At 45.4% G+C, this 576716-nt stretch overlaps 2 protein-coding genes across 3 annotated transcripts in view; one reads left to right on the top strand and one right to left on the bottom strand.

Annotated features, from left to right (window-relative positions):
• MOV10L1 (Mov10 like RNA helicase 1) overlaps positions 1 to 65424 on the bottom strand; it is a 1293514-nt gene extending 1228090 nt beyond the window's left edge. Inside the window, exons 1-4 of one of the 2 annotated variants that reach the window (XM_078678939.1) lie at positions 65278 to 65424; positions 19179 to 19363; positions 14067 to 14229; positions 10912 to 11024 (exon numbers count right to left, since the gene is read on the bottom strand). In XM_078678939.1, coding sequence (XP_078535065.1) covers positions 10912 to 11024; positions 14067 to 14229; positions 19179 to 19363; positions 65278 to 65356 — 540 coding nt within the window. In that variant the 5' untranslated portion in view covers positions 65357 to 65424. Of the gene's footprint in view, positions 1 to 10911; positions 11025 to 14066; positions 14230 to 19178; positions 19364 to 65277 lie in introns of those variants that run through there. The other variant, XM_078678944.1, reaches the window with a different exon arrangement.
• A 122936-nt stretch (positions 65425 to 188360) lies between these two features.
• Positions 188361 to 492974, top strand: MLC1 (modulator of VRAC current 1). Its single transcript, XM_078656639.1, has 12 exons — positions 188361 to 188437; positions 188739 to 188923; positions 194731 to 194820; positions 285769 to 285822; positions 285934 to 286035; positions 316391 to 316492; positions 407028 to 407096; positions 409982 to 410098; positions 431228 to 431284; positions 449556 to 449678; positions 485652 to 485819; positions 492573 to 492974. Exons 1-12 carry the CDS (start codon positions 188416 to 188418, stop codon positions 492645 to 492647), a joined length of 1164 nt encoding a protein of 387 aa, XP_078512765.1. The 5' UTR covers positions 188361 to 188415; the 3' UTR covers positions 492648 to 492974.
• The last annotated feature ends 83742 nt before the right edge of the window (positions 492975 to 576716 follow it).

The following is a 576716-nucleotide window of genomic DNA, read 5'->3' as shown; positions in this document are numbered from 1 at the left end:
GATCGCTTCAGCACTTTGTCGCTGATGCTACACGGGATGCAGTCTCTCACCTTCCTTTCAATCGCCAGATCCATGCTCGGCCACCAGTAGTCTTCTCTCAACCTTTGTTTGGTCTTGGTGATGCCCAGATGGCCATCGTGAGCCATGTCAATGAGATTCTCTCTCACCGTTGCGGGAGGAACCAACCTCGATCCCCTGAACAGACATTCGTCGACCACAGACAACTCATCCTTTACAATCCAGAATGGCCGAAAGGCCTCCACGCGTTTATCTTCATGTTTCCATCTGTCCGTTACTCTCTTGCATACCTCATCCAAAACTTCGTCGTCCTTTAATGCACATTTCCAAGTTTCCTCACCTATTGCTCTCTGGATGGCACAAACATTTTCCATCTGGTGACTATCCAAATCATCTTCCGGTTTGTCCTGCGATTCACTCCCATCGCCTCCTTTCACCAACCTCGATAAACAGTCTGCCGCCAGATTGCGAGCTCCAGGGACATACTCCACATTGAAGGTGTACTCCTGGAGGCCAACAACCCAACGCCTGATTCTACTGGAGATCGCATCCAGCCCCTTCTTACTGAAGACCTCCACCAATGGCTTGTGGTCGGTGCGAAGGATGAACGTCGTGTCCCACAGGAAGTCCCTAAATTTGCTCAACGCCCAGAACACTGCTAAGGCTTCTTTTTCGATCACGGAGTAGTTGTTTTCTGACTTCTGGAGGGACCTTGAGGCGAAAGCTATAGTTTCTTCTCCGTCTTTGCTTGCTTGAGTGAGCACCGCCCCTGGCCCCTTGGCACTTGCGTCCGTGGTGACTATAGTCGTCCGATTTGGTATGTAGGACTTCAGACTGGGTGCTTCTGCAAGCGCATTCCTCACGTCCTCGAACTCGCACTGAAACTCCTGACTCCAATTGAACACCGTGTCCTTTTTCAACAGCAGCCTGATAGCATGCGTTCTCCCTGCGAGGTTCCGTATGAACTTCCCGTAAAATTCTAGCATTCCCATGAAGGACTTAATCTCTTCCTTGCTCTTCGGGGGCGCCAGGTTTACGATGGTGTTCTGGAGCTCTGCTTTGGGACGGATTCCTTCCGCAGTCACTTTGTGTCCCAGGAAGTCCAGTTCAGCACACCTAAATACACACTTCTCTCTCCTCACTGTCAGACCTTGTGACCTGAACCTGGCTAGTACTTGTCTCAATCTTCTGTCGTGCTCTTCATGGTCTCTGGCGAACACTAGGACGTCGTCCTGGTAGCACACGACCCCAGGAATCTCTTTCAGGATGTTTCCCATGAGCCTCTGGAAAACGGCGGCCGCGGAAACCAACCCAAATGGCATCCTTTTGAATTTGTATGCGCCCATGGGTGTCACGAACGCTGTGAGTTCTTGCGACTCTTCATGAAGTTTGATTTGGAAGTATGCTGAAGTAAGGTCAAGGGTGGAGAATACCCTTGCACCCTCTAACATGCTCATCATCTGGGTGATGTTGGGCAGCGGGAAGCGGTCGACCACAACCTCCTTGTTCAGGGCCCTGAGGTCTATGCACAGCCGAACCGACCCATCCTTTTTCTGTGCAGCGACGATGGGTGCCAACCATTCCGTCGCTTCTACCGGTTCAATTACACCAGCCTTGCACAATTTCTCAATTTCAGTCTTCACTGCTTCTTGAATGGCAATGGGTAGCTTCCTGACCTTGGCTACTACTGGCCTCGCATTTTCTTTCAATTTGATCCTGTGGCAGTAGTTCTTCAAACACCCTAGCTCTTCCTTGAATACTTCCTTAAACTCCGTCACTAGACCCTCTTCCGGCTCCTGTATCTCTTGTATCAGAATTTGGGGATTGCAGTTAGGATTCAGGTATACCCCCAACTCCTTCTGTGCTTGCCAACCCAGGATGTTATCACCGACAGTGGACACATACACTTTGGATATCGTTGTTCTGCCTTTGTATTCTATTACGTCCCAGAAGTAACCTTTCATAGAGATAGGGCGACCCGCATATCCCCCAGGCCTCAGATCCATTCTCTTCAAGATTACCTTCCCTTTGGACACGCGTGAAAACTCTTTCGCACTGATGATGGTTATCCTTGAACAGGAATCGAACAGAGCTTCTAACTCGGTGCCTTTTACTTTCACGGTGTCTTTAGGGCTGCAGACCAGGCCTTCTTCCACTTGCACAACTATTTCATCACAGACCGTGTTAGTCCTGTCCCTATACTGTCTACTGGGTCCCTGACCACTTTCGCAATACTGCCTGAAGTGACCCCTCTTTCCGCACTTGTTGCATGTGAACTTGAGAGCGGGGCACTCCTTGTCATTTGCCATGTGTCCTTGCTTCCCGCACTGTAACAGGCACCCTTGAATGACCATCCTGGTTTGTCATCTTTATGTTCCTTGTTCACCACCTTCTGGCCCTTGATCACAGACACTGCCTCCAACTCAGTTGTAACTTCACTTACCTTGGGTTTCTCTTCGCTTCTCCTCTCCCCACTGTTCTGTTTTATTTCACTGACGCACTGAAGCATGTGTTCTACCTGTTTGGCTATTATTAAGACTTCTCTTAGGGGTGGGTCATCCTTAAGCCACAATTCCTCCCGTACCCGTTCCATCCTGCATGCCAACACGAACTGGTCCCTGATCCTTTCCTCACTCGCACCACCGAATTTGCATGTAGCAGCTAACTTCCTGAGGTCCGAGACGAAGTCCTCTATAGTCTCCCCTTCCTTCTGTACTCTTTTCCCAAAATGATAACGCTCCATTATGGTGCTTGTCTTCGGGAGATAGTGCAAATCTAGTTTCTTTAAGCTTATTTCAAGTTCATTGAGACCCCTCGCTTCTTGTGCCCCTAGGTCTGGGAGGTGATCAAGAACCTCTTCCCCCTCTGCTCCCAGGTAATAAGCTAACAGTGCCACTTTCCTCTCCAACCCAAGATTAGGGCCACACACAGTAGCATAATTTAAGAACACCTTTTTCCACTTCTTCCACTGAATAGCAGGTTCCCCTGGGTTGGTCAAAAAAAATGGTGGGGGCGTCACACTTTGCATGCTTGAGGTAAGATGGAACCTCCCCAAGGTAATGGGAAGCCTACTTAGTGGGTGTACTACGCACAGGAGTAGGGAGGAAGTCTATCACAAGCCAACTCAGTACCTACACACTGCTTACAAGTCCTATGAATATAAATATAACACAATTCCTGCACTATTACAGTTAAATTCAACCTATCCCCATGATAACCACTGGGTGGCACTGTGGTGCGTAAGTCAGTCAGCTCTGAGGAGAATTCGAGCTTGACAATTGTCCAGTTGTCGTGCAGAACACAGGATGTTGCTTTACTGAGGAGAATACCAGCCGATACCCTCCTCCCTCACTGGAGATTTCAACAGAAGTTATTCCACAGGGCCGAAAACGCGGGATCGAGAGGGGGCCACAGGTGAGCTCAGGCGTTACACAGTGAGTGGAAGCTTCTCCTCCGATGTACTTATCATAACTTTACGCCATTTTTCAGCGTGCGCTGGCACCACTCAACCCCCTTGCATGCACCCTGACTGGTAGGGGTACGAGCGCTGAGAGGGCTGGTTCGGGTACACGCTGCAGGGGCAATGTCATAAGAAATCTCGGCTTGAAAGTTGTCAAGAACTCGACAGGGCGTGTATTAGCATTTCTCTCTGCCTCACGATGTTAACACCTCCAGTCCTTACATCAGCCCGGCTCTTCCAGACTTCACCGGCATTACAGGCATAACAGTCCGCCCCCTCAACTCGACCCTTAATCCATTCCTCCTCCGACGCTCCTCCCGTTGAAGCGACGTCCGCTATCCACATGGGGATTCTCCCACACGAGATGTCCAGCTCACACAGTCCGTCCTCACGCACAGCTGGTAGCCCAGTCCGCCCACATTCAGCCGTCACTACTCACAGCGCGGAAGACCGGATACTCCGTGAGGCGGCTCTCTCCGCTGGCGTCGGTCAGCTCCCGCTCCTTAACTTCACGTCCGCAGTGCTTCAGTCTGCCTTCCCCGCCTTATCTTTCTGCTCCGACAACTTCTTTTCTTGACTTGCGTGTTGAGGTCGCTGTTTAGGGATGGCCCTCGTCGCCAGTGTAGTGTCCGCTTACAGATGACAGACGCCAAAAGTCGATGTTGAGAAGAACCTTTATTTACTCAAGATAACAACTTCCAGCATAAGCGACCTCAGCCACAGCAAACGCCCTGCAGGTGACATTTCAGGTTCCCGGCGCTCAACTTAGAACCTTGGTCGCGGTGACATTCGGCATGACGTCACCGCGAGTCGTTCTAATGTGAGCTGAGCTACCCGGGGGGGAAAAGGAGGTAGTGGGAGATACCACAATAGGGTTTCATCTTCTGTTAAATAACTAGGACTCCGATCTGGACGGTTCTGCCTATTTAGTGGTGGCATGGCTATCTCCTTCCTTTTTACTTGAGAATTATGCAGAACTTCTTGAATGTGTTCTATTTTGGAATGCGTGCTTATCGTGAGTTCCAGAATCTTTTCCATTGTTTTCCGAGTGCTAAGGATGTCCTGTGTTATATTGTCAATTTGTGCCTGTAACCCTTTAATAGCTCTCAGGGTCTGCTGCGACGTATATGGGGTGTCCATACACTCATTCTTGTATTCACTGTTAGTGGTTTCTGTATTCTCTGTGATGTCTTCCAGTATCGATGATCTTTGTGTCAATATGGGTGTTTCTGTATTCTTTGTATTCTCTTCATCCAGACTGTCCTCATTCTTCGTATTGTCTTCTAGTATCGATGATCTTTGTGGATCAGTCTCCTGGTCTAGCGTTTATGATTCTTCCTTCTGCAATTGTGCCGGGCAGAACACTTACAAATTGTCGCTGTTTCTGTGCTCTCTGCGTCCTCTCCCTTAAGGCTGTCTTCCGTCCCCGTTTTGTTTCCTCGTATCGTAGATTGTTGAGGATGCTGAGGTTCTCTTGGTAGTAGGATTTCTGTGTCTCCTAGTGGTGTTTCTTGCTGTTGATCCTGCGGTTCACTAGGTGACATGAAGCATGTTGTGGTAGAGTGAATACTGTCTGGGTTGTTCATTTGTGCATTCCGCTGTAGTTGAACCTTTGGGTTCTCTACACGTTCTTTTAATGTTAAAAATATGTTGTCAAATTTTTCTAAATCATTGGCGGCTTGAATAAGCACTATTCCATTCTTGTACACCGTTATGCACAGGTCTGCCCAGAGTCTTGATGATGGTATGATCAAGAATTTTGTGCCATGTGGTGTATTGTTAACAGCTTTTACGTTGAGCATCTCTGTAATGACATTGCGCCATTTAGCCGTTTTACTAGTGAAAAATATCAGGTAATTTATAATCATGCCTTTGACAGGGTTAAATGAGGGGTCAGAAATCAATGTGTTCGGGTTTTTCCTCATAAGATTGTGTTTGTATTTCTTAACTGCGCTCTTGGATAGATGGGAAGGATATATTATGCAGTGTGCATTTACGCCTACCAGTTCTAAGTTATCGGCCATCCTTGCTAGTTGATTCACTTGCAATGGTGTTAATGTCTCTTATGGTGGAATGCGCTGTCTTAAATGTTGTTACGTTGAATTTCTTTTCTTCTTGTGTTAAGCACACTAAGCACTTTTGTTGTGCTTAATTGTGGTTATTTCCCATTCAGGACGTCTGAGGAGGCTTCCATTTTAGGGTCAGGCAGGGCGATCCTGCGATCAGCTTGCTGTGTTCTGTACCAGTGTTGATCTTCACTTAAGCTCCAAGGTGTGGAGCTATGGAGGCGAGAGGTTAGCACCGACCTCTAATAGGAAGTTTGTAATTATATACAGATCATTTGTTGGTTTGTTTGTTCAGTGTGTCCGCCATTTTAGGGTCAGGCGGTGTGGGTCCTGCTTCCCTAATTTCTGATTTTATCAGTTCTTATTTTTAGATCACTTTATTTTTCGTTTGCACTATGCCAGTCCCGCTGTAATTATTGCCTCAGCAGGATGGGAGTGGCGAAGGACGGCAACCACCTATCGATTCGATTGGGGATATTTTAATGATCCGGTCTCATTTGTCCTCACCGGCCGCCATTTTACGGTCAGGCGGGGCGGGTCATTCCTTCTCAGTTTGCAACTTTAAACATTATCCCCCCCTATGCTCCTTCGCCTGTCGCTTCATCTTAAAGTCACTCACCAGCAGGGCCTTGGGTTAGCAGGTCGAGGCGGCGTGTGGGTCATTAAATTCCCGTGAGACTTCAACGCGGTGCTTCATCAGCGTCTCCCCCAGAGCTTCGGTTTGCCGCTCTTGATCAAAGCGCTCGGAGCGCTCTCAGGAGCAATGGTGTGAGGCGGCCCCGTTCCTATGTACAGCCCCGAACAGGCAGCCCGATATGCCGGGAATGCTGAGGGCAAGCGGCGAGATCCTGATCCTGATGGTCGAAGGAGGGGTCCCAACCCATCGGAGTGCCTCACGGTGTGCCCGGTGTGAAGCTCCCAGGTCCGTTGACACCCTGGAGCACGGTAGGGTGGCGGACGGTGCCAGTTTGCCGCAGTCCTATAAATGGAGAATACAGGAGGAGCCCCAACAAGGGAAGAAAGCAACCAGACTTCAGATCCATCCACGGACATCGTTGGCCATATCGATTCCGGCTGTGCAGCAGTCCACAGGTAGGCTTAAACTAGAGCGTTGTACTTCCGCAGAATGTAGGGGTAGAGTAAGATGCTGTGTGGGGGCATGAGCAGGGATTTACACACACATTGTGATCCCAAGCCCCGAGCTTCTTAGGCGACCTCTTGTCCGGTGGCCATCTTGGCATGCAAGGGATGTGTGGGGTATGCAAGATTATATCATCAGCAAAGTTTCCGGTCTGCACTTGTCTAGCTCCAACGTTGTTGATAGCTTGACCGTCCTCCCTACCATTCACCCCATTATTTGACGGCCTTGGGTTGGGCTCCAGGTTATTTATTGGTGGGACCGGGGGTTTACGGCTTACCATCCCCGCCATCTTGGTCAACCTAGCATCTACAATTGATAATTTTTGTAAAATTGAATCCATTGTCTCTAGTCTACCCCAAAAATCCTCCTCTTGGATACCACCCACCGTCTTTGCTGTCACAATTAAGAATCGGTCTGATCTGATTTATGGGGATGTCTACACCAGCTTTTTTATTGTTTCGTAATTATGCTATTGCAACTTAGCGATTTCTAGCTTGTTAAAGTGAGAGATGGTGAGAGGTGGAGAGTGAACGAGCAGAAGTTCAACATACCCAATATGATATGTAATCAGGGTATTCTGGGAAATGTAGTATTAACTAGTGTGAATACTTAGACATGTGTTGGTTGACTAGGAGGGAGTGGGAGGAGATAATGCTTGGACAGATTATAATCAGCTGCCAAAATGTTTGTGGGTAAAAGATGAAATAAGAACGTGTTTCTGGGAAATGTAGTATGAACTAGTGTGAATACAGACACGTGATGCTTGACGAGGAGGAAGTGGGAGGAGATAGCAATGTTTCGACAGATTAAAATCAACTGTCAAAACGTTTGCGGGTAAAAAATAACATAAGAACGTGTTGGAAAGCGGGAACCGAGCGAGTTTTTGATCCACATTATGCACTGTTAAACACCTAGTCACGGTAAGCACGCTATGAAGTATTTTGAGAGAAGAGACAGGACAAGAAAAGTCATGGGTGTAGGGAGGTAAAAATAATATCAAATTAGTGGAGACTACATTAAGAGATACGTTATGTTTGCCAGATAACAGGGTGATTTGAAGGGGTGTATTACTGGGTGGTATAGAATGAGTGGGAAATGATGAAAGTTGACGAAAATACTATGTTGTAGAGTTTCTGTAAAAAGAGCTGTTTTTTTGTACAAAATAAGTGTTTGATATACTCTTTTTGGTTACATTGTGACTAGGATCATCATATCCAGGCTGATGGTTGTTTTATGGATTTTTTTAGATACCCCTGACGAAGGGAACATATCTCGAAATGCATTGGGTGACCTTTTAAATAAAGCTGTGACTTTTGAAACACCTCTTGTCCATGAATATTTTTGAAAATAAGACGAGAATGAGTAAAATAAAATCAATGAAAGAAGAAAAAAATGGAGTAAAATAATTCGAAAGAAAAAGAAGATGAATCGCGAAGGAACTTGAAATTGTTTTATTGGACTCATTTATGGCTGTGCGTACAGTAGAGGGATCGTAAAAGGTCCCCCATGTGTTCGTTTAATACGTTTAGCTCAATTGGACGGAGCGCGATACTGTCTTGCACGCCTCTATATATCTGAAGCAATATAAAACTAAGGACAAAAAATGGAAGTAAATGGTGTGCAACTCACCACCACTAATGTACGTCAGTGAGTGGGGCATTAATAGTGGCATTGGGGAGACCATCATTCGGATTTGTTTCGTCTACAGTAGCTCTTAAATTCTTCCCAGATTTGTTTTGTTTATATGTCCCTCGGCTCTTCCATTTCTTTTGAGGTGGTTCCGCAACATGAACTGCGGCTGCTTTAGCTTTTTGACCTCTAGTGTTAACCGCGGGCCTGGAAGGGCTATGCTGAGTGCCAGGTAAGAGGATAGGAGGAGTATCCTCTATTACAAATTCTTGGTCATGTCGCTGTAACAGGGCAGTTTCAGGGGAGAGTACATTATAAGCAGGTGTTATACTGGATTCTACTAGTACTGGGGTCAGGGAAAGTCTATTCTGAGATGGGAGGGGTTCAAGTGATAACCTACGCTCTGTTAATTGAATCTCGTTAATTAATACGGACTCTGCCCTTGAAAGGAAAGCATCAAGTGTCCCGACAACACCCTGTCCCACTTTCGGTTTACTCATGGCAGCTATGCTAGGTCGAATACGCACTGAAGTACAAAATCAAGGTATATACTGGCCGCAAAAGTCTTTATAATACAAATAAAAATGTCTTTAATCGTGCCAAGTTATATCAAAAGTTCAAATGTCTCTGGCAACTTACACAATAAATGCTCAAAAGTGAGGGTCACAGTACCTTACTCATCCAGCCTAGTAAGAAAGGGACCTGGGGGTTAGAGGGGTGGCTCTGCCCCGCCTCTTCCTGGCGCGGGAGCCCTGATCTGCTTAAGGAAGATTTACTTATTTACTGGTGCCATCAATGAAAGCAGATTAACACATCTTCCACCACAACTATATAGTTTACATTTGGATAAAAATAGTGCAGCATCTACTACGTACAGATCGAATTGCACAACTTAATTATTAGTTTTACAGCATTTGTGGATTTTTCCTCAACAGGCCGAAAATATCAGGAACACAATTAAGGTAGAAGTTCAAATTAAAAAAAGAAACCCTAATGAAAACAAAAAAAGGGATGAAATAAAGAATCAGCAATGTCCTAAATCTTCAACAGAGCAGTCTATTTAGAATTCCAGTGCATCAAAGCTCATACAGGTATCTCCAACCCATACTGGTAACTCGCCCACGCCCTGTAGTAGCATGTGGAGTTGCAGCTTCATGTGTCATTCCTGCTTCAGGCTAAAGCAGGATAGAGGACTAGGGCTGTGCAAGGTTCATAGCTCATAACACAAAAGGTGACTGACCCAGGGTGGGGCGTTGATATATGGAGGGTCAATTCTCGCACCAGCTCATGCGTCCACAGCTTCATGAAGATAGTTTACAAAGTAAACAAAAATAATATGTGAGAGTGTTTCATTTTATGTTAATGACAGGGGGTCTACCGGGCGCTGGGAGCAAGGTGTCATTTTTAAATGCGCAACTTTTAAACGGGAGAAAATGGAAAAAAGGGGGGGGGCAGAGTTTCCTTTATTAGAAATGTTTAACACCTAACATTATATTTCTCGCATTTAAACGGTGCTACATATGCTTATAGGTGTGTCCTGTGCATAAGTACAATACAACACATGCTCTAGCTCTCTGACACCCCTGCACACACATTTCCCATTCATATACACCATGTTCATACTCACATCCACAGACCATGCAGTCAATGACACATAAGGCAGTCTCTTCATACTGCTTCTTCAATTGCCTTTGAAGATAGAACAGCCGGTAAAAGTGCTGCTGAAGGTGAAATTTGGCCCACATAAACTAAACCAGATACCTCCTGGTGGTTGATAAATTACCAGAAACGAGATATACCTGCACTCGTTTTAAGGATTTGCAGTTAGACTTTCTTATCTCTAACAACCTGTGCAAGATTTTACACTATGCCAATGAGCTCTGGGACACATGATTTCAGGGATCCCTGTGGAAAAGTGAGTCAGGATGGTCCACTACTTTCACAAAGGGCATAGTTACCAATAGTGCAGTAGGTGCAGGACTCACTGCATGCCCAATTAGGACCATTGTTCTCTACCTAACCACAGGGAAGAGGGGTTTATTTTCGATGTATGCATCAAGGCCCATTGGCTCCCTTGCAGAGCAAAAGGCATTCAGAATGGGACGTTGGGGGTACCAATTCTTGAATTATTTTTGCTGGACCTGCTTGAAATTCAAGTTGACAAGTTGTGTGAAAAGTGTTGCAAATATCTAGTTTAAATTCTCAAAAAAACATTCCTTAATTTGAGCTGCATTAGATTAGAATTATTATTTCCATGACAGTTTTAAATTGAAATGTTACATAGTACAGTGACAACCCAAATCCAGCTCAGTGTTACTATGTACTGTGTTCTAACCAAAGTGTCTGGCTGAATGGAAAATATCCTGGCTCAAAGCCAATACTCCTGCATTGTGAGGAGGTGTTCTGGGTAAAATATAGGAGGTGCATGGCCTTTAGTAGCACAACCTGATTCTTAATGATCAGAAGCAGCCCTCACTATACAAAAGAGACCAGGTCTATGGATAAATGCAATGGAATCATGTAGGAATGTATTTATTAACTTTTACCAATACGAGACGCTTGGAGGACTAGGATCAAGCGTAGGTGATAAAAGATACCTTGTCAACTTTCTTGTACCTCAGTGGCTTCACAGAGCATGCCTCACTCCTCCAGTTTGTAGGGTTTATAAAATATTCAGCTTGGACCCAATCCCCCCTGTAAGGCACGTACCCTGTAACAAATTGAACATAAAGAAAATTAAACATGTTGTTGAAACAGAAACCCATTTAAATTACCTACAAATATATATTTCTTTAACACGGGGCATGTAATCAAAGTTGTTACATTTTTACCAAATGGGTCCACCATACCAGGAGATTTTACAGTAAGGCCTGTGATTTCTATCCATATTCTATGAGGATAGCTGATAAACATTCTGGACTCTTACATCCGAAATGCTGCCTTTCTGATTACGCAGGCACACAAAACCGAGTCTATGTATGAAGATCATGGTCCATGCATGCCCATCAATGTGCCACATCTGGATGGCACCAGAGCTCGAGCGGTGCTTGGCGGAGCTGCATGATAAAGAACAAGGACCCCAGTACATTAAGCAAGCAGCAGTTTGTCTTTACCACAGAAGTCATCAACACGTGCACTATGGCCTCAGGCTAGGACTAGGCCTACATTCACTTCAAATGCACACTGTAAGGAACTTCCTGGCAAAGTAGTAATCTAGAGTAAATGTTTACGTACTGGTGTTCACAGAAGGTAGATTGTACATAGAGCAAGGCAAGTTTCCCTATGTGCTCCTCAGCATAATTAATTAGCAGCCCCAACAGAAAGCAATGCAGAGAATACAGATGACAGAGTGTTCTTGCACTTGACTGTCCGTATTTTATTTTACTTGTTAGTGAGTGCTATCAATTAAGTCATTTTGTGTCCCTGACAAAAAATTGTAGACCTCCTATGTTTGAGGAATATCTCGGTTTTTGTTTTTCAAGATCTGGTCACCTAGGTAATATAACAATGCTTTTGGTGGCGGGTATAAGATGTAGCCTGTACAGCTAGTGAAAAAGGCTAGTCATCTTAAAGACAAACTCGCAGAATCCAGATTTTATTGGATCAGGAAGTGAGGCTGTTCGATGAAAAGTGCCAAGTGTCAGCTTGAAGTGTTTAGTAGAAGCTTCCAGTAAACATCAAACTTCTGACTCTGAAGCAGGAATAGATTTTCTTCTGCTGGAGTCTAGGTACCAATTTAGAAGTGAACCTTTGCAAGAGGCTGGAAAACTGATCAGAATCCAGACAAGACAGCCTCCTGCCTCAACATCTGAAGCAAAAGGAGGTAGAAGATGTGGTCCTTCATTATATTAATATAGGGCTGAATCTGTTAAGAGTATTGCCCCTTGCCATACTTAATGCCCTTGCATGACTATGTTTATTCACACGCAGCACCCGGATCCATACAGCTGCAAAGATTGCCAGGGTCTCCTCGGAGTTGCAGCGCACCATGGTCACCCCTAGAGCCAACCTATCTCCCCTATTACCTACAAGCTTCCCTGCCAGAAGCATTGTACTCTTTAATCCACAAACCTTAGGTATGGCACAGCTTACATAGAGTTGCAAACTTCCCTCCACCTGCCTTTCTCCGTCTAGGTGGGAATGAAAACTCACTAGCCTACTGATCCAGTCAGAGCTCCTATATCATAGCAAGTGGGCTCTTTAACCCCAAAATCTTGTTTAAACCAGGTACAAACCTTTAGTGTGTAATCTAATAAAAGTTGTACATTCATATATCGGTATACAATTTCTTATTTTTATGCTAAATTGTGACTCTTCTTTCAAATTAAGCAATGTACACATTTCCGGTCATTAATTCAAAAAAAGAAGCAGTGTTCAGACTACAAATAACAAACTGTATGCAATCTTACCTATTGCAGTTTTAGTTTTTGTCATTAGAACCCATTATGTGCATACATAAAACAGAACAAAACTTCACTCCAGTACGAATACATGCGATGACAGGGGCTTGTTTGCGGGGGAGCAAGGAACTTACATTCATATGTGTTGCCAGTGAGTGCAGGTGAAATGGTTCTGGAGTGAGGTGCGCCAGCAGATCCATCAAATTTGCTCAGTGATTTTGCCACTGGACCCTCTGGTGCTACTTTTGGGCGAGGCGGGGAAAACTGGGACTACCCCTACACGACACCTAGGGGCTGGCTTCTTACCTTCTTCCTTTTGGCAGCACGCCTCACTGTATCTCATGTTTGGGAAAAACCCCTCCCTCCGGGCCTTACACTCTGGTGTACTAAAGTGTGGCACATTTATGTCATGGAATGCCTGACTGCATTACTTAATGGTAAGATGTTTGACAGGATTTGGCTACAGTTTAAAACTTATGCAAAAAGAGACAGGGCCAGTTTGACTCCTTTTACTGCTATGGCCGATATCCTGCAACATGCTTGCTTGTCTTTCGTCTTCAGGTGATTCGTCCAGTGAAGGGGCCGATGTACTTTTTTGACTTCTGCTTGATACGGTGCACATGTACTATGTTGTAGATGGATGTGTGCATTGTGCCCTTCTTTTGAGCTGTTATGGAATGTACTTATTGGTGGTATTCCACACTCCTCATAATACACCGTCGTGATTACCCTGGATCTCCCACCCCGCTTTCCTTCTTTGTACAAATCTAAAACTTCAAAATAGAGCGTAAAAAAAAAAAAATACATGAGGAAAAGGGCAGGATACCTTCTCTGTAGCATTTAGAACCGGGTGAAAAAGAAGGACCAGAATTAGTGTAATCTAAACCCTAGACAGGTTTGCATTTTTTTTAGGTATTATAATTATCTACAAAATCTTGCTTTCTACTTTGTGTAGGTCTCCTCTTCCATAGTTTTCCACTGTCAGTCCCAATAGGACTTCATTTCAGAGAAAACATTTTGACAAATCCTTTCTACTCAAAAAACTGATTCTACCACCTCACAGGTCCCTTGAAGGTCTGCTTAATGTTATGGATTTTCATACTGGAGAAATTATTTTTAAGTATTACACCCGTTCCACAGAGAATGTTACAGAAATATAAAAACTGTATTTCAATATATTAGTGTGAATGGCTGTTTTTAATAATACCAGGAAATTGGTAACAAATTACCCATGAATTATATTCGAGTGGATTAAGTTTTAGTTGAGCTCCAGCGCTACAAAAGTTCACCAACATGAAAGTGATCAACAACATTCAAAACCACAAGAAAGATTGATTTAAGCCACACATTACCTTCACACACGTCGCTCATTGAGAAACTTGTTTGATTAATAAAACCACCAAGCTTCGTGCAGGCGGTAACATTGCCAATCATAACCTTCATATTCTGATCCCAAACATTTGGAATTTCAGAATTGCTGCCATCTTCTTCCCATTTGTCGTGGGCCTTTTCCACCTAAGACAAAGATGCATCTGTTATTACCCTTGCAGACCTTTACTTGATTTAAGGGGAAAAGGATCATTTGGAAAATAAATTGGCAAAGTCAGTAAGTCTACTTCTGTATAATACTGGTAAAGTTTCAACGTATGAAAGAGGTGGAATGAGATTTTTATGCGTTTACGGTTGTATGTTATTAAAACAAGATACATTTGAGGTAAGGTATACAGGGAAACATCATTTTCAACGAAGGCATTACTACGCGAGACGTTTACTACGAGGCACTTACCACGCAAACGTCTTTACCACGCGTATGCCTTCAACAATCGTCTTTACCACGAAAGAAACGTCCCGGTCAACAATCCTACGTTCTGCGTGTATTAAAAAGAAAAGTCCTTTTTTTATTTTGATAGGTGTTTTCATGCATAAATTAAATACGTGATAAGTAGTGAAGGGGTGGGTGTAAAAATAAAAAATTAAAAAAGGGGGGCTGGGGGGGTCTCCCCCCCAAAAAAAATCAAATAAAAAACATTTAAAAAGGGGGGGCTGGGGGGGGTCTCCCCCCCAAACAAATATGAAAAATCATTAATGATTCTACATTATAAAACAATTATAATAGATAAATGAATGTGTAAATAAAACGTGTATTACTAATTAACAAATGATGTTATTTGTCGAAATATTCAGCCATCTTGCTTGAGGGTCAGTGAAAGTGAAAAAAGACAAACAATGTCACTAGTGAAGACGTATTTTTTTTTGCCTATCAGTTTCATTATGTTTATTTAAGGGTTTTTTGGGCATAATCGACGCTGGATGAATACTCACGTATTTATGCGTGGTAAAATGCTGCGTTCTATTTTTCACCGTGGTAAAGACTCTAGCGATGTAAAATACGCGTGGTAAAGCCATGCGTTGTATTTGATATCGTGGTATCGTCATATATTCAGGTATACATAGGCAAGACGAGTGAATGATGGGAATATATACTGTAAATATCAGTCTTTTGATGCACTTGTTTGTGATGGAAGTACACACAGGCTTGTACACGTCTTTGAAGAGTTAACTGTAATTACTCTCATTTTAATTCGCATTAGCTTGAGAAAGGAGGCTCACTTTATATATGGCACAGAATGTGCCTGCACTGAAAACCACCACTACACATCAACAAGGATCAGAAGCATATTATGTTGACACTTTACCAGTTCATGGGAGTAAAGGGTTTGAGAAAATGTCCCTTTAAGAGTGGTGACCCCATTTGTTGCTGAATTATTTTGCTGGTTTTTAGAATCTCCAGGTTGCAGTGTATGTGCTCGGATCACTAAAACATGTAGAAATTGGCTTATACATGATTGGCTTATTTAACATTCTTATAAGGCCATAGTAAATGGTACAGAAAATACACCTAAGAAATAGAAAGTCAAAATGTCACCTGTGGACTGCAGCACCTATTGTGCCATCCACTAGTGTGACAAGGGAAACACAGATTCAGGCCTCCCATTGCGGCCCGACTGCTAGAGTTGAAACGTGCAGCAAAACCTGTAAAAAGAAAAACTTTTAATGGTTTAAAAACCTTTTTTTCCTTTTTTTAAACAGTACTAAGTCACCCCTGTGTAAGCCTAGTAGCCCAAAATGCAGGGTACATAGTATTTAAAAATGGGACACATAGTAATTTACTGTCAGCATGTCCCTGCAGTGTTAAATACCCAAAAGCTACTTAACTGTGGAAGGCCCTAGCAGTCGAGTAGACATTAAAATATTAAACGTGCTATATCAAGTTTGGGACCAGCTAGATAAATAATAATTCCAACTCTATCTTTTATATTTAATAAAAGCCCTGCCTGAAGCTCCTGGAGGCTAATTTACATTGGCTCTCCAGAAACTGTCAAATTAATTGCTTGACGTTAATGAGGTGTGAAAATAAGAGAAGGGACAATGGCTTAGGAGAGGGGCGGTGTTTTCTACCCCTGGTAGGGTGATCAGTTGGGGTGGGCCCAGGAGCTTTATTAACTTGAAAGTGACCTGCCCTGGCACAAAGGGCACAAGCAAATGTAAGGTTACATATGGAAAAGTCCAGCCTCGTGTTACCATAGTCAGACCGGGACCAAATACACTGGAAGGAAAGCTACCCCTAGAAGCAGTTTTGAATGATCAGAGGAAGGGGACTGCATATTACTATGGCATAATGCAGAGTGGGCACACAGGCCTTGCACAAGGGGAAAAAAAGTTTTCCTAATCTTGGATTTTGAAAATAAGGTGCACTGTGGGAATGTTTACAGTAGGGCAAACACAAAACTCTGCATAATTGGGCAGGCTTATCCCTGGGAACATTTACTCCATTGGATAGGTAGGAGACAGGGGTCACCCACCCCACCTCACTCGCTGGTGTCACTTTCTGGACCGGTGGAAGAACAGAAGGAGGAATGCACCTTCTGTTTCAAACTCGGAGGAGACCTGCAAGGCTGGAAATCATACCACTTGTACCCATGGCATAGAAGTGGACTCCAAGGGCCAGTTGACTGACCTCTTATGTAGCTACAGAGCCACAAGAGGCCTTTTCCCTTAAATGCCTAGCTGACCAGTAGCAACTGGGCCTGCACTAGACCTTGCTGTTGATGATGCCCGAAAAGTATCTTTGTACATTTCCCTGAAGTCATGGTAGCCTTCGAAGTATACTCTTATGGTTGTCTTGACACCAGAAGAAAGGTTGAAAACTTGTCCTTTGGAGCTTCAGAAGGAGATTCTGGCAAAAGTACCCAATTGCCAGTTACACTGCGTCTGATTGGATTCAAACTAGTCCTGCGCCAAGCTACCTGCACCTCAGAAAAAAAAAAACGACTACGCTCTATTCTACAAGAATTCTCCAAGGCTCCAGATCGTCAGGGGAAAACAACTGCCCCAGGTATCCAACCCTTGGTTCCACATCTGCAGCTAGTTTCAGTGGCAAAGTGCGCAGAGAGAATTTCTCTTCTCAAAAAAGTGAAAAAGTCTCAGTCTGCATTTGGACTTAAAAAAAAAAAAAAATCATGTCTTTGTTCAAGAAAATTCCCTTCTAAAGAAGGGCTTGGAAAAGTCTGTGAACTTTTTCACTTACAGATTTTAACCTGGAACAATCCGTGTGGGTTATCTGACCCAGGCTCTATCTTGGCTGGCCTAAAATAGCATTTTGTTTCCGGTCTACCATGATCGCAGACTTACAATGGCAGTTTTCTTTTTCTTGGCGCTTTTTCACTTAAATATATAACACATTTTAATCTCTCAGTACCCCTTATTGGATTTTTGTTATTTTGCTTATTAGCTTTCTCTATTTTATAGATTGGAGAAGGATGTTTATTATGTCATGTCTTTGTCTTTTTAACTGTTTATTTCTAAATGCTTTACAAAGGGCTAGATGTACGACCATTTTTTGCAGTCACAAACAAGAAATCTACCAGTGTGTGGCCGCAAAATAGGTCTGCCCTATGTACAAACCCTTTTTTGCTAGTCTGTAACCTATTACTGACTTGTAAAATAAGGGTTGCGTCTCGCTATTAGGAAGGGGCATGCCAACGGTGTCCCTTCCTAATAGCGAGTTACAGGGTGATGTACGATTGTTTTGCAATTGCAGTCACAAAACACTTGTAGTTTACAACCCATTTCAAAAAGATGGTAAGCAACTCTGACGCAGGAAGAGGTCCCCAGGGGAACTCTTTCCCTTTGCGACTGGCAGAGAAAATATTTTTCAAGAGCAGGCAGTGATCCCACGGACCACTCCCTACTCTTATAGAATGAAACAGAAACTTTAATTTTTTATTTTTTAAATGCCGGCCGTTTTCCTTTAAGGAAAAGGGGCTGCATTTAAAAAAAAGAGAAAACTGGCCAGGTTAATGTGAGACCTACTGCAGAATTGTTTAAAAGGTTATGTAACATAATTGTAACGTGTACCTATATGTATTCTGATATTCATGTCGATGTTTTGACTGAAAATAATAAAACAGATTAAAAAAAAAAAAAAAAAAAAAAGGGGAGAAAACTGCTTTATTTAAAAAGCAGTCACAGACATGGTGGTCTGCTGACCCCAGCCGGCCACAATCCCTGGTAGTGCTGGCCATTCCCAATGGGATTGCAAATTGCGACCTGCCTCATAATATTAATGAAGCAGGTCGTTTGCGACCCCATTGGATTTCGCAAACAGGGTCTAGAGTCGCAAAATAACGCAATTTGCGGCTCACAAATTGGAAGGGTCATACATCTGGCCCTTCGTTTCTTAAGTTAAGCCTGACTGCTATGTGCCTTAACGATCGCGAACACTTGGACCAGCACACAGCACTACTACAGAGAACATTCAATTTACATGATCCCTCAAACTGTCCACAGCACCAGCAGCCTTGAAGCAATTTTCACAAAGAGTAAATTCACTGCAGCACCAATTAAATTCAGAGAAGGCATCTTCCAATTGAGCAACATTCAATGTAAGTACATTGGGCACGTCATTTGGAAGTCATGAAACAATAAACACTAATTAGAATCCCAGGCAAGTCTCTCTTCAAACCATTAACAGAGAGCCCTTTGCGCTGGCACCAAGAAATACCACTCTCTTCAAATCAGAGGCAAATGTGCATGCGTAAAATTAAAAACAGTTATGAATTGCCAGGAGGTGTGGCGATGCAGCACCATAACAAGATTGGGAAGATTACTAAGCATGCAAGCTAAATTGCAGAGGACAAGTCTGATATTAACATCCCAATGTTGTTCACTCTAGCCATGTTTACAACTTCTTTCCCACTACAGTCCTCCTATGCTGTGCAGATACAAATTATCATCCTCTGGGCATTTTGACAATCTTGCTGCATCTGTGTCATCTGGTAAACCCAGAGATCCATAAGAAATAACATACTTCAATAAGGTGCGAAGTAAACAGTTCTATTTCCCCAATATATGTATGAAAAAAACATTTATCTCCACCCTTCAATGTGCTTTGAAACACCTACCCGAACTGCCTTCCATCCACCCGATTTTGGATCTTCCTCGACAAGAGCATGTACTTTCTGTCCAACACACACAGTGAGACTGCTCAACACAACTTCAGTAGTGAAATAGATCTGGTCATCAATCATTCCATAATCATTGCAGTATCGTGTCACTACTCCAGATATGTATTTTGGTCCCGGACTCTCTGTAAAGAGAAATTCGCCTTCAAAATGAGTAAAACATAAATGCACATGTGGGTGATTTTGATACCTATAACTGTATATATAGGTTCAACTCTGAAGAAATAATACAACACTTTGAGTAACAGGGTAACACAAGCAGCTATTAGTTGTTGATAGACTAATATAATTAAATAGTGTAAGTTTCAAAGGCAACCGCAAACTGATAAGCCAGATAACCTCCTTGGTGAATTCTCCTAGACCTCACAATCTTAATGATAATTTAGATTAGATCATCAGAATTGTAGCTGGGCAAAAGAGTCAACCTTCAAAGTTATTTGACTTTTAAAACATCTCTCAATGAAGGCAAAAACATGTCACAAAATCATAATAAGCAAACATAAAGGAAATTAGATAATGTCCTGGACAATCTTCTGAAAATGGTTTAGATCGGACATTTCTACAATATTTTAGAAAACAAAGACATTATGAAGAGAAAACATGAATTGTTCTGGGTGTCTCTTGATGCTATGACCTTCACTATATAGAACAATGTCTACATTTTGTGTGTCCCTGTAGACAGTGTGTATGTAGCCCAAATGGCTTATCAAAAAGTCTATGTACCAACAATCTCTGGCATGGGTCCTCGTTCCGTTAGAAAAATAGATTTTTTTGGTTTCATCTCTTGTATTTCCACAGTATCCAGAAAGTAAGTGACAGGCTGCCATTGAGTCAAGCTATCCCCACAGAAAGGTTGCTTCTGACGCAAAAAAAGAAACCTTTGAGTTTCTACAATGGTTGGCACCAATCTGAATGGAAAGTTGTAAAGGTGCTTTTGCCACTTTCCAGTTTTCATAATTTGCCAAATGCAGAATTTCAGGAATTAGAATTTTATAATTCAAGCCATATACTTACATGAGATATTGAACGCACACTATTGTGAAATGGAAGACTCAAATGAGGAGTTAAAATTATGTGGTTAATCATAATATATATGTACTCGTTGGATGACCCTACTTGAACAATATAATTTTGGTTTAAAAAACTCAAACTAAAAAGCGACTAATATCTATAAACTATACTGTAAAGATAACACCCATTACAATGCAGTCATTACAATGCACTAGATTTACAACACAGTAATTACAACGCAACAGCCTTTACATCGCATGCCATTACAACGCAGCCATTACAACACGTCACTACAACGCATGTCACTACAACGCATGCCATTACAACGCATGCCATTACAACGCATGCCATTATAATGCATTATAAGATAAGTAATGGGGAATAGTAATTTTTAACCCTACACTATCCAACACTTACCCTACGGTTGCACTCACTGGCGTGGAAATAGTAATTTTTACCCCTCCACTATCCAACACTTACCTTACTGTTGCACTCACTGGAGTAGGAATAGTAATTTATACCCCTACACTATCCAACACTTACCCTACTGTTGCCCTAAAAGTATTATGCCTTGTAATGGTATGCGTTATAATGGTATGCGTTGTAATGGAATGCATTGTAAATGTGGTTTCAAAAAACGTGTTGTGATATCATGCATTTTAATGGATATTGTGATGTAAAAACCGTGTTGTAAAGGCATGCGTTGTAAATGTTTGCATTGTAACGTGTCCTATTCATACTGTAATGTCCAGATTGCAGGTGAGCCATTAATACTGATTTGCACAGAAGCTGTAGTTCGTAACCAAATGATTATTGAGAGGAATGTAGTCAGACCACATGGAGTAGTGATTCCTGGGACATTTCTAACAATTCAATCCTGCTGGAATTCATCCCAGGAAAGGCACAAAAAGCACATAAAGTGTAGGGAAATCGAAGCAGTCACACATATTGCAAACGTTATTCCCCATTCCGTAGAGGGCAAATAGAGGACTACTTGTTATTCTTTGGTAATTCCACTTCCAGGAATTACCTATGTTTGTGACGTTGGTAATACCCAATGTAGTTTTACTGCAAAGCAATTGCTGAGATAATACGAACAGAGGCCCAAGTGCTTTTCTTTAGAGCCATAAATAGTCCTATGCCAAACAATCTTGGTGCTTTACATTTTTCAAACAAATACATTTTTGCAAATCGTGGTGGTCATCAATATATATGGGTGTGCTATGTAAGAGGACATCTGGACTGTACGTTAATGCTGGATGTAGATGGCTAATTGTATAAACACGGAGCCAATAAATGGTAAACCATAGGTCAAGATGAAGTTAGGAATTAAGCATAGTACTGTGCTCTCTTGGGAGAGGTACCCCCACATACATAATGTCCCCAATACCAAATGATTACTACTAGGAGTCCCACCCCCAAACACAATGCATTCTTCCCCTTTTCTCACACTTGTCAGCACCACAACTTGCCAGCCATTAGAAGAAATATGAACTTTCACTGATGACTTTAGGAACCCCAAAGGCCTTCCCTGTGGCAGCGTGGAGGAGCAAAGGTCTTTCAACACATGGCTCACTAGAAAGTGAGTGAAAGGAAGAGGAGCCATTATTGTTTTTCGCACACAGGTCAGTCACATGTTCATGGAAACCATGCATTACACAGCTTGCCTTGTGTTAGTCGCCACTTTGCTGGTTTACACTGTGTGCCACTTTCCTTTACCTATTCATGCAAATGGTCTCGCCCAGCTCATTAAAATATCGCAGCATTTCCAAATTACCTGAAGCACCCTGGTGACATTGATACCTCTCTGGATGAGCGCACTCGAATACATGCCTAGAATTCCATCCTTGCTTTATCCGATCTTTACCTGAGCAACTCATTTGAATTCAGAGCTGCAGTGAGGCTAGCAGCATTAGATATACGGAAGCTCAAATACCCCCTCTGAAGTGGCGCAGTTACTCGTCCATATCCCCCGCCCCCTCCGGTCCTCACCAAGCAACCAATCACAAACGTACATTCTGAGGAGTTTTACAAACACAGCTGTTCACTTTAGCACCACTCAAGCCTACTGCATTTAAGTATCGCCAGTCTTCAACATAAAGATGCACATCTGTCGGAGGACAGCTGAGGGCACGTGCACACAGACAAGAAACAGCATAGTGGTAATATAGGTATTCGTCAAGTTTGGCAGAGGGTCAGTTGTGCACCAACGTGCAGTGAATGAAGAACGGACTGATAAGCGTCGAATAAAACGGAATAATTGGTGTGTAGCGTTGCATGTTTGTGTGGAAGGGTCGAACGTCAGTGATGCACACAGCCGTGCTCCACAGAAAACATCTCCTTACGTTTAGCCTCAGCCGGTCTTCTGGTCCGCTTTCAGAGCACAGAATAAGTAAACAGAATAATTCAACAAACTAAACTACAATATTTAAGCCACTGCATAATGCAGCTCATGACGGGCAGACACACAGTCTTCACCACATTAAAAGCAGCATGCTTAGCAATTCTCCACTCCCCAGTACACCAGCAGCCACAGGATTCAATGTGAAATGAATATGTTATTTTAAAACAGTGACAATCAGCATGTATTGTTTCTGGACTCCTGCATTTTTAATATCAGATGAGCAAAGAATCCATTGAGTGATAGTTTGCTTTTTATAAGCCTTCATTCGGCGAGTCACTCTTTCCTATTCATTGCAGTAGCATCGCCAGACACACACCAATGGCAATTGTTTTCTTTTGTAACTCCTATATTAGAAAGACGCAGTGTGCAGGTGTTTTTCTGGGTAAAGGTCGGATATATAACTCAACGCAGTGTGCACGTGTTGATCTGGGTACGGGTCACGTATAACAACCCACAACGCAGTGTCCCTCACTTGTAAAAATGCAGAAAAAAATAAAGAACAAGAAAAGCAATGGCATTTTACCTCAGTCTGGATCAGCAAATATTACATAATTGTCGCGCAGTTTTCATCCACACCTTATACATGAAATAACATTTCAAGGTCCTGCGGAACATTCCAAAAATATACGGTTCACCTGAGCATGCATTTATTGGTCAAACGCCCAGGCAGGAATATTTATTGAATGAGGCACAGAATACGCAGTCTTGCCAGAGAAGGGCAGTGAACCACAGACCTGTAAATGACACCATGATGAAGCACTTCATTATCATCTTGTCACACTAGCAGCTTAACAATCACTGCCCTGCCCGAATGACGAGCACGCCTTTCATCCAATGACGACCAAGAACCCTAGGGGCCAATAAAACGAGGGCTTTGGCGCCTTTGGAGAAGTGTAACTCAAGACGCTTCTCTCTAGTTCTGGCAGGATCAACCAAAGACAGACACAACTGCAAGGAGGCGGGGGACTAGAACTCTTGTGGCATGTTTACATACACCCCAGATAAGAAAAACAAGATCAATAAACACTGCATTACAAAGACTCTGACAAGCAATCACTTACCGAGTTTAGAAAGGCACAGTGCAAATAAGCAATGATGCAATAGATAACAAGTTAGAAGGAGGCCTCAAAACCTCAACCCTCACTTCGAACTACTTACACAGAGGCCACCTGCATGCTCAAGAGTCACAGGGTTGGAACATCTCACTCTTACAAAAAACAAGCATTAGCCGCGCGGCCGTAAAAGTAACGCTTCGCGGCCGTGAAATAAAACATTTTTAAAAAGCAAGGGGTGATGGGAGTTGTGCGCGCGCGACGGGAAAAAGTGCTGTGCACGTCGCGCGTGCTTGGGTGCGTTCTAGCAAGCTGGTAGCCGGCAAGGTAGCCCTTTTTGAAGCAGCTACTAAATGTCTTGCCAGAGCAGCGCATGCTCTGACACTAGCGAGACCTGAAAAGGGAGAGTGGGCGGTCTTGCTTGAGGGCAGGGGGGAGTGGCTTGCCCACTGTTGTGCATACAGACTGTTTGGGCAAGCCACTCCCTCCCTGCTCTCGAGCAGGACCACCCACCCCTAACCAGGCACTTCTGCGTTCTCGCTGTGCGAGAAGGCAGAAACATAAGATGGTAGTTATTACTATTTATGTTTCTGCCTTCTCGCACTGCGAGGAAGCAGTGGGGCAACGCACCGACGCCCCAAGGGGGGAGCCGTCACTGCTCAGTATTGATCATTTAGTGTGGATACAGGCCTGCAAGATGACTGTGTGTGGATCTCTACTTGAATGGGACGGGACAAGGAGAAACTGATGTAATCCCCAAGTGAGGCGGTAACCTACTAATTTCAGCAGAGATGTCAGAGATCAAGTAGTGTGGGACAAGTTGTGATGCACAGGAGTTATACAATTTTATAGATAATCCACCCAAGCCCAGTGTTTTACAGTTACTGTTCTCAAAGTGCTCAGCAAATTTCTTTAACTGAGATCGGTTCTTCCATTGCTACTCTATGCTCAGGAGCAACTATTGATAATCTCATGTTCTACAATAATCCAGATGTAGCCTGGGAGGCACCATCTGTTATTGTGGTACAAGTACACATTCCAGTATAATATTTAGTATTTAATTTTGTGTATAGACTATTGCGCTCAGAGAGGAATGTAGAGCAGTTATTGGGGCCAACATCTGTTCCTGTCTAGTGAGGCGGGTTGCCAGTGTTCCTATGCTGTATGCTTCTGAGGGGGACCTAGCTACATAAGCTTTGCAATCCAGATACCTAATTTTGTTTTTTTTATTATGAATACATGCTTTTGACTGATCTCAACTATGGAGGCATTTTCGGTTTCTCACCATCTATCACGGACTAGAAGTATTCTGCTAATCCAATTCTAGTAGAAACGTTTTTCAGGCCCCACTGTAGTTTGTATGCATTTCACCCTTCTGAAGGGAGAGATAACAGCACCCCCATTTGTTTCAAAATAAGTACTAATACCTTCATCAATGGACCCCGTTAGAACTGGGGGTCTCTAGTTGGCAGAGGTAGGTACCTTATGTCAAATAGGGACCCTTGCTTCTAAGTCAGGGAAAGGAAGGACACCTTTTCAGATACCCCCTGCTCACTTCCTCGGTAGCTTGGCACGCGTAGCCAGGCTTATCTCCAAGCAAAAGACACACACTTGATAGACAGAATGCAGAACAAATCAAAACATTCACCCAGAGTCCAGAAATCTGGGTTAAATCCATCATTCTTTTGCTCACCGTGCCATCCCAGTTCAGACTTGGCTATATGCAAATCAGTCTTGACCCTGTGCCTCGTGGGAACAGTCCTGCCCGAAGTGCCAAGCCAGGTCCTTCCTCGACCGGAAACAAGCATCCTAGGACCGATTTTAGGGTTTGACCCCTCATCAGCCAGGATAGCTTGATTCCAGTGGTACAGTGAGCCCAGGACCCACGCCCCTTGCTACTCTATGATCAGGAGCAACTATTGGTAATCTCATGTTCTACAATAATCCAGATATAGCCTGGGAGGCACTATCTGTTATTGTGGTACACGTACACATTCCAGTGTAATATTTAGTATTTAATTTTGTGTATAGACTATAGTGCTCAGTGAGGAATGTAGAGCAAAGATGGGGCCAACATCTGTTCCCGTCTAGTGAGGCGGGTTGCCAGTGTGCCTATTCTGTCTGCTTCTGAGGAGGACCTAGCTACATAGGCTTTGTAATCCACATACTTAAATACACGCTTTTGACTGATCTTAACTAAGGAGGCAGTTTCGGTTTCTCACCACCTATCATGGACTAGAAGTTTTCTGCTAATCCAATTCAAGTAGAACTGTTTTTCAGGCCCCACTGTAGTCTGTATGCATTTCACCCTGCTGACAATTTTAAATTCATCCCACTTAGTAAGGGAGAGATAACAGCACTCTCATTTGTTTCAAAATAAGTACTAATACCTTCTTCAATGGACCCTGTTAGAACTGGGGGTCTCTAGTTGGCAGAGGTAGGTACCTTAGGCCAAATAGGGACCCTTGCTTCTAAGTCAGGGAAAGGAAGGACACCTTCTCAGATAGCCCCTGCTCACCCCCTCGGTAGCTTGTCACGAGCAGTCAAGCTGATCTCCAAGGCAAATGTGTAAAGTATTTGCAACCCCGCTCAGTTTTTTTTTTTTTTTAAACGTATTTTTATTGCAGAATTAGAAACAATACTTCAGTATATGCCAATCAGTACACTCACAGCGTCCCAACCTTAACAATGATAGATACATCGTACACAGCCATTCAGCCCACATCCCGGAGGCTGGGCGGCGAACCTGGTCCGTCCTTCCTGGAAGATGCTATCGTGTACTCCTTTTCCAAGTATCCGATCAGCTTCACCTCTCAGTATCTGCTTTTACCCCCCTACCCCCCCCCCCCCCAAGCACCACCCAGCGAACTCAAAATTCTCCCGGGAATTACGCCAACTGCTCGCACCCCGATCAACACAATGCCTTCTAAAGCCCTCCTTCGTTCCCCGACCGGATCCTCCCAGTATTGTTACCAGAGTGCCTACCTTCCATCCCGGGAACCCCCCGCTCCTGGGTCAGTCCCAAGTACTAACCACTGATTCTGGTCCGTGCCGCTAGGTCGAGCCACCTCCCGTAAACCCCCCCCCCCCCCCCAACTACTACTGCTACTGCTGCTGCTAATGCGGGCATTCCAAATCCGTACTGTCACTGGGGCTCGTCACACACCAGGATTCAATCGCAATCGCCAATAATACACGGAATCCTCACGGACTATGGCTCCTCCTCCTCACCCTCCACCATGTAATCACGCAATGCCTGCACCACCATCTCCCAAGCCCTTGCCATTTCCAAACAGCTCTCCCTGCCAAGCCTAGCAGCCTGCCGCATCCTAATAATGCTTTCGCAGCCCGCCCACTTCAACAGCTCATTCGTCCATCACCTCACCGACGGGCCTTCTTTAGATTTCCAGTGCCAGGTTATCTCCCTTTGTGCCAACATGAGTCCCAAATCAATAAATTTACTGGTAATTCTCTTTGGTTTAGTATGAGGGAACCAGAGCAGGAGACACGCCGCCATATCAAAGTCTACCTCCCTATCAGTCACCGTATTCAAAAGTTCCCCCACCTCCAGCCAGTACGTCCCCAATGTCGGACACCCCCACAACAGGTGATCCAGATCAGCCTCGGGCGCCAAGCATCGTGGGCACACCGCGTCAAGCACTTGGAAGTATCGCTTTAACCTCTCCGGAGTCAGGTACGCCCTATGTATTATAAAGAAATGCACCTGCTGAACTCTTGCGTTTCTCGTATCCTTCCACGTCCGTCTCAGGGCCTGGCTCCAGACCGTATCCGGTATGGGCTTGCCTAAGCTGTCCTCCCACCGTGACTTCAAAGCCAGCATTGGCGCTAGCCCCTCGGTCAACATCCTCGTATGGAGGCACGTTACCGCCTTAACAGTGCCCGCGGCCATCACCACGTACTGACATGCCATGGTCACTTCCGGCTCCGCAAGCCCTACCCCCCCCAATGCTTTCGTATCGCCGCTACCACTGCCGCGTGCAATAAAAAAGGTACCATCCGGCAAGCCAAATTGCTCCTGCAACGTTTGATAGGGGACCAACGCTCCATCAAGGTATAAATCCCCCACCATCTGTAGTCCCAACTCCTCCCATTCCAGGAGCCTGGACCAGTCGCCCCCATGCGGTAGCGCGGTCAACATCCCCAGCGGTATCTCCGGTGCATACGGCCGGGTTTTCCTCGCTCTTTTCAGACTCCTTTGCCAACACATTTTAAGCGTCCTCTCCTCCCCCGTGAGATCCCTCGAGTCCAGTTTCTGTTGCATGATGATATAAGATAGGATGCATTTTTGAATACCAGTACCACGGCCCCTCTCAGGACCCCTGAACTCTCTGGCCACATTCTGCGTTAGAATCTGTAGTTGCGCCGCCAGGTAGTACAGTTCAAAATCAGGGACTGCCATCCCCCCTTCAATCTTAGGCCTCATTAGGGTTTCCAGCGCCACCCTCCGCCTGCCATGGCCCCAAAGGAAGCCAGTCACCAGCATCTTCAGGTCCTTGAAGACCCGCTGCGGAACCCACACCGGCAGAGTTCGAAAATAATAAAGCAGCCGTGGGAGCGCCACCATCTTCAACAGTGCCACTCGACCCAACACCGACAGAGGAAGAGAGGCCCAGAATGCTATGCTGCCCCTCAGTGCACGAATGCAACGCCCTATGTTCCCCTCCAAGAGGTCCGCCGCCGTATGATAAATGCGCACCCCTAGGTAGGTGAAGCCCGAAGGCTCCCATAGTACCTCCCGCACTAGCGGGGGACAGGGCGTGCCCGCCCGCAATGGGAATATACAGGTCTTAGTCCAATTCACCTTAAGGCCCGACAACCGACCGAAACCAACCAGCATTTCTACCGCGCCTTCCAGGGACCGTTCGGCATCTGCTAAGACAGCAGCAAATCATCAGCATATAATGATATATAATGCGACTCCAGGCCTTGCGCAATCCCATTTTACATGGTGCCTAACCGCGCCTGCGCCGCCAGCGGCTCCATCGCCAATGCGAACAGCAGGGGGGACAACGAGCAGCCCTGTCTCGTCCCTCTACAGACAGGATAGGCCGAAGATACCAGTGGCCCCAGGCGCACCCTTGCCCTAGCCGACATGTAAAGCACCCTCGTCCACCTTCGAAATCCATCTCAGAGTCCAAATTTCAGCAGCACCCCATCTAGATACTCCCACTCGAGGCTATCGAAAGCTTTTTCGATATCGACTGCCAACACCACGGAGTCAAGATCCGAAGTCCCGGCACCATCCAAAATTCGAACCAGCCGTCGAATATTCATGGAGGTATTCCTAGTCGGGATAAACCCCGCTTGGTCTCTATGCACTAGTGTGGTCATGTGTGGCAGCAGCCTGGTGGCCAGAATTCGACTCAAGATCTTATAATCCACCGTCAGCATCGATAAAGGCCGGTAGGACGTCACATTCAGTGCATCCTTGCCCGGCTTCAACAGTGGTACTACTAGCGCCTCCCTCATTGACTCAGGCAGGCAACCCAATTGCTTGGCCTCCGAATACACCACCAATAGTTTCGGTGCTAGGGTGTCAACAAATTTGACGTAGAATTCAATCGGTAAGCCGTCCACCCCTGGGGTTTTATTTCGAGCCATCTGTTTAATTGCTACTTTCACCTCTGCTAGCGTTATGGGACCTCCCAGTTCCTTAGCATCCTCGCTGTCCAGCACCGGCAGCGGGATCGAAGCCAAGTGGTTGTCTATCTCTGCCTCCTCCGCCTCCAGGTGGCATTCATATAGTCCTGTGTAATAGGACAGAAAGCACGCCATCACTGCTGTTTGCGAATATACTACCTCCCCCCCCTCCGTTCTTATACTCATGATCGGGCACCCCCTAGGCTCTGGGTCAGCAAGCTTGGCAAGGAGTGCACCCACCTTATCACGCTCCTCATGCACCTTGATGTTGTACAACTTATAGTCATAGCTCCTCAGCCGTTCAGTCTCAGTCGCCACTATCTCCTTAGCCTCCATCAACTTCTCCTGTAAATCTGGTCGTTCCGGCCTCCGTCGTTCCAAGTCCCTCAACACCACTTCCGCTTTCACCAGATCATTTAGGACAGCCGTCCGCACATTTGAGAATTTACCCATGCACACGCCTCGCACCACCACTTTCATCGCATCCCACTCTATCGCTCGTGACGAAGCTGAGCCCATGTTCTCCGCAAAGTAGCTGTCAATGCCCTGTTGAACCGCATCACTGAACACCAGATCATCCAGCGTTTCAGGCCTCAGCCGCCATGATGGGACCGCCGACCTAGCCTGCTGCCACTGCACTGACACCAATAGGGGATTATGATCTGATATGGTTCTGGCCAGGTATTCAGTATGAGTCACCATCGTCGCCAGAGTGCCACTACACAGCACCGCGTCCAATCTAACATGCAGTTCGTGTATTGCAGAGAAGTAGGAGTAATCCCTCATCTCAGGATGCTGCCCCCGCCACACATCAAGCAATCCCCACTTTTCCTGCCAGCCTTTCCTGTGAGCTGCCAGCCTGCGCACTGGGGAGTCGACTAAAGGTGGGTGCGACCTATCCAGTGCTACATCAGTGATAGAGTTAAAGTCACCCCCTAATAAGACAGGGCCAGCCAGAAAATGGGCCAGCGAACTCGTCAAGCCGTCAAAAAAGCTGGCCTGATCGGAATTGGGGGCATACACACTACACAATACCACCTCCCTACCATAAAGCCGCCCCTCAACCGCTACATATCTACCCTCGGGTCAACCCCGCTCTCAGTATCCCAATGATGACAACACAAATGGACTCCAGACGAGTTTCATAAAAACAAGTGTATGTTTATATAAAAAGATATACGATGAGACCACACAATATAAATCCAACATATGCGTATTTGTAATATTCCTCCTGGCCGGTTATTAGGCCAGCCAGCCCCTGTAGGTTCTGGCGGTATTAATGAGCAATTCTAGATGATCCAATGCAGTACTAATGCAATGATATGCAGTTCGTAATTCAAGAATCAGGCACTTCGTGATGTAACAATAATGCAGTTTGTTATGCAACAATCATGCAATGCGTAATGCAACAATCAGGCAGTCCGTTATGCATAAATAATGCAACTCGTAATGCAACAATCAGGCAGTTCGTAATGCCAAAATGGTGTAATGCGTAATGCAACAATCAGGCAGTTCGTAATGCCAAAATAATGTACTCCGCACCAATCACGGTGCTCAGGACGGTCTCTATGCCACTCCTGCTGACTCGCGGTCAGCTACTGCCAAAATATGCCCCCAACACGGGTAAGGTGTAAAACTAAGTGTAGCTTCACACTCCGGCCCGGTACTGCTACTCCTCGGCAAGTACGGGCCGCAATACGGACTTCAGCGGAGGCTCGTGTTGCAAGAATGGGAAAGGCAGAGAGCGTTTCTCTCCGAGCCTGCACCCCGCCCTAAGCGACAACACACTCACTGAGCATTACCTGGGGATGCAACCTCGCTCTCCTCTCTTCGAGACTTGGGTCTCAGATGCGGCTTAGTTGATTTTGGGCAGTGGAACTCGGGCCCCCGACAGGGATGGGTCGAGGTCGCTCCTTGGCAAAGACGGGCTCGGACTGGCGGCACAGCTCCTCTGGGGATGCCAGTCAGGGTCGATGGCAATGACGAAGATCTCAGGCTGCAACAGGGCACACACACACAGCATCACTGGGGCTCACTTGAGCTCCGGGTGTGCACGGTCACAGGGCACTCCTCACAAAGGTCTCAGGCTGCACGAAGCATACACACACAGCGTCACCAAGACTCACTTGGATTCCGGGTGCACACGATCACAGGACGATCCTCATGAAGGTCTCAGGCTGCACAGGCACACAGCGTCGCTGAGACACATCAGGAAACTTTTGTGTTCCTGAGTTTCCACAACACGGAGCCAAGTCCCTTTGGGGATAAGTTACTTCAAGACACAGAACACAGCAAAGTCCTTTCAAGCGGGGGGACACAGCACACAGCAAAGTCACTTGAGCCTCACCTAGATTAAATCAGCAAACTGCAGGCCAGCCCCAGAACACACAGCTCAAGTCAGTCCTTTCCTTCAGTCTCTTCAGCTATTTCGTCCTTGGCAGAGGTTCCTCTTGACCATGAAGTAGTTTCAATCCTTTACAGTCTTGATCAGTTCCATTCCAAAGTCCAAGGGTTTCAGCTCTCATAGTTATACCGCTAAATGTCTTTGAAGTCTTTGTGTTCAGGAGGGCACTGACCCCTGTCCAAACTAGTTCTGGGTGTCTCCCTGCCAGTGACACCATCTTCCTTTGATAGTGGGGGTCTGGACCCTTAATCACTCAGCAGGAGATGGAGCCATTGTTTAATGGCAGCAGCCCAAGCCTCTTCACACCTCCAGGGGCTACTCCTCCCCCCTACACTCCAGATGCAGATCAGCCTGTTGCTGTCTCACCTCCTCCCCTGGGTCAAGACATTCCCCAGAGCCTATCACATTCAAATCCAGTCAGTCAATCCACAACCAGGCAGAGACACACAGAAATGTTAAAACACAAAAACCCAGCCACTTCTAAAAGTGTTTTCAACAGTGAAAAACGAAATGGAGTTTATTTCACTGTCAGGACATGGTACACACCTCAATACATGTCCTACCTTTCACATACACTGCAGCCTGCCCGGAGGGGCGGGGGGGTACCTTGGACCTACCATAGGGTGCCTGATGTGCCTAAAGGGAAGGGTAAGGCCTGGCAAGTGGGTGCACTTGTCAGGACAACATGGCAGTTTAACAAACTGTGCGCAGGCACTGCAGTGGCAGGCCTGAGTTCTCTCTTTAAGGCTACTGGTGTGGGTGGCACAATTAGTGCTGCAGGCCCACTAGTAGCATTTACCTTACCAGCCCTGGCACACATAGTGCACTTTACTAGTAAGGCAAACGTACCAATCATGGACAACCAATTACCATTACACTTTACACAGGGAGCACTTGCACTTTGACACTGATCAGCAGTGGCAAATTGCCCAAAGCATCTAAGTTAGCAACAACATTTCAGAAAAAAAGGTCTAGGGGGGAAGGCAAAAAGTTTAGGGAACTTTAGTCAAATAGGGCCAAGTCCAACAGAACCCCTAAAGGCTGGATTGTCCAGCATTGTGGATTGCAATTTTCACATTGGTACAGAGGGCTGAATTTTATCCAAGTGCATACAAACAGCATGGAATTATTATTGGATACAGTTTTACATTAGTGTCCAACATGGACCACAACTTTAAAAAGCGTTAGATAAAAGGGTGCAATTTAACACGACACGCAGGTAATGGGGAGGTCAACAGAATGTATATTCTATATGCACTAAACACTGGCTATGGTCCAGTGAAGTTCCCGTTGTGGTAGGCAATGCCATTTTCAATCATTGATGAGTGAGGAAGCGGGGGTTGGACCAATCCATATGCACCTACCACACAATTTAAGTCATCTCGCCATCATCTAAGGTATAGTTGCCCACTTTGCTAAAATTGTGCTTAAATTGGATAAAAAACAGTAGAAGATCAATATTGGAGGCATAAATGTTATCAAAGCCTATTGCTGTGCCATCAAGTGAAAAACCCACTAGGACATACCTCCCCTCTTTGTCAACATAAGTTGAAATCGGCTTGAACTCCAGGACTCACTGAATTAGGCACAACCCAGGCACAGGAGAAGAAAGGGTTATAGAAGCAGTGACCCGTTCAATTTCTTCTGTGTGAGTGACCCTTATATCGCCATTAAGTGGGACTCCTGAATTAATGTTATACAAACTCTTCTGAATCTAAAAAAGTAGTATATACGCCCCCCCCCCTACATATACGAGCTGACTACTAGCTCCAAGCAGATCCTTTACTCCTGAGGCACAGCCGGGAGCTCTGTTAGAAAATTCTGTACTTTTAAAATTTACTATTTGTGTGTATTGTTTTTAAAATCTTACCAGCCTCACACTCTAGTGGGACACTCAGCATCACCTTGCGACACCCGCGAAGCCGATCTTAACGCTGCCGCGGGCTTGTAAATTTCTCTTTGCCGCCATTAGCGAGCGAGCCTGTCTCCTGGACACGCCCACTTCCTACGAGGCCACGCCCCCCCTACATATACGAGCTGACTACTAGCTCCAAGCAGATCCTTTACTCCTGAGGCACAGCCGGGAGCTTTGTTCGAAAATTCTGTTCTTTTAAAATGTACTATTTGTGTGTATTGTTTTTAAAATCTTACCAGCCTCACACTCTAGTGGGACACTCGGCATCACCTCGCGACACCCGCGCAGCCGATCTTAACGCTGCCGCGGGCTTGTAAATTTCTCTTTGCCGCCATTAGCGAGCGAGCCTGTCTCCTGGACACGCCCACTTCCTACAAGGCCACGCCCCCCCCTCCACTCCGCCTATAAAAACATGTGCATCTCACGTCCGCGCAGCGGACGGGCGCAGCGGGCGCGCCTAAGGCAAGCCCGTCTGGGCCCGTCCTGGCCCAGCCGGACCCAGCCGGACCCAGGCCCAGTTACTCTGCCCAAATCTCCCGACGGTCGAATTATCTATACTAGAGATGGGCTTTTTGCACTCAACCCGTCGAAAAATCCTGAGTGCAACTACCTCCATCTGGGAGGAAAACCTTTCACCAACTGTGATCTGTGTAATCCGGCCTCTACCACCATTTCAGGAGATCACGGCATACAGCTTGGCCTTCTCAACTGCCTTGGCCTTCTCAACTGCCGGTCCCTACCCAAACACTCCCATGAAATCAATCTTCTGATTCGGGACCATGGCTTTGACGTCTTGTTCCTTACGGAAACGTGGCTTACCTCCTGGTCTGAGTCTGATATCATTGACGCCCTACCCCCGGGATACCAAATTCAAACCCAAAACAGACCCCTCGGCAGAGGAGGTGGCCTGGCCATAATCTACAGAGAACCTTTCTCATGCAGATCAATTAACGCTAACATCGACGACTGCGAAAGCTGCCACTTTATGTTGCAAATATCCCCCCTGCACTCCTTAGCGGGCTGTTGATATACCGCCCGCCGGGAACCCCAGGAAAATTCCCTGGTGCTCTTGTGGACACTGTCACCCAGATGGCGACTTCCTCTCCCAACTTTCTCATCGTGGGAGACCTCAACCTCCATCTCTTAGACTCCAGGGACCCAATCGTGTCCGAACTTCTCCTTGACCTTGCGTCATTTGACATCCGCTTAGTTAATATCGAACCCACCCACGACAAAGGACACCTCCTGGACCCCGTATTCACCACCATAGCAAATCTCACCTCCGGTCCCCCTCTTCCCCTTCCCTGGACAGACCACTTCTTAATATCCATCTCTTGGCACCTCTCCATCCCACCCATCCAACAGATTAAAACTCGGGTTACAGACAGACGATGGCATAAACTCGCGCCTGATGAATGGGCTTACATTCTCAGGGCTTCCTCCCCCGCCCCGATCTCTGACCCAGCCACTGCCGACAACCAGTTCAATTCTTGGCTCACCACATCGCTGGACAAACTCCTGCCCAAAACCACCACCCTTAGGCGAATTAAAAGAGTGACCCCTGCTCCTTGGTACACTCCCGAGCTTAACCTCCTTCGGAAGGAGTACAAAAGAACGGAGCGCTCCTGGAGGAAAGATAAATCAACTGCCAGAAAAGACGCATTCCGTACATGCCTAAAAAATTACAAAATAGCTTTACGCGACACTAAGAGTGCATTCTTTCAGGAAAGAATATCAAATTCCTCCTGCTCCGCCAAAGAAACCTTTACTATTCTAAAAGAATTACTCAAAGTCCCTGACTCGGCACCAAAACATCCGCCGGACCCCAAGGCAGACGAAGAGAAATGTCTCAAGCTGGCCAATTTCTTCGAGGAGAAGATTCAAAAAATCCTTGCTTCTCTTCCGACCGTCGGCCTCCGCATCGCTGAGGAAGTCGGCACTAACTTAAATAACTTAAATCACACCGTTCCCCACTTAAGCTCTCTTGGGCCAGTTACCATCGAAGAGGTCTTAGCCACATTAGACTCTATCAAAAGCAGATCCCCCAGGGACCCGGTCCCTTTACGCATCCTCAAGAAAGTGGCCCCCACCATCGCCCCCCCACTCACTCACCTTATCAATGCCTCACTGCTCCAGGGCAAAGTTCCTCCCGGCTGGAAGGCGGCGGCCGTGAAGGCGCTTCTAAAAAAACCCTCTCTGGACCCCTCAGAGCTGACCAATTACAGGCCAATCTCTCTTCTCCCCGGTACTAGCAAAATCGCGGAAAAACTGGTTAACAAAAAGCTATCGCAATATCTGGAGACTAACAACCTGCTCAGATGCTCACAAACTGGATTCCGCCCAGGGCAGGGCACCGACATCGCCCTACTCGCAGCAGTGGAGGAGGCCAGAGCCCTGTTAGATGCAGGAGGTTCAGTGGCAGTGATCCTCCTGGACCTCAGCGCGGCCTTTGACACCGTTAACCATCGAGTCCTGATTCAGCGACTTAAGAACATTGGTGTTGAGGGCACGGCTCTGTCCTGGTTCAAATCATTCCTCGGTCACCGCTTCTTTCAGGTCTGGGAGAATGACACCCGTTCCCCCGAAACCCCCCTCCAATGTGGTGTGCCCCAGGGCTCATCATTAAGCCCGACATTATTCAATGTCTACATGTCCCCATTGGAGGAGGTTGTCTCTCCGTTCGGAGTATCATCAGCTATGCTGATGATACACAACTAGTGGTGTCTTTATCTCACCCAAACCATGAACCATCAGACCTCTACAACTGTCTTGTAGAAATTCAAGGATGGATGAATAGATCGTCTCTGAAACTTAATGGGTCAAAGACGGATATTCTCCTCCTTGGCCAGAAAGGGCTCTCTCTCCCGCAGAACATCTGGCCCCCCTGCTTGGGTGAACCCCCAGCCCCCAAGTCTGAGATCAAAAGCTTGGAAATATGGCTTGAAAAAGACCTGACCTTTAAGACTCAAGCCAATAAAATCGCAGGGACTTGCTTCGGGCTCCTCAAAGCCATTAGGAAGATTCTGCCCTTACTTCCTCTTATCTCCCAGAAATTACTAATCCAGGGCCTCATTCTATCAAGGCTGGATTATAGTAACACCATCTACCTAGGCGCTCCCGAGGCGACCTTTAACAAACTGCAGAGAATCCAGAACGCCGTGGCACGGATCCTCACTAATACCCCGGCCAGATCCTCCGCTAAACCAGCCCTGAAACAGCTCCACTGGCTCCCTGTGAGAGAAAGAGTGACGTTCAAGGCCCTCTGCCTGTCACACAAACTCTTACAGGACAAAGGACCCCCTATCCTAAAAAAATTCATAAGGCCCTACAAAGCCCTTAGATCCCTCCGTTCAGACCATGAATACCTCATCACTACTCCCAGAGTGAAGAAGGAGCGCACAGGTGGACGGCGTTTCTCTGTCAACACAGCCCGTCTCTGGAACTCCCTCCCCCGCGAACTTAGGAAGGAACCAGACTATCTCCGATTCAGGAAGCGGCTGAAAACGCACCTGTTCCCCTGATCTCCCTCCTCTCCTACCTCCCCCGGTCTACCCTCTGGTCTGTTTGGATCTTAGCGCTGGGATACTTTCGGGTGACTACGCGCTTTACAAAAACCTAATAATAATAATAATAATAACTTCATTGTACTCATTCTTTGGACATTTAAGGTCATAAGAGTCATGCAACTTGTTGGGGTCATTGTGCTGTGATTGTAAGTGGAATTGATGGAGAGCCACATGCAACTGCTGTAAATGTAACAAGGTGCCAGCACTCAGTCATGCTACAGGGACACTGAATTATGTATGTAACAATAATGTGCAATTGTGTTTGACTGTGCAAAGAGACCAACAACCCCATCAGAAGGAACGGGACCTAGGCCTTGGGCCCACGGATGAGGCAGGAGGAAGGCACTTAATAGACGTTACCTGGCTATCAGCGTAATAGAGGGGCTGACCAGGAAATAAGCAGTCAGGAAAGCCTGACAGGGACACAATTGAGAAACAGAAGGAGCAACATGGCACTTTTACGCACGCACAAGGAAAGCAACGACGAAAACATCCACCACGTTGTCCAAACTCGCCAGTCAGGCAGACTAGCCCCTAGAGAGATAGTAGCCAGAGAAGAGGGCGAGGCCTTCGTGAGACCTTTTTGCCATCTAGTGCCCTGCTTGACCGAAAGGAAGGGCCACCGGTATGATCGTCCCTGGCCAGAGGAGGGAATGCTTCTAGCCCAAGGAGTTGGCCATTGTGGAGGACTGCATTCAGAATGGAGGATCCGAATTGTAACCACCCCTACATGCAGGAATGCCCGAGATGATGGGAGTGCTATGTAGGGGGGAAACCAACAGACCCGCCCCGAGCAAGGAGTTGTCCCCTTCTGTACAACGTTGCAGCAGGAAACCTCTACGTGCCTTGGGTACAGATGGACAAAGAGTTCAGGTACTAACTGCCCCGATTGACAGACAGAGCAGGAACATTGATTTCATGCTTTGAAAACATCACAGCAGGTATAAACTTAGTCATAGGTGGCATCAAAAGCCTGCTCAGCAACCTTATTGGGGAGCAGACTGACTCAGTGTTCTCCCAAGCCTGCATCCCCACAATCACGCTTATCAACACCGAGCATGACGGGCTACATTTAACTCATTCAGACACCAGATCTGGACGGCAATGAGGAAGATATTCCCCGACCGCCCAAACGCAGGAGGATTAACGGCAGACAGCCTGAAGCCTGGGGAGACAGTGACTGAATTCCTAGACAGAATGAGGGTGAAATGGGGGAAGGAGACAGGACGGTCCTGGACCTACACTGTTTCCCATGTTACATTCTTCTACAAAATCTTCAAGCGGGGACTACCCACAGAGGTCCAGACTGGATTAGATGGTGTAGCAGAGCTAGACACCAAACCTTGGTGGGAAATATAAGCCCACATACTACAGTTACCAGAAGAGACAGGAGGAGGGCAGCGAAAAGCAGGAGCAGGCCCAGAGAGACACAGACAAACTGGCCCAACATAAGTTAAAACAAGACTGCTCTCGAGTAGCACCCGTCTCAAGGGGAGCTCTGCTTGTGGACCCCACAGGGTATCTGCCTAGTCTTAGTGGCTGAGGTCAGGGAGGCTGGGCCCAAACCAGCCTCATGGAAGGCCACTATTGTCACAAAGATGTTAAGGGCCACCCTGGGACCACAGACAGAGGCGGGAGCGGACATATTGGTTCACTGGTGCAGCGGTCTTGCTAATACTGGAAGCTCTTTTCTACGATGTCCCGGGGCCAAACAGTGTCCTCCCCCACAGTGCCACTTCTGTGCATCCTGTCTACCTCAGATGGGCCACATGGCTAGCCAGTGCAGTATAAAAAAATACCACACGCGATCAAAAGGACAGCCCACACAGAATACCCATCAACAAAATCAAGCCCTGAGCAACATTGTTGCAGCTTCCAATCAGCCCCAGGGAAATCAGGCAATCAGTACCCCACCACAGCAGGGACAGGGCATCTGGCCGAGCACATGGCAACAGACACCAAAGCAGGCAGGTAGCCCAGCCCAACAAACACCGGGGCACATGAGGGAGGGGGGACTGTCTAAGGAGGCAAAGCCTTTACACAATTGCAAACCACCAACACACAGTAGCAAGTTGCCCCCAACACGATGCATCCCCTTCACACCACAACGCAGGCACATTTCCTTACCTAAATACTAAGGCTACCGGGAATTAACACCAGAGTTCGCCATCAACATTCCCGCAGTGGCACAGGGCTCCCACCACTGTTGGACCCCCATGGCGGGATTGGCTTACCACGTCCATAGTGGGACGACAGTCTGACGAGGCAGTAGGGCAGGCCCCAAGTTGGTGTATGAAAACAGGGACCCAGGACAGGTCATCCAAATCCAACTTTGGCCAGATTTTGTAAGTCTGTTTACCATCGAGTGGAGGCCCTCCTTTAGTTCCAAAACAAAAAGAATGCTCCGACATCGGGAACTGGATTCCTCAAAACAGGCGATGGCCAAACGCTGTCCTCAAAACTCCAAGGAAATCCAATTCACACGATCCTAGTTTCACACTAGTCCATAGGAAAAATTAATTGAGTTTTTCAGTGTTACCCACATAAGACCGAGCACACTAAAGTAAAAAATGAGAAACCCAACTCTCATCGAAAAGCGCAGCAGACAAACACAATGCAGCCATATTCCTGAAAGGCCCTAGCAAGGAGAAGGGGGAAACCCAAATTGCAAACAGCATTAACACGGTTTAAAACTGACCATTTCCCTAAAATCCTAGCACCCCCGAAACAGTTTAAATGTTACCATTCCCCTAAAAATCCTACCACCTACCTCCAGCACCCTTCTAGGAAAACATTTATTCACAATAAAGCCATTGAGTGTATCCGTAAAATGTAAACAAAGGAATTTCCCAAACGGCCGCCTAATCATGTACTTTTTTCCAAACTACCCTACAACGCACAGCTCCCATCATACAGATCTGCGAACCAGCTGAAAGTGCCCCATCACAGCCAGGGTCCGCCATCCCTTTGATCAAAGCTTTCAAAAGGACATTCACAAGGCTAAACGCTCAAGTAACACAGACTACAAATTGACTTTTGCAACCACTTTTTAAGGGCCATTTTTTGTCCTGCACCAAGGCAAGACACCTCTGGGCGCCCAGATGACAGACATCTCTCCCGAAGACGATCCTCCAGCCTACAAATGTTTAGTATATGTTCTATTGAGCCAGGGTGCTCTCAAGCCCCTCGGGAGCTAGACATAAGCCTAATCTCATGAACGCTACTTCTACATTCTTGCAATGTATGCGCAGGAACCTCTTTCACCTCATGTACACCAATACTGAACTAAACGCTAGCATTCCTTACGCACTACTACAACCTGGTACCAACACATGACCACCACAGGGACTCAAACCACGAGCATATCATGCTACATATGTTCACTAACACACCACACTGTAGGCGCAGACAGATTTTACTTATCCCAGGAGGTAATAGCCCCTGAAAATGCAAAATGTCTCGTCCATCTGTACCCATGTAAGATCAGGGCTAAGATTCAACCCAATAGAGTCGAACCCCATAAGGCAATAGTAAACATCACCCGGTATGAGACCAACCCAACAGCACTGTACCTTTTTACTAAACATAGCAACATCTAAACCGAGGTAGACAGGATGCGCAGAAGTGGCACTGTAGGGGAGGACACTGTTTGGCCAAGGAACGTCATAGAAAAGAGCTTCCAGAATTAGCAAGACCACTACACCAGTGCACAAATATGTCCACTCCCACCTCAGTCTATGGTCCCTGGGAGACCCATAACATCTTTGGGGTCACCTTCTTTGAAGACAAGTGGACTCCAGACATGGAATTCCGGTGCAGGGCTGCTCACCTCGATCACACTAGGAGAAAGCTGTCCCATGCTAGAGGGTCCAATGCTAGCAAAGACACTCCGTGCCAGGAAATCTGAGATATCGAGATTAATAGATGCCCATGGCTGTAGGGGAAGGGGAAACATCCAATTGAACGGAAACTTACACTGTACTCCCTGTGTTTCAGAGGCAGAGGAACCATACCATTGGAAAGCAACAAAAACTATGGTGTGATAATGCATATACCAGAACTGGAATGGGCACCTCTACATTGATGGATATATATTGGCAATGCTGTGACCTTGCCTACACCCAGCTCGTCCCCAGATGGCGCGGCCTCTGCACCCTCGTGACCATACACACCTCAACGCTGGTCATCCCTGGAGAAGATCTAAGGTGTCTCTAAATCCGTAACAGAAGAAATCAACTCTGTTGCATCACGCTCGAAGGAGAAGCACTGCTGAATATTTTGGCTGGGCTAAGTGCAAGGACATTCGAGAAGAATTTAGAATGTTCACAGAGGCTCAAGTCAACACAGGAGGGTAAATATCCTACTTCACAATGTGTAGTGTAGTTCCTATTTTCCCAATAGGCTCTGCGCATTGGAATAATATCTTCAATAGTATAGACGTAGGGCTGAGGTTAACTAGGTCTTCTACTGACGATAATAGACTTAAAGTTTTGTGTGCCAGCTAGCTCAGAGTTCACTAGAAACTTTCTCGAATAGGCAAGGAGGAGTTTAACCTCCCTGGATAGACAAGAAGGGATTTAGTTTCTGACAACCATAGAACATGACAACTTTGCTCCCCCTAATCAAGAGTATATCTATAGAGTCGTGTGAAAACAAAAGACAACTATTTTACTCAGTCAATACGTGCATACTTAGTTTCACCAGATTGTAGAGAAAAGAAGAGACGGGCGTGTTCAATAAAAAGGTGTTATTTATTGATCAGTCTCTTTTCTCATACAAGAGAAATGAATCGCTACAATTGCAATACTTATGGTTAAGTAAAGTGCATACAGTAAAAGCAGGATTATAAAATAATACTGTAAAAGCAATGATATGGTTTCTTAGCCATATGATACTTTAAAATGGATAAAAGATATACATACATTGACTAATCGTACTCAACTGGTGCTTCTAACTACGCCTACCCCGGTGTACCTGACCTGAGCCTAATACGTGGGAGGGAGTAAGTAAGTAGCAGTTTAAGTTAAGTTTGGTTTGCCAAGAATCTGACTCAAGAATTCTCTGTAAGGGGTTAGTCAGTTCAGTACCTGGGATTTAGAAGGCAGGAGGGCTGGTATCTCTCTCTCAGGACTCGGTATCCCAGTTACCCGCGAGGGCAAGCCGGAAACGCCGGAGGCTGGATTTCTCGGCAGGAGAAAAGACAGCGTCTCTCTCAGCGCGTCAAAAGGGAGGGGCAGCGTCCGTGGGCTTCCTGCATCAGCTGGGCTCTCCGGCAAGTAGCGCTGCTCCAAGCTCATCACCACCGTGTCTTTGCTTAGGGCAGCGTCGGTATATTTATACCTGAAAGGTGCCGAGTTTGACGTAAGGATGGACATAAAACGTCAGTAAGGATGTCATAAGAACTGGTCGTTCTTACATTCTTTACAGGAGTTCTCGAACGAAATCAAAACAATAGCTGCGGGGGATTTCCCAGGTCTGCTGGTGGTTTGGTTTGTTTTGAGAACTCAGTGTGCTTTCTAGGGGGCTGGAGGAATAGTGCTTGCTTAATGTGATAGCATGCGCTATGACTTAATCTGAAAACGGGTTTCTGTGCCTTTGTATGGATACTAGTGATTTATTAACCGGACAAGGGTCAGAAATAGGAGTATCGATATAGGTCCCTATATAAACACACTACAAATGCAAACAAAGGCAAATGCCCACTGGTGACAAATTACAAGATGGGAGTTACTGAAGATAAATGATACAGAGCTCAGCCTGAATGCTATCAAGGAAGAACTGAGAGCCATCTACTTTATGGTGATGCAACATTGGTACATGTTGTACTTGATGACCGCGATGGAGGCTGGGGTGTGTGCCAAGATTAGGGCTTCCTGTTTATCCCCGGAAATTACATGAACAATGGGACAACAGCTCTTGCCATCCAAGAACTGAATCGTCTGCAAGTCAATTGCAGAAGGAGAGTGGTGCCCCGGAGCAAGACTGGTCGCATAGTATCTTTTCATGGATCTCCCTATGGGTGTCAAAACTATTCACGTCACTCATCCCAATTTTTGCAATTCTGCTGTGTAGTTTCCTACAAGTGGGGGTTTCCTGTTGTAAAAAAACAGTCCTCAAATTAGGTAGTATGCACATAGCTAGGGAAAGAGGAACAGATACAAAGACAGTCTTGAATAATATAACAGTCATGACATAAGAGGAGGATAGAGTAGTTGAAAAGTCAACTAGAGGGGGAATGTTTTAATGGGTGAATACAAGGTCAATGAATACCATGATATTTGCAGGGCCGACTATGGCAATACCAATAAATGCAATGTCAACAAATGCCATAACCTGGGACCGCATAACATTGTCAATACCCATTTACATTTTTTTTAATCAATGTATGCCATAATCTATGCCAGCACAACTGTGTCGATACCAGTAGAAACAATATCAATGTATGCCATAATCCATTTGCGCATAACAATGTTGTTACCAGTAGAGACAATATTGATGTACGCCATGATCTTGGCATGCATAACTATATCAAAATCATTAAAGACATTAATGTACGCTGGGATAACTGTACGCATGATGTTTAGAATGTCGGTAAGACTGATATCAATGACTGCCATATTATTTTCAGACATTCTAATGAACTTGTATCATTGCTGTCGGATTCACCCAAGGTAGTAGCTCCCCATCAACACCAAGTTTCAGATACGTGGTCAGACAGGTACTGTGACCCCAACCCATACATATCGAGTGACAGGTCACAGGTGGGATCTCACTTAGCCCAGAGACAAACGTGCTCCCAGGGAAAACCATAATCGATCTGACAGATAGATAGTTGCACCACTAACAGGTCAGAGAAAATAGGCCCCAATAAAACACAGTTTGGCCAAAGCACATGCCTTCCCCAAAATAACCACAAAGCTAGATGCCACATGTAGATAGGAATTCTCAGTCAATCCAGACACGACATGCACACTACACGTTGTGATCACGCACTCCCTACACCAGACATCTGGACATATATACACTGGCTAACTCTAACTCTCAACAAGGTCGAGAGCCATCTGTGTCCTTATCAGATGCCCATACTTGTTAATTTACAAAGGAGATGTTTTTTCAAGAATGTAGAATTTATTGTACTTCACAAAATGTATATATTGTCAGCCAACACTTTGTACAAATGACTTTCTTCAAACGCTCCCTCTCGAGGCTCTCCCGACTGCTGAAATTAATTAAACCAGCTTGTTCTCATTTTGCCAAAAGCCAATTGTCTTTTCATTTATTTAAGATAAAATATATCCAAGCAACAAACACATGCTGAAAGAAATTAATCTGTACAGTATAAGCGACAAAACCAACAAGAACCTAAAGTGTGTACTGTGCCAGCTCCTGAGATGTGTTTAAAAAGACCACAGTTTGGATTAGTACAGATTGTTATGTGTACCTTTATAGAAAAATCTGTTTAAAAGTCTCCAAAACAGCCCAAACAAACTGTCTGTGGTAGAAGCTGCAACATCTGACAAACCAGCAACTTCCATATCCCCACATTTAAAGCTGGCGTTTTACTTTAATATCGCTCCAGTTCTCCAAAAACTCAAAAATATGTCACATGCTCTATACCCTCCTCATCTCAATCACCCTATTTGAGCAACAGGTGTAATGAGTTAAATGACCTGCAACACATTTTCAGAAGTTCTGGCTTCGTTGCCAACATCCCATATAATATGTGTTAGACCTGGCGTCCTTGGTGTGGTTTCCCCTGTCTTTTTTGCCTCACCTCTAAGTATGGGCGCAGAACCCGTTCCGCTCGCGGATTTTGTGAATTTTCGGTAAATTTGCGATCCGCGAACTCCCGCGAATTTACCGAGAATTCGCAAATCCGCGAGCGGCGATTTCCGGGGGCAAAAGTTGAAGCCTGGCTGGCCTGTTGTAACTATTTTACGATGGCGCCGGCAAGCTGCCAGCACCATCCTAAAATAGTTACTAAGTTAGCTTCAACAGGAAGCTCTAATAGATAAAATAAAGCAGGTGCTCTATTAGAGCTTCCTGTTGAAGCTAATTTAGTTACTATTTTAGGATGGCGCTGGCAGCTTGCCGGCGCCATCGTAAAATATTTACAACATGCCCTTCCTGTGACCAGGAGCTTCTGTCAAGTGTGCCTTCTTCCCAAATCTACCGTCGAAAATCAGCTGTGATGCTGGATAGAGGCCTTTGCATCCTTGACTTTCACGAGCGCAATCCTCGTTGCTGTTCCTGTGACCAGGAGCTTCTGTCTCTTCATCTACTGCTCTGATCGGTCTCAGACCTTTTAAAAACACACAAGAGGCATGATTGTGCACTCGCATGGAAGCCCCGCCCACACACTCGCGGTGTGCACCGTCTTCCCGCCATTGACCCACTATGATGGACAGCTCACCCAAGGGACCAAATGCCCAAATCCGCGGATCCGCAAATCCGCAAAATCCGCCGATTTTGCGGATCCACGATCCGCGGATCGTGGATCCGCAAAATCCGCCCATGCTTACTCACCTCCTGTATTTTTTGACTGTTTGCTGGATTTCATGTTTTCTGGTTTAGGTACTCTGGGCACTTTGCCACTGCTGATCAGTGCAAAAGTGCAAGTGCTCCCTGTGTAAATTATGATTTGTTATCCATGACTGGCAGATTTGATTTACTGGTAAGTCCCTAGTAAAGTGCACGGTGGGTGCATGAAAATCAAATGCTATTATTGGGCCTGTAATACTGATGGCGCCACCCACACCGGTAGCCTTTTAAATGTGTTTCAAACCTGCCATTGCAGTGTCTGCGGATGCAGCTTTTAACTTCCATGTCGACATTGCAAGTGCACTCACTTTTTCCCAGCTCCTCTGGGGGAAAACTCCTCCCTGAATGGTTACTACCAGCCCCTGATACTGGTCCTTCCACTGGCAAATCCTGTGGACCAAATCCATTCCCTGGGTCATCCTCATCCACCTCAACATCACCCATCTCCTGACCCCCTTTGACTTCCCACCAGGCCCTCAAGGCCGTTTACAGCTCCTCCTTCTTGGCGCTACTTTTCATGGGACATCCCAAAGCTCTGCAGAATTGCCTCAATTGACCAACTTTGTAGGCAAGCTATGCCTTAATGTCGAACTCCAATTCTGCAACCTCACTGGGTACCCGACTCCTCTGAGACATGATGTGTGGCTTAAAGGTCGCTCAAAAATAGAACCAAAAATAAAAACACAATATGTGGTTACATCGTGATCTGCACTAACTAGTGATGTACACCAATTACGGTGAGTGAATTTGCAAATACACGTTCAATTCTCAAACCGCTAACCACCAATGTTAGAACTGGGGGTTTCTAGTTGTCTGAGGTAGGTACCTTAGGCCAAATAAGGACCCTTGCTTTCACGTCAGGGAAATGAAGGACACCTTCTCAGATAGCCCCTGCTCACCTCCTCGGTAGCTTGGCACGAGCAGCCAGGCTTATCTTCAAGGAAAGTGTGTAAAGTATTTGCAACCATGCTCTCAGTAACCCAATGCTGACACACAAATGGACTCCACACCAGTTTGATAAAAAAAAACAAGTATATGTTTATATAAAAAGATATACAATGAGACCACACCATATAAATCTAACATGTGCGTATTTGTAATATTCCTCCTGGCCGGTTATTCGGCCAGTCAGCCCTTGTAGGTTCTGGCGGTATTAATGAGCAATTCTAGATGATCCAATGCAGTTCTAATGCAATGCTATGCAGTTCGTAATGCAAGAATCAAGCAATTCACAATGTAAAAATAATGCAGTTTGTTATGCAACAATCAAGCAGTTCGTAATGCCAAAATAATGCGTAAAGCAACAGTCAGGTAGTTCATTGTGCAAACTACTGCAATACGTAATGCAACAATCAGGTAGTTTGTTATGCAAAAATAGTGCAATGCAACAACCAGGCAGTTCCTAATGCAGAAATAATGCAATGCACGGTGCTTCAGACGGTCTCTCCACCACTTGTTCTGACTTGCGGTCAGCTTCCGCCAGCATATGCCCCCAACACGGGTATGGTGTAAACCAAAGTGCAGTCCGCACTCCAGCCCCGGTACTGCCACTCCTTGGCAAACACGGGCCGCGATGCGAGCTGAAGCAGAGGCTCGCGCTGCAAAAATGGGAGAGGCTGAGAGCGTCTCTCTTCGAGCCCGCCCCAGGCGGCGACATGCGTTACCTGGGGGGTGCGACCTCGCTCTCCTCTCCTCTCGACTTGGGCCTCCGATGCTACTTTGTGGATTCCGGGCAGTGGGACTCGGGCCCTCCCCCGACCGGGTTGGTTTGAGGTCCCGCTCTAGCAACTTTGGCTCGGGGCGGCGCCACAACTCCTCTGGGGATGCCAGTCCAGGCCGTTGGTGCTAACGAAGATCTCAGGCTGCAACAGGGCACACGCACACAGTGTCGCTGAGACTCACTAGAGCTTCGGGTGTGTCCGGTCACGGGGCAATCCTCACGAAGGTCTCAGGCTGCAAGAAGCACATGCACACAGAGTCACTGAGACTCACTTGAGTTCCGGGTGCACACGATCACAGGGTAATCCTCACAAGGGTGTCATGCTGCACAAAGCCCACGCATACAGCGTCGCTGAGACTCACTTGGACTACGGGTGTGCACAATAACAGGGCAATCCTCACGAAGGTCTCAGGCTGCACAAAGCACAAAGCGTTGCTGAGACTCACTTGGACTCCAGGTGCACACGATCACAGGACAATCCTCACGAAGGGCTCAGATTGCACAAAGCACACGCACACAGCGTCACTGAGACTGGCTTGGACTACAGGTGCCCACGATCACAGGGGTATTCTTACGAGGGTCTCAGTCTGCAAAAAGCACACGCACACAGCATTGCTGAGACACACCTGGGAACATTTGTGTTCCAGAGTTTCCACAACCGGGGGGAGGCAGCTCTCCTCGGGCTCTTGGGCACAAGTTACTTCAGGACACAGCACACAGCAAAGTCCTTTCAAACAGGGGGACACAGCACACAGCAATGTCCCTTAGCCTCTCCTCGGTTACATCAGCAAACTGCAGGCCAGCCCCAGGACACACAGCAAGGGTCAGTCCTTTCCTTCAGTCTCTTCAGCTGGCTCTTCCTTGGCAGAGGTTCCTCTTAACCACGATGTTGTTTAAATCCTTTTCAGTCTTGATCAAACCTTTTTCCAAAGTTCAGGGGCTTCAGCTCTCATAGTTACACCCCTCAAAGTCTTTGAAGTATTTGTGTTCAGGGGACATTGACCCCTGTCCAAACCAGTTCTGGGTGTCTCCCTGCCAGTGACACCATCTTCCTTTGATAGTGGGGGTCTGGACCCTTAATCACTCAGCAGGAGATGGAGCCATTGTTTTATGGCAGCAACCCAGGCCTCTTCACCTCCAGGGGTTACTCCTCCCCCCTACACTACAGATGCAGGTCAGCCTGTTGCTGTCTCACCTCCTCCCCTGGGTCAAGGCATTCCCCAGATCCTATCACTTTTAAATCCAGACAGTCAATCCACAGCCAGGCAGAGACACACAGAAATGTTAGAGCACAAAAGCCCAGCCACTTCCAAAACAGTGGTTTCTAAACATACAATGCAAAAACCACCTTCACAAAAGATGTATTATTGAATTGTGAGTTCAGGCACACTAAACGTCACCTCTCCATTTTAATCCTTTGGGAAGATAGGCTGGAAACATATTACACAGCCTCCCCATTCTGTCCTCTGGGCAAGATGATCTTTCAACAGTGAAAAAAAGAAATGGAGAGTATTTCACGGTCAGGACATGGTACAGAACTCATTACAAGTCCTACCTTTCACATGCACTGCACCCTGCCCAGGGGGGTACCTTGGAACTACCATAGGGTGTCTGATGTGAACCTGCTACCCACCTGAGGCGGAAGCCGGGAGTCTCTCTGTCCATTTTTAGGTCTCGCCTAGACGAAAGCAAAAGCGAAGCTTTTGCTGTCTAGGGAGACAACTTATGTTGCCGCTTTCTGGGGAATGTCGGGGAATGTGGACAGCAGACTGTTTCGAATTTCTTCTGCTGGAGATTAGACCTCTTGAGCGCGCCTTGACTGCATCTAATGCGTGTGTGTTTTTTTTTTTTAACGTGGGCCGGGCGCTTGCTTTAGTCAGTTTCACTTTCAAAGTGCACGCGTCAATGGGTCTGTTTGTTCATGTGGAGTGCCTTTTGACCTCGTGAGCGCGCTTTGCCTGCATCTAATGTGCACACGCACGTACACATACAGAGACATTCCCCCCGCCCTGCCGCATACACAGAAGCGCCCCCGGCCGCCGCATACATACAGAGACATCTCCCCCCCCTCCCCCGCCCCCGCCGCAGCTCTCCCCCCCCTCCCCCGCCCCCGCTGCAGCTCTCCCCCCCACCTGACAACACTCACCGGCACCGGGCTCTGCTGGCGGGGGCTACACGAGAGCTCCCGCTCCTCGGGGCTCTTTCCGCAGCACTTCTCTTTGCTCCCGGTGTGACTCCTCGGCTCTGCAGCTCTTCTCCGGGGCCGCGGGACAAAAGCTACTCCTCTGCGCAGGCGGCTCCGGGGCACTCCGCAGCTCACGGGAGCCCCGGGCCGCGGGAAGACTTTTCCTCTCCTTTCTCGGGTGCTCGAGGAGGCGGGACTTCCGGCCGGGCCGCGATGCAATTGGCTGTCCGGCCGGGCGGCTGGTTGCTTTCGCTACCTTCTAAGATCTGGTTTTTATTGCGGTGCCCATTTCATTTACACTATTTAGCGCAGTGCCCATTTCATGAGTGCTGTGCTTTCATCTTCAAAACTCGATCTCCCTATTCAGCGCATACCTATTTTATGAGCGCTGTGCTTTTATCTAAAAAACTCGATCCCCACGTAGGAGGCCCTCCCTCCCACCACAAAAAATAGGCTGCCTGTTTAATTCTCCACCCATTCCAGCTGCCGGTTAACGAGTTGACCTCAGGTGGCCTCTGTGAGCATGCCGTGTATTTTCACATTCCCCTCCTCCACGCCCGCTGTTCGAGCATTGTGGTTTATATTCCATAATATTTATTATAATACCCAATATACCTATTACTGATGTGTTGGCTGCGGCTGATTGCGGAGCGATCGCTCTGCTGGGAGTGTGGTGCCCGGAGTGTTAGGAGCTTCCGCGGACTCGAGTCTCCCAGCCCAGCAGTTTGTGAGGAGCTGCGGCACGGTGATGTGCTTTGTATTTTCTCACCCCGCTCTCCCACACCCTACGAAGTGAGGCATTCAGGAATGTTGCCTTGGCCTGTAACTGCTTTGAGGGGTGCTCCTTCCCTCCTTTGCATTGGGAATAGTAGCTAATTGCGGCATGCCCGGGATGTGGTGTGTGTGTGTCTGGTTTGGCTGTGTGCGCAAGCTCTCTGCAGGTATAGTAACTCGCCATCTGTCACAACAATTAATCATGTGCTGCCTCCTGCTCAGAGCTTCGGCTGCTTTTCTCCGTTCTGAATGTAGCGCCTGCCCACAGACATGTCTCATGCCTACGCACATGCACAAAAAATTACACCGACCTGTTTACCTGCATGCAATTAGTCTAGACCGGATATTACTACAGCGCACAAGATAATTATTCAGAGCTTTCTAATTTAAAGGCTTTTGTTGCAGGATATATGTGTTTTAAGATTAAAATTAATTTCCTCGTGTTTTGCATTATTTAGACTCCCCTTTGTGCTTACTCGAGTACCACAAGCACGTTTCAATAGATCGGTGGATTATATCCATTTAACTGCCCTTAGGAATGTATACAGCTTCTGCTGAATGCATGAGTTGTGTGCGACATGCACGGTTGTGACTGCCACCACAACATACATGGATTCAGAGGCATCCAAAACTCGTGAAATGTGCCCAGTCGATGTATTTTTGAACATGCTGTTTTTCCAGTGACTCCTTTGCTTGCAAATGCACGGTATGCAAAGGCGCCGAAATGGCCGAATGTCTTTTCAACAACCATCCCAAGGGACAGCGATCCAGTAGCATTTCTCAGCTGTACGCCAAAGGTAGCCTTACGAATTGTGGGCATAGTGACAAAATAATTTGGATGCTTGTAAACGGCGGATCATGGCACCGTAGATTATCATCAGTAGCTATGACAGACATCCTGGGGAGTCACTCGAAGGACTAATAATCTTACGTACCTGTCCTGTAAAAAACACAAAATGGAAAACACATTGTTTTCGTCTATAATCATTTATAATAATAAGAAAAAACTGAGTACTGTGAAACTTAATGTTAACAGATTTCTTTCATAAAGCCCTCTTTATATATTCTGATTAGCTTCACTTTCATGTCACAGTTGGTAACTTAAGATTCGAGTGCACTTATATCAGTTCTTCCCTTCCACCACTTGTCTACTCTTAACAAGTGCATCGTTTTACCGGTTTGTGGTTGCTTTCCAGATAAACAACATTCCGTTTCATACAGCGCTTCAATACCGTTCTGTTTCAGACAGCGCTTTAATACCGTTGTTTACCCTGTTCCCCAATCCGGTCACTTTTGCCAGAGGGAGTCTCTGAGGCACACACAAATAAAGTGGAATGCCCAGTAACACACACCACCCCACACACAACGCCACACACACACACCCTCACCCAAACCCCCACCCCCCCCACACACACCGACACCACCCCACACACACCCCCCACACACAACCCCACACCCCCCATCCCCCCACACACAACCCCTCACACACACACAACACCCCACACACAACACCCCCCACACACACCAAACACACACAACACCCCACACATGCAACCCCCCCATGCAACCCCCCCCATACAACCCCACACACATACAACCCCACACACACAACCCCCCCACCCACACACACAACACCCACAAAACTACACACTACCACAAGCACACAACCACACTCAGCCACACTCAACCCCACACACAACAATCTATCTATCGCCCTCACTCTATCTATCTGTCTATCTATCGCCCTCCCTCTGTCTATCTATCACCCTCTATCTATCGCCCTCCCTCTATCGCACTCACTCCATCTATCGCCCTCCCTCTATCGCCCTCACTCCATCTATCGCCCTCCCTCCATCTATCGCCCTCACTCCATCTATCGCCCTCACTCCATCTATCGCACTCACTCCATCTATCGCACTCACTCCATCTATCGCACTCACTCCATCTATCGCACTCACTCCATCTATCGCACTCACTCCATCTATCGCACTCACTCCATCTATCGCACTCACTCCATCTATCGCACTCACTCCATCTATCGCACTCACTCCATCTATCGCACTCACTCCATCTATCGCACTCACTCCATCTATCGCACTCACTCCATCTATCGCACTCACTCCATCTATCGCACTCACTCCATCTATCGCACTCACTCCATCTATCGCACTCACTCCATCTATCGCACTCACTCCATCTATCGCACTCACTCCATCTATCGCACTCACTCCATCTATCGCACTCACTCCATCTATCGCACTCACTCCATCTATCGCACTCACTCCATCTATCGCACTCACTCCATCTATCGCACTCACTCCATCTATCGCACTCACTCCATCTATCGCACTCACTCCATCTATCGCACTCACTCCATCTATCGCACTCACTCCATCTATCGCACTCACTCCATCTATCGCACTCACTCCATCTATCGCACTCACTCCATCTATCGCACTCACTCCATCTATCGCACTCACTCCATCTATCGCACTCACTCCATCTATCGCACTCACTCCATCTATCGCACTCACTCCATCTATCGCACTCACTCCATCTATCGCACTCACTCCATCTATCGCACTCACTCCATCTATCGCACTCACTCCATCTATCGCACTCACTCCATCTATCGCACTCACTCCATCTATCGCACTCACTCCATCTATCGCACTCACTCCATCTATCGCACTCACTCCATCTATCGCACTCACTCCATCTATCGCACTCACTCCATCTATCGCACTCACTCCATCTATCGCACTCACTCCATCTATCGCACTCACTCCATCTATCGCACTCACTCCATCTATCGCACTCACTCCATCTATCGCACTCACTCCATCTATCGCACTCACTCCATCTATCGCACTCACTCCATCTATCGCACTCACTCCATCTATCGCACTCACTCCATCTATCGCACTCACTCCATCTATCGCACTCACTCCATCTATCGCACTCACTCCATCTATCGCACTCACTCCATCTATCGCACTCACTCCATCTATCGCACTCACTCCATCTATCGCACTCACTCCATCTATCGCACTCACTCCATCTATCGCACTCACTCCATCTATCGCACTCACTCCATCTATCGCACTCACTCCATCTATCGCACTCACTCCATCTATCGCACTCACTCCATCTATCGCACTCACTCCATCTATCGCACTCACTCCATCTATCGCACTCACTCCATCTATCGCACTCACTCCATCTATCGCACTCACTCCATCTATCGCACTCACTCCATCTATCGCACTCACTCCATCTATCGCACTCACTCCATCTATCGCACTCACTCCATCTATCGCACTCACTCCATCTATCGCACTCACTCCATCTATCGCACTCACTCCATCTATCGCACTCACTCCATCTATCGCACTCACTCCATCTATCGCACTCACTCCATCTATCGCACTCACTCCATCTATCGCACTCACTCCATCTATCGCACTCACTCCATCTATCGCACTCACTCCATCTATCGCACTCACTCCATCTATCGCACTCACTCCATCTATCGCACTCACTCCATCTATCGCACTCACTCCATCTATCGCACTCACTCCATCTATCGCACTCACTCCATCTATCGCACTCACTCCATCTATCGCACTCACTCCATCTATCGCACTCACTCCATCTATCGCACTCACTCCATCTATCGCACTCACTCCATCTATCGCACTCACTCCATCTATCGCACTCACTCCATCTATCGCACTCACTCCATCTATCGCACTCACTCCATCTATCGCACTCACTCCATCTATCGCACTCACTCCATCTATCGCACTCACTCCATCTATCGCACTCACTCCATCTATCGCACTCACTCCATCTATCGCACTCACTCCATCTATCGCACTCACTCCATCTATCGCACTCACTCCATCTATCGCACTCACTCCATCTATCGCACTCACTCCATCTATCGCACTCACTCCATCTATCGCACTCACTCCATCTATCGCACTCACTCCATCTATCGCACTCACTCCATCTATCGCACTCACTCCATCTATCGCACTCACTCCATCTATCGCACTCACTCCATCTATCGCACTCACTCCATCTATCGCACTCACTCCATCTATCGCACTCACTCCATCTATCGCACTCACTCCATCTATCGCACTCACTCCATCTATCGCACTCACTCCATCTATCGCACTCACTCCATCTATCGCACTCACTCCATCTATCGCACTCACTCCATCTATCGCACTCACTCCATCTATCGCACTCACTCCATCTATCGCACTCACTCCATCTATCGCACTCACTCCATCTATCGCACTCACTCCATCTATCGCACTCACTCCATCTATCGCACTCACTCCATCTATCGCACTCACTCCATCTATCGCACTCACTCCATCTATCGCACTCACTCCATCTATCGCACTCACTCCATCTATCGCACTCACTCCATCTATCGCACTCACTCCATCTATCGCACTCACTCCATCTATCGCACTCACTCCATCTATCGCACTCACTCCATCTATCGCACTCACTCCATCTATCGCACTCACTCCATCTATCGCACTCACTCCATCTATCGCACTCACTCCATCTATCGCACTCACTCCATCTATCGCACTCACTCCATCTATCGCACTCACTCCATCTATCGCACTCACTCCATCTATCGCACTCACTCCATCTATCGCACTCACTCCATCTATCGCACTCACTCCATCTATCGCACTCACTCCATCTATCGCACTCACTCCATCTATCGCACTCACTCCATCTATCGCACTCACTCCATCTATCGCACTCACTCCATCTATCGCACTCACTCCATCTATCGCACTCACTCCATCTATCGCACTCACTCCATCTATCGCACTCACTCCATCTATCGCACTCACTCCATCTATCGCACTCACTCCATCTATCGCACTCACTCCATCTATCGCACTCACTCCATCTATCGCACTCACTCCATCTATCGCACTCACTCCATCTATCGCACTCACTCCATCTATCGCACTCACTCCATCTATCGCACTCACTCCATCTATCGCACTCACTCCATCTATCGCACTCACTCCATCTATCGCACTCACTCCATCTATCGCACTCACTCCATCTATCGCACTCACTCCATCTATCGCACTCACTCCATCTATCGCACTCACTCCATCTATCGCACTCACTCCATCTATCGCACTCACTCCATCTATCGCACTCACTCCATCTATCGCACTCACTCCATCTATCGCACTCACTCCATCTATCGCACTCACTCCATCTATCGCACTCACTCCATCTATCGCACTCACTCCATCTATCGCACTCACTCCATCTATCGCACTCACTCCATCTATCGCACTCACTCCATCTATCGCACTCACTCCATCTATCGCACTCACTCCATCTATCGCACTCACTCCATCTATCGCACTCACTCCATCTATCGCACTCACTCCATCTATCGCACTCACTCCATCTATCGCACTCACTCCATCTATCGCACTCACTCCATCTATCGCACTCACTCCATCTATCGCACTCACTCCATCTATCGCACTCACTCCATCTATCGCACTCACTCCATCTATCGCACTCACTCCATCTATCGCACTCACTCCATCTATCGCACTCACTCCATCTATCGCACTCACTCCATCTATCGCACTCACTCCATCTATCGCACTCACTCCATCTATCGCACTCACTCCATCTATCGCACTCACTCCATCTATCGCACTCACTCCATCTATCGCACTCACTCCATCTATCGCACTCACTCCATCTATCGCACTCACTCCATCTATCGCACTCACTCCATCTATCGCACTCACTCCATCTATCGCACTCACTCCATCTATCGCACTCACTCCATCTATCGCACTCACTCCATCTATCGCACTCACTCCATCTATCGCACTCACTCCATCTATCGCACTCACTCCATCTATCGCACTCACTCCATCTATCGCACTCACTCCATCTATCGCACTCACTCCATCTATCGCACTCACTCCATCTATCGCACTCACTCCATCTATCGCACTCACTCCATCTATCGCACTCACTCCATCTATCGCACTCACTCCATCTATCGCACTCACTCCATCTATCGCACTCACTCCATCTATCGCACTCACTCCATCTATCGCACTCACTCCATCTATCGCACTCACTCCATCTATCGCACTCACTCCATCTATCGCACTCACTCCATCTATCGCACTCACTCCATCTATCGCACTCACTCCATCTATCGCACTCACTCCATCTATCGCACTCACTCCATCTATCGCACTCACTCCATCTATCGCACTCACTCCATCTATCGCACTCACTCCATCTATCGCACTCACTCCATCTATCGCACTCACTCCATCTATCGCACTCACTCCATCTATCGCACTCACTCCATCTATCGCACTCACTCCATCTATCGCACTCACTCCATCTATCGCACTCACTCCATCTATCGCACTCACTCCATCTATCGCACTCACTCCATCTATCGCACTCACTCCATCTATCGCACTCACTCCATCTATCGCACTCACTCCATCTATCGCACTCACTCCATCTATCGCACTCACTCCATCTATCGCACTCACTCCATCTATCGCACTCACTCCATCTATCGCACTCACTCCATCTATCGCACTCACTCCATCTATCGCACTCACTCCATCTATCGCACTCACTCCATCTATCGCACTCACTCCATCTATCGCACTCACTCCATCTATCGCACTCACTCCATCTATCGCACTCACTCCATCTATCGCACTCACTCCATCTATCGCACTCACTCCATCTATCGCACTCACTCCATCTATCGCACTCACTCCATCTATCGCACTCACTCCATCTATCGCACTCACTCCATCTATCGCACTCACTCCATCTATCGCACTCACTCCATCTATCGCACTCACTCCATCTATCGCACTCACTCTATAGCATCACCACAGTATCACTCAGGGGCACCACAGCATCAATTTGTGCATCCATTCAACAACTGGTTCAAATATGTTCTCTCAATGTCTCAACCTTTATTACAAATGTCACAAAAAGATGTGAATATTTCACTTCTGGTCTTGGATTTTCGTCACAATAAAATACACCCAACACAATCTTCACAAAAGTTATTTACAAAAGTTTAAGCTATTGCTATTATAAATTACAATAACTTTATTTAAGTATTAATTATTAAAAAAATTAAAAGCCATTGTTATTTGTAATAGCAATACATCTAAGTCACGTAAATACAACACATATTGCATTACAAATGCTATAGGTGTCACATTTGCGAAAGTTATAACTATTGGCATTGTAAATGACAAAGCTATTAATTTAGCTATTTTCAAAACCAACACAAAAATAAAAAATGTGTCATTATCAATACCAATAGCTCAAAATTTCCTAATGCGAGACCTATTGCATTGCAAATGCTTGTTAAAATTTGTGTGTCACTGTTTACCTGCTGATTTTAATAGCACTCACCTTTCTGGCACCACAGGACTCTGCTCACTTAACTCACCGCACAGCGGATTTAGCGCTGGCTGCGGAATCGAGCAAACAAACATTTCTCGCCGCCATTGACGGCAAGCTGCGAGGCCACGCCCTCTCGAGGCCACGCCCCCCGCCCTGATCTGCTTAAAAACGCTGAATTTGAGCGTCTTGAGTTAGAACCTGCTACCCTCCTGAGGCGGAAGCCGGGAGTCTTTCTGTCCATTTTTAAAATTTGTGTGTCACTGTTTACCTGCTGATTTTAATAGCACTCACCTTTCTGGCACCACAGGACTCTGCTTACTTAACTCACCGCACAGCGGATTTAGCGCTCGCTGCGGGATCGAGCAAACAAACATTTCACGCCGCCATTGACGGCGAGCCGCGAGGCCACGCCCACTCGAGGCCATGCCCCCCGCCCTCATTGTCCCCTTGATATTATGTGTATACACCGTACGCGCAGCGGACGGGCGCAGCGGGCGCGCTTAAGGCAAGCCCGTCTACGCCCGTCATCGCCAAGACATCGCCTCTCGCCTGTCCCCCTGCTCAAACTTTACGGGATGCTTACCGATACGATAAGGAGCATCTACTCGCTTTGAACCCGGCCCAGAGATGCAATAAGCTGGTCGGCTGCCTAGGACAGACTGGCCTACAATGTAAGTCCTGCAATTTTGACACTCCCGAACCCTGTTTGTCTGGACACAAAGCCAGTGGGCTTAAACACATTCCCCTTACGGTCCTCCAGCTGAATGTCAGGTCCCTTGTAAAACATCACCCTGAAGTTAACTCTCTCCTAATCGACGAGAATCCGGATATTCTCTTCCTATGTGAGACCTGGCTCCAGGACGATCTGACCAGCATCCCATGCCTTACGCTACCGGAAGGTTTCTCTATGAAGTCTATCAATAGAGACACCAGGGGAGGGGGCATAGCTGTCATATACAAATCGCTATACACCTGCTCCTTCACTAAGGAAGGTATCAAGGGATGTGAAGGTGCCCGTTTCAAAATTACAACGGGCCCCCATTTTTCCCTCTCCGGGCTTTAGATCTATCGACCTCCGGGTCCCTCCTCTAAGTTCATTGAGGAACTTCTAGAGGTGGCCCATGCTCTAGTGGTGACCTCACCCAACTTCACTATCTTGGGAGATCTTAATCTCCATTACGACTCCACCCTAGACCCCACCGTTAAAAATCTTCTCGCGGATTTTGCCGCCTTACAGCTAACTCCACTTATCCACACTACCACACATTCCGCTGGTCACTTACTAGACCCTGTCTTCACCAACATCTTGGAGGCCAGGGCGGACCCACCCAAACCCATGGGATGGACCGACCACTTTCTTATCAGATTTACGACAATGATAAGAGAACTGCCCAAGAAAGAAGTATCTACCTCTCGTCTTAAGAGACCATGGCATTTACTACAAACCGATGATCTTCTCACCACTTTGGGAGAATTTCGCTATAATGCCACTGGGGACATTAACTCGTCCTACGCGGCATTTCAGGACTGGATCACTAAGGGACTTGATACCCTCATACCAGCTAAATGGACAAAAGGACGCAGTTCCCCCAGTAACCCAGGGTACAATGAAAATCTAAAAATTATGCGGAAAGAGTGTAAAGTAGCGGAGCGTAGTTGGAGAAAGGAGTACAAGGACGGGGACAAAGCTCTTTACCTGTCCAAATTGAAACTATCACAAAGCCATACGCGCTGCGCGCGCGTCCTTCTACGCTAAAGAAATCAACTCGAGCACTAATCCTACAAAAACTATTTTTAAACTGGTGCAAAAACTTCAAAACTGCGGCAATACAGCCTCCTGTATTACCTCCACTGAACAGTGTGAAGATATCGACGCTTTCTTTATAGATAAGGTGAGGAAAATCTATAGTGCCTTCTCACAGGACTCTCCCGATCCTACTAATCCTTCTAATCCATCTATCATCGGCACTAGGATGTCACGTTTACCTGAGATTTCCTATGATGATCTATCCAAACTCTGTAGAAAGGTTAAGTCCGGCTCCCCTACAGATCCCATGAGACCGGCCCAATTTCTTGAGTCCTTAGAGTTTTTTCTCCCTCCCCTGGCTACGCTACTCAATCTCTCCTTTTCCTCAGCTGTAGTCCCAACTTGCTGAAAACAGGCTTGGGTTACCCCTATTATTAAAAAGCCCACTTTAGATCCCACAAAGTTGGAAAATTTTAGACCCATCTCGCTGCTCCCCTGGGTATCCAAGCTAGCAGAAGCCCACGTAAATAATGTCTTGTCCCACCACATGGCCCTGAACAACATCTTGGATCCTTCCCAGAATGGGTTCAGGCCTGGTCATAGTACCGAGTCTGCCCTTCTGTCCACCACTGAACACCTCCGAAAGATATTAGATGCCGGTCAGAGTGCTGCGCTGATTCTACTTGACCTTAGCGCAGCCTTTGACACGGTGTCCCATAACATCCTGCTAAGACGCCTTGAGGCTATAGGGATTTGTGATTTCGCCCTTGACTGGTTCCGTTCTTTCTTGAAGGATAGATCCTTTCGGGTCTCAGCTCCTCCGTTTATTTCCCGGTCCCACTCCATCAGACAAGGGGTTCCCCAGGGCTCTGCACTCAGTCCATCCCTTTTAAATCTCTATGTTCAGCCTCTCTCGGCAGTAGCCAAGAAGTGGGACCTCACGCTGGTGTCGTACGCCGACGACACACAGCTGGTCATCACTCTCACTGAGGGCCCCTCGAACTCGGCTACGAGATTTAGGGATGGCCTGGCTGCAGTTGCCTAGTGGATGACGGACAACTGCCTATAGCTGAACGCAGGAAAGACGGAGGTGTTGCTCCTCGGAAAGAACACCAGTCTTTGGAGTGATTACTGGTGGCCTTCTGTACTGGGCCCCATTCCATCCCCTAAAACCCTGGTGAAAAACTTGGGTGTATAGCTGGACTCTTCGCTCAGCTTTCAGACCCACACAAAGAAAGTGGCCGCTACCTGTGTGGGCCTGCTGAGGAGCCTCAATCCAATACTTGGATTTTTTGACTCAAAAACACGCCAACTGATAATCCAATCCACTATTTTATCCCGGCTGGATTACGCCAGTGTCCTATTCCTGGGCGCTAATAAAGCAGAAACAGCACGCCTGCAACGGGTACAAAACTCAGCAGCAAGGGCCGTGGTGGGCCTCCCCCGCAAGTGCTCCACAAGAGCTACTATCCAAAGACTACACTGGCTTCCCATAGAATCCAGAATTAAATTTAAGACCCTCACCATTGCTTTTAAAATTCTCAAATCTGAATGCCCTGAACTTCTACGCCCTCTCTTGGTACCTTACACCCCTCAACGCAATTTGCGCTCCCTAGGCCAACATCTTGTGACTGTCCCTCGAACGAAACTTTGTCGTGTTGGGGGCCGTTCCTTTAGAGTTCTGGGGGCTAAACTCTGGAACTCCCTGCCACCGAACATCCGTTCTATTAACAATTTGTCCCCCTTCAGGAAGGCACTTAAAACCCATTTGTTCCCTCTGTTTTAGGCCTTCAGTTTTTTTACCTCCCCACTCCTCTCAGCAGGTTTTTCAAGGTTCTTTAGCGCCGGGACGCCTCATTGCTGGGGCAGCTGTTCGCGCTTAATCAAACTCATAACATAACATAACATGTGCATAGAAAGGGAAGGATAAGGCGTTAAAATTGTGCGTTAAAATGCCACTTTTAGAAAGTAATTCTATAACATTAGAATCTGGTTGCAACATTTCGAATACCTTATTTTGAAAGACCCAAGTGAAATTAATTCATTACTTTGTGTATTTATTTTACATATAATTATTCACAAACCAGAGGAATAAGTCACTGATAATAAGATTTGTATGACTCTCTTGAAAGTGGCTCAGGGATTCTTGCAATAAAGATCGGGAGTGGAGTAGATGCTCTGATTTTGTTTTCCACTAGCCGTCATAAAATCATAAAACATCTTCTGTTGTTGCCCTAACCTTTATTATCGACGCGTTCCGTACTCCTATAATTTCAGGGTTCCCATCAGGACCGAGACTGGACATTTTCTCAACCCTTCTGTCACAGAAAAGCACAAGGATGGTTGAGTCTCTTTTTATCCTAGTGAGGGACCAATAATTTCCAAACGTCATAAAAACTCTATACATCGTATTGAGGGGAAATTACTGTTCTCTAATTATTTTCTCCTGTTAACCAGCATAGATGAAAGGATGCCCTTGCTTTGTTTATTTTAAAGCGTCCATGAGTGAACAACCAGTTGTCGCGACCAGCCGATCCGCCTCATATCCGGCACTAGGATAAAGAGAGATCCAACAATCCTTGTGCTTTTTTGTGACAGGGTAATACAAATCTTATTATCAGTGACATATTCCTCTGGTTTCTAATCTTGTCAGACTGGTAGTGTAATAATGTTTTCATCAATATGATTGTGTTTAAAATACTTCTATTGGGTTATTGTTTTGTAATTTCTTTGCACTGATTAATTTCTTCACAGTGTCATAAATGTTTCTATGTCTAATTACACTTTTTTTTAAATATATATTTTGACAATTTTTGTGGTTTTCAAAGGTCTTCATTGAAAAATATGACAATTGTCCTGTAGGACATATTTTCAATCATAAATAATAAATGAATTTGTGAATAATTGTATAATTATATGTGAAATAAATACAAAGACCAAGGTAATGAATTAATTTGACTTGGGTCTTTCAAAACAACCTTTTCCAAACTGTTGAAGCCAGATTCTTATGTTATATAATCATAGTGAAGGGGCCTTTTCTGGTTGGTAGTGATAGAGCCCAACCCCCAGTACACAAACTTTTAGAAAGTGGGCACTTTTTTGTTTGACCATCCTGTGTGCCTCTGCCTGCTTGTGAATTCAGTGTCAGGTTTTAGACTGACAGGGGTTATTTTTGCATTCAATCTAGATACTCACACAAAGGGAGCTGAGGTGTGCCCTACATATGTGGATGGGTCATCCTGGGCTAGAGTTGCGAGATGAGTTATCACTAGCACCTGAATAGATTGTGGCTGCTCTGCACAATGCGGTCTCTTCCCCCTGTAGTGAAGCTGGACCAGGGAGGACAGAACAGGTTTTACGTAGCAAGAGACTTTCTGAACAAAAACAACAAAAGGGAAAAGGGGTTTAGTTATTATAACTAAAACCCTAGAACTCTGGATTACTTCTGGACTAAGAGGACCCTCCAAGACAAAGAGCTGCCAGGAAGTGTGCAGCATCCTTTTCTGTGTGTTGCTGGGTGGACCTGTAGTTGCTGCTTCGGACTGCGGGCAGTGGAAAGAACTGAACTTTTGCCCTGTTGTGGTATCCTGCTTAAGATCTCCAAGGGCTTGATGTAAGAGTTTGCCTCATGTTAAGAAGTCTCAGGGCCATGAAGATTTCATCTGCAGCTTCCTTGAATTCCACTGCTGAGAGTTCCGACCTGCCTTGTTGTGCTAAACTCAGTTCTGGACCCTTAAAGGTTGTTCCTGTTGCAAAGAACTATCAAGAACTGAAGAACCCTGCGAAATCACAGCTTCGACCTTCTTGCGGCTGAATTTTTTGACGCATAACCGATGTGCGGGAAAAATTCTTGACACACAGCCAGATGCGGTTGAAGAAATCTCTGCAGCAACTGCCAGCGGCCCGAAGAATCGCCTCATGCTGAGTCCTGCGCACCAGTCTCCAAAGTCAGAGATCACTGTCCTGACTCTAACGCAGGCCCTGCTGTACAACTAACAGAAACAACACATTGTGGGATGAAGAAATTGACGCAGCGCCTGTTTGCCGCATGGACATCCAGCATGTACGGATTTCCACGCATCGCACCAGTGCACCATACATCTCTGGCATAGCACCCGTAGACCAGAACCGTTTTGGAATCGACACATTACTTCCCCTACAGTCCGGGCTTGACACATCACTTCTCCTGAGTGCAGCAGAACTGTTGCATCGCCTCCGCAAGGACTTAGGAATTGACACATTACTGCGTTTTCCGACGTTTCCCTCCTCTGCTGCTGTTTTGCCTTGTGAATTTTGAAGTGTTTGAGATATTTGTGTAATAATCAGGCATCCATAATTTCCAATGGACAGAATTGCTTGAAACCTCTCAAAAGTCATAATTTGAGTTGTGTATGTGAGATTTTTGTCGTTTTGGTCTTGTTTGGGTGAGATAAAGATACTTTATTTTTCCAAACTGGTGTGGTGTGCATTTGAAGTGTTTTTACTGTGTTACTGTGTGTGTTATGTAGAAATACTTTACACATTGCCTCAGAGATAAACCTGTCTGCTCGTTCCAAGCCACCAAGGGGGTGGGCAAGGGTTATCGAAGTATGTAACTCTCTTATCCTGACTAGAAGGAAGGGTCCCTACGTGGGCAGGGTGTATACCACTGCCAACTAGAGACCCCCGATTTCTAACAATATGCTACAACAAATACCATAATGCACTTGATAAAACAGGCAATAGCTGAAAGTATGTTATATCGATTTTTATAGCACATTAATGACCAGAGTGTGGATCCAGGTGCTTGGGCAGGTATGTGGTTCCCCAGATACTTAAATAAAGAGCAAGGAGGAGGCTCTGATGCGTTTAGGGGAGGTCATTCCCCTCTTGGGTGCAATGCAGGAGAATGAGCCGCCTCCGTTTGCTTTTGGACATGAGGGGAGGGGAGTGTGTGAGAGTGAGGTATCACGCTTCACAATGTGGTACAGGGATTATTTGTCCTGAGACAGCAGGTCATTGCCATGACATGATGCAGTTACAAAGCAGACATTAACCCTTACAATGCAGTGCAGAGTGTAAATAAGCTGCATGTCTTGCAACAGAGGCCTCATCATTTTACATGCATTGCAACTATTTCTAGAGCCTCATACTGCACAAATGAGGTTAACCTGTAAAATGTGTTTCATAACCTGGACATACCTGCTTATGTGTACTTATGATAAAGTGTCTAAAGTGTAACACATAAAAACCCTAGCAACATAGGAGGTGTCACACATAAGCAATCTGAAAACCTGGTATCTATGTTTCTAACATGGTGATAGCTAATAAAACAATACAAAACGGACCGCATAACAATTACAGGCGCATAAGGCATGATGAAGTCACCAGCACTGTGAAGCATTCACAACCCAAATACAGGATAACAATATATTATGACAGCAATATGTTAAATACTCATACTATACACCACTACTCCAGACTAAGGTACTACGTCATTACTCGTCACCAGCAGGACCTAATAATGTCATACGTTCCTCCCCCTAAGCATTACAAGCGCTTCCTCTGGTTCATTATTACCCCCCGAGTACTCACGATTCGCAGTCTTGGCCTTGTCGCCATCCTCAGCCCGGCGCCAGAGGAAAGACAACACCTTCGAGAACAAGGCCAACATCTCACTACCACCTCTGTCTCCACGCTGCTAACCACAACCAATAACCACACCCGCACGCACGCAGAACGCGCCCATCGCGTACGTGCCCCTCCCAGATGATAAAGGCTCCGCCTGAAGAGCTGCCGGCCCCGCCCACCAGTCCTGGTCCCGCCCATCCTTCTCGCTTCGAAGTTGCCACTGACGCCCTTACACGTCGCCGTCTTGTGTCGGAAGGGGCGGAGATGGTGCGCGGCCGCGGAGTTTTGCTAGGCTCTGGCCTTTCTAAGCCCCTCTTTCAGGCATAAATGTGCCATCCGCTGGAGGGTGTTATCATAAGCGTAGCTCATGGCCTTCATATTATTCTGAACGTATTTTGGCAGCCACCCGTATTTAGACATGTTTCTTATGTTTTTTTCTATAATCTACTTTGGGAAAGGCAAAGGTGTTTGTGAGCTCGTAAGTGTTACCGTAATGGGAGAAGGAGTGGACCTTGGTAAACCGATGTGCTTGATAAGCGTAAGACTTAATAGACCTTTAATTTAAGACTCAATTAACATTTCGAATGGGTGGTTAAAGGTACCTATACATTTAGTAAGTTTAAAAAGATACTGCCGTTGCCGAATAGGAATATTTTAATTCAGTGCATTGCAGTAGTTTTGACTGTTTTTCAGAAAAACAAGTAAAGGGAAAGCACTCCAAATAACCAATAATCGCGGCAAATTGTACTGCACAGTTTGTATTCTTGGGGTGAAGGTTACAAAAACGTCCACATTCAGTCCATCTTCAACTTAAAGGAGACCATCCAGGCCAATGATGACTTCAATTCTGTTATTCTTGCTTCTCTTTAATTGTAAACATGCATGTTGTTAGTCCAGCCAACATATTTCGTCCCCACCATTGGACTTCATCAGGGACTCATTCATAGGTGATAGCTTAATACGCATTTTTAAAGACTTCCTTAATGCTCTGGGAAATTCCAATACAGAGATCGATTGAGTCTATGACAGGTTCCGGTTCTCTCAAGGCTTTTCCGGGTACGTAACAATCAACACGAGTTTCACCCTTCATGGCAAATACACTTGGGAGTTTTCAAGGCTAGAAATGTCTTCCAAATGTTCTTTGGTATGTGTAATAAAACAATCACACAAAAGATTAGTATTTTCTGTATTCAATGCATTGTGATCACAGGAAACTCAGCACTGCCCTCAGTGACAAAGAAGGGATACATTTACATTGTGTATTATAAATAATCAGGGCTCCCAGAATTCAATTTTTACAGATAAATTCAGACAGAAAAATATTTATTTTCCTGTCTGTATTTATTTTTAAATAAAGAAAAATATGGAAAATAGGTCTTCTTTGGATGATTTTTTTCTACTGTTAATCATGAGTGTCTGGTCAGTAGGTGTACAGAATAAGAGGCTGGGGAGATGAAAAAAGACAATAGATTCCATAATTAGGCTTAAATAAGTGCAGATCTACAGTAATTTATACTATTCTACAATACAAGTGTTTTCAGATAACGTTATTGCACTGTATACATCTGAAATCTTATGGACATTCAAATGCGAGTATACGTTTATCAGTCAAATAAATGTGGAAAAATATCAATTGCAGCTTAATTTATGCAGCAAACACAAAATAAAAACTGACAAATACATAAAAATAGAAAAAATGAAAAATGGATAAATACAGACTGAAGCGATGAAAAAATAAATAACTTCGAACCGAGAGCCCTAACTATAATGCTAGACTAGTACTAAATGCAGGCAAATACATGTCTTTGGGCCAGATGTACGACAGGATTTAGCATGCGCAAACAGGTTTGCGACCCGTTTGTGCATGCTAAATCCTTGTGAGTCATAAACAAACACTATTTTGTGAGTCGCAAATAAATTGTTATTAGGAAGGGGCATTCCCTTCCTAATAGCGACCCCAAAGCATATATGAATGTTTTGCGACTGCAATTGCGGTCGCAAATCACTCACAAATTACCACCCTCCTCAAGAGGGTGATAATGCACTTGCAAAAGGGAAGAGGTCCCTTGGGGACCCCTTCCCCTTTACAAATGCATGGGGAAATATTTTTTAGGTGCAGGCAGTGGTCCCAGGGACTACTGCCTGCCCTTAAAAAATAAAACAAAAACGTTTCATTTTTCTTTTTTAAATGCATCCCATTTTCCTTTAAGGAAAGTGGGCTGCATTTACAAAAAATCTGCTTTATTGAAAAGCAGTAGTAGTACACAAATGGGGTGACCCTGTGTCCCTCAGAACCTGGGTATAACGTAATAAACAAGAGTGGTACTGTTGGGTTTTCCGATTGCTTCTAATCGCACATTAAAGTGTCACAAAGGTATCTCAAAACTGCCAAGATGTAGAAATATACAAACAATAAGGCACATGGCTCAAATTGCTGTCTGTTGTGTAAGTTTTTATCCAAATAGTAACAATCACAATCTTTACACATATATCATCGCCTGTCAACACAATGAAAAATCACAGGATTGGTGGTGATCAAGTGACATTGGTGCTTAGTGTTCAGTGATGTGCAATATATACAAGGTGGTGAAAAAGTGAGTAAAGGGCCAGATAATACAAGTAAATGCAATAGGGCTGCCGGATGGTGATTCTTTTTCTCGGCAGCACCTTGGACGATTTTATTTTTATTTATTTGAAAAGTTTTATATAGCGCTGGCAAACCCAAAGGTATCAGAGCGCTTTACATAAGGAGATATAGTTGCTTCAAGAACGTAGTTACATAATTACAACAGTTTCAGGTACAAAAATGATAGAGAAACAGGAGTTATAAAGTTATGGGTTAGGTATGGGGAAAAGAAAAGCAGGCTGGGGAGAGAGAAATTAGGGGACGAGAGGAGTGAGGGAGGAAATAGGAGAGGGAGGGGTTGGGAGACCAACGGGCGACTTGAAAAAAAACAGAGTCAGACGAACGGATGAGTAGGAGACGGCCAAGGGGGGGGCCAGAGCCATGCTCCTCAATAGCTGCGTAGGGAAAATCCATCGGTCATTGGCCAAAGGTTGCTCCGTCGCCCGAAGTACAACAAAGGGTAAAGATAACAGCCTAGATGGATCGTCAAAAGGTTAGAAGGAGGGGGCCTATCACTTTGCGAGGTGAATGGGTTCCCAGCAATAATGGGAACAATCCTAAACCTCCGCTATGTGAGATTCCCTTAACACTGTGGACTCTCTCAGAGGACTACCTGAGACTCCAGGGCAGAAATGCAAGATCCCTCCCCAACAAGGGGAGAAGGAGTACTTTGGCAAGGGGTACATTAAAGGAGTCCAATTAGGGCCTTTTCCAATTATATGTGAATCCTAAGCACTGTGGACTCTCTCAGGGAAATCTGAGACTCCGGGGCAAGAATGCTGGATCCCTCCCCAACAAGGGGAGTGGGAGTGCTTTGTCAAGGGGCACATTGAAGGAGGCCTACTTCCCTAGAGCAGCTAACCTTGAAGGGCGAGGGGAATAGATCAAAATCAGTTCTCATTAAGGTCTAAAATGAGGTGGCTATCAGAAAAAGAGCGTGGGCAGAGAAGGAAAACGTGGAAACATTGGGAAAAATGAATGCGGAGGGAAAGGGAAGATGTGGCCTGGGGGGAGAGATTCAGCTGCCATAGTAAGGACAGGCCGGTATAAGCAGGCTCAACAGTAAACAGTCATCAGAGCTGGCAAAAACCCGGAGGAGTCAGCGTGCAAGCAAGGGTAATGGTAAGAGACAAAATTATACAGAGTAAACAAAGGAAAGATGTAGTGTTGTACAATACGAACCATAGTATTACAACATGTGAATAATCGAGGGGGTGGGACATAACATGAGCGATTGGGGGGAACAGAGGTATCATTAAAAATTCTAATACAATGTGAATATCAGTGGGGAGAAGAGAAGATCAAAAATAGTTCGGGAGGGGGGTCAATGGGGCCGGAGGTAGGAACCAGGTCGCAAGGTGGCGGGGGGAGACCGGAGTGACAATTGGAGATGAACACAAAATGGTGGGGGGCAAGTGCGACGTAGTTCAAAAGTCCAGAGGAGAAGGGGAGGAGCTTCACGAGCATCCGAGATGGCCGCGTGAGCACAGAGCTCCCGAGATCCTCGCCGCCCTTCGCACATATCCTAAATCTGAATACGGGCCGTTGGAGATGAACTTTTGCTGATACTACTACTCTTTCAGAAATTTAATTTGGACTTCGGGAACCGCAGTTACGTTGATCTGAACTTGTGTGGCCCACCCCGTGGCGAAGCCGGGGGCTCTACTATCCAGGACGCCGTGAAATAGTTGAACAACAACGGCCCGAGGGGTTTCTCCTCTGGCATCCTCTATTCAACTTTCAGTTTCGTTTTCTGGGTCCGGGCTTTATCTGATTGCAAGACAGCTCCCATCTACCCGAGGTCCGGCTCGCTCTGCCTCTCTGCCGAGTGCCAACGTCTGCAAGTGCCTCGTATCGAGCCAAGCGGCATTTATCCCCCTTTGGCCCACTTTGAAAACACTGTGGTCTGATCACAAGCGGCCATTTTCACCAGGTCTCGCGGGCCCCTTCGGGGCACTTTTTCCAATATGGCCACCAGACTTGACAACGAGAAGCGGAAAACTAAGACGCCTCTTCGAGGGGGACCGACCCAGACTAATGTTATGGATCGCTACACTCAGCCGAAGAGATCACCTGGTGGTACCGGCCGTACTCTTGAAGACCCTAAGGACGACCTTGCTGCGCCTTCCGAATTGACCCTCCAGGATGTCATGAGCGCCATTGCCAGCATAAAGGCTTCCATTGGTCAGCCGTACGAGGCCCTAGCTCTCAAGGTAGACACGGTGGCCGTCGATGTCACCCTGATTAGAGCTGATTTGGCAAAAACCAACGAAAAGGTCAAGTCATTGGATATAAAGACCTCCAGCCTTACGACTGATGTCTCAGACATACAGACTGAAATCGGTAACCTGCGCTCTTCCAACGACCTTATGGCCCACCGGATGGAGGATTTTGAAAACAGGGCCCGGCGTAACAACATACGCGTTATTGGTGTCCCTGAAACCCCCGACACTTCTGCAACGGATCTGCTGGTGGAAGACCTTGTTTTAAACCATCTCGCCCCTACCGGACATAGCAAATTCTTTGCAGTGGAGCGTGCCCACCGAGTTCCGGGTGGGAAACCAAAGCCGGGTGCCCCGCCGAGGCCTATCATTGTCAGGCTCTTTCACTTTAGGGACAGAGACGCTATCCTGCAGGCCTCACGGGTGGGCGGCCCTGTAAAGTTTGACAACACATCAGTGAGCTTTTATCCGGACTTTACCCAGCTTGTTCAAAGGCAGAGGATGGGGTGTCAGGGAGTGAAGCGAAGACTGCGAGATGTGGGCCTGAAATATGCCATGCTGTTTCCAACGAGGCTTCGTGTCGTATATGAGGACCAGACATTTTTCTTCGACCGTCCGGAGAGTGTTAGTGACTGGCTGGACTCTTTACCTAAACGGGACGATAGAACTGAGCACCCTGGCGGTGCCGAGGGGGGTGTGCAGGACCAAGAGTGACACTGTGGTTCCCGATGTCCGAACACTTCAATTATTTCACAGCTGAGTTCATTGTCTATCGCACTATTATGTCTCATTGATGTCGGCCCGAGGGTGGCGGGGGGTAATGGGACTCTTTCCTCCTCCGGGTTTCTTTGTGTAGATTAGTTTAATGTCAGGGCGACAGGCACACTGCAAATTGGGGTGGCTTTTGAGTCGTACTCAGGGGTGCAGGGTGGGGGGTGTTGTAACGGGCTTCAGTTGGGGGGTGGTGGGGGGGTGTTTGTTATTTCTCACAGGGCAACGTATTGTTTTCTTCTTTGAGCCGATCGGTGTGTCCTATGTGGGGTGGACTCTACACTTCTAAACGAGATGGGGGTAGTGGGTTGAGGCTATTGTCTTGGAATGTCAACGGGTTGGGGGATAGAATAAAACGGGGGGTCGTGTTACAGTTCCTGCGACGCCTTTCCCCCGATGTCGTTCTCCTGCAGGAAATGCACTTAATTGGTAACGCGTGCCATGCTATGAATAGATGAGGGTATCGCCTTATTGCGCACTCTGGATTCACCGCTGGTTTAGGGGCGTGGGCATTCTTTTTCGTTCCTCTCTCCCCTTGGAAATAGACAAGGTAATCCTCGATGACAGAGGGCGTTATGCCGCTCTCACTGGTAGGTGGGAGGGAGGGACGGTTTCGTTGATGACAGTGTATGTCCCGCCGGGTCCGCAGACCTCCACTTTTGCTGACATTGGACGAGTGTTGTTGGGGCTTCCAGATGGTATCCTGATCGTGGGTGGGGACTTTAATTCTGTTATCTCCGGTACTATGGATCGCCACCCCCCCAGAGACCTAGCCAAATCCCAGTCATGGCTGAGTGGGTTCCTGGAGACTTTTGGTTTGATAGACTGTTGGAGGTTGATGCATCCAGTGCAGTCACAATACACTTTCCGTTCCGGGGCTCATGGCAGTCTCTCTAGGCTTGACTATGTACTGGCGCCAGCGGCTCAGTCCTCCTCGATTAGAGAAATCAGGCACCTTCCCCGGGGCATATCAGACCATTCCCCTTTGTGACTTTGCATGGAAACCAAGGTGTGTAGTGAGGGACGGGTTGCTCCCATAAACCCCTGGTATCTTCGAAATCCCAAGATTCGTATTGAATTGATAAAGTCCATTGATCACTACTTTCTTGAAAATGTGGGGTCTGTGTCCTCATCTGTGTCATTGTGGGAGACTTTCAAGACTGTGATACGTGGGCATTCTTTATCGCTAATTGCCGGTGCTAAGAAAACCAAGTATGAGGAATTGGTTCGTCTTGAGACAGATATAACTGAACTGGAGAGTGACCTCGAGGCGGGTGTAACTCGTGCCAAACTCCATTCCCTCAGCTTGAAACAGTTAGATTACAGAGCTTTGGTGACTGATGCCGCTAAAGTAATGAACAGAGAGCAACAGGGCAGATTGTATGACGTGGGTGACAAAGCTGGTAAGTTGATCGCATGGCTTGATAAGAAAGAAAGAGCGAATCGTGTTGTCCCTGTGACTGAGAGACTTAATGGAGTGTGTGTAACGAACCCGGTTGAGATTGTTGGATGTTTTGTGGAACATTTTAGAACGGTGTATTCTTCGGTCTGTGGTAGGGATGAGGAAGACTCCCACTTGTTGCGGGATATTGCACTGCCCTGCCTAGCCGAGACCGATAGAGACCTAATGGAAGCACCACTCACGGCAGACGAGGTTGCCACCGCTATTTGTTCCGTTCGCTCTGGTAAGGCTATGGGCCCCAATGGTTTGCCTATCGAACTGTACAAACTACGACCCGACAAAATGGTGCCCTATCTTCGAGGTATGTTCCTGGAGTCGCGGGACTCTGGCTCCCTCCCTAGTGAGGCTTCCCCTCATTCACAAGGAGGGGAAGCCGCGTGAACGTTGCGCTTCCTATAGGCCCATTTCGCTTTTAAACCCTGAACCCAAAATTTTAGCCAAATTGTTAGCCAACCGATTGGTTAAGGTAATCAGCGACTTGATCCACCCGGATCAATCTGGTTTTATCCCGCATCGTAACACTGCACTTAATCTCCGCCGTTTACACGGAGTTCTCGCGAGGGCGGAGACTCTCACTGAGCCGGCCATTTTGGCTTCCCTAGACGCCACGATGGCCTTCGATACGATAGAGTGGCCGTATCTTTGGGCCGCCCTCGCGAAATTCGGCTTTGGCCCTGTATTCATCGGGTGGGTTAAACTCCTGTATGAGAAGCCTTTGGCCCAGGTGGTTGTTAACGGCTGAGTATCGGACCTATTTGCTCTCGGGAGAGGCACGCGGCAGGGATGCCCGTTGTCTCCCCTACTTTTTGCCCTCGCTCTGGAACCACTGGCAGCCTGGCTTCGATGGGAGCCTTCGATAAAAGGTATCCGGTGGACCCCGGATTTGGAGCATCGCATATCGCTTTATGCGGATGATATTCTGTTGTACCTTACATCTCCTCGAAAATCGTTTAACGTTCTTTTTGATGTGCTTACCTCTTTTGGTAAGAACTCAGGTCTCATTATTAACTGGACAAAATCCTGTGTTTATGTACTCTCGGGGGGTCTCCCTCCTTTGCCTCGTAGATTCCCTATCCAGATATCCCAGACGGGATTCAAGTATCTAGGGATCTACATATCCCTGGACCCTGCTGTTCGCTATGAGCGCATTTTGCTCCCCCCCTCTCCAGAGGTTGAAACTTGATGTGTCACGCTGGCGTGGGTTGCCACTGTCACCGCTCGGGCGTGCGGCCCTTTTCAAAATGATGTCTCTTCCGCAATTTCTGTACGCGCCCCAGAATTCTTTTGACGTCATTCCGGCGAATTATTTTCGAGAGGCGGAGAGCCTCCAGAGGCGGCTGGTCTGGGACGGACGTGCGCGTATTGCCCTCTCCAAGCTTATGCTCCCTTGGTATGATGGAGGCATTGCGCTTCCGGATATCAAGCGTTATTATTGGGCCTCTCAGCTGAGTGCTATTAACCATGCAACGTACGCACCCGGTCCTAATCCGGCATTCAAGTTGGACAAATATTTGTTACCGGGTGGGAATTATAATAGGGCGCTCTATTCTAAGCTGGCTGGGAGGAAACTGTCTGGACCTACTAAAATTGCCGTGCGTGTCTGGCATGATGCGAATGCGGCCTTGGGATGGAGAGACAGACTGACTCGTGCAACTCCGTTATACGCATCTGAAAGATTGGGATGTTTATGGCAAACGAAAGGTTTCGAGAAATGGGTGGGCGACCTTTGGGCCAAGGGGAACATCAAGACATTCAAAGCATTGAAGACAGAGTATGAACTGAGTGACAGGGAATTTTTCAGATACGCGCAGGTCCGCCACACTTTGACTTTGGTTTTCACAGCGGGCACTGATATTCCTGAGTCCTCCCCTCTCGAGGACCGTGTGCTGGACGGCCACATGCCCGACAGCACGATCTCATTAATATATAAGAAGTTGATCAACAATCGGGCTGATTTACTTGTGCGTCTAAGGGAGGATTGGACTAGTGATGGTTTGGAGCTGGACGACGAGGACTGGCAATCTGCGTTGTCCTCGCCTAAGGAGGTTGCTATACCTGCCCGTCTTCGGTTTGTTCAGCTCAAGATTCTCCATCGGGTGTATGTTACTGGTCCGAGTCTGATTCGAATGGGCTATTCCCCCGATGGGTTATGTAAGCGTGGCTGTGGTATGATTGGAACCTTCCTCCATGTAATATGGGAGTGCCCGGAGGCGGTTGCGTTTTGGAATCGTGTGCATGTAGTGATGGAAAGGGTCACCGGGGTGCCGTTACAGCCTGAAGCCAGGCACTGCTTGTTGAATGTGTGAGAACCGAATGATTACAATGTTGCTCAGACCCGGTGGGCGACCCTTGGGAACATGATAGCTAAGAGAGACATCGCACAGTTGTGGGGTTCCCAACGGTCGCCCACGGTATCGGTATGGAAGGAAAACATGGATTGGTGTATGTTCAGAGAGAAGACAGTCTATTTGGCAAGGGGTAGACCTAGAAAATGGAACAAAATTTGGTCCCAGTGGAATGCCTACCGTGGAAATATATGTACTCCCCCTTCTGATGTAATCCCAGATGTCCCGCTATCTCCCTGAGCAGCATTCCATGTACTGTTTACCATATATGACTATTGAACTGCTTCCCCGCATCCCCCCCTTATTCCCTACTTCAAATGTATGCCTTATAACAATTTAATTGGAGCTCCATCCTATACGGACACATGATTGTAACTATTATGTATATTGCCTTGTGTTATGTTATTTTTTGTTTATAAAATAAAAAAAATAAAAAAAAAAGGCCAGAGGAGTAGGTTCTTCTTACATCCGGACAAAACCTCCAAGTTGTTCCATGCGTTTGGCAGGAGGCAAGCCAGGAGGGATGGCAGTGGGAAAAGCATAGATGGCAAAGTCCGGAGCCAGTAGGGAGGGCTGGGGAGGGGGACAGAGTCTCGGCCTCGGTCCGACTCATCGGCACCCAACCTGAGGGCATCTGCAGTGTGGCAATGGAGTTTTCCGTGAGGCGGCATTGAGGAAGTCAGGAAGCGGCGATGATTGTGCAGCAGGGCCCAAGGGGAGGGAGAGAGGGACAGTCGAGCAGAGAGGAGCCACGGATCCGGGCCAAGTATGGTTGTCGACACTTCGACCCAATATAAGCTACCTTAGGTAGTCAGAATAGGGTCTTCATCAGGACGTGGTCGGGCGGGGGAGGGGTGAAGGACATCCTACAATTGAAAAGGCGGAGTTAGGTTGATTCAATTCAGGCAGAGATACGTGTGTATGGCAACGGGCGGGAAAACTCACCCTAAATGGACCGGAGTGAATCCTGGAATAGGACCTGGTGGCGCAATCAGTAGCCCTGGATGGGGTGGTCTATAAAGTAGAGAGTTAAGTATGCTATGCCTGCCTGATGTGGTAGCATTACCTCAAACACAGACCCTCTAGACTAAAGGTTTTGCGTCTGCCGGCTATTCTAGCATTTCTTTTTACATAGATCATAAATCATATTAGGGTTGTGCTCCTGGTAGAGGGCGCACCCGGTTAACAACAATAATGCACAGGAAAACTGGCTATCATGGTATGCCTAGGATGAGTACAGTGCATCTAGAGTATGCAACTTTTCCTCCGGGTAGCATAGTTAAAAGCCACTTGAGTGAGAACCCAAGTGGTAGTGTATAGGATCATGGTCATGTCACTGGGGAGCCTGATCGAGCTTGTGCACTTAGTGACTATTTTGTTAATTGGGCTAAGCCAGTGTCTACTTACACGCCACCGCCGAGTGCAATGAGCTTTCTCAAATAACTAGACTGTAGGCGCAGTGAACGAGCTGGGTGGTGCCTCCTAAATGCGAGTGTTTAGGCATCCAAGAAGGCCTTACCTAGGAACTACAACGTTCACATATGAGCGTGTAGTCTGTAAGGGTTAAAGGCCTGCCACGCATGTGACATGTGGGGAGTCTAATCTAATGCCGGACTGCTGTAAGTTGAAAACTGCTAGTGAAATTTAACTTACGCGATACGGTTTAAAAGGGTGAGGCGGAATAACCCTGCCACACATGTGACAAGTGAGGAGTCTAATCGGCCGTCAGACTGCTATGGGTGCTATTGTCCAAGTGGCAAAACACTGCTAATGTGATTTAAACAACGTGATAAGGTGCCAGTAAGTCTAGTGTCAAGATGGACTGCCGTAAGGATCAGGCCGAACAAAGCTAACCCGCATTAAGCACGGGAAACAGTTAATGTCTCACCTTTAGGAAACGACTGGATCCGAATTAGAAATCGAAGGAGAAAACAGGCATCAGTCCTGTATTTCCGCTGCAAAGTCAGGGACTGATGTGGCAAGCTGTGCGTCCTCTTAAGCGCTAGGCGGATGTGATCACGTGCACGCTGGTACCAGACCTAACTTAACTATGGTAGCGAGGTCTGCCTAACCGATAGCGAGATACAACTCGCATGCGTGTGTCTGTATCTGCTGCAGATTCTGAGTCTAGACTAACGCAGTGGGCGGCAGAGTTCAAGGCCTGATGGTCCTGTTTGGCCGTGAAAGCTGTGCACAAAAGTGGGATTAAAACTGTATGTGCGTGTTCTACATCAAGAAGGTGCCATATTAGAACACATTCACATTCTGAAAACACTTATGCATGATAAGCGCGATTGGATGCCTACGCCAGTGTGTGCGAGTTCTAAATACATAGAGCGGCATGTAACAACACATAAATATTGCTGCTCCTATATGCAAAGATGCTGGAGATTTATGGGATGAAGGTGCTTAGTTCGGCCCTTTATGGGTCTGAACTATGGGGGTTTGAAAATCTTAAATGCCTGACATTAGCGGAAAATGAGTTTTTGCGAAAAGCTACTAGTGTCCCGCAAAGCACCCCCTTGACACCATTGCTGTGGGACCTGGGTAGGAAATCAATTCAAGATCTAGCCACTCTACGACCATTATTGTACTGGCGTAGAATCTTGACCACCGAGGAACTTCAGCATTATGCCTGTGGGTTAAAGGAAATTATCGAAAAGGATTCCTTCCATAAAATATACTGGTTGAAGGCAATTAGATACCTGTTAGTGAGAATGGGTATGGGAGAATTGTGGGATGATCCCTCAAATGTGGTATTCCCATCTAAAAAGATCATGAAGGCCAAATACTGGGAGATGGTCAATTTAACAGCATGCACTAAAGCCCTTTCATCTCACCTCACAGGTCGATTCCTTGAATTTAAGGCTCAACCAAAGCTGGAATTGTATTGGGATGCAATAGAGAAACCGTATGACCGCAAGCTCTATTTTCAATTCAGAATAGGCACCCTTCCAACAAAGTTATTTACAGCAAAATGAGTGGGAGTAACTGATAACAAATGCCCTAGGTGCAGGGACCAACAAGAATCTATAAGTCATCTTTTGTTTTTTTTTGTCCCTTATATGTAGCACCTCGGAAAATGTGGGTGAAACCTATCTGCCAACTAATTGGCACTCGTAGACATGAAGAGGCATTGAGAATTTTATGTACAGATCCTAGTCCCCTAATTGCTGTAGCCATTACTTAATTTTTTTAATGGGCTTGGGTAATTCGAACGAAACAGCCAAGACAGCAAAACGAGAATTGATTTATCTAGTCCTCCTGAAATTAAGTAAAGACAAGGAGGGTATACGTTATCATGTCCAATTGAGTTTCGAGTAATTATAGTTAGAATGTATATATCGTAAATCTGAAATTTAAAAAAAAAGATTTTAATTGGCATTTTAAGTGATGAGTATATTCGGCATTCGTCTTATGGAGTTTAATTATGTCTTAAATATTTATATAAATTCATCTTGTCATGTTATTTTATTCTGTAATAATGTATGTTTTTATGCAACACTTTTATGACTTAATTGTCGAATAAAGTTTCTGAAATCTTTTTAAATTGGGCTAAGCCAGTGTCTACTTACACGCCAGCGCCGAGTGCAATGAGCTTTCTCAAATAACTAGACTGTGGGCACAGTGAATGTGCTGGGTGGTGCCTCCTAAATGCGAGTGCTTAGGCATCCAAGAAGGCCTTACCTAGGAACTACAACGTTCGCTTATGAGCGTGTAGTCTGTAAGGGTTAAAGGCCTGCCACGCATGTGACATGTGGGGAGTCTAATCTAATGCCGGACTGCTGTAAGTTGAAAACTGCTAGTGAAATTTAACCTACGCGATACGGTTTAAAAGGGTGAGGCGGAATAACCCTGCCACACATGTGACAAGTGAGGAATCTAATCGGCCGTCAGACTGCTATGGGTGCTATTGTCCAAGTGGCCAAACACTGCTAATGTGATTTAAACAACGCGATAAGGTGCCAGTAAGTCTAGTGTCAAGATGGACTGCCGTAAGGATCAGGCCAAACAAAGCTAACCCGCATTAAGCATGGGAAACAGTTAATGTCTCACCTTTAGGAAACGACTGGATCCGAATTCGAAATCGAAGGAGAAAACAGGCATCAGTCCTGTAATTCCGCTGCAAAGTCAGGGACTGATGTGGCAAGCTGTGCGTCCTCTTAAGCGCTAGGCGGATGTGATTATGTGCACGCTGGTACAAGACCTAACTTAACTATGGTAGCGAGGTGTGCCTAACCGATAGCGAGATACAACTCACATGCGTTGATCCAGCGGCCTATAGAAAATATGCCATAAGCAATGTTACCCAACTCTATAACCTACTACCCAGATATTTATCTAACTCATGGACCCATTAATCAAACATGACATATTTTGACCTACTGAATCAGGTGATCAAATTAAACCTAAATACATCTTATTTACAAATTATATACAAACTATATACAACCGCGGTAAATGTTGACGTCATTTGAACAAACTCTAATTATTTAATTGAACACCATGGCGATGGCATCTAGCTAATAGTAACCTACGCCTCTGAATAATCAAGACCAGCTTGTTTCAAAAGTAAGATTTTTATTAACTAATTGTAGATAATTCAAAATATAGTTTCATAAATGCAATTTTATTAGCATTATAGTAAGCATGTTTGCAAAGTATCATGAGAAAATACAGTTTAAGCAAGGAAATATAAGTTTAGCATTTCTAAAATCCTAAATCCCTAACTGAGCTAAATAAAATGGAAATAAAGTAAAGTTCTTTGAGGATTCTTACGTGCTCCACGCAAAGTCCAGCGGCACGACACCCTCATCCGAAAGTTAGAAAGCAGCAGCCAGCCCATCCCCAAGGCATGGACTTTTTATACCTTTCTATGCTAGCTAATCTAAGTAAAGGAAAAATTTCTACAAACAACGATGTCTCATTGGTCGGAGGGTGACAAGTGACATGTCACCTACATTTCAAAACTTCCATTCGGTCATATTCTTTGGGACCATTGTCTTTCTTGTACGTGTTCCAAAGCTTCCTTGAATTGCAACAATTTTAACAAGAGTTCTCACTGACTCCATTGCACTTCCGCGGATGCCAAGTTAACAAAATTGTTCTTTTCTACCGGTTTCTGACCTTGGCCACGTCCGACAGAATGATGACAAGACATCATCTTTGCTGAGTGAATGCAATTTTGATGGAAAACTTTTCTTTCACAGAGACATCTCGTGCTCCTTGCAGAATTAAATTCATCGTTTAGCAAACTCGAGCAAACTAGGCCCAAAAGCAGGCAACTTATTTTTCTAGTATAAAATAAACACAAGAAAAGTATTAATGTAAGAAATATTATTTATTCTGTTTCCACCCTTTGTTTACTAATTGATTAACCCACCCAATTAGTCCAATGTTACCTAGCACCAAGCAACAAATAAGCAGCATTTTATATCTACCAGCCTTCATGAATCCATAAAAACCTTATGTGCACCTAGAATAGTAGAAATGACATCACATAGACAAGGAAAGCAAAATAAGCACATGCTCTTTTAAATCTGCTGCAGTTTAGTAATGACAAAACAAAAACGACAAATTAATTTATTATTTTTGCTCGAACAAAAGATGCAACATTTATGCACGTTTATGAGCACACGTGTTACCAACCCCATGTGTAAAGTTTAATCTAGGTTGTGTTAACAAAACACACCACAAAACGTTAATATTATTATTTATATTATGGAAGTGTGACTTCACGAGTTTAAACAGATTTCTGTTTTCTATCTCGCTCCATCAACTCCCTCATCTGGTGATTAACAAATCACCACACCACCACCCAAAATTTGGAATTTTAAACTTTCTGGAAAATGATTCAAATTCATCTGTGTCAGTATTTCTAAAAATCTGTTTCTGCAAAATCCTTGCAATTATCATAACGAGCTCTGTGTAATTCCTGCAACTCAATCTCCCTCTCCTCTTCTTTTTTGAGTTTATAAATTCTTCTCTTTTCTCTCATTTGTCTCTTTCTCTTATGCAACAAACAACCAATTTTTGTCAAAATGAAAATGAATATTATCACAATCAAAGGTGCCAAAATCTTGCCAAGAACTGAACTTCCAATGTCATGAAACCAATTTTTGATTGATTGGAATCTTCTTGAAAGTCTTTCTGTAAAATCTTCTTCTTCTAATGGAATTATCTCTGAATGCATCTCTGTAATGTTCTTAATGTACATCTCAAGGTTCTTACTTTCATCAGGGATATATGTGCAACAATGTTGCACATGTAAAATGCCACAGACTCCTCCCTCTTTTGCCAGGAGTATGTCTAAAGCAAGGCGATCTTGAATCACCATGGATCTAATTGCAATGACCTCAACGTTCACTAATTGGAAACCATCAGCTGTGTCTGTTGACAATCTGGCAACAATTGTGGACAATTTTCTGATTCTACCTGAGTTCAGGGTTATACCTACAATAGGTATCACTGCTTGAAAAATATCTCCCAAGACTTCTGTAAAAGTTTCTCTTTTAGCCCTATTTACATGTTTGTGAATTTTGAACAAACCTTCCGAATCTCTGTCAACATGGAATATCTTAGGAAACACAATCCCAACATAACAAGTTCCATACCAATGGTCAGGAAGGTTGTAATAAGCCTTGTCACCACACACAAAATAAATCCCAGGGAAAATTGGATCTTTTCCACCTTTGAATCCCCAACCTCCCATGATCTGATATGTTTCTTCACAATTACTCGCACCCACAAAGTAGTTATCAAAAAGTGTATTGTCTCTCCTAATGCAAAGCTTACCACTAATTGGTTTGTCTATGTGAATTGCAACATTATCAAGCATTTTGCCATTAAGCTTTTCATCCTCTTTCTGCCAGTACCTGGATTTAGTCTGTTTGACTATCTCATTTCTTTTGTAAATTGCTCTCCTCTCTTCAACCAGGTTCAAAAACTTCTTTCCCTCAGCACTTAGTTTGCAAGTTAAATTATTCTTGTAAGCATACTCATAAGTAAGTTCATTAGTAACAAGGAAAAATTCCCTCATCTGTTTTGCTCTCTTATGCTTATTCAAAGCACCCTCAATTTTTAAATTAGCAAAAATCTCGTCAAAATCTGAATAATAGTATTCTAAGCGTCCAGTCTGATAGAACAAGCTAGCTAACACACTGCATGTCACACCATATGTAAGAGGAAGCATATTGTATGTCACTCCCTCAGAAACAGAAGCAGGTAATTTAACACAGACATAGCAGTCTTTTGCATCCATTACCTTGACATATTCACTCAAAAGCCTTGTGAATGTATTGCTTGAAAAATCACTGATAGATTTGTCCTGATGAATGTTAGGTTGATGATCAATAACTTTGCCAGTTACACTATGTTTGTTTTGACTAACTGCAGCTTTGCTTGTCATATTGGCTTTGTGAAAATCCTTGTTAATTTCAAATGGAATGATAACAGCTAAAACTAACCAGAGCAGAATTAAAATGAGCAGACACACCAGAGTCATCTTACAGCATCTCTTAAATATGGAACATCTTGAAGTACTTTGTTCCATAACGTAAGGCATCTTTGGTTAGTTTTGCCTTAAAAGAAAAAATAAAACTATTTTAAAAATTTAATTAATAAAAGATTAAAACTAAAAGAATTAACTAAAAGAATTATTTACACCCCCCTTTTAAAATATATATATATATTTTTTTTAAAACCCTGACAGTATTTCTTCGACCTTATGTCACAAATGAATTTTCTTCAACTAAACAACTTTTCTTCGACCTTGTGTCATCTAACAAGATTTCTTCGGCCTTTTGCCAAAAATTAAAAACCCAAAACCCAATTAAAATTTCTGTACTTCAATCATTGTCACTAATTTCTTCAATTTCTTCTTCCTCTTGACTACTATCGTAAATGTCAATGACAGGTGGAATTACTAGATAAGTCCACTCAGGTGATTTATATTTTTGATTTGGCCTTATAATCCTCTTTCCTTTTCTTGTCACAACTTCAATTTTTCTTCCAACTCCAACTTCTTTTCCAGAATCCTTTTGACTACTGATTTCTTCCACCTGCTCCTTCGGTTTTTTGATCAACCTAACTCTCAATCTACCACCAGGCCAGAAATCTGTCTTTCTCACAAACTTTCTTTTTGGTTCTGACGCTTTCGTTTCAGACTTCCAAGACCTTTTCTTTGGACTCCTATTTTCACCATCCACATCACTTTCTCTAGTATCACTGTCTGAAACTTCAATTATTGACTCAGGACCTTCTCTATTCGGCAGTTTCACTCCTTCAGGAACTATACTTTGTCTTCCATCACTGGTACTCGGTAATTCGTCTTCCTCCTCCTCTTCAATTACCTCCAACTTCCCAGATTCTGGACTTCCGTTCCTTACTTCAGAGCTTAACTTCTGCTTTTCGATACTCTCCTGGTCAGAAATGTCTTTTGGCTCAGCCTCACTGTCTTCAATGGAAATCACTCCATTAATCTTCTTAACTGAGTCCTCAGTCGTTTTTCCTTCTGATAGATTCTCTTCTTCCCCAGAATCTATTTCAATTATCTCAGAGCTTTTTCTTGTCAATTCTTCATTCACAGGCACAAGTTCCAGATGTCGACCTCCTTGTCGATCTTCAGTCTCTGGATTAGTTTCTCCTTCTACTTCTGAATCAGAATCTTCTGTAGTATCACTTTCTACATCAGAACTCTCAGGAGTAGGCACTGGAATGGTATGACTAGGATGTATCCACCTCTTCAATCCTCTGCATTTCACTGCGTTTGTAGTAACCAGAATTATTTGTCTAGGCTTCTGCCACCTAGGAGCCAAACAATTTCTTCTCCGATGTACTTTTGTTCTGACCCAATCACCAGGTCTCAAATCATGTGTCAGAACTTTCTCATTTGATTGTGCTTCAGTTCCCACCTGATTAGACACAGAAGTCACTATATCAGATAACCTTTTACAGTAATCCAAAATAGCACTGTCATTTATACTCAACAATTTGCCTACAGGTACAAACGCCTGCCTCATGACTCTTCCCATCAGTATTTCATGAGGACTTAAACCTGTCTTTTTATCAGGTGTACTTCTCAATGACATTAAAACAAGTCGAAGAGCATCGGTCCACTTTACACCTGTTTCCAGACACATTTTTCCAATCCTGTTTTTGATTATCCCATTAATCTGCTCAACCACCCCAGATGCCTCTGGTCTGTATGCACAGTGTATTTTCTGCTCAATGCTTAATGCCTCACAAATTAACTTCATCAATTTGTTATCAAAATGGCTTCCTCCATCACTCTCAATAGTGACTGGAAAACCGTACCTTGGGATAATTTCTCTGAGTAGCAATTTTGCCACTGTAATTGAATCACAATGTCGTGTAGGAAATGCTTCCACCCATCTTGAAAACAAACAAACAATCACAAGAACACATTTCAAACAATTGTGTAAGGGCATTTCAATGAAATCCATCTGCAATCTGGTAAAGGGACCACCCTCTCGACCAATTACCCCTGTACCTACAACTGATTTTCTGTTTGGGTTCATTTGTTGGCATGACAAACACCTTTGACAAAAAGACTCTGCAATCGTTCTGAATTTAGTATTGAACCAAGTCTCTCGGAAAAGTCTGATCATAGAATCTCTTCCAAGGTGAGCTGGGCCATGATACAATCTGGCCATATCAGCAATCAAACAATTTGGTAAGACTACTCTGCCATCTTTATAGACCCACACTCCATCCTCATCACGTGGTCTACAATCTGCTCGTAACCATAGATCTTTTTCCTCATCATCTGCTTCATTTTGCAAGTCTCTGATCTCATTCCATGTTTCTACCACTGTTGTTGAATCAGTTTCTTTACTCTTTTCCCGATTGTATGCACAACATTTTCTTGCGCAGTACTTTGCTGTCTCATCTGCATAGGCATTGCCTTTTGAGATATAATCCACTCCTTTTGTATGTGCAGCACACTTCACAATTGCGATTTCTTTCGGCAACTGTATGGCTTCAATTAATCTTTTGATGAAAACTGCATTTTTAATTGGTGACCCTGCTGAGGTCAAATAGCCTCTCTGAGACCAGAGCTGTCCATAATCATGCACAACCCCGTACCCATACTGACTATCAGTAATGATGGTAACTCTTATGTCCTTTGATACTTCACAAGCACGAATCAAAGCAATCAATTCAGCCACCTGTGCTGAACGAATTCCTTCAAGACATGATGCTTCCTTGACATCTGCAACTGTACAGACTGAGTATGATACTTTCAAAACACCTCCCTCTGTCCTCAGACAGGAGCCATCCACAAAGTAGACAACATCTGATTCAGGCAAAGGTACATCTTTGATGTCCTGCCTTGGTTTGGTGCAAAATTCCATGACATCCAAACACTCATGTTCCACTTCATTTTCATCAACAATTTCAGAATCAGGCAGTAATGTAGAAGGATTCAGATTCAAACATCTTGAAATGGAAACATTATCTGCTCCCAGTATGATTTTCTCATACTTTGTCAATCTGCTGCTTGTTAAATGTTGAGTTTTACCTCTTGTCAGTAATATTTCAACTGAATGAGGCACAAAAACTTTCACAGGAAATCCCATTATGATTCCTTCGCTCTGCTCAAGACTGACACTTGTAGCTGCAACTGCTTTCAAACATCCTGGTAATGCTTTTGCAATGGGATCAAGAACTTCAGAAAAATATGCAATGGGTTTCTTTAGATTCCCATGTCTCTGGATTAACACAGACAATGCACATCCTTCTCTCTCACTGCAATATAGTTCAAAATCTTTCTCATAATTCGGCATGCCCAAAGCAGGAGCCTGACATAAGCTCTTTTTCAGGTTCTCAAAAGATTCCATCTCAGCTTCGTTGAGAATAATTGGATCTTTCACATCAGACCTTGTCAGTCTCTGTAGTGGTTTCGCAATTACCGAAAATCCACTTATCCATTGTCGACAGTAGCCAACCATTCCCAAAAACATTCGAACTTGTCTCTGTGTTCTTGGAGGTTGCATTGCTTGAATCATTTTTATTCTCTCAACTGTCACCTGTCTTTTTCCCTTTGCAATTCTGTGACCAAGATATTTCACCTCTTGTTTGCAAAACTGTAATTTTGCTGGAGACACTTTATGTCCCTCGTCTGCAAGATGATTCAAAAGTGTTATTGTGTCTGTCACACAATTTTCTCTCGTTTTAGCAGCTATCAACAAATCGTCGATATACTGCACCAACGTAGACCTACCAGGTAAGTCTAAATTTTCCAAAGACCTTTTTAACAACTCATTAAAAATTGAAGGACTCTCTGTATACCCTTGAGGGATTCTACATCATGCGAGGGTCCTACTCTGGAATCTGAAAGCGAAAATTTCCTGACTCTCTGGATGCAAAGGAACAGTAAAGAATGCATTGCAAAGATCAATGACAGTGTACCATTCAGCATCGTGTGGAATCTGATACAAGATCACTGCTGGGTTTGGAACCACAGGACAACATGGAACGACAATCTGATTAACCTTTCTTAAATCCTGAACTATCCTGTACGTTCCATTCGACTTTTTAATTCCCATAATCGGTGAATTACAAGAGCTACTCTCAATTTCTTTTAAAACACCTTGTTTAATGAATTTTTCAATCACAGGTATGACTCCCTCAATTGTCTCTGCTTTCATCTTGTATTGAGGTATATTGGGGAATTCTATTCCCTGCTTCAGTGTAATTTTTACTGGATCGACATGTTTCATTAGACCCATTTCATTCCCAGTCAAATCCCAAATCTCAGATTTCACAGTTTCCTTGAGCTCCTCTGGCAGATTTTCTTTTTCAAATGCAGGAAACAATTTTGTTTCCTCCGTTTCCATCAACATCATTGTCAATCTGTACAAGCCATCTTCCTCCATTGTTTGTAATTCGACTCCTTCAGGAGAACAATATATTCTGCAATTCATCTTACACAATATATCTCTACCCAATAGATTCACCGGACTACTGTTACAAACCACAAATCTGTGTTTGTCTTTGAAATTTCCAATTTCAACTGGTACTGGATCAGTCAAATCAGTCCTGATTTGTTGATTGCTTACTCCTACAACTTGGATGGTATCCCCAGAGAGAGGTAGGTTTTCTATTTCCACTGATCTAACAGTAGAACGGGTAGCACCAGTGTCCACTAGAAAAGTGATGTCTACATCATTAACTTTCCCATTTACAAATGGACCAGACTGGTCAACCTCAAGAGTGGCTCCAACAACACACTCTTCCTCCTCTCTCGGGCACCGTCAGTAATAATCATCAGAATCACTCTCCTGCCCTTCTGCTAACAAAAATTGTTGTGCTGCATTTTGCACCCTTTGTCTCTGCGGTTTTATTACCTGATCATCTCCTTGAAATCCCACACCTGAATTATATTTATGCGTTCCCCCACAATTTGGAAACGGTGCCTGTGGCAATTGATTCTGACGGTTATTCACTTGATTCACCTGTTGCTGGTTTACCTGTTGCTGCAACTGTCGTTGAAGACTCAATTCGTTTAAACTCTGTTGCAACTGTAGCTGTTGCTGCAGGTCAACATCATTCTGCATCTGTGGATTTAACAATGGGCTTTTTAAATTTCTAGGTGGTTTCTTACACTCGTCTTTCCAGTGTCCAATCTCGCCACAATTAAAACAAGGTAATCTTTGCTTCATCTCTTCGATTTTTGGATTAATTTTTCTCACAAAATTATTACTCTTAAACTTTCCTTGCCCTTGGTTCGAATTTGTAGTTTGCACAAAATGTGTGTTTTTATTACCAAGACTGGCAATCTGTTGCTCAGCCACTTTTACCTGAGCCCACATGGCTTTCTCCTTGAGCTTCTTTTGTCTGACTTCTAGCTCATCACTGCAGTACTTTGCCTTTCTCAAAATATCATCAACAGAAAGTGCTTGCCATCCGACAATACTGTTTCTGATCATGTCTGCAATTTCTGGTTTCAGGCCATAAACAAATCTATAGACGAAATGACTCATATCTTTCTCGTCTAATTTCTCATACCCACTATATTGTTTAAAAATCAATAGTAACCTTTCGTAAAATGAATGAACTGATTCTTTTGTTTCCTGGTTTGTCCTTTCTATTTTAACCCAATCAACCTCTTTTGGTGGAATTTTGTTTTTCAACCAGTAAATCACTTTTTCATAAAAATCCATTACTAGGGGATTTGGAGCACCTGTTTCTTTATTTCGATCCGGTTCTTCTTTTGGCCAACTCAAAGATCTGATGGGACAACAATATCGAAAAATCCATCCAGATCAATCCACAGAACTTTTGAGACTTTGATGAATCTGTCCACTTGCCTATACCACTCCACTGGCTTTTCCCTCAGTTTTGGAAAATCATTTGTGAACAGCAATATGTCCTGCCTCGACCATGGGACATGAACATATCCTCCACCTGCAATCTCTCTCATTGGAAATTGTTTTGACAATTTTTCCAATTTCTCATCTTCCTTCTTTTTCGTCCATTTCACTCTCCACTTGCTTAATTCTCCCAATTTTTTAATGTAAACAATCAAATCTTTTATGTGCATTATTCTTCCCATTGAATTCAAACTTTCAATGTCACCTTCTGAAAAATCTAATCTGTAATGTTTTGCAAAATTCTTTTGCCTGCTCACATCAATTTCAAGTTCAGCTGCCAGTTCTTCCAACTGGTCATATTTGTTTTTCGTTTTCCACTGCATACTCTTGCAAATGAACAGTAGTTCATCATCTCGATAATAATTTAGACTGTCAGGACCAATCGTACCAATTATTAATTCCTCAATATTTGCTTTTAATTTTGCAACATCAAGTTTAGGTTTGGTCACCCTAACTTCAGGACTCTCAGCATCAGATTCTGCACCCATCGGTGTTTTTGGAGATAAATCCTCATTAAAAGTTAAATCTGGCATTCTCGATCTTGAAGAGTTTATTTCAGATATGTCTGAGTAAAATTTTTCAGCAACTCTTTGAATTTCTGCATTTAAAGGAACAGTTAACCCTGTCTTATTAGCTTCTCTTTGCTCAAAAACAGGCTGAACAGGACCAATTGTTACTGGAACTGTCACAGCTTCCATACTTTTTGTTATTTGTCGAATTAATTCTTCCTTTGATCGTAAATACTCAGAAGAATCTCCAGCCTCCACATTTCTGGCTTCTCTCACATAATTTTTTGGAGCTTCCCTTGATCTTGGAATTAATGAAGAATGTCTACCCTCATTACGGACATTTGCATTTATCTCAGATTCCGGTCTTCTTGGAGTTTCAACAATTTCACAATTATTTGGATAAAGTTTAGGAGCTTCATTAATTGGAGGTGCACTTGGTGTAGTTTCTGTAGAAACCACCGGAGTAGACCATGATCTAGGAGGTCTCAAAGGCTGATTCCTTTTATCTGAAGTGTAAATTTCCTCTAAAACTGCATCTTCGGATTCACTCTCTAATGGGGCATTATTTCTCTTTTCAGTTCTTTTTCCCTCAGGAGAACCTAAAACCATCTCTCTAATTACATAAAGTCCCTCACTCATGCTTCCCTGTCTCCACATTCTCATCCTGTCTTCATGTGTCTCTCTTCTATAACTTGGAGGTTTAGAAGGTCTTTTAATTCCGCTTGCTTCTCTTTGTAATTGGTACATCTCATCCTCCCATTCAACTAAAGCTTCAAATTGAGTTGGCCTCGGCTTGGGTTTAAGAGCATTCATTTTCTCTCTTAAATTTCTCAAAACCTTCACATTAAACGAACCATCATCAGGCCAAGTCAAAACACCGTCATCCTTTGTATATTGTTTCCAAGCATCAAACCACAAAACAGTATGATAACCATATTCACCTTCCATATACGCTGCAGGTGTTTTGTACTTATGAAGTAATTTACCACCTCGCGTTTCAATTTTCTTGTCAGGCGACATAAGATTTTTAAGTTTCTGGAACAACGTAGGCTTTTTCTCAACGTGTTTAAAATGATAACTCATCTTTATGAGTTAATTCCAATTTACAAAATTGTTCGTAAAATATTTCCGGGATGTTCCGCTACAACAACCAATCCGTGCGCGAAACACACCAACAGGCCAATGAGGGTTGAGCTACGTCACTTTTTCACTCAACCAATAAAAATGAAGATTTTCTGAAGAACTAATCAGCTTACAGTTCGTCAAAGACTCAAGAACCAATCAGAGCACAGCTTGTGACGTATGTCCCCCAATCCCAGCGCGGCTCTGTGACGTACACAGCAGCTGCGGTTTCTCGCTTCTCACTCCTAGCGCACACCCCTCCTTCACAAAATCTTTTCACAGCACCATTTTGAGAACGCTTTCTCTTTGTAAATTAACTTTTAACAATGACAATAAGGACTCATCTGTCTGTTTCTCTAAATAGGATAGTTTGCATGCATTCAAGTATTCACAACTCGGAATAGTCGACGCTATTCTCATAGAATAATTTTCAATTGCCAGTAGAGCAACTTTTACTCTACCCTTCTATCAAGTAAAATATGAACTCATTTTCCCCAGAACGCACAACTAAGTGACTGTTCAAAAGTTCCACTTGAACATACTTTACAAAACAATCACGCACTTTCACACGGAAAAAATCCCTAAATTCAATCACACATGAAATCCGTACAGGACTCTCACCTGTTTATAGAAACCATGCACCGTTAGCAAAATAACGACGTTATCCGTACAGGACTCTCACCTGTTTCTAGATATAAAACATGTACCCCTACAGGACTCTCACCTGTTTATAGATAATCATGCACCGACGTTACCCTACCCTTCACTCAAGCTCGAATATAACTAATACTCTTATCACAGTGAGTTTTACAACAGGCGCTTTGTCCCTATTCTCATGCTGCTCAAATTTCTTAGAAAATCCTCACTATACAAGATTCACACCTAGCCCTAAGACTGTGTTGCACGACCACAACACTGTGTTGCACGACCACAACACGTGATACACGGCGATATCACTTGTGATACACGACGATATCACAAACAGATCAGATGTCTTGCGTGACTACCTTCTCATCACACAATCTGTACCGGTACAATTCACGTATAGCACGAGAACTAACTCAACATATGTTAAACATCGATCCTATTTCTATACCATAACATACCAATAACACCTTGGTTACCCCTAGCAACGCCTTGGTTACCCTTAGCAACCATCAATTTCTGCTACCAGAAGAATTGATCCAGCGGCCTATAGAAAATATGCCATAAGCAATGTTACCCAACTCTATAACCTACTACCCAGATATTTATCTAACTCATGGACCCATTAATCAAACATGACATATTTTGACCTACTGAATCAGGTGATCAAATTAAACCTAAATACATCTTATTTACAAATTATATACAAACTATATACAACCGCGGTAAATGTTGACGTCATTTGAACAAACTCTAATTATTTAATTGACCACCATGGCGATGGCATCTAGCTAATAGTAACCTACGCTTCTGAATAATCAAGACCAGCTTGTTTCAAAAGTAAGATTTTTATTAACTAATTGTAGATAATTCAAAATATAGTTTCATAAATGCAATTTTATTAGCATTATAGTAAGCATGTTTGCAAAGTATCATGAGAAAATACAGTTTAAGCAAGGAAATATAAGTTTAGCATTTCTAAAATCCTAAATCCCTAACTGAGCTAAATAAAATGGAAATAAAGTAAAGTTCTTTGAGGATTCTTACGTGCTCCACGCAAAGTCCAGCGGCACGACACCCTCATCCGAAAGTTAGAAAGCAGCAGCCAGCCCATCCCCAAGGCATGGACTTTTTATACCTTTCTATGCTAGCTAATCTAAGTAAAGGAAAATTTTCTACAAACAACGATGTCTCATTGGTCGGAGGGTGACAAGTGACATGTCACCTACATTTCAAAACTTCCATTCGGTCATATTCTTTGGGACCATTGTCTTTCTTGTACGTGTTCCAAAGCTTCCTTGAATTGCAACAATTTTAACAAGAGTTCTCACTGACTCCATTGCACTTCCGCGGATGCCAAGTTAACAAAATTGTTCTTTTCTACCGGTTTCTGACCTTGGCCACGTCCGACAGAATGATGACAACACATCATCTTTGCTGAGTGAATGCAATTTTGATGGAAAACTTTTCTTTCACAGAGACATCTCGTGCTCCTTGCAGAATTAAATTCATCGTTTAGCAAACTCGAGCAAACTAGGCCCAAAAGCAGGCAACTTATTTTTCTAGTATAAAACAAACACAAGAAAAGTATTAATGTAAGAAATATTATTTATTCTGTTTCCACCCTTTGTTTACTAATTGATTAACCCACCCAATTAGTCCAATGTTACCTAGCACCAAGCAACAAATAAGCAGCATTTTATATCTACCAGCCTTCATGAATCCATAAAAACCTTATGTGCACCTAGAATAGTAGAAATGACATCACATAGACAAGGAAAGCAAAATAAGCACATGCTCTTTTAAATCTGCTGCAGTTTAGTAATGACAAAACAAAAACGACAAATTAATTTATTATTTTTGCTCAAACAAAAGATGCAACATTTATGCACGTTTATGAGCACACGTGTTACCAACCCCATGTGTAAAGTTTAATCTAGGTTGTGTTAACAAAACACACCACAAAACGTTAATATTATTATTTATATTATGGAAGTGTGACTTCACGAGTTTAAACAGATTTCTGTTTTCTATCTCGCTCCATCAGCGTGTGTCTGTATCTGCTGCAGGTTCTGAGTCTAGACTAACGCAGTGGGCGGCAGAGTTCAAGGCCTGATGGTCCCGATTGGCCGTGAAAGCTGTGCACAAAAGTGGGATTAAAACTGTATGTGCGTGTTCTACATCAAGAAGGTGGCATATTAGAACACATTCAAATTCTGAAAACACTTATGCATGATAAGCGCGATTGGATACCTACGCCAGTGTGTGCGTGTTCTGAATACATAGAGCGGCATGTAACAACACATAAATATTGCTGCTCCTATATGCAAAGATGCTGGAGATTTATGGGATAAAGGTGCTTAGTTCGGCCCTTTATGGGTCTGAACTATGGGGGTTTGAAAATCTTAAATGCCTGACATTAGCGGAAAATGAGTTTTTGCGAAAAGCTACTAGTGTCCCGCAAAGCACCCCCTTGACACCATTGCTGTGGGACCTGGGTAGGAAATCAGTTCAAGATCTAGCCACTCTACGACCATTATTGTACTGGCGTAGAATCTGGACCACCGAGGAACTTCAGCATTATGCCTGTGGGTTAAAAGAAATTATCGAAAAGGATTCCTTCCATAAAATATACTGGTTGAAGGCAATTAGATCCCTGTTAGTGAGAAGGGGAATGGGTGAATTGTGGGATGATCCCTCAATTGTGGTATTCCCATCTAAAAAGATCATGAAGGCCAGATACTGGGAGATGGTCAATTTAACAGCATGCACTAAAGCCCTTTCCTCTCACCTCACAGGTCGATTCCTTGAATTTAAGGCTCAACCAAAGCTGGAATTGTATTGGGATGCAATAGAGAAACCGTATGACCGCAAGCTCTATTTTCTATTTAGGATAGGCACCCTTCCAACAAAGTTATTTACAGCAAAATGGGTGGGAGTAACTGATGACAAATGCCCTAGGTGCAGGGACCAACAAGAATCTATAAGTCATCTTTTGTTTTTTTTGTCCCTTATATGTAGCACCTCGGAAAATGTGGGTGAAACCTATCTGCCAACTAATTGGCACCCGTAGACATGAAGAGGCATTGAGAATTTTATGTACAGATCCTAGTCCCCTAATTGCTGTAGCTATGGCTACATTTTTTAAATGGGCTTGGGTAATTCGATCGAAACAGCCAAGACAGCAAAACGAGAATTGATTTATCTAGTCCTCCTGAAATTAAGTAAAGACAAGGAGGGTATACTTTATCATGTCCAATTGAGTTTCGAGTAATTATAGTTAGACTGTATATATCGTAAATATGACATTTTTAAAAAAGATTTTAATTGGCATTTTAAGTGATGAGTATATTCGGCATTCGTCTTATGGAGTTTAATTATGTCTTAAATATTTATATAAATTCATCTTGTCATGTTATTTTATTCTGTAATAATGTATGTTTTTATGCAACACTTTTATGACTTAATTGTCGAATAAAGTTTCTGAAATCTTTTTAAATTGGGCTAAGCCAGTGTCTACTTACACGCCAGTGCCGAGTGCAATGAGCTTTCTCAAATAACTAGACTGTGGGCGCAGTGAACGTGCTGGGTGGTGCCTCCTAAATGCGAGTGTTTAGGCATCCAAGAAGGCCTTACCTAGGAACTACAACGTTCGCTTATGAGCGTGTAGTCTGTAAGGGTTAAAGGCCTGCCACGCATGTGACATGTGGGGAGTCTAATCTAATGCCGGACTGCTGTAAGTTGAAAACTGCTAGTGAAATTAAACCTACGCGATACGGTTTAAAAGGGTGAGGCGGAAACGTGCAAAGCTGGAATTGTATTGGGATGCAATAGAGAAACCGTATGACGGCAAGCTCTATTTTCAATTCAGGATAGGCACCCTTCCAACAAAGTTATTTACATCAAAATGGGTGGGAGTAACTGATGACAAATGCCCTAGGTGCAGGGACCAACAAGAATCTATAAGTCATCTTTTGTTTTTTTTGTCCCTTATATGTAGCACCTTGGAAAATGTGGGTGAAACCTATCTGCCAACTAATTGGCACCCGTAGACATGAAGAGGCATTGAGCATTTTATGTACAGATCCTAGTTCCCTAATTGCTGTAGCCATGGCTAAATTTTTTTAATGGGCTTGGGTAATTCGATCGAAACAGCCAAGACAGCAAAACGAGCATTGATTTATCTAGTCCTCCTGAAATTAAGTAAAAACAAGGAGGGTATATGTAGTATTCTCATGTTATATGTATGTACTTGTATCCAGCTGCTCAGCCCAGTGTGTGTGTTCTTATTGGAATCCTAGTGTGAGTGGAATGTTGGATGCATCAGAGCTACAGTTAAGGATGGGCTGAGCGGCCAGTAGGCTGCTCCTGATGGGGCTGTTATCCTGACCTTGACTTATGTTAATAAACATCAACTACAAGTACCTGAATTGGTCTACGGTGTCTACTTATCTACACCTGTACCTGTGGGACTTACCCACTACATTTTGGCGACGTCGGACTTAAAGAACCTACCAATGATGAAGAACTACACTCAAGAGTCAAGCAAAAGGAAGAAAAAGCGTAATTAAGAAGTTTAACATGTCAAGTATGTGAGAGGTCACGCCTGTAAAGATAAAGCAGCAACTTAAAACGCAACTACATGAAAAGAAATGAAGATTAAGCTGATTAAGAAGTGCACACCTCAAGACAAAAGACTCTTTTCATGTAACCAGACCAACTGCTACCTGCCTGCCCCATCAGTGTCCATCACAACGACAGCCCAGATGCAGGTGAGCTGTGTCTGTGTGTTTCTGCAAGGATATTTAATTTACATGCTGTATGTAAAAATGAAAAAGATTTTTCAAGCCTCAAACAAGGCCAAATTTAAAAAGCGACAACTTTCTATTTTTAAAGAAAAGAATGATATTCATCTTGACTTTCTGCATCTTTGCCCATCAGAGAGAAGCTAAATAGTGCTTTTAGTAAGAGGCAGTTTCAAGGACTATAAACCTCTGAGCTAACTGTCAAGATTTGAGGGCACGCTCGAGATTTTCTTCAGCTTCCCTTTGAAAAACAGAAATGCAGTCTGCGGTGTCGAAAGGGAGTGTTTAAAGTACTTTTATCTGCAAAAAAAAAGCGTTTAAAAAGTACCTTTTCTTATTGTGAGGTGAGCGCAAGGGTCCAACTGCCTTTTGTGGAAACATGCTGCGCGAAGCTGGGTGGTGACGGTTGGTCCCTGGCCCTGCGTTGTAACCGTGACAGAGATCTTCTTCTAGCCACAGCAGCAAGCAAATGATGACGTCGTGGAACGTTCTTAATGATTCAGTGAAGCAGTGATGAGTCATCTTTGGAGCTGTGACAGTGAAATAGGACTGCAGCTAGTAGAAGGTGACGGTGATGTCGCAGAGAGAGAATGTTGAGGAAAAGTGTTAAAAAAAAAAAACGACGTAGCAGCACTGACATTGAAAATGGAGAATTTGTGGAAAGCGATGTGGAAAACTGTCTGTTTCCTGCGGCCGGCGAGGAGAGATAGAGGCACGTCTTTGAAGAAATGAGATACAACCAGAGAGTGTGACGCCGTTCGCACCCTGCTGGATTGCGTCTGAACTCAACTTACCAGTGGAATACCAGATGGAAGAGTTTTGAAAGCCCCACCGACCCAGTACGTCTCCTCGCATGAACCTTTGATGTTCCCAACCTTAGAGCCACTGGATGGCCTTACGTAAAGCGCTCCTGTTCCTACTGTCCTGATGAAGACCCCAGCATGAGGTTTCAAACAACCCTTAATACAGGGGTCGAAACGTAGACGACTACACCACGCCCTTTCTCTGAATATAGGAGTAAAACTATGGAGTAATACGGATCCTATATTTGAGAGTTTTTTGGAACTTATGATCTAAAACTAGACTGTAAAGGTTTCACTTGATTTTACTGTGATTGTAACAGGATCACAACACCTTTACCCAGTCCTCACCTTTTTCCATCACACCCATTCCATCTATTTTCCTTCTACCTTGTTCACTTTGAGCGCACTGTTATGTATTATAAATGTGAAAATTTTTGATATGTTAATTTACAAATTGCAAGCTATCCCTACAAAGAATTGCAAAGAATATTTGCTTCCCACTCGGTGTTTCATTAGGAATTGATCTATGAAATCGATGGATATGCTTGCATGTATTATTATGTAACCCAATGTATGTGGGTATATTTTTAATTATTCTAAGTATCCAGTTATTTATGAAAAAAATAAAATACTTACTGGATCTATGAATTTTGATGACTTAAGTTATGCTATGTTTATGTTCGACATTTGATGCTCAGTATACTAATTGACTCTGACCATCCCCACACGTACTCGTGGAAAACGTCGTGGCAGCTAATAAGATACGTGGTGCATGTAAACTATGCTTTTGATTTTTTTTTAATAGCACTTGGGAATCGAAGTTCACAGCGTGTTTACTGTTTTGGACAAATTTGGCAGTAAGGAATTTCCTTTCGGAAATTGTCAGGGTTGTACAAATCATTTCTCGAAGAAGTGTTTGTTAATTCTCTGTGTGCAATCGTACTTTCATGTACTTTATCCATTGTGTTGCACTGCCATCTAGTGATGCTTTTTCACACTCACTGTTTTTGAACTAGGCATTGTTTATTGAAGTCAGCTTTTACATGTAAGTGACTGCCAATTTTACGTTGTGAGAGTTTTCTCTCCTATTTGGTACTTTTGGGGAAAATTATACTTTTGTTACCACCAGTATTTACCTCTGTGTCAAGTACGTCGGTTTTCTTTTCGGGTGAGTGGTATTAATGTACTTGCCTGTCTGCCTCATTCCGGTGACAGGCACACCTTTGACTTTAAAGAAATGTCATTTTAAGCTCGAACTAAGAAAAAGGGTTACAGTGAAATGTTTTTTTAAGGGCTATAGAGATTGTTTTCGTACATTATTTTAGGAAATTTGACCCTTTGTTCATTTTGCGATGGGAGTGGGTTCAAAGTCCCATTTTCCCCTGTTCTTGCACTGCATTTTGGTGTGGGTTTGAGTCCCATTACCTCAACATGTATTTAGTTTATCCCTGTCTTGGGATGGGTGTGGGTTCCAAGTCCCATGTTCCCTTGTTTACGCGCTACTTTTAGGTATGGGTTTCAGGCCAAACAAATCTAGCCCGCATTAAGCACGGGAAACAGTTAATGTCTCACCTTTAGGAAACGACTGGATCCGAATTCGAAATCGAAGGAGAAAACAGGCATCAGTCCTGTATTTCCGCTGCAAAGTCAGAGACTGATGTGGCAAGCTGTGCGTCCTCTTAAGCACTAGGCGGATGTGATCACGTGCACGCTGGTACCAGACCTAACGTAACTATAGTAGCGAGGTCTGCCTAACCGATAGCGAGATACAACTCGCATACGTGTGTCTGTATCTGCTGCCGATTCTGAGTCTAGTCTAACGCAGTAGGCGGCAGAGTTCAAGGCCTGATGTGCCTGATTGGCCGTGAAAGCTGTGCACAAAAGATGGATTAAAACTGTATGTGCGTATTCTACATCAAGAAGGAGGCATATTAGAACACATTCATATTCTGAAAACACTTATGCATGATAAGCGCGATTGGATGCCTACGCCAGTGGGTGCGTGTTCTGAATACATAGAGCGGCATGTAACAACACATAAATATTGCTGCTCCTATATGCAAAGATGCTGGAGGAGATGGCATAGTTTTGATATATTCAATAAATATTGCAATTTCAAAATACATACGGGTTCATATTGGAACACATTCAAATTGATGCTGAACATAAATGAAAGGATGCTGTCAGTAGTGGCATATTCTAACAAAAACAATGTATGCCATAAATTACTGTTACAGATGGTCATGCAGGTGCATGCTGGGATGCAATTCACAGGTTCTGTGTTCACAGAGATGCTAACAGTGGTGGCATATTATAACATATTCGTTATATTCCACAAATTCAAATGGCAAAGCATGCTTGCGCGAAACAGTGTCATGTTACCAGACGTGGCATATTGTTACACAATCATAATGTAACCAATTCAGAGTGATCTGTCTGAATTGTGTGTCCCATGGTAACTGACAAGAAGAAAAGCAAATATCTAGTGTCATGAGTACCATAGGGTGGAAAAGGGATATTATAGCTGGCTTATCTGCTTAGCGGTCTCCTCATGTTCATTGAGGCCATTGACCACTGAGTGGAGGGAGTGGATCCATCTGCATTCCTTGTAGTTACGGGATGTGGAAATGGAACCCCCCCTCGGGTGGGGGCAAATCTTCTCAACTACTCTACATCTAATGCTTTCTGTAGTGTGGTTATTAGAGGTGAATAGTTCTACCAGGCGCTCCCTGAACCTTGCATCTAATTCGGCTCATGGGTTGGAGGATCCTGACTGTCACCTTCTGTGTGGTCTGCCCTATATAAACTAAGTTGCATGGGCAACAGATGACATAAACCACATTCATACTGTTACAGTTAGAGAATGATGTGAGTTTGTATGTCTGATTTTTGTGTGTGAAGCTGTCCCCTTCCATGGTAAGAGGGCACGCTTTGCAGTGACCACATTTGAAGTGACCAGTTATGGGGGGGAAGGCCCAGTTGACTTCTGAGATTCTGTTTTTTAGGTGGTTCGAGGTATGCTTTCACCACATTGTCCTTGATATTTCCCCCTCTCCTGAAGCCAAATAACGGACTTCCAGTCATGTTAAGTTTGCTGGCCACCAAGTTCCAGTACTTTTTAATGATTCTCTATATGCCATTACTTTTTGAGTTGAAAGTGGTTACACACACAATGTTCTCGGTCTTGGTCTTCTTTTCTTTAGGTTCTAACAACAGATCTCGTGGGCAATACCAGGCATGCTTCCTTGCCCGTTTCAGCGGTCCAATCGGATAGCCTCGTTCTTTCAGGCGTTTGGTCAAGATGTCGGTTTCCTTGAAGAAATCTATTCTCCTTGTGCAATTCCTTCTCAACCTAGGTATTGTCCCTCAGGTTGCGTGGATGGTGTGAATCATATTTTAATAGTGTGTTCCTTTCCGTTGGCTTGTGGTAGAGGTCGCAGTACATCAGACCCTCATCAACTCTAAATGTGAGACCCAAAAAGTCAATGGCTTTGTTGTTGTTGGACATCGTAAATTTGATGTCTTCCGATCTGGTGTTAATCCATGTTGCAAACTGATTCAATTCGTCTTCTGAGCCTGACCAAATCATGATGACATCGTCAATATATCTTTTCCGTGCCGTAATGGACTCGATGAACGGATTATCTAAGCTGTACAGGTGTTCTTCCTCGTAATTGTCCATTAAGATATTGGCCAGGCTCGGTGCATATGTAGCCCCCATTGCCATGCCTTTGCACTGGAAATAAAACTGATTTTTAAACACAAAGTAATTTTTCGTCATGGCTATACCCAACATTTCGACTATGAAGTCAGTTGGTATCCAGTGGGGTCTTGAGCGGTTATTCAGTGTATTTCTAGCCAATTCAAGTGCCCTGGTTTGCGGTATTGATGTATAAAAAGAAGAGACGTCAAGGGTCACCAGAAATTGTGATTGCGTCCCGAATGCCTGGCCCTCAAGCAACAAGATGTCCCAGACATCTAGGTCTGCTGAGCCCAGCAGGCCACCATCCCTGGGAGGGCCAGCCATTCCAAATGGGGTCACAAATTGCGAGTGGCTCATTAATATTCATGAGCCTTGCATTTTGCGACCCCATTGGGAATCGCAATCAGTATCTCTGACACTGTTGTACATTCTAAATTGTGACTCACAATTTGCGACTCGTAATCGAGTGCAAATTGCGAGTCACAATTTAGAATGGTCGTACATCTGGCCCTAGTAATTTAGGGACCAATTCACATTGGAATATATAAGAGAGTACCTAAAAGAGTACTCCAGTTTTACTCTTTTACGTCCTCTTACATGCCTTTGTGAATCAGCCAGAAAACAACTAAAATAGAAATAAAGTTGGAATATTCGGGTCATATTTATATACTACTATTATTACAAATAGAACAGATTTGGCCCTCTGAACTTTCTGCATTGTTTGCAGATTCTAAGTCTGGATGCATTCCAGTGGGATTGAGTGACTAAAATGAATCAGACTCCATTTAGACAGGTAACAAAATGGAGTTCAATGTCGAACCTGTCCGCATTGCTTGAGAACCTGTTAGTGGCAATAGAGGATTGATTTCTGGTGTGTGGTGCGGATCTCCCAAAAGGAGCCTCTGGTGTGTAACTAAATCAATAAACCCCAAAGGAGATCTGCTAGTACAACTCTCAAAGTGCTATACAGATTGAATCTGTTACGATTAAAGTTATGTGCATATTTAAAGTGGGTTCTCATGTGTAGATTGTTTTACTAGGTTTGCATGGTCTTGGAAAGATTATTTGTGTATTGGACACTTGGGCAGGTAAATAGTGAGAAGGGTCAGTATTTAGGGACTGCAGGTGTCTGTTTGAGACATATTTATGAACAGAAATGCTTTGGGGATGGTGGCAGAGGTTAGCATGTATGAGTTTTGAGACTGAGATGTGGCCTGAGAGACCGGACTAGGTTCCCATGCAGAAAGGTGAGAAATCTCCTCCCAAAAGAGAGTGTGTTGTGAGGTCAGGTTGATACCATTTCTGGATTTACTTCAAAAAACCACCCAGACATAGGCTGTCTAGACCCCTGGCACTAAGGACTTTGTCATTGTGCCAACCTGAGACAGAAAGCAAACTATAATGCATTCACATGCAGCCCACTGATCAACATTTGAGTGAGATGAGTTTCAGTTAATGGCCAATCCTGATATATCACAGTGATAATTAGCAGAACTTAAACTCTTTATCATCATGGAACGGCACACCCAAGAACACTGAAAACCAGGGATACATTTTAAAGATTTAGTTTTAAAATCAAAATCCTATCCACGTGGACGACAATAAGAATAGTAACTATTATGAAAATCAACAATATAGTACCAATGAAATGTACCATAAGTTTGATTAGCAAATTCAAATTGTAACATATTTGTAAAATTATAAAATCTTTCTTTGTATCAATATTTTCAATCACACCCTTTTCTCTTTGACTGGCTAAATTATTCTTAGTACCAAAGAAAGGGCCTTATTGGAGTTTTAAATATAATTCACATCCACATACCAAGTCTGATCATTATAGCCACTGTTCAAGAAAATTACAGTACCTGCTATTCTTGTCTGCACTGGCAGGCAGACCAATAAGCCCACCAGATGAAGGCTGAATGTGCCTCCGAATAGCTTTCAGCAAAGTAAAATACTTGACCTGTCAGCCTTAGGGTAGTTTTCCCCTAAACATTTTACCTTCCTCCTCCATTTTTTGCAGATCTCGTTTTTGCAGGCCTTAGGACCTTGTGCACTTATACCAGTGCTTGTGCTTTCTCCTTTAAACATGGTAGAATTGGTTTATCCCCAATTGGCATATTTAATTTATTTCTGAATCCCTAGTAAAATGGTACTACATGTACCCAGGATCTGTGAAATGCTACTAGTGGGCCTGCAGCACTGATTGTGCACCCACTTAAGTCGCTCCTGTAAACATGTCAATTGCCTTCCACCCAGCCGGTGTGTTCAGTTTTAAACCACCATTTTCACCTGGCAAAATAAACCTTTTGCCAGACCAAAGCATGCCTTTTAAATACATATTAGCCACCCTTAGGATAGGCCCTGGAAAGCCTGAGGGCAGGGTGCAGAATATATTCAGATAGGAGGGCATATCATTTTAAGTTTTATATGTCCTGGTAGTTAATAGCTCTTGAATTCATTTTTCACTACAGCAAGGCCTTCATCTCCAATAGACTAACATTGGAGTTACCTTATTTCATTTATTAAGCTATAATTTCCAAATGAGAGCAGGTAACCAGTTCATGTTTGGCACTGGCTGCAACCTCTCACAAATATACAGAACATACAAGCCTCTGCACTCCATAAAGTAAAGTATTCTTCCTACTCAGCTGCACACAATAGAGCGCTTAGGTGTGCCTGGAAGGGCCATCACTGGCAGAATGGCAGGGCAGGATTAGGCTGGGTCATGCCTCCACACAAAGGGCTGCATACCCACGAAATTAGTCTGAAGGTAGGGCAGGTAAGGTAGGATGCCTGGGGACTTCAAAGAGAAACTTCTAGAAGTTTGTCCCCCACTTCAAAGGAACAACTGGGTATAAATATTGGACCTTAGACACCAATTCTTCAGTACACTTATGGACCTGTGGATAATCTACCTGGAAGAAGGACTGCTGTGCTGGAGATGGACTGCCACTCTTCTGGCCTATGGCCTTGCTGTGCTGCTGTCTTGCTGTGCTGACCTGATGCCCTTTTGTCTGGGTCAGAAGGACTGGGCCTGCATCGCTTGAACCCAGAACCCCAGAGTGACTCATGGGCTAATTAACTGACCTCCTGACTTGAGCCTCAGGGATAAAAGGTTCCAAAAACCTTGACCCAGCACCCGGACTCTGCCATCTATGAGTCTACCCTGCCAAGTGGAGCCTTAGCAGTCCTGGACCCTTGATAGCGTGCCTAAAGTGCTCTGACAGCCTCCATGGATCTAGTGGATCTGACGTATCTCCTCTGCACTGCGGCACAACCTCAAGCAGAACCGACACATGGCCTCTACTGCGTGAATCAGAACCATCAGAAAGGCCCACATCCCATCACAAAATGTGCCACATCGGAACCACCTCTGCATAGCGCATCCTCGGCGCAGTCCCTTGCATCCCTCATCGACGGCAGCCTTGGCGATGACTCCAGACTCTGTACAGCTCTTCAGAACCGATGGATCGCCCCAACTGCATGGTGCATCCTGTACTCTGGACTCCGCATCGCAAGCCCTGGCCGAAGGGATCCTCGATGACGATAGAGGACCTCACACCGCAGCCTCACCGATTCTCAGTACTTGTACATTGCTTCAGCTGCACTAAACCTCTTTGATGCGGATTCTTGCAATGCTCCACAAAAAAGTATTTAAAGTAATTTGTTTAGTGGGCCTAACAAAGTAGCTGTCCCATGTTCCAAAGCAGTTGGCTTGAACTTGTAACTTTTTTCCTGATCCGGCATGACCAGATGCACACAGTTTGCGCTTCACTCCTTTTAGTGCTAGTTTCATTAAAATCTTTACTCTCAAATATCTCCAGTTCTACTAATTGTTGTTTTGGTCTTCTATCTATTTTTCTAACTCAGTTGTGGGATTTGTTGGACCTGGCCCTTTTTGCAGAGTTATCCCCAAAACTATATGCCTTCTTCCTCCAATTTCTTCTGCCCTGTTTTTGTTGACTTTATGACTCTGAGTACTATACCACTGCTAACCAGTGCTAAAGGTAATATACTCTCTGTCTAAATTGTATTGGTGATTGGTTTATCCATTATTGGCATATTAGATTACTAGTAAGTCCCTGGTCAAGTGCACCAGACGTGCCTAGGGCCTGTAAATCACATGCTACTATCGGGCCTGCAGCACTCATTGTGCCACCCACATGTGTAGCCCTGCAAACATGTCTCAGACCTGACACTGCAGTGTCTGTGTGTGAAGTTTTAAACTGCTATTTCGAACTGGTAAATGCCAGGCCCAAACCTTCCCTTTTACTACCTGTATGTCACCTCTAAGGTAGGCCCAAGACAGCCCCTTCAGCAGGGGCAAAAACAACAATTGATGGACAGGTATCTAGCTATCAGCCGTCTTCAGCCAGGATAGCTTGACTCCTGTGGTGTGGAGAGTATGGGACTCACGTCTGAGCATACCCATCCCACTCGGGGTGACAAATGCAAAAACAACAATTGATGGACAGAATGCAGAACAATGTCATACATTCACCCCAGTACAGAGATCTGGGCCTAAATCCATTGTTTTTTTGCACTCCACACCACCCCAGTTCAGACATGGCCATATGCAAACCAGCCTTGACCCTGTGCCTCATGGGAACAGTCCAGCCCGAACTGCCAAGCCATGTCTTTCCTGGACCGGAATCAAGCATTCTAGGACCGGTTTCTGGCTATCAGCCGTCTTCAGCCAGGATAGCTTGACTCCAGTGGTGTGGAGAGCATGGGACTCACGTCTGAGCATACCCATCCTACAGCAGGGTGCAGTGTATTTAAAAGGTAGGACATGTACTGGTGTGTATAGCTGCCAAGGTTTGAGATTGCTTAAGTGAAACATTTTCATAATTTCGGTGTACTTATGAGAACCAGTAAAACGGAAGTAAACAGGCCCAGCACTAGCTGCAACCTCAAACAAATATACAGAACAAACAAAGCTCTGCACTCCATTAAGTAAAGTAAAAGCACACTGTTTGAAAACAACGTCAGGAGAGGAAAACCTGGCGAACGCAACATGCGGGCCCTTGCAGCGCAACAGCTGAAACAAACAACACTTTATTATTAAAAGAAAAATTATTCCAGTACCTTAGAAGTCGAACCAACATAAACTATTGGCAAATGAGGCCCCTGCAACAACTGTCCCAGAAAGCCAGGCCCATAGTTTCTCTGTGCTGCAGCGAGGGTCCTGCTGCCTTGGGCTGCCGTGAAGCGTCTGTCTGTCAAAGTCAGGGAGGACAGTCCAACTCTGGCCAGCAACAGCAATTCCTGGCAGGAAATTTAAATAAAAAAACACATCAGGTTGCCACAGCCTGCACCAAGTCAGGACCCTGCTGGTAGTCAGACAGTCTGTCCATGTGCACAACCTGACAGGCACCAGCGGCTCCACTCTGGCGGTGGGCACCAATTCAAGACAGAAAGAACAGTGAGATCCTCTGCAGATAATGCTGCAGGCAGCTCTCAAAAGGTGTTAGTGGCACTTACCAAAAGTGGGTGGGGATGCGCCAGTTGCTTAAAAAAAGCAACACAGGGAAGGCGCCCCCTAAGGTTCACTTATGCTGAGGTGTGCCTTGTGTATTCTGATGGGAGTTCCTGAGCTAGAGTGATGGGAGGAGTTTTCAGTGACACCAAAATAGGGTGGTGCTTGGCCTCCCACAAAGCTGTCTCCACCCCGTGGAGTGTGTCTACAGCCTGGTCTTGGAAAGGCAGGTCTTGTGTACTACAAAGACTTTTCTTTGAAGTTTACCTACTTCAAAGGCTGAAACTGGTATAAGTACTGGAGGTGGGACACCAGAGCTTCAGGACACTTCTAGACTAGAGGCATTCAGCCAGGAAGAAGAGGACGCTGTGTGCTAGCCTACTGCTTGTTGCTTCTGTCCTGGAAGTGAAAGAACTGTACTTTGCTTTCTGAATCCTGTTTCCAAGCCTCTCCAAGGACTGGTGCATGCTTGCCTCCCGTTAAGAAGTCTCAGGGCCATCAAAAACTTCACCTACCAGTGCCTGGGCTCTTCTGCTGAGTGCCCTGACGTGCCAAGGGGTGCCAAATCCAGTTCTTGTGACCTTGGAAGTGTAATCTGTTGAGAAAAATCATGCATTGGCTCTAAGTGGCCGTTTTCCCGACACAGCCCCACTGTGCAGCTAAAAAATCGACGCAGCGCCTGCAGTGCAGCTGAAAAATCACCGCAGCCCGAGCACAGTGTCGCTGGCATCCTTGGCACCTGCTCCAACTTCAACGCAGCCCCTGCTTTGCAACTTATGATTCGACAAATTGCCTGCTTCAACGCATAAACACAGCACACCTGGATTTTCGATGCATTGTACTTTGACATTGTCTCTTCATGACTTTGGCCAGCACTAAGTAATTGAAGTTGCGTGTCCGTAGATCAACGTATATATTCCCCTTCCAGTAAGGACCCAGTGCATCACCTTCCCTGCCAAGTCGAATCATTGCTTTGTTTTTCTGGCACCTCACCTCCCCTTCGCCTGTTTTCGTCTTTGAAATTTTACGCATCCCCAGGTGCTTTTTGCTAAAAGTAACAAATTCCTAGTTTTCTATGGACTACAATTGCTTAACCATTGAAAAGTGATATCTTTACTTGTGTATGTTGAACTTTTGTTGTTTGGATCTTGTTCTATTCAGATAAATATGTGCTATTGTTCTAAACTAGTGTGGTCTAATTTTGTAGTGTTTTCATTGTGTTACTGCGTATGTCTGTACAAGTGCTTTACACATTGCCTCTGAGATAAGCCTGACAGCTCATGCCAAGGGGGGGGCAGGGGTTATCTTAGCTGTGTGATCCCCTTACCCTGACTAGAGGCAGAGTCTCTAATTTGACATGGATTAAACCACTGACAACTAGAGACCCCATTTCTAACTGGATCCCTTTGTAGTGTGTTTTCACAATGTTACTGTTTTAAGTCTTGCACAAATACTGTAAACATTGCCTCTGAGTTACGCCTGACTGCTCTGTGCCAAGGGTTTAGCACAGTTTGATTTAGGGTTTGCTTGGGACTTCGCCCTGAGAAGAATTGTGGTTGCTTCTTGAGAAGGGTTTCACCCTCTCAGCCAGTAATCCCGTTTTTTGCAGAAGGTAATACAGTTCCGTATAGCCTCTGTCTCGAGTCTCTGGTACAAAGTTCCTCTCTATAGTTTCACACCCCGTTGTTAGTTTATATACCATATCCAATCGTTGTTGAGCCTTTCAGAATAAACAATTAGTAGAAAAGGCCTAAATACCATTTCAATCACTTTGTGGAACATTCTGTTTGTTTAAAAACAATAAACAAGAAGTAAACTTAGCTTCCATGAAATCCTGTTAGTTATTAAAAACATTCATGAGAAAAAACAATTCACTTCATAAGAAATAACAATATATTCAACAGACATGTTTATCATGTTGAAATGTATAATGATATGACTAGATGTGCATTTTATTTTATTTTTGTTTTATTGTATTTGGGAAGAAAACATCCACGTAAATAACATACAAAGAGAAATATACATTACGATTGTGACTCATTTAACAGAGTATTTCTCATTTGCATGTCACGAACATAACAAAAACAACTTGGGAGCATTGTAAGTAAATTGTACAGTAAGAATCACAGTGTTTTTACTATATCACATCAGACTAGACAGCATCAATAGGTTGGTAAGCTTCATTACATTGTATGTAATATCTGGACATCAGATAGTGGGCTACCTGTCTAGGCAAACTAATTGGGGCATCATGTCCCCAGATACTTCGCTCAGTTCTTTCTGGTGCCTCATCCAAAGGATGGAATCGCAGGTAGTCCTTGAGAGGTTGCCAAATATCCAGAGGTCGTGAGGTCATAGGCAGTAGTGTGGCATAAACATCACTCATTGTGTTACAATAAAGGGGATCACAAATCCAGTCTTTTATTGTTGCTGATTGTACTCTGCCCCAATGTAAAGAAAGTTGGCGTTTTGCCAGAAGGTGGGCTATTGCAGTGAACCTTCTAATGCACCTTTTATTTCAAAATGTTTTTATTTAAATTTTTCTCCGAGAGTGCAACAAATGCATTACATGTGCAACAATTCGCAATAATATCATCCGCCCAGGTATACAGTTTGTTCGTAAAAGCTACATTTTACCCTCATGTCCAAGTGAATGAGTTTTTTTTATATACGGCGCAGTTTCAACAGGACATGTCGCATTCCCTGAAATGTAAGCTAATAACCAGCTACCCTCCCAAGAGAGTAACATGAAAAGGAAACTTAACAAACCCTAAAAAAAGAAGGAAAAAAAAGGGGATAAGTCTAGCTAAGATGTCATGGTGCAAATAAAAAAGCGAAGAGATACTGGAGTGAGGTTTGGGGTGTCGAAGTCTTTGCCCCAGTGGTCAGCCCAGTATTTATACCTCCCTGCGTTGGTGGGTAGTTAGATAAGGAATAAGTGGAGGGCCCTAAGTCTTGGATTGCAAGCTGTCAAAGGGAGCCCCTCTGAAAGATATCTGACCAATGGTGACCAAATGTAATCAATACCTTTCCTGGTGTCTTCAACGATACCAGTCATTTGCTCTAGAGCCAAAGCCCGCCACAGTCTTGCATGCCACTGGGTTAGGGATGGGGCCTCTTATTTCTTCCAGGCCGCAGCTACTGCCATTTTGGGGGTCCCCAAGCAAAGCCACAGTACAGATTTGTCAATTTGTGTCTGTATTTTCAGGAGTGGGTCTCGAACCCCCAGTAAGATCTGTTCCGACGATTTGGGAATGAGGTAGCCCAGGATAAGTTTTATTTGGGACAGGATCTCTTTCCATAAAGGTTTGAAGATAGGGCAGTCCCACTAAATATGTCTGAAATCGCCTAAGAGCCCACACCCCCTCCAGCACCTGTCAGAGGTTCCTGGGAAAATTGTGTGAAGTTTCTGAGGGTACAGATACTAGTCGTACATTATTTTGTAGTGTGCCTCTCTAAGATACATGGAACGTGTGAATTTCACTATATCCCTATTCAAATGTTCCCATTTCTTGTCTTCCATAGGGGCCTCCATCAGATTATTTCAAAAGGGTTTGAAGTGCGGCGTTACCCTGGGGCTCAATGCCTGGATAAGAGCATATAAAAAGGAGATACTCCCTCTGGAAGAGGACCCTGACTGAGCGAACCTTTCAAGGGGGAGCAACTCCTGGTAGCAGCCTTCTGCACCAGAGGCTGCTGCACCCAGCGTTTCAACCGCAAGTAGTGATATTCTTCTTTATTAGTTAATGCGAGCTGTGTCTTGCATTCCTGAAAGGTGAGGAGTTCTCTCTTTTTAAACAAGTGTGAGATCATGAGGCAGCCCCCCTGCTGCCAAGCCTCAAAGAGACCTTCTGTCAGGATGCGCACGAGCAGCGCCTACCGAACACCTAAAAACGACATTAGCCAGAAGGCAAGTTGGGGATGGGGGATTTAGGCGCAGGAGTCGCACAGGAAGTTGCGCGTAATCGGTTCTGCTTGGAGTTCTGTCTCGGCTGAGAGAGAGGAAGGATGTAGGAAGGCGTCGTTGGAGGGTCTTGTGTTCCCAGGGATCCATGTCTGAAACTCGTACGTTGCTAAGAAGTCCGTGAGTACTCTGGAGAGATTTGTCCCAGGAGCGGAATACTGTGGTGGGTTAACTGCGTATTGCCGTGTCCTTTTTCATTGAGTACTCGCTCTATTTTTTGGTTGGCCGTGTCTGACTAAAGCAGCGGAATACGGCGGTGGGAGATACCGCGTTGTAGTATCCTGCAAGACACGTTCTAGTGTCCCGTAGGAAGTTGTCATGCCAGCCACTCCCTCGAGGGCTGGGCACACTGCACCCTCACACCCATCCATCACGGGTGCCACGAGTGACGTGGCCCCGTCAATAAAAGGGCCCGGGTGCATGTGCTCGAGGCCAGTTATCTCACCAAACTATGTAGTCCGTGTCCATCACTTCTCAGCATGCGGGCCTAATGGCCCAACACTACAATGGCGACGAGCGGGTCCAGACCCCGCGTGCACGCCTGCTGCTTCTGCTGCGCCCTGAGGAATAATGTATACTGAGGTACCAGTCTACCTACAGTGGCTGACTCTGCAACTGCCGGTCTGCACACGGCATGTTATGTTATGTTATGTTATGTTATGTTATTTATTCTTTTATATAGCGCACGGCTACTCAAAAAGAGTGTCCCGGCGCTTTTATTGGAGAAGGAAGGCTGCCACATAATAACATAACACTGAATAAAAGAAAAAAACAGAAATACAGAACAAGTGCAAACAGAAAACCGGCTACTGAGTAAACAACCAGGTTTTCAAACCTTTTCTAAAAGCAAAGAGACTAGAAGCTCCCCGGAGGGCGAGCGGCAAAGAATTCCACAACTGTGGTGCCAGCAGACCAAAGGAGCGACCTCCCAGGCGCGCTCTCTGCACACGCGGGACGACCGCCAAAAACAGAGATTCTGACCTCAAGGACCTAGTCGGTTGATAAAAGACCAGTCTTTTTTGAAGGTATTTAGCTCCCACCAAGTGGAGAGCTTTGTAGGCCAGAGTCAAAGCCTTGAAGGCAATCCGTTTCCGGATGGGAAGCCAGTGCAGAGTTATCAACAGGCCAGATGCACTGGCCCGCCTGTTTAATCCAAAGATTGCTCTCGCGGCAGCGTTTTGCACCACTTGAAGCCGCTGCAGCAAGTACTCTGGCAGGCCCAGGTAAAGAATGTTGGAGTAATCCAACCTGGACCCAATCAGAGCCTGCACTGTCACTTTCCTGTGCTCCTCGGACAACAGGGGAAGGAACCTCCGCAGCATCCTGAGGATGCCGAAGCAAGTGCCCGCCACCCCAAGGATCTGGGATTTCAGTGTTAATCCTTTGTCCATCTTGACCCCCAGATTTTTCGCGACCTGGGAAGAGCAGGACGGAGGAAACATGTTAATCGGCCACCAGGCCTGCCAGTCTGGCTCTGTGTCACACCCGAAGAAGAGTACCTCGGACTTATCGGAATTGCACTTGAGGCTGTTCAGATGGAACCAATGAAAAACAGCCCCAAGGCAATCCCGGATACTCTCCTCCTCAAAGTCTCCTCCCCTCTGACAAGAGAAGAGGAGCTGGGTGTCATCAGCGTAAGACACGATCCGGGCGCCATACGACTCCGCCAACGCCGCCAATGGGGTCATGAAGATGTTGAAAAGGGTTGGGCTCAAAATAGAGCCCTGTGGAACCCCGACTCCCAGAGGCGGCATCACGGCGGAGTCTGGCGGCACCCAGACCGTTTGCCGGCGGCCGGCTAGGAAGGAAGAAAACCAGTCGAACACCGTCCCCCGTAGACCTATCTCAAAAAGTCTAGCGAGAAGGCCGTCATGGGGGACGGTGTTGAATGCCGCCGACAAGTCCAGCATCACCAGCATGACTTTGCCCCCTGAGTCCAGGACACCTTTAATGGTTTCCGAAACCTCAAGGAGCGCAGTCTCTGTGCTTAGATGGGGACGAAAACCAGACTGCGTGGCATGCAAGATCTCATTGGTTTCAAGAAAATTGGAAAGCACAGCCTGAACGTGCTTTTCCACAATCTTCGAGAGAGCCGGCAGCAGAGAAATAGGCCTGTAATTGACCGGGGCCTTCGGATCCAGGCCAGATTTTTTCAACAATGGAATCACCATCGCCTGTTTCCAGGCTTGCGGGACCACTCCCCTACTCAATGAGATATTTAACAGCGGGTTTGCCAAAGGGTTGATCACCTCCGCAACTTTCGCTAAGAATTTAGCGGGGCAAGGGTCGAGGGGCGACCCCGATTTAAGATTGCCCATTATCGCTAAAGAGTCCGGGGCAGACATCGGTGGAAACACATTCAACGTCACAGCTGGCAAAGCCAGCGGGGATAAGGTGATCTCAGGATTAGTCTGGACCATAGGTCCAGGCGATAGAAAAGAATCCTGTATGCGTTGAATCTTGCTCGTAAAGAAATCAGCAAGGTCCGAAGCCCAGGTGCCAGACGGTTTCTCATCCGAGGTGTTAGACCATGGGGAAATAAATTCTCTCACAATGGAGAAAATCTCCTTGCAGGAATTAGAAGCAGCTTCTATTCTCCTAGCAAGATATGCCTTCTTTTCCAGGCGAATGTCCCGGTGATAGGCTTTGACCACCGTCTGATAGGTCAGCTTGGCTACCGTATCATATTTAGCCCGCCAAGCTCTTTCGGCTACCTTACACTGCTGCCGCGAAGCCAACAGTGCAGCGGTAAACCAAGGCGCAGAGACCCGTTTCGGTGTCAAGCGTGGTGTCAATTCCGGGGACAGATCGTTTAGCCTGTCTAGAAGCCAATCTTGCAAGGTCTCCAGATCCCTGTCCAAATCGCCCGAGAGGGAACACGGGTGATCCACAGCGGCCTGAGCCAGCAACTCTGGGGTCACTCGATGATAAGCTCTATGGACCCGGCCCTGTTGCTGTGCCAGGGCAACCCTCGGTTTAGCTATGCCTTTGATCGTATATTTGGCAAGCAGATGGTCTGACCAGAGTACAGGTGTAATCTCAATCTCCTCAAGCGGGGAAGACGAGAATACCTGGTCCAGAGTGTGCCCCTTCTCGTGTGTAGGCCCCTGCAAATAGGGGATCAGTCCCAGCGGGGTCATAGCCTCGGAAAGTTTAATGGCAGCAGGGTCGGATGGATCATCCATCCGGAAGTTAAAGTCTCCTGCCACAATGCAATGTTCCGTTTTCAGGGCCAGCCCCAACAGCACGGAGTCCAGATCTTCAAAGAACGTGCCGGGTGAGCCCGGGGGTCTATACACGAGCAATCCCTTAACGGAATGATGTGGAGACAGAGTAATAACAAAAGCAAGGGTCTCCGAACCTCGAATGTCCTTTACTGGCAAGATCACACACGAGATGCCCTTCCTGACCACCAAAGCCACTCCACCTCCCCTGCCCTTAGCTCTATCCTTCCTGAAGATGTTATAATCAGGCGGAATTGCCGTCACGACATCTGGGTTGGAAGAATCACCCCACCATGTCTCAGTTAGCATAAGACATAGCGGCTTCACGGTATCAAGGAGCTCAAAAATGTCCTGCGCATGTTTACCCGCTGACCTGGTGTTAAGTAGCAAACAGCGGTAACCCGCACTAAGAGTATTATAGGTGGGGCATGAAAGCTGAGAGCGGTTAGGGCGCCAGCTACAGACCGGGCAACAGGATTTCCCGCGATGACGTCCAGGAAAGACAGTGCGGCAGCCTCTGACCAGAGTGTCAAAAGAGCGAAGGTCCGCAGAAGAGTAGTGCAGCACCGGTACCCCAGAAGGACACATCCCTAGTGAGAGAGCCCCACCCGCCGCTCCGATCGCCTCCGGGACGCTGACGGGCGCAGACGGGCAGGACTCTGGCTTGACTCCGGCGCGAGTCAGGCGCTACCGCTGCGCGTCACCGCTGCGCGGGTGTAGCGAGCTTTAAGTAGGGCTCACCTGTGATGGTGATAAGCGCTAGAGCGCTCAGCCAGTGGCACAGTGGACACTCGCCACCCCCAAGATGGCGGCCACGCGCCAAAAACGCGCCAAAAACGAAGCCTACAGATCGTAAATCCGCTCAAAACGCGGTGAGGGGCCCAATTTAAAGTGCAGGTATGTGGGCATGGGGGAGAGGAGGTGAAGCGCTGCCACATCGCCGAGACAACCCCCTCACAACCACTGCCCGCAACTCCAGCCTGCACAACGGCACCGGCGCAAGGCGTTATGAGGGCTGAAGGAGGACGAGCCCCCGCCTGCATGTATTGCGCATCGTGCCTGCAGCCACATCCAAAGTAAGCAGCGGCATGGTCCGTAGTGGTGGAGAGCGGATTCAGGCTCCGAAGGACCGACTTCACTGCATCACGGTGAGGCGATAAGGGAACACAAGGCATAAGGGGGATCTCCCTGCTGCACAGCTCCACCCCTGCTACTGGCACTGCTTCCCCTTTGTCGAGGCGGGCACACAACAGAGGAGTGCCTCCGCTCACTACAACAGACTGTCAGAAACTGAGTGGCAGTGAGGAGAAAGTAGCCAGTGGCCCCGTACCTCCTCCGTCTGCGAGGCATTAGCTTTGGTCTGCATGCTGCCCGCGCAAGTTGGAATGCCCACGTCGAGGCGTGTCAAACCCGCACTAGGAGGCCTGCCCGAGCATTCCCAGCAACACGCTTCCTGGTCCCCAAAGATATGGGGTAGGGCGCATACCCAAACCAGGCATGCGGCCCGATTTGACACCGTGTGAAGACTGCCTGCAGTGTGAGTAGACTGCGCACCCAGACGTCTCCGGGTATATCCAGCTGCACCTGCAACCCTGATAGCCGGCCCGCAGCAGAAGGAAAGCTGCCGCGGCCAGGCTGAAGTATGCAAATTAGTTAAAAGCGGCAGCGCGACCACAAAACACAAGTACAAATTAAAAGAAAATGTACTAAAGAGCTTGCTCACCGGAGCCTGCACAAGTAGCTCCTGCCTAGGGCCAAACTCCGCCGTCTGCAAATACTGCACAACTATGTGAGTTCCCCCTCCCGGTATCCGCATCTGAAACACACAGTGAGGCCTGCATTGCCACGAAAACTGCCGCGGCATCCTGATCTAACACTAGCACCCCCCAGTATATATCGCACCCACGAGCTCACTCCGCAGTTATTAAAGGCAAGCTGCCCCGTCTGCCTGCTGAGCACCGCACGTGCATCAAAAGAGACAGAGTGACAAACAAGTGGTCCCGCCTGATGGTGCTCACGTCCTATTCAGAGAAGCACCAGCAGCCCATTAAACTGTACTATTTAAATGTCTAATATTAAGCAGCCCCTACACGCTAAAGTTGTCAAATGGACAGGCAGCCTGGTATATCTAAATAGCCCGCAGTGCCACCACTTACCCCCTGGACACCCGCAACAGTGAGGCCTCTCTGAGTGAATGCTCATGGTGGCCCGCTGTCTCAGAAAAGACTGCCGCAGGTGCTGGTCAACAGAAGTCTGGCAGCGCCACCTAGGGGCCAATGAGAGGCAACACGCCTAGGAAAGCAAAGAGACACAAAATGAACACGTGTGAAAAGGACCATCCAGCAGCAATGCCACATCTAATAGAATACACCGTTTGAAATTAAACAGCCCTAACGGAGCAGAGCACCATCTGTCCTGAACGAGAGAGAGGTGAGTCCTAGCCCAACAAAGTGATGCCACCAGGCCGAGGCAGACATCAGTAGACCTTCCTGCAACTGTCTTCCAGGATGTAGCATTCCAAGCCAGACATGCCAGCGTGCACCAAAGCGCTGAGAGTGCTGTGTGCCCCGAAGAGTGAAAATCCTGAGGGAAAACCCTCCCAGAGACAGTGTTACAGAGCAAGCCTGATTGCCCGCCTGGTGTCCGCAAAAGCGACACAACACAGGAGTGTGCCAAGACACTCAGGACAGAGCAGCCCAGGCAAGCGCCGACCAAGCCCAATCAGAACAGCGTGACCAAAGGCCCACAGCAGCACAGGCTGAGCACGCAACACCCAGGAAGAAGAAAAGAAGCTCGCCAACAGAAGAGAACAGAAGGGAGCATTCAACCCCACCTCAACTAACAGATGAAAACAGGGACATCTGCAGCTCTGCACCGCCTTTGCTCAACGGGATCAGAGGCTGCCAAGCACAGCCATCACAAGAACGGATTGCACCCAGCTGCCCTGCAAGAGAAAGGCGCATGAGAGGCATACCGTGTCTGTCCCTATGCAGCAAGACGGAAGGCCCCAAAAGAGGCACACAAAGTGCATTGCGTGCCACCCCAATGGGCTGCCTTGACTTTCAAAGGAGAAAGATGATGGCATATCACTAAGGGTCCCCAGGAAGCCCGAAGCCACTCCAGCCAAGACAGCAACGTCTACAGAGAACTGTCTCCATCAACAGCGCATGAAAAGACTGGTCCAGAGCATGCGCCACACCTGGCTGCCCAACGCCACCACCAGTGAAGAAGCCGCATCACCTGCTCCCCACTGGTGAACGGGCACAACCGGCAACCACCCCACAAGCACCCGAAGTGCCAGAAGAGAGCGTCCAGGAAGGATAAAGCACGCAAAGTCAGAGGCGCGCAGAAGACAGCACCAGTGAACCTGACTGTATGGACAGCAACCAGGAGACATCGCCACAAAGAAGTACTGCTGAAGGCAGCATCGAGAATGCCTGCATCTCTACTGCAACAGCAAAGCCCCGCAGTAGGCCAAAGACCACACACGGTGTCCTCCCTCACACTGCCTCAAGACGGAGTCGGCCGCGACCCAAATCGGCAAGAGAGGAGTCGCACACCCCACGTGGCAGGCCGCAACAGCACCGTGCGCTCCAACAGACAGCGACACGAGACCGGACGTCACGTCGCCCAGCAAGCAAGGAGCACGTCACAAAGTGACCAGTCCAGACAAGCACGCCGGAGCGAAGGCAGAAGCCAGTGCCATCACAGCGCCACCTCGAAGTCCAACCGCAACGCCCTTGAAGAAAAGAAGAAGAGTGACAGCCCTGTCACCCGGAAAACTGGATGAGCACAGGTGGGCTGAACAAACCAACAAAGGGAGAAGACAGAGGACTCACAGCAAGCCAAGAGTACACCCTGACACACCAGACAGCCACCTACGCGGACCGATGTCCCAGGATACAGCCTCACGGATGAACCAAACATAAGCCGCAGCGAGCGCAGTCCACGTCTCATCCCAACGCTTCCCCAGGCGACGGAACGACGTCCCAGGATACAGCCTCACGGATGAACCAAACATAAGCCGCAGCAAGCGCAGTCCACGTCTCATCCCAACGCTTCCCCAGGCGACCGTCCATCCCCGAGCGTTGGCAGTCTTGAGAGAGTCGGCACCCCTGCTCCTGTCCGCAGATGCCATGGGCGAAGATCTGCACTGAGCGCCCGCCCTCTCTCCACCTCAAGATGGAGTCGGCAGTGGCCCCACCACAGGCAAGAGAGGAACCGTACACTCTACGCGTCAAGCCGCCACCTAAGGTCAACATCAGCAAAGCAGAGGGACATGGCTGCCAAGTCCCTCCGGACATCCAACACTCCCAGCAAGTCACCACCACCTGTCATCCCAAGTCACCACACGGCTGGCAACCGCCGTCACGCCAGCTGTCACCACCTGCGTCAAACATCACCACTTCCAGAAGATCGGCGGACTGGGGTCCTGCACCGTCGCTACACCAGCAGACAAAAGAAACCAGAGGCCACCTGTGAACCTGGCATACACCGAAACCGAAGCAGCAAAGGCAAGTCTAGTCCACGACTCATCCAGCCGTGGGAGTTGGGCGTTCGACTAAGGGACGGCTCCTCAGCGGTCCTGCAGCTGCCACCAGCTGGCACACAAGTAGCCCTCAGCGCAGCCCTCCTACAGTCCAGCAGCAACCCCGACAATGGGCCTCCCCAGGCGGGAGAGCGAGTAGAGACTCTGCCCCACCGACAGGTTTCCGGTCACAGCCCAGCCGTTCAACAAGGACAGTCGGCTCAGCCACACCTCTGTGAACTCTCCGTTAGGACTCCATCCATTTTTGTGACGCATCCCACTACAATAAACTGTTAGAACCCACCACGGACCATCACGGATGACAGCAAAGTGGAAACCAGGCAAGGCAGCAATACATATCACCGTCAACGAACTGTCGGCATGCAGAGGACGTCTCCCAGCCAGTGGTCGTGTCCTGAGGCCCTCAGGTTAAACTACGGGTGCCCGCCGAGAAGGTTCTGCTGCAAGCCAAGTCACCAATCCAGGTCTGCTGTCGTCCTGCCACCTGACTCTAGAGACTGATGGACCCTGTGGTAACTAGTTAACTGTTTGTTTTATCCCCACAGGTTGGACTAGCATTTTAGTTTGTTCCTCAATAAAGTTGGGGAGGAATGTAGTATCCTGCGAGACACGTTCTAGTGTCCCGAAGGAAGTTGTCATGCCAGCCACTCCCTCAAGGGCTGGGCACACTGCACCCTCACACCCATCCATCACGGGTGCCACGAGTGACGTGGCCCCGTCAATAAAAGGGCCCGGGTGCACGTGCTCGAGGCCAGTTATCTCACCAAACTATGTAGTCCGTGTCCGTCACTTCTCAGCATGCGGGCCTAATGGCCCAACACTACACGCGTATTACCGTCTGTGTTCAGCTCTTGCTTATTTATTTGCAATAACAGCGGAATACGGCGGTGGTCTCAACCGCGTATTACCATTGTATTCTGGGTATTTAATTTCCTCCTTCACTGGATATAACCGTGATTACGGATAGGCGGAACCTTGCCGATACATTTATTTTACTAGCAAAACTGAAAATACTTTGCATTCAGCATTTGTCTTTGGGAACTAGACACAACTTATACGGAGGTGAAAGCAACCCTGTATGTTTACATTCTTTCTGGTGTTAATGGCCACAAAAAGGAGAGACATAGCGGATACTATGAACACTCATTAGTTTTGAATATAATTGCTAGGGTGTTCACTGATAAACTCTTTCTTCCTATGGCCATCTTAGGTAACAGACTATAAACAGTTTTTTTTTGGTATGTATGAACAAACAGCTGAACATATATATCTATAGAAGAAGAATGAATGTGCTAGAGTTAATGCTTTTGAATACTTACATTTCAGGTAAAACGTTTATAACGTTTAGTGATGCCCAAGTACAGTATTACCCGCTGTAGTTATATCCAGGTAGAAATGCATGCAGCCTTTTAATGAGATATAAATGGGAGTAGATTATATTCCTTTGTTAGCCCTGTATATTTGTTGTTTCAGGATCTATTCCCATGCTGTCCCTTCCCCTTTCTTTTCCTCACCTGATAGTTTGAATGCCCTGTGGTTATTCACATTTCAGGGGATTGGTAATATCAGGAGGTGGACCTTCATTTCTACTAGGACTGAATCCCGCGAAGCTGGGCCTGTCACATTCCTGTAATGCAGGAGGGAATACAGTGTTAAAGTGTATGGGCATGTGGGTGGATGGAAAGGTCGTAAGCTGTAGTCTGAGGTGAGAGTGTCCCAGACCTTGAGTGTGGTGGAGGTGGGGGTGCTAATATAGGCATTGAGTGGTCTGTCCCGCTCGGTTTCCAGAGGAGATCCCATATAGTACACACAGTTATCTGTCTATCTATGTGGAGCCAGTGCTTCTCCGAGACCCTCAGTGACCATTCCATAATCACTCGCATTTGAGCTGCTCTATACTAGGCTTGAAAGTCCGGTAGCACTGGGCCCCTCTCCTTGCGTGGTCTAATGAGCAGTTTGTATGGAAGTCTTGCCCTCTTTCCCTGCCAAATGAATTTGGTCAGCATGATTCGCAGTTCCCTAAATAGTCCTCTCTCCACTGGAATAGGAAGCCCTTGGAAAAAATAAAGTACACGGGGGAGAACATTCATCTTAATGGCATTAATGCTGCCTAGCCATGTGATGTAAACTGCGCTCCAATTGCCTAAATCACTCTTTGGTTGATGCAGGAGGGGAGAGAAGTTTGCCTGATATAAGTGCTGGACCCGAGGGTTAAGCTTGACTCCCAAATAGGTGATTTCCTTGGAGGTGCATCGGAAAGGTGACATACCTTCGATCCTCCACCATTCATCTTTGGGTATTGTCAGGTTCAGTAGGAAGGATTTTGTCCGGTTTAACTTAAAACCCACCACCCCATCAAACGTCTTCAGCTCCAACTGAATGGCCAGGAGAGAAACATGGGGATCCGTCACCGGGAGAGGCATGTCATCTGAGAACAACGAGATTTTATGATCATCTGTGCCAAATCTCATACCCCGAATCTCTTAATTACCCCTGATCTTGTGTGCTAGAGGTTCAATGCCCTAGGCAAAGAGAAGGGGGGATAAGGGACAACACTGTCGCGTCCCGTGAGTCAGGAGAAAGGGGGAGGACGCCACTCTGTTGACAAGGACCCGCGAGCTAGGAGAGTGATTGTAGTGTAGCTCCTATTTTCCCAATAGGCTCTGCGCATTGGAATAGTACCTACAGCAGTAAAGGCCTAGGCCAGACGTTAACTAGGTCTACTACTGTCGATACTAGACTTAATTTTTGGGTTTGCCAGCTAAGCTCAGAGTTCGCTAGAAACTTTCTCGAATGTTCAAGGAAGGATTAACTCCCCTGATTAGACAAGAAGGGATTTAGTTTCTAACAACCATAGAACATGACAACTTTGCTCTCCCCTAATCAAGAGTCAATCTCAAGAGTCGTGTGAGCACAAGGCAATTATTTTACTCAGTCAGTACGTGCATTCTTAGTCTCATCAGAATGTAGAGAAAAGGAGGAGACGGGCGTGTTCAATAAAAGGTGTTATTTATTGATCAGTCTCTTTTCTCGTACAAGAGAAATGGATCGATATTATTGCAATACTTATAGTTAAGTAAAGTGCATACATTAAAAGCAATAGTATAAAATAATACTGTAAAAACATTGATATGGTTTCTGAGCCATATGATGTTTTAAAATGATTAAAATATATTTACATACACATATACATTTGACTAAACGTGCTCAACTGGTGTTTCTAAATACGCCTACCCCGTGTACCTGACCTAAGTCTAATACGTGGGCGGGAATAGAAAGTTACAGTTTAAGTTAAGTTTGTTTTTGCCAAGTGAATAACTAAAGAATTCTCTAGGAGGGGTTATTCAGTTTTGTACCTGGAATTTAGGATGAATGAGGAATGGTATCTCTTTCTCTGCTCTCGATATTCCAGGCTGCCTGCGAGGGCTGCCCAGAAACGCCGATGCTGGGTCTCTCGGCTTGAGATAGCAGCGCGTCTCTCAGCGCGTCAGGAAGGCGGGGCTGCTGCCTGCGGGGTCTGCTTCTGCTCTCGGCTTCGGCAAGTATGGCTGCTCCGTCTTGTCACCACGCGTGTGTTTGCATAGGGCAAGGTCGGCAATATTTATACCTTAAAGGTGCCGGGATTGACGTAAGGATGGACATAGGTACGTCAATAAAGATGTCATACGACTAGGTAGTTTAACCAGAATAGGGTCAGGAATAGGGGGATCGATTCAGAACCTATAGAAATACACGACACCCACTCCACGCTAACTATGGTCATATCTACTAATCTATGCATAGTATAACATAGTACAACATACTATAGAGTATAGTGTATACCTTACCACCCCAAAATACATAAATGCATTTTGAAATTTTCAAATATACTGAAAAATTGCAGTCATATATATTGTATGCACTTAAGCTATGAATTAAATGCAAAAGTAAACACGCATTGTTATGCATTATTGCTTGTTGGTATATGAGAAATACACATGAAATGGCTCTTTATATGGCTATACAGAAAAAAAGTCGAAACCATTTCATCACATAAAATATATTGTGAACATACCAGCGGGCAGCTAAAGTCTATATAAAGTCTATAAAGTATCTAAAAAAATAGAAATCTTAGTTCTCTAGGAATAGTTTCTTACTTTAAGCAGAAGGTCAGTGTCCCGGGGAAAAAATATATAGAAAAATATTTTAAGGGCTTGCTGAACAAAGTTGCTGTCCGTGAACTGGATTGTAATTGTTCATGTGACTTTATTTTTTAAGTTGAAGGCCGAATTCAGGGAACGCCGTGTGCGAGTTTACTCAAAAGTCTCTATTTCTGTTCCGGAGAGAACATCATATCATTCAGGCTTTCGAAAAAACTGTCAACAGCTTCATGGGAAAGTTCCACTAAGTCGGAAATAGGGGTAACCATGCATTCATGCGCATGATTGTCTGCATTGACATTCTGATTTGCATTGCTGACAGAAGGTCGTACCTGTTCGATGCTGCTTTCATCTTGAACTTCACTACCCTTCAATCGCAGTGGTGAAGATTCCAGGAATGCCGTCATCAGAATTGGCAGCCTTTGAGGGCAGCACAGTGTGTGAACCTTGGTAGGAACCAGCAGTGTATCTGCATCCACCGGCGCATCCGATTGTAGTGTCAGACAGGTGTCTAACACGCATTCTTCTCCGCATAGCAGACACCTTAGTACAGGAAAAACACACCTTTGCCACATTGGTCGAAATGATAGAAACCAAGTCATGTTCAGGTCTCTAAGCCGGGAGAGTCCCAGGATTTTTGATATCCGGTCCCGGTATCCAATGGCTAGGATCGTATCTTCCATTGTCGCGAGAGTTTGATCTGTGACATGGGTTGCCATATCGAAAAATAAGGACTAGGAATAGGATTCCTGCAATTAGTCCTAGGATCAGGGGAAGTCCGCCAAAAATCGAATGGACGAAATCTGGAAAAATACCCAGTATGGCTTTGAATGGTGTTAATGCCATCGAAAATACTGTCTTAAATACCTTTGAGACCCCTGCAGTCGTCCTTGCGACTTGTAGATCATACGTTTCTTTAGATGACGTGAGCCTTGTAGGCGTCTGAAGAAGCACTGTTTTCATTCTGCTTAAAGTGTCTATTCGAATAGAAGTAATTTTCAAACCGGGCCATGCCCTTGCCTCCCTGTCTGGAAAGGAGCTGGGGAACAAAGAACGTCCACAGCACTTGACCTTCGCCGTCGTAGTGACGAGATAAGGAGTCCCGGGCATAAGACTACAACATCTGCGGTCTACAATAAGAATGTAACTCCCATTATAGAGTCTTTGAAAGAATGGTTCTATTTCAGTTGCAGGTGCGCCTTGCTGGTGACATGAAAGGTTGTATGAATTCCCTTCACAGGCTCCGTGCAAACTAATACCGTTACACAGAAGCGTGCCGCTTAGTGACATAGCACAATTGTTGCCACTAAGAAACACTTTCTGTCCTTTGTTACTGACACATGCATGTGAATAGGGCAGGTTCCAAGATGTTTTAAGGTACCCCTTTCCCAATTTCTCGTACATGCCAGCCTGTATATATTTTTGGCAGTATTGAAACCTGAAGGTTGAGATTGGAATATTTATGATTCCGTGGATTATCCATTCACTGACAGGTCGTTCTGACATTGTCATTGGTAATCTTTCTAGTTTTTCAATGCTCAAGATTGTATAATCAGCACCCTTCTGCGCCATACCGATTTGTCTATCAGTAAGGTTAAAGATTTGGAATAGTGACGTTGTGTTGATTAAACGCCAAGGCACATAGCCTGAACGCAGATTTTGTAACGTCCAGCCAAGCTGTACGATAGAACGCAATTGTGACTGACCATGTTGTAATAACAGTAAGTCTTGCGATAATATATCGATTGCTGAAGACACAATGCTGTCCAATGAAAAAATTCTGGAGGACAGAGTCATTAACCCATTGTCCACCACAGAAAGTGATTTTTCCAAAATAATACGGTCAATTTCCCGTATTCTTTCTGCTGTTTCAATTTGAGTAACCTTCCAGGCCTCATTGTATGCTGCATATACAGAGGCTGCTATGAAACGCTTTTGACGCTGTTTGCGTGGTCCCAGTATGAAATCACGCAAGTCAGCACCATCAGTAAGTAAAGTTAGGTGTTGCTTAATTTCAGGCAGTGTGGAAGTTTGTAGCCATTGAAGGCATAATTTGCCCACACTGTAGGTTGTTATTATCCCTGGGTGATGTCTTTGGGGATATCTAGGGTCTGGCCTGGTCATTTTGAAACCCTGTGTTTTATTCAGGAATCTATCTTGACAGTTATTTGTATCTGTGGGCCAGATCAACCATTGTTTCCAATCAGGATGTGTTCTGTTTTGGTTAAGTATATGGTTTATGTCTATTCCTTCATCTGTTTCAGAGCTATTGCTAAACATTGTTGGCTTTGGAATAGACAGGTTATTTAAATCTTTGATTTTGGCTAAGCCAAGACAGGTGGTTTGTTGAACAGTGTCATTTAAAAATATCATTTGTTCTGGGATCATGCAGGCTCTAAACAAAGCTTCTAAACCCTGTACTTGCCATTCTTTTGTACCCCAAACACTTTTCAAATCAACATTTTTGTCCCAATAATCGAATCCAAAAGTATTCATTTTTTCAAAGAATGAATCAGAATAAATCAATTTTGTGTTGGTTATCATGGTTTTGGTCCCTGTCTTGTTTGACAATTTATAATAAAATGTTTCAGCATTACTAGTGTTAAAACCTTGAAAGTATGAATATTTGTCATAAACGGTTCTAGAGCTCCCTTTTGGAGGTGTAGCACAATGTTCCCATTGATTAAAATTTAAAACATTTCTAGGTTGTGCAGATTTATGCAAGAAATGGTTACCATAGTGGTTATAGCAATACATACTATCATAATTTGTAGAACCTTGCAAATAATCATGTTTTGTAAATTTAGCAGACATTACTAAGTCAGACATCATATTGTTTATACTTTCAAAGTCCCAATCATCAGCAAATGAGTTTGGTTTTGCAAAGTCACTCAAAGAGATCTTAATTTGGTGTGGATATTTCAGGATCTCGACCGGACCATAAATTTCATAGTCAGTGTTGTCCCAGGCTACCCCACCAGGTATTGGAATTGCTGTGAAGTTGGCTGAAGAAAGTTCTGAAGAAAGTTCTCGTTTCTCGACGTGTGAAGATGTGTGTGGTTTGAGGACCAAGTTGATGTTCTGACTTGCTGTGTCCATTTTAGCATATTTTCCCTCAATGAAGCGTCCCAAAGTAAATACCATGATGAGCCAAAGTATGAGGATAAATGCACCAAAACCCACCCAAAATTCAATCCATGGAGAAATCAGATATGTTTCTTTTAGTTGTTTCAAAAGTTCCTTCGCTTTGTCTTTAAAGGATTTTGATGATGGCTGTGTCTTTTGTTCGCTGAAGCCTTCAGAGGAATCATCGAAGTTGATGAAGTAACCGGATGCAGTTCTGTCAATTGTTCCAATTGGTTCAGGATTTTTGTTTTTTGCATTTTCACTTGGTACTTCAGTATAGATTGGTGTGTCTCTGCTAAATGTCTTTATTTGGGTTTTCAGAGGTCTAAGTTCTATTGCATTGTTGCATAGTCCTTGTTGTTCTTCTGTAGGCGTTTCGAATGTGATGAGCCTCTTTGTTAGGACCTCTGTACTGGTAGCAAACCTTGGTGTTCTGCTACTTATTGGGAGTCCACTTGGCCTACTGTTTGTTATCGGCCACATGTTGTGGTTTTACCAGGTCGATGGATACAACTCGGTTCTCCTTTTTTCCAGCAAGTGGCGGTAGTACAACTGATCTTGTCCCGTTGACAGACAAGACAGGAACTGCTTTTCTGTAAGAAGGCCCAAATTTCCTTCTTTACCGCGATCTTCTCCCTGACTAGATCCCCGACTTTTGGAATCCAGACAGGTCTTGCTGGGACAGGTGGTGATTCTTCAGTGGTTGTTGGCTGTTGTTTCAACTGTATGTTGCTCAAGTCTTTTCTTGTTTTGTTTAAGTCCTGCAAAATAGCCAAACGGTCTTTGACATCAAAGCTTTTTTCTGTTACCACTGAAGTCTGACTATCAAGGTCAGAGATCAACATCCTAGTTCCGAATAATAATTCGTACGGACTGAATCCCTTCAGAGAATTTCTTGGCAAGTTATTTAGACTACGTTGGACACTTATTAGATGTTTGACCCACCCAGCTCCCGAACCTAATATCCTTTCTATTATAGATTGCTTTCTGTCTTGGTTTTTTCTTTACACCATCCCATACCCTCAGGAAGGAAGTGAGAAGATTCCCGCTGGGCTGTGCTCATTTGGCCATTCTTTCCCCCCCCAGGCTGGATTGCCTGAGAAAAAGAAAACAATGGTCGAACGTAGCATGCTCTTAGCGTATATGCCATTTAGACTCGCAAATCTTGTATAACAGTCCGGACGTCAGCTGAGTGCTGTGGATCTACATTATAAGTGGGAACTAGCCTGTATATGTTAATCGCAAGCCATTCTTTTTGCTGGTAATATTATCTGCCTCGATACGACGAGGTATTAAACTGCTTCTCTCCCCACTGCGATCTCTGTTGCAGTTTGGGCAGTTTTTTACAAAGATGGTAAGATGGAGGCTCATGCCTGGCCACCAGTACCGTGATTGTAAATCTTCCAGAGAATCTTTTAATTTAAGGTGTCTGTGACCCTCGCCCATGTGTGCGTCTGCGATTAACAAGTTTCTCCTGTCCATGTTTGGAATCACTCTATCCCCCACTCCAGGGATTCGAGCAAAAGGGACGGAGTTTGCATCGATTATGTATGTATAATTGAGTGGATAGTTGATCGGTAACGCTGAGCAGTCGCCTTTTGATGACGTTTTCACCGCCAGCAATGTTTCACCGTCAATGTATTTTAATGTATGCTTTTTTCGATCTACGGGAGCCGATTTAGTGGCTGCCGCTGCGGCTGTCTCAGCCAATGAATTCCCTGCAACGTGAACGCCATCACGTTGATGACTCAGTGTATGTATCACGTGAGTCTTTGGTAGTTCTTTTTGTAAAAGAGCTACTTGTTCCCAGAGCATTTTGTGCTTGATTGTGCCACCTTTCGCATCCTTGAAACCATTTTGAAGCCAGATCTGCAAGTATTCATTGTAAGATTGAACGCAATAATATGAATCGCACACTATGAGTGTGGGGAATTCTCGATCCGTATTTTCAAGCGCCATCTTGAATGCTAGTAGTTCAGCTCGCTGAGCTGTACAATCTCCTAGGGATTGTGTTTTAGTTAGGGTTGGTTTAAATTTCCCTTCGTGCCAACGACCTTTAACAATCGCGCACGCAGCACTGTAAGCTTGTTTACCCCCTACTGCGGGTTGTGCTGATCCGTCTGTATATATTATACAGCCGTATTGGTCTAGAGGCAGAATTTCGGTTGGCAGAGGACATTCGAATTCATATTGTAGAAATTCTTGTGTTTTTAAGTAAGGATCAAATTCGTACACCACGTCTGTTGCAGCAAGAGAGTTAGCCCATTGTATCCATCTCGGATGGAGTGCTTTCGCATTTGGAATGCTTGCCTTTGTTACCGCCTCTAAGGCTGGTATTGGTGTCACGATTATTATTCGTTTACCTTGTGCCAGGGCTCGTTCTTTTGCTATAGCTGTCTGTGTTGCTGTAAGAATTTTTTCCGTTGGGCTAAATTTCATTTCAGCCTTAGTGTACAAGTGTGATTTGAATGCAATTGGTACCTTTTCTCCCTCATTAGAGGTCAGGTATGTGAATCCGCATCTCCCTGGGATGACTCGGATCACAAGGTTGCGTGTATTATCACGTGTTTCTAATTTTGTCTTAATTAGCATGTCTGTTTGTAAGGATCTCAAAATGTCTGTGTGTGTTTGAGTCCAACTTGATCTTTTAAAATCTGGTTTAATTAGATCGTAAAGGGGTTTGACCCTTTCTGCGTAATTTGCAATGTAAGTTCTTCCGAAATTTAGGAAGCCTAGAATTGACTGTAGGTTTTTTAGTGTTTTAGGAGCTTGGATTACGGCACATTTCTCTAGGAAATTGTCTGCCAGGCTTTTACCTTCACTTGATAACTCATATCCTAAGAATAGGACCGTCAGATGGGCAATTCTGGACTTTTTGAAGTTGAATTTGTAACCCTCTGCAGCGAAACCAAGTATTATGGTGTTCACTCTTTTCAAGTGAGTTTCCAAGTCATCATCTGTTAAGTAAATGTCATCGACATAAGATAATGCTTCATCATCATATTGTTGTAGTAATTCTGTTACTCTCGCTGAGAATACCCCCGGGCTGTTCTTGTACCCCTGGGCTAACCGACAGAATTGTTTTTGAGTGCCATTTACTGAGAAAGCTGTTAAATATCTGCTCTCTGGTGCTATGTTTTGACAAAAGAATCCGTTGGAGATGTCCAAGGTAGTTTTGTATTTTTTGCGCACTATGTTATTCATTAGTGCAGCACTGTGTGAGTTTTGCACTGCAAAAGTTTTGCAACATGTGTTAAGGTGTCGGTAATCCAAAACTAGACGATATGAGTTGTCTGGTTTGGCGACCGGAAACAAAGGATTGTTCATTTGTGAGGTGCAAGTTTCAATCACCCCCTGGTATTCTAGCTGATCTAGTATTTCATTTACTTGTTTTTTAGCTTCTTGCTTAATTGGGTACTGCCTTTGTGCAGTTGGTTGTGATTTTAACTGGACTTTGTGAGGAGGAGAATCCTCATCCCATCCTACATGATTTTTATATAAAGCAGGTGCTAAGGCCACTGCCCACTTTCTAGCAAGTGTGTATTTTTTATGAATCGGGATTTGATTCGAGAAGGCAGGCATAATTACTTCTTCGCCATGAGGGCACTCCCTGACAAACTCTGGTGGCCAGTCTTTTTCAGCTAAAAGTATGTCATAACCCTTTGAGAGGTTATCCCAAAATAGTCCCCTTATTTTCCTAGTCTTATCTCCCTCTATACGTAATGTTATCTCGTATATTTTGTGGGGCTTGCTAACTCTGGTATCTGCAGTTTCCACTTGAAGGTATTCATTCGTGTCCACTGTCTCCAGATGATTCACAAGGACTTTGCGAGCTATGCTCACCTCTGCTGCGCTGTCTAGCATTGTCTGAGCCCACTCTCCGTTTTTCAGTTGTGTCCTCAGTATTCTCGGCATTGTTAACTACCTTGATACTGGCTACCTTCTTTTTTGGAAATTGTGATTTCTTTTTCAGTTGAGCAGGTTCCTTGTCTTTGGACTTGGCGTGCTCTTCTGATCGTCCTCTTCTTTCCGATTTCTGCGAGGAATTCTGAAAAGATTGAGAGGGACGTGTATCAATGTCTTGATATCTATCAGGTTTTTTAATATTATCCCTATTTCTAAGGTTATATCTATTCCCAGAGGGTTCACTCTGGGGTGACCTTTGTCTCGGGGTTGGAGATTTCTCTCTTCGCCTAGGAGACCTTCCTCTGGACTGGAATTTCTTTTCTTTGGGATTGGATTGTTTGTTCCCATCCCAGTTCTTTTTTGGTGAATTATTATTATTATTAAAAAACATTTTTTCTGGACTTGTAGTCAGTTGCGGGTTTACTGGTATTCCACCTAGACTATCTCTGCCTAGTTCTTCATAGGATTTTTCTATGATTCTGGCAATTTCAGCTGGTTGGTCTGCTATATCTGTCTCTTTTAACCTCTGGCGGATCGCCACGTTTGCTGCTTCACCCTTTATGTTGGCTAGTAATATAGCCGAGACCTGCTTGAAGTCTTTTAGTAATTTCATACCAAGAGTTAAAGCAGGTTCTGGACCGTATTCATCTTGAATTTGTTTTAGCACATCTGGTATTACCGAAATGGATGGAACACCGTGCGTTTTTGTGTAGATGGAAGCAAAGACTGTACCCCAAGTGTCACAGTCCTCAATGTGTGGTGCGATTCCCATCGGGAGACATATAGTCAGAATCCTGTGTTTTTCTAATGGGGTGGTGTCAGGAAACACCGCCTCTATTTGGGTAATTTTCTGTGCCAACCAGAATGGTATTTGTTCCCGTTTAGCTGGAACTTTACCTAGGCAGGATTGGATGTTCTGTGGTGTAATTTTATTTGTGTTCCCCTGGTGAGGGGTCAGCTGTGGTAGTTTAATCGCTGGCTGAATTGTTGAAGTCCGCATTACATACTGAACTAATTGTCTGTGAATTTTTAGTAGTTGTTTTAGCTGTATTAACAGCTCTGCTGCAGGCATTCTTTCGATGTCTGGATATGGTGTGTATCCGGCTAGGACCGGCCACGTTGCTCCTGGTCTTCCTAAAGGACCGAGCCTTGTAATGTGATTATTATGTTTTAGGGCGCCATCAAATAAGAGCAAATGCTCTTGGAATTTGAGTGGTACTTCCACCTCCTCGAAAGGAGTGTACTCATTAGGAGGTTCCTCTACTTTGTAATAGTGGAAGTACTTTGTTATAGTATTAGCTGCTGGAAAATGTATCCATGTATAGTATACCTCTGTCTGCCGATATTCGTGTGCCTCGATTACGAATATGACTGTGCCACCTCTAGGTGTCAGTCCATTTTCTATAAGTTTTAAGGTTATAGATCTCCTTTTGGCGACCGGAATGAGTATTATATCCGCGTCTGCTGCTTGCATGGTAGCATCAGCATCTGCTATTTCAGTAGCTAATCTAGTAACCTCTCGTTCTTCATCGCTGTCCATTTTGCTGACAGGATGGTATTATGTTTATTTGCAGATCAGGTTTCTTTATGGAAACAGAGATTAGATGCACAATACTTTGGAACACTGTTTATCCTTCAACGTTGACTAGACCAAGAACCATACATAGGAGTTCCCTCCTGCGAGGTTTTGGAGGATATTATAACCTTTCACCCACTCCAGACGTCTTTGGAGTATTTGGGAAAAGGGGTCTGAGTGAGAAAGCACGACTGAGTTACTCTAAATGTCTTACGTTAGTTTTATCGCCCTTTCCAAACGCGTTGGGCGCCATGTAGTGTAGCTCCTATTTTCCCAATAGGCTCTGCGCATTGGAATAGTACCTACAGCAGTAAAGGCCTAGGCCAGACGTTAACTAGGTCTACTACTGTCGATACTAGACTTAATTTTTGGGTTTGCCAGCTAAGCTCAGAGTTCGCTAGAAACTTTCTCGAATGTTCAAGGAAGGATTAACTCCCCTGATTAGACAAGAAGGGATTTAGTTTCTGACAACCATAGAACATGACAACTTTGCTCTCCCCTAATCAAGAGTCAATCTCAAGAGTCGTGTGAGCACAAGGCAATTATTTTACTCAGTCAGTACGTGCATTCTTAGTCTCATCAGAATGTAGAGAAAAGGAGGAGACGGGCGTGTTCAATAAAAGGTGTTATTTATTGATCAGTCTCTTTTCTCGTACAAGAGAAATGGATCGATATTATTGCAATACTTATAGTTAAGTAAAGTGCATACATTAAAAGCAATAGTATAAAATAATACTGTAAAAACATTGATATGGTTTCTGAGCCATATGATGTTTTAAAATGATTAAAATATATTTACATACACATATACATTTGACTAAACGTGCTCAACTAGTGTTTCTAAATACGCCTACCCCGTGTACCTGACCTAAGTCTAATACGTGGGCGGGAATAGAAAGTTACAGTTTAAGTTAAGTTTGTTTTTGCCAAGTGAATAACTAAAGAATTCTCTAGAAGGGGTTATTCAGTTTTGTACCTGGAATTTAGGATGAATGAGGAATGGTATCTCTTTCTCTGCTCTCGATATTCCAGGCTGCCTGCGAGGGCTGCCCAGAAACGCCGATGCTGGGTCTCTCGGCTTGAGATAGCAGCGCGTCTCTCAGCGCGTCAGGAAGGCGGGGCTGCTGCCTGCGGGGTCTGCTTCTGCTCTCGGCTTCGGCAAGTATGGCTGCTCCGTCTTGTCACCACGCGTGTGTTTGCATAGGGCAAGGTCGGCAATATTTATACCTTAAAGGTGCCGGGATTGACGTAAGGATGGACATAGGTACGTCAATAAAGATGTCATACGACTAGGTAGTTTAACCAGAATAGGGTCAGGAATAGGGGGATCGATTCAGAACCTATAGAAATACACGACATGATAATTAGCGCAAATCATTCCAATGAAGGCTTCGCTGAAGCCAAATCGCTGAAGCACTTTAAATAAGAAGGACCATACCACGCGATCGGAGGTTTTCTTCGCATCTAGCGAGAGAAACGCTGTGGGAATATTCTTATTGCGGGCCTTTTCAATGATATGAATGCGTCACCTCAGGTTATCGTGCGTTTGCCTCCCCATTTTGAACCCAGATTGGTCCAGGTCTATGAGAGCGGGTAGGATAGGTTGAGACGTGTAGCCAGGATTTTGGAGTACATTTTGGCATCAAAGTTTAGCAAAGCGATTGGGCGATAGGAGGAGCAGTGGGCCAGGTCCTTGCCAGGTTTAGGAAGTACTGCCACTATTGTTTCTCCATCGAAGGAGTAACCTTATGCGGGGAAGCGATGAAGTTAAATATTGCAGTCAAGAAGGGGACAAGCTCCGGAGCAAAAGTACGATGGAAGTGGGCTGAGAATCCATCTGGACCGGGATCTTTCTGGAGTTTTACGGAGTCAATCGCCTTTTGCACTTCTTCGGTTGAGATGGGTTGGGTCAGTTCTTCATTGATGAGCTCCCCTACCTGAGGGAGGTCTAGTGAATCCAGGTAGCCCAAGGGGTTGTTCGACCCCGAGGACTACGAGGTATAAAGGGCTCTATAAAAGTCCTCAAAGGCTCTAGCCTTATCCTCCCCTGATCTGTGAGAGATACATTTTTCATCTACTATGTGTTTGATGTATTCCCGCTCCTGTTTGGCCCGTAATTGGCGCGCCAATAGGGTGCCCACCTTATTCCCACTCTCATAGCCCGTGGAGTGTAGTCGTAAGATAGATTTTTCAGCTCTATTAGTATTAATGGCCTTTAATTTCCCTTTAAGGGCAGTAACTTTCCGAATGGTCAGGGCAGAAGGTTGGGTCTTATGTGTCTGTTCCGCAGACTTAAGTTCGCTTTCTAGTTGGAGACTCTCCGCACATTGCTGAGAACGTAACGCAGTGGCCATTTCAGTGCATTTACCACATATTACAGCCTTAAGAACATCCCAAGTAGTGGAGAGAGAAGTGTCCTCAGGATCGTTCATCTCGAGATACCCTTTAATAGTCTGCCTAAGTTCGTCTCTGAGGAGTCTGTCCCTACATGTGTTTAGGACGCGGGTTTGGCCAAGTAATCGTCTTTTTTAAGGGGGCATGGTCCAATAAACAGATTGGGTGAAACTGTGCTTGTAAAACTGATGGTAGCAGGGACTGGCTCAGGAAAATGTAATCAATGCAGGAGTACGTTCTATGGGAATGCAAAAAGAACGAGAAATCCCTCATTGTGGGATTGGCATCTCGCCAAACGTCCACCAACCCCAAGCACTGAAGTTGTGAGCTCAGGGCCTTACCATATGCCCCCCCTGGAGCCCTGTGTGAGTGCGACGTGTCTCTGTCCAAATCCCAGAGTAAATTGAAGTCCCCCAAAAGCAGTATGTCCCGCAAGCAAAATTTTCTAGAGTCATAAGGAAAGAGAGGATGAAATCTTGTTGACCCGTGTTAGGTGCATATAGAGCTGCAAATGTATATGGTCGACCTCGAAGATTCCCCCTGACCATGATGAACCTCCCGTTTTTGTACATTTTAGTGTCCTGAGCTTGAAATGGAACCCCTGCATGAAACATCAATGCCACCCCATTTTGTTTTGTGGAATGTGAGGACCTGAATATGTTGGGGTAAACCTTATGTCGCAATCTCTGCATGTACTTCCAGAAATCGCTGGCACTTGTTGAGAGAATTTAACCCCCGAGCATTCCAGGAAACCACCCTAACCGCCATGAGTACGTGAGGAAGATTGTTGCCCTAGGAGTGATGACCCCCATCGACCCGGGCCCTTGGGGAATCCCCCCTTCCCCACCCAAAACCGATAAAAATAAGAGCACCATGACATCTAACCAAATTTAAAAACCGGAACAAACAAGTAAAATGAGTGAGTGGAGTCCCCCTCCTAGAGGGGAACTCCAGAACTAGAAAACACTCTAGGAACATTACCAAATCCCATCCCTTAGTCCTTATCATAGCCAAAAAGCAAGACAATCATTGCGTGATGAAACTGTTCCCCCCCAAACTGAGTATTCGTTAACGAAGAAGTCTAGAACCTTTCAGTGAGTAAACTCGACAATGTCCCAAGTAAACAACTCCAACTTGCAGTGCCAGGCAGGCCCTGGCTTCTACAGCACAACCCCTTGAGTCCACCCACCTCCGAGTGGATGTAAGACACCCCCCAACCTGAGTTCACAGTGACATTTAGCTCATGTGTTGACTATATCAGGCATCAGGAGTAAAGTCTCAAGTGACATTGGGGCAGCCATATACCTCCAAATGCGCAAGATGCAAGTCCTCAGATCCATCCAGATCCCCAAGGCTTCTGACCTGACCCTCTCTTGGGCGCAAGAGAGAGGTGAGTGTGAAACTGCCATCATTCCATCCACACCAGGTGCTGGGAATCCTGCTGCTTCCGTGAAATTGTGGCCTCATTCTGGAGCTTTTGTAGATTTCCTGCCCATTCTGCGCCGTGTCCGCCGTTGCGTCGATCTCGTCTGCCTTCTCCTTCGTGATCCGATTTGATTTTGGAGAGTTCCAAGCCCAGCAGGGCTGCTGCTTCCGATAGTTCCACGTAATGTTGTTGCTTGTTTTGGCAATCCCAAAGGGGTATGTCCAACGGTAACTGACATTTTTCTCTCTTAGGTATTCAGTGACAGGTTGGAATTGCTGACGATGCATGAGAAGGCTTGGGCTACATCCTGGTAAAGGGTACATGTGGTGTTTTGGAAGGAAAGTGAGTCGAAGGCCTTAGCTTTCTGCAGGAATAGTTCTTTTATTTTGAATGAGCTGAACTTAGCCAGGACATCTCGTGGGCAACGATTCTCCCCTGATAGGCGCAGGCCAACTCTATGTACTCTCTCCAGCTGGACCTCTGATCCGTCTTCTCCGAGGGCAGAGGAGAAGAGGCCCACCATGAACGCTTCCAGGTCTGGACCCTCGCAATCACAGGCCTCGGACTCTTATATTGTCACAGCGGGAGCGATTTTCCAAATCTTCGCATTTAAGTAATGAATCGCGTAGTTGCTTGTGTAGGTCGGCCGTGCTTTCTTCCAGAGCTTTAATCTTGCCCGCTGTCTCCTGTTGCTGCACTTCCAGATAAAGTGTACGTGTACCCACAGAGTCTACATCTGCTTAAATAGACACTAGTTTCTCTCGCACCTCCACGCAGAAGGTTTCGAAGGAGGCTTCCATGTCCGACCCAATGTCCGCCCGTAGCTCTGTGCGTAGTTCTTGTTTAAATTTGCGCAGGGAGGACAAGAGATCTTATTGGGTCAATTCCATGGTCTCTCCCTCCTCCGTCGTCCCTATTCCAGCTGATGTGAAGTAGTTGGAAACCCTGTTTTTGAGGTTCTTCTTGGGTGGCATAGGGGGCCCTACGCTTGGTCAGCGCTCAGCCGCTCCTCACGTATGTGGAATCTGTACCTTCCCGGTTGCCACTAACAGGGACTCCCTCGCTCGCTCCTCCACTTTTGGGATCACACTTCTCCTCTGCTCCAGGTGCCATGCCAAGTCTGCTTTCAGCGCATCTCCCGTCGGCACACAAGAGTCAGCAGGGTCAAGAGACAATGCCAAGCAGCGATCACCTCAGCGCTCTTTATTAGCTCTCCCCACGGGGTAATTAACCTTACTTTCAGATCCCTCGCTTTGATCATATACCAACCAGGGGATGCCTCCTGGCAGCCATATCAGGGTCAGGCACTCCTCTTCTAAGCAGCTTCAGCGCGGATCATAGGGCCCCCTTTTATGGCTTCCGTGTCTCACTTCAGCTCTACTTTAAGTGCACCTCATGGAAAGAGGGGCTCGCAGCCTCTCTAAGGATACCCCTGGGACACTGGCAGGAACCCAAGGGGATTGAAAACTCACTCAGTCTGTGGGGGGTCTGTTCCGCCGGTCCCAGCACTGTTTGGCAGTCCACAATTAGCTACGCTGGAGGGGTAGGGCATCTGTGTGTGAGATGGTTATTTCTAGCTGGGCCTCGCAGGGTGGCCGATCGCAAAGCGCCCACGGTGTCCGCCCCCCATCTTGTAATGCTCCGCATCAGGCGCAGGGTGGACTCTCATATTTGGCTGGCCGCCACCAGGGGCAGCCAAGGGGCCAAGATATGTGGGCGCACAACCCCTGTGAGCGTCCGTGGCAAAGATCACCGTGTGCTTGTCACTGCCGACCGCCGCGGGGTCCGTCAACCACGCGCTCTCGCTCCCCGAGCCCGGGTGTCTGCCATTTTCTTCAGCACTGTCACTCCGCCTTTGCTCCTCAGGGCTCAGCCGGGCATCCACCGGATCCCCAGACTCCGAGATTTAGCCTGCATTGAGCATTGCTACTGCTGCATCCAGAGTCAGCGTCCGCCAAGCCGGTAAGATGCCTTTTTATTACTCAGTCACTAGGGCCTGGGATGGAGCCGATCAGATTCACGTCTGATCGGCCATGTTGGTTGGCCATGCCCCCCCAATGCACCTTTTATTAGGTTTGACATATCCCAACAATGCCAATAGTGGTGTAGGTCTCAGGTTATGCTTGACCATGGTTGACAGATGGTGAAACACCTCCTCAAAATATGTCTGAATGGGTTCGCAGTTCAAAGCAAGGTGGGCAAAGTCTGCCTCCAATACCGCGCACCTGACGCATGCACTAGAGGCAGCAGGATTTATCTTGGATAGTAGTTGAGTGGAGGAAAGTCTTCTGGCTCTGTAGTTGTTTTAGGCAAGACGCTCAATAGAGCGCCTCTCACCCTATGGAGGAGAAACCTATCCATATGTGTAACATTTCTACTAGATGTCAAGTCGGTAATAATGCGTGGACGGGAATCCTTAAATAGATACCCAACTGAGTGAGGCCTGAGTTTATCTAGCATCATTTTAGTAAGAGTTTCAGTGGTAGGAGATATCCATTGATTGTCGATCAATTGTATGTGGGGGACTATAAAATGTCGCACTGTAATTAGTGTTGTAAATTAGTCCATGCCCAGCAAGTCTTAGACATTGTCTGTATCTCAGTGGGGCAGCGTGGAAGGCCCAGTGGCAAAATCGTTAGGAGTGATCGTGGGTGTACCTGAGATCTGTCAGGTCTGAGTTATTGTACACGGGCATCGGGGTGGTACCAATAGTATGTAAAGTGTATCTGCGCTACCAGATAATATAAGTAAAAGTCGGGACTCCAAAACCCCCACCCGCACATATGGCATTGTCAGTGTAGTTAGAATTATGCATGGTTGTTTGCCCGCCCAAATATAGCGCGTCAGCATGGAGCGTGAGTTGTTAAAAAAGGACGTCGTTAAGGCAATTGGAATGTTTATAAATAGATATAACAGTCGTGGTAGGACTACCATTTTAATTATGGCAATCCTGCCGGCTATAGAGAGGGAAAGTTTGATCCATCTATCATTTTACGTTGCAAGGTGGTCAATTGCCGGCCCGTAGTTAAGGCAGATAACTTCTGCAGCGTTGCAATGCAGATAAACGCCAAGATACTTGGGAGGATCAATACACCATCTCAAAGGGAATTCGATGTCAACTTGGGTAGTTAGCAGAAACATTTCCGACTTTGTCCAACTGACCATCAGTCCAGAGTACACTCCAAAGCGAACCACTTCCCTCAAGACTGGGGGAAGATTTTCTGCTGCTTGCCGAATGAATAGCATAATATCATCCGCATAAAAGGAAGCGGCTAGTGGGCCAGTATGGAGTTGTAAGCCACGGTGGAGATGACACTTTTGGATATGGCAGGCAAGGGGTTCCATGGTGACATTAAAAAATAGGGGGGATAATGGACACCCCTGCCTAGTGCCTTGCAACAAAGGAAAATGCGTTGTAACCATTCCAATTACTCAGAGTCCGGCAAAAGGGTTGGAGTATAGAAGGTGGACTAAGTTTAAATATCCAATGGGTATACCCAGTTTTTGCACTACGGCATATAAAAACGACCAGTCTAAAGACTCAAATGCCTTTTCAGAAACAGTAGCACTACCGCTGCCGCAAGCAATGGCTCGATTTGATTCATTATGGAAAATACAGAGCGTAAATTGAGTGTTGTGGACCTGCCGGGGACAAAGCCCGCCTGGAAGGGACATTATGCAGTATCAACTAATAACGCAAGACGGGTAGCTAAAACTTTAGCAAGGATTTTGTAGTCATGGTTCAATAGTGACAACGGTCTATATGACTGACACTGATTGGGAGGCTTGCCCGGTTTGAGCAGCAATGTCACTAGGGCCTCCAGCATGGTTGGGGAGAGGAAACCATGTTCTAGGGCTTTAGAATAAACCTCAACTAGTCGTGGAGCAAGCATATCTTGGTAGGCTTTATAGAAATCTCCGGTGAGATTGTCGGAACCAGGGGCCCGACTGATGGCCATCTCTTTTATTGCTTGTTTGACCGCATCAACATGCTATGCTATGCGGTGCTAGTAATTCACGTTGCCCATCTTCAAGCCACACCATGGTTATTTATTTTAAATAGTCCATCAGAGCCTGCCCCCCAGGGGATCCAGAGTTTCATACATTTGTGTGTAGTAGGCTAGTAGGGCACCAGATATGCCGGCGTTCGAAGTCAATGACTCCCCTGTGTCTGTGTCTAATTGTGTAATATACGCAATTGATATTGTGGACGGAGGAGCCGGGCGCATGTCCTACCGGGCCTCTCCCCCTTTCCGTATACACAAGCCATGGCATATTTACCCAGATACTTGACCTTCCTGGCGGCTGCATCAGTGAATTCTACCATTGATGCCGAGTGCGGAAATACTCCGGTAACGGATCCGTGAGTGTCACGGTGTCAGCCTCCTTAAGTTTCTGATCAATTTTACCCAGCTCACTACGAATTGAGCAGAGTACTCCAGCATGTTTGGATATGCTTACCCAATGGATAACCACTTGGATGCTAAGCATCTTCTGGCACTTCAATGTAATTTCCATTGAAATGAATGGGCACTCCATGACGAGTTACCCTTGTCATTAGCGTGGATGCTAATGACAAGGGTAACTCGTCATGGAGTGCCCATTCATTTCAATGGAAATTACATTGAAGTGCCAGAAGATGCTTAGCATCCAAGTTTAAATGCATCCCAAAGTGTCAGCTGTGATTCCACCGTGCTGTCATTTAAGTCAAAATATTCTCTCATGGCATCTCAAACCTCAATCCGAAACACTGGATCAGGGCAGATGTGGGAAACCTCCATAATGGGCGTGTGACGGGGTGTGTCCACCGGAAGAGGAACGAAACATTGACTGGTGGAATACCACTCCCCTGTTACCCACTACCTTTGCTTCCCAACAGTCGCCTGACCCCACATGGACGGAGGAGCCGGAAGTATGCTGGCCGAGTGAGACTGAGGACGGCGGTCCCTTTAACTACACGGCATGGGAAGATGTAGCCCCGCCCATCACTAACCAGGGAGGAACTTCAAAAGAGAGACCAGCCGCGGAAAGAGCGAAGGGAGTTTCCCAGGAGGAGAAAGGAGAATCGAGATTGTTGTGCAGAGAAGCGTCGGGAGAAGGAGAACGGAGATGAGAGGCGGGGAGTGGAGATACTGACCCGAAGCCAGGAGACCACCGGATCCACGATTGGCCCCGCCACGCCCCCACGGGAGGGGCGTGGCTCCAACAGGTACGGGGCCGCGTAGCGGGTTGGGTGGCTAACCGGGTACAGCCTCCAGACTGATTGTACAGCCCCTTGTAAACTAGCCCCCTCCAAGAACCCTTTCCTGCACGAGCACCCCCCTCACGGCGTGCACAGGTTTCACACCTTCACCGGTTTCTCTCACTCCCGGTCCTAAAGAAGTGTATGGTCTCGTATAGCTGTCTGGCACGGTCTCTCTCTCTCTCTCTCCCTTGTAACACGCTCTGGAGTTGGAGACGAACAGAGACGAAGACAGCCCAGTGTATCCCGTGCAGCAAACTGGATTCACCGCGAAAGCCGCCCTTTGACCCCGCAGCGTTTGCCAGGGAACGAATAACCAGTCGGCAAAGACGCTGCTACATCAAATTAAAGCCATCTTTGAAACCTTTAATAAAAGACTCAGTCTCTCAATTACCGTCCTCCCCCCTGGTCAGCCCAGGAGCCACCGACCCGAACCTTGCCAGCCCCCCCGACCCTGGGACAGGGCGTTATTTGGGAAGTAAGGAGTAGTCTAATACGAGGAGGACCAGAGAATGGTGCGATAGTGTGTGGGTAAATATTCAATGCTGCGTGCATCCAACAGTAATTGTGGTGTAAGGTACCAATGGTCTATTTGGGACCACAAATTGTGCGGGCTGAATAAAAGGAGTAATTACGGATCCCTGGTTGGTGCGAGTGCCAGGGGGCGGCTAACAGTGAGTGTTGTAAAAGAATTAAAAGGTCTTGAGTGGAATGGGCTTAGTGATGTGCCTGGGCCGGTAGTATCAGTGGCAAGGTCAAGCGTGAGGTTAAAGTCGCCCTCCATAAGTATAATATCAGCATTTAATCTGCCAATACCTGCGGCAATTGTAGGAAAAATATCAATGGAGTCAATCTTCGGGGCATATATATTAATGAACAGTTTATGTTCACCCCCATCAGTCCCTGTACTAAAACATATCTTCTGTCTGGGTCCACAACAACTTCTATAGATCTATTATATTTTATTTTATTTATTTATAAAGTTTTATATAGCGCGAACAAGATCCCGAGGGATATCAGAGCGCTTTACAAAGGAAGGGAGGAAGGACATAAATCCAGTATTGACCACAAGTAAGAATATACAACAGGAATATTCGCATATATTCCAGACAAATAAATGCATAGTTTCCAGACAAATGACACAAGGAGAATAGTACAATAAACAAGTATGTAACAGTCTAAGAAAGGGGGTATACAATGCGGAAATAAGAGCATAGACCCAGTATCCACAACATGTATGAATACGTAACAGGAATACTCGCATGTTTCCCAGACAAGTGAATCACGGAGAATAATATGAAAAAAACTGAATATAACAGGCCATGAAGGGAGACACATTTTGCAGTAAAGACGAGCAGCATCACAAGAGGGTACAATGGTTGTAGGAACAGTGGATTCGAGCAAGTGATCCAAGACCAAATTAAGGCAAAAATGTAGTCATTAGGAATTTTTTGGCTTCAACTTTGAAAACGGTCTTTGAAGAGATTCTGCGAACTTCTGGTGGAAGAGAGTTCTAAATCCTTGAAGCAGCGCCAGAGAACGCCCGGAGAGCAGTTCTCTTTTTCTTAAGGATGGGTGGTTTCTGGAGGAGAGTGATAGCGCTTCTTGATGCTCTCTCGCCACCGGATAATTCAAGCTTTTGGGCAAGGTACCTGGGAGTTTTGAAATGCAGGGCTTTGTGCGCTAGCACAGCAATCTTTACCTGAATTTGCACTTCATAAGGCAACCATTTAAAGATTTTAGGATTAGGGATATCTGCTCGCTTTGTTTGGTACCTGTGACCAGTCTGGCCGCAGCGTTCAGTGATGCCCTTAGTGGTGCCAGGGCGTATTTGGGCAGGCCGCAGAGGATTGCGTGGCCATAGTCCAGCCTCGGCAGGACCATAGCTTGTACCACCTGCTTGAAGTGCTTTTGTGGAAGGAATGGTTTGATGTTTCTGAGCGTCCTCATCAAGTGATTAGCTCCCTTACACACTTTGCTAATATGATTTTTCATATCCAGGTGTTTGTCCTGGGTGATTCACAGAGATTTGGCTGAGTCTATAATGAGAGGGGTGCAATTGAAGACAGTAAGGTGATTCAGCCAAGGGACTATATTAGGGATGTGGTTCGGAGGAGAGATGAAAAGGAATTCAGTTTCGGAGGTGTTGAGAAGTAGATCTCAGTTAGCCAGTTTTGTGTAGTGTTTAGGGTAAAGTTGAGTGAGATGATGTTGTCCGGGGATGAGATTTTCAAATAAAGTTGTATGTCATCTGTGTGCATATGGATGAGAATGTTCGTGGAGTTTAGAGAATTATCTAGTGGCTCCAAGAAAAGGTTGAAGAGAATAGGAGATAGGGCAGACCCTTGGGTACAGGAGAGGGCTGGGAGAGGGAGTGGTTTGCCTTGATTCTTTGTGATCTATGGTGAAGGAAGGACGAGAACCATTGTAACACCTGACCTGAGAAACCCATCCTGTTCTTTAAAATGGATAGGAGGTTGTCCTGGTTGACCATGTCGAAAGCGGAGGAAAGGTCCAGGAGGATTAGGAGGCATGAGTCATTTTGATCAAGCATTTTTAAGATGTCATCCATCACGTGCTGAAGGGGAGAGAGCACCGTGAATATGAGCTATAGCAAGAGATAAAGCGGTTCTCGCCCCAAGTGGATACAAACCTGTGCATAGGGAGAGGTGCGTAGTGAGTCTCCTGCAAAAAGGCGATTTGTATAGAGTGCCTAGTCAAATATGCTGATACCTGTCTACTTTTTGGGGATTGGCTAATCTTCTAACATTCCAAGAATGACACCTAAGGCGGAGTCCGGAACTACTATCTCTGATAGCAGTCATTGATCCATCAGTAATGTTAATATTAGTAACCAGGAATCAAAGATACATGCAATCTGCACTGTGAATAATGGCAATGCTCCTAACAAACCGAAATCATATCTAATACTACCATAACAAGAAAACCCTCCAATCCCCCGCCGCCCACCACCCCCATTGGATACACACAAACAAGGCACCCGATGAATTCCCTCAAAGGAAGAAACAATTAGGACAAAAGGAAACCAAACAGGGAAAAGAAACAGGAAAGGATAGGGAGTTATCCTGCGGGGGATGGAAGGGCTCCATTGGAGCCAACGGAATGCAGAAGTATTGATATCGGAGGTATTCCGCCAGATCATTGTCAATTTCAAATTTAACAATCAGTTCTGCTGGTAGGAAAATACTACAGAGTTATCAACATGTAGTCATCTACATGATAGTTAAGTGATTCGCATCATGTGACTCCATATAGATCCGATGCAAACAGCAATAGTCGATAAATGGCTCATGTACAGGGTGACAAACTGCAGATCAATAGATGGTCAAGGATCAGGGCCAGTATTGTCATCATGGCATTGTGGTGCCGTAGATGGTTTGTGCTCCTGAACAAGTGGAGTGAAGTCTGGAAAAACTGATATATTTGAGCCCTGATAGTTCAGTACACCACATTCCCTGGATAAGCGAAGAGCCACATCGTGAACATTATAATTAAGGATTTTGGCAATGATACCCTCGGAGGCATCCCAGGCACTGGAGGGGGGCCCAGAGTCCTATGAGTTTGTTCCACAGCAAATGAAGTGGCGAAGACCTCCCTTCCAAACAGATCCACCAGGACGGATTCAACAAACTTAGCCATGGGGCCTGTGTTTGTGGATTCTGGGATTCCAGAGATGCGGCTGTTACTTCTACGAGAACGCGCCTCTAAATCTAAGGTCATAGTAGTTGCTGAAGGAGAGCCTCAGAACGTTCCAGATGCTTCTGGAGACTGAGCTACGCATCTTCCAAGTCGGAAATTTGTTGTTATGCACCGCAGATTCATGCGTCTTGAGCTTCTAGGCGGCCATATATATCATCCAGTTGGCTATTTAACATGTCCAAGCGGGTCCCAATGAATTGAAAACCCGCCCGGAGCTCAGCCATTATGGTGGCGGCTCCCTCCAGCTGGCCATGGTCCTCCCCAATAGCACTCTCAGCCTCTTCCCTCCTAGGGGTCTTCCCCCCATCAAAGTTCAGCAGACACTGTTTGGGGTTGCTAGGGCCCATGGTAGGTTCACAAATCGAGGAGGGTGCCTCAAGAGCAGAGCTCCGATGTTAAGAAAGGCTGCCGGAACCAAGAGAGCTTATGCGCAGTAGGAATCTACACCAGGGTCTCCAGAGGATATATGCTCCGCCAGGGCCAAATCGCCAGGACAGGTAGTGCAGGTCTCTGCGTCACAGGGGATCGGGGGACTTTATGACGCCATAGCACAGCGTGGAAAGTGTGGTGGCCTTTCGTTGTGGGGCGGACTGGGACCCAGTGAAGGCCAAGGTAGGTAGAAAAGCGATGTATTCTAGCAGGGTACAGGATCACTGTGATTGCAGCTCATTTGGCGTCTAAATACATCAAGGGAGTGGAGCCATGCGCATTATAATGGTGTCGAATGCAGTGGTGTAACTACCGTTGGATAAGGGAGCCTCCTCTTCCCATCTCACACAGAAAATAAAGCGTTGTTCCTCACCCGGCATATTGGTAGAGTAGGAGGAAGTGTCTTGCGGGCATCCCGAAGCTTCAGGCCTGACTTTCTCACGATCGTGGCTGCATTCGCAGTCGGCTGTAGAGCGCAAGCTCCGAGCCCCATTCTCAGGCTCACCCGAGTCCCCTGTCGACTCGACTCAGGGCCTCCAATGGTTGCGTCAGAACCGGGCACGTCACGGCGTCGATCCTGGCATTTAGAGCAGTAAGGCAGTGGTATCCGCAGCTCTTTCAGCTCACTCGTTCAGGACCTTGCGTCACTGCAGCAGACCTGAAATTACAGCGTCTATGCATGGTGCGGTGTACTTCGTCTTCCGGTGGCTCTGGAGCTCCTGAGTCAGGCGGCCATCATGGTCGCCGGCTCGGCCACGCCCCTAGATGTGAATTTTATATTTCAATAACCAATATATATATATATATTTTGGAAACCCTACCTAAATAAACTTTGTGCCTAAAGGAACGTTGGACTTGCGTGGTGTCTCTGTCGTGGCAATCGACGTGTTGAGAGACTGCAGCTGTTGGATATATATATATATATATATATATATATATATATATATATATATATATATATATATATATATATATATATATATATATAAATAAATATATATATATATATAATTGAAAAAAGGGGATACTTAAAAGAAAAAGCATGATAATTATGAAAAGGTGTCCGCTAACGGTAGAAAAGGAATCCTGCTAGTGGTGTGCACTGGCCAAGTGTTCTGTGAGGCACGGTATTTGGAGGGAATTCATTGGGTATGATACCAGACGGTACAGCAGGATAGCAGTAACTGACACATTCCTTCGAGCCTGGAGTTCTGGAACCCCCATGAGGTGAGAGTTCCTTAAGGTCACGGGGAAATAACATGCATAGCATAACCCAACACATCTTCCCTCTATATGAATAAAAATATAAGAACAAGGAAAAAAAAGAAAACAAAAAAAATAATACAAATTAATGACAGAACAACAAATTGGCAAGAATAAAACAATTGCAAAACATGCTAGTACATAACGTATTCACGATATTTGTTAGGTAATCTAGATGTTCTGGAAGAAGGAACACAGTTATTGGAATCATGAGGTATCTAATCCTGATCTGATGGGTGTTAAATCATGAGATGATTTAGAAACAGAGATCTTTTTTTTTTGTTCCACCACCTGGGTTCGGATTCCACCCTCGTCGCCAGTGAAAAGAAGACGGAAGGAGTCTCCAGGTAAGGTTCAAGCTTCTTTATTGCCACTAAGACAGAACAACAGACCGCTGGATCGGACGGTACAGCAGGATAACAGTGACTGACATATTGTATATTGTCCTTGATCACCCTGTTGAATTTCTCGACGAGACCATTACTTCTTGGATAATAAAGTGATGTTCTGATGAGTTTAATACCCATGAAATCTAAACATTTCTCAAAATCTAAAGAGGTAAATTGACAACCGTTGTCTGAAACTATCTCGTCTGGAACACCTTCCCTGGCGAATACAAATTAAAGGAATTCTATCACGTAAGCAGTGGTAGGAACTTTAACAAATTCAATTCTGGACAGTCTGGGGACAGTCACTTCAGATTTGTCACTCACTGCCCAGGACAAACAATCTCTCACAAAATGTTCGACCTGCTTATCTAGACCAAGCCACCAAATGTGCTCCCTATTCCTTCTTTTCATGGCCCGCATGCCAATATGGCCTTCATGAACCAAAGTGATCTCTCATGGTCGCAGGCCCCACCAATAGGGAAGACCGATACAGGAGACCATTGGTGACAGAGAGTTCATCAAACATGTGCTTGAATTTATTGAGAACAGCATCATGAGAATATTCTCTTGACCAACCTGTGCGAATTACCTCCATAAGATTTTTAATAGTTATGTCAGAATCATACGCATCTCTCAACTCACTCTCAATAATAGCTCCATTAGGGTAAGACACACTGTAACAAAAGATGTCAGTACTCCTGGAATATATCCAACATCAAAAATATGTTCTAAAAGTCTGTACTGCCATTTGGCAATTCGAGGAGTGGCTTTATCTCCTCCTTTGGTCGTAAAAAGTTGGACATGGGGTTTGTTGTCTACTCTTACAGTGAATTTTGGAACCCATAAATATTGTTTAAAGTGGACAATGCCCCACCAACAGGCCAACGCTTCTCGTTCTATTACTGAATAAGTAAGTTCAGCACCTTTAAGGCCCCTGGAGGCAAAGGCCACTACCTCATCTCTGCCATTTCTGTGTTGCATTAACACTGTGCCAATACCCTTCTGACTGGCATCAGTCATGATTATGGTGTGATCATTAATGTCGAAGGGCTTGAGGGGAGTGGCATGGGCACTTTCACTCTTGATTAACTGGAATTCTTCAGCACATTCAGGACTCCAATTGAAAACAATATTCTTTTTAAGGAGATTTCTTATGTGAAATGTTTTGGTGGGGCAATTGGGTACAAAGCTAGCATAGAACTTGATGAGTCCCATGAAAGACCTTAACTGGTCCTTGTCACTAGGTACACAGAAATCTTTGATGGCTTTAACTAGACTGGCTTTAGGTTCAACACCCTTTTCTGATATTTGGTATCCTAAATTATCTACAGAAGTTACATTGAGTTTGCATTTCTCAAGACTCAGAGTGACACCTTTTTCCTGTAAGATTGAAAAAACTTTACACAATCTTTCATCGTGTTGATCTTGACAAGATCCGTATACTAATACATCATCTTGGAACTCCATTACCCCAGGAATGTCCTTGAACATGCTTTCTACAATTCTTTGAAAGACTGCAGACGCTGAAGCAAGTCCGAAGGGCATGCGTTTATATTGATATAGACCTTCCGGGGTAATGAATGCCGTGTAATGTCTGGAGTCAGGGTGTAAATCAATTTGATGATATGCATAAGTCATGTCAAGTAAACTGAAACACTTGCCACCCTTCAGCCTAGATGTCATCTCAGTTATGTTGGGCAACGGGTGTTGACCAACCCAGCTGAAATGGTTCAAGTTGTGGAGATCAACACACACACACAACGCCCCATTGGCCTTCGCACCAAAACAATGGGGGAAACCCAGTCGGAGGACTCGATGGGTTCTATCACATCACTAGAACATAACTTGTGTAATTCTTTTTTAAGTGCATCACGTAAAGCTAAAGGAACCCTGCAAATTCTGTGTGCAACAGGTTTGGCATTGTTGAGCAATCTGATTTTATGTTTAAAACCTTTGAATAGGTCCAGCTTATCATTAAAAATTTCAGGATACACAGATTCCCATGCTCTATCCTTGACAGATTGTATACACATTAGTTCTTTCTTTAATATAAGCTGTTGAGTTACATTGGGATCTAAAATAATTACTAGGTTGCCTTGGTCGTGCCACCCCAGTAAACAGATATCATCTTTGGCTATATAAACTATACCTTGAGCACTGCTACTTTTAAAACATAAATTTGCCTGAAATTCACCCAGCACTTCTATGGTTTTACCACCATAACCAACAGGACAAACAGTAGCGTGTTTCAGAATGAGTCCTTGAGGTCGAAAACATTCTTCCCAAATGTTGTCGCTTATTAGTGTAAACGGAGATCCTGAATCAGTTAACATTTTGACATCTGTTGCATTGATGGTTAAGGTGCAAATGGGTCATCTTGTTCCAAGAGAAATGGTGGAGACAACATCGGTGCATTGTGATTCAGTTATCAAACAAATGTAATCCTCATCACTTGTAGAAGACTCTCCTGAAATGTGTTCGACATTGAGAACCTTTTTAGATGATGAACCAGAATTCACAGGTGGTTTGGCGCTAGATCTACAAACATTGGCTAAGTGTCCTTTTTTTAGGACATTTTGCGCAAATTTTGTCTCAAACGGAGCAGAATCTGGCATTGCCGAGATGAGAACTTCTGCCGCAATGATAACACTCCCAACGTTTACGAGGGGTTTTGGTCCTGGGTCTTATGTGCTCTCCGGATCTTTCCTGGCAAGGTTTTTCTTTTGAAGATTTATATTTACTTTTAACAGCCAGAACATTTTGTGTTGAAGAGTTTGGATTAGAGATCAACATCTGCTCTAGGAAAGAATTGGAGCTTCCTATTCTTGTAGCTATTTCTAAGTCCTTTTGTAAGGTTAAGTCAGGTTTTGATAAAAAGACCTTCTTGGATTTTTTTGTTGTTGTTTTTTTCCACCAGCTGATCTCTGATCATTTCTTCTTCAACATTTTTGTAATCACATGAGGCTGCTAAAATTCGGAAGGCGCATACGAAACTAGATGCAGACTCTCCAGTAAGCTGTGCGCTTTTATAAAGCGTATGTCTTTCTAATATGACATTTTTGCATGCCTTGAATCTTGAGTCAAGAGATTTGATGGCCGTGGCGTATTCGTCTTCAACGCCATCACCTTCACCCTCAATAAATAAAACCAAAACCTTGGGAATATGTTTAAGGATACTGCAACCCTCTGTGACAATGTCTCAAAATTGCGAATTTTTTCTTGTGTGTGAAAGAGTCGCCGTCGAGCGCATCCAGATGTGCTTCAAAACTTTCCTTCCATTTCTCCCAATCGGACTCAGGAGAGGAAGGGTTGAGTGAAAATGCTGGTGGAGGTTGCAAGGATTGTTGCATGCTGAAAAATTGGCAAAATTCAAGAAAGTAAGGAACACAAAGGTGAGTGTGTCACCAAAATTCAAAGGATGACACACTATAAGAAAAGAATATCACGAAGTAGAGAAGGATGTATGACATTACAACGCATGCTTTTACATCGCATTCTTTTACAATGCGGTTTTTAGAACGCATACCATTACAACGCATTGTGCTTTTGGGCGCTGGATAGTGAATAGTTTAATTTACTATTCCAACTCCAGTCCCTGTGGATAGTAGGGAAGGTGTTGGATAGTACATTAAACCTATTCCCTATCCTAGAGCGCCCCCCAGCGTAATGCGTTGTAATGGTTTGCGTTGTAAAAGTTGCGTTGTAAAGGCACTTCGTGGTAAAAGTTGCGTTGTAAAGGATGTTCCCCGTAGAGAATGTAAAAGATATATATAAAGAACAACTGTGAATAAACAGTGAAAATAACAATAAAATGTCAAATGCTGTGTTCATCAGCGAATACAAGGTGAACTGAGTACATGAAACAGTTGTGTGCATCAGCGCTGAACAAATACATTATGCACATCAATGAGTACTAGTACGTATGAAGAATTAAATAGCCAGGCTGTGCGCATCAGCGAATGAACTGTGCGCATGAAACAACTGTGTGCATCAGTGTTGGAAAAATAAATTGTGCCCATCAATGATTATTAGGAGTAAAGGAATAGCCAGGCTATTCGCATCAGCGAATTTAAAGTGAACTGTAGATTGAAGAAGTAGATTGGATTGCATGGCTATATGCATCAGCGGTACAAATTGAGCTTGGTGCGTGAACCAGCTGTGCGCTTGCGGCAAATAGGTTGCCTTGGGAAGCAATGTGAAGAGATGGTATCCGAGATGGAGGTACGTAAGGTAGGGACGTGACGTGAACTCGCGTGTGGAAGATACACAGTGTACAGGCAATCAGGCATAAGGGGACAGGAATGATAATGTGTACCTTGGATGTCAAGGCTTTGTACACCTCCATCCCACATGTGGCAGGGATAGAGGCTGTTGAATGGGCACTTTTGAAACAGGACGAAATACCAGCTAACAAAATATTTGTGTTGGAAATTTTACATTTTTGCTTGCATCACAGCTATTTCAAATGGAACAATGATTTTTATCTACAGAATAAGGGTACATCGATGGGCTTTTCTGGAGCTCCGGCGTATGCCAATACGTACATGGCGAGATATGAGGACATGTATCTTTTGACAGACAAACAGTGGGTCGACAATACAATCTTGTATTGTCGCTATATTGATGACATTTTTTTGATATGGCGGAACTCAAGGGAAATGCTTGAAGAAAAAATAACACAATTGAACACATTTGATGAAAATATTCAGTTCACTAAGAATATTGAAACCCAAGCAATTTCATCTCTAGATGTTCTGGTAAAAATAGAGGATGATGTAATTCACACTGAAGTGTACCACAAGGCAACTGATAAGAACACAGCACTAATGTATGACAGTTTTCACTCAAGGAATCTGATCGATAACCTACCATACTCTCAAATGCTCAGAGTAAAAAGGATTTGCTCTCAAAGTGAGACCTTAGAAACAAACTTAGACTCTATTGTCACTAGATACACGTCAAAAATGTACCCTAAATCTCTACTGGACAAGACAAGAGAGAAAGTGCAACAACAAGTCAGAGAATCATTGTTGGTGAACAAGGTCAAAGAAACAGAGAAACGACAGGTATTTGTTTCGAAATATTCCACAAGTTCTATGCAAATCAAAAATAGCATTAACCGACACTGGGAATTACTTATCAATGAAATTGACTTTCAAGAACTGTTTGCAAGGAGACCGATCTTTGCATATAAAAGATCTTCAAATATCAAAGAGCTATTGAGATCCAAACCACGAGAAACTCCAGGAAGTTACAGAGGAATGAGGAAATGCCAGAACTGCGTTCAGTGTAACAATGTTATTGTGACCAACACAGTGAGACACCCACATACTGGTGAGACTATTCCAACCAGGCATAATGCTGACTGCAACACAATGAACGTCATTTACGCGATAAAGTGTCCCTGTGGTTTGTTATACGTAGGAAAGACTGAACGTAAAATCAAGACTCGCATTTCCGAGCATAAGAGTACGATTCGCAACAAGAATCCGAACAGTAGCCTGGCAACACACTGGGAAGTTAATAGACACTCAATCGCACAAGTCAAATTCCAGGTTCTGAGGTGGTCACATCCTCACCCGGAAAGAACATCACAAAGACACTACTCCAGAGGGAGGTATTTTGGATCAAACGCCTAGATACACAGGATCCAAAAGGAATCAATGACAGAGTGGATCTATCATGCTACCTGTGATTTCTGCACCATTTTGGTACGCGTCAAGACTATGAAATTAAGACTGTCGTATGTTTTGAAATTAACATGTTATGATGTTTGCATTTTGACTATATGAATGATGTGGATTTTTATTAATTTTTTTGTAAACAGAGGAAAGTGTCATTATTTACATTTTGTTCATACAAGCACACGTTACACTCTTAGCTTTTTTCCCACTTTATCAGCTCACCATTGAGTCTATTAGGTCCCTTCTATATTAGGATCGATTTATATCATGGACCTTCATCCATATGGTTGTTTGGTTTTGCGTTTTCCTATGATTAGGAACTGGTTACGGTATCTTTTACACGTTCTATAATGGCGCATTCTATTGACAGAGATTTCAGGCTCACTTTGAATAGTGATAGTCCTTCTTCTATTACCACACTTGTTTTAATACACGCATGCGCGACCCAAGGCTGTGTGGAACATATCGGGTGTGATCGCGGACCACGGCGTTTGGTCACAACGGGCGTCGTCTCTATCTTTCTTCATAAGGTACGGTGGCAGTGTGGGAATCTGGCTCATTATTTCTTTGTTTGACCGGGTGATATAACATTTGTTAACTCACGGTTGCTCTGTTACTGTTTTTCGTAGAACCGACTTTGAAGTTAAAAAAAACGCCGGACATTGACATAAAGATACGGGCTTTTGAATTGAATGCTGGGAACACTCATGAGGTCAGTTTTTGTGAACTCCGGCGAGTCTGTTTTACTGATCGCAATTTAAATGTTGCACTCGTCAGTGCACTAAGCGTATCACATATTTATGCTTTTTGTAGATAACAATCGTGACGTATACATCCTGGCTCACAGCAGCATCATTTTTTCACCCTTACCGTCTGTCTCACTCAGGTCTGTGTTGTGAATGAACAGTGCTTATGTTCTTTTCGTCATGTGGAGCAACATAGTTACACAGTTCATTTTTTACCCCCAGAAAAACGGCAGCGTTCTTGTGAAATTTTCGGACCGAGCTACATTCTCCATTTCGACCTCACAGCCATGAGCTTCGAGATCCTTTTATACTCTCAAGTGAGTATATTTGATAGAATATCGTGATCCACATTCTAGCGTTATAATGTCACAGTGTGTTGTCATCCCCCTTTATTCACAAGTAACAACCTGTCTTAGACGTCAAGGTATATCATCGAGCAAACAGGATGTGTAACTAAGCAATAGGAGGTTACAGCGTTTTGTCACCAGTGTTTATTCACAATCATTCATTTGTTTTTTTAGTTTAAATGCACATCAGGAACTTGTTTAATGCAAACAGAATCATATTCTTTATGTTTTTCATGAGAAAGAAATGTTTATAACTGCAACCTTTGACCATGGAGGTTTTTCAATGTCGTGAATATGTAAATTTTTTATGTTTTTCAGGTATTTCCCCTGATGAAGGGCCGAGTGGCCCAAAATGCATTGGGCATGGGCACCTTTTTGAGAGAAAAAATGGATTTCTAAATAAGTATTGTGTCACGCATGTTCATGGAATGTTATGATTTGGAATAATGTTCTGATTGACTTTCAAGAAACTACGAGTAAAAAAAACATTTAATCAACAAAAAAGATATGAGTGTTTTGTTTGATGTTTCTATATAAGTTTATGTTTTCATCACGTTTAATATTTCCAACTGGATTTGCAACAGTGCATTGAGGACAGGCGGTTTCGCTTGGTCACATTGTTTCATAAGGGGAAACCTGACATAGTACGTCACAGAAGAGACTGGCTTGAAGAACAGAAGTATGCAGCGCGTGGAGAGTCTTTTGATAAATAGTAAACTGCGTGAAAATTAGTAATTTCCCACCACAAAGACAGAGGAAGATGCGTTTTTCTCCATTAAGCACAAAGGAAAGTTGAGGATGACTTTAAAGGTTTTGAAGGTTCCGTTGCTCCGAGTAGCCGACAGAAGCAGGAAGACCAGCTTGGGCACGCGTGGACATCTTGGTGGCTGCGAAGATTGTCGCCAGTAAAAAAGAAGACAGAAAGAGTCTCCAGGTAAGGTTCAAGCTTCTTTATTGCCACCAACACAAAGCAACAGACCGCTGGACTGGATGGTACAACAGGATAGCAGTAACTGACACATTCCCCCGAGCTTGGAGTTCTGGAACCCCCATGAGGTGAGGGTTCCTTGAGGTCACAGGGAAATGACATGCATAGCATAACCCAACACATACTTTGTTTAGAACCTTAAAAAGTGTGTTTTTTTGCATGTAGAGAGCCTTTTCCTTACTGACCTCATGAATTTGTCGGTTTTGAATCTTCATATTAGGTGGCTTTGATTTGTAGGTTTGTAGGAACTTTGGTTAATGTAATGTTTATGTTTTCCTTTGAGTTCTGTTGGCACTATCAGATGCGCAACAGAGAGGGCTTGCGCTGTGTGATTTTGCTTATGCTTACTGCATTTAGTGCAGTTGTAACATAAAGCCACAGTTTGAATTGGTGAACTAGTAGAAGTATGTTATCTCGAGATCTTGATGAATTTGTTTTCAAAGGCTGATGTGTGTACTGTGAAGTGCTATCAATCACATCAAGTTAGGGACGTAATACCAACTGTGTGTTATTGTACCAACTTGGATTTGTGTTTGTTTACTCTTTGGTGCACAGGAGTGAATATATGAAGTAAAGTAAAGTGATGGAAGCCCCTGTGGGTCGAGGGTTTGCTGCTGTATTATTCTGAGTTCTGTAAAAAGCTTTGTCTTTATTTTTGCGCTGTGTTTGCCTTTCCATTTTGGTGAAGCAAACAATAGGTGTGTATATAAGTTCTTTAATTTTAATGTATTCACATTTTCTCTGTATGATGTGTTGTTGTGTTATAAGGTGCCATCCAGGGATATGTCCATGAGTGTTGAGAGTCGGTCTGTGATTGGTTGACCTTTGCATTGGTTGCACTGGGATTGGCTGAAATGTTGTAGATTCTGTGTTGCGATTAGTTTGTCGCTCTGAGGTTCTGTGAATTCTGAACCCGTGGGTTCCATTTTGTGTATGGCATCCATTTTGTGGTTGTCCTCACATAGGCCGATGACTGTGGCTGAACTAGTCTTTTAAGGACATTTACACCTTAGCTCGAGTTCGTGCTGACTCCTGTTTGACCTGAGTGAACTGACCCTGTTGCCTGAAGCTGACCTTGTTAAACCAGTTCCTGCCCTTTAGCTGATCAAGATTAAGGATCAGAGCACAGGACATCATAAAGTTTTACGCACACAAACATGCCTTATCCTACTTCTATCTGTTTCTGTTTCTTCTTTTATGGTCTATTTACGATATGGGTTGTGGTCCTTTTTATTATGGGTTTGTCCAGCTTGTCTAAAGAAGAATGTTGGGTTTGTTCAATGATTGATTATGGGCCGGACAACTGTAAAATGGGTTTGTCGTCATGCAATACTTTTGTTGTGGAAACATGTGATTGGTTAAACTGTAAACAAGGAATGTTTGCCTGAAGCATAATGTTTGGCATAAAAAGGGATGACTTGCTTTGTAAAGTTGAGCAGTCTCCTGAGAACTCAAACCGCGTTGACTTCTAGGACTTCTGTTACTGGCTGCAGCCAATAAATTTGATCTTTGACGCCACTCAGAAGTATCACGTGTCTCTGTATTCTAAGACAGGTGAACCCGAAGACTTTGGGCGTGCCCCTGGCGCCGCTGAGTTCTAAAACCCGGTTCTTCAGTTGGCACTTCCAACGTGGGGTGACTTCAGCGGTACCGGTCCAAGCCTGAAGATCGTGGGGAGCTTCGTGAGGAAATTATGGAGGACGGCCACCACTTCATCGACCCCGGCATGTCGAACGTGGACTGAAGGTCTTTGCTGCGAGGCTTCTCGCTTTCCTGACGGCTACGAAGGACTACTGCCCTGACTGTCGCCCTGTCTTGGACCCATTTGTAATGCTTTGTACGGCGAGACGATAGACGGGTCTTCTGGCGGCATGACTGATACCTCAGTTAAGTATAAGTGGGTCGCTCCCAGTCCTTAGTTTTTGGTTCTTTGGTTCTTAGTTTGTTTGGTCCTTAGTTTTGATTTGAAAATTGCAATTTCCATAGCCGAGGGTCTCGTATATTTACGAGTGTATCGGTAGAGATAATCCCTTGAAGTTTGAAGCTCGATTAGTGAGCAAAGATGCCTAATCGTAGCAAATTTGGTACTTGGTTTGGTTGTGGTTGCAACAGGGATTCCCGATTGGAGGATTCGTGTCCGATACCTCCGGTTGGAACTCCGACTTATGAGCTCTATTCTAAACACGCCGTGGGCCCTATTACGTTCAATGAAGTATGGGTCCGCTACACTAGAAAAGATGGTGTCTTACAATGGCCCCAACATGGTAGCTTTGATACAGAGATTTTAGACAATTTGGAAACTAAATTATTTAGGAAGAAAGCCCGGCCAGCAATGTTTGACTCCTTTCGCCTTTGGCGTAAAGAAGCCAGACAACGAGAAATTAAACAAGCTAAAAGAGATAAAAGAGAAAAGGATGTATCAATAATGCAAGCTGCTAGGCAGTTTAAAGAAAACGAAGAAGATAAAGCAATTGAGGTGTCAGATAGGCAACATAATATGGCTATTGATAAATGTTAACCAGCTTTGCCATCTCTTCTTGAGAATGCAACGAAGGACCCTGAGAAGGATCCTTTGATGTCACATTTGTTGAGATTACCACCCCCTTATGCACAGAGTGCTACGGCACCTCCGCAATCTCCAGTTGCACAACATCTTGTTGCTGTTCAGCCACTGGCTCCTCCAGCTGGTTCTTCCTCCTACGGCGCAGCCTCCTCAGGGGCCGCCGACTTTGCTATCGGTTTTATCTGGAACTACTTTGCCTTATTCTCCTGTACCTTCAACTTCTCTTGCTACTAACCCTACGCTTCTATCACCTCAAAATACTTTGTCTCCTGTCTTTATGACAGATTCTCCTTCTGCTCGACAACGAATGACTGATACTGTTACTGGTCTTTTGTCTCCTTTCTTTGGGTCATTGAGTATCACCCCTGTTTCTGCACGTAAACAAATGCGTATTCAGCTACCTGGTCCCAAAGAACGGGCAGTGTTAGATCTCTTGGCTCGCAGATGGGTTTCGAATGTTTCGAGGTATAACTTAGAGTCAGTTATGGATGTTTTCCAGCAGTGGGAAGCACCCAAGCAAAGGTATGTTTTTGAAGTTATGTGTACTTTCCTTCATGAGGAATGGGAAGATAAGGATTTGGGTTCAGTCCCAGTGGAGTTGCTAAATGTACAGTCCGAGTTTGCGAAAGGGACGATAGTGGGCCCCGAAATTGAGAAAGCAGTTGCGATGGTACTTGCGTTTAGGAGTGATTTTCCTTCTCAGCGATTGTTTGAGCCTGATTCCGCAGTTAGGAGAAAGGTGCGACAGTATCCGATGTGAGAAGTTCCCCCAGTTTGGAGAGAGGGAGACGCAAACGCTATTCCACCTGTTCTGCCTCATTTTCCGAGAGTATGGGTACATGTTCCATGGAAGAGAGTAGAAGTTTTGGCTCTTAAACAGTCTTTACCTGATCCCCGTAAAAATCCGGCTGGTTATTACAAGGAGTTGTCCCAGACAGTTGACGCATGCATCATGAATTTAGCCGATATAGATATGTTGTTGGGAAACGTAGTTCCTCAACCTTTGTGGGCAAAGATTCGTCATGAGGATCATGCGCCAGAGTTAGGTGATACATGGGCTAATATTACTGCTGCGGATGGTAGACAGGTTGGTGGAGCTAAGCCTGAGCCACTAGTTGCAGATTTACCTGGCAGAATTATCAACCTTATGAAGACAATGATGCCGGCTTTACGAGTGAAATGGGATTAGTTAGCAGCATGCAAACAGAAGAAAGTGTGTCAGATTTCTTCACTAGGTTTGAAGAAACATTCATAGATCATAGTGGTCAGGACATGAGTACGGAAGGTGGCCAAAGATTGTTCGTAGATAAGTTTGTCTTTAATTCACTTCCAGAGCTTTGTAACAAATTGAAGGACTCTGAGAGTTCGTGGGCTGTTTCTTCGTCGACTCAGATATTGGCGACTGCACAGTACTACGAGAATAGGGATAAGGATGAGAAAGATAGAGTAGAGAAGAAGACTAAAGACTTGAAGACAAAAATTATTTTGCAGCAGGCGTATCCGCCTCGCTCGAAGCAGCAAGAGTCACAGCAACGTCCACAGTTTCAGCAACCTCCACAGTTTCAGAGAATATCACAGAAGCCTGAGTATTTTGCTCCAAGACCACCTTTGGGTCTGAATCAGTGTGCGTATTGTAGGGAGGAAGGTCATTACAAGAATGAGTGTCCTGTTTTACGACAACGTACAAGTGGTATGAGGGGGCGTGGCTTGGTGGCCGATGGAGGAAGACGTGTGAGCGCTGAGCTCCACAGCGGCCTTCCCCCATTAATCCTGCCGTAACTGATCCTGGTGGCCCTGGCGCCCTGAGACTGCCCGTGTCTCCTCCTGTACTCCTGGGGGCCTGCCCGGAGGTGGCGGAGGCGAGCCCCCGGCTGCGTGGAGCCCGCGCCGCACCGACGGATTGGTGGGCGGCGCCGGCCATATTGCGGCCCTGAAGATCAGCCGCATCCCCGGCCTCACGTACTCCGGCGGCCGACCTGCGGTGATACCTGGCCGGCCACTGGCTGCCAAGTGGCCTGGAGCCCTGGGTGCGGAGTTCACCGCAGCGACGGGATTCGACCCGCTTCCTTGTGGGGTGCCTGTGGGGACCCGTCGGGGGAGCCTACAAACGAGAGGACCTGGTGAGGTGCCCGGCCCGGGGGGGGGCCCTGCTGCTGCCCGGCCGAGAGGCTCGCGCTTGGGGTCGGACTTCTTCCTGTGTGGCCCGCCAGGGACACGGCGACCGGCGCTGCCCCCTCCCGACTTGATTTGGGGCCCCCGCTGTGCACCGCCTGTGGAGCGCAGGCTTGAGGTGCGGACCGTTGCGGTGCAAGCCGGAGGAGGGGGGTGCTGCAGGCCGAGGGCCCCGGGACTGGGGTGCATCCGGACCTTGAGGCGGCCGACCTGGGGGGGGACGCCCCTGCGCGACCCCTGGCCATCCTCCACTGAAGGACCCTACCACCACCGGCTGACGAACTGGTGATCGGCACCTGAGGACGCCCGGGGGCTCCTCTCTTGGGGCCCGGGCACGCTGATCCTTGACCCTCGTGCACTTGGGTCCCTGCACGGCCGCCCTGCCGCCATTTTGGACTGACGGAACTGCACGTCGCAGTTGGATTTGAGGGAGTGCTGCGGCAGGGGGGGCCCTTGGTGGCCGGCGGCCTACGTTATATCGAGGGGGTCCCTGGCATCGTCGGAGAGTGGCTGGGTTTTGGGGACCGGCGAGCCCAAAGGAAGTGCCGCACGTCAAGAGGCCCCGAGGATTGCAGACTGGCGAGCTGTACACGGGGTAAGACGTTGACCCTGTTGCTGCGGGGGAGAGACGCGGCTGCCCTCATGGGGAAACGCCCCTTGAAGCCCCCCCCAGAGGCTGCTGGGGGGCCTGTGGTTGATGGGGGCCCCATTTCGGACGCTGTCCCGGCGGCGGGTCTGCCGCAAAGTCAGCTGGAGCAGATCCTGAAGGCCATCGCTGATACCAGGGAGGCCCTGCATCGTGATATCGGGCAGGTGTCCACGAGCCTGGGCCTACTACGTGCAGACCACGGCAAATTGGCAGATCGGGTCAAGGAGACCGAAACCCGGATTGAAGCGCTGGAACCTTCGTCGAAAGCGGCTGGCGCCTTGCTGGAGGAGCTGCAGCAGAGGGTGCACCTGCTGGAACAGAGGGCGGAGGACGCAGAAGGGCGAAACCGCCGCAACAACATTCGCGTGGTGGGCCTGCCGGAGAAAATTGAGGGGACCGACATGCTGGGCTATCTGGAGGTCTGGCTACGGGACGTGGTTGTCCCGGAGGGGCTGTTGCCGTTCTACACTCTAGAGCGGGCCCACCGCGTGCCGGCTCGCCCTCCGGCCGAGGGCCGACCTCCCCGCCCGGTGGTGGCGCGGTTGCTGCACTACAGAGATCGAGACCTCATTCTGCAAAGGGCGCGAGCTTTGGGGCCTTATAAAGTGGACAATGCCCAGGTCTCCATATATCCTGACTACTCCTGGGAGGTCCAGCGGCAGCGATCTACTTTTTTGGCGGTCAAGAAGGCGCTTCGGGAGGAGGGCGTCCGCTACTCTCTCCTGTTCCCAGCCCGCCTGCGGATCATGCTTGATGGCAAATCTTCCTTCTACGACAACCCCGATGATGTCTGGGACTGGCTGGAGCTCTACAGGACCGGTGCGGATGCACATCACGCGCCTGGGGAACAGCGGCAGGCGCCACCGTGGCCTAAACGGGGCAGGCGACGCAAGAAACGTCCGCCGAAGGTTCGGACACCTACGGTATCACAGACTGAGCAGGAGCGCAGGGATGCCCTCCAGGCGGTCTCCGACATCTCCCAGGCGCTGGACTCCGCGACGGCTGTGGAATCGGGGTCTCGAGGTGGCACTGGCGGGGGGACCTCGGAGGACTCGGTGACTGGGGACCCCGCACCTCCGCATGTCACGCCTGGGACTGCAGATGGTCTGATGGACGAGTGAAGCTGCTGTTCTCCTGAACTGGTATCGTATGACCTGCTGTGTTCGTGCACTGGGATGGCGACATTGGCCTGCTGGGCCCGGGACTGGAGTTGGGCGGCCACCTCCTGTTGTGCTGATAGCTTTACTTGTGGAGGGGATGCGGGGGGCATGGGGCGCGTAGGGGAGGCCTCACGAACTCGGGGGAGTGAGCTGCTGGCGGTCTGGCGAGAGAGGCAGCAGGCCGCCCCCTCATTTTTTCCCGCACCTATTGTGGGACTCTGGTAGTTACCAGGGATTGTTGCTGTTGGGAGCTACCTATTTGGATGGGTTTCTACTGTTGGGGACCTATTCTGGGGAGGGGTGGGACATGGGGCTGTTGGGATGTGTCGGGGTTCATTTCATGGGGAGTAGCCAGTGTGCGTGCGGAAGTTGCCTTCGTTGGGGTTGTGCTTGTTCTGAGGTATGGGGACCCTCCTTGACCTGAAGTGTGTGACCTGGAATGTGAGGGGTCTGAATTCCATGTTGAAACGCCACAGGGTCCATGCACATCTTGTCCGCAGGGGGGTGCAGATCGCCTTCCTACAGGAAACTCACATTGATCGAACTGAGGGGCGGGCCCTGCAGCGCAGGTGGCGGGGGCATGTGTTTTGTACCACTTACTCGGCGTTTGCTCGGGGGGCTTTGATATGGGTTCGGGCGGGGGTTCCCTTTCAGCCTTTAGTGACGATAATTGATCCTGAGGGAAGGTTTGTTGCTGTACAGGGCCGCCTAGATGGGAGGGACGTGACACTCTGCAGTGTCTACGCCCCGAACGTGGATCAGCTTGCCTTCTTTGCGCGACTGTCTGGGAAGCTGGCGACTGTCCTGGCTGGCACGGTCCTGCTTGGGGGGGATTTTAACTCTGTGTTGGACGTGGGATTGGATCGCTCTCACCCGCCACTGGCGCAGGCAGCGGCTCACAAGTTAGCGCAAGGTAGAAGAGATTGGCAGGGTAGCTGGGGCCTACTCGATGCATGGCGGACCCACCACCCGTCGGAAAGGGATTACTCCTTTTACTCCCCCCCGCACGATCTGCATGTTCGCTTAGACAGCATTCTGTGCTCACTGGACATCCAGAGCCTGATCCGCCATAGTGAGTATTTGACTAGAACGGTGTCTGACCACAACCCTTGCCTAGTGTCGGTACAGTGGATACGACGACGCCAAGCTATTCCAACGTGGCGGTTGAACCCACTGACGCTGGAAGACCCGGTGTTTAAGGCAAGTGTGCGTAGTGGGGTGGAGGGGTATTTTGACACCAATGTGGACACAGCCTCCAGCAGAGCTGTGGAATGGGACGCATTTAAGGCGGTGGTTAGGGGCGTTTGCATCTCGGCCACCGCAGGTGTCCGCAAGACCCTGCTGCAGGATGTGGAGCGCAGTGAGGACCGATTGCGCGCGGAGGAACGGCGCAACCACACGGACCCCGAGGCTTGTGGCGCGGTTTCGGAGGCGCGAGAGGGGGTGGCGACGGCATTGGAAAAGCTGCGCTGCTTTGATTATAAGGAATTCCTGGTCCGGGCTCACTCTGAGCGGGACAAAGTGGGTTCGTTGCTGGCGTGGTTGGCCAGTCCTGGGGCCCGTGGCTCCTCTATAGTGGCGCTCGCCACCCCGGAGGGGCGCATGGTCTACACGCAACTAGACATTAACGACCAATTCCTTCGGTATTATGAACACCTTTACGTGAGCAGGATGCCGGGGCTACCGGCAGGGCTGGAGGAGTTCCTGGTGTCGGCGCAGCTACCCAAGCTCGACCCGGAGCATGTGAAACAGCTGGGCGGAGACATCTCCGAGGGTGAGATCAGGGTGGCCATCAAACACATGGCTCGCCGAAAGACTCCGGGCACGGATGGACTCCCGATAGAATTTTATGCGGCCTACGCGGATGTGCTGGTTCCACGACTGCGGGCGGTTTACCAAGAGGCCTGGGACTTGGGGCGCTTGCCGGCGTCCACTCGCGAGGCCTTGGTGATACCCTTACTGAAGAGAGGGGGTGATGCGAGCTGCCGCTTGGCGTACCGCCCGCTCTCCATGCTCACCACGGATTATAAGATCCTCAGCCGGGTTCTCGCGACGCGGCTATTGACCCACATGCGCTCCCTGGTGCATAGCGACCAAGCGGGCTTTATTCCTCAGCGCACCACTGCCACCTGTGTGCGCCGGCTGCTCAGGATCATGGGGGGTGAGGCCGCCAGCTTTTCGAATGCCGCAATCCTCTCAATTGACATCGAGAAGGCGTTCGACAGTGTCGAATGGCCGTACCTGCTCCGGGTCCTGGAGACATTTGGGCTGGGTGAACGCTTTGTGAAGTGGACTGCCTTGCTCTATGCTGCGGCCACGGCCCGGGTCAAAACGGGGTCCACCATTTCTGCCTCGTATGTGGTGGGTAGAGGAACTCGACAGGGGTGCTCTCTGTCACCCCTGTTATTTGCACTGGCCATAGAACCGCTGGCGGCGCATGCCCGGCTGGGACGGGCGTATGCAGGGCTCCCGCTGAGAGGCGACGCCCATTACATCTCTCTCTATGCGGACGATTGCCTGTTGTTCTTGGCAGACGCGGGCGATTCACTTCGCGGGGCCGAACAGCTCCTGTCGGACTTTGGTCGCCTCTCGGGGCTGCGAGTTAACTGGGGGAAATCTTGCCTCTTCCCGTTGACTCCGAGGGCCGATGACACCCAGCTAGAGGGTGCCTTGCAGTGGGAGCACCATTGTCTCCCCTATTTGGGCACGCACATCTATCACTCGGCTGCGGCCCTCCTCGACGGCAACATCAACAGGGCAATTCGGAACCTACGGGGTTGCATGGGCTTCTGGCAGACGCTGCCGCTCTCGGTCGCGGGTCGAGTCGCGCTGCTGAAGATGGTAGCGCTTCCCCGATTGCTGTATCTGTTCCGCACTCTGCCGATCTGGATACCCGTATCGGTTTTCAGCGGACTCCGTTCCCTGATGACGGGATTCATCTGGAGCTCGGGCAGGAGACGGGTTGCGCTGACCACGCTGATGCACCCCAGGGCGGACGGAGGCCTTGCCGCCCCGGACTTCGAGTGGTACTATCTAGCAGCGCAGTTGCAGTGGCTGACCCAGGCAGTGGCTTTGGAGTTCCGTGGCCCGGAGGACGCGCCAGGAAAATTGTTCCCGAGGCATATCATCTCTTTTATAGTTCTGGGGCAGAAACTGGACCTAGCTTTGCTCACTTTGGAGGAACGGACGATCCGTAGCTGCTGGCTTCGGGCGCACAAGCGCTCTGGTGCTGTTCGCCCTTACGCCCCAGACATCCCGCTCGGGATGTGCACTGCCTTCCCTCATGGTGGCGACTGGTCCGCCCTAGCAGTCTGGGAGGAACTTGGCCTGCATATGGTCGGCGACCTTTACAGGGACGGCTCGCTGCTCCCGTTTCAGGAGCTGCAGGACTCCTACGGTCTGCCGAGGGGTGGGTACCTGCTGCATGCTGCATTGGTAGCAGGTGTTCGCCGATATTGGAGGAGTGGGCTCACTGAACCCCCGACTTCGGAGTGCTGCCAGTATGTGGTGACGGCCGCTGGCACTTATAAGGCCGTCACGTGCCTTTACCGACGGCTGACATCTACGGCCTTGCGGCCCTTAGACGGGCTACAAGCCAAATGGGAAGGGGACATCGGGCGTCCTATTCCTGACACGGTGTGGCCACAGCTACTGCGCAGAGCGTGGAAGGGCACAAGGAACGCCAGGTTCCAAATGGTCCAGTTTTTCACTCTACACCGAGCGTACCTAACACCGATGAAGCTCTCGCAGTATTTCGAGGGGGTTTCCTCGCTATGCCCCAGGTGCGGAACCGCGGATGCGGACTTCGCCCACATGTTCTGGACCTGCACCAAGCTAGCGGGTTATTGGGAGGCGGTAGTGTCTTGCCTGAATGCTGTCACGGACCGGCAGATCGATATTGACATGGGCACATGCCTTCTGTTGTGGTTCTCTCACACCCCTCGCAACCGAGTTACCAGCAAATTTTGCGACCTGGGTTTAATACTGGCTAAGCGGGAGATCTCCATGCATTGGAAGTCAATTCAAGGCCCCAGCTACCTGCGCTGGAAGACCACACTAGAGCGCTGGGCGAAAGCGGAGAGTACATTGCGGCTGCGACAGGCTAGGAGTCTTGACAATGACAAAGCGCTGGAGGTGGCCAGGGCGTGGGAGGCCTTGGTGGTAGCACTTCAATTGCCGGATGACGACCAGAGCGAGGATGAGGGGGGGACCCCGGGGTGAGGGCACCGAACTTGGGATTCTTCACACTCCCCAAGGTGCACACACTACTTACACTTACCGCTGGCTGATCTGGGGGTCGGGACTCTCCGTTGAGGGGGGCCTCTTCACCTCCATTGTGGTCCTTACTCAGGACGAGTGCTGATAACACATCATCGACTGGAAGAGAAGAGCATGACACACTGGCTACGGGGGGGGGGAATTGTAGGAGGGGGGGGTCAGTTGGGGACTGTTCATTATAAACGGTGTAGTGTTGGAGTTGTGCCGCTTTATCGCATCGTTAACCGATGCCTGCCTTGCTTTATTCTGTATTGTATCTCTCCACCTGCTTGCCAATAAAAACCGTTTTTGCAAAAAAAAACGTACAAGTGGTATGTCGGGTCTGAGAGGTCGTGGTGGTTTCCAGCAAGTATCTAGAGGTAGAGGACGTGGTGCGTTTCCTCAGAACGAACGTTCTTTTCCTCCTCAGAGTTCAATGAATTATTTTGATCAGCAGAATGTACAGACTGGCAGATCCACGCAATACTACTCTGACGATTATTATGTTGAAAATGAGGGTATCAGTTATAATGATTGCTAGGACAGCCATGGACAAAGGGAGGGAGTAGTGTCAGTTCCAGTAGACCAGAGTGGACCTTATGTTGCAGTAGTTACATCAGGTGTAGTAGAGCCTTTTCTTTTGGATACTGGTGCAGCAAAGAGTTCTATCATGCACTCTAAACTCCCTGGCGCACCTTTGTCTGGCTTAACGAATGTTTCGGTAGGATTTTCTGGCGCCCCGGTACGTACTCCAGTTTCTAGTCCTTTGTCTCTTTCCATTGGGCCTTGTGAATTGGAAGCACCCCTTATTCTAACGACAGGTTGTGGTGAGAATTTGTTGGGTTTGAATTTGGTAAAAAGATTGCATGCGACATTGTATTGTTCTCCTTCGGGAGTACATCTTACATTGGGTAAGAAAGTGATCTCTCCAATGTATTTATCTAAAGATCGACTTCCACTGGAATTGCGTTCTCTCCCTGATACTCTTTGGGCTACTGGTCCTAATGATGTGGGTCTTTTGGAGATTCCACCCTATGTTGTTACGCTCAAATCGAATGTTAAATTGCCACGTATTCCCCAATATCGGATTTCGAGTGATGGTGAAAGAGCGCTTTTAGCGATTATCTATGATTTGATTGAGAAAGGTGTGATTGAAGAAACGAGAGGTAATGTGTGTAACAGTCCTGTTCTGCCTGTCTTGAAGCGTACTGACGCTTCTCAGCCGCCTGTGTATAGGTTTGTGATCGTCCTTCGAGAAGTCAATAAGATTGTTGTGCCACAGTTTCCTGTTGTTCCGGACATTACTGCTTTACTGACTTTGATTCCTGCTACAGCCGCTTGGTTTTCAGTTATTGACTTGAAGAATGCTTTCTTCAGCATTCCAATTGCCGAGGAGAGTAGAGACATTTTTGGCTTCTCTTTAGGAGGACAAAGCTTCCGGTTCAAGCGCGCTCCTCAAGGCTATTGTGAAAGTCCTTCTATCTATAGTCAGGCTTTGAAAACTCAACTTGATACTCTTGTGTTGCCTGCTGGTGCTGCTCTTATTCAGTATGTGGATGATCTGTTAGTGGCTTCTGATGATGAGAAAACTTGTAAAGAAGCTACTCTTTCTTTGTTGCGACATTTGTCGGACTTGCATCATAAAGTGTCACCTTCTAAGTTGCAGTATTGTCGCCAAAAAGTGACCTACTTAGGTCATCTCTTGTCAAAGGAGGGAAGAAGGTTGACCCCAGAACGAATTCAAGCGATTGCGCAAATGACTGTACCAAGCACACAGAGTAAAGTGCGTGCTTTCTTGGGTATCACGTCGTATTGTAGACAGTAGATTCCAAATTTCTCTCTATTGGTGAAACCTCTGTTGGCTTTGACTTGTAAAGATACACCGAATCCTCTTCCGTGGTCTGACGATTGTCAGAAAAGTTTTTTTGAATTACGTGATGCGTTGTGTTCTGCTCCGGTGTTGGGTACTCCCAACTATAGTAAGCCTTTTACACTCTACGTTCACGAGAGAGAGGGTTGCACATTGTCAGTTTTGACGCAACAGTTTGGTGACAAGCAGCGTCCATGTGCGTATTTCTCGTCGACTTTGGATCCGGTAGCTAGAGCGTTGCCGAGTTGCTTGAGAGCTACAGCTGCAGCAGCTGTTTGTATTCGACAGTCTGCTGGTCTAGTGATGGATAATACGTTGGTTGTGATGGTCCCACATGCAGTGGATACTTTATTGAACAGAACAAAGACTCAGCATCTTACTAGTGCGCGATTGTCAGGTTATGAGCTGACGCTTTTGGCTAGTCACGTGCACATCAAGCGGTGTAATGTATTGAATCCAGCGACATTGTTGCCGATTTCTGTAGAGATAGATGGTCAGGAACAACATGATTGTTTTCTTAGGACAGAAGAGGAAACTAAGGGTAGAGTGGATTTGAAAGATACTCCGCTTGTGAATGCTGATGGTACGCTATGGGTTGACGGGTCGTGCTACAAGTTGCCGAATGGTGATACGACTGCAGCGTATGCCGTGACGACATTATGTACGATTGTTGAAACAGCACGAATCAGTCATAATTCAGCGCAAGCAGCGGAGTTGATTGCATTAACAAGAGCGTGTGTGTTGTCTGAGGGAAAGAGAGTGAATGTGTATACCGATAGCCAGTATGCGTTTGGTGTAGCACACAGTTTTGGGCGTTTGTGGAAAGAGAGAGGATTTTTGACTTCGCATGGTAGTAAGATTCAGCATGGACAGTTGGTGAATGAGCTTCTTGAGTCACTTACTTTGCCGAAGCAAGTTGCCATTGTGAAGTGTAGTGCTCACCGGAAGGTTACGGATGATGTTGGTCGGGGTAATGCGTTTGCGAATGAGGTTGCAAAAGAAACAGCGAGAAATGTGACGAGTCGAATGTATGTTGCAGGCCCTGCGAGATGGATCATGGCAGGTGGAATGTGTGAAGATACGATAGAGTGTAAAATCGATTCAAGCTGAAGCTACTGAGAGAGAGTTGAATGTGTGGAGAGAAAGTACGGGTAGATTGGATTCGACTGGTTGTTGGGTTGAGTTGTCCGAACACCAGCGATGGTTGTTGCCTGATGCGTATGTACTTGAGGTGGTTACGATGGCACATGGAATGGCTCACATTAGTGCGAAAGGGATTTGTAAGTTGTTGGCTCCGGTGTGGGAGAATGGTGGAATTCCTAAGTGTGCGGAGAATGTGGTCAAGAATTGTATGGTTTGTTTGATGCATAATCCTGGCAAGGGAACTCCAACTCCAGCTGGTCACTTTGCGCATCCGACGTATCCGTTCGAGGTTTTGCAATTGAATTTTATCCACATGGAAAGATGCAACAATTTGAAATACGTCCTTGTAGTTGTTTGTGCCTTTTCTAGATGGGTAGAGGCATACCCCCTAAAAGATAATACTGCCTCGTCCACAGCTAAAGTCTTGCTCAAAGAATATTTCCCTAGGTTTGGATTGCCAAGGATGGTGTGGAGTGATAATGGAAGTGAGTTTGTGGGGAAGATTATGAAGAGAGTGTGTGAGGGTTTGGGCATAAGGCAGAAATGTCATGCTGCGAATCATCCCCAATCAGCTGGTTTGGTTGAATGCTACAATGGCACTCTGAAGCTGAAGTTAGCTAAAATTCAAGCGAGTTCTGGTCTCCAATGGCCCGATGCTTTGCCGTTGGCACTTTTGTCAACTAGAACTATAGTGCATTCCCGAATTGGGCTTAGTCCACATGAAATTGTCTTTGGTTGCCCGGCGAATGTGTGGGGAGTGCCGAGGCCAGTGAAGTTTAGTGACATCGAGTATCCTGTGTTGGTGGACTATTTGTATAACCTGACGGCTAAATTGCGTGTCTTACATCAACAGGTTCACGATAACTTGCCACCAGCATTTGTGGACCCAGGTCACACCATCAATCCCGGTGACTGGGTCCTCGTGAAAAACTTTCAGCGGACCAAAAACGAGCAGCCCCGCTGGACCGGCCCCCACCAGGTGCTCCTGTCGACAAGAACCTCGGTGAAGGTCTTCGGGAAGCGGAATTGGGTCCACGGCGTACATTGTAAGAGGGTGCCTTTACCTCTGCCGTACGACCAGTGGATCCATGAAGGTATTGGTGACTCAGAGACAGAACGAGTGCCGAAGTTCATGCCGTTTAGCGATGCACATCTAGTATGGACAAAGTCTGAACAAGAAGTCGACGACATTTTGCAAGCAGCTGTACCTCCGCATCTGAGATTGGACACCACTGAGCCTGAACTTCTGTTTAAAGATCAGACAGTGCCTGGTAAAGGCCGTTATAATTTACGACCGAGAAACAATGGACAAATAAAAACATAATTTTTCCTTTTGTTTTTGGAGAACTGCACTCTCTCATCCAAGAAACTGTTTTGGCCTATTTTGCTTTTTCGAGCTGCCATCCGAGCTCAGCTGTAGGGTCGCGGTATAAAGACTTGGGATTGCAGCCGTGTAGACACAAGGTCGACGGTTCTGGTTGGTCCTAGGGCGTTCCCTGGACTGACAGACGCATTCCTTAGCGGAAGACAACCAACTGCCGCGAACAGCACGGTTAGAGGATGGAGTTTTTTGTGATGGAGAGAGCTGCCGAGGAAAAGAACTTTAAAATGAAACTGTGTAAATTAATGCATAGCAAATGTTTTCTGATAACATATGTTCTGATGTTTTTAAGCATGACGTTAGCATTGGTGGGTTGGATTGTTTTCACTACCCAATTGACTTCTGCACCCACCTCCCAACCTACGTCTTTTCCTACTACTACTTCTTTGCATTCTTTTCATATCTTACCTAAACACGAGCAGATTAGAAGGTCGGAATTTGTGAATAATTCTTTTGCACAGCTTCTGCATCAACACCAGTTGGTAGTGAACACCACTAATTGTTGGGTGTGTGGTCTTATGCCGCATACTACGGATAGAGGTATTCCCTATTTGGTTCTACCGTTTAGTCAGAATGGGTCTCTATGGGCTTTCCAAACGATGTTTATTTATGCCATCGAAGTCTATCCCCTGCGTTCCATGAGAGATAACTCAAGTAATAAAGCCTTGGTGAAGGGAATTACGAATATGAGTAGAGATATCGAAACATATAGGACTATTCCCAAGGATGAGTTACTAGCATATGTTGTTTGGAATGCAACCGGATATAGTATTAGTCTGGGTGAGAAGCAGAGACGGAAGAGGTCACCTCCGATTTGGATCGTACCCCACCGAGGTCATTTTTGTTTGCAAGGTAATGGCAAGAATCCAAGAGCTCAGTTAGGGAAGAGTGCATGTACTCAGACATACGTTTTTGCGTCTCAATCTTCCCCACCGTTTTTAGCAGCTAAGGGCACATATTTTGTCTGCTTCAACAGAGCATATACATGGTTGCCCCCTGATTTTTCGGGCACATGTTATGTGGCCTATTTGTTGCCCCCTACGTACACTGCTGCTGCAGATTACCACAGAACGAGAGTTGTTAGAGGCGTCTTCGATCAGGAAGATGCCGCTGGATAAGAAGTGGGAGACTTCTTTAAGGGTTTCTGCCGTTTTGGGGACCTACGGTTAACAGTAGGAACATACTCCAACTGACAAGAGTGGTTGAGTCCACCGTAAATGAAACTGCCGGTGCCCTTAGTAATTTGACTGCTGAGCTTCAAGCGGATCGTCTTATGACGTTACAGAACCGTATGGTTTTAGATGTCATACTTGCAGATCGAGGTGGAGTATGTAAAGTGATCCAATCGAGTTGCTGCGTTTTCATTCCAGATAATGCTCCTACAGTATACGAGGCAATTTCCAGACTGCATAAGATCTCCGAGTCTATACATGTGGACAAAGGAGATTGGTCGTTGACTGGATGGTTTGGGGGACTGTTTTCCACTTGGGGATGGAAGATTCTGATGGTCATTGGTACGTCTTTAGCGATTCTTTTTCTGTGTTGTCTTTGTGTACAGTGTGGTCCTGCCATATGTGGCCTTTGTGCTACTACGTGTGTAAGGAGACCGCCTGTCTCGAGAGAAGTACAGAGAGATAGAATGATGCGTCAGCAGCACCTAAATGACCTGATGAATATTGACATCGATTCAGATACAGACTGAGTGATTGCCTATGTAAGGGCAAAAGGAGGGTCTGAGGTTCTGTGGTGGGTTCCATTTTGTGTATGGCAGCCATTTTGTGGTTGCCCTCACATAGGCCGATGACTGTGGCTGAACTAGTCTTTTAAGGACATGTATACCTTAGCTCGAGTTCGTGCTGACTCCTGTTTGACCTGAGTGAGCTGACCCTGTTGCCTGAAGCTGACCTTGTTAAACCAGTTCCTGCCCTTTAGCTGATCAAGATTAAGGATCAGAGCACAGGACATCATAAAGTTTTACTGCACACAAACATGCCTTATCCTACTTCTATCTGCTTCTGTTTCTTCTTTTATGGTCTATTTACGATATGGGTTGTGGTCTTTTTTATTATGGGTTTGTCCGGCTTGTCTAAAGAAGAATGTTGGGTTTGTTCAATGATTGATTATGGGCTGGACAACTGTAAAATGGGTTTGTCGTCATGCAATACTTTTGTTGTGGAAACATGTGATTGGTTAAACTGTAAACAAGGAATGTTTGCCTGAAGCATAATGTTTGGCATAAAAAGGGATGACTTGCTGTGTAAAGTTGAGCAGTCTCCTGAGAACTCAAACCGCGTTGACTTCTAGGACTTCTGTTACTGGCTGCAGCCAATAAATTTGATCTTTGACGCCACTCAGAAGTATCCTGTGTCTCTGTATTCTAAGACAGGTGAACCCGAAGACTTTGGGTGTGCCCCCGGCACCGCTGGGTTCTAAAACCCGGTTCTTCAGTCGCTGATGAGGTTTGCATGAGGATTGGGTGATTCTAGTACTTACAGAAGATTGGGAAAGTATGGGTAATCTTTCTTTAATAACCCCACCGTCATAATGCAAGAAAGAGAAATTGTCCTGTCAGGGAGATGGCAGCAACGTAAGAGTTATATAGATGTTTATGGCTCAAGCAATTGCATCAGTTTGCAGAGAAAGACGGGGATTTGCGATTCCAAGTACACTGTACTTTCCATTTGGGGAAGCAGGAGAATCTGAGCAAGAGAATGTATGAGATGAAACCACAACCTAGAAAAACCCCAATTTGAGACACTAGTAATTTGGGAAGAGGTGGCGAACAGAATGGATCGTGAGAGATAGTTGCAACTGCCTGAACGCACAGTGTGATGAGAGACAAAGAATTTGGTACGAGAATAGGATCAAGGCAGTAGGTACTTACCCTGCAATAGCAAGCCAAACCTCGGAACAGGGGAAAACCCCTACCAAGAAAACTGAGAATGATATAAGGACTGAGAGTGATGAGGATGATGTTTTCTTGGATAATCTGTTGAGCTCAAGACCACCCCCTAACAATCTAGCTCAACCCACAGGAAAATTCCAACAGAGCTCTCCTGATGGAGTAGCAACAACACATTCCCCTAAAGAGGCAAGTACACCTCGATGTACACCAATGCTAGTGTACTCCTCAGGCTTAAGTAATTCAAAGTGTTCCCTCGACTCCCAACAACCACCACCACTGTCAAGACTTTGAAAAACACAAGCCTTTTTCTTATGCACTTAATGTCGAACAACCCACAGACCCCGGCAAACACAGGTGTTCCCCTTGTCCCAAGGACCCCAGAGAGACAGAAACAGGCAAAGCATACAAATAATAAGGCCTCGGTGATCCAGGTTGAACCGGAGTCACAGAAAGAGAAAGAGTGGGCAAAGTTTATGTTGGTCAAGAGATTGGATCAAATGGTTTGTCGAAGTATTGGCCGATGCTTTTACCTTAATCGGAGTTCATACACAAGTCGTTACAATTCAATTAAGAATGTTGTGCGAAAAAACAAGTCAAAGAGTTTGCCAGTGTGGTGTGGCAGCAGAGTGGAACTTTTCATAGCTTTTAGGTGTTCGTATCATTTTCTAGTTTAGAGGTTAATTGTCTGAAATATCAGACTGCTTGCGGTAATTGTCGGATGCCCATCTTGCTATGGAGTCAGAATGGCAGCATGTATGTAAGGGAATTACAGTGAGTGCATAGGAGGTGACCAAAGAAGGAATTCCTGAACTTTTGAGAGGTAAAAGGGTTGAAATGCATCATATTGGAGCTCTGAAGATAATTATTACCCCATGGTTTCTCAAATTGGTTATTTTAGTTAAAGTGATTGCTGTAGTACCAACGGGCAGCCATCAAGGAATGTCACTTCCTGGACTGGAGTTTGATGCCTTTCACAGTTTTCAGTGCACATGCAGTTTCACCACTTTATATTTGCATAAGCAATTACATTATAATGTATTTTGTTGATGACTAAGCAGTTACTTTACTTGTTTCTCTTTTGTTCCTTTTTGTTGTTTTCTTTGTTCCAATGTTGATTATGTTGATCAATTGTGTGCAACATGTTCTTTTAATGTCACACATGTACATTTCTAGAATCAGAATCAGAACCCGTTCATGTTAATTGAAATCAGCCTATGCATCCTATGTAAAGACTTGAAAAAGCCCCAGGCCTGCTCTCCAACTATGGGTTGAAACGTGTTGGCTGAGCCTTTTTCCTTTTTTGAACATAGCATCATGTTGATGCAAGGAGGCACTTCTGTAATATACCTCTCCTAAAAAATAACTCAGTGCCTGTGTACATTTCATGATTGAACATTAAGAGATTTGATATACTGCACATTCATACATTGTCTATCTTATAATTTTCAACAATTGCCTGAAAAGGGATGTGTTATGCGCAGAGACATCTTAACCCCTTCGCTGCGGGGGTTAATCCCCCACTGTGCTGGGGGGGAGGGGGGCGCGCACGGCGCCCGCATGCTCATGACAAGCTGAGCTCGTCATGAGACACGGTGCTCCTGTGCTCATGACGAGCTCAGCTCGTCACAGGTGCATTACCTGATGTGGAACGCTCAGCACAGCAGGGGAATTATCCCTGCATGCGAGCGTTCCACGGCTCATGACGAGCTGAGCTCGTCATGAGCACCGGAGCGCCGTGCCTCATGACGAGCTCAGCTCGTCATGAGTATGAAAGAGGTTAAGGATTTTGGGGGCCCTGAGACAAACAAATTTTGGGGGTCCCTGTTCAGGACACCTTTGAATTCATGATCCAATTTAAGCCCCTGTTTGCCACGCAGTTTCCGCTTCCTCAGCTGTGTTAGCGATCCAGTTTGCATCATAGGCATTAGCCTATATATTCCCGATGTAAATGGACGCGCACAGCTGACATGGGTATGATTAAGTGTTTCCTGCTCTACTACTAGGTATTTAATATTTTTAAAATTGTATATGTGTGGCTGAATTACTCTGTGCTTTTTAACAATTTCTCCTACCCATGCGCACTTGCACTGTCCTTGATTCTGCTTGCCTACACCTCCTAGCTGATCCAATTTGCATCTCGCTTTTCCTCCTGTCCTGGTCCGCAGCGGCTAATACGCGATTGTGCGGAGGCCTGGGGCTATTATCGGGCTCCTCACTTCCACCCACGCAATTTCCACTTCCTCAGCTGTATTAGCGATCCAGTTTGCATCATAGGCATTAGCTTATATATTCCTGATGCAAACGGACGGGCACAGCTGACAGCTGTAGGATTTAGTGTTTCTTGCCCTGCTACTAGGTTTTTAATACTTTTTAAATTGTATATAAATGGCTGAATTACTCAGTGCTTTTTTTTTAATGGTGTTATTTAAAAGCAAATACAATCGTATACATTTCTTACAATCGAGATGACAGTTGTACACAGTCTATCGGTAAACATTCCACACAAAGATAACATTGCTTCAATTACCTCAGTAGCGTTATATCTCATAATCTGAATCATGATCCAATATCAGAGGTGTATATATGTTCCCCCTGTAGGCATTCCATTTGCCCCATACTCTACCCCATTTCTTTGGACATCCTCTGTGAATGTATGTAGCCTTCTCGGCCGGCCATGACCAAATCGATATCCCTACACCACTCGAGTAGAGTTGGAGCATGTGCCATCCCCCATTTCTGTGCTTGATTTCGTTTGGCAATCATCATTCCTTTAATTGCCCACTGACGTTCAGCATGGTTAACATCTGTAGGCTCCCATACATTCAGAAGGCAGCACTTAGGATTGAGCACGACTTGTTTGTCTCTGACCTCTGTAATAGTGTCCATCACTGATGCCCAGTAAGGTGTAAATGTAAATGTAAATGTAGTTGAGCTTATATAGCGCACAGCTACCCGCAGTGGGTTTCCCGGCGCTTGCTTAGGGAACCCTTCCTGGTATTCCCCTGTGAGATAGCAGGGTATCCACAAGGTGAAAGTCAGGCATCCCGCCACGAGGGGCCGTTGTGGAGATTAAGCAAGCTATTGCCCAGAGTCGCAGAGTGTGAACCCGTGAGTCGAGGAGGCACCGGGGCGAGAATTATCGAGTCCGTGGAATTTTTAGCCCAAGACCCGCCGAGGCGGGGAATTGAACCCTGGTCCAGGACCGATCTCAGCTTCCGGGTCTGCTGCCTCTAACCCCTGAGCCACACTTCTCCACTGGTGTAAGCAGTGGGCATTCCCAGAGTGTGATAGAATGTACCTATTTCACCACATAGGCGTAGGCAGTACGGGTTAGAGGTTCTTCCTACCGTATGCAAGGGAGCGACCCTTGACCCTGCCACCAGGTAGGTCGCCCCCCCTCAGCAGCCCCACGGTCCTCCTATGCCACTGTCCCGCTGCCGCCACCGCTGTACCCAGGATCGCTGCCATTGCCTGTCCTGGGCTGCCCTCCTCGGTTTTTCAGAGTTACCTACTTGCCTCTTCTGGGGCCTCTTACTGTTTCTGCCTTTACCGTTTTTTGCCTGTGTTACAGTCCTGAGGCGGAAGCCGGGACCTTTCAAACTGTTTATGTGTTTCTTTGTCAGACTATTACCTGCACTACTCGCCCCCGCCCACATGGAAACTAATATCTTTCATCTCCCCCGCTGATTGCTAGCGAGGGTTCTCAGTCCTGAGGCGGATGCCGGGACCTTTTTAATTTGTTTTTAATTTGTTTTCTTCACTGCTGCCAGTGTAATTTTAATATTTGGGCCTATAAGTGTTTTTAGACGCTGCTTGTTTGCACAGGGTAGGGCTCGAACTCCGGGACTTCGCCCCTCTGGTCACGCCATCTTGGGTGAGGGAGACGAGTCGGGCGAGCAGTCCAGTGCTCCGCCCCGCCCGCCCCTGCCTGTACAAAAACCTTGGCATTCTTCTCCCGCGCTGATTGCTAGCGAGGGTTACAGTCCTGAGGCGGAAGCCGGGACCTTTCAAACTGTTTATCTGTTTCTTTGTCAGACTATTACCTGCACTACTCGCCCCCGCCCACATGGAAACTAATATCTTTCATCTCCCCCGCTGATTGCTAGCGAGGGTTCTCAGTCCTGAGGCGGATGCCGGGACCTTTTTAATTTGTTTTTAATTTGTTTTCTTCACTGCTGCCAGTGTAATTTTAATATTTGGGCCTATAAGTGTTTTTAGACGCTGCTTGTTTGCACAGGGTAGGGCTCGAACTCCGGGACTTCGCCCCTCCGGTCACGCCATCTTGGGTGAGGGAGACGAGTTGGGCGAGCAGTCCAGTGCTCCGCCCCACCCGCCCCTGCCTGTACAAAATGACACCCTGGCCCAGGAAGCGCAGCGGACGTGCGCAGCGGGCGCGCCGCTGGCGTGCCGAAGGCGCGCCTAAGGCAAGCCCGTCTGCGCCCGTCCGCGCCGGGCCCGCGCCCAGCGCCGGCCACTATGCACAAACGTACCGTACTAACGGTCGCAGATGGTCTAGGGACGATCTCCTGGACCTAAGGCCCCCACTAGCAGACAGTCACACTAGGTTTGACCCGGTCTCGTCACTAGATCACTATATCTGCTCTAAATGCCAGTATACCTTCCACTCCTCTTTATCCAACTTGGGCAGGGACATCAGTGTGTGTTGCCCCTCCCCTCTCCATCGTAAATTACAGGCCTGCCTTGTCAACTGCCGATCTCTACCGAAACACGCAAGTGAGATCTGGCTTTCCCTCACATCTAACAACTGGGATTTAATGTTCCTCACGGAAACTTGGATAAAGGATGCCTCTAACCCTGACATTGCTTTGGCAATTCCTCCTGCCTACCAATATGTCGGGCTAAACAGAGCTGGACCTAAAATTGGGGGTGGATTAGCTATTATTCTGAGACCCCAATGGAAAATTGTCTCTAGGAAACTTGATAATCTCGGTCCCATTGAAGCCATGTATTTCAGCATCTCTGATGCCGCTCTTCTCATCTGTGCTGGAGTGCTTGTTTATAATCCCCCCAACACCAACCATACCCATACTACGGACTTAATGACGCTCTTAGCCGATCTCTCTCTAAAACACCCTCATTTTATGGTCCTTGGAGATTTTAATCTGCATGTAGACAATAGTAAATGTGCTAAAGCGTGTTCCTTAATAGAAACTATGGAGGGCATGAATCTCATTCAGAAAGTCATTGGCCCCACCCACACTGCTGGCCACACCCTCGACCTTATTTTTTCCAACTCCTCCGACCTCTCTGCCCTTACTCCTCGCCCGGTATTATGGTCGGATCACTTCATTGTTCCTTTTAATATCACAATTCCTCCCACCAGGCGCTCTGTCTGTAGGACAGAGAGGTTGGGAAGAAAGTGGTTTAAAGTGTCATTGGAAGAGTTTGCACCTGCTTTAGCCACGTTCAACTGGCAGTCTTCTACTAATATAAATGAGGACGTAGCAATGCTAAACCAAAACCTCACTACGGTCATCGAGGACTTAGCTCCCCTTACCGTTCTCTCGTCGGCCAGAACCAAACCCTCTGCACCCTGGTTCTCCCAGCTGCTGCGAGAAGAAAAAAGCAAATTCAAACGATTAGAACGTCTTTGGCGTCTGACTTACGACCCAGCTGCTAAAACTACTTACAGATTGCATTAAAAAATTTCCACAAGATCAAACAAAACATCATGAGGGAATATTTCGCAGGCAAAATTAAGGATGCGGACAACTCAACTAAGACGCTCTTTCAAATTGTGAAAGACTTCACCGACCCCGCTGCCCTCATGCACAAACCAGAGCATAGCCAAGTTCTATGCGACAACCTCTCCAATTTCTTCTATGAGAAGATCAACCTTATCTTTGCGTCTTTTAGGACAGTTGACAGCTCTGACGTTGAGGTTACATCTATGCCTCAGACTATTCCTACGGACATAAGGTTAAATGCGTTTAAACCTATCACCCCGGACACCGCTCTTAATAAACTTAAGCTTTGCAAATCAGGCTCTCCCCTTGATCCCATGCCCGCTCACGTATTCTCCGCAGTGGCCCCAGCGATTCTCCCCCCGCTCCTAGCGATCTGGAATTCTTCCCTCCTTTCAAGCCAGTTTCCGGAGACGTGGAAGCAGGCCATTCTTATCCCCCTTCTGAAAAAAACGGGGGCAGACCCTGCTGTACTGAGCAATTTTCGCCCGATATCATTGTTACCCAAACCAGCAAAAATCCTGGAAAAAATAGTCCAAGAACAACTCACGGACTATTTTGAAAGCAATAATCTCTTGCATGACTCGCAATCCGGCTTTAGGACCGGGTATAGCACAGAGACAGCACTTTTGGAGGTGTCGGAGACCGTGCGGGAGGCGGTGGACAGGGGTGAGACAGCCATGCTAGTGCTTCTCGACCTGTCTGCGGCCTTCGACACGGTCTCCCACGACATCCTCCTGACAAGACTCCGCGAGTTGGGTATCTGTGACACCCCATTAGCCTGGATTACCTCGTTCCTAACGGATCGGACACAACAAGTATGGTGTCGCCCCTTTTGGTCTAAAGAGAAAAAACCACTGGGCTGCGGGGTGCCCCAAGGATCTGCCCTCAGCCCTTTGTTTTTTAACGTGTACGTTGCCCCTCTTGCGAAACTGATCGAGTCATCCGGGGTGAGAGTACTCTCTTACGCTGACGATACACAGTTGATTTTCTCTTTTAAAGATCACTCGCCCACTGGTCTTACTAATTTTAGAACTTGTTTGACCAATATCGTAGCCTGGATGACCCACAATACGTTAAAGCTTAATACGGACAAAACCGAGGTGCTGTTCTTTAATCAAATGAATCCCATGTCGTCGACCACCTGGTGGCCACCTGAACTCAATCCAACACCCTCCCCAGTCACAGTAGCACGCAACTTGGGAGTTCAATTCGACACCGAACTCTCTTTTAAACCACAGATCCAGAAAGTCACCTCAGCATGTTTTGGCAAGCTCCACATGTTAAAAAAAATTTCTCCCTTTCTCCCTACGGAATCATTGAAGACGGTGACGCACGCTTTGATCACTTCGCACCTGGACTATGCGAACAGCCTATATGTGGGACTTCCGGCCTATCTCCTGCATCGGCTGCAGATCGTGCAGAATGCTGCGGCTAGACTGATCTGTAAAGTCCCCTTTCGTCACTCCATCTCACCCTCCCTGAGGAAACTGCATTGGCTTCCGATCTCCGCTCGTGTCAAATTCAAGGCCCTGGTACTTGTTTTCAGGGCTCTGAATGGAAAGGGTCCTGGATATCTCAGGCACAGATTGAAACTGGTCCACTCCACCCTCAATCTCAGATCCAACCACCTCCGCCTCCTACTCCCTCCCAGATTCCGTCGGGTAAGGAAAGGTGGCAGAGCCTTTGCTGTAAATGCCTCAAAATTATCGAATACCCTCCCTTTCAGCCTTCGTCTCATCGACTCTGAATCCCAGTTCAGGGGTAAATTAAAAACCCTCTTATTTTCCGACTGTTAGCTTCTCATGCTGATTCTCTCGCATATCTGCAATCTTAGCGCCGGGACACCCCCGTCGGGGGTAGCCGTGCGCTTAACAAATGTCAATAAATAAAAAAAAAAAAAAACCCGCGTGCCCTCTGTGCCCTCTCGCCCCTGCCCCCGGTTCTCTCTCTGCTCCACCCCCCTCCCGTACCCCCCTCGCGCTTCCCGCCGCTGCCTCCCCTGCAGCCCGGCCCCCCTGGTGCCCCATTCGCCGCCCCGCTCCCGCCTCCCAGCTGCTCCTCCCACCCTCAGCCCCTAATATGGAGGCCGCGCAGAGGCCGCGCAGCGGGCACGCCAAAGGCAAGCCCGTCTTCGCCCGTCCGCTTCTGGACCGCGCCCAGCGCCTGAACCCCTGGCCCCCGCCGAAACCATGAAACCTGACAAAAGTACGACCCCGCCACCCTCCATGCACTCAACACCGGCCGACCATCTGCCTGCTACCAAGCCACTCCGAAGCGCACCCACGGACCGTTCTCCTGCCAAACCTGCAAATTCACCTGCACCACACCACCCGGACCAGGCAACAACAACAGCCACCTCAAGTACATCCTGCTCAACACCCGCTCTGTCCACAAGCACGCCGTCGAACTCTGGGACCTCCTCGACACCATAGCACCAGACGTCGCCTTCCTCACAGAAACCTGGATGAACACCTCCTCAGCCCCCGACATGGCCATAGCCATCCCGGACGGCTACATGATCACCCGAAGGGACCGCACCAACCAAACCAGAGGAGGCATCGCCATCATCTACAGGAACACTATCAACGTCACGACCAACTCCGAAGATGCCCTTACCACCACCGAACACATACACTTCCAGATCCACACCGACCCCAAGACCACCCTCAGAGGAACACTCATCTACAGATCCCCGGGCCCATGCACACAATTCAGTGAAGCCATCGCCGACTTCATCAGCCCACATGCCCTCGCCTCATCAGACTACATCCTCCTAGGGGACCTGAACTTCCACCTAGAGAACAACAATGACAACAACACCACCACCCTGCTCGCCAACCTCGGACTCAAGCAACTGGTGAACACCCCCACTCACTACGCCGGCCACACGCTCGACCCCATCTTCTCCGCCAGCAGCCATGTTGCCTTCAGCCACTCCACCGGACTACACTGGACCGACCACAGCTGCATCCACTTCACCTTTAAGAAGACCACATCCCACCACCGCCCGCAACAGATCCCCCGTAGATACTGGAGCAAAGTCACCGCAGAACAGCTGACCACATCTCTGAGCCAGAACCCTCCAATCAACACTACCGACACCAACGACGCAGCCCGCAACCTCACAGAGTGGATCATCAACTGCGCAGACGACTTTGCACCACTGAAAAAAAAACCAGGCAACCCCGGCAACAGGAAGACAACATGGTTCCCCGAATACCTCAAAGAATCAAAGAAATCCTGCCGAACCCTCGAGAAAACCTGGCGCCGCGAACAGACGACAGAAAACATGACACCCCTCAAGAACGCCACTCGCAAACGCCACCAACAGATCCGCAACACCAAAAAGACATCGTTCAAAGAACGGCTGGACAACAACACACACAGCAGCAAGGAACTCTTCAGCATCGTAAAAGAGCTCTCCAACCCCACTGCCAGCAGCAACGACATCACACCATCGCAAGACCTCTGCAACTCCCTCGCATCGTTCTTTCACCGCAAGATCGCCGATATCCACAACAGTTTCGGCACCCAGACCCCACCCCCAACCACGAACCAACGCCCCCTACAACCACCCTCAACGCCTGGACTCCCATCAGCACTGAAGACACCACCCACATCATGAACACCATCCACTCCGGCTCTCCTTCCAACCCTTGCCCTCACTACATCTTCAACAAAGCCGACTCCATCATCGCACCCCACCTCCGGAACGTCATAAACAACTCCCTCGCGTCCGCCACCTTCCCAGAGAGCTGGAATCACGCTGAGATCAACGCCATACTGATGAAACCCATGGCGGACCCTACAGACCTCAAGAACTTCTGCCCCATCTCCCTTCTGCCCTTCCCGGCAAAAGTCATCGAGAAGACCGTCAATAAACAGCTGACACCATTCCTCAAGGCAAACCGCTCCCTTGACCCATCCCAGTCTGGATTTCGAGCCAACCACAGCACCGAGACCGCCCTCATCGCAGCCACCGATGACATCAGGACCCTACTCGACAATGAAGAAACCACCACCCTCATCCTCCTAGACCTCTCAGCCACCTTTGATACAGTCTGCCATCGCACCCTAATCACTCGCCTCCACAATGCCGGGATCCGAGGTAACGCCTGGACTGGATCACCTCGTTCCTCTCTGACAGAACCCAGAGAGTCCACCTTCCTCCCTTCCACTCAGCTGCCACGAGATCATCTGCGGCGTACCCGAGGGCTCTTCGCTCAGCCCAACGCTCTTCAACATGTACATGAGCCCCCTCGCCGCCATCGCACACAAGCACAACCTCAACATCATCTCATACGCAGACGCCACCTAGCTGATACTCTCCCTCACCAAAGACCCAGCCACAGCCAAATCCAACCTCCAGGAAGGAATGAAAAATGTCGCAGACTGGATGAAACTCAGCCGTCTCAAACTGAACTCAGACAAGACGGAGGTCCTCATCCTCGGACCATCCCCATCCGCCTGGGATAACTCCTGGTGGCCCGCAGCCCTAGGTACCGCACCAACACCCACGGACCACGCACGCAACCTAGGATTCATCCTGGACTCCTCCCTCACGATGATCAAGTAAGTCAACGCCATCTCATCCTCATGCTTCAACACCTTGCGCATGCTCCGAAAGATCTTCCGGTGGATCCCCACCGAGACCAGAAAGACCGTCACCCAGGCCCTCGTGATCAGCCGACTGGACTACGGGAACTCCCTCTACGCAGGAACCACAGCCAAACCCAAGAAAAGGCTCCAGCGCATACAGAATGCATCCGCACGACTCGTCCTCGACATCCATCGCCACAGCCACATATCTGCCCACCTGAGAGACCTGCACTGGCTTCCCGTCAGCAAAAGGATCACCTTCTGGCTCCTCACCCACTCACACAAAGTGCTCCACAACACGGGCCCCGAATACCTCAACAGCTGCCTCAAGTTTCACACTCCAACCCGCCAGCTCCGCTCCGCCAGCCTCGCCCTCGCCAGAGTACCACGGATACGCAGAGCCACCACCGGAGGAAGATCATTCTCCTACCTGGCTGCCAAGACGTGGAACTCTCTTCCCACCCACCTACGATTGACCCAGGACCATCTCACCTTCAGGAAACACCTCAAGACCTGGCTCTTCTAGCAGTAGCCGCTCCCCCCCTTCCCTCAGCGCCTTTAGACCCTCACGGGTGAGTAATGCGCTTTATAAATGTATTGATTGATTGAGTGATTGATGCAGTGTCACCCGTGTGTAATAGGTCCTGTGTAGCATTTTCAGCTGTACCAACCGTAATCTAGAGGAGCCTGCCACCTCTCTAGGCCACGCAGTCGCATCCTGCCAGTCAGTGTCGTCCATATCTCTGATCTCTGTCTGCCAAATCGACTACTCTGTGCTTTTTAACAATTTCTCCTACCTACGCGCACTTGAACTTTACTTGATTTTGCTTGCCTACACCTCCTTAGCTGCATCGATTTGCATCTCGCTTTTCCTCCAGTCCTGGTCTGCTGCGGCTGATAATCCGATTGTACAGAGGGCTGGGGCTACTATCAGGATCCTCACTTCCGCCTACAAAGTTTCCTCTTCCTCAGCTGCGTTAGCAATCCAGTTTGCATCATAGGCATTTGCCTATATATTCACGATGCAAGCGGACGCTCGCAGCGGACGTGCGCAGTGGACGTGCCGCAGGCGAGCACGCCTGTGCCCGGAGGCGTACGGCGCCGTCCATGCTGCCCAGTTTCTCTCCAGTGAGTTTCTTCCACTATATTATAATAGGGAAAACTGCTTAGCCTTAGGCGGCTACCATAATGTCAGTGTACAGCGGCTGATCAGAGGTTGGAGGTAGACTTTCGATGCAATAAGTGCAACTGGTCTCTCCTCCAGCCCAGAAAACTCGCACCCAAGATCCCCCCATGCAACAATAAGTGTAAAAACAATAAGAAAAGAGGACTTAAAGGCCACTCTTTTAAATTGTCGCTCTATGCAAAAGCATGAGCACACATTTATACTCATGCCCACCTGAATTGTCGACATGTACTATCTGCTAGATTAATGTCTGTAACAATACTCCGTGGTTCTGACACTGTATGTTTACCTACTGGCTTATTTGTGAAACTGAATAAAGTTTGGGACCGTTGGTCTTAAAAAAAAAAAAAAAAATGAGCACACATTTATAGCCTACTTTTAGACAAACAGCCTTATCTTTTACTTCTCTCTAAGACCTGGCTGTCTGAAGCCTCCAAACCTACTATCACCTCGGCCATCCATATGGGTTATAAAATCCTTAGGAGGGACCGACCGAGTGGGAAGGGGGACGATGTCGCCATAATTTACAATAAAAAACTAGACTGCTTAGGCTTCCGCTGTACCTTATCCACAAAATATAGCATAGCTGGATTTCTGATTTACAGACCTCCCAGTGCAATTGGAAATTTTATTACTATGCTTAATACAGCCATCACCTCCCTGGCCTTAAAATACAACAACTGCCTTATTCTGGGAGATTTCAATATATATGGACAATGGAAAAGAGCCTCAAACAATTTCCTTGTTGGAGACTCTGCAAGCCTGCAACATGTTTCCATCTATTTCTTCAGCCACCCATGAGAAGGGCCATTCCCTGGACCAAATCTTTCACAAGTTTGACATATCAGTAAGCCCACCTCTTCCCATTACCTAGTCTGACCACCTCCTATTAAAATTTGTAATTCCCAACTCTACCACAGCCCCTCGGGCTAACGCAGGACAGAGGGTCTCTAATTACAGGACTTTCCATAAAATATCCATCCCGATGTTAGCAGATGCCCACAGTCATTCCTTGCTGGAGCTGTCTGGCTGCCCCGACTCGGACGCCCTCTCAATAGATTCATGGCCTTGAACCAACATTGATGCAGCGGTACTGGTTGTTTTCCGCTCCTCAAACAGGTCGGCCCCACCAGCTCCATGGTTTAACGATTCCCTCAGATCTAGCAAAAGAAATTGTAGAAAAATAGGACATAAATGGCGTAAATCCTATCTACCCGAGGACAGGAAGGTGTATGAAGACACTTAAAAGCTCATTACATTCTCGTGAAGGCAGCCAAGAAAAACTTCTTTCAAACCAAGCTAGAAAATGCCCAAAATAAGAGTAAAGAAATCTTTAGCATAGTTAAATCCTTTACCGCCCGAAAGCGGGCACAAAGGAAGGACCATGCAGGGAAGAATGGTCTAAGCAAATAGCTCAATTCTTCCACAAAAAGATCTTTGTGATCCAACAAGCCTTCACTACCATCCCCAAGGAAGAACTGACCTTCTACTTTAGTTCTAATAGCAAATTTCGCCTCTTGGATCCTCCATCTTTACTAGCTTTTCCTGACTTTCAGCTTGAATAGTCACTGACATTTCTCTAAAGCATTTGGGGCCCGATGTAGGTCACCAAATACCGGTCGGTAACGGCCGAATTCAGCCGTTACCGACCGGTATGTGGTGATTGAGATGTAGGGGGCTATATTTTACAGAATCTGTAAATTTACCGAATAGGTAAATTTACCGATTCTGTAAAATACCGAATCGGTAATTTTTCAGATTCGGAAAATTCCTGATGTAGGTACCACTGTTTCCAGTGCTACAGGCCTTTCATATTCTGTATTTTACCACCCAATCCAATTGGGTGGTGAAAATACCGAATCCAAGTGTGCATGCACATGTGTGCATGCACACCTATGCCATGTGACAGACAGACATGCCCTTAGGGCATGTCTGTGTGCCACATGGCACACATGCCTGTATTTGGGGTGCTAGAGGGTGTCAAAGTAACACCCCCATGTGACAAAAAACAACCTAGGCAACTAAAGATATGGAGGACAATGATTAATGTGAAGGGACACAAGCTGGCAATTATTCTGAAAGTACAATTTTATTCTCCAATTTAAAAACACAATAAACAGTGACAAAGAACAAATTTAAAAATATGTTAAGCAAGAAATTGTAATACAATGAAAATTTCATAAATCTGACATAGTGCATAAAATTAATTTATACAATAACTAATACATAATAAAAAACAAAAAGAGACAAAATATAATCAAATATTAAGAAATGAGTGGCCTAATGGTTCTCTACGCGCGTTTCGGCGACCAGCGCCTTCTTCTGGAGTTGCCACGTGATATTCTAAAAATAAAAAAAGTTATACAAAAAATACAATTATTTACAACTAATGATATGACAAGTTAAGAGCAACTTAACACCCCCTGCACCCTTGCAAGAATAGGTAATTACCGAATCGGTATTCCACATTGATTCCTATGGGCTTCAAGGCCCATAGGAATCAATGGGGGATACCGATTCGGTATTTACAGAATCAGTAAATGCCGAATCTTACAGATTCGGTATTTACCGAATCAGAATTACCTACATTTCCCCCCCTCTAATTTACCACTTCTTAAATACCGAATCGGTATGATTCGGTATTTTAGAAGCGGTAAATTAGAATTACCTACATCGGACCCTAAGTCTGGCTATCCTATCAACCCTTGTCCAGCAAATATCCTGAACCTATTAGCTCCCACCATAAACCCCACTGTAAACCAGCTCTTTAATGCTTCTCTCTCCTCAGGCAACATGCCGAAATTATGGAAGAATGCTAAGATTCTTCTACTGATAAAAAAGGCTAATGCCAAACCGACGGACCCTGCCAACTACTGGCCAATCTCCCTTCTTCCGGCCTCTCCAGAGTATTAGGTAAACATGGTAAACAAGACCCTCCAAAAACACATTGAAGATGGGAAGCTCCTTCATGAGTCCCAATCCGGTTTTAGGGCTAACTACAGTATGGAGTCCGCTCTGCTGGAAGTGACTGAATTTCTCCATGGTAAGCTGGACCAGGGAGGCAATGCTATTCTGATACTGCTTGATCTGTCGGCGGCCTTTGATACGGTCCAACGAGAGGCTCCTGGAAAGACTTGCTAACATCGGCCTGGGGGGACCGCCTTAACATGGATGTCATCCTTCTTAGCAAATAGATCTCAGGACATCTGGCTCCCCCCTTTCTCATCCCCAGTTCCGGCCATGAATGTAGGTGTCCCTCAGGGCTCCATTCTCAGTCCTACCCTTTTTAATATATATCTGCCCCCCTTTCATTTCTGGTAGAGGAAGAGGGTACCAAAATTGTTTCTTATGCTGATGACACTCAGCTGATTTTTATGTGTAAAAAAGGAATCGACTTTGACAGGGCAATGATTAGGTCTTGCCTCACAAAGGTTTTTAACTGGCTTAAGATCAATCAGCTGAAGAGCAAGCCTGACAAAACTGAAGTTGCTTTCTTTGGTAATCCAAGACACCTGACTGGAGCTCTTGGTGGCCAAAATTTCCCCCAACCGAAAAAAAAAAAAATGGAATTGTCATAGACAAGACCCTCTCCAATGCGCTTTCAAATCCAAAATCTAACTGGCGCTTGCTTTGGCATACTCTGGATGCTAAAGAAATTCCTGCCACTGTTATCGCTTGAGAGCAGAAAGATCGTGGTGCAGGCTCTGGTGACATCAAAGCTTGACTATATCAACAGCTTGTACCTCGGTCTTCCCAGATCCCTTATCCAGCGCCTACAAGTGGTACAAAACACGGCGGCCAGAGCCATCCTGAGACCTAAACCCAGATCTAGTATGACCCCTATTCTTAAGTCTCTACACTGACTCCACATAAAAGAACGGATCGACTTCAAAGCGATGACCATTTTCTTTAAAGCTTTCCATGGCTTAGGAGCCTGCTTCCTAAATAAGCGTGTTAATCGCTACACAACATCTAGACCCCTAAGATCTTCCAATGCCAACCTGGCCATCATGCCTAAAATATTTAGTGCCCGCACTGGAGGCAGATCCCTCGACTTTCTAGGCGCAAAATTGTGAAATAGCCTCCCTGTCTCTGAGACTAACCACAGACCTACTCTCTTGCAGGAAGAACTTAAAAACCTGGCCTTTTAATAATTGATGGGTCTTTTACGCATGTTTTCCTCCTGCTGCCATGCACCAGGACACTCTAGTCTGAGTAGCTGCATGCTTTATAAATGCACTATTTTATTTCATTAGGTCCCTGACAGTGCAAAATAACACTCATCCAAATTCTAAGGGCCTTATTTATGAGGCCTTGCTTCATTTGCATTCCGCCGGTACGTACTTTTTTGTTACGCACCGGCAGCGTAAACAATGTGCCATGTTACGCTCTATTTACAAAGTGACGCATCTAGGCAGATGCATCACGTTGTAAACCCCTGCAAAACATTATACACCTCGCTAGGTTGCAGCATAATGTACGCAGGTTGGGTGTTACCCCGCAAAAAGCCTTGTCGAAATGGTGCATTGAAATCTATGAGAACTCAGTGCGCCACTTCTAGGATGCCATTGCGCCAATATCTTACACATGCCTCACAGCAGGCGTAAGACTGACGCAAGCCTTTTCACATGGGGCTTGCCCCATGTGAAAGGACACATTGCTGGAGTTGCGTCTTTTTTCAGACACACCCCAGCAATGCGTCAGTTTTGTGCCCACAGATAAGTCAGAAATACTGACGTATCTGTACTTCCTTGCGACATGATGCTTCATACAGTAAATATGACACATCCATCATGTCGCAAGAAGGGCACAGTGAGAAGTGGCACATCCCTGTTTTCACACAGCGATGCATCACTTCTCATAAATAAGGCCCTAACCCCCAGATTCATCATGGTCCCGATTTGCGAGTCCTTAATAGCGATTATTAAGGAATCGCTATTAAGGACTCTCAAATCGGGATTCATGTAGAAATTGCAAAATAAATTGCCATTCCTACAGCCTCCTTATTTGCGATTAGCAAATTGCTAATCGCAAATAAGGAATAACTCCCCATTCATTCCTATGGGCCGAAAGGCCCATAGGAATGAATGGGGAGTCAATCCTTATTTGCGATTAGCAATTTGCTAATCGCAAATAAGAATGCGATTTCAAGGGTGCCAGGGGTGTCCGAAGGACACACTGTAGCACCCCTGAAATGGAAATGTAGCCTGATGTTGCGCACACACATGTCCAAAGGACATGTGTGTGTGTAACATACCACTTAGAAAAATGCACTAAAGTGCATTTTTCTAAGTTTCCGCTATTTACCACGAAGTCAGACTTCGCAGTAATTAGCGACCGGAAATTGCGAATTCGCAAATGTTAAAAGTTTCATGAATTGCATTCAAGGAATCTCAAATAGAGATTCCTTAAATGCTATTCCTCACTAAAATGCGAATTCTGTAATAGTGAATTTTGCATTTGGGATGATGAATCCCAAATGCAAAAATTGCGCTCGCAAAGGGCCAGATTCTCAGAATCTGGCCTTTTGCGAGCCCAATTTCTCTTGATAAATCTGGCTGATAATGTGTTTACATCTAATATTCAGGGATAGTTATGTGTGGTTTCACTATTGTAACACTGCAGCAGCTCACCAATATTACTGCAAATAATCTCTCTGACGCCCTCCCATTTCTTATATGTGGGGCCTTGTTTTGATCTAAAGTGAACTTTTTGTTATGTATATTGCATGAAAGAAACTCAACATTTCGCTGAAAAATGGCTGTACTAGACTCTCACATCAGGTACTTAAAAAATTAATTAAAGGAAAACAGTATTTAAAACAAACTGTTTAAGAAATATTCAAGATCATTAGGGCAAAACTCTGGAGAATAGAGCTGACTCTGTCGGGGGCCCCCTGAAAGGCTGGAGCCCTGGGTCAGAGCCCACTTTGTCCATGCATTAAAACGTCTCTGGTTATGTGGAGCCTTCTGTATGTTTGAGTGAGATCTTTGAACATTCTTCGTAGCATGCCCTATGAATATCTGCAGTTCCCCTTTTCGTTCAAACGCAATTTTGGAGCAACTTGCCTAACTACATTGAAAACATCTAGGCGGACCGCTCCCCTGCCAACTTTCTTCTCCCTTTGGAACTTCCGCAGTGCAGTATTATTTGCAGGAGGGTGATACGTAATTGTGGGCCCTGCGAAACTAGTCTTGATGGTTCAATACGTCACGTTACGCAGCGCGTCTTAAGACGTCAATGTTAGTAATATCTCGTTTCATAAGGGGACCTCTGCCCAGTAATTCCCCAGACTTTCTCGCCCATCTCTTCATTAAAATTCCAGCAGCATCCCCCTGTTCCCTGGCTGCTTTACTACGGTCTGCGCTCTGCTTTTGTTCTTCCTTTGAATAGAGGTTGTTTAATGCCAAAGTGGAAGGGCAAACTTTTCAAAGGCATCTTGAATCTCTGAGCGGGGAGATTAGCCGGAGATCTGCAGGCAACACTTTTACTGAAATAGTTCCAGATGGAAAACACCACAAGCATAGGTGAGCTTGAAGATTTCAACAAAGAGGTTTATATGCACGAGTTCATATCAACATAGAAATTATTATTTGGTAGCTTGAGATAGTGATGTCATTAAAAAGCATGAGAAGTGCAAATAAGAAAATAAAAAAAGGTTCAACAAGAACTGCACTAACACAAAAAGTATTTTTTGTGAAATGCATAGTAGACACATCATTGTATTTTTCCGGTAGATATAGTGCCTTGATTTTTTTTACGTGCTCTTTGGGTGCTTCAAAAGCATGACTCTGGCGTGTATTAATTTTTCACATTGTATGTTCAAAGGTACCATGACTGGAGACGAAGACTACAGAGAAGAATTTACTTATGATCGAATGTCGACTATTGAGCGCGGACGTCAGGAAAATGGAAATGATCACAAAGATCCGAAGACCAGCGACCTCCAGTTAACAGAGAAGATCCCGCCTTGTTTTGGTTATAGAATGTGGATCTTTTCTTTGCTAATGGGGGTAAGATATATAACTTCACGTCTTTCTTAATAAATGAAAATATGCTAGTTTAGGAAATAATATACTAATAAGTGATATGATAGCATGTTCCTTTGTTTGCTCAAATGGGTTTAAAATTGTCTTTATCAAAACAAGTGTAACATACATTTACCCCATCATTCACATCCTTAGGCACTCCTGCCTCGTCAGGCTTACTTTACATTTTGCACCTGTGCAAGCTTTTAAATGCTTGTGCGAACTGAACATGGGTAACTGTACAATTTTACCATTGATCATGCATAGCAGGAACGTTTCTGGCTTGTTGACACATGCGCATAATTGATGCCTTATCACCTAGAAGGCCACTGCAAACATCATAATTTTTCAGCTGCTTGAAGAAGGATATCATTTTTGTGTGTGAATGTTGTTTATTCAAGTTTCTTTAACATTGCATCATTGCACTGTAGGTACATACATATACATTTGCATTTGCGTAAGGGGTGCCAGGGTCCTGCGGAAGGTGGGGAAAGACAAGCAGCATGGAACAAAGGTGCAGATCCATCAGTCAATCATGTTACTATACATGCGTTTACTCTCCTCTTCATGTACATATTTATCACAACCTTTATTCATTTCTCTGATTCGCAGAATCATTCAGGTTCAATGAGTGTTGTTCACTATCCAGTGATTCAGGTAAAGCTAATGTGTTCCCTGAAATGTGTATTTCTGCTGGGGCTCTACCTTCCTTCACCACCCACCATCCAGTTCTTCTTCCACTCTCTGCCCATCACCATGTTCTCCCAGAGCATCCAGCATTTGAACCCAATTTTCAAGCTCCTTTTCCCGCCTTTGCATCAGTGCGCACCCACTTAAGTCTACATTATCCGCCACCACCCACTCCAACAGATCCAAACTCCACTTATTGTGTTTCGGGCCAGCTGTTACCCTGCAGTTGCTGTTACCCTGGTTACTCTATGTAGCTCCCTGATTATACCCCACCACAAAACGTGAAGTTGCTTTCAGGACTAAGCTATGTGACAGAAATCTACTGGTATTGTCTGGCATCGAGCACATTCCTCTATTCTTGACGGACACGCTCTGTGTAATCGAAATGGTGTCAAATAGGCTCGATAAAGGAAATAGAATGTACCAGTTAAAGCGGGCATTGCTAGCTCCCTCGCGCACCCCTGCCTGTGCTCTGCTTTATTTGCCATCCGTTAATGGGGACTCAAGTTCCGGGTCCCAGGGTGCCCGTTTTGGGGAAATATTTGTATGTCTACCAAACTTTAGGACTGTGTATAGTCTGGATAGAACCTCCTTGGAGGAGCCAGGGTCCAGGATTATCTGGAGAACCTGCAACCGCACGGGTTCTTCCGGGAAAGTGGGCCAGATCACCCGAACCGTATACAACATACTCGCATGCTGGAGGGATTGTTGGGTTATCAATACCATAGTGCAACTCCACTTCCTCCGCCGAAATGAAATTACCATTTAAGTATAGGTCACCCACATTCTTGAATCCCCTTCTATCCAGCTTCCGACATCCACTGACTCCCAGATATGCAAAAAGGGGCTGTGCCACGAAAACGGGAAGAGTGGGGCATAGGGTGCAATTTATTATGACTTTTCTGATGGCTATTTCCCAGAAGAAGGACATTATTAATGCAGTTGAGATCACAGCCTAATACTTCATGTAAACGAAATGCATTAAAGTGGGAGCAGAGTAACATGTACAGTCAGTCACCCATTGGCAGTGCACTGAACTATTGTTTATATTAAGCCCCTTTTAATATTGAGTGGCTGGCAAAATTGAGTCATTTAGTATTCAGATTTTTTTTCATTCTGAACAGTGTTCCAGCATGGCATATTTTGAGATAATTTAGCTCACTTACTGGCATACGTTATCTATACCATACATCAATGTATGACATAAAGAAATTAAGAGGGTACAGATCATTAGAAAAAATATATAGTAAACTTTTTTTATCTGAGATTAATACAGTAGTTTGTCAATAGCTAAAATACTTCAAAATCTGAGTCAACACTCAAAGGGATAGTGATATTTACAAGCCAAAGAACCAAAAACGAGTAAAAATAAAAAAAAACAGTGAAAGACTCCTTGATTAGATGTATAGTGCCAGTACTTTATGAATACCCATTGTGGAGGCATGTATTACTGTAGAAGAATGTAATGTCTATCGTTAAAAACGGTATGAGTCAACAGTGGTCCTTGTGATTTGTTGGTAATCATCAGGACGAGAACAACGTTTGTATCACTAAATTGCTCCACATAAAATATGCATGATGAATTAATGAATTACACGAATCTATCATATTCCGAACCATTTAATAAGTCACAGCAATTCAAAATGTGCTTGCAATGTAAAGTTTCTCTAATAGGCCCCGTTTAAATCTGAAACCAGATAAGCTCAGCAGGACCAACAGTAGGTTATTAGTGAATCGGAAAGCAGCGTGGAGCCCGATGTACCATTGCTTGTGGAAAAAGGCACTTACTTGTGATGAATCCTGAAAAAGGCTGAAGGATAGATTAAGGTTGTTTGGGTTATTTACAGGGGCGGCTCCTCCGCTAAGGCGAAGGAGCATCACCCTACTGCTCTCAGAGCAGGGCAGTAAAATAAAACGATAATAACGTGATTATCATTTTATTTTTTTTGTAGCTGCAGGACTGGGTTAGGGCGGGGTGGGGCTGATGGCACGGGGGAGAGTGATTTGCACAATCCCTAAGTGCACATGACTGTTTGGCCAGCCTCTTGAGCCGACCTAAACCATCATGTGCATTTTGCATGTTCCCCACCTCGCTGCTTTACACAGCCTGGTGAGGAACATGCAAAGCCTCCCTGTCCCTGTCTGAGCGCCAAACCACGGCACTCAGATCAATCACAACGATGCATTGCAGCATTGTGATTGGCTCAGGGGAGCCGGGTGCTTCCTGCTGCTGGGACTTCAGGAAGAAGGAAGCTGAACAAGACGCAGGAGAGGCGGCGGCTGGCGAAAAGGTAAGTGGTATTTAAAAAATATATATATTTTCTGCCCTGCCTCCGCCCCTCCAATGCCATTACGTGCCAGCCACTACTGGTTATTTGTAGAGGCGAAAGAGACAAGAGCATTAATTATTGCAGTCACATAATGTGAAGTAAAAAAATGGTGGAGGAACAAGAGAATCCCGTTTCTACACTCTGCCTGTTGCCAGAAATAGTCAGATTAGATTTGCATGATTTTGGACATACGTACAGGGATGTGTTATAAGAATATAATTTTTAGAATATCCTTTGACATAAACGTTGTGTCCTAAATATTGTGTACAGAAATATCACTTTCTTGCAGTTAGTAATACAAAATCTACACCCAGTTGGCCTATTATTTTCTTAACAATAATGTAACCAAATGGGAGCTTCGTATTCCTTTTATAAAAAGCCTGTCTCAAATTTCCCTAAAACAGGCGACTTGTGCCATCTCTAGTCAACTATACTTATAGATGCTGGAAATAACTACACTGGAGTTTAGAAGGTGAATAAACAATAAAGATGACCTTATATTGTGTTTTTATTTTGTCACATTTGCTGTTAGATCAAAGGCAGAGTTCACATGTCAGTCTATGTCTCCTGACAAATGGCTGCTTATTCTTTTAACACGGAGACGGATGTTTAGGCTTCCTTCTCTGACAATAAAGTTAGATGTGTCAAACTTAGAGGATTTTGTAAAGTCTACTACCTGATAATCTTTCTGGGGTACAGGGAGAGTGGTGAAAGGGAAGGCTGTAAGATATATTTTTTTCTTACAAACATTTAAATACAGCAATTACTTGGTGATGTACAACTGATAAATATTTGCTGACTCAATTGAATTCCAACACATTCGTTTTGTGCTATATTGTTTTATTTGTAAAACTAAATGTCTGTGTGAATGTGGAACCAATCCAATGAAAAGTGAGCTGTCTGTAAATGACAATGCACTTCTATACCATGCTTAAATAATATATTTTCAACTGTGTACTCCAAAATGCACCATTAGGTACATACCACACCCATATCACTCTCCTGCTGGATGGACGTGGCTCATTTGCTATACCTTTTCCTTGTGTGAAGCTTGTATTTTTCACAGTCACTAGGACTTCCTTGATGTTACATGGATGGCAGCACCCCCACTCTGAAAATTGTCCCAGCAGCACTGTCTCTAATAAAGAAATTACGTAATTGCTCTACTGTAATAAGTGATTACAATTGAGTTCTGACTTTATAATGCCTGGTGCCAGAGCCAGCAGCCAAGGGGAAAGGTAGGATACTGAGCATTACTAAATCTGCAGTTTAAATTGTGAAAACAATACCTGATTTTTCTTATTTTGCTCTATGACCCGCAGATATTAGATATTTATGGTAACATGTTTATTTTGTGCATACTTTAGGTAATTATAGGAAAGGTAGAATTTCTCTGCATTTTTCTACCTATTGCTGGCAACAGCGTTTTTCAATCCTATTTTATAATAAACTGATACTAATATATTTTTGCAACATTTATCTAACTGTTCTTTGGTGTTTTTGATTATGCAGGACATATTCCACTTGTATTCATCATCCCTTCATACATACCATCTCTTTCGTATGAAATAGCAACACACCAAGTATTTAAGTAGTTTTGTGGGAAGGGTATGGTGTGACAGTGTATTATAAGGAATAAAGGACCCCCTGACATACTTTATAAGGATATTGAAAGTCACCTCAGAACATCATGATCCTATAAAAGAACTTGGCCTTTGCCCTCATTCCTCTCTATATGGTCATGGAACTCCTCTGTGATTTGCATATCCTTATAATGAACGGCAGTGGGTACTTTATCCCATATATGCAATATTTGGACATAAAACTCAGAGGTAGATACAGAACTGCATATTTGAAGGTGAAATTTGCTCTTTATCTCCATATAAAAAATGCTCTCTAGACCTGGCTGCGCTGGTGGTAGTTCACATTTTTTGAAATAGGGGGAGCAGGACAACAGGGGGATATTTTATTTCCAAGTTAATCACTTGAAAAAAAAGTCTCTATTTACAGTGAGTTTAGGGCACCGAAAATGAATGCTATCAGAAGATCTGATGAGCACAATATGAACCCAAGCAATAACAAATTGGATACAACTAAATAGTCAGTTTACCAAAGGCCGTTACACACTGAAGCTACCCCAAATGGAAAGAAATGAATGCTGTACATCGAAAAGAAGACTTGAGCAATTACTTAATAAACATTGTCCTTTTAGGTTAGGAAATCAACAAAAGTACGTTCTACTACATTTAAATCGGGATTTCTTTCTCTTTATGTAGCTGACGTTTCATTTAGTTCCATTCCACCATAAAAATGCCATAAACACATTTGTGTTGAGAAGTGAACTCTTGTGAAAGATGCACTTGTGTGCAGTACCGCGCGGCCCAAACAAGAATGTGGAGTGGCATTCTTTCATGTTCATCTCATCAGAAATGCCTACAGTGTGTTCCTCCTTTCAAGCAGTCCCTTGAAGTTCAAGTCACATCTACCCAGCTCAAAGTACAAAGGATGGCCTCTTAAGTGTCCCTTTGTGTATTTGCCAAGTCAAGTAACATCTTATGACTTAGTGCCTTCTTTTGTTAAGCGCGTTCAGCCTGCAAAACATGATCTTTTGACCTGCCTAGGATTTACGCAAGTGAACCCGTTTACTAATAATTAGAAATCGTGTAGGGCCTGGCTTTTCAAGTAACTCAAGTGTTTGTTTGCCATTTGAAAACTCGAATAGAGCTCTTATATTTTGGAAAAAATTAAGTACCAACTCCATTTTCTTTACAGAGCGGTCTTCTTATAACATCTGGATATTCACTTTACCTGGGGAACGTTTTCTCCAACGAAATGGATTATTTACGCTGTGCAGGAGGTTCAGTAAGCATTGTTTTTGTTATTATTTTCGTTGGTAATTGGTGCTTTAATTATTTAAACGTGCTTTATAATGGATCTTTATAACAGTTATCTTTATAACTTTAGACCAGGGCAGCCACCTCCTCCTCCCCAAAAAGTTGGCGGGCCGTCACCCCTGCGGGGCGCATTCTGCCGCAAGGCAGCCGGGTTTTTTTGGGCACAGCCACCTTGCCCTTTGAGCCGCCGATGCTGCTGGCGCCCTTCACCATGGTTCTGGGTGGAGGGGAGAAGAAAAGTTCAAGACAAAAAGGTAGGGGAAAGAAGAAGCAAGGTAAAAGAAGGAAGTAAAATAAAACAAGAGAAAAGTTGAAAAAAAGTTGTAAAAGTAGAAATAAAATGAAAAATATAAACCTAGGCACAGAGAGAGATAGGTAATAACTAAAGAAAGTTTGAAAAAGTGGGTGAAAAGACCAGGATTGAAGAGATAGGAGCTAGATGCTAAAGTAGGCCCAAAACCATAGCCAGAGTGTGAAATCCAAGATGGCTCCGCCCGTCGCGACCGCCTGGGTAGGTTCGCGCGATATTTAGCGCGATCACGCACTTTTGTAGTGCGAACGAGAAGATGAGTTCCCGAACATGTGTTGCACAACGCGAACACGTTACTTGTGACCCGGAACAGGAAATAAGGGAACGCAAGCGGGCGGGACAAACCTCTTGGGTAACTTAGCGCGCTAGCCATCTCGAGCATGCAGGCAGCGCCCCGAACACGCGCACCGCGCTCCCGAAGACGAAAAACGGCGCGCGAACGGGTCTAGCAAGCAACTACGCATGTCCGCGGAGCTACGCGTAGGTCGTGGAGTGCAAGTGCGTCTTCACGTAGCTCCGCGGAGTGCGGCTCCGCGAACTACGCCCAGGGTTAATCTGCATAACCTATGTTCTTCTGCTGCAACTGCCCTTTGCAATGCTGTATTGGGTGTTGTGATTGGTGCTGCGATTCCTGAGATTACCCGCCTCAAAGGTTTGGGCTCTCTCTTTATTATATTAGTATAGATTTTGAGCTAATTCAAGCCCTTATGATGCCAAACAATATTAAAATAAACGTTAAAGATTCAGAAATGGGGGCCCCGAAACCAGTTAAAAGCTTAAGCTGCCCAGCCGCCGCCATCTAAATAGTACCAAAAGAAACTTAAACAAGTATTGATAAAGCCATTTATTTTGCACTTGGGTCTAGATTATTTGTTGTCCTGCAGCTGCAATACTTTATATGAAATTCAGTATTTAGGCAACGTATTCCCCTAATATTCAATTAAGACATATGAACGTTTTGCTTGAAATGTATTCCAGATATTTCTAATAATGAATATATCCCCCTTCATATAATGGCATTCTTGCTGCAACAGTGAAAATTAAAGCACACCTGAGATTTTTCACCATTCATTTAGGGGAAATCTTTTCCTTAATTTTCATTCCCCGCCTTGTCCCTCTCATCTCCTCTTTCTATATGTACATTTATTTCTCTGACTAAACAGTGGCCTCTAACTCAGCTAAATAAAACTACTTGGATGGTTTAGAATAAAGGAGAAAGTCGAAGAGGTAAAAAGAACAGAAAAGTGAGCGAGGTAAGGTTGAAGGAGAAGCGAGGTAGAGATAGAGATGACAGAGAGATAGGTAGGGTATGAAGTAAGGTAAAGAGGGAAAGATGAGGTAACCTGAAAGAAAAATACAAAGAGGTAGAAAGCGGATGAGGTATATAAAAAAGAGAGGAAGAAAAATAAGTAAAGTTTTATGCTAAAGTAAAGAAGTAAAGCTAGTGATAGGTAGTAGGAAATATAGAGAGATGGAGAGGAGCAGGGCACATTGATTAGTAGGCAGAGAGAGAGAGAGAGAGGGAGGTAATTAGAAAGAGGTGAGTTTTGCAGAGGTATAGGAGGAGACATACAGACGTTGACATGGAGGGCATCTAGTGAGAGAGGACATGGAACTACTCAGAGTCTACCTTAGGGGAACAGCAGAAAAGAAAAAATAAATGGAACATTTCATTTCAGAGGCCTACTAGAGGATTTTAAATCAAATGAACATTATGCTACAGTACAGAAACCTCTTGAAGGTAAAGGAATTCATGAAAGTGCACTACTGATCCCAACAGGCAACACTAAGTTGAACTCACTTGTGAGGCCCTCTGAGGGCTAATTAAATAAAGGACATGCAGAGGAGAGTGCCTTTCCAGCTATCCTGTGCAGTTGACCAAGGAGCTGTTGCTCTGAAATGCATAGGGCAAGATATGCATCTGAATGAAAATGGCAGTTTCCTTTTATTAAAGAATCAGTAGAATTAATCTGCTCTTGAACTGGGGATCTTTTGTTGAAAGATATATATATCGCCAGTAGGTAGTTATAGTTAGGACAAAGTTTCCATAGGAATTTTTTTTTTGATTTGCTTATAACTTTGGCGTCCGATGACGAATCTTTACGAAATTTTCCCAATTTTTTTTTTCAGATCAGCTCCTATCTTAAAAGTTTGGGGGTGATTCGTCAAGGGGGAGGATGAGAAAAAAGGGGGGTCCCAAAAAGTGTTTTCTCCATGCAATTTCCATAGGAAACTTTAGATAAGGCTACAGGTCAAACTGCTGAACAGAATTACGCCAAATTTGGCTGGGAGAAAGGTCTTGGTCTAGAAAGCACGCTTTTGTTTAAATGATGTAAATCCGTTCAGTAATTTTTGAAAAGTATTAAAATTTACAGATATCGATATTTGAGAATTTTGACATCTGATTGGCTGAGGCGTTACGAGCATGAGCTTGTGGCTCATTTGCTACTAACGGTTGAAACTAGGAAGTGTTGGCAGCCATTTTGTGACTCAGTTCGTCAGCTTGCCTCTCTCACTCTACAAGCCATTGGGTCCGTAGTTGTACCTCTGCGAGGCAAAACTGAACATATACCGCAGCTCTGTCTGAGCGAGATCACATCACCAGCTCGCAGCTATGCCTTTAGAAGCCAGTCCGTCGGCTCGCAGCTCTGCGTCTGTGAGCCGTTGGGCCCACAGCTCTACCTCTGTGAGCCAGCCCGTTAGCTCATAGCTGTGTCTATGCTAGCAGCCTTTCGGCCCGTTGATCTCCCTCTGCAACTCAGCCGGTCGGCTCGCAGCCCGGGTCCGCAGCTCTACCTCTGCGAGCCAGCCCGTTAGCTCGTAGCTATGTCTCTGCTAGCAGACCCGTCGACCCGTTGCTCTCCCTCTGCGAGTCAGACCACAGCTCTCCCTCTGCAAGCCAGTGCGCTGCTGTGCCTTTGCGAGCCGACAACCTGTAGCTCTCCCTCTGTGAGCCGAGCCCATGGGCCACAGCTCCCCTCTGCGAGCCTGCCCGACAGCCTGCAGGTCTCCCTCTGATAGCCGGACCTCAGTGGCTACTCTACGAGCTGATATTGGAAATATAAGGCAGCTCTAAAAAGAGCCCTTGTGTTTAATATTTGGAACTACATGTAAGTGCGGATGCACAGCTTCAGGTTATTCAGAAAAACTCGATTTCCCTGATCTGTCAAGTGTAATCCATCACTTCTGTAGATATGAGCCATATCAAAACGTTTGTTGTTGTTGTAGATCGACCCCAACATATGGTCTCTGAGGTATGCAGACACAGCTTTGTTGGCATTCTTCCTAGATTTTTCAATCTGATGACAACATTGGTTTGCCCATTTCCACTTCTGTCTTTGGCATATATTGGAATATACAAAGACAGTTTGAGGCAAAAGCAACATCAATTGTCCAAAGGTGTCCTTCATAAGCATTTCCAAACCTACCCCAGTCCATGTGCCTAGGTCGTTACCACCACAGTGCACAATCATGAGGTCAGGGTGTTGGAGATGCAACAGGTTTTACCCAAAGGCAGCAAATGGTTCCACTTCAATCCTCTCTTTGCAAACCATTTTATGTCCACATTTTGTAAACCTAGGTCTAAGTCAATGCGTCCCTGTTCTGCATACCTCTTGCACCAGAAAACATAGCTATGTCCTACGATCCACACTAGCATTTTGAAGATATTGCTGGAAGATATGGATAGATGTCTGTAGCTCATACAGTCCGTTCATAGAATAAGAGATATGTTTAAAGATCGGTAACTACTTTTTTTTCTCCATACAAACCATTAACTGATTGGGAGATGAAAAGCATTGTTTCCTAAAAAGTAGGGTGCATATTAGTTATGAGGAAAAGCATCTTTGTCATTGTTTAATAAAAAAGCAGTGTAACAGGGAGTACATATTATAGGATAACATTTGCTCAGCTCAACCGCACCTGCTAAGTGCATTTGGGAGGTACAATTCGAACTTAAATGAATAGTGAACTTTTAACCTGCATATGCTTTTTAAATGTTTGAGAAAATGTTGCAAAAAAAATATCATTAGGTTTAAAAAAATGATGAAAAAAAGATGATCTTTTAACCTGCACCTGTCGTAGAATGTTTTAGAAAGTGTGTTGATAGAATACGTTGAACTTCTCACCTGTATGTGTCCTTAAACATTAAAAAAATGTTTAGATGGAAAGTAAAAAAATAACCAATAGAGAGAAGTTTTGCAATCTAAAAAAATCAAGGAACTATTCTGATTTGTTCTTTACATGTATTTATGTGTGGAGCAACAGGGAAATTGTGCCATTTCTGATTCCATTCTTGATGTGAGGTTCTGTGAATTCTGAACCCATTTTTAGGTTTCGTAACCTGGCGAGGGGCGAAGCCCCTCCCAGATCGAAATCTGTTGTTTTTAATAGTGAGGTTAGGACAGCCTCTGTTTCCAATTGGCTAGCTCCATAAATGGAGGCTAGCCATTGGGAGGCAGAGGCTGTCAATCGCGCTTTCTCACGAAAACGCGATTCGGGGGCGTTTCTGGTGCTTTTTTTAAGCCCCGCCCCTTTGTCCCGGGCCGCGCTGCGATTGGCTGCCGGCCCGGGACACCCCCGTGACGTCATTCCCGGGCCGCGCTGTGATTGGCTGCCGGCCCGGGACACCCCCGTGACGTCAGCCAATCACAGCGCGGCCCGGGACCTGACTTGTTTACATTTCCTGTCATCAGCACAATTGTGCAATTAAAGTTAGACATTACAAACTAACACCGAGCATTAAAATGTAACTTCAATTTTATAAACTGAAATTTTCTGTGCATTTTTCCCTATATTTGGCTCCGAATGGGTAAATAGGAGCGCATTAGGCTGAAGAACGGAAGTCTGGACGAAATTCCACTGAACAGAAAGCCAATGAATTCCCTACTTAACGTAACGTAAACATCAATATCAGCTATACAGCCAGGACTCAGACCGGCGACCTGCAGTTTACACAGATCTCTGCAGCAGGAACGTTAGCCTGCTGAGCCATGTTAACCGTCTGATAATAGAGGCTTAACCGTGTATGCTAAAGTAAAGACAGACCCGTGCAGCAACCCCGTGAACCGTTTGAGTCATGTAACCACACTGCAACCTGAAAATCACGGACAGAGCTCTGCAACATCAACCTTATCGACTGAGCTACTGAACCATCTGAAGCGTTCACCAGATTGAAACCAGCAACCTGCAGATTCCAGGCAGAGCTCAGCTGTGATAACCAGATGAAACCCCACCGCATTGCTCTGCTTTGCAATCTACAGCAGCAGCAATATTAAGAGTGTCGTGTTAACCATGCATGGTACGCTCTGATCTCTGCAGGAACATTAACCAGCTGAGCCATGCTAACCAGATTGGAAACAAAAGCCTGCAAATTACAGAGAAATCCCCACAGGATGTTCCCCAGAAAAGTCTGATCGCGTAGGAACGTTTCAAATGATGTGGAAAACTAGAAAACTCCAATGCATCTCCCAGGAGCTAGTTCGGGGGATTTTTCCAGCGCTTGTCACGCTCGGAAGTGGACACGGGACAGAGGGAAGCGGGCGCAGGATTCCCCAGCACCAGCCACCTGCAGGACAGCAGTCTGTGTTTTCGTAACAATAAGGGTCTGTTGACACAGATTAGTACTGGGGGTCAGGTGTCAACGGGGTCGTGACATGAGAAAGGAAAGCAATAATTAAGCGTGTGCCTGGCTGGCTGCCTGACCCGCAGGGTGCGGGGGAGGGGCGGAGGCAGAGACAGAGGTTGCATGAGTAACGGGGCTGAGGGGAAGCCGGGTTCTGCAGGAAAGGCCGCTCTCGGGCGGTGGCGGGAAGAGGACCGCGTGTTTTCAGCACAACCGTTGGACAAGCTGCAAACTTCACAGGGAGCGCCAGCCACCGCGTGCCAGCATGGGTAGGATGAGACCCAAGCAGCAGAAACACAGGGAAACGCTTTACAAATCAAAAATGCTTCATTATTTCGTACACGCGTGTTTTCAATATGATGCATTACATTACACGACTGGATTGAGAGGCTTTTAATACAATTCACAGTTCGAGCGCGTAAACTTAGAAAGATATAAGTATACGCACGGTGCTGCCATGACAGACTCAAGAGGTCATTTAGAATTTGGAGTGTAATGCACAGGTCCTCAAAATGATTATCAATCCAGCAATACTAAAGTAAAGCAAACCAGACATGATTGTTTTTGCACAACACACACTCCCTCGATTTATCCGCGAACACTCTTAAATGTGGCATTTAATTAATAATGGGGCACAGTGAGATAATGGGGTCTTCCACAGTTTGTCAATGGGAGACGTTGGGGTTAGAAGCCGGGGTCTCATCTCCAGAGTCTCTAGAGTTACACTAATGGGCTGTGCTTTGTGTACACATGGCCTTCAGGACGTACATGTTCACTGTGCGTAATAAAGCTACTTTACAAAGGCAAACATCACACGATGGGCCAGTCTAAGAGCATATAAGAAATCCTTCTAGTAACCAGTTGAGCAAAGGAGCGGAACCGGTTTGGGGGTCTCAAGAAAATCGTCGATTTCAGGCCTCCAGTGAACAAGTGGGATCAAGTATCTCTAGTGTCCGGTGATATATTTAGTATTGGACACAACAACAATACTAGGGACACCCCTTTAAGACTTGACTCTCATGATAGCGAAACAGCAGTCAAAAGCTTACTCTGGGAGGCGGTGTTGACTCAGAAGGCAGCAATATCACTTGAAAATGCTACCAGTTCAGGTAGTAGTTGTAGTTTGTAAATAAAAGTTTAATACACACAGACATCCAAATACCTCATAGAAAATGCAATACTCAAAAGAGATCCATACCCCGTTACTTAACTGAAGATCTGCTCAACGATGTTTCTATCTCAATCAAAATAATGTTCAGTTACTTTCATTCTTTTAGTGTGCGGTACATTGTTTTACTGTAGTTTGTTGGTGCTCACAAGTCCCCACAGAGAGTTGAAGTGTTAAAGTACAGTATCTTGGTAGAACGCAGTTTGAGTATTACAGCCGTGTGGTTATCAGAGGAACTTTTCTCTAAAATTGTCACTTGCGGTCAACTTTTTTCCACGCTTAGACGGTGCCAAGAGCTCGGAGGGACATAGACAGGGCATTGAAAGGCTCACACGAATCAGACCTTGATGTTCAGCTCCACAAAGTCCACCTACATGATAAATCTACTTCAAGATAATGAAGAGGGCCAAAGTTAGACCTCAAGGCTCTGGAGGAGGCAGCTTGGGGCACACGACAGCAGGGCACATAGGGCTCATCAGAAGTCCTTGTAGAAGCTGATTCTTACCCTGGACCTATGTGAGTGTAAAATTGTATTGGCACTTCCTGCCCTGTGCATCTCCTAGGTGACTTCTTCTCTCGAACAGCAGAGACCTCACGCAGTTCCCACAAGGTTCTCAATCAGCTAGGCCAGTGGTTCTTAATCTGTGGTTTATGGTCCCATGGGGGTCACAACACCTAGTCAGGGGATCGGCAATGGTTTGTAAATTTACCCAAAAATGAGCAGATTAATAATGTACATACAAATACAAAATAAAAATAAAAAATGGAAAGTTTTAAAGCCTCTGTAAACGCGTAGCAATTTGAAATTGGAATCTAAAAATTAAGTCTGTAGCCGTATCTTTATTTGTGGGGGCAAGTACAGGAACCTAAAGAGAGCATGCATTAGGAGCAAAAAAGACATTTATATGCTAGAGTATACCATATTGCTTCCATTTTTTTTTTAAATGAAACGAAAATTTGAAAAGCTCCAACTTTCCCATTAAAATGTAGATTTTCCAATCTTTTTCCTTTGTGAATTAAAAACAATATGCCATCTTTGTGTATGTGTTTGCTGTATACTTGCTGTGCTTATTTTTCTAATATTTTCATATTCAAATCAAATAAATTGTTTAGACGGGGACCTCAGTTTCCAGGAGGGATTCTTAGATGGTCAACAGAAGTCAAAAGGTAAAGAACCGCAGGACTAGACTGTTGGACTTCTCTTCCACGAAGGTTCTCCTCTGTAGGGCACTTTCAAGTACCATTTTCTACAGCAAGCAGTGCTCTCCTTCCTCGAAGACATCCCAGCAACACTTGTAGCAGATATCTGACCCAACTTTTTCTTGGTTCTAGGGAGCCCAGAATCAGAGATTCCCACCCTGGCACACTGCAATATTTCCACCCACACTGGTGTGTAGTTCCTCTTTGGTCAATGAGAAATACTGGCACTCTGAGCAGGGCAATTTATCAGTATTCATTTGCAGAGGTGACCAATCAGCTTTGGTGCATAGTTCAAACTTTGTGGGCTCTTTCAATCACATTCTGCATGCCCCATGCATAATATTACAATACCAGGCGGACGTTCAACGGCAGTCATTTTCTGGGCTGTTTTGACAAAGATATGCCTTTTTTTGTCAAGCAGATTAAGGCAGGAAAGATGGGACCAAGTTGAAAGTGCACTGGCAGGGGAACAAAAGGGACATATAAAGGGGGAATGCGACATTCCCCACCCTCTGTATATTCAAATCCACTTCAGTGAAACTCTGGAAACAGGAAAGAAATGTCTCAGTGCATGCTCCCAGATCAAACACCTGAGCAGCTTCGCCGAAGACCCTTCATTTTTTAATGCTATTCACTCAAAGGCAAGCCAAACCACACAGAGAGGCACTACTCTTATCCTGCATCACATACACAGGGCACATACACCTTTCATGCTGACAGCAGTGAAATGTTCTGGTTAAAGCGAACATGGTCAACCATGTACATGGGGAAGGTCAAAATCATCTATTCCTGAAGGAGACAGGGGAAAAGACCTGTCACATTTCTAGATCAAAGCTGCCACCACTGCCAGCCTCTCAAAGCCCAAAGAAGAGAGAGCAATAGCGACTCTCTTAACAAGCATTTACAATGCAACGGTTTCGCCTTTGGAAAAGTTAGAGCGATTGGCAATGTAAAGGACAATGCCATTTATTTATCTGTTTTCAAAACCAACACAAATACAAATGTTGTCATTTACAATGCCAATAGCTCAAACTTTTCCAAAGGCGAAACCGTTGCATTGTAAATGCTTGTTATAAATGGCATGGTTTTGTTACGAATTTGATAATAGCAAACCGTAACTAGTGAGTTCGGCAAGTACGAGTGATCTCGTCACGCTAGACTTACAGATTCACTACGTATGTGGAGATTTCGTTCTGAACCATAGGTTTCATTTTGTGTATGGCAGCCATTTTGTGGTTGCCCTCACATAGGCCGATGACTGTGGCTGAACTAGTCTTTTAAAGGACATGTACACCTTAGCTCGAGTTTGTGCTGACTTCTGTTTGACCTGAGTGAACTGACCCTGTTGCCTGAAGCTGACCTTGTTAAACCAGTTCCTGCCCTTTAGCTGATCAAGATTAAGGATCAGAGCACAGGACATCATAAAGTTTTACTGCACACAAATATGCCTTATCCTACTCTCACCTGTTTCTGCTCCTTTCTTTATGGTCTATTTGTGATTGGGTTGTGGCCTTTTTTATTATGGGTTCGTTTGTCCTGTCTAAAGAAGAATGTTGGGTTTGACCGATGATTGATCATGGGCTGGGCAACTGAAAAGTGGGTTTTACCGTCATGCGATACCTCTGGTGTGGATACATGTGATTGGACAGTTTGTAAATGTTAGGTATTTGTCTGGAATGTGATTTTCGGCATAAAAAGGGATGACTTGCTTTGTAAAATTGAGCAGTCTCCTGAGAACTCATACCGTGATGATTTCTAGGACTTCTGTTACTGGCTGCAGTCAATAAATTCGATCTTTGACGTCACCACGAAGAGTCCCGTGTCTCTGCATTCTAAGACAGGTGAACCCGAAGACTTTGGGCGTGCCCCTGGCGTCGCTGGGTCTTAAATAACCCGGTTCTTCAGTTGGCGCTTCCAACGTGGGGCGACTTCAGCGGTACCGGTCCAAGCCTGAAGATCGTGAGGAGCTTCGTGAGGAAATTCTGGAGGACAGCCACCACTTCATCGACCCCGGTATGTCGAACGTGGACTGAAGGTCTTTGCTACGAGGCTTCCCGCTTTCCTGACGGCTACGAAGGACCGCTGCCCTGACTGTCGCCCTGTCTTGGACCCATTTGTGATGCTTTGTACGGCAAGACGATAGACGGGTCTTCTGGTGGCGTGACTGATACCTCAGTTAAGTATACGTGGGTCGCTTCCAGTCCTTAGTTTTTGGTCCTTTGGTTCTTAGTTTGTTTGGTCCTTAGTTTTGATTTGAAAATTGCAATTTCCAAAGCCGAGGGTCTCGTATATTTACGAGTTTATCGGTAGGGATAATCCCTTGAAGTTTGAAGCTCGATTAGTGAGCGAAGATGCCTAATCGTAGCAAATTTGGTACTTGGTTTGGTTGTGGTTGCAATAGGGATTCCCGATTGGAGGATTCGTGTCCGATACCTCCGGTTGGAACTCCGACTTATGAGCTCTATTCTAAACACGGCGCGGGCCCCATTATGTTCAATGAAGTATGGGTCCACTACACTAGAAAAGACGGTGTCTTACAATGGCCCCAACATGGTAGCTTTAATACAGAGATTTTAGACAATTTAGAAACTAAATTATTTAGGAAGAAAGCCCGGCCGGCAATGTTTGACTCCTTTCGCCTTTGGCGTAAAGAAGCCAGACAACGAGAAATTAAACAAGCTAAAAGAGATAAGAGAGAAAAGGATGTATCAATAATGCAAGCTGCTAGGCAGTTTCAAGAAAACGAAGAAGATAAAGCAATTGAGGTGTCAGATAGGCAACGTTGCATGGCCATGGATAAATGTTATCCGGCCTTGCCGTCTTCTCCTCCGAAAGCGATTGAAGATCTTGAAAAAGATTCTTTGATCTCTCATTTACTGAGATTGCCACCTGCTTATGTGCAGGGTGCTACTGCGCCTCCATTACCAACGGTTCTTCCACCCTTTGTTGTTCAACCTCCTGCTGTTGTTCAGCCACCCGGTGCTCCACAGATGGTTTTACCTTCTCCTGTGCAACCCGCTCTAGGGTCGCCATCTTTGCTACCAACTTTGCCTCAAGCTTCTTTGCCTTCTACTTCTGTTTCTTCGCCTCCGACTGTTCTTATGCCTACACCTTCTTTGCCTCAGAATACTTGTTCTCCTGTTCTTATGTCTGCTTCTTCTCCTTCTGCTCGAAAACTAATGACCGAGACTGTTGTTAGTCTGCTTTCTCCATTGTTTGGGTCACTGAATATGACCCCTGTTTCGGAACGTAAGCAGAGTCGTAGTCAGCTTCCTAGTTCCGAGGAACGGTCAGTGTTGGATTTGTTGGCTCGTAGATGGATTTTGAATGCTTCAAGGTATAATTTGCCAGCGGTTATGGATGTTTTCTTTCAGTGGGAACCGCCTAAGCAAAGGTATGTTTTCGATGTGATGTGTACTTTCCTGCGTCAGGATTGGGAAGATAATGAGTTGGGTCCAATTCCGCAGGATGTGCTTGATGTTCAGTCAGATTTTGCTAAAAGGATGATAGTGGACACTGATGTTACAGATGCTGTAGAGACGATATTGGCTTTTAGATCTAGACTTCCGCCTCAGACGTTGTATGAACCTGATCCCTCTGTTAGGAGGAAAGTGAGACAGTATCCAATGAGAGAGGTTCCTCCACTTTGGAAAGAAGGAGACGCAACTGCTAATCCGCCTGTTTTGCCTAATTTTCAGCGAATATGGGTACATGTCCCTTGGAAGAGAGCAGAGGTCTTGGCTCTTAAGCAGACCTTACCTGATCCTCGTAAGAATCCTGCTGGCTACTACAAAGAATTGTCCCAGACAGTAAATGCGTGTATCATGAATTTAGCCGACATAGACATGTTGATGGGTAATGTAGTTCCGCAACCTTTGTGGGCGAAGATTCATCATGAGAATCATGCAGCAGAGTTAGGTGATACTTGGGCGAATATTGTTGCTGCAGATGGTAGACAAGTAGGAGGTGCTAAACCTGAACCCTTAGTTACAGAATTACCTGCTAGAATTATTACTTTGATGAAGACGATGATGCCTGCTTTACGAGTGAATTGGGATAAGTTAGCAGCATGCAAGCAGAAGAAAGATGAGAGGGTGTCTGACTTCTTTACTAGGTTTGAAGAGACGATTATCGATCACAGTGGTCAGGATATGAGTACGGAAGGTGGTCAAAGGTTGTTCGTGGATAAATTTGTCTTTATTTTGCTTCCCGAACTTTCTAATAAGTTGAAGGACTCTGAGAGTTCATGGGCCGTTTCTTCGTCGGCCCAGATATTGGCTACTGCTCAATATTATGAGAATAGGGATAAAGATGAGAAGGATAAAGTAGAGAAGAAAACGAAGGATTTAAAGACGAAAGTTCTTTTGCAGCAAGCTTATCCGCCTCGTCAGAATCAGCCTCAGTTTCAGCACCCTTCGCAATTTCAGAGATTCTTACAGAAGCCTGAGCCTTATGCTCAGCGATTCTTTCCTGGCCCTAATCAGTGTGCTTTCTGTAGAGAGGAAGGTCATTTCAAGAATAATTGTCCGACTTTGTTACAGCGTGCAAATGGTGCACCTGGTCAGAGAGGTCGTGGTGGTTTTCAGCAAGCGCCTAGAGGAAGAGGTCGTGGTGTGATCGCCCAGAATGAGCGTTCCTCTTCCCTACAGAATTCTGCGAATTTTTTTGATAGACAGATTGTTCCGAGTGGTCAGTCTCCTCAGTACTATGTTGAGGATTACTATGTTGAAGGTGAGAGTGTTGGTTATAATGATAACTAGGACAGCCATGGACAAAGTAAGGGGGTAGTGTCAGTTCCAGTAGATCAGAGTGGACCGTAGGTTGAAGTGATTACATCAGGTGTAGTAGAACCTTTTATTTTGGATACTGGTGCGACAAAGAGTTCTATTATGCATTCTGAACTCCCTGGCGCACCTTTGTCTGGCTTGGCCAATGTTTCCGTAGGATTTTCAGGCGCCCCAGTTCGTAATCCGGTTTCTAGTCCTTTGTCCCTTTCTATTGACCCCTGTGAATTGGAAGCTCCACTTATTCTAACAACTGGTTGTGGTGAGAATTTGTTGGGATTGGACTTGCTGAAAAGATTTTATGCGACATTGCATTGTTCTCCTTCAGGAGTACAACTTACTCTTGGTAAGAAAGTGATTTCTCCAATGTATTTGTCTAAAGATTGTTTGCCACTGGAATTGCGTTCGCTTCCTGAAACGCTTTGGGCTACAGGTCCAAATGATGTTGGTCTTTTGCAGATTCCACCCTATGTTGTTACGCTAAAGTCGAATGTTAAGTTGCCTCGTATACCACAATACAAGATCTCGAGTGATGGTGAGAGAGCTCTTTTAGCGATTGTCTATGATCTGGTTGAGAAGGGTGTGGTTGAGGAAACGAGAGGTAACGTGTACAATAGCCCGGTTTTGCCTGTTCTTAAGTGTACAGATGCTTCTCAGACACCTGTGTACCGGTTTGTGATCGACCTTCGAGAGGTCAACAAGATTGTCGTGCCACAGTTTCCCGTGGTACCTGATATTACTGCATTATTGACTGTGATTCCTGCTTCGGCAGTTTGGTTTTCTGTCATCGACTTGAAAAATGCTTTCTTCAGTATTCCTATTGCTGAGGAGAGTAGGGATATTTTTGGCTTCTCATCAATTTATAGTCAAGCGTTGAAAACTCAGCTTGACAGGTTTGTGTTACCAGTTGGTTCTACTCTTATTCAGTATGTCGATGATTTGTTGATTACTGCTGATGACGAAGAGATTTGTAAAGAGGCTACTCTTTCGTTGTTGCGATATTTGTCTGACCTTCATCATAAAGTGTCACCTTCGAAGTTGCAATATTGCCGCCAAGAGATAACCTACTTAGGTCAGCTCTTGTCGAAGGAGGGAAGGAAATTGACCCCAGAAAGAATTAAAGCGATTGCGCAAATGAGTGTGCCATCGACACAGAGAGAAGTTCGTGCCTTTTTGGGTATCACATCGTATTGTAGACAGTGGATTCCGAATTTTTCTCTGCTGGCCAAACCTCTGTTGGCATTGACTTGTAAGGATATACAGAATCCTCTTCCTTTGTCTGACGATTGTCAGAAGAGTTTTTCTGAATTGCGTGATGCGTTGTGCTCCGCTCCAGTGTTGGGTACTCCCGACTACAGTAAGCCTTTTACACTGTACGTCCACAAGAGAGAGGGTTGTGCATTGTCAGTTTTGACTCAACAATTTGGTGATAAGCAGCGTCCATGTGCGTATTTCTCGTCGACTTTAGATCCGGTAGCTAGAGTGTTGCCAAGTTGCTTGAGAGCTACAGCGGCAGCGGCTGTTTCTATCCGACAGTCTGCTGGATTGGTGATGGACAATACATTGGTTGTGATGGTTCCACATGCAGTGGACACTTTATTAAATTGAACCAAGACTCAACACCTTACTAGTGCGAGGTTTTCGGGTTATGAATTGACACTTTTGGCTAGTCATGTGCACATCAAGCGGTGCAATGTACTGAATCCAGCGACATTGTTGCCGATTTCTGTGGATACAGATGATCAGGAACAGCATGATTGTTTTTTGAGGACGGAAGAGGAAACAAAGGGGAGAGTCGATTTGAAAGACACTCCTCTTTTGGATCCTGATGGTATGCTATGGGTTGATGGGTCATGCTACAAGCTCCCGAATGGTGATACGACAGCAGCATATGCCGTAACGACATTATGCACAAGTGAGCCATAATTCGGCGCAAGCAGCAGAGTTGATTGCATTAACGAGAGCGTGTATTTTATCTGAGGGAAAGAGAGTGAATGTGTACACCAATAGTCAGTATGCGTTTGGTGTTGCCCATAATTTTGGACGCTTGTTGAGAGAAAGAGGATTTCTGACGTCGCATGGGACTAAGATTCAACATGGACAGTTGGTGAATGAGCTTCTGGAGTCACTTACTTTGCCGAAGCAAGTTGCGATTGTGAAGTGTAGTGCTCATCGGAAGGTTACGGATGATGTTGGTCGTGGTAATGCATTTGCGGATGAAGTTGCGAAAGAAACAGCGAGAAATGTGATGATTCGAATGTATGTTGCAGGCCCTGCGAGATGGATTGGTGCAGTGGGAATGTGTGAAGATACGATTGAGAGTGTGAAATCAATCCAAGCTGAAGCTACTGAAAGTGAAAAGAGCGTGTGGAGAGAAACTACTGGTAGATTGGATTCGACTGGTTGTTGGGTTGAGTTATCAGAACACCAAAGATGGATGTTGCCGGATGCATATGTGCTTGCGGTGGTTACGATGGCACATGGTTTGTCTCACATTAGTGTCAAAGGAATTTCTAAGTTGTTGGCTCCAGTGTGGCAGAATGCTGGAATTCCCAAATGTGCTGAGAATGTGGTCAAGAATTGTATGGTGTGTCTGATGTATAATCCTGGCAAGGGAACTCCAACTCCAGCTGGTCACTTTGCGCCTCCGACTTATCCGTTCGAGGTTCTGCAATTGGATTTTATCCACATGGAAAGGTGTAACAACCTGAAATACGTCCTTGTAGTTGTTTGTGCCTTTTCTAGATGGGTAGAGGCATACCCCCTAAAAGATAATACGGCCTTGTCCACAGCTAGAGTCTTGCTCAAAGAATATTTCCCTAGATTTGGATTGCCAAGGATGGTGTGGAGTGATAATGGAAGTGAGTTCGTGGGGAAGATTATGAAAAAAGTATGCGAGGGTTTGGGAATACGACAGAAGTTTCATGCCGCAAACCACCCCCAATCAGCTGGACTAGTGGAATGCTAGAATGGCACTTTGAAGTTAAAGTTAGCCAAAATTCAGGCGAGTTCTGGTCTTCAATGGCCAGATGCTTTGCCGTTGGCACTTTTGTCAACTAGTGCATTCCCGAATTGGCCTTAGTCCATATGAAATCGTTTTTGGCCGTCCGGCGAATGTGTGGAGAGTGCCGAGGCCAGTGAAGTTTAGTGACATCGAATATCCTGTGTTGGTGGACTATTTGTATGATCTGACGGCTAAATTGCATGTCTTGCATCAACAGGTTCATGATAACTTGCCACCAGCATCTGTGGATCCAGGTCACACCATCAATCCCGGTGAATGGGTCCTGGTGAAGAATTTTCAGCGGACCGGCCCCCACCAATTGCTCCTGTCAACAAGAACTTCGGTGAAGGTCTTCGGGAAGCGAAATTGGATCCACGGCGTACATTGTAAGAGGGCGCCTTCACCTCTGCCGTACGACCAGTGGGTCCGTGATGGTATTGGTGATTCAGAGACAGAACGAGTGCCGAAGTTCATGCCGTTTAGCGATGCACATCTAGTATGGACAAATTCTGAACGAGAGGACGACGACATTTTGCAAACAGCTGTACCTCCACATTTGAGATTGGACACCACTGAGCCTGAACTTTTGTTTAAAGATCACACAGTGCCTGGTAAAGGCCTTTATAATTTTCGACTGAGAAACGATAAACAAATTAAAGTATAATTTTTCCTTTTGCTTTTGGAGAACTGCACTCTCTCATCCAAGAAACTGTTTTGGCCTATTTTTCTTTTTCGAGCTGCCATCCGAGCTCAGCTGTAGGGTCGCGGTATAAAGACTTGGGATTGCAAGCCGTGTAGACACAAGGTCGACGGTTCTGGTTGGTTTCAGGGCGTACCCTGGACTGACAGACGCATTCCTTAGCAGAAGAAAACCAACTGCCGCGAACAGCACGGTTAGAGGATGGAGTTTTCTGGGATAGAGAGAGCTGCTGAGAAAATGAACTTTAAAATGAAACTGTGTAAATTAATGTACAGCAAATGTTTTCTGATAACATGTGTTCTAATGTTTTTAAGCACGACGTTAGCATTGGTGGGTGGGATTGTTAACGCACCCAATTGACGTTTGCACCTACTTCCCAACCTATGTCTTTTCCTACTACTGTTTCTTTACATTCTTTTCATATTTTACCTGAACACGAGCAAATTAGAAGGTCGGAATTTGTGAATAATTCCTTTGTGCAACTTCTCCATCAACACCAGTTAGTAGTGAACACCACTAATTGTTGGGTGTGTGGTCTTATGCCACATACTATGGATAGAGGTATTCCTTATCTGGTTTTGCCATTCAGTTACAATGGGTCCGTATGGGCATATCAGACGATGTTTATTTATGCCATCGAAGTCTATCCCCTGCGTTCCATGAGAGATAACTCGAGTAATAAAGTAATAAAGCCTTGGTGAAGGGAATTACAGATATGAGTAGAGATATCGAAACGTATAAGACTATTCCCAAGGATGAGTTACTAGCATATGTTGGTTGGAATGCAACCGGATATAGTATTAGTCTGGGTGAAAAGCAGAGACAAAAAAGGTCACCTCCGATTTGGATTGTACCCCATCGTGGTCATTTTTGTCTGCAAGGGAAAGGCAAGAATCCGAGAGCTCAGTTAGGGAAGAGTGTTTGAACTCAGACGTATGTCTTTGCGTGCCAAACTTCCCCACCGTTTTTAGCACCTAAGGGCACGTATTTTGTCTGCTATGATACAGCATATACATGGTTGCCCCCTGATTTTTCGGGAACATGTTATGTTGCATATTTGTTGCCTCCTACGTATACTGCTGCTGTAGATTACTACAGAACGAGAGTTGTTAGGGGTGTCTCCAGTGAGGAAGATACTACGGGACAAGAAGTGGGAGACTTTTTCAAGGGTCTCCTACCGTTTTGGGGACCTATGGCAAACAGTAGAAACCTACGGCAATTGACAAGAGTGGTTGAATCCACCATAAATGAAACTGCTCGTGCCCTTAGTAATCTGACCGCTGAGCTTCAAGCGGATCGCCTTATGACATTACAGAATCGAATGATTTTGGACGTCATACTTGCGGACCGAGGTGGGGTATGTAAAGTGATCCAATCGAGTTGCTGCGTTTTCATACCAGACAATGCTCCTACAGTATACCAGGCCATTTCTAAGTTACATAAGATCTCTGAGTCTATAAATGTGGATAAAGGAGATTGGTCGTTGATTGGATGGTTTTGAGAACTGTTATCGACCTGGGGATGGAAGATTCTGATGATCATTGGGATGGTTTTAGCGATTCTCTTCTCATGTTGTCTCTGTGTACAGTGTGGCCCTGCCATATGTGGCCTTTGTACTACTACATGTGTGAGAAGACCTGTCTCGAGAGAAGTCCTGAGTAATAGGATGATGTACCAGCAGCATCTTGATGATCTGATGAATATTGACATCGACTCAGACGCAGACTGAGTGATTGCCTATGTAAGGGCAAAAGGAGGGTCTGAGGTTCTGTGAATTCTGAACCCGTTTTATAAATGGCATGGTTTCGTTACGAATTTGATAATAGCAAACCGTAACTAGTGAGTTCGGCAAGTACGAGTGATCTCGACACGCTAGACTTACAGATTCACTACGTATGTGGAGATTTCTTTCTGAACCATGGGTTTCATTTTGTGTATGGCAGCCATTTTGTGGTTGCCCTCACATAGGCCGATGACTGTGGCTGAACTAGTCTTTTAAAGGACATGTACACCTTAGCTCAAGTTTGTGCTGACTTCTGTTTGACCTGAGTGAACTGACCCTGTTGCCTGAAGCTGACCTTGTTAAACCAGTTCCTGCCCTTTAGCTGATCAAGATTAAGGATCAGAGCACAGGAAATCATAAAGTTTTACTGCACACAAATATGCCTTATCCTAGCTCTCACCTGTTTCTGCTCCTTTCTTTATGGTCTATTTATGATTGGGTTGTGGCCTTTTTTATTATGGGTTCATTTGACCTGTCTAAAGAAGAATGTTGGGTTTGACCGATGATTGATCATGGGCTGCGCAACTGAAAAGTGGGTTTTACCGTCATGCGATACCTCTGGTGTGGATACATGTGATTGGACAGTTTGTAAATGTTAGGTATTTGTCTGGAATGTGATTTTTGGCATAAAAAGGGATGACTTGCTTTGTAAAATTGAGCAGTCTCCTGAGAACTCATACCGTGATGATTTCTAGGACTTCTGTTACTGGCTGCAGTCAATAAATTCGATCTTTGACGTCACCACGAAGAGTCCCGTGTCTCTGTATTCTAAGACAGGTGAACCCGAAGACTTTGGGCGTGCCCCTGGCGCCGCTGGGTCTTAAATAACCCGGTTCTTCAGATGAAAGTGGTGCATTACATGCACAGTGTAACAAAGAAAAAATTGCATAAGTTTGTGACATTTGAAATCTATATACCAACTACGAAAGTAAGTTAGAAATTAAGAAGGTGTGTTTTGTATTTGAGGCAATATTTTTAACTTTGAAAGTATTTTTATTTCTAAATAACATAGTGTTAGTAAAGTCTGGTGTTTCACATTGGTTCTAAAATATGCACAAAGTGTGACTATTTGTTAATCTAGTACTTTATATATGTTTAGGAGTTCTTCACCAAGAAAAGGTGTAATTGTTATCTGTAAAAGACTGTATGGTTTTGAAAATTAGATGTAGCGTTAATTTGGGTTTGTATTTCTATTCCAGTGAGATAAACAGAATGTCGCACGTTTGCAAATTATGCTTAGTCTGGAAATAGTGGGGAAGGGGTGAGAGTAGAAAATTTATGTGTTATTAACTTAACAGAGATGGAACAAAAACCATAAATGTTATGTGCACAGTTTGTGGTCTCATTTTTTACACTGGGAGGTAGATTTCAATATCAGTCAAGGCTGGTGTGGTACTGCGAGGCTTTGGATTTGGGTGTGCTTAGGAAAACTAAGTTGTTGGGGAGCGATTCTTTAGAAGACATTTTTTATAAATATGTGAGAGAGAAAAAATAAATGAAAATGTTCTCTGTATATTTTCTGTACGATTTTGTTCACAGTGCTAAAGTAAATGTGATTATTAGTGAAAGTAATTGTTAGGGTGCGTTCCTCTGCTGAATATACGCAGGCCTTTAAGTTGTCCGGGTCTTGTCGGTACTAAGCTTTGCCACCCCTTTAAGACAGCTGCCAATTTTTTCATCACACTTAAAGCTGTTAATATACGTATAATAAAGGGACGATACATAAAAAGTTTGGGAATTACACCTTCATTTACTCTGTCCACCACCCACCACCATTTTGTCCCCCCAACAGTACTGTTTATAAACATAATCTAATACAGCTTTATCTATTATAAAAATAGCACTTGTAGGTTTATTGGCATATTGGTAGGATCAGTTTCAATGGTATAAAACTGCACTGTATTATGTTGGAAATATTACATATGCACATGTTGTGACGTCATTTTTTACAGTGTGAGGTACATTTGAATATAAGTGAAGACAGATGTTATACTGCCAACCCACGCACAATGTGCACAGATTACATGGTGAGTAAATGGACAAAGTAAACGTGCACATTGCTTTGTGTATGTATGCATGGTTTGAATCATTTGATGATACTTTAAGATATAATCTAAACACTGTTTCTGCTTTACAGTTGAGTACAGTGCACAGTGTTAGTAGTTAGTGACTAGATGCTGGTAAAGGGATTATTTATTGTGCTGAATATATGCAGGCCTTTAACTGGGCCGAGTCTTACCGGTGCTGAACACTGCTACCCCTTTCTGACAAACACCATTTTTTTCATCCCACTTAAAGACCTCAATATATGTATATTAAAGGAACGGTACAATAAAAGTTTAGGAATTACGCCTACGTTTACTCTCCTCATCTCCCACCCCCATTTTGTGCACCCTGCAGTCGTGTTATGCTGCATCTCTCTCTGCGAGATACCCCCTTCACGCTTCCTCTCCCCACATTACCGTCCCGCAGCTATCCCTTTGTACGCCGACTCCCGCACCTCTCTCTATACCGGTCGGCCCGCAGCTGTTCCTCTGCGAGCCGGCCCACAGCTCTCCCTCTGCGACCCGACAGGCCGCAGCTCTCCCTCTGCGACCCGACGGCCCGCAGCTCTTCCTCTACGAGCCAGCCAGTTGGCTCACAGCGGTTTCTCAATGAGCCAGCCCGCCGGCTCGCAACTCTCCCTCTGTGAACCACCAGTCGACTCGCAGCTCTTCATCTCCGAGCCATCGGGCCCACAGTTGTACCTCTGCAAGGCAACACTGGAAATATACCGTAGCTCTCTCTCTGCGAGATACCCCTTCACACTCCTTCTCCCCACATCACCATTCCGCAGCTATCCCTTTGCAAGCAGACGGCCCGCACCTCTCCCTATACCAGTCGGCCCGCAGCTCTCCTTCTGCGAACCGACGGCCCGCAGCTCTCCCTCTTCAAGCCAGCCAGTCGGCTCGCAGCTCTTCCTCTATGAGCCAGCCCTCTGTGAACCACCGGTCACCTAGCAGCTCTTCGTCTGTGAGCCATCAGGCCCGCAGGTTTATCTGTTCAAGCCATCAGGTCCATAGTTCTACCTCTACTAGCAAACACTGCGAATATACAGCAGTTCTCCCTCTACAAGATACCCCCTTCATCTTCCCTCACCCGCATCACCGGTCGCAGGTACCTTTTTGCAAGCCGACGGCCCGCAGCACCCCGTATGCGAGTCTGCCGGCAGATGTCCCTATGCGAGTCGTCCGGCAGCTCTCCCTCTGCGATCCAGCACGCAGCTGTCCCTCTGCGAGCCAGTCCGTGGGTGGGGATGTCTCACTGCCACTGTGTGCTATTTTTATACTAGATAAAGCTTTGTTTGTTTTTATAAACAGTACTTTCAGGGGCACAAAGTGTTGGTTACAGTACTAAAGCACACATAAATGCAAATTAACGTAATTACGATGTTTTCTGCTGGTGTTAAAGCTGCGTACACGACTGTGCTGGCACATTACCAAAACAGGAATGACACCCTACTTAATCTCTTCCCCCTCTCCATACCCATGTCACTCGTTTTTGTTGCTCTCTAACAGTTGATTTGTTTTTGGTTATGTACATCCACAATGAAATATAAGCCTGTACCATATCTTTGTTAATATGGTGTAGTGTTATGGTTGCTAAGTTGTCGATAGAAGTGTTAAGCTAATAAGGGTAATGTTTGCATGTGCCATTTAGTTGAGAATATCACTCTAAGTATACAGATAACAATTTTTCAAAATAGTATCTGTAGAGTTATCTGGAGTGGGTTGCAGAGGAAGTGCTGTGGGACGGTGGGTGCATGGGACAATTGGGTGGGGCTGGGGGAGGGGAAAAGTAGGAGTTAGTGGAGTCACGTATAAAATGAGAAGGTGAATCTAAATAATTAAATAAATACGTGCTGTATGTCCAGTGACACTACCTGCCACCCTACTGCTCCCTTATTCCGCTCCACTAACATGCAGCATTCCCTCTGTAAGCCACAGTGGATATAACAAACAATTGAAACTTTTTTCTTTCTCAGAAAATTATTTTGTTTGCATTAAAAATTGAAAATGCCTAGAAGAACTGAAAGAAAAGGAAAGACAAAAAAAAGGAAAGACAAAAAGCCAATCTACTTGAAGAAAAGTCACAAATGCGGATTACAAGTAAAGGAGAGTACTACAAAAAGACTTTCTTCTGGAAAAAACTAGACAATTAAAAAAAAAAGTATTACTAACATTTCATGAAAATAACATCATACAAAGGAAAAAGAAGATTTTTTCAAGTAAGGAGAAGCAGACTTCAACTTCAAATTGCAAGAAAAAAATCATGATAACGAAAGAGTATTTGTTACCCGTAGACAAAAACAATTTCAAGAAATTCGTCACTTTTTCGAATTAGAGTAATTCAGAATTTAATAAATGGATGCCGCAAATATAAAAAGAAAGTGCTGCAATTGAAATAGAAACAGCATAGAGATTCTGAAAGACTTGTGAACAGAAGCAACTTTTGTAAAATCGTCAGTGTAAAATGGAAACATACGTCTAATAGTGAACCTTTTTTTAATGAAGAGAGTTACTTGCAAGAAAATAGTTTACCATATGCAGTTGATACTAGTGGTCATTGCTACGAAGTTCAGAATGGTTGTCCTGTTCCAAAAGAAGAAAATGTTGGTATTAGTGCAGAACAGGTAATAGCTGAAAAGGTGCAAGGGAAATATACACAAGGTCCTGTGTATAAGTGGGGTTGTAGCAGTATTTGTAGCATTCAACAGGAATCTATTGATATAATGCGAAATTTGTTACGAGAATATGCACAGAAAATTAGGTAGTTACAAGGACTAGATCCATGTAATGTAAGAAAATATACTGAGAAACATGGGCATTCTCTGGCTTGTCTTTCAAGAAAAGTGTGTGAAAGTGTTTTTCATCACTTGAGGATGTTAGCAGTACACCATTCAGAAATGCGGAAGTTTGGAAGGAAAGTGTACTATGTAAAAAGTCCTGCATTTTGTTTAAGTGAACTGAATACAGCTCTTTTACACGGTTCTTTATCAGATGTACAAATAAAGTGTGATGATATTGAGTTCCGATACTTTAGTTCAGAAGAGCAGTGCATTGAAAGTGAAAGTTTGACAATTACAGATGTTGAAGAAGATGGGAAAGTGATTAGGATTGATCAATTTGAAGAAGAAATTGGAAAGTTTAACATAGTGTGCTCTGAAATGCCAAACCATTTGTGTGTTTGTTGTCGACGTACTAATTATAAAACTCAAACTAGGAATGTTGATTTGTATTTAAAATCTGAAAAGAAGAATAATGATAAATGGAAGGAATTTGCAACTTGTTAGTGGAAGGTCAATTTGAGTTAGGCAGTGATTAACGTGTTTGTAAATATTGTTATAACAAATTAGAAGAGAACAAGATGCCCGCTGGAACAGTACATAATAAGTTAGAATTAGTAGCTATTCCCGGAAGAACTGGTAGTTTTGAATACATATGAGTCAGTTCTAATTCAATCTGTTCATCCATTTCAAACTATAATTTGAATGGAGCCTAAAACAGGAAAAATGCCACAAAAGACTTACAAAGAGGGCTGAAAGAAAGAGTGGTGTACTTACCTTTGGATTTTATAAAAAATATTGAAATTGTTGATGGAGAGAAAGAGGAAAATGAAGCAATAGTCATTCTAGTAAACGGAGTACCAACAAAGAGTCAGAAAATATGACAAGAATTTGTGGATGTTAATAAACTTCAAAAGTACTACATTGTATCTTGTGTAGAACAATATTTATTATAAAAGTGTAAATGTGGAAGAGCAGGTAATACGTTTGGAAGATGAATCTGAAATTTCAAGTGGCCAAATAGAGAAAGTGGACGAGTCAAGGAGTGACGAGATTTATGAACATTACACAATATGTCCTCTACATTCAAAAGAAGTAGTAGGAAACAGCTTTGAGTTATTTCAAATGAAAAAAGCAAAGGGAACTCCAATTAGATTATGGGAGAAAAGCTTGGAAGCTCATTATTTTCCACAGCTGTTTCCTCCTGGAGAAGGTGGACAATATGAGGACCGACTTGTACGGATTCCAGCTTCAGAAGATTATACTCTGAAGATCCTAGATTTCGACAGTGTATTCCATCTATATTTCACCTTTTGTTTGAAAGTGATCTGTCTTCTCTGTCCTATGCAGTGAACCACATACTTAAAACTGGTGTTCATCAGTCACTTCTTTCAGCGAAAGAATTTGTGGAGAAAGTTTAACAAGCAGATGAAAATTTAGAAGTACAGTTAATTCATTTGATGGCATATTAATGAGGAACAAATGAGTATTGGTATCGTCATGGAGAACTGAAGTGTATGTTATGGAACTTAGGTACACCAACATGGTTTGTGACACTTAGCTGTGCGGAGTATGCATGGGAAGATTTGCTTTAATTTCTACAAGATGCAAATTCCTTTTTTTTTAAATTGTTTTTATCTTTGGTTTTTTCTTAACATACAGCCAGACTTCCATCAATGTTGCTGCTTAAAACACCAAAAACATAAAATATTGACACTCCTACAGGGACATAAAGACGTACAAAAAAAAGCAATACATCAAATACCATTCAATAGATCTCTATATACATCAAAGATATTTGATACATTATTGCCTTATAACAATTCATTTTATCAATGTTGCTGCTTAAAACACCAAAAACTTAAAATATTGACAATCCTACAGGGATATAAGGACGTACAAAAAAAAGCAATACATCAAATAATATAACATTCAATAGATCACTATATACATCATAGATATTTGGTACTTTATTGCCTTATAACAATTAATTTCATTAAGGAAGCAAAAAAAAAGAAGAAAAAAGAAAAGAAGAAGGAAACATTTTTTTAGATATAGGGGCTGCAAAGGGATACATATATCACTCTCGATATTTTAACCAACTAGGTCCGCAATAGGGGCCCATATTCGTTGTCCCATCTCTTTCTTCCTCCGTCCTCTCAATTTATATAATGATGACTCAATATTATATATAGAAAGTAGTTTTGCACGCCAGTTGTTAAAGGTTGGGGGATCAGGACTAATCCATTGAGATGTAATACACAAACGGGCAATTGCCATAGCTAATAATACAAAACCTGTCTCAGCCTTTACCCTAATATCTGCTTCAGTATTGTTCCCTACTCCCAAAATTAAAAGAATCGGTGTAACAGAAACTTATATCCCCGAAATCGTAACTAAGAATGTTTCTATGTCGTGTATAAAAGTATCAAATTTTGGACTAGAGTAGAACATATGGACAGTGTCTGCTGCTTGGATATCGCATCTGTTACATTTCCCTCCTCTCAATCCCTTCCACTTGGCAATCGCAGGGGTATAATACAGGTCGAAGACTGACATAAAGTGTTGGCTCTTAAGGCTCACGGTAATTAGAATCTGGCTAGCTAATATGAGGGAATCCTCTATATCTACTGTTCCCTCCACAAGCTTACTTGCCCATTTATCAGAATGTACACCCAGATCATCGTGAAAGGAATCAAGCAGAATACGATAAATCTTTCCTAGCCTAGATTTCAGTTGCACAGCTTCCACCAAGGGTATTTTCCCAAAACTTGATGCCATTCTATTCCCCCAGGAAACTCCTTATTTGTAAAGTTTTTTAAAGAGAGGTCATATTTTTCCTGCAGTTTTTCAAATATTTCCGATTGCCCATCCTTAAAGAGATCCCTCAACGAACAGATCCCTTTATTAGCCCGTTCAAAAGTGACTTGTTCCCGGAACATTGATGGAAGCACCTCTGTAGCTGCAAATGGAGTATATATATATTTATATTGGAGATCTGAAATTTCCTCCGGATCTGCTTTCAAGATTTTAAATCTGGTCTTCTTATAATAACTGGGCTCTAGAATCAAAACTAAGCACCCATTCACTTGACTCCCCAAGCCGAACTCATATAGACGGGCTACTCTCTAAAGATGAAGAAGCCTTGGTTCCAACTAAGAGAAGACGAGAAGCAAATTCCAATATAAATTGTTTTGTTCTAAAGACACCTGGAGAACTGTGTTCTTTGGATCCTGTAAATGTGTGCAGATATTTTAATCATAGGTTTCGAGCAATGGTGCCTTTTATCTTCAATAAAAAGAATCAACCTCTTGGAGAAGTTACCAATTTCTTTTGGGGAAAGGAGTATCAAGAGAGAGGTGCTCCTCATATACATATGCTATTATGGATCAAGAATGCACCTACATTTTGAACTGATTCAGATGAAATAGTATTGTCTTTCATTGAACAGTATGTGACATGTGAGATTCCAAGAGAAGGAGGAGATAGAAGCTTGAGACAGCAAGTTCTACGTTTCTAAAGTCACCGTTGTGGAAAGTATTGCAGACTAAAATACAAGTCTAAAGGAAAATTTTATACCTACAACTTAAACAGAACAGAACTGTCAAAGTATATTAATGACTATAATCCAGTTATTTTGAAAATGTGGAAAGCAAACATGGACATCCAGCATGTCGCAGATAGCTCAATCGCTGTTGCACGCTATGCTACATCATATATAAAGAAATCAGAAAAAAACAAGATGAAACAAATGTGGGAAGAAATTGCACAAGAGAAGATCCTTAGCAAAAGAAATTGGATCCTATGAATGTTCACACCGTTTGTGCTCTTCAAGTTTATATTCAAAATCACGTGGAATCATTTGGGTAAGTTTAAGTTATGCCTGCCCACGAAATAGAGTATTGAAAAATCATTATAAGAGATTGAATACTTAGAAGCAAATAAACCAGACAGTACAGACATTCTTAAAACCAATATGTTGGATGCATACTATCCGAAAAGGAGTCGACATCTGGAACAGCTATGTCTGTATGAAGTACTTCAACATTACAGCTTCAAAAGAAATGTTAAACAGAATTTAAAACAAGGAAAATATGCAGTAGGATGTCATGGATTTTTTGTAAAACATACAAAAGGTAACCTTATTCACCACAAGAAACTCAGGGGCATATTACCAAGGGTGGCGATAGGCAATTATAGCGGCGATAATTCTATCACTTTATTAGCAAGCTGTCGCTAACTGATGTCAGCGACAGCTTTTAGGCGATAGCGAGCGGTTTGGGGCCCGCTTTGCATGTTAGCGATATTTATCGCTAATGACATGCAAAGTGGGCATACCCAACCTGTTAGCGACTGAAAGCAGTCACTAATGTCGCTATCGCCTATTAGCAAGGCAGGCATAGCGATGGAAATATTCCCGCTATCGCCAAAAACCAACGCCTGCTCAGACCAGTTCTTAGCCATGTTATCCAATGGGAGGTGGATAACATGGCTAAGAGCATTTCGTCGCTAATGCGTGAATATCGCTGTATTCTCAGTGATATTCATGCATTTCGCCGCTATCGCTGGATATTTTAGCACAATGGAGAAAAACGTTGCTAATAGCATGTTTTCTCCGCTAACATATCCAGCGATAGGCAGCGATAAACAAATCGTCGCTAAGCCTATTTAGCGATAATTATCGCTACTTGTTGGTAAAATGCCCCTCAGTTGTGAAACTCCAGATAAGCGAGAATTTTATTATTTAGCACTTCTCCAACTCTTCAAACCATGGTGTAGCAAAAGTGAATTACTTGGAGATTTTTACTATTACGAAGATTCTTTTAATGCATGTAAAGGTAGCATTGCATGTACAATTTTCCCTATATATTTAAAAATGTTGGCTGATGAAGTTGAACAGGAAAAGGCTATTACAGCTGAAATAGTTAATGAAAGTTCTCAAGATAGTCAAAGTTCTGGTCCATGTATTCATGATCCACTCGGACAACCAATAGTGGAAAATGAATCAGCGATTGCTATGCATGAAGTCAAAATTTCAATGCAACAAGCACAAGTGGAGAATATTACGTTGGAAAAGATAGAAGAACAAGTAAATATTGAACAGAAAGAAATATATGTACAAGTGAGAGAACAGATAGAACATTGTTAGTTGCATAAAAAAAGAATGTGTTAGTTTATCATTTAAACGTATGCTGATGTACATCAGTGTTCAAGCTGGAGCAGGTAAAAGTTTTAAAATTTACGTTTTGACCAGATATCTTAAAAAACTACTGGTTCATATTTATCTTGTGTGGTAACAGCTCTAACTGGATTAGCTGCGCACAAAGTTAAAGGAATTACTTTGTATAGATTACTGATGTTACCAGTTGAGCATGATAACAAATTAGAATATCAGAAGTTGTCTGTAGAAGCTTCTTATGAAGTGTCAAGAGTGCTGAAGAAAATGAAACTTTTAATTATTGATGAGGTGAGCATGGTCTCAAACTTAATGCTTGTTTTTGTTCATTTAGGCATGCAACAGGTACTAAAAACAGATTACTCATGACATCACTGATGACATCTCAAATGACATCACTGATGACATCACTGATGACATCATCCTTGTGAACAAGTGGCAGACCTCCTCTCAGCGTAATACAACCTTTGATACACACATTCAAAAATAGAAACTAACATTTTCAAAAAATGTAGATTTCAATACCAGTTACAACAACCTATTCAGTAATTCCACCATCTACATACACATCCACTCATTCACCAACAGTTCTATATAGTTACTCATACATGTACTCACTCATCATATGTACTCATACACCTGTACATCCTGTTACACACCGACACTCATCCATAGAGTTACTCACACACATACTCACACATGCAAATAAACTATCAAACATCCATTTATTTGCATATACAGCTATACACACACCACTACACTTACTTTTACAGAAACGTAAACATACTTACTCTCTTAAACAATCACTTATAGAAACACATGCTTATTTATACAGGAAGTCTTCCAATCTCTCACTCTCACATATAATCACTTATACACATCAATACTCACATAAACTAGATTAAAACATATGTAGTTACTCATAAAGATACTTTTGAGACAGTCATTCACTCACTAACACACCCATACACACACTCATCCACCCCTACAGTCCTGCATACATGCTGTCTTCAAAACACATACAAACAGTGAGTCACTCATTCATGCATCTATGCGCTAAGTAATACTCCCCACCGAACCATGCAGACACTCATACTGATACTCAAAAAAACCAACTAATAACCCATATAGACACTCATGTAGCTACACACCAACCCATGCAGCCATTTATAGATAAAGTGAGACACTGATTCAGATATTTACATATTTAAACATTACTTGCTAATACATGTATTCACTAAGATACACTTAATAAGTCAGTTATGCAATCATTTTTACAAAAAAAATCCATTTAGACACTTATTTACCCATTTATTCTCCCATCGACCTTTAAATATATATATATATAAAAAATATTTATTTTTCAGAAAGACACACATTCACCGGATGATGTCATCAGTGATGTCATCAGTGATGTAATTTGAGATGTCATCAGTGATGTCATGAGTAATGTCACTGACCATGTCATGAGTGATGTAATATGTGACATCATCAGCAGTGCATTGCGGGCGCGCGGGTTATAGTTAGCTGAACTAACTATAACGGGGGAATTTCACTGGTTTTGTATGAGTGAAATGTCCAGCTAACTATAACATGTGTGAAACCTATGGTTTTTTCAGTGAATTTCAAAGGTTTTGTAAATGATAATTTTTAAATGTATTAATTGTTCTATTTTTTTATACTGATTTACTACATTGTTTTAAAGTATTTATTTTTTGATATTTTATTTTTTAATTTACGACATATTTTTAATATGAATTGAAAAAAAATGTTTTAAAAAATATTGAAATTGTAATTTTTTAATTTTATTTTATATTTTTTTAATTTATATATATTTTATATAGCAGGCAATGATATCCTATGGAAGGAAATACAAGTTACTGTAAGTATGGTTAGAATTACTTTTCAGGATCAGTAGTGAGCTGAAAGATGCAGCACTGAGGTATCTCCTGATAACAGGTGAGTAAATCGAATTCGTAGTTTGGCTGATTTTAGAGGAATTTTTTAAAGTTCCAAAATTCCACACTTAGAAGAATTTCCAAGTGAAACCAGTCAATGTTAGCCCATGGAAGGAAATTCAAGTTACTGTAAGTATGTTTAGAATTACTTTTCAGGATTAGTAGTGAGTTTAAAGATGCAGCACTGAAGTCTCTCCTGATAACAGGTGAGTAAATCGGAATTCGTAGTTTGCCTGATTTTAGAGGAATTTTTTAAAGTTCCAAAACTCCACATTTAGAAGAATTTCCAAGTGAAACCAGTCAATGTTAGCCTATGGAATGAAATTCAAGTTACTGTAAGTATGGTTAGAATTACTTTTCAGGATCAGTAGTGGGCTGAAAGATGCAGCACTGAGGTCTCTCCTGATAACAGGTGAGTAAATCAGAATTCGTAGTTCGGCTGATTTTAGAGGAATTTTTTAAAGTTCCAAAACTCCACACTTAGAAGAATTTCCAAGTGAAACCAGTCAATGTTAGCCTATGGAAGGAAATTCAAGTTACTGTAAGTATGGTTTGAATTACTTTTCAGGATCAGTAGTGAGCTGAAAGATGCAGCACTGAGGTATCTCCTGATAACAGGTGAGTAAATCGGAATTCGTAGTTCGGCTGATTTTAGAGGAATTTTTTAAAGTTCCAAAACTCCACACTTAAAAGAATTTCCAAGTGAAACCAGTCAATGTTAGCCTATGAAAGGAAATTCAAGTTACTGTAAGTATGGTTAGAATTACTTTTCAGGATCAGTAGTGAGCTGAAAGATGCAGCACTGAGGTCTCTCCTGATAACAGGTGAGTAAATTGGAATTTGTAGTCCGGCTGATTTTAGAGGAATTTTTTAAAGTTCCAAAACTCCACACTTAGAAGAATTTCCAAGTGAAACCAGTCAATGTTACCCTATGGAAGGAAATTCAAGTTACTGTAAGTATGGTTAGAATTACTTTTGAGGATCAGTAGTGGGCTGAAAGAGGCAGCACTGAGGTCTCTCGTGATAACAGGTGAGTAAATCGGAATTCGTAGTTCGGCTGATTTTAGAGGAATATTTGTACATTTCAAAAATAGACAGAAACTTTTTTTTTTTAAATTTTTTTTTTATAAACCTTTATTTGTATAGAAAGGATATACAAAGCTGGGCCTACAACCGAACTGGCCGGCTACGATACGAGAAAGCAGTCAAGAAATCCAGAATGAAAGGTACAGAATCAATCGTAAAGGAGCGCGTTCAATACAATCTTAAAAAGGGGGGAGGAAAGAGGATCTAGACGGCCAGCAAACAGGAGCAAAGAAGGTTAATTTTATAACGTAACAATAAGGAGCACGACAGGCTCAGCGACAACAAAGAGGAATCCGGATTCCCAAAACAAAGCCTTGGCAACATAAAGGCTAAAGGGCAGCAATGCAGGAGTATCAGCACTGTATACATCGGTATAAAAACAGGTGCGGTGAACACAAATCAATATGCAATTACTAACATCTTTGCACCCCCACCACCCAGTAGCACATTGGAAATAGAACAAAGGGGCCGGAATTGCGACATCACCAAGACTGACCCGTCATACTAACCTTAGGAGAGAAGGAAAAAAGGGGGGGGGGAGAAGGGGAGAAGAGAGAAGAGAGGGAAAGGAAAACACAGACTGAAAGAGAAGAATGCCTCGCCGAAACAAGCGCCCCGTAGCGAGGAACACATAAAAGAACAGGAATATTAGCAACGAGGAGGGCATGGGAGTCGCAATGGAAAGCAGCAGAACTATGAAAAGAGGAACAGAGACGTTACAGACCCCACCCCAACAATACCACGGAAGGCAAGGACAGACGCGGCACTCCAATAAAGAGACACAAAAGGGCCATAGAACTGAAGAAAATAAAACATCAAAGAAGACCCAACCCACCCATCCCACCCAGCACCCCTGCAGAAGGCTACGGCCTACCCTCCAAACAGCGCGCCTGTCGCCCTAAACCAGAACCCGAAATGTAGTAGAGACAAGAGAGAAGAGGAATAAAGAGACAAAAAGAAGAACATGAAAACAAAAGTAATAAATGGGAGGGAGGAGCAAGAGAGCAGAAACAAATACAGTCGGCCACAGCCCTCCGCCCAACCATACAATCATATTACGTGTGAACCAGAACGACACGACTTCGAGCGCCATAGAGCTTACAGGGGGGTCACCCACGGCACTATGAATATGAGAAACTGCGCCGCGAATCCGTACACCAATAATCCACCGGGAGCCGTTCATCTCACCCCAGTCCTTTCCTAACCACAATTACCACCCACCATATGACAGTGTGAAGTGAGCAACACGATGCGAGGCAAGCACACAAATGAAAATAATTACGATAAAGACATAGGCCAGGGAGGTCAATCGGCAGGCAAGTGAACAAAAGTTCAAATAGGCAGTTCAAATGTCTCAGGAATAGCAACAAGGGCAGTAAAAGACAGGAGTTCAGTCTCGCCGTTCGAAGAAGCGGGGGGTTCCCAGCAAAATAGAAACACGACCTCACCAAGGCAAAAACACGCTGCAGTTCACCATTTTTTCTCAGGCATTCGGGGAGGATCGGGCCCCCGCACGACATCCAAGTCCCCAAACTCCAAACATCGAAGAGCAGGAGGTCCCAAAGCCACCGGCCTGCAGACCCGTCGATGAACAGCGGCAGCACCCCTCGTAGCGACCGAGGGGGGCGAGGCAGTGGCATTACTGAGACAAGAGGGGAGCATGAAGAAGCGTCCACCCAAGATGGCGGCGGACCACAACGAGTCTCCAGGAGCACCGGGGGCCAAGGCCGCGTGCCAGGATCTCAGGGCATCAAGAACGTCTCCAATCGTAGGCTCGTGCACACATGTCCATGTCCCCGTGCAGTCCAGTAACCCAAGACCGCCATCACGAGGAAATCCACAGCCCAAGTCGTCGGCAGCCATTTTGTAAGTTCAGCCTCGTCACCCCTCTCCGCGACTCCCGGGACAGTTCACAAATGTGGGCCTTTACAGATATCCAGGGGGTCCCAGCAATGGCTGCCTTGGTGCAGAAAGGAGAGCCGCCCAAGGCGGGGGGCCGCCCGTATTATCGCTGGCGCTCCTCACAGACAGAGCCCGAGCGCGAGGGTCCAGGGTCGATGGACGGAGCAGCGGCGGGGGGACTCCTTCACACGATCAATCCACAGAGCACCGCGCCCCGCACCAGCCTCACGGCCGCCAAGGCAGGCCCGGATCAGGATCACCGGGATGTTCACACAACGGCTCTCGCCAGCGGCTCAGTCTCTCTCGGCCGGGGCCGACGGTCACCACAACGCCAGGCCGGATCCAATAGGCGAGGCCCCGGTCTCAGCACCACGAAGGCCCGGGTCCCCTCGGGGGGCACAACTTCGGAACCGCAGCACGTCGGAGCCCCTAGTTCAAACGGTGAGTAAGAACGAAATGTTGCGTTTCTATTTCTTCGAAAATATGTAGTCTCTGGGCAGGATATGCAGCAGGATATGCGAGTCAGGCCAGAGGGCTGACGGAGCCGAGCTACAAGGCGACCATTACGCTCACGAGCTTGGCTCCTCCTCTCTAGACAGAAACTTTTATGGTGAAAACCACACAATAGATTCCTATGGAAGGACATACAAGTTACTGTAAGTATGGTTAGAATTACATTTCAGGATCAGTAGTGAGCTGAAAGATGCAGCACTGAGGTATCTCCTGATAACAGGTGAGTAAATCGGAATTCGTAGTTCGGCTGATTTTAGAGGAATTTTTTAAAGTTCCAAAACTCCACACTTAGAAGAATTTCCTAAGTGAAACCAGTCAATGTTAGCCTATGAAAGGAAATTCAAGTTACTGTAAGTATGGTTGGAATTACTTTTCAGGATCAGTAGTGAGCTGAAAGATGCAGCACTGAGGCCCCTCCTTATAACAGGTGAGTAAATCGGAATTCGTAGTTCGGCTGATTTTAGAGGAATTTTTTAAAGTTCCAAGACTCCACATTTAGAAGAATTTCCAAGTGAAACCAGTCAATGTTAGCCTTTGGAAGGAAATTCAAGTTACTGTAAGTATGGTTAGAATTACTTTTCAGGATCAGTAGTGGGCTGAAAGATGCAGCACTGAGGTCTCTCCTGATTACAGGTGAGTAAATCGGAATTCGTAGTTCGGCTGATTTTAGAGGAATATTTCTATGTTTCAAAAATAGAGACTTAGAAACTTTTCTGGTAAAAACCACACAATAGATTCCTATGGAAGGAAATACAAGTTACTGGTCTGTACAGTTTAGATTTACTTTTCAGGGTCTGTACTGGGCTCAAAGATGCAGACTGACGTCTCTCGTGATAACAGGTGAGTAAATCGGAATTCGTAGTTCCGCTGATTTTAGAGGAATATTGTGCTCAATAGTGAAGGAAGGGGGCGGGACCTGAGGTGACGTGTGCAAACACGCCCTGTGGCACGTTTTAGGTTGGGGAAATAATTCCTCTTCAATCCTGAGGTCCCCTGTGAGCAAACTAGCCCACCAGGTACCTCCAGTATGCGCCAGGGAGCTGCGTTGCAGAGAGGTGTTTAGAGGGCACGCCCCCTTTTTACAACACTCTGCAATGCAGCTCCGTGGCGCTTACTGGAGGTACCTGTTGGACTAGTCGGCCCCTAGGGGACCTCTGGATTGAAGAGGAATTTATTCCCCAACTTAAAACGCGCCACAGGGCATGTTTGCACACATATCACCTCATGCCCCGCCCCCTACCTTCACCACTGTGCAAACGCGCCCTGTAGCGCGTTCTAAGTTGGGTGATTAAGTCCCCTTGCATACTGGGGGTACCTGGGGGCCAACTAGCCCACCAGGAACCTCTAGTATGCGCCAGAGGGCTGCGTTGCAGAGAGGTGTAAAAAGGGGCGTGGCCTCATTACACCTCTCTGCAACGCAGCCCCCTGGCGCGTTTGCAGAGGGGAAACTAATTCCCCTTGCATACTGGGGGTCCCTGAGGGCCAACTAGCCCACCAAGAATCTCTAGTATGCGCCAGGGGGCTGTGTTGCAGAGAGGTGTAATGAGACCCTGCCCCTTTTTACACCTTTCTGCAATGCAGCCCCTGGCGCGTTTGCAGAGGGGAAACTAATTCCCCTTGCATACTGGGGGTCCCTGAGGGCCAACTAGCCCACCAAGAATCTCTAGTATGCGCCAGGGGGCTGTGTTGCAGAGAGGTGTAATGAGGCCCTGCCCCTTTTTACACCTTTCTGCAATGCATCCCCTGGCGCGTTTGCAGAGGGGGAACTAATTCCCCTTGCATACTGGGGGTCCCTGGGGGCCAACTAGCCCGCAAGAATCTCCAGTATGCGCCAGGGGGCTGTGTTGCAGAGAGGTGTAATGAGGCCCTGCCCCTTTTTACACCTTTCTGCAATGCAGCCCCTGGCGCGTTTGCAGAGGGGGAACTAATTCCCCTTGCATACTGGTGGTCCCTGGGGGCCAACTAGTCCACCAGGAACCTCCAGTATGCGCCAGGGGGCTGCGTTGCAGAGAGGTGTAACGAGGCCACGCCCCTTTTTACACCTCTCTGCAAGGCACCCCCCTGGCGCGTTTGCAGAGGGGGAACTAATTCCCCTTGCATACTGGGGGTCCCTGGGGGCCAACTAGCCCGCAAGTATCTCCAGTATGCGCCAGGGGGCTGCGATGCAGAGAGGTGTTCTGAGGCCAAGCCCCTTTTTACACCTCTCTGCAACGCAGCCCCCTGGCACATTTGCAGAGGGGGAACTAATTCCACTTGCATATTGGGGGTCCCTGGGGGCCAACTAGCCCACCAGGAACCTCCAGTATGCGCCAGCGGGCTGCATTGCAGAGAGGTGTAATGAGGCCACGTCCCTTTTTACAACACTCTGCAACGCAGCTCTGTGGCGCTCACTGGAGGTACCTGTTGGGCTTGTTGGCCCCCAGGGACCCTCAGTATTCAAGTGGAATTACTTCCCCCTCTGCAAACGCGTTTGCAGAGTGGTGCAGGGAGGGGGTGGGGCTTGAGGTGACGGATTGCACCAGGGGGCTGCGTTGCAGAGAGGTGTGAAAAGGGGAGTGGCCTGTTTACACGTCTCTGCAAGGCAGCCCCCTGGCGCGTTTGCAGAGGGGGAACTAATTCCCCTTGAATACTGGGGGTCCCTGGGGGCCAACTAGCCCGCCAGGAACCTACAGTATGCGCCAGGGGGCTGCCTTGCAGAGAGGTGTAAAAAGGGGCTTGGCCTTTTTACACGTATCTGCAAGGCAGCCCCCTGGCGCGTTTGCAGAGGGGGAACTAATTCCCCTTGAATACTGGGGGTCCCTGAGGGCCATCTAGCCCACCAGGAACCTACTTGGCCCCCATGGACCCCCAGTATTCAAGGGGAATTATTTCCCCCTCTGCAAACACGCCAGGGGGCGCGTTTGCAGAGTGGTGCAGGGAGGGGGCGGGGCTTGAGGTGACGGATTGCACCACTCTGCAACGCGCCCCCTGGCGCGTTTGCATAAGGGGAACTAATTCCCCTTGAATACTGGGGGTCCTTGGGGGCCAACTAGCCCACCAGGAACCTCCAGTATGCACCAGGGGGCTGCGATGCAGAGAGGTGTTCTGAGGCCAAGCCCCTTTTTACACCTCTCTGCAACGCAGCCCCCTGGCACGTTTGCAGAGGGGGAACTAATTCCACTTGCATATTGGGGGTCCCTGGGGGACAACTAGCCCACCAGGAACCCCCAGTATGCGCCAGCGGGCTGCATTGCAGAGAGGTGTAATGAGGCCACGTCCCTTTTTACAACACTCTGCAACGCAGCTCTGGGGCGCTCACTGGAGGTACCTGTTGGGCTAGGTGGCCCCCAGGGACCCTCAGTATTCAAGGGGAATTACTTCCCCCTCTGCAATTGCGTTTGCAGAGTGGTGCAGGGAGGGGGGTGGGGCTTGAGGTGACGGATTGCACCAGGGGGCTGCGTTGCAGAGAGGTGTGAAAAGGGGAGTGGCCTGTTTACACGTCTCTGCAAGGCAGCCTCCTGGCACATTTGCAGAGGGGGAACTAATTCCCCTTGAATACTGGGGGTCCCTGGGGGCCAACTAGCCCGCCAGGAACCTCCAGTATGCGCCAGGGGGCTGCCTTGCAGAGAGGTGTAAAAAGGGGATTAGCCTTTTTACACATATCTGCAAGGCAGCCCCCTGGCGCGTTTGCAGAGGGGGAACTAATTCCCCTTGAATACTGAGGGTCCCTGAGGGCCAACTAGCCCACCAGGAACCTACTTGGCCCCCATGGACCCCCAGTATTCAAGGGGGGCGCGTTTGCAGAGATGTGCAGGGAGGGGGCGGGGCTTGAGGTGACAGATTGCACCACTCTGCAACTCGCCCCCTGGCGCGTTTGCAGAAGGGGAACTAATTCCCCTTGAATACTGAGGGACCCCGGGGGCCAACTAGCCCGCCAGGAACCTCCAGTATGCACCAGGGGGCTGCCTTGCAGAGAGGTGTAAAAAGGGGCTTGGCCTCTTTACACGTATCTGCAAGGCAGCCCCCTGGCGCGTTTGCAGAGGGGGAACTTTTTCTCCTTGAATACTGGGGTCCCTGAGGGCCAACTAGCCCACCAGGAACCTCCAGTATGTGCCAGGGGGCTGCGTTGCAGAGAGGTGTAAAAAGGGACGTGGCCTCTTTACACATCTCTGCAGGGCAGCCCCCTGGCGCATACTGGAGGTTCCTGGTGGACTACATGGCCCCCAGGGACCCCCAGTATTGAAGGGGAATTATTTCCCCCTCTGCAAACGCACCAGGGGCTGGTGCCTTAATTTTTTGGGGGGGATCGGCAGGGTACGCGTACCATACGCGTATCCCGTGATTTAAAAAAAAAGAAAGACATTTTGGCCTTGGGGGTCCGCGTTTCTTTTTCTGTTTTCTTGTGCCTCGGTTCTACTGAGGCACAAGATGCCTGCCAACACTTCCTGGTTTGGACTGTTGACAGACAGTTGACATCCAATCAGCATGCAGCTCATGCTCGGGAAGGTACAGAGTACAGTACAGAGTACAGTACAGAGTACGGTACTTCATCTCTATTCTATGATTTTACTTTTGATTTTCTCAGGAACTCCTGAACGGATTTACACCATTTAACAAAAAGGGTAATCTACAAACCGAACTCTACCTTTTTGCCAAATTTGGTGTAATTCCATTCAGCCGTTCGGGCTCTAGCCCTGGCTAAAGGGCCTATGGAAAATTGCATAGGGAAAACATGTATTGGGACCCCCCTTTTTTATCAACCCCCACTTCACGAATCACCCCCAAACTTTCAGGGAAGGAGCAGAGCAGGCCATCTTCTTGGAGAATTTCGTGAAGATTCGTCGACCGGCGCCAAAGTTATTCCAAATAGAATGTTGCGGATTCCCTATGGAAACTAGGTCCTAACTATAACTATCTACTGGCTACCGCCAGTAGGTAATATATGTATATGTATATATACATATGGGCATATGTATTACCACATCTAAAGGACAGGCGTCCTCTCGGCCATTAATTCGTATGAAGATAACACATGAGGTTACATAAAATAAGAAGATACAGATACTCACTTTTTCTGTTCTCTGAGGCATAAAGGAAAAGAAAAAGCATAGGAAGTTAGATGAACAATAGTCATTTGTACTTGGACTTTTTCCTGGTCTTAATGTCACATTGGGGAGTAGACATAGAAATAGCCATTTAACATTGATGAGCAGTTTGAAAAATTGCACTTTACAGCTAGGACTACAAACAGAAATGTTCAAGCACTTGCTTGAGATGTTATATTCTTGCACTTGCACTTTTTCATAATAGCTGTGTGATTAGTTGAGAAATCATCTATCATAATTATGCTCAAAGGCGAGATATGAAAACAGGACCCCCTTGGAGTGAAGAACTCAGTATATTACATAAATGCACTTGCACTTCAATTTGCAATAATGCACTTGCACTTCATCACCATTAGTTTGAGCTAAGGTGTTGAATGAGAAAAATGCTTAGTACACATGGGTAACAACCATAGATATTGGCACAGATGATTAGTGAAAAAGTCAATATGATAAAGGATAAACGGGCAATAGGAGTTTAAAGTGACGTACATGGAATTTCTCCCTTGCTTTGAGACCCGTAGCATTAAGAGAGCATATATGTACGCTCATGACACAATGGAATATCTTAGTATTATATAGTGTTGCATTTGTCAATATTCGTACTTGTAAATCCACAAGACGAACGTCAATGCTAACTTAATGATATGAATTGGTTTCTGAAAAGAATTGGTCAAATTCAGGTAGAAATGTTTTATACAAATTAACATTTGGCACGTTAAGAAAAGTTACAAAAACCTAAGTAAAATGATAAAAATGAGATAAAAAGTTTAAAATGAAAGGTAAATAGAAATTTGAAAAAAGTTTTAAAACTATTTGATTTGTAACGTGAGCAGTTTTAGTATGAAACGCACTATTGTGTCATTTGTACACGATTGTAACCACTGCAGTTTTGTAGTTTGTTGTCTATGTCAGTTGCATCATGTGACCAAATGCTTCCAACAAAGAACAAGGAGTAATGGTGCTCAGTGTGTGAGCAAGGCAGGAGAAACTGCCAAAATGCGTTACAGCAAGTAGTGAATAAAGAGTGCGAAAAATACAGCAAAGTCTGCTGTGTTGATGTCCCCTTTGGAGGGGGAACTGGAGATTGAATATATATATATATATATAAATATCTCTAGTACCAGTAGTGCTTGCCGCGGGCTAATTGTAGTTAGCTCTGCATTTCCATAGGAAAAGCATTTTTGGTTTTCCTCATAACGTTTGCTCTGTGTGACAAATCTTCACTCTACTTTCTAGAAAAAACTCACCTCAGCTCCTATCTGGAAAGTTTCGAGGTGATCGGTCAAGCGGGGGCTGAGATGTTTTACTGACTGGATCAGGAAGATATTTGAGAACTCACAGAAAATGTATTCTCCTTTTTACCTTATAGAGCACTGCCCATAATTTCTATGACAAAAAGAAACACCTCATTTTGTTCGTTAATTGCAGTTTCCTCTATAGGAGATCTTATAAAAAATATGCCCTCATTTTCGCTTTCTAGATCACTGACCATAATTTCTACCACAAAACTAACTCCTTCGATTTGTTAATTTCTAAAGGAAATGTTATCAGTTTTACAGCTTTGATTACATCAAGCTGCCATTCTAGTGTGCCACACCTTTATCTTGAAAAAAAGAATGTTAACTCTCCAATTGTTCATTAGGAACCTGTGGCGAAGCTGCAGTAAAATATCTGGGAACCAATTGATTAGCTGGTGCTGGTGGAAGAACATATTTTTCTCACTATAACAGGCATTATTCTCACATAGCTGAGCAAGATAATATGAACTTATAGAAAATGCGCAAAAGTTAACTTCTGAAGCACCTTCCATAACCCAAATGAGAAAATCATGAGAAAAAACAATCTTTGCTCGAACATGGTTCATCAAATCCTACAGATGGTCAGCATTTTCCACAGGGCAAAATCACCTGAGAATTCACCAGAATTCCTAAAATGAGCATAACACCACTAACACATTTTTTATATTGTGACTAAAATCTGTTACCCTCCTCACATTATTTGTGATCCTTATTTGTAACACTCACAACATGGCATTCACTAAGATGCATTTCAATGAGGACCATGTCCCTGAGTCCTGCAGTGGCTGCCACAACATGTTGTTCATAGGGTTTCCCCACATGTCCCTAGGGGATCAGTGGGTGATCATCATACACCCTTATATTTGTTTTAATTCTGTTTCAGTACGCAGGGACAGCCTCAACATATTGTTCATGTTGTGGCCAGCCAATTAAAATGGCTAATCAGAGTGTATCTAGACACCAAGTATACCTTACTTTGTAACCCCTTCATGCCCAACTCGAGCCCCTCTTTAAAAGCTAATTTCTCAAAAATGGCTGAATGGATTTACACCAAATCACAAACAACAAGCTTTCTAATTTTCTAACTTTTTGCTAAATATAGGGCCTCATTATAATGTTGCCATCCAACAGCTCTTCAGAGGCTTTCCCCCCGACATCACAGGTTTCCGTCCGCCATATTACGATACTGTCGGTGGGATGGAAACCCACGGGAGAATACCGCTCTGCTTGCGACAGGCTCAAGGAGCCTGTTGGAGCAGTGGGCGGATCGTAAACCCCAGATTTGAAGCAGTGCCTTCTCAAGCACCCCATGGGGATTAGGATTCATGTTTCCCACAGCCTTTCTATGGTTTGACTCCCAGAAAGGCTGTCAGAAACTGCCTCCTCTAGGAGACCTCGGGGACACCTGTGGTGCTCCCCCAAACATCCATGCATTGTGTGTCAGGCAACACATGGTATCTGATCAAGGTGCATGGATGTTTGAAACCATCCATTTTTATGTTGCAGCTTGTGCTGTGTCCCTTTTCCAGCCACCACACAAGCTGCAATGGAAACATGGATGTTTCTGACCGCCCATATATATATTAACTACTGGCGGTCACCAGTAAGTAGTTATAGTTAGACCTAGTTTCCATAGGAAGAGTGTTTTTTCATTTGACTATAACTTTGGCGCTGTTTGACGAATCTTTGAAAATTTTTCAAAACAAATGGGTCAGTCACGTCAGCTGGAGTGATCTGTTAAGCAAGGGACAAATAAATTAATAAAACAAATTTCGTAGCGCACCCTGCATTGCATTTTGCGATGCAGGGCATGCAACGAAATTCATTTTTTAAATTTAATTGTTTACTTACCTGCAATCATCCATATTCCGGTGTTTACCAACCACCCACCCTGCCCCTCCCCCGCCCTGCCTGTCTGCCGCACGGAACTCCCTCCACGGGCCGTGGCTGGCATAGGACTAGCACAGTGCTGTCCTTGCCGAGCTGTAAAATGACAAAAGCCATTAATCACTCCAGGCACAATAGTACAGCTTTGAATTGGTAAATTACCAACCAAGCCAACCTGAAATGAATAAAAGCAACCCCTGAGACAGTGTTTCGCTCTAATTAGAGCTCTTCAGAGAGGTATAGCTTTGTCCAGACACAAGGGAGCACCCAGTATAAGTAATGGTGTTGAGAGTGCTCCATACAGTAGCTGCTTTCCACCTAAACATGAGAACTACCCAGAGTTCTCTGCTTCTTTTTTGCATAATGTATTCATCACTCTATGCCTGAAAGGGTATTCTTTTTTACTTATACTGGGTGCTATATATATACACACACACACACACACACACACAGTTAATTAAAGTAAACCCATACTTACAAATGTGCACTGCACTTACCTTCTCGACATTTAAGTCCTCAAACTTTTCGCCGTATTTTCATAGCATACTGCTTGCGTAGTCAATATTTTGGCATACACCCATTGGAGGGACATTCCCATTTGAGAATAGATTAATGTAGATGCACATAACTGGCCCACTAGTCTCACACCAAAGGCGAGCCTGTCTTACCGCTGCTATGCTGAGTTTTATCGCTGACCGGAAGGTGCAGCTAACCCTGAAGAAAGGGCGGATAACCCCCCCCCCCCACCCCTTGAGCGGCAGTCAATGGGACGGCAGAAGTAGGGTGCGAGAGCGCACCAAGGAAAGGGTCAGCAAATGACCAGTGGAGTTTGTGTTCACAGAGAAGCGCATGCCTTCAAGAATTGTAGCATGCATGTACCACAAACACACCGAACAATCAGGTGCTTTAATAGCAGTGAAAGGAAATAGTGCAAAGGTGCACCCAGAGAGAAGTGTCTGGCCACTACCCCCAAGAGGCGTGCACATCAGCATCACTATTGCAGACTGGTTTGTCATGGGGCAACCACAAACAGAGCCCTTGGGGTTGGTATTGATGACTTCCCAGACAAGGGTTCCAGAGCTCTGGGATTGGTACCCATTACTGATCCACCTACACAAGCAGGTACCAATTGTGCCTTCAGAGAGGCTGGAGTCAAAGGGGCATCCATTTAAGTGGGGGTGGCGGGAGCAATTATAGGTGCACTTGCTGCCCCAGAGGTTTTCCATTGACCCTGATATATAACGGGACTGCTTGGGGGCACCAAACTGCTCACAGCAGCACTGGGCTCTGGGGGTGCCCTATGGGCACTTGCATGACTGGCTACTGTATCTGTACTTGTCTGTGTCAGTGCCCAATGGGCACTAGCCTTTTTTGATTAGTTAGAACAACTTAAATACCTCTCTCTTCCTTCTAAGGGCGGGGTCTCCCACCATTCCTGGGTCTCTATAGTAGATAAATGTTTAGACATACTCAAACATTACGGAAATTGTCTCTGGGTCTTTATCCCGGCGAGTACCTCTTTTTCTAACCCTATGCTTCTGGGCATAATATTGCATATTTTAGGCGAACTCTCTGAGATTTCAAACTGTTTTTAATAGACACCTGTGGGTCCTTCCACAGGATTATACATTTCTTCAGATTCTGATTCCTATTTCTCATTGTCACTTTGACTTTGGAAGGCTAGCAGTCGGGAAACACAGCCGGAGAAAAGACAGGTGTCTCCTTCCCCATCATGAGGGGAAAGCATCCAATTTGAGGAAGTCTTTTTCTGTCAATGAAAGACTCTGAACATTCTCTCAATATATCTGATAAACATATTCATATGATGGTTAGGTCAACTTATGAAGGTTTTCTGAAACAGCATCGGGATTATAGCAGGGATGTGTCACCGCCATGGTCAGATTCATCACATATTTCTTGTTCCTCTCATTCCCCAGTCTCTTCTTCTTGGTCCTCCCCTACCTATAATGATGTTTCAGAAGAGGGACAGTCAGGAATCCCTAGAGGAAACAAATGTAGAAGGAGGTGCTGTTAAGTTTGACTTCTTATATGTCTGCTGACCTTCTCCTTCCTTTGGAGGATGAACAACCTCCAACAAGTGGGGGGTGTTTTAGACAACTTAATAAACAAATGATTCCTACATTTCCAGGCAATGAAGGTGGTGTGAGTTTTGGTATAGGCAGGAACACTGGTCATTTCTGGATGTTTGAAAACTAAATTATTTAAAATTCAACTTAAAACTACTCTTTGAAGGATACTTTTGGGAGATCTATAGCTGTTAGTAATTCATTTGTGCCAGCGAGCTCTTTCTGCTATGGTTGTTATTTCCTTAGTCACAAGGAGGCATTTTTGATTCATAACATTTTAACTGACATTGCTGTTTTTTTTATAACTCTTTTCATTGCAGAAAATAAACATAGCAGTGTAATGACAATTTGACTAATGATAGAACATTAGCTCCAGAGTCCGATCTTGGGCAAATCAAGACAACACATACATACACCACATGTTTTAGCCTCTCCCATCTGCCTATAGGTGTTCTTCCTCCAATTGGACCCCCCCAGCGCACCCCGTAGATCCGCTGCGACACCAGTGCACAGATCATCCCTTGGTAAGCATTCCACCTCCTCCACACCTTAGTCCACTTATTGGGACAGCCTCAACTCTCATAGACTGCCCTCTCTGCTAACATGCACCAGTCCATGTCCATTTTCCACTCATTCAGTGTGGGGTCAGTGCTGCCTTTCATAATTTAGTGCTGTTTGTTTGACAACCATGAATCCTAAAGTTACCTATAGGCATTTCTTACTGTTTAGATCTATCTTTTCCCATATATTGAAGAGACACCTATTTGGCGACTTGGATACCATAATGTTACACACATTCTGAATACAGGCCATCACCTTTTCGCAGTAGTTCTGTAGTGCTGGGCATGTGGAAAAAGGTACCCTCCTGCCGCATCCCCTAGGGCATAGCTCCAATTCAGACCTCCCCATTTAGACTAGTGTGGTGCAGGCAAAGTATGTTCTGTGGAGAATTTTCAGTTGTATTAATTTATAGTGGGATCTGACGGCCACCTCTCTAGAGGAAGCCAGGGCCTCTTGCCATTGCTTGTCGTCCAAGTGTTCCATGTCCCTCTCCCAGTGTTGCCAAAGTGTGGACAAAAGTTCTGGTGAGTTATTTGGGATTTTCCGGTATGTGAGGGATATTGCCTTTTTTCCATATAATCATTCAGCAGTCTTTCCTCTAGGGGGGAAGGTTCTGGGAGTTCCTCCCCATTTAGTAGTTCACCCTTAAGTGTGTGACTTATCTGGAGATATCGGAAGGCTTCAGAGTGTGCCAGTTGGTAGTCCCTTTGCAGGTCAGCATAGGGAAGCAAGCCTCCCCCCCACAGGTCTCCCATACATCAACATGCCTATCAAGTCCCATTTGTCGAAGCCCTGCTGTTTTGCTAAGAGTCCCAGTTTTGCAGAATCCCAAAACAGAGTAGCTCAGGTGACTTTGTCACTCCAACCCAATGCCGCCGATGCCTCATTGCAGACTTGTAGTGTGACTGAAGTCGAGCTGATGAGTGAGCTGCTCTTATCCTTCCTCAGAATGCCCTGAGATACCCCCCGGTTGCATATTTTTTTTTTGTTTTTTTTTGTAGAGTTTTATATAGCGCGAACTAGACCCGAACCGAATCAGGTATCAGAGCACTTTACATAGCACAAGTTACGTTTTTTTTTTTTACATGAGAACACACACTTTCATTTTTAGGCACGGGGAGATTAAGTGATTTGCCCAGAATCACAGGAGGTTTTGGCGTCGTTACCGAGACTCGAACCCAGATCCCCAGGTCCGAGGTCGCGCGCCTTAGCCGTTAGGCCAACTCCTCTCCTATTGAAGTGAATAACCTATTCTTATGTGTTGGGATGGTCGTGTAATATCACAATATTGACTTTTAAATATTGTACCATCAATATATTGTAGCCAAAATATTGACAACCGCAACATCTTAAAGGTTAGCATATATCAGTAAGTATTGTTTTATTTAAATCCGTGATGTGATATTCCCCCAAATGTTCACCCCCTTTCTTTGCTGAACTTGTTTTTGTTGTTATTATGATTCTGTGCACTTTACCCCTGATAACCAGTGCTAAATGCTTAAGCTCTCTCCTTAAAAATTGCTTACAATGGCCTACATCTTATTGCCATTTTTAATTGACTTGTAAGTCACCTGCAAATGGTACTATCGGTACCCAGGCCTGTAAATTGAATGCTACTAGTGGGCAGCAGCACTCATCCTGCCACTGACTAAAGTAGCTCTTTAAAATATATCCATGGCCTGCCATTGCAGCCTTTAGTGCAGTTTTAAATTACCATTTTAGCCTGGCAAAATAAACATTTTGCCAGTCCCAAAACCTTATAATTCATTCCTAAGGTAGGCCCTAACTACCCATGCGCAGGGGGCATGGTATTTAGTGTCCGTACCTCTTGACAAATGGAAAAATACGTGGGCCCCATGCTCTCCATGCCACTGGAGTGAAGCTAATCTGGCTGATGAGGGGTGAAACCCTGAACCGGTCCTAGGATGCTTGTTTCCAGTACAGGGAGGACCTGGCCTAGCAGTTCAGGCTGGACTGTTTCCATTGGGTGGAGGGTCAAGACTGATTTGCAAATAGCTGGTTTCAAAATGGAGTGGCATGGGGAGCAACAAAACAATGGATTTAGGCCCAGATCACTATACTGGGGTGAATGTATGACATTGTTCTACATTGTGTCCATCAATTGTTCTTTTAGCATTTGTCACCCTAAGTGGGACGGGTATGCCCAAACGTGGGTTATGTGCTCTCCGTGCCACTAGTGTAAAGCTATCCTGCCTTCTGATGGGTGAACTCTCGAAACCGGTCCTAGGATGCTTGTTTCTAGTCCAGGGAGAACCTGGTCTGGCAGTTAGGGCTGGACTGTTACCATTGGGCGCAGAGTCAAGACTGATTTGTGTATGGCTGGGTTCAAATTGGAATGGCATGGGGAGCACAACAATGGATTTAGACCCGGATCACTGTACTGGGGTGAATGTATGACATTCTGTATGACAATTATGACAATGTATGAAAATGTGCATTCTGTCGATCAGTTGTTCTTTTTACTTTTAGAAAGTTGGAATTTGTCTGCCCCGAACCAGCTGTGCCCTTCTGCCAGTGTCCTGGGCACATGACTGTGAATGACTCTGCTGTTGTGGGTGTATATTGTTTTCAGACAGTGAGACAAAGGAAGCCTAGGTGTGAGGGGAGAGGGTCTTCCTCAAAAGATGGTTGGTGAGGAGCTGTACAGTGCCCTGATTGTACGTCAAAGGGCCCTGCATGAAAGCAAACCATCATAAACATTTATATCTCAGGTGCTCCGCGTGCAGAGTGATGGGGTTGTGCAGGGAGATGTGCTCATATGAAGGTAAAAAAAGAATTGTGCAATATATACAATCTATTTACACATACCTGTCTGGTCAATACAGTAATCTAGATCAGAATACATGGATATAGTGTGATACAGCCAATAAATCACTGTTATCCAACTGTAAGTGCAAATACTGGTACAGGTAGGTAGGGAAAAGTCGACGTTTCGACACCAAGATATAAAGGGGCATCTAATCCTGAAATCGGGGTCTTCATCAGGACAAGGGGAGAGCCACCTATATGTAAAACAGATTAGGAGATTAGTAACGGTGACATAAACCATGTACCATGTATAATACATGGGAGGTAAGCATAATGTGTACCTTATTCCATTGGAAGGATGTGGAAAAATTGATCAAAGGGCCAGCCGGCTCCAATGTCAGAGGACGAGTCGTCTCACACTAATTTAAGATTAACAGCGCGTGCTGAAAATGGAGAGAAAGTACATCAGCCTAACAGTAACATAGAATAGAACCTAGACCCCAATATAGAGATAACCTTAGCAAAACTCACTTCAATATGGAAAGGCAAACACTAAATGATTTCACCAAAACATAAGTGTAAAAGAAGTCCTTATGATTTAGAATCTGCCTGGATGCGGCGGTTCTTGAGTCTAAAATAGAGGGAACAAGCGTATAATCAGGAAATGTCATTGCTTAGAAACAATATTTTTCTAAGGTTATGTACTACTATTTACCTAGGTCCAGTGTTTCTGGGTTTACCCCGTTACTACGTAACACTGAGAATGATTGGACCTGCTGCCTTGAACCCTGGCTACCCAAAGTGACTCAAAGGTCAGTTGGTTGACCTCCTGTGTGAGCTACAGTGATACAACAAGCTTTAAGAGGCCTCCGTGCAAATGCCAAGGTGACCATCTCCAAATGGAGTTGCCTGAGTCTGATTCCCGAGAGGTGGCCCACAGGCTGTAGACCATTGGCTGCTATCAGTCAAATTTCCTCCTGAAGAAAAGGTGACGATACAAAAGTTGTGCGCTCTTCGTGACCGTGAAGTGACTTCTTTGTGCCAAGACTTGACCAACCACAACAACCGGCAGCACAAAGCTCCGGCAGGACCTGGTACTCACACCAGGAGTGAATGTACACAAAAACCAGCATAGCAAAATCTGCACTTCGTGCTGACAGCTAACATCCACAACGATCCACTAATGAGGAGCTCCAGTGAAGATCAGCTCTTTGCGCTACAGCGTAGACCGTCCTCAACGCTCAACCTGCTCATCGCGCCGGTAGTCTCCTACTTCCCAGCCCCCACAAACAGAACTCTTCGTGTGGACTTTAAGGAGGTAATTCTTCCGCTGGACTAGTCTGGTCACTGTATCTGACCCATGCTTCATTCAACTCAGCCTGAACTTGTGACTTCTCCCGGTCTATCATGACCAGATTACTGCGAGTGTGCTTCTTGGCACTATTTTCTCCATAAATCTCAAAAAATTAATACCTTCAGTTTGTCATTTTGGTGTCATTTTAGTTATTACATTTTACCATATTTTTCTGAATTGCTTCAGGGTTTGTCTTGTGTTGCGTTTTCACTTTATTACCGTTTGTGTGCTACATAAATACTTTATACAGTGCCTCTAAGCTAAGGGTTGCTGCTTTAGTGCCAAGATAACAGAGGGTTAAGCACAGGTTGATTTTGTGACTTGTGTGGTGCAGCCTGAGAAGGACTGTGTTTATTATTTGAGCTGGGTTTCTATCCTCTCAACTAATAACTCAAATTGTTTACACTATTGTAGTGTGGGCTGGGCCTTGTTACTCTCATTTTTTTTTTTAAACTCTTTTTATTGATTTAAGAACAACAAAAACATAAACAATCGGCATTTACATTGTCTGAGAATAGCATACATGATTGGAATGGCAGAATCATAGGATTACAGGAGTACATCTGGAATGTCACACGTTTACTGTTACATATTCATGGAGATGGTGGATCATCATCATCAGGAGCAGCGGGTGCTACACATATATCCCCCCTATAAGAGTTCCACTTAGCTCAGACCACTTGCGGGGGCAACCCCGTGCCACATACACCGTCTTCTCCCGGAACATGTACCAATCCATGTTTCTCTTCCACAATGTAACAGTAGGAGGTGTTGGTGCCCTCCATAGTTCAGCGATTTCTCTTTTAGCTACCATGGCCCCAAGCGTGACCCATAACTTTTCGACTGCACTCAATTCAGTGGGCTCCCACACATTAAGCAGACACCTTTTTATCTCTGGATTGACTGATTTGTGCAGGACCGCACACATGACCTTATGGATCTCTTTCCAGTAAGTCTGAATGTACTCACACTCCCAAAGAATATGCATGAAAGTGGCCACCATTTCGCATTGTCGCCTACAGTTCACATTGTCATCCCGCCACATGTGAGCCAGCTGCGGCCCCGTAATATAGACCCTATGAAGGATTTTCTGTTGTACCAGGCGTAGACACGCTAAAATCGCTACCTCCCTTGGTGAGGCCACCGCAACAGTCCAATCCTCATCATCAAGTAAGAGGCCATATGCCTCCCATGTCTCACGCAGTTTAAGTAGGGGATCTGGTATGTTGTTAATGAGTTTTTTGTATGTCAAAGAGATAGCTTGTTGCGGGAGGAGCCCATCCAGTAGCCTATCCTACAGTGGGGCGTAGTCAGGAGGAGTGGAACCGTCTTCAATGGTGGTGGTTAGTGCAAGACGGATCTGTAAATAGCGGAAGAACTCCGAGTCCGCAAGCTCGTATTGCTGCTTAAGCTGGTCAAAGTTGAGGACTCGGCCTTCACCCAAAGATCACCCACTCGAGAAATGCCGATCAGGTCCCACTTGTCAAAGCCTTTAGAGGAATGAAGACCCCCCAACTGAGCTGTGTCCCAAAGGGGGGTCACGAGTGTCAACTTGTGCTCCCATCCCAGACTCCTGTTAGCTGCGTGCCACACCTGGACAGAGTGAGACGTTGGTCAGGTCAAATGCAGGGTATTGGGATTCGAGAAGAGGGCCCGATTGTACGAGCCGCCTGGTAGCAACCACCTGTCCATGGCATATCCCGGATCCTCCTGTGCCTGGTACGTACCCTGGTTAATGACAGCGAGATGTGCTGCCCAATAATATTTTTTTATGTCGGGAGGCTAATCCCACCATCGTACCAGTTAGTGGTTAACTTGTGGGGCGCAATCCTAGGCCACCCTCCCACAGCAGCTGCCTCTGTAATCCCTCTGGCTACCTGAAATAACGTGCCGGGACTGGATCTGGGTAGTTCTGAAGGGCATAGAGAAATATGGAAAGGGACATCATCTTAAAAAGAGCAGAGAAGGTGGTAGGGACTTCCAGACCGCGATATCCCGTCGCAGACGTTGCATGGGCGGGAGCAGGTTTCTCTCATACCGGAGCTTGGCATCCTCCTTAACATAGATCCCGAGATAGTATAAACCATCCGTCACCACTTGTATTGGACAGTCCCTAGGAAGTGACGGGGCTCTGCCGGATAGGACATAGAGGAGAGACTTTCCCCAATTGATAGAGTAGCCCGATGATCTGCCGAAGGACGTAAAAATGTCCAAGACACATCTGAGTGATTTATAAGGGGAGGTCAGATAGAGCAGAATGTCATCCGCGCAGAGGGAGATGCGGTCCTCCCATTCCGCCGACCACTGCATACCTCTGACGGCCAAATCTTGCCAAATCCAAGTGGCCAAGAGTTCCAAGGATAAAGCGAAGAGCAGGGGCGATAACGGGCATACCTGCTGGTGCCCCGACCTAGAAGGAAGGGCTCAGAACGCTTGTTGTTCACCACCACTTGCGCAAGAAAGGCGGCGTAAAGGAGCCTGACCCAGGAGACGAACTGCGGCCCAAACCTGAATTTATAGAGTACTGCAAATAAGTAAGGCCATTCGATAGTGTCAAAAGCCATTGACGCATCAAGGGATAAGATGACGGCGTCTTCCTGTATCGTGCCAGCTCGTGCCATCACCCCATGGACCCGTCTTAGATTTAAAGCAGTGCTGCGGTGAGGCATGAATCCAGACTGGTCAGGGTGCACCAAGGAGGCAAGCACTCGTGACAAGCGGGTGGCTAGCAGCTTAGCGAGTATTTTTGGTTCAGCATTAATCAAAGAGAAGGGTTAATAAGAAGTGCACTTGTCTTTTGGCTTTCCGCCCTTTGGGATAACAACTATGGAGGCCAACCGTTGGTCGGGCGGCAGCTCTCCCGTCGCTCTGCTGCCCTCGAACATAGCCCACAGGTGAGGGGCCAGCTTGTCCGGGCACATTTTGTAAAGCTCGATGGGGAGTCCGTTGGCCCGACGCCTTACCCGATTTGAGGGCCCTGATTGCTTGCGCAATCTCGTCGTTAGTCAAAGCACTATCTAAGTAGTCCCAGTCATCCTCCGATAGGGACGGAAGACCAATATCGGTGAGCAGATCCACCGAATCCGCCTCCCCGAGGGGTGAGCGTGATGTGTACACCGCTGAGTAATGTGCCGCAAATTCGCCTGTTATAAGGGCCAGGTCCCGGACCTTCTCACCCAAATTGGTCGTAAGTTCAGGCACCAGTCGACTGGCACGTTCCCTCTTGTCCAGCCATGCAAGAAGTTTCCCGGCCTTGTCTCCCCATTCATACACTCTACCATCACTCTCCCTGCCTCAGGTCTTGGCACGCTCAGTGGTGAGAGCCTTGTATTCATCCGTCTTTAGATGCAAAAGATGCTCCGCATCTGGGGACCCCCCCTCTCAACCTCTGCCTCAGGGCGTATTACATCCCTTTCAATCACGTCAATATCCCTAAAAGTCTCCTTCCGGATCCCCGCCACTAAAGAAAGTAGAGCCCCTTGCACAATGGACTTGAAGGCCTCCCAAAGCGTCTGAGGGGAATCCACCGACCGGAGGTTCTCACCAAAGTAATGGTCTATCTCCTACAGCAGGTACTTACGGAGAGATGGGTTTCGGAGGAACCATGGATTGACAGGCGCCACCATGTCTACCCGTCCCTCCCCCAGCGTCAGTCTGGCCCACACCGGCGAGTGGTCCAATATGCCCCTCTCCAGGTGGCAGACCGCTTGCAGGTGAAACAGTTGGGAGGCAGGCAAGAGTAAGTGATCAATACGGGAGAGGCTGTGGTGGGCCCCGAAAAAGAATGTGTATTGTGTGTCCCCAAGATGGAGGGCCCTCCAAGCATCAGATAGCCCGAATGCCTCGATGAAATCAGGAAGCCAACTTTTGGACGGTCCCAAGGCGTGTGAGGGCTGACGGTCCAACTCCCCAGATAACACTGCATTAAAATCCCCACCCACCATAAGAAGGCCGTCCGGCAAAGAAAGAAGCAGAGTACCCAGATCAGTGAACGACTGGGGCTGGAGGCCTGGGGTAACATATAACAACAACAGGGTCCGGGTACTCCCCTCCCATCGCCTCGAAAGTGCAACATACCTCCCCCGATCATCAACATGCGTAGACTGAGGCGAGAAAGGAAAATAAGTTTTGACCATGATCCCCACTCCCCGGGACCCATTAGTAAATCCCGAGTTGGCAATGAGCTTGTACCCCCACCTATTCAGAGCCCTACACGTGTTACCAACCAGGTGTGTCTCCTGGAGGAGGACTACATCTGGCAATTTCCGTTTAATGTGCTGCAGGGCTACCGTACGTTTCACCTTGTCCCCCAGACCGTTGACATTCCAGCTAGTAGAGTGAACCTTTTATCCAGGTGCGAACCCATAAAGAAGAGTCAGTGTACACTCCAATCTTAGGGTTCCCAGGAAGGGTGCCACCATATCCAAAACCATGTGCATCATTGAAGCCGACCAAACAACAAAGAACGAACCCCCCCAACACCAGACCCAACTCCACCCTCCCTTCCTCCCTGCATCTCGGGCCTACAACTAGCCCAACAACCAACTACGCAGAGTGCCTGTCGCCCCAGAACAAGAACACAAGTGAAATACGGGGATGAAGGACCCCACACCAACCCAAACCCCCCCTAAAAGAAAAGAAACACACAGTACATTAGTCCTGATCGAGGAGACCGCTCCCGGGCAGCAGGAAAGGATACATATCCAGTGGCGCCAGCTCATCCAAGTTCGCGGTGATGCTCCCCCCATATTGTCCATATTTAGTCAACAAAAATGTGTGTGGGAGCCTATCCGTACAGTTATTTAACTCCCAAACCCACATACCACACATGTCAGTAAGCACCAGGCTCAACGTGGGGGGTGTTCCTTGGGGTCCCTCCAGCTCTCCAGCCAGTCAGCCGCAGCCTCGGGTTGATCAAAAAGCCAGGCCTTTCCATTAGCCTCCACTCTAAGCTTTGCGGGGAAGAGCATAGAGTGCTTCAGACCTTTTTCTCTCAAGGATTTTTTGTCAGCCAAAAATGATCGTCGCTGCCTCTGAACCGCCTGAATGTAATCCGGGAAAAAACTGAGTTTTCATACTGGAAAGGCGGTGAATTCCTGGCATGCTGCAATATCACGTCCCGGTCTCTAAAATTCAGGAGTCTCGCCAGAATGGGTCGGGGAGGAACCCTCGGCTTCGGTCGCCCCACCCCCCCCGGGACACGGTGGGCCCGTTCCACCATGAAGAATTTTGAGAGTCTTCGCATCTTGAGATTTTGGAGCACCAGCTCCTCGACAAATAGGTCCGGCGCCTGCCCCTCCGATTTTTCGGGAAGACCCACTATGCGTACGTTGTTGCGCGCACCCTTCGTAGTCGTCAAGCGCAAACTTTTTAAGGGCATGAAAATCCTGAAGCTCTGTCTGTAGCTGCGAGACGTCATCCACCAAACTTTGAGTGGTTATTTCCAGCTGCTTGACCTTTTCATGAGCCTTCAGCAGGTCGGCCCTGATCAAAGTCACTTCCACCGATATGGCGTCGGTTGAGCGTGCACCCCTGAAATGGCGTCTATGACGTCCTTGAGGGACAGCTCAGGAGGTGTGCTTTCTGCCCCTCCAACGGACCCCTGCTGGACTGTACGGTCGGGGGCCGGGCTCTTCGGGCAGGTGTACTTGTCCAATTTGCTCTGCTGCGACGCCTTCAGGCCCCTTCCACTCGCCATGGGCGTACCAGCCGGGGGACCCAGCCGCCGCGTTGCACACTCAGTCTCCACCCAACGGACACAGGGGCGACGGCTACAGGAGGAGGTGGTACAGGCATCCACCAGTAACTCCGATATGGCGTCCAGTGAATATGACTGGGAAGCACCAGCTGCTGGTTGGGGGGGCTCCCCGCGGGTCACTGGGCTCTGGTACAACAGCTGCTCCGGTCGGCCCGTGTCATGCTCACACCCAGGCTCAGGTCATCGCCGGTGATCACAAGCCTCCTCCGGCCGAGCCCACCACGCCAGCAGCAGCCAGCCGATCTCAAGGGGTGGGGGGGGCAGGTCATTCACCCGTTCCCCAGTGCAGCCTTCAGCCGTGTCGTCCGAGGGTGGGCCGCCTCCTGGCAGGCCAAGCAGATTGTGGGGTGTGGTCCCGGGTTGCGGACTAGGCCCCGGTCTAGGGCCTCAAGTGGGTGCGGGTCCGCCCAGCAGGGCGTGCCCCGTGGCGACAGGAATTACTGTGGGTCGCGGCTTTAGCACTACTCAAGGCCGCGACCTGCGATCGGCCGCGATTTACTCCCACTCCGCCTCCGGGGCAGGAGAAAGACCAGAGGTGGTCACGGCACCCGGGTCAATCAATTCCTGAAACAGGACACGGATCAGTGTGGCTGATGCAGGGGTTTAGGGCTCAGGTGGTACAGAGCTCTTCTCCTATGCGGCCATCACCGAGTCGCGCGTAGCCACGAGTAATGGACATTGTTAAGTTAGCATAGGCTTATTAGAAGTTCAAACACCATTTTACCTTTTTGCTGCTCTTGCACACAACAATGCATATAACTGTTGTTGTAAGTTAGGCTGCGTGAAGTGCTTCACACGAGAATTGCTTGTTTTCAGCATCCCTAGACGTACATTGTGACTCTAGTATGCACACTGAATGCTAACGCCTCTAAGGTTATCATAACAAGGTAGCTGTTGTCTGGGCTGATCGGCTCACGTTCTAGCCATAACATATATGCAGCTGCAAGCCAACGTGATTCTGGCGCCTTTAATTTCACACTGTAAGCATGATTTCAAACACTTGGAAAAAGCCAGTTTTTCTAGAGAGACAGAGCTTTTGCAGATCCTGATTTGATTCACACCTGGTGATCTTGGAGGTATGGGGTCCCCCAAACAAGCCTGAGAGACCTTCTATAATTTATAAAACATAGTTCCTACCTAGGGAGGTTGAATTACTAGGCACTATAGGACCTATTTTCACCATCATTGTAATACGATTTCTCCTTTTGTGTTTTATGGAATCTTAACAATGCTGATCCTATTATTTCTAATAATATGTCTGCTTATGTTAGCAAAGATACTGCATCTTAGAGCACGTCTTAAAATAAATATATTAACCTTTCTGTCTCTCCTTTTTACTCCTGTTGTGGACTGGTATGAGAGTATAACGAAAGAGTGTTCTTGCTTCTCAACATTCCTGAGTATAACCTAAGTCGCATGTTCTGGGTTGTCTAATCATTGGTTCCTTTCCTATAGGACGAAGAGCTAATGTGACACTGATGCCAGCTGGTTAGGGTTTCTAGGCACTGAGGTGGAGTTTTTGGTACACCACGATTCACTGAGGTCCTGGGTCTCTGTGCACAGTTCTGTGTAGGGGCAGAATCCCTGCGACATGGGGCCCAACGTTGTGGTCTTATTGTGAGACTCTCGAGTCGTGCTTGTATCAGTCCATGACCCCCTCACTATTGTTTCCGGTTGACAGTGGTAACAGATAAACCTTCCAATAGTTAAATAGGTCTTTTCAAGCTTAATATTCTAAAACGGTTTCTATTGGATTACTACCCAGTTGTGCTACATTACTATGTATTGTACTACATTCTTTCTGTGTCGTTATGGCTGCTGTTGATATCCCACAGCACAGTTGATTGGCTGTTCGCAATAATTTGCAGGGTTTCAACGTCGCCGTGGCAGTCGTTTTTGTTGTGAGTGCTGACACAGCATACCCGTTTGAGCTTTTCTACTCATGGGTTACGTTTCCGACAGTTAATGCAGATACTAATGTGTTTCATACATACACTCCCACTGCCGTGCCTGCGGAGTATACTCCTTATAGGACACAGGTGATTCTGATTTCTGCTTGGCAGCACCGTGTTTGGTTTGATGGCGCCCTCCCCCACACTCTAACAGCAGTTAGATTAGGTCCTATGTCCATTCCAGGCACATCTTGGCCTGTTTTGCCTGGATTTACCCGACACCCGCGTGCAGGGGAATGTCCCTTACTTGAATTGAGGCCCCTTTATGCCTCTGCAGTAACGGTTATTAGGGCTTTGGTACATTACATTTCCCGCAACATGCCAGGTGGGGGCCCTGGTGTTGCAGCGCATCCAGTTGGGCCGAACGGTTTGAAGCTTAGTCCCGTTATGGTAATGCGGTTATGGGCAAGCGTCCCCATGATAAGGATGAAATGCCTTTTTGGCCTGCCGAGAAATTTGACAAACTGGAGGCAGTATTTTTTAAAATACAACTCTTGTGGAAAAACACAGGATCCTTATAATTAGTTTGCAGAAAGACTTAGTGCCTGAAGTTACTGACTGTACCACTTGGGGTATGATTTTTGCGGCAGTCTATACGAGATGCTCCGGCACCCCGTCAATGTCTGTCCTTCCCTCCATCATTAAGCGTGTTCAGGATGAGCATGGGCCGGAGGCGGCTGTTGAATTGGGAATGAGACTCGTTGGAGTGTTTGACGTAGTTTCCGATCTTGTCCTTGCTAACGTTAAGGGAGATGCGGTAGGCTTTCAGGTGTCAAATGCTTTGCACGATGTCCCCGATGCAGAGAATCCCCGTCAGTTACCGAGAATTATCAGGGCGGCTTATAAGACCTTTGGCCGTAATAGTTTAGGTGTTAAGCCTTTTGCCAAGGCAGCGAAATAGCAAACACAAGCAGCGAAGTCTGATAAAGATGATTGCCCCTCAGGTCCAAAACAGAATTGGACTAAAAATAAAAAACAGGGGAAAAAGTAACAGAAACAGGGGTCCCATCCCGCCTCACCAATACCTGAGTCTACTGAGCGCACTTATGAATTGCGCGACCGCGCTACGATTAAGTCACCTGATCGTTTTCAGGTTCCTGGTCAACGTTCTCCTCGCTCTTTGCAGGATTCATTGGTCTCACCCACCAGTGGAGGGTACAGTGGCGGGGGAGGGGTGCGAAGCAAGACCCACCCCACAAGGCTGACGGTAAAGGCAAGAAGGACGACTCTTCACATCAGAGACCCCAGTTTCAGAAGAAGAAAGTTGCTGCTGTACCAGCGAGATATGCCACAGATAGTGAGAACGCAGCTTCGGAATCTGACATGGGCGCTGACGCTGTTGGACAGCGCAGCGGAGATTACCATAGTGCGAGAGGCGTTGCGTCCACTACTGAAGGTGACAGCGACTGAAAAATTTGTTGTAGTTTAGACAGCTGATGCTAGAGTGGCTCCCCCTGAAAGACTATTTGAAATTGTCCTTTTAACTGAAGGTGACATACAACGTACCATAAAAGGGGTGTTTTGGGAAAATGTAACTACTACCTATGACATTTTATTGGCGAAGGTCGACTGGCTCCCACCTTTTGTTTTCGCAGCTCCGCAAGGGGAGGAGGTAATCCTCCCTAGTTTCGCGTATACAGTGCAAGCCATGCATTTTGCAGAAGATTTGGCTAAGGCGCTTGCGCCGGCTTTGTACCATACTCACTGTGGTTGGGATAAATGTTCCCCCAGGCATGAGATACCCTTATGGTCTATGCTACAGCCTCAACCCCAATACCCAATTCAACGCAAAGCGAAAGCTCCAGTGGCCAAAATCCTTGACCAATTGGAATATCAAGGTGTAATTGGAACATGTGTGTGTCCGATGAATAACCCTCTTTTTACTGTGACCAAGCTGGATGGCTCATACCGTTTGGTTTTGGATTACCGCCACTTAAACTCCCATTGTCGTACGTGCACGGTGCAGAATACTCACAGTTCTGCTCTAGTTGATAGTCTCGTGCACAAAAGATTTAATACCACACTTGATATATCCAATGTTTTATTTGCCCATAACCTGTCCTCTATTAGTAGTCAATGGACAGCTTTTACCAGTGGTGACAAACAATGCCAATTATGTCGTTTGGCTATGGGCTACAAAACAGTCCAGGCGTCTTTGCCGCCCGCATAGTCTCTCTTTTAGAGTGGCTTGGTGCAGATGCATGTTTGTATGTTGATGACATTTATCTCACAGACGAGAAAATATGACCCGACTGTAGGAGACTGGGGTCTGCAATCCTATGGTCACCCCAGATTTTTTGCTTTTTGCTTCACTGGTTTACGACTTTCCCTGGCTGTGGGCCTGCTAATCAGACCCACAGCCTAGCTGTTCTCTCTCTAAATTGACATCCATGTACTTTAGGTGCATTTACCAATTGGTACTGGGCCACCTTATCAGTCCCTGTTCAGTGTACCTTAGGTACCCAGGGCATAGGTGTACCCAGGGCCTACCAGGGGCTGAAGCATGTATTATGCCACCCCTGGCTGGCCATCTAAATCTGACACAACTGGCTGCAAGACAGCTGGGGCAAGGTGGTGTAATCACCCTTTGCTATAGATATAGTATAACTACATCTAACCCTAAAATGGACACATATATTCCTATCAGTCACTCCTGTGGCAGACCTTATCAATCCTGAAGGCAGAGTGCTTGGAATTATGTGAGATGGTGCTCTGGCATGAGCTGAGCCCGTCTGCAGCTTGCGGAACCAAGTCCTAATAGCTGTTCCATGATAACGCTATACCATATACTCTCAAGTGCATTATAATCCTCGCGGTTAAATGCTAACTCTGGTATAACATTATCAAAACATGTCGAGTAAAGTGTCATATGAATTGGAATACTACCCCCTCGCCAATTCTGGCGACGGGGTAGCATTCCACCCTTCTAGAGGGATACGACATGTATGTAACTGTGAACCCCGGTTTAAGTTAACTCGAGCCTCAGCATCACAAAATGGATGCTGCCCCCACAGACACAAGTCTGACCTCCTGCTGCTGGGAGTCCTTCCAGCAAGGGAGGCCTGGACAAAGGGTTTCCTGCCTTGGGAGGTGCTAGCACCTCCCCAGACAAGATTTTGTGTATTGAGGTAGGGAGGCCTGAAAGGAATGAGACATGCCTGGGGCACACAAGGTGTCCTGTGCATAAACCGGTTCAAACCAGTTGCTGGGGCATCCCTGCCCCAGCTCTGGCGCGAAACTGGACAAAGGATAGGGGGTGTAGCCACCCCCCTTCCTGGTCCCACCCAGGGGAGGGACCTAGTCAGTAGTGCAGCCCCCTTTAGGAGAATAAAGGTAGGAGCTGGTCCCATTCCAAATTAGATTAATACTGAACTACTCTACAAGAAGAAACTCTGGACTTCGACGTTCTGCTCCACAGAAGACTGAAGAAATCTCCCTTGTGGGCAAGGAGTGTCCACCCTGCAACTGCAGGCACCATCAAGCGTCCAGCGGCTTCACTTTGTCATCTTCCCTCGAGGATCCAGACTTCAGAGCCCGACGAGACCCGGATTCCCAGACCTCTCCGACCTCAACTCACATCTGCAGCAAAGCTGAGATCCGTGCGGGCGACGAGACACGTGGGACCGGCCATCTTGAAAGAACCTGCACTTCGCTTCCAGCACAACTCCCGAGGTAAACTCGACCAAGTGCTTTGGGGATTGAGAAGCCCCAGCCCCGAGCAGCCCCTGCACCGAAGATCAGCCCTCCAGCTTCCACGAGATCTGCGTGGGGCCCTTCTGCTTGTTTGCTGCTTGATGCGTTGTCTGGTCACTTGCCGGCTGGCTAGTGGCCTCCTAGACGACGCACCTTGAAATCTTCACTGCTGGTCTGGTTGCTCCAGACTGGCCCTTGCTCCCTTCCAAAAGAGGAGCACCCCGGACTCTCCTAGTCCGCACAAGACGCCTTTTCCACTCAACGCGTGGGTTGCCTTTGCCAAGGCCTGTTGATGTCGAATCCGGAACCAACACCGCCGACAGCGAGAGTCTGCTTGGGACAGCTCGTGCCTCCATCCTGGTTGTCGAAGACACCTCCTGGTCCACGTGGCTGCAGAGTCAAGCGTCCACTCTTCACTTGATCGCGACGACGACATCTGGTTCCTTCCTGGTTCCACTCCAGTCACTGGCTAGTGACTGTGAACATTGTCCCCTCTGCTTTTAGGTCTTCAGTATCTCTGATCCACCCTTGGATCACAGCGGACATCTTCCTCCTGGTCGCCTGCAGCATCTTTTCCTCCAGGCTCCATAGACTTCAACGCCGGAACCCGACACGACTTTGCACCTATGCACCCGCAGCCCGTGGGTGAGGTAACAAGAGCATTTCGGTGCTCAAGGGTAGATTGACTCTCCTAGTGTCCAGTTCCACAGTCGTTTTAGTCCTAACTAGTCAGGATTGTCCGTTCTTACCTTTTTCTTGAACTGTACTGTCCGTAGACGTTGTTACGCATCTCGCGTGTGAGTTCACACTCTGCACACGCGTTCCGTGGGCCTCCTATTACTTGCCTAAAGTTAGGGTAGCGTGGTCCCAACGATCCTACAGCCTCTGGACAGTTCCATTCCTTCTATCGACTTTCACATTCCATTTACTTAGTATATGGTTTGCCGTGCCCCTAGGGCACCATTGTAATTTTGTGCAACTTATCGTATTTTTCCTAAGAGATTGTCATGTGCTTAGCCCTCTGATCTCATAAAGAGTTCAGCGTTTTTTGTTATTAATAAATATAGTGTTTATTTTCATAACAACCTGTGTGGTGTCCTTTCATCTGATATTCAGGAGGTTATATTGTGGTAAAACAGCTGGCTTCACATGCCAACAGAGTTTAGCCTAAGACTGCTTTGTCCATGCTACCATTAGGATAGCTGGTCTATAAGGTTGACTTACAACCAATCATCATAAGGGTTGTTTGGACTGATACAAGGTGATCACTAGAACTAGTGAGCATCATATATCAGGCCAACTTCTCACATTGGTGTGCAGCGGTTGGGATTTGAGCTTGCTGTTGTTTTTACCAAATATAATCTTGAAATATCATTTGAAAGATCACATAAGGTACTCTAGGTACATATAACAAGCTTAGAAATACTCTGAGTTCTACTGAACCAGCTGTTGTAGTAGAAAGGGCCTAGCACACCCTGACTACAACTCTTAGCAAGGGATCAGAAGGAAAACCCATAGTGTAGGTAGGTGCATCACTTACACCTCACTAGAAAGCATGTCTACCCATGGAGAGTCTTCAGAGACTCCCCTAGTGGTTAGTGACCCTCCACAGGTCCTTTCCAGATATGCAGCTCTCAGTTTCCAGGAGATGAGACAATTGTGTACCTCCAGGAAATTGAAACAGGGTTCTAACCCTACCATTCCTTTTCTGTTAGGTCTCTTAGAGACATATGATGCCAGAAGGGCTGCTAATGCAGGCTCCTCTAATCCAGATGGGAGCATGCCCCCTTAGAAGGTACTCCTGGTGATCCAGACTCTAACCTCCCTGAAACAGAGAATGTAGATGGTGGGGAAGAGGAAGACTTATCTGAGGATGAGGCAGAAAATGGGCAACCTTTAGTCAGCAGACTTACAAGGGCCAACTTAGACCTATATAGGGAAGGAACTGGGGGACCCCCAGTGCTATCCCTAAGCAGGCTTAACTTTGGGGTCAGAAGAGATAGATCTCATTCTAGGGACTCCAACAGATCTGTGCACTCTCATGTATCTGCTCAGAGGATAATGACTTCCCCTCAGAGGAGAGAGCATGAAGCAAAGATGAAGGAGGCTAATCTGAGGATCCAAAGGGAAGAACTTGCCCTTGCCAAAGAGAAGCTTGCCTTTGCTAGAGAGCAACAGTTGAGTGGGGTAGTCCCCACTGGTGGCAGCAATATCCCTAGGGATAAAGAAAGGGGTTTTGATACTAGAAACCTGAGTAAAATAGTGCCCTCCTATAAGACAGGAGATGATATCCACAAGTGGATAACTGCTCTGGAGAGGGCCTGCAAAGTACAGCAGGTACCCCAGAGTCAGTGGGCAGCTATATTGTGGCTCTCCTTTGAAGGTAAAGGTAGAGTTAAGCACCTCACTGTTAGAGATGAGGATGCTAATGATTACCAAGTCTTGAAAACTGCACTGATTGATGGGTTTGGCTTAACAACTGAACAGTACAGGTTAATGTTCAGAGGCACCCAGAAAACTCAGGCTCAAGATTGGACTGACTTTGTTGATTGTGCCACTAAGGCTTTGGAAGGCTGGTTACTGGGAAGCAAAGTTACTGATTACACAGGATTGTATAATCTAATTATGAGAGAGCAAATCTTAAATAATTGTCAGAACCAGTTGTTGCATCAGCACTTGATTGACTCAGATCTGACCTCTCCCCAAGAATTGGGAAAGAAGGCAGACAGATGGGTCAAGACAAGGGTCAAGCAGCAGAACCAGAACCAGGGTGGTGGCCAGAAGAAAGCAGACCAGAAGGGTAATAATGAGAATAAGCAAAATGACCAGAAGTCTTCAACAGGGCCCCAACAATCTAAGGAGGGTGGGTCCCAGAATTCCCAAAAGAAGAAGAATGATGGTCCTAAGAAACCATGGTGCCAATACTGTAAAAGTAAGACTCACTGGTTTAGTGAGTGCACCAAGAAAGGCCAAACTCCTACCACTACTGTCCCTAAGACACCTGCACCCCCTAGTACAGTTACTAGTGGTAGTGTACCTCCCAAGGCTATAGTTGGGTTAACCCTGGGAACTGAGGTGGGTTCTGACTTAGTCAGAATTCCTACTCAGGCAGTTCTTGTTTGTACTGGGGACATGGATATGGCCCCTACTGTAAGTCCTAGTACTCTGGGAAAATACAGACAAACACCTTTAATCAATGGAAAAATGGCTCAGGCCTACAGGGACACATGTGCCAGTGTCACTATGGTGACACCAACATTTGTGGACCCTGACCAGATCATGCTAGGTTCAGATTACCTAGTGACCAATGCTAGCAATGTCACTACCAATCACAGTATGGCAGTTGTTAATTTCTCCTGGGGAGGGGTAACTGGCCTCAAAAGGGTTGTAGTTAGTTCAGGCCTCCCAGTAGATTGTCTTTTGGGCAATGATTTGGAATCCTCACTGTGGTCAGATGTGGAGTACAGGACTCATGTAGAAATGCTAGGTCTCTCCTCACATGTCCTTGCTGTGACCAGGTCACAGGCCAAGAAATGCCCAGCTGAACAAATTCTGGATCCTGGAAGAATGGACCAGACACTACCCAAGAGGAAGAGCAGTAGGGGTAAGGCTGAGCCTTCCCCCCTGCCTCAGGTTGAGTATCAGCCCTCTCAGGAGGCTGACCCAGAGACCCCAGAAGGAACTGTCCTAGAAAAGCTTGAACCTGAACAGGTTGAGTTGCTTGGGACAGGGGGACCTTCCAGGGCAGACTTGAGGCAGGCACAGTTAGACTGTTCCTCCCTTGAATCCCTCAGATAGCAGGCTGCTGCTGAGGCTGCAGGGAATGCTACAGGTGCCCACAAAGTATATTGGGATGATGGACTCCTATACTCTGAGGCAAGAGACCCCAAGCCTGGTGCTACCAGGAGGCTGGTCATCCCCTTGTCTCTTAGAGGTTTCCTTCTCACCTTAGCCCATGAGATTCCCCTTGCAGGTCACTTAGGCCAGAACAAGACTTGGGACAGGCTTGCCCCACACTTTCACTGGCCTCATATGTCTGAGGACACTAAAGAGTTTTGTCGCTCATGTGTCATCTGTCAAGCCAGTGGCAAATCAGGTGGCACAACAAAGGCCCCCCTTATACCACTACCTGTGGTGGGGGTACCCTTTGAAATAGTGGGGATAGACATTGTTGGACCAATGGACACCCCAACAGCATCAGGGCACAGATTTATACTGGTGGTAGTGGATCATGCCACCTGGTATCCAGAAGCTATTCCCCTTAGGACCACTACAGCTCCTGTTGTGGCCAGGGCCCTACTTGGAGTTTTCTCCAGAGTGGGGTTTCCTAAGGAGGTTGTCTCTGACAGAGGTGCAAACTTTATGTCAGGATACTTGACTGCAATGTGGAAGGAGTGTGGAGTAAATTACAAATGTACCACACCCTATCACCCACAGTGCAATGGGCTTGTTGAGAGATTCAACAAGACCCTAAAAGGGATGATAAAAGGGTTACCTGAAAAGCTTAGGCGAAGATGGGACATCCTTTTACCCTGCCTCCTGTTTGCTTACAGAAAGGTCTCACAGAAGGGGGTTGGTTACATTCCTTTTGAGCTTCTGTTTGGACATCCTGTAAGAGGACCCCTATGTCTTGTGAAGGAAGGATGGGAGTTACCTCTCCAAAAGCCTAAACTTGACATAGTGGACTATGTACTTGGTCTCCGCTCCAGGATGGCAGAGTACATGGAGAAGGCATCCAAAAACCTTGAGGCCAGCCAAGAACTTCAAAAAGCTTGGCATGACCAAGAGGCTGTCCTGTTTATCATGCAGGACAGAAGGTGTGGGTGTTGGAGCCAGTGGCCCCAGCAGCTCTCCAAGACAAGTGGTCTGGATCCCATACCATCATTGAGCAAAAGGGAGAAGTCACCTACCTGGTGGACATGGGAACTCCCAGGAGCCCCCACAGGGTGCTTCATGTAAACAGGCTCAAAGCATTTGTCAACAGGGAGGACATGGGCTTGCTCATGGCCACAGATGAGGGGCAGGAGGAAGAGAGTGACCCTCTCCCAGACCTGCTCACTCAGAACCCTGATGATGGGTCAGTAGATGGTGTAGTCTTTTCTGACAGCCTCTCTGAGCATCAACAAAAGGATTGCTAACAGGTTCTTCAATCCTTTAGACAAATGTTCTCACTGACACCCAGTCAGACAAACTGGTGCACCCATGAGGTGGACACTGGTGACAGTCTGCCTGTCAAGAGTAAAATCTACAGGCAACCTGACCACGTCAGGGACTGCATAAAGAAAGAAGTTCAAAAGATGTTGGAATTGGGAGTCATTGAACCCTCAGAGAGCCCTTGGGCTAGTCCTGTAGTTCTAGTGCCAAAACCTCACACCCAGGATGGTAAGAGAGAGATGAGGTTTTGTGTAGACTACAGGGGTCTCAATGCTGTCACTAAGACAGATGCCCATCCCATACCTAGGGCAGATGAACTTATAGACAAGTTGGCTTCTGCAACTTTCTTGAGTACATTCGACCTAACAGCTGGTTATTGGCAGATCAGGTTAGCTGAGGATGCCAAGGCCAAAACAGCATTTTCTACCCCAGGAGGTCATTACCAATTTGTGGTGATGCCCTTTGGTTTGAAAAATGCACCTGCCACTTTTCAAAGGTTGGTGAACCAAGTTCTCACTGGGTTGGATGACTTTTGTGCAGCATATCTGGATGATATTGCTGTCTTTAGCTCCACCTGGGAGGATCACCTGATCCACCTGAGGAAAGTTTTGGAGGCCCTGCAAAAGGCAGGCCTCACTATCAAGGCCACCAAATGCCAGATAGGGCAGAGTCAGGTTGTGTACCTGGGCCACCTTGTAGGTGGAGGCCAGGTTCAACCCTTGGAGAGCAAGATACAGGCCATAAAGGACTGGGCTCCTCCAACCACACAGACACAGGTCAGAGCTTTCTTGGGCCTGTCTGGTTACTATAGGAAGTTTGTCAAAAATTATGGGTCCATTGTGACACCACTTAATGACTTGACAAGCAAGAAAATGCCAAAGAAAGTTCAGTGGACAGTTAGCTGTCAGAAGGCATTCGATGACCTGAAGCAGGCCATGTGTACTGCACCTATTCTCAAGAGTCCTGACTACTCCAAAACCTTCATTGTCCAAACAGATGCATCTGAGTTGGGTGTGGGAGCTGTTCTATATCAGCTGAATATTGATGGTCATGACCAGCCCATTGCTTTTATAAGTAGAAGGCTGACCCCTAGAGAGAAACATTGGTCAGCTATTGAGAGGGAGGCCTTTGATGTGGTTTGGGCCCTGAAGAAGTTGAGGCCATACTTGTTTGGAACTCATTTCAAGATTAAGACTGACCATAAGCTCCTCTTATGGCTAAATCAGATGAAGGGTGAAAACCCCAAACTTCTTAGGTGGTCCATTTCCCTACAGGGGATCGACTTTACAGTGGAGCACAGACCAGGGACTGACCATGGCAATGCAGATGGTCTCTCCAGGTATTTCCACTTAGAACAGGAAGACTCACCTGGTCAAGGTTAGTTTAATGTCCCTAAGTTTGGGAGGGGGTTATGTAGGAGAGTGGGGTCTGCAATCCTATGGTCACCCCAGATTTTCTGCTTTTTGCTTCACTGGTTTACGACTTTCCCTGGCTGTGGGCCTGCTAATCAGACCCACAGCCTAGCTGTTCTCTCTCTAAATTGACATCCATGTACTTTAGGTGCATTTACCAATTGGTACTGGGCCACCTTATCAGTCCCTGTACAGTGTACCTTAGGTACCCAGGGCATAGGTGTACCCAGGGCCTACCAGAGGCTGAAGCATGTATTATGCCACCCCTGGCTGGCCATCTAAATCTGACACAACTGGCTGCAAGACAGCTGGGGCAAGGTGGTGTAATCACCCTTTGCTATAGATATAGTATACCTATATCTAACCCTAAAATGGACACATATATTCCTATCAGTCACTCCTATGGCAGGCCTTATCAATCCTGAAGGCAGAGTGCTTGGAATTATGTGAGATGGTGCTCTGGCATGAGCTGAGCCCATCTGCAGCTTGCGGAACCAAGTCCTAATAGCTGTTCCATGATAACGCTATACCATATACTCTTAAGTGCATTATAATCCTCGCGGTTAAATGCTAACTCTGGTATAACATTATCAAAACATGTCGAGTAAGGTGTCATACGAATTGGAATACTACCCCCTCGCCAATTCTGGCGATGGGGGTAGCATTCCACCCTTCTAGAGGGACACGACATGTATGTAACTGTGAACCCTGGTTAAAGTTAACTCGAGCCTCAGAATCACAAAATGGTTGCTGCCACCACAGACACAAGTCTGACCTCCTGCTGCTGGGAGTCCTTCCAGCAAGGGAGGCCTGGACAAAGGGTTTCCTGCCTTGGGAGGTGCTAGCACCACCCCAGACAGGATTTTGTGTATTGAGGTAGGGAGGCCTGAAAGGCATGAGACATGCCTGGGGCACACAAGGTGTCCTGTGCATACACCGGTTCAAACCAGTTGCTGGGGCATCCCTGCCCCAGCTCTGGCATGAAACTGGACAAAGGATAGGGGGTGTAGCCACCCCCCCTTCCTGGTCCCACCCAGGGGAGGGACCTAGTCAGTAGTGCAGCCCCCTTTAGGAGAATAAAGGTAGGAGCTGGTTCCATTCCAAATTAGATTAATCCTGAACTACTCTACAAGAAGAAACTCTGGACTTCGACGTTCTGCTCCACAGAAGACTGAAGAAATCTCCCTTGTGGGCAAGGAGTGCCCACCCTGCAACTGCAGGCACCATCAAGCGTCCAGCGGCTTCACTTTGTCGTCTTCCCTCGAGGATCCAGACTTCAGAGCCCGACGAGACCCGGATTCCCAGACCTCTCCGACCTCAACTCACATCTGCAGCAAAGCTGAGATCCATGGGTGCGACGTAACACGTGGGACCGGCCATCTTGAAAGAACCTGCACTTCGCTTCCAGCACGACTCCCGAGGTAAACTCGACCAAGTGCTTTGGGGATTGAGAAGCCCCAGCCCCGAGCAGCGTCTGCACCGAAGATCAGCCCTCCAGCTTCCACGAGATCTGCGTGGGGCCCATCTGCTTGTTTGCTGCTCGAAGCGTTGTCTGGTCACTTGCCGGCTGGCTAGTGGCCTCCTAGACGACGAACCTTGAAATCTTCACTGCTGGTCTGGTTGCTCCAGACTGGCCCTTGCTCCCTTCCAAAAGAGGGGCACCCCGGACTCTCCTAGTCCGCACCAGATGCCTTTTCCACTCACCACATGGGTTGCCTTTTCCAAGGCCTGTTGACGCCGAATCCGGAACCAACACCGCTGACAGCGAGAGCCTGCGTAGGACAGCTCGTGCCTCCATCCTGGTTGTCGAAGACACCTCCTGGTCCACGTGGCTGCAGAGTCAAGCGTCCACTCTTCACTTGATCGCGACGACATCTGGTTCCTTCCTGGTTCCACTCCAGTCACTGGCTAGTGACTGTGAACATTGTCCCCTCTGCTTTCAGGTCTTCAGTATCTCTAATCCACCCTTGGATCACACCGGACATCTTCCTCCTGGTCGCCTGCAGCATCTTTTCCTCCAGGCTCCATAGACTTCAACGCCGGAACCCGACACGACTTTGCATCTATGCACCCGCAGCCCGTGGGTGAGGTAACAAGAGCATTTCGGTGCTCAAGGGTAGATTGACTCTCCTAGTGTCCAGTTCCACAGTCGTTTTAGTCCTAACTAGTCAGGATTGTCCGTACTTACCTTTTTCTTGAACTGTACTGTCCATAGACGTTGTTACGCATCTCGCGTGTGAGTTCACACTCTGCACACGCGTTCCGTGGGCCTCCTATTCCTTACCTAAAGTTAGGGTAGCGTGGTCCCAACGATCCTACAGCCTCTGGACAGCTCCATTCCTTCTATTGACTTTCACATTCCATTTACTTAGTATATGGTTTGCCATGCCCCTAGGGCACCATTGTAATTTTGTGCAACTTATCGTATTTTTCCTAAGAGATTGTCATGTGCTTAGCCCTCTGAGCTCATAAAGAGTTCAGAGGTGTTTGTTATTAATAAATATAGTGTTTATTTTCATAACAACCTGTGTGGTGTCCTTTCATCTGATATATTCAGGGGGTTATATTGTGGTAAAACAGCTGGCTTCACATGCCAAAAGAGTTTAGCCTAAGACTGTTTTTTCCATGCCACCATTAGGATAGCTGGTCTATAAGGTTGACTTACAACCAATCACCATAAGGGTTGTTTGGACTGATACAAGGTGATCACTAGAACTAGTGAGCATCATATATCAGGCCAACTTCTCACACCGACTGTGTCGTGTTGACCGCATCATTTGCAAATTTGGGGATTTTGGCTATAAATTAAACTTTGCAAAATCACACATTGCAGAGTACACAGTGTTGTTCCTGGGCTACGAGCTCAACAATGAAGGTTGAGGTTTGGCTCCTCACTTCCAGGAGAAATGCGCACGGCTGCCCGCTCCCTCAACACTGAAAAAACAACAATCTTTACTGGGCTTTTAAAATTTCAGGCATACTTACATTCCCGATTATTGCAAGCGTATCAAGCCTCTTTATGCTTTGGTACAACCTACTTTCTCCAGATTGTGCTGGCTGCCTGCACATTCAGCCATCTTGCAATCTTTGCAGGCTGATCTACTTGAATCTAAATTCTTGTTTATTCATGATAACCACACCAACATGGTGATAAGAATTGTACCGGGACAGTGGGATTCACGTACCTGACTATTAATGAGGGTGACACAGTCCCTATCTCTTACACGTCAGACTTGTACACTTCGGCTGAGTTGCGGTTTTCCACTGTGGAAAAAGTTTTGACAGCAGTGCAAATGGTGATTCTTAAGGAACGTGCACTGTTGCAGGGACAACGTATTTTGGTTGTTACTCCGTATACTGCCTTGGAGGCAGTGACGAAAGCCAGTGTACCTAATTCAAAGGCTTTGCACCCACGGTGGATACAATGGGCTACGTCCTTGACATCTCCGCATGTCACGTTTATTTTTGATTCCTCTCTGTGGACACAAGAGTTCTTGCAGTATGAATTTGTTCATCCTGCTCCTCTGACCATGCGGCCACTTGAGGATTTCCATTGTATCATTTACACTGACGGTTTCTTTCCTTTATGGTGTCAACGGGCGACGGCCACAAACCCTAGCACACCGGACGCCGACGTTATAGGAGAAGCGGTGAAGCCGTACTACGACTACCAGAATCCCTTACAGCGGAAGTGTGCTCATCCTTCTGTTTTCAGGACTTTTGTTTAAAAGACTCTGTCACCGTAAAGACTGTATCTGTGTACCACCGTATTGGCAATAAACCACTTCAATAGATATTCGTGCATCCTGGTCTGCTTCTCCACCACTCCACACATGCCTATTTTTCGGCCTGCGCAATAGTGGTTGGTACTGTGGTGGATGGTGAATTCAAAACCGATGTCGTGCATACATAGACTTTAGGGGACTGTTCCGCCCAATTGGCAGAGCTTCGCGCTCTAATGCTTGCATTGGAGTACGCAGATCCTAGTGTGACTACTCTTGTCGTGAGTGACTCTTACAACTGTGTTCAATCATACAATGACAATTTATACTTTTGGACTCAAAATGACTATTGTGACTCCAAAGGTCACACAATAAAACATAAAATGATATGGGTTTGAGTGGCTGAACTTAAAGAAAGGCTCCCACTCGTCTTTGTAATTCATACTCTTGGTCACCAGCATGTTGGAGTTCATGCTGTTGGCAATAGTCTTGCCAATGAAGCGGCCAAGACAGCAGTTGCAGCATATTCAGTAGCTGCAGTTACACGTTCCAAAAGTAAGATTGATGATGACATCTTGGCAGCTATTGCCACAACAGAGAAGGGAGGTAAATACCCAAAAGGTTTCCCTTCTAAATTATCTTATCAATTAAGTCCTAATAAAGTTCCTTATGTGAAAATTAACGGCGTTGGTGACTGGTTGATTCCCAACGTGGACCGCAGCCATACTTTGATAACAGCGGCACACGAGGGCATAGCCTAAGCGCATGCCGGCGTGTCATCTACTGTATCTCTCCTACCTCAGCGTTACTGGTGGTGGGGATTGTACAAACAGACGCGTGATTATGTCCTTCATTGTGACATTTTCCAGCAGATTAAATCTTCTACTGCTGCACTCCCTCCCCGGACGCAGTTGTATATATCTAATAAACCACGTGTGTGTTTATTTAGACCACTGCGGTCCTCTCTCCTCTGATACTGCATATAAGTACATCTTAGTTGCAGTTGATTCGTGCACCCGCTTTGTGTGGTTGTGGCCACAAAGGAGTGCTGATTATTGAACTGTCGTAAGGGATTTGCGTGTCTTTGTGGGAATTTTTGCGTGTGGTACCTTCCATTCGGACCAGGGTCCAGCGTTTGGCTCTAAGGCATACAAGGATGCCATGCGTTCATTGGGGGTCCAGGTCAAATTTTCGTCTCCATATCGGCATGAGGGCAATAGTGTTGTGGAGCAGATGAACCGTGACTTTAAGCAATCCTTGACAGCTAGAGTATTGGGTACAGGCCGGAACTGGCTTGCCTACCTCAATAGCGTTCAGCGGGCACTTATTAATCTCCCTAGAAGGTTTCTGGGTGGGCCGACCCCATACGAAATGCTCTTTGGCATCAAAATATTTGTTCCAGACCTTGAGGGTCTAGACATGGCGGCGTCTGCCGCATACTTTGACGTAGATGAACATTCTAATGTTTTAGAGAACCTACAAAAGACCAGAGACAGTCTTGCAAAGGAACATCTGCCCTCCACATCTGATGCTGCATTGCAGATTCCGGTGGTTGGCTGGCTACCCCGAGTTGGTGAACTGGTCCGAGAAAAGGTCGCAAACAAGAAGAAGTTTGGTCCCTCATATCGTGCTCCAGTTCCTGTGCTTGGCGTGCAGGGTATAAGAACAGTCATTTTGTCTCCACTTCCTGGTCGAAAGGAAAACAGGTACATCTCCATTGACAATGTCAAACTACACAGAGTGGCCGATTCTTCTTAGCTTGACACCTGCTATGCTGCGAAACTCTGTTTTGGTTCTGACACCTGCTGCCGGACCTGCTATTGCCATCGAGATGACTACAGTTACGAATCCTTTAAGACTTATCTATGCCTGATTTAGAGACCTGTATGGCTAACCGATCACGTTTTTCACTTGACACTGACTCTGCCACATCAAAGTCCCCCTCAAAGATTTAGATTTTTGCTGTTTGGTTTAAAAACATTTTTTAATTCCCCCCTGGACTTACATTTGGCTGGTGCTTTTTTAATTTTTTTTATTCATGTCCATTGGATTTGTGGTGTATTTTTTCCGTCTTGTGAATGGACACTATGTTAAAGAAAGAACAACAATTAGATAAATTGATGGAACTTTGGCCCCCCACTCCTCTTCACATAGAATGAAGAGGGACCAGACTTTTGTGAATATCACTGCTTGACCTGTCCTAGATGGGATAGTATGGGATGCTGTAAAATGTCAAATCCACGGACCCACAGAGGTTATTAATGTCCCTAATGTACTTCGTGTTTCAATGGGGGATGTGGTTAAACAAAATATACGCTCTGATAATTGGGACGTCCAAGCCGTAGAGTTGTATAACCTAAGTCGCATGTTCTGGGTTGTCTAATCATTGGTTCCTTTGCTATAGGACAAAGAGCTAATGTGACACTGATGCTAGCTGGTTAGGGTTTCTAGGCACTGAGGTGAATTTTTGGTACACCACAATTCAATGAGGTCCTGGGTCTCTGTGCACAGTTCTGTGTAGAAGCAGAATCCCTCAGACACTATCATGTGTGTGCCTGTATATAATCTGCAGAAATGGAGCTAAAGACACTAAATATTTGTTTACCTTCATGTTTTTCTGTAAGCAGTATTCTGGATATGAAATGTTGGCAGAGAATATTTTGAAACTTGATATTGTGACATACATCTGGTTTGTGACTGCTACAATCCTGCAAGGTGTGGTCAATATTGTGGCTGTAAGCAAATACCTATTTTTGCGTGATCAGCTCCCTCTTTTGGACTCATCTTGCTGGTTTTCAACTCTGTTACACTGGATCCCTGAAACCAGGCCCCAGCGCATATGCTCTGACCCCTAAACAATATGTAGAATTGGCTAATCCTTGATTAGTGTTAGAACGGGGGTTTCTGGTTGCCAGGGTGTGCACCATGCACACGCAGGAACCGTCACTCTAGTCAGGGTAAGCTAGCTACTCACTAAAAGATAACCTTTGGTCACCCTCGGGTAGTTTGGCACAAAGCAGTCAGGTTTATCTAAGGAGGGAATGTGTAAAGCATTTGTGCAAGTGTTAACGTCGGAGACTCAATGCGTTGGTCCTGATCCGTGCAGGCGATGAAGGGTTCATCGACAAACTCCTTTAGAATGCAAATTCTCACTTTCAAGGACCCAGGGCTGCATTGGCACACTTGTAAGGGCAGGTGTCACAAATGGCAGAGTGCAGGTGCTGTTGCAGAGGTGAAGGAAGTCTTTGATGGCCCTAAGACTCAGAATGGGGGGACAAGCCAGCAAGGCGTTTGAGTCACTCTGGGTTCAAGTCAGATGGGCCCAGTTCTTATCCTTAGCAGGGCAGATGTCAGCAGACAGCAGGGCAGCATAGCAAAGCAGAAAAGCAGCTCTTCCAGGGCAGCAGTCAAGCAGAGTGTCAATTCTTGTAGCACAGCAGTCTTTACTCCTTGCAGAGTTCTTCACAGGTACAATAGTGTACTGTCTTGTCAGGGTCAGAACCCCAGTACTTATACCCAGTTGTGTCTTTGAAGTGGTGGTCACTTCAAAGCAGGCCCTTATTGTGCACAGGTCCCCCTTTCATCCCAGCCTGCACTTCAGACTATCAGTAGGGGGTAATCAGCCCTATGTGTGGGAAAAAGGACACTGCCTATTCAGGTGTTAGTGCCAGCTACCCCTCCCTCTTCCTGCTCAGGAAGAGCTATTAGAATGCAGATAAATGCAGGTGAGTTCTCTGTCACACTCACCCTTCCTGTGTTTGTGGCTGTCTAGAGGCAATGCACAAAGTGTAGCTGTCACCTACCCCAGACTTGTATTGGAGACAGGCTACAAGGCACACAGAGTAGTAAGAGTAGAGAAATGTCCACTTTCTAAAAGTGCCCTTTCTAAAACAGTAATGTTAAATCCAACTTTACCAATAAAGGTGATTTAACATTGCCATTCTAATGATATGAACATGATGCAGCTACTCCTTTCTAATCATGAATTACAGCCTAAAAGTGTATTAAGGATATCCCAATGCCAGACTATGAGAGGAGTAGGCCTTACAGTAATAAAAATAGATTTGTCTGTTTGGGATTACTAAGACATGCAAAAAGTGCCAGTGCTTGTCCTACCTTTTACATACACAGCACACTGTCCTTAGGGCTACTTAGGGCCTACCTAAGGGGTGAGGTATGTGTAATAAAAGGGAAGTTTAAGGCTTGGCAAGTGGTTTTAAATGTCAAGTGGAAGTTGCAGTAAACTGCATACACAGGCCTTGCAATGGCCTGCCTGAGAGAGGTTTGAAAGTCTACTTATGTGGGAGTTACAATCACTACTGCATGCCCACTAGTAGCATTTAGATTACAGGCCCTCAGTATATGGTATACCACTCTACAAGGGACTAAATATGCCAATTTGGCATACACCCATGTCACCATGTTTAGTGGAGAAGCATATGCACGTTAGCACTGGTCAGCAGTGGTAAAGTGATCAGAGTCCTAAGGTCAACAAAAAATACAGCAAAAAGAAAAGGTAAGCATGCAAAAAATGTGAGGGATGACCACCCTAAGGATGACAGGTCTAACAATTGGCATATTTAACTTACCTGTAAGTCCCTAATTTGGTACTCTGCTTATACAGGGCCTGTAAGGTAAATGCTACTAGTGCACCAACCAATCAATCAATACTTTTGTAGAGCGCGCTACTCACCCGTGAAGGGGGGGTGCCGCTACTGCTCAAATAGTCAGGTTTTGAGGTGTCTCTTGAAGGTGAGATGGTCCAGGTAGGAGAACGATCTTCCTCCGGTGGTGGTTCTGCGAATCCGTGGGACGGTGGCGAGGGCGAGGCTGGTGGAGCGGAGCTGGCGGGTGGGGGTGTGGAACGAGAGGCGGTTGTTGAGGTATTCAGGGCCCATGTTGTGGAGTGCTTTGTGTGCGTGGGTGAGCAGCCTGAACGTGATCCTCTTGCTGACGGGGAGCCAGTGCAGGTTTCTCAGGTGGGCGGATATGTGGTTGTGGCGAGGGATGTGGAGGATGAGTCGTGCGGAGGCGTTCTGTATGTGCTGAAGCAGTTTCTGAAGTTTGGCTGTGGTTCCTGCGTAGAGGGCGTTCTCGTAGTCCGGTCGGCTTGTGACGAGGGCCTGGGTGACCGTCTTTCTGGTTTCGGTGGGGATCCACCGGAAGATCTTACGGAGAATGCGCAAGATGTTGAAGCATGAGGACGAGACTGCGTTGGCTTGCTTGGTCATCGTGAGGGAGGAGTCCAGGATGAATCCCAGGTTGCGAGCGTGGTCCGTGGGTGTCGGTGCGGTGCCCAGCGTCGTGAGCCACCAGGAGTTGTCCCAGGTGGACCTCCGTCTTGTCCGAGTTGAGCTTCAGACGGATGTGCTTCATCCATTCTGCGACATCTTTCATTCCGTCCTGGAAGTTGGCTTTGGCGGTGAGAGGGTCTTTGGTGAGGGAGAATATCAGTTGGGTGTCGTCGGCGTAGGAGATGATGTTGATGTTGTGTTTGCGTCCGATGGTGGCAAGGGGACTCATGTAGATGTTGAAGAGGGTCGGGCTGAGTGAGGAGCCCTGGGGTATACCGCAGATGATCTTGGTGGCCTCGGAGCGGAAGGGAGGGAGGCGGACTCTCTGAGTTCTGTCGGAGAGGAACTATGTGATCCAGTCCAGGGCCTTTCCTTGGATCCCAGAGTTGTAGAGGCGGGTTATTAGGGTGTGGTGGCAGATGGTGTCAAAGGCTGCTGAGAGGTCCAGGAGGATGAGGGCGGCTGTCTCTCCGTTGTCCATCAAGGTCCTGATGTCATCGGTGGCTGCGATGAGGGTGGTCTCGATGCTGTGGTTGGCTCGGAATCCGGACTGGGATGGGTCGAGCGAGTTGTTTGCTTCGAGGAATGTAGTCAGCTGTTTGTTGACGGTCTTCTCGATGACTTTAGCCGGGAAGGGAAGAAGAGAGATGGGGCAAAAGTTCTTGAGGTCTTTGGGGTCCGCTGTTGGTTTCTTTAGAAAGGTGTTGATTTCTGCATGTTTCCATCTTCCAGGGAAGGCGGTTGACGTGAAGGAGCTGTTAACGATGTTCCGGAGGTGGGGTGCGATGATGGTGTCGGCTTTGTTGAAGATATGATGAGGGCATGGGTCGGAGGGGGAGCCGGAGTGGATGGCGTTCATGACGCGGGTGGTGTCTCCAGTGCTGATGGGCGTCCATGCGCTGAGGCTGGTGGTGGGGGTTGTTGGTTTGGTGGCTGGAGGCGGGGTCTGGGGTCCGAAGCTCTCGTGTATATCTGTGATCTTGCGGTGGAAGAATGCGGCGAGGGAATCGCAGAGGTCTTGCGAAGGTGTGATGTCGTTTTTGCTGGCGCTGGCGTTGGAGAGCTCTTTGACGATGCTGAAGAGTTCCTTGCTGTTGTGGGAGTTGTTGTCAAGCCGCTCTTTGAACGATGTCCTTTTGGTGGTGCGGATCATCTGGTGGTATTCGCGGGTGGCGCTCTTCAGGGCTGTCATGTTTTCTGAAGTCAGTTCGTGGCGCCAAGCTTTTTCGAGGGTTCGGCAAGCTTTCTTAGCTATTTTGAGGGCGTCTGTGAACCATGAGGTTTTTCTGTTGCTAGTCTTGCCTGGGGGTTTCTTCAGTGGAGCGAGGTCGTCGGCGCAGTTGGTGATCCACTGTGCGAGATTGTCTGCTGCGTCGTTGGTGTCAGGGGTGTCAGCAGGTGGGTTCTGGCTCAGCGATGTAGTCAGTTGGTCTGTGGTGACTTTGCTCCAGCATCTGTGGGGGATCTGTAGCGTGTGGTGGTGGGATGTGGTCTTCTTGAAGGTGAAATGGATGCAGCTGTGGTCGGTCCAGTGTAGTCTGGTGGAGTGGCTGAAGGCAACGTGGCTGCTGGCAGGGAAGATGGGGTCGAGCGTGTGGCTGGCATAGTGGGTGGGGATGTTCACCAGTTGCTTGAGTCCAAGGTTGTCGAGGTTGTCGAGCAGGGTGGTGGAGTTGTTGTCGTTGTTTTTCTCCAGGTGGAAGTTCAGGTCCCCTAGGAGGATGTACTCTGGTGAGGCTAGGGCGTGTGGGCTGATGAAATCGGCGATGGTTTCGCTGAATTGTGTCCGTGGGCCCGGGGGGTCTGTAGATGAGCGTTCCTCTGAGGGTGGTCTGGGGGTCGGTGTGGATTTGGAAGTGTAGGTGTTCGGCGGCGGTGAGTGTGTCTTCAGCGTTGGTCGTGATGCTGATGGTCCACAGCACCTATCCTATTGTGCCTCTACTGAAGTAACAAAGTAAAACATATCTTCAGGCTGCGCCTGCAGCCTGAATGTGCAAAATCAACTTGGCAAACTAAATCTTTTGCCAGGCCTAAACCTTCCTTTTTAAAATTGGTAACTCCCTCCTAATGTAGGCCCTAAATGCCCCCCATGTGCAGGGTGAATGACATTTAAAATGTAAGACTTGTTCTCAAGTTTTACATCTCCTGGCAGTGAAAAATCTCCAAATGAATTTTTACTATGGCAATGCTTTCATTTCCACAGAAAAGCGCTTGGCTACATTATAACACCTTTTTATGTATAACTCCAGTTTGGGAATATTTAGAACCTTGGTTCAACTGCTCAAATTGTTATGACTTTATTATTATTATTATTATTAATAATTGCATTTATTACGCGCGACAGCTACCCACAAAGGGTTCCCTGGCGCGAAAAATTTGTAAAGAGATCATAACACTGATAGTACGCGGTCTAGATGTTAAATAGCCAGGTTTTTAGGCTTTTGCGAAATCTGCCGTAGTTGTCTTCCAGACGAATTGCAATGGGCATTGAGTTCCACAACGTAGGGTCTAGATAGCAAAAATAATTCCCTCCCACGCGGGAAAGCTTAAATCTGGGGATCGCAAATTTCTTTTGGGTTGAGGACCGCAATGATCGAGACGGACGGTAAGGGAGGACCAATGACATCAGGTATTTAGGGGCTTTAGCAGCATTTATTTTATGCATAATGCAGAGCGCCTTAAATCTAATCAGATTTTCCACCTTCAGCCAATGAAAATCTCGGAGATATTGAGAGGTTGGAGTATGTCTTGGGATTCTGCATAATAACCTAGCCGCTGAATTCTGAATTACCTGGAGCTTACGGATTGTAGCCTTATTTGAGCCCAAATACAAGACATTTCCATAATCTATACGGGAGGTGATCAGGGCATTTACCACCGTCTTCTTTGTTTGCTCCGGTAACAACCAGCAGATCTTTTTCAACCACTTCAAGATGGTAAAGCACGTTCCTGCATTTTTTTCTACCTGTTTGTGTATCTTGAGTGCATCATCTATGATGACTCCAAGATTGCGTGCTTGTGCCACTGGGACCGGGATCCTGCCCTTCTCAGTTGGCCAGTGGTGAGGGCCCCACAAACTTTTATTATTCCCTAAGATAATAACCTCCGTTTTATCTCCGTTTAATTGGAGAAAATTATCCTGCATCCACCCTGCTATTTTCTTTAGACCACTTTTCAAGATAGACTCATCCTTCCCTGTCTCTGATGTCAGAGAAAAAACAAGTTGAGAATCATCCGCATAGGAAAACATCACTAGTCCTGTTTCTTCAACAATCCTGGCCAAAGGGCTCATATATAAGTTGAACAATAAGGGACTTAAAATCGATCCCTGGGGTACACCATGTTCAAAAATATGTGTTTCTGAACATGCGATCTGGGAGAAGACCTGAAAGGTTCTTCCCCTCAGGAAGGACGTGAGCCACTTCAACGCTGGACCGCAGATGCCGAGTGATTGCAGTGTAGAAATTAAGACCATGTGAGATACCGAATCAAATGCGGCACTAAGGTCCAGCAATATAAGAGCGACCGTCTCTCCTTTGTCCAGACGACTCCGGATGTTTTCAATAACACCCAATAACGTGGTCTCTGTCGAGAAGCCCGCTCTAAACCCAGATTGACAGGATGGTAGCAATTCATGGGTGGTGACGAATTCAGTTAGGGTTTAATTCACATGTTTTTCAAAAAATTTTGAGAAGATTGGTAACAATGAAATCGGCCGAAAATTTGAGGGCTGATTTGGATCTGTTCCCACTTTCTTCAATAAGGGGTGAATCATGGCATGCTTCCACTCGGACGGTACGGTATTTTCATGCGGGGACGTATTTAACAGGTTCGTGATAGTGTCCAGTGAGTCTATGGAGAGTTTTTAAAGTATTTTACAAGGTAAAGGATCTTTAGGTGATCCTGACTTAATAGAACTAAGCAGTTTAATTAGGATTTCTGTACTCAGTTTTGGCCAGTTTTCCAGAGCGTTTCCCCTATTCAGAGGTAGCTCCACATCCAGTCCATCCGCTTGCCCCCTCAAGGGAGGGAGTATGGCCCCAGGGTGTAGTTCATCGTGCTTGGCTATCGCTATCCCTTGATGGATTTTATCCACTTTCTGTATAAAAAAAGACGCTAAGGCTTCACATTGACCTTTACTTAATTCCAGAGGACTAGCTACAGTTTTTGATCCTGCCAGCTCTTTAACCATTTTAAATAACATTTGGGAGCGGTTTAAAGCCTCTGATATTGAGGAGCAGACATAGTCAGCTCAAGCTTTATCACCGAGAGACTGATATCTTTTCAGCTTGTTTTTATATTCTGTTTTTGCTTCTGATAGATAGTGTTTTCTCCACCTACGCTCCAAAGTTTTACATTCTGATTTTTCCTTTTTTAATGCTTCATTAAACCAAGGGGCAGGTGGCCGACTTCCCTTGCACTTTGCCTTGGAAAAAGGAAGACAAGTATCTATGGCCACCCTTAGCCAATCTTGAACTTCGTCTGACAGTGACTGAGCCGACCGGTTGGGGCCAGGGCGATGGGCATCTAAGTGATTATTCAGAATTTCAAGATCGAAATTTTTCCAATTTCTGATCAGCCTTGGTTGGTCCAATGGGACGTTAACTTCCTGAGCGGGAATCTGTACTGAGAATCTAACCAAATAGTGGTCTGACCAAGTAAGTGGAAGTGCCGGTAAAACATTGACATCCTTAATGTTGGAAATAATAGGATCTAACAGATGGCCTGCACTACGAGTTGCTCCTGTATTTAATAACATCAAGTTCTGGGCAGCTAAGTCCGATATAAATTCTGAGATGATGGTACAGGCTGAGTTCTCCAAATGTATATTAAAATCTCCGAGGAGAGAAAAATTGGCAGCTGACAGAACCATGGGACTTATAATATCAGGTAGTATTGTCATCCAATTCAGAGCTGAGCCTGGTGGACGATAGACCAGCAAACCAGAGAATGTAAAATTAGGGGTAATCGCCAGCTTAAAAATAGCCGCCTCCCCTTTGACAATTGGGAGTCTTGTAAACTCACAACTATATTCTTTTTTAAAGAGAACGGCTATGCCACCTCCTATTTTATTAGAACGGTCGAGCCTAACAATCGCATAATTATCAGGCACGGCCACTGCATCTCTCTTGGAGCCATGTCTCGGTCAGAAAGAGGGCGTCCCGATTTTCCTCCACCAGTAGATTAAAAATGTCATATTTGTGCATGGGTAATGATCTACAATTTAAGCTCAAGAGCGAGAGCATTTTAACGTTCTGTTGTGGTCGATTTCCCTTTGGATATTTCCTTTCTTTCCCTCTATGTCTAGTCGTTGTGGATAAACCACAATTCCAGCAGGAGGCAATTCCAACTTCTAGATGTAAAAAGGTACAAGCCTTCTGTATGGGTATTCTCAAGTCTCTCAACTGCTTGGAGCTATACTTCAAACTGAAACAAGTGTTTTTACCAGAATTAGTTTTCTCCTTACTCCTTCCTTTATATATATTACTTGCTGGCTCCAATTGAAAGGAGGAATGGCCAGGGAATATGGCCCTAGGCCCGGTCCTTTGGCGCGCCTTCGGCACGCCATCGGCGCGCCCGCTGCGCCCGTCCGCTGCGCCTACGGGTATATGACGCCATTTATGTTATGGAGAAGCGGAAGGTCAGGGCAGCTAGAACGCTAACCTTGAACCTTCAGCAAGATGGCGGGCAAGGAGGAGATCGTCGGTTCGATCCCACTCTCAGCTCCAAATCGGCTCTGAGTGGGGAACAAACGTGTGGGGCTTAAACAGATTAAAATGCGCCAAAACAATTTCAAAGTGGTCCAGTGATTAAAATACAACAGATAGCGCCACAACCTCCCGGCTTTCCGCCTCAAGAGGTGTTGCAAATTACAGATTTACCGCGCCTGTGTGAACGCGCCAATTTATGCAACCAAGGGCGGAAGGTCAGGGCAGCTAGAACGCTAACCTTGAACCTCCAGCAAGATGGCCGCCAAGGAGGAGATCGTCGGTTCGATCCCACTCTCAGCTCCAAATCGGCTCTGAGTGGGGGATGAACGTGTGGGGCTTAAACAGAATAAAATGCGCCAAAACAGTTTCAAAGTGGTCCAATGATTAAAATACAACAGATAGCACCACAACCTCCTGGCTTTCTGCCTCAAGAGGTGTTGTAAATTACAGATTTTACAGACGTTAAAATCCAATCTGATGGTCAAGTCAGATATTAAATTGCTATTTTACAAATGCCACTTTTAGAAAGTTGGTGTTTTCCTACCTAAAACCTCTAGTAGCCTTTTCTGTGTTAATCCCCAACTGACACCTGGCAGCCTTCTGGAAGGTGTGAATGGCTGTCAATAAAGGGAACACAAGGACCTTGGCTAGGAGGAGGTGTGACCACCTCATGACAGAATGGCCTGGGCGATGTGCACACCAACTGCACACGCTTTAAAGGGGCATCCCTCCCTGTAACAGGTAGATGTAATTCAAACGTAGACTTGACCCTGCCATTGTCCAAGTAGCTAGAGTGGTACCAATCCTAATGGGGGAAACCTGTTCCAGAACTGGTTTGTTGGGGGAATTCCTCTTTCCAGTAGCCAAACCTGCTGTTGCTGGGTTTGTGCTCAGGAACAAAACTATGCTTGGGACTATAGGACATCGGCATGGAGAGCGGATACCAAGCCAATTCTGAGAGGAGTGGTGCTGAGCGCAGCTGATGTGCATTTTTCTTCAGAGGACACACTATCTCTCGGCTTTCTGATAATTACAGCTTTTTGCTGTAAACAGGTATGCAGTACGCTGAATCCCAAGAAACTCTAGGTACAAGTTAGCTATTCCATCCTTTCATAGTATAGTGCATAGATGTAGTCTTTAGGATGTTAATGTGACAAACAGCTACATTTCTTTTTCATTCATATGAGGCCTACCCCTCTCATAGGCTACCATTGGGAATTTCTTAATACGCTTTTAACTGTAATTTCTGTTTAGAAAGGAGTAGCCTGCATCTTGTTTCATATCTTTGGAATGGTAATAATAAATCCTGTTTTAATGGTAAAGTGGGATTTAACATTACTGTTTTAGAAGATCCACTTTTAGAAAGTGGGCTTTCTTTGCTCTTACTGGTCTCTAAGCCTTGCAGCCGGTCTCCAATACATGTCTAGGGTGGGTGACAGCTACACTATGTGCATTCCCTCTACAGGGTTGGACTGGCTTCCGGGCAGTTTGGAATGCTGCTGAGCTGGGGGCTGATTTTGTTGATGGGGACCTGCATGTACTAAACGAAATTCGTTTAGCTTTAATTATTTCGAAGCACACGCAGGTCTCCATGAACGAAATCAGCCCCCACCACAGTGAAATCCGCCACCAGCTCGGCAGCATTCCAAACTGCCCAGTAGTTAGTCCGGCCCTGTCCCTCTATACAGCCATATCACAGGAAGAGTCAGAGTGACAGATAACTCATCTGCATTCATCTGCATTCTGATAGCTTGCTGTAGTCAGGAAGAGGGAGAGGGAAGGGGAGCTGACCTTACACCTTAATAGGCAGTGTCCTGTTTTCCACACAAGGGGTTGAATACCACCTACTGATAGTCTGGATCCAGGGCTGGGAAGAGAGTGGGCTCTGTGCCCTTCAAGGACCTGCTTCGAAGTCACCCCCACTTCAAAGGCACAACTGGGTATAAGTACTAGGGCTCTGACCCTATGAAGACAGTACACTACTGGACCTGTGAAGAACTCTTAATTGGAAAAAGAGTTTGCACCGGGTTCAGTGCACATTTAAAACACGTTACACACTCATATATTTGGACCACAACACACAAAAATGCTATATAAACATATAAATATTGAAAAAATATTTTATCTTTTTATTATTTTACTTCATTTGTTATTTTTTTGAAGATATAATTGATCAAAAACCACAAAAATACATACATAAATAATTCTCAAAAAAACACATATATTCAATAGAAATAAATCATTGATACATAAGAATCATAAAAAACATATTTTCCAACCACCAGAAAAAATTCATTAATACATATGAATCATGATGAACAGTTTTCAACCACCAGATAATATATTGTATGTCCCAACCCTACAAAAAAGGGAAAACAGGTGTTGAAAGACAAGAACCTGGAACAAAATACCCCTAAAGAATTAAGTAGACCCATCAAAAATGTGTATTGACATCTGTGTATAATCTTGAAAGCACTGGTTGCAGTTGTAAAAGACCAACGCGTTTCGGCAAAGCCTTCCTCAGGGCATATACTTCATACCAGTGGTTTTACTACAAAAAAAGACATACATAACAATATAATTATGGTCAAAAAATAATTGTGCTATATACATAAAATTCAAACATGTCACCTTAACTGACGATCGTAAATCCTAGATACCTGACATAAAACAGAGTCTTCAGACACATTCCAAGTATTGTTATATACTTATACATTCACTAAAGGAGCACCACAAAGAGCCATTCATCTATATTTCTTCTTTGGCCAACATATATAGAACATTTATTCAGGCCTCGGCTCACGCTAGGCTATTTTGCTACCTATTATACTCTAGGAGATAATATCAACCTCTCAGGTCTTATGCCTAAATCCACCTTCACTCCCACTATTGACCAGTTACCATCAGAAGTGGCTATCTTTGAGAAATGTTTATACAACAAATTCGTCCATATGACGAAATATGTTCAAAAGACTCCATTTAATCTGACTAGAGATGAATATAAGGTGCTGGGGGATCTCAAAGCGAAAGCAGACAAGACAATCAAGGCCTGTGACAAAGGTGAAGGTATTGTGGTATATGATACTATTACATATGTGGTCAAAATGGAAGATATGCTTGGTGATACCAAATTCTATTCACCAATTAATAAAGATCCTACTAAACAGGTTATGAGCAAGATACGTAAGTTGAGTACTCGAGCCCTGCGGGAGGGAGATATTTGTGAAAAAGAGTGGGCTTATCTAAACGTAGAATCACCAAAAATGGCCAGTATCTACGGCCTTCCTAAAGTTCATAAAGATGTAAGGGACCCTCCCCTTAGGCCCATAGTAACCACCATAGGCTCGGTTACTGAGCCTTTGGCAAAATACATGGATGGCATTCTATGCCCGCATGTATCAAGAACCCCAGCTTTTGTGCAGGACACGAGTCACATTATTAATGTAGTGGCGAATGTGACATTTTGCCCGGAGAGACAGTTCCTAGTGATGATGGATATAGAGGCCTTGTGTAGCAATATACCTATTGAAGGTGCAATAACAGCGGTACACTGGTTCATTCATGCATATAAGATCAAATGCCCATCCATTTTCATTTTGAAGTGCCTCAAAATCATATTGTCAGACAATACTTTTGAGTTTAATAACAAACTCTATAAGCAAAATCAAGGAGTAAGCATGGGCGCATCCTGCGCACCGACTTTCGCCAACATCTATATGTCGCTTTTTGAGAAACAACATGTCTTTAATGAAATTGCACCATTCTATGAATCAGTGACCAAATGGTCGCGATTCATAGATGACGTGTTCTTCATATGGAATGACAGCTGTGAAACCCTGCTAGAGTTTATGGAATGGATCAACCTGTGCGATAGTACCATACGTTTCACACATAAAATTAGCACGAGTGAGGTTGAATATTTGGATGTGGTTGTCAGATGTAGTGAGGGGGTTCTGGTGGTCGACTTATACTCTAAGCCGAGTGCCAGGAACACCTTGCTGCATTATGACAGCTATCATCCAGGTGTACAGAAAAACAGCATACCCTTTGGCGAATTCCTACGCCTTAGGCGCAATTGCACTAACATAAGTGACTTTGATAAGAGAGCAGAAATAATGAAGCAAAAATTTCGGGACAGAGATTATCCTAAAAAGATAATCCGGGACTCCTTCAAAAGGGCCAGATTCTTTGATCGCCAGCATCTGCTCTATAAAGTTAAACCTAAAGAAGATCCTCCATTAATTTTTATAACAAAGCACTCTATGTTAAATGAGAGGATTAGACAGGCAGTGTTTTCCAGCTGGCATATTTTGAATATTAATGCTGACAAATCAGAAATGATGCCGAAACCGATGTTCGCCTATAAGCGCAACAAAAACCTAAATGATCATGTTGTACATTTGCGCATGAAAGCCGTTGTGAACCCTAGACAAATGAGTATTATGGGTACAAGAACAGTGACAGGTACATATAAATGCACTAGTTGTAAATCCTGCACCTCTGCAATAGAGGGTCCGACCTTAGAATTCAATGGACGTACTATAACACCGAGTAATTTGAATAATTGTAAGACAACACATTTGATTTACCTACTTATTTGCCCTTGTGGCTCAGGATATGTGGGTGAAACTGGCAGATCCCTTAATGTAAGGCTTACAGAGCATAGATCGGCTATTAGAACTAAAAAGATATCAGCCCCTATGGTTAGCCACTATCTGGAGAAAAGCCATTCGCCCGAAGATATACTGTGGTATATACTAGAGAGAATCAATCCAAAAGAAGGCAAGTCTTCTGAAACCATCAGGAAATTAAGAGCGGTTTTTTGGATTTTTGTCCTAGGGACCTCAGTCACGGGTTTGAATTCAGAAATACCTTGGGAAAAGGCAATTAAGTGAACATCAATAGTTGCTGCTCACTTGATTGAATTAGTATTACCTTGGGATCAGACATTTCAGTAAATAACAATAGTTACTTACATAGGTATATCTAGTTTGCATTGCGGATATAGGTGATTAAATCGTGGAAACTTTTTTGATATATATCTCTTATTTGTGTTGAGCTTATCTCTCTGGGTTATGGCTGGATTTATGTGTCTTCAGGGTGTAAATGAGTAATTGTCTTACCCGTAAATTTGTATAAGATTGTCTAGCCCCCTTTATGTCCATTGCCATCTATATGTCATTTGATCAGCAATGTTGCACCTTTTTGGATGCCCTTTATTGTATTAAAATATATCTGTTATAAAATACAGGAAGGGATAGTTATGTGGCCTTTTATTAAATTTGATTAAGTTACGTACAAAGTATGTTACAGTGTTACTAGTCCTCTTAAATATGGAGGGCGTCTTATTATGCCTTTAGTGGCTCATTGTTACACAACGCACCGGTTGCCCACACTATCATGGTGCCGAGTTCAGGATTGGAATACACGGATAGGCCGACGGCGCTACGTGTTATGTCATCCTTGGCTAATCCTACTAAAATCAAGAGATTAGATGAGCGCTCGGTATGGACGAATCAGCAATCGGGATATATACTAACTCGATATACCATAGAGTCCATGAGAGACTAGACAAGGTAACGCTCAGCAACACGTGAATATGGGCGGAGCCCGACACGGCCTTCAATTATATCACACTATTTAAAGCGCAGCGGCTGTGCAGCGCGTCTCTGTAGAAGAAGCTATCGAACCGGAGTAGGGACCTACCGAATAGACGCATGATTTGAATTAATAGAGGTAAGACTGGGGCCCCGGACTCTCCATCAACTGTTATAGTTTAGTTTACATGTAGCCTTAGTTACAGCTGCCTTCGCGAATTTATCCTGGGTATGTCCCTGAGTGTTATGTTCTATATTTGTTAGATCGTTACCGTATTGCGGTCCTGATAAGCCGTGAGATAATCTGGTTTGAGAGAATCTCTGCTGAGTTTTCTGCTAAGAAGTCAGATTAATAGAGGTAAGAGTGTGGTTTCTTATTGAACGTATGTAGATCTGGTAGACACTATTTAGGGCTCTCACCATTTTCTATGCTAGATACTTAATCGGGTTTTCGTGTTTCTGTTTTGTTTTTAATACCTGTTAGATTGGTTAATGAGCTGTAGCCTTGAGAAACATGCAAGCTATTAGTGCGGCGGTCGTCCTGAATCTTTTTGGATTATAAATCGATCCTGAATACATGGAAGGATTTTCCTTTCGGTAAGAGCATTAGGTTTTTAATTTTGGGATCTAATGTAGTTGTAGTCCAGCTGATCAAACTCTATAATGGCTCCCCCTTTGGATCATATCTCTCATGCACCTTGTGCCCTTTTGGGTTTTCTCTTCTCCTTCCCTCTCCAGATCATGCAGAGTTTTACTGACCCTCGTTTGGAATAATATCCAGAATACAGACGGTTATGTCGATTGTTTTTATTTATAATCTTGTTCTAATGTCCATATAGAAAACATACGGCAGACCTAGCAAATAGGAAGAAGGTTAGTAAATCTATAGTTTATTATGGTGAGAGGCGCTTTGAGATGCATATATAGTACACTAAAAGCAACAATTTGTATATTTATGTCTATTTTGGCCATTATTGAAATTTGACGAATCACCGAAATATCACCCGTTGTCCCTTTGGGTTCGCAACTGATTCAATTACAAGCAGTAATAGATTTGAATAGGTATGTATTTGTAATTTTTGTATTCCTATTTTATCTAACACAAGATACAGGTGACCTAGGAATGGATATATAGGAGGGTGATCATAAAATAGTTATGCTGTCACTAGTATTCCTACTGAATCCCTAACAGCAACTATAGACATATTGGCTCTTTAACTAAGGGTTGAGTTCCATCCAAATAACAGAATTGACCTGTTTGGACTGTAATGTATAGGGTGGTGGTTCTGATGTGTATTGGGTGTCGTGAGAACTCCCACTAGTACCATACAAAACATATAAGGCGCCCCTAGCGTGAGCCGAGGCCTGAATAAATGTTCTATATGTAGGTATTAGATGTTGGCCAAAGAAGAAATATAGATGAATGGCTCCTTGTGGTGCTCTTTTTGTGAATGTATGAGTATATAACAATACTTGTCTGAAGACTCTGTTTTATGTTAGGTATGCAGATCTCCCTGTGTTTTATCTAGGGTTTACGATCGTCAGCTAAGGCGACATGTTTGAATTTTATGTATTTAGCACAATTATTTTTGGACCATAATTATATTGTTATGTATGTCTTTTTTTGTAGTAAAACCACTGGTATGAAGTGCATGCCCTGAGGAAGGCTTTGCCGAAACGCATTGGTCTTTTACAACTGCAACCAGTGCTTTCAAGATTATACACAGATGTCAATACACATTTGTGACGGGTCAACTTAATTCTTTAGGGGTATTTTGTTCCAGGTTCTTGTCTCCCAACACCTGTTTTCCCTTTTTTGTAGGGTTGGGGCATACAATATATTATCTGGTGGTTGAAAACTGTTCATAATGATTCATATGTATTAATGAATTTTTTCTGGTGGTTGGAAAATATGTTTTTTATGATTCCTATGTATCAATGAATTATTTCTATTGAATATATGTGTTTTTTTGAGAATTATTTATGTATATATTTTTGTGGTTTTTGATCAATTATATCTTCAAAAAATAACAAATGAAGTAAAATAATAAAAAGATAAAATATTTTTTCTATATTTATATGTTTATATAGCATTTTTGTGTGCTGTGGTCCAAATATATCAGTGCGTAACATGTTTTAAATGTGCACTGAACCCGGTGCAAACTCTTTTTCCAATTGAGTTATTTCCCTGTGAGGGTTTTATCCAATTATACAGGGGACCCTTCTCTTTTCCAAATAACCAGTGAAGAACTCTGCCAGGAGTAAAGACTTCTGTGTTTCAAGGATTGCCACTCTGCTTGACTGCTGCTCAACTTCTTTTCTGTTTAGCTTTGCGGCCCTGCTGCTTGCTTTTCTCTGCCCTTCTGAGGACAAGGACTGGACCCATCTCACTTGAACCCAGAGTGACTCCAAGGGCTTGCTGATTTGCTCCATGTTCTAAAGTCTCAGGGCCATCAAAGTATTCCTACAACTTTGTAACCGCACCTGGATGCTACCATCTGTGAGCCCTGCCCTGACAAGTGTTGTCAATCCAGTCCTGGGCCCTTGAAAGTAAGCTTCGGCTGTGCAGAACCATCAAAATGGATGCAGTGACAACTTTGTGCCGATCGGAATCGATGCATTGCCCTTCGACGCAGGAGCAGATTGCCGACACTGCTTCAACAGACTGCGCGACTCAATGATGTCAGACAGCGTGGCTTGCTGACGCAGCACCCGCATCCTAATGGGGTTCGTTGACGAAGACTTCTTTGGAACTGACGCATTGAATCTTCAACGTTCACGCTTGCTCCATCCAAGGTACTTTTTCAGCGAGACCTTTGTAAGTCCTGCAGCCAGCCAGCCCTCCATTGCTGTCGGACAAAACTTTGGACCTTAAGTGACCCCCTGAGCACTAATTGCTTCTAAGCACCTTTTTGAATTGTTCTTTAAAAATTCATAACTGGTTCTACATATTGGATTTTTGTCATTTTTCTCTTGTTTTATTCATAAAATTAGTCTCTACTTTTTTAAACCTGTGTTCAGTATTTTTGTGGTGTTTTCATTGTGTTACTCTTTGTGTGTGTGTGTTGCACACATACTTTACACATTGCCTCTTTAGATATGCCTGACTGCTCTGTGCCAAGCTACCAGACGGTGAGCACAGGTTATCTTTTAGTGTGTGGCTAGCTTACCCTGACCAGAGTGGTGGTTGATGCTTGTACAGGGTGCATACTCTGACAACCTGAGGAAACCCGAGTTCTAACAGACGCTGCCTGGCAGCCACTGTTAACAGTAGGCGGGGCTTGCACCTCTATGCCTGGCCCATGGTGCTACTATTGTCTTCTGCGGAAGTGCCCTAGGTCAGACATAAAAGAAGTTTCACTTTGTCTAGTGGGTTTGCCAGATGGCGGGATTATGGCCTCGGACTAAGATGCTGTCTGTCGGAGTCTTGAAAAAACGATCCTAGAGGAGCATAACAACATTTTTATAGGTGTGAATTTTTCCTTTTACTATTAGACTACTTTGTATACCTACATATATGGTCATTCTTGTCTCCTTTGCTTTGTTTTCAGTGTGTTCCATCTGCTGTTGTGTGCTTCGCAGGAGCGAAAAACAGGTTCAATGTGGTGAGCGTCTCTGCCTATTTTATGCCCTTCATATGTAATTTTTTCACGATTCAGATTTTCCTGTTTGCAGTAAGTGAAAATATAACATGTTTCACTGCACTTGTTTTTCAGATACCCAGTTTTCAGATCCTGTTTGTTTCGACGTTTGCTGTTGCCTCCACTTGTTTAGTTTGGTTCGGATGCAAATTAGTTGTCAGCCCTTCAGCAATTAATGTGAGTTGTGACCGATTATACTGTTATGATTCCAAAATTGTACTACTCATTTACTGTCTTCGAATATTTTGAAACATCATTTTTTAGCCACTTACAAACGTTTGTGTACTGATATTGAAGTTGCTAAATTAAATATTCATAACAGCGTTGATAAGAGGCCAAGAAATATGCAAAAAGTGAATACATTTGGTAGCTGAGAAAATTAATCGGTCTCATTAATTTACACATTTACCACTGTCGAATCTCCTCCCATTTCGTCACACGTTGCCTCATTTTGAGTTGGGTGCATAGCTAAAATTGGGCACCAACTTTTTGTGCTTGTTTTTGCACTGTGTAAATTGCACGATATTCTAATTTTTTTGCTACTCTTTAAAACAGGTGTAAAATCTCAAAGGTGACCCTGTGGCAATGACATTTATGCCAGATTTATGTGCAACTATTTCATCCCACATTTCGAGTGGCCTTTTAATCCATTGACTCCAGTGACAGTAGGCACCAGCCCCGTCTGAGTTACAGGATCAGGTAACTCCATGGATCTAATTTCTTTAACTCAGAACTCCCATCTGCTAAAACAGATTGTTCCCCGTGCTAAGTACTAGGGAGAAAGAATAACCAGAGGAACCGAGTCTGGACCGGTCCTTATCATCGCCCTGAGAATTCCTCTTTTGAAAGGGCCTGTCAGGGTTCAATTTGTAATCTGTCAATATCCCCCCTCTCTGGGATACCCTTAGTATAGATAGATTATTTCAGGGGTAGGGGTATTACTGTACCCATTGCTGGGGCACTTGCAATAAGGCCTTTAGTGCTAAGGAAGGCTCTTTACACTTGCTGCATCAGTGTCCTTGAGCTAGAAATATCGAGCACTTTAAACCAACATCCAATGGATCTGAGAAAAAGGCCACTGTTGGCCAATCATTTTACTGGAGGCCCTCTGTAGTACCCATTGGAGGTCTAATCTGGGCAGCTTCTGCTTGCTCCCTTTTCATTGTGACAAGATGGAGCAAGAAAATGACTCTGAATTGAGATGATATATGGTCCCAGTCTCGCTCTTCAGAGTATTGATGTTGGAAAAAGAGGACCTGGCTTTCAGACTGCTTCCCAGGTCAACTCTGTGGGGGCTATATATTTCCTGCAGAGAAAAAAATAAAAGGATAAAGAAACGACTGGGTTCTTTGCAGTGGTAGAAGTGGGCGGGATCGGAAGGGCACGGCGTGCCCCTACTTTAAAAAAATATTTGAGTCCGTTCCCCTACTTCTGTCTTTCAAAAAAGCATCCCGGGACGGCAAGAATAGTACTACTTTGAAACGATAACTTTTTCATTCAGCTTCCTGGGGCTGCTCGCACTTCTCTTGAACTCCAGGGGCTGCAGCAGCCCCTCCCTGAGCTCTCACAGACCGTGGGCAGGCCAATTGTCATTCTAATTGAGGCTGCTTACCCCTTTTCGAATGACAATGCGCCACCGGCTGCCTTTAGCATATCACGTGCCAGTGAGATCAGAGTTAGTGATTACAAAGGAGGCTTCCCCAAACAGAGTACCATGGGGAACTTGCCACCTTGTGTAATTTGCCAATGTTGTACACAGAGTGAACAGGGCAGGAGCAGTGACAGGACAGAAGAGGCGACCGGAAAGGAGAGGTGATGGGGCAGGAGAGGGGACTGGGCAGGGGAAGTAATGGGCAGGAGAAATGACGGTGCAGGAGCAGTGACGGGGCAGAAGAGGCGACAGGAAAGGAGCAGTGACGGGAAAGGAGCAGTGACGGGACAGGAGCAGTGATGGGACAGGAGCGGTGACGGGACAGGAGAGGTGACCGGGCAGGAGAAGTGACAGGGCAGGAGAAGTGACGGGGCAGGAGAAGTGACGGGGCAGGAGAAGTGACTGGACAGAAGAGGCACAAGAAGTGAGTGTAACTGCACACCTTACTTTTTCAATGTAACCCTTACTGATTACCAATAATCCTATTGATTGTTCTGTGTGCGTGCTACCGATGTGTTGAGAGATTAGACCCCTATCACTCAGGGTATGTGAATCGTAAAGAAGGCTCTGGACTACCAAAGTCTGAACACGGTGCACAGCTTAACGGACGACAATCTGTCGTCTCCACATTTATGTATACACAAAGTTTAAGACTATAAGCCAAATTAATTCGAATGTTTGTTTGTAACCATATTCTTTTTTATATGGACATTTCAAAAGAAAAGAACATATACATTTTCATATACTGTAATGACAGGGCAATTTAAAGACCGTTATTTAGTGTTTTTCATGAAATGTCGAATTGCTACTAAAAGATGAAAAACCTAAAACAAGTACAAATTAAACTAAAGGAAAGTCCCAATGCATTTCGGGTTGCAACACATGAACCCTTCATCAGGGGAAACTAAACGTAATTCAAAATCCATCAAAATCGTCCAATGTTATCTTCCACAGGAAACCTACAACACAAAGGGTTGCATCTATCAGCTCTTGGCTCAATCTACTTTAAAAGCTGAAACCTTCACCTGATACAAGATTCTCAATTAGAATTTGCACTCGCCGAGGTTAAACAGATGTAAAAATAATTCCATCTCCCAATCAAGTTAACCATAATGTCCTCTTACCAATCCTCACAATGCAAACTTCGATGGACAGATTGTCGTCCATTAAGCTGTGCACCGTGTTCAGACTTTGGTAGTCCAGAGCCTTCTTTACGATGGGCAGAAGAGGCGACAGGAAAGGAGAGGTGATGGGGCAGGAGAGGTGACGGGGCAGAAGAGGGGACAGGAAAGGAGAGGTGACGGCGCAGGAGAGGTGAGGGGGCAAGAGAGGTGACGGGGCAGGAGAAGTGACGGGGCAGAAGAGGCGACAGGAAAGGAGCAGTGACGGGAAAGGAGCAGTGACGGGACAGGAGCAGTGACGGGACAGGAGCGGTGACGGGACAGGAGAGGTGACCGGACAGGAGCAGTGACGGGGCAGGAGCAGTGCTGGGGCAGAAGAGGTGACGGGACAGAAGAGGTGACGGGAAAGGAGCAGTAATGGGACAGAATAGGTGACGGGGCAGGAGAAGTGACGGGGCAGGAGCAGACATGGATTTGAATTTGAATTTAAAAACATTTCTATAGCGCACTTTTACCACGCGGTTTCTTGGCGCTTTTTGGATTGCAGGGAGGCCAACAGGAGCAGAAGGGGTCTAGGCATTATAAGCTCGGGAAAATAGCAGAGTTTTTAGACCTTTCCGGAACTCAGTGTAGGAGGGTGTCCCACGGAGTTCCGTCGGGAGAGAGTTCCAGAACGCAGGAGCGAGAACTGCGAATTTTGTTCCGCCTGCCTTTTTCTTTCTGAAACGGGGGGTAGTTAACAAGGCCTGATGAGAGGAGCGGAGCTCTCTGCCCGGCATGTAGGGCTTGATGGCGGAGCAGATGAACTCCGGAGCGGTGCCCATTTTGGCCTGAAAGGTGGTGCAGCCAAGCTTGAACAAGGCTCGTTCTTTCACCGGCAGCCAGTGCAGGGCCTGCAACAAAGGAGTAACGCGGTGGAATTTAGGCAGGCCATGAATCAGGCGGGCGGCCTGGTTCTGCACTAGCTGCAGACGGTGAATGGCAAAGGCTGGGGCGCCGTTATAGATGATGTTGCCGTAATCAAGGCGCGAGAGCACCATAGCCATCACTATAATTTTGAGAGCGGGTAGGGAAAAGAAGCGAGAGATCTTCCTAATGGTTCTGAGGGAAAAAAAACTGGAGGAAACAACTGAATTAACCTGTGAATGGACGGAAAGTGAGGAATTCAGAAAAATGCCTAGGGTTTTGACCTTAGGGACGGGGATTGGAGGAACACCAAGTGAGGGAGGCCAGTGGGAGGGGGACCAGGGACTGCAACCACCTCCGGTCAGGACTAGTTCCGTCTTGTCCGGATTGAGTTTGAGGTGGTTGCAGTTCATCCAATCTTGGATGACCAGCATGACGGATTGGACGTTCAGCGATGAGGAGGGAGAATGGGAGAGGTTAAAAATTAGCTGGAGGTCATCGGCGTAATTAAACACCGTGACCTCAAGCTGCTGTAACAAAAAAATAAGGGGGTAGATGTATAAATTAAACAAAAGGGGAGAAAGTGAGGAACCTTGGGGGACTCCACATACGACCCTACGAGGGGCAGCAGTGAAACCAGCTAGGTGGACCGCCTGAGCCCTATCACTCAGGAAGGACTCAAGCCAGACGAGGGCCAGGCCCTCTATGCCCGCCGCCCTGACACGGGTAAGGAGGATGGAGTGGTCCACCGTGTCAAAAGCGGCGGACAGATCTAAAAGGATGAGGGCCTGTGGAAGGTTGGTATCAATGCCCTCGCGTAGGCAGTCCATCACTGAGGTCACCACCTTCTCCGTAGAGTGGAGGGGGCGAAAACCCGCCTGCCGGGGGGAGAGGCAGTGGTTGGCTTCCACGTAGGTGCTCAGGGTGCTGGTAACATGGGTTTCTAGAACCTTGCCCAGGTAGGGCAGAAGGGAGATAGGACGGTAGTTAGAGGGGGATGAAGGGTCGGCACTGGGCTTTTTAAGGATGGGAATAACGGCCGCAAATTTGTGAGCAGTGGGGACCACTCCATTGCTGAGTGAATCATTCAGGAGAGTGAGGGAGGGGGTAGGACAGTTTAGGAAGATTTCTCTCAAAATATGAGCTGGGGCAAAGTCTAGGGGGGAGCCTGACTTTATCTTGTGAAGTAAGGGAAGAAGCGTGACCTCAGTGAGGGGAGGAATGGAAGTGAGTTTGGAAATAACAGCAGGTGGGGAAGGATTAGTGAAGGTAGGGGAAGGGAGGGGGATATTGGCCTTAATCTTTGCGACCTTGTCAACGAAAAACTCGTTGAGTGAGTCGCAAAGCGATTGGGAAGGGGGAATCGAGGCCGTAACTCTATTAGATGAGGCGAGCTCGTGTACCGTGGCAAAGATCTCTTTGGTTTGAGATTCTGCTGCCAGTATCTTGTTAGAATAAAACAGGGTCTTGGCGTCAAGGATGCCTTGCTTGTATGCCTTGAGCACGGAGAGATAGGTGATTTTTTTGACGGGACAATAATCTCTTCTCCAAGCACGCTCTGCTCTGCGTGCGGCAAGTTTCTTCTCCTTAAGCTCAGAGGTGAACCAACGGTTAGCAGCATGGGCTCGCTTGACCGTGATCCGCCTCAGAGGAGCGAAGTCATCGCCTGCCTGGGTCAGCCAGCTGTCGATAGTGGCCATTTGGACCGGGGCGGCGAGGCCAGAAAGGTCGGGGCAAGAATTAAGTAGGGATGAGCAGAAAGATGGCAAGTCTGCCTTGCCCCATTTCCTAACCCAGGTGTTCTTGGGAAGGGGGGGTTTGGTCGCTGGAGCTAAAGTAAGGGAGAAGGAAATTAAAAAATGGTCCGACCAGGAACAGGGGGAGATGGTGGGGGGGGTAGTGGGGATGTTCAGGGTCCAAACCTGGTCGAGTAGATGGCCATGCACGTGGGTAGGGCTGTAAACATGGGGAATAAAATTAAGGCTGGTCATAAGATCAGTAAATTCTTTGGATAAAGGGCTTTCGGCCGGATCGTTGGGCCAGAAATTAAAGTCGCCCAACACCAAAACTGATGAGTTGTTAATGACCAGTGTTGCAAGAATCTCCTGGAGGCTGGAAACAAAAGTGGGAGTGGGTTGAGGGGGGCGATAGATAAGGACAGCAGTGAGGGGGGCCGAGTAAGAGCTGGAGCGGATTATCAAGCAGTCCACTTCAGAGATGGGGGGAAAAGGAAGAATCTGAAGGTGAGAGTCGGTATGAGCTATCAAGGCCACTCCACCGCCTCTTCGGCCCTCCGGTCGGTCCGCTCGAATGATGGAATATGAGGAAGGGAGTGCGGCTAAGACGTTAGGTGTGGAGTCGGCCTTAAGCCAGGTCTCTGTTAGAAACAAGAGATCCGGGTTATGAGTATCAAGATAGTCAAATAGCTCATACTGATGACTGACTGCTGATCTGGTGTTAAGGAGCGCAGCAGTAGTGTTAAGGATCGGCGTGTGGGGGACAAGAGGGGAGGGGAGAGTGGGGGCGATAACACGGGGGAGGAGGGAAGAGGCAAGTGTGGCAGCAGGTGGGGTGGCCGAGGGTCTCGAAAGGAGACTTAGGTTTTGCAACCGATTGCGCACATGCAAACTCATGGTACCTGGGATCCAATGGGATATGAGGGCGAGGGATGAGTATGACAGCGGCGGGGCATGAGGAGACGCCCCTAGCCCCGGCCTGCCGCGGACGGGCGCAGACGGGCTGGACTCTGGCGTGACTCCGGCGAGCCTACGGCGCGCCCGCTGCGCTCGTCCGCTGCGCTGACACATAGGTGACGTTTAAATGGAGGAGCAGCGTGGGGGGAGTGGCGTGGGTGGGGTTGGACGAACCAGCCCGGTCCAAGATGGCGGCCACTAGCGCTGGGAGCCTTGGATGTTATGAGCTGCCAGCCAGCCCCGCTGAGCCCCTACAAGATTATGTAGGAAGTTAGGAGGTACCTGTGAATTTTCAGTGCAGGTTAGGCAAATAAAATCACAAAATCACAATTTAAAAATTAATGCGTGTCGCCGCTTTTCAGTCAGTGTGACAACGCGCTAAAACTATAATGCTCCGACGCAGCCCTCAGCTCCTGTAAGCAAGCCCACTGCCACCGGGCTGCTCACAATCGCTGGGGAAACGTCAGGGTCACTCCTAAATAGAGGAGCAGCGTGGGGGGAGTGGCGTGGGTGGGGTTGGACGAACCAGCCCGGTCCAAGATGGCGGCCACTAGCGCTGGGAGCCTCGGATGTTATGAGCTGCCAGCCAGCCCCGCTGAGCCCCTACAAGATTATGTAGGAAGTTAGGAGGTACCTGTGAATTTTCAGTGCAGGTTAGGCAAATAAAATCACAAAATCACAATTTAAAAATTAATGCGTGTCGCCGCTTTTCAGTCAGTGTGACAACGCGCTAAAACTATAATGCTCTGACGCAGCCCTCAGCTCCTGTAAGCAAGCCCACTGCCACCGGGCTGCTCACAATCGCTGGGGAAACGTCAGGGTCACTCCTAAATAGAGGAGCAGCGTGGGGGGAGTGGCGTGGGTGGGGTTGGACGAACCAGCCCGGTCCAAGATGGCGGCCACTAGCGCTGGGAGCCTCGGATGTTATGAGCTGCCAGCCAGCCCCGCTGAGCCCCTACAAGATTATGTAGAAAGTTAGGAGGTACCTGTGAATTTTCAGTGCAGGTTAGGCAAATAAAATCACAAAATCACAATTTAAAAATTAATGCGTGTCGCCGCTTTTCAGTCAGTGTGACAACGCGCTAAAACTATAATGCTCCGACGCAGCCCTCAGCTCCTGTAAGCAAGCCCACTGCCACCGGGCTGCTCACAATCCTGGGGCAGGAGCAGTGACGGGGCAGGAACAGTGATGGGGCAGGAGAAGTGACGGGGCAGGAGAAGTGACGGGCAGAAGAGGGGTCAGGAAAGGAGAGGTAATGGGGCAGGAGAGGTGATGAGGCAGGAGAAGTGACGGGGCAGGAGAAGTGACGGGGCAGGAGCAGTGATGGGGCAGGAGAAGTGACGGGGCAGGAGCAGTGACGGGGCAGTAGCAGTGACCGGGCAGGAGCAGTGACCGGGCAGGAGCAGTAACAGGCAGGAGAGGTGACGGGGCAGGAGCAGTGACGGGACAGGAAAGGCGACAGGAAAGGAGAGGTGATGGGGCTGGAGAGGTGACCGGGCAAGAGAAGTAACAGGCAGGAGATGTGATGGAGCAGGAAAAGTGAGAGGATCGGAGAGACGACTTGGCAGAAGAGGTGACGGGGCAGGAGCAGTGATGGGACAGGAGAGGCGACAGGAAAGGAGAGGTGATGGGGCAGGAGAGGTGACCAGGCAGGAGATGTGACGGGGCAGGAAAAGTGCTGGGACAGGGGTAGGAGCAGTGATGGAGCAGGAGAGGCAACAGGAAAGGAAAGGTGACTGGGCAGGAGAGGTGACTGAGCAGGAGAGGTGACGGGGCAGGAGAGGTGACGGGGCAGGAGAGGTGACGGGCAGGAGAGGCGACAGGAAAGGAACGGTGATGTGGCCGGAGAGGTGACCAGGCAGGAGATGTGACGGGGCAGGAAAAGTGATGGAGCAGGGGTAGGAGCAGTGATAGGGCAGGAGAGGCAACAGGAAAGGAGTGGTGACTGGGCAGACGAGGTGACCGGGCAGGAGAGGTGACCGGGCAGGAGAGGTGACCGAGCAAGAGAAGTAACAGGCAGGGGATGTGATGGAGCAGGAAAAGTGAGAGGGTAGGAGGGATGATGGGGCAGGAGAGGTGACGGGGCAGGAGCAGTGATGGGACAGGAGATGCGACAAGAAAGGAGAGGTGACGGGACAGGAGATGAGACGGGGCAGGAGAAGTGACTGGGTAGAAGAGGCGACAGGAAAGGAGAGGTGACGGGGCAGGAGAGAAGATGGGGCAGGAGAGCCGACGGGGCAGGAGAGGTGACGGGGCAGGAGAAGTGACGGGCAGAAGAGGCAACAGGAAAGGAGCAGTGATGGGAATGGAGCAGTGACGGGACAGGAGCAGTGATGGGACAGGAGCGGTGCCGGGGCAGAAGAGGTGATGGGACAGGAGAGGTGACCGGGCAGGAGCAGTGACGGGGCAGGAGCAGTGCCGGGGCAGAAGAGGTGACGGGACAGGAGAGGTGACCGGACAGGAGCAGTGACGGGGCAGGAGCAGTGCTGGGGCAGAAGAGGTGACGGGACAGAAGAGGTGACGGGAAAGGAGCAGTAATGGGACAGGATAGGTGACGGGGCAGGAGAAGTGACGGGGCAGGAGCAGACATGGGGCAGGAGCAGTGACGGGGCAGGAGCAGTGATGGGGCAGGAACAGTGATGGGGCAGGAGAAGTGATGGGCAGGAGAAGTGACGGGCAGAAGAGGCATCAGGAAAGGAGAGGTAAAGGGGCAGGAGAGGTGACGAGGCAGGAGAAGTGACGGGGCAGGAGAAGTGACGGGGCAGGAGCAGTGATGGGGCAGGAGAAGTGACGGGGCAGGAGCAGTGACAGGGCAGTAGCAGTGACCGGGCAGGAGCAGTAACAGGCAGGAGAGGTGACGGGGCAGGAGCAGTGACGGGACAGGAAAGGCGACAGGAAAGGAGAGGTGATGGGGCTGGAGAGGTGACCGGGCAAGAGAAGTAACAGGCAGGAGATGTGATGGAGCAGGAAAAGTGAGAGGATCGGAGAGATGACTTGGCAGGAGAGGTGACGGGGCAGGAGCAGTGACGGGACAGGAGAGGCGACAGGAAAGGAGAGGTGATGGGGCAGGAGAGGTGACCAGGCAGGAGATGTGACGGGGCAGGAAAAGTGCTGGGGCAGGGGTAGGAGCAGTGATGGAGCAGGAGAGGCAACAGGAAAGGAGAGGTGACTGGGCAGGAGAGGTGACTGAGCAGGACAGGTGACGGGGCAGGAGAGGTGACGGGGCAGGAGAGGTGACGGGCAGGAGAGGCGACAGGAAAGGAGAGGTGATGGAGCCGGAGAGGTGACCAGGCAGGAGATGTGACGGGGCAGGAAATGTGATGGAGCAGGGGTAGGAGCAGTGATAGGGCAGGAGAGGCAACAGGAAAGGAGAGGTGACTGGGCAGGAGAGGTGACCAGGCAGGAGAGGTGACCGGGCAGGAGAGGTGACCGGGCAGGAGAGGTGACCGGGCAAGAGAAGTAACAGGCAGGGGGTGTGATGGAGCAGGAAAAGTGAGAGGGTAGGAGGGATGATGGGGCAGGAGAGGTGACGGGGCAGGAGCAGTGACGGGACAGGAGATGCGACAGGAAAGGAGAGGTGATGGGGCAGGAGAGGTAACGGACAGGAGATGAGACGGGGCAGGAGAAGTGACTGGGCAGAAGAGGCGACAGGAAAGGAGAGGTGACGGGGCAGGAGAGGTGACGGGGCAGGAGAAGTGACGGGCAGAAGAGGCAACAGGAAAGGAGCAGTGATGGGAACGGAGCAGTGACGGGACAGGAGCAGTGACGGGACAGGAGCGGTGACGGGACAGGAGAGGTGACCGGGCAGGAGCAGTGACGGGGCAGGAGCAGTGCCGGGGCAGAAGAGGTGACGGGACAGAAGAGGTGACGGGAAAGGAGCAGTGATGGGGCAGGATAGGTGACGGGGCAGGAGAAGTGATGGGGCAGGAGCAGAGACGGGGCAGGAGCAGTGACGGGGCAGGAGCAGTGACGGGGCAGGAGAAGTGACGGGGCAGGAGAAGTGATGGGCAGAAGAGGTGACCGGGAAAGAGAAGTAACAGGCAGGGGATGTGATGGGGCAGGAAAAGTGAGAGGGTAGGAGGGAGGATGGGGCAGGAGAGGTGACGGGGCAGGAGCAGTGACGGGACAGGAGATGCGACAGGAAAGGAGAGGAGATGGGGCAGGAGAGGTGACGGGACAGGAGATGAGACGGGGCAGGAGAAGTGACTGGGCAGAAGAGGCGACAGGAAAGGAGAGGTGATAGGGCAGGAGAGGTTATGGGGCAGGAGAGCCGACGGGGCAGGAGAGGTGACAGGGCAGGAGAAGTGACGGGCAGAAGAGGCAACAGGAAAGGAGCACTGATGGGAACGGAGCAGTGACGGGACAGGAGCAGTGACGGGACAGGAGCGGTGACGGGACAGGAGAGGTGACCGGGCAGGAGCAGTGACGGGGCAGGAGCAGTGCCGGGGTAGAAGAGGTGACGGGACAGAAGAGGTGACGGGAAAGGAGCAGTGATGGGGCAGGATAGGTGACGGGGCAGGAGAAGTGACGGGGCAGGAGCAGAGACGGGGCAGGAGCAGTGACGGGGCAGGAGCAGTGACTGGGCAGGAGAAGTGACGGGGCAGGAGAAGTGATGGGCAGAAGAGGTGACCGGGCAAGAGAAGTAACAGGCAGGGGATGTGATGGGGCAGGAAAAGTGAGAGGGTAGGATGGATGATGGGGCAGGAGAGGTGACGGGGCAGGAGCAGTGACGGGACAGGAGATGCGACAGGAAAGGAGAGGTGATGGGGCAGGAGAGGTGACGGGACAGGAGATGAGACGGGGCAGGAGAAGTGACTGGGCAGAAGAGGCGACAGGAAAGGAGAGGTGACGGGGCAGGAGAGGTAATGGGGCAGGAGAGCCGACGGGGCAGGAGAGGTGACGGGGCAGGAGAAGTGACGGGCAGAAGAGGCAACAGGAAAGGAACAGTGATCGGAACGGAGCAGTGACGGGACAGGCGCAGTAACGGGACAGGAGCGGTGACGGGACAGGAGAGGTGACCGGGCAGGAGCAGTGATGGGGCAGAAGAGGTGACGGGACAGAAGAGGTGACGGGAAAGGAGCTGTGATGGGGCAGGATAGGTGACGGGGCAGGAGAAGTGACGGGGCAGGAGCAGAGACGGGGCAGGAGCAGTGACGGGGCAGGAGCAGTGACGGGGCAGGAGAAGTGACGGGGCAGGAGAAGTTATGGGCAGAAGAGGTGACCGGGCAAGAGAAGTAACAGGCAGGGGATGTGATGGGGCAGGAAAAGTGAGAGGGTAGGAGGGATGATGGAGCAGGAGAGGTGACGGGGCAGGAGCAGTGACGGGACAGGAGATGCGACAGGAAAGGAGAGGTGATGGGGCAGGAGAGGTGACGGGACAGGAGATGAGACGGGGCAGGAGAAGTGACTGGGCAGGAGAAGTGACTGGGCAGAAGAGGCGACAGGAAAGGAGAGGTGACGGGGCAGGAGAGGTGATGGGGCAGGAGAGGTGACGGGGCAGAAGAGGTGACGGGGCAGGAGAAGTGACGGGCAGAAGAGGCAACAGGAAAGGAGCAGTGATGGGAACGGAGCAGTGACGGGACAGGAGCAGTGACGGGACAGGAGCGGTGACGGGACAGGAGAGGTGACCGGGCAGGAGCAGTGACGGGGCAGGAGCAGTGCCGGGGCAGAAGAGGTGACGGGACAGAAGAGGTGACGGGAAAGGAGCAGTGACGGGGCAGGAACAGAGACGGGGCAGGAGCACTGACGGGGCAGGATCATCGACGGGGCAGGAGGAGTGACGGGGCAGGAGAAGTGACGGCAGAAGAGGCGTCAGGAAAGGAGCGGTGATGGGGCAGGAGAGGTGATGAGGCAGGAGAAGTGACGGGCAGGAGAAGTGACGGGGCAGGAGCAGTGACGGGGCAGGAGAAGTGACGGGGCAGGAGCAGTGGCGGGGCAGTAGCAGTGACCGGGCAGGAGCAGTGACCGGGCAGGAGCAGTAACAGGCAGGAGAGGTGACGGGGCAGGAGCAGTGATGGGACAGGAAAGGCGACAGGAAAGGATAGGTGATGGGGCTGGAAAGGGTACCGGGCAAGAGAAGTAACAGGCAGGAGATGTGATGGGGCTGGAAAAGTGAGAGGATCGGAGAGATGACGGGGCAGGAGAGGTGACGGGGCAGGAGCAGTGACGGGACAGGAGAGGCAACAGGAAAGGAGAGGTGATGGGGCAGGAGAGGTGACCAGGCAGGAGATGTGATGGGGCAGGAAAAGTGATGGGGCAGGGGTAGGAGCAGTGATGGAGCAGGAGAGGCAACAGGAAAGGAAAGGTGACTGGGCAGGAGAGGTGACGGGGCAGGAGAGGTGACGGGGCAGTAGCAGTGACCGGGCAGGAGCAGTGACCGGGCAGGAGCAGTGACCGGGCAGGAGCAGTGACCGGGCAGGAGCAGTGACCGGGCAGGAGCAGTGATGGGGCAGTAGAAGTGACGGGGCAGGAGCAGTGACGGGGCAGTAGCAGTGACAGGGCAGGAGCAGTGACCGGGCAGGAGCAGTAACAGGCAGGAGAGGTGACGGGGCAGGAGCAGTGGCGGGACAGGAAAGGAGAGGTGATGGGGCAGGAGAGGTGACCAGGCAGGAGATGTGATGGGGCAGGAAAAGTGATGGGGCAGGGGTAGGAGCAGTGATGGAGCAGGAGAGGCAACAGGAAAGGAAAGGTGACTGGGCAGGAGAGGTGACGGGGCAGGAGAGGTGACGGTGCAGGAGAGGTGACGGGGCAGTAGCAGTGACCGGGCAGGAGCAGTGACCGGGCAGGAGCAGTGATGGGGCAGGAGAAGTGACGGGGCAGGACCAGTGACGGGGCAGTAGCAGTGACAGGGCAGGAGCAGTGACCGGGCAGGAGCAGTGATGGGGCAGGAGAAGTGACGGGGCAGGAGCAGTGACGGGGCAGTAGCAGTGACAGGGCAGGAGCAGTGACCGGGCAGGAGCAGTAACAGGCCGGAGAGGTGACGGGGCAGGAGCAGTGACGGGACAGGAAAGGCGACAGGAAAGGAGAGGTGATGGGGCTGGAGAGGTGACCGGGCAAGAGAAGTAACAGGCAGGAGATGTGATGGAGCAGGAAAAGTGAGAGGATCGGAGAGATGACTTGGCAGGAGAGGTGACGGGGCAGGAGCAGTGATGGGACAGGAGAGGCGACAGGAAAGGAGAGGTGATGGGGCAGGAGAGGTGACCAGGCAGGAGATGTGACGGGGCAGGAAAAGTGCTGGGGCAGGGGTAGGAGCAGTGATGGAGCAGGAGAGGCAACATGAAAGGAAAGGTGACTGGGCAGGAGAGGTGACTGAGCAGGAGAGGTGACGGGCAGGAGAGGTGATGGGCAGGAGAGGCGACAGGAAAGGAGAGGTGATGGGCCGGAGAGGTGACCAGGCAGGAGATGTGACGGGGCAGGAAAAGTGATGGAGCAGGGGTAGGAGCAGTGATAGGGCAGGAGAGGCAACAGGAAAGGAAAGGTGACTGGGCAGGAGAGGTGACCGGGCAGGAGAAGTGACCGGGCAGGAGAGGTGGCTGGGCAGGAGAGGTGACCGGGCAAGAGAAGTAACAGGCAGGGGATGTGATGGAGCAGGAAAAGTGAGAGGGTAGGAGGGATGATGGGGCAGGAGAGGTGACGGGGCAGGAGCAGTGACGGGACAGGAGATGCGACAGGAAAGGAGAGGTGATGGGGCAGGAGAGGTGACGGGACAGGAGATGAGACGGGCAGGAGAAGTGACTGGGCAGAAGAGGCGACAGGAAAGGAGAGGTGACGGGGCAGGAGAGGTGATGGGGCAGGAGAGCCGACGGGGCAGGAGAGGTGACGGGGCAGGAGAAGTGACGGGCAGAAGAGGCAACAGGAAAGGAGCAGTGATGGGAACGGAGCAGTGACGGGACAGGAGCAGTGACGGGACAGGAGCGGTGACGGGACAGGAGAGGTGACTGGGCAGGAGCAGTGACGGGGCAGGAGCAGTGCCGGGGCAGAAGAGGTGACGGGACAGAAGAGGTGACGGGAAAGGAGCAGTGATGGGGCAGGATAGGTGACGGGGCAGGAGAAGTGACGGGGCAGGAGCAGAGACGGGGCAGGAGCAGTGAGGGGGCAGGAGCAGTGACGGGGCAGGAGCAGTGACGGGGCAGGAGAAGTGACGGGGCAGGAGAAGTGATGGGCAGAAGAGGTGACCGGGCAAGAGAAGTAACAGGCAGGGGATGTGATGGGGCAGGAAAAGTGAGAGGGTAGGAGGGATGATGGGGCAGGAGAGGTGACGGGGCAGGAGCAGTGACGGGACAGGAGATGCGACAGGAAAGGAGAGTTGATGGGGCAGGAGAGGTGACGGGACAGGAGATGAGACGGGGCAGAAGAAGTGACTGGGCAGGAGAAGTGACTGGGCAGAAGAGGCGACAGGAAAGGAGAGGTGACGGGGCAGGAGAGGTGATGGGGCAGGAGAGGTGACGGGGCAGAAGAGGTGACGGGGCAGGAGAAGTGACGGGCAGAAGAGCTAACAGGAAAGGAGCAGTGATGGGAACGGAGCAGTGTCGGGACAGGAGCAGTGACGGGACAGGAGCGGTGACGGGACAGGAGAGGTGACCGGGCAGGAGCAGTGACGGGGCAGGGGCAGTGCCGGGGCAGAAGAGGTGACGGGACAGAAGAGGTGACGGCAAAGAAGCAGTGATGTGGCAGGATAGGTGACGGGGCAGGAGAAGTGACGGGGCAGGAGCAGAGACCGGGCAGGAGCACTGACGGGGCAGGATCAGTGACGGGGCAGGAGAAGTGACGGGGCAGGAGAGGCGTCAGGAAAGGAGAGGTGATGGGGCAGGAGAGGTGATGGGGCAAGAGAGGTGATGAGGCAGGAGAAGTGACGGGGCGGGAGAAGTGACGGGGCCGGAGCAGTGACGGGGCAGGAGAAGTGACGGGGCAGGAGCAGTGACGGGGCAGTAGCAGTGACCGGGCAGGATTAGTGACGGGACAGGAAAGGCGACAGGAAAGGATAGGTGATGGGGCTGGAGAGGTGACCGGGCAAGAGAAGTAACAGGCAGGAGATGTGATGGGGCTGGAAAAGTGAGAGGATCAGAGAGATGACGGGGCAGGAGAGGTGACGGGGCAGGAGCAGTGACGGGACAGGAGAGGCGACAGGAAAGGAGAGGTGTCGGGCCAGGAGAGGTGACCAGGCAGGAGATGTGACGGGGCAGGAAAAGTGATGGGGCAGGGGTAGGAGCAGTGATGGAGCAGGAGAGGCAACAGGAAAGGAAAGGTGACTGGGCAGGAGAGGTGACTGAGCAGGAGAGGTGACGGGGCAGGAGAGGTGACGGGGCAGGAGAGGTGACGGGGCAGGAGAGGCGACAGGAAAGGAGAGGTGATGGGGCAGGAGAGGTGACCAGGCAGGAGATGTGACGGGCAGGAAAAGTGCTGGGACAAGGGTAGGAGCAGTGATAGGGCAGGAGAGGCAACTGGAAAGGAGAGGTGACTGGGCAGGAGAGGTGACCGGGCAGGAGAGGTGACCGGGAAAGAGAAGTAACTGGCAGGGGATATGATGGGGCAGGAAAAGTGAGAGGGTCGGAGGGATGATGGGGCAGGAGAGGTGACGGGGCAGGAGCAGCGACGGGACAGGAGAGGCGACAGGAAAGGAGAGGTGATGGGGCAGGAGAGGTGACGGGACAGGAGATGTGAAGGGGCAGGAGAAGTGACTGGGCAGGAGAAGTGACTGGGCAGGAGAAGTGACGGGGCAGGAGAAGTGACGGGGCAGGAGAAGTGACGGGGCAGGTGTGGTGATGGGGCAGGAGCGGTGATTAGGCATGAGCAGGAGCGGTAACCGGGCAGGTGCAGTGAACGGATAGGGGCAGTGAACGGATAGGAGCAGTGAACAGGGCAGGAGAACTGATGGGACAGGAGAAGTGATGGGGCAGGAGGGGTGATTGGGCAGAAGTGCTGACCAGACAGGAGCAGTGAATGGCAGGAGCGGTGATGGGGCAGGAAAAGTGATGGGACAGGAGTAGGAGCAGTGATGGGGCAGGAGAGGCAACAGGAAAGGAGAGGTGACTGGGCAGGAGAGGTGACCGGGCAGGAGATGTGACCGGTTGGAGAGATGACTGGCCAGGAGAAGTGGCGGGGCAGGATAAGTGGCGGGGCAGGAGAAGTGACGGGGCAGGAGAGGTGATGGGGCAGGAGAGGTGATGGGGCAGGAGAGGTGATGGGGCAGAAGCAGTGATTAGGCATGAGCAGGAGCAGTGACCGGGCAGGAGCAGTAGCCCGACAGGAGCAGTGAACAGACAGGAGCAGTGAACAGACAGGAGCGGTGAACAGACAGGAGCGGTGAACAAAAAAACAATGGATTTATTGCCAGATCTCTGTACTGGGGTGAATGTATGACATTGTTTTGCATTCTGTTCATCAGTTGTTCATTTTGCTTTTGTCACCCTCAGTGGGACGGGTATGCCCAGACGTGGGTTTCAGACACTGGAATCAAGCTATCCTGGCTGATGAGATCTGAAAGCCCAAAGCCGATCCTAGGATGCTTGTTTCCAGTCCAGGGAGGACCTGGCCTGGCAGTTCGGGCTGGACTGTTCCCATTGGGTGCAGGACAAGACTGATTTGCATATGGCTGGGTCCAAACTGGAATGGCATAGTGAGCAAACAAACAATGGATTTAGGCCCAGATCTCTGTACTGGGGTGAATGTATGACATTGTTCTGCATTTTGTCCACCAGTTATTCTTTTTGCTATATTATGATTAACATAAATATGAAGGAGCCTTTGTGGGTTTCCGTGAGTCTAGATTCTCCTGAAGAGTCCCTTTCTCTTCTGAGCCCTGCTTAACACGTGTACAGGAGGATCCCTGTATTCATGTCCTCAATGTTTGAGACAAAAAATACTCATGGCTTTCTGAACAATGAGAGTAAAAGCATTAAGGTAACATGTTGTTCCTGCTTATATTTTCGACGCTTTACATAAACCTGTATTCCCTATGAGTGTTTGCTTTTTTCTGAATTAAACCTCAAATAAACATGTTTATCCATTGTTTGAATTAAATAACGTTATAAGCTGTAACTAGTCAGTGAAATGCTAAACATACTAAAAATGGGTATGTTTTGCTATTTCTAGCCACACCCCTGACTCCGCCCACTGATCCAATCTTGGGTTATTCCCGCCCCCTGTTTCTCAACCCACAGTTCCCCTACTTTTTTTTCCCCACTTCGACCACTGGTTCTTTGCCATCATTCCGACAGCTCTCTGCGTGACACAAAGTAAAAAATAAGATATGTAAGCTACAAGCTTTGGCAAAGCCAGAAATTCGGGCTTTGGGTGCAAAGCTTTTGACTTTATTAATGGCTGCTTTCTTTTTTTTCATGGTTTTTGCAAAACTTTATTGTTGGGGAAGCTGCCAGGCATTCATCAATCTAGAAAATAAATTGATTAAATGCAAAAATATATTTTGGTCTCAAAAAGCACACGTCCTTGGCATTGAACGGAACTACTTTTTTGTGAGTAGGTGCTCCTTGGGAATGCCATCACTCACAGTAAAGTTAGTCAATGGCTGCAGTGGACTGAGCCACTGCCCATGCTGTGTGCTACAATGCACAGTAGAAGAAGGTGGCTGGCTGAAAGCTCTTTTTAGTAAATATATTATACATATAAATTTAGAAAAATCAAAAGGTCTTGGCTTACAGCAGACATAAAAAGTTAAAAATGGGGAAATTCTTAATGTAAAAAAATCTCTCCTATTCATTGTGATTATCTGAAATGTCAATAAATAGGAAATCCAATAAAACATGCCCAACTACAGCACTAAAACAATTAAAATATTTTTGATTTGTGAAATCCAGTTCAATACCCACTGGCATTTATAGGTAACTGCGATCAGGACTTGGGGGGGAGGTATTTAATACCTGGCATAAATTATCTGCCACACTTGAACAGTAGCCTTTGTTATCATGAACCCTGGGGAAAAGTTGTGGGCCAAAGGCTTAGCTCTGAGTAGGGGCTTGTCTACCATTGATGCAGCAGGTGCAGTGGCACTGGGTCTCAGAGTTCCAAAAGGCCTATTGAAATGTGATAATTGCTGTATTTTACTACCTCAACAGCAGTGAAAGGGAGCATTTTGTTTGCTTGCTCCACAGCCCATGGCATCCTTGCTATGCTACTGGCCCTGAAGAGGAAAAATAAATTATGGACAGGGATGTGGCTGGAGTTTTTAACAGTAGCTCAGAGTGATTCAAGCATTCTACCAATCACTCTTTAGTTTTCTACAATGTTATGCCCTACCCCCTCTGGGCACAGGCCACCAATGCTTAACATGACTCCAGTTGCAGTGTATTATACACATTCTTTGGCTATGCCGAGCACATACTGACGTATTGCTCGGCCTTTGGCCAGATCTTTAATGTCTGCCCCATCAGCCGCAGGAGCACTATTGTTAATGACCTCATTAGTCATGTTGTGACAACATGTATAAAGTAATAAGTAGTGTATTGGCAGAGAGTTATGGTCGCAATGTTCAACTGGTGAATTTAAGGGGCTGTTAGATTTTGCACTGGAACTATAGTGTCTCTACAAATGTGTATTATTGGAAAGTGAATAGCTTCTTGATAACTAACATTACCTTCCCTTGTGAGGAAATAACTTTTAAAGAAATATTTTGCAGTTCATTTTCAGGTTTAGTAACATAATCCCCTAGCCCCTGGTCGAAGCAAGAAACTGCTGTGCAAGGCCTTTGGCAGTACACATCAGTAACTGGGCACATCTCCTGATGCATGTTCTGAATGCAGTGTTTTGTCTCCGGTCACCTCCTATGCTTCGTCCTGAGCCCCCCTTGCTACTTCTTGCACAATGCTTTCAACCCAATTCCACATGTTCTGGGCAAGGGGTTGGCCTCTGTCAGAAACTCCTGCATTAAGATGAGTGCTCTTAATACTACTTCAGGTTGTTTTTTATTGTATTTTTTATTCATTTCTTTCCTTTTTTCACTGTTCTTGAACAAGTTCAAGAAACAACACATGATTCTCTGAACCCAGTGTGCTGATTTAAACGTTGCATTAATCTTGAGGACATTTTCCACTATTCTGGTTTGAGGTGGCTTCTTCCGTTACAATCTAATTTATTTACAGCACATGTTCTGATTTTTATCTGCCTTTGTATTAAAAATAACGCTTTTGTTTCTTTGCGACCATAAATATATGTAATAAAGTTATGATCCCTAATTTTGCAAATTAGGGCATGATTTATGAATATTAATCTGCATTGGGCAGGTCACAAATTGCGACCCACTACGATTGGCTAGAGTCACAGTCAGGGTGCGCTGCTGGGGACAGCTGACCACCATGCCTGTGTCTTAATAAATAAAATAATCTTTTTTTTTTTTTTTTTTTAAATGCAGCCACATATTTTTTTTCAAGATAAACCTTTTTTAGGAGTAGGCAGTGGTCCTGTGGACTAACGCTCACTCCTAAAAAAGAGTTTGTCAATATTCTCAAAGGCAAAGTGATCCCCTCGGAACCCATTTCTGTTTGTGAATGTCTTACCACCAATTTGATCTGGCGGTAAAATGTTAATGTTTTGCAACCGGATTACGGTTGCAAACCATTAATACATCTCTTAAGGAATCAGAATTTGCAAGGGACGTCCTTTTCTCACCCGTTCCAAATAGTGATTCCTTAGGGGTCATTACGAGGGCGGATGGACTGAAGTCCGTCCGCCATCGTGTTATATTTGGGACTGTCCGCCTACAAGGCGGCAATCCCACAGGCCAAATTATACTGCGACCGCCACTGTGACGGTCACATTGGCCACCTTTTACATTGCAGCGGGTGCTTCTGACTGCAGCACCCGTCGCAATGTAAAACAGGGATGTTTGACATATCCCCGTACTATGTAACAGGAACAATGTGGTGCCTGTCAGTTGGTTCAGGGATATTTGGGGGATCCGCTACTAGCCCCCAATGTCCAGCCCCACCCGCCTTTTCATGGAGGGTGAACCGCCATGGAAAGGCTGGCAGGGAGGGACATCCTAATCCCTATGGCAGTGCCTTGTAGGCACCGCCGCCAATGCAGGGATTGGGAGGCCCTCCGCTGCACCAGCCTGTCAAATGAGTGGCGCCCAGAATTTACAACCGCCATCTTCCCCGCACAACATTGTAATAGGGCAGTAAACATCTATCCGATGGCGGGGAGACTGTCACCAACAGCCTACTGGTGGCAGTCTCCCTGCCATCAGAATGAGGCCCTTAATGTTTACTTCAACCCATTTAACAATTCAGAAAACCTTTTGGGTTTAATAAATTGCAAAAAGAGGTTCAGCGGTCGCACATCTTCAGATTTACTGAATCTGAGGGTTTGTGACCGTTAAAACATTTTGCATATCAGACTCATACTTGTATGCCTGCTGCTCCTTCCATTTTATGCTTTCATTTTTCACGATTGATAACCGTAGCTCTCTACTCTACTAGTTTTCTTTTTCTAAAAGAAAAGATGTGGTTTGTGTTTGCAAATTTTATGATGTTGTACATTTTACAGTTGTTTTTGTGGTCTTTTATCTTTCACATTTCACAGTATTCTAGCACACCAGTATTCTAGTGCTATTCTTCAGCAAGTACGAATTTAAGCTCCACAAACTCATGTTTTGGGTGCCACAAACCAAGGTGGAGCTGGTTGGTGGATAGAACAGGCAGCAGAAGGTAAAAAAACAAGGAGTGGAAAACACTGTGGGAAACTAGGGAGAGAATTCAGGGATTACTGTTAGATGAAAAGGAGGTGTGCTTGGGGGTAGTGATTTAGGGTTCCTCCTTAAACAAAGGGGGTATAAAACACACAAACACAACAAACTCCGGCATCCCAAACATTGTAAAATAAAAGCTAATAATGATGTGCACAATTGGTACTAATTCAGTGATGGTATTACACGGAACCTCTGTTTCAGTTAATCCACTGATTATTGTTGTATTGTATTGTATGTTTGTATGTGGTATTTGTGTAATATACACCTAGCAGAGATGCAGTGAGTACAGGCTCAGTGGCAAACATACATTCAATGCATGATTGGAGGGGTAGCTAGTTTCTCGGAGTGAGAGTGGACCCCTACTGTGGCCAGATATAATTTCTTTACAGAGGTACATCTTAAGCAATTTCTTAAATTGAAGCAAAGTCAGGGAAGTTCTGTTGTGTATACTGTAATGTTGTTGCAGATCCTGGGTGTGTGGAATTGATCATGAAAAGCTTTATCATTTAATATACTTTTGTTTTGCCGCCATGTTTCAGTTTTCAGCAGGGGCACGTGACCCCAAATTTGCACAGTGAACAAAAAACAGTTGTCTATATGTTGTGGCCTGGTCCCTGATACCAAATCGAACCAGACATTTATGCATACCGGGAAAAGGACAATAAGTTTGATAATGGAAATTGGAAGCCTTGCGAATAGAGGCCTGTAGCTTCTTTGTTGCTTGAAGCGACTTCCTACTTTCACTTCTGGACTCTGCATTTGTTTTAAAGTCATATATACTAACTCCAACGACTGAGGGGGAGCACTGCCAGGGGATGCCCCTAAGCCTCCTGCTGTCTCCTGCACACCATTCCCATAACCCAGGCTTGTCGCTGAGTTATCCCATTCCAGATTGCGCACTGTGTTAGATTCAACCTTTGAGGGGCCTGCCTTGGATTTTACTCTACGCCTTTGTGGATTTGGCTTACTGTGGAGTGCTTTTTGGACGGTAGAGGAATCTCCCGTATCATCCATTATGCTGGAATCACTAAGAGCTGCTGAATCAGAGTCATCATTCAGAGAAAGGCTGGCTATTGGTATACGTTTGGGATCACCATCAAGAGTAGCATCAGAAGGAAAGGAGTGCTGACCAACCGAGGTAACACCAGCATTGACTCCCCCATTGCATTCTGCTTCTTCTGCTTTCTCCAATTTCACCCTATTCTTTTCCTGTACCTCCACTAACCCCATATTATTCACTGCTATAGACTCCGTGCTATCAGCCAACCCAGAAATCGACCGTGGAGGGAGCACAGCTTGCAAAAGGTCAAGTAGATTTACTGAATCCACTAGTTCTGCTGACTCTACTGACTCTGTGATGCCTTTTGCATCATTTAGATCATTCATCTTTCTTAATTCTGGCTGGTTTCCTGGAAGTGTTTCACTTTGAATAGCCAGATGTAGCTCCGTGCCCCCCTGGAGATCCTGCTCCTGCTCCGGTCTGGGTTTTGTGTGTAGCCACGCAGGTGAGCCAGGCTGAGCAAGCACTCCTTTTCCCTCCGTATCTGTAATGTCCTCTGTGTCTACAAAATTATTTTTATTGATTTTCTATTCGGGTCTGAGGAATGAACGGGTGAAGACAGGGAAAAAGCCTCCATTAGCGTTGGCTGGCACAGCGACCCCTCAATAGCAGCCGCCACTGCTTGAAGCAAGGTCCCTCCTGCTGCACCGGCGTCCTTAGGAGCTCCATCGGTTCTCTTCGCCAGAACGCCCCGCCGTCCTAAACTCTGTCCGCGTCCAGATGCAGGCATCGGACATGCCTGCATCGGACAGCACCTTAACCTCAGGTGCTACGCGGCCCCCCTCCGCACACGCATCTGTATTCATGGGGCCTTGTGTACCCCCTTACCCAGCTTCTGTGTTTTAGGGTACATTCTCTTTCTCGGAGTTTGACGCTGCCCCGAAGATGTGACAGCCAGAACGCTGGGGCAGTAGATGTGTCGAGTCAGTAGATGATATATTACCGACACCAGCATTACTTTCAGTGGATTTCTGACACCAACCAGCCTCATGCCAAACCATGGGGGGGGATTCACAACAAGAGGTAATGTTAGTTTAACATCCAGTTAGAGCGCCATGGAGGTCGAGGAGCTGCAGCAACCCCTGACTCGGTCAGTCTACCATCTTGCCTAACTCCTGGCCTCTATTCTACTCTGTACGGAAATGGCTGAAAGGGTCACGCATGTAGAGGATAGGACAGTTGCTTTGGAGGAGGCGGTGGAAAAACTACAGGTGTCCAATGCACAGCAGGAAAAGCAGGCACTGGACATGTGTTGGAAACTCGAGGATTTCGAGAATCGGAAACAAAGAAATAATGTCCGCCTACTTGGGATTGCCGAGAACGCAGAAGGAGGGAATATAATGCTCTTCTTTGTATCCTTGCTAAAAGGAGCATTCCCGGAACTTGCACACTGGCAGTGGGACATGGAGGTTCAATGGGCCCACTGATTCCCAATGGTACAGAAGGGGAACCATCGACCCGGGCAAGAAGATCGCCCTAGGGCAATATTGATTTACATTGGGAACTTTTTACTCTTAATAGACATTGCAAGACCAAATACTAAATGGACCTACGAAGGACACACTTTCTTCGCTCGTCCGGACTTTTGCCATGCTACGATGGAGCGGAGGTGGAGGCTTCGACAGCTGATTCCCGCTTTTCAAGGGCTGAATTGTGAGGCCTTCCTGCTCTACCCCGCTCGCCTTAAGGTCATAGTAAAGGGTCGAGTTTGTATATTTTTCTCAGAAATCCAAGCCCAAGAGTTTCTCTTAGAGCTGAAGGGCCCTAAGGGGAGGGGGGATGTTGTTTGATGTATTTTGTTGCTGCTGGATACAATTCCTTGATATTTGATATTATTGCTGAAAACTAGGAGGGGCAACGAGTGAGTTAACCATTATTAATTAATAGTACGTATATTATTACATATTGATACTAGTTTCGCAAGGGGGGGATTTCCACAGGGGGGCCTCTGTTTTTCTTGGGGTGTTATTTATGGACCCGGAGGTGGGGGGGCATGCAGCGGCCTGAGCCGGGTGTTCTGCCGTCAAACATACGTCATGATTGACCTATTTGCCTTAGAAGGAGGTAGGGGGGAGGGGGAGGCGGGGGGCTCAGTCCAGGGGAGGGTTTAAGGTTGGTGGGAGTTGGTTACAGCACAGCAATATAAAAGAGCAAATTTGGTATCAAAAGTTTTGGGCACCAGTTGGCATGGCTTTTGCTTGGCAAGGAAGAGGCGCCTAGGTTGGCAACTTGGGAAGGGAGATGCGATAAGTTTACGTCTAAGGAAATGTACTCAAAAATTGTTTAATGAGCCTTACTAATCCTAGAATTGTGACAATTAATATTTGTGGGCTCAATGACCTGGCTAAGCGGCAAAGGGCATCCATTGTTCTGAAATCTATGCACATTGATATTTTATGCGTCCAGGAGACCCATATAGAGGGTAGTAGAGGAGGGGTCCTAGAACAACTTCGTTTTCGCTTACTGGGGGCTACTAAACAAGGCACCAAGACTAGGGGGGTTGCTATTCTCACCCTCAGGAACGATATAATTGTTAAAAAGAACCTTTTAGTTAAATGGGGCGGTGGGTTATATTGGATTGTCTATTTGCTGGGAAGCCTTTCACTCTGCGTTCGGTCTATGGATCTACTGCCGACGATCCAGAGGTTTTGGAATACCTAGACGCCGAGTTAGTTAACTATTTACAACAAGGGGTGGTGAGGGACAGAGTCTCTGAATTAAGCAGAATACTCTCACCCAGTCAAAAGATCAGGGCTAGATCCAACACCGTTTTTTAGCTCATTGCACCATCCCAGTTTCAGAACCTGGCTGTATGCAAATTAGTCTGTTCCTGTCCCAGTGCATGATGGGAACAGGGCAAACCAAACTACAAAAGCCAATTCTTACACTGGGAAGGAAACAAGCTTCCGGGGACCGGTTTCTGGCATTACAGCCGTCTTCGGCCCGGCTTGCTTGAATCCTGATGGTGCAATGAGCAAGGGACTCATGTCTGAGTATACCCTTTCACGCTTAGGGTGGACAAAAATATTTACAACAAGGGGTGGTGAGGGACAGAGTCTCTGAATTAAGCAGAATACTCTCACCCAGTCAAAAGATCAGGGCTAGATCCAACACCGTTTTTTAGCTCATTGCACCATCCCAGTTTCAGAACCTGGCTGTATGCAAATTAGTCTGTTCCTGTCCCAGTGCATGATGGGAACAGGGCAAACCAAACTACAAAAGCCAATTCTTACACTGGGAAGGAAACAAGCTTCCAGGGACCGGTTTCTGGCATTACAGCCGTCTTCGGCCCGGCTTGCTTGAATCCTGATGGTGCAATGAGCAAGGGACTCATGTCTGAGTATACCCTTCCACGCTTAGGGTGGACAAAAATATTTACAACAAGGGGTGGTGAGGGACAGAGTCTCTGAATTAAGCAGAATACTCTCACCCAGTCAAAAGATCAGGGCTAGATCCAAAACCGTTTTTTAGCTCATTGCACCATCCCAGTTTCAGAACCTGGCTGTATGCAAATTAGTCTGTTCCTGTCCCAGTGCATGATGGGAACAGGGCAAACCAAACTACAAAAGCCAATTCTTACACTGGGAAGGAAACAAGCTTCCGGGGACCGGTTTCTGGCATTACAGCCGTCTTCGGCCCGGCTTGCTTGAATCCTGATGGTGCAATGAGCAAGGGACTCATGTCTGAGTATACCCTTCCACGCTTAGGGTGGACAAAAATATTTACAACAAGGGGTGGTGAGGGACAGAGTCTCTGAATTAAGCAGAATACTCTCACCCAGTCAAAAGATCAGGGCTAGATCCAACACCGTTTTTTAGCTCATTGCACCATCCCAGTTTCAGAACCTGGTGCAATGAGCTAAAAAACGGTGTTGGATCTAGCCCTGATCTATTGACTGGGTGAGAGTACTCTGCTTAATTCAGAGACTCTGTCCATCACCACCCCTTGTTGTAAATGAGTTAGTTAACTGGCTGACACCCCCATTAATGTGCGGCGATTTTAACATCAATGGGCTTGGCCGGCTGTGGGGCAGTATGGGAGATATATACTCTGGTCGCAAAAAGAAGGTATATAAGGTCCTTTTTAATATAGTCGGAAATCATGGACTTATAGATCTTTGGTATTATTTAAATGGACAGGATCCAGGTAGTACTTTTTTTCTGCCCCACATAAGGCAGTCTACAGACTTGATTATTTTTTTATTTCACACTCTTTAGTGTACCGGGCCAGAATTCAGAAATATCCCAGGATAATATCCAATCACAACCCGCTTGTTTTAAACCTGGCATTCACGAATGGTGTTCGGGTTGAGCGGTCATGGACCTTTGAAAGAGGGCTTCTGATAGACCCCGAATACGTCTCCCATATGAAAAGCTGGATTTAAAGCTATTGGGATATAAATAGATACAGTGCCAGTGCTGGGGTGGTCTGGGATGCTTTTAAAACTGGGGTCAGAGGGGAGACACTCAGCTTTAGCTTGTCTCGACAGAAGCGGGAAGCCCAACGGGTTGAAGTACTATATATAAATCTAACTAGAATTGAGGAGTAGCTGGCAACAGCTGCAAACTTAGGGGCAGTAACAGAAGATATTTTGCTAAGGTTGGCTTGGGTCAAGGCGGAAATTGGGGATCGCGCTGCCAAAAAAGCAGCAGAGCTCTTTTTAGTAAAAAGAGAACATTGCCACGAGTTTAGCGAATGGGTCGGCCATACTCTGGCAGCTAGACTTAGGCAAATGAGTGTAGCGAGCAAGATAAATGAGATTAAGGACGCAGGTGGAAACCTAGTCATGGATCCACTTGGGGTTCAGGAAGTGTTCCGGCAGTTCTACCAGCGATTATACAACGAGGGTCCCCAAGTACACCAGACTGTAATCCAGGGATATCTTTACAGTATACCACTGTTCAGTATTGTCTCAGAGGATAGCATTAAATTGGAGGCCACTCTGACACAAGATGAGATTTACTGTGCTCTGAAGAATCTTCCAACTTGAAAGGCAGCTGGACCCGACCAGATCCCTTTGGAATTTTGTAAAATATTCTTGGAAGAAGTCGGACCCGATCTGGTGGAATTATTATGTCTAGCACAATCCGTGGGTTTGGTCCCCGATTCCTGGTTAGAAGCAGACATCATAATAATTTTAAAAAAGTGTAAGCCACCTTGGGAACCAGGGTCATACCGTCCAATTACCCTTTATGATGTAAAGATCTTCTCCAAGGCAATGGCAACTAGATTAAACACCATTATTGGGAAGGCGATTCACCTGTACCAACATGGGTTTATCACGGGGCGAGGGACCACTCAGCATATCCGTTGGGCAATAACCTTATTCGATGCTGCAGAAGTCTCAGGAGACCCTATGGCTGTGCTGCTGTTGAACGCAGAAAAAGCTTTTGATAGGGTCTCCTGGGACTACTTATGGGAGGCTATGAGATGGTTTGGCATTGGAGAGGGGTTTATTAAAGCCATCAGATGTCTGTATAAAGCGCCTACTGCTCTTCTCAGAATTAATAGGAAACATACTGCACCCTTTCAGATTAAACGGGGCACTAGGCAGGGGTGCCCCTGCTCACCCCTTTTATTTGCTATTTACATAGACCCCCTAATTAGGCAAATTGAGTCCTGTAAGGAAATTGAGCCTGTTGTTTATCAAGGGATAGCGACAAAGGTCCTCGCATATGCGGACGATGTTGCCCTCGTCACCCCTAATCCTTTAACAGCAATAACCGCAGTTGAGGAGTTAGCCTTAGCTTTTGGGTCATTCTCTGGATATTCCCTGAATAAACAGAAGACCCAGATTTTAGTCAATAATAAGGTCTGCCGTACTGATTTGCGAATGGTAGACTCAGCAGTATATCTTGGGATTACCATAACCCACGACCTGAATAGGTTAGTCGATGTAAATATTGACCCGGTAGTTCAGAAAGCTAAAAGCGATTTTGATAAATTCCATACTCCGCATTTATCATTGGTAGGCCGCTGCAATGTGATCAAAATGGTATTTTTACCAAAAATATTGTATTTGTATGGGGCAATTCCTCTAGAATTTGAGAAGAAGTGGCTTACCGTGATGGACAGTATGGTTAATCTAATCATATGGGCACATGGCAAAACAAGGCGGGCTTTACGCTTTATGACCTTGCCTCTAGATAGAGCGGGTTGGGCAGTCCCAGATTTTAAATTTTATTATTGGGCAGCGGCTTTCCAATACATGTGCAGGATGATGGGTGGCAGATCGGAGAATCCTGCTAGTGAAGCTAAGTCTCCTGATACATATAGGCTATTGGTGGGTGAGGATGCAGAAAACTGCTTCTTGAAATTTAGCGAGCCCAGCTATTACAAGAGAACTAAATTTAAGACTATGCAGGCAGCCTTTAAAATCTGGGCTGCCTTTAAGAAGAAGACAGGCCTTGGGAGGCTGAATTGTTATACCCAACTATATGGCAACCCGACGATGCCAGAAATTGTCTCGGATCACATCATGGCAGAGTGGGCAGAGTGGGGCTTTTGGAAAGTTGGGGACATATTGGGCTCAGATGGCTTCTTCCAATTTAAGGATATCCAGGACAAATTTGGTATCGATACTCAATATTTTTTTAAATATCTCCAAATCAGGAGCTTTCTGAGTAAAAAAGTTGGTGGTACTAGCGGATTTAATAAGGTGAAAGCTATGGATGTAATAAGAAATGGGGATGGTTGCTCTATTAAAGGAATTTACGCCGAATTAATGGCCACTAAATTGGATGATTTAGAAAAGCATGGAAAAAAAGTACAGATTTTGATGATTTTACTTAATCTCTAGAACAGGGACGCACAGTTTTATGTTCTGCCGGGCTTCAGGCTCAGCACTACAAAACAGTTTTTTCTTTATATTACACTCCGGCAAAAATTGCACAATGGGGAGGGCAGGAGGGCACTAGTTGCCCACGATGTAACTCCGCTAATGCGGATCTTATTCATATATTTTCTGCTTGCTCTCGCCTTGATGTACTAAAATCTTCTATTACAGAGTTTCTTGAATCTACCCTGGGTATAAAAGTCAATTTAACACCAGCTTTAATGCTTCTTGGGGTTGATAGTAGTCAGGGGCAAACTGTGCCCTTCCGGTTTCTTTTCTTGGCTATGGCAGTATTACGGATTTGCGTAGCTGCAGGATGGCTTGATCAAGCTGCCCCTACATTTCAGTTATGGCTTGCTCGGCTCCTCTCAGTATTCAATCTTGAGAGGGGAATATATGAAAGGAAGGGCAAGAAAGCGAAACTACTCGGTAGGCGAATATGGGCCCCTATTTACACATGGAAGGAAGCACTGTCGCATATGGGCTCATAGGTTTATGTATTAAAATGGTTGACAGACATTTTGTAGTTGGGGAACAACTTTGTCGATAAATTTCCTTAGTCGAATTGTCTTATCCATTGGTTTTCTGTAGGTAATTCTGTTTTTCTTCTTTGTTTCTAGTATTTTCTTACTTCCCTATACAAAAGAAACTGGTTGGTTAAAAGCTTATTCTTTGCAAAAAGTTTTCACTATGTAAGGTCTTCTTTTTTTTCCAGTATTTGCTTACTTCCTTATATAAGAGAAATTGTTTGGTTAAAAGCTAATTTTTGTAAAAAATGTTCACGAGGTAATGTTGCTTTGCAAATTTGGTTTGATTATTCCTTAATTTTAATTGTATTTGATATATGCTGTGCAGTGCTGTATAATGTAAAATTAATAAAATTAATTTAAAAAAAAAAGGAAATTGGAAGCCTTCTCCTAGGGACGGAGGTGATACCATATGTCTCCAAGATCCAGGCAATTGCTTGCTCACTCATGTAACCTTTGTACGCAAATAGGTCAACAATCAACTAGTTCTTCAAACTCTCGCACAATCTCGAAGCCAACAATGCTATGTTTTGAATTGCTTGGCAATTTAGCCAGTTATCACCTTGATTTGGTCCATATGCTGATGTCACTGTAAATTGTAAATATATTTTCGGTCTACCAGGGATCTATTTTACCATGGCTGATTACAGGAATATTAGTTCATTCCTTGATCTTCTAACTTAACATTGCAGAACCAGAGCTGTACCTGTATAAGGACAAACCAGTGTAAAACCAAGCATTGTGTTTCACCTATACAAATGCTTTGTACGGATTATAGTACTGTGTCAAGATTCCTAGTCTCAAGCCAGTATGAGGTCACCTTTTTACCTACTGCATAGCCCGAATTTCATGAAATGATTTTACAATTTTCCATGACGCTGTGTCTCTTTAACAAGAAGTGCCCCCGTCCCTTTTCTGGTGAAATGTAATTGTGCATTCCATTTGTGTTTTCTCCACATCCCACAGGAAATATGAACCAGCATTTTGTATGGGACGGATTTGTCTAATGCTGTTTTTGTTTCAAACTCCTTCTGCAGATAAATTATAACTTGATTCTATTAATTCTACTTGAAATCCTCATGGCAACAATAGTAATCGTCTCTGCAAGGTCTAATCAAAGCACGCACAGGAGAAACAAGGTAGATATCATTTTGCTTGTCATCCGTAAGCACAACATGGTGAGAAAAATGTACTCCCTCAATGAAGAACAAACTGTGCGATTAGTCGTAAGACACTTGCCAGTGATGAAAGTTGATCTTATGAGTTCTGCATTTTTTTAATCACACATGGAACATAGTAGGTGCAATAAAAACTGCATCTCCTGGATTTGGCAGGTCAAGCCTGCTGATATTTAGCAAGGGGAAATGATCTGTAAATATGGGGACATGCACATGTTGATGCTGTAAGCACCAAAATCTTCAAGCTTCAGGGGCAAAACACGTAATAAGAGATAATTATCCCACAAATACATTCCATACACTTTGGTGTCCCAAACCACTTGTAATGCAGGCCTCAGAGTGTGAAAGTTACGACATGTACTGAATGACATTTTGTTGTACTTACGTGTGTGTAAGGTGCTAAATGTCTTTGAGCTAACATTTATGGCAGACACTGTCTATGTGTGAGCACTTAAACTATTGCAGCAACGAGATTGCTTTTGGAAGAGCAGGTGTTACATATCAGCAATGTTCTCCCTCATCCGTGTTATTCTAAGGCTCCTCCTGCAGCTGTTTACCTGACAGGTCATGGAATGCATCTGCATGCGTTCAGGTGGTCCTGCAAGCATCATTTCAAGTATCCCCATCCCTACTCTCTGCTCCCTGCTGATGAGTGGCAATCACCATGAAACCTACAATTTGTCCAGTGGAGCGCACTCCTTTATGTGGTTCAAAAATTGTTTGTCACTGGTTAGCCAGGTGAGTGGTGCAGTCAGGTTAATTCTCCTGAGTATGAGGATAGAAATTAGAGTGTAAATAGATGCTGGACTCTGTCCCAGAGGTGCAAGCCCTTGTGCACTCAGATCCAATATATATCATGTAAATACTCTTTGTCAATGTTTTCCCAAAATTCCTTTGATCTTTCAGTTGTTCATTTTTCCAATCTTTATTAATTATTAACATCCAATACATTTAATCATACTTTATTTCATCATAACATCCAACATTAATTACTGTACGTTCATCTATGCCTAATGCATTTTGGGCATAGGTGTAGAATGGAGGAATTTACAGGTTTCAGAATATAACATGTCATACCACATCATAAAAAATGTCACAGTGATTCAATTCTACAAGAGGTGAAAATTCATTTCCATGCTGTTCTACCGACCATGGTGTGTCAACTAAGCTTGATGATGTGATCCGAACGCATGTGGAAACCGAAATCCACCGAACGTGCAAAAGCGTTACTACCCGTAAAAGGTTACAATAAGTGGGTCACCCAATGTGTATAGTGCATGTATTTATCTCAAGATACTTCTGTGGTCGTCGAACGAGACAAAGTGAAAGCGGTGTGCTCGATGCGAAAGTGTATAACAAAGGGAAATTAGAGTGTTGCGCCAATTCCAAAAACGTCAGCATTGTACTTACATCAGTGGCTTTAACGCAGGTTCAAAGACTGAAAAAACTCCTTTAGAGCTGCGGATAATGCAAACAACATACCTGAGTGAATCTCATAAACTTCGAAGTGGCCGATCGGCCAAGGTGGCTCAAACTGTAGGGTCGCTTACCTAATGAGTGTTATCGAATCGCCTGTTCAATCATCCCAAGTGAAGGAATTGATTTCAAACCCTGCAATGTGAACTGGAAGCAGTTACGCGTCCCGGAAGGTGATATTGAAGGAGTCTGGAAATGGAGGTAGAAAACAGACTCAATAAACGTCTCTCACTGGTGAAAAACAGACTTGTCTTGATATAATAAGCCAAAATATATTCTAAATTCAAAATAAATGTTCGATCTTCCAATACGCTTGGTAGAGCGTTAACTGGAAGTCAATAGTGAGAAATGTTGTTTAAATAAAATAAGTAAACCAAAACTTTGGGTGATGCGGGTGGAAAAAAAGACTCCGGGAATATAAGGTCCAGATGAAAGATGAGCACATGGTATGAAAAATATGCTATCATCCAGTCTATTTGATGTTGTGTAGGTAAAAAACTTCATGATAAATAGCGTCGTTATTAGAAAACACGTGACGCAGGTGCTGTGTCGTGTTGACCCTTTCGAAAGTTGGCGAAGTAGAAAAGTGATGATTGACAACTTGGTTAAACCTCATCTGATGTGTCTGTGATCTGGGTGTACTCACGGTCATTGAGCATGTTGGTGTACACATTTTATTTACATGAATACACACTCTGTCTCAAGTTATTGCATTGCAATTCTGTCCTGATAGTATACCTGACAATGGCTTCTGTAGATAATAATGGTATAAATGGAAAACATGGTAATCTGTTCTTTACAGAAAGCAATTAAAATCACAGCGTTCATTTAGTCCCTTCGGACTGACGGAATCCATAAGATTAATCCAATATATTTCCCTTTGTAATAGGAATCTGGTGTTGTTGCTTCCCTGCATGATTGGGTCCTGTTCAAGGATCAGGAACTGAAGTTGGCTGATATTGTGCTGCGCAGTGTTGAAATGGCTAGCGATCGTGGATTTTTGGTTCCTATTTCAGACGTTGCTTTTATGTTCATTGAGTCAAATATGTATTTTTCGTTCTGTTTTGCCAACCTAAACTAAGCCACATGGGCATTTAAGCATGTAGATGACATTTTGGCTATTGCAATTGGCTGTAACTCTAAGTCTAATAGGAGTTCCACGAGTTGGATGTCTGATGTTGTTGCTCTTAATTATTGAATTGCAATTCCCACAGTTTAAACAAGGGACTGTGCCTCTATATTCCTAGGGGACTCAGGATTTCGCTTAAATCTACATTGTGTAAAAACAATACTAGATTCACAGAAAAATGGCAAGCGATTTTAAATAAATGCTCCTTGTACCTTATCCTACTTAACGTTGAAGAGTTATCTAAACTCCTAGAAGAACTAAACAAATAAATTATCCAACTCAAACAAGAACTAACTGAGATCATGCCAAAGGAAGACTGGGGTAAAACATTAGCAGACCTCAATGAGAAATTGGAAACATACACTAAGGAGACCAATGAAAGAAAGATAAGGAAGTTTAAAAGGGATACGTATGATTACAAATTCGGGAAATTTGCAATTGGGCAGAGGTATACGCCCAGTGAACATCACAGAGAAGTAATACAGGAAAACTCACTGACACCAGTGCATCATCTTCTGATGATTTTCAACAAGAATCCCACAAACATAAACACAAATCAGCCTTTTGTAGGAGGAGGCCAAAGACCAACCGACGAAGCAGGAGGAGGCACCCTAGCAAACAAACCAGTGGCAAAGGGAACAAGGAGTCAGAGACTCTTGGAATCAACATTTCTAATCATCAATTTTCGGACCCTACAAAAAGGATCCTCTTTTGTACCTACATATCGAGCCAACATTCTTAAAGGTAAAATCATCTTGTACAAGTTCATGCGAACTCTAAGACTCAAACACTTCTTCAACAAAGTGGTTGTATCCAATCAACGTCCACAAGAGAACACACTACTAGGTTTACGGAACAAGAGCACATTCATGGCTCCTGTGAGCCACAAAGTCAGTGATGCATTCAAAACTATTATACAGAAGGGGGGGGCGCTATAGAGCGCCAAGCATGATGGCCGCACTTGCGTGAGGCTCTTGCGGTTCGGGAGAATATCCGGCAATTATCCTGGTCATTTGGGATCTTTAAATGTACAAAAGTGTGAATCTGGGCAGCGGAACGACGCAGCATTGCATACTGCAGAGGAAATTTGCTTTACCTCCTAGCGGTTGTTCGGAAATCGCAGCTGACCTCTGGCGCTCGAGGTGCAGAACATAGCGGCGATGAGGAATTAAACTGCGGGGCTGGCGGCGCTGAGACAACCGATGTGAGCGACTCGCCTTTGGCTGTGAAGATAGAGGGATCTGACTGAGTGGAGAGCCCTCTGCTGATGGCAGAGGGGGGTGAGTGCTGCTTCCGCTCGACATCGGAGCTGCGACCAAGTGGGTGAGGAGCCGCGATACTGCTGACCGGCTGCTGTGGTATTGAGCTGGGGACCTGGGTGCGCAGCCAGAACACCGTGCGGCGTGCGCTTGACGCCCCCCGAGGAAGGCTGCACTCATTGCGAGGCGGTGGCAGTGGGAGGCGGCTGGCGCCGCTCTGCCTGCCCGAGGAGAAGTTCTGCCTGGTGGCCTAGGGGCCTAATGAGACCCGGCCAGGCTGGTCGCCCCCCGGGACGCACAGGAGAAAGTCACCGTTGGATGCGGCGAGGCTGCAGAGCGCTGCGAGAAGCCCCGCTGGCCCCATCACTGGGGGAACGATCTGTCCCTGTGGCGGCGGGTGCGAAGTGGCGGGCCTCCTCACTCCCTGGGTGGCCTATAATCGTACCCGGAGGCCTTAGGGCCTGCTTTACCCTGCAGCACCCCCGTACGAGGCCTCCCCCTGGGAACTGCATCATGACTGGAGCTGCTGTGTTGTGTGGGGGCGGCAAGCCAACTGGGCTATGGTCTACATACCTGGCTTCCTCCTGAGGTACAGAGCTCCTCTGAAGAGTAGACCTGTAGACACCAGTGATTTATCCACCAGTGGAGGGACGCCTCTGACAATGCAACAGACCTGGGTAGGGGCGGAGAAAGTGCGGTGCAACTGCCTGGCCTCCCGATAGCTGCTGCGCCTGGAGGACTCACGTAGGGCGCGGGGAAGTATATCGTAAACCCCATCCTGGCTAGCTAGAAGTGTTCTGGGAAGGTAATACAGAATGTCCTCGCCCCCCCAAGGAATACTGCGCGGATGAATCTTGGCCCTCCCCTTGACTGTGTATCGGGGTGGGCCCCATTACTAGAAGTGTGCTGAAATTCTGAAGTGAGGAGCGTGGAGCGCTGGGACCCCTCTCCTATATCAGGCCCAGGTGCCACGCAGCGGATTGGACGCCCTTTCCTGGGTTACCGCATTGCGCTTCCAGACAACATGGGAAAGCCGGACGGGCGCCAACCAAAGCTTAACTTTGAGGCAAGGAATGGTACTGCTCCCAAACGGATCCTGAGGAAGAACAGGTGGAGACTCAGGCGCCCTAAGCTGCAGATCTGAAGGACCTACTGTTGGCTATGCAATCCAGCCTGACCTCCATAGAATCCAAGATGGACTCCATGTCTGCGCGATTAGATGGAGTGTCACACAAAGTAGACAAACACGATGAGTGACTGGCGGAGATGGAACGGCGGATATCAGATCTGGAAGACACCTCTACCACAACAGCATCCTGCATGCTGAAAATGGAGAGGGTCCTGAGAGTGATAGCGGCCAAGAACAAGGACTTAGAATTCGGCTCTCGGAGAAACAACCTCCGCATTTTGGGAATATCGAAATCAACTGCCACTGGGAAGATGGAGGAGTACGTGGAACGCCTTCTCTTTGCGCTCTTTGGAAGGGAGGCCTTCTCACCGGTATTGGTGGTAGAGACGACTCATCGCTCGCTGGCGGCCCGCCCAGTACCTGGAGCAACACCTTGCCGATAATCACCCGCCTGCTTCATTACCGGGACCGGGATACAGCCCTCCGCCTATCTAGGGAACGGGGACAGCTCCGCCATGAGGGAACGGACATCTCTATATATCCCCACTTCAACATGGCCGTCCAGGAGCAGAGGCGGAAATTTCTACCAGTGAAGAAGAAATGACAGCAGCTTATTGTTCTCTATGCGATGCTTTTCCCTGCCAAGCTCAAAGTGACGCATCAAAGTAAACAGCATTTTTTCACCACCCCACAGCTTGCACTGGACTTTCTTAAAACCTTGCAGAAGCCGGCGGCGGGACGCGCCTCCCGCCCCATCGCCCTGGGGCTGGTGGCGGCACTTCAGAGGTAGAATGATCTAAGACCCCATGGTTTTGCTCGTCGATTTGAGGTCATGCCACTGTTGTGTACCATTTTAGGATCCTATTGTAATTTTCCCGATTCATGCCCTTATATAGGTATAAATCACCATATCCTTATATAGGCATAGAAATCATAACCATATTTAGACATAGCTCATGCAGTCCAAATACGGCAGGGCTACTTCCACTAGTTCTGAAAATCTACAACGATTTCTTGGAAAACTCGGCTTCAGCAGCTAGGGACTTCCCCTTGCTCGAGAACTGACTTGTCCAAGAACTCATGGAGTTTTAAAAAAACTGAGACTTTTCGATTACATTATTATGTCCACCTAAACCAAACTCGGTACCTTCAAGGCATAAATATGCCCACACTTGCCATAGCAAACATACGGTGATTTGAAGAAGTTCGACTATCTACTTGCCCGACGCATCCTGCAACAGCAAGTGCCAAAGGAAGCCGACCCTCCAGCAGACGCACTGAGAAAGACGCTGTCTTTTCTCTTGCCGAGAAATCCAGCTCCAGTGTTTCCAAGCTACCCTTGCGGGTTGTTGGGAAATCGAGTCCTGAGCCTGACCTTCTTCATTCTAAATCAAGGTACGGAGCTGATTACACCCTAAGAGAAATCTTGGACAGAATCTTGGCAAAGAATAGTATATTTTTGCTACACCTCACTTACTTCTTCCCTCGTACTAAGCTTAGGTTAGGTACATCGGGGTAGGCGTATTTTAGAAGCACCAGTTGAGTACTTTTAGCTTCTGTTATTTATGTATGCATTTATCTATGGTTTAGGAACCATACAATGCTCAGTATTATTGTATTCTACCCTTTCTACTGTATGCATTATATTTTGCAACCAGTTTTACGATTGTAGCAGTTCATTTCTTATGCTTGAGAAGGAATACTGTTCAATAAACCCTTTTATTGAAAATGCCTGTCTATCTTTTTCTCGGCACCTCTGGTGAAACGCAGAATGCACAAGGGAAACAATGCTGTCATGTTTATGCGGTCGTCAGAAACTAAATCCTTTCTTGTGAACTCGAGAACGTTTCTAGTGACCTCTGAGCTAGCTGGCACTCACAATTAAGTCTAATATATTCAATAGAGACCTAGTCGACCTCAGTCCTACGTCTAATCTATAGGATATATTATTCCAATGCGCAGAGCCTATTGGGAATATAGGAACTACACTACATGGCGCCCAACATTTGGTAAGGCACTAATTTAACGCTAGATACTAAAATAACTCAGCTGTGCTTTTCACAGAGACCCCTTTTTCCCGTAAAATACTCCAATAGACGTCTGGAGTGGGTTAAAGGATGAAAATATCCATCATAACTAAGTAGGACAAAAAATCCTATGTATTAGTTTTTGGTTTTGTTCAACGTTGAAGGATACAGTGTTCCAAAATATTGTGCACCTTATCTTTATTTCCTTGAGACTTGCTCTGCAAACTTTCAACAAAATGTCGGCTAGTGACACCAAGAACGGTGGACCGGCAGGAAATAATACTAGACCAGGTTTTGACACCACAGGGTTTAATGAAGATGACGTGGATGCCATAATCATCCTGGAAAATGTAAGGAAAAGTATAGCTATAAAGCTTATAGAAAATGGTCTATCAGCAAGAGGTGGTAGAATCATATTTTTCTTAGAGAGATACATGAATATCGGCAGACAGAGGTATTCTATTCATGGATTATCTTTTTTCACAAGCAAATCCAACAACACATGTGTTCCACTTCTACAAGATAGAGGAACCTCCAGCAGAATACACTCCTTTCGAGGATGTTGAAATTCCACTAACTTACCAAGAGCATCAGCTCTGGTTTAAATTTAAAGGCGCCCTACAACATCAAAATCACATTACCAGGCTCAGTCCACTAGGTAGACCAGGAGCAACATGCCCGGTACTAGCCAGCTATACACCACATCCTGCCATTGAACAAATGACAGGTCCAGAACTGTTAGCTCAGCTAAAACAATTAATTAAAATACATAGACAATTGGTACAATATGTCATGTGGGCTTTAACAGTCCAACCTGCTATAAGAATTCCACAGCACACCCCTCATCAGGGGAACACAAACAAAATGACACCACAGAATATACAATCAGTCATTGGTAAATTGCCTGCAAAAAGGGAACAAATTCCATTCTCGTTAGCTCAAAAAATTACTCAAATAGAGGCAGTATTTCCCGATAGTACACCTCATGCGAAACTCAGGATTCTAACAATCTGTTTACCAATGGGGATAGCACCACACGTGGATTACTGTGACACTTGGGATACAGTCTTTGCTTCAATCTAAACAAAAACACATGGTGTTCCGTCTATGGCGGTAATACTTGGCGTCCTGAAACAGATTCAAAATGAAAACGGACCAGAACCTGCCTTGAATCTTGGTATGAAATTACTGAAAGATTTCAAACAGGTCTCAGCTATATTATTAGCTAACATTAAAGGTGAAGCAGCATCCGTGGCAATCCGCCAAAAACTAAAAGAACTTGATGTAACTAAACAACCGTATGAACTGGCCAGAATTATTGAAAAATCCTATGAAGAACTAGGAAGAGATAGTTTGGGAGGGAAACCAGCAAAACCCAAACTAAAGCCTGAAAAAGTTTTTATAAAAAAAAATCTCACTACACCTAAAAAGAAATGGGGAAATAGTAGACAGTCACTTCCTAAAGAGAAGCGTTCTCAGTCCAGAGGTAGATCTCCTCAAAAGAAGCACTCTGAAAAGATATATAACCTCAGAAACAGGGATAATTTGAGAAAACCTGATAGATATCAAGATACTGATACATGTTCCTCCTGTACCTTTCAGACTTCCTCGCAGAAATCCGAAAGAAGAGGATGATCAGAACACAAAGAAGAACGCGTGAAGTCCAAAGACAATCAACACGTTCCAAAAAATAAGAAAACTCAATTCACCAAAAAGACGGTAGCAAGTATTAAAATCAGACATGCCGAGGATCTTGAGGACACAACTCAAGAACGGGGAGTGGGCCCAGACAATGCTGGACAGTGCAGCAGAGGTCACAATAGCTCGCAGGATTCTGAAGGATCATCTGGAGACAGTGGATCTGAATGAATGCATTCAAGTTGAAACTGCAGATACCAGGGTTAGTGTACCACACAAGTTATATGAAGTCACACTCCGAATAGAGGGAGACATAACTAGGAAAATAAAAGCACTATTTTGAGAAAACTAACAATGGGTTATGACATCCTTATGGCTGAAAAAGACTGGCCACCTGAATTTGTCAGGAAGTGCCCACATGGCGAAGAGATCATTATGCCAGCTTTCTCAAATCATATTCCTATTCAGAAAATGGGCTGAGGCCCAGGCTCCAGCATTATATAAAAATCATTTGGGATGGGATGAGGACTCTCCTCATCACAAGATCCAGTTAAAAAATCAACCTACTGCTCAGAGGCAGTATCCAGTTAAGTAAGAAGCTAAAAAGCAGGTCAGGGAGATCTTAGATCAACTTGAATACCAAGGGGTGATTGAAACATGCACCTCGTCCATGAACAATCCTTTGTTTCCTGTCTCCAAACCAGACAATACATATCGTCTAGTCTTGGATTACAGACATTTAAATTCCTGTTGCAAAACGTTTGCAGTACAAAATGCACACAGTGCAGCACTGATGAATAACATTGTGCGCAAAAAATATAAAATTATATTAGATATTTCAAACGGTTTCTTCTGTCAGAACATTGCACCTGAAAGTAGGCATATAACCGCTTTCTCGATAATGGGAACACATTAGCACTTTTGTCGTCTCCCCCAGGGATTCAAGAACAGTCCTGTATTATTTTCAGCCAGAGTAACAGAGTTACTACAAACATATGATGATGAGGCATTATCTTATGTCGATGTCATCTATCTTACAGATGATGACTTGGACTGGCACTCGAACAAGGTGAACACCATAATACTTGGTTTCGCCTCTGAGGGGTACAAGTTCAATTTAAAAAAATCAAGAATTGCCCACCTCAACTTCCTATTCTTGGGATACAAACTTTCAAGTGAAGGCAAAAGCCTGCCAGCAAACGTTTTAGAAAAACGTGCGCTGCTCCAACCTCCAATAACACAGAAAATTTTACATCAGTTTTGGGATTCCTGAATTTCAGAAGAACTTACAATCTAAACTACGCAGGAAGGGTTAAACCTCTCTACAAATTAATCAAACCTGATTTCAAACCTAGTAATTGGACTTAAAAACACACAGAAATGTTGTGTTCAGTGCAAACAGACATGTTAGAAACAAAACATTTACAAACACGCGACAACGTACGCAACCTTGTAATCAGAATTATTCCAGGGAGATGCAAAATCACATACCTAACCTTTAATGAAGGTGAAAAGGTACCAATTGCATATAAATCACACTTGTACACACAAGCTGAAATGAAATTCACTTCATCAGAAAAAATTCAGACAGCGGTTCAGACTGTGGTAGCAAAAGAAAGAGCCCTCGCGCAGGGTAAACGCATAAAAATCGTTACTCCTGTAACTGCCTTCGAGGCTGTAACAAAAGCAAGCATTCCGAATGCAAAAGCTTTAAAACCAAGATGGATACAATGGGTTAATTCTCTTGCTGCAACAGACGTTGAATACGTTTTTTATCCTTTCTTGAAAACACAAGAATTTCTCCAATACGAACAAGAATGTCCTCTGCCCACTGAAATTCTGCCTTTAGAACATTACGGCTGTATAATATATACAGACGGATCAGCACAGCCCGCAATTAGGGGAAAACAAGCTTATAGTGCTGCGTGCGCGATTGTTAAAGGTCGCTGGCGCGATGGTAAATTCAGACCTATGGTCACAAAAACTCAATCTCTGGGACACTGTACAGCTCAGTGAGCTTAACTACAGGCTTTCAAGATGGCACTTGAAAATACTGATCGTGAATTTCCCCACACTCATAGTGTGCGATACGTATTACTGCGCCCAGTCTTACAATGAATATCTGCAGAACGGGGTTCAAAATGGCTTGAAAGACGCAAAAGGTGGCACAATCAAGCATAAAATGCTTTGGGAACAAGTAGTTCTTTTACAGAAAGAACTACAAAAGACTCATGTGATCCATACACTGAGTCATCAGCGTGATGGCGTTTACGTTTAAGGGAATTAATTGGCTGATGAAGCAGCGAAAGCAGCTGTGCAAACGGCTTCCGTATCTGCAATCACTCATTCAAAAACAAAAATAGACAGCGAAATAATGCAAGATGTCACTGTCTCAATAAAAGACAGTGGTAAAACATTACCAAAGGCTTTCCACTCAAGTACTCATATATAACTAATGCAAATAATGTTCAGTTTGCTAGAAACCCTGGAGTGGGGGATAGAGTAATCCCAAACATAGGTTAGGACTAATCTTAGCAGCACATGAAGGGCTAGCCCCTGCACACGCAGGTGTCGCCACAGTTTGATAATTAAAGCAACGATACTGGTGGCCGCGCATGAGGAAACAAACCAGAAACTATGTTCTGGAATGTGAAAAGCTGCCAGAAAATGAAAGTTTCAACAGTGAAACGCCCGGCGCAGACGCCCCTCCTAATTTCAGATAAACCACTAGCATGCGTTTACCTGGACCACTGTGGTCCCTTGCAGAGGGATGGTAACTACAAATATATCATGGTTGCAGTGGATTCCTGCACAAGATTCATTTGGATGTGGCCTCAGCGCTCGGCTGATGCCCGAACTGTTATAAAAGATTTGCGAGTCTTTATCGGCACATACGCAATCGGCACGCTACATTCTGACCAGGGTCCGGCGTTTAGCTCCAGGGCTTACAAAGAGGCCATGGCTAGTTTGGGCGTTACATTGCGGTTTTCGAGTCCATTCCATCCTGAGGGAAATTTGGTTGTGGAGAGAAAAAAACATGACATAAAGCAATCTATAACAGCTAGGGTATTAGGTTCGGGAGATGGGTGGGTCAAACATCTAATTAATGTCCAACGTAGTCTTAATAACCTGCCAAGAAATTCTCTGGGTGGAATCACTCCATATGAAATCCTTTTTGGTACTAAATTGTTGTTTGAAGACCTCGATCGTCGTACTTCAGTGGTGGAACAAAAACCCTTTGATATCCAAGATCGTTTGGCTGTTTTACAGGACTTAAATGAAACAAGAAGAAGTCTAAGCAACACTATTGAAGAGCCAACGGCCACTGAAGAAAAAACACCTGTCCTAGCAAGACCTGTCTGGATTCCAAAGATTGGGGATCTGGTCAGAGAAAAAATAGCGGATAAGAAGGAATTTGGGCCTTCTTACAGAACACAAGAACTTGTACTAGCAGTCCCCGGATCAAGAACAGTGCTACTGCCGACCCTTGCTGGAAGAAAGGAGAGACGGTCCGTATCAATTGACCTGGTAAAACCTCACCATGTGGCCGATAATAAGTAGTAGGCCCAGTGGACTCCCAAGAAGTAGCAGACGACCAAATCTTGCTACTATCCAAGAGGTTCAAACTGAAAGACTCATCACCTTTGAAGATTCTACAGTAAGAAAAGAAGGACTATGCAATAAAGCAATGGAACTTGTGCCTCTTGAAACCCAAATAACAGTTCGTCAAGACACTCCCGCTACAATGATGTAGTATCTGACTATACAAACATGTCAAGGAAACAAACAGCTCCAGCCATTTCAAATAATCCGGATGCAATACCTACTATTGACAGAACTGCCTCTGGCTATTTCATTAACTTTGATGACTTTTCTGAGGATCCCAGTGAGCCCGAAATAACGCCAGCAAATAAAAGATTCAAGGAAAAAGTAATTGAACTTTGTCACCAACTTGCAAATACATATCTGGTTTCGCCATGGGCTGAATTTTGGGTTGTGTTAGCTGTACTTTTTCTCCTACTTTGGCTTATTCTTGTTTTAAGTTTGGAAGAGCTGATAGATGGAAAATACAGTAAAATGGACACAGCAAGTAAGAACAACAACTTGCTCCTGAAACCACACAAATTATCTCATCGTGAAAAATAAGACATGTCATCAGTGATCATCACAGCGGTTTCTCTACCTGGTGGAATAGCATGGGATAGAACTGATTATGACATTTATGGCCCTGCTGAGCTGCTGAAGATTCCACATGAATTTAAGGTTTCCTTGAGTGATTTTGTTTCACCCAGCAAGTTTTCTGATGATTGGAACTTTGAGACTGTGAATAACATGATGGCAGACTTAGAAATGTCAGCAACATTTGCAAAACATGACACTTAGAAGGTTCATCAGATTATGAACAAATGTATTGTTTTAATCATTTTGGTCACCATTATTTGTACAAATCTGCAAATCCTAGAAATCTTTTAACTTATAATCAATGGGAACATTGTCCACGCCACCAAAGGGTAGCTCTAAAACATTTAATGAAAAATTTCCATACTTTTCAGGCTTCAAGACCACAAATCCAGAAACTTTTTACTTTAAAAATGTTAATAAGACAGGCATGAAAAGTATGATGACTAATACTAAGCAAATTTACTCTGCAGCCTTTTATGCTCGATTGTCCACATTAGGTTTTGACTTTTGGAAAGACAACATTGAGAAAAAACTGTCTGGGGCACAAAAGACTGGCAGGTGCAAGGTTTAGAAGCCTTATTTAGATCCTGCATCATCACAGAACAAATACTGTTATTAAATGAAACTGTTCAACATACATCTTGTCTTGGCCTGGCTAAGATAAAAGATTTAAACAAACCGTCCATACCTAAACCCACACCGGATAGTAATACCACTACAGAGGAGGAGGTAGACGTAAACCGTGTTTTAAAACAGTACAGAACTAATCCTGAATGGAAAAAATGGTTAATCTGACACGAATATCTGTCAAGATAGATTCCTGAACAAGACACAAGGGTTTACAGTATTTTGGCCAGATCCAAGATATGTCCAGAGACAACATCCAGGGATAATAACAACTTACAGCATAGGAAAACTATGTCTTGAGTCACTACAGAAATCCACACTTCCAGAAATAAAACAACACTTAACTTTACTTAAAGATGGTGTTGATTTAAGAGACTTCTTACTAGGACCTCATAAACCACGTCATAAATGTTTCATATACGCCGGTATATACGCTGCTTATAATGCAGCATGGTAAGTCACGCAAATGGAAACTGCAGAACGAATACGTGAAATAGATCGTATTAATTTAGAGAAATCTCTCTCTGTAGTTGACAATGGGTTAACAACTCTGTCATCCAGAATTTATTCTTTGGACTGCATTGTATCATCTGCCATAGACATAATGGAACAGGACTTGCTAATGTTACAACATGGCCAGTCTCACTTACGTTTTATAATGCTGTTAGGCTGGACGTTACAAAACCTTCAATATGGCTTTGTGCCTTGGCGTCTAATCAACACCACGCCATTATTTTCTGTATTTAACCTTACAAATAAACAAATCTCTTTGGCACAGAGGGGAGCAGACTATACGGTGCTGAGCATAGAAAAACTGGAGAGATTACCATTAACCGTTTCTGAGAAGCCAGCAGTTGAATGCATAGTACATGGCACCATCACGATACCAGTGATGATTTTCCAGTTTCAGTATTGCTTAAAACACATACCAGCAGGCCTGTATGAAAAGTTGGGTAAAGAATACATAAAGTCGACCTGGCATTTACCATACACACACAACTGTTGGAGTGGGGGAAACAAGGTATTTCTTAGTGGTAAAAATTGTAAAAACACATTAAGCGGTACACTTCTGGGTCAAGGCATTAATTTACATGGAGCCTGTGAGGGTTCTTCAAACAACCTATCATGCCACCTACAGGGTTCCCCGACAGCGGTGAGAGATCCAATTTTTAGGCAGCTTTCCAATGGTAGCTACATAATGTTGAGTGATCACAGCTGTTGTGGAATGATGCCAGGAATAGCCTATCTCGTTAGTGTGTCAGCCAGGGTCACTTGTTGTATGCAAGTATTGTTTCCTAAACGCAAGACAGACGGGGAGTCGCCACTATGGCCTTCACTGAACATCTCTTCTATACGAATTGATACTTTAAGCAGAATGAAAGCCATTCTTTTGCAAAAAACGGTGCCACTGACCTCGTCCAAAGAGACGTATGATCTGCAAGATGCAAGGACTTCTGCAGAGATACATGCCCTATTATCAACAAACTGCCCAGTACATTTTGCAGAAATGTTAGGTCATATCTTAAACATGTCTGATACCAGCGGTATTGTACATGTATTTAAGACGATTTTTTCGGGACTGTTAACGCTGTTTGATCAGTCCTGGGCATTTTTTCTAACTTTGTGCACTCTGTGTTCAGCGGCCTGCCTCTCATCTTGGGACTCGTAGCAGGGATCCTATTTTTATTCCTCCTGCTCCGTTATGGCAAGTCCGCCAACCAGCGATACCCGATTTACCATGGAGAATGCTCTCCTGGCCATGCAGTATCGTGAAAGAATAACACAGATCCTTGGCTTGGCTCGTTTTAAGCGATCTGAATACCACGTGGTTCTTGTCATTCAGACCAATCTGGCAAAATTGCATCTTACCTGTTCTACGATGCCTGCTTTGTGGAGAGGAATGCGTGTTAGATATCTGTCTAACGCTTCCATCAGCAATGCCAACGGATGTTGACGCTTTACTGAGTCCGGTAACGGCTCATGTATTGTGTTGCCTCCAACGGCTACCAATCCTGATGACGGCATTCACTGAGATCTCACCGGCAATTCCAGCTGCAGGTGTGATACGCGGACCAATAGATACACAGGTACCATCAACTACGAACATTGCTAATGCGGCTGACGGTGATGTTTCACATATGTGTAGAATTGATCTACTTAATGAAGTGGTTGAAATGTCATCTACTGTGGTAGATGATTTCTTTGCCAGCCTTGACGACTTAATGTTTTCTCCTGACACCGAGAATAACTTTTGAAGTTAACACACAGCGTTCTTTTGAAATCTGAAGTTCGACCTTCACCTTTTTCAACACAGAAAAATTCTGAACTATAACTTTTTTTTTTCTCAATCATTCTACGATTTGATTTGACTATTTTACAAAACACAATGAGCTTTGGCACAAAACAATCTGCTTAAAGTAGAACTATTCTTAGAGAACAAGAATTCTTTGAATACTTCCTAGAAACAATATTGACCTAATCGACAAACCGAAACCACTTGTGTATTCTGCTATGGGATGGTCTCGATCTTTCTTCTGTAACTAAGAGCCATTTTATAAACGTGATTTCATGATTCATTTAGTTAGCATTTCTGATATCATATTACAGGCTTACAATGAAATCATTGCTTTTAAATGCGTTCAGTACAAATGCTAATTTTTCATGTGCAACCATTTCAAATGTATTTTATACGTATTTTTGGGTGGGATTGTAAACACATGCTCTAGATTATATGTTTTAGTGCTTGATATTAGATGAACATGATAACGTGGAGTGGGTGTTGTGTACCATTTTAGGACCCTATTTTAATTCTCCAGATTCATGCCCTTATATAGGTATTAATCACCATATCCTTATATAGGCATAGAAATCATAACCATATTTAGACATAGCTCATGCAGTCTAAATACGGCAGGGCAACTTCCACTAATTCCGAAAATCTACAACGATTTCTTGGAAAACTCGGCTTCAGCAGCTAGGCACTTCCCCTTGCTCGAGAACTGACTTGTCCAAGAACTCATGGAGTTTTCAAAGAACTGAGACTCTTCGATGACGTTATTATGCCCACCTTTACGTCAAACTCGGTTACTTCAAAATATAAATATGCCCACACTTGCCATAGCAAACACACGATGGTTTGGAGCAGTTCGACTATCTACTTGCCCGACACATACTGCTACAGCAAGTGCCGATGGAAGCCGACCCTCCAACAGACGCACTGAGAAAGACGCTGTCTTTTCTCTTGCCGAGAAATCCAGCTCCAGTGTTTTCAAGCTACCTTTGCGGGTTGTTGGGAAATCGAGTCCTGAGCCTGACCTTCTTCATTCAAAATCAAGGTACGGAGCTGATTAGACCATAAGAGAAATCTTGGACAGATTCTTGGCAAAGAATAGTATATTTTTGCTACACCTCACTTACTTCTTCCCTCGTACTAAGCTTAGGTTAGGTACATCAGGGTAGGCGTATTTTAGAAGCACAGGTTGAGTACATTTAGCCTCTGTTATTTATGTATGTATTTACCTATGGTTTAGGAACCATACAATGCTCCTACAGTATTATTTTATTCTACTCTTTCTACTGTATGCATTATATTTTGCAACCAGTTTTACGATTGTAGCAGTTAATTTTTTATGCTTGAGAAAGAAGACTGTTCAATAAACCCTTTTATTGAAAACGCCCGTCTATCTTTTTCTCGGCACCTCTGGTGAAACGAAGCTTGCACGAGTGACTGAGTGAAATATCTATCTATTGTTTCCACGACTCTGAAGATCAGTTTTATCTTGGGGAAACAAAGTTGTCATGTTTATGCTGTTGTCAGAAACGAAATCCCTTCTTGTGAACTCGAGAACGTTTCTAGTGACCTCTGAGCTAGCTGGCACTCACAAGAAAGTCTAATATATTCAATAGAGACCTAGTCGACCTCAGTCCTACGTCTTACCTATAGGATATATTATTCCAATGCGCAGAGCCTATTGGGAATATAGGAACTACACTACACCTCATGACAATAAGCCCGATGATATGGTAGAGTGGGGTAACTGGACATTGCGGCGGGGGGACCGGAGAGGGGACTGACAGTCTCCCCTCGAGGTGGAGATGTTACCGACCTTTAATGCACAAGAAACTGCCCACTCCCACGGAGGTAGTAGATGCTTGGTACGCTTTGGAGATGACTTCGCTGTCCCCTTGTCCCCCCGACCATCTACAGTGAAATGGACAATTACACTCTATCCCTGTACTGCTGAGTTGGCGGCCTCCTACGGAATTGTAGATACACTGGAAACCTGAATCGAGATGACCCTACATACGACCACCCGAACACCCTCGCCCTGACGAGAAAGACCCCTGGTCGCCCTCTGGACTCCACCTCTCAGGTGAACCCTTACTAGTATGGTTGTTAGTTTTTTACTGTTAGTTATGGTACAGACTAAGTTGTACTCCCCTTTTGGGAATACTGTTTTGAGGGAAGGGTGGAGGGAAGTGGGCCACGGCAGGTTTGGGCTGCTGATGTGGGAAGGGGGAGGGAAGGTTTTGTTTGCGTTTGCACAAAGCGGAAGACCCTGCGACAAGTCACATGCCATAGGTTTCATTAACATTTTCACGCCTAGATATCTCTGCTAATCTGTCTCAGACCACTTCATGAGAATGCATAATTTCAATCTCCGCCATGACTGAACGTTCGAGACCCCCCACATACCGCTTCCTCACTTGGAATGTGCGAGGTTTGGGGGAACCCCGCAAGCGCAGACACATATTATCTTACTTAGATCGTCACAACATACACTGCACGATGCTGCAGGAGTAACACTTTAATCCCATTGTCCCTTCCACATTTGCTGCTCGATGGGCTAGTCATACATGTTTTTCCTCCTATTCATCATATGCTCGCAGCACATGCATCCTAGTAAGGAAGTCCCTCCCATACACCCCAATAGAAACCGTCACGGACAAGCAGGGCCGGTATTCTATTCTCTGGGGCAAGTGTTATGGGCCAAACACGGATGACCTGGAGTTTTTCTGTGTGCTTTGGGGAAAGATACTGGAGACTGGTTCTACGCATCTACAATGGGGAGGGGATTTTAATGTAACAGTTAATCCTACACTGGACCGCTCGCACCCGCAACCACACCATTACTCTCACTCACAATCCACTCTCAAAGCGTTAATTGAGGACCATAAGATGATTGATGCATGGCGACACATACATCCGACGAGGCGGGAGGGTACCTGTTACACCACGGCCCGGGCCTCCTGGTCCAGAATTGATGCATGTCTCATTACTAAAGGCCTTACCCCTTGGGTGACACACTCCTCCCACCTCCCTCGGACTTATTTGGACCATTCCTTAGTGCTGGTCCCTGTGACCCTCCCGCACGAAGACTCTCCTTTTCAATTTTGGCGTTTCAGTCCACTATCCTTATTAGACCCAGTATTCAAACAGAAGATCACTGACTTTTTCCCTCGCAATGAGGGCTCGGTGGAGCAATACTCCATGGTGTGGTAAGCTTTTAAAGTTACCATACGGGGCTTTTGTATCGCAAAGAGTGGCGGGATCTAATCGGACGTAGGGCTTCTGGATGACGATGACTGGAGGGAGGCGCTACAAGGCCCGCGCGAGGTGGCAATTCGAGCTACGTTTTGACTCATCCAGCTCCGTATTCTGCACCGCTCCTACACCCCGTGCACGACACAGTATAGAATCGGCTATGTAGATTCTAAGTTCTGTCTGAGGGGCTGTGGAGAGGAGGGCACGTTTTTCCATATATTATGGGATTGCACCAAGATCAGGACTTACTGGTCCAGATTAGCTGACATCATGGCGAAGGTAGTAGGGTCGGGAGTCCCCTTGGAAGCTCGATGGCACATATTGGGAGTTACGAGCGATATCACATGGTCGAAAGGCGACAAGATCTGGTTAGCGTTAGCAGAACATAGCGAGGCTATGGGGGAGTGAGATGGTACCAACAGTGGAAGACTGGGAGAGGGACTTGGATTGGTGCCAAAGGGACGAAAGAGTCATTTATAAAAGTAGACGATGCCCCAAAAAGTGAGAGAAGGTGTGGGCGGCGTGGAGGCAATATAGAGGGGACCTGGTAGATACTCAGGACATGCCTGGGTCCAATTAGTGGTGGGAGAGAAGTGGCCAATTACTCCACGCACTGAGACGGAGGGGAGGTGGGGGGGACGGGAGGAGGGAGCGGGGTGGCAGAGGATATAGTGCCATCATAGTACCCGCAGGAGTGTTCATGTTGGTGAGATCCATGGAAGGGGAGCATAGCGGGTTAGCTGTTGGGGTGGGGAGGTGAAGGGGGGCTTGATCTACCAATGCAAGCATATTTGATGATGTGTTATGCCATGTGACACTGTCCTATCTGTACCACTGTCCTACTGCTGATGTCTTTTTGCGACTGTATGGAGCCTGTTTATACAATAAAAAGAATTTAAAAAAAAAAGAGTGTCGGGATCTAGAGAGACATCCGATCCACCTTGCATCGTCTGGAGGCAAAGCTCAAAAATATCGAGGCGGAACTGCAGCATAGTCCCACTTCTGAGCTGCAAGCTAAGCTGCTCAGCGTGCTTAGTGAATACCAAGAGACAGCGGAGAGTGAATATAAATACAGAGGGAAATATCACAGAGCACACCAATATGGAGAAGGGGATAGACCTGGAAAGATGCTTGCTGCCCTAGTACGACCTCCGCAGTTTTCGAATATTGTGCTGGTGATTGAGGATGAGGATGGCCAAATGCATAGTAACACGACTGAGATCGTGGAGAGCTTTCGGGAGTTCTACAGAGGTCTTTACAAAACTCACAGAACTCAGCCAACTGATTTCACCCCCTTTTCTGAGGATAGGGCGATAGCCTGGCTGGGAGATGGGCAGAGGGAATTTCTTTTGAGACATCAAGAGGATGAGGAAATCATAACGGCCATATTGCAATTGCAATTGGGGAAAGCGCCAGGTCCGGATGGCCTCTCGTCTGAATTTGATAAAACCTTCCATCATCTACTCATCCCAATACTGCTACATGTTTTGAGGAAGCTCGGGAGACTGGTATACTCCCCCCCTCTATGTGTTAGGTGCGCATTACATCCATACCTAAGCCGGGTAAGCCTTCTACTTCATGTGACCCATATAGGCCCCTCTCTTTAATAAATGTCGACTCTAAAATTCTAGCCAAATTGATTGCTAATCGTGTTAGTCCCCTTATGACAGTGCTGGTGCTTCCAGATCAATCAGGCTTTGTGCCCACTAGAGGCACGTCCCATAATTTGCGTACGCTATTCGCACTTCTCCAGAGATATAGACCCGGACACCAACGCTGTGGCTATATTTCTCGATGCCACCAAGGCATTTGATACCCTGGAGTGGGACTATCTCGCCTTTGTCCTTCAACGAATGGGGTTACCCGCCCACTTCCTGGAATGGATCAACTTGCTGTATTCAGGGGTACGAGCCAGGGTGATGGTCAATGGAGCTCAGCCGGCCCCCTTCTCGATAACACGGGGCACCTGGCCCCCTGTCACCCCTTCTCTTTGCCATAGCCATTGAGCCCCTAGTGGCAAAAAGTCAAACAACACTTTCAAGACTATGCACTGATATACCCAGAGAGGCAGGTTTTAATCTCCCTATATGCTGATGATCTCACATTATACCTACAGGACCCTGCGGTTAGCCTCAACCCCATTCTCCGATTGCTCAGCCAATTTGGTTAACTATCCGGGATAAACGTGAACTGGGGGACATCCCAAATAGCTCCTCTCACAGAAGCCACACTGGAGTTCGCTCCTGACTTTCCTTTGAAGTGGTGCGCGGACACCATCACTTATTAGGGCATCCAGATTTTTCGATGCCGGGAGGAGCTGATCCACTCCAACTATGGTTGCACACTTGACCATATCACGGACAGGATCACCAGATGGATCGCGATGCCTCTCTCCATGGCGGCCAGAGTATCATTGATTAAGATGATAATTTTGCCCAAACTCCTCTACCTTTTTACCAACATTCCCTATGCTCCTTAGTCTGTGTTTTTTTAGATGCATCAAAGCCCAACTAATCAGATTAACATGGGGCGGAAAGCAGCCCAGATTGGCGTGGGAGGTTCTCACTCGTCCCTTTGAGGATGGGGGATTTGAAGTCCCAGATATGGAATTATACTTTATCTGCGCCCAGGCACGCTTCATGGCCTACTGGATGCACCCCCCATATATGCCTCATCTAGCCATTGAGGATGGATATATGCCCCCACACCATGCACAGCATATCTCAACACAGCTGCGGTATCTAGACACATAGCGTCCACAACCGTAAAATGCACGACCAGTGCCTGGCACGACCCCCACACCATGCACAGCATATCTCAGCACATCTGTGGTACCTAGACACTTAGCGTCCACAACCGTACAATGCACGACCAGTGCCTGGCGCGACCTGGCGCATAAACTCAAATGCCCCATTCACTGGCGCCACTGCAGGGGAGACATGATATACCAGTCACGACAGAAGGGGGATGCCACTGCATGCTGCTTAAATTGTCCTGCCTTACTTGTGGGCAATTATACAAGAATGGGAAGTTTAAATCTAGTGAGGACTTCTTTAGCACCTCTACCCCCACTCCCCTGGAATGCTTCTATTATGTGAGGCTCAGGCAAGATATGCCCTCTCTGACTCAGAGCTTTCCACTAGAACCCCCTATTATGCTTCCCCTACATTCTCTCCTACATCATACTCCCCCGGAACATGTAGTGTCGCGATTATATCGCTCAACTCAAGGGGAATGGGAAAGGGACCTAGCTCCAGCCAAGAGGAAGTGGGAGGCGGAATTGGGAACTCCCATCACGACGGAACAATGGTCCTATTGCTGCCGCTCCCCGGATATAGGGCTACATGAACACTTCATAGTGTAGTGAGAAATGGAGCAAATCACGCGGTGCAGGGAACTTCGGTTGTGTACGATTGTGTGAGACCTAAATGGACAATGGATTGAAATACTAGGCAATATATGTTGTTTACACTGTGACTTACTGATCTTGTTGTTTCGGGTGAACTTGTTCAGAGACCTCAGTTGACAATCACCTGACGCGGCCGGCCCATTGGGGTTGTAGGCGGCTTGCTGTATTCGTATCCCCACTGTCCCTTACATTGAATGTCGAGTACCGCTGTGTCGGCCCACTGGGATGTAGGCACCGGCGGTGTCAAATTTAATATTGTCAATAAAGGTCTGTTTAAAAACCAAATAAAAAAAACAACAACAAAAACAAAACAAAACTATTATACAGAAGGAATTACACACTATATTCAAACAAACACAGTAAAAAAGATCCAACATTTCACATAAAGAAAATCAGGTTCTGAGAAAATAGCGGCAATACCAGAAGTTACCATTAGATAAGCAGACAAAGGAGGAGCCATGGTTATCATGGACACTGAATTTTACATGAAGAACGTCAACGAACATGTGCAAGATACTAGCACATACATGCCCATGACCCTCGACCCAACAAAGGAGTTTATGAAGATTCTCATGGCAATTATTGACACTGCTATCAACATTGGCACAATTACTAACGATGATAAAAAGAATCTCATTAAGATGGACCCGTCCATACCATACATCTACATGATACCCAAAATTTACCAACATGCTACAGTACCTCTGTTTAGACCAATTGTTTCAACCACCAATTCCATGCACAAACCAATTGGCAAATACCTTGACAAACACCTCCAGCTACTGGTACAAGAGATGAGCAACTACATCAAGGATACAACACAACTGGTCACTCCAAACACCATTCTCTGTATGATTGATGTTAAGGCATTGTATACCTCAATCCCTCACTACAAAGGAATCCAGGCAGTGGAGTCTTTTCTTATCACCAGTGATAAAAATGAAGCTCAAAAAGTCTTTCTAATGGAATGAATCCATTTCACTTTGTATCACACCTATTTTAGATGGTGCGACAATTACTATGTATGCTCTGGAACTTCTATGGGCAGTTGTGCAGCCCCAACATACACAAATTTGTTTATGCAGCGTTTTGAGCTAGATAACATCTTAAACCAAGACACATGGATACCCCATCTCATCTTATACAATAGGTATATAGATGACATTTTCATCTTATGGCAATGCACCCAGAGTGAATTAACAGAGGCAATCGACTTATCGAATGCAGTACTCTACCATCAGTACACAACAAAACACCTTTCTGGATACTTGTATTGTGAACAACAAGGGACAACTAATAACAACAGTTTACACCAAACCCACTGACAGGAACAACGTATTGCATTTTCAGAGTTTCCATCAACCATCACTCAAAAAACACCTACCATACTCCCAGTTACTCCGGCTCAAAAGGATATCCTCCAATGAAGACTTGTACAAAACAAGCATGGAGAAATACATCAAGAAATTCAGAGACCGTGGTTACCCGGAAGAAATGTTACAGTTGGCAATTAAAAAAGCAGAAACCAAACCACGAGAGGAATTACACACACCAAAATATGGAGGAGAACGGAAGTGTATTTGTTTTAAAATTTTCAACCAGAAGTTATCAAATCAAAAGAACTATCCTCAAATTCTGGCCAATGTTAAGCACTGAAGCTGATTTAAATGGTATTTTCAGCACTCAGCCAAGATTCGATTACACGAGATCAAAGAACATTAAGCAAATACTGAACAAACAGCTTTCACTTTGTCTCGTTCGACGACCACAGAAAAATCTTGAGATAAATACGTGCATATAGAGGCACAGTCCCTTATTTAAACTGTGGGAATTGCAATTCAAAAATTAAGGACAACAACATCAGACACCCAACTCGAGAACGCCTATTAGACTTAGAGTAAAGCCAATTGCAATAGCCAAAATGTCATCTACATGCTTAAATACCCATGTGGCTTAGTTTACGTTGGCAAAACAAAAGGAAAAATACGTATTCGACTCAATGAACATAAAAGCAACATCCGAAAAAGGAACGGAAAATCCATGATCGCTAGCCATTTCAGCACTGCGCAGCACAATATCAGCCAACTTCGGTTCCTGATCCTTAAACAGGTCCCAGTCATGCAGGGTCGCAACAACACCAGATTCTACTACAAAGGGAAATATATTGGATTAATCTTATGGATTCCGTCAGTCCGAAGGGACTAAATGAATGCTGTGATTTTAATTGCTTTCTGTAAAAAACAGATTACCATGTTTTCCATTTATAACATTATTATGTACAGAAGCCATTGTACGGTTTACTATCAAGACAGAATTGCCATGCAATAACTTGAGACAGAGTGTGTATTCATGTATGTAAAATGTGTGCAAGAAAAATAACAACAAAAGAGTGCTACTTGATGAAAAGCAAAAAGGTAGCTGAGCACAAGAAGTCAACAACACCAATTAGGTGTGTTTAGAAAGCCCTCACTCACCGACCTAGTCGGTGACATGCTTCATCATCGGGCCCCACTGGGTGTGACCGAATGTCACCCCAGTGTGCTTCAACGCCAGATTTACTGCGGAGCGGGTAATGTGAAGATGTGAAGGCTAGGTGATAGATTTACGTGAATAGTGTGAGGTGGTGACTTAAAAATGGCTTGGGTGTATCAAAAATTCATTTAATGGTTGATCACCAAGGGCATATTAAAATATGTGTTGGTAAACAAGGTCAACTAAATTGGATGGCCTGTTTCCAATAACATTACGTGAGCGGTCAACATGTTTCAGCCAATGTTGGTGTGATTAACCTGGCATTCGTCAGGACCTAGAGTGACTAAACCCCGGCGGTATGAGCGCGCTAAGGCCCACCCTACCAAGGGACGTGAAAGTAAAAAGATCTGTCGAAGTGCACTGGGAAGGTGGCTTCACCGATCAAAAAACGGGAGGCTCAACCCTTCTAGTCTTAGAATAGGCGACTCAAAAATTAGATGCACTTGCAAGGAGAGACGCGATCGTGAGGGCTGGTCAGGTTCACAAACGGGTGCCTGGCGTCGTGGGCGATGTGCCAAATACGCCGTCACCCCCCTCCCGCAGTCTATGGGGTGAAATTTTCTCTCCTTGCAAGTGCCTCTAATTTTTGAGTCTCCTATTCTGAGACTAGAAGGGTTGAGCCTCCCGTTTTTTGATCGGTGAAGCCACCTTCCCAGTGCACTTCGACAGATCTTTTTACTTTCACGTCCCTTGGTAGGGTGGGCCTTAGCGCGCTCATACTGCCGGGGTTTAGTCACTCTAGGTCCTGACGAATGCCAGGTTAATCACACCAACATTGGCTGAAACATGTTGACCGCTCACGTAATGTTATTGGAAACAGGCCATCCAATTTAGTTGACCTTGTTTACCAACACATATTTTAATATGCCCTTGGTGATCAACCATTAAATGAATTTTTTATACACCCAAGCCATTTCTAAGTCACCACCTCACACTATTCACGTAAATCTATCACCTAGCCTTCACATCTTCACATTACCCGCTCCGCAGTAAATCTGGCGTTGAACCACACTGGGGTGACATTCGGTCACACCCAGTGGGGCCCGATGATGAAGCATGTCACCGACTAGGTCGGTGAGTGAGGGCTTTCTAAACACACCTAATTGGTGTTGTTGACTTCTTGTGCTCAGCTACCTTTTTGCTTTTCATCAAGTAGCACTCTTTTGTTGTTATTTTTCTAGTCAAAGTGGGGAGTAAGAGTGCCCGGTCTACCCTACCTCTCTTTTTGTTGACTTGTAAAATGTGTACACCAACATGCTCAATGACCATGAGTACACCCAGATCACAGACACATCAGATGAGGTTTAACCAAGTTGTTATTCGTCACGTTTCTACTTTGCCAACTTTCAAAAGGGTCAACACGTCACGGCCCCTGCATCGCGCGTTTTCTAATAGCAATGGTATTTATCATGACGTTTTTTACCCCCACAACATCGAATAGACTGGATGATCGCATATTTTTCATACCATGTGCACATCTGTCATCGGGACCTTATATTCCCGGAGTCTTTTTTTCCACCAGCATCACACGAAGATTCGGTTCACTTACTTTATTTGAACAACCTTTCTCACTATTGACATCCAGTTAACGCTCTACAAGCGTATTGGAAGATCGAACATTTATTTTGAAATTAGAATATATTTTGACTTATTATATCAAGGCAAGCCTGTGTTTTACCAGTGAGAGACATTTATTGAGTCTGTTTTCTATCTTCATTACCAGACTCCCTTAATATCACCTTCCTGGGCACGTAACCGCTTCCAGTTCACATTGTGGAGTTTGAAATCAATTCCTTCATTTGGGATGATCGAACACGCGATCCTTTAAAGCTCATTAGGTAAGCGACCCTACAGTTTGAGCCACCTTGGTCGATTGGCCGCTGCAAAGTTTATGAGATTCACTCATGTATGTTGTTTGCATTCTCCGCAGCTCGAAAGGAGTTTTTTCGGTCTTTGAACCCACGTTAAAGTCACTGATGTAAGTACGATGCAGACGTTTTTGGAATTTGGGCTACACTTTATTTCTCTTTTTTACACACCTTCACAGCGGGCACACCGCTTTCACTTTGTCTCGTTCGCCGACCACAGAAAAATCTTGAGATAAATACGTGCACTATACACATTGGGTGACCCACTTATTGTAACCTTTTAGGGGTAGTAACGCTTTTGCACGTTTGGTGGATTTTGGTTTCCACGTGCGTTTGGATCACATCATCAAGCTTAGCTGACACACCATGGCTGGTAGAACAGCATGGAAATTAATTTTCACCTCATGTAGAATTGAATCTCTATGACATTTTTTACGATGTGGTATGACATGTTATGTTCTGAACACTGTAATTTCCTCCATTCTACAGCTACAGAGCCCCTGAAGAAGGGCTATTCACCCGAAATGCACAGAGCATAGATGAACGTCCAGTAATTAATGATGAATGTTATGATGAAATAATGCATGATTACATTTATTGGATGTGAATAATGAATAAAGATTGGAAAACTGAACAATTGAAAGATCAAAGGAATTTTAGGAAAAAATTGACAAAGACTATTTACATGATATATATTGGGACATCTATTTACAATCACCATGAAACACCTGTCAAGAGAGCAAGCACTGGCTGCACGAACACAGATGTCTAACACACTCCACTCTCAATACCTGAAACTACCATGAGCGGCAACACCTAGAACACACACAGGAGAACTGGTGATGATGATATGCTGTGCTCTTTCAGCCCTTGTATTTGCCCCTGAGCTAGAATCAGAGTTCAGATAGAAATATGTAATCCAATGGCACATTCATATTCTGATCCATTATGGGATATGTTGGGATGCAACAATGCAGCAAGCACTGCTCTACCATGCGCAGTGTCTTCTCGTATACTACTGTTCCAAATATGTCCTACTTTTATCTTTGTTTTCACTCAAAACAATCATGCGTCAATCTCTGTATGTTTGTTCATTATTTATTACATCTTTCCTGAAACTTACTGTACTTTCATACACTGTTCTTATATCATTTGTACATTGAACTCAACCTTGTATGAATCAATACGTTTCTATGATTTTCCCAAAGATGCCACTAATTATATATGCTGCTGTCATTGCATTACAAGCTTATTATGCTCTTTGTCAGGGTTGACAACAATGTCCTATTTCTCTGCAGAGCATGCACTACAAAGAAAACATAAACATAAATTGTCCACTTTGTACTCCACTCTAATCTTATGTTTACATTTTCTCTACTGATTTCTGTTCTACCAGCACGATTTCATGTGAGTGTGTGAAACAAACGTCCCTGGTCATGTTCTAACACTACTAGTTAGTGCCTGTGAGAGGTATACAGCCTTTACAACGAAACTTTTACAACGACATACCTTTACAACGCAACTTTTACAACGCAAACTATTACAACGCATTGCTCTGGGGGGCGCTCTAGGATAGGGAATAGGTTAATTTACTATCCAATAACCTTCCCTACTATCCACGGGGACTGGAGTTGGAATAGTAAATTAAACTATTCACTATCCAGCGCCTAAAAGCATTATGCGTTGTAAAAGTAAGTATGCGTTGTAAAAACTGCGTTGTAAAGGCATGCGTTGTAAAAGCATGCGTTGTAACGTCATATATCCCTGTGAGAAATTGAGTTGTTGGTTGAGGGGTGGTGTGAGCCCTTCTCAGGCAACAGCTACAATCCTCATCAGCGTGAACCACAAAAGTCACTAAACCCTCTGGGAACCTCTGGGAACCTGGCACAAAAGAAGTCAGGCTTAACGTAGAAGAAATGTGTAAAGTATTTATACAGCACTCAAACAGTAATAAAATGAAAATATAACACAAGACATATAACACACCAATGGAGAAAAATAGAGTACAATTGCATAAATTATTTGACACCCAAATGAAAAAACTCCAATTAGTAGAATCAGAGATGTACAATGTAAAAGATTTAAGGTAAGTATTGCACCTAAAAGCACAAAGTGCCACTCACGATCCTCTGGTCATGCTAGACAGGAGAAAAGTTACACATTCAGGCTATGGTCTATTGGTTGCATACAGGGACCAAGTTAGTCTACTTGAAAAGTTACCCTCTCAAAGTTCGCTGTCAACACTTTTTACAGTGGAAGAGGCCACTAGGAGCAGGGAGTGCGTTGTGGATGGCTGCTTCTGTTGTGCAAAGTGCAGGGCGGCTGTTGCGGATGGTAGGCTCTGAGGTGCACAGATCCTATCATAATGTTGTTGCTGGCGCTTCGCTCTTGTGATCACTGCGGTCTATAGATGCTGTAGTGCGAGGTGTCGATCTTGTGTTGTGGATTATCAATGGCAGTCACTATAGTGCAAGGAGTTGATTTCACCCAAGCTTCACATTGGTAGTCGGCGCAGGTGGCAAGGTCTTGGTGCGTTCAGGCCCGTTCCCAAACGCAAAGAGCCAAAAACCTCAGGAGTTCTTTCTTGGCTTCAGTGAAGTGCACTCTGGTGCCATCTGAGGTTCCAGGACCCAGGAAGGCACCTCTTGGAAATCAGGAACTCACTCTTGCAGAGCCCAGAAGGGCTCGGGCAGGGTCAGTTGCAGGCCCAGACAGGTACAGTGCAGCAGGTCATCTGGGCAATTGTAGGGAGGCCTCTGGAGATTGTTTTTCCCCGTAGCTCTGAATTGAAGGTCAGTTATTCGACCGTTGGAGTCATTTCAGGTAGCCTGAGATGAAGGCAGCTGGTCCAGTCTTCATTCTCATATGGCAAGGCAAGCTTTAGAGCTGACCTCTAGGCGCAGGACATCCTTCTTCTGTAGTATTCACAGCTCCAGCAGTGTACTGAATAGTTTATCTGAGGTACCAATATTTATTCCTGTGGCCAGCTTTGAAGTGTAATTGTTGTAATTGTAATTGTTTATTAAATTAGCACAGTTAATTAAAACCATTGCAATAAGATGTGATCGTAGCACTGTTACCACATTAAAAGCAAAGCGAAGCAAACCATAAAATTTCAATTCATACACGTTACTGATGAGGCAGTCCTGTAGTTACTGTTGTATTCACGTGACAGGCTTCAAAAACCAAGGAAAAAATGATTTGGTGCAGAGACACTAGGGCAAGGTGCAAAAATAGTCTGTGATAAGTTTTTGGGGAGGGGGAGCTGGTAGGGCGGGGCAAGGGAGGGAGAAAGCAGATTGTCCAAGAGTCTCACATATATTCCGGACCTTGCAAGCACTTGTATATCTGGGGAAGTAAAGCAGAGAGTAGATGCCTCCCAACATGTACTGATGCCCCTTTTTAGATATAAGGGTTTTAGGAGGTCTTCTGGAAGCGTCAAGGGTGGGGCAACAGCACAGAAGATGCAGCCATGATTAAGACCTATAATTGGACAGTCTCCGTGCCCCCTCCTCACTGGTTGGAGCCCATCGGTTGAAAGCAGTGGAGCGCAGACCTAGGAGACTCATGAACTTCATATTTAGGCCAGCTGCTGTGTTCAGACTATCAAGAAGATACAGTTGAGGTACCCGAGGGAGGTATGAGTTGTTCAAGGGTGTACTTTAGTACTTCAGGGTGTCAGTCTCACAGAAAATCGATTGTCTTTGAAGGCTCAATTCCAGTTGTAGTCTTGACCTGTGGATGTAATTCGGGAGACAGAAGATTTTTTTATAAATGGTAAACTGGGCGTGTTCAAGACTGGCCGAGCATGCACCAGGAAAGGCCTGTTGCCCGTAACTTAAGGCAGGAAGAAGGGTAGCTTTAGTCACCTTCAGAATGGGTTCGGCAGAAGGACTACTCAGGGACTGGTTAACTCGAGTCAGGCTGTATGTTGTTGGTCAAGCTCTCTTTTTTAAAGCAGCCAAGTGGGCTGATGGTCTGGAAGTCTCGCTGAACCAGACCCTCAGGTAGTTGTATTTTGGTGTTGTTTTAAACTTTGCGGACTCAATCTTCCACGTCAAACTTTTCTTTTTCTTGCTACGACCAAAAATCAAGCCCTTGATTGATTTTAAGAGCATTAGCTGTGTTGTATTTGTGGAGCGTGCACAATGCTCTTTGGAGGGCCAGACTTTGCCTGGTCCATTATAACAATATCATCTGCGTATTGCAGAATGTGCAAGTTCGTTTTTGCTAGGCCCAGTTTTGCATGCAGGAGACTATTTTTCTCCAGGAATCTCCCCAGGTCAGCGGTGTAGAGGTTGAACAAGAGGGGAGCAAGAACACATTCTTGCTTTAGACCATCTGAAGTTTGAATTTTTGCAGAGACTGTCGTTGGGCCAGTTCTGACTCGTACCCATGTGTTCCATGCAAGGAGATAAGGGCTCCGAGCAGGCTCTGTGGAATTCCCCACTCATCTAATTTCCTCCATAAAGTGTTAATGCTTTGAAGTGGGAGAAACGTCTAGACTTCTCCTCACATCTGATTCGGGACTTTCCTTCCTCCCTGGCCTGGTCCCAGGATACATGGAGTCATAAAAGGCTAGTGTGAAGTTCTTTGTGTGTGTACTGAGGCACCTCTTTGAAGTGCAAGTGTGGTAAGTGACAGCTCTGCCCCTGCTATCTGGTCTAGATGGTCCATCCTGCCGACACCCAGTCCTCCTTTGTGATACTGTCTGGAAAAAGTACACAAAGGCCAACTGCAAATTACAAACTACAACTAGTCATGTGATCCAGGATACAGGCTGCAATAACCAAATTTTAGGGCAAGAAAATGGCAAGATTCTAAAAGTATCACATGAATAGAATGGGGCAACATTGTGCTCCAAACCGGCCGCACAGCTTCATAGCGCCACTCTGGCAAACAGCTCGTCTCCTTCATTTGTCAACCAATGTTAATCTGTCATCTGTCATTTTAAACATTCAGCAATTCCTTTAATCCACACGCGGGATTTAGTACCATTTTCAAATTTCTAATGTGAAACCTGTGCCCTCCGGACCTCTGGCTTAAACACGACAAGTGCAGGGGTTCGTCCAAAACAGCATTTATTGAAAAAAAACAATGCATTTCGGGCATCTATTGCCCTTCATCGGGGTACGCTGGAAACAACAATAAAACAAGTATTCATTACCATATCAATACTACGCATCTGACATCATTACAGTAAATTAATATACAATGTGACTTTTATTGCCTTTCCCACTTTTATTCCCTTCTTAATGCCCTTTAAAAAAACACTCTAGATGTTGCCCCTATTTTCATAAAGCATTAATCTGCATCATTATCCCATTCCCATCAACCCTTACTGAGAGCATCAAACATTAACTCTCTGTTAAATGTGGTCTGCCCCTCAATAATCCTTATCACTTCTCTCCTAGTCTACTTGTTCAAAAGTTTCCTGCTAATCCTTCATTTAATGTCTCACCCTGTTTACTCCTCACCTTTACCCCCAAGCTTCCCCATACCCTTCTGCATACACCCCACCAAAAAATGCATTCGCCACTACATCCATCCTCCAGCTTCCACAATCACCTACTTACACTCACGTCTATCCTCTCTTTTACCATTTACTCGCCCCGCGCTTTCCCTCTCACTGTTTGCTTCCACATCCACACTCTAAAACGATGAGCTAAACCTTTCACGTTTACACTAATCTTTCTCTCGAAACAGAACTGCCATCTCACTTCCGCACACACACTCATCATAATCCCAACAAAACATTCTACTGCCAATCATCTCCCCACTCGATTCACAATGAATCCACATACCTGTTTGAGACGTTCACGATTCTACGTTCACCATCTTTATGCAAATAATTGTTCATGCTCATGTTGTTACCACCTTACTTAAACCCTTCCCTCTCCAAACCACACCTCCAATTAAAATGCTCATTACCATTTTCCCGCCTAAGGGCCCCGGGAAGATTAGCCTACTAATTAGTGAAAACTGCATTACCCATAATTCAGTATGTTCGCACATTGAATCTCCAATTTTACTGTTGTAAATCCGTCTCAGAAAATCCTTTACACTTTTTCTAACTGCAATTCGAGTGTCCTTTATCTGGCTTGATGTTGATATGTAAATATCAGTTTTCCAGTCCATAATAACTCGTGTCAAACGCTGTTTCTTACTCAAACCCAGCTCTTACTCCGTCCGTGTGGAAAGTCATTTTTAAGTTCTGTTTTTTGTTTTCCTCTGCTCTGATACGACGGGCGATATCCCACTTTGGGTTGAATTATGTAATAATCAAAATAGAGGTTGTGGGGTGCACACCTGTTTTCTTCTCATTTGTTCTGTGCTATTTCGTTCTATAATCATCATACTTCTGGTTTGCGTGCTCGTCAGTGCTGTGTCATACCCAAATGGCACCCATATTGGTATCACATGAATGGAAGGGGCAACATTCTGCTCCAAACCGGCCGCACAGCTTCATAGCGACGCTCTGGCAAACAGCTCGTCTCCTTCATTTGTCAACCAATGTTAATCTGTGTAAACCATTCTCTGCATGTCATTTTAAACATTCAGCAATTCCTTTAATCCACAGGCGGGATTTAGTGCCATTTTCAAATTTCTAATGTGAAAGCTGTGCCCTCCGGACCTCTGGCTTAAACAAGACAAGTGCAGGGGTTCGTCCAAAACAGCATTTATTGAAAAAAACATTTGGTTATGGCACCGCACCGACGAGCACGCAAACCAGGAGTATGATGATTATATAACGAAATAGCACAGAACAAATGAGAAGAAAACAAGTGTGCACCCCACAACCTCTATTTTGAAGATTCTAAAAGTGGCGTTTTCAGAACTGTGACTTTAAAATCAATTTTACTTTTAAAGAGGATTTTAAATTACAATTCTCTAGAGACTAAACATGGCATGTCTACCTGTTCCCAAGCAAAAATCATCACTTATTAAATGTACTAAAGTAACCCAATGTTATTCTATGGGAGAGGTAGGACTTGCAGTAGTGAATAAGAGATTTCCAGGGCATGTAAAAAAATAAAAGAGCATGTCCAACTTTTTAAATACACTGCACCATGACCTATGGGTTGTTTAGGGCTTATCCCTGGGGTGACATATGTATTAAATAGGAAGGTTTAGGACTGGCAAAGGTTTATTTTGCCAAGTCGAAATGGTAGTTTAAAACTGCACACAGGTTGCAAAGGGCAGGCCTAAGACATGTTTGAAAGGGCTACATAAGTGGCACAATGAGAGCTGCTGGCCCACTAGTAGCACTTAATTTACAGGACCTGGGTACATGCAATACAGATTTACTAGGGACTTACAAGCAAATTAAAGAGGCCAATTCTGTGTATGTCAATTGTACTATGTTTTGAGGAGAGAAAGCACAAAAACTTTAGCACTGGTTAGCAATCGTAAAGTGCACAAAGTAAAAAAAAAAATGGTTCAGAAGACAGAAGGGTTGAAGGCAAAAGGTTTGCGGGTGACCCTGCAGAGAGGCCCAAGTCCAACAGTGCCATTACACCCTTCTGCATCCCACAGTTCTTTTTGTTTTTATTACATTACTTCCCGGTCAGAGTGTTTGTGGTATGCTTTGTTTTCATGTTTTATGTTTATTGTGGTTGCAGTGTTTCTTATATATATTAACAGTTTAAGGTTCATTAAGCTATTTCATTTGAAAGCTGTCCAATCTTCTAATCCAGGATATACACGTATTTGAATGTTCCTCAAAGCACAAATATTTTGGAAACAAACATATAAATAATTGATAAACATGTGGAGTTTTACATTTGTTTGTGACAGAAATTTTAAATAAATGTGTGAAACATTCACAATAACACTGCACAACGAGTCACTAAGCATGGTAGAGCACTGCTTATGATAGTGTTTTGAGGTAAATAAAACTGGCTGGCGAGACTTCATTAGAAGCATTAACAAAATTAAAAGGTTGAACAGATTTAAATAAAAATTGAAAACACGAAGAGTGCAAAAGTGGGCACAAATAAGGGTTCACTCCATTTTTTTATTGCTTTATTAGGTTTTGAACGCAGTGTGCAGAACATAAGAGATAAATGTTGCCACTTGACAGTCCCGAAAGAACATACACTCTAAGCAGTCGATAATAAAAGCATTTTGACACTGCCCATTGACTGACTACAGTCTTGTTTATACATACAGCTTAAGAGTTACGATCAAGGCATGCTTAGATGTGGTAGGAGTCGGACTAGAGCCCTCCCGCAAGTCCCCTCAGTCATCAGGTCGTGCACGAGCCAGCCACAACCATGGCAGCCTGCTCCAGAAGGTACGCCTGGAGAGGGGATTATATGTCGCGGGGGCGGGAAGAGGGATGTAGAAGCTCGGCGTAGGTGTGCAGTTGCTCCTGACTGAATATAAGGTTGTTCAATAGTTAAGAAACAGAGGGAGAAGGAGGATTAACAGAACTAGGTCGGCCTCCAGTTGCATGTATCAAAAGAAACAGGAACCCAGGGTGATGGGTTCAGAGACCTAGTTTGTGTGTTCTGGTTACTGCATAAGTTATGTCAGTGTTTACCAAAAAAGAAAGAAAAATTTCTTTCTGGAGTCCCCTCACTCACCGGGGTTTCCCCACGGTGACATGCTTCATCATTGGGGCCATCCTAGTTCTCTACGAAAAAGGGGCGTGCTGCGACTAGCGATGTGGTGGTGGAGTGGGTGTGTGAATTAAAAATACCGTGCTAGTGGGCCTCAACAATTTTATTCTGCTCCTAGTCTGGTATATTAAAAAGGGGGTGACACTGTAATTTGACCTTAAGTAGGGTCAAATCAGTGTTCTTTGGTCAAAATGTTTCAAGCTCCCCAAGCTTTTCATCAGGACCATACAGGGTCCAGCCCTGTATATACCACTCCTATATTCTAATAAATAGGATTAATTCGATATATTTATGCGCTGTTTAATTTTAAAAACATGCGTGTAATACATACGATTTGTAACTTAATGATGTTTATGTATTGGTGCTTAATCGCACTTCATGGTCTCAGGTGAGGTTCCGTGAGAATCGTTATGATGTTCTGGGCATGGTCGAATATGGGCAAGTTTGGTATCTATGAACCGTAAATAACGAGTTTAGTAAGTGTACGCGTTTTCGCTACACTACTTGGAAGGGTTCACCTTATTTACGCGTTTCTTCTTCTGAACCCTCGGGTTCCATTTTAGATACGGCACCCATTTTGTTTCTTGCCCTCACGTAGTCAGCGAGCAGGCAACTGTCCGCGCTATGACCCTTAGTTCCCAAGCTTTGCGGAAGATGCATATTCCTTTTGTGCGTCTTTTATGACGAGGGGATGACACTGCAAAGGCAGATGGCTCTGCTTGAGGGTAATCTTGCCGTGCCGGTCTATTGTTTCAGCCGCGCATGTGTTAGGATCGAATCCCTTGATCCTGTGATCATGCTTCCGATATTACCCTCACACTCTTTTCTTTACTGTTGCCTGTCTTCCTTGCAGCTGTTCCTGTCTCTTTTTTTCGTTCGTTTACAACTAGAGTGGAATGTGGCTAATGGTGAGAAGATGTGCTTTTACAGTTGGGAACCGGCAATGTTACTGAAATTATGTTCCGGGGTTCTGAAAACATGAAAGAAGTCCTTTTGAAGTTTACTGTGGGAACTGAGTTGTAACCTTTTGTCCGTGTGTTGTGCAATGACGAAAATGTGTATAAAAGGAGCGATCCACATTTGCAATTTGAAGCAGACTCTCAGAACCTACACTCTGTTGTACTTCTTGTGACTTTTGCCTTCCTGCAGTAATAAACGCTGATCTTTGACGCCGAAGGAAGTGTCCCGTGTCTCTGTCATTTGTGCGCTGAACAGGTATCCCACGAAGGTTTCAGGTGTTGTTCCCTGGCACCGCTGGACCTTAGAGAAAGTCCAGTCCTTCATTTGGCGCCCAACGTGCGGCGACATCAGCGGTATCGGTCCAAAGCCTGACGATTGTGAGGAACTTCGTGTGAAATCTCCGAGGGAAGGTGCATCCCGCTTCATCGATCCTGTTGTCGAAATAAGTGGTCCGAAGATTTTTCCCGCGAAGATTCCCGCCTCCTGACGGCTGCGACGGACCGATGCCCTGACTGTCGACCTGTTTTGGCGCCTGGCGTAGTCCTTTGTACGGCGAGACGATAAACGGGCCTTCCTGGTGACGCCATTGTACTCTCAGTTAAGTATTTGTGGGTCGGTCCCAGTATCCTTGGTTGTTGTTGAAGCTTAGTTGTTTTGCATGGTTCCATTGCATTTGTGGTGCTTAGTTGTTGGTTCTTAGTTGTTATTTGACAGTTGCAATTGCCAAAAACCGAGGGTTTTGTCTTTCACGAAGATTTAGCGCTTCGATAACCCTTGAAGTTTGATACTTGGTTAGTGAGCAAGATGCCTAGCCGTAGTGGTTTCTTTGGTTTCTTTAAATGTTATAACACTGATTCCCGGTTGGAGGACTCATGTCCGATACCTCCAGTTGGAACTCCAATTTATGAGCTCTATAGTCGACATGGTGTAGGCCCTATTATATATAATGAATATTGGGTTCGTTATACGAAAAACAATGGTGACCTTAGTTGGCCACTGCATGGAAGTTTTGAAATTACGATTTTAGATAATCTTGAAGCTAAATTGTTTAAAAAGAAAGCTAGGCCTGCTATGTTTGATTCCTTTCGGTTATGGCGGAAAGAGGCCAAGCAGAAAGAAATCAAACAGCTTAAGAAAAATAAAAAAGAAGGTATCATTACGATGATGCAAGGTGCAGAACAATATCAGCGAGATAAAGCAGAAAAAGAGATAGAAGTTTCTACTAGACTGCATCACATGCAGGTAGATAAATGTTATCCGGTTTTACCATCTAATCATGTTAAAAAGGAAGAAGATGTGAAGGAGGATCCCTTGTTAGCCTATTTATTGAAATCACCACCTCCTTATGCACAGGGTGCTACAGCCCCTGTAGTTCCTCCTGTAGTTCCTCCTGTTGTTCTAGCGGCTGCTGGTCGGCCTGTTGTTGGTCCTGCGTTTGTCCCACCACCTGCTCCTATTCCTACTGCTCCTTTGCCTGTACCTCCTCAGTCCATTGTTCCGGTTACCTCAACTGTCCTGGCTACCTCTGCTGTCCCTACGTTCACTTCTAATGTTGTTGCTCCTGTTCTTCTTTCTCCTTCTGTTCGTAATCGTATCCCTAATACTGTTGCTACCCTTTACTCCCCACTTTCTGGATCGCTATTTCGATCCGATGTCTCTGAAACTCCCCAGAGACGAAGTCAAATCCCTGGTGGAAGGGAGAGTGCCACGTTGGTAACTATGGCGCGTAGATGGATAAAACACCCTGCTAACTACCCTCCGCGCATGGTTTTTGATACATTCTCTCAGTTTAATGAGCCCACTCAGAAATTCATGTTTGAAGAAATGTGTAACTTTTTGAGAGAAGAATGGTATAATGATGACTTGGATAATGTACCGCCTGAGATGACGGAACTCCAGAGTCAGTTTTCGAACGGTATGATTGTGGGTGGAAATGTACGACGAGCATTAGAGCGATTGTTAGCCTTTAGATCCACAGTGCCTTCTCGTGTGTCATTTGATGATGACACCGATAATACGAAAACGAACTCTGGTCAATATCCTATGAGAGAGGTTCCCCCAGTATGGATGCCAGGTGCCCCTGCTGCCAATCCCCCAGTTTTGCCACATTTCCAACGTGTTTGGATACACCTCCCATGGCAGCGATCAGAAGTCTTGCAGGTGAAACAATCTTTGCCTGATCCGCGTAAGAATCCGGCGGGTTATTATAAGGAGTTATCCCAATTGGTAGATGCTACTATTATGAACCTCGCTGACATCGACATGCTGTTTGGTAATGTCGTACCGCAACCGATTTGGGCGAAAATTCGCCAAACGAATCATGTGAATGAGTTAGGCGGTGATTGGCCTGCACTAATAGCGGCTGATGGACTACAAGTTGGTGGGGCTAAGCCTGAGCAGTTAATTTTGGATCTACCCCAGAAAATCATTACACTTATGAAAACACTCATGCCAGCGATGAGGGTGAATTGGGATAAATTATCGGCTTGCAAGCAAAAGAAAGACGAGAGTGTCTCCGATTTCTTTACTAGATTCGAGGAGGCATTTGTCGATCATAGTGGTCAGGACATGAGCACCGAAGGAGGCCAACGGTTGTTTGTTGATAAGTTTGTGTTAAATTTGTTGCCAGAGCTATGCAACAAATTGAAAAATTCGGAAAGTGCATGGGCTGTTTCAACCACTGCACAGATATTAGCGACGGCTCAATATTATGAGAATAGGGAAAAGGAAGAAAGTGATCGTTCAGACAAGAAAACGAAGGAGCTCAAAACGAAGGTTTTGTTGCAGCAGGCATATCCTCCACGTTCAAATCAAAATGATTTACAACAGCAGTATCGACCACGAGCCCAGTTCGCTAGGATGCAGTCGCGCTCTGACTCCTCTGACTTTAGATCTACGCTTGGGTATAATCAGTGTGCATATTGTAGGAGAGAGGGCCATATAAAATGTGATTGTCCCGCTTTACGTGATCGTTATAATAATGTTTCGGCTCGGGGAGGTCGTGGTGGTCCTCAACAGGCCTCTCGAGGTAGAGGTCGAGGTTTCGTTCAAAATCATGAGCGCTCTACTGTTTCATCGGACGTGAATAATTGTTTCGACCAGCGAAATGCGGGGTCCGATAAATCTGCACAGTACCATGTGGACGATTATTATGTTGAGCATGAGATTGTTGCAGACGACCGTTACTAGGACAGCCATCGACAAAGAGAGGGAGTAGTGTCAGTTCCGGTTGACCAGAGAGGGCCTTACGTCGCGGTTGCCACATCTGGCGTAGTTGAGCCTTTTCTGTTGGACACTGGTGCAGCAAAAAGTTCCATCATGCATTCCAAACTCCCTGGCGCACCTTTGTCTGGCTTAACGAATGTTTCCATTGGATTCTCTGGCGCCCCTGTTAGCAATCCTGTCTCTAGCCCTTTGTCCCTTGCGATTGGTCCTCGTGAGCTGGAGGCTCCATTGATTCTATCCACTGGGTGTGGTGAGAATCTTTTGGGTCTGGATTTGTTAAAACGGTTATATGCGACTTTGTATTGCTCTCCTGAAGGAGTGGAGCTTACGTTAGGTCAGAGGGTTATCTCTCCTATGTACCTATCAATGGATAAGTTCCCACCGGAATTGAGTTCTCTTCCTGCGTCTTTATGGGCAACAGGTCCCAATGATGTGGGCTTGTTAAACATTCCACCCTATGTGGTCCAGTTGAAAACGAATGTTCGATTACCACGTATACCTCAGTATTGTATCTCTCTTGATGGTGAGCGAGCGCTATTAGCGATCATTTATGACCTGATCGAAAAAGATGTCATCGAAGAAACTCGGGGAAATGTGTGTAATAGTCCTGTGTTACCCATTTTGAAACGAACCGATCCATCTAAACCTCCTGTGTACCGATTTGTAATTGATTTGAGAGAGGTGAATAAAATCGTGATTCCGCAGTTTCCTGTGGTGCCTGATATCACGGCCTTGTTGACCCTGATTCCAGCTTCTGCCACCTGGTTCACGGTGATCGACCTAAAGAATGCTTTCTTTAGTATTCCGATCGCTGAGGAAAGCAGAGATCTATTCGGATTTTCATTAGGAGGTCGAAGTTTTAGGTTTAAACGCGCACCTCAAGGCTACTGTGAAAGTCCATCGATTTACAGTCAAGCCCTTAAAAGTCAACTTGATGCGTTTGTGTTACCGACGGGTGCGGCTTTGATTCAATACGTTGACGACTTGTTGGTGGCAGCCGATACCGAGGATATTTGTAGAACTGCTACAGTATCGTTGTTGCAGCATTTATGTGACTTACATCACAAGGTGTCACCTTCTAAGCTGCAATATTGTTGTCAAGAAGTAACCTATTTGGGTCACTTATTGTCAAAAGAAGGGAGAAGGTTGACCCCAGAACGAATTGCAGCAATTGCTCGAATGACTGTGCCAAAAACTCAGAGAGATGTACGTGCCTTTCTAGGTATTACATCATACTGCAGACAATGGATTCCGAATTTTTCATTATTGGCGAAACCATTGTTAGCTCTTACGTGCAAGGATGTTCCGACTCCTTTGCCTTGGACTGAAGAGTGTCAGAAAAGTTTTTCTGAATTACGTGATGCGTTGTGTTCGGCTCCTGTGTTAGGTACCCCTGACTACAGTAAGCCGTTTACACTATACGTTCACGAGAGGGATGGTTGTGCGTTGAGTGTCTTGACGCACCAATTTGGTGACAAACAGCGTCCATGTGCATACTTTTCTTCGACCTTAGACCCAGTAGCTAGAGCATTGCCGAGTTGTTTAAGAGCAACAGCGGCAGCTGCGGTGTCCATTTGACAGTCCGCAGGTCTGGTCATGGATAATGTGCTTACGGTGATGGTTCCGCATGCAGTTGACACTCTCTTGAATCGAACAAAAACTCAACACTTGACGAGTGCAAGGTTGTCTGCGTATGAGTTAACCCTTTTGGCAGGTCATATACGGATAAAACGTTGCAATGTGTTGAACCCTGCAACATTGTTGCCGATCGGCATGGAATCAGGTGATACAGTACCACATGATTGCTATTCAAGAACTGAAGAAGAGACGAAGGGTCGTATTGACCTGAAAAATACTCCATTGGTAGATCCCGATGGTACTTTGTATGTTGATGGTTCATGTTTTAAATTGCCGAATGGTGATGTGACAACCGCGTATGCTATAGTGACATTGAGTACGGTTGTGGAATCTGCGAGATTGAGTCAGAATTCGGCCCAGGCGGCTGAATTAATTGCACTGACAAGAGCGTGTGTGTTGTCCAGAGGAAAGCGAGTGAATGTGTTCACCGACAGTCAGTATGCATTTGGCGTAGCGCATAGTTTTGGTCGATTGTGGAGAGAAAGAAGATGTTTCACGTCGCATGGCACGAAGATCCAACACGGACAGCTCGTGAACGACCTTTTGGATGCACTTACATTGCCTAAGCAGGTGGCCATAATTAAATGTAGTGCGCATCGGAAAGTGACAGATGATGTGGGCCGTGGTAATGCATTTGCGGATGAGACTGCTAAGGAGACAGCCAGAGATCTGACAAATCGAATGTATGTTACGAGCTCAGTGAGATGGCCAGCGGAGACTAGCATGTGTGAAGACACAATTGAAAGTGTGAAGGAAATACAGAACGAGGCCACTGAGATGGAAAAGACTAAGTGGAAAGAAAGCACGGGGAAGTTAGACGGCAATGGATGTTGGGTTGACTTGTCAGAAAAACAGAGATGGATGTTACCGGACACATATGTGCTTGCTGTTGTTGCAATGGCCCACGGCACGGCACATATTAGCGCGAAAGGCATATGCAAGTTGTTGTCTCCTGTATGGAAGAATGATGGGATTACTAAGTGTGCGGAGAGAGTGGTTAAGAACTGTATGGTATGTTTGATGTATAATCCTGGTAAGGGCACCCCCACTCCACCTGGTCACTTTGCTCCCCCTACATGTCCCTTTGAAGTTATCCAATTGGATTTCATCCATATGGAGAGATGCAATAATCTGAAATATGTTCTAGTTGTGGTTTGTGCGTTCTCCAGATGGATTGAGGCCTACCCTCTTAAGGATAATACTGCCCTGTCAACAGCAAAAATCCTGCTCAAGGAATATTTCCCTAGGTATGGAATGCCACGGATTGTATGGTCAGATAACGGAAGTGAGTTTGTGGGAAGTGTGATGAAGAGTGTGTGTCGTGGCCTAGGCATAGTCCAAAAATTTCATAGCGCTAATCATCCTCAGCCGGCTGGTTTGGTGGAAGGATATAATGGCACCCTGAAACTGAAACTTGCCAAAATCCAGGCAACGACTGGTTTATCGTGGCCGGATGCTTTGCCTTTAGCTCTCTTATCGACCAGGGCAACCGTGCACTCTCGAGTAGGGCTTAGCCCATGTGAGATTGTGTTCGGCCGTCCTGCGAATATTTGGGGAGTTCCGAGGCCTAAGGAGTTTAACAGAATTGAATATCCAATGTTGATTGACTATCTTTATGATCTGACTGCTAAATTGAGTTTGATTCATCAACAGGTCTTTGAAGCTTTACCGGCACAAACTGAGGGACCTGGTCATCGGCTCCAACCAGGTGACTGGGTGCTTACCCGAAATTTTGGACGAAAACGAAATCTTGAGCCAAGGTTCTTGGGTCCCCACCAGGTGTTACTGGCAACAAGGACGGCGGGTCGACTGGAAGGCAGAAAGCATTGGGTGCATGCCACCCACACCAAGAAAGTTCAGTTTCCTTTGCCTGCAGATGCATGGATCAAGAAAGGAGTCGCCTCGACAGAAACCAGTACGGTCCCGGGCTTTATGCCATTTAGTGATGCTCAGCCTGTAGAAAACGATATAGTTCGATCAGACATTTCTGTCGAATCATTTAAGACAAGACCTTCGTCAGCAACATTGGAGAGTTCGAGTTCTGAACTATTACCTGAACACTCGAATCCTGCTTTGCCATTTGAACCGTTGTTTGAAGAGCAGACTCAACCAGGAAGAAGTCGATATTTTCTTCGACCGCGCAATAAGGACTAATAAAGTTAAATTTTTTTTTTTTTTTTTAATTAGCAGTATCACCTTACTGTTGCCATCAACATTGTGGACATTTTACGTTATATGTGTATTTTCTTTTCCAGTACAGCTAGAAGACTGATATTAAACTGAATGCTCAAGTAGTTAGAACCTTCCATCTGGGTTGACCGTAGAGCCGTGCGGGTACTTTCTTCTGTTTAGCAGGTTTCTGACACTAGGTCGATTCCTTTGTCGGTTTCTGGGAACTCCTGGAAATTGATAATCGCTACTCAGAACAAAGTGCGTCAAGAACGTCACAGACGTTTTTTTTTTTTTTTAGAAGATGGGGTTTTCTAAGCTGTCGGAAATAGAGAGAGTAACGGCGCAAAGATCTAAATTGCATAAGATGTTCCGAACAAAATATTTCCTGTTGCAGGTTTTTATATTATTTCTAACTGTTTCTATGCTATTGGTGGGTGGAGTGTACTTTGGGAGTCAGTTACTATTGGATACCATTTCACCTACCTCTCCTTCTCATGATCTAAATTTTGTTCCCACTATTTCTCCACATTCTTTCCATCTCCTACCACAACATGAACAGGTTAGACGTGCGGAATTTATGAACAATTCCTTTGTTCAACTCCTACATCAGCATCAGTTGGTGGTGAATACCACTAATTGTTGGGTGTGTGGGTTAATGCCACATACCATGGATAAGGGTATTCCGTATTTAGTTCTTCCTTATAGTCCCCAGGGGTCAGCTCGAGCATTCCAAAGTATGTTTCGCAGTGCCTTAGATCCCTACCCCCATCGAGAGCCACGCTCAGCAGGTTTTGGTCCTGGCCCGTACCACAAGTCTTTGGTGATAGCTATTACTGATTAGATAGAGATATTTTTGACGTATCGCTTATCCCAGAGGAGGAAGTACGAGCATATAAGGATCTTAGTGACGCTGAGTATAGTGTATCAGTGGGAGATAGACAGCTTAAAAGCTCGTCTCCGATCTGGATCGTACCTCACTTGGGTTGTTTCTGTCTGCAAGGTCATGGTCGAAATCCGAGAGCTCAGCTTGGGAAGAGCGCTTGTGTTGACACGTACGTCTTACCGATGCTCTCTTCCCCTGTCTTTCTGACTGCCAAGGGTACCTACTTTGTGTGTTATGACCGCGCATACACATGGTTGCCCCATGACTTCTCGGGCACATGTTATATCGCGAATCTTTTACTTCCGACTTTTACCGTCGCCTCAGACTATCACAAGACCAGAGTTGTGAGAGGCGTTATTAGTAAAGAAGATACTGCCGGTCAAGAGGCAGGAGACTTCTTTAAGGGTTTCCTACCGTTTTGGGGTCCTATGATTAATAGTAGGAACTTGAGACAGTTAACTCGTGTGGTGGAATCGACCGCTAACATAACTGCAAGTGCCCTTGGTAACCTGACAGCAGAGCTTCAAGCGGATAGACTTATGACGCTACAGAACCGTATGGTTCTAGGCGTTGTACTAGCAGATAGAGGTGGTGTGTGCAAGGTGATCCATTCGAGCTGCTGCATTTTCATACCTGATAACGCTCCAACCGTTTACCAAGCCATCTCAAAGTTGCATAAAATCTCAGAGTCCATACACGTGGACGAGGGAGATTGGACGCTTCTAGGATGGTTTTGGGGCCTAATGTCGACATGGGGTTGGAAGATTCTGATGATCATAGGGGTTGTTGTTACGTTTCTGTACACGTGTTGTCTTTGTGTACAGTGTGGTCCTGCCTTATGTGGCCTTTGTGCTACAACGTGTATAAGAAGGCCACCTGCTACCAAAGAGACATTAATGGATAGAATAATGTTCCAGCAACATCTGAATGATCTGATGAACATCGAGATCGATTCCGACTTCGACTAGTTCTTGCCTACATGAGGGCAAAAGGAGCGTCTGAGGTTCCGTGAGAATCGTTATGATGTTCTGGGCATGGTCGAATATGGGCAAGTTTGGTATCTATGAACCGTAAATAACGAGTTTAGTAAGTGTACGCGTTTTCGCTACACTACTTGGAAGGGTTCACCTTATTTACGCGTTTCTTCTTCTGAACCCTCGGGTTCCATTTTAGATACGGCACCCATTTTGTTTCTTGCCCTTACGTAGTCAGCGAGCAGGCAACTGTCCGCGCTATGACCCTTAGTTCCCAAGCCTTGCGGAAGATGCATATTCCTTTTGTGCGTCTTTTATGACGAGGGGGTGACACTGCAAAGGCAGATGGCTCCGCTTGAGGGTAATCTTGCCGTGCCGGTCTATTGTTTCAGCCGCGCATGTGTTAGAATCGAATCCCTTGATCCTGTGATCATGCTTCCGATATTACCCTCACACTCTTTTCTTTACTGTTGTCTGTCTTCCTTGCAGCTGTTCCTGTCTCTTTCTTTCGTTCGTTTACAACTAGAGTGGAATGTGGCTAATGGTGAGAAGATGTGCTTTTACAGTTGGGAACCGGCAATGTTACTGAAATTATGTTCCGGGGTTCTGAAAACATGAAAGAAGTCCTTTTGAAGTTTACTGTGGGAACTGAGTTGTAACCTTTTGTCCGTGTGTTGTGCAATGACGAAAATGTGTATAAAAGGAGCGATCCACATTTGCAATTTGAAGCAGACTCTCAGAACCTACACTCTGTTGTACTTCTTGTGACTTTTGCCTCCCTGCAGTAATAAACACTGATCTTTGACGCCGAAGGAAGTGTCCCGTGTCTCTGTCATTTGTGCGCTGAACAGGTATCCCACGAAGGTTTCAGGTGTTGTTCCCTGGCACCGCTGGACCTTAGAGAAAGTCCAGTCCTTCACAGGCGGGGGCGGGATCACCTCATGGAAGCTTTGTTCCGTATCGGCGAAACCGCTCGGCATTACCTACTCATTCCCCTCCCGACCGAATATTGAAGGTGGACGGGCGGACGGTGTATTTGTAAATTTCGCCGATACGGAACAAAGCTTCCATGAGGTGATCCCGCCCCCGCCTGAGACCATGAAGTGCGATTAGGCACCAATACATAAACATCATTAAGATACAAATCGTATGTATTACACGCATGTTTTAAAATTAAACAGCGCATAAATATATCGAATTAATCCTATTTATTAGAAAATAGGAGTGGTATATACAGGGCTGGACCCTGTATGGTCCTGATGAAAAGCTTGGGGAGCTTGAAACATGTTGACCAAAGAACACTGATTTGACCCTACTTAAGGTCAAATTACAGTGTCACCCCCTTTTTAATATACCAGACTAGGAGCAGAATAAAATTGTTGAGGCCCACTAGCACGGTATTTTTAATTCACACACCCACTCCACCACCACATCACTCTACACCACACATAGTCTTTCACAAATAAAGTGCTCCTGCGTAGTTCGCTAGTCGCAGCACGCCCCTTTTTCGTAGAGAACTAGGATGGCCCCAATGATGAAGCATGTCACCGTGGGGAAACCCCGGTGAGTGAGGGGACTCCAGAAAGAAATTTTTCTTTCTTTTTTGGTAAACACTGACATAACTTATGCAGTAACCAGAACACACAAACTAGGTCTCTGAACCCATCACCCTGGGTTCCTGTTTCTTTTGATATAAGGTTGTTCAACCAGTCTTTAAATTTGGGCGCCCTTCCCCGGCCCCATCTACAAGCGACACAATGTTTAGCTAGCAGGAGTACCATAGAGGCATATCTTCGCATTGGTGTAGCCAGGGCCCCAGTTTACCCGAGGAGTACAACCAAGGGATCATCAGGAACATGCAGCCCAGTCATCTGGTCAAGTGCTGCAAGCACCTCCGACCTGGAGCGTCGGATGGGGGAACAGTCCCAGGCTAAATGACGGAAATCAACCCCCTGCCTCCCGCATTGGTTGCAGCAGTCAGTACCACGCAGGTGTAGGCGCTTCAGTCGTGCAGGTGTGTATTATTTGTAGTGAATGAAGCGCAGCGTACTGCTAGCAGATATATTTCCAGTCTGTTGGCAGCAGAACCACTGGTCACCCGAGAGGGGGGAGCTAAGTTCTTTTTCCCAGTGCACCCTAGACGACGGGGTTCTGTTATGCAGTCTTTTTGGGTGGTGTATAGCATCGATATGTCATGTGTGGGGGTATCTTTCTGGGGAGAGTGTGCAGGGTGGTCACGATGGGGGTCTCCTGTGGGAAACATGGGATTAGAGCCCTAATGTCGCAGGCGGATAAATAAAAAAATATTCCAAAGGGGTAGGTGAGGCATTGCCAAAAACTCGCCGCTGGTGCGAAATTTACCATTTACGTACAGCTCGGAACAACAAGAGCGCTTTGATAGGTGGAACAAGGGGTCGGGGTCATGTACCCGTTCTCGACTGCAAGGTGGGGCATGTAAGGAGGTTGATTCAACCAATAAGCAGCGTAATGGGACTGCGCGCAACTGAAGTATAATCCTAAATCTGGGATTTCAAACCCTCCAGCACTGAAGAGTCGAGTGAGTATGTTCCAATGCAGTCTGGGTTGTTTCCCGCCCCAGGTAAGCCAGATGAGTTGGGTTTTCAGTGCTTTAAAAAATATCTGCTGGGGGCGTATGGAATGTTGGGGAATAAATAGAGCAATTTAGTTAGAATTATCATCTTGATGAGCGAAGTTTTACCAGCCATCGGGATTGGCATGACGATTCACCTGGTGATTTTATCAGTAAAGAGACTTAGTGCACGCCCATAGTTAGCGGCCATCAAATCCTTGCGGTTACGGGTGATTTCTATTCCTAAATAGGTAACAGTGTCGTCGCACCATGAAAGGGAGTAGTCAGGCGTGAAGAGTGTGGTGGCATCTGTAAGGGGAAAAATCTGTGATTTCCCCTAGTTTATATTGACTCCAGAGAGGTGCCCAAAGAGGATACGTAGCCTTAAAATAGGATTGAGACTGTTCTCTGGGTTGCGGAAATATAAGGTGATGTCATCGGCGTATAGCAAGATTAATATTTGCCGCTCCGGGTAGATAAGGGCATGTTCGCTGTAATGTTGGTGGATTTTGGCGGCCAGGGGCTCATCCGTGAGGGCAAACAGGAGTGGGGACAGGGGGCACGCCTGTCTAGTGCCTCTGGCTATCGAGAAGGTGGAGGACCTGGTGCTGTTAACCACCACACTGGCCTGTAGGCCTGTATAGAGGAGGTGAATCCACGCCAAATACAGAGTGGTAAATCCCATACAGTTGAGCACAAATGCCAGATAGTCCCATTCCAAGGAATGAAACACCTTGGTGGCGTCAAGAAAGACAGCCACCACATTTGCGTCAGGGTGGATGTCTTGTAACACAGGGTGCGAAGGTTGTGAGAGGTTCCCCTACTGGGGACAAACCCTGACTGGTCAAGGAGGACATGGGCAGTCTTGAGGGGGCTAATACGGTTAACTATTAGTTTTGCCAACATTTTGGCATCAACATTAATGAGGGAAAGGGCCTTTATGATTTGCATTGCGCCGCCAGCTTCCCGGATTTCAGGAGGGATATGATAAGCGCCTCTCACATCGTCTGGAGGAGGATATCCGATTCGCGGGCCTCTTCATATAACTGTCGCAAGGCGGGATGAGTATGATACGGAATGTTTTATAAAATTCGGGGGGCCGTCAGGGCCAGGTGTTCACTCCAATGTTAGAACATATAGGTTTTTGGTGAAAACATTCCTTTCAATATTCTTTTTTAATGCATTTTATAAAACTGTCTGGAGGAGCACAACTACTCTACCCATCAACATCAGCAGCAATGGTTGCCGTTTTAAGTACATTGCTGTGGGAAATTGGGCCTTTGGTTGAGAGGGTGTTAAACCTGTTCAAATCACAGCCACAACCCATGTCATGGTGAACCTTTATAAAGGCATTATATTAATCTGCGCTTAACCCTCTGGAAGCTTTGCACAAAAATCAGTCAGGCTTAACTTAGAAGCAATGTCAAGTATTACTGTAGTACACAAATAAAGTGAATTAAAATAAATTATCTGATGCCAAAATGACCAAATCCAATCAGAAGCACTGGAGTGATGAATGTTTAAAGCTTTTAAAGTATAATAACTCCAGATATCTAGCCGTGTGAGACCAAGGCAAAGTCAAAAGCTATGGCCGCCCACATTAAAGCGCTCTTCGAATGCAAGTAGTGAATTGGACCCGGCTGCGTTTTACCTTCAAACTTTGTGCAGGGTAATTGAGCATAGCAGGAGTGCAGAGGAGCTGTGGTCCGCCTATGGTGAAAGATGGTGATGCACGTAATGTATGGTGGGAGGCATAAGCAGCCCAATGAGGGTGCTGTTTCACTGTGATGTGTGCATTACATAGGTCCCTCCTAGCTGATCAATTAAGTGCCCTATACATTTACTTATAACAAGGGCATCATATATGTCTTTATGTTATTGCCCTACCTGTGATGCCATGATAAGTGCCAAGTTGGCAACGGGACATGATCTAGGTGATTTATACATATCATATGCATTTTCATGACAAGTGCCAAGTGTCACAGTAATTCATGTAATTGTGGTCTTATGTGGCGCATGTGCATCTTTATGACAAGTGCCCAATAGCACAGTGATTTATGTTATGTGGTCTAATGTGCTTTACATGCTACGAAGTGATTTATGACCCAATGCCTGTTATGTGTATATAATACAAGGGATATTTTTGATATACCCTAGTGTGCAGTCTCTTTTGTGATGTGCCTAGTGTGCCGCTGGACACTAGAGTGGTGGGTTCTGCCTGGCTTAGGTGTAGACCCTTGCCAACCAGAAACCCCATTTCTAACATCAGTGATCAGCGGTGAGTATGTGACTTGCTTTTGCGCAGTACCACAGTGACTCATGTTTGCAAACTCTGAACTTAAACCAGTGGGTGACAACAGCTTTTTCTTTTTCTTCTATTTCTTGTGATACCCCTTGAATGCCCATTATTTCTAAACCTGGGGGGAAGACACCCTCCAGAGCAGGCAGTAGGGGCTCTCGTAATGGTGTGTCCCCAGAAGTGCTGGCGGACAGGCAGGGATCATGAATTGGAGGTCATGAGACTCAAGGCAGAGGAGAGAAAGAGGGCTTATGCCTTGGAAGAGAAGAAATTGATCTTGGCACATTAGTTGAGAATGAGAGAGCTTGATGACGAGCTCAAGAAGCTTGAGGCCATGGGTGTTTTAGTAAAGCAAAAGGGAATGTGTGTTGCTCAGGAACTGAGTTTGTCTGAGCTGCAGGTAGAAGCCATGAGTGTGGTGTCCAGCTCAGATGGTGGCAGCAAAAATGTGATGCCTAGTGCTGAGAGAGAAGTACGTACACCCAGAGATTTGGCGCCTGACTTGAAGGAGGGGGTTGGCACAAACCAGGGGGTTCAAGGATATGAGGTAGCTCCAGTGGTGCGTAGTGTCCCTGATGAGGATTGGGGAACTGGCACACAGGTTCATAGTCCTAATAGTGGGAGGGACACTCTACTGACTCTAGATGAGAGGTGCAGGGAGAGGCGTTCCCCCATGGTAGAAGTCCTGGTACTTGTGTGTGGAGACCGCCCAGAAGAGTGTGGGTTGGATGACAGAAACAGTCTGACACTGCCTTGTCAGTCTCAGGAGGGTGATGTGAGGTACGTTTGTGAGGCACTGGATGGTGAGGTGAAGGTTAGCTTGGTTAACACTTGTGAGGGGCTGTGTGACTCAATTGATGGAGAGCATATTGTAAGTCCCTGTTTTTCAGAGCTATGCCAATGCCTGGTTGAGTGTGAGTTCTCTGATTCCAAGGAGCTTGCACTGGAGGCAGACCTATTGGGGGTTTCCAGGGGGTCTGTTGAGGCCTTTGGGAGTAATCTTGAAGGAAGCGGCTCAGGTGTTCCCCAAACTGGTGAGGTAGGGGAGGTTTGGAGGAACGCAGATAGGGCCCAGTGTAGTGAGAGGGGAGAGGAGCCCCATGTACTGTCTCTGTGTAGAGGGAGTGGGGCTGGGCTGAGTCCCAAGGTGTCCAAGACCTAGTCCCAGGGCCTGGTTGGTTCCATGAGTGATTACCAGCAGGAGAGTCTAGTCCGTACCTGGAGGCCATTCCCTGCTGGAGATCCCAAGGTGTCAGGGGAGCTTGGGGAGATTGCTGTAACAAGTGTTCCACTAGTTCTGGTTTCTGGCAGCACCGCTCCAGTTGGGAAGGTGCATGAATCCAGAGAAAGGAGTGAGAGAGGGATACAGCCCCCAGTGGAAGGACCAATGGGTCAGGGGTTGCCAGCTCAGATGTCAGAGCACCCCAGGACTGAACCTGGTGAGGCCACTTCTGGCCTGGGGGTATTCATGCTCTGTAAGGAGGAGAAGAGGCTGGAGACCTTCGCTAGGCAGACTCATTTGCATGTACAAAGCGGCAGGCACCGCGCGGTGCCTGCCGCTTTGTATATGCAAATGCAAAAATGCATTTTTAGCATTGTGGCGGGCGGTGCAGAGTGCACAACAATACCTACACCTAAAACATTTCAAGAGGTTATAATTCCCCCTAAACTTACCATAACTCATAATAATGAACCTTTCATCTTCGATGACAACAACAATAAAGATAAAAGAATAATGATGTTTTCTACAGCAAACAATATAAAGAAATTAAAAGAAAGCCAAACATGGATGATGGATGGCACTTTTAGCATATGCCCTAAGCCATTCTATCAACTATATACTATACATGGACAATACCAGAACACTTGCATTCCATTTATATATTGTTTGTTACCAAACAAAAGAAACTTCAACATACACAGAAAAAGGAAGAAACAACAGACTTCTTTCCACAAAAAATAGTGATCGACTTTGAACAAGCCATGATAAACTCCATCCTCAAAATATACCCTCACACATCTATACAAGGATGTTATTTCCACTTCAACCAATGTCTGTGGAGACATTTACAAAAATTAACACTTAGGGCCCTATTATGATTGCGGGCGGATCGCCACCGCCCGTATGGCGGTGGCGATCCGCCCGCAGAAAACCTCCGCCCACACTGTAATCTCCCCCCACCACATTACCATGGCGGGGGGAGCCCGGCGGACGGAAAGATTGTCCGACAGTTTTCCGCCCGGTCGGAGAGTCGACGGGGCGGAAAACCTTCTAACATGGTAGCTGGGTCTCCCAGACACCGCCATCCATATTGGCATAATGGCGGGGAAATACCTTTTCGTGGCAGCGTAGGCAGGCGGAAATCACTTGCGGGGCCCCATGGATTTCAGGGGGTGAGGGGTGAAGGGTGCACATGGGGGGGGTACACCCTCCTGCATTTCAAAATACAACGTGGTAGGCACTGTGCGGTGCCTGTCACGTTGTGCATTGAAATGCATGATGTGCATGTTTAGCATTGCGGCGGGCGGTGCTTTCAGCACAGTCCGCCGCAATGCTAAAAATGCAGGATGCGCCCACCATTGTGGTGGGTGCATCCTAATGGCCCCCACTGGACCCCTGCCCTTATGACGGGCAGTCCCGTTTTGCGTCGGGATGGCAGACGGACTAGGTCCGCCTGCCATCCTAATGTGCCCCTTAGTGTTGAATATGCAACAAACATCACGTTTGCATACCAAATAAAACACCTAATAGCCCTGGCATATGTGCCAGTCACAGACCGTAGGTAAAAATGAATACCTAAATTAACAACTACAAACACCATAACTTCTAAAAAATAACGCCACACACCCTAAATACAACAACTACTACCTTCCAAACACACTTAAAATAGTTTTAATTTAAAGCGGTTACAAAATAAAAGACCCAAATAAAGATGTCAACAAAAAAAAGTTAAATAATGACAAAATAATTTATTTAACATTAAATAATAATTTAAAAATTAAAATAACATTATTCTATCTTTTTAAATTGTATATTATTTTTTTAAATATAAGATTTTCTTCATATATTGTACAATTATAATAATACATATTATTACCTAATAATATTTAATATTATAATTATAAAAAATATGTATGTTCAAAAAAACTTACTAAATGAATGTATACATTTTATTTATTTGTACCAAATGAATATTATACCATGTAATAATAATTAATATTAATAATTCATTATTAATATAAATAAAATAAATAAATGTATGTTGTTATACTTCTGAAATATGCTATTATTGAACAAACTATATTAAAATATTAACAGTATATAATGTAATTAAATATGTTTGAATTTATGTTAACATTTATAACATGATTTAAATATGAAACTAATATCTTAAACATATAACAAAACATGTACTAATTAAACATATGTAAACATGAAAAATAAAAATGCAACAAAGTATATGAAAAAAATATATGCAAATGTAAAATATATTTATATTCACTATATTGTTTTCATTTTCCTCTAATGTACTTTTTTCAACATCTATACAAATGAAAAATGATTTGTATAAAATATAGAAATACAAATACTTATATATTGTTATGACATTTATACTAATTATTTAAAAAATATATTTTGATTTACTTATGTACACTATAAGTTATAAAATAAAAAATGTGCAAATAAAATGTGTTATTTCTTTTTACTACCTTAACATTACTATTACTTCAAATGTTTTTTAAAATTACTCTTTTTATAATTAATATATATAGTAGAAGATGTAAAAATAGTAAAATACATAATACATACATTTATTTAGAAAATATATAAAATTTTCTTTCAATAATATTTATCATAAAACGTATAACATTATATTTATAAATTAATAAATTAAATATTACTTACAATATAATTTAAATTAAACATAAAACACTTTATATATTTAAATATAAAAACATATTAAATATTGAGCCTACTCCCACTCCACTCAAAATTAAATTAGGGTAGGTGCTGGACAATAAACCTAATTAATTAACTATTCCCACTCCAATCTACATTAAATTGAGGTAGGTGCTGGACAATAAACCTAATTAATTTACTAGTCCCACTCCAATCTAAATTAAATTGGGGTAGGTGCTGGACAATAAACTTAATTATTTTACTATTCCCACTCCAATCTAAATTAAATTGGGGTAGGTGCTGGACACTGAATCTATTTAATTTACTATTCCCACTCCAATCTACATTAAATTTGGTTAGGTGCTGGACAATAAACCTAATTAATTTACTATTCCCACTCAAATCTACATTAAGGGGTCGATTCCGATTCAGGAAAAAACGCTCCGAATAACCGTTCGGAGCGTTTTTCCCGTACAAATTGTACCCTGCAACGTCCCCCGTACGTACGACGAAGTACGATTCGTACCAGGAGCTGAACTCCGTACGATTCGTACAGAGACCGTATGAATCAAATCATTGTACGAATCTACCTCGGAACCCACTGTACGCAACATCCGTATGGTTCACGGCTGGTTTTTACGACCCAGCAAGTACGATTCGTGTCGGGTACGTACCGTACAACCCTTTTTCTACGGGAGCTGAAAACAGCCGTAAAAGCAGAGTTCGCCTCGAAACAGGTAAGGAACGCCCCCCCCCCCCACGTACGGTGCATACAGTCCATCATCGCAGGGGTACGCACCGTACCCCTGCGATCATTGGGGGTATGCACTGTACGGTGTGTATGTGAGTGTAAGCTTTTCCGTACGAATCGCCCTTACCTGACGTGGACCGTACGAATCGCGTCCTCATCTCCCGGATCGTACTCGTCGGTTCGTACGGCATGTGTACGATTCGTACAGAAAGGGCTCTGGATACGAATCGTACGAATCCATTTTTTCCAGGATCGGAATCGGCCCCTAAATTGGGGTAGGTGCTGAACACTGAACCTAATTGATTTACTATTCCCACTCCAATCTACATTAAATTGGGGTAGGTGCTGGACAATAAACCTAATTATTTACTTTTCCCACTCCAATCTACATTAAATTGGGGTAGATGCTGAACACAGAACCTAATTAATTTACTATTCCCACTCCAATCTACATTAAATTGGGTAGGTGCTGGACAATAAACCTAATTATTGTACTATTCCCACTCCAATCTAACTTAAATTGGGGTAGGTGATGGACACTAAACCTAATTAATTTACTATTCCCACTCCAATCTACATTAAATTGGGGTGGTACTGGACAATAAACCTAATAAATGTACTATTCCCACTCCAATCTAAATCACATTGGGGTAGGTGCTGTACACTGAACCTATTTATTAATTAACTATTCCCACTCCAATCTACATTAAATTGGGGTAGGTGCTGGACACTGAACCTAATTAATTTACTATTCCCACTCCAATCTACATTAAATTAGGTTAGGTGCTGGACATTGAACCTAATTAATTTACTATTCCCACTTCAATCTACATTAAATTGGGGTAGGTGCTGAACACAGAATCTATTTAATTTACTATTCCTACTCCAAAGCAAAATAAACTAAGTACCTCCTAAAATATAAACATAAATATTTACAATTTTTTATAATTTTAAATACTATAAAAATGAATGTTAATCCATTTTTTTAAATACAAATGTTTATTTCTAAATATATGTAAACATACTCTCAAATATTATCCCATATAAACTCAACATCTTTTTATACACAATTTGAAATGTATTGAATACATTTTCTACTATTTTTTCAAATTGTAATTAATTGAATATAAAAGTTTTATAACACTCCCCTCCTTTTTTCCTATAAACCCAACATCTAACTCTTCAAAATATTTAAATTCGAAATTGCTAAAATTAAATTCCTTTTTTAATTTCAAAATGTATTTAAAAAATGATAAATATTTTAAAACACTCCCCACCCTTATCCCCTATAAACCCAACATCCCGCTCCTAAAATGTATTTATAATTTAGAAAATTTAAATTTAAATTTCCTATTTTAATTTGAAATTTTGAATAATTAATTATAAATTATTTTATAACACTCCCCACCCTTATCCCCTATAAACCCAACATCTTGCTCCTAAAATGTATTTATAATTTAGAAAATTTAAATTTAAATTTCCTATTTTAATTTGAAATTTTGAATAATTAATTATAAATATTTTAAAACACTCCCCACCCTTATCCCAAATAAACCCAACATCCCGCTCCTAAAACAATTATAAAAATAAAACTTTATTATATACATCTTAAAACAATATTATACTTAAAACTTACTAAAAAATAACATAAAACACATACCAAAACGATATTTTTACATCGATATTTTTAATTTCGACATTACTTACCTCGATATTTCACACACTAAGCAAAATTGATATTTTTTCAGCGATATACAAAACATAGATATTTCTTACATTCGATATTTACAAGTCGATATTTCTGTATATCGACAAAAAAGACTCGATAGTTTGACTGTGTACCATGTGCTATATGTTTATCTTTATGACAAGACGCCTAGTGGCGCAGTGATTTATGTTAGGTGGTCTAATGTGCTTTACATGCTACAAAGTGGTTTATGGTCTAATGTGTGTGCCTAGTGTGCCCCTGATGTGTGGTTGTGCTGTGCAAATGCTTTACACATTGCCTCTGGGATATGCCTGATTGCTCTGCCATGCTACCAAGGGGTGAGCAGGGGTTATCTTGGGTGTGTAACTCCCTTACCCTGACTAGAGTGGTAGTACTGCCTTCCTTAGGTTTATACCCTAGTCAACCAGAAACCCAATTTCTAACACTTTGAATACATTTTGTGGGAGAATTTCTTAGAAGGTAAAGTTCAGCAGGGCAAGGCTGAAGACGGTGTCTTAGGAGGAGGTTCATCTGTTTCCCGAGGGCTAGCATGTACATAACCATATCTTGAGCCTCCTATCCAGACTGAGAGGTCGTCTAACAGGGTGACCAGAGAGGAGCACAAATGGGTTAAACTCAACTCCCTTCTGCGGTACCTCCCTGTAAGCAAAGAACAGGCATGGTAACAGGACATTCCACTTACACCTTATGTGCTCAGGGAGGCCCATAGCCATGCCTTTTAGGGTCTTGTTAAACACAGCCATTGGTTTGAGGATGATAGGGCATGGAGAAATTGTATGTTACCCCAAACTCTTCCTAAATGGACTTCATGTCCCTGTCAGACACTACTTCCTTGGGGAACCCTACCTAGGTAAAGATCTCCATCAGAGCCTTAGGCACTGCAGGTGCAGGCAAAGTTCTCAGAGTTTTGTCTCTGGATAGTTAGTGGCACGGTCTACCAAAACCAGGTTAAATATGTTGCTCAGGGCAGTATGAGTTCCAAGGGTCCAACTATGTTAATGCCCTCCCTTTCAAATGGGATGCCAATGACACGCCTTGCAAACATTTTGCTCTGCCCCAGATGTCCTGTCAGTGTTATCTTATGAGCTATTCCTGGTAGGAATTCCCTGTAACCCTGGGAGACCACAAAGACCAATGTTTCCTCATGCATAGGTAGTTGAGGATCACTATACAGGAGGTCATTCTGCCTTTGACTGAGGTGATCTCCAACGGTGTCACTAGCTGCCTGGGATTCAGCTTGCCGACTCATACCCTCTGGGATTCTGCACTCTTTCTGTGACTTGTAGAACTCTTCCCTGGTGGGCCCACCTCCTACTTGCCATTGAACAACTTCAGGCAGTTTTCGCAGGGAGGTAATGTCCTCCCCGGTAGGCTCCGGGGTGGCCTCCTCTGGTTTCCACCTACCTGGACCACATGAGTTTCAGGGGCTGATTTGCCATGCCCCCTGCCATTCTCTTTCTTGGCATCTGCCTCGGCCATGCTTCCAGGCTTTCTTGACTCCCGTCATTGGCAGTCATGGACATTCAGACCCACTCAGGTAATCTCAGCATTTCCAGGTGTTACTTCAGCTCCACTTTTGTCCAGGCAGTGTGCACTTGATAATTTCCTAGCAAACAATCCACAGGCATGGCAGGGCTCACAGCTACTCTGAGTACCTGAAACATCACCATTCAAAGGGCACCAGAGCCATGAGGTAGTGACTCTCATGGTTGTCTGAGACTACAACCTGGTAGAAGGAATTGGGTATTGTTAGAAATGGGGGTCTCTAGTTGTCAATGGTGTGCACCTTAGTCCAAGTAGGGACCCTTCTTCCTAGTCAGGGTAAGGGAGTTACACTCCTAAACTAACCCCTGCTCACCCCTTTGGTAGCTTGGCATGAGCAGTCAGGCTTATCTTAGAGGCAGTGTGTAAAGCATTTGCACATAACCAACAGTTATACGGTGAAAGCACTACAAAAGGACACCAGTTTAGAAAAATATCCAATGTTGATATATATATTCAAAACAAGACGAAAATGACATAATTCCAACATACAGGACTATAAAAATATGTACTTTGCAAGAATACTTTAAGAACACAGTTCCTTTAAGTCGGTAGCTCCATCTGGTGCCACTGCGGGGCTGTAAACAACAGAATCCAACAGTTCTGTCTGACCGTATTGGTCAAGGGCGTCAACAGACTCGTAAACAGTACCTTTTGTGTTGCACCCAACATGTTGGTGCGAGCCAGTCGTGGCATCTGTCGCGGTTGTAATGCGAAGCGTAGCAGTTCAGTGTGCGATGCCCTCAAGGCGCGGTGCAGGCACCAACTCGGTGACATTGTCCAGTGGCATCGTTGATACCTGGGCTGTGATGCAGAGTGAAGGCGGTGCTTGATGCGGTGCTGATAGATCATGGTTCAGGCGACAGAACCGGTTGCGGGAAGCTGGCATCGGTCGGTCTGGACGGTGGTGTGGGACGAGGCATCGTGTGACTTACGAGTGGTGCCCATAAGCCACGATGCTGTCACAGAAGTCATGGTCAGCATGCACCGACTACGCCAGTGAGACCAGGGTGGCGAAAAGAAGCGAGGCGTTGCGGAGGGTGGTGCCCACAGGTCATGGTGCAAGCAGCGGCTCGGTGGCAGTGGCATCAGTTGGCAGTGAGACCAAGGGTGCGGTGCGAGATGCAGACGGTGCCCTCTGCAGTGCCATCAGGACACAGAGCTGGCGTCAGACTCGGTGACGGAGTTGGACACTTTTCCCCCCTCTGTGGCTACTGAAACAGAAGTTCCAGAAGTGGTATCCAGCGGTTGGTGAAGTCTTTGCAATCCTGAGACTTCAGAACAGGAGGCAAGCTCTACTTCAAGCCCTTGGAGATACTCAGCATAAGTAAAGACATTTCAGTCCAGTTCTTTCACTGCCCAAGGCAGAAGCAGCAACTGCAGGCCAACCCAATAAAGCAACAACACAGCAAAAGGGCAGTACTCCTCCTGGCAGTTCTTCCAGCTCTTCTTCTTGGCAGGTTCCTTGATTCCAGCGAGTTCTAAAGTTCTGGGGTTTGGGTCCCAATATTTATACTCAGTTTCTCTTTGGTCTCTTAGGCAGAGAGTGTCTGTTCCTAATCCAAACCAGTTTGGCCCTCTCTGGCCCAGCTTCCCGGCAGGAGGTGGAGAGAGCATTGTCTAAAGCAGGCCAGGCCTATTCAGTTGCTAGTGAAAACTCCTCCCACTACTCTGAATGCAGCCCAGGTCTATTCAGCCCAGCCCTGACTGATTCAGGAAAGGCAGGACACACATCACCCCCCTTCCTGTAACTGTCTGAGAGAATGCACAACAGTCAATCCACAAACCAGAATAGGCACACAGGATGGCTAAGCAACAAAATACCCACTTTCTAAAAGTTGTATTTTCAGACTCACAATATAAAACTCATCTTTACTGAAAGATACATTTTTATATTATGATTTCAGCCATACTAAACTCCATCTTTTTATCTTGTCCCAATGGGAAGTTATATTTATAAGATGTTGTAAATAAACTCCCATTCTATCCAATGGGACAGATAGCCTTTCAATAGACTTTCAATATTGAAAAACAAAATACACTGTATTTCACTATCAGGACATGTCACACACCACTCCATGTCCTACCTTTAACATCATAGCACTCTACCCGCAGGCGTACCTTGGGCCTACCGTAGGGTTGACATATGTAAGAAAAGGGAAGATTAGGATCTAGCAAATGGGTGCACTTGTTAGGTCGACACGGTAGTTAGTAACTGTGCTCAGACTCTGCAGTGGCAGGTCTGAATTACCTTTACAGGGCTATTTCTGTGGTGGCACAATCAGTGCTGCAGGCCCACCAGTAACATTTGATTTACAGGCCCTGACACTCTAAGTGCACTGTACTAGGGACTTACTAGTAAATCAAGTAGGCAATCATGGAAACGCCAATCCATAATACAATTTACAACAGGAGTACTTGCAATTTAACACTGAACAGCAGTGAGAAAGTGCGCAGAGACACTAAAGCAAAAAAACAGAGTCAAAACCGGGAGGTTAGAAAGCAAAAAGACTGGGGTGACACGGAAAAAGATGCCAGGTCTAACAGGTATCACCTGCTCGAAGGACTCCAGATGGCACCTGACATTAGTCATGGTGGCTCCTGTGTCTCTCTGAGTCTCCACCCTCTGCCCATTGACGTTCTGCTTATACTTGGAAGTATTGGAAGGCATATGGGCTATATGCACCATCTCTCTGTCACCCAGGGGCACCAAGGTAACTGGACCCCCACACTAACTGGTGCAATCTCCTCCTTAAGTGCTACACTGACCAACCCAGCCGTACGCTGACCAATGAGGGATGTTGTCCCCTTGGGGCACTTGGCATGTCCCGTAGCACTTAGTGACAGTCTTACCTGTGTTCCTGTCTACAATGGCATGTTTTAAGCGGTTACTTTTGTGAGAGGCACAATAAGTGCTGCAGGCCCACTAGTAGCATATACAGGCCCTGGGTACATGGTATACCACTTTACTAGCTAGGGACTTATACGTAAATTAAATGTACCAATCAGGTGTAAACCAATTTTACCACGTTTTAGGGAGGGGGCACAAACACGTTTATACTTAGCAACCCTTGAAACATTAGTCAATTGAGCTTACTTTCTCTACATCACTCTGATGATAGACCAGCCGGGTTGGAGTTGGATGTTTGCACTCAGTGAACCGTGTCCGATGCTCTCTCCCAGGCAGCAGTTTTTCCAGTCAAAACGAAAAGAAGTACAGGGACAGGGAATGCAATAGGTCTCGCCTTTGATTAAGTTAAAGCCATTTGCTTTGCTAATGGTATTGTATTCTAGCGTTGCATTATATAGTGTATATTTGTGATGTGTGCATATATTTGCTCTCCCCTCACCCCTATCGTATGCCTTATGCTATTGTAATCCTCACTATACCTAATTAACACACATACTATTCTTCTATTCATTCACCTCCCAAATCTGAAACTGCTCTTTTCCTACTAATGCTATGCTTTAAACTACTACACAGCTAATAAAACAATTCTAACTACATACAACTACAACATATCACAAATATACACTAAATAATGCAAAGCTAGAATACAATACCATTAGCAAAGCAAATGGCTTCCCGGGGTAACAGTTGTTGCCATCCACTATATCCTTCAAATGTGAGACTCCAGCCTCCTTTAATGATTGAGCTAGAGCGTCAAAGAGGCATTCTGGTGTTCTTGGGGAGTCCCACACTGGAGCTCATTCACTGTAATAGGACAGTCCCAAACATGCCCGACCCATAGCTTAGCCGCTATAGATAAAGTCTTCAGCCTAACCTTTTTGAAAGTATTTAGGGGCACCACATTTGTACATAAAGCCTACCTCATCTAGATCTAAAAGCATAGCTTTAAACATGCTGCCAATCAGGGAGCTGCCTGGTTTTAAAAGTAACATCTTGCAGTTTTTTAATTGATATGCCTAGCAGTAAAACTGAAGGTCCGGCAGACCCAACCTCCCTGTGACAATTTAGGCCTCAGTTTCTTCCAGGACAGCCTGATCCCTTTAGCTGCCCAGATAAATGAGGAGATCTTACCCTGCATTTTAAGGAGATCAGTTTTTATCAAATTCCAAGGGAATATTATTAAAAAGGTAGGCATACTTGGGTAGGACACACATTTTAATCAGATTGACTCTCCCATAATGGGATAATGGCAAGCTCTGCCATCTCTTCAATAAAATCTCCACCTCCCTAGAAACTTTCTATAGGTTTATTTTAGGGATCTTTCCTATGTCCTGGGTTATTTTTACTCCCAGGTATCTTAGCTCTTGAGCAAGCCTCACCCCCTGAGCAGGAGTATTCCAGGCCATAATCCCGGTCTTATCACTTTTGACTTGATATCCCAACATTTTATCAAAAGCCTGTACTTCAACCAGTAACTCAGATAATGTGAGGTTGACATTGGAGGATAATAAAATGAGGTTGTCCGCACACAATGCAACCTTCCTGGTAAACCCATTAACTTTAAAAGGGGAAATGTTATCATTCTGCCTTAAACTTTGGGCCAGTGGCTTGATGTACAGATCGAAAAGAATGGGGGATAACGGACAACTTTGCCTCGTGCCTCGCTGTATTGTTATCGCCACAGTGAGATTTCCATTAACCAAGATCTGGGCCCGAGGGGAATTATATATTTTTTTAAGGACTTCCCTAAAAATATCTCCAAAACCAAAAGCCTTCAAGGTGTTAATTAAGTAGTGCCAAATAACTTGGTCGAAGGCTTTTGCAGCATCAACAGTAATGATGGAGCGAGAAACCCCTTGCGTTGTTTCCAGATCGACCAAGCCTATTAAGGAGTAAACCAAGTCCAGCATTTGCCTGCCCGGGAGAAAACCCTTTTGATCTTGATTAATTATTGACCCCACTATCTTACTGTTAGACCTTGCATCTTTGGCATGGTTTCCCCTGATTTTTTGCCTCTACCTCCTGTATTTTTGATGCTGTGCTGGATTTCGTTGTTGCTGGTTTAGATGCTTTGGGCACTTTGCCACTGTTGATCTGTGTCAAAGTGCAAATACTCCCTGAGTAATTTGTTATTGTGATTGGTTATCCGTGATTGGCATATTTGTTTTGCCAGTAAGGCCCTAGTAAAGTGCACTGAGTGTGCCAGGGCTGGTGATTCAAATGTTACTAGTGGGCCTGCAGAACTGGTTGTGCCACCCCAAACAAGTAGCTCTAAAATGGGGTCTCAGGTCTGCCACCGCTGTGCCTGTGGGCAGTTGCTAACTGCCATGCTGACCTGACCAGTGTCCACACAGTCCAGGCCTAACCATTCCCTTTCTGTACACATTGTACACCCATATGGAAGGCCCCTGGGCAGGCTGAAGTATATGTGAAAGGTAGAGCATGTACTAATGTAGGTGACATGCCCTGATAGTGAAATACTGCCAATTTCGTTTTTCACTATTGAGAGGGCTATCTTGCCCATAGGCTATAATGGGGAAGGCTGTGTATAATCTTTACCTGCATATCTTCCCATAGGAGCAAGATATACATTAAATTCTGGTATCCCTGAACTCAGAATTTAATAACCTATCTTTTAGGAAGGATGTTTTTTAAATCCTGAGTTTGAGAACAGCACTTTTAGAAAGTGGCTGCTCTGTTGTCTGACCTTTCAGTGTGCCTTGGCCTGTTTGTGAATAGACTGTCTGGTTTGTGAGTGACAGGGGCTGGGGAACCCCCAGGAGGCTGGATGAGTCAGCCCTAGGCTGAATAGCTGTATCTGCATCTTGAGTAGTGGGAGGGGATAGCACCTGGGCCTGAATAGGGCTGTGCTTGCCTTCCACAATGCTGGCTCCCTTCCTGCTGGGCGGCTGACGACCCTGCCCCTCTCTCTGAAAGGAAAGAAGAAGTCAGGAAAACAAAGTGCTCCAGGACTGACCATAACCGGTTCTGACTAAGCCAAGGCCTCCAGAGAACAAAGGAAAGACTGGAATAAAAAGGGCTACCCCGACTACAGAAAATTGGACCATCCTGGAATCACGAAGGAACCTCTGCCAAGGAGAAAGCTTGAAGACTGAAGAGGAAGGACTGTCCTACTGTGTGTTTGTGGGCTGACCTGCAGTTGCTTTGCTGCCAAGGAGAGGAGAGGGACTTTGCTGTTGATGTGCCCCTTGCTTGAAGAGATCTCCAAGGGCCAGAGCAGAGCTGGCCTCCTGTTAAGAAGTCCCGGGAACAAAAGGACTTCACCCCCAGCTTTCCTCCTGAACTCTGCCCTTTCTAGAGTGCCTAATCCAATTGTGGGGCCTCTGGAAGTTGTGCCTGCTTTTTGGGGAGCTGGACAAGCAGAAAAGAAGAAAATCTGCAATTTTCACGCGGCGCTCGCTTGCAGAGCGCATCCCCGACAGTGCGAGGAAATTCCCGCCACCGCGAAGATTGAGATCGTTGCAGCCCCTGTTGCCGCTGCAAGACCCGACGCATCTTTCACTTGCGGAACACATCGCCCCGGTGCAGGAAGAGTCCTGTCGCTGCGAGTATCGTCGCAGAGCCTGTCGTCGCTGGGTGAGATCGCCACAACGCCGGCTTGCGGACCGCATCACTTCGTTGCGAACATTGTCGTAGAGCCATCGCATCAAGGGGCCGTGAGAGGAGAAGATCGACGTTGCGCTGTGCATTGCTGCTGCACCTGAGATCTTTGCCATCCCAAAGATTGTCGCATCGTGCCTGTGCGAGACGCTTCCTACCAAAACCTGCGCACTGGAATCCATACAAGGTATCGCATCCCTCCCCATACAGACTGGATTCGTCACAACAAGCCCGCTGCGTCCAGCGGAGCTGTCCCATCGCCTCCCCAGGGTCTCAGGAGTGATTCATAGCTTGTTTTTCAACACTGCAGCTTCCATTTGGAACTTTTGTCGCATCTACAGGTACTTTGGGCTCAACGTGACGCAACTCTGGATTATTGTGACGCAAACCCTAGAACTCTTTGAAAATCATATTCTTGAACTGTGTATGTTGGATTTTTGTCGTTTTTGTCTTGTGTAGTTTAACTACAGATACTTTATCCTTCTAAACTGGTGTGGAGTCCATGTGTGGTGTTTTCAATGTGTTACCGTGAATGTTGGTACAAATACTTTACACATTGCCTTTGATAAGCCTGTCTGCTTGTGCCAAGCTACCAAGGGACCCTATTTGGACATTGGTACCTATCTCTGCCAACTAGAGACCCCCAGATCTAACACTTACTAACCGAGCATTTAAAATATTTGCAAAGATCTTATAATCACAGTTTAGTAGTGATATGGGGCGATGGGATTGTGTAGTGATGAAGGTCCACTCAGGAAGGTAGTATTTCAAAACATTTTATTCCATGAAGATAACATGTATTAAGGTACAGGACATCATGTAGTTATGTAGTAGATCAGAGCCCCACCAGGAGCTGCCTGTCGGCTGGGCAGCCCATGACAAATTGTCACTCTGCCTCTCTCAGTCCCAACATTCCGAGGCACATCAGACTCCAACATTCCAATGAGTCAGAGTACAGGCACTGGCTGAGCGGGGCTGGTAACACTCCTTACAATATAATATGCAACAAATAGCAAAAGAGAACCAAGGAAGAGATGACAAGGAAGAACAACAGAAGAACAGAAACTACGTCAAGGAAAGAAGTATGCAAAGTAGCGCGAAGAGACAGGTGAAAGAAAATGAGGGGAAAGAAGAAGAAGAGAAGGAAGAGAAGAGTTAAGCTGAAACCGATAGAGATAACCCAAACTCAACGGACATGGAAAAGATGTGAGAAAAAAACAAGTAACCAGAAGATGGAAACAACAAGGGTCAGAAGAACACAGACGCACCAAAGACTAACCCCCGAATACACCCACTGACCAGGCAGGCAGAAAGGGAAGGATGAAAAAGGCACGATGCAAAACGGACATCATCCTCCACACAGACACAGGAAAGAGGGAGTAACAGATTTCCTCCTGGACAGGGAAGAAAAAGAATGAAAAAGAACGAAGGAAGGCTGGAGACAAAAGACGACAACAAGAAGTGTAGATCCAGAAACCAAGGATGACAATGTGAATTACACCACGAGGAAAGCTGGACGAATAGGAACACAGAGAAGAGGCAAAGTAGATACATACAGTATAACTAAAACCTTCTGTTTTCAATAAACAATATAAATGCGATGTAAGTGTAACATTGCGTTATACAAAACAGCAAAATTATAAAATGTAAATAGACAATATCAGTCAAAGGGACTAAAACCCATGACTGTCCTCTACTCCTGTGCAAGAGTGTGAGGAGCACGGTAAATGGGACTGTAAACCATATGACGCCCTATGTAGGGAGACTGAATAAATGTAAATAGGTAAAAGACCCATAACATTGTGCCCTGTGTACGGGTAATATGTAAATGTAAAATGGAACTGTGACCCATAAGAAGCCTTGTGTGAGGGTGACAATGTAAAAGTAGATGGGACTGTTACCCATGACACGGTTCCCAGTGTGAGGATACTTGTGTAAAAGTAGAAGGGTCTGTGACCCTAGCTGCGGTGCCCTGTGTAAGAAGCCAGTGTAGAAGTAAATGGAACAGTGTCTCATGTGACGGTCCCCTGTGTAAGGAAGAAAACCCTAAATAGCCTGTGTAGGCATGTAAAAAATAGCAAATGAGGCAAAAACCTATTGCCCTCCCTGTGTAGGGAAATAATGTCAAATAGTGCACACAAGTCAAATTCACAATGAGCCCCTGTAGGTGAGTGCACAAAGTACATGAACGCAAAAAAATTTAGCCATGTAGGCATGAGTGTAGTGTGCAAATAGGGTAGAAACAGAATATCATCCCATTGAAATACATGTCAAGAAATAAACATTTTATGGGAACTGACACCCCATTAAAATCCGTCACTGATGTGGGAAGCTATAAAGTTCAGAAACTGACTGACTGATAAAAAAAATACCACATCGAAAGCAAGTATTAAATGACAAAACTTCCGTGAGAGTAATGGAAATTAAAAAATAACATTTCCCTCAATGTAATTTACATTCAATATGATAAACATTGCGATGCTAAGCTTGTGATGTAACCGATGTGCACAGATAAGCTTCGTGCATCTCCACGTTTCCTCAGAATCCGAAGCACCGATGTTGAAAGTGGTATTACTTGCCATAGAAGACGTGCCCAGTTTGCATAAATGTCCATGTTTGACAGGTAATGTTCCAAAGGAAACAGGGAACCACGAGACAGCATAGCCCCGGAGGTTGTGTGCATACGTCAATCAAAGAATGGTGGCACGCATGTGACGGAGCGCCGGGACACGCTACTGCACCAAGAAGTGTCACTGAAAGGTTATTATTTTCCTCCGTTGAAGATTGTGACATCCCTGTGGATCCTCAAAGGAGGCACGTGGCATGCAATGTGAGGTGAGTTTCACGCGCATGATAAACTGCAGAAACAAAACCGTTTAACTGCCACAGTTGAGGTGAAAAACAAAGTAGAAATGAAGTGAATCAAAGATGTCAATTAACTTACTGAAAATGTGACATAATAAAAACTTCCCCAAAAACAGTCCGTGCATGTCAGGCACGAAGAAGGGAAAGTACTGAAGGAAAGGAAACACAATACCTTTCTGTAATGGGGAACTGGCACAAAGTTAGTCATCGAAAAGACAACAAGACCTAGTCCGCAAGGCAATCGTTTAGTGTATATCTGTGGGTATAAGTGGATATGTCTAAAGATCTTTCCACCACACCTTTAAGTTTAACAATAGGTGTATTACTCCAGATACTTGCCAGTAAGTCATAAAAGTAGCCAATCTCTGATACATCTAACTTTAGACAACACAGGACATACATTCACAAGAGAGACGACACATGAAAAAATGTGTGAATAGCTAGAAGACACCTCACGGGCGCACCACCATTGGGGCCCCTGGTTGGTACTCACCAGGGTGGCCCTGTTCTCATCATTGGTATCAATTAGCTTAACAGAAACGTGACCGACTCCCAAAAGGAAAAGACAGTGAATGGTGCAGTGGACACAAACTTATATGTGACAAGGACTAACAACGTTCAACATATAACAAAACAAATACTGAGCGCACAAGAATAAGAACCTCTTTATTTGTATTCTCCTGTCCGCTAACAGTAGACACATATATAAAACAAAGAGAGAAGCGAATACTCCCTATCGATTCGCTTACAACTCGCTGCCGACATGTTTCATTGCCATGGTCAATATTCAGGCAATTTCTTCAGGGCAAAGATGTTTTTTTAAAAAGCCACTGCCAGCAAGGTACTGTGGTTTGGGTGCTGTAAATCAAAGAAAGAAAGCACGTGTAAGGAGCTATCTGTGTTTGCACTGTGTGCTGTATATCATTGCCAACTAGCCACACTGCGGGGATGTAAATTACCTGGCTATAGCATCGACTTTCATACCATTATATTCATTAGTTTTGAAAAGTCGGGGACCCACTCCCACTCGGTAAGTGCAGTCTGTCCTCCCGTGAAAATGTATCTATTAAAGACAAAAAAGCCCCGCGCAGGCGGACATTAAGAAAAGCTAGTCTAGTCTCACCGGGAGCTCCGTTTCCAAAAGCTTCGTGTGCTGCAAAGTAAAGTAAATACCACTGGCAAAGGACTCCTCGGCGCCTCCTCAGCACCGGATCGCCGAGTGTTTGGGGCGTGTGATATTTATTTTCAGGTACTAGTTTCTCATTGGCTCTCCGTGTCACGTGATTAGGCTCAGACCCGGCTAAGTCTAGAGCGAGCACCTGATTGGTTATGGCGCTCGCTTGCCGTGATATCTCAGTTCCGATTGGTCATGGCCATTAAAGGGTTGCATAGGCAGCGCTACGAGTGGATTTATTTGTACAAGTAAACACGAACATAATATTGTTCTAAATAGCATGATTTAAAGGGGGGGGCGCCGATGTTGTGGGGCAAGAGCTCAATAGAGCTGCTCAATTCAAAATGTTATCTCCCATATTTATACCAAGACCTCTATGCAATAGGTGAAATTTAATAAAGGTCAATGGTCATCGCCCTGGTAGGGCTAGTGCTCAGTGGGGATGCTCCATTCAAATATTTTATCTCATGTGATGAGTTAATGCAAATTAATAAAGACCGGTGGTCATGGCCCTTAATGAGATTGTATGTATATTACTCTTGTTTATAGTTTCGTGGTGGGCGGCAAATACTATCAACAGAGAAGAGGTTTTATTTACAACAGCTCAACCCCCATGAGATGGAATTAGTGTATCTAACTTACAAGGTAATTTTCATTCTATCTACATGTTTGACCATAGAGTACTGTGCCAAGGAACACCTATAACTGTGTATAAGGGGACCTGCTCAACGCAGTTTGTTCCATTCCAACAATTCATTTAGCCCCTGCTGTTCACTCCGCTCTTGATATATCCAGCGTGCCTCTTTTGTCAACAGGCGTCTTTCCATGGTTTGCGCTTCACCTACCACTCTTTCCAAAACCACCCAGGAAAATGCATGTTTGTTACGATGACAGTGCTGCACTAGTTTAGTGGTCAATTTTCCTTGTCGTATGGTACTGAGGTGTTCCTGAATACGGAGCTTAATCTTGCGTGTTGTAAGTCCAATGTATTCCAGGCCGCATTCACAGCTCAATCTGTACACAACATTAACAGTGTTACAGTTACTGAAATGGTTTAATGACCATATCTTCCCAGATTTTAATGTGACAGAGGTGCATTTTTCGGTAAGATGGCAGACTGAGCAACCCCCACAAGGGTAGTGGCCATTCGGTACAGTGGTTCTTTCAGTTGGTGTTCTCTCTACCATTCTTGTATGGACTAATTTGTCCTTGAGATTCTGTGCTCTGCGGAACGCAAACCGAGGTGGAGGCATTTTATGCTCTTGTGTGGACAAAATATGCCAGTGTTTTCTAATGGCTTGCCGAATTTTGGAGGCCAACGGGTCAAAGGTCATGACCACGGGTAGACATTCTGATTTTTCTTTTGTTTGTGATTCCAAAAGGGCTGTACGTGGTGTGTTCAGGGCCCTCTTATTTGCTTGGTGGATAACTTTGTTTGGATAGTTTCGTGCTTTTAGTCTACTGCTTAGGTCTTTGGCTTGTTCTTTGTACACGTCCGTGGATGAGCAATTTCTTCTGTACCGCATAAACTGGCCTACTGGAAGGTTATCCCTCAAGGCCCTTGGGTGGTATGAATGGTAGGCTAGTAGCGAATTTCTGTCGGTTGGTTTTTGATGTACACTGGTGGTAATTTTTCCATCTTTGGCTTCAATATCTAGATCGAGATAGACTGCACTTGTATGATGGTACTTCCATGTAAACCTGAGGCTCCTATCCTGGGTGTTCAACCAATCAAGAAATTCGACAAGTAAGTCTTCTTCACCAGACCAGATAAGGAGCACGTCATCAATATAACGTTTCCATAAACGTAGGCGGTCTTTGAAAGGGTTGTTGTCTGATTCAATGACGTGCTCCTCAAACTGACCCACGTAGATACATGCTACACTGGGTGCCATCGTCGCTCCCATAGATGTTCCCGTCACTTGCAGAAAGAGATCGTTTTTATAACAGAAATAGTTCCGTGTAAGCGCCAGCTCGACGCATTGCAAAACGAAGCTCTGTGGCGCATCGTAGAACCATTCTTGTTTGTTCAATGCTTTCGCTACTGCCACCAGAGCTGCTTCTTGAGGGATACATGAGTATAAAGACTCAATGTCTATGGTCACGATGTATTCAGTGGTTGGGTTGAATGTCATGAGGTCCAGGGTATTCAAGATGTCGGTCGTGTCCTTTACATATGAATTTTGGGTTATGACTGATTCGCGGAGGTAATAGTCTGCAAATTGGGACAAAGGTTCCAATATAGATTGGATACCTGATACAATGGGCCTGCCAGGGGGAGGCCTGGCAGGCTTATGTATCTTGGGGAGAATGTAAAAAGCAGGGGTCCTTGGGTTGGTGTTAATGAGAAACTCAGCCTCTTTAGCATTTATCCATTTCTTTTCCTTCGCGTTGGCGACTAGTTGAGTGATGGTATCCCTTAATTCAGGTGTTGGATCTCTGGCGAGGGGTTGGTAGTTAGCTCTCACATCCAACAGTCTTCGAACTTCGGCATCATAATCATCTATATTTAGGATTACAATTGCGCCGCCCTTATCGGCGCTTTTGATGATTATTTTCTCGTTGTTCTGAAGGGACTTGATGGATTCCCAGTCTTCTCTCGTCATATTTTTGAAGCCCATAGACTTGTTTTTATCCTCTATGGCTGTGATCTCTTCCAGAACTTTTGCTTCAAACACTGCTGTTTCAGGGCCAATAGATGCAGTTGGAGGGCAAAATGATGAGGGTTTTCTTAAGTTTGAATTGTAACCCTTACTTTCTTCTGATATTTGTTTCACAAAAAACTTTTTTAGTTTTATTTTGCGCATTGTTTCATGGAACTCAGTTCGACATCTGAAAGCATCATGGTTTGGTGTAGGCACAAAGCCAAGGCCTTTATTTAACACCTTCTCTTCTCCAGCAGTCAGTTGATGGTTGGAAAGATTTATTACAATGCTGTTTACACCGGTTTCTTCCCCTTGCTCCGCGTCAGTCGTGGTGACGAGGTTTGCCATTGTGGTTGTTGGCGGTTCCCGCGTCCTCTCCCTCTTCCTTGTTGTTGTGGGAAGCCCGGGCCTTTGTTGGATGCTTGGCCCTGTTCTAAAAAATTCCTCAATAAGGTGCTTAAGTCAGTGTTAGTTGGTTCAGGTTGATTGAATCTCACTCTACTGGTGCTAGGGCCTGGTTCCGGGTCCTCTTCGCTTGACGTGTTAGCAAAAGACCAGTTGGCAGGTGTTCTTTTGCGTTGCTGAAACCGGGTTGTCTTACCGCTTCTGTTACCACTAGTCTGTGGCTGTTGTTCTTGATTGGATTGGATTGATAGTATGTATCGGTGGTATAGGGGAATGCCCACTCGTGTGTGTAACGTTGGAGGTTACGTTGTAAACCTCTTGTTTTCTGCGTCACCATGTATTCCTTATACTCATCCAACTCTATATTGATCTTCTCTAGGTGTTCCTTGGCATCAGTAAAACTACTATCCCGGTTAATGGTTTCCTCTAATTCAGCAATTTCTTTTAATACCTCCTCACTTAGTCGCTGAGCTGTACTAATTATGAGGATTAGCCAGTCCCTTGTACATTTGTTGGCGATGTAACTCCAATCACAACGGAATTTTTTATCATCCAAGAAGATGCGAGGCTCAATTCTGACTATTAGGCTAGCGGGGGAAGCACCTGCCTGGTAGTACTCTGACATAAGAGCTCCATGTAAAGCAATCCTTATATGTTTCTTTTTTAGATTACTGAGTTTCTCCCATTCCTCTCTTACTTTATTAGTCCCTTTTAGTGGGTTATCGCTAAAGAGGGAAGGGCCTGCTAGAATCGCTGCAATTTGCGCGTCTGTGAAAGCCAGGCAATTTTTATCCATTCCACAGAAAAGTGGGGTGCAATACACAGCAAGTATCAATGAAATAGCAGCACGAATAAAAATCAGAGTGTATCTGAACCGGCTACGTTGGAAACTCTCACGGCTAATCTGCCGTACACGTCACGTTCATATACTAGGAGTACAGAGAAAAAGTCGATGCCCCGGTGTCAAACGAGATAAAGTCTGGATGAAAAGACAACGTCGTGCTGGCATGTCTCAATGTAAAAGAAATTAAATAAGAATGTGCAGACAAATGTCTCATAAAAGAGACATCTAGTAAAAAAGTCAGCAACATAACTCCAATAGATGCCACATTAACGTTGAAGGCACAGTGTGAGAGAGAACGTCAGGACCAAAGGCTGCAGCCACTACTGTTTCAATTCCACAGGCCATTTGGCAGCCGGTGCTCAGGATCACACAGCTCAATGTAGTAAGAAAACATACTTGTAAACAACAACATCTTCTTACTGCTGTGAGGCAATCAAGATGAAACAAACAGCTGTCTGTAAGTAGTGGAAAACTGCCCTGCAGAGTAGCAGACTGCGGTGGTAACACTAAAGTCCAAATGGTGTAGTGTAGATGAGCACAAAACACCTGTGTTAGGGCTGGCCGTTGGTGAGGCCACTGGTGGGGCTGAAAGGCGTAGTGCTTCATCTTACTTGTATTGATGTTTTCTTTTCTTTTCTTCATGATGCTTGTTTCACGCTTGTTGTAATACATGTTGATTGAAGAACATGCTTGTTTCATGTTGTCTTCTTTTGTTGCCAGTGAAGAACATACTTCTTCCTTTTTGACGTCGTTGTTGTTCTGAGTAGAACAGCCCTGTTCCATGTACGTACATTTTTCTTCTCTGTGGATACCTCCGCTTTTGTAAATTGTGGTAGTAGCCGCTGTATTTTCTGTAAATTGCCCCATTTCCAGGTCAACCTGTGTTAGCCAGGTACCTTAGATCCGCTTTTTCCACTTAGGTCACCATCAAATGTAGTGATGAAGGTCCACTCAGGAAGGTAGTATTTCAAGACGTTTTATTCCATGAAGATAACATGTAGTAAGGTACAGGACATCATGTAGTTATGTGGTAGATCAGAGCCCCACCAGGAGCTGCCTGTCAGCTGTGCAGCCCATGACAAACTGTCACTCTGCCTCTCTCAGTCCCTACATTCCGAGGCACATCAGACTCCAACATTCCAATGAGTCAGAGCACATGCACTGGCTGAGCAGGGCTGGTACCACACCTTACAATATAATATGCAGGATACTACAGATTGACACTGAGTTGGGTCCTTCCCTGGCTTCGAAATAAAGGTGATAACAGCCTCACTCCATGAATCGGGCAGAGAGGAACTTCCTCCAAGGATTTCATTAAACAATCTCAGCCAGATCGGGATGATTTCATCAGATATTAACGTATAGACCTCTGTTGCAATTGCATCGGGTCCTACTGCTTTCCCTTTTTTAGCTTTATTTAAAATTGCTAGTATTTCACTCTCATCTATATCGGGGGTGAGTATTGTTTGGCTAGCCAAATTCAGTTTTGGTAATTTTTTCTTAGATAGCCACTGATCTAAGACCTCAACCTCGACCGTTAACTCCTCGCTGTACAAGCCTTGAAAAAATTCCACAACAGCTTTTTCAATATCCCTCTTTTCCTTCACCATTTTGCAACCAGCCATAATCTTGCTGATGTAATTACGGGATCTATCAACTCTGCTTTTAATGGCGAGTAGTTTACCACAATTCTCACCCTGGTCAAAATCACTCATCTTACTTGCCTCCCACTTTTGGAGCTTACTTGCTTCAGTTTTGAGCCTAAACTTCAGCTGTAAATCCTCAACCCTAGCTAATAGAGTGTCTTTCTCCTCATCAGCCACCTTCCCCTTTTGAAGGTTGTCTCTGCAAGTGCTAGTTGTTTCTCTAAATCTACTTTCTCGCTTTTTTCTGAGTTGGCCCAACCCGCAACCGCACCCTAAGCTATCTTTGATAGACGTAGATGAGCAGCGTCAAAAGATTGTTTTAGAAAACATACCCTCAATGCTTTGCTACCACAGAGCATTATGCTTTCGACGATTTCTCATAAGGCTTCTAGGGTTCTATTTCAGTGTGCCTGCGCTGTGGAGAAAACACGCTTCTTTTGCTCCTCTATTGACGGTACCTGTTATGGATGCAGATATTACTCTTGGCTAGTAACAGCCTTTCTACTTTTTCTGTTGCGGGCGCTCAGAAAGTGGCATTTCTTTTCTTTGCCTGTTTGTTTTTTTACCCATCCCACAGCATGTTGTGCTCCAGGACATATTTTTTTTTATGTGATTTTATTGAAGTTATCTGTCATATTTACTAAAGCTTGTAATTTATTGGGTACTCACCAAGAGCACAGCGTCATCTACATAGAGAAGTGGAAGAGGTGTGGCACAGCAGCCAGGGCGACTGATGCTGGAATCTGGGGCTCACGGTTAACCATGCGACTCTGGGCAATAGCTCGCTTAATCTTCCCGAGGGCCCCCAGCGCCGGGGCACCACTTCGGAGGTAGCTGTGCGCTTTACAAATACTGGTATTTCATTTCATAAAGGAGTACTGAAATTGCCTACCTCCAATTCACAAAAAAATCCTTGGTAGCTACCTATACCCTATCAGCCAAGCCATTTATCTATAAACTGAAAAATAGCCAATGTTGTGAATTTTTCTGGGAGTACCCATAGTGGCCTAGCTCCTCAGAGTTTACAGATAATTCCTTGAGTAACCTGTCATGGTGTTGTTTATTAAGAGTACCTATTGGTGATAGCTTCCATGAGCACATCTCGTTAATTTATTCAGTACTTCACATTTATTTACCTGTGCTCCCGGTTCCTGTTCCATTCATACGAGAAAGCGATTTCCCATGACTAATCACAGGTTGACATTGCCAACAGGTACCTGTTCAATATCTTATACCAGAAAGTTTTCAACAAAAAACTTTTGAATTTGTTTGTTGATTTTGTAAAGGATTCGATTCCATTTACAAATTCCATTTGATTGTCAGAAATATCTGTGCATTTTAAGCTTGATGCCCTTCCTCATTAGTATTTGAACAAACTTCACAATCAATATCTAAAAGCACTTTAGGCACAAGTCCAATGACCTCCTTTTATTCACGGCCTGGCAGAATGATTATAGTTAGATGAGGTTCCAGTTGCTCCTTCTTGTATGTGTTCCCTTGTGCAAGAGGCCCTCTTTGGGGGACTTGCAGGCCGACACTTAGGCCAATACCAGTCATCAGGGGTCCTGCAACAGACCAAGAGGCTCTATAGAGTTCAAGTCTTGAGACATCTGTGCCCACACCAAGGAATGGTTCTGGCTTGCCCACCAAAATCTGTAATTTTCATCAAAACCCAGATCCTTTTGCATGTTCATCAAGCTTGGTAAAAACACTCTCCGACTCAAACCTTTTGAAGTCTCTGAGCAACTAAAATCTGCCACCCAAAGTCAGTTGCTTTTTTGTCTATGGTGGCCTCGCAGCTGCCCACCTTAAGGGCACAGTGTCATTCTCCCATGTACACATGGAGGCAAAAAGTATGCCGTCCTCTAGCTAAAGAATGTAAATGTCAGGCACCATTAAGATGAGCCATGGCATGAATTTCGATACAAACTCCTTACTCCAAGACTATACCCAAGAGGAGCATACGGTCAGACTTAACCTGTGCAAAGAAGCAGTTGCAAAATATGCTGTTGTTCTATAACCTCACTGGCATCACCACCAGAACCATGAATACTGATGTCTTTATGTGCCAGCATATATGTGTCTAGTCGGAAGAACTACAGTTTGAAGTCCCAATAAAGAGAAATTGATCTCCCCTTGACTGGTAAAATCCTGTTCAGGCCCTCCTCAATCATGGACCCACAGCTGTAAGAGACTGGCCGCATCATGAGTAAATCGCTGTATGCCATACCAGGGGTACCAGCCAGGCCACAGGTTTCTTTCCATCTCTGGAAAGCTTTCTGGTCTTTTGCTTCACTCCGCTAGCATCTGTGCCTTTCTCCTCAGGCTTTTACCCCTAATTCAGTAGGAACTGTTTCAACACAAAGAAGAATTCAATCCCCTACTCCTCAACAGAGGATAGGAAGACTGAATGACTTCCCCGTGTCCTTAATGTTACTCTCAGCTCTATCCCAGGAGACTTACTCTACTCCAATGGGTAAAGGCTTTTCCTCCAATATCATCATCAATGCATAGGTTGTCATGGTGATGTACAGCTCATCCAGTTGCCTCTGTCATAGTTGGTATCCTAAGTACTTCAGTAAGATATCACATGCTCCTCCTTTTAGCTGGAAATAACTCTAGTGCCACCCCAAATAACTCCCACCTCTTCTTGACAGGAAAACTGATGGAGTACTGCTCGAAATATTGAATCTTTATGATCTCAAGCAATTTTCCATATGTGAAATTCAACCTTTTGACCTTGGTTCAGGCTCTTGCTACTGTCCAGAACAACAACTGTCAGTGTCGAGTGAACTCTCAGGATGTACTTTTCCTATAGATACATTCATTTGCCTATCCTAAATGGACACAAATATTACCTCTACTTTGTAGTTGGAAAGTAACAAAACAGTACAAAACTCTGCACTTCTGAGTAAATCTGTCCCTTGGGCCTTTATCTCCAGTTGCTGTCTTTCAACGCCTGTAGAATTTTCATTTCTATCCTTACGTGGTTGACTGCAAGAAAAGGTCTTTGTGCGCACTGGGGTTTAATTTTCTGTTCACGGTTGCAATTCTTTGACTGCTTCAGGAACAATGCAGAGTATTCAATTCACTATGAAGATTTATTTTCAGGTCATTCTCTCACTTCTGCAGGTACGTGCAGTGTATACAACACTGTTGTCATCCTTACCACATTGGGTGATTAATACCAACACTACTTACTTGTGGATAAATAACAACTACAATTCTAGACAAGTACATCAACTCTGGCTTTTGCTTCTTAAACCTAGTGATGACTCTTTAATTCATTGTGGGTCAAAATGCCATTGATGCTTGTGGCAATTGGACTTGTTCCTGAATTACTCTGTTAACTCTATTGACATTAAGGAATTTGACAGCGCAAACAAAAACACACATTTATTGTTCATTGCCTTTTCTGTATTATACACACTTTTGTATTTTTTTTAATTCTCATGCAATGTGTGATTATGCAATCACTAAGCACAGTCAAGATATATTAAATATCATGGTTACATATAAACTGATTATGGCTGATGTCACAGTTTATTCAATTAATTTGGTATTATTTGATGAACAAACGACTAATGTTTATATGTGATTGACTATCCAACATAAGACAAATTTGTCATATATGTTGATTGCTGCTGGTTCCGAGGGGTTTATGGATGGCCCCTGTTGCGTATTACTGTCATAAGGTATACCTCTCAATACCTTCCTGGTCAGGTTTCCTTGTTACCTATTGCAGCCACATACCACAGTCAGAGATTGGTTGGCACAATCAATTTGGGGATCTCTCCATCATTGTCTTGTGATATAGATCTAAATTGTGACCTTAAATAAGCGTGCCAAAACTAAAAGTTATTTTCTGGGCCCTAAGCACTATAGTCATGATCCACAATGACAGCAGCACTGGTCCCTTCAACATTTGTAAGTTAGGTTGCACTCACTCCACACAACTCTGCCAGTTGGTAGTTGAAATGTGTAGTAAACCATTACCCAAGGCATACATTCTAATCAACCGCATTGTTGGGGTTGAAAAGCAGAAAGCAGGTACTCTGAACAGGAAACTCGCCTCTTCCCATTAAAAGCAACTCCATCAAGAACTTCTCAATTTTCTCAATGAGGGCCAGTGACTCCCACACATCTTGCCTCTTTGCCACCCACAAGAATTCCAGTTTTGCCTTTTCTAGCCATACCCATGAATCATTGGAGCTTATAGGAATATTCACAGCCAACAAGGTAGTCACAAGAGATCTGATGAACATGTTCCTTCCAGTCAAAAGCTCCAAAAGGCTCTTGGAATGTGACCTTGGTTTTGGTCAGATGGATGGACAAATGGTAAACATCTGCTCCTTCCTGCAATACATATATCCCCTTTCTTGAGAGGTTTCCTTTTTAGCCATCATAACTTCAGCCAGAAGTATTTCTGAAGTTCAGTGAGCAAGTCTTCTGCTCCATTGTTGATTGTGCCTGAATTTCAAGAGCCCTACACAATGAAGTGATCTTGATCCCTTTCCATAGGTGAAGGTGTGAAGGTGGTTAGAACAACGTAAGCTGAACAATAGCTCAAGTTTGTAGGTGTCAAAATTACCCTTAGTCTCTGCTGATGGTAATAGAACAGTTGGAGGCATTACTGTCCACTGCCCTGGGACCAAAGGGTATCACATAACTAGTTATGTCAATGTTTAGAATACTTACTGATACTGAGGCACAGATTAGTCCTTACAGATGACACTCAAAATAAGGTACGAAACTTAAGCACTCTAGAGCAACTGTTTATGGTTGTAATTTTACAAATGTGTGGAAATTATTAGTATCTGCTGCAATTACCTGACTGGTCATCATTCTCTGAGTGTAAGAAATTGGCGTGTTAGTTGAGGGGGGTGGGAACCCACCTAAAAGAATAATCACAGTCCTTTTCAGGGTGAATCACAAAGGTCAATAAATAAACCTGTGCTCAATCCCTTGGTAGCTATGGCACAGAGAAGCGAGACTAAACCTGCAGGCAGTGTGTAAGATAGTTTTGTAGTACTCAATAATAATAAAGTGAAAACATCACACAAGAAAAAAAAGCAATGTCGAAAAATTAAGAATAGTTTACTAAATGAAATGACACCAACATGACAAAAATCAAATGAGTAGAACCAGAGATATGAATTTTAAATTTTGTAATAAAAATAGTGCAAAAAGCACCAACCGCTGATATCTGGTGGCTCTAAACTGGGTCAAAGTTAAAAGTTAAGGTCGCCCGCGAAGTATCACGGTCAGATCTAGGTACCAGGGTTAACCTTCACTCTTAGAAAGTTTTATGGAGTTTGAAAGTCTGAAGCAGGGCTATGCAGCAGACCGGATTAGGCAAGTGGATTGATGACAGAGTGGAGTCACGGCTCAAGGAGTCAGAATTGATTGGAGGTTGCTTATCTTTGGAACCCAGGAAAATGTTAAACAGGATTGTCAACATTGATTGGATGCTGCTCGGAGTCAAATCCAATGAAGGCGTTAATCGGGTGCTGCTCAGCTTTGAGTCCAGTGAGGCCATTGCTCATGCGCTATTCAGCGTCTGATCCAGTAAAGCCACATGACAAAGGGTGTTGGTGTCAATGCTAGATATCAACTCAGGTGATACTTTCAGTTAGGCATGGAGGAGTACACTGACCATAGCCCTAGCTCCAGACCCTTGGGGAAGGTACTTGGGTGTTAGGACTCCCACAAATTGATGCCATACCGTTAGAACCGTCGAGACGCCGCCCAGAGGGTCCACTTGATAACACGAGAATAAGTTGTGCTCATGTAAGTGCCGACGAGAGCGTGAAACGAGTTATCAGAGAAATATTGAACGTGCAGAGTTTTTCTTTGTCTGCTTAACAACATTCTAAAAGCTGCGCTGACATCTTAATGAAACGCGAAACAAGCTAACGTGAATAACGAGTACCAAACGCTAGCAGCTCAAACCATCGTGATGTGTAAATAATATAATCACAGATGATGTATCACCAATGCGGTCTGACTAACCTAAATATGGCACCTATGGACAACAAATATTGAAGATTTTTATCTCAACACGAATATTATCATCTTTGATACCCAACTCCATGCAGCATTAAGCACTGTCTTGATTAGGCCGTAGAAGCTTATCCTGATTCGAGTCTAAATATAGATTGATGGTACAGTCCTGAAGAAGGCACGTTAAAGTGTCGAAACGCGTAGACAGGATACAGTAAAACCATCCAGGAGTTTTATTATGCTTGTATATTGTTTTATATTTTGTAATCATGCATATGTTATAATGCAAAATATTTTTTATATATCATGTGTATAATTATGTCAATTTTATCAATTAGTATGCAACTGGAATAAGTATTAAATTTGTATTCTAAATATGTACAAACTGTAGTTGATTACTTTTTCTTATGTGTTAGTTGGTTTTGTTCAATTTGCCTGGGTAATTTACTCACACTTGATATTCTGCCCTGACCCAGGAAACTTAAAGGTATCAGGGGATCCTTGTTATCTCTCACATTAGGACTCCCACAAAGGCCAGCAGAGTGGACCAGGTCACATCCAGTAGGGACAGCTGCAAAGCAGAAAAATACCTCTGGGTGATTGTTGTAGATCTGAAGCTCAAACAGGAGGTCAGCCAACTGACCTTTGGAGTCACCTCTGGGGTCCTAGAGACAAAAAAAGCATGTTTAATCTTCATTCAGATTCTTAAAACAGCAGGGCTGTCCTTTTTCTGGTCCAGAAGTGTTCTGAAGAAAGTTCTGGAGATGCCACTTTTACGCCCAATGCCAGCCTAGGGCGGTGGCAATCCTTTGCCCATCCTCTAAACCAGTTCTGGGCAGCTCCCCCCTCCCATTGAGTTTTGAGCATGCCTGACTTGAAAGACAAAAGGGAGGCAGGCTTAGGTGTGAGTTTTATCTGTCAGTGACGAGTTAGGCATCCTTTGCAGCTCATGAAGGGATTGGGTACCACCCCACTAGGTCATCATGTCAAGAGGGAAAGTCCATCCCCACATCCAGGGCCCATTGTCCACTGCCTGGAAGCAATACACATCTCACCACAGGGGAGTCATCAGTAGTCAGGTGACAGTTGGTCACTCGCAGAAATACCTTTTAGTTTTAGGCAGTAAAAAGATAACTTTCTAAAAGCATGTTTTCCAGAGCAGTAATGTACAATGGGACCGGGCTATTGAATTGGATTTTAAATGACTATTAAAATGAATTCCTGAAATGTTTTAGCTGTTCCCTAACTGAATTTAAAATGTATTCAGTGTAACAGTATAAATCAGTGGTAGACTATGGGAGAGCCAGCCTTGCTGTAGTGAAAATAACTTTGGAGGTTTTCCACTGCCAGGATTTCTTAAACATTAAATATAGATGTCCAAATTTTTAAATGCGATGCCCTGTGGGCATTTAAAGTCTACTAAGTGTGACTAATGAGTATTAAAAGGAAGGTAAGGGTTATTTTGATTGATGATTGAAATGGCAGTTTAAAACTGTGCACCCAGGTGGTAGTGATTGGCTGAAGGAAGATTTTTACAGTGCCAAAGTGACAGTTTAGTGGATGGCACAATGAGGTCTGCAGTCCGCCGGTAGCAATTAATTTACAGGTCCTTGGCTTCTTTCGTTCCATACACTAGGGACTTATAACTACATAAAATGGGCCAATAAGGTATATATAACTAACATTTTTGATAGGGAGTGCACAAGCACTTTACCACTAGTTAGTAAAGGTAAAGTGTACAGAGTTCTATGGCCAATAAAAATGGGCTCAGCAAAAGAAGGCAAAAATCTGGGCGAACACCACACAAAAGATGGTCATTTTCAACTGAAAACCAGTAAAGTTAGGATGTTAGCAGACTTTTAATGATGATATCTCCAGAAGCATACGTTTTTGAATGATGGTTTAAAAATGGTTATGGACACTTTTAATCAGCACTGGAAAAAGAATTCTATCCCAGCATTGCCTTTGTGTTTGGAAATTGGTGATATCAACTCCCACAAAACTGGTTAGAATGAGGGTTGTGCGGACCGATGAATAAGAGAAGAACTTCTATCAGCTCTGTAACTCTCAGATGATGCAGGAGATAATCTTCAGATGCTCAGCCCATGCCTGCTAAGCTGGTGATTCTCTTAATTCCTGGGCATACTCTTTTCCTCAAGTTGTTCTCCATGCAGGTCGGGCAACTAGAACCAAAATCCTGTGGACTGTGTCAACTTGCCATTGACAAAGATTATTGGCTCTGCACTCCAGAGATCTTTGGGCTACAAGAAGCTCCAGTGTCCAGCACCTCATCTTCCAAAGATCAGCATCCTCACTGCATTCTCTGCCTCCATCTTTGGTGAGCTGCCTATGGTCCACTTGCAATTCTGCGCCTTTGGCCTGTGGGTCCTCCCGAGGGTCTTCTCTTGCTTCAGTGGGCTTCTCTGCTGGCTCGGGCCTGCTCTGACTATCCAGCACTTGGTGAGTCCATTGGACCTTGCTAGTCCCAATCTCTTCACTTTCCTCCTCATTTGTATCTCCCAAGGCTTAGTGGTACTCCCGCCGGGCATCGACAACCTGCGTGGGACAGCTCCTGCATGGCTCCTGGTCTTCCTCTGCATTGCCTGGTCCTCACAGCTGCAGCAACAAGGTCACCCTCGTATCTTCTGGACTGCCCGGCATCAGTGGGCATTGTTCTTTCATGCCTCCTGGTCACGTCTGAGTGGTGTGGGCTCTGTACCCTCTGCTAACAAGTTCTTCACTTCTAGAATCCACCCTTGTATTCCACGGACTCCTCTACAGTCTTCTCCAGAGGCAACTTCACTGAAGTCTCCCATTGTCGTCTATGGCAGGCTCCGACGTCACTTCACCCCTATGCACTCGGATTCGTTGGTGCAGGTAACATGGTTCCTGGGGCATCCTCGGATGGAGTATCTCTCCAACCTTTTGTCTTCCAAAGGGTTTCTTCATGGTCCTCTGGGAAGGCTCCTTCTTCTTTAAAACTGCAACTGTGACTTCTCTATTGACTTCCATTGGGGAGGCAACTGTGTTTTCCACTCTGCACACAGCCTCCGTGGAGTTCCTGGGTACTTACTTTGGGTGGTTCCTTGTGTCCCCTTCTTCTCCGAGTCTTCTGGTCCAAGTCCTATACTCCTTTGCAGTTGGCATTCTACTTTCTTAGTATAGGGTTTGGTCTCCCCTCGAGACCAGTGTATATTTGTGCTACTTACCTGATTATTTCGAAGTATTCTGGTGTATTGTGCTGATATCTCTGGGTAGGAGATATACCAATGTATTTGTGATCATGTGGTGTAATAAATAGACTTATTTTTATATAAACACTGCGTGGTTCTTTTTAATTTAACTTACATTATTGATTAACGTTGGTAAAATGGGCTACTTTACACTCCTTCAAGATAGGTCTGAAGGCTGCTCTCATCAGCTACCACTTTGAGGGCTTTCTATGGTTATCAAAGACCACTAAAATCACCATAAGGGTTGCCTGGGTCCGTGGGTTAATGCAAGGTGCATCACTTAAATAAATGTGAACCAAATACTAAGCCAGCCTACTACACTGGGTACATCTTCCTGGGCATTTCAGCACAAAGTCCCGCTCCTCAGAAGAATATATATTTGGAAGACACAGGTGACACATCTTGGGAAAGTTCACTCCTTTTGCAGAGCGAGTCAAAGCACAACACAAAGGGTAGGGCACAGAAGGCAGCATTGATGTGTATTTGTTCAGCCACAGACCATATATCCTGGGCAGGATTATGCTGTTTACTGGGAAAATCTGGGGACTGTACAGCCCCACACATCTTTAGGCAGGCCTATGTTCAGAACAAACCTAAAAAAAATCTCAATGTGAGGAATAAATTAGATTCTCAACCTATACAGCTTTTTTTTTTAAATGGCAACTACATGCCAGTTGTCACATCTACTATAAGGAAGACATTGATTTAGCGGAAGGGGTTTTGCCAAATATTATCATCAGGACCCAATCCTAACAACTTGCAGTCCCTTTCACGCTGCTTGAGTTTACAACAAGTTACCAATTTTCATTTTAACCATGTGGTCCTCTGTATTCGATGGACCTTTGATAGATGGGAGGGACTGGCATAAGATTGACAGAATCCCAACTATGAGGACCTAATCAAAGAAATAATGTATTCAATATAACCAAAATAACATTAATAATGACAGACTCTGATTACTTATCAATATGCTTTTATCTAAATTAATGTGAATGCTCATCAAGTGCAATACAGTTAAAATTATAGATCATCACACAAGAGAAACAACATTACAGTAATTCCTAATAACATCTCAAAATCGTGTCATAAGAGAGTGGATAGGCGAAGAGACAAAAGAGTAAGGAACATTTGCAAAATAGACTAATGCAAAGCATATCATACGAACTTAGAAATAACTATAGCACTAAATGCTAATAGTCTGGAAAGCTACCCTCCGGCAGGAAGGGTAAGCTGGGACACCCTCAAGAAGGTATGAGGAGCAAAGTCAAAGAATCAGGATCAGCAGAACAAAAACCAGCCAATCAGGTAAGGAAACAGCAACACAGCTCTCTCCTCTCGCAAAGTCAAAATCTTTCTCTAAAGCCTGCCTAACTATATATTCTAACACTAGTAGTTATACCCTTATTCACTAAAGATCCAACACTTCATGTATCTAAACCCCAAAAATCCTCAAATCCCATTGACTAGAACAGGGGGTGTCTGATCACTCCACTTCCAGTGTATTTAACTTTCAACTGTTCCTTTGTCTTTAGAGAACTGTTGTCATTTTCCTTCAGCAGAGGAAACTCCTATAATCTCTTCCACGGGCTAATGTATCAAAATCACAGCATAAGTGTCCACATACTCCAGTTGGCAAGGAAATTCCATTAATAACATGCATTACTTCCTCCACACAGCCTTGACCATCATCAGTAACTCACAAAGGACAAAATACATTTCTTTGCAGCCTATGTTTTAGAAAGCAAATTAAACCTAAAAAGACCCTTGAGGCCTTCTCTGCAGAACAGTAAAATGTGCTCTAGGAAAAACAAATACACATGTAATTATCGTTGTCACTACAAAGCTTCATTATTAATACTCTATAAATGCTTTGCTTGCATTTCTCTTCACGTTATTTATATTTTTCAAACAGTTAGTGAAAAGGGAAATATCATGTCTTTTTTAAATTTATGGCTTCGATCATTATTTTCTTTGGCTGTTATTTCTGCATTAATCATTTGAGGCCTACTAGAAAAATACTGGAAATACTGATTTCCTTCCAGCACGCATTTGGGCAACTTCATCTTCCCGTTTTTAGTTTTACACTGTTAATTTTCACACCATTTTTTAAATAATCCACAGAAAGAGAAGTTTGATCCGAGCAGGTTTCATTTAGCAAAACCCTGCTCCATCAACATCTTCAAATGGACTGAAGCCAAATTCCTATATTTTACTTCAGTATACATGTCCTTACAATTCACATCACACCTGTTTCCCTAAATATCTGCAAACACATTACATATATACATCATATGCTACAATTCTCAACATACCCTGAAAATGATAAGTTGATGTTTGGGGATCACAATTTCCAAATACATTAAAAGCTAACATTTGAGTGGTAATTCATGCTGAGTTGGAAAATTATTTCCTTGTTGACAGAGGGCACTTGCTTCTAGGGATCTTAGGATCTAAGGCTTAAACCTTTAAGATTGTTGTAGCATAATGGATCTTTTTACCATCTAAACATTTAAAGGAATGGCCTTCAAATATTTTAGTGATAGAACCATGTTTTTGTAAAAAAAAAAAAAAAATCCTCAACCCTTTGCCTGCCAGAATTACAAACATATTTTCTCATATTTAGTCTATGAAATTGAAAGCTCTGAACATATTTAGCAACTCAGACATAGAAGTCATATTCATTTGTTCCTTTTAGAAATACATGATTGCCAAAATGCTAGTGGCAGCCTGACCCTGCTAAAAGTGTATCCACAGTGTAATTTTTTTGATCAGAAATAGAAGGAGGAATATTGAGGGTAATTTGGAGTCTTGATTCCATCCCCTTCTTTACTTTACTTTGCACAGGCAAATCATCCCCAGGGGGATCTCTCGGCGCTATGAGAGAAGATAGAAAGGTGGGGATGCACATCTAGAATAGCCATATCTTTAAAAGTCTCTTAAAGTTGGACAGCTCACCGCAGGCCCTAATGTTCTGTGGCAGTTTATTCTAATGACTCACAGCCAAATAGGAAAAGGCTCTACCGCCCTTCCGTGCCCTCCATATTTTCTGGGTACACAAAAGGTTGACATTACTAGATCTCAATTGATGGGCCGGTTGATACCACCTAAGTTTTTTTCTGAGATAGGCAGGGCCTTTTCCCTGTAGTGATCTAAAGACCACGCAGAGCATCTTAAAGATAGCTCTTTTCCTCACCGGGAGCCAGTGTAACTTTTGTTAGGCTTTTGAATTCATTCCGGCAAGAGCAACACCACCCGCGACTAAGGCACGGGCTGTGCTTTTGATCTTAATACCACAGTGGACGATTCCACCTTCAAATAGTGGAGACAGAACTACAGACGAACAGAGGTGTGATCGCGCTCTCCGTTTGTACTAGGAGCCTACGGGCCCACCAGTTCCCGTTGATTCTACGCCACTGTATTTGGGTGGCCTTTTGGTGCCCTTTTTTTTTGGATCAAATATATTTTATTGACAGTTGCATTCAAGTAAAACAATTCAGCCAACAGATAGACATAGCCCTAGTGCAATGCCGCCCCACGATCCACTACCATTATCAGGAAGCCGTGTTCCAGAGCAAAGTACCTTGTGTCCGCGCAAGAGGGCTGAAGTCCCGCACGGTATTCAAACTGTCTTTCGAAAAAAAAAAAACACCCCGCCTCCCAAGAAGCCTCCCTAACTCCAACTACCTTGTCCTGAGAATTAACCCCTACCCTCCCTCCCCCTTCCATCCGGTGTGTATAGCTATGTGTGTGAGTGGCGTACAAGTGTGTTTGGTGCTCTTTTTAAACTTACATCACCAACACCAGTCCTGAGGAAGACCCCGTAGTAAGGTGGCAACTAAACTTACATCCTAGAGGGGTCGAAACGTCGACTTTATCACCTGTACCTATCCATGAACAACAGACTAATATCACTGTGTTCCAATATATGGCCTAGGATCTGTATCATCTTCCAATGTGGTTCTTGCTAATAAATGCATATGTGATGTCAAATAATAGACTCTATGAACTCACTGGATCTTTAAAAAACCTTTCCTAAATGACCCCCAACCCTCACAATCACTTTACCCACCCCCTTCCTCTTTCCTCTGGGCAAATTGTATATATTGTAATATGATTTGTGTAATATTGCTTGTAAGAGGATGTGATTAAATTACATTCCTCTTTACATTATCGTATTATTGTCTTTCACTCCAGATTTAGTATAAAGGATTGTTTGTTTTTATAATATGTCCGCACTGGGATCACTTTCCTTGTAACATATAAATACCCAGGTCCCAGTACTTTTTAGGTCAGCCCTTTCTATGTAACAGTGTAACTGGTGCAGCAGAGGGTCCGAAGGAGTCTGTGCCGGCTTGTTGAGGGCAAGGTGGGCTGCTGTATTCTGCACTACCTGGAGTCGTGATAGGAGGTCTTCACTTGCTCCCACCAGTAGCGAGTTGCCATAGTCCAGCCGACTCACCAAGAGTGACTGAACAAAGATTTTCCTTGCCGACAGAGGGATCCAGGGGAAGATCTTCCTAAGCATCCTCATGGTGCCAAAACACACGCCTGATACCGTTTTGACCTGCTCCTCCATGGATATCTATCTTAATGCCCAGGTTCTTCGTGCAACTCCTAGGTGGGGGGGTCTTCGCCCAACTCAGTGGGCCACCACTCAGGAGACCGGATTGCTTCAGCCTTCCCAAACAGCAGGATTTCAGTTTTTGTGGAGTTAAGCTGTAAGAAGTTCCGCCTCATCCAGGTGGCAATGCTAGACATGCAGCTTCTGAATTTCAGTTGGGTTGACGTAATGTCCTCTCCAATGGGGACAATTAGCTAGGTGCATGTCATCCGCATATGAGATGGTCTGAAAGCCATGGCCACTGATGATGTCAGCCAATGGAGTCATGTATACATTAAACAGGGGAGGATTCAGCTTGGATCCCTGCGGCACGTCCCTGTCGACCCCTGTGGTGTGTGATACAAACGCATCCAGCTGGATGCTCTGGGTACGACCGGAGAGAAAACTCTGAATCCACTTAAGAGCCCTACCCTGCACCCCAATCCCCCTCAGTCTACCTAGCAGCTTCATATGCGAGATGGTGTCAAACGCTGCTGACAGATCAAGGAGGACTAGGAACACTGGGGTCCCTCTATCCAGTGTCATCCTTATGGTGCCTGTCACCTCTAACAGTGCGGCCTGCGTGCTATGTGATGCCCAGAATCCATACTGCAAGGGATCCAGAAGGCTGTTTTGTTCCAGGTAGTTGGATATCGGTTGGTTCACCAAAGTTTCAGGACCTTCGAGCAACAGGGGAGAAGCGAGATTGTCTGTAGTTCCGCTGCGCATTCGGGTCCGCTGCAGCCTTCTTTAAGAGTGGCTTCTACACTCCCAACTCATTTGACACCTACTCTCAGCCAGAATATGAGTGAAAAATACTTTAATAATATCTCATTAAAGGGTCTTTGTCACTTTGTTTACTTTCCACTAAAACACAACCCTGTTTTAAGCATGATATTTGTCTCTTTTCTATAGTGGCATAATAATTGCTTCTCTTGCCCAGAGCCTGATGTCCGCCTGAGATTCCCCCAGCTTGAAAACTTGTGCTTTAAGGTCTCAATAAATTGAGAGGAAACTTTGCTGAGATTCTGGAATCTGTGTAGTCTTTTGTTTTACCATCGGTAAAAATAGCTTGTTTTAAACATTCTTAGGTGACAGATTGAGGATGCTGAAAGCTAAAATTTCCGGTGGCATTGCAGCTCCTAACGCAAGTCCCAAAGTGCCCTGTTCCTGTATCAATGGGCACTAACAAAGCCCTCTCCTTTAAGCACCATACTGCTCCCTCTGGGGAAACATCCTTTACAACGCAACTTTTACCACGCAGTGCCTTTACGACGCAACTTTTACAACGCAAACCATTACAACGCATTGCGCTGGGGGGCGCTCTAGGATAGGGAATAGGTTTAATTTACTATCCAACACCTTCCCTACTATCCACGGGGACTGGAGTTGGAATAGTAAATTAAACTATTCACTATCCAGCGCCCCAAAGCACTATGCGTTGTAAAGGCATGTGTTGTAAAAACAGCGTTGTAAAGGCATGCGTGGTAAAAGCATGCGTTGTAATATCATACATCCCTCACTCTGTCATGTACATAAAACTCATCAAAGTCTTTACTTGTACACCTGTCCCCTTACGTTGTGTCAATTACCCCTATGCTCCTCACACTGGCTGCGTGTAACTCCAATGCTCCTCATTTTCTCTGTCCATATACACAAAATTCTTCATGCTGTTTATTCCTCTACACCAGGGCTCACACGCTGTCAGCGAGGCCAGACATTCCTCTTTTAAATGTGTATACCATTTTAAAGTTTTAATGATCTTTATTGTTTTTAATTATATCCCATGATTAACTTTTAGCCTTCTTTCATGGGACTTTGTAACATTATTTTGATTGCACTTTCATTATGATATTATGAACTGCGCTTTAAAACGTGAGACACTTATCTATTACATAGCTTTGGAATGCCCAGTTTGTAACCCTTCCACACTCCTCTTAACCCCTTACGTGCTCGTGATGGGACCATTCCGTCACCAGCCACGGTGGGGCTGTGCTGGTGACGGAATGGTTCTGTCACGGCCCGGCCGCCGCGCCTGTGCGGCGCTGATTCCGCGCCTGCGCTGAGTGGTCCATTGAGCGGGCGGGGCTGTGATGGACCATTCAGTCACAAGCACAGTGCCACACCCTGCTCGTGATGGAGTGGTTCGGTCATGAGCATGGTGGCGCCGCGCGGCCCCCCCTGCCCCCTAGCGCTGCGGCGGAATTACCGCCGCGGCCATGGGGTTAAAGTGCTCTGTCTCTCTAGATCCATGGTGAACAAAGAGACTAATGCGACAAATTATAAGGTATATTTGTTTCAAATTCTGGCCTTGCTAGTGCACCAGTACACTACATTTTTTAAAATCATGATGAAAAAGTTCTTAACGAAGCTTTGCAAATAACATCCAAGGCATGTCTTACATTATATGCTTGTCTCTGTTTCCGTTCTGTGCATTTAGAAAACAACAAATGAAAGAAGAATATCAAAAAAAGTTACTTTTCCTGCCCGGACCTTAAAGTCCTATTCGGTAAGAACATCTTGGTATTGGAGAGCCTGGCACTGTCTTGGCGGATGCTGTAAGAAAAGAGAAAACATGTCTAAGTAAATGTGTGTTTTTTGGGGTCTGGCTTGTCAGAAAAGCTATTTGCTGATGTGTTGTTTACCAATTCCCTAAACTAAACCCAGAGTGCGCCTTGGCTCCACCCAGAGCAGCATCACCCTCTCACTTCAAATTAGCTACGTGTTGCATCCCTCTGCCTTTCAGGTAGTGCTTTAATTGGAATGCATGGGGGACCAGATAATGTTTGAAAAGAACACTCAACTGTTTTTCACATTCAGTAGTTTCTCTCCTACATACATTTTTTACAGAAAGGAATTATTTGTTTTACTGTTCCCCAGCAAATGCAAAACCATAGGGCAGAGTGTAATGTGTTAATCGGCATGTGTGCTAGCAATGCATTTAAACTGCATTTTTTGAATGGCTGTGTTTACATGCGATGGAACACATTATGGGTAATGAAGTGTGAACAGTGATTTTTACAGCTCGTTCGGGCACAGTGTTTGTGCAAACGCAGTTTTACTCATCAGTTTCCTCTATAATATTTGGCGGAAACTGTGCACAAAAGGCGAATGAGCTGTGTTTGCACTATTCTTGTAATTGGCACAAAGGAAAACCCATACTCAATAATTGTAACACTTTTTTTTGTTGCTTTCATCTTGGAATGAGTCCCTTTAATTGTGTAGAATACTGTTTTAGGTATGGTTTAGAGACAGCTTTACCTGTTTCACCTGTTTATCGAAATTAGTTCACATCCTTAGTAATGCTACAAACAGAAAGGAGCAATAGACCAGTTTCCTTCGGCCACTACGCTGTTAGAGCATCATTCATATTTTTATTCAGGCCACAGAAAATCATACATTGCGTGGTAGACTGGTTCATCCTCCTTTAGTCAGTGGCTTACAAGAAGAGTCAGTAAAATATAGAATCAGCCCACAGGGTAGCCATTTAGGGGCAGATTTATGATGACTGGCGCATCCCCAGGGATGCGCCAGTCATCCTGCGCCGCTGCTCCGCCACCCATGGTGCGCCGCATTTACAATGCGGCGCACCATGGGGCAAAAACGGCACAGATGCGTGACGCATCTGTGCCGTAAAGGTGGCGCATTGCTGGAGCTACATCGCAAGCGCGACGCAGCTCCAGCAAGGCTCGGGGGTGCCCCATCTCCACAATGCTGCGTCAAGACCTACGCCTGCTTCAAGCAGGCGCAGGGTTTTGACGCAGCATTGTCCTGAAAGTGACTGAGTGAAATCTTATAGATTTCACTCAGCCACTTTTAGGAGGCGTTCCTGCGCAGGAACGCCCCCCCCCCTGCGCAGGAACAACTCCTTATGGCGCAGGGCTTTACAACGTGACGCATCTCCTAGATGCGTCATGTTGTAAATAGGGCGCATTGTTTGCGCCGCCGTTGCGTCAAATAAAGTGACGCACCGGCGGCGCAAGGCCTTCATCAATCTGCCCCTTACTTTTGTTTTTCCAGCATGTGTGATGACATTTTGCTGGCTTATTGTCCTGCCCCTCACCAGAAAGGTACAGGCAAATGAGTTTGTGTCAATATGTGAACTTCTGCTCTCCCTGTTCACCTTTTGAGCTGCTCTTCACTGGCCAAGGTGATGTTTGCTCCTGCTCTACATTGGTCTCCTTATAAGGACTTACTTACTTTGAGTGAACCCAACTGCAGCTCTACTATATATTGACTATCACCACCATTATCATCAGCACTGTTACCACAACCATTTCCACTATTTCCACCACCACCATAACCACCCTCAATATCATCAACACCATTAAAACTGCCATCATTACCACTGCAATAAACACCACTGCACCCTTACCATCATCGTTTACCATTACCACCACCACAAACACAACTACTGCATCACAATCATGAACACAACCACTATTACCACCAGCCTCACCAATACAACCCAAAAAACATTACCACCACCATTATTGCCATCACCTGCAACTCCACCATCATTACCACTCTGACTACAATTATCACCACTTCCACAACTATCAACACTGCTAATGCTACCTCCATCAACAACACGATCACCACTTTCACCACCACCATCAAGAATACTAACACCACCACTCTATCACCAAAGCCCCCACTATCACCAACATAACACTTCCACGGTTGCTGCCAACATCGACAGATCTGTTGATGCTACAACATCACTTGTCTCACCGGCACCACTACCCTTACTACCACCACCACAGCGTTCTTGTGTGTCTCTGTGTGAGAATTGTGTGATGGACAGTGTTTGTGTGTAAGAGAAAAGGTGCTGACATGTGAGAGCTGTGTCTACTAGCAATAATAAAGGCTAAACGTTTTGGCTTTGCTTTTTTCAATATATTTATTTGTTTTCTCTATTTCTCTTATTATCAGTTACATGTGAATATTTTCTTAATTTATAGTCATTTCACATGGTATGTTCACCTAGATCCCATGCAATCTGTATTTACCTCCTTTTGCCTCTTTGTGTAATATCTTTTTGTGTAAAGCAGTCGCACCACGTGTGGAATATAACATTATATGTAAAATAAACAAATACATTATACTAAAGGAAGCAATAGAAAAATGTTAAACTGATGGGAGAAATTGTTTGCTCATTGATGTTGTTTCGACTCTGGCTTTACAAATACTTTAGGATAACTATTTTATATTTATACATACATAAAGTTATAAATGGTGAGAGTAATGTGGAGATAATGTATGGAAAATGAGAAAACAAGTAAGTTAGGTCCTTAAACCTTTTTAAAAGGTCCTCTTAAATGTGTTAGATGAACTCATGCTATATAAAAGATCCTAAATACTTTCTCGTGTTTTGTATTATATATTCCGTAGGTCATCCAAGTGATTGTTGGGATCTCAGCGGTGTTTGGGGGAGTAATTGCTGTGAATATTGATGTGTTTACCCCTAGCCCGTATCTCTCTGTGACCTTCTTCTGGATCCTAGTAGCTGTAAGCAAACAACAATTTAAGTCTTTAAGTATCTTGTCATATGATGTTCTATTATATATGTATGGTAGTATATGGCAACTTTTGTTTGGCTTCTGGACTACAATTGCTTGACTGCAAATTGGGTTAATCTCATATTAGCTAGATCATAATCATTTGCCTGTGCAGAGCTGAACCCCTATTTTTTAGGTCAAGCTAACTGCATGCGCTGTCTCTACGAGACCTGCTGTGATCAGTCAGTGGGCATCAAGTGCATTCCGTTTCTTGTGATTGCTTTTCATTTGTCTATGCGAGTTTCCTTTAAAAATACTTGCTTGCTAGTGGTCAGTCCTGCCTCTATGTCCCTCCTTTCTCTCTGATGTTGCTCCCACATTAGCAGGGGCTTAGTACTATCTCATTCTGCTCTGGCTCTTTATCTGTTCTCTGGGGGACTATATTTTTCTTGGTTTCCCGCTCCGTTACTGTTTGTCTGTCTTCAGCTTCAGTGCCCTTGCTGCTTACATTTAAATATAGCCTTCTTCCTCCCACTCCACTTAACGCCACAGTTGTGTTACTGCTGCTTCCCCTGCCGTGCTTCCAAATCGCTTGCTTGTTTCTTCTGCTTTGGCACAATGGTATGGGAAGGCTCTCCTTATGCACAGTGGCTCCCCGTGCCTTTTCATTCCAAGTCAAGTGAAAACAGGCCTGTAAATCTTGTCACTGCACTTTCATGTTTCACAATGGTGGCTTTTTTATTTGATCACTTTAACTTGCTACCCTACAGTTGTTCCCAATTGCCATAGGGTTTAGCGCTGTTTCGACCCGGTGATTTTAGCGTGTGTTTGTGCATTGCTTCGCTCCGCTCGAGTATGCACTTTACATTGTCCCCAGGGCACAAGCAGGCTAGAGTGCTCCTGTCTCAGTATGCATTCTACGGTCCCCCCGGGGTTGAAGCAGGTACCCATTCCAATGTGCCTTTCTTTCATTTAGTGGTGAATAAAGCATATTTTATCAGAGCTGCGCCCATTTCACGAGCGCTTCTCTGGTTTCACTTTCTTTGTTGTATATTTCCGGCTCCTCCATTCCACTTTTTCTGCTCCCTCTCCCAATCAGTCTACTGGCTCCAGCAGAGGAGGATGGCTAGGCAGATGGAGGAGGCGGCTTATGCTGCAGCCTGCCTCAGAGCAGGGGGCACTGCTGTCTGTGCCTGCTCCTCGCAGCTGCCCCAGCCTTCGAATGCCTCTGGTCTCCGGGGAGAACTGCAGGTATGAGCTCTTTCTGTGAGCTCTGTTGATCAGTATGGCACCCTTTCACGAGCGCCACGCTGGTTTTATTTTCACTGGCCTATATTTTCAACCTGCTACTCCACTAGGGTGACCACGCGTCCCGGATTTGCCAGGACGGTCCCCGTTTTTCACCAGCTGTCCGGGCAGATTTCGAGAAATTTTTGGAGAGGGTAGACTAAAAGTGGGGGAGGTGTTTTTTTATGTTTTACAAAGCGGGGATAGTTAGCAGTTTACTTCACAGGCAAGTTACTGGGTTTAAAAATTGCATCTTATGTATGTTCTTTCTGCCTGTTTTGTAATTCTCTGCTAAGGAGAACTGTCATTCTGTGCGCTCGCGTGACGTAAAATTATAGTCCTTCTTCTATTTTTGTGAAATGTCCCTTTTTTTGCTTTAAAATTCGGGTCACCCTATACTGCACCCCACTCTCTCTGCTCTCCATTCCCCTCCCTTCCAATCACTCACACGCTCCAGTCTGCCCTTCTTCACACCATCCCCCACCTCCTCACTCATCACAGCTTGCCCCCTCCTTGTTATGCTTTTAAAGTGAAGGATCTGAAAGGACGGATCGTCTCTTGAAGAAATATTTAGGCAAAGTAACTAGCTTCCTTCTGAGACTTTGAGCTTTGTTTAATGTCACTTGTCTTGGAATGCTAAGAGGTTTGTATAAATATCAGATGTATGCAGTGGACTTGCACTCACCCTCCCTTCCACCCCGCCTGTTTTCCACACCCAGAAGATAAGAACAGCCATTGCTTGTTTCTTTATCATCTGCTTCTCCTGCCTTTTCACCTTTCTGTTGCCCGTTCCCTTTTTAGGTCTCGCCTTGTTAGCGCATGCGTTGTATCAGCGAGACATAAAGTAATCTGTATGTTGGCTTAAACTCTGTGTAATTTGTTTTTCCGCTTGCGATTGGTTTTCCTCTGGCGTTGCTGTTCTTATCTTGCTTTCTGTTGATCCTATGGTAACTTCCGTGTAGTCCTGAAGCATCGGCGCCTAACTACAGTTTTCGTCCGCTCCGCTTGCACTTGTTTTAATTGCGTGCAGTGTGCCATCTGTTTTCTCACTCCGCGTTTGTTTATTTATTTTGGAGATCACCCCCTGCGTCTGTAACTGAAGACTCTCGTCTGTGGGATTATACGCTGGGCAGTTATTTTAGCATCTGTAACCAGAGAGGCAGCATTGTATCACAGAATTGTGCCGATTGTGCATTTTTTTTTCTGCGGATCATTTTTTTCAATACCATAATTTTTTTCAATATCAATTCCGTATGCCAACTCCAGACCGCATTGCTACCCCCCCCGCCTCCTGTTTTGAGAATGGCCACTTGCTGACACAACGTTCTTGTATCCTGGGCTTCATGGTGTTTATTTTTTTGCATGGTCCGAAATGCTACTGTTTAGGTTGTTTGTGGCGTTTAAGTAATTTTTGGGGTGGAAAAAGGTCGGACTGTGTTGGCATAACGCTAGTGCAGCCACACACAGGGCCAGGTTCACAAATGCGATGTCAGAATTTTCATGAACAGCAGGGTGTGCTACTTTTGTTATTCATCAATATCTACTTTACACTTCCAGGGATCTACATCCGCCACGAAGTTGAACGCTGGCAGTTTATGGGTGCTGCAGCACCATGTCGAAAGCAGACACAAACACAAAACTAAACTCGAGGTGGCCATTCTGTCTCGTGGATTCCCTACACATACACAATTGTTTCGCTTCTCCCCCTCCTGCCCGCGCGACATTCTGTCTCGTGGATTCCCTACACAGACCCATGTGTTCCGCTTCTCCCCCTCCCACCAGCGCAGCTTGCATTGACCCCAATCCCTCCAAACCTCCAATGAAACGTTTCCACCCGGTCCTTTTACCATCTTCAAAGGCTGCCACAAGTACCCCCGTTCAAAATACTTGCTATCTAGTCATGACACAACTTACTCCCCACAGAAAAAACCCACAATCACAGGACAAGCCCCTATAGAGCAATGCTTAACACTGCTGGAGGAGCACATTATATTTTCACATCAGGCAACAGGCTATTCTGCAAAGCACACTCTTCTCACCTCCGAAACTGCATGGAGCAGGCTCATCGTTTGCTTGTAATTATTTATTTACGGCACCTATATGTTTCTTTTTTTGCATTGCCTCTACAGTTACACCCCTCCCATCTATCAAAGCATCAAACAGTTCTCACTGTGCGCCTTTATTAACCTCGTCGTACGCTTGTCTTGGGCTTCTTTTCACTTCTTTTAATGGAGGTGGGGTTTATTAACTTTTTTTCCCCTGTTCAATGAGGTCTTTTATTATAATTCTTTTTTTTTTTAGAAATCTGTTTATTAAATTCAATAGTACAGGTTAGCATACATTACAGTTATCCATACTTTGTACAGTATTCAGGGGTCAACAAGGCATAGAACTAATTGGTTGCCTCTCTGTTCCCACTTCTGTGCCTTTCCAATTCCTCCATTGGGGATATACATATGTCTCCACGATAGACATTACATTTGTTCCATTTCCTGTCCCATTTTTTTAGGGCACCCCGAGCTATAAATACTTCCTTCTCCGCTATCATGAACTTGTCTAATTCTTTCGCCCATACAGGAGTGGATGGTGGGGTTGCCCCCCCACCCTCTCGCCAGTTCCCCCTTGACCAGTGTATATCCTAGCATTACCAGCTGTTGTTCAATTTCAGTAAGTTTCCTCGCTTCCCAGATGTTTAGCAGACCCTACTATGATGTAAGAACTACCTCCTTCCCCAGTGCGGTCTGAATGTGAGTTGTGGCTCCCTCCCATATATGCTGTGTAGCAGGGAAATCCCTGATAGTGTGATGAAAGGTGGCTGGTTGTTGGCAACCCCTAAGACAGAGGTCATCAGTTCTTGCGCCTATTTTGGCTAAGGTGGTCCCCGTCATATAGGACCGGTGTAAGATCCTAAGCTGTATCAATCGGAAGCAGAGTGTTATGGCTGCTTCTCTGGGGGACATTAGGGCCGTTTGCCAGTCCTCATCATCAATATGCCCCAAGTCTCTTTGCCGCCGCTCTCTAAGTTTACTAAAAGTACGGGCAGGTTTTTACTCAGGTTTTTATAATTTACAGATATGGCTTTCGAGTGTAATGGCCCATCTAGCAATCGATGTTCTTGTGGCGATTATTCTTGTATCTCTTTGAGGTTTTGGAAAAGCCGTCTGTAGGGCGTGTCATATTTGTAGGTACCTGAACAGTTCCCCCTGAGCCATTTGGTAGTGTCCTCGGAGTTCCTCAAAACTAAGGACAGAACCCTTTTTAATCAAATCTCCTACCACTGAAATTCCAATTATGTCCCACTTGTCGAACCCTGGTTGATGACATAGCATGCCAAGTTTCTGGGCGTAAGACAATGGTGTCGCTTTTGTGAGGGTGTTTGCCCAGCCCAGGCGAGAATTCCTCTGGTATCGGATCCCTATTGTGTGAGAGGTGGGTCCAAAATATCCCGGTTTTCTGTTTTTTGAATATAGGGCTCCAAGATAACCCGAGCGATCCGTTTGGTATTTGTCCAGAACATATGCCGGATCGTTAGGGAGGTGATATATCCAATTGTGAGGCCCAATAATAGAGTTTAAGGTTGGGTAAAGCTATGCCCCCGGCATCCCAACTTTTTGTTAGCTATTTCATTGCCACCGAGTGGCCTTGCCATCCCAAAGCAGCGTATGGACCTCACTTTCCACTGTTGTGAAATATGCACCCGGGACACGGTTTGGGCAGTTCTGAAGAATAGATAAAAATCGCGGGAGGGCCAGCGTCTTGAAGAGGGCGGCGCGGCCTTCTAGGAATAAGGGCAGGGGCCGCCAGTGCTTTACATCAGCTCGTAGCCTGGCTAGCGGAGGCGCTAAGTTGCGGTCGTGAAAGAGTGCCGGGTCTGATGTTACAAATATTCCCAAATACCGAATCCCTCTCTAGCCACTTCTATCGTACAATTCACTGGGAGACCTGTCCCTGAAGCATAAAAAATACAGATTAACTCCAATTGATTGCATTCCAGAATACTTTCCGAAATTTGTGAATATGTTTAAGACAGCGTGTATGGATTTATAGGGGAGGCAAGGTACAATAGTATATCATCGGCATACAAGGATATTCGGTCTTCCAGGTCTTCTGCCCATTTCAGCTCCCTTACCATTACGTCTTGATGTATCCATGCAGCAAGTGGTTCTAATATGAGAGAAAATATCAGTGGAGATAAAGGACAGCCCTGTTGGATACCTCTCTGTAGTGTGAATGTGTGGGATGTGTAGTTATTGACTCTCACTTGCCCCTATATATCCGTATACAGCAATTTCACCCAGCCCAGAAACTTCGGGCCAAATCCCACCCTGCTTAGAACTTCAACTAAGTATGTCCACTCTATAGAATCGAATGCCCTGGAGGCATCTAACGACAGCACCACTGCGTCTTCCTCCTGGAATTCTTTGCGCGCGAGCACGTTATGGAGATGACGGATATTGAGTGCTGTGTTTCTCCCTGGCATAAAGCAAGATTGATCGGGGTTGACAAAGGAGGAGATAACTGTGACAAGTCTTATGGGCAGGACTTTCACTAGGATTTCAGCCTCTACTTTAATCAACGAGATAGACCTGTGAGAGCCACAATAGTGCCCAGGCTTCCCTGGCTTACGGATAACCACTATGGTAGCCAGACGCTAGTCCTTAGGCAGCTTTCCCACCTCGTAACTTTCATTGTACATAGCTCGCAGGTGTAGGGCTACTTGAGAGGCACACCTGTGAGCTATTAACTCGATGGGAGTGCCTTTGAGCCCCATCGCTTTTCAAAGTGAATTTGACCAATGGCCCTATGAATCTCTTCATCTGTCAGGTTGTCATCAAGGGTGCCCCTATCTGATTCCGAGAGTGTTGGCAAGGCACTATCTGAGAGGAGCTGACGAGAGTCTTTTGCTGTGTATGTGGTAGAGGGGGAGTATATCTTCTCTAAGTGGTCTGTGAATGCCTCCGCTATGTCCCTGGGGTGGGTAAGTGTCTCGCCACTTGGCAGTGTTAGCCTGGACACCCATCTATCTCCCTGTTCTCGCCTCTTCTAACATGCCAGCGTTTTACCGACCCTAACACCCAATTCGTACAGTCTGTGTTGGGTAGTGAGATGTTTGGCCATCATATCCTCTCTAGGTTTGATTCTGTATTCTTCTTGCTTGAGTGCCAGGGGATGTTGAGTGTCTTCCGATAGACTATTTGTGTGGTCTGATTCCAGTTGTTGCAGTTCTTCTTCCACCTGAACTAATAATCAGCGCTTCTTTTGAATATACCCAGTTTTTAGGGACAGGGCATGCCCCTTCAAAACCACTTCATATGCCTCCCATATGGTTTGTGCCAAATCACCCGAGCCCAGATTTTCTTTGAAGTAGTTACCGGTTTGCGTGCATAGTTCATCGGAAATTTTCCAGCAACCATGGGTTGAGGACGATAGTGGTACGTGGCTGCTGTTCCCAGTGTGTGAATTCCATCCTGACCGGGGAGTGACCTAAAATGCCTCTCGGCAAGACTTGGATATGTCTAAAATTACCTAATGAGGCTGTATGTGTTAGAAAATAGTCGATATGAGATAGGCTCTTGTGTGTGTTGGAGAAGTAAGTATACTGTGTGTCTGTCAGTTTTAATGCTCGCCCCACATCAGTTAGACCCATAGCTGTGGTGAATTCTGCCATAAGCACATTCGGTCTCGCTCCCGGCCGTTGTGGATGTCTATCAATTATGTCATCCATTGTCATATTATAATCTCCTCCCAGGATTAAGGTGCCCACAGGAAGGTCAGTCAGTATGTTGCCACGGTCTGCCAGAGCTTCCTTACCTAATGCTGGCGGCAGGTACAGTGAGATCACATTAAGTGCTCTCCCCTCCCATTGGGCCTCTAAAACGGCAAATCTTCCTCCAGGGTCCACCCACGTACGGTGCTTAATAAGAGGTATGTTTTTTTTTAACCAGGATACTCGTTCCCCTGGAGCCTGTGGTGTAATCTGCATGTACAAGGAGTTTGTACCCCCACCTACTAAGGGCTTTGCTTTTATGCCCAACCAAGTGCATCTCTTGCAGTAGTACTACGTCAGGAGACTGTCTCTTCAAGTACTGCTGGACAATTCCTCTTTTAATTTTATCCCCCATCCCGTTCACATTCCACGTTAGAACAGAGAGTGACAGATCTCCTTTACCCCCATCATCTATCGTGACGAGAATAGCTGAACTAGTATAACTCTACCCTGCTTATTTCCCCCGCGGCTGCAACCAGCCAGGATACCGATACATAGCAATATGCAACTGTCATGTTGCAAGTGAACCAAACATTGAAAAGGTGAACACCCATCCCCCCTCCCCTCACCCACCCTGCCCCCCTGCCCGTGGATTTTAAACTACCCACTCCCCAACTAGGCAGAGTGCCTCTCTCCCCCCCAAAATACTGAAAGGTGCAGGCTTAGTATGCCTCCATCCCTGCTAGTTGCACATTACATCCTGCCTGTTGCAGACTATCCATTGTCTGTACTAGTAAAGTGACTCGGGAGTACCTCCCTCAGTTAGGTGCGATTAAAACTAAGTATGCAACAATCAAGTCCCCAAGTAACAACATTTGTACATAAGTCTTAAGAACAGTCTCACCACCGCTGCGGTACTTGCACCTTTGTAGAACTCCTCGGATATAAGGTCTATGTGTGCGCCAGCTCCTTCCCTTTCATGGCAGTGGAGTCATCTGCAGATGGATCTTCCGAGTTCTCTTTATACGGCCTAGGTCCTCCATTGCAATCTCCGGCCCCCCAACCCTGCGCCACCCCTCCAGCCAATCCCACACATCCTCCGGAGAAGTGAAGAACCATGTCCTGCCGTCAGACTCCACTCTGAGCTTCGCCGGAAAGAGCATGGCGCATTTTACTTCCAGGTCCTGGAGCTCTTTTTTCACTGCCTGCAAGCTGCGTCGCTGGGTTTGAACTTTGGCTGTGAAGTCCGGGAAAAATTTAACTTTGTTGTTATCACTCTTAAGAGGCGGGCCGGACTTTGCTGTCTGCAGTATAATATCTCTGCCTCTATAATTAAAGACACGGGCAATGAGGGGTCTCTGGGGGGGCATGTTTTGGCCTGTCTCCTGGCACCCTTTGAGCTCTTTCTATTGAGAAATACCATGACAGACTCTTGGGTTGTAGGGGCGTGGTTATTAATTCTTCCACATACAGGTCGGCTGCTGGCCCTTCGGCCCACTCCGGAACACCCAATATACGTTTGTTATCGTCACAGGCCCGTCCTTCATATTTGTCAAGTTGTTGCTCTATGTGCTCCAGTCTATTCTGTAGCTCAACCACCTGTGTCTGGAGCTGGGAAGTATCATTCTGCAGTGCTGTCGTGACAATTTTGAGTTCCTTCACTCTTTCATCCATTTTGCTGAAATCCGCTCTGATGAGAAACACTTCTACATTAACTGAGTCAAGAGAGGTGCGCACTCCGCTTATGGCCGCCATGACGTCGTGAAGCGTTGGTTCCGACCACGGTTTGGGGAAACCCTGTCCCTCTGTTTTCTCCATTTGATGCGCTTCCCGGTCTTCCCCTGCTTTATTCCAGGCAAATTTGGCAAGTTTATTTTGAGTGTTGGCCTTCGGACCCCTGCCTGTTGCCATGTGTGCGCCGTGAATTCTTGTGAGAAGGTGATAAAATCAGGGACAGTCCCGGTAGTTCCTGCCGCCTATCCAGCGAGTTAGGCAATCTGGCTGTTGGCTTGTGGGGTTTCCCTAGGGTCCTCTCTCTCCAGCTCTCAAGGTTCAAGTCGCCTCTCCGTCCGAAGGAATTCACTGTGTTTGGGTACCCCTCGGCAGTGGGGGATCAATAAACTGATCACGGATCACCCCTCCTTCCTAGGGATCTCTGATTAGGCGGGGTTATGCCGTTTTCTATCACTACCTCAGCTGTAATTGTGCATGGACCAGGGCAATCTCTAGGTACTCGCCGCTTTCTTTCGAGGGGCTGTTGGCGCCCCTGGCCAGGAAGGGGGAGGTCCACTCACGCCGTTCAATGGATGTGCCATCTCGGGTACTAGCAGTTGCACACACCGTCAATCCCAACTCATGATCTCCACCTTCCTGGTCCATTCTAACCACCTCTAGATCCCCTCCCGTTTCAGGGATCTCACCATCTGCTGTTTTCTGGGCCTCAGCGTCTTTACGGGTGGCACACTTGTGCGGCCCAGATCACAGCCGGATTCACCGCCCCTCGTCTGGGAGCCGTACTTGATGAGTGGGTACACGTGGGGAGGGCATACAGCTTGAATGGGCTGCTCGCGTCTCACGGCCCAGGCTGAGCTGCTGTCTGTATGCCACACTTGCCGCGGAGGCCAGGTCCCCGATCTAAGCAGCGCGTTGAGGTGATGGGGTGCGGCGGCGTCTGCTGATTGTTTTTCCTACCCCCCGTCCACTCTAATCCCCCCTCCGCCGTCCCCCAGTCCGCAGGCCATTCACTTCCATCAGGGCCCGGTCGAGGCCCTGCAGGTCGTCGGAGCCGGGACCTCGATTTGCGGCCTCCGCTCCGAGACGTCCACCCTGTTACATCCGGTTGGCAGCTGCTGTACCCCAGACCTCACTCGTCTCTTCCGCCGGAGCAGCCACCCTCTCCAATCAACACACAGATACACAACTTGACGGGTCCGTGGCGCGCAGCCGCTACACCAATCTAGACACCTCTATTGTGAGTCTGTGTGTCTCCATGTCGGTGCCTCTGTCTCTGTCCGTTCGGATTTCTTTTAGCATGCCGTAGAGGGCTCTTCTCACCGTCGCTTCTCCTGCAGCGGGTTGCCTAACCCGTGAGTCACGCACGGAGCAAGTTTGCAGCTTCCTGTGGCATAGGATTGTTCAGGATAGATGGCGGGGATGCAGGAGCCTTCTAAGCTAGCGGCCATGCTCGTCGGCTGCTCGGGTTTATTATTTTTAATGTCCTGCTGGCCCGGGCCCTCTAACTCTCACCTTGGCTGCATGGGCGTCCGCGGGGGGGGGGGGGGGCAAGGTGGGGCGCTTGTCCCCCCTGGATCCAGGCCTGGTTCTAGAGGAGGGGCCCACGTACCTTGGCCGACTTTCCTGCTGGGGCAACACCTGAAAGGCTGCTACAGCCCGAGTGTGACTCTCAGCAGTTCACAGAGTCAGCCGTTCCTCATTGGGCAGAATGACAATGGGCTGACAGAGGAGAAACAGCATGGTGCATCTCCTCCCATCCCAGGTCTTAGGAGATGATGTTGAGTCCTTGGGGAGCTGCTGATGCTTTCGAGCGGCACAATTAACAACTCTTAGGCAGGGGCGTGAGCTTTAGTCCCTCACTGCAGGCCACAACGATCAGATAAAAAGCTACGGGGCGCGTGTGGGGGCGTTTGGGGAGCAGCGTTAGTGCCAACATTCGTAGTTTAAAAACTGTGAAGTGACAGACCTGATTGAAATTGAAAGTTTCTTTCTTATGAAATTCCATGAGTGCTATATACAACTAAGAGTGAAAAAACTCTGGAAAAAACACTAAGGACTGAAATAACTACATTTAAAGAACAATATGACAAAAATTTGAATAAAAAAAGGAAAATTCGATTTTGACAATGTTGTAGTGAAAAATGTAATTAACCCTCCATGTTGAGACAAAGGGAGGTGTAAGAGCAGAGGAGAGATAGAGAGAGACAGAGCCAAAAGGAAAAACAAGCATTTGCAATGCAATAGGTCTCGCATTAATTAAGTTTGACCTATTGGCATTGCTAAATATTGCAACACCAATTGCAACGAAAGTCTATAAATTGTAGGAAAAAAAATGAGTATTTATTTTTGTAGTAATGATAGCATGCTGCGCTTTAGATGAATATATTTAAAAGTAAAGTGCACCATACTGCGATTGCTACAATAGTTAATTGTGGATATGTTAACAATTGATGTGTGCACTGATGGCTGGTGGTGTGTGTGCCTGTAGAAATTGTGCACTGATGGCTGGTGGTGTGTATGCCTGGTTGAAGAGTGCACTGCCAGCTGGTGGTTTGTGTGCCTGGTGGAAGCATGCACTGACGGCTGGTGGGGTGTATGCCTGGTGGAAGCATGCACTGACGGCTGGTGGTGAGTGTGTGCCTGGTGAAAGCGTGCACTGATGGCTGGTGGTGAGTGTGTGCCTGGTGAAAGCGTGCACTGACGGCTGGTGGTGTGTGTGTGCCTGGTGAAAGCGTGCCCTGACGTCTGGTGGTGTGTACCTGGTGGCAGCGTGCACTGACGGCTGGTGGTGTTTGAGCCCAGTGAAATAGTGCACTGACGTCTGGTGGTGTGTGCTGGTGAAAGCTTGCACTGACGGCTGGTGGTGTTTGTGCCCGGTGAAAGCGTGCACTGACGACTGATGGTGTCTGTGCCTGGTGAAAGTGTGCACTGACGATGTGCTTGTGTGTGTGGTTGTGTGTGTGTGTGTGTGGTTGTGTGTGTGGTTGTGTATGTGGTTGTGTGTATGGGTGTGGTTAGGTGTGTGTGGTTGTGTGTGTGGGTGTGTATGGTTGTATGTATGGCTGTGGTTAGGTGTGTGTGGTTGTGTGTGTGTGGTTGTATATGTGGTGTGTGTGTTGTATTATGGGTCGGGGACAGAGGGACGGAGAGGGAGACAGGGGGAGAGAGAGGGAGGGAGACAGAGAGGGAGACAGAGAGAGAGAGGGAGATGGACAGAGTGAATGAGACAGAGGGAGCGAGAGAGAGAGAGAGGGAGAGGGAGGGACACAGAGAGAGAGAGGGAGGGAGGGAGACAGAGACAGACAGAGATAGAGACAGACAGAGACAGAGAGACGAAGAGGGAGACAGAGGGAGGGAAACAGGGACAGATAGAGACAGGTACAGACAGATAGAGGCAGAGACAGGGACATACAGATAGAGGCAGAGACTAAGACAGACAGAGAGACAGAGAGGGAGACAGAGGGAGAGAGAGAGAGGGAGGGTGACAGAGGGTGACAGAGTGAGGGAGACCGAGAGAGAGAGGGAGACAGAGAGAGAGGGAGACAGAGAGAGAGGGAGACAGAGAGAGAGGGAGACAGAGAGAGGGAGACAGAGGGAGAGGAGACAGAGGGAGGGAGACAGACAGAGGGAGACAGACAGAGGGAGACAGGCAGAGGGAGACAGGCAGAGGGAGGGGGACAGAGGGAGGGAGACAGAGGGAGGGAGACAGAGGGAGGGAGAGAGAGAGAGCTAGAGAGAGGGTGGGAGACAGAGATAGGGAGAGGGAGGGAGACAGAGATGGAGAGAGGGAGGGAGACAGAGATAGAGGGAGAGAGAGAGAGAGAGAGAGAGAGACAGAGAGAGAGAGAGAGAGAGAGAGAGAGAGAGAGAGAGAGAGAGAAAGAAAGAAAGAAAGATGTGTGTGTAAGCCTGGTGGCTCAGTGGACGAAGGCGTCCGCTGCAGGGGCATGTGTTCAACCTCATGGTCACAGTTTTTTTTGTTGCTCTAGAACCCCACCCCCTCCACCACTGACTCCTCCCCCACCGGTGCGGCCCTCGGCCACAAACCACACTGTAAATTTGGCCCAGAGAGAAAGTTTGTGAAAGTTTGTGAGTACCCATGCTCAAGAACCACATCAACCTGATTTAGAATGTTTTTGATTTTTTCTGGCCATTTTTAGTTTTTCCCTCTGTTTTATTGTAGTTGCCAGGTCGTCTGCTGTGTCGCCTCACAAGATTTTTCTCTTCCCCCTTTGGGTTTCTTTGTTTATTTAAGCACTTTGTCTTATTAGATTTATTTTAATGTATTTAATACTTGTGCTCAATCATGTACCAACATTACACATGCACCCAAAGAGTTAGTCTCAATCGTATCCACTCGATTAGTAAAAAGCAAAATTCTCAATTATTCTGATACCATAACATGTTGGCACTAGGGTCATAGGACCATAATACCCTGACAAGACCCACTTGTATAAATAATTTCTATACAGTATTTATCTTCTCAGATAGACCCCAAAATAAAGGGATACCGAGGATCTATCTGGGTGATTTTATCTTATTTAAAGCCCCCTCCTATAACATATCAGAAGAGCTTCCCAATACTGTGGTCGAGCCCACCCCGACTTGTAGGGGTCGGCGTGACCCGATGATGAAGCATGACACCACTAGGGTGTGTGAGGGTAATATAAACAAACTAGTTTTTTCCCCCACATACATGGTTGCGCTAGACAAAACCTCATAGTAGAACAAATTGTGTTGCCCCTACTTTTCTGTTTTCCAGACCGCAGGTACAGTTTTTTATCTCTTACTCAACTGACCACCACGTGGTCCACTGGAGTATTTTTTCGTGTTATACTTCTCTGGGAGGATATACTCCGGTTATTACCTCTCCTACCCTCAGGGTACCTGGTTCATTCCAGTGCCCATTCGTGTTATCGAACCAGCTTCAGTAGCCGTTCATTTTTCAATTTCTAACTTTTTTTTCATCTCTCTTTGGAATGGCATGTAATGTACGCTGCAAACTGTCATCGTTCGTGATAATGTTTTTATTCATATCCATAGTGCAACTCTGTTTCTTGTTTTTAAAGGCTCTGCTTGTTTGGTTTACTTTTGGCCAATCCCTCTCTAAGAAAGCATTATGGCAGTCAGCGCCCGCTGCTTCCTCCCCTTCCCTTGGTAGGTAAAAAACATTGTCATTTACAATAAACTCTAACTTAAAAAAAGCGAGACCAATTGCATTTCTAATGCTTGTTTTTTTAGGTCTATGTAATGTCGTCTGTTTCTGACATTTTCAAGTGCAGCCTCGGGACGGAAAGAAAAAAAAGTTCACAATACTTAAAAGTCGCCAATTAACTTAAATAAAGCAAGACAGAGTAGTAGCAAAGTACCCGGATTGGTTTAATTCACATCCAAACACAATATTGCCACTTGGGTTTGCCACTGAAGTGCTACTTTTGTTTTTCGTTTTTCTTGAAAACTATGATTTTAATAAACCATTTTTTCTCTCCTTTCCTTCATTTACTTCCCTGTGAAATCGATCCCGAGAAAAAAAATGAAATGTTGTTTCTTAAGAATTTCTTTCTGTTACAAAATGCAGCCTTAGGAGGGACGGACACAAAAGGTTGACAATACAATAAATATTTAATTAACTAAATAAGCCATGACAAATAGGTCGCAAAGTCGCCAAAATGGTTTGATTCACACCCAAACACATTAGCGCTAACGTTCCAGCTCTGCCACTGGCTTGTTGTTTACTCTGGTGAGTGACCTCGCTCCTTGTGTCTCTAACTACACCCCCAGTGCCTCTAAACATGTCTCTGAAATTAACTGTCGTACTGACCTCAGGTTAGTTCTTGCTAGCTGTGGTACCTCGGATGAGCATGGCTGCCAAGTGACCTCGTATCGTATGTTGCACAGTTAGCCAACAACTACACTGCATTTTGGGATTTGTAGTTTAGTTGTTAGCATTTTAAGTATGGGTTAAACATCTGTTTCAGGTCGGTGAGCATGGTGTTAATATTGCATTGTGTTTAATGTTGTGGCAAGGTATAGTTTCAACGCCAAGAGCTCATGGTTTCTCTACTTTGTTGTGCTGAGAATGTAAACTTTTCAGTAAGGCTACACAAGTGTGCTGTTTTAAAGGGGTTGTGTGAATAGGGCGTCAAATACAAGTTTTCATTATCAGGTTATCCTTTTTGAAAGATATGATTCTGCTAGCAAGGTATACAAGTGCTGTTTTTTTTTTTAGAAGCATAGCATGTGATAGGTGCAAATTTGTTACAAAAACTCATACTACCACATATTCCACATATCCTAGGAACATTGCTGCGTTCATCATTTGAAGGTTGGATTACCTATGGTTTTACAGCACTAGAGGCCTTGGGGTTGTAAATAATGTGCCTAGCCACATAAGAATGTACTGTCCTGTAGCTCGCCCTGTCCATGACTCATCCAGCTGCTGCTTCCTCCTAGTATCCTGAGCTCCCTCCGTAACTTCCAACTTGGCAACAGAGTCACATTGCTGGACGCCTGGCCTGTCAGCAGCATAGAGCAAGATCCTATTATGCCGCCACCCATCCATTTTGCTGTCTGGACATAAACACACTGTTGGCATAAAATACAGATGTACTTTACAATGATTGCTAACTGTTCAACGGACCCTCGGACATTCTATGTTATACATGATTGCAGAGTTCAAAAAAACTTGAGAGCAACCCTTCAAGAACAAAGGGAACTAGTTTAATGTATCCAATAACAAAATGTTGTTCCCCGTGTTATTTTGAATATTTCACTTACTGCCTCCACATCATACTCCTCCCACACTTACATACAATGAATCCAAACTATAAGCCTTATTTTTAGTTCTCCTCCTTTTTTTGAAAAATAATTTTGTATACAACGATAACAATATTTAAAAATCTAAAAATCCATAAACAATTCAGAAGATCTTTATACAAAAGACACCACAGACAATGTCATACTGGAGTATCCACTCCTATATGTAGTAGTCCTTTATCTACACTTCAGTTGTATTTTGCACATATTTAATGTTAATGTTATAGAGACTTATATAGCGCTCAGCTGCCCCAGCGAAGGGGCGTCCTGGCGTTTCTGGCAGCACATAAACAACTGAAAATGTTTCATTGTAGTCAAGGAACCACATCCCCTTCTGTATAATAACGGTATAAATAATAATGGACAACTGTATTTAAATGGTACATCTAGCAATAAGTCTCCCATGTAAAAACATATGTCTAATTTTGAATAAAAAACAATACAATAAAAACAATTTGTCGACGCAACGTTTTGGTGGACTTAGACTGGTGGACACCACCTTCTTCAGAGAAAACTTTGGTTTAAAAGCAGTGTTGTTCACTCTATAGATAAAAACAATGAATAAATAAATAGTCAATAAAAGAGGACCTCTTATATCCACCCAAAAACAGGCTGTAGGTCTTGGAAACATATTACACTCTCTAATACTCCATTTGTATTCATCTATGACAGCCACTCCCATTTAATGCTCAATCTATCATCTCCTAAACTATTCACAACCAAAATGTTCTCGAAGTACCAGCTTCACAAACTCCACATTTATCGATACATTTAGCTATACTAGCATGCTCTCCCCAGTCTTTCCTGGCAGTTACTTACTATCAGTTTGCCTTATCAATAGAGTAGGTATCAATCTTGTACGGTGATTCACTCCCTTTTAATTCAAGACACTAATAGGTCGGGGTTTCCTCTCTTTTCTCCCTTGTTTTCTGTAAGGATATATATTGATAAAATTATCCTATTTGATGATTGACCTCTAATTGTATTATCTATTTTTAATATTTATACATGGTTGCTCACCCTTGATTTCAAGAGATTTTTAGATGTTAGTCCATTAATTCATAGGCTGTTTATAGCTGCAGTCTTATTCTCAAATTAGGATTAGGATTTGGGCCTCTTTAGTTTCTTCACCTATACGTCTTATCTGATTTTTAAAGCCACTTTTTATTTGTCATCAGCCTCAGGATCTGTAGGGGTATCCAAATATCACTTTATATTTTTCTCAAAGTTTTGCCTTTCCTCTTCCTAAGGAGTCATACTAAACTCTAGGCTCCAAGCATCAAATGAATACACTATCTGCATTGCAGACAAATCTTTTCCCTTTCAACATAACCTTTTATATCATTGGGTAGTAATCTCATAGGGTTTCTATTTAATTTCACACTAATGTGGCAATAGTTATCATTTCCTCATAAAAGACCATGTTCATGTCTTGTTACAAATAAAAACAAAATATTATACAATGCCTTAAATAACCACTCTTTGCTGCTGTGCCTATAGCTCATTGTCTGGGCTCATCTTCAGTGAAAACCGTTCACACATCTAAACAGTGCTTACCGTGCTCAATAATGCTCTTCCCAATGGATCAAAAGTCCCCTGCATAATAATGTTTTGCAGTCGGACAACGTCAGAATATATAGGCTTGGCATCTCAGGCTTGTTTAGCCAATATCCGCCTCTTCATTACGATCTTCCTGTTAGGATCCGAGCACTTCCAGGGTCATTTGAGGATCAAACCGGTCCGTTTCAACGCCTTTGGATGGCAGCCATCTTTTAATGTCAGTTCCTTACCAGTACACATGGCATTACAATAGTTTAAAACTGCCAAATCGAGAGGTTACATCTATTCCCTGATATGAATGGCAAATCTTGATTTAAGTTCTCTGGTGATATTATCCTAAAAACCATACATATGGATAAACGAGAATTTTTAAGCTTGTTGTATTTAATAACAACAACCGTCGAATATTACTACTCTTATATATCCTGATTTTAATGACATTAGAGGAGGGTTTTCCTAATTACAGAAAAACAATCTCTGATTTTCACCCTGTTCTCCTCCTCAAATATTATTATGATAGAGAATATACTTATTCTTTAAAGGAGCAGTATACTTAGTGATTGCTATTAATATTGTATATGCATAACTTCATTAATTCATTTATAGAGACAGGATAATACAGAAAGAATTGTATAAAGGGATATCATACATAATAATATATCATATTATAATATGTTTCCCCTCTGTCATATTTAAATGTAGCATCCCTATTTTTCATCTTCCTTTGAAAGTCAGAGTTCTAGCTAGAATGGATCTGTCCTAGATGTCAACTTGTTTCAGATTAGAAAGTTTCAAAGGATATAGTCTTCAAGATCTATAAAAGTATATAAAATAAGATAGGAATATAAAAGTCCTCCCTGTTATTAAGACCATATATATATATAAAAATGTCGTTCTTTTTTGTAACTTTATAGTGATTTTTTATGTACTTTACATTTGAAATTGGTGTGAGAACTATCTGAGGACTTGGGTGACTACATGTAAAACTACCCACCAATGAAATACGCACTTTTCAAAGAACTCTTAAAAAAGTTTTCTTGACGTCAGTGGGATGGTAGCATGTCCTTGGAAATAGTATATATATACATAAAACTTTTGTAATTTTTGTAATTCCATGTGTCTTCATGTATAGAAATTTTAACAATATTTTCTTTCACTATATCATCTTCTTTACTTAATGTACTTTACATATATATATGAATTGATATGGTGATAATTATTTTCGCTTTGAGAATAGTACTTTACTTTTCATGCGAATTAGATATGGAAATGAAAATGAAAATGAATACAGAAAATAACAGTGGTAAAATGTAGGCGAAATTGGTCCACAGTGTGAGAGAAAGGTTATCTGTCTAGTGTTTTTAAAGACATAGAAAAGGGTACTTGCCCATAAACACTTTAAAACCGCTCTAGACGCCTAGGGACTCTATGGTCCAGTTGAAGGCTAAGTGTAGCCGAAACGCGTAGGCCGTCCTGTAATTGCACTTTTGCACATGGTGTTATGAAATAAAAATTCATTTAAAACTTATCTGCTGCGGTGCCGTGACTTTCTTGCTGGAAGGAGAGGAGGCGGAAGGAATCGAAGTTATATATATATATATATATATATATATATATATATATATATATATATATATATATATATATATATATATATATATATATATATATATGTCTTAAGTTTACTCATTGTTCTCTTCACTTGCACTTTTTATCTGGGTCTCCTTTTCTAGTGCGCACCACTTAATATCATCCACTTTATGGTTCCATTGTAGCCAATGATCAGATAGAGTTGCATTTCTTTTGCCTGTTCGTATTGATGATCTATGTTCATTGAGATGCATGTGTACTTCTCTAGATGTCTCAATCACATACACTTTATTGCAGAGACATATGATCAAATATATGACATTTTTTGTCCTGAAATTCAACATTGTATTGAAGGTATGTTTAATACCAACAATTACAATTTCCTTTCCTCATTTGATAGAGCTATAGTTAGTACAAGTACTGCATGGATCGTTACTAACTACTTTTTGGTTATTCTCAATACTTCTCTGTTGAAGTAGTTTAGGCTCTCTATATGTATGTACTACACAATTTCTTATCGTTTTATTTCTATGGAAAGAAAATGTGTTTTCTCTATTATTTCTTTATCTTTCTTTAACAGTAATGATCAGTATCTTTTGATCAAATTCTTTATTTTGTTTCTGAAGTTTGAAAAATTAGTCATGCATACTATTTTATCACTGCTCATGTTCTTTTTATTATTATTATTCTCAAAGAGAAGCTCCCTATTGAAGTAAATTGCTCTTTTATAAGACTTTATTTATTTTCTTAGGATAACCTCTATTGCTTAATTTCTCTTTAAGAATTTCGCTGTGAGTTTCGAAATCGGCCCTATTTGTGCACTTTCTCCTCAGGCGGAGGGGCCAATTATGATTTAACTAACCTGTCTCCTTTAGTAAATAGCCTGCTAAAGAGTTTTCATTTGGGAAAGCTGGTAGCCCACAATCTTGGACCTTGTCTAGGGTGTGAAGGGGCCTACAGGAACACCCTTTTGAACCTCTTGAAAAGGCGAAAATGAATTGGTTATCAGCCAAACTGGGTTTTTATTAGCAATCACATCTGCTAGACTGTTGGGGGAAGTGTGATCACTAGTTATTTTATGTCCTTATTTGAACATTCTCCCAGATATGATTATCTTTCAGGCAGATCCTCAATATATTCCTAAAATCAACACAAATCCCATTTGGAACAAGTCCTTCCTGTTATCCAAGAGGATGATCAACAGGGAAGGCCTTCGTCACTTGATAGTAAAAGAACTTTGCTAGTTTACTTGCTACATACAAGCAATGTCGGATGGTCGGAATTTAGGACCTGATTCGCAAAGGGCCTCCTCACTCGTGGTGGAGGTCCTACAGTCGTGGGGGAGTCTTCACACTTGGGATGTGGAATCTCATTCTTATTGCGGAGATTCTACCCCAAGAGCGGAGACTTCCCCCACGTCTTTGTGAATCAGGCCCTTAGTTTGTTTCTCTTGGAACAGTGAACAAAGAGGTCATCTCTTAGACTTTAATTTGGTGGATTCGTCAGCCCATATTCGAATCATATAAATTAGTGAACGTGGTTCCTCGAGCACACATTCATGGTCGATCAATAAAATCAGTCTCAACATCTTGAGAGAGATTGGAGGTCCACATACCAGAAGTATGTAGAGCGGCCATATGGACATCGCTCCATACATTTGTAAATCATGATAGACTGGATATAATGGACTTAGAGTCGGATAAGTTTGGTCCTTTGGTGGTCAGAACAGCTATGAAATAATTGTTGCATGAAATGAAATAGAGTGAGCAGAATATACACGGTGCAAAAAATGTTCTGTGGTTGCTTGAGAATTCCTCACTAAGGGAATGGCTGGGACAAGGAGGTCCTATGAGGGGTAATGGAATCATTACCTACTGGTAAACCTCATTGGCTCAAATAAGTTCCTCCTTGCCCCATTCAATGCCTCTCACTTCCCTCCTATTGAGTTTTTCATCTCCATTATTGTTCTTGTTATGTACAGGAGGTTGCGAGGGAGGGACGCCACTTTACAGGGTGTCATCATTAACACTAAAGAAACACTGCATGCTATGTGCTTGTGTGGAGGCGGGCCGCCCTTACTAAGGTACTGACTGGGACAAGGAGGAACTTATTCAGGATAATGAAGTTTACCAGTAATCAATTATTTCATTTACTTTCATATGCATTTTGGGGCAAGCATGCATGTATCAATGTTTGAAGTCTCTTCAGTTGTTTTTCAAAGAGACATAAAAGAAAGAACAGTATCCTTGTGAATATATATAGTCTTTTTTCTTGGCTTTTTAATCACTGTATATGTACTGTGGATTATGACAATGTGAATCTTTCCATAATAAACCCAGCAATTTAGCTTTTGCAGTCTAAATATTTTGTCAAATGCATTTGTTTAATGTGATATTTCAAACATGTATTTGCAATGTTAATTATAAAAAAAACTTTCTCCTATAGAGCTTTCCAAGTTCAATTGCGAGTCATGTGACTGCTGAATATCCCAGCGAATGCTTAGTAAGTACATTAATGTAGATGTTAGAGACATTGGCAACAGCACCATATTTGTAAATGGGGCGTAAATGTTTGGTTGGTAGGAAGATTTATGTGATTCAAGGTCATGTGCAATGCAAGAAACAGGACATGATAACTGCTGAATATCCCAGCGAATGCTTAGTAAGTATATTTATGTATATTTTAGAGACATTGGCAACAGCACCATATTTGTAAATGGAGAGTAAATGTTTAGTTGGTAGGAAGATTTATGTGATTCATGGTCATGGGCAATGCAAGAAACACAGGAAATGTATTAACTGAAAAGCGCTCCACAGCTCTTCTGTTACTGTAGTAAAGCTGCATATTATAAAGTAATAAAAGGTAGACTATAAGACGCAGCATAGCTCACTTTACTGCTCTTTAGAGATACCAGAGGGATTTCTGTATGATCTTGTGATTGTGAAAATGAATGGGGAGGGGTAAAGTGGCATCATGGGGGTGGGAGGAGAAAAGGGGTGATGTGTAGAACTCTAAAATTATCCCTGCATCCCTGGGCTTTCTTCCATCTTGTGACTCTCCATGTTTAGCACCATCATCGTGATCATATTCTGGTACACTGGCTGATGGAACAGTCAGTCCTTGATACCTTTGTGGTTGACAACAGTATGTATCTGTAGTAAGAGAGATTCCTATCACACATTCTGATAGCCATGTTTTAAATTATTTATGTTGAGACCTAGTTCACCTGAGCTTTTTCTCCTGACATTCTCCTTTTATTTCTGGTTTTAGAAGTCTTTGGATTTCATGTTTCTAGAGCTGTTGAGGAAGCCTCACAAACTACGCAGATCAGTACCGACTCATCGCACCCACCCATGGGATTGATTGTTGACTTTCTTTCCAGCCCTGGCTTCAGACTATCAGTAGTTAGTAATCAGACCTTTGTGTGGGGACAAGACACTACTTATTCAGTTGCAAGTGTTAGCTCCACTCTCGCTGCCCAAGAAGGGCTACCAGACTGCAGATGCTCAGACACTCCTGACCATTCTGTGTTTGTGGATGTCAAAGCGAAGCCGTCACCCATCCCAGACATGTATTGGAGACAGGTGGCTGGCACACAAAGCAGTAAGAGCAGAGAAATGCCCACTTTCTAAATGTATGAGTTATAAGACAGGGCAACCCAGTATTCCCCAAGGTACTGAGTAATGTAATCTACAAACAAAATATGTTCCTGGAGGACTTATCTATACTCAACCCAATCTTATGCTGGCCATAAATATGATCCAATACCAGCAATAAGTCACTCATGTACAGTGCCAATGATTTATTGTTGCAAGCATGAATATATTCATAAAGATTGCATCATCATATCCATTGCACATAATTACAGTACAAATATATTATTATATACAGTAGTACATCAAAACAACTCTGATGCCACCTTATGATCCCTAAGATAGCCGCCACAGTCTTTATCGGTATCCTTCTGTGTTCGGGACGTGATCACATGACCAAGCTACTTTATTCAAATATGTCCTGGTTTTATCTTTGATTTGGATGCACAGCAGAATCAGTTTGGTCTCCCCTTGTTTAGAGAGCATAGTAAAAATTGGTTTGGGCATGTGTCCTAATAATACCTATTTGCAGGGCATTGTAGGTAAATGATGGCGGACGGTTGTTGTCTTTTAGATTATTTTTCCTGAGTGACAAGAATTGTACATAGGTAACAGATCGCATGCTGTATGCCACATGGTGGGGGTTTAGACACTATTGACCCTCTAATTTGGGTGTGCTTATATTGCTCACAGCTAGAACGATTCAATGCATAAAGCATATGCGTAGCCTTCTGTGCAGAAGTATATTGAATTGTTAGCAAGGTAACCGAGTTTCTGTGGATTATTTAGCATAGACATAGTTGTTCAGACACTGCATGTTGCTGCTCCACTTCAATCTATTTTAATTGGTAAGAAAAATATATTTTTAATCTTTTAATGGCTTTTCACTTTTGCTCTAGGACCCTGATGCACTGTATTGAATGTGGCTTTTTATAATTAATACTTTGGCTCTATACAAATAACACTTTGGTGATGGATTGTGGGCAAGCAATGCACATTAATGACGTATTTTTAGTTTTTTGTATAAATTAGTATTTTGTGTCCGTACTTACAGGTTTTACTCCTTCTCATCACTGAATCCTGAGGATGGTCTCGCAAACCTGTTACACCATTTGAGACTAAAACATCGACCGTGTGTCCTCTCTAACAGCATTACAGACACTGTGTGGTTTTCACCCCTTCATTAAAAGTTGAAATAATACGATTTGTATCTCATGGACTTTGGTAGCTTAAACGTACATGGTTAGGAGGTTTTTTGCGCTTACTTAGATCCCCAAATTGAATTGATGCTACTATAGGGATCATAAGGTGGCGCCAGTGTTGGTTTGTTGATGTACTGCTGTATATAATATTATATTTGTACTGAAATTATGTGCAATGTATATGATGTTTTAATGATGCAATCTTTATAAATATATGCATGCTTGTAACAATACATGATTGGTACGGTACATGAGTGACTTATTGATGTTATCAGATCATATTTATGACCAATATAATATTGAGTTGAGTATAATAAATTCCTCCAGGAACATATTTGGTTTGTAGATCACTTTCTAAAAGTGCCATTTCTTAAATAGTAATGTTAAATCCAACTTTACTAGTAACGGGAATTTATCATTACCATTCCAATGATATGAAGCATTATACAGCTACTCCTTTCTAATCAGGAATCACAGCTTAATCGGGTATTAAGGAATTTCCAATGTTATCCTATGAGATGAGTAGCCTCACAGTAGTGAAAAACTAATCCTGGAGTTTGTCACTACGAATACATGCAAAACGTAGAAGCACAGCTCCTACCTTTTACTTAAATAGCACTTGACCCCAAGGGCTACCTAGTGCCTACCTTAGTGGTGACGTATGTGTAATAGAAGGGGAGTGTAAGGCTTGGCAAAGGGTTTTAACTGTGAAGTCGTAGTAAACTGCACACACAGGTCGTGTAGTGACAGACCTGAGACAGGTTTAAAAGGTTACTTGTGTAGGTGGCACAATGAGTGCTGCAGGCCCACTACTAACATTTAACTTACAGGTCCTGGGTTTATGGTATACTACTTTACAAGGGGCTTATAAATAAATGAAATATGCCAATTATGTTTACACCAGTGTTACCATGTTTAGGGGGCAAGCACTGGTCAGCAGTAGTAAAGTGCTCAGAGTCCTGTGGCCAACAAATAGATACAGCAAAAAGAGGAGGTAAGCAGGCAAAAAGGTTTGGGGAAGACCACCCTCAGGATGACAGGTCTAACAATAATCTATTTATTGGCCCTTTAAACGTTTTTGAAATGGTATGTGTTCCCTGTAAATGGTTTCATTTCTTATTTAAATTTGTAATTTAGAGTACAGTGTACGCAAAAAGTAAGCTAAGCACATGCAAATATATTTTTTCACTTGTGCATGTGATATTTCAACATAAAATTCTACTTGCGTTTGCTGATAAATCCAGGTAAAAAGTGGTGATAAATAAGAGTGCATTAGGTGAGCAAACACATGTAGTGCTACTCATCAATTTTTGCAAAAGTCTTAAAGCGGAAACAAATGCTGTGTGATTAAATGTATTCCACACAAGTAGAAACGAGGGCTTATTGTCCTCTCTGGGCTTTAGAAAGAGGTAAATTTGCATTTAGATTTTTGATTCATAAGAGAGCTTTCTCTTAGGTAATCAGCTGCTATATTAATAGTTTTTCTGTCAGTTCTGAATAGCCATGTATAGAGGAGGCAAGCGTATAACGTGCTTTGTACAAACTGAGGAAATAATGGCTGAGGTTCTATCACTTGTAATACTGACTGATTTACAGTGGCATGCGATGCTAGTTGAATCCATTCCAGTTGCAATTGCCTTGTTGGATTTTCTAGTTTGAGGCAACACATTGTGTAGTGGAGCTGGTGCAACATTTTCTTTGAGTTTCCTGATTTGGCAGTTCTTCACTAAGTGGAGCCTACCAGACACCGCAAGCTGTCTGGTAGCAAAAGACCTGTTGTGAACTTAAACAGGACGGAGAACCAACTCTTTGCTTATCATTGGTTGGCTTTATCACTCTAATTAAGTTGCTTTTCATTTGTTGCTTTGTGTGGACTTTCCTTCCACTTCTGTGCTTGCCCCTGCACTAGAAAATAGCTTATTTACTTATGTTCTTACCCTATTTACTTTTAGGCAGTTACATTTTTAGGTCTTGCCTGTAGGCAGCACGCATGCACTGTCACTTGGCAATGATCTATTGAGTCTAAAACATAAACCTTTACAAAAATAAATTACTTAACATTGGTTGGCTTCATCGTCATTCTTCTTTGCAGCCTTCTAATTGGACAGTCCTGGGCTGGCATTACTTTCTTTTCTTTCTGTGGTGCATGCCGCAAGCACAGATTGATTCATAGTTCATCTGCTGATCATGCTGGCATTGAGGTTCTATTTCTTTCACTGCGCCACCTGGCTACTTCTCCTTTAGCCAGTATGATATAAGTGGCTGAATCTCTCCTGGGAGACGGAGCTGAGACTGAGTCAAAACTGGTTAATTCGCAGGGTTTTATGCAACCCTTACATCATGGCAAGAGGAGGGTTAGTGAGTCAAAGATCCCTGAGTCACCGTACATGAAGACAAAAGAAGGGCATTGTGAGTACAGCCATCACCTTTCCCCCTCCTCAGAGTCCCGGGAAACAAATTACCATCTTGAAATGGCACTGTTTATTGAGTGCTGTAATAAAGTGATACAGGAAACTAGAAATAACGAATAGACCTAAATAAAATACGTAGCAACAGTCGAAATCATAATGCATTTTTTAGTGTAATAAATGCCTTTTTTTAAAAAGAATATCTAATTATATCTAACATGATTAAATATAGAAACAAGGAAACCATTTATGCAACTCAGAAATACATTTTAGAGGAATCATAAATGCACTCTTAAATATGTACATTAAATAAGGCCCCCTTGAAAGTTTTTTGTCATTCCCAACTCTGGTGTCCTTTGTTGACCATCTTAAAACGATATATATCTCTGTATGAATATGTACAAAAACGTACCTATACACTGAAAGGAACCTGAATGTACTTCATTCATACTACTTGTTGCCAATAATAAATAAAAACAAAAGACTGTGGCTTAATACATTATTTTAGTATTCTTGTTTTTATTTCACAAATGTTAACTGCAAATACTTTTAATTCAGAAATATATCAAAAAAAGAACTGAATTCCTTTCCTGGGGAACTTCTGCTACATTAATGCTAATGAAGACAATTTCTGAATGTTGTGTCACTAATTTTGTCCTTTTTTAGTGTCAATGAAGTCCTTTGTCATCTGTTTACAGTCTAGCACAATATGTTGTCCATTAGTAGGCAAACAGCGATGACGTTATACAGAAGGACCTGCCTTTGGAGGCTTCCTGTGATAAAGAGACATTCCTCAAAACTGTTGCCTGAGGTTGGAACACACAAAGAAGTAAAACCACCAGCATTAAAGACACAGTGTACACAAGATGTGCAAGTATAAGGACTTGAGGTTAATAATGTAATCATGCACAGAGCACTTCTCCTTTTCCCATTCAATCTAAAATAAACTTGGATGTCTATAATTAAAATGTTTAGGGCTGCACTTTGCACAGGAAGTGTACATTCTGGTTCTGTGTTGGTAAATTGTTTGGCGAGGGAGGGTAACCAGTAATGCTTACTTGCAAATTAGTTAGTGCAAATGCATTACCAATATTCGGTCTTGCATGCAGGCCTTGCACACACGCTGTCGCTGGTGACCATCTATTGCTTCTAAAAGAAAATACTCTAAAAAGGCACTTTTAGCCTGCCCATTACTTACCATTGGTTGGCTTCATCATCACTCTTTGCTGCCTTCTCAGTGGGCTTACCAGGCATCACTTTCATTTCCTTTCTGAGGAGCATGGACCAAGCGCAGATTGATTTTCGTAATTAGGCACTATTTCCTTCAATTTTGCCACCTGGCCCCATCTCCTTTATCCCCAACCAGTAAGATATATGTGGCTCCTAGGCCACAAACCCCTCCTGGTCTAAAATACAGCTATTTGTGAACACAGAAGCGTTGCACATACTAACAAGCTCCTGCAACTGATCAAAGGCATCAGATGTTTACATAGATCATAAGTCGAGATAATTGGGAACATAACGGATTCAATTTGTATATATGTAGTATGTAGCTTTGAAGTGCTATAGGGCAATTCAGTGGCAACTCAGGCAACATTTCATACCATCAATACATACAACAGACCTGTTCCCTCAGGCTTATCAAATCTCTACTTTAGGAATTCTTTCCTTCACTTGTTTTATAAAGACACCACTCCTTAATCTTTTCAAGCTAGTGTAATTCCACTTTGTTTGCCTTCTTTATAAAAGTGTCCTTTTGTCAAATGACAGCTATATCCCATCAGTCTTTAAAAAGGGGCACAACTGTATATATTCCCAGCAACACACTCATATATGCGTTTGTGTATTGTGCAAAATGCAAAATGGTGCCTCACGTGCGCACAACCAGTGGAGCTTGCTGATTGGTACTCACCAGCTATGCTCACTTTTGTCATCATCGGCAACCATTTTGCTGCACCTTATAAATGTCCCAAAAATAAATTTTAATCAAAAAGTTTTTTTCAAAATAACACACACCCTTATGTGTTTTTGCGACTACCAAACAAAGCAAGACCCGAAATAAAAACTGAAGTAAGCGATACCGATTACCAACTTTATTCTTCTCTCATGTCCTTACTCAGGTATTTAAAACTGGTTGCATACATGCAACCCACTTCTTTTCAGCCGACATGTTTCATCACCATTAAATCTTAGTGGTGATTTCGTCAGGGCAGGGTCAAATCGTCGCTATTGTTAGACACTTGTATTCTTTTAAAATAACTGTCAAATGACAAAAAATGACATAATGGCCAGGTTACTTACATAAACTTATAGTCTCCCCACCCCCTTTCCAGGCAGGTGGCATGTGGGTGCATATACATCACTTTAGGGCGTTCAATTACCATCAAGGAGCCAGGGTCATTCATACCAGCTTCTCAAAGATGTAGGGGGATCCTACTGTGAATTCCTCCCTTCCAGGGTTGATCTATATGTTTGATTCCTACGTGTGGAAATATACAGATGTTAATACACAAAGCATCTTTTTTCATTATTCTATCTTAAAACCCTTTCTAAAAAGATAGCCACTTGCTAACTACTTTACTGGTTTTGATTCACTCAGTTCAACAACAAACACTCGAATACCTCGAGATCGAGTTTGTGAGATCATGTTTGTCTCATACGCTGTATTTCATTTATGCCAGTCTCCCAGTTCAATCTCACATTAACTCCCCACCTACTTCGTACCACACAATGCCACTCCATTCCACTCCACTCAATGCCTTTACACTTGATTGGCTCATCCACAATTGGCATAAGTTAGTTTACTTATAAGTACCCAATGCATGGTACCAGAGGTACCTAGGGCCTGTAAGTTAAAGTGTTTCTCATGGACTGCAGCATTTATTTTGCCATCATGAGTGTAACAAAGCAGAGTGTAACTCTGAGACACTATTACTGGCTGGCAGAAAAGTTTTAAACATCTATCTCAACTTTGCAATATAAAACTAATGGCAAAGCCCGAACCTTCCTTTTCAATATATATATGTCATCCCTAAGGTTGGCCTTGCAGGCCCTAAGGCAGGGTGCTGTATTCTAAAAAGAAGGACATGTCTTTTTTCATGTCCTGAAGGTAAAATCCACATTGTCATCTTTACTGTAGAAACGCTAGTAGCTCTATCGGCGAGTATAGGGTTACACACAGACAACGCCGCAGTGCTAACTCATGAAAGGGACTACAAAATATGATTCTTCATGGTCTCAAATGGATCATCACATTAAACTCGATTTGACGCTCAAGTTTAATTTAATGTGACCTTTGCTCAAGTAGCAACTTTAGTAAGTAGCCACTTTGCTGCCCACAGTTTTCCTATAACCGTTTACAGCTGCTGGCCATGATACAGTCTTCTTCTCTCATTGGGGGAGGTGTGAATAACTGTCAGGAAGGAACACGAAGGACCTGCCATTGGAAGAGGTATGACCTCTTCCTAGCTGAAATGTCAAATAGCGTCTGAGCCCAAAAGGCAGGCTTCAAAGGGGAATCCACATTTGAAGGGTAAATGGTGGACATTCACAAGAGGGGCTGCTCTTTTGTTGGTGTGGACAGGTTGGCATCGAGGTCAGAGATGGTGTAAGGTAGCTACACTCTCGGGTGGGCTAAGGAGCTCCACAGACAAAGAGAAGGGTCCAACCATCTTGGGAGAGGGAATTTAGTGCTTTTTAGGCTAGTTAGATGCCATGCTTTACTGGAAGGCATCACAAGGAAAGTGGAGTCATGGTAGCCCATTAGCTAGTAGCCATCACATCCCCCAGGGCACAAACCGAGCATAAAAGAGTTACCCCTGGCACCAGACCTCAAAGCACATCTGTACTGGAAGGTGGAGCAAAGAACAATTGCCTTGCTGTTCCCTGGACCCAAAAAAGAGGGACTGAACCACGGCTGGATTGAACCTGCTGCTCCTTGGGTTAGCAATGAGAGGACTGTGCCTCAGGTGTTCTGCTTGAGGAAGTCATTCCTGAGCCTCAGTCAGAAGTAGTGACTCCAGGAGTCAGTTGGATAACTTCCCGTTACACAGCTAACTGACTCCTTGCCACAAAAGCTGAAAAGGCCTGCCTTGGTGAGTTGGTACAAAAGGGGGTGGTGATGGACGGAGCATCTGAACCAATCAAACACTCACACCCAGTCAACAGATCTGGGTTTAATCCATCACCGTTCTTTAGCCCACTCTGCTACCCCAGTTCAGACATGGCCATATGCAAATCAGTCTGACCCGGTGCCTCATGGGAACAGTCCAGCCCGAACTGCCAAGCCATGCCTTCCCTGGACCGGATTCAAGCTTCCTAGGACCGGTTTCTGTCATTACAGCCGTCTTCAGCCAGGCTTGCCTGAATCCAGTGGCAAAGTGAGCAAGGGACTCACGTCTGAGCATACCCTGCCAACTTATGGCGAACAAAGCGGTACAAAAGGGGGTGGTGCTGGACGGAACATGTGAACCAATCAAACACTCACACCCAGTCAACAGATCTGGGTTTAATCCATCACCGTTCTTTAGCCCACTCTGCCACCCCAGTTCAGACATGGCCATATGCAAATCAGTCTGACCCTGTGCCTCATGGGAACAGTCCAGTCCGAACTGCCAAGCCATGCCTTCCCTGGATTGGATTCAAGCTTCCCAGGACCAGTTTCTGGCATTACAGCCATCTTCAGCCAGGCTTGCTTGAATCCAGTGGCAAAGTGAGCAAGGGACTCACGTCCATCACCACCCCCTTTTGTACCACTTGGGGAGTTGGTAGCCAAGAAAACATGACAGCTACCAACTGCCAACTGCCAACATGAAGCCTGGAAGACTGAGTCCCAACCCTCAGAAATTGCACACAAGTCTGCCGAACCCCGGAAAGTAGTCAGCGTGCACTTTGGTCTCCCTGCAAGGAAGTTATAGCCAGTTAAGGGGAACCACTGGTTTCACTGTAATTGGAGGCCAGTAGACCAGACGCAACTGTTTTTTTGGCTGGACTTCCACTGGACTTTGCAGGACATCGACCCCTGTGGCCAAAGTGCCCCACCATGTTCATCTTCAGAATTCTTTAGAATCCTTCAGCATCCTTCCGCATCCTGTATCCCTTGCACCAGGACCACTCCATTGAAGTCTATGGTGGTTTGCCCATTGAATCTGTAACTGGACTGGGAGGTAACTGTTGAACCAAGCCTCTTTGGGCTCTGTGACTCACTCACTGCTGGACACAGTAGAAAATAAATTCCTAGGCAACTAAACAATTACATATATAAACCAATAATATTGGATTCAGTGTAAAAGATCAAATTGCACAGTATATTTAAATGAAATTATTTAACCTTCAATTTTTTGAGTTCATGTTAACATATTCATTATATTAAAATACAATGTTAATGACATAAAAATCATATTTTAAGGTAAGTCTTAACTTCTGCCACATTTTAGCTTTTCTTAATTGTATTTTTATGAAACTTAATTATGTTTGGAATAAATATGTTTTTATTCCATTAAAATTGTATTTTAATATAATGAATATGTTAACATGAACTCAAAAAATTGAAGATGAAATAATTTCATTTAAATATACTGTGCAATTTGATTCATTTTCTACTGTATACTTACCCTGTCCTAGGAATTGTTTTACCAATTTATCAGGGGGACCTTGTTACTTACATTTGTTTCACTCACTGCTGGAGCCGTTCAACCAATCAGGCCAGAGTAGCAGTTTACAACTTTTTAAAAAGTTTCTAAAGTTTGACTGGGAGCGTGGTCCATTGAAATTATTTATTGCTTTGAATGAAGAAGCTGTATTTTATTGTTCCTTCAAAAATTCATAACTCCGGAACCCTTAGGTGAAGGTTTGTCATTGAGGTGTGAATTTAAAGATACAAATTCAATCCATGTCTACAAATAGGTATCAGATATTTATTGAGAATTGTTTCCTTCTTATTTGACTGTTTTGGTACTTCTTAATGCTTTACATCTATTCCTTTGATAAAGCCAGACTGCTCAGAGCCACAGCTACCCAGGGTTGAGCTAAGGGGTTTCATACAAATTTGATTGGACCCCTTACAGGTAGTGAGTTTTTTATACAGTGTGGTCTTACAGCCACACCATATAATAAACCGCTTTCCTCACGTACACAATACAGGTTAGTTGTGAGAGTTAATGGATCCGGACCAGAAGTGCCACAGAAAGCACAGAAAATATCTGATTACTTACCCTATTAAATTGCAGCAGATTTGACCTACCAAATTTTATATGGGCTAGTTCGGACTTTATTGCACCAGGCAATTACTGGACGTGATAAACGCTCCTTTATTTGTAATTGTAACCTGTGCGCATACAGGATTTTATGTAGTTGACTTTGATTACTTGGGCACAGCAGTACTTGATGCTAACTTTGTAAATATTAAGGGCCTGATTCACAAAGGTAAAGTTAGACCAAAGATGATAACTTTAGACCAAAAGTCTTACCTTATGAGTTTTCGGTATTCACAAAGGGACTTACGAGTAGTATCTTTACGACTGTGGAGTTTCTACACTGGGGTAGAGTATCCACACTTAGGGGCCCATTAGGGTGTCGTGACGTTTGCCACCGCCGAGTAGGCGGTGGCGACCGCCACGACTTCGTAACGAGTGAAACCCCCGCCATATTACAATGGCGGGGGTTTTGCGGCGGGCGCAAAGTGCGTCCGCAGCTTTCCCGCCGGTCGACAATCGTTCCGATTGCCGGCCAGGCAGACTGGGGCAATAATATTGAGGCGGTGCCTTCCAGGTACCGCCCTCCATATTAGCATGGGTTTACACAGAGGCCTTTCCATGGCAGTGATGCCGCCATGGGAAGGCTGGCAGGAATTACTTTGGGGCCCCGTTGCTCAAGGTGTTGTTCATTATATAAGCTGGCTTTAAAGTATGGAAGCCAACATTGGGAGGTGTTTTGCATATTGCATATGTCCATGTCTGAACTGGGGTGCCTTGGTGAGCAAAATAACGATGGATTAAACCCAGATCTGTGACTGGGGGTGAATGTTTTGCCATTGTGCAACATTTCGTCCATCATCTTGTGTGTTTTGCTGTTCACCCTATGTGGGAAGGGTATGCCCAGACTCAGGTCCCTTGCTTACTAAGCCACTGGAGTTAAGCTATCCTGGCTGAAGATGGCTGATAGCCAGAAACCGGTCCTAGGATGCTTGATTCCGGTCCAGGAAAGACATGACTTGGCAGTTCGGGCTGGTCTGTTCCCATGAGGCACAGGGTCAAGACTGATTTGCATATGGCCATGTCTGAACTGGGGTGCCTTGGTGAGCAAAATAACGATGGATTAACCCAGATCTGTGACTAGGGGTGAATGTTTTGCCATTGTGCAACATTCCGTCCATCATCTTGTGTGTTTTGCTGTTCACCCTATGTGGGAAGGGTATGCCCAGACGTGGGTCCCTTGCTCACTAAGCCACTGGAGTCAAGCTATCCTGGCTGAAGACGGCTGATAGCCAGAAACCAGTCCTAGGATGCTTGATTCCCGTCCAGGAAAGACATGGCTTGGCAGTTCGGGCTAGACTGTTCCCATGAGGCACAGGGTCAAGACTGATTTGCATATGGCCATGTCTGAACTGGGGTGGCTTGCTGAGCAAAATAACGATGGATTAAACCCAGATCTGTGACTGGGGTGAATGTTTTGCCATTGTGCAACATTCCGACCATCATCTTGTGTGTTTTGCTGTTCACCCTATGTGGGAAGGGTATGCCCAGACGTGGGTCCCTTGCTCACTAAGCCACTGGAGTCAAGATATCCTGGCTGAAGATGGCTGATAACCAGAAACTGGTCCTAGGATGCTTGATTCCGGTCCAGGAAAGACATGGCATGGCAGTTCGGGCTGGCCTGTTCCCATGAGGCACAGGGTCAAGACTGATTTGCATATGGCGATGTCTGAACTGGGGTGGCTTGGTGAGCAAAATACCGACGGATTAAACCCTGATCTGTGACTGGGGGTGAATGTTTTGCCATTGTGCAACATTCTGTCCATCATCTTGTGTGTTTTGCTGTTCACCCTATGTGGGAAGGGTATGCCCAGACGTGGGTCCCTTGCTCACTAAGCCACTGGAGTCAAGCTGTCCTGGGTGAAGACGGCTGATAGCCAGAAACCGGTCCTAGGATCCTTGATTCCGGTCCAGGAAAGACATGGCATGGCAGTTCGGGCTGGACTGTTCCCATGAGGCACAGGGTCAAGACTGATTTGCATATGGCCATGTCTGAACTGGGGTGGCTTGGAGAGCAAAATAACAATGGATTAAACCCAGATCTGTGACTGGGGGTGAATGTTTTGCCATTGTGCACCATTCCATCCATCATCTTGTGTGTTTTGCTGTTCACCCTATGTGGAAAGGGTATGCCCAGACGTGGGTCCCTTCCTCACTAAGCCACTGGAGTCAAGCTATCCTGGCTGAAGACGGCTGATAGCCAGAAACCGGTCCTAGGATGCTTGATTCCAGTCCAGGAAAGACATGGCTTGGCAGTTCGGGCTGGACTGTTCCCATGAGGCACAGGGTCAAGACTGATTTGCATATGGCCATGTTTGAACTGTGGTGGCTTGGTGAGCAAAATAACGATGGATTAAACCCAGATCTGTGACTGGGGGTGAATGTTTTGCCATTGTGCAACATTCCGTCCATCATCTTGTGTGTTTTGCTGTTCACCCTCTGTGGGAAGGGTATGCCCAGACGTGGGTCCCTTGCTCACTAAGCCACTGGAGTCAAGCTATCCTGGCTGAAGACGGCTGATAGCCAGAAACCGGTCCTAGGATGCTTGATTCCGGTCCAGGAAAGACATGGCTTGTCAGTTCGGGCTGGACTGTTCCCATGAGGCACAGGGTCAAGACTGATTTGCATATGGCCATGTCTGAACTTGGGTGGCTTGGTGAGCAAAATAACTATGGGTTAAACCCAGATCTGTGACGGGGGGTGAATGTTATGCCATTGTGCAACATTCCGTCCATCATCTTGTGTGTTTAGCTATACTTTCAACATAATGCCTTGTTATACAGATGGTCCTATAAATCTACATGTCTTACTCACACACATTTATCGTCACATATATGGCCTACAAACCAAGTAACCAATTGACTATCATCAACTATTACACGCTTAGTATTGACTTCTGAAAAATATATTTTCTTTACATATATTGAGGGTATTCATATTTTATAGTGATCATGGAGGATCTCTCTTGTGACTTCGCAATTGTGGTGGTAAGGATCTCGGTGAGTAAGTGCATTTACTGTGTTGGTGTTGATGTGTGTGTGGGTGTGGTGCATCTACCTGTACAGCTGGTGGGTGTATCTGAACAGGGGGTGAGGGTGCCTGTACAGGGGATGAGTGTTGTGCCTGTACAGGTAAGGCAGGTGCCTATACAGTGGGTGAGGGTGCCTTTACATGTGGGGGATGTGACTGTGCAGAAGGGGCATGTTCAGCGGGGTGGTCCTGTCTATGTAGGGGGGTGTCTGTGCAGTTTGTGGTACACATGGCTGGGTGGAGTGTGGAGCCGGTAGGTGTGTGGACCATGAAGGAAGACTTTTAAACAGTTTCAGCATGCCCGCCATTATCTTCATGGCCATAGCATGGTATCTTTCACTCTCTTCCCTATGGATTGTTATGACATCTTTTTGCCTTCTTGACATGTCTTTGCAAGATATATCAATCCTGACAAGACACTGGTCTGTACTGAATCTAAAATATCAGACAGATTGGCCCCTATGGCACGAATGTCCTGCTTCACATCAATCTGCTGTTGGAAAAATTCATCTTCCCACTGGCCACCATGAGCATCAGCCAGCCCCCTCCGCATGAGACGATCTCTAATGCGACCGCTGGGTACACCAAAACGGGGAGTCAATTGGTGCCTAGGGGATACCTGCTTCTCACCAGGGTTGTTAGGTCGCTCAGATGCTTGAGAGATGGCCCGGGTTGCACTGTCATGGGAAGAGTGTGTAAGAGAAGCAACATGTCTACCTTGGATTTGAGGGCTGTGAGGAATTGATGCCTGTGTTGGGGTAGATGAAGGCTGTGGCTGGTTGACTGGCTGCTGGGAATGGGCAGTCCTCAGAGGTGAAGTAGGAGTACAATGCTTGCCGACCTGATGTAGGCTTCAGTGTTTTTCTCAGTGGGCTAACAATGCACTCCTGATAATCCAGGTCCTTCTTCAGGACCATCGTCATCTTCTTCATCCTCATCTTCTTCCTCCTCATCGTCCTCTTCTTGAGCATTGTTGTTCGCTGACATACCTGCTTAGAGGAGAATTGGATTCTCTCCTTGAATTGCCCGCTGCCCTCCACTGGTGGATGGTTCAGCTTCCTCTAGCGGCTCATTGTCCTCATCACCTGAAAGACAGAGGTTGCAACTTGCTTAGTATTTTCCATTGTCATTGTCACTCTTGTGTTGTATCATGTGCTACAACACAAGAGTTGGGTCTGATAATTTTTGCATATATCTGATGTTCCACATGTGACCTGGTTTGTGTAAACATACACATGACAGCTCACACTGTAGCACTGAGATGTTCAATGTGGCTGTGCAATGCAAATTCTAACTCACTAGCTTCAGCCTGAGCTCTGTGTAGTATTGAGATACCCTGTGATGTCAGCTGATGAACTGGCTCCTTGAGTGTGTGGCAGAAGATGTGGTCCTCGATCCAGCAGCTTCAGAAGGAAGTGACACCGTAATTAATGTTCAGCAGGAATTATATGTGAACATGCAAAATTAACACAGACATCAATGATTATGTTGGGAACATATCACACACCAACTTCACATGCTACAAAAGTGGAAATACATGCTAATATCCTTTCACAACGATTTGCTTACTGTGCAGTATTTGGGAATCGATAGTTTACACCACTATATGGCACATTTACCAGATGGATGGATGACAGTCTGCATGTCTCCCAAATGCCTGGAAGGTGTACTTTGAATAACTGAGGAAGTCTTGACAGCAGCTGTTATTGTGCCATAAATATCCATATTTCAATACAAAGGATGATATTAGTTATTTGACATGTATATGTCATAGGTATAGACTTTCAACCCAATTGTGGCTACTCCTCTTTAGATGAGACATTATAAGCAGCATATGGACATATGTGACAGCAGGGATATTAGACATACACCACATGCTGCTAACATATCATCCAATATTTAAGAGTATGAGTTTTTTATAAAGTATTATTGAGTGTACTTACCAGGGTCTACCATCCACCCAGTGTGTGGTGCCTGGCCATATGTCACACCCGCACGAGGAGCAGAGATCGCTGTAGTATGTGTTTTTCTGGCCAATGTCTCGGGGCCTAAAATGAAATAACTGTATTTAGTTTACATTCTAGTTGACATATGTAATCAACAACATATCCTATGTTTGCGACTATTGATGGATTCTATGTAAAATATCCATGGGTTGTCTGATCACAATGTAGTAAATGGGACCCTCTTCTGGCCATATTTATGTGCCAGTTTATGCTGATGGGTTGATGTGCCCCGTGATGTTGCCTCCCTGTGCAGGGACCTCTGCTCCAGTGGATGAATCTACTCTGGCTGTATGTGGCAATAAAAAGAAGGCAACAGATATTACCAAGAAATGATGATTATGTACATCTTTTCACATATGTACTCACTTGCATTTACAAGACAACTGTGATGGTTACTAAATCAGGCACATTTTCTAGTGCCAAATGTCAGTGTAAAATTAAATCATCAGCAGTCATGGGTCACTGTTTGGGATTGAGAAATTGGAATTTACCATTTCCATTACAAAGGATTCTGAGACTGCAGTAGACAAAACAAGACATGCAAGAGTCTAACTCACCATGAATGCAAGCACAAACTTGAAATGGCTTCCAACCACATTATGGTCATCATTCACAGGCAGCCCATGGAGCAGTTGGGTGTGCATGGTGGAGAGGAAGTCCTTCTTTAGTGGGGTAAGATGGAGACGGATTCCAGTTTGTCTACCAGGGAAAGCTCTGGCCACCTCTATCCTGGTGAACTTCTCCTTCACCCGTCTTTCCTCATCCTGCCACTTAATTTTTACCTCTGTGATGGTCCGTTCATCGTCCCCCAATGCACTGACTGAAGTAGCCAACAGCTGCCAGAGGACTGCCTTCTGTGTTACATTACTGAGGTATGGAGGTAGACCATGCATATTTTTGTAGTTCCTCACTACAAGTATTACAATCATATTGATCTTCTCCTCAGTGTACTTCTTCTTCCTCCTCACATGTAGCATACTGATGGCAAGGGAAGGCACAGTACAAGCTTTTATGTGGTTTGTAGTGCATGGGTTGCAGGTGACATTAATTGTCTGCAGTTGTTTAAAAATACTCTTATTCAAGCCTCAGTGTGGAGATTCTGCCCGAGTGCAGAAATTCCGACCAAGTGCAGAAATTCCGCCCGAGTGCAGAAACTCTGCAGTCGTAAAGATACCCCTTTTGTGTCCCTTTGTGAATACCAAAAAGTCATAAAGTTAAGCTTTTGGACTTAAGTTATATGTTTGGCTTAATGTTTTGTGAAAGGGGTCATCTGATTAACTGGTCCAATAGCCGAGTTCCTCAAATGTTACTAATGGCCCTTCTTGATAATAGAGGAATTTGTTAATAATGGAGTTCTTGATTTCTAATTTGTTTTCTATGTACAGAGCATTCCTTACTGTTTGCTAAATTGAATGTTCAAGTGGGGCCTCTAAACTGTTTTTAAGTTGAAGTGCTTTAAAGTTTAACACTAAGAATAAAAGTATTGTATTAAATATGTAAGTCTCAGGACAGAGAGGAGAATAGGGAGGTGACTTTTGAAGCAGTATGATTGAGCCAAGGCTTGTAAATGCAACAAACACACGTGAAGTCCAATATATATATATATCCATCCAATCAATTATATGTGTTCAAAAAATCTTTATTTTTCTTTGATAACAACACAGGACAGCTCGCTCGGGCCAGTTTTCTCATAGATCAAAAAAGTGCATGAAAGGAGAGTGTAAATTGCTTGTTTCCTTTCTCTTGGGTCTCCTCGCTGTCTCATTAAGGGGTGTTTCTCTCCAAATGGTATCAATAGTCCTTAGAGAATCAATCCAAGCTCTACTTAATAATATAGCAGCATAATCACCGGGAACATATTTAAATTCCTCCCAGACACCGTGATAAGTGCCAAATGAGTCAGAGCACGAATAACACGTCTCAATTGAATTTCACCCTTGCACATATGAATTAGACTTCTCATGAAGGTAGCTTGGATAAGGTTGTTGCAGGTATTACGTTTTCCAATTTTTACCCACCCTTGTTGGAGTAATGAGTTCTGGAAGAAAGGGATACGCCAGTAACCAACTAAAGAATAATGTATCTATAAGGGAAGCATTTTGGAAATATTCTACATTTGACATAAAATAGTTCTGACAAGATTTGGTCTATGAAAGTCTTTAGTAAGAATAGTTAGAAAGGGTCAGATGCTAAACCTGGAATCGTAGGGCTAATTTTATTCTAAGTTTTGTTCAAGTATTTTATTTTAAAAAGATGCATCTCATTGATTCTTTTTTCTTTTAGGTTGAAGTGCTAATTGCCATAAGCAGCATTACTTCTCCATTATTGTTCACAGCTTCTGCATACTTATCTTTCAGCATCCTGCGAATTTTTGAAATTTTGGAAGCTTTACCAACAGACATAAAAGTAGGTACTTCACTTATTTCTCTATGTATGCAGTCATTAGAGTACAACAATGCTTTACCCATTTTGCTCCACTGTTCCTCTCTTTCGTGCCATTTTATAGGGTGAATAATGACAGTGATGTTCATTGGTGTATATTGGGTGAAGGTAATCCTAATGAATACTTAATGTTCGTGTTAGGGGATTTGATAATTATAGATATGACACTACATTAAAGAGTCTGAAATGCATTCATGCCCCACTTTTATTTTTACCTTAACCTTATACATATGGTGCAGTATCAAGCATTTGCTCTCTTCTCAAACACAGGTCCATGGTCCATGAGGTTTGGATCCATGACATGTTTTCATTTCATCGACATTGGATAAAACTGACATTCAGAAAATCTAAATGGCAAGTGTTAGCATGGTCATCGATTAGCCAAAAAATCTGGTATAGATCCAGCCTTCATAGACCAATGTTGATCAGGCCTGATCTACCTAAGGGCATTCCCGCTCGATGCAGTCAAAACCTAAAAATTATAGGGAGGCTTAGTTACAAACCATGCAAATTTAAATTAACATCTGCACAAACCCGACTCAGCCATCCTAGTCTATGCATTTGTTTCAATCAGAACAAGCCAATTCTATTAACTATATCTTGGCTCAATCACCAAATATATTTAAACTTCAATTAGTGAGGATTAACCTACATTCGCTGTTGAACATGTATACATATGAACAGATGCAGCCCAATCAGATATCCTTTGAAGAAATCCCTCCTAAAAAATGAAACACTACCTTTCTTTTGAGGAATAACCAGTAGATTTTGGTGCTCTCAGCACCGAAATCAGTATCTACTGATAAATATCAGGCTTTTTCCCCCAGGTAATTTCAAGCAGGTTTGAAATATAGAAATGTAATGGTGACTGTGATCTCAATTGTACCTGGTACCTACTGGATGGCGCAGACATCTGATCAATTGTAATTGCATAGCTGCACAAACAGGTGGTAGGGCAGGTATCAGAATGTAATGTCCCACTTCAAATCAGGCCTTTATAGTCTGTTTCTTGAAATCATGTTTCTCGACGTATATATTATATATTCATATATATATGTGTGTGTGTGTGTGTGTGTATATATATATATATATGTATATATATATATGTATATATTACCTACTGGCGGTCGCCAGTAGGTATATATAGTTAGGATTTTTTCTCTATGGGATTTTTGAAAATTCTATGTCTAATAACTTTGCCGTTTGTGGACGGAATTGGCTGAAATTTTCAGGAAAATGGCACATTTTGTTTCTGAGCAGCCTTTGAAAATTTGGGGGGGGTTCGTCAAGGGGGGGCCGAGAAAAAAGGGGGGTCCCAAAACGCGTTTTTCCCATGTTAATTTCCATAGGGCGGTTGGCCTCACTTTTAGCCCGAACGGCTGAATGGATTTGCACGAAACTTGGCAAAATTGTAGGGACTGGTAGCCCGATGTGCCTTTTGTAGGTCTCAATATATGTGCTCCAGTGGATTTTGAGAAATTAACGTTTAAAAAAAGATATATATCTGTAAGCGCGGACCGGGCAGCGGCCTAGGACGCGTACTTTTCGCGCAACGGAGCTTTGTGAAGCGAAGCTGATTGGTTCTCCGGCGTCTGTCAACATTCCAAACAGTCCGTAGTGGCCGCAAACAGTCCGTAGTGGCCGCCATCTTGTCTCTCGGTAGGATCGAGAGACAAGAGGAGGCCAAAGCGAAGGGGTAAATGACCATAAGGGGGAATAGTAGATCCTCGCTGACCCCCTAGGTTTGATGTGGAGGTTTTAAAAGGGCCCCGCGGGGCAAAAAAAAAAAATTATAATAATAATCTTACGGCTGAATGGATTTGCACGAAACTTGGCAAAATTGTAGGGACTGGTAGCCCGATGTGCCTTTGCTAGGTCTCAATATATGTGCTTCAGTGGATTTTGAGAAATTAACGTTCAAAAAAAGATATATATCTGTAACAGCGCACCGCTTCGCGTACTTTTCGCGTTACGGAGCTTTGCGAAGCGAAGCTGATTGGCTCTCCGGTGTCTGTAAACATTCCAAACAGTCCGTAGCGGCCGCCATCTTGTCTCTCGGTAGGATCGAGAGACAAGAGGAGGCCAAAGCGAAGGGGCAAATGACCATAAGGGGGCATAGTAGATCCTCGCTGATCCCCTAGGTTTGATGTGGAGGTTTTAAAAGGGCCCCGCGGGGCAAAAAAAATAAATAATAATAATAATCGAACGGCTGAATGGATTTGCACGAAACTTGGTAAAATATTAGGGACTGGTAGCCCGATGTGCCTTTGCTAGGTCTCAATATATGTGCTTCAGTGCATTTTGAGAAATTAACGTTCAAAAACAAGATATATATCTGTAACAGCGCTCCGCTTCGCGGAGATAAAATTATATCTGTATTACCTAGCTGTTGCTAACACCAGTTAGCGACGGCTAGTAGGAGATAGCGACCATCTTGGGCCCCACTTTGCATGTGAGTGATATTTATCACTAATGACATGCAAAGTGGGCATGCCAAGATGTTAGCGACTGGAAACAGTCGCTAACATCGCTATCTCCTATTATCAACTTTTGGAAATATTCGAGATAAGCGCGAATATCTCCAAAAAGTAACAGCTGCCCTGAGCAGTTCTTAGCCATGTTATCCTATGGGAGGTGGATAACATGGCTAAGAGGATTAGCTCGGTAATGCATGAATATCGCTGAGTTTTCAGCGATATTAATGCATTGCGGTCGGTTTTTATCGTATTTGCGATAAACTTTGATAATAGCAAGGTTTATCTGCGATAATTTCTGACGGTAAAAAAATCTTTGCAATGCATCGTTAGGGATAAATATCGCTTAACTTTGGTAATATGCCCCAACGTCTGTTAACGTTCGATTCGAAGGAAATCAGGAAGTGTTGAAAAACATTGTCTGCGCCATCTTGTCTTTTTTCAAATGCCACACTTTTGTCGTGCACGGCAGCCATTTTAGATGCCTTGACCAGACCCACTCTGTGCACGCTGTCGATCCTTAGCATGGCTCCCCACCCTCGCAAGCATCTCCCCCAGGCAGTGGTCACCCCCGCTCTCTGTCTTATGCATGGGTAATAAACCTCCCCCCATCTGCGCTGCTCTTTCCTGAGAATCACACCCTGTGCCCGCCCGACACCTCCCTTTCGCCCTATTCACTACTGCACCCTCTGACACTCCTTTTCCTCTGTGTCCGATTGTCCAGGCTGGTCCTAGGGTATCAGCTAGCCCTGCAGATGTAGTTTATGGCCACAGCTGTAAAGATTCACCCCTCTTCAAAGGAGTTATAGTAGATCAAGGCCCACACTCGATGAGATCCGTCACAGCAGAAGCGTTGCTATTATCTGAAAACCATCCTGTATTGTGATTGGGGAGGGGACCGAGCGTGAAGCGGAAGATTCCAGGGATGACTCTTTGTACATCAAAGTTTTTACAATTATGTGTCACATTAAAAATATATAGCACTCCGACAAAGTAGTAAGATTATAAAACTTTAATAATTTATAAATATATACAAGAAAACAAAAATAGTAATAACATATAAACATTTTTAGGGAAAAACAACGAAGTAGCGGTCGGCTGTGCGAATAGTCCCAACGCAGCACAACGTCCAGATTTCCGGCGTGGGGCGGGTCATCAGTAGCAAACTGTTGTGCGAATAGTTCCAAGGCAGCAGAACGCGCTGAAATCTAGATGACACGAAAGTGATGTCTAGTAAGTTGCCACCCAGCAAATAACGGCGTGGGGCGTCGCGGGGGGTGGGTCTTCAGTAGCAAACTGTTGTGCGAATAGTTCCAAGGCAGCAGAACGATGGCACCAAGGTGATGTCCAGTAAGTTGCCGCACTGGTTTTGGTATCCTACAATGCTGCTCCGAATAACGGCGTGGGGCGCCCCGGGGGAGGCGGCGTGAACGGGCCTCTCCAGGTGGAGTGTCATCTGTTGTAGTGGGGCGCCCCTTTACCGTTTCAGTTGCCATTCCGTCCGTTTTTGGTCCACTGTGTCAAAAGCCGCAATTCAGCTGAGTTGCGCCCACTCTTGCGGTGCAGCGATAGGCGGCTGTCACAGGACTCTCAAAATGGCGGCAGGCTCTTTCCTTTTTGGGCCTGGTCCACTGAAATGGCCCTGGGACACCTTGGAAATCGGACGCTTGTCTGCTAGGTCTTGGACCCCATTCTCGAAAGCGTCCCCTCCGCCTTGAGAATTCATCAAAAGTTTTGGGGGCCCCGACTCCTGCAGGCTTCTGGTGGGGAGCGGCTGCCATGATTGCTCGCGGAATGACTACGACGGAGCTACGAGATGGTGGTGCTCTCATGCTGACGCCAGCTTCAGTCTGAAACATCCAGAAACAAGGTGGGGCTTTCATCGTTTGGAAAAAAAAAAAGTTTTCATCCAATGAAAAGTGTTGTTTTTAGGTCATATGATCAAGCCTTCCATCATTAGGAAACCAAAAGTAAAATGAACCAATGAAAAGTTTTATAAACAAGTCACATGACCTGTTTTGCGGCATAGGGTATAAAATGCGGAGAAAATACGTTGGCACGTGAGGCGGCGTCAGTAGCGGACCGATGTGCGAATAGGCCGAAGGCAGCACAACGCGCCAAGATCCGGATGGCACCGAGGTGGTGTCCAGCAAGTTGCAGCACTGGTGTGGCCATCCTACAATGTTGAAAGTCGGCGTGGGGCGCCCCGTTGGCCTGTGAGTTTGCGTCAGTAGCGGACCGATGTGCGAATAGGCCGAAGGCAGCACAACGCGCCAAGATCCGGATGGCACCGAGGTGGTGTCTAGTAAGTTGCCGCACTGGTGTGGCCATCCTACAATGCTGAAAGTCGGCGTGGGGCGCCCTGTTGGCCTGTGAGATGGTGTCAGTAGCGGACTGATGTGCGAATGGGGCCAAAGGCAGCGCAACAATATTTTCTGACGAGAAGACACCACAAGGCGCTGAGATGCCAAGATCCGGATGGCACCGAGGTGATGTCTAAGTTGCGGACTGATGTGCGAATGGGGCCAAAGGTAGCGTAACAATATTTTCTGTATGGAAGATACCACTAGGCGTTGAGATGCCAAGATTCGGATGGCACCGAGGTGATGTCTAGCAAGTTGGTGTGGTCATCCTACAATGCTGAAACTCGGCGTGGGTCGCCCCATTAGCCTGTGAGATGGCGTCAGTAGCGGACCGATGTGCGAATAGGCCGAAGGCAGCACAACGCGCCAAGATCCGGATGTCACAGTGGTGGTTTCATAGTTGAGAGGCACTTCATCTGCAGTGGGGCGCCGAGATCCGGATGGCACCGAGGTGATGTCTAGCAAGTTGCTGTACTGGTGTGGTCATCCTACAATGCTGAAAGTCGGCGTGGGGCGCCCCATTAGCCTGTGAGATGGCGTCAGTAGCGGACTGATGTGCGAATGGGGCCAAAGGCAGCACAACGCGCCAAGATCCGGATGGCACCGAGGTGGTGTCCAGCAACTTGCCGCACTGGTGTGGCCATCCTACAATGCTGCGCCGAAAGTCGGCGTGGGGCGCCCCGTTGGCCTGTGAGTTCGCGTCAGTCAGTGGGGGCTGTTTGAGGATCTGACTGCATTGGAAAGCAATGTGATGCTGTGCGTCGCCCCCAAGATGGAGGTTCCTCGGCTGCAGTGGGGCGCCCCTTGGTGTTTCACTCGCTATGCAGCTGAGTTGCGTGCGCACTTGTGGCGAATAGGCCGAAGGCAGCACAACGCGCCGAGATCTGGATGGCACCGAGGTGGTGTCCAGCAATTTGCCGCACTGGTGTGGCCATCCTACAATGCTGCGCCGAAAGTCGGCGTGGGGTGCCCCGTTGGCCTGTGAGGTGGCGTCAGTAGCGGACCGATGTGTGAATAGGCCGGAACCAGCACAAGGCGCCAAGATCCAGATGGCACCGAGGTGGTGTCATAGTTGAGAGTTCTGAGCAGCGCTTGTAACACTGTCTGAAGCTTATTTGCACCTGCTGCAGCTTCACTATTGCCCTGGTGTGGCCTAAGATCGCCCATGACATAGGCGGCCACCTCCCGGGGTCCGGCGGAACTTTTTTCCTTTTCCTTTCTGCATCTTGTCCCAAATTCGTTTGACCTGAAGACACGACCAGGTCCCTGAATGTGTGCAGGGGGACGCTATTGATTGAATCAAAATGGCGGCTTCACACAAAGCTGACTCAAGCGTTTTCTGGTGGTTTCATAGTTGAGAGGCACTTCATCTGCAGTGGGGCGCCGAGATCCGGATGGCACCGAGGTGATGTCTAGCAAGTTGCTGTACTTGTGTGGTCATCCTACAATGCTGAAACTCGGCGTGGGTCGCCCCATTAGCCTGTGAGATAGCTGTTCTTTGGATTTGGGCCTGGTCCACTAAAATGGCCCTGGGACACCTAAGAACTCGAACGCTCGATTTTTTTTTCCTTTCCTGTACATGCAAAAAAAGGTAAATGCCCGGTATGTTACACGCTTCATCTGCCACGATGAACTCTCCAGAGGAACCGAAAAAATATATAGTTGTGGTAACTATACCATGCATCGTCATATGGAGAGGTGGCACCAATTAATTATAGTGCTGCATAAAAGAGAGATTTGGAGGAGAACCCCTGACCTGCTAGTACATTCATCAAAGAAGTGGCACTGAGAGCTTCAGAGGCAAGGGAAACGGTCCCAAATATTTAGAAGAACTTTGGAAAGATTAAAATGACATGTTTAGATTGTGGTAAATTAATTTCATGTGGGCAGATGAGTGTTACTCTAATAAATACAGCATATGAACATCATCATAGTCGATGGTTGGTAGAGACATTTTGACTATATCCTGGACCTGCCCGTCCTCGCCCAAAATGGCGCCGGAATAAATGGGACTCGTAACTCCTTGTTGTGTACTGGTTGCAGAACCTTGAAATCACGAGATACGTATGCAGTTTTGAAGCACATGGCGGGCGGGGACGAGAATTGATTGAATATTTCGACATCCCTATTGATATTAAGTTCTGATGTGTTATTGATTACTGTACTGTTGAAAGTTCGAATTAACGTCACCCATGGTACTTGCCCGCAAATGTATATCTAGATAATTTTATTGTAACTGGCCCTGTCGTATTTTAATTATAAAATGTACGTCCACCGATTCCGTAACTGTTAGACACCTTAGTTCTTGCAACCTAATGGCCCGCCCGTTACGTTCCTCTACAGTGTAAATGTCTACTCATCACATACGATTACAGTTTGCTCCGTGGCCGGCCCACGTGGTTATAGGCTCGTATTTGTATAATGAAATTTTCACAATAAAGGTTTTTAAAAGAAAACATGGTAGTAGTATATACATTGGTAAAGTTTGTAATAATAGTCACTGTTTTAGAATCATTAAAAGGCAAGTGAAATAAAGCAGACCAATTACATGAAGGGTAAAAGGTATAATACGAAGGAACGCAGTAAAGATAAATGGTCAAGGGCTGTTGTGTTTTCTATTCCTGCAACATAAAGTGATCGATAAGAATCTCATATTCAGGCGTATCGGCGACTAAGACAGCAGGTCGACCCTCTTTTGCTCAACGGCTCCATCATGGGACGAAGAAACGCTCTTTTTCTCGAAAAAAGAATATATTTTACTTGCAGGACAGTTGTAAAATTTCCGGGAAAGTACATTAGCCTGGAACATTATAACATATATTTAAGAAAAAATAATGTTCGGAAGTAATGAAAAGCGTAATTTTTAGGTCATATGAGCAAGCCTTTCATCATTACAATAAGAAAAGTAAAATGAACCAATGAAAAGTTTTATTAACAAGTCACATGACTTGTTATGCTTACGTTACGCGCTGCGCGCCCCGGATGACTTCCGGATGCGCTAACGCGGCGCGTCATATGACGCATTACGCGACAACGCAGGTCCAGAATATAGTCAAAATGTCTCCACCAACCAGCGGTCGGAACACAACCCCTTTCAGCAGGCTAAATAGTTCTGTTAAATGAGAACAGAAGGGACAGGCAACAAGAACCATCAGTGAAAGAGGGGAGGGCTAGTTCTTCTCTACCGGGTTACATTGGGGCGCTACCGGAACTGATCGAATTGGTAGTCTACAGTCTTTCTGGATGTTTCAGACTGAAGCTGGGGTTAGCATGAGAGCAGCATCATTTCGTAGCTCCGTCGTGGCCATTCCGCAACCAATCATGGCAGCCGCTCTTTATCGTTATTTTGGGCGGGGTGGGTGGCGGAGCCGAGCTGTTTTGCAGCCATCATTGTGTGGAGTTCAGTTCATCTCACTAGTTTTGTATTTGTCATGAGGGGTTGTTCCTAATGTTTCTATTTTAGCGAGGTCAAAAAGAGATCCCATTAGTGGCCTACTGATTTTGCTCGATTCCTTTTCTTTTTTTTTACACGGTTTTTCGTTATCTGCAAAGACTAAACAGAGTATTGCGACTCTGTGTTTGTTTGTAAATAGAGAATGAACCAAAGAGAACTAATTCTAAAACAGTAAATACTTGGATAACAATCAATCAAATGGAGAGAGAAGCAGGCACGACGGATTACAACGGGGGCAAAGGCCTGCGTTAACTACCTTTCACTATCTGCAAAGAGAGAGTACTCCTAATAGAAATGAGGGGGGGGGGCACCATTCAAAGCAGATCAGTGTGCATAAACACGAAAATGTTTTCACTTACCACGTACTTGACATTCGACAGCTTATGATATTTGCTATTAAAAAACCATTGAAATTCACTGAAAAAACCATAGGTTATAGACCATATATAGTTAGGAATTAGCATTTACAAAACCTTGAAAATTCACTGAAAAAACCATAGGTTATAGACCATATATAGTTAGGAATTAGCATTTAAAAAACCTTATTTTACTCACACAAAACCATTGAAATTCCATATATAGTTAGTTGCACTAACTATATATCGCGCACCTGCAATCCACTGCTGATCATGTCACATATTACATCATTCATGACATGGTCAGTGACATCACTGATGACATCACTGATGACATCTCAAATGACATCACTGATGACATCACTGATGACAACATCCAGTGACTGTATGTTTCTGTAAAGTTAAAATATATCTTACATATTGAAGAATGAGTGGATGTATAAGTGTCTGGATGAAGGATTTAGTAGGTGCGTGACTGACTGTATGAGTGAGTGATTAAAAGTGTCTCACTGAATGCATGGGTTAGTGACTAAACTGTCTTAATTTGTGCATCATTATGTCTGTTGTTCTGTAAACTGCTGCATGTGTTGATCATTAGCTATACGAGAGGCTATATGTGTTATTAATTGCTTGCCCAAGTATTTCTATGGGAGATTGAGTTTGTGTGGGGGTGGCTGGAAGGTGTGTGACTCTATGCATAGATGTGTGAACAGTTTATTCACTAGGTGTATGAGTTCAAGAGTGCATGTGGAAACAGCTACATGGGCAGTTGACTGTGTGCATGAGTGTATTGATGAGTGAATGGATATCTCAATGCTACATGTCATAGTAAGTACATATGTAAAACACAGTACATGTGAGAGTTGGCATATATAAATAACTGTGCATGAGAGCCACCGAATGAGTGAGTGGTTGTATCGATCATTGTGAACTTGTATCAGGGATTGTATAAGAGAGTAAATATGTGTTAGTATATGTTTCAATAAGTAAGGTGTGTTTAACTGTATAGTTGAAGAAATGGAGATGAGATTGTTTCTTTGCATGACTGACTGGGTGTGTGAGTAACTCCATGGATGAGTGGAAGTGTGTGAGTGTCTGTATACACTGAGTGTATCTAAGGTTATATTAGAGTCTGAAGAGGTTTATCGTATTAGCACAAGAATGATGTCAAATGAGATGTCATCAGTGATGTCATCAGTGATGTCATTTGAGATGTCATCAGTGATGTCATCAGTGATGTCACTGACCATGTCATGAATGATGTAATATGTGACATGATCAGCAGTGGATTGCAGGTGCGCGATATATAGTTAGTGCAACTAACTATATATGGAATTTCAATGGTTTTGTGTGAGTAAAATAAGGTTTTTTAAATGCTAATTCCTAACTATATATGGTCTATAACCTATGGTTTTTTCAGTGAATTTTCAAGGTTTTGTAAATGCTAATTCCTAACTATATATGGTCTATAACCTATGGTTTTTTCAGTGAATATATATATATTCAGCTCACGGTTTCAGAAACACAGCTTCAAACCAAGAAACCACGCACTCCGGGGTAGCTCGTAAAGTATTTAATTCCGCAACAGACGCGTTTCGGCGCTCCGCCTTTGTCAATGTTACAAACATTGATGGTCGGCGCCATACTTTTAACAGCGTACACGTGATCATGTGCAAAACAAACAAGGGACTAAAATTACAAACTCCATATTGGATGTTGTTCATAGGGTTCACGGCATGTTATGACAACACATAGTGCGACGGTAAATCTACCAGATTTTAACCCATCTAAATGCTCACAATGCTCTCAAGCATAAATGGAACGAAAATAATTCAATTTCATAATACGTACAAAAATCAAATCATTTACATTTCTGCATGAAATTAAATATGCGCGTGACACCAATTTTGCCGTGTATCGGCTAAAGTATGGCAATATGTAAAACGATGTACATTCACCATCTAAAGATTACATACTCCCAATTGTCACATCGTTCTGTCCCATGATTATAAACAATGTGTTGCTACACAACTCGCGATGAATAAACTGATACTGCAGGAATTTGAGCTGGATATATATATATATATATATATATATATATATATATATATATATATATATATATATATAGTTGTAGCTCAATGTCGCCGGAGCCTTGGCGCTTCATATGTGGTGCAATTCCCCATGGAGGAGCAAAGCCGTTCAATATTCTTCACACCCTCTTTTTCAGAAGAATGGAGACGCACTCACGGGCACTTTCACAGTGTTTTTTCTTTATTAGTCAATCTCACGGGTCATCGCCTCAACCACTTTTTAATGCCATTTGTTTTAAATTTGACCTTGTACATAAAATATACTAGTGACATGCTAAGACATTTGCAGGATATTCCATGGCAAGAAACTTACAGCCTAATCACAATGGATGTGATTTCACTGTACACAAACATCAAAAACAATATAGGAATCACAGCATGTGAGTATTTCCTCAAGAAAAGAAACATCCAGTATATCAAACACAACCAAATGATTTTGGAAATGATCAATTTGTGTCTGACACACAATGTACTTCTATTTGGGAAAGAAATCTTCAATCAAGTGGAACTGTGATGGGATTTTCCTTCAGTCCGAGCTAAGCGTGCCTGGCAATGGGCTGGTGGGAGCAGCACTTTGCCTGGCATACGGACAATGACATTCATATGGAGAAACCCATAGTTTGGTTACGTTTTATTGACGATTTATTAATCGTCTGGGACCATAATGAACAAGAATTCAAGGATTACTTTGCAATACTAAACACTACTAAGGCAGGATTTAAGTTCACGCATTAAATGAGCACAGAAAGTGTAACTTTTCTGGATACAGAAATATATATTAATCAAGGCAAAACCCAAACCACACTGCATCGAAAAAAAACATCCACCTATTCTGTACTCCACGCCAACAATTTCCATCTAAGCTCATTGATTCGAAGTATCCCTTATGGGTAATTTTTAAGGATTCGCAGAATCTGCTCAGAAGAATGTGAATGGAAAAAACACAGTAAAAGGACTGTCACGAATTTCAAGTGAAGAGGTTATCCCGGAAGAATAATTGAAACGGGTTTACAAAAATCTGAAGAAAAAGAAAGGGAGAAAATAATAAAAGTAAAACCCCCAAAGATTGAAACAGCAAAAATAAGATTCATTACAAACTTTGCACAAGAATAAAGTCAAGTGATTAAAATACTGAAAAAAAATTGGAAAATTGGAAAATACTAAAACTGGATCAAACGGTGGCAGAGATTGTGGGGGAACATCCAAATGTGACATACAAGAGAGCGGGAAATTTGAAAGACAAGCTGGTACAGAGCCATTATTGGAAAAACCAAAGTAAAAAGATACAATAGTTAAAAGCGACAGGCTTTGTCAAATGTTCGAACTGTAAAGTGTGCCAAATCGGTAAAAACACAAAAGAATTTATTGGTATCAACCGGAAAGTGTGGCACATTCGACAACTAATAAACTGCAAAACTCAGTATGTCGTATACATTGTAGAATGCCCATGTGCATTAAGATATGTAGGGAGCACAATCTGTGAAGTCAAAAAACGAATTCTAGAACATGTGCGGCAACCGTGAACAAAAACAGAAGTAACGCGGTAGCCAAGCACATGGAAGAAAAACATGGAAGTGATTGGAAATCCTTGAAGTTCCATGGTGTGGAAAGTGTGAAAAAACATGTGCAGGGAGGATATCGAGGAAAAATATTGCGTCAGTTTGAGTCACGTTGGATCTTGGCACTATGAACATTTGCCCCACATGGTCTGAATCAGTACAAGGAGATGTAGCTTCATCTCGACTAAACTCTGTTCATTGAACTAGCCTCACATATTAATCCCCTCTCTTTTTTTTTTAAAATAATGAATCCAAAATGATGAGTGACTTCCATGTAACCATAAACTCTGGTGAGGATGCTAAAATAGAGCACAGTAGAATATAAAATTCAGGGCTGGTGGTAGTCCGCAAACATTGATTGGTTGAATTTATTATGTATTTGCCCTTTCATTTAATTTTAATTTTTTGCTTTTCCCCCCTTTTTTCCCCTCCTTTTTCTTTAAATGTTGTGGTTTTAAAGAGGTAGAAGTAAAAACTCAAGAAAAAATTTCTTGAATGATGGTTTTAGTTAAACTGAAAAATGATCACTAGGAGGAGTTGGTATTAATATGATTGTGATTCTATAAGGAAGTGCCCACTGGAGGGCAGGAAACAAAGTATAAATTGAATGGTGTTCTGATTTAGATCCTAATGCAACTCTTCTTTTTGTGTCAAAAATGAAAATGACAAAATGGGTTTAAAATTGCCATGCTATGGGGGTAGATCTGACAGTAATGAAATGAGAAGTTGAGTGTTGATTTGCAACTACATGTCCCATAATGCCTCCTGTGAGGAAACAGAAAGTCAGATGTTGTTTGTTTGAATGAAAAAAAAGTATAAACATTGCAACAGTAGCGAAAGAAATCGACTGTGATCAAGGTGTCGGATGACACTGAAATGCGTTGGTTGAGGCGATGACCCGTGAGATTGACTAATAATATGAAAAAACACTGTGAAAGTGCCTGTGAGTGCGTCTCCCTTCTTCTGAAAAAGATGGTGTGAAGAATATATATATATATATATATATATATATATATATATATATATATATATATATATATATATATATATATATATATATATATATATATATATATATATATTTGTATCCATATCTAATAAGGCAACCCCATGTTATCCAATGGGACAGGTAATCCTCACAGCAGTAAAAAACGCATTTAGGAGCTTTTCACTTCCAGGACATGTAAAGCTTAAGAGTACATAACCACCCTTATAATTACAATGCACCCTGCCTCACGGGCTACCTGTGGTCTACCTTGGGGTGACTAAAATGCAATAAAAGGGGAGTTTAAGGCTGGGCAAAGAGCTGTTATTGACAACTCAAATTGGCAGTTCCAAACTGCATTCAGGCTGCACTGGCAGGCATCGTACATGTTTAAGGAGCTCTTTAAGTGGGTGACTACTGGCCAACTAGTAGCATTTATTACAGAACATGGGTGTATGGTATACCATCTACAAGGGACTTATAAGTAAATTAAATGTGCCAATTAGGTGTAAAACAATTTAGTCATGTTTAGAAGAGTGAGCACAAGCACTTTAGAACTGGTTAGCAATCCTAAGGCCAACAAAAAGGAATTCAGCAAAAATAGGAGGGTTGAAGGCACAACGTATTGGCGTGGCCTTACAGAGAGGGCAAGGTCCAACAATATGTCCTATATTTTAACTACCATGCATCTGGCCCTAGGAGCTGTTAGGCAGACTTATATTTATTAAAACGTTTAGGCAGTTTTGAACTGCCATTTTGACCTGGCAAAATAAACATTCTACCAGGCTTAACCCTTCCTTTTTAATACTTATAAGTCACCCCTAAGGCAGGGCTTAAAGCTCATAGGGCAGGGAGCATGATATATGAAAAGTAGGACATGTGATTTAGGTTATAGATGTCCTGACTGTGAAAAACTCCTATGTCGATTTTCAGTGTGGAAAGGCTATCTCTCCCATACACTTACAATGGGTTACTTTCTTGCACTAAATAACTTCAGTTTGGGACCAGATGGAGAAATGACTTTTCAACTCAAATGAACTGCAACGTAACATTCTCCTTAATGGTAAAGTTGGATTTTAAGTTACTATTCTGAAAATGTCACATTCAGAATGTAGGAATTCGTCTGCCTGAACCAAGTATGGCTTTCCGCCAGTGTCTGTGATCACATGAATGTAAATGGCTCTCTTGTGGTATTTGATGCATTCCTTCCAGACATGGGGACAAGAGATCCTTGGGTATGTAGTAGGGTGTTGCTCTCCTGAGCAGGATGTCCTGGGGGCTTGTATTCAGCACTCCTTTTCTTCATTTGGTAGCCTCAGGACTTGCCCACCACATTCCTGACTTTTAAGGGCTGCCTGCCCTACCACTGATGAGTACTGCTCACACTAGGTCTGCCTGCCTTTTGCTACCCTAGACATTTTGGAGCCAATCCCTGGAAAGGGAGAAGGTTAGACAAAGTGGGCATCCCCCACCCACATGCTGGAATTTGTGATAAAAGTGGAACCTTCAGAACCTGTCATCAGAACACTCCTGGACCTGTGGAAGATGCAGAAAAAGGACTGCCCTGCCCCCTGAGGAAGAAAATCTGGAGCTGCTTGCCTGGAATTCAGGCTCCCCAGGAGTGGCGCCTAGTGTCAGTTGGCTGGCCTCCTGTTTTGGCAACAGGGTCACAATAAGCTTCCAGGGTCCTCTCCTGCCACTGCCCAGCTAATCAGCACCAACCGAACCAGCCTGAGCCCTGCTGCTGGCCTCTGCTGGAGAGAGTTGTGATCTTTACATATGAGAGCACAGGGTCAAGACTAATTTTCATATGGCTGGGTTCTAACTGGAATGGCATGTTGAGCAAAAAAAACAATGGAGTTAGGCTCAGATCTCTGTACTGGGGTAAATGTATGCCATTGTTCTGCATTCTGTCCATCAATTGTTGTTTTTGCATTTGTCACCCCGAGTGGTACGGGTATGCCCAGACGTGGGTCCCGTGCTCCCCATGCCACTGGAGTCAAGCTATCATGGCTGAAAAGGGGTGAAACCCCGAAACCAGTCCAAGGATGCTAGTTTCCAGCCCAGGGAGGACCTGGCCTGGCAGTTCGGGCTGGACTGTTCCCATTCGTCACAGGGTCAAGAATGATTTGCATATGGCTGGGTACAAACTGTAATGGCATGGTGAGCAAAAAAACGATGGATATAGGCCCAGAACTCTGTATTGGGGCGAATTTATGACATTGTTCTGCATTCTGTCCATCAATTGTTGTTTTTGCATTTGTCATCTAAAGTGGTATGTGTATGCCCAGACGTGGGTGCTGTGCTCTCCATGCCACTGGAGTCAAGTTATCCTGGCTGAAGAGGGGTGAAACCCCAAAACCAGTCCTAGGATGCTTGTTTCCAGCCTAGGGAGGACCTGGCCTGGCAGTTCGGGCTGGACTGTTCCCATTGGGCACAGGGTCAATACTGATTTGCATATGGCTGGGTTCAAACTTGAATGGCATGGTGAGAACAAAAAATGATGGATTTAGGACCGGATCCCTGTACTGGGGTGAATGTATGACATTGTTCTGCATTCTTTCCATCAATTGTTGTTTTTGCGTTTGTCACCCAGATTCGTTTGGGTATGCCCAGACGTGGGTGCTGTGCTCTCCATGCCACTGGAGTCAAGCTATCCTGGCTGAAGAGTGGTGAAACACCGAAACCGGTCCTAGGATGCTTGTTTCCAGCCCAGGGAGGGCCTGGCCTGGCAGTTTTGGCTGGACTGCTCCCATTGGGCACAGGGTCAAGACTGATTTGCATATGCCTGGGTTCAAACTCGAATGGCATGGTGAGCAAACAAATGATGGATTTAGGCCCAGATCACTGTACTGGGGTGAATGTATGACATTGTTCTGCATTCTGTCCATCAGTTGTTGATTTTGCATTCTTTACACATGGCTTTTAAGTTAAGCCTGACTGCTTTTGTGCCCAGCTACTAAAGGGTTACGCACAGGTATATTTAATGTGAAGCTGAGGATCAAGATTGTCTGTAGTCATGTTTTGAATAGACACAGAGAAGAGGGTCCAGTGTAGCTGCTTGATGTGATACAAGGCAATGAGTAAAATATTAAGATTTTCTTTTTTGCTCATTTTGACACTGGGAAAATACAGTCAGAAATGGTAAAGAGTTCAAATGTCATATCTGAAACTGGCACTGTACTCCTATATACTTCAATATTAAGATTAAATCCAATGAATTTGGTGTACTATATGGTTTCATATGTTTAAAACCTAAATACAGTTTACAAATGTATGTTGTTACCAATATGTTGTTGCAATAATCTTTCTTGAAAGTGAAAATTAATGATAGGTTTGTAGGAGCATGAGAAGAGTGATCAAGTACAGAATCCTTCATAAGGGGTTAATCTGATCCCACTTTTAGTACCTTCAATTTATCCACAAGGGCTATATTTACATACAGTTACTCTAGATTTATATACAGTTAATCTACATGGGTATTTATTTACATGGTGAGTGATGAGAAAAGTCATTGGTCCATCAATTAGAGAAAGAAGATTTAATTATATACAAATAAAATAAAGATTCAGGCATTCAACTGCCAGTATCCCATATAGCAGAACATTAAGATGGTTTTAAAATAGAGAGTAATGTAAATAAATCAGTATCAGAAAATGACTGGAAAGACATCCATATAGGAATTCCTTAGGGCACAATACAATCAATTGAGTGCACAGTGTCATTTTTAAGATTTTCAGTTTTAGTACCCGAGATTTTGTCAACAAAATAGTTTTGCTTTTACAATCTTTCCAGCTCAGTGCTTACTATAAATAACATACACTTAGATAACTTCAGAAAGTGTAAAGTTGCTATTTCTGCTCTCACAATTATTTACAAAGCTTTTTAGAAACCCTTTTGAGGATTCAGAGAAACCTCTGTACCAAAAGTTCTTCGATTTGCCCGAACTTGAACAACTCTTGAATTCGCTTTAGGAGTTATGGATGCTAGTTGTGAGAAAGTGAATTATTAGCTGAAGTGGACGGTAGCCCACTTCAAGTAAAATTGGCACTATTCCTTACTAAGTCCAGCTAGGTCATTTAACTTGAGTTAGCTCAACCATTGGTAACTGTAGCACAGAGCAGACAGACCTAGTTTAGGAGAAAATGTGTTAAGCATTTTTTCCGTACCAAAACTGTTCCAAAGTAGCAAACTCAACATAGAAAAATCTCCTACAATTCATAAATATAGAGTTAAATATAATGAGCAATTAGCCACCAAAATGACAAAACTCTGATGTACTGAACAAGAGATGTTTTTTCAAATTTTTAGATGTTTCTACTGCCAAAAACCACAAAGAGCCAGACGTAAGGTCAGAGGTGTTCTGAGAGGGTACTGACGGTGCCACTTGTAGGCCCTAATGACAGCAAAGTTTTGGCATGAAAAACGATTGATTTGCCCGCAGTTTTCAAAACTTCCCACTCAAGCAGCAGAGGGAGGACTGAAGGTATGCTTTGCATTGCTACGTTAGTGGTGGCACAATAGGTGCTGTAGTCAACTAGTGACAATTAACCTACAGGCCGTGGGTATACTGGTTACCATATACTAGGCACTTATACGTAAATTAAATGTTTCACTTCGGATTTATAACACATTTGACAGGTTTTGAGGGGTCAGAGTGCATGCACGGGGGCCTGGTTATCAGAATCCTAGTGTATAAAAGGCCAAACAACAGCATCACTTAAATAAAATCGGAATGATAATGCAAAAAAGGCCTTTTTTTAGTCTGCTCATAATATCCTAAGTGGTATAATTTAATGCTAACAAAATATCAACATTCTAATTTCCTTCTGAATCTGAGGGCAGTGACATCATTGTGTTTGCATGAGATTGCAGGGAAAAAATCATGATGTTTCCTTACAAGTACTTTCTCAGGATTGCACTGACCTAACAAAAGCACATGCTTTAGAATACATTAGAATTGACACTCCTAATTATTAGTCAAATCTAAATGGAATGAAAGTTCAGTCTTGACATATTATAAAAGAGCACCAATTAAGTCAATCTGTAGGGCAGCTGCCTGCAAATCATGAGCTTATAACAAATGTGCCAACACTCACTGTTCCACCACAGGTGAGCATTTGTTCCCCAAATTGATGCATTTCAGAGCCACATATGGCAATAATTGTGGGCACATTACAGAGCTCTCGTCCATGCCTTGCCCAGTGTGTCTGGTCCATGAGGTTCAAAGAGCTTATAAAGAGATTTCCTTACCTGTGATTCAGCGAGTGCAGTCTGGCCACCCTCACGGACAGCTGACAAAAAATTGAGATGAACAATATCAGTTGACACAAATATGGTGTCAAGAATATCCCTATACATATAATAGTAAGTACAAAACAAATAGAAATTAAAATTCGTTGGCACTAATATTGTCCAAATATATAAAAATATTGAGTTTTTTTAAATATAGAGTTTAATGTAGTATATATCACATATTTTATTATACAAAGTAAATTAAATAAATTCCACTAATATTTACTACTATAATTATATAAACAAATAAATATGTGTGCTCGTTTTTATAGTAAAATACATATATATATTTACATTATATTATTTTTTATATTTAAAATGTATTACTGTGAAAATAAAACAAATATCTATTTAGCGAAGTACGCTTCCAAATCCCTGTCTCTTCTCTGGGAGCCAAGGAGACAAGCGGCACGGTTCTGGTAAAGTACCGTTTTCTTTATTGCAAATTAACCAACATTAGCGTTTCGCCATAGCCTTCCACAGGTTCATAGAGTGTGTGTTTACAGAATGTCCTTTTTAAATACATATACAATACAACCATGAAAATGTTAACAATTTAATAAGAAAAATATCAAATATAATTTAGACTATGAATATTAGGGAAACCCATTTGGAGGGGTTATATTTACTATTCCCACTCCAGTCTGTACAACAGTAGCAAAAGCTTTGGACTTAGTAGAGGTAAGAATTACTATTCCCACTGCAGTCTGTGCTACAGTAGGGGAAGTGTTAGACTTTGAAGGGGTTACATTGGTTATTCCCATTCCAGTCTGTGCAACAAGAGGGAAGTTTTGGACTTCAGAGGGGTTCAATTTCCATTTCAGCTTTTGCAACAGTTGGGAAATCTTTGTACTATGAAGGGCAAGATGTTCTATTCCTACTCCAGTCTGGGCAACAGTAAGGAAACTGTTGGACTGCAGAGGGCCTAAATTTACTGTTCCCTCTCCATTCTGTACAACAGTAGGGAAAGCGTTGATCTTAGGAGGGGTAAGATTTACCATTTCCACTCAAGTCTGCGCTACAGTAGTGACAGTGTTAGACTTCGGAGGAGTTACATTTACTATACCAACTCCAGTCCGTGCAACAGTAGGATAAGCGTTGGACTTTAGAGAGTTAAGATATGCTATTCCCACTCCAGTCTGTGCAAAAGTAGGGAAAACGTTGAACTTCAGAGGGATTCAATTTACTATTCCCCCTTCAATCTGTCCTAAAGTAGGAAAAGTGTTGGACTTTGGAGAGGTAAGATTTACTATGCCTACTTCAGTCTGTTCAAGAGTAGGCATGGCGTTGGACTTTGGAGGGATTCAATTTACTATTTCTACTTAAGTCTGAGCAACAGTAGGTACAGTACTTTACTTCAAACACACTACATCTTTGAATACCCCGATTAGTTTATGAAAAATATGAAACTGTTAATTTAACATTATATATCTATATCTATATCTATATATACATCTATGTATATATCTAATTACCACTCAAAGGTGCATCCAGGCACCGGAATGAGAGACGGACGACTCTGTTTCACTGATACTGCCAGCTGCGGTAAAGTGTTTATTAAACCATAGAAAAAGTGCAAATCTTGGACATATGACGCGTTTCGGCCAACTAGGTGGCCTTGATCACATCACACACACACACACATATATATATATATATATATATATATATATATATATATATATATATATATATATATATATATATATAAATATATATATTTATAAAACAAGTAAACAATTTACAAAATCAATATACAATAATTATCATTTCAAAGTAGTTTTTTAATTATTAGTTAATTAATTTCCCACCCTATACCCCTACAAATCCAGCAGCTCACACCTAAAATATTACTAAAATACATAAGTATTACACAATATACATAATTATTAATCTGTTGAAATATTAATAACAAGTATTACCTAATTATATTTATTAAATCACTAAATTAACTCCCCACCCTATACCCCTACAAACGTAGCAACCTGCACCTAAAACAAAAATTAAAATAAATCCGTATTCTGTAATTAATATTAATGACATACTTACTTAAAAATGATTATTCATTGTTATTATTTAATAGATTATTAATTATTACCTAATTAACTGCCCACCATACCCCCTACACACCCAACAACCCACTACAATACTATTAGAAATTAAATCAGATAATCTAAATCAGATCAAATTACTTCCTATATTTTAAAAATATTGTAACAATTATACAAACAATAACAATTAAAATTATATATAAACTAAAAAACTGTAAAATAATAAAAAAATATAATTTTTACAACTATATTATTGAAAATGATAATAACAACAATGATATTCTTAACAAAGGTTTTACTTATCTAAAACAGTGACATTCTTGCCAACAATATTTCTGCATCACAATACTTTTGTATCACAATATTTGTTTCCCAATATTTGTGTATAAAACGTGATATTTTGTACACATATCTACCCTCACTGTACTGAGAGGCAAAACACCCAGGCAATGCCAGACTGCTCTCAGATCGGCCTGTTATACCAGGGCCAAAGAGGAAAGAGTGCTAATCGCATTGTCTGGTGGATTGCTTTGAGATGCCACAGATAGCTGAGGGCTAACACCACCTGACCTGCTCTTGCCTCAGCATTCATGACCTGCTGAAGGGATGCTCTGCGAGCTTCCTGGAATACCGAGTGTAGATTGTGATGATAAGATTTCGAAATGCAGTGCTAGTTAAACAATGTCAAATTTGTGCTTATTTATCATGTGTGTTTAATTATAGAAAAGGGCATGGACAGGATTATAATTTATAATCTGCCATCTCCAATATGGTTGCTCACCCATTGAATGTTAACAGACATTTTCAATCCAAGTTGATTCAGAGTTTTTTCCAGTGTTGTCACATTCTCTTAGTACCATATATAAGGATATATTTCCAAGCAAAAGGGTCAGTTGCAATGGACTGGTTCCTACTTTTTCTTTGCATTCGTTGCCCCTCTGATGTGATTTTTTGTCCTTGATATTTCTGCTTATAGTTTGAACTTTTTTCTGAATTCTGTTTCTGCATAACTTTGCCAGACGTGTTTCCCCTCCCTGATGTCAGGAGAAGTTTTGTACATTGTTGTCTTCATTTACGACCTGCAAGGCTGCCAAGTAGGTTTTTTACCCTTTGTGGTTTTTATCACCTAACTGGGACTCTCGTACAGAGATTCTTGCCACCTCTTGTTTATACTAATCTATGCAGGATGGTACCGGGGCTCCTGAGAGAAGGTACCCTTTCCTCTGACAATCAGAATGGGGCTCAACAGACCTTCTCAGCATCCAGTCTGGGACACTGACCTTCGGCAAATCCTAAATACAGATTTGATGTAGTTGTTGTTGTGACGACTTAGGGTTACATTTTCAAATAAATCTGCTCTGGTGACAAGCTGGACTTGAGACCAAACCTTACTTGGGCATGCCAAGAACTATTTGGTAACGCTCATACTGAAAAAGGATGAAGCCTCCTTGAGGATTACATTTGTGGTTCTCAGGACTCTGGCTAAAGTACTGGTGCAGGTTCCCATACTTAAAGAGTACTTCAGAGAAAGCTCTCTGCAATAAATCAAATTATCTTGAAACAAAGAAAGACACCTAATAATTTTAAAAACAATTTTTCCACTGTTTAATTAATTGGCGTACCACACTGTAAAGATGCTTTAGACTTTAACTGTTACTATTTCCTGCTTCCCTTCCAAGGTAAGGACAAAATAGTTCCAATTCTCTGGTCATATAATTGCTGACATACTTAGGCTTCAGATGTCCCCGTTGGGACAGAAGATGGTTGTGATAAAATGCTCTGCTCTTGACAGCATAAAAAGTGTGCACTCTCTCTCCTGATGTGACTCTTTATTTCCCATCCTCAGCCGTATAGTATCAAGACAGTAAATATACCTTTACTTGGTTGCATGCAAATTGAAATTAGAATAGAGACATGGGATAGTATATTAATCTATGTTTCAAATAAAAGTAACATGTGCAAATAAACATATGCTGTATCATTTCTAAATGGACAAGACCAGCCAGAAAAATTCTCTTTGGTTATAGTGAGAAATGTCCATTTAGAAAAAGGTATGTTTTAGGGCAATAACCTTGCACACTTGATTTGCCCAGTAGAGCTGCAAAACGCAGTTTAGTCCATAATTCCACACTTTACCACAGAGGCATTTGTCCTCAACTGGACCTTTCTTCGTTGTAGTGAGGATGAGAAGTCAGGGTGTCCCACTATTGGCCACCCCAATAGTATCAATAATTGGTACCCAATTCACAAATCAGAGATGAGATTAAAAACACTACTCTCAGAACCATGCTATGAAAATAAGGTATTGCATTTGGAAGACCCAACCTCCTAAAGAAGTTTAGTTCAACCAGGATTATGCAAACCACAGCTCTGCAGTCGCTACACAGAATAAAAGCAGCAGAACCGGGTGTTCTGAAAATAATCTATGACTCTCCCTGTCACACATTTAGAAATAACAATATCATAAGTACTGTTTCTATGGAAAGAACATTAAGCCACAATTACAAGACTCAGGTAATTTAGGTAATTTGGCTATTGTTTCAAAGATTCCAAATCAATGCATATAAGTACCATATTAGGTAATTTGGCTATTGTATTAAAGATTCCAAATCAATGCATATAAGTAACATTTTAAGCAGTTCCAAAATACATCTTACCGCACGTAGTATTAACCACACATTTAGCAAAAGTATTCTATTCATAAAGAGGATGGTATCAATGAAGGCAGGAGAATGATTCAAAAGAGTTCTCTCAGAAGGGGCAAAGGGATCAAATAAAAGTCCACTAGGGGAAGGTCCATGGGCAAAGGGGACTGGAGCACAAATCAGGAAAGTTCAAATCTGGTCTCTCACCAGACAGCTTCAAATAGTTCAGCAGGCAAGGTTATTTGCAGAGAGAGGAAGGTGGGGGCATGGAAAGGTAATCAATCAGTCTGCTGGCAAAGAAGGATTCCAAATTTATCAGCTGCAGCCATAGCAGACACTGCATTAGAAGGCCTAAAAAATGAGAATAAGGCCCCCTCCTCAATTGGAGTAGCACTTTTTATACCCCAAATCATCCATATGTGACATCAGTCATTCCACAATAGTATGACCGTCATGTGATCATTCTTCCGTCCATCAGGTACAAAATTCATACTCCAGCCTATTTTCTCATGCTGCTCATGAGAAACGACTGTTTATTTCGTTCTCAGGTTAGTTTGATAAAGAGCTATATACTTTGTTATTCTTCATGGGTTTAGTCATAAGGTCAGCTTCCCACCGATTCACTCACAATGAATAATAGAAAATCTCCTATTGATAAAAGAAGGTTGCATAAACAGAACACATACAGTAACATTTAAGGAAACTTACCAAATTCCATTACACCAGGCTATGAAATAATGTAGTCTTAAGAGAAAAAAAGGCAATTAGATGCATTTAAAGTTAGCATTTCTTCTTTAGTAAAATAAACTCATAATTAGGGTCAAGCATAACAAAATAAATCAAACATTTTATATAGAAAAATAATGGTAACATTGAAAGTGATTATTGCATAGAAATGTCTAAACCTGAATATTGTCTACTTCTACAATTTTCAAAGTACATACATGTAAATTATTCTTAAAAATCATTTTACTAAAAACGTTTTTTTTGTGGATTTCTGATTCTAATAATGTCAAGCATCGGCGTGGCCAACCAACATGGCCGGCAGGACGTGAGCTCCACCAGCTCCGTCCCGAGGACCCGCTAATCCTGCTGTGAAATCCTGCCCGGGCTGTCCATTGTCTGGGAATCGAGTCGGTGGACCTCCTGACTCGCCTGGGATCTCCCTTGTTGAGGGAGCGAACTCGAATCCCTCCGTGGACGGGCGCAGAGGCACACTTGGAGCTTGGACCGACGTGCTGAATCACGCAACGCCGCGGTCTGGGCCGCGGAGGCGGCCTGTGAGAGACCCGCCCTGATCTGACGCCCTCTGGGTTCCGGGCCGGGCAAATCCTTGGCGGACCCCGGCGCTCTACCTGCGGCTGCCGATCCGCGGTTGGTGAGTCAGGAGCGGGTGTTGGAGTTCCCCGGTGGTCTCTGGCGATCGTGGAGGAGGAGGCGGGGCGCCTTCCATCCTGGGCTGTGTTCCTGCGACGGAGCTTCGCCCCGGGCGCTGAGCGGCCGGAGACTGCTGGACCGGCTGCCGGGGCCTCAGGAGACCCACGTGGGACGAGGGTGAGCGTGGTGGCCGTGAGTACTGCTGCCCTAGCCTTTGATGGTGCCGTGCCTCCTGTGAACCGGACCCTGTGGCACTGGGCGGTCGGCCTGGCCTGCTTTCTTCGGGGTGGCCCACAGGAGTTGAGGCCTTGCTTTCCCCCCCCCCCGGGCACAGTCTGACTTACCTCCCCCCATTAGGAGTTCCTGGTGCCTTGATACTTCAGAGGGGGTCGTGGAGTGCGGCGACTTGGAGATGTGACCGCGTTGGCTCCCTTCCCCCACTCACCCGCCATTTTGACTGCTCCTTCCAGTGATTCCTTGGTGGTGCTGTACGTGCATGTGGCGGGGAGCCCATTGGTTGGACTGCGATTGTGGGCCATTCTTGAGGGGATGCCTCCGGGGGGCCCTTATGATCGATTGGGGGTGTGCCAACGGTCCCTATCCTTGTTGCTTGGACGAGCGCCGGACTCTGGCCGCCACTGCGCTCCCGGCTTGAAGGGGAGGCGAGGACATGCTACATCCGTTCTGCCCTGATTGCTGGGTCGCCTGACCTGCCTCGGCGACCGTCTACACTGCGCCGGCTGCCGGGCGCTGCAGCGGCCTGTGCACTGCGTTACACCTGGCCCACGCGGTACAGTGCTTCTGTGTCCTCCCGTGGGAGCGCCTCTGGAGGCCTACAAATTCTTTCCCGCCTACCTGAATTGTCAGCTGTCCCGCCGCCTGGCCCGGTGAGTGCATCGGGGGTCACTACTTGCCCGCTTTCTTTTCATTACAGTGGGGAGTGCCGGACTGCCGCCCTTGTGGGGGCACCTGCGTGGGGATTGCCTTGGGTCGTCTCGGCTGCTCCCCTGCCTGGATTGGACACTGCCGAGAGCCGCCTACTATACTGGCATTTCGCCTGCTCATCCTTCCTTGGGACCGCCACTGAGCTCTACACCTACCTGGTGGGACCAAGCTGTAACTCTTTGGAACCCCTTGGGGGGACTCACGACTTAGCCCTCTAGATGGCGGCCAGTAAGGATAGGTCAGCGAAATCCTCCCAACCCAACACCATTGTCCAGTATACCACGCCTCGTCTGCCATCACAGAGGATCACGCGGCAGACGGGCCCGGAGGATGGGGGGGATGGCCCGCATGAGCCTTCCAGGGCGGAGATCCTTAAGGCTATCCAGGGATCCCACTCTGCCTTGGAGAGGCAAATCGAAACTGGGTCCATAGATGTTAATCTACTCCGGACGGATCTCCGTAAAGTGGCGGACAAGGTCACTGATGCGGAGGGCAATATTGCCCACTTACAAACTGAGGTGGCTTCCTTGCAAAAATCTGTTGCGCACCTGACGTCCACCACCCGTGCACTGGAGAGAAGAGCTGAAGACGCGGAAGGCAGGGCCCGTCGAAGTAACATCAGGGTCCTGGGCGTGCCGGAACGCCTGGAGGCTGGAAACGCTGAGCGCTTTTTGGAGACCTGGATCCGTTCCCAACTGTGCCCGACAGGTTTGTCCAGTGTCTTTGTCATTGAACAAGGCACATAGGGCCCTTGTTCCCCCTCCGTGACCGGGCGAGCCTCCTAGAGCCCTGATCGCAAAGATCCTGAACTATAGAGATCGTGACTGTATACTAAGGGCCGCAAGGGAAATGGAGTCCCTCACAATTGAAAATAGCCGAGTTTCTATCTATCCTGATTATACTCAGCAGGTCCAAGAGCAGCGGAAGTCCTTCCTGGGAATTAAGCAAAAACTCAGGGACATGAAGCTCCAATACATGCTCCTCTACCCAGCCAAACTCAAGGTGCTCTCCCAGGGCCGCGCACACTTCTTTGAGTCACCGGCGGAGGTGTGGGAGTGGCTCGAGATCCGGGGTGATGACCTGCCCCCTGGCGAGCGGGGCGGCCCCCGCGACACCTGGGGGACCCGGCCCCAGCGACACCGTCGAGGCAGAGGACGACGCCGGTCCCGATCCCGGGGTTCTGCTGAGCCTCGGGTGACTGTGGGGGAGGACGGAGCGCTGCGCATGAGAACATCGCCGACGGAGGTCGACCTGGAGTCCCCTGAGACATCTGCCCCTGCTGAGGTCCTGGTCCCGGATACTTTGCAGGAAACCTTGCCGGATACGGACTCCACGGCTCCGGTGATCCCGGAAACTGGCCTTTCTGGACCACAGCTTGAGTGAGCTCTGACCTAAGGTACTGCTCTGTTACTGCGTTGTTGTCCTCCGCTGTGGGGGCATCCCCTTCTGGGTCTTTGTCAGATCATTACTGTTTTTCCTTGGTGTTGGAACCCAGGGGTGTTGGACTGCGGAGGAGAGCTGCGGCCCCATTCGCCGGGGTGTCACGCTGTGGGCCCCAAGAGTCTATGGCGGATCGTCGCCCAGCATAGAGACTCTATTCAATGGATGTACCCGGAGACTGTCCCGGAACATTGGGTCCTCGGGGAGCTGGGGGGGGGGGGTGGGTCTGATTGGTTGTGTGTGAGTGTGGGTCTCGTGGGTTGTATGGGGTGGCTGTGTACGTCCTGGCACTGGCAGAGGAAGGGCAGGGTGGCGTTTTTGGTTGTTGCTGTCCTTTTGCTCGTGGGTGGGGGTGGGGAAACTGTTTCTAGAGGGGTTCTGGGTTCTGTTGTTGTTTTTGACTGGCACTGGTTGGAGGGGGGCGGGGTCGCGAGTTTTGATGTTGCCCTACTTCTGCTCATGAATAGGGGGGGGGGGGATTTCTTTAGAGTTTGTGTGGTTGGGGGAGCTTTGGGTTTGGGGGGGGTTTGTTTTTGGCATCAAGTGTACCGTGGTTCAGGCCCCTGGAAGGCTGTTTGCAGATGCTGGACTTGGTTGCCCGGATGGGTCAGCTCAATGCTTATGGGATACAAATTTTTAACTTGGAACGTGCGGGGCTTGGGCACCTGCACCAAGAGACACAGGGTTTTGTCCTTTCTACGCCGTCATGAAATCTCTGTGGCGTGCTTTCAGGAAACTCATCTGAATGAGGAAGGTGCTCATAAGTTGGCGAAGAAGTGGAGGGGTCAAATGTTCCATTCCTCCTTCTCTACCTATGCTAGGGGGGTCTTGATCTGGGTGGCACCTGGGGTTCCACTGGCGGTCCAGTTTGTTGAGGCTGATATTGAGGGTAGATATTGTACTCTTGCGGGTGAAGCTGGATGGGAGGGATTTCCTACTGTTGAATTCTTATGCACCCAATGTGGATGACCTGAATTTCTTTTCCGGCTTACAGGAGCTTGTAGTTACTGATTTAGATGCCCCCCTTCTCTGGTTTGGAGACTTTAACTGTGTGCTGGACCCGCTGCTAGACAGGCATCCTCCACGTGAGGGCACGAAACCACGGATGACGACTCGTCTCCGTGAGGTAATGGATAATCCGGGTGCTGTAGATCTGTGGCGACTGGATAATCCGGGACTGAAATTGTACACCTGTTATACCCCCACACACAACACTCATAGTCGGCTCGATAGAGTCCTTGCTGCCAATGTCGATACTTCCCTTGTTTTCTCGGTCACCCATCAGGCCCGGTTTTTGTCCGATCATTCGCCCGTAACGTGCGTAATGCAGTGGGCGGACCGGTCCTCCCGTCCGCGGACCTGGAGAATGCCCGGGGATCTCTTGCAGGACCCGGTGGGAAGGGAACATGTGGAGACGACCCTTCGAACCTATCTGGATCTGAATTGGGGGGTTGACGACATTTCTTATGCGACCAAGTGGGACGCCCTTAAGGCAGTTGTGCGGGGCGCGTGTATGGGCCTGACTTATGGGGTCCGGAGACAGCTGCTCCGTGAGCTCAAGAGTGCCGAGGAGCGCCTCTGCCGATGTCAAGCCTTATCGGATCCTGACGGGCCGGACCTGGACTCTGAAAGGACGGCCCGTGAGGGCACACACGATATTCTCACCCGGCTGGATAAGTTCACCCTCGGCCGCTATCGTCAGCGACTCCACCGTGAGGGGGACAAATCGGGCCGGCTATTGGCCTGGATCCTCCGTAGGGAATCGGCGCCTCCATGGATCGTGACTTTGAGGGACCCTGCTGGGGACCTGGTGCCCTCAGAAGTGGACCTCCTTGCGGCCCTTCGCACACATCTGCAGACGGTGTATACCGCGGACCCCCTAGTGACGGAGGCAGCGTATCAGCCATACCTTCGTGGTTTGACCCTCCAGACCCTCTCGAAGGAAGATGCGGAGGACCTAGACGCTGCGGTGACGCTCCGGGAAGTCAAGATGGCATTGGCCGCCCTACCGACGGCTAAGACGCCCGGTGGTGACGGCTTCCCGCCGGAGTTTTATCAGGCGTTTGCAGATATTCTCACTCCCTGTCTCCTCCAGATCTATCATGACGCCCTGGAAAGTGGCACACTCCCGCCCACCGTGCAACAAGGTGAGGTTTGCATGATTCTGAAGCCGGGTGGGGATGACTGTGATCCCGCGGCCTACCGGCCTATTACCCTCATTAACACTGACGCCAAAATTCTCACTAAGATCTTGGCCACGCGGCTGGCACCGCACATGACGCACTTGGTTCACCAAGATCAGTGCGGGTTTATCCCGGGCCGCAACACCGCCATGAACTTTCGGCGATTAAACCATGTTCTGCATGAGGTACGTGGCAGAGAGGATCCCCATGTCCTGGTGTCGATAGACCTGGCTAAAGCCTTTGATACTGTCAGCTGGGGGTACCTTTTGGAGGTGCTTCAGGTGGCTGGAGTGGGACCCTTCTTCCGCGACTGGATCCGACTCCTATACAGTGCGCCTATGGTCAGGGTCAGACTCGGGGCGGCCCGATCCGAGGAGTGGCAGCTGGGCAGGGGCACCCGTCAGGGGTGCCCCCTGTCGCTGCTCCTATTTGCATTGGCGATTGAACCCCTGGCGGTGTCGCTCCGTGCGGAGATGGCCCCCTGGGGAATTCAAGTGGGGGATACAGTGCACTTGATCTCGTTATACGCCGACGACGCGCTGTTCTACCTGACCTCCCCCCGGGAATCGCTGCGCTCCTTTTGCACCACTTGGATCGATTTGGTGAGGCCTCTGGACTGCGCCTTAACCCCGCGAAGTCTTTGATCTTCCCCCTGGCGGGATGCGGTGAGGACCCACGAGTGGGATTCCTGCACCTGGGACTTAGATGGGAAGTGGAGGCCTTCCGCTACCTGGGGATCTAGGTGGCCGTGTCTGACGAGCAGTTGCTGGCTTGGAACGCCGAACGGGTGCTCAGCTCCCTACAACAGTCCGTGTCCTTCTGGAACACGCTCCCACTCTCCCTTATGGGATGGTTGGCCGTCTCGAAGATGGTTATGTTGCCCAGAGTGCTGTATACCTTGCAGAATACCCTGTGCCCTCTCCCTCCTCGAATATTCCACAAACTCGATACGCTGCTCACCTCCTTGCTTTGGGCGGGAAGACGCAGCAGAGTTGCATTGCGCACGATGGTGAGACGCTGGGAGGAAGGAGGCCTGGAGACCCCGAGGTTTGACCTGTATTATTATGCGGCCCAACTGCTGCCGGCTGCGCGCTGGTTTGCGGGTGCGGACAACTGGGAGTTGCGACTCCTGGCTGGTAGAGCAGACGAGCGGGCCCTTCAGGTGGCCCTGATGCGGGGTAGGGGAGCGGATGACTCCCTGCCATATATTGTTCGACACACGGCTGGACTCTGGCAGCAAGTCGTGGAGAGGATATTAAGGCGGGCCCCATTTCACAGGGAGCTACCGGTGTGGATATTGGCACCAGTGACGTTGATGGAAGACCACATGTCGTTCCGGGAATGGCGTGAGGGCGGGTGTGATACTTTAGCGGCTCTGTATCCCGATGATTCCTTTGTGACCCTGGAAAGGGCCACAGAGGCCTTTGGTCTCACTGGGGGACAGTTTCTCCATTATAGGGCCCTGCGGGACATAGCGAGGGCAGCCTGGCCGCAATATCCGGAGGCACCCCCGGTGTCCCAAACTCTGAATGTTCTGTTGTCGTGCGGCAGGGGACGGCTTATGATAACACTGTTCTATACGGCTATGAGATGCGACTCGGCGCCCCCGATATCTCCGGCCTGCGCTGCGTGGGAGGCGGATCTTGGGGTCGCCTTGGACCCGGGACAACGCAAACGCATAGGGACACTCACTAGGAAGGTGTCGTGTAACGCACGCTTCAAATTGATCCATTTTAACTTCGTCCATCGTACTTACATAACCCCAGTTGCTTTACACCGCATTGCCGCTGATAAATTAGATACCTGCCCAAGATGTAGTACGGCCGGAGCCGGATTCCTTCACTTGGCTTGGGAGTGTCCGCTGGTCGGAGACTTCTGGAGGGCAGTGGTGGTCCATATTAGGAAGGTCACGAGCCTGCCTATCGCCCTGACCCCGCTTCACTGCTTGCTGGCCCTAGTCCCTAAACCCAGGAAGAGGAACCTCTCATATAAAATGTTGCAGCTGCTCTTGGTGTTGGCTAGGAGACGGGTGGCTATCACCTGGATGGGACAGAGGGCACCAGACATCTCATTGTGGCTTCTGGGATGTGGGGGAGTGGACATTGGTGGAGGAGACTCACATGCAGCATACGCGTAAGGATGAGCGTCTACAAGAGGATCTGATCGCATGGAGAACGATGTGCGCTGAGGGGCTGGTTGATAGCGATTCTGATGCAACTAGTGCGGACTTGTTCTCGGCTGTGGAATCGGAGCCCGGAGATGGGGTGGTGGGAGGTGGAGGGGAAGAGTAGATGTTGTTGTAATGCCCTAATGTCTATGCACAAGTTCCTTAATGTCAGCTTTGTATATTTGATCTGATTCCCGAGAATGTAACTATTGTGACTACTGCTATATGTGCACCTGCTGGAGCTATACTGGGGCGGGGAACTGTGTACACTTGTATTTTTCTTCTACTGATGCCAATTTTGGGGGGGGGGGCTGTGATGTTCAAGTTGCTGAGAAACAAAAGAAAGTTTAAAAAAAAAAATAATGTCAAGCATCAATACTGCAAATGTCACTCATATTAACGTATTGCATAATACTTTTGGACCACCTTTCTCTGCTAATGATGCATTACAATGAAATCAAAAGAGATGTTATATCTCACCACTAATAATTTTAATACCCATTGTGAAAATAATCAAAAAAATCAATTAATAAGCATATCATTGCATTTAAATACTTCATTTCTGAAAAAAAAAAACACGCTTGTATAGTGCTGGTACTACAACTTTCTTAGTTTCAGTGTTGTTTTTCTAGACATGTGCAAAATGCAGATTAGAGTTTCAGTGTCAAAATTAATGATTGTGTTGTGTAAAGAGAAAGCAGCTTTTACGCTGTAACACAAAGAATACTCCACATCCTATGGAGTGCGAGCTGCCTGTGCTGAGGCATTACTGATGGGTGAGGCCTAGGTGAGAGCAAACCCAATGTTCATCTCCTCTGCCTTTTCTTCCCCACCCATTGAAAGGTGGAAACCATCTGCTGATTGTACAGAGGGACCATTGGTGGTGGTATTTGATTGTGCAGAGGGAGCATGGTGAGTGGTACATGCGCAGCACATGGACAGCCATAGACCAACGAGGTAAAATATTGGACCAGAAGAGCCAAATGGCTTCTCTTACCCTGATGAAAGGCTTGACAACCTAGCAGAGATAAGAAAGACACAGAAAAATCTGCATCCTAGATCACAGAGGTCTCACTGTAGTATTGCAAGAATGTGACTGAATGGAAAATTACTTTCACTACCATCTCCAATGCAGAACGTGCAGTGAGTTGAAATATGGTGGCTCTACAGGGGGTTTAGAGAAGGGGGGAAAGTGCTCCAGGACTACTGCAGTAGAACAAAACGATGTCAACTACAGTACTGCAAACGAGAAAGCATTTAGAAAACTGGAGACAAAATCTGCTGCCATGGGGGCATTAAGAACAAGCAGTGAGACAGCTTTGGGCTCTCAGAATCTGAAGAGTGTGCAGTGACATCAACACTGTAGTTGGAGAACATGCATTCACGTTTAGACAGCAGGTGAGATAGGTTCTCAGTCTGGGATTCATTGGATGTCCTGGCGTAGGGGAACCTAGAGATCATAAAGATCCTGACATGGGGTTTCATTCTTGGAGGAAAGCCAGTCTGGGGGTTTGTTCCAATTACCAGTAAGAGGTGCAAATACTAGCGACACCGCCCATAAAATTGTCCTCATTGGTCTACATGAGGAATCACTGAGGCAGAGGAGTCTGAGACAGACAAATAGAAACAAAGAGACTATTTTCCCCATGTTTGCCAAGTAAAATTAAGCAGACGTAGACATTCACAGGTAGTGTACATTTTATACCCTTTCATATAAAGCTTATCTTGGACAGAAAGAGTCCAGAACTGTCCCCGAAACGCTGGTAAGAAATTCCAAATATGTGACCTTATGTACTAATAGGTCTATCATGCCCTGGCAGACTTGACCAAACATCTCCCACGTAGACGTTCAAACCTCTAAAGGGGGCTAAATGACTTTCAAGCGTCCCTCTGGCATTCCTCTGGCCTCAATATGACCTGTCATGAAAGAGTATATTATTTTGAAATTCACATTCAATGTAGGAGATAGTGAACCAGTATAAAATGTTAGATACAAAATATTTGTGCTATTTGCACTTCTCATTTCATGTTGGGCAGAATATGGTTGGGTACCGTTACCACAGCGAGACTTATTTACTTGGTTTGTATATTCCCCCTATATTGTTATGATGAAAATGAGGCACCACATTTAGAAACAGAATTTAACACTCCAAATTCTGCATGTTTTGCCTTTTTCATGGATCATATCCTCTGATAACTTTTCGATGATTTTGACGTTTATTAATCTCTCGTGAGAAAACCTAGAGGGTGTGATAATTATCATGCATCTTGTTATTATGTTCTCCATGCAAACCAGATCAGAATCCAGCCCTGAACATGCAATGAGAGAACCAGTGTGCAGAATACTTTAATAAAATGTACCTCATACAGACTCACAAAAATCAATCAGAGGTACTTTTCTGCTTAGTGATAGAAAACTTGTGAGAAGGAGTTTGCAAAAGCTATTAAAACTGTTTCATACCTTAACTTGGTTGTGAGTCAGGATTTCATTTGAAAGATTTCTTCTAATTTCGAAGAATCAAAATACACAAACTTGACAGGCAAAAGCTTGGATTCATGTGAAATAGGAAATATGAAAATTCCTCTAAGAAGGGTTACCAAAACCGGTATGGCTCAGCTCTGTATTAAAATATATTTCTTTTTATTGGAACTATCTCCGAAACTCATTAGTATTGATTCTGGAAAAGATATAAGTGAATTTTAGAACAGGAATAGTTTTGGTAAAATTACCAAATTACTTTGGGCCCGATTATGACTTTGGCAGAGTGGAAGTTGGGTTGACACGTCACCGCCCCTCTTGCACTTTACCAAAGCCATCTGAGCACCGACCGCCAGAGTACAAGTTTTCTCGTGTCTGGCAGGTAGTTCTTTGGCAGTTCCACAGCGGTGCCTCTGAAAAAGGGCACCGCAATGGGAGCGTCAGAGGCAGTTCCAGCAAAGCATGGAATCTGCAGTCCATGCATGCGCAGGAACTGTGGTGCATGCTCACGGGGGCTTAACTTGTGCCCCCCTGCATGCACCCCATGTCCCTCAGGCAACAGGGGGCCCTGTAGGGTACCCTTTGTTTCCTCTTTAGCACAGATGTCATGGCAGGATCACCACCATGAAAACTGAGGCGGAAAGAAAAATCATAATATGCTTGGTGGTGCCTCAGCGGCACAGCCAAGCAAACTGCGGCCTCAACACCGGCTGTGGTGCTCCCATGGTAGTCTGACCGCCCAACTTGTAATAGGGCGGTTGGATCGCCGTTGCGGTGGTGCCCGCATCTTCATAGTGGCTGCCTTAGTCAAAATCAGGCCCTTAGTGAATTGGAGACCCACATATAACAACAGCGGTTGGAAGAGGATGAATTAAAAACAGTAATATCGTAATATCATCTGAATTAGGAATACCTTCTGACCAGAACATTTGCTATGATGGAGTTGTAGAAAAAGCCTGGGGTAGATATCCATCAAAAGACGATAGTGGTCATGTAATATTTTATTAGCACGCAAGTAAATACAATCCACAATATGCTACAGCAATACAATAAAACAATTCATTAGAACAATGTATTAGAACTGTGATATAAGGTACTAGTGACTGACAATATCTATAAACATCATAACAGATAAATTAAACTAAGAGGTTTAAAGATAAAATAAAATGGTGGAGCCTCAGTCACAGTGCACCACTACCTCACTGTACAAATACTACATACATGCATACATACATTCCCACGTGCAATATATTATACAGTAGGTGAACTGTCATGCAAAGTATTATTCTTCTACTTTGCTGCTCATGTGTATTTTTCATTTCTGAACTTTTTTATTTTACTGATATGTCAACATTACAGAGTAGACGCGACAAGGCTATAACAGTATACATCCCAAGCAAACTAAACATGGGCACAGCAATCCAGTTCCACCTTTCTTTACCTAGCAAGGTTATGCATATAAAAGTACAACCACAATCAAAACAATAAAACCTTAGAGGCCTATAAACAAAGATTCCCCACATAGTTCCAGAGTGATAGCTTGGAAAAAAGACAGCCACCAACCAGAGTGTGATCCCATGTGTTATTTGTCACCTTAGCATATCGATGCATCCGATATGTTGAAGAATCACTTTATAGTCTTCCAAGAGCAGCATGTACCAAGAATGTGCAGTTCATACGTCTTTAAGCCTGGAGGACTATGTATGGTACATGTTTTAGGTATTTCACCTCCATAACACTACAGAATTATGTTTAGTTTTCAACCATTTATTTATCTTTCAGAGGCAGTGGGTACTAATACCATGCCAAGGTGACACACCCTTTCACCATCACAAATAAAAGAGAAAAGACTTTCCTGGAGCTCACAGGTGCCTTTACTTTGTGTCACTTAACAAAGCCATCATTGGGTGTGTGACAAAGGAATTCCAGTTATATTAATTAATATTTTAAAGATCTCCAAGCAGAAGTTGAAAATCGGCGAGCATCTCCACAGCAACCCTTGATGCTTATTAAATGCTAATATTTTAAAAATGTCTAATGACTTAAGTTGCCTTTCCCGGTTTGTTTTCAGGTTTCTTATGATGTCCTGCTTTTCCTTCTAATGCTGACGCTGTTAACGCAGGCATTTCTTACCACTGCAACTGTCATCCAATGTGTAAAATACAAAACCCAAATGCAAATGCACGACCCTTCATGGGGCATATCACAAATAAATACATCGGATTATCAAACTGTGGCGGTGAGTGACAGGTAAATCAGCCATGTTTTACATTCAATGGTTGTGCACAATATTGTCTTGTTGGAGCAGTATGTCTTTTTTTACAAGAACAAGATTGTGCAAGGGAGCTACAAACTCGTTATTGTGGTAGATCTCGACTTGACTCGTTACCTCTAAAAATGGTTGTGTTCTCAGACCGTTGGGTTGCTTACAGCTGAAATTGCTAATTCAGAAAATATGATGTCAATGGCCGACTTTTCTTATATGTTCTCAAGATTTCATAACATTTAGGTTTTTTTACGTTATGCCTAACAAAGAAGTGTTTTGAGTAAAAGGGAATGAAGGAATATAACAGATTTGGGGGTCAAAATAATGCTGGGTGAAGGTATAACGAGAGGAGACGAGTGTGAAATAGAGCGGAAGGGGAGCAGGAAGAGGGAAGGAGAGAAATAGCCCCCACCATGCCCTACAAAGCAAGGTCTGCCATCAGCATTGGAAGGATACCTCATCCAATCATAACACTGTGAGACCAAAATGCTCGTGGGCAGGACGAGCACAAGAATCGTGAGGAAAACATCAAATTAACAGTCGGTAAGTGAAACAGTCACAGAGGCATCTATTCATGAGAAAGAGAATGACCCAAAGCCCACTATAAGCATATGTAATGGAAGCAGTTGATCTGACTAATAGTCAGCTAAAGCTTCCTGCTGCAAATGTTCTCCCCCTATTGCCCTCAACGGACCCTCAGATCTAATAACAAGAATCTGTTAGTGGTCCCTAAAACAAAAAGAACACGTACAGGCGGGAGAAGCTTTTCGTTACAGGCAACCAAACTATGGAATAGTCTGTCTGACTCCATTAGATTGGAACCCAATCATCAAAAATTCAGGAGGCTAGTTAAAACTCACCTGTTTGCCTAACTTTGTGAATGAATGAGCAAAGGGCGCTGGGATGCCTACGGGTAGCTGTGCGCGTAACAAATGTGTAATTCATTCATTTTTAATTCATTCAAATTCATGTATTACCTTTACTTTGAGTAGCACATTAGTTGTGTTGATAGAAATTGTAAAGAGATGATAAAATCCAGCCTTCCACAACTCATCAAGTACCTCATGCATACTATGTCCCACCTAGTTTCTCTTACTGAGCGAACTCTTTACCCTCACCTGGATACCACTGATAAAGAAGAACAACGGCCTTCGAAATCTGGAAGCCAAGTTTGTTTAAAGACCCTTCAGAAATTCAGTGAAGAAAACATTCAAACGAATGTTGTGAGTGCAATGTAAAACCTACACCTAAATTTAACAGTTATTGTACACTGTGTAAACCATAACACAGAACTGTGCACTGACCTCACAAGTGGCTCTACTGATTGCATATCAAATGACATTTTCATTGAAAACACTGATGACTTCTCAGATAATAGCATTGATGAAATCATTGTTACACATGACATCACCAATGACATCATCTAGGACATAACTGATGTCAACATATACTGCATTGCCTGTTCCATTTCCAATCGCACCACCGCTATTAATACAAAGGACGTCAAAAAGCTTCATCCTGGTGGGTATAATACCTTCATGCTACCAACCAAGATTTTTTCTGAGACCACGATTGTTTGAAGAAAGATAATTTAGCCTACATTGTTTATCAACATTCTGATGCTTTCCCCGTATACTCATTCCTCTCAGTGGATGATTTGCTGAGAGAGTATGCATGGGAAATATCTGGGACGACCTTTGAGGCTGAACGCCAAGTAGGCACAGGATTAAGACAAAGTCTGAACTCCCTAAACAGCATCAGTGAATGGTACACTCAGCTGCATTGACCAAGACCTTAAGCACGGCTCCAGAAAATCACCTTCAGTTGTAAAAAGAAACCTTCCTTGATCTGACAGCATTACCCGATTCCCAACTCATGCAAGCAGGTGAAAGGCACGAGGCATACCCTTCAGGACATGCTCTGCAATGAATTTAACCCTGTCACCCTTTGTAAAAGCCAATATGTTGCTGTAGACAGGCTATACGTGGACCTCTTGAATTTTACCAAGTAGAATATCTTTCAAGCACACTCAGTCATTTGACCCCTTTCACCTAGCATCAACATAAAATAGCCTAGAGCCTTCCACCTTCTTTCAATCGAATAGAGTGTTATCTTCAACCATTTAGTTTTCTCCCTTCTCTTGCACCCATTGCACATAACACATTGCCGTTTTTGAGTGTGGAGAGGAGCTATGACTCATAAGAGGCAGAGGGTAGGTTATGCTGTTCCTCTCTGCCTTCAACAACTGTAATGCATCCAGTGGTCCTGGAACAATTTCCAGAGTGGGGGTGCTGCCATCAACAGAACTCATATGAATTCTGAAAAATCCAAACAACACACAAAGAACAAGTGTGACAAATGAGTCAAACTGGTATGGTGTAGTATGTTGTTGGTGTTGCATTTAGGAGCATACTGTCGTACATATATTACTATAGCATGGTGTGGTCCCCCCCCTCGGCTCAGTGTAAGCCAGAGGTAACGACGGAGAGTGCGTGGCCTCCTTTAGCCTGAGCTGTCGCCAGGTGAGGTGAGGCTCCTGATCCCACAGAGTTGGGAGGGGACACACCACCCATGGAAATATTATTTTTTCTCTTCATACACGTTGTAAAGTAAGTGTTGCAGTAGTGATACATAGGTCCTGACGAAAGCCTTGATAGGCTGAAACATGTTGACCAGACAACATCTTGGGTAAATAGCAAACCATCTTTCTTGCTATTGTCACTCTGTTTTTAACCATACCATCTTGACGGGCACACCCAATAAAGTTTTCTTGTTGACGTCAAGATAGGCATTTTTAGAATCACTTGGATTATCTTCCTTCTTTCTCACTATTTCTTATTTTTTTGGAGCACTGCAACTAAGCCCCTTTTCAGCCACTGGTGCTGTCATTTGCGTAGGTTGAGGGTTCAACCTTTGGGTCCTAAACTAGCCTCAGTAACAACTGGAGGCAGTGTTTTTGGACACCAACTTTCTACACCTGAAAATCCCAAATGACGAGCCTCCACTATTGAGTGGGCTGATGGGTACTTTTCTCACTTTTTGTATCTCTGTGTCTATCCTGTTACTCCAGCTTCTGTTGTGGAATACCTTTGAGATTCCTTTTGCATGCCTGGATTGTACCAAAGACCTGTAGCATCTTCCTTGTATTGAATATGTATAGTTGGGGGACAAGGTGCTGGTAGGTCTATAATAATAACTCCCCTTGGGCCCTACTCTACTCTGTAGCTTTGTGGCATTAACACTCTCCTTTTTTGGTCTCTGCTACACACAGCTTTAACTTTGCTGGTGTGACTTATTAGTTTTCATGTACAGAAAGTGGGCTTTGGGTCAGCACCTTAGCACCTTGCTCAAGACCAGATAGTTCTGCTGCCTTTCTTTCTACTCTGATCAATTCCATCCATTTTTTAGGTCTTGCCTTGGCAGGGCATGCGCTGTCTCATTGAGAGATGCTGTATACAATATAGCGGGGGAATTTCCGCCCACTTTTGGCCTATCTTTTTGATTGGCCAAAATCCTAAATGCTGCATACTGATTTGTTTTTGGCAAGTTAATCCCGCCTCCTGACAGCCATATCGTCATTTTTGTCCTTCCATGGCTATCGGCCCCTTTATTTTAAAAACTGTTTTGTTCCCCTGCCTCCTCCCCATTCCCTCCCGCAGTCCGTGACTTCTCATCGCACCACCGCCCCCCTCCCGTTCATGCCTACTTCGACTCCCGCACTTCTGTTTTAAATGCAATAGGTCTCATGGAAATACGAGCCCTATTGCATTTTAAATGCTTGTTTTGTCCCGGGATTGGCTTAGTGAATTCGCACTCTATTTTGCCTGACCTACCCAGAACACATGCGCAATGCAGACAGCTATCATATGCATGCGTCCAGCTGCCGCCATGGATTTCCTATCACTTTTGCACTAGAAGTTAGGTAAGTGCGTATGAATAAGGAAGGCGCTTTTTGAGGCAGCAGAAGCCCTACGCAGACAGGGAAGCAACATAGGGGAGTTCTGCACAAGCGGGTGTCTCACGTGCAGTTACATATGTTTCCCCTCCCTATTTACCCCATCCTAATACCTTTCACTGATTTCATGATGTTTAACCGAATAACTTCTGGGGCTGGGGTACACGTAAGGAAGTCAGTAGCCTCATTAAATGTGCTGTATGCCCTGGTGGCCTGATTGCATTCACATTTATGTGTTACATTTGGTTAGATTTTGAAGGAATAACACATTAGCAAATGGCGCGAAATGTAAAAGGTTGCTTTCAAATGAAACTGGCACTCATGTAATCGGCCTCAGAAGGATGTCAGGCTGAATACACTCCAATCTGCATCGAACACCACTTTTGGGTGGTGGATGGGATTAGGCTTGTGCGTGAAGCAGCTGAGCTATCATGTGGGCCACATTTGTGATCTGCATACCTGAAAGTGCATCGCATGAACCTGATGTCATGCTCTATTGTTACCATTTGTATTTTGTGGGCGCCATTGATGTTTTGATGGCAGCTCCTTGCCTGTTGTACATCTGCCAAAGCAAATATTTACTGCCGGACACTCAAGTACTCAACAGGACAGGCCTGGTGCTCCTTTTCTTCAGCTGCAGCTTATTAGCACTGTGGCGAGGGCTCTCTACAACCTAAAATAGTGGACATGGTGGTTTCATTGGAGATCAAGAGCACTTGAGAAACAAATGGTTTTGTGTTTTTATTTCTTTATTTTCTTTTTTAACTGTCTTTCTTCATCTTCAGACAAGTGCGGCTTGAATGGGTGATTCTTAGCACACACACGAGGGATAAAATGAAGCTCCTTTGCAGGTACATACTATGGCATGATGCTAGTGTCTCGTTCGGTAAATCTCACAGGAATTTTAAAATTGTTTTTAGAAGAATGCATGCAAAATTAGTTACCCACAAGTTCGAACTGCACACTTTACATGACAATTTGTGTGCTTTATGTATGACATTCTCATGCACTTTAATTCATTGTCATCAGTCTGCATGTATCCTGGCCCATCGAAGCGATGAGTGACATGTAGCAGGAGAGAAACACATTGGGGGCAGCCTGCGTGAGCTGCTGGCGGGTTGGATGGACACGAGCTGCACATGGAAGTCCCACCCTGTAAGAGGCCCTAGGCTAACGCTGGTTTTAAACTGCTTTCCCTCCTATGCTAGCGCCTGCAGTCCGCCTCTAACTAATGACAAACATCATTCATGTGGAGTGTACATGAAGGTGCAGGAGGAACGTTCCAGAGTGAACGACGCTGCTGTACTTCCAGTGCTTAATGTTCGTTCTTAGGCACTTCGGTATTGAGAAATCCTGAACTAATGCACGAAATTTCCTTGGTGGTCTGGTTAGAATATTTATATGGCGCTACGAGAATTATGTGGTAGGGAACGGCTAATTTATCCAGCAGAGTTGGGTAAATTATACGGCAAGCAAAGCCAAATTATGTGGTATGAGGCAATTACACAAGTTGAAAAAGTTCAGGAACACCTAGGCTTCAGCTAAATACATTGTTTCAATTTCTTGGCCACCTTTTTGTAGGCGTTAACATCAGCAGGATACTGGCATACTTACAGTTCATTCAGTTTAGCGCTGCCGCCCATGTCCGGTGTGACCATCTGTTCCCATATATCGTGTGTCATGCAGTTTGGTGCTTACTTTACCTCCATGTTAAAGAACAGTATATGTTTCAGCACCCACGCTAATGTGCTGCATAACTAAATACATATAAGATCCAAATGGCGAGACCGATTGGCATTGCCAATGCTTGTTTGTAATTGTTCACACATGAGCATTTTGGTCTCAATGTGTTCTGAATGAAAGACTGGTATCCTTCCACTGCTGACATTGCTTGCATTCAGGGAACTACTTTTCTCTTTCCTTAAATAAATATATATGTGTAAATATATAAATAAAACATGTAAATGTGGTTTACTCTATATTATTCTGCTCTTTCTGGATCCATGGTGGATATCCCACAAGATTCATTGCAGCCGCCCAATGTGGTGTTAGAAACCAGGTGAGAATAGCTCCATCATGCTGCTTAACATTATAAAATACCCACAAGTAAAATGATCAGGTGACTTCTGTTCTCTTGGACTCAATATGTCCATATCCTGCATTTCCCTTTATACAGTAGAACATTCTCAACATGTCCTTGATGACTGCATAGTATCGACTTGTGAAAGCAAATCCAGGATTGCTTTAGACTGTATCTCAGCGACATGCACCATACACCAGTATTTACTTGGAAATTCATTGTAAAACACACAATTGTCATCACATACATTCATTCACTCCAAAACACATAAATAAAAAAACATTTACATATGCCTATAGCTCTAACTGTAAAATAAAATGCAGGACCTATTGCATTGCAAATGCTTGTTTTCATGTGCAGACCTTATAAACAAAGCATTTAACCGATATCTAACCACAATGGGTTAAACCCACGAACTGATATATAATCTAACTTAATTGGCCCTGTGAGCATAGGGCTATTTGATTTCCATTGCTTCATAACTGTCCTAAGGAGTCTATGCGGCAGTAAGCAATGTCTTCTCAAGTTATGCGATACTATGGTAACATTGTTGATTCTGATATTTTGACTTAAAAGATAAACGGGTTTGTTGGTGCAGTTGTTAGTAATATGTTTTATTCAGCAACTGATATTCTTACGTTTTCTCCTTTAAGAGTTAATGAACCACATTGTCAAATATATTTGTTTTTAGGTGTCCAACAGCTCTATAAAGAACTTTGAAATGGGTACAGCGTGGAAATCTGTGGTGATCCAGATGGCACAGTGACATGGATTTTTCTCCTGCACAACCAAATACTATATATTGAAAGTTAAATCGATTTATGTGTTAGTGCTTTTACTACGGAAGTTTGCTACATATTTTGTGTTTTATGCAATTTAGCTGGACCTTCAGACAGAAATTACATTGCTGGAGTGAAATGTTATGTTTGAAATATATTCAGTTTTTTGTATGCTTCTAGAAAGAGGCCATCATTCACTAAAGCTGTAAAACTGAAATATTGTAAAATTGTTCAAAATGACTTAAGTTTCAAGTCCCTTAAGCCTTGTCCTTGACACATTTTTTGTACTAAATAAAAGAACTTGTATTCAGAGACTACATTTTTATGATTAATACATCAATCAAACCTCATTGCAGTAGGTGTGTTAACTTTTAAAGCAATGCCGCTGTGTAAAGATGTAATCTCAAATGTTTGTTCATTAGCACCCACTCTTCAGGTGGTGCTTTGAAGAAAGCTCATTGAGGGTCTGAGGTGAGAATAATAAATAAAACATTTAGGCTCTGATTTTGATGTCGGTTGGATGCCTCCGGCTTGCGGTTGGAAGCTTTCCGAACGTCTTGGTTTCAATTCTGACCGCCGTATTACGAAAACAGCAGTCGGAATTGAAACCGTCCCGTCATTCCAGATGGCTTCGGACGGGCTCAAGGAGCCCGACAGCCAGTTGAAACCGACAAGCAACGCGTTATGGCCGTTTTTTCCGCCGTCGGGATTACAATGTCAGTTTTCCACAGGCTTTTCATGTTGGCCTTTCTCACATGAAACGTATGTCGAAAAGCGACCTTGGGGACCCCTAGCAAGGCCCTCTGGCAACAGTGGCCTCCGGTAGGGGCTGGGGGGCAACTAGCCGCTCTGTTAATCCCTGCGCTTTGTGGCAGGCACCATGAGATTAAAAGAAACTCCTATTTCTCTATGGAAGCTTGTGCCACAGCACAAGCTCCCATAGAGAAATGGGAGCTTGCGACCGCACCATGTGTGGTCACATCGTTATTGCATTGCCGGGACTGCCGACCAACCAGAGGTCGGTTGTTCCAGAGACCGCGGTGATGTCGGTCCGAGGCAACTGCGACTGACATCACAATGATGCCCTTAATGTGAACTCTGAAACCAAATACCAAGATACATTCAATTATGAGATTGACGGAGGGACAATCCTTCACTCTTTCTTCACTCTTTAGCCCCAAGGCCACCTTCACAATGGTTTTGGTCCATGGTTTCTCTCTGCAAACGTTCCTAGATCCAAATGCCAAGACAGATTGGCTCACGCCACCACAGAAATAGAAAAGATCATTACCTATCTCCCCTCCTTTTGAATATATAACAAAATGAATGTCAAATACAATAAAGTCAGTGTCCTTTCTCTTCTTGGGGGGACCATATTTCAGTCTGAGTTGCTGTTATCTGCTCACTTCTTCTTAATTCTGTTCTCTCATCTCTGTACCATGTATGGTTTCCTCTTCGCTCCTTTATCTACTGCTTGTTCCATTGAAAAATAAACATCCTCAAAGTACAGTATTATTTGGCCTTCCTTCATAACACCACACCGTTTCCCGCATCCTATACCCGTCTTTTAACCGAGGCTACCCTCAGCTCGTTACATTTTCTCCTGTCCTCAAGTTCAACCCATGATGTTTCTTGACTCTGAACAGTGAGCCATAGTTATTCAGACCGTGCTAGCGTATACCCTGTAATTTCACCCTCAACATATCTCCTCCTAGGAAATTTACACATCTCATTTTTTTGCAGTCATTGTAGTTCTTGACTGAGAGTGCAGGACATCTAACCTGGGCTTCTATTGGATTTCTATAACGCATATTAGCAAGCCCATTATGGCCGTTTTAGCTGCAGTTTCCTGCCGCTAAAACTGCGATAATTTTAACGAAGTTCTTGCTAATATGCCCCTCAATTCTCAATTTTTATTCGCTAAACTAGCCATGATTTTTCAAAATAAAGTTGAGACAGTTTATGGTGAACTTGATTCCAGACATCACGTCAATTCCTCTGGCTCTAGAATTGAAACCCTCGGGACTAGAAATATTAAGCATCTGAAGTTCTTCCTGCTCACAGAAGAGGGAGTGACTAAATGTATTCTTAACACCAAGTCAGGGGGCTCCCTGGACCCTTGCCCCCTAAATTCCTCCACAAAATAGTAGGGACAGTAGCAGCCCCCCTCACTACCTTACTGAATAACATTTTCATTTCAGGTCAGCTTCCAACCAATTGGAAAAAGGGTTCCATACTCCTTCTGTTAAAGAAATCCACTCCCAATCCCAACAAGGAAAAACACTATCATGTGATTTCGTACTTGACATTGCCTGCAACAATTCTTGACAAATATCTTGACACATCATTCTTGACTACTTAGATAAAAACAAAGTCCGAGATGGTGCTCAATATTGTTTTAGGAAAAACCATAGCACAGATTCAGCTCTGCTAACTGCCAGTGAAGGGATCAGATCCAATATGGGCAATGGAGGGAAGGCTGCAGTGATTCTTTTAGACCTATCTGCAGCCTTCAACACAGTGAGCCACTCCGTTCTTATTGACTGCCTAGATAAAATAGGGATTGGTGGAGCGTTTATGGATCTGCTTTGCTCTTGTCTCTCTAATGGAGAGCAGTCTGTCTCTCTGGTAGAATTCACATCCAAATTGTTCTCATTGCTCTGTGGTGTCTCTCAAGAGTCATCATAGAGCCCGACAATTTTTAATATATATGCAGTTCACCTAGCCTGTCAGATCTGTCCCTTCGGCTTTTTGACAATTTACTATGCCGACAAGACACAATTGCCTTAAATTAAATTCTTTGAAAACAGAGGTTCTTCACTTTGGGAAACATATTTAGTTTTGGAACCCTTCTCGCTGGCCACACCATCTGGACCCCCTTCCTACACCCATCCCAAAGATCAGGAATCTAAGAGTGATCTTCGACACAAACCTCACTTTTACAGATCAGATTTATAAGCTCTCTTCCTCCTGTTTCCTTATTTTAAGAATCTCGAGAAAAATCCTCCCTTTTATCTCCTTTGACCTTCAGAAAACAGTCATTACTGCACTGTTTCTGTCCAGGTTACATTACTGTAATGCCCTTTAAGTAGGCTTTACAACGCTCCATGAATAAACTTCAAACATTACAGAATGCAGCTGCCCATTTGCTCAAGAGAATTACCAATTTAAATCTGTTTTACACACACTGGTGGAGCGCCACTGGCTTCTGGTCAAGAAGCGAGTATCCGTTAAGGCACTCTGTATAGCTCACAAATCCTTGCACAATTCAGGTCCATAGTTCCTAAGGAAGAATTTCCTATGGTATGCGCCTAGGAGAACTCTGTGATCTACCACATCAAAATGGTGATAATTCCGAGATACAACAAAGTGTCTTGGGATGACAGAAGCTTCATTTCCTCTACGTGTAAAGTTGGGAATAAAATGCCTTTGCACCTAAAAAAATCTGACCAATCTGTCCTCTTTCAGGAATAAACCTAAATCCTGGCTTTTTGCACTCCCCTTTTAGTCTCACTCTGCCATGATTCTTACATACTCTAGCCCCAAGATGCACTCGAGAAATTGTGTGCTTAATAAACATTATCATTATCATTTTGATTTTTTGTGTGCTTCCAACATTTTAACATTACCTAGTATGCTTAACACATTTGCAGTGCTTCATTGTGTTCATTTTTGCTTTTTTCAGCAACCAGTTTATCAACCTAGAAATTATGTAGACAGTTTTTGTATTTGAATGAATTGTGTATACATGTTTGGAATATGGATGCATCAGTTATTAAACTGAAAGGAAGTTTCGTACAATGAATTACATCGCAGACCGATGGGGGTTAAAAGGTTGCCCTTATTTAGCAACGATAAAAACAGCATCAATAATGCAATCAATCACTTTCAATGTAAATACCCCGCCCCTCCTCCATGATCCCCCAATGAAATTCCCCCAAATCGATCCCCCAAGAGATTTCCCCCAATAATTTATTCCCCGCATAGATCCCCAATTCTTCCCCTCCTGGAACCTCTACCCCAACCCCTTATCTCTGTTTCCCTTCTGACCTAAGCTATTCTGCCTGCCCCAACTCTTCTTACCTGCCTCAATCCCATCCCAATCTACCACCAGGAAAAAACCCTGTAAAGGCATTTTTCCTGTCCCCCCACGCCTCCTCTTTTTTTTTTTTTAAACATCGTTGAATTGAGACATATGCACATATTGAGCCGTAACCAACCCCAAAAAACCATAGAATCATCACTGAAAGAGAACAAGAATGCTTTAATATCATATATGACCCCAAATAAGAAGTAAAGCCCCAGGGACATAGACCCAAAATATAAGATAACTTATCTTTTATATTTACAATGTACAATTCATATGCAATAAAGGTTAAATGTACACCATCCGATCTGAAAAATTGAAAGTCATCTTTACCGATGTCATCATGCGATAACCAGGATATGTCGTTGATGAGGCAGAACTGGCGAAGTTCTCTGCTAAATTTACGATGGGCCCTGTCGATAGGAGAAAACTTCTCGGCGCCTCTCCACACCCGCTTAGGTACAAGTGCAGTAAATACAATTTTTGTATTGGGCCCAGAAAGAACGATTCTGGCTAAGTCAGCTTTTACTTCAAGAAGGAGTCCCAGGCCAGACAATTGAACTAAATCATTTTCCCCCATTTGAAGTAATAAAACCTTAGGTAGCGGCTTATAAGCAGCCAACTCGTTCAAACTGGGTAACAGCTGACCCCACTTCATCCCGCTCTTACCATACCAAAAAAACCTAAATTAACACCATAGTGGCTTCTGTCTGCTTGCTTGGCTGCCCATCTGATGAAAGAATGCCCTATAATCCATACATTTGCCATGGATGGTGATGAAGGGGACCTAGAAAGAAATACATGTTAGCAAGAACAAAAGGGGTTTTCAACATTCATTAAAACTTCTAACATATTTTAAACAACAATTCGATGACCAGCGACCAAGTTGGCGCAGCTGTTGTAAAAAAAAAACCCTCCTGGCGGCCTCTGAAGCAGCTCCTATGCGAAATGAATGTGTGCCAAAATGTAAGGGAGTTAGTCCTAATGCAAGCAAGGGTTTTCTCAATACCGCTAAAAGCTGGGAAGCAGTGAGCTCGGAGCCATCCTGGTGCTGAAAAATACAGTTGCTATTAGGGTAATGAGGAAATTCTTGAAAGTGTAACCAGGCAAATCATGGGCATAGTGGACCGCTACGTTTCTGCAACACCACAGTTGCCCGTTTACCTCTCTGATCTGTTTTAGATGACTCTAAATGGATTGAGAAGATGGCCGACTGGTAGGAGCTCCCTGTAGGAGCTCCAAGCGCTTGGGATCCCTTTCTTGGAATATCCCGGTCAACGACAGTCCCCGAACTGATTTTTTACACCCAAAAGCATCAGGATTAGTCTGCGCTTCATGGGGAGCTATTTACACAAGGATCTGGCAAAATATCATCGCTTACCTGGGCATGGACCTCTGAGGGGACGAGCGTCTGGCCGACATCTGCGGGTCGATACGTGATGGAGTTGATAGAATCTTCCTGCTCTCGTCGTAACCCATCGTCGTCCGTTTAGGCTTTTGCTTGAATGGCTATTGAAGTTTTCGCCGACCCTTGAATTTTTCACCCCTGAGGATCTTCAAAGTCAAAGTTCCGGGAGCTTAGCCCTGGTTTGTGGATGGGTGAGGTCAGCTGGACATGAATCATCGCTGGCGGCCTCTGGTGACCCTAGGAAGAGGCTCCATGATCGTGTTCGTCAGGATGGCTTTCTCACGGCAGCAGCTAGCACCTGAAACCTCGCTGTGCCGATTAACGCTCTGTGGCTCGGCGGGTCTGCCGCAGCAGTAGCAAACCCCGTCGAGCTGAGGACGAGGCTGCCTGTCTTCGTTCCCGCAGCAGCAGCAAGCACTGGAGACCCGAGGAAGAGGCGGCAGGAGATCTTGAGGCTGCCTGATTTCTCTCCCGCAGCAGCACCAAGCACCGGAGTCACGAAGAGGAGGTGGCAGGAAGTTTGACAACGGCAGGATCGCCCAGTTCCCCACATCAGGATTACCTACAATAACGGGGCCCTCACGCTTGGGATCGCCAGCCAATTGAAAATCCAGGGGCTAGGACGATCAAATCTCTGTGGCACGGTGAAGGAAGTCGCATCTCTGCCCCGCCTACACAACGCAGATAGCGCGTCCGTTTCGGATCCTATACCGGAAGTTTTTGCTTGATAACTATATGCCTACAGCGCCCACGGCACCCTGGCAACACAACCCTCATTTACCAAAGAGTGGCCTGGAGGTAACCAGCAGCACGACTAGGCTGTGCTAGTTTCGACGACAGGGACAACATCGTGGTTGCTTTACTGGTACCTTTCATTTACTTTTTCATTTCTATTTTTACTTAATGGATATTTCAGTTTGTTCTTTATTATCTCGCTGTCTGTTGCGCTTATTAGGAGGGCAATGGCTTTGGTCAATATCCACACAAAACAACAAGGACAAGGGGATCATCTCTAGCCACTGGACATTCCTAGAGTGATAAATAACAACCTCTTGACCCAAATCATCACAATTGAAGTAGGACCACACTCCTCTATAGTATGATAGTCATTGAAACAGGACTACTCTGGGTCTCACATAATCAATTGAAAAAGAAACAGGACTGCATAGAGGTCTATGAAGATACTGTATAAGGAGTCGGCCATATTTGACTGTCACTAAAGAAATAGGACTACTCCAGCCGATTATAATATCCAGCCAAAACAGGTCAGAATGTCCATGTAACGCCTTTAACACCCCACCAATAGAGCTTATCATCCATTATTGTATCTCAATAGCTGTCGGCCTGCTGTTCCTTTGTGCCTACACTATTTTATCCCAATAGCTGTCGGCCTGGTATTCATTTTTGCCTACACTATTTTCTCCCGGCAGATCTGTCAACTCTCAACTTACTAACAGACCTTATACTCCATTACTCTATATCCCATTATTTTAGCTTTCTACTCAATACCACTATACCTCACGCCCCACCTCATATGCTCTCACCTCCTCAGGCCGGACCCTCCACATCCCTCTCCCACACCCAGATTAGTGCCTCCCCCACGCCCAGATATCCATCCACCTCCTTAAGCCTGACCCCTCGCATCCCTCCCCCACACCCATATCAATACCTAGCCATCACCACAACCGACACCCTCCATCATTTCCTCCCACCTCCCTTAGCATGACCCCATCTCCCTAAGCCACTATCCACATATATAACAAGGACTGCTGACAGAAACCCACACACTACACCTCACTAACTATTCGATACCTATGATGGAGCTCACAGGCACACACACTTACACCATCACTTACCCCCAAACTCTCTAAAAATGCAGCCAAACGCTTCAAACACAATCTTATAAAACAACATCGTGAAACACCTATAGCTGATCCCTATTTCTCAATAGACAACGGACACACAACTAATGATATCATTTTTCATACGAAGCGAAGAGCGCAATGGAGAAATGCATTTCTAACCCTATTTACACTCTCCACCACCAGGAAAATATCACATGGTCTAGTTATCTACATCGCCCCCTCCCAACTATTCCAAGCGACGGCAACCATCACTATTTATAATAATGGAACCATCCTCATGCAATCTACAGATCGTAATCTAAGCCTCTCAGACAACATCTTCCCAATCATAAAGGAGCAAGTGTCCAAACTACACACGGGCTCCCAGGACACCCCTTCCGATAATACTCAACATACCTCACGTCCTATCCTCACCGGCAACAACGCAACAACATACCGACCTCTTCCCGCCAACACACGTCAAGCCACCACACTGAACCCCCAACTCAACATAGCCAAAGCTATCTATGCACCCCCAGCAAACACCGTTCACCGCTTAACCACTACAACTGATGCCCCTCTGGATAGCCCCCGCTCGTCCCTCACTAACAGTCTTGCTTCCGCAACCTTCCCAAATACCGCCACCCATAGTTACCACTCCCTCCACACTAAACCACAACCCTTACTTCAGCTGTTTGACCACCCAGAGGAATTAGAGGACACATGGCCCTCCGTTATCACCTTTTCCCCGAGCATACTTCCTAAACCCACATCCCAGCCATCCACCCGACAACCCACCTACTTCCATACTTAACTCTACCTGCTCCATTAGACCAGCTTTCCTCCCCCACATTACAGACATCCACTCCCACAACCCACCCACCGTCATCCATAACTCTGCCCACACCATCAGTCCAGCCATCCTCCCCCATAGTCCACCCAACACTCACATTCACACCTACAACTCCCCTACCTTCCCCGCACACAGTAGCCCCATACCACACACCAAGCCAACCCCCAATGCCTACATCTATACCCTCAACACAGACACACTCCCCACTCGTAGCCACCCCCACAGCCCACCCAACACATACACGCCCACCCGCATCACCCCTCCCATCCACATTCACACACACATCAAACTATACACCAGGCCAGACCCCACCTCATGCATCCAATCCCGCATCCAACCCCACACCCATAACACAGCCACATACCACTCACCCGCCTGCACATAACCCCAGACTTGATGAGATCATAATTTCATTGAACCAAATCAAAGAATTTTCCAAGCTCTCAACGATCGTTTAGTGAAACAACCATGGGGTATTAGAACAACTAGACACCCCAAAATCAGCTGGCCCAGAAGCCAAATTACCACGAACATGAATCCCTACTGTCCCAACTGGTCCTCTGTCGCCTCCTACAACAATTCATCTCGGCCAATTAGAAGCACCAATCTGCTCTCAGAGAGTGATTTACTCTACCTGGTGAGCTCATACGATCCCGCCCCTATGAAGCCTACCACAACCGCATCATCGTTAATTCCTACTATCCCCCCTAATCCCCAAAGGACTACTAAACCAAACACAAGAGGCGTCCCAAACACCAACCTCAGAAGAATCCCTACCACTCAGGAACCCTCTTCAACCATCAGCACGCCCAAACTCAAATGTATCCTCCTAAACTGCAGATCGGCCGCTAGACATGCAGCAGACATAGCTGGCCTCATCTTCACACATGAGCCAGACCTGATAATGCTAACTGAAACCTGGCTAAAAGAATCCTCCACACCAATCATTGACATTCTAGTTCCACCCAATTACAACATCATCAGACTAGACAGAGCTAGAGCCGACAAGTCGGGGGGAGGCATAGCTTGCATACATCGTAGCAATATCTCTGTAAGCAGAGCCATCTCCCCATTATTCCAGCCATGCGAATACATGTGCCTTAACATCACTAGCAAGGGTAAACCTGTCTGCTCTCTGCATATCATCTATCACCCACCAGGTGAGAACCTCGCCTTCATCGAACACTTCATGGACATGGTATCATCATACACAGGGCGAGAAAATTCCCAAATATTCCTAGGAGACTTCAATCTCCATTGGGATGATCCTAATGATACAGCAGTGAACAGTCTCAAGAATTTCCTTGCTGACCTAGACCTAACGCAATTCTGCAACATCCCAACACACGACAAAGGATCGATTCTGGACTTATTAATCTCTAACACAGGCTCCATTCAGATAGAGTCGTTCCTACCCTGTGACTGGTCAGACCATCACATCATCACTTTCACAATTAAGGAAACTGTGAAACTGAACTCAGCCCAATCCACAAGACCTAAAGTGTGGAAAAGAGACCTGAACAAACTTAACCCCAACACCTTGCCTTCCTCTTGTTCCAACCTACTGTTGCCTCCCGCAGGATCTTCCACAGTTCACGATCTCACCAGACACTACCTCTTGACCATGACATCAATAATAGACGAGGTAGCACCACTGCAACTAAAAAGAGTCTCTCTGAAAGATTCGAAACCTTGGTATAACGGTACACTCAACGAGGACAGGCGCTCACTCAGAACTGCAGAACGGGTCTGGAGATCAATACCTTCAACCAACCACCTCAAGATTCTCAGGACAAAGAGAAACGCATATTTCCGTAAGATCAAGCGTACCAAAGCAGATTTTTTTAGCCTTCAATTTGACCAGGCAAGAAACCGCCCTAAAGAACTCTTTGAACTGATCAAAACCCAATCTAAGGAGGCACCTCATCGGCCGTAAGGTATTGACTGCTCGCAGTCAAACTGCGAAGAATTCTCCTCCTTCTTCACCTTGAAGACCGACACCATCACCTCCTAAAGGATTTGACATTATACGCGAGACCGAATACACTTACCTCTCCTGCTCCCAGAACCATGTCATGCCAACTCCCATCAAAGTCCAATCCAAAAAATAATGCAGACTGGTCATCATTTTCCTCCTACTCCGAAGATGCTTTAGGCAAGATTCTCAGTGCATTGAACCCAGCCAACCACTCTTCTGACCTACTTCCGGCAAACGCAGTAACAGACCTCATTCCACTGCTTCTACCTCTCTGGTCCAAGATCATAAACAGTTCACTTCACAAGGTTGCATCCCAGATACCCTCAAAGTAGGCCAGGTCTCACCCATTCTAAAAAAGCCCACGGCAGACCCCCACGGACCTAAACAACTATCGCCCCATCTCCAATATCCCTACACGAGCCAAGCTGCTGGAAAAATGTGTGCATCTACAGCTAACGAAACGTATTGACCACTTTGACCTTCTCAACAAACACCAATCAGGCTTCCGTGCTGGCCACAGCACAGAAACAGCCATGACACACACCATTGACGATGCGCTGCAAATACTTGACCAAAATAGATCCTGTCTACTCATCCTACTTGACCTCTCCTCGGCCTTTGATACGGTCAAGCATGAGAACCTGTTAGACCTCCTGAAACATAGAATGGGCCTATCTGGGGCAGTGCTAAGCTGGTTCACTTCATTTCTCCAAAATCGGACACAACAATTCAAAGTCAATAACACCCTGTCCAAGCCCGTCCCAGTAACCTTGGGGGTACCGCAAGGATCCGCACTATCCCCAACACTGTTTAATCTCTTCCTGGAACCTCTCACCAAAATTCTACAAACCTCTAACGTGCAATATCACATGTACGCAGATGACACACAGCTATACCTCAAGATACACAACCTAGAGGACATCAAACTACTTAATACAGCTCTTAGGAATACCCAAACTTGGCTGGCAGAAAATCACCTTAAATTGAACGCCCTAAAGACTGAATTCCTACTTATAGCTCCGCCGGCTCAAATCCCGAAAATGCAAGATTTGATCAAACATATCAGGGCGTTCAACGGACAACCTACAATTGTAGACTCAGCAAAGTCACTTGGAATAACTTTAGACAGTAACCTCAACATGCAAAAACATATCAGCAATGCTACAAACGGAGCTAACTTCCAGATAAACACATTGAGGAAACTGAAACCCTTCCTACCTCACAATGACTTTAAGCACGCAGTACAAGCTCTGGTTATACCCAGAGTGGAATACGGTTGTGTCTCCCTCTGTGGCCTACCTAAAGCATCAACTGCACCTCTTAGAGCCTCAATCAACTCAGCAGCGAGACTCATAACTGGATCTAAACATAGCTCCCACATCTCCCTGGACCTTCCATCCCTGAATTGGCTACCCCTAGAGGCGAGAATTCAGCTGAAAATTGCGTGCATGACGCACAGAGCCTTACATCAAAAGACACCCAGCTACCTGGCAGAGAAACTGACGATCTCTCGCGGGTCCAGATCCTCAAGAATTGCGAAAAAATTACTACTCAAACCACAAATATTCCAAAAGAAAAAAACTTATAACAGATCCTTCTCTGGGATGGCACCCAGAATTTGGAATGCCTTACCCTCAGAAACCAGACTTAACCCGTCCACTACTTCTTTTAAAAAGGAAGTTAAATCCATCCTCATGGCCAAATACACATGAGTAGGGTCTGCTGATACCCTGTGACGAGATGCACTCGCGCTCCCAACCACAAGTCACTTATTGATGCTAAAGATAACTATGCTGCTTATTCTTTGTACATTTGTTTGGATCTGCTTTTATTTTCTGTATAAGTAACATTTACTGTTTGTATAGCGCTCTGATATCCGCTGGGATCTTGTTCGCGCTTTATAAAACTTTCAAAATAAATAAATAAAAATAAATTCTTATTGAATCAGATGATGTTGACACATTTCAGTCAGTCAAAATACTTTATTTCGGCTTTACAGCCATAAAAGCACAATAAAATATACATAGATCAGATGGATCATAAAAAGTAGGGGAAGTGCAAAAAGGGCAAGTTAAAATATATCATCAAGAGCCAAGATCGATAATATACAAGAATAGATTACATCAATGGCAGCCATAACACATGATGGGTAACTACCCGAACCTCCAGTTTTCAGAAGCACATGCAGAAGGAACCCAGGACACAATTAAAATACAATATATAAGTACAATAAAAACAACACTAATACTTCATATACATATTCAGTTAGACTACATAGTAAAAAAATAAATTAGGGAAATGAGGCTAGAAACGTACATTACTAAGCAAAAAAATAGACATAATTATTATCATCTCATTCACTACAGTGTTACGTAGCAGCCAAAGGAGTGAGAAAGTAGTACAAACAGCAACATCAACTGTTACCCTGCTCTTTTCCCTTTAAGATTCCTCTACGGGTACACCACATTGCAAAGAGGAATTCTGAGGCTGTGACTACAAAAAGTGGTGAAGTATTTAAGTACAAAAAACAATGGGAGAGGTAGGGAATTACAGGAACACTCTCTTAATCCCCAGTGATATAACAATAAACAAAGGAAGAGAGGTTAATGTCTCTTATAAGCCACTTAAATGGAGCCTCAAAGACTCGAGAAGTTCACACCCTATTTGGGTTTGAAAAGAAAGCCCTCACACACCAACCTGGTCGGTGTCATGCTTCATCATCGGGCCCCACCGAAGAGACCTAATGCCTCTTCGGTGTGCTACGACGCCAGGAGACTGCGGAGCAGGTATTGTGTGATGGGTGTGTTGGAGGGTTAAATTAAACTATAAAAGTGTCTAAAGGGTATCTACAAAAATTTGTATTAATGATCCCTAACACACAGTAAAAAGAGTTCTATGTGACTGAATTATAAAGCCAAGGTAATGGATGGTTTAATTCAGAAATAACTTAGTCAACATGTTTCAGCCTTAGTGTAGGTTTCAATTTACCTAGGCATTCATCAGGACAATGTTAAACCCCGGCGGTATGGACTCTCTAATCGTCCACCCTAACCTGGGGACGTGAAAGTGAAAATGAAAAAAGTGTTAAAGTGCATAAAAATAGGAAGAGCAATTGCTCATTCCGAAAAATCACTCCTAATTATGGAGTGCCTTGGCACCTGTGGAACAAAAAGACAGACAGACATATAAGACAAACAAACAATTATTTGTAAAGCTATGCCTTAGCGCCTTTCCGTTCAGGGTGCTCCAAGTAAGTGGCAGCAATTGTGTTCCCAGACTAACTGCTAGAATTAAACACCATCCGCATACCCTCTAGGGATGATAAATCTAGTTCTGGGAAGTGTCGTGACGATAAGTGATTTAAAAAAGCCGTGGATGGCTTGCAAGGGATTAAAATCACGTGGTGTGGGTGTTTCGGAGGATCAATGGACAAAGAGTCAGTGACCCACACACATCAGTTTGATATAAAGGAACATATCTCACTTTAAAGTTAGGCGCTATCTGCACCATGGGTCTCAGGAGGGGGGTTGGAGTGTCCCTGGCACATCCTAAGAAAAAAGAAAATAGGCTAGAAACATTCGGAATCGCGTTCAACTTAGCTTGATTGCGTGGTATTGTCCGATCGTCATTGCAGCATTACTCACGCCCTCAGCACTCGCAGCCCGCTTATACACCTCGTAGTTCCTCAACCGGACCCCGACGATAGGTAACGGGGCCGGTGGGGATGTTTTTAAAGGCTGTGTAACGTTGTTGGCGCTCTTCCGGGTGGGCGTGGCTGCACCAGACCGAGGACGGGCTGTGCTTCCCTGTGGGCGGGGTTCAGGGAAAGCGAGGCTTGGTCGCGCTCGTAAGGCTTGGTGAAAAGGAGGCTTGGTTGCGCTCGTGTAGGAAATTACATTGTGTCTCCAAAGGGAGGCTCGAATGAATTGGCCAATCACTGCTTGCGAGAATGTAAACAAGACGGCATGTCAGAATTAAGTGCCTTTGGCTATTCGAAATACAATCATTGTTGTCATTATGTCTGGGCTTCATTCGTTATAGTTCAGATCTTCCAATATTAATGTAGGTGGGAGCGCAGAGGTCAACATGACGTTTGCTGAATAGTGATGTTCCAAAGGTCCTATTATTCAGCAACAGAATGGTAATTTCTTGTGCGCTTACTGATCAGACGGGTCTTATTAGGTACTCATTTCTCTAGTTTTCTCTTATCTTGAAAAAATGTTTTTAAGAGATTTTATTTCTTGTCAGATTTTTCAGGAATTGTTAATGACCTAGTGTTCATTGAGATGCGGGGGTCCATCAATTTAGTACTGTATTCCACGGAATATCATCATTGAGCCCAATGATGTTGGTACCTAGACGGTACACCCACCGCTGTTCTTTCTCAAAGAGCCTGCTAGTGATGTTCGTGGTACCAGTAATTTTTTCAATTATTGTCCATTTCATATCATTTGGGGTATGGTTATGTTCCAGATAGTGTCGGCTCAGTTTAGTTGTAGCTTTTTTGCATCGGATATTACTCCGATGCTCACCAATGCGCTGTTTCACTTTTCTAGTTGTCATTCCGATGTAACGTAAGGAACAGGGACATGTTATCAGGTATATTACATTGTTTGAGTTGCAGTTGGTATGTGCAACTTGTGTCCAGATTTTTCCTGTTTCCAACGCAAGTGATTTTGAAGTTTCTGTTAGGTGACATATGCTACAGTCTGAGCAGGGATAATGCCCTGTAATGGGGGGAAGGCCCCATGCCGTAGTGACTGAGGGTGTGTGAAGGTCATTTTTCTGTTTCGGGCGAGTATGAACCAGGGCATCTCTTATGCTCCGGCCTTTTTTGAAAGAGAACATTGGTTTTTCCCAGTCTTTTTTTGCTGATTTTATGATGCTCCAATGCTTGTTTATGGTTTTTTTCATATAGTTCGACAGCCCATTAAATGTAGTCACACAAGTAAGTGGTACCAAGTCTTGGCTGTTGGTTTTTTCTTCTAGCAAGACTTCTCTAGGCTGATTTCTCGCTCTCTTGAAGCCCTTGTTAAGGATTGCCGGAGGGTATCCTCTGTCTTTTAGTTTTTCAGTTAGACTCGAGGCTTGTTCTTTGAAGTCCGTAATGCTACTACAATTACGCCTTAACCTAAGATATTGCCCATAGGGCAGGTTCTCTTTTAGGGGGCGTGGATGAAAGCTACTGAATTCCAATAGATTGTTCTTTGCTGTTGGTTTATGATGAGTTTTAGTGGTTAGACAAGTGCCAGATATCGTGATTAGTACATCCAAGAAGACAATGTCACTTTTACTTGTGGTGTTGGTAAATCTTAAGTTGTTATCTAGGGTATTGATCCACACCAAAAAGGCTTCCAGATTAGTCTCAGTGCCTGTCCATAACAACAGAATGTCGTCAATGTAACGTTTCCACAAAAGCATTGACGAGCCAAATTTCGCATTTGGGAGAAGGATGTGTTGGGCTTCAAAATCCGCCACATATAGCCCTGCCACACTTGGGGCAAAGGTACTACCCATCGAAGTCCCTGAGCATTGAAGGAACAACTTATCCTTGAAAGAGAAAAAATTCTCTTTGAGTGCTATTGTTGCACAATCAATAATGAATTTTTTCGGTGTTTGGTAATTCCATTCAATTGAGTCTAATGCCTTCCCCAGGACTTTGATGGTATCGTCCTGGGGGATGCTGGTATATAAGCTTTCCACATCCAGGGTCACTAACGTGACTGAGTTAACCTCGAATGTGATGTCTGCCAGGAGACGTAGTAGACTTTTAGTATCTCTCAGATAGGAAGGGGTTGTCTGTACCAAAGGCTTTAAGAATTGGTCACAGAACCTTGACAGAGGTTCCAGAAGTGATCCAATGCCGGATACTATTGGGCGACCTGGTGGTGGTAGACGGTTCTTATGTAATTTGGGTAATGTGTAAAAATATGGGATAATATTTTCATTGGTATTCAGAAATTCTGCTTCATTCTTAGAGATGTGTCCATTCTCTTCAGCTTGTTTGACTAAAGCGGTAATCCTTTTAGTCAGGTCAGTGGAGGGATCAGTCATTAGTGGGATATAATTCCTGTTGTCATTCAGAAGATCTTCACAGGTTTTTTCATAGTCACTTGTATTTTGTATGACAATCCCACCGCCTTTATCGGCCGGTTTTATGGTTATTGAATTGTCATTTTGTAGAGCTTCTAGTGCCTTATATTCCGCAGTCGTGAAATTCCCGAATACTTTGGGGTTCTGGCTTGCCTCCAAATCCTTGAACACTGCCTGTTCAAAAGCAGTGATGGCTGCTGGTACCGTATAAGGAGGAGGGGTGAATGTTGAATTGGGTCTCAGCCCAGTATCTCCTTTCCTAATCGTTTCGTTAGGGTCTGTTTTTCCTTCAAAAAATGCCTTTAATTTCAGTTTCCGAAAAAAACCGGCAAGTTCACAATGGAGTCTGAATTTGTCGGGTCTGGCTGTAGGGACGAAACCTAGGCCTTTTTCTAAAACCTGGTTTTCAATTGGTAACAGGATTCGTTTGGACAAATTAGTTACTAGACTTACAGTCCGCTCGTTCCTGGTTGTTGGGCACTGCTGCGCGTGTGGTTCGACACCGAGTCGTCCTCGGTCCAGGAGACTCTGTTGTTGTTGCCCCTCCTCCTGCCCCTTCCCCTCCGGCCGCTCTCTAAAAAAGGCGGTCTGTATTGGTTTTGGAATTGCATTGGGGGCATAAAGGCTGGGTTCCAACCCATGAAGGGGTATTGGGGTTGCTGGTAAGGGTAGGCGGCTGGGCCCATCTCCATCTGTGGTGGTTGCCAATGTTGATGGTAATTCGGGTTGCCAGATCTCGCTCTGTTATTTCTATTCCCACGGTTCCCTCTCCTTCTTGTTTTCATGGAGGAATCATTGCTCGATCCGCTGGTATCAGAGGAATTATCCTCTGATTGATCTGATTTGTTTGTGTTTCTGACTGGGGGGACGAAAGTGGCTGCAGAGTAAGGATATACAGTATCAAAAGCAATTTTTTTTAGATCTTTTTGGAATTTTGTAGCTTTTGATTGCATTAGATTGTCCTTATACTCATTCATTTCTTTGTTTATCTCGTCCAGCCTTTTCTTATAGCCAGTTATTGTGGCTTTGAAGGTGGATTCAGTCTCTCTAATTTCGATCAATAATGCCTCAGATAATCTGAAAGCTGTTTTTATAATTAAGACCAGCCAATCACGCGTGCAATGCCATGCGATCATGGCCCAATCTTTCCTGAAGGTTGCATCATTGAGGAAGATGCGAGGGGCATTGGTGACTAGTAGGCCCCTCGGTGCTGTGTTTGCAATGAGGTATTGTTTCATAATAGTACCATGTAAGATCGTCCGAATATGTTCGCGCTTTTTTTCGGTGAGATTTTCCCATTCCGTGGTATTAGCTATGGCTTGGGAAATATGTGGATCTGCAAATAGAGTAGGGTCGGACATTAGTTCCTCTATTTCAGATTCCGAATATGTTAAGCCTAAATTCGCCATGATGAGATCAGGGCAAAGAAGTAAAACAGGCAATGACACGAGATGGGTTATCTTGCCTGGAATAAAAACAGACTCTCACAGCTGTGCGCTGCTAAGGTACAAAAAACAATGGGAGAGGTAGGGAATTACAGGAACACTCTCTTAATCCCCAGTGATATAACAATAAACAAAGGAAGAGAGGTTAATGTCTCTTATAAGCCACTTAAATGGAGCCTCAAAGACTCGAGAAGTTCACACCCTATTTGGGTTTGAAAAGAAAGCCCTCACACACCAACCTGGTCGGTGTCATGCTTCATCATCGGGCCCCACCGAAGAGACCTAATGCCTCTTCGGTGTGCTACGACGCCAGGAGACTGCGGAGCAGGTATTGTGTGATGGGTGTGTTGGAGGGTTAAATTAAACTATAAAAGTGTCTAAAGGGTATCTACAAAAATTTTTTATTAATGATCCCTAACACACAGTAAAAAGAGTTCTATGTGACTGAATTATAAAGCCAAGGTAATGGATGGTTTAATTCAGAAATAACTTAGTCAACATGTTTCAGCCTTAGTGTAGGTTTCAATTTACCTAGGCATTCATCAGGACAATGTTAAACCCCGGCGGTATGGACTCTCTAATCGTCCACCCTAACCTGGGGACGTGAAAGTGAAAATGAAAAAAGTGTTAAAGTGCATAAAAATAGGAAGAGCAATTGCTCATTCCGAAAAATCACTCCTAATTATGGAGTGTCTTGGCACCTGTGGAACAAAAAGACAGACAGACATATAAGACAAACAAACAATTATTTGTAAAGCTATGCCTTAGCGCCTTTCCGTTCAGGGTGCTCCAAGTAAGTGGCAGCAATTGTGTTCCCAGACTAACTGCTAGAATTAAACACCATCCGCATACCCTCTAGGGATGATAAATCTAGTTCTGGGAAGTGTCGTGACGATAAGTGATTTAAAAAAGCCGTGGATGGCTTGCAAGGGATTAAAATCACGTGGTGTGGGTGTTTCGGAGGATCAATGGACAAAGAGTCAGTGACCCACACACATCAGTTTGATATAAAGGAACATATCTCACTTTAAAGTTAGGCGCTATCTGCACCATGGGTCTCAGGAGGGGGGTTGGAGTGTCCCTGGCACATCCTAAGAAAAAAGAAAATAGGCTAGAAACATTCGGAATCGCGTTCAACTTAGCTTGATTGCGTGGTATTGTCCGATCGTCATTGCAGCATTACTCACGCCCTCAGCACTCGCAGCCCGCTTATACACCTCGTAGTTCCTCAACCGGACCCCGACGATAGGTAACGGGGCCGGTGGGGATGTTTTTAAAGGCTGTGTAACGTTGTTGGCGCTCTTCCGGGTGGGCGTGGCTGCACCAGACCGAGGACGGGCTGTGCTTCCCTGTGGGCGGGGTTCAGGGAAAGCGAGGCTTGGTCGCGCTCGTAAGGCTTGGTGAAAACGAGGCTTGGTTGCGCTCGTGTAGGAAATTACATTGTGTCTCCAAAGGGAGGCTCGAATGAATTGGCCAATCACTGCTTGCGAGAATGTAAACAAGACGGCATGTCAGAATTAAGTGCCTTTGGCTATTCGAAATACAATCATTGTTGTCATTATGTCTGGGCTTCATTCGTTATAGTTCAGATCTTCCAATATTAATGTAGGTGGGAGCGCAGAGGTCAACATGACGTTTGCTGAATAGTGATGTTCCAAAGGTCCTATTATTCAGCAACAGAATGGTAATTTCTTGTGCGCTTACTGATCAGACGGGTCTTATTAGGTACTCATTTCTCTAGTTTTCTCTTATCTTGAAAAAATGTTTTTAAGAGATTTTATTTCTTGTCAGATTTTTCAGGAATTGTTAATGACCTAGTGTTCATTGAGATGCGGGGGTCCATCAATTTAGTACTGTATTCCACGGAATATCATCATTGAGCCCAATGATGTTGGTACCTAGACGGTACACCCACCGCTGTTCTTTCTCAAAGAGCCTGCTAGTGATGTTCGTGGTACCAGTAATTTTTTCAATTATTGTCCATTTCATATCATTTGGGGTATGGTTATGTTCCAGATAGTGTCGGCTCAGTTTAGTTGTAGCTTTTTTGCATCGGATATTACTCCGATGCTCACCAATGCGCTGTTTCACTTTTCTAGTTGTCATTCCGATGTAACGTAAGGAACAGGGACATGTTATCAGGTATATTACATTGTTTGAGTTGCAGTTGGTATGTGCAACTTGTGTCCAGATTTTTCCTGTTTCCAACGCAAGTGATTTTGAAGTTTCTGTTAGGTGACATATGCTACAGTCTGAGCAGGGATAATGCCCTGTAATGGGGGGAAGGCCCCATGCCGTAGTGACTGAGGGTGTGTGAAGGTCATTTTTCTGTTTCGGGCGAGTATGAACCAGGGCATCTCTTATGCTCCGGCCTTTTTTGAAAGAGAACATTGGTTTTTCCCAGTCTTTTTTTGCTGATTTTATGATGCTCCAATGCTTGTTTATGGTTTTTTTCATATAGTTCGACAGCCCATTAAATGTAGTCACACAAGTAAGTGGTACCAAGTCTTGGCTGTTGGTTTTTTCTTCTAGCAAGACTTCTCTAGGCTGATTTCTCGCTCTCTTGAAGCCCTTGTTAAGGATTGCCGGAGGGTATCCTCTGTCTTTTAGTTTTTCAGTTAGACTCGAGGCTTGTTCTTTGAAGTCCGTAATGCTACTACAATTACGCCTTAACCTAAGATATTGCCCATAGGGCAGGTTCTCTTTTAGGGGGCGTGGATGAAAGCTACTGAATTCCAATAGATTGTTCTTTGCTGTTGGTTTATGATGAGTTTTAGTGGTTAGACAAGTGCCAGATATCGTGATTAGTACATCCAAGAAGACAATGTCACTTTTACTTGTGGTGTTGGTAAATCTTAAGTTGTTATCTAGGGTATTGATCCACACCAAAAAGGCTTCCAGATTAGTCTCAGTGCCTGTCCATAACAACAGAATGTCGCCACGTGATTTTAATCCCTTGCAAGCCATCCACGGCTTTTTTAAATCACTTATCGTCACGACACTTCCCAGAACTAGATTTATCATCCCTAGAGGGTATGCGGATGGTGTTTAATTCTAGCAGTTAGTCTGGGAACACAATTGCTGCCACTTACTTGGAGCACCCTGAACGGAAAGGCGCTAAGGCATAGCTTTACAAATAATTGTTTGTTTGTCTTATATGTCTGTCTGTCTTTTTGTTCCACAGGTGCCAAGACACTCCATAATTAGGAGTGATTTTTCGGAATGAGCAATTGCTCTTCCTATTTTTATGCACTTTAACACTTTTTTCATTTTCACTTTCACGTCCCCAGGTTAGGGTGGACGATTAGAGAGTCCATACCGCCGGGGTTTAACATTGTCCTGATGAATGCCTAGGTAAATTGAAACCTACACTAAGGCTGAAACATGTTGACTAAGTTATTTCTGAATTAAACCATCCATTACCTTGGCTTTATAATTCAGTCACATAGAACTCTTTTTACTGTGTGTTAGGGATCATTAATAAAAATTTTTGTAGATACCCTTTAGACACTTTTATAGTTTAATTTAACCCTCCAACACACCCATCACACAATACCTGCTCCGCAGTCTCCTGGCGTCGTAGCACACCGAAGAGGCATTAGGTCTCTTCGGTGGGGCCCGATGATGAAGCATGACACCGACCAGGTTGGTGTGTGAGGGCTTTCTTTTCAAACCCAAATAGGGTGTGAACTTCTCGAGTCTTTGAGGCTCCATTTAAGTGGCTTATAAGAGACATTAACCTCTCTTCCTTTGTTTATTGAAGTATTTAAGTAGCCTAAAACCTCATGGTAATTTCTTAGCCCTAGATTTTTACACAACTGGTAAACCCACTTCGATCTAGACCTATGGTAGGAAGGACAGAAGAGTATTACATGAAGTTCTGTCTCTTCCGCGGCGGCACAACCACGGCAAAGAGATTGGACTGAACCCTTCCATTTATTTGTAAATGCACCTAGTGGAAGGGTTCCAAATCTAAATTGAATAAATTCTTTTTTTGCCATAAAAGGTTGGATGCTATCCAAGGTCTTTTCCATTTTATACTGCTGTTTGACATCGAGAAACCTTGATGTCAAGGATCAAGAGATCTTGCTCTTAACTAAATGGGCAAGTTTAAATTCCTTAATAGCTGTGACTAACGCTTTTTTTTGGGATACTGGGACAAGAGTCCTCTGGGTTCAACCATAAATTACCATAACCAAGGGAAAAGCACAAACTCCTGACATAGGACAACCATGGTAAATTTATGGCCCCCTAATTTACACATTACTTCCCTCAGTTCCTCCCTATAGTTGATTAATTCTGGCGTGCTCCATATGCGGCGCCAGAAAAGGAGAGGACAAGACGCCCGATGGAGCTACTTAGTTTAGCTATAGGGGAGATGGGCCGTGGATTCCCTCCTTGGTCGTCACCTACCCAGTCGGTCTTTAGGCAGACTTCTTTTCGTCTCTCCTCATTGTCTCATCCCTAGCTCCTATCCCCTCTCCCCCGAATTCTCTCCCTTTGCCTGCTACTCTGCCTACCCCCTGTCCTTTGTGCCCTTTGACTAAGCACTCCTTCTCCCCTTGTTGGGGAAGGATCCAATATTTATACTCTGGCGTCTCAGCGAACCCGCTGAGTGAGTCCACTGCGCCAAGGGAGCCACTCACACTTGAGGTATGGTATGGCTCCCCTTGCCAAAGCACTCCCTCTCCCCTTTCTGGGGAAGGATCCAGTATGTAGGCCTTGGAGTCTCAGAGACCTCTCTGAGAGAGTCCACTGCGCAAAGGGAGCCTCTCGCAACAGAGATAGGGTAGTGATACCACTTCCCCTGGGATCACAGTTTACTGGACTTTGGATGTTTGCCTTGACTCGTCTACCGGTTTGTGTACCCGTCACCCTTCCCCTACTCTTCCCATGCTGTGTCTCTCACCCTACCCTCCTCTTTCCCGCCTTCATTATCCGTCTACTTCCCCTGCTCCAACCCCCCTCCTCGAATCGCTCACCTTGCCTGCTTTTCCCCTTACTTATTTGTGCTTATTGTTTATCTCGACCTTACCAGTAACTATGTGGCCATGCTCTAAGAACTATGTAACCTTTGTTATGATGTAACCTGTAACTATGATCTGATGCACATGTAAAGCGCTCTGATACCTCCAGGTCTAGCCAGCGCTATATAAAACTCTTGAAAATAAAAAAATAAAAAATAAGAGGCAATTAGGTCAGATATGGGACCAATACCAAGGTCCATCCTAAGTGGTGTTAGGGGCGTGCTCTTTGGCAGCCCTAGCATTTGTCTAACAAAGGTGTTCTCGGTTACCTGTAGTGGATGGGATGGACAGTGTCCCCAAAGTTCAGCACCATAAAGAGATGCTCCCCTTGCTTGAATTTTATAAATTTCTGCCGGAGGGCCTATCACTTTTTGGGAGCATTTTTTGTACACTCTGAGAATGCCTCTCAAAGACTGAGTTAACTTCAAATTAGCCTTCATTATCTGAGATCTCTAATCCATTTTATCATTCAGCGAGATGCCTAAATAATCGAAGGTGGAGACTCTATCTAAAGGTCTTCCATCCATTTGGGGGGGTGGGCAGTAAGTTGTTTTTGCGTGGAAGACCATATATTTCGTTTTTTTAATATTAATCTCTAAATTCTTTTCCCTGCAAAATGAGCTAAACTCATCCAAGACACGCTGCATCCCCATGGAGTGGAGTGGTGTGGCTCACTGGTTAGAGGCGGCAGACCCGGAAGCAGAGAACGGCCCGGGACCAGGGTTCAATTCCCGACAGGGTCGTGGCCCAGGGTCAGCGGACTCGATAATTCTCGCCTCAGTGCCTACTCTAACCAGGGATCACACTTGGCAACTCTGGGCATTAGCTTGCCTCATCTCTACAACGGCCCCCCACATTTGCCGGGGATGCCTGGTTTCACCTTGGAGATACCCAGTAGGGACCATCTCACAGGGATAGCCAGGACGGGTTCCCCAGCGGTCTACAGCGCCACAACGCCTCAGGGCAGCAGTGAGCTTTACAAGACACATACATTCACATTTATATTTACATGGATGATTTAGAGAGGAGCAGCGTGTCGTCGGCAAACATCAGAGCTGGTATTTTCCTGTTTGCTAACCTTGGAGAGTCTATGTCCTTTACGACCAAGAGTGTATCTATTAAGCCGTTCAGGAAAAGAGAGAAAAGAGTTGAGGCCAGCACGCATCCATGCCTGACCCCTTGCTCCACCGGAAAGGGCTCTGTCAGTTTACCCTTTTTCCCAAATCTAACCCTAGCATAGGTGCCTTCGTGTAAACGTTTTAGGATCTGGCAAAGATAAACCGGCACCCCCATGTCAAATAACAAACCCCATAGCTGCTCACGGTGGACAAAGTCAAATGCGGACTCAAGGTCCAAAAAGATCAGGTAGAGACTACCCCCTCCCAAGATTACAGTCTTCCAGTAGATTAATTGTAATCTAAGGATTTGGTCTAAAGTCGAAGTTCTGGCCCTAAATCCTGCTTTTAGGGGAATGAGGATATCTGACTTGTCCATCCAGGATTGCAAACGCCCCAAGAGGAGGCGAGCAACAATCTTTTGGGTGACATCAATGAGGCTAATAGGCCGGTAATTTGCTGGGTCCAAAGGGGAGCCTTTTTTAAAGATTGGAATAATCTCTGCACCAAGCCAGGTTGGGGGTAGCTCCATGCCTTGAAAAATAAAATTAAATAGAGACTGGAGGTAGGGAGCCAAAACAGCCCGTTCTGATCTGAACAAGTCACCAGACCAGGTGCTTTATTAGGAAGTAACTTGCCCAGTGCCAGATTTACTTCCGAAAGAGTGCAGGGAGGTGGTGCCATGTTCAGGGGAATATGAAAGACATCCATTAACCCCTGAGATTCAGTTACATTCACGGACCTGTTATATGTAACATTTTAAAATGTAATCTCCAGGTTTCTTCTGCTAAATTTGGAGCAATGGCCAGGGTACCTTCTGTATGACCTGACTTTACTATGTTCTAAAAGGAACGCATATCTCTACTATCCAAAGCTTTCCTAATTGCTTCTTGTTTTTCATTTTCCCAGGCTACTTTTGCCTCAGCCAAGATGGATTTAAAGCGAGACCTAGCTAGTCTAGTGCCTAGGACATCCTTGTTCTTGACTCTAAGTAGTAGTGCAGTTTTAGCTTCCCTACAAGCCTTATTGAACCATGGATGTTTCGGTTTTGGGTCAAGTTTATTATTGTCATCATGTACATGAAAAAAGGCTGCCAATTTTAAAAACATCTCATGATGATTATTTTTCATCAATATCAAAGATTCTTGGTCTTTGATAGTTGCCAATAATATTAAAAGCAGTCTCAAGAAAAGGGATAATCTCGGAATACAGAATGGCCATTTTCTCGTCAGAGACAGCCAGTGTCCCCCAACGGACTCTTCTACCTCCTTTGCTTGTGGTTAGATTAAGAGGGGGTTGGGTAGAATACTCTTAGGCATTCCCAAGCTGGGGGATACATAGAGCCAGGACTAATGGATTGTGATCGCTTTCGCATCTTGGATACACAGCAAAATCCTGGATTTTGGGCCAGATCTCAACATCAACCAATATGTAGTCGATTATAGAAACCTGTCCTATTTTGTTAAAGGTTGATTTTCCCGGGTTATCTGCTGGGAGTCGTCCATTGCAGGCCCTTAATGAGTGGGTTAATGTTAGTGAGGTCAATTGAAGGACAAGGGGGACCACCCCCTAGTCAGATAGGTATTACATAGCGGAATTGACCAAACAGCATCTTCTTCACTAGTGATATTGGGGCTAATGCCGTTTAAGGGTTCAAAATGGCAATTCAAATCCCCTCCAACGACTAAATGGACAGACTCAGGGAGGGAAGAAAGGAAAAGAGACAAAAAGTCTAAGGTCTGAGAGGTTTGCCCCAACTTCACTGGGTGCGAGTACACGTTTATAATAGCCAACTTGAATTGATCCTTAAACGAGAGGAGGATACAGAGTATATCCGGGGAACCAGTATCAAGAGCTTGGATGATACACCCTAAATGGGTAGCGATCCATATACAAAGGCCCCCCGTGGATTTCCCCCTTTGGCCCTGATGAGCTGGAATTTTATAAGTTACAAAACCTATCCTATGTATTGGAGTAATGGACCATGTCTCCTGAAAGAGACATAGCCCATGGTCATCTATAAAGGTTCCCCAATCGGGATGGTCTAACTTAGAGGCTAGACCTGTTATATTCCAAGAGAGGAGACTTAGATTAGATATGTCTAAAGGTTTTGCAACCAAGGGGTCAGGGGTTTCTACCTCCTGCTGGATTAACAGGCAAAGTGGCACCTCGCAGCAATGGAGGATTCCCAAAGCATCCCCCGGTTCACTGGGTGGGGCTCCCAGTCTGTTCGAGTCTTCTACAGCCTTAGTTAACTCCTCAAGGTAACAAACCCCTTGCGTAGATCTTTCACATTCTTGCTGCGGTGGTGACTGAGTAGTTGTACCTTCAGCAAGTTCTACTGGGGGGTTTAGTCGATCAACTAAGTCTAGGCTGCTAAATCTGTTACATACTGGGATGTTGAAGGACGGGAATATGTCAAACTCCCGTGGCATATGTGGTAAAAAATCTGTCTTAGCTCAATGTTCCCATTTTTTGTACACACTACCCATTCTTTCTAATAATGGAGTGGGGGGATAAAAATAGCCAAGAGGAAGGGTCCTTATACCATTGGTATCCCTTACATGGTCCCATTGTAAAATGTGATGGACTGCCCTAGGGTCATTTAATTTAGTTAATTAATACACAGTCCCCCTGTATATCTTTTTTCTTTGGTCCTATTCAACTAACCCGCCTAGCAAACACAATTTCACTCTGGATTAAGGGGGGCCATGGTCTGTGTCTATTTAGCCAAAAAATGGCTTTATTTTTTAGCTCCGGGTATTGCTCTGCTTTATTTGGTTCCAACTCAGGAATTCCAGTGAGAATGACAGTATACGGAGTTGATGCAGAAGGTAGATCTATACAAGGCAGAGTATGTTTAATTGTTGGTCTATTTAGATCTATATTGTTCCCGAGATCTCCTCTACTAGTGCTCAAAGAGCTACCCTCTGCTGGCAGAGCCGTTGTAGATGCCGCTGGCATCAACCCTTGACCAGCAGCCCCCTCCTTTGCTGCCCTTACTTCCCCAGGGCAAGACCCCCCTGATATCATGGCAAAATTGGTTACAGTGGAGGGTTCAACTACAAGATTGGATTCTCTGTTAACATTTCGGGGGAGGGTAGGCACCTGGTTACTCTGTTGTGTAGGGGCTAGTTCTGTAATTTTCAGATTACCCAGAGTTTTACAAAGGGCATCCATTTTACTTCCCCATAAGTCGACCTTCAAGGTAAGCTTCTCTAAGTGCTGTCTGAGAACTCCCATCTCACGATGGATATATGTTTCCAAATTCTCTTTACTTTCTTTTAGGAGGGTTGAAGCCCATGTCGGGGGCTTGAATTCTAGGTAACTACTTCCATTATTGCTTACAGGTTGGGTCATTGTCGTTACTCTCAGAGAGGGACTCACGTGCGTCCCCCCTTATTTTGTTTTCTTTGAAGGCCTTTCCTATTGGCCCCCCTCATGGGTGATTTAACGGGAGATACAGAGAGGGACCTTTCCGGGAGCAGCATCAGGTCTGGAGTGGCAGACAGATCTAATGTCTGAGCTAAACCGGGGGATCCTGATTCTAAAACCAAAGAGGGGCATTGGATAGAAGGCGTCAAAGAAAGCCTACATCCCGGGTGTTCAATCTTATTAGAGACTGCACCTTTCGCCTGCCGTAACATTTTGTCAATAGCAGTTGGTTTCATTTTAGGTGTGCGCGTGGAAGCTTTCTGCCGTGTGTTAGGCCTGGAACTTAGGAGTGGACTCTCTCCCATACTTAAGCGAGACTAATTACTCAGACGGAGTAGAAAGAGAAATGTGCAATGAGTAAACTCCCCGTTATATTTACAAACCGCCAAGAGATACCCAAATGAGCTCCTCTACAAATTATAATACATACACAATACTTTGAGTTCATTCAAGCAGCCCGCCAAACTCACTTGAGGCAACTTGTTAGAGGGGTTGCCCAGTCCAGTCTCTTCCAGGCTCGGACGGGTGCTGACGGGCCCGCCCTAGGCCCGGGCTTCGCCTGGGAGTGCCCGGGCAAGCCCACGCGCGTCCCACGCTGCGGGAGCCCTGAGAAGAATTTAAGCGCCTCCTGGCGTGCTTGGTGGGTTGCTGGCGGCGTGGCAGCATTTCCGGTTCCTCCGCAAAGGATGTCGGGAGTTGTAGTCCCGCCCGACCAGGAGTGCCAGACCGACACGACCAACAGCCCAAACTGATTCTTCTGGTGGTGGACAGCAAAGGTCAGCAACAGCACGGTGGGCCAGCAGCCAAGAAGGAAGGGCTCCCGCGCTGCGGGGGCCCTGCGAAGAATTTAAGCACCTCCTGGTGCGCTTGGTGGGTTGCTGGCGGCGTGGCAGCGTTTTCGGTTCCGCCGCAAAGGATGTCGGAAGTTGTAGTCCCGCCTGACCAGGAGTGGCGGGACCGACACGACCACAGCCCAAACTGACTCTTCTGGCGGTGGACGGCAAGGGTCAGCATCAGCACGGTGGGCCAGCAGCCAAGAAGGAAGGACTCATTTGAATATCTTAGACCTTGAATAAACGGCTTTCCTAAGAGTTCAGACACCCTAAAGGCACCAAAAAATAACCATAACATGGAAAGTGTAAAAAGTGCAACTTCAAACCTTGAATAGCAAAGTGTGGGCAACAATGTTATAAGCCCTTCCAATAACTCAAAAGATATAGGCTTGCACATTATTGTCCCACGTTTTTTCACGTTAGACCAACCTAGTAATATTCTTCTGCCTAACTCGCCCATAGACGGGTCATAACCCCAAAAGCTTATTCCATAGAAAGTTATCCCTGAAAGCTTTCCTGCACTGGTGGTAGCTGCTATATCTCTTTCAATGTTGCCCAGCACCGATACGCAGTATATCATCATTGCTTAGTAACAAGCCAATGTGATCATTGTTATGACAAGCCGCACCTGACTGTAGGAATTCCTCCCAAGCCCTCCATTAAGCAAATCGAATGCTAATAGCAAGAGAGTGCTTCACCAACATCCTTATCTTCAGTCCGCTAGCAGCCATAGCTCCTGAGGAATTGGAGTCTTTTCTGGATCTGCTGCAGGTGCCAAACCACAGAATCTCTGCCACTGGGAACGAGATAACGCATCTGCTATATTATTGTCCATACCAGGAATATGCTTAACTCTAAAGGTTATATTCAACATTAAGCAACTTAGCATGAATTTCTGCAACAACTGAAGCTGGTGTTTTTCCCTTGCTTTCTGACCCATGACCAGATTAACCACGGTTTTGTTATCAACGTGAAAAAGCACAGATTTATTAGCTAGGAACTTACCCCAGACTGACAGTGCTGCTATCAAGGGAAAACACTCAAAGAATGCAATACTGCGCTTCTCAATGATCCAGTGCTGAGGCCAATGCTCAGCACACCATTTTCCATCCCAAAAAAGTCCAAAGCCGTTAGCTCCTGAAGCGTCAGAAAATATCTGTATAGACCACACAAAATACTCGTCAATGGATCTAATAGGAACACCATTAAAACTTTGCAGGAACATCAACCAGACCTCAAAGTCTGCTCTCATGTGAAGAGATACTCTGACCCTGTAATGCGGTAATGACACGCCAGCCATGGCAAAACCCAACCTCCTGCAAAAAGATCTCCCATCCTTCTCTACTTTGCAACGTAATGAACAGGGGTTCTGCCCAAATTACCCTCCCATACCCGGGCAAGGAACATCACATGGATGAAAAAGTAGAAAGAAAGGTACTGAGGGACAAATAAAGCAAATGCTACTTCAAAACAGGATACAGTTTATTAACCTGTTTTCTTCAATATTTTTATCAGCAATAAATGATATGATTTTTTAAGAAGGACAATATAATGAATCACAGAGAAAGAGGTGACCAAAATATATACAGTAATCAAAACTTATAATTGCAATATATACAGAATATATACAAATGTGTACCCTAAACAAAAAAAAAACAGGGGGGAAAAAAACACAATTAATTAACTGTCGACGCAGTCGCGGTCGCGTTTCCGCCAGTAGTATCTTGTGGCTTCATCAGGACAAGGGTACTGGAAAAATATATACACATAATAAAATTTAAACAATTCCTAAAAACACACTATGCCACAAAATCACCTCACCCGTTTGTGATAATGCAATGTCCACCAGAAATCAAGGAATGTGAAACTTAAGAAATCACTCCAAAGCCCAGAAAATCGTTCCATCACTTAAAAAAGAAAAACCAAAACGAAAAAACAAATCATCCAAAGGGTGAAAAGAATACACAAAATATATAAACCCAATCACCAAGAACACACTCTTCTATCTACCACGTGCCTCCAGTCGGGTATCTGTGGGTGCATGCAATCTGATGTTATCAACCCGATCGGACTCAAATATGGAAGTCACCACGAGGTCTATGTACCTTAGAAAACATGTATAAGCGCCCCCCCCCCATAAAGAGGGGACACCACCCTGAAGGATACAGCCAACCTCCTCCTATGGGACAAACAGTTCGATCTCTCCTAGATACTATAAGGAGAGAACAAAATTAAAATCTATCACGCATATGGACTGCACAACTCAGAACACATAGGTACTAATGCATTAACAAAATCTCCTACTTGGACTAATATTAGTGAAACCATGCCACATGCGAAAGTCTTGCCTACCTCCAAAAATATCAATTCTGGGTGTACAGAGCAAATTAATTCAATGGTGTGTATTTTTAGACGACCACCTAGGCGTATCACACAACCTCAGTAAAGTCAACAGGAACGACCTGTAGTCGGGGATAGAGCAAAAAACAAACAAGCGGGAATCCGCATTACTCCCCACATGTCCATACCTATACCACTCGGGACTATCCCTATATATATACCACTCGGGACTATCAACTAATCCAACACGCAAGGTGAAGAACAAATGTGCCTACCTCTGAGACTACAGCTACCCCGATCACCAAAGGGCTAGAAAAGCACGCAGCGTTCGTCCTACCGATCCGCCGTCAGAGAGTCAAACAACAAATGCGTCATTAAATGGGCGTGTGAGAAAAGGTTCCGTTCTGCGTGCGGGAGTAACCAACACAGAAACAGGACAGGGGCCGTCACGTTAGAGATGACGAAGTACTGAAAAAAATGTCCTATCAGTGTATATCTATTCTTAACCACACAAGCACACACCCAGCCACTCGAAAATAAACAAAATCAAGGAAGAAATGAAATCAAAATAAAATTAGTACCATCGCCCAAAAATGTGCACAATTTTAAACAGGGGGCATTGCAGCAAAACATCCGGATTAACAATCTCCACATGTAAAATAAAATCACGATGCATAGGAAAGAAAATCATACACGGTACAAATGACATCGTGATCTCACGAAAAAAGAGCAAGTTCTGAATTTACAATATACATAGAGGAAAAATATCTATATTCCATACGAAAATTACTCGTTACATATACACACCCTACTCCATTCTACAGCTACTTCTCACAGACAGGACCCAAAGAGAGTACTCCAGACAAAAAGGGAATCATCAGGGGCACTCATCTACGGATCCAGTCAATGTCAGTGACAAACCTTAAATTAATGCCCATAATTCATCACGGTCATTGAGGCCCCTGGTCGTGGTGTGGTATCTCTCGATTAACCTAGCTTCTGTGCAATTTAACTTCCGTACTAGCTCTCCTCTGTTTTTAGCTGTTACCACTACGAGTACCGCCCAAGTGAGATCCTCTTCATTGTGTCCACACTCTGTGTAATGTTGCACTAGTGGAGCCCCACTAGTCTTACATCTAATTCTAGATTTGTGTTGGCCTATTCGCATTTTGATGGCTTGTGTAGTCTGTCCTATGTAAGCTAAATTACAAGGACAAAATACCACATACACAACGTTCTTTGTGTTACAGTTGGAAAATGAGCGCATGATGTGGTTCTGGCCATTAACCTCAATGCTTTTTAAATCTTTAGAATTGGGGCACACAGCACAATTCATACAACGAAAGTGCCCTATTACGGCCGGCAGGCCTAACAGGGTCCTGGTATCTTTTTTAATCATGGGTTCTCTACTGGCTCTGACAAGATGCTGTTTAATGTTATTTCCTTTACGGAAGGAAAACAGTGGTAAGGGGATATTCAGATGGTCAATGATTCTCCAGTTTCTTGAGATGATTTGTTTGACTTTATTCTCTACTTTGCAGGCAAAGTTCAAATTTCCCAACAACCGTTGCATCTCAAATAGAGTCTGTTTTCATGCCCCTCTAGCAAAGTTCAGCAAATGCACAATTTCTTGCACTTTTACCTTTGGTAACCTCGCTTAAATTTTTTGCATATCAATCTCTATGCCTAGAAATATTAGACATGTCACTGGACCCTCTGTTGTCTCTTTTGTCAATGGCATGCCTAACTCCTGCATCACTGTTTGGAAAAATTGGAGGGTCTTACTGCATTGCTATGAACCTCCTTGACCAACAAAAAGAAAATCGTCCAAATAATGAGACACTTGCATGTAACCTGACCTGAATGAGAAAAGCCATTGTAAGAAAGAACTGAAATCTTCAACCAGTTGACAGGAGACTGCGCAGCCCATAGGTAACACCTTGTCAACAAAGAAATGTCCTTGGAAATGTATGCCCAGTAACTCAAAGTCTTGGGGATGTACTGGAAGCAACCTAAAAGCTGACTTTATATCGCACTATGCCAACTCCGCTCCTGAGCCAGCCTTTTCAACTTACTACAGAGCTACGTCCACTGAGGCGAATTGCGCTAGTGTCCTCTTTTGCTATGAAATCGTTTACCGATAATCCTTGAGGCCAAGATAAATGTTGAATCATATGGAATTCTCCCTGCGTCTTCTTAGGAACCACTCCTAAAGGGGAAACAATAAGATTGGGAAGAGGCCAACAAAAGAAGGGGCCGGCTATCCTACCTTCGGCAATTTCTGAGTATAACTTGCTAACTATCACTTGTGGGTATTGCTTAGCAGATTTTAAATTTTGCGCAAACCTCCGTTGCCTGGGACCTTGATAACCGAGTTTGAAACCCTCTTTAAACCCCCAATCCAGTTTTAAAGCTTTCTCTCTGAGAGGGTAAAACCAAAGCCACTTGCATAAGCTGGGAATATCAATTGGTGTAACCGCCTTTGAAAGGAGGCTGGACAGGGGAGCCTCTGCCTCTGCCCTGACCTGTATAAAAGCTGGATGTTTGTTCGCTAAAACATTGTAACACTGCATGTTATCCACCACATTTTGAGCATTCATGCCTGTATTTGCATGGATACCTTTGACAGAAACCTCTGTTTAAATTCCAGCAGCCTCGTGTTGCATAAGCTGTGTTTTTTTGCCCATGATCCCACCCCTCCCGGAGTAGGTCTACTAAGAAAGGGCCGGGGAGTAACCGCTAAACCGCTGGCAGTATGCAATGCAGGAGGAGGCCTTATCCACTGAAACCACAACTCGTTATCAACTTCACCCCAAGGTTTCTCTAGAATTAGCACTAAACGAGCTCTGAACTCCTCATCATAGTGTAACCATCCAAACCCCCCAAATTCTGCTTGAGCCTTTCTAATCGTTTCTAAATATTTTATAATTGAGACTGAACGGTCCGGAAACTTTTCACAGTAGACGCTTGCAAAAATCAGAAAGGCTGAGGACCAAGAATAAATGTTAGTGGGAACCCTGGGTCTCCTCGCTAGCTCCCATGCCTCTTCCCTTGAACCTTCTTTAGATTGGAGCTCTCCATGCAGTAGTTTAAAAACATTTACAAATTTCCTGTTCCAAATCTTGTCTTTAGTATGTTTATTTAGATGTGAACCTAAGGGCATGGACAAACCCATATAGGGCAACCTCTTTAAACTCGTGTTTTTTTCTTTTGCATTCTTATCTTCCTGAGGAACTGAGTCAGATGCCTTATCTGGAACCGTATCTCTCTTAGGGGATACCTGCTCTTGTAACCATGTAGATTCACAATGACAACAGACCTTAGCATCCGTGGCCTTTTCAGGAACTGTGATTGCTTTACGTTTTCTAACATTAGACTGAGAACAACTGCCACTAATTTGCCCACCTGTTTGAAAGGGCTTGTCCAGCGATGTGCTTTTTCTTGTACTTATTCCGTCCGAGGCTTTGTAGAAACGCTCCAGCTACTTCCAGCTTCTTTCGGATTCTTGTGTCTGTAAAATAGTAGCTCGAGAAATCTGCTTAACAAGCCTCCATACGTGGAAAGAAAACAATCATTAGAAAGGTTCTCTTGATTTGCAATCTCACCCTCTTCTAGTTCTGATAAGTCATCATTATTGTTGTCATAAGAGCTCTGTGTAACCCCACTACTTGAAGGCTGAGCCCAATCCCCAACACCACCATCAAAAGCCCTCCAGTTTACCACTTTCTTGAACTGGGAGAGCCTATAATCAGGTAAGGGATTTGGGAAAATGTCTTCAACAGCTTTTCTTTGCATGGACAAAGGCAAGCAAGACGCTTGAAACTTGTTCAATGGCGGTGCACTGCACCTGCAGCCCTTCTTCAGCATTGTCTAAGCGTTAGCCTGCAAGTCGCTACTACTTGCAGACATATAGGGTCCTTGAAGATTACCAGGCACCTTGTGAAAAGGTGAGCCAGACGCTGGAAAATCGCTGCACCTGATGCCCTTCCTCAATTTTGACTCTGGGTTGGCCTGCAAGCCGTCACTACTTGCAGATGTGTGATGTTCAGGCAACGCAAGACTGCCTATTTCATTCCCTTCCATCAAAACCCAACCGCCCGCTCTAGGAGGCTCACTCGCTGACCTAAAGGGGCTAAAATCTGCTCCACCAACATCAGAGGTTGAAACAGCAGTCTTATTCCTCTCACTAACTGGGAAATTCAAAGAAGACAAACCAGAAAAAACCTCAGGAGCCCTAATTTTCCCAACCGTTGAAGGGGGAACTTGAGGTAAAATAGTACCATTCGCTGACAAATTACTGTATCGGAAAAAATGACAGGGGAAATTGGCCTGTCACAAGAAGCGGAAGCCTCAGCCTTCGATAGTATAAATTTTGTATTAAATATAGGAATATCACGCCTCACAGACAGCTCTCCAGAAAATATCTTCAAAATCTCTCCAGAGTTACATAAATGAACATCGCCAATGCCTCGCTATTAGCCAATACACCACCTTCTGAAAACTTGGATATCCCTTTAGGAAAGACAGATTTCCTAGCCCCTCTGCCCCTCACTGAGCGTGCGCGAGCCCTCCCTCTACATTTCACCACAACCAGAGGAGCTGGCTGCTGCACAGAAGTAAGCAGGGGAGCCTCTCTAGCAATTTTATTTAAGGACTTTTCAATTCCTCCAGGCACCACCTCAGGGGAACTGTCTGTTAAAGTGCAGGCAATTACTGCAGCAGACACCCCTTCTCAGGAAGCCCTCCTTTTAAGGGTTAACCCAGTCCAGGCTTGGTTCAAGACTCCAGGGGCCAATAAATCTTCCCTTCCCTCCTGGCATAACACCCTCAGCGCTTCACTTTATCTGCCTCTTCTGCCATCATAAAATATAATCCTCCCAAAAAGCCAATAAATCCCTCAGGATCCGCATTAAACAAGCACGCTTCCTACCTACCTGACACTGGGACCCCAAACTGACACTAATAATAATGCGGCATTTGAAAACGCTGCGTTCTAAGGCAGGCGCCTTGCCTGCACACACTCGCTCCTGGGCGATACCACGTGCCCGAAGCTGCCCGAATTGCTTAAGACTATGATTTTGAATTTCTGGTGCCATTTCATTTCCTCCATCTTCCTCTGTGTAATTTGCTTTCCGGTATAATCTCATCAAAGACTTGCACTGACGTGCAAAGTGGCCTTTACCATTACATTTCTCAAATTTTTTGTCCATAGTAGGATGTTTTACTGAGCACTGGATGGTTGTTGCTTCCATCTCTAAAACAGCATTTACACATCTCAAAGATGGCACCTGTATTTTATATATAGTGACTGCTTGTATGAGTATCGTACTCCTGCTCAGAAATAACTGTACTTGCACCTGTATATCCTTGAGTTACACTATTAATTGGTATTTCACTAATCGATCTATCATGTGTCCGAAAAGCACATGCTGCAGCCAGGTCTTTCAACATGCACAAATTGCTTCATACTTTCATTTTCTTTTTGAGGCCTTGTATAGAATTTAGATCTTACCATCACCAAGTTCACCTCCTTGGTCTAATGTTAGTCTAATGCTGTTCGTGCCTCCTCATACACATCCAGTATCAAATTAACAGCTACCCCTTTCCTGTTTCACCATAATCAATTGCTCTTTGACCTTCTGTTCCTAAACAAGTCATAAGTAATGAATTTTTGCTGTTCGAACTGAAACTAATAGCAATTCAATTCAATTTGAAACTTTATTGCGGCTAGATATAGCCATAAAAGCACATTGCATAAAACAATTATTATTACAGATCCAAGGTCAAAATAAGCAACTCATAATATACATAAGCATTGGGGCGGAATAAAAAAATACCATTAAATACAATCGTCATCATGGGAATTCATAATTCTAAAAAACATTGTAAAAAGATAATTTACAAAACAGATTTCATACAAATCTAAAACTCTAAAAACTCTAGAACTCCATAAGAAGCCGTCCGTATCACTCAAATCCCTGGATGCTTCTCACCAAATCGCCCTCCTCAGCCGATCCATTTATGGGCTTTGACTGTGTGTCCGAATGCTCAGTTTGTAAATACTTGGGACAATAATCATTGGGTATAAGCTGTTCCGATTTTAGCAGATTTCTGCGGGTTAGCCACATAGAGAACAGGAACTTTGATACTGCGACCACATCGACCGGGTAGGTATCAGTCCTTATAAGTTTAGGTAGTTCCTGACACCCAAGTTCCTGCAGAGTTGGATAATCCATTTACGCCTTGGATGTTTATATGCTTCACAGAAAAGCGTGACATGAATTAAAGATTCTTCCTCGGTCTGGCACCCGGGACAAAGGTGGGAGGAATCTCCCGCCCATTTATTGGTGATCGCAAATAGCGGCAGGGTTCCAAATCTAAACTGCAGGAACAGCTTCTTTGCTAAGGTGGGGTGGATAATGTCCAAGGCCCTCTCAAATTCATAATGGCACTTAAAATCAAGGAATCTATATGTTAGTTTGTGCTCTTTTAATGCATTCGCCAGGGATTTCTTGGAAATGGCTGGGCATAATACTTCGGAATCTGTCCATAAATGTTCCATGCCATTTGTCCTAAAGGAGTGCTTTACATAAGAAAACTAGGGTATCCTACCCGCCCGAGTGTGGACAACACCACTTTTAACTCCTCCTTATAGCTAGCCAGCTCAGGGGTGCTCCACAACCGCCGCCAATATAGCAGTGGTCGCGTGGAAATAATGTCCGCAACAGGAACAATATTTAAATCCATCCTTAGCGGAACAAGCGGGGTGTTTTTTGGCAGGGTCAAGATTTGTCTAAGAAAGTTGTTTTCAGTAACTGTGAGAGCATTATGGGGCTTATGCCCCCACAGTTCGGCCCCATAGAGAGAGGCTGACCTAGCTTGTACCCTGTACATGTACAATGGTGGACTTATATTTTTTAAAACGCAGCTCTTTTGGACTTTTAAAATTCCCCCAACTGCCTGGGTAAGTTTTAGGTTAGCCCCACCCCATTTTTTCGGTCAGTGTGAGACCAAGGTAATCAAAGGTGGGGACCCTTTCAAGTGCTCCAGCCTCTAACAGAGGTTGTGGGCAATTAGTGGATCTAGCATTAAAAATCATATATTTAGTTTTTTTAATGTTGATCACAAGATTCCTTTTTGGCAGAACTGTGCGAATTGGTTAAGAACACGCTGCATACCCCGAGCTGACTTTGACAACAGCAGGGTATCATCCGCAAACATCAGAGCGGGAAACCTAGTTTGGGACAATTTAGGGGAGTCTATATCCTTGATAGCGAGTAGGTCGTCTATCAATCCGTTTAAAAAGAGGGAGAAGAGGGTCGGCGCCAACACGCAGCCCTGCCTCACCCCCTTCTCGACGGGGAACGGATCTGTCAATTGTCCGTTCCTGCCATACGTAACTCTTGCAAAAGTACCTTTGTGAAGTTGTTTAAGTTGATAGCATAGGTATGGTGGAACCCCCATAGCTAGCAAGATGGTCCACAGCTGGCTACGGTCCACCGTATCAAATGCAGATTTTAAGTCGACGAAGGTTAGGTATAGGCTCCCACCTTCCAGCACAACGTGCTTCCAGTAAATTAACAGGAGCCTGAATAGTTGGTCTGAAGTGGAGGTTATGGCCCTAAAACCTGCTTGTAGCGGGGTAACGATATCGTGATCGCTGATCCAGTCCTGCAATCGTTGTAGGAGTACCCTGGCATAAACCTTTTGAGATACATCAATAAGGCTAATTGGCCTATAGTTGGCTGGGTCTGTATGTGTGCCTTTTTTAAAGATGGGGATGATCTAGGCCCCGGACCAGGTGCTGGGTATTTGGAGTCCCTGGAGAATTGCATTGAATATTAAGTGTAAGTAGGGGACCCACACTACCTGCTCACTTCTATACAGGTCTCCAGGGATCCTGTCTAGACCTGGGGCTTTATTCAATTGGAGCTTGCTTAAGGCTAACTTTACCTCGGCCACCGTACAGGGTGGGATAAGCCAAGTAGGATCGGCTGTCAGGAGAGATGCTGGTGGCTCATATTGCTCATTTTGCAATAAGGTATAGAGATCTTTAAAATATAGACGCCATGATTCCTCTGAGATATTTGTTTCTACGCGGGTCTTGCCCTCTGTGTTCCCTGTGTGGACCAAATTCCAGAAAGCCCTTGGATTTTTTTCATCAAGGGCGGACTTAATATCTAGCCATCTATTTAAATGCCATTCGGATTTCGCAATGGTAATACTTTTTTTTAAATCAGCTCTTGCTGCCTTAATAGATAAAGAATCCCCACCATTCAGGGATAATAAAAGTGTTCACTTAGCAGCCCTACAGCCCTTATTAAACCACGGGTTTTTATCACTACGGGGTTTACCCTTGATCGGCTGGGGACGATAAAAGAAATCCGCCAGGGTTGCCACCATCTCCTGGTGTATTCTTCCCAGATCATTCCCGATATTACTATCAGAAGTAGTCTCTTGGACAGTGGCTGTCTTTTCTAAGACGGGAATGATGACATTGTACATTCTTGCCACTGAGTCCAGCGATTGAATAATTGTTGCCCAGCGAATACGCCTCCCTCCATTTACTATTCTAAGATCACTTCGGGGTGGGATAAAAGGACCTAGGTCCATTTCACTTACTTGGAAATGTAGCATAATAATCAGTGGGTTGTGGTCACTTTCCGAACGCTCCACAAGCTTAAAGTCTACCACTTTGTGCCATATTTCCATACTAATTCAAAAATAATCGATCAGTGATACCTGATTTAATCTTTTAAAAGTTGGGAGCCCTGGGTTGTCACTCGGGAAACGCCCATTACAGGCCCTAATAGAGGAGGATAGTGTAAGGGAAATCATTTGAAGCACTAGTGGGGTGCATCTCTTTACCTCATGTTAGTGTTGGAGGGTGGAATTGACCAGATTGAATCCTCTTCTGCGGTGATGGGTTTCATAACTCCCTTAAAAGGTTCATAGTGGCAATTGAAATCCCCGCCAATAGCAAAATTTCAAAAGGGTATCCAATTGGGCCAGAGTCGGGGAGGTACCACATTACCGGACAGGTCGAGAGTAAATATTGATAAGAGACAATTTTTGTCGATTTTATAAAGGTCAGAAGAATACAGATTATATCTGGGGAACGGGTGTTAACTCTTTTTACCGCACATTCAAGGTGGGTACCCACCCATATGCACATGCCCCCCGATGGTCTACCTCTTGGGCCCTTAACGGCAGGTTCTGGGTAAGTCACAAAACCCACCCGATGGATCGGGCTAAGGGCCCATGTCTCTTGGAGGAGGCAGATCCCATTAGAGTCTATGAGGGCTCCCCAATCTGGCAAATCCATTTTGGCCATTAGGCCCGCAATATTCCATGACAATATACTAAGGCCACCACTACGGCCTTCCAGCCCCCTCCCAGTTTCAACGACAGTGGCCGGTCCCTCCAGTGGATCTGTGTCCAACAAACCCAGATCCACAATGCTGGGACAGAGGGAAGATACTGCTTCAGAGGTGGCTAGTACCTCACTTAGTAAGATAGATCTTTCACTGATTAGCGCCCAATTCCCAGACTCCACCTCAGCATCAATTATTGGGGTGTCTCGTTTCTTTCCATCAGTTGTCCTCTCGTTAATTTGGACACTCTGGCCTACTTGTAGTGGACTCGGGGATAAACAAATGGATGGCAGTCAGTCGACCTGATCAAGTGAGCTAAACCTGTTACTTACTGGGAAGCCCCACAACAACTGGTTCCTACCCATTTCTTCACCTTGATTCTGGGGGTCATATTGGGCAGCCCATCCCCTCTTAGAGCCACAATGGGGGTGATTTAGGCTGTTGCTAGGGGGGAATAGAAAAAACATTAATTCATAGGGTGGATTTTCGTTTGAGCCGATATTTGTAAACCCATACATACATGTTCAACCACCCTTCTATCTTTGAAGTTGATGACAATACAATCCCCCTCCACATTTTTAGCTCTACTTCCCATCCATCCCACTCTCCTGGCAAATAGAATTTGGCAATGCACATTCCTAGGACGGGTCTGTAGATGTTCAGCCAGTGTATGCATTTGCTTTTTAACTCAATATATGATTCTGTCCTATTGGCAGTCAGTTTAGGGACCCCAGTCAAAACAACCACATATGGTGCACTTTCCGGGGGAAGATCAATACATGGTAGGATACAATTTGGACCATCACCAACAGACTTCCCGTTTGTCAACCCTCTAGAGTTTCTCCGCACTTCTCCTCCCATCTGTTGTGGATCTTTGGAGTTTTTGTTACTTGCTGCCATTGAAGGAGCCTCTATGGGGTTGGCACAAGGTGTATAGGTTGGACTTTTCTCAGAGGCAGGGAGGCTGGTAGTCGGCAACATGTTAGATCTTAGCAAAGGCCCTTCTCCGACATTTGTTGCTCTGACTTGGGCAGTGTGTGCCGTATTGCCCTTTAAGATGCCGATACTCCCTTCAATTTTAGACAACCTCTGCTCAATTTGTAATAGTCTCCCCTCGAGAGGCTGTAGTGACATCTGCAAGAGAACACCCAATTTTGTCAAAAGTGCATACTCACTTGGAGATTGATCAGGGCGATTGATTACATCAATAGGGAGAGTTACTATCGGTGGAGCGGGCTGTCCACTTTCTATGACGCTGGGGGCTGGAATGGCAGATTCAATATTATTGTTAAGCTTCGGGAGCTTAGTCTTCCTCCCACGAGAGGCTCCACCCACTCGCTTCCTTTTTGGGACTGCTCCTTCTAGACGCCCGCGTAACTGTCTAGAGTTCGACCCTTCTGCACCAGAAGCCGCTATGTTGGTTTCAGGTAATGTCACCGAATCATCACTTGTGACATCCAGCAACGGGAGCTCACCAATTGGGGGAAGTTTCCCCGGTCCCTGGACTGTTTGCGTACAGCTTCTTTTTACACTCCCCTCAATAGCAATAATTTGGGGTGTGTGTAATGTGTGCTCTGGTGTGCGGGCGTTCTCCAATTCCCCCAACGAAGATCTTTTAGTTGATAATGGCCCTTGTAATAAATTTGTCTAGAGTCACAGCCACATAGCCCCGCATCATCGATTTCTTACTCCGCCCTTCTCGCCCGGACATTTCCCCTCAGTACTTAGAATGACTACTGGTACTCACAAGTTGATGGGGTGATCTTCGGAGGGCCGGGTTGGCGAAGTTGGAGGGGTAGTCCGGTCCGGTCTCCTCCGGGCTACAACGGGCTTAAACGGGCCCGGCCTTGGCCCGGGCTTCGCCCGGTGCGCGTCTGCGCGCGTTCCGCGCAGCGGAAGTGACGAGGCGCTTTGTATGCGCCGGTCCAGCCGGTCAAGCAGGCTCAGGTGTGGGCTCTGTAGCACGCCCCCTGGGACTTGTGGTTTTCCTCCTGTCTGTGGCCCAAATCAGCGATGCGGCTCCCGCGTAGACAATTATACTGTGTCCTCAGATTCTGTTACCTGTATCCGGGCCAGTTCCCTGGTGAAACCTCCGCTTCGTTTCCAATCTTCACAGAACTCCTCTAGGGATTCTTCTCCGGCACATTTCCTGTCTAACTAATAGCAGCCATAGCCTCCTGATAAATATTAAACATTTTTACCCACGCAGGCCACTAATTAGATGGTTTGCTTGCTGTTTCCAGTTACAATGGTGGTTTATTTATGGTATTCATATCTGTGTTATTTATATCAAAATAGTTATACATTGTGTGATGAGCGGGTATTTATTCAAAATAGTCCAGGAGTTATTGGATATTTTGAGTGTGTTGCACTTCGCTACTATATGTTTATTTTTTAAAATATTTTTGTTTGATTGTCATGTTATGAAAATGCAAATTGCAGTCTATGAATATTAGCCCAAAAGTTCACCCAAATGATGTTGTAATTCCCCTCTTTATGCCAGAAATTGGGTGCTTTGTTGTAAAAAAAAAAAATGACTACCTTCTCTTATGATGTACTTCTACCCTGCCTCTTGGGTCCGAATGTACTGTCTGTGGGCAGGGAAAATAGAGTTCTTTTCAATGGCACGATAATAACACTCCCGTAGCAGACCAAACCCCTGCAGCAGGCTTCATGTGGCATTGCAGTACTAGTGCTGCGCCACCACCAAGCATGGCCGGCACAGGTCACATCAGTGGGGCGGGCGACTGGGGAGAAAGTGGACAGACAACGGGGAAGTGGAAAGACAACAGGACAGAGAAGGTAAAATAAATAAATAAAACCACTTACCCTGCGCTCACCGCATCGCCGAGTGCAAGGTAAGTCGTTTTATTTTTATTTTACGTTCCCTGCCCGTCTTCTGTCCACCCCCGTCCACCCCACAGTCCCCGCCTCACCACCCTACCGATTTTACCTGCGCCGGCGGCTCCTGATCACCACGCTATTAATCTCTTATACATTGGTCACCGGTCTCACAGTGTGTCTTTAATTCCTGCTGTGCATTCTATTTACATTCATCACATTGAAGCAATACATGGAGACATGAGGAATAAATAGGGTTAAGGGCAACACTGAAAACAAAACCAAGATATATGAAATGAGGGGGATCAACTGAAGAACAAGCTTGGTCCTTTATTAAGCACCGCTACTGCCTCACACTTCTTTTGTGCGCTATGCACTTCTTTTTTCACGAGTGGTCCTAGATTCAAGCGCCAACAACGACTGCTGCGCGCCACTATGGAAATAAAAGGGATCACTTTAGGCTCCCGATTTATACTGTTAATTTCTGTTTTGATATTACAAATTTCTTTTCCTTACCCCTCAATATTTTTTCTGAAAAGTTTTTATATTAGAGATTACTCCTCTTTTCAACATAAGTAATGTTAAAAAATGAGCAGTCTAAATTACAAAAAAACTGACAGGCTGGTCCGCTTACTAGGAGCAAGATAACAGAAAATGTCGGCCCTCCGTAAACTCCGTACGTTGCCTTTTTAGGTTTCACCTGCACTGCGCTTGTGAAGTCTATTGTATTTAATATATCTTAAAAGGGGCTCTTATCTGTTCCCGAGACAAAGTTCCTTCTCTTTTGTGTGGAACTTTTTTTAAGGGCGCCTGCTGCTTGTCGTTGCGTGTTTTTACAAAGGGACTCTAGTACAACCATAGATCAGCCAGTTACCGAAGACTAGACAGTCACCATTTGGGTACTTTTAATAAGCCTGCTTCTAAGCACCCAGGCCCACCCAAGGAATTTAGCAACCCCAACAACAATAAGGGAATCCAGGTTGGTTTTTAACAATCTAGAGGCTTCCACAGCCGATCTGGTACCCAAATGTCTACAAACCGGTCTTAGCCATTTGGCTCTGGGGGCAGAATATAGAGGGCACACATAAAAAAAGTGATTCAGGCTTTCCCCAGTACCTTGACACTTGGGACAAAACCCCATCCTTTCTGTTCCCCACTTTTTAGTAAACTCCCCAATGGGAAGCGAACCGCATCTAAATTGAAAAAATAGTTTGCGGTCCAGGGGTTTAGTTATGGTATCCCAATACCGTTCTAACTTGGGCGCATCCTTATGTACAATAAACAGTCCAGTAAGGCTGCTTGAGCTCGATTTCAAGTACATGTTGTGAATCACCCAGTCCCAATAACTTTTTTTAAGTTCCTTTTTGGAGGGGAAGATGGCTGACTCAGGCGAGGACCACAAATTGCCAAGACCCAAAGCTAATAGGGTAGCCTTGAGGTCTCTGAACCAACCGATGTTCAAGGCACCAGGGCTATTTTTAACCTCCAAGCATGCTTCAGCATAATGGTGGAGTTCTGGTGTTGTCCACAGACGGCGCCAGAATGTTAATGGACGGAGTCTTGCTTGGTCCTCCACCGAGTGGCACCCAAGGTCAAAAAGTAGAGGAATTAGAGGGGTCGACTGTGGCAAACCTGTAGACATTCTTAAGAATTTATTTTGGGCATGTTTTAATGGATCCAAATTGCTGCCACCCCATAATTCCGCACCATACAGGACTGCTGATAGAACCTTACCACCATAGATCTTAATAAGCGGGGACATCGGCCTCGTAAATGACCCTTTATGTTCCTTAGTCAGTGCCCCGCCCAACTGTTGGTGTTTCAAGGTCATAAGCTCGATCTGATGGGTCCAGCTCAAAGTGTCGCTGAAGGTAACTCCCAGGTAGGTGAAGTGCTTTGTTTGCTCCAGGGGGATATCCCCCATGGAAACCCTGGCGTTAATTTGTTTGTGCCCCCTTAAAACCATAAATTTGGTTTTAGACACGTTCACCTCCAGCTCATGCTCGCTGCAGAAACTCTCGAACCTGGACAGTGCCTTTTGCAGACCCTGTCTGGTACGTGAAATCAAGAGAGTATCGTCAGCGAACATGAGCAGGGGGATTCGCATGCCCGCCAAGCTTGGGGCATCCGTGGAAAAGTTGTCATAGTACTTAGTGACCCCGTTGATATATAGGGAAAACAAGGTAGGTGCCATGACACAGCCTTGCCTGACACCTTTATCCACTGGAAAATTCTCCGTCACCTCACCCGGTTTTCCCCAGCGCACATAAGCAAAGGTCTGGGCATGAAGGTTCACTATGAGGCGTACCAGTATGGGGGGCATACCCATATCCAATAGGGAATTCCATAAGCCTGCCCTCGGGACCAGGTCAAACGCTGACCTAAGATCCACGAAGGCCGCGTACAGGTTGCCTTTACCCAGGGTAACTGTCTTCCAGTGCAAAAGCATAAAACGGAATGCCTGATCCAGGGTGCTCACATGGGATCGAAACCCAGCTTGAAGGGGGGTGAGGATATCGTACTCCTCTATCCATGCCTGGATCCTAGTGAGCACAAGACGGGTTATGATCTTCTGTACCGCGTCTATTAAACTGATCGGCCGGTAGTTGGATGGGACCGACCGATCGCCCTTCTTAAAGATTGGCAGTATTTCTGCACCGGCCCAGGAATCGGGTACTCTGGCGTCCGCTGCCAATGCATTTGCCAAACGCACCAGATATGGAACCCAGAGGTCATGATCCTCCAGAAATATGTCCGCTGGGATACAGTCTGGACCAGGCGCTTTTCCCCTAGGAATGGCTTTCAGAACTGCTTCAACTTCCTTAGCCGAGAACACAAGAGTATCAAAAGATAATGGCCAGCTAATAGAAACATGCACAGTGTTGCAACATCTAAATTGTTCCACAAAATGGGACACCCATTTTTGTGGTTCAACAGAAGCAGGGCTTGGGCGATCATCCTGTGAGCTACCCCACCTAAGGAGGTGCCAGAACTGCTGTAAATTCCTAGATCCACAGGCCTCGGCTAGAGATCTCCATCGCTCATCGTCCCAAGCGGCTTTGGCATGGCGTTTTGCTTCATTGAAAGCCTTCCTACTTGCTTTGATTAGGGCGGGGTTCTTTGATTTTAGAGCCTTAAACAGATCTGCGTGGGACTTTCTGCAGGCTTCATTAAACCAGTTTAGTGGTTTCTTGCCCTTCCCTCTCCCTTTAGTTGCAACATACTTAATGAACAAAGATTTTAGGGATAGAAACAAGCTGGCATGAATAGCTGCGATATCTAAATTCTGAACATCACATTTTTCAGTTTCTACCAGGGAGTTTGAGACCAGAGCTCTGATCTTTTTGCGTGCTTCCACGTCTACTGAAACCTTTGGCCAGCGCACCCTCCTCATATCGTTTGTAAGTACTACCGCCTCCTGAACAAAATTAGGCTGTCGTACAACCAACCCTACAAAACTGAAATCCTTCAATTCTGCCACCAAGGGTTCATGGTCACTTTCTTGGCGCGGTTTAACAGTCATATCCAAAACCACAGGCCACATATTCATATCAACTAAAATGTAGTCAATACGACTACTGTATCTACCATTAAATAAAGTGTGATTACCCATCCTGTCCGAGCTAGTACGACCATTGAGTGCTCGGAGCCCCCAGTTCAAACAGAGACCTTTAATATATGTAGCTGCTTGAGACCATTTATTTATCGGGGGAATTTCAAGTTGTGGGATCCCCCAGGTCTGGTCCTCTGCTTCAGTTAATAGACCATCATCATTACTTAATGGTTCAAAGCAGGTGTTGAGGTCACCCATCACCACTACATGTCCAGAATTTACATTAGAGCTTAAAAAATCATCTAAACATGTAAGGGTGTGTGAGACTCTGCCACCCGTCATTCCCCTAGCATAAACATTAATCAACATTATATCCAACCCACTGCATGTTCGAATGCTAACTATCAATAAATCAGAACAATCAATAGAAATTTCATTGACAGTTACACCTGCAGCTTGGCGAACCCATGTTGTGAGGCCACCCATAGCCCGACCTCTTAAGCCTTTGGTCGCGGGCTTGTAAAAATTCAAAAAACCATGGAGATACACTGGAGGAATTGCCCACGTTTCTTGAAAACACCAAATATCTCCTAGTGAGATGAACTCTACCCAATCAGGGATACATGTACGAGATTCTAAACCTGCGATGTTCCAACAACCCATAACAGTACCCTTGTTGTACATTTGCTCACACAGGTTAGTAATCTCAATAGGGTGAGAATCATTAGACTGGGAAGGGGTTGCTTCAGGCACAGAGGCAACCAAACTCGTACCCGGCATCATCAAACCCGCAGCCCCGACCTGCAGACATGGCTCTGGGTTTGCACCCGCTATAGTAACACTCATTGAGGGCAAAAGGGTTAATACCATATCCAGTGTACCTATCCCCACTCTGTTAGTTGTACCCTCCTCCATACAGATACAGGGATGCTCAACATAACTTCCAGTAATGTTTGGTGAGTTAACCAGATCAACCCCCCCACCCATGAGATCCGGGTTAGATACATCATCACTTATCGACACTGCTGGTCAATCATTTGTCGATAACCCTGATAGGGGGTCATAAAGGTTCCTCAACGGTATGTTCCAATGGTCTTTGGGATTAAGGCTAGTTAGATGATGATATGCTGGGTAAAAATTAGGGAGCTGTTGGACCTGAGGAAAGACATGGGTGAAAGGAACTATGGGGTACAGAGGATTATTTGGAACAGAATAGTTCGGTATGACTGGTGGGCCAGGAAGTTGAGGTTTAATTTTAGCCCAGCCTGGTGTTTGCGGGGGACAATTATAGCTAGATTGGGTGTAGGAACTGTACCGTTCCTCAGGGTTAATTTGGGGTCCATGAAAACTAGATGTAAAGTTGGACCATTTGAGGAGGCTTTTGGTGTTTTTAACATGGGGTTGTTCAGTTGGGTTGATCAGGGTCTCAGGATAGAAATAACTAAGGTTCCTGGTGGAAACCCCTCCCTCATGTTTCCCTACAAACCAATCTGAGATGTAAGATACTACTCTGTTGTCCCTAAAGTTGATGATAACTATATCACCCTCTATATCCTTTGGACGAACCCCCACCCATTGACATCTTCTGACCGAGACAATGTCCCCATTAAGATGTGCAGGAAGGGGTCTATTTGTCTTTAGCCAAAAGATGACTTTATTTTTTAGGCTATCATTGTTTTCCCGATCCCCATCCGAGACTGGTGGCACACCCGACATTACAATAACAAAATTCAAAGAATCCGGTGGCAAATCCACATTATGCCTCCTTAATGGGGGTTTGTGGGGATTACCAGTAAGGGGAGCCGATTTACCCACCCCTTTCTTAGGCTGTTTCACAATTCCCTGTGGGGGGGTTTACTAACGACCACCCTGGGATTCGCGTTGGCCGTACTAGCTGATCTTGGGGGTTTAACAGCCACAGCCGTCGCTTTATTTGGAATAGTGACTGCATTGGTTACACTATTAGGATGTTGACTGGTATTAGTATTTATATTACCTGCCATGTGTTTAGTACTTTGTGGGTTGATGGAAACACCCTTGCCCTTAACTGAGGTTGAGGGTTGTATTGACTCAGAGGACACCAATAGGCGATCCAATTTGTCACTTATAATCTTAACACGCTCCAGCAAAGGAAGCATGTATGATTTGATGAGCTTCTCTATGATGGCGCAAGACGCCGCACTAAGCCCTTCAGTATCTAAGGCGAGAATAGGCAAGTTTTGTATTTCTGGCGTCGGTAACTCTACGTGGGAAGGAATTGGTTGACCAGAAATAACAATTGGTGGGGGTGATGGTACAGTTTGGCGATTTTGGCCTTTCCTTTTTACCCCACCCTTTCTCCTTCTTTTTCTCGGTGGGGAACGCACCACCCTCTTTACATCATCAGGCTTAGTAGCAACGACGCCCACACTCTTCAGAGGTAAGTTCTCACCAGGTTCGATACAAACCAGTGAAGAGTTGGGCACCATGGGACAAGGCCCGAGGACCTTAGGTTGACTATCTGGAGTATTTGCATCAGCAAAGCTCGAGTGATCTATTGGAATACAAAGTAACTGATCACCAATAGATGCACTAACACACGGCGGCGAAATAATAGGAAACCTAAATATACTGGGAATTTGGTTGATATCTGTACCATCATCCTCAATCGAGCTCAGCCCTCGGGTGTCCGTAGCCTGAGTAAGATTTGAGTCTGAGGGAAAGGGCAATTGACTTCTCTTCAGTTGCTCTATTGAGCGTCGTCGCACAGCTCTTCTCTCAGCAAGAAGGAGATCCCTGTCTACATCCTTGGTGCATTTTTTAAAAAAATTATCAAGAGGGCCAAGTAAGAAGGTGCCCACACCAGGGGGGGCTGAGTGACTCATATCGAAAGGGGAATAACCAAGGAATGTTATCTACCCGTTAATAATACCTTATAACGATATTAGCAGCGGCGAGGCAGTGGGCAACCAACAAGAGAATAAATAATTAAAATAACATCAACATTACAAAGAAAATGACAATACCCTGGCCCAGCACGGCCTCCTGCGGCCCCGGACGGCCACAGACGGCCCCGCCCTTGTCCCGGGCTTCTCCCGGCGCTCCCGCGTGCTTCCGCGCAGCGGTAGTGGCTGTGTCTATTTATAAGTCTATACGGAGAGGGGAGGAGCAGACAGGGAGAGCGGCCCAGGTGTTGAGGATTGGGTCTGGCAAGCGCTCCTGGGAAGAGTAGTCCCTGCAGAGCGCCTGCACTCGCTCGCAGCCCCGCCTGTCACTTGCCTTTGGTGGGACACAGTCCAAGTTCCTGATGCTCCGGTCACACACCCCACACGAAGCGGGACCCGCGGAGCGGGTTCCGCGAGAGGTAGGAGGGTGTTAGAAGAGTTAAAAATGCTCCGTCCAAGGCGCTGCAGTGATTGTAGAAAATAGCGTCCCTTCTCCCATCCGCCTTGCACCCTTCTCCCCTCTGCCTTGTACCCTTCTCCCCACTGCCTTGCACCCTTCTCCCCTCTGCCTTGCAACCTTCTCCCCCTCCCCGTAGCACCCTTCTCCCCTCTGCCTTCCCTCCGCCTTGCACCCTTCTCTACCTTGCACCCTTCTCCTCTCTGCCTTGCGCCCATTTCCACCACTGTCTATCACTACTCTCTCTCCACTCTCTCTCTCTCTCTACTCTCTCTCCACTCTCTCTCTCTCTACTCTCTCTCCACTCTCTCTCCACTCTCTTTCTCCACTCTCTCTCTCTCTACTCTCTCTCCACTGTCTCTCTCTCTCCACTCTCCCTCTCCACGGTCTCCCTCCACTCTCTTTACTCTCTCTCCACTGTCTCTCTCTCTCCTCTCTCTCTCTCCTCTCTCCACTCTCCCTCTCTCCCTCTCACCACTCTCTCTCCACTCTCTCTCTACTCTCTCTCTCCACTCTCTCTCCATTGTCTCCCTCCATTCGCTCTCTCCACTCTCTCTCCACTGTCTCTCACTCCACTCTCTCTCTCCACCCTCTCTCTCCACCCTCTCTCTCTACTCTCTCTCTCTCTCTCTCTCTCTCTCTCCACTGTCTCTCTAAACTCTCTCTCCACTCTCTCTCTCCTCTCTCTCTCTCTCTCTCTCTCTCTCCACTCTCTCTCCACTCTCTCCCACTCTCTCTCACAAAGTAGTGTGCGTTCCATAGGTGTCTGCAGAAATGTTTCCGGGGAGCACATTTTTAACTTCATCACCTTACCCCTTGCACCCTTCTCCCCTCTGACTTGCACCCTTCTCCCCCTCCCCCTTGCACCCTTCTCCCCCTTGCCTCTCTTGTACCCTACTCCACCTCCGCCTTGCACCCTTTTCTACCTTGCACCATTCTCCCCACTGCCTTGCACCATTCTCCTCTCTGCCCTGCACCCTTCTCCCCTCTGCCTTGTACCCTTCTCCCCTCCGCCATGCCCCCTTCTCCCCTCTGCCTTGCACCCTTCTCCCCACTGCCTTGCACCCTTTTCCCCTCTGCCTTGCACCCTTCTCCCCTCTGCCTTGCACCCTTCTCCCCTCCGCCTTACACCTTTTTCTACCCGGCACCATTCTCCCCTCTGCCTTGCACCATTCTCCCCTCTGCCCTGCACCCTTCTCCTCTTTGCTTTGCACCCTTCTCCCCTCTGCCTTTCACCCTTCTCCCCTCTGCTTTGCACCCTACTCCACCTCCGCCTTGCACCCTTTTCTACCTTGCACCATTCTCCCCTCTGCCTTGCACCATTCTCCCCCTGCCTTGCACCCTTCTCCCCTCTGCTTGGCACCCTTCTCCCCTCTGCCTTACATCCTTCTCCTCTCCACTTTGCACCCTTTTCCTCTCCGCCTTGCACCCTTCTCCCCTCCGCCTTGCACCCTTCTCCCCTCTGCCTCGTACCCTTCTCCCCACTGCCTTGCACCCTTCTCCCCTCTGCCTTGCAACCTTCTCCCCCTCCCCGTAGCACCCTTCTCCCCTCTGCCTTCCCTCCGCCTTGCACCCTTCTCTACCTTGCACCCTTCTCCTCTCTGCCTTGCGCCCATTTCCACCACTGTCTATCACTACTCTCTCTCCACTCTCTCTCTCTCTCTACTCTCTCTCCACTCTCTCTCTCTCTACTCTCTCTCCACTCTCTCTCCACTCTCTTTCTCCACTCTCTCTCTCTCTACTCTCTCTCCACTGTCTCTCTCTCTCCACTCTCCCTCTCCACGGTCTCCCTCCACTCTCTTTACTCTCTCTCCACTGTCTCTCTCTCTCCTCTCTCTCTCTCCTCTCTCCACTCTCCCTCTCTCCCTCTCACCACTCTCTCTCCACTCTCTCTCTACTCTCTCTCTCCACTCTCTCTCCATTGTCTCCCTCCATTCGCTCTCTCCACTCTCTCTCCACTGTCTCTCACTCCACTCTCTCTCTCCACCCTCTCTCTCCACCCTCTCTCTCTCTCTACTCTCTCTCTCTCTCTCTCTCTCTCTCCACTGTCTCTCTAAACTCTCTCTCCACTCTCTCTCTCCTCTCTCTCTCTCTCTCTCTCTCCACTCTCTCTCCACTCTCTCCCACTCTCTCTCACAAAGTAGTGTGCGTTCCATAAGTGTCTGTAGAAATGTTTCCGGGGAGCACATTTTTAACTTCATCACCTTACCCCTTGCACCCTTCTCCCCTCTGACTTGCACCCTGCTCCCCCTCCCCCTTGCACCCTTCTCCCCCTTGCCTCTCTTGTACCCTACTCCACCTCCGCCTTGCACCCTTTTCTACCTTGCACCATTCTCCCCACTGCCTTGCACCATTCTCCTCTCTGCCCTGCACCCTTCTCCCCTCTGCCTTGTACCCTTCTCCCCTCCGCCATGCCCTCTTCTCCCCTCTGCCTTGCACCCTTCTCCCCACTGCCTTGCACCCTTTTCCCCTCTGCCTTGCACCCTTCTCCCCTCCGCCTTACACCTTTTTCTACCTGGCACCATTCTCCCCTCTGCCTTGCACCATTCTCCCCTCTCCCCTCTGCCCTGCACCCTTCTCCTCTCTGCTTTGCACCCTTCTCCCCTCTGCCTTTCACCCTTCTCCCCTCTGCTTTGCACCCTACTCCACCTCCGCCTTGCACCCTTTTCTACCTTGCACCATTCTCCCCTCTGCCTTGCACCATTCTCCCCCTGCCTTGCACCCTTCTCTCCTCTGCTTGGCACCCTTCTCCCCTCTGCCTTACATCCTTCTCCTCTCCACTTTGCACCCTTTTCCTCTCCGCCTTGCACCCTTCTCCCCTCTGCCTCGTACCCTTCTCCCCACTGCCTTGCACCCTTCTCCCCTCTGCCTTGCAACCTTCTCCCCCTCCCCGTAGCACCCTTCTCCCCTCTGCCTTCCCTCCGCCTTGCACCCTTCTCTACCTTGCACCCTTCTCCTCTCTGCCTTGCGCCCATTTCCACCACTGTCTATCTCTACTCTCTCTCCACTCTCTCTCTCTCTACTCTATCTCTCTCTCTACTCTCTCTCCACTGTCTCTCTCTCCACTCTCTCTCTCCACTGTCTCCCTCCACTCTCTTTACTCTATCCCCACTGTCTCTCTCCTCTCTCTCTCTACTCTCTCTCTCTACTCTCTCTCTCTCTCCACTCTCCCTCTCTCCACTCTCTCTCTCCACTCTCTCTCTCTCTACTCTCTCTCCACTGTCTCTCTCTCCACTCTCTCTCTCCACTGTCTCCCTCCACTCTCTCTACTCTCTCTCCACTGTCTCTCTCTCTCTCCTCTCTTTCTCTACTCTCTCTCTCTTCACTCTCCCTCTCTCCACACTCTCTCTCCACTCTCTCTCTCTACTCTCTCTCCACTGTCTCTCTCTCCACTCTCTCTCTCCACTGTCTCCCTCCACTCTCTCTACTCGCTCTCCATTGTCTCTCTCTCTCCTCTTTCTCTCTACTCTCTCTCTCTCCACTCTCCCTCTCTCCCTCTCTCCACTCTCTCCTCACTCTCTCTCTACTCTCTCTCTCCACTCTCTCTCCACTGTCTCCCTCCATTCGCTCTCTTCACTCTCTCTCCACTCTCTCTCCACTGTCTCTCTCTCCACTCTCTCTCTCCACCCTCTCTCTCTACTCTCTCTCTCTCTCCACTGTCTCTCTCAACTCTCTCTCCACTCTCTCTCTCCACTCTCTCTCTCTCTCTCTCCACTCTCTCTCCACTCTCTCCCACTCTCTCTCACATAGTAGTGTGCGTTCCATGGGTGTCTGCAGAAATGTTTCCGGGGGGAGCACATTTTTAACTTCATCACCTTACCCCTTGCACCCTTCTCCCCTCTGACTTGCACCCTTCTCCCCCTCCCCCTTGCACCCTTCTCCCCTTGCCTCTCTTGTGCCCTACTCCACCTCCGCCTTGCACCCTTTTCTACCTTGCACCATTCTCCCCTCTGCCTTGCACCATTCTCCCCTCTGCCTTGCACCCTTCTCCCCTCTGCCTTGCACCCTTCTCTCCTCTGCCTTGCACCCTTCTCCTCTCTGCCTTGCACCCTACTCCACCTCCACCTTGCACCCTTTTCTACCTTGCACCATTCTCCCCTCTGCCTTGCACCATTCTCCCCTCTGCCTTGCACCCTTCTCCCCTCTACCTTGCACCATTGTCCCCTCTGCCTTGCACCATTCTCCCCTCCCACTTGCACTCTTCTCCCCCTCCGCTTTGTACCCTACTCCATGTCCACCTTTCACCCTTTTCTACTTCACACCCTTCTCCCCTCTGCCTTGCACCATTCTCCTCTCTGCCTTGCACCCTACTCCACCTTTGCCTTGCACCCTTTTCTACCTTGCACCATTTTCCCCTCTGCCTTGCACCCTTCTCTCTCCGCCTTGCACCCTTCTCCCCTCTGCCTTGCACCCTTCTCCCTTCTCCCCTCTGCCTTGTACCCTTCACCCCTCTGCCTTGCACCCTTCTCCCCTCTACCTTGCACCATTGTCCCCTCTGCCTTGCACCATTCTCCCCTCCCACTTGCACTCTTCTCCCCCTCCGCTTTGTACCCTACTCCATGTCCACCTTTCACCCTTTTCTACTTCACACCCTTCTCCTCTCTGCCTTGCACCCTACTCCACCTCCACCTTGCACCCTTTTCTACCTTGCACCATTCTCCCCTCTGCCTTGCACCATTCTCCCCTCTGCCTTGCACCCTTCTCCTCTCCGCCTTGCACCCTTCTCCCCTCCGCCTTGCACCCTTCTCCCCTCTGCCTTGCACCCTTCTCCCCTCTGCCTTGTACCCTTCACCCCTCCGCCTTGCACCCTTCTCTACCTTGCACTCTTCTCCCCTCTACCTTGCACCATTGTCCCCTCTGCCTTGCACCATTCTCCCCTCCCACTTGCACTCTTCTCCCCCTCCACTTTGTACCCTACTCCATGTCCACCTTGCACCCTTTTCTACCTTGCACCCTTCTCCCGTCTGCCTTGTACCCTTCACCCCTCCGCCTTGCACCCTTCTCTACCTTGCACCCTTCTCCCCTCTGCCTTGCACCCTTCTCCCCTCTACCTTGCACCATTGTCCACTCTGCCTTGCACCATTCTCCCCTCCCACTTGCACTCTTCTCCCCCTCCGCTTTGTACCCTACTCCATGTCCACCTTTCACCCTTTTCTACTTCACACCCTTCTCCCCTCTGCCTTGCACCATTCTCCTCTCTGCCTTGCACCGTACTCCACCTTTGCCTTGCACCCTTTTCTACCTTGCACCATTTTCCCCTCTGCCTTGCACCCTTCTCTCTCCGCCTTGCACCCTTCTCCCCTCTGCCTTGCACCCTTCTCCCTTCTCCCCTCTGCCTTGTACCCTTCACCCCTCCGCCTTGCACCCTTCTCTACCTTGCACCCTTCTCCTCTCTGCCTTGCACCCTTCTTCCCTCTGCCTTGCAACCTTTACCCCTCTGCCTTGCACCCTTCTCACCCTCCGCCTTGCACCCTTCTCTACCTTGCATCCTTCTCCTCTCTGCCTTGCACCCTTCTTCCCTCTGCCTTGCAACCTTTACCCCTCTGCCTTGCACCCTTCTCACCCTCCGCCTTGCACCCTTCTCTACCTTGCATCCTTCTCCTCTCTGCCTTGCACCCTTCTCCTCTCTGCCTTGCACCCTTCTCTACCTTGCACCCTTCTCCTCTCTGCCTTGCACCCTTCTCCCCTCTGCCTTGCACCATTCTCCTCTCTGCCCTGCACCCTTCTCCCCTCTGCTATGTACCCTTCTCCCCTCCGCCATGCCCCCTCTCCCCTCTGCCTTGCACCCTTCTCCCCACTGCCTTGCACCCTTTTCCCCTCTGCCTTGCATCCTTCTCCCCTCTGCCTTGCACCCTTCTCCCCTCCGCCTTACACCATTTTCTACCTGGCACCATTCTCCCCTCTGCCTTGCACCATTCTCCCCTCTGCCTGGCACCCTTCTCCCCTCTGGTTTGCACCCTTCTCCCCTCTGCCTTGCACCTTTCTCCCCTCTGCTTTGTACCCTTCTCCCCTCTGCCTTGCACCCTTCTCCTTCCTATCTTCCTTGCACCCTTCTCCCCTCTGCCTTGCACCCTACTCCACCTCCGCCTTGCACCCTTTTCTACCTTGCACCATTCTCCCCTCTGCCTTGCACCATTCTCCCCTCTGCCTTGCACCCTTCTCCCCCTTGCCTCTCTTGTACCCTACTCCACCTCCGCCTTGCACCCTTTTCTACCTTGCACCATTCTCCCCACTGCCTTGCACCATTCTCCCCTCTGCCTTGCACCCTTCTCCCCTCTGCTTTGCACCCTTCTCCCCTCTGCCTTACATCCTTCTCCTCTCCACTTTGCACCCTTTTCCTCTCCGCCTTGCACCCCTCTCCCATCCGCCTTGCACCCTTCTCCCCTCTGCCTTGTACCCTTCTCCCCACTGCCTTGCACCCTTCTCCCCTCTGCCTTGCAACCTTCTCCCCCTCCCCGTAGCACCCTTCTCCCCTCTGCCTTCCCTCCGCCTTGCACCCTTCTCTACCTTGCACCCTTCTCCTCTCTGCCTTGCGCCCATTTCCACCACTGTCTATCTCTACTCTCTCTCCACTCTCTCTCTCTCTCTACTCTCTCTCCACTTTCTCTCTCTCTACTCTCTCTCCACTCTCTCTCTCCACTCTCTTTCTCCACTCTCTCTCTCTCTACTCTCTCTCCACTGTCTCTCTCTCTCCACTCTCCCTCTCCACGGTCTCCCTCCACTCTCTTTACTCTCTCTCCTCTCTCTCTCTACTCTCTCTCTCTCCACTCTCCCTCTCTCCCTCTCACCACTCTCTCTCCACTCTCTCTCTACTCTCTCTCTCCACTCTCTCTCCATTGTCTCCCTCCATTCGCCCTCTCCACTCTCTCTCCACTGTCTCTCACTCCACTCTCTCTCCACCCTCTCTCTCCACCCTCTCTCTCTACTCTCTCTCTCTCTCTCTCTCTCTCCACTATCTCTCTAAACTCTCTCTCCACTCTCTCTCTCCACTCTCTCTCTCTCTCTCTCTCTCCACTCTCTCTCCACTCTCTCCCACTCTCTCTCACAAAGTAGTGTGCGTTCCATGGGTGTCTGCAGAAATGTTTCCGGGGGAGCACATTTTTAACTTCATCACCTTACCCCTTGCACCCTTCTCCCCTCTGACTTGCACCCTTCTCCCCCTCCCCCTTGCACCCTTCTCCCCCTTGCCTCACTTGTACCCTACTCCACCTCCGCCTTGCACCCTTTTCTACCTTGCACCATTCTCCCCACTGCCTTGCACCATTCTCCTCTCTGCCCTGCACCCTTCTCCCCTCTGCCTTGTACCCTTCTCCCCTCCGCCATGCCCCCTTCTCCCCTCTGCCTTGCACCCTTCTCCCCACTGCCTTGCACCCTTTTCCCCTCTGCCTTGCACCCTCCTCCCCTCTGCCTTGCACCCTTCTCCCCTCCGCCTTACACCTTTTTCTACCTGGCACCATTCTCCCCTCTGCCTTGCACCATTCTCCCCTCTGCCCTGCAACCTTCTCCTCTCTGCTTTGCACCCTTCTCCCCTCTGCCTTTCACCCTTCTCCCCTCTGCTTTGCACCCTTCTCCCCTCTGCCTTGCACCCTTCTCCTTCCTATCTGCCTTGCACCCTTCTCCCCTCTGCCTTGCACCCTACTCCACCTCCGCCTTGCACCCTTTTCTACCTTGCACCATTCTCCCCTCTGCCTTGCACCATTCTCCCCCTGCCTTGCCCCCTTCTCCCCTCTGCTTGGCACCCTTCTCCCCTCTGCCTTACATCCTTCTCCTCTCCACTTTGCACCCTTTTCCTCTCCGCCTTGCACCCTTCTCCCCTCCGCCTTGCACCCTTCTCCCCTCTGCCTCGTAGCCTTCTCCCCACTGCCTTGCACCCTTCTCCCCTCTGCCTTGCAACCTTCTCCCCCTCCCCGTAGCACCCTTCTCCCCTCTGCCTTCCCTCCGCCTTGCACCCTTCTCTACCTTGCACCCTTCTCCTCTCTGCCTTGCGCCCATTTCCACCACTGTCTATCTCTACTCTCTCTCCACTCTCTCTCTCTCTACTCTCTCTCTCTCTACTCTCTCTCCACTGTCTCTCTCTCCACTCTCTCTCTCCACTGTCTCCCTCCACTCTCTTTACTCTCTCTCCAGTGTCTCTCTCTCTCCTCTCTCTCTCTACTCTCTCTCTCTACTCTCTCTCTCTCCACTCTCCCTCTCTCCACTCTCTCTCTCCACTCTCTCTCTCTCTACTCTCTCTCCACTGTCTCTCTCTCCACTCTCTCTCTCCACTCTCTCTACTCTCTCTCCATTGTCTCTCTCTCTCCTCTTTCTCTCTACTCTCTCTCTCTCCACTCTCCCTCTCTCCACTCTCTCCTCACTCTCTCTCTACTCTCTCTCTCCACTCTCTCTCCACTGTCTCCCTCCATTCGCTCTCTTCACTCTCTCTCCACTCTCTCCACTGTCTCTCTCTCCACTCTCTCTCTCCACTCTCTCTCTCCACCCTCTCTCTCTACTCTCTCTCTCTCTCCACTGTCTCTCTCAACTCTCTCTCCACTCTCTCTCTCCACTCTCTCTCTCTCTCTCCACTCTCTCTCCACTCTCTCCCACTCTCTCTCACAAAGTAGTGTGCGTTCCATGGGTGTCTGCAGAAATGTTTCCGGGGGGAGCACATTTTTAACTTCATCACCTTACCCCTTGCACCCTTCTCCCCTCTGACTTGCACTCTTCTCCCCCTCCCCCTTGCACCCTTCTCCCCCTTGCCTCTCTTGTACCCTACTCCACCTCCGCCTTGCACCCTTTTCTACCTTGCACCATTCTCCCCTCTGCCTTGCACCATTCTCCCCTCTGCCTTGCACCCTTCTCCCCTCTGCCTTGTACCCTTCTCCCCTCTGCCTTGCACCCTTCTCCTCTCTGCCTTGCACCCTACTCCACCTCCACCTTGCACCCTTTTCTACCTTGCACCATTCTCCCCTCTGCCTTGCACCATTCTCCCCTCTGCCTTGCACCCTTCTCCCCTCTACCTTGCACCATTGTCCCCTCTGCCTTGCACCATTCTCCCCTCCCACTTGCACTCTTCTCCCCCTCCGCTTGGTACCCTACTCCATGTCCACCTTGCACCCTTTTCTACCTTGCACCCTTCTCCCCTCTGCCTTGCACCATTCTCCTCTCTGCCTTGCACCCTACTCCACCTTCGCCTTGCACCCTTTTCTACCTTGCACCATTCTCCCCTCTGCCTTGCACCCTTCTCCTCTCCGCCTTGCACCCTTCTCCCCTCCGCCTTGCACCCTTCTCCCCTCTGCCTTGCACCCTTCTCCCCTCTGCCTTGTACCCTTCACCCCTCCGCCTTGCACCCTTCTCTACCTTGCACTCTTCTCCCCTCTACCTTGCACCATTGTCCACTCTGCCTTGCACCATTCTCCCCTCCCACTTGCACTATTCTCCCCCTCCGCTTTGTACCCTACTCCATGTCCACCTTTCACCCTTTTCTACTTCACACCCTTCTCCCCTCTGCCTTGCACCATTCTCCTCTCTGCCTTGTACCCTACTCCACCTTCGCCTTGCACCCTTTTCTACCTTGCACCATTCTCCCCTCTGCCTTGCACCCTTCTCTCTCCGCCTTGCACCCTTCTCCCCTCTGCCTTGCACCCTTCTCCCCTCTGCCTTGTACCCTTCACCCCTCCGCCTTGCACCCTTCTCTACCTTGCACCCTTCTCCTCTCTGCCTTGCACCCTTCTTCCCTCTGCCTTGCAACCTTTACCCCTCTGCCTTGCACCCTACTCACCCTCCGCCTTGCACCCTTCTCTACCTTGCATCCTTCTCCTCTCTGCCTTGCACCCTTCTTCCCTCTGCCTTGCAACCTTTACCCCTCTGCCTTGCACCCTTCTCACCCTCCGCCTTGCACCCTTCTCTACCTTGCATCCTTCTCCTCTCTGCCTTGCACCCTTCTCCTCTCTGCCTTGCACCCTTCTCTACCTTGCACCCTTCTCCTCTCTGCCTTGCACCCTTCTCCCCTCTGCCTTGCACCATTCTCCTCTCTGCCCTGCACCCTTCTCCCCTCTGCTATGTACCCTTCTCCCCTCCGCCATGCCCCCTCTCCCCTCTGCCTCGCACCCTTCTCCCCACTGCCTTGCACCCTTTTCCCCTCTGCCTTGCATCCTTCTCCCCTCTGCCTTGCACCCTTCTCCCCTCCGCCTTACACCCTTTTCTACCTGGCACCATTCTCCCCTCTGCCTTGCACCCTTCTCCCCACTGCCTTGCACCCTTCTCCCCTCTGCTTTGCACCTTTCTCCCCTCTGCCTTGCACCCTTCTCCGTCCTATCTGCCTTGCACCCTTCTTCCCTCTGCCTTGCACCCTACTCCACCTCCGCCTTGCACCCTTTTCTACCTTGCACCATTCTCCCCTCTGCCTTGCACCATTCTCCCCTCTGCCTTGCACCCTTCTCCCCTTGCCTCTCTTGTACCCTACTCCACCTCCGCCTTGCACCCTTTTCTACCTTGCACCATTCTCCCCACTGCCTTGCACCATTCTCCCCTCTGCCTTGCACCCTTCTCCCCTCTGCTTTGCACCCTTCTCCCCTCTGCCTTACATCCTTCTCCTCTCCACTTTGCACCCTTTTCCTCTCCGCCTTGCACCCTTCTCCCCTCCGCCTTGCACCCTTCTCCCCTCTGCCTTGTACCCTTCTCCCCACTGCCTTGCACCATTCTCCCCTCTGCCTTGCAACCTTCTCCCCCTCCCTGTAGCAACCTTCTCCCCTCTGCCTTCCCTACTCCTTGCACCCTTCTCTACCTTGCACCCTTCTCCTCTCTGCCTTGAGTCCATTTCCACCACTGTCTATCTCTACTCTCTCTCCACTCTCTCTCTCTCTCTACTCTCTCTCCACTCTCTCTCTCTCTACTCTCTCTCTCCGCTCTCTCTCTCTCCACTCTCTCTCTCTCTACTCTCTCTCCACTGTCTCTCTCTCCACCCTCTCTCTCCACTGTCTCCCTCCACTCTCTTTACTCTCTCTCCACTGTCTCTCTCTCTCTCTCCTCTCTCTCTCTACTCTCTCTCTCCACTCTCCCTCTCTCCCTCTCACCACTCTCTCTCCACTCTCTCTCTACTCTCTCTCTCCACTCTCTCTCCATTGTCTCCCTCCATACGCTCTCTCCACTCTCTCTCCACTGTCTCTCTCTCCACTCTCTCTCTCCACCCTCTCTCTCTACTCTCTCTCTCCACTGTCTCTCTAAACTCTCTCTCCACTCTCTCTCTCCAATCTCTCTCCACTCTCTCTCCACTCTCTCCCACTCTCTCTCACAAAGTAGTGTGCGTTCCATGGGTGTCTGCAGAAATGTTTCCGGGGGGAGCACATTTTTAACTATATCACCTTACCCCTTGCACCCTTCTCCCCTCTGACTTGCACCCTTCTCCCCCTTCCCCTTGCACCCTTCTCCCCCTTGCCTCTCTGGTACCCTACTCCACCTCCGCCTTGCACCCTTTTCTACCTTGCACCATTCTCCCCACTGCCTTGCACCATTCTCCTCTCTGCCCTGCATCCTTCTCCCCTCTGCCTTGTACCCTTCTCCCCTCCGCCATGCCCCCTTCTCCCCTCTGCCTTGCACCCTTCTCCCCACTGCCTTGCACCCTTTCCCCCTCTGCCTTGCACCCTTCTCCCCTCTGCCTTGCACCCTTCTCCCCTCCGCCTTACACCTTTTTCTACCCGGCACCATTCTCCCCTCTGCCTTGCACCATTCTCCCCTCTGCCCTGCACCCTGCTCCCCACTGCCTTGCACCATTCTCCCCTCTGCCTTGCACCCTTCTCCCCTCTGCTTTGCACCCTTCTCCCCTCTGCCTTACATCCTTCTCCTCTCCACTTTGCACCCTTTTCCTCTCCGCCTTGCACCCTTCTCCCCTCCGCCTTGCACCCTTCTCCCCTCTGCCTTGTACCCTTCTCCCCACTGCCTTGCACCCTTCTCCCCTCTGCCTTGCAACCTTCTCCCCCTCCCTGTAGCACCATTCTCCCCTCTGCCTTCCCTCCGCCTTGCACCCTTCTCTACCTTGCACCCTTCTCCTCTCTGCCTTGAGCCCATTTCCACCACTGTCTATCTCTACTCTCTCTCCACTCTCTCTCTCTCTCTACTCTCTCTCCACTCTCTCTCTCTCTACTCTCTCTCCACTCTCTCTCTCCACTCTCTCTCTCTCCACTCTCTCTCTCTACTCTCTCTCCACTGTCTCTCTCTCCACCCTCTCTCTCCACTGTCTCCCTCCACTCTCTTTACTCTCTCTCCACTGTCTCTCTCTCTCCTCTCTCTCTCGACTCTCTCTCGACACTCTCCCTCTCTCCCTCTCACCACTCTCTCTCCACTCTCTCTCTACTCTCTCTCTCCACTCTCTCTCCATTGTCTCCCTCCATTCGCTCTCTCCACTCTCTCTCCACTGTCTCTCTCTCCACTCTCTCTCTCCACCCTCTCTCTCTACTCTCTCTCTCTCTCTCTCTCTCTCTCTCCACTGTCTCTCTAAACTCTCTCTCCACTCTCTCTCTCCACTCTCTCTCTCCACTCTCTCTCCACTCTCTCCCACTCTCTCTCACAAAGTAGTGTGCGTTCCTTGGGTGTCTGCAGAAATGTTTCCGGGGGAGCACATTTTTAACTATATCACCTTACCCCTTGCACCCTTCTCCCCTCTGACTTGCACCCTTCTCCCCCTCCCCCTTGCACCCTTCTCCCCCTTGCCTCTCTTGTACCCTACTCCACCTCCGCCTTGCACCCTTTTCTACCTTGCAACATTCTCCCCACTGCCTTGCACCATTCTCCTCTCTGCCCTGCACCCCTCTCCTCTCTGCCTTGTACCCTTCTCCCCTCCGCCATGCCCCCTTCTCCCCTCTGCCTTGCACCCTTCTCCCCACTGCCTTGCTCCCTTTTCCCCTCTGCCTTGCACCCTTCTCCCCTCTGCCTTGCACCCTTCTCCCCTCCGCCTTACACCTTTTTCTACCTGGCACCATTCTCCCCTCTGCCTTGCACCATTCTCCCCTCTGCCCTGCACCCTTCTCCTCTCTGCTTTGCACCCTTCTCCCCTCTGCCTTGCACCCTTCTCCCCTCTGCTCTGCACCCTTCTCCCCTCTCCCTTGCACCCTTCTCCTTCCTATCTGCCTTGCACCCTTCTCCCCTCTGCCTTGCACCCTACTCCACCTCCGCCGTGCACCCTTTTCTACCTTGCACCATTCTCCCCTCTGCCTTGCACCATTCTCCCCTCTGCCTTGCACCCTTCTCCCCTCTGCTTTGCACCCTTCTCCCCTCTGCCTTACATCCTTCTCCTCTCCAATTTGCACCCTTTTCCTCTCCGCCTTGCACCCTACTCCACCTTCGCCTTGCACCCTTTTCTACCTTGCACCATTCTCCCCTCTGCCTTGCACCCTTCTCTTCTCCGCCTTGCACCATTCTCCCCACTGCCTTGTACCCTTCACCCCTCCGCCTTGCACCCTTCTCTACCTTGCACCCTTCTCCTCTCTGCCGTGTACCCTTCTCCCCTCTGCCTTGCACCCTTCTTCCCTCTGCCTTGCAACCTTTTCCCCTCTGCCTTGCACCCTTCTCACCCTCCGCCTTGCACCCTTCTCTACCTTGCACCCTTCTCCTCTCTGCCTTGCACCCTTCTATACCTTGCACCCTTCTCCTCTCTGCCTTGCCCCCTTCTCCCCTCTGCCTTGCACCATTCTCCTCTCTGCCCTGCACCCTTCTGCCCTCTGCCTTGTACCCTTCTCCCCTCCGCCATGCCCCCTTCTCCCCTCTGCTTTGCACCCTTCTCCCCACTGCCTTGCACCCTTTTCCCCTCTGCCTTGCACCCTTCTCCCCTCCACCTTACACCCTTTTCTACCTTGCAGCATTCTCCCCTCTGCCTTGCACCATTCTCCCCTCTGCCTTGCACCCTTCTCCCCTCTGCCTTGCACCCTTCTCCCCTCTGCCTTGCACCCTTCTCCCCTCTGCCTTGCACCCTTCTCCTCTCTGCCTTGCACCCTACTCCACCTCCACCTTGCACCCTTTTCTACCTTGCACCATTGTCCCCTCTGCCTTGCACCATTCTCCCCTCCCACTTGCACTCTTCTCCCCCTCCACTTTGTACCCTACTCCACGTCCACCTTGCACCCTTTTCTACCTTGCACCCTTCTCCCCTCTGCCTTGCACCATTCTCCTCTCTGCCTTGCACCCTACTCCACCTTCGCCTTGCACCCTTTTCTACCTTGCACCATTCTCCCCTCTGCCTTGCACGCTTCTCTTCTCCGCCTTGCACCATTCTCCCCGCTGCCTTGTACCCTTCACCCCTCCGCCTTGCACCCTTCTCTACCTTGCACCCTTCTCCTCTCTGCCTTGTACCCTTCTCCCCTCTGCCTTGCACCCTTCTTCCCTCTGCCTTGCAACCTTTTCCCCTCTGCCTTGCACCCTTCTCACCCTCCGCCTTGCACCCTTCTCTACCTTGCATCCTTCTCCTCTCTGCCTTGCACCCTTCTATACCTTGCACCCTTCTCCTCTCTGCCTTGCCCCATTCTCCCCTCTGCCTTGCACCATTCTCCTCTCTGCCCTGCACCCTTCTCCCCTCTGCCTTGTACCCTTCTCCCCTCCGCCATGCCCCCTTCTCCCCTCTGCCTTGCACCCTTCTCCCCACTGCCTTGCACCCTTTTCCCCTCTGCCTTGCACCCTTCTCCCCTCCACCTTACACCCTTCTATACCTTGCACCCTTCTCCTCTCTGCCTTGCCCCATTCTCCCCTCTGCCTTGCACCATTCTCCTCTCTGCCCTGCACCCTTCTCCCCTCTTCCTTGTACCCTTCTCCCCTCCGCCATGCCCCCTTCTCCCCTCTGCCTTGCACCCTTCTCCCCTCTGCCTTGCACCATTCTCCCCTCTGCCTTGCACCCCTCTCCCCTCTGGTTTGCACCCTTCTCCCCTCTGCCTTGCACCCTTCTCCCCTCTGCCTTGTACCCTTCTCCCCTCTGCTTTGCACCCTTCTCCCCTCTGCCTTGCACCCTTCTCTTTCCTATCTGCATTGCACCCGTCTCCCCTCTGCCTTGCACCCTACTCTACCTCCACCTTGCACCCTTTTCTACCTTCCACCATTCTCCCCTCTGCCTTGCACCCTTCTCCCCTCTGCTTTGCACCCTTCTCCCCTCTGCCTTACATCCTTCTCCTCTCCGCTTTCAACCGTTTTCCTCTGCGCCTTGCACCCTTCTCCCCTCTGCCTTGCACCCTTCTCCCCTCTGCCTTGCACCCTTCTCCCCACTGCCTTGCACCCTTCTCCCCTCTGCCTTGCACCCTTCTCCCCCTCCCCATAGCACCCTTCTCCCCTCTGCCTTCCCTCCGCCTTGCATCCTTCTCTACCTTGCACCCTTCTCCTCTCTGCCTTGCACCCATCTCCACTCTGCCTTGCACCCTTTTCCCCTTTGCCTTGCACCCTTCTCCCCTCTGCCTTGCACCCTTCTCCTCTCTACCTTGCACCCTTCTCCCCTCTGCCTTGCACCCTGCTCCCCTCTGCCTTGCACCCTTCTCCCCTCCGCCTTGCACCCTTCTCCTCTCCGCCTCGCACCCTTCTCCTTTCCACCTTGCACCCTTCTCAGCCACCCCCTTGCACCCTTCCCACCCAATGGAGGGGGCTGCGACCTGGAACAATGGCACCATTTCAAAAGCATGATGGACTAGGGCCGGCCCTGACTGGGTCCACACCGGATGCACTGGCGATCCGGGGGGGCAAGTGTACCCCCTTTCCCCCCTGCGGATGCCCATGGTGCGTTCTAACAAGAGTGCTTACCTGAGGGCACCAATTTGCTGCCTCATCCCTTCTCATATGAGCATTGCCCTGGAGAATGCTGTCTCTGGGGCCCCTACCCCATCCTAGTTTTTTTCTCTTCTCAGAGGAGCAGCGCCCTGTGGGGAATGCTGTCTCTGGGCCCCCCACCCCATCCTTGTCTCTTCTCAGAGGAGCTGAGCCCTGTGGGGAATGCTGTCTCCCCTCTGCCTTGCACCCTTCTCCCCTCTGCCTTTCTCCCTTCTCCTCTCTGCTTGCACCCTTCTCCTCTCTGCCTTGCACCCTTCTCCTCTCTACCTTGCACCCTTCTCCCCTTTGCCTTGCACCCTGCTCCCCTCTGCCTTGCACCCTTCTCCCCTCCGCCTTGCACCCTTCTCCTCTCCGCCTTGCACCCTTCTCCTTTCTACCTTGCACCCTTCTCAGCCACCCCCTTGCACCCTTCCCACCCAATGGAGGGGGCTGCCACCTGGAACAATGGCACCATTTCAAAAGCATGATGGACTAGGGCCGGCCCTGACTGGGTCCACACCGGATGCACTGGCGATCCGGGGGGGCAAGTGTTCCCCCTTTCCCCCCCCTGTGGATGCCCATGGTGCGTTCTAACAAGAGTGCTTACCTGAGGGCACCATTCTGCTGCCTCATCCCTTCTCATATGAGCATTGCCCTGGAGAATGCTGTCTCTGGGGCCCCTACCCCATCCTTGTCTTTGTCTCTTCTCAGAGGAGCAGCGCCCTGTGGCGAATGCTGTCTCTGGGGCCCCCACCCCATCCTTGTCTCTTCTCAAAGGAGCAGAGCCCTGTGGGGAATGCTGTCTCTGGGCCCCCACACCCATCCCTTTTCTGGGCCGGGCTCTGACTGAAGAGAAACAATGTAAGAAGTTACATTGTTTCTCTTCAGTCAGCGGGAGGGGCTCAGAGCAGGCTGCAGACAGCCTGCACCTGCTTTAGAGGGAGAGTAGCTTGCTTTAGTGCAAGCCTCTCTCACAGCTCTCACTGAAGAGCTGAGGGGGCCGGAGGCCCCCTTCATTTACTGAAGAGAGTAGGGCCCCCCGCACCGCGGGGGCTGCGGGGGCGTTGGTTATGCCCCTGTGGGTGGCATGCTTTATCCTCGGGCCCCTCCAGGCACCTTGATCTTAGTGCAAACTACTACCTGTTTTATTGTTGAGAAGTTTTAGGGGATGCTCTCTTTTGTGAATCGTGAGGTCTGAAAACCTGAAACTCACTCATGAGGGTAAGGTGCAGAGGGGAAAGAAATATATGAGTAAACAAGTATCTACTAGGTGCACTACTCGAGTTTTATTATGTCCCCAAGGGATTCAGTTAAAAAAAAGTGGGGCATAGTTCTAGTCACTCCTAGAGGTCGACATGTTTCTGCAAAAGATGAAGCTTACCAAGAGGTGCCAGGGGAATTAATTAGGAGTCATTCCCCCTCTCTGCGGAAACAAAGCAAAACATTATAAATAATAAATTCGTTGCAACCCATAAATGTAGGAGGTAGATGTTGAGTGTAATCTCCCATCACTTTTTAGGGAAACTCTGTAAAAGTGAAAACAATGATACTGACAACAAATGATGATATCATAATCTGGTACAAAGTTAACTGTTTGTCCGATTCTATGAAGATTCTCTGTGAAAAAAACGACACTTGAGAAGAAAAATCAGTGCATTTCTGAATTGTGTAATTTTTGTTGAGAACCTCCGCCTCTCTGAAATAGTCAATTTTCCACATGCAATTTCTTTGGAAACACAGAAACTGACTGACCTTGGGCCCAGCTTATATCGCAAGCCCACAGAACGCAACACATTACTTCAGTTTTCCAGCAATCACACCAGGACGGAAGGATGTTTTACCTTTTGGTCAGTTTCTGCATATTTGCAGAAATTGCACATGGATAGGTCATTATTTCAGAGAGATGTACATACTCAACAAAAAAATACAAGGTAGACTTACCCATGTAAACTAGTCATAAGATCACTTAAAAGAGTCTGGTAGTGCCCCCGCAAGTAGTTTCTTACACCCAAGGAAAAAGATCCCACTGAAGAAATTATCTGTGTCACTACCTTTTGCACACAAAGTAACAAGATTACAAAGATCATTAAACCATGTTGGCCTCTCATTCAATCTATTGATCTCTCTGATGAACAGCCAGTGTTTTCATTCAAAAAAGCCAAGAACCTAAGGCATCTCTTGGTTCATGCAGGTATCAAGAGGAAACTGAATGATCTTACATCATTATGGGAGTAACTGACTGAACCTTCCCATGTGACAACTGAAGTGTCTCTAGTTTAACTGCCAATACAATGGAATTTAGAGATGGCTGAATCCCATATACCCTTAGGGACTGCACCAATTGCAACTGTAGCAATGTAATATATACTGTATAGTCGCCTTGTAACCTCTCCTACATTGGCCAGACAACACAAACAATAGATCTAGACTTAGCCAACACTGAAGTCGTATTAGGTGCAAGGTGCTCTCAGCACCCTTAGTTGAGCATTTCATAAAAAAAGGCATGCCAACAATTACATTTGATGGCAAGTCATTAAACTAGTGAAAAAACACTGTGAGGAGGTGATCTGCAGAGTCTACTAAATACGGCAGAATGGTGGTGGATATTAACGGGTAACAGCCTTACCGTTGCCTGCATAGTATTGAGTAATGAAACCCAACTGTTTACACCTAGATTTTTTCTTGTCATTGTGTCAACTTTAATACTCTTCTTAAATTTAACATAGTGCAATTTGCCTTGCACAATATGCTTTCAGTTAATTTATCAACTACTTCTTACCCTGTGTGCTTTCTATTGTGAATGTTGAGACAATTGTTATCTTGGTATTTCCCTTGGTAGAAGCTTGTGTACTTCTTACATTTATCTGTATGGTATGAAGATTGCTATGAATCCTTCAGACAGCTCCTGTGTAATTATACGATAGCACACTTGATATATAGTCTGAATATTAGCCTCAGAGCATTCAGGTCAACATGAGCAATTCCTTAGCAAGACTGCACTCGATCATTTTGCTTTACTTGTTAACAGCATGCAAACTGTCATGATTACTTTTAAGTACATCTTGAGGTGCACTATGGTGGCAATTCTAAAATTGAAATATTGTATTGGAAATATCTAGTTCATTGATTGATTCCAAGTAGTTCATTGTCTGGATTGATTATATTTCTTTTGTTGGTCATCTTTGAAACTGATACACAATTTGAAACAGGGGCCACCATTTGTTCATTACTCTTTTTTCTATAACCTCACCTGCCAGTACACAATATTTATTTATTTAAAGAGTTTTCTATAGTGCAAACAAGACCACAGGGGGTATCAGAGCGCTTTACAGGTGGGTAGTTATGATGGTGGAAGAAATAACGACAATAGCATAGAAACGGCCCAGGCACGGCCAACATCATTCAAAACAATCAAACATTTAAATTAAGGCAAGAGTAGGAAAGCAAATCCTAGGGTAAAACTGAAGGTCAAAACAGTTTTTTTTTAACAGAAATACTTAGGCTTTCTTGGGAAGGAAGCAGTAGATCATAATATAAGCGAACAGTTCAGGGTATTGAGTTAATTACCACTTTTCAATTACTTTTGAACAACCAATTCTTTGTGCATACAATTGTGTTCTATTGCTTAGTCCTTTTTCCATTGCCGACTCTGTTGCCTTCCATGCTTGTGGGTGTCATGTATTTAGGCAGCCATGTTGTGATACTCAGGAGCGTCCTGCATGCATCTCCGATCCTGTGAGACCGTTGATGAGACACGGATAAGCAATGCACGACCTGGTTCGACGTGCAGCAATCTTGCTTCCAGTAAGTTCCACTTCTCACATATGCAAGACCCTTGTGATACTCCATTTATGCAACCCTTAACAGTCCATATCTTATTTCAGGTGATCCTTATAACAGTTTTAGGAGACTAGTTCTAAGTTTTTTGATCCGATTCATCAGATCTATCAAATTGCCTGTCAGTATGTGCTTTGCCACATTAATTTGGGAAACCCAGGCACCTTTTTACCACTCAGGTGCACTATATAAAAATAAGATTATTTCATTGATATGTTTTTTGGAAGCACCTCTCGGTGGAATTTTATTTTTTTCAAAACACCTTTTTATTGAGTCATCAGATAAGATATGCACATTCTTTACAGAAGAAAGATAATATAGATTGATCAATATAATAACTTTTAAGCAGATGATTTCTATATGACATTTATAATTCAAAAATATAAACCTTTTGGGTCTGTGAACATCAGCCTCTAACTTTCAAACAACTGTGTCTCATGCTGTGCAGTAGTCCATATATCATACCCATCTAGCCATTCCACATATATCGTAGTCCTTTGTATCATCGCTCTTCCCTTTGATGTGTTCTCAGAAGGTTCCCACATCAATAGTTCGTGGTGAAGGAGGTTCCAATATGAGACCCATGAAACCTGTCCAATGTTTACAGATTTTGGGGTGCTTTTGCGGGCAGCCCCGTGCTTCAAAGGCTGTTCCTGACCCATACACCAATCAAGGCCTGACTTCCAAGCTCCCAATTTAGGCAGAGCCGGATCTTTCCATGCCCTAGCTATATCTCTATTTGCCAGGGTAAGGCCCAAGAATAGCAGGTGTCTCTTATAGATGTTTCCCCTATTTTGTCCATGATATGTAATAGGGCGAGCCTAGGAGACAGAGGTATTGCCCATCCCAGCACCTCTGATAAGCAATTCGTAACCCCCCTCCAAAACCTGCCAATCGCAATGCATTCCCAAATGGTATGTATAAGCGTGCCTTCCGCACTGCCATATTGTAGACACATAATGGAATCTATCAGCCCCTACCTCCATAGCCTGTATCTGGTAAAAAAAAACACAGTGTAAATATTCACACTGAATAAGTCTGAGGCGAGAAGCTATGGCGGCACCCCTCGCAGATTCTAAGGCCTCTGTCCGGTCATCATTTTCAAGGGGACCAAGGGCTGTCTGCCATTTTTCCCAAAGTGAATCTAAGATTGTGGAGAGATTTTTCACTAGGGTTTGATATATATTTGCAGTCTTGTGGTCCCCCAAGTCCCCCATAAAAACACTTGCCTCTATTGGATTGAACTCTGGGAGAGATTCCAAACGTGTGACATATGGGGATAAGGCATTTTGCAGTTGTAAGTATTTGTAGAATTGAGTATGTGGCATGGCAAACTCATTCCTGGGCTCCTGGAAGTATCCCATGTTAGTACCTCGCATTACATTCCCCAACGTGGAAATGCCTACAGCGTCCCATTGTCTAAACCCCACCAAGGTGGACACTTGCGGCATAAGGCCATTCTGCCAGAGAGATGTCTCTCTTGTCAAAAGTCTCCACTACCCCATCCTGCGCATTGATTCCTTCCAAACTCTGAAAAACACACATGTGGCAGGCGGAAATCGTTGTAGCTCTTTTGAGGTGTATAAAAACATATGGGGTATTATATCACCCATGAGCCATTTCTCCACTTGGTATGCCGGGTCTCTGCTACTCCCATATCACCAGTTGTTCAGTACCAAGAGCTGGGATGCTGCGTGATATGATTGAATATCAGGGGCCGCTATACCTCCGCAGTATGTCAATTGAAAGCATGTTTTAAGTGCAACCCTAGCAGCTTGATCGTTCCATAGGAAACAACTTAGTCTTGAGTTGAACTGTTGGAACCAGGATGCTGATATCCGAAAGGGTGGTTCTCCAGATTATCTCGGTAGAAATAGTTCATGAGTTTCCACTTCCTGAAATATTCATGCTTGGACTGATCTAATTAGAGTTATCTCTCAAACTGTTAGTCCCGGTCTTTATTTTTTTTGTTTACAAAAAACTTTGCTATAGCATCTTTGAATTGTCGTTAGTCCTGATGATGACCCCTAAGTGTCCTGGGTTTGAAACACTGACGACGACCATGGCAATGTATACATAAAAACTGGATGGACTGATTGAATTTTGGAACTAGAGAATTGTTCTGACCTGTATTAGTTGAAATGTTTTCATTGCCATATGTCTGTACACACTGTTCATTACTTTTTTATGGTGTGATCACGTGAGTACTGAGCACTTTTTGCATATTTATATGAGAATATTAATACATGTTTTATTATATGCACTCTCAATATCAGTCCAACTTTTTTCTGTCATGAGTAGTGATGATTTATTCTACGGCTTGATTATTGATGATCAGGTGATCGATGTATTGTTCTGTCTTTGAGTAATCTCATTCTCCCAGTTGAACCACTGTTCTTGATATGTCCCTGTTGTGAAGGGCGTTCTATGGTAAAAAGTCAATTTATTAATTTGTCAACATGCAATATTTTCTTTTATAACAAATATAGTCTTAAACCTGTATTATGAATTATATTCAATCACCATAATCTTGGTCAGACGGTGTTTCTTGCCAGGGTGGGCTAGCATGTGCTTCATATCAACAGCTTATTGATAAACATTGTATGTATTTAGTTATAGTGGAATACAGTGGGCTCATCCAGGAATAATTTCAGCCATAAACTCATTGTAATCATTATGAAATTGTGTCAATAGTTGTAATGAAATCCCAGTATCCTTTCAATGTTCAAATCATTTAGGTCAGTATACAGATGTATATGCAGTTGTTCCCTTCGTAAAGCAGATTAGACCAATTGCTCCTGTGTTCACCAATATTTGATTGCTCTTGTCATATTGATGTAGGGTAGTGAACAAGGACAAGTCACCATCTATATGACACGTTTGCTATTGCAGTTTGTTAAACCATGCTGTTCCCACGGTGTTGTGAGACCCAAATCAACTTCTGTTGTGTGTTTGGTTCAGGGAAAAGCTGAACATGATTCACATGTGTGATGTCTTCTAACTTTGGGTGGTCCCCACAGTTCAGTCTGTAAAAGTTGATTGGTCTTCTTAGGTTATTTATGAACCAGCATTTCTTTTAAAGTTTAAAGGCAAACAATGGTATTCAAAGATTTAAGAACTGATTTAGAGTTCATTAAATGAGTTACTCCATCACAAACATGACAATTATCCCTTCCGCTGTAATACAAGTGCATTAAATTGAATGGCACTTCTAATATGGCGGACCGATATCAATCACGTTTTTAACTGTGTAACCTGTATGCCATACTCTAAATCATGACCTAGGATTTCCTGAATGTAAAATATGGCATTTTTGTTAACCAGCCTTCGGTTTTTCTAAATTTGTTTTTATTGGAATTAGGACTCTGTGCACTTTACCACTTCTTGCCGATGCTAAAAGGCTTGTGCACTCTCAATAAAACTTGGTAAAAATGGCCATTTCAGAGTGTTCAGGGAGGTATGTAAGGTGTACTAAAGGTGCATGAGTTGTGGCGCACGCCAGTAGTTTGTGACACTAGGGAGTCTCATGCTGCCTTTATCGGTCACTGCATGAAGTTTGTCAAGTTTCAGCCAGGGTTTGCACCCTCTCCATAGGAATGTTTATAGATATTTCTCAATGACCAGTGTTAGACCTGGCATCCTTGGGGTGATTTCCCCAGACTTTTTGCCTTCAGACCTCCAGTTTTTGCCTACTTTGTTTTTGCTGGCCTTAGGAATCTGTGCCCTTTAGCAATGCTGACCAGTGCTAAAGTGCTCGTGTTCTTTCCATAAAACGTGATAACATGTGCTTATCCCCAATTGACATATTTAATTTACTTATAAGTCCCCAGTAAAGAGCAGTATATGGGCCCAGGGCCTGTAAATTAAATGCTGCTTGTGGGCCGGCAGAACTGATTGTGCCACCCGCTTAAGTAGCTCTTTGAACATGTCTCAGGCCTGCTAATGCAGAGCCTGTTTGTGCAGCTTTAAACTGCCTTGTCGACCTGGCAAGTTAACCCCCTTGTTTGGCCTAAACCTACCTTTTTAATACATATGAGTCACCCCTAAGGGAAGCCTTGGATTGCCCAAGGGAAGGGTGCAGTTTATTTAAAAAGTAGGGCACGTACTTTTAAGTTTTACGTGTCTTAATAGTAACTCCTGCAAAGGCATTTCCCTCCTATAGGATGACATTAGGATAGCATTATTATATTTTACAAATGTAGTTTTTAAGTGGGTAAACATGTGACCCCCCCCCCAAGTTTGGTGTCTATGGAATCACAATTTAAAATCACAACTTAAGGTGAAGTTTGATTTTAAATTGCAAATCTGAAAATGTTCTTACTGTAGCCATTTGGTGCCTGCAACCTGTCTCTGATTGCATGTCTGGTTTGGGTGACAGCCGGGCTTTGTGTATTCCCTCTAGACAGCCACACACAAAGGGAGCTTAGGTGTGACTTTATGGGCCATCTGTGTCCTAATAGGCCATACTGGGCGGGAAGGGAGGGATAAGTTGGACACAGACTCACACTTACTCCTACAAAGGCTGTGTCATTGTCTCCACACAAAGGGCTACATAACCCCCTCTAGTGAGTCTGGAGCCAGGGCAGGCACTATGTGCACTTCAAAGGCATCTCTTTGAAATCTCCCCCCACTTCAAAGGCCCAATTGGGTTTAGGTACTGGACCTCTGACACCACCAACTCTGTACCCTTCTGTACCTGTGGATACTCTGCCAGAAAAATTGATGTGCTGCTGAAAGGAGTACCATTCTGCTGGACTGCTATTCAAAAGGAGCTGCTGCCTTGCTGTACTGACCTGTTGCCTACTGCCTGGGGAAGAAAAATTGGATCTGGAACCCATCTTGAACCCAGGACTCCAGCGTAACACAAAGAGTTAGTCTTCTGGACTCAGGATATGAACATCAGGGACATAACAGGCTGCCCCAGCTCCTGGACCTGTCTTCAACAACCTCCTGACCCCCAAGAGACAAACTCAGGTCCTGGGCCCTTGGAAGTGGTCTTTTTGCTCTTTAAGTCAAGCTTTGGGCTTTTTTGCGAACTTGCCCATATGCTCTAGTACCTTGTTGCTCGCCCGAAAATACAGCGCGAGCAGCCGCAATTTTGTCTCTTCACAAGCAAGTATAACCGCTTGCGACTGTGAGGCTCCAGCCTATTCGTCCACGATGACCAGTGGTTCTTCGCACCCTGCAGACCACCACCAGAGAAGCTCCCCTTGCTCCGGGTGAACTTCTTTCCCGCACACGAGACTCGCTGCACAATTTTTGACAAAGTAACTCTTCAGCGGACTGATCTGGGCCTGTATTGGACCCTGTGCTCCATCGCGGTCAGCTTTAAATTTTGGATTTGACCTGGTCTAGCTCGGCCATATATCCCTGGTTTGCACGTTATGCTTTTAGGCACTATCTGTCTGTTTATTCTTTAAATATTTATAACTCCGGTTCTAATAATTGGATTGTATGTATGGTCTTTTTTTGTTCATTACACTTTTGCTCTATTTTCTAACTTGATGTGGGATCTTTTTGTGTGGTATTTTCACTGTTTTACTGTTTGAAGTGTTGCACAAATACTTTACACATTCCCTCTTAAGTTAAGCCTGACTGCTCTATGCCAAGCTACCAGGAGGTGAGCACAGGTTAATTTAGCGTGTGTTGTTATTTAACCTGACTAGGATTATGGTTCCTGTTTTGGACAGGATGCATACCTCTGCCAACCAGAAGCCCAATTTCTAACAGCCAGCATCAGTCAGACAGGGATCCAGATGGTGATCATGAGGAAATGGTAGTTAGGTCTAGGTAAGACATCTATTTTAAGCAGCTTGGTCCTGCCCCAGAGAAAGAGGTCGAGTTGGGTCCAACACTGATTGTCTGCTTTGACGCTCGTATGTAGGGGTTCTAAATTGTTCTCCACCATGCTGGTCAGCACTGGAGAGAGCAGGATACCCAGATATTTCAGGGTCATGGAAGACCATGAGAACAAATGTCCACCAAGAGCAGCTATAGTCTTGTGTGTAGTCAAGGGTATGGCTTCATATTTGTCCCAATTAACTTTTTTTCTCAATAGCTTGAAAATCAGGAAATCAATTCTGTCAGGGCGTCCAAGGAGGACACTGGGCTGGAGAGAGTGACCAGGATGTCGTCAGCATATAACAACTCTTTGTGAATCCACCCTGTCTATGTGTTGCAGGACCTGGAGCATATAGTCCCATTCAACCCTGTTGAATGCCTTTTCAGCATCAGGAGAGACTGCTAATTTTTCATCCTTGTAGGTGCACACCTGCTAAAAGATGAGGGATATGGCTCGTAGGTGAGACAGGGAGAAACAGTGGGGCACAAATCCCACCTGATCTCACTGTATTAAGGTGTGAATGATCCATTGAAGTCGAATTAGGAACATTTTGGTCAGAATTTTTATGTTGTTATTAAGAAGAGAGATCAGCTTATAATTTGTACAACGCAATGCATTTCTGCCATAATTTGGAATAACTATAATTATTGCACTGTTGGCTTCTACCAACATGCTGGGCAGGTAGGGGTGCTAGAAGGTCCTTGTGCATTTTTATAATATAGAGTCTTCTACCTTTGCTTGTTGGTGGATTTGATTTAAGGTAGGCCATCAATCTCCTCCCTGATTTCCTCTTCGGTGATGGCAGCCTCAAGCTGTTGCTGACACGTTGGGGTAAGTCTAGGGAGTGTATGATGTGTCAGGAATGCTTCTATAGGGGTCCTTGTGATTTCCAAGGTGCATAAGGTCCATTAGTCTAAAAGTCTTCAATATGTCTGAGGGCTGTGTGAGGGGTGTACCATCTGTACAGTGTGGAGGATGGCTGGTATAGTGCAGGAGGCCTCTTGCTGGCGTTCATACAGAGCCAGGAGACATCCCACTTCCCCCCTTCTAGTAACATTGTTTAAGACAGAAAAGGGCGGTTCCTGCTCTTGTGGTGTAAAGTGTGTTAAGACTGTGCTTAGCCTGCAGCAAGGCTCACAGTGTGGTCAGTGCAGGGTGGTGGAGTAATTGGTCGTGAGTGTTTGGACTTCTTGAACCAGTCTGCATTCAGTCTGGTGTCTCTTGTTTCCTTTACCGCATTATGTCTCTCCTTACCGTTGCTTTTCTTGCTACCCAGAGAACATCCACGGAATCTACTGTGTTGTTGTTGCAATTTAGAAGGTTCTGAAGGTGGTCGTGCAGGGATCGTTTGTCATCCTGAATCTTGTAGTTGGATAGGTTCAGTCTCTATTGTGCTGGGGGAGGTCTCAGGATACCCAGTTCAACCCACACCTACACAGCATCATGGCCAGTTACCTTAGTTGAATTATTGGCGGTTTCCTATAAGGGGCTAACAGGATGCGGGACAGGAGGGAGAATTCAACCCACGTGCGGGTGCCATGTATGCAGGGTGTGAATGTGCAGTCCCGGGCAGCCTACAGGGGTAGAATCAAGCAGAAGTATTTTGGGGGAGAGGATTAACGTACATGTCGATAATTGGCTTGTGTACCTGTTTCCAGACTCCCCTAGTATGGTTTTGGTGTAAGATTTCAGCTATGTCCACAAAGGCATTTCTCTTCAAGTCCCTTCCCACCCATTCCCTACAAAGTTTATTTATTTCTTTATTTTATTTTCAGAGTTTTATATAGCGCAAACAAGACCCAAGCGGGTGACAGAGCGCTTAGCAGGAATAACAAACAGTTATAAATACAAGCGGTAAGAGCGATAAATGTGCAAGATATAAGACATGAAGACAGCGGAAACATAGCAAAAAATGTAAACAAAATTACTGATATAGGCAAAGTCCAAGAGGGTGTCCGGTTAACGTGTAGAGGGTGGGAAGCAGCAGAGACAGTGTGGATTTCAGTGGTAGGGGTGAAAACTTGATAGTGTGGAACTTTCGGTTGCCGAGCAACAGGAGACCTCAGTGTGAGAGGAATATTTTGGATAATGGAATATTTACTTCCTTCCAGTAAGTGGATGTGGACAGGTTGCATCTAGTCGCTGGAGGGACAGAGTTACTGATATTGGCTGGCCATCCTAAAGAAGGATTGCTTATAGGTGTTCTGTTTGTTAAATTTTTGTGACTTACGTAGTAAGGAACTGGTGCTTCTAGAAGATCTAGTTCCACCAGATACGGTCAGTGTCTGGATAAGGTAGGATGGTGTGTTGCGGTGTAGCGCCTTCTGGGTCAAACAGGCAATTTTAAGCTGGACCTAGCCTCATAAGGTAGCCATTTCACAGACCGGAAGTCAGGGGTGATATGGTCCCTTTTTTAACCTGTGATGAGCCCTGCTGCAGCGTTCAAGGTAGCCTTCAGTAGAGGGAGATTGATTTTTGGAAGGCCCACGAGGGTAACGCGGCCATAGTCTCATTTTGATATCACAAGTGTTTCAACCACTGTTTTGAGATCAGCTACAGGACGGAAAGGTTGAAGTTTCTTAAGTCCATAAGTCCAGGTAGTAGGTGATTAGCTCCTCTGGTGATGGATTTGATGTGGTTTGCAAGGAAGTTTGCTGAGTCAATGATGTGTAAAGTACAATTCAGGATAGTAAGATGTGGTAGCCAGTTTTTGATACAGGGAGCGATACTAGGTGGCGAGATCAGTTAATATTTTGTTTTAGTGGCATTGAATTTGAGATGGTTGCAGGTCAGCCAGTATTGCGTTTTTGTCAAGGTATTATTAAGGATGCTGATGTCATCGGGAGATTTAATTTTCATATATAGTTGAGTATGGTCCTTGTATGTGTGGTAGGAGGTGTGGGCGAGTTAGAGGATTTCAGTTAGGTTAAACAGTGTGGGGGAAAGAGTAGAGCCTTGGGAGACGCTGAGCATCACTGGTGACTAATCAGAGAGAGTGTGGCTGATTAAAACACGCTCAGATATGTTGTGAATGAATGAGGAAAACAATGTTATCACGGTACCAGAGAGACCCATCCAGTGTTATAAAAGGTTAAGCAGCATTTTGTGACTGACCATGTTGAAAGCAGCTGACAGGTCAAGTAAGATGAGTAAGCAAGATTCATTCTGGTTGAGTGAGTGAAGAGCATCATCAACGATATAGTAGTTTTGGAGCTATGACATGATCTGAAACCTAATTGGTATTGGTCGAGGAATTAGAAATGTTTCAAGTGACTTCTAAGCTGTAGGTGCACATATTTTTCCAAATGTTTGGCCAGTGTGGGGATGTTGGAGGTAGGATGGTAATTGTTGGGGTCAGACTAGTCTGAGTTTTTTTTTTAGGATAGGTGTGACCTGGCCACTTTTGAGGCAGTCCGGTATGGAGCCCTAGGCGAGGGAGGCATTGATAATCTCTGTCCATAAGGGGAGCAGGAGGTGAGAGAAATCATTGAGGAATTTAGAGGGATGGGGGTCGTTGAAGAGGTTTATGTATTTAAAAGAGAGGACAAAAGTTTAGAGATGTCATTTTTATCAAAGGTTTGGAAACATGATGAGGTGGCATTGTTTTTGGGTGTGTGGCAAGGGTGTCTTGTGCATGAGTCCATGTCAGACAGGGATGAGGTATAAGGGGGGTTTGCGCAGTAAGAGCTTAAAAGCAATTTGAACATTGGTGGTGATTAGCCTCATTTTCTCAGCAAAGAAAGAGGAAAACATGTCACATTCGAAAGGGGATTTGGAGTCTGAGGATAGAGCATTAGGTTTCAGACTCATTTGGTTTTTGACAATTTTGAAGAGATTTTTTGGTTGCGTAGTTGCTGTGTCGAGTTGATTTAGAAAGAATGTTGCTTTGGAGTTTCTTATGTGCCTATTGTAGGTGTTCCATTTTTGTCATAGCAGTTTGAGGTTCGATAGAGAGAAGGTGTGTCACCATAATCTTTCAGCTAGCCTGAGGCATCGTCGTTCCTCATTAGGATTATGGTTGAATCAGGGGTTTGATCATTTAACCGAGGCTCTCGAGTTGAAGTAGTGGTCAGAGAGGTCCTGAGCGTCAACCATGGTGGGGGAGGGAGCAATTTGCAGTTACCAATAGTAGACATCAAGAGTGGGTTGATGTTACGGGTGTCTCTGATCTAGTGTTTTGCCTTCCTAGGTTAGGCTTTAGAGAAGGATGCTTTTACAGTTATGAGGAAGGTGATGCAGTGGTGGTCAGTCCAGATGCAAGGTACAATAGATGCAATTTGTATGGTGTTCTCTTTTGCAATGATTAAATCTAAGGTAGCCCCCTTGTTATGTGTTAGGATGTTACAGGCTTGGATACAGTTGAGGTCCTGCATGAAGGATTTTAAATTGTTAACAAGAGGGTCATTAGCCTTGTTTCAATGGATATTGAAGTCACTGAGAAAATGTGGGCATTACACTCATTGTTGTTGGAGGAAATAATGTCCATCATCTGCTTGATAAATGTGTGATTGCTGTCCGGAGGGTGGTAGAACATGTGAAGGGAGCATGGTGAATTGTCATTGGTGGTGATATTGATCTTGGGGTGTTCGCAGGAGGGAAGTGGAGAGAATGTGTTTATTCTATAGAAAGCGTGAACCTATAAATGCAGGCTAGGCCACCATCAGGGAGGCCTTCACGTTCTAGTCTGATGATGTCATTGTTCGGAGGGACTAGTATGTTGAGGATTGGGGAGGAAGATTCACTCAGCCAAGTTTCTGTGCGAATAAGGATGTCAAGGTCAAGGTTAAATATAAGATCCAATATGACAGCCACATGTTTCACAGCAGACTGAACGTTAAGCAGCTAGCATTTAAGGGATGATTTGATAATATTGGTTGGGGTATGGGAGAAGAGTACCTGTTTTAGGTTTGCTTTATTGATGTGCTTAGAGCTAGGGCAGGATGGATTTCCTGAGAGTGTGAGTGAAAATAGTCTGAATTTTGTTTTCAGAAGGTGTGACAAAGTTAGACGGAGCAAGGTTGGAAGCAGCGAGGAGAGGTAGGAAATCTTTTTTCAATAGCTGTCCGACTAGCCTATTGGGTCTGGAAGAGTGGTCCTAATTAGCCTTGTCACACCAGTGAGATTGATGGGTCCAGTTTAGGAAAGGCTGGCAACAGAGTGGAATCTGGGAGTTTAGTGTGATATGATTCTGAGAAATGATGCAGACTTAGGGACCAGTTTACGGATGTCCGACCTAATCATCTGCTGTTCTGATAATATGGTGTCAAATGTAGAGTGGGTTTGACAGTTCATACTAGGTTCCTGATAGGTGGAAGAACTGTGGTGAGCAGAGCTAGTCGGGTCTGGGGCGGTCGTAGGTATGTTCCACAGATGGAGTCTTGATAATGTCTGCTTGATTTGGTGTGGTGAGTGTACTCTCTCTAGTTATGGGAGTGTTGGTACAGGGAGCTTTACAGGGTTGGAAGGAGTGAGGATGAGTTGTTGATGCTGTGGGGCAATGTCTGTAGTGTCGATAAAGTAAGGGGAATGGTTGTCTGTGGAGGAGAGAATGATCGCAGTGGGATAGAGATCAGCTGTTGATAGCTGGGGTGGGAGTGATGAGGAAGTCATGTGAGGGGTAGTCTGTAAGGAGTTGAGAGGAGACAGGCAGGTAGTGGCCGAGTCTAAGTTGTGCTTGATGGAGGAGAGGAGATTTAAGAAGAGCTCCCCGGTTGTGATTTGGGGATTGTATGAGCACAGTTCCATTGCTACAGATGGAAATGGTGGTGTCCGCCTTGTACAGAGCTGAGGGTGCGATGGTGAATTTACGGCCATGTGGGATTTGTGGTGGGATTCAGTAAAGAAGAAAATATTATCTTCCATTGAGCACGCTGGTTTATCAAGAAGATGAGGTTGTTCAGTAAAATGCCCTTATTGATGAAGAAGTAGGTTTCAGTGATAAGGGTTTCTTTGTTAAGATTGAGAATTTTTTCTTTTGAGTTTTTTTTGGGTGTTTTTGGTTAAAGTAGAATGGTGGTTTATTTCAAAAGCATTTTTTCCTGCAGGGAGATAGTAGAGCGTTCAGATTGCTGGTCTGGGATGGATCCATATTAGCTGGTGTAGGCAGGGGAGAAGAAGGAAAAGGGTGGGCAGGAGGTGAAAACCTCTTTCCAGATGGCTGCCCTTTTGGGGGAAAGAGTGGACTATTGTAAAAGGAGGCTGGGGAGTCCCTTTTCCATTTCTGAAAAAGAGCATGGTGAGGAGAGTTCTATGTCAGTTTCTGTTACAGATTAGGTATGCGATTGTAAGTAAGACACTGTTCGATGCTTTTCTGACTATTTTAACCTTTCAATGCCTATGTTTTAAAAATTACCAATAACTGAATCTTTCCTTTAGTGAAAGTCCCTGACACTCTGGTCCATCGCAGGCGCTCCCAATTGTATCACAAGAGTACAGAGTGTTTTTAAGCTTCTGCCCGCCATTTTCGGGAGGGTTAGCGGTTCTGCTTGGGCACCTTCCAGGGGAGGACTCTTTAATAAGATGGAAACCCGGGGCATGCAGCGGACACCATTGTAAGTAAGATGCTGCTCGCTGCTTTTCTGACAATTTTAACCTTTATACCTTTCAATGCCTATGTGTTAAAAATTACTAATTACTGAATCCTACTTTTAGTGAAGGTCTCTGACCCTCTAATGCGTTACGGGGGCTCCCGATTGTACATAGAGGGTACAAAGTGTGCTTTGAGCTTCTGGACCCCAATTTCGGGAGGGTTAGCAGTTCAGCTTGGGCACCATTTCCGGGGGAGGCACGCAAAAGACAAGTCCGTCTGCACCTGTCCGCAGCTGCACCAGGCCCAGGGCCAGAGATTCTGGCTGCTTTAAACCAGTTGAATTGATTCAAGACATAATTTTAGGACTCAACAAGGGCAAGAGAGAAAACTGCATCAATATTGACTTCTCTCTGCTAAACATTAAAGCAACCAAGCACTGTTTAACTTGGGGGCTTAAAGTAAATGGTAAAACCAGTAAGGTTTTGCTGAGACTACAACCGATTTAGACAGCAAAAGTTTTAGGCAGACCCAAAAACAGATATGGACCACTAACCTGGAAACCAACACTCTAAACAGTCCCAGTATAAACGCCAAAAACTAAAATATTAAGCTATCATGCGTATTATTAAATACTAGATCTGTAATACAACACAGCAGTGAATTCAACCTATTTATGAAGACATATAGACCATTGATCACCTTTCTTACTGAAACATGGCTGACACCACTTGTGACACAGATATACAGGCGGCACTACCACAAGGTTTTAACATCCATAGGTGCAATAGAAAACACAAGCAAGGAGGAGGGGCAGCAAGTGTAAGAGAAGATTTAACAGCTAGCTGTCAACCAGCTATATCCTCTTTTGGAGAAACACTTACATTTTCAATAGAGAGTACTAAACAAAGATCCTTCAAGGGTATATTACTCGAACATCACAAAAGAGATGGATTTGCTTTATCCGATCTGCACATCAAAACTTGTCTCCCTCCTATACAAGAATAACACCATATACTTATATATGTAGTCCAGCTATTGAGTGCAGCCTTGGTGTAAAATGCTTATCCACCTCATGCATTAACGATAGACAGTCTGTCCACCAACGGTGTTACAGAATGTCACATCAACAGAAGACAAAAACACCAGCGCACATCATATCAGGTCACTTTTATCCCTGTGCATTCAGCACAATTCTTCAATTTGTATCCTTGCGCAGACACTCCTTCTCAGTCCAAGGGAGTCGCGTTGTGTAGAAAATATTTTGAATTTTATTTCGTTTAAAACAAAGTGCTTCACAGCCCCAAAAAAAGGCACCCCGCCCCTCATATGTTTGTAGAACGAAATGTGAATTATTTTGGCACTAACACCTGGTGGCTGTCCTTTTATCCCTGTACATAAAAATACATTTTTTGACAGAAATTCGAGTCTCAAATATCAAACCCAATCTTAACCAATAATATTGAGTTCCGCGAACACATATGGCATCATCATCATATTCTCATTAACTTCAGTTGGCGTTATTATAATTTGCTAAATAACCAATTAACAAGCAAGTATAAATATTAATTTCTATGCTGCAATACTTAAAAACCAATACATATGTATATACGCAGCTCGATATGTTTACATGTATCCAATTGTTGACATATATGCAATTATTAGCACGAAATGTTTATTGTTTATTGTAAAGTTAATCCCCTTTTAAGCGAAAGTATAAGCCGACCGAATTATTTGTTATGTTCTGTTTATGGTATCCCCCTATCTTCGCCCAACTTATTTCCCTTATTTCGCTGTTAACACTCATGGTCCTTACCCATCATTATCATTACATTCTTCATTCTCATCACCATTATATTTCATGGCCAAAGCTTAGATAGAGGTATTCACCTCTCTACTGTCAACATAAAACCACTATAGATTCTTTCTGTGCTCTTCTAGGCCATGCTGAAATAGATGTGTTCACCTCTCTACTGTCAACATGGTACCCCTATAGATTCTTTCTGTGCAGTTATAGGAATTCAAACATCTCTTTATCTATGTTAACACCTTGTTCCACTGCCCGAAGTGAAACCATCCATTTTCTCTCCATTTGGCGTAATTTCAGGATTCTATTGCCTCCTCTTGTGCCTGCCTCTGCCACATCTATACCATGAAAACCCTATTCTGTGCAGTTCATTATTTGCATGTTCGGTGTTAAAATGTACTGCAAAAGGATATTGCATGTTGTTGTTCCGTATGGCTCGGATATGCTCTTGTATTCTCTCTTTCAAGGGCCTTATGGTACTGCCTATGTAGATTCGATTACATATACATTTTAGGCAATAAACCTGTGTGTAGTGTTGCAGTTTATGAAGTGGTTTATGTTGTGCGTTTTTAAACTGTTGACCTGAAATTTGATGGTTTTATTCATGGCAAAACAACAAAAACACAGCATGCTCCACATTTGTAGAACCCTTTTGGTGCGGTCGGTAACCAAGTCCCCAATCTCTTT

This window comes from Lissotriton helveticus, chromosome 1_1 (assembly GCF_964261635.1).
Source record: "Lissotriton helveticus chromosome 1_1, aLisHel1.1, whole genome shotgun sequence".
Taxonomy (NCBI): domain Eukaryota; kingdom Metazoa; phylum Chordata; class Amphibia; order Caudata; family Salamandridae; genus Lissotriton; species Lissotriton helveticus.
This window is presented reverse-complemented; position numbering and strand designations above follow the sequence as displayed.

Bases quoted from the DNA above. Each gene is read 5' to 3' on its own strand.
- MLC1 (XM_078656639.1), top strand. From the start codon at position 188,416: ATGGAAAACACCACAAGCATAG. The intron at 410,099-431,227 runs GTAAGCAAACAA...TTTCTCCTATAG, and splicing joins TCTTCTGGATCCTAGTAGCT to AGCTTTCCAAGTTCAATTGC. The intron at 431,285-449,555 runs GTAAGTACATTA...TTTTTCTTTTAG, and splicing joins AATATCCCAGCGAATGCTTA to GTTGAAGTGCTAATTGCCAT.